We start from the raw sequence: 576716 nt of genomic DNA, 5'->3' as shown, positions 1-576716 counted from the left end.
TGGCATTTACTGGCCGCGATATCCCCTCCGGGGTTCGGCCGCCGTATTGCAAGTCTTTTTAGTTGACGCCACTTCGGCCACATGCGTGTCAATGATGATGAAGAAGCCGGCTGCGGTGGTCTCGCGGTTCTAGGCGCTCAGTCCGGAACCGCGCGACTGCTACGGTCGCAGGTTCGAATCCTGCCTCGGGCATGGATGTGTGTGATGTCCTTAGGTTAGTTAGGTTTAAGTAGTTCTAAGTTCTAGGGGACTGATGACCACAGCAGTTGAGTCCCATAGTGCTCAGAGCCATTTTTTCGAATCCTGCCTCGGGCATGGATGTGTGTGATGTCCTTAGGTTAGCTAGGTTTAAGTAGTTCTAAGTTCTAGGACGAAGTAAAAACTTTGAGGTTCGCCGATGACATTGTAATTCTGTCAGAGACGGCAAAGGACTTGGAAGAGCAGTTGAACGGAATGGACAGTGTCTTGAAAGGAGGATATAAGATGAACATTAACAAAAACAAAACGAGGATAATGGAATGTAGTCAAATTAAATCGGGTGATGCTGAGGGAATTAGATTAGGAAATGAGACACTTAAAGTAGTAAAGGAGTTTTGCTATTTAGGAAGTAAAATAACTGATGATGGTCGAAGTAGAGAGGATATAAAATGTAGACTGGCAATGGCAAGGAAAGCGTTTCTGAAGAAGAGAAATTTGTTAACATCGAATATAGATTTATGTATCAGGAAGTCGTTTCTGAAAGTATTTGTTTGGAGTGTAGCCATGTATGGAAGTGAAACATGGACGATAACTAGTTTGGACAAGAAGAGAATAGAAGCTTTCGAAATGTGGTGCTACAGAAGAATACTGAAGATAAGGTGGATAGATCACGTAACTAATGAGGAGGTATTGAATAGGATTGGGGAGAAGAGGAGTTTGTGGCACAACTTGACTAGAAGAAGGGATCGGTTGGTAGGACATGTTTTGAGGCAACAACGGATCACAAATTTAGCATTGGAGGGCAGCGTGGAGGGTAAAAATCGTAGAGGGAGACCGAGAGATGAGTACACTAAGCAGATTCAGAAGGATGTAGGTTGCAGTAGGTACTGGGAGATGAAGCAGCTTGCACAGGATAGAGTAGCATGGAGAGCTGCATCAAACCAGTCTCAGGACTGAAGACAATAACAACAACAACAAGTTCTAGGGGACTGATGACCACAGCAGTTGAGTCCCATAGTGCTCTGAGCCATTTGAACCATTTTTGATGATGAAGCACACACAACACCCAGTCCCATGCTAGGAATAGAAACTGGGCCCCCTTGCGTGGTAGGCGGTAACGCTACCGCTGCGCTACGAAGTCCGACGCTACTGTGATTTCCCTACGTAACCTTTAAGTGTTTGTGGAGGTAATTCTTGCAGATTAGCAAAGATGGACCGGCTATCACTGTTCCCTAGCAGATCATTCAACTGCACATCTTCTGCCATAGGCGTCGGACATCATTCCTTACAGCAGGTGTTTCATCGCCCAATAATGAACTGTTTTACAAAAAGAGCGGTAGCGAAGCTACAGACAATGAAAGTCGGGATGATATGGAGAACACATAAATGAGAGACAGCCATGTTACAACGTTCCGTAAATTATCACTCAGAGAATGTAGCCGCTGGCGAGCAATAGACTTCCTTCAGAGAAAGTTGGAAGTACGATAGTTCACACAACAAGACAGTCTTCAGAAGAAAGAGCTCAAAATGGTTCAAATGGCTCTGAGCACTATGGCACTTAACATCTGAGGTCATCAGTCCCCTAGAATTTAGAACTACTTAAACCTAACTACCCTAAAGACATCACACACATACATGCCCGAGGCAGGATTGGAACCTGCGACCTTAGCGGGCAGACTGAAGCGCCTAGAACCGCTCGGCCACTTCGGCCGGCAAATAAAGAGCAATCCCAGTGAGAACACAGAAATAATGGGTATCACTACAACAAAAGAAATTAACCATCGGCCAGATTGCGATAACAGTAACAGGAGTCGGCCGAAACAGCTTACCACGCTACATGTAGATTTGCACCTCAGTATCTTATGGCGCAGACGTAACGGTAGTACATTCGCAACCACTGTAATTTCGTTGTGTTTAGTAGCCCTAAACATCAAGAATGATTTACTGATGAGTAACCTATGCTGTTCTCAAGGTAATGGGAGACACTAGACACTAAACGGGCGGTAACTAACGTACACTGAAACTCGCGATGTTGATACCTCTGTAAACTGCAGCGGAATGGGCTGGAGACCTGCTCCCCGGGTTATTTAAAGACGCGGTCGTTGAGCTGTGGTGTACGAAAAGGTCCTTGTAGCGAGTCTAACAGAGTTGAGAGGTGCAAACGTCCTCCTGTCCTGGCCACCTGGGACGGTGGAGTTGCGGCCCTTAAGTTCGGTGACCTGAACTGTCACTAATTCTCAGAACGCGAGAGAACTGTGTGCGCTTCTGACACAGAGTGACTTGAACGACAGTTCGAAGTAACGGACACAAAACCAAGCTAGATTTCGCTGTCGTGGGCGTCTTCGACACTAACTAAACGGGGAACGTTAAATTTGACCTACCCCCTCCAGCCGATGGTCCTCTATGTAGACAAGACCTCGGTAGCGTCTATGGACTTGAGCAAATTAATTCACTAGTGTCAGTTCAGTACTTAATTTTGATGAATTGTTAATTGTTTAACCGACTGGTTTCAGTTAGGTATCACTTTACTCGGAATTTTATTTGGAATTCTAATCTGTGACCAGAATTAATTTTATTATTCCTTCTTCCTTTGTGGTGAGGACTGCTCTGTACAGATGCTGTGGCCTTATCATGTGCGTTTTGACCTTGACAAGTTAGCTGCTTTACATTTAAACTGTAGCATGTAAAAATTACTATCTTTCTTCAAGAACCCGTAAGGTAAAATATATTGTGTGTTTAAAATCCTACTCGGATTAAACGTAAACTAATCAAGTTAACAGTTAAATGAAAATAAATATTTGTGTGTGCAAATTTTACTATATATACGGCGGTTGTGATTTCAACGATACTGTACGAAAGTCTAAGTTGGATTCTCTACAGTGAGTGAGTTTTTCCAGTGGTAAATACATTTGACTCCCATTCGGGAAGCGCTTCTAATATCCGTACAGTAATACAGATTTAGACTTTCCGAGATTTCCCTAATTTTTTAAGGCAAATGCATGGATGGTTCCATTGAAAGAGCACGGTCGATTTCCCTCCCCAACCTCCCAAGATCATAATTTTGAACATTGTCACTGATGATATCGTCCTCGACGTCCTCCCTTTTTCTTTTGTATCGTCTACATCCTAGATATCTATAACGTCATGAGTTTCCACTAGTATAAAAGAAGTCGTTTTAAATACCGAGCTAAAATGCTATGTTGCCAAAATTCAAATCCTAAAAATACCACGTATCAACAGTATTTAAATCACGACTTTTGGACGTAAGATATAATGGTTGCGCCATGTTTGCATTTGAGAGATACTACGCTTGCTTATCAGCTGCTTTCAGAGTGAGCTGTTCTTAAGGTCCCAAAATCAGACTATATAGACATACAACCCCTGTCAACTCATGCAAATGGCTTACGCTTTCTCTTTACTCTCAGGGGAATTTATCGTTTCGAGTTCTCAATAACTAATGACTTTCAGTGATCCCGCTACACACGACTAACGAACTTACTATTATCTAATTCAGTTATGAATCAAGCCATATGTAGTCATTGTGAATCAGCCCTTCCACTAAATTTTCACCGAACCACCAATCCTCCTCTTTGCAAATTTGACGTGGCGTGAAAAAAATAAAAAAATCATCTCTGATTTCTACCAAAAAAATTGACCGTTTTGCCTAACATATATCTCTGCATACACAGTTAACTATGGTACAGCTGCATGCATATATGGCTATGGTGATGTGGCAGTAGGACATTTACTTCAAAGTGAACACACAGTGCTCAATGTTTACTCGCACCTGAGTATACTACACCAAGCGGGTGTAAGCAGCTCTGCTGTCATTGGCTGTTGCATCCAGTTTAATGTCGGACGTCACAATTCAAACAAATACAATGTCTAAACAACTGCACATAAAATTCACTCACACAAATTACGGTGCATACATGTTTCACACTCACCAAAAGATACTTAAAATAGCAGGCAGTGGCAGGAGCGCTAAAATTATTAGTGAAAGAAATAGGCATAGAATGACAAACAACTATACTAATGGAGATCAACAATCTCTACATTAATAACAAAATTTCACTATCATGAAGTTTATTTTGAAGAAGAAGGATTAGTTTCTTTGAATAAGTTCAGAATAGAATGTTTACATTTTTAATAGCTGTTTTAGTCTTTGACGAGAGCTTAAGCAGCTATCCTTATCTGTTGTGATGCAGGTGCTGAGGTGCAATGTCGCTGGCAGCTTATCATTGAAGACGGCGTGTTGAAATCATCTCCGTCGTGTGTAGATACTGCAGATGAATTATCTCATACGGAATTTTACTTTCCACCCGGCGACGATTTCCTCAGTTGCTTATTGTAGGCAACTGGACAGTTGGGCATTGTTACAGTTGTTGCCAACATTCAGCTTTGCACGAGTGATTTACTATGTCTCTGACGCACAATGCTGACGCAACACAGTTCAGTAGAAGGTTTTAAAGCTATTTCGATCGCGGAATTACAGTCTGTCCATTTATCACGCGAATAACACGACCGCGAACTCGCCACTGGTGACAGTAACATGTACACACACAATCAACAGTTCCTATACACCTGAGACATAATTAATGGTCCATGCACACGGTAGGCAGCGATGGCGCGATTGTGCATTGAAATTATAAAATATTTAAAATGCACGCTGCACATTCACAGGGAACACAGTTCTTTCCAGAACTCCGTAACAACAGTGTCGTCTCTCTATAGCTATACTATCGTAGTTAAGCTATACAGTTTATTTGGCAGTTTTATACAGTCCAACTTCTCTGTACACTGTAAACGTTTTTACATTCCACTTCAGGAAGGAGCAGAAATATATCTCACAGTTAATCAGTTTCGTTCGCACCGATTGTTTCACGACACGACACAGTCAGCACACTTTTAATCTCCGTTCACCTTCTCGGTACAAACATGAGTGCACTACACGCTGTACAATCGATATTCTGATCGCTCTCGTTCCGCTTGTACGGTGTCTCAGTTTAAATTTAACTTTACAAAGTCCTTCCAATCAAAATTAACGCAATTAATGATAAACGAAGAAGCAAAATATTTTACATATCCAGTAGACAACGAAACCTAATTACTAATGCCCAAAACGGAAATAATATGTTTCATGTTCTATTTTCAACAAACAGTTACTCATTACTTTATAGTACGAAATAAACACTATTGCCGGCCGCTGTTGCCGAGCGGTTCTAGGCACGTCAGTCCGGAACCTCGCTGATGCTACCGTCGCAGGTTCGAATCCTGCCTCGGGCATGGGTGTGTGTGTGATGTCCTTAGGTGAGTTACGTTTAAGTAGCTCTAAGTTCTAGGGGACTGATGACCTCAAAAAGAATGAAAGCAAGGAATAAAACAGAAAAGAAAACCTATTATTGGATCGCAACTAGCGATGTCTTCCACAGACTCGACGCCTGCAAGCTAACCTGCGGCAAGCAGTCAGGCAGTGGGCGCTTGAGATGCTGCATCTACAGTCGGAATGTCACTATCTTTTTTACCGAATTTCCCTTGTTGTCATCTGATATGTTGGTGCATTCCATGCTCTATCCATGACAAAAACCACTTTCTTATTACATGACTGTCGAGGGGATTTCTAAAGGCAGGTTCAGCAGACGAATTGCTGAAAATACATTTTTTTCTCTTTACACAGTAGCGCAATAATTAGTAGCACGAGTAATAGAGAACACCAAGATATTGACTTTTCAATTACTTTTAGGTGTTAAAGAGCAATATGTCCATTTATACCAAACTACTAGTTCATACACTGATGTGACAAAAGTTGTGGAATAGCAGTATGCACATATACAGATGGAGTCAGTATCGCACACAGACGGTAAAAAGGGGCTGTGCATTCGCAGAGCTGTCGTTTTCACTCAGCTGATTTCATGCGAAAGGATTTCCGATATCATTATGGCCGCATGACAGACTTTGAACGTAATGATAATTAAATCAAGACCCTAAGCTGTCGACAGGCGTTGATATACATCAACGGGGACAGTTGAAAATGTGTTCCCCGACCAAGGCTCGAACCCGGGATCTCCTACTTACATGGCAGACGCTGTATCCATCTTTTTCTTTTTAATCTCATTTTGTTCGTTTTCGTTCGTTGCATCTTCTCGTGGCGGACGTCGCAAGACACCCGTTTCAGTTCGGCGTTGATCCATTAACTCAGGTTTTATATATATATATATATTTATATATATATATATATATATATATATATATATATATATATATATTATTACAGAGGGCAGGATAGTGCGACTGCAGGGACTTATCCCTTGCACGCTCCCCGTGGGACCCACATTCCCAACTTACTGTCCGCACACTACATTCGTAGTACCCCTGCCCATTACACTCATTGCTCGCGGCAGACGATCTTACCGAGTCCCGTAAGTCTTCGGTCAATTCGTGCGCATCCAGCACAGAAGAAGAAGGTCAATGGCCGGTTAGCCTCAACCATATGAAGATGGTATCTGTTCTTTAGGACATGTCTGAAAGAACAGGTACCATCTTCATATAGACTTTGAAAGTGGAATGATACAGTAGACGGAGTTAGACACAGGGAAACTTCCATTTCGGAAATGGTCAGGAAATTCAGTACTCCGCGATCCACAGTCTCAAGAATGTGCCGAGAATACCAAATTTCAGGCATTACATCTGACCACGGACGACGCAGTGGCCGGCGGTCTGCACTCAGTGACCGAGAGCAGCGGCGTTTGCGTTGAGTTATCAACGCTGAGAGACAAGCAACGCTGCGAGAGATATCTGCAGAAATCAGTTTGGGAGGTACGTCGAAAGCATCCGTTAGGGCGGTGCGGCGAAATTTGCCTTTAAAGGGCTATGGCAGCAGACGACCGACGTGAGCGTCTTTGCTAAAAGCACGGCATTGCCTGCAGCGCCTCTCGTGGGCTCATGACCATATCGGTCAGACCATAGACGACTGGAAAACCGTGGGCTGGTCGGATTATTCCCGATTTCAGATGGTAAGATGGTAGGGTTTGACTGTGGCGCAGGCGCCACGAAGCCATGTCACAAGCGCAACTGTGCAAGCTGGCGGTGGCTCCATAATGGTGTGGGATGTGCATGGCATAGATTGGGTGCTTGTTATTTCTTGCTATATAGAGATCATTCAAGGACTCCATGTTTCCAAATAACGATGGAATTTGTATGGATGGCAATGCATCGTAATGCTGAGCCATAATTGTTCACGATTGTTTTGAAGAACGTACTGGACCGTTCGAGAGAATTATTAGCCATCCACATTACCCGACGCAAACTCCATCGAACATTTATGCGACATAATCGAGAGGCCACTTCGTGCACAAAATCCAGCACCGGCATCATCTTCGCAATCAATGGCGGCCATAGAGAGACAGCATGGCCCATTACTTCTGTAGGGGACTTCCAACGACTTGTTGAGCTTATGGCACGTCGAAGAGCTGCACTAATCAGAGCAAAAGGAGGTCTGACACGATATTAGGAGTATCTCATCACTTTTTTCACCTCATTGTAAAACAATCAGATAATACAGGGTGCACATAAATCCCGGGAACACTTTCAGTCATTTACGGCACAAGAACTAAACGTTGTACTGATGTCATACATATTGCATTTTTAAGAGAAACTCGACAAGGGCTTTTTTTTTATCTAACATTCGATACGCGAACCATGAGTGACCAGGCAGACGTCGATACGGTATTCGAATTCCTGCCGTACCAATCCCAGCATGACATCGCCGATTGTGGCAGTCGCTTCCCGTATTCTCTCCTGGAGCTCAGCTACAACACATGGTAGAGGCCGTACATACACCAGATGTGTCCCTACAGAAAAAAATCACACGCAGTGTTCGGGGAGGCAATTTCATGAAACAGCTGTCCCGTTCTGTAGCACAGCCGCTCCATCAGTGTGGCAGCTCTGTATTCAGGTACCCAAGAACATCACAATAAAAATGGAGTAGAGCCCCATCCTGCTGAAAGATGAACTGAGAGTCCAATTGCATTTGAGGCATCAGCCATTGCTGTACATGTCTAAGTAGGAATATCCGTGACAGCAGTCTCGGCGAAGAAAAATGGTCAGTATGGTTTTCGACGTGACAAGGCGCAAAGAAACATTTACCTTTGGGGAATCATGCTCAAATTCAATGCATTCGTGTGGATGCTTTGGTCCCCAGATTCGACAATTATGCCCGTTCACTTTCCCATTAGTGTGAAAAATGGCTTCGTCGCAAAAAAATAAGCGATCAACAATGCCATCTCCAACCTCATTCAATTGTTGCAACTGCGAATCTTTGTCGTCGTTTTCTCCACTAGCTCCAATTTGAATGGTTTCATAGACACCTTCTGTCGCAGGACTTTCCATACTGTCATTGGAGCCATTTCGAGTTCATGCACGACGCACCGATTTCTTTGGATTCCTTATGAATGTCTCTTGCACGCACTCCACATTCACTGGGACGTCCGCTTCTCTTTGCCGCGCACAAGCAACCCGTCGTAACGAATTTGTTGTGCCAGTGGTAAATGGCCTTTCTTGTTCGTGGTCTCCTACCACTCTTGGTTCTAAACTCCCGTTGAACAGCAGCAGCACACTTGTGTTTGTCGAACTCCAGCACACAGAAAGCTCGCTCCGCACCTGATCCCATGTTTGCGACTAGCGCTGACTATCGGCAAATTACCGAACTACGCTGTGGCGGTATGCATGAAAGAAAGTTTCAAGGTTTCTCTTCAAAATGAGATATGTATGATATCTGTACAATGTTTGGTTCTTGTGGAATAAATAATTGAAAGTGTTCCTCGATTTTATGTACACCCTGTATTTACAGGGTGTCCCAGAAATGCTATGGCAAACATGGAAGTACCGTAGACGATGTCTTGAGGAATAAATCGAGGATAGGAACTCGTATCCGGAAACGTCGTAAAATGACGTAACAGCATGTCGAAGTTATAGGCTCCAGCGCCTGTCATTAGGCCACCCCTTCCGCAGCAAATGTTACTTTTTTAGTCCGGCGAGCCATGGACTGATCGCCTCGTATTGTTGTTTGTTATTCAGTGATCGCAACTGATTGCCATGATCTCTAGTGGAAAAGATGAAGCTAGCTGCTGCGTAGACTGGCCTTGTCACCCATGAATGTCATTCTCTCTTGCTTTGGTGGTTTCATACACTGTTTCCAATTTTCAGTTTACTTCTCTCCTGTATAATGAAAAACATTGGAGATTTTGGAGGGTTGCAGGAGAACAACTGCAGATGGAAACTCGTGTTCGAAACCTTCATCCACCGAGGCAAAACAGAATCGCATTTATAGCAGATAACGCCTTTCTACATAGCTGGTAGCTCCACCTTCTCAACTGGCGATCGCGTCAACCAGACGCGCTCACTGAATGACAAACAGCATTGCAAGACTTTCCGCCTACTCTCCAAAGTCACGTTTACTGCCGAAGGGGTAGTCACGCTTTGTAGTGTAGTGTCATTGGATGACATTTCCGGAACGGGTTCCTATCGCCGATTTGTTCCTCAATCCAACCTCTACAATGCTTCGAAATCTGTTCCAACGTTTCTGGGGCATCCGCTGTACATAACCTTCAAACTGAACTGATGTACATAACTACAATATAAATCGTGTGAGTGGTACATGGAACAAGAAATTAACAAGCCAACGTAGTAAATAATGACTAACATGACAGACCGTCATATTATTACATTTTATTTTGTAAACAGAAGACAATAAATATAACATTTTAAGTAAATACAAGATGTTCGAAACTCTCGGGAAATTAGGTGTAACATATAGGGAAAGAAGGGATCTGTGTCATACATGTACAAGACTCAAGAGAGACAAATAAGACTGAAAGGGTATAAGACAGGGATGTAGTCTTACAATCTACACATGGAAAATAATGTCGTTATAAAAGAGGGCTTCAAGAGTTGGACTAAAATTCAGGGTGAACGAATATCAACGACTAGTTTCGCTGATGACATCGCTATCCTCATTGAATGTGGAGAAGAATTACAGCATCTGTTGAATGGAATGAACATTCTAATGAGAACACACTATAGCCAGAGAGTAAGCCGAAGGAAGACAAAAGTAATGAGGAGCAGCAGCTATGAGTTTAGCGATAAATTTCAAAACTGAGGAGAAGGACTTATCCTGTGTAGGAAGATAGGAGAAGGTAACAAGCTGACTAACCGATGCAACAGTGAAATAGGGCAATCATGGCAAAAGAACTGTACAAGTATCAAACATCGACCTTAATTTGAGAAAGAATTTCCTGAAACTCCAGAGTTACAGCACAGCATTGAATAGAATTGAGTCGTGGACTGTGGGAAAACCGTAATAGAAGAGTTTGATATTTTTTGCTGTAGAATCATTCTGGAAATTAGATGGACTAATAAGATAAGTAACATGGAGTTCCTTAGTAGGATGGGCAAGGTTCAGAACAAGTGGAAAACACTGGCATATAGAAGAGACAGTATGAGAGGTTGTGTTTTAATACACCAGGAATTAACGTCCATAGTACTTCAGGGATTTGTATAGGGTGAAAACTGTAGATTGAAACGTGTGGAACAAATAACTGAAGATGTTAGGAGTAATTGCTACTTCGAGGTGACCAGGTTGGCGGTCCGCATCAAACAAGTAAAAAGACTGAAGCTCACCCCCCCCCCCCCACCCCACCCCCTCCCACCACAAAAATGTACTAATGTGACAGCTTTACAGATCCTTAAGTCCAAAGACAACAGGTTCGCAATAGTTTATTGTCCGTGGTACCTATATATGCTTCCTGACTAACATAGAAACTCAAAGTAGGTCCCTTTAGAAGCTATTGGGCTAAGGCAGCTAGTCAATTACAAAGTTCTCGTACTTACGGAAACTCTTTCAAGAAAATAATTGCGTGGCTTACAGACATTCCCCTCCTTGTTAAAAGCAACAGAGAAGCCAGGAGAAGTTATGGTTTGCGTCCCAGGAATCTCTACTTCAGCGGTTACTTCAACCTACCGATAAAAACACAATTGCCTGCCTTCTCCAAGATTCTGCAGGTCGGTGCGCTTCTTGTATCACTACGTCATAACTGAAGCATTAGCACAGCTGAAATCTTATCGAAGGACTTCTCTCGGTGCAGCACAGTCACACGCACAAAATCTGTCTTGCCTTTCACAAGTTCACTCATTCAGAATTGTATTTGCAAGCGTCAAGTTGCCACTGGCCATCTTCTAGTACAGATGTCGACAAAACCTTGGTGCAAAACCATGATGCAAACGGTTCGTACCACTGCCGATACAGGCAACCTTCGATATTTTCCGCAACAGATCCACAAGGGTTTACCGACACAATTCCGTGATCAGCTACGGGGTGTTAGAGCTGACAAGGATATTTAAATCTCTACTTCGGAAGTATGTACTCTAAATTAGGTGGAATTACAAAGTAGCTTCAGATAAATGTTGTATTTTTAGGCTGAAACCATGAAACGCCAGCTATTGAGAAAGGAGCGTACACAGGGGTGTGCATTCATCCTAACTTTACCGAGTGAGGAGGCGCATTGGTTAGCACCCTGGACTCGCATTCGGGAGAACGGTGGTTCAAGCCCATGTTCGGCCATCGTGATTTAGATTTTTCGTACTTTCCCTAAATCGCTTCTGGAAAATGCCGGGATGGTTCCTTTGAAACAGCAAGGTCTACTTGCTTCCCTGTCCTTCCTTAATCTGATGGGACCGATGATTTCGATGTTTGGTCCCTTCCTTCAAATCCACGATTGTAACTTGCACTCTTTAGTACCTGTGCTGCTGAAGAACGCATATGCTAAGCAAATAGGCGGTGTTATTTGTTCAAATCGAGCCGTGAAAGAGAACGAAACTTTAGATTCTTTGCCATGTTGGTTATAATGGAGAAGATTTTACTCTTATACCAAATAGGTAAAACTCAACTCTTATATCTGCTACGCTAAGTGTAGTGTGATATCATTAATTTGTCAACGTCTTAAGCTACTCCATGCAAACAGTACTGCATTGAGGTAATCAAGATGAAGAATTGTAAGGATAAGTTGTTACAGACTGTAAGCTGAAGGTCATGGGCTTAATACTGCATTTAAAATACAGAGCAGTGTAGCACAACAATCACAGCATATGAAGCTAGCAGCTCAGTCGAAAGAAAAAAAAGCACGATGCACTCCTGAACACACACACATCAGTTCCACTTGTAGGGCAGCCTTCGGTCCATACATACTGTCGTTTTATGACTGTGTCTAAGGCACTGCAGTCATGGACTGTGCGGCTGGTCCCGAGCATGGGTGTGTGTGAGGTTAAGTAGTGTGTAAGATTGGGGACTGATGACCTTAGCAGTTTAGTCCCATAAGATTTCACACACATTTGAACATTTTCGACTGTAGCTTCAAGAAAGTTCTGTTACGAACTACGAGCATTAACCTTACTTTTGAACAATCTCCTGGGGTAACTCATCACTTAGAAGATTAGTAGTGCTTGCACAAAAGTGAGCAGTAAGAATAATATGTGTGTTTACTCGTGATCGTCATGTAGGCCACTCTGCCAGAAGTTGAGAAGAGTACCATCATAATACCTATTTTCCCTAATAAAATCATAAATAATCCATCACAATAAGAGAAGAATAGTGATGTCCATATCTACAACACTTGAGAATAAAATTACCTCTATTATCCATTTTTAAAACTAAGAAAGGAGTTTAAAATGCAGTAACAAAGATTTTTAATCACTTGTCCAATACCATAAAATGTATGACAGGTAGCAAAGAAAATTTTAAATTTAATCTAAGGTCATTTTACCTGGCCAACTCCTCCCATTCTATAGATAGACTTTTACACTCCTGGAAATTGAAATAAGAACACCGTGAATTCATTGTCCCAAGAAGGGGAAACTTTATTGACACATTCCTGGGGTCACATACATCACATGATCACACTGACAGAACCACAGGCACATAGACACAGGTAACAGAGCATGCACAATGTCGGCACTAGTACAGTGTATATCCACCTTTCGCAGCAATGCAGGCTGCTATTCTCCCATGGAGACGATCGTAGAGATGCTGGATGTAGTCCTGTGGAACGGCTTGCCATGCCATTTCCACCTGGCGCCTCAGTTGGACCAGCGTTCGTGCTGGACGTGCAGACCGCGTGAGACGACGCTTCATCCAGTCCCAAACATGCTCAATGGGGGACAGATCCGGAGATCTTGCTGGCCAGGGTAGTTGACTTACACCTTCTAGAGCACGTTGGGTGCCACGGGATACATGCGGACGTGCATTGTCCTGTTGGAACAGCAAGTTCCCTTGCCGGTCTAGGAATGGTAGAACGATGGGTTCGATGACGGTTTGGATGTACCGTGCACTATTCAGTGTCCCCTCGACGATCACCAGAGGTGTACGGCCAGTGTAGGAGATCGCTCCCCACACCATGATACCGGGTGTTGGCCCTGTGTGCCTCGGTCGTATGCAGTCCTGATTGTGGCGCTCACATGCACGGCGCCAAACACGCATACGACCATCATTGGCACCAAGGCAGAAACGACTCTCATTGCTGAAGACGACACGTCTCCATTCGTCCCTCTATTCACGCCTGTCGCGACACCACTGGAGGCGGGCTGCACGATGTTGGGGCGTGAGCGGAAGACGGCCTAACGGTGTGCGGGACCGTAGCCCAGCTTCATGGAGACGGTTGCGAATGGTCCTCGCCGATACCCCGGGAGCAACAGTGTCCCTAATTTGCTGGGAAGTGGCGGTGCGGTCCCCTACGGCACTGCGTAGGATCCTACGGTCTTGGCGTGCATCCGTGCGTCGCTGCGGTCCGGTCCCAGATCGACGGCCACGTGCACCTTCCGCCGACCACTGGCGACAACATCGATGTACTGTGGAGACCTCACGCCATACGTGTTGAGCAATTCGGCGGTACGTCCACCCGGCCTCCCGCATGCCCACTATACGCCCTCGCTCAAAGTCCGTCAACTGCACATACGGTTCACGTCCACACTGTCGCGGCATGCTACCAGTGTTAAAGACTGCGATGGAGCTCCGTATGCCACGGCAAACTGGCTGACACTGACGGCGGCGGTGCACAAATGCTGCGCAGCTAGCGCCATTCGACGCCCAACACCGCGGTTCCTGGTGTGTCCGCTGTGCCGTGCGTGTGATCATTGCTTGTACAGCCCTCTCGCAGTGTCCGGAGCAAGTATGGTGGGTCTGACACACCGGTGTCAATGTGTTCTTTTTTCCATTTCCAGGAGTGTATTTAAAAAATGGTATCATGTAAAAAAAGCTTAGTTTTTGAAAGTAGTTTTATTATTAGGGCTAAAAGATTATATATTCATTAATTTTAACACTAACCAGTTTACAACCCTGCAGACTGACCCCTTCCAAATCATTTCTATGAAAAAATCGTTCAGTGATCCACGGAATAACTAATTAACTAACTCTCTTACCTGGCTCTGATTTTCATATCAAGCTTACCTTCGTCACACTCCATTTCTGGTAAACTCTACGGACAACGTAGATACCTCGAACGTCGATAACGTATTCGCCCAGAAAATCTCCTGCTGATAAACTCATCAACGCTGCCTACACTACAATGGACTAAAGGCACCCTCAAAACTGTGGCTCCCATATCATCATTCACGGTAGTTTGTGCCTCGATAAATGTTGGTACTGAGCACTACGTTGATTCGCTCCTACATAATATTTTGCAGCGTAAAAGGTCCATCGACAACACACCACTCGTTACTTACTACCTTGAACGCATCAATTATTTGTTGTAAGGCCTCACTGATTTCATTAAAGGATGTCTAGTTTCAACATTTTGGACTTAAATTACTTCATCTTCGAACTTTTTATATGGGGTTTTCCTCAATTCATGATATACATTTTTATAGAATTATTAGATACTGCACAGAAACGAAGTTTGCCTCCACATCCGAGTGGTGAGCGTATTGGCTGACATGTGGAAGAGCCGTGTTCGATTCATAACGCTCCCAAGCATTTTTCATTGCTGGGATGACTAGAACGGGGTGCACTTGAAGCAAAGCAAGCGCTGTATCATGTATAAGATACAGAGGCGAGCGAGTGCACGGGACTTACCCTAGTTCACTGCTAGTAGCGTCACGTCATCGTAACGCGCCTGCATATAGTATTGCACCACATTTAACATAAAAGTAAAAATTAAGATTTGTGTGTAAAACTTTGTTAAAGTATAGTTCTATGTAATAATGTTTCAGGTAACAAATCTTACTGTTATAAAATTAGTAGTTTACGTAAAATTCACGTTTTGAAAGAAAAATAGGAGGCGCTAAATAATGACGCTAGGAAGCCAAAATTTGGTGAGAAGGTGCAGTAAGAAGTCATTAATGAGTGGTGCTGGTTTCCAAAACCATAAAACTAAAATTGACTCCAGAATCCGCGTTTTTCGGAAAAATCAGAGGCGCGAAATAATAGAGCTACAATATTGAAAATTGGTAGGATACTTCAGTTCACCCTAATAATAATAATGGAAATACCACAATCAGTTACCTCTTCTAGTTTTTTAGTTATTTAGTAAAAACTACTTTTGTGAGTAAAATGTACATAAGCATTATAGATTAAGTACTTTAAATTTTAATGATAAAACAAATTCTTTAAGACCAATGATCAGATAGGACAATTAACAAAGCTACACCAAGTTTTAGTCTTGTAGCATAATTAACAGCTGATACAAGTCTTGATAAAGCTATGGTTCAGAGGTAACAAACTACCGTTAGTTCCATTGTAAAAATTCTAGAGAGTAAAGTTTTAATTTTAGCGGGCTGAGATTTTCTACGTGCTTCTGTACTGCTCAGATGTATGTATACAAAAATTGAGAAGTTTGTAAAGCTATTATTAAATGTGATATTTAAGATTATGTGCCTGAGATAGCGATCATTTGGAGGCTGCAGGCATCTACATAGGAACGGAAAGAACAGATGCTCTCTTGGCGGTACGCGCCGGAGCTATATAAAAAGAGCGGCAGAGGCAGTAGTAAGCTCACTCCGCATTAGACCAACGCCTAGTCCACGCGAGCTTAACGTCCGATCGCGCCTCGCCTCGGGTGACGTCATAGCGGGCTGTGACATGCGCGTACTTAGCAATGTAAACGGACATTGAAAATCGCGAGGACTGTACACCGTCCTGGATCGTTTAGACTTCGGTAACAAACTGTTATTGTGCCGTCCGTGTGAAGTATAATTCCGCATGGCAAGTGGTGACTAACTCCACTTTTAAGGCGAGCATTAATCTTTTTTTTTTTTAACATTATTGCGAACTATTAATAGAGCACCGTTAGTTAGAGTAATGAACTATTCGGGAGGAACTTGCTGTAGAAGTCGCCTCTGAACTATTAAACGATTGGCTGAATTAACAATATTTAATGTCTTTAGCATTTTCAGAAGTTTCGAGTAATTTGTGTGAGCCTTTAAGATAATAAAATCTTGTTTGGAACTTTAAATTTTATTGAAGCAGCCCTAATCCCGTGAAGAACTATGAATATTTTTCGTTTAGCTGGGCTGTACAGGAATGTGGCCGTGCAGACTGGGAACTAAGGTCAGTAAGTTTCCCTTCGCTTTCTGACTGGCCACCAAATTAGTTGCCAGGCTCGCGTGATTTAAGGTGGCAATGTTCAACTTTCATTCAACATTAAACAACGACTTCTTCGCCGTCCCACATATGTTGCATCGGCAATAGTCTGTTACGTGAAATGAACATTCAAACAACTCATTCGACAACTTCTTCGCCGCCCCACATATGGTGCTTATCGGCCGGGAAAACTGAATTAAAAGCAAATAAAAGTGCTCGATGTGTGAAAGCGATTGGTATAAATTAACGAACTCGGTAGGCAATAACAGGACACTGAATTGAACTAGTGTGGGAACAGTGTTACCAGTAAAGGCGGGTGTAGTGTATAAACAATAAGTGTCTACCGCTGTACGTTGGTTAGTGACGATGGTGAGGAAGGCGACGATGCTGGATCGCGGCTGCCGACGGCGCTGAGACTAAAGGAAGACGGTGCGTCATCGCGGAGCTGCGCTGATCTGCGAGACAGCTGTCGGCTGCGCCGAGCGGTCAACGGTGCCTTGCTGCCCCCCCCCCCCCCCCCCCCCCTCCCCTGGAGCTATTGCAGTAGGCGATTCCTGTGGCGGTACTCGACGCTACAGCTGCTGCTGCTGCCTTCAATACGTCGCGACGCGTCGCATCACGATTGCTGGTACACCGCGACGACATCATTCGTCGAAATCAAGCATTTAAGTTAAGTCAAAGACTTTTAAAATATTTATTAACTGCTGCTAACAAACTAAAAGATATGGAAAGTAGTGTACATTTCAGAAGGGAACCGGTCTCTGACCAAGAATCCTCAGGATCAGGAATTGAGTTTAATGAGGATGGTTCCATTAATCCCTCAAATATTGAACTAGAACGTAATTTGTCACCAGTAAATTATGACTTTAATTTAAATGAGAGTGCAGGGATGCAATCAATAAGTGAAATAGAAGTCAAAAGGGAGCCAGTAGAGTTGCTAACTTTGTCAGGTAGTGAAACTGAGCTCAATATATCTCCAGCTCAGTCAAGTCAAGAGATACAAAGTATCAAGGTAGAAGCTCCGGATTGGATGCAAATACTGTTTGCCAAACTCGAATCAAACCAAAATAAAATTGAGGCTAAAATTGAGGATAGTAATAAAGAACTAAAAGAAGAACTGCAATCAAAATGGAATAGTTTGAATTATAAGATAGATGCTATTCATCATGACATTCAAGTAAAAGTAGGGCAACAGTTAACTAAAATGCATAGTACTTTCAAATGTGAAATAGATCAAATTCAAAAAAATTATCAAGAGGCAGATGAACTTTTGGAAGTGAGGTTGTCCGAAAGATTGAGCAACGAGTCCAAACTTTGCTCTGACAAAGTTAAAGAGGTACAAATTAAAGTAGATACTTGTCAGAAAAACATTGAGAAAGTAAAAGAAACCTGTACCGAAATTCGTGGTGCAGTGGAACAAAGATGTTCTGCCAGGATAGAAGCAGTAGAGTCACAAGTAGAGGAATTAAATACTAACATTGCTAACCTAGAAAATAGAGTAACCTCTGTTAATTCTAGTCATTCTACTGTACAGCATGTGACTTCAGTTGACGCCGCTTTTATAGGGTGTCGACAGTTTTTGCGCTTTGATCCTGATAAGTACATTCACCCTCTTGAATTTTGGAATGACTTTGAGGATGTTCTCCCCAACACTTGGTCAGAAAGAGAAAAAATTTCATTTATAAGAAGTCATTTGTCAGGTGATGCTTTGCGATGGTCAGCGGATGTAATGATCAAATGTAAAACTTTATCTGAATTTAAGTCTGCATTTCTCAACGAATACTGGTCACATAACAAACAAAATGATGTGTTAAGGGAATTCTGGAGTGGTAAGAAGTTTTTCCCAGGGCGTGAATCAGTAAAGGATTTCGCTAGGAAGTGGGTTTCAAGACTGTCACATTTGACAGAAAAGATGAAGCCAGATATGATCATTATGGGTTTAGAAGGTAAGCTGCCGTGGTACTGGCAGAAGAGGATCATTTCCGCCCCTAGAGATAATATAGACAAATTTATTGAATATCTGGAAAGAGTGGAAAGAGTAGCTGCTGCTGAGGAGCAGGTGCAGCAGAATAACAAATCTTCTAACAATCACGTACAAAATAATGGAAACGTGAACGTTAGAAATATGGAAGTTAGGCACACCAAAACAAACTATCGAAACCAAAGCCGTGGCAGAGGAAGAGGGGGTAGATACTCACCACGCTTTCGTAACAACTACTATGACGAAAGTGGAGAAGTAAATACTATGCCATTAAGACAAGAAGGGAGTCATGATGCTACTATATCTAGTGGTGTCACAGATGAACACAACAGGCCGCGTGTGGGAAACTAAATCCCGTCTATGAGGAAACTGGCGCTCACCAGGCGGTAACAGTAACACAGCCAGTAACGGAAACACAGACAATCAGCCAACATACACAGACAGACAACATGGATGACGAAATAAATACAGATAATACCAGTGATGTGTTAAGCCACTCTCACAAAATAGTGGATAGTATTTTGGATACACTAGAAAAATGGGTCAAGGAAGAACAGGAACTCAAGGTAGATAATGGGGAAGAAATAGATAATGGGTTTGAGTCTGATGGGAATAATGATGAAGTAAAAGCTTACATCTTCGATGAAAATGGCAATCTAAAAGCTGAAGTAGAAGTAGCAGAAGTAGAATCAGTACTGCAAAACTTTAGAGAGGAGGAAATGATGAATGAAGGGGGTAGAAATAGTAACGAGGTGAAAGAATCTAGTAGCTGTGTAAACGTGCCACAAATGGTTGAAGGTGACGACATTCTTATGAACAGCAATATTGCGCAGGGACGCAGTTGCTCAGAGGTAGAGGATAGTTTGGCTGATGTGCAGCAAACAAAAGTAGAAAAAGTCGTCAGATGCTTCGATTTAAAGTTAGTGGACAGATTAGAGAAAGCAGCTAGGATTATAGAGCATGATGAGCCCCAGGATGTAAATGTAAATGTAATTGCAACTGATCAGAATTACTTTAGCTGGAAGAACATAGAACAGGATTTATTAGACGAGGTGTGTGAGCAACCTGTTCAATGTAAAATAACTCACCCTGTTATCAAAGTAAACATATCAGGAGTCACTGTGCGTTGTCTGCTTGACAGTGGCAGTGAAGCAAGTGCTTTAACACAAACATTTTTTTGACACCATACCCAATAAAGAGAAGTTAACAGTTATGAAAGTAAGTGGCTTAAAGATTATAGGTGCTACTGGAAAAGTCTCTAGACCAGTTCAACACGAAGCTTTGATACCCATTGGTATAAATGACGTAGTAATAGATCATCCTTGTTTGATTGTGCTAGGCTTAAGTGTTGATATGTTGATTGGTACTGATTTCTTATCAAAGTACCAGGGAAAGATCAATTTTGATCAGAACAACTTAATTTTAACTTTACCTGACTCTAAAGTGATAAGAGAGTCTTTTATAGGAAGTCATATAGGCGGTAGTAATGAAACTTGGGAACTGCCTATTAGAGTAATAAAGAATAAAGGATACTTGCAGGAAAATTTGGATGAGAAGAAAGCACAGGCCAGGGCAAATATACGCAAAAGAGCTTTAGATAGGAAAAAGAGGCATGATGCAAGGGCTTCCCCCACTAGTTTTAAAATTGGTGAGCTAGTGCTGGTCAAAACAAAAGAAAAATCAAAGAAAATTTCTGCAGAAACTAAAAAGTTTATGCATGTATATCATGGACCATTTAGAATAGTAAGTAAACCTCATGCAAATGCCTATCGTTTGGAATATCCAAAGAGTAAGAGAGAACTAGGTCTAAGAAATATTGTGGATCTAAAGGAATTTAAAATTAACAGTAATTAATTACTGTAGGGAGTCTGCCACTCTTTGGCGGATACACGGTTTGGCGTACCGTGCAGTCCCAGCTGGGTGAAACTTTATTTCCTTTTCAAGTTTCATTCCCTTCTTCTGGTCTATCATAACAGGTAAGAATCACATATGTCTTCATGTTGTATATATGCTATTAGGTTTTAAGTATTCTTAGTAAGGATCTACCTAGTGAATGGCAAAACAAAAGTCTGAGTACCAATAAGAGGCAAACATGGCTAAAATAAATAAATTAAAATATTTCATGTAATTGTAAAGGGTTAGAAACTACAACTAAGAGAGACACTTTGCACTATACGAAGTACGGTATGAATATGAATAATCCATGAGATTATGCAGAAGGTAGTATGTTGCTAGAAATAAGGTTGTCTGAAGGAAAACAGCGTAAGAAGGTAATGCTCATAGAGGCAAGCAATGGCGTTTTAGAATTAAATAAATGGAGATGTGTGGAAGTGGTGTGAGGATCGCACCAAATATATAGAAACAGGACGTCAATAGGCTGACAAAAGGAAAAGGGAGAAAGAAGTGGAGAAATGAAGTATTTTGAATCTGGAAGAAAAGGGAGAAAATGAATAAGGTAAAGAAGTGAAGTAAGTAAATTGAAGTAAATGATGTAGGATTATAGAATAATTCCCTCACGTCTCGTGAAATGGTGAAAAACGCTAAATCTTGCTTGAGGCAAATAAATAGTTAAACAGACAACAGAAACACACAAATATTGGAAAATGCAGAAATTTGGAATCGGTATACTGAAAATAACTAATTTCTTTAGTAATTCATACAATAAAGCAAAGTGCTGGTCAGCAAATGACTTCTTTGATGAACTAATCCATACGATAATTAAGCCAGAGTACATTAAAACTAAAAGGTTACTCAATTTTCTAAGTTGAAGCAAGATCTTAATATATTAATTTGCTAAAACAATTTTCACTATTTAGGAACCTAAAAGATTATTTATGAAAGAAGAAAGTAGGAGCTATTGTATCAGATACGACTTAGTGCTAAATGTCTTTCTGACAACTTCACAATTAGTAAAATAGTGCCAGAATATAAACTATAAAATGTACTTTGTCCTACCTTAGATATAAGTTGAAAACAGAAACTTAGACTGTATTGTCTGTTTCTCAGGGACATGCAGGCTGCATGAATGACTGACAACAAGCGGTAGGGAGATTGAAAGTAGAGACGCAAACCACAGTGAATACAATTTCCTCCCACAATTTTGTCAATCAGTGAAATTAAATGAGTGTTACAATAGGACACCCACCACAGTGCCGAGTATTATAGTAAAAGAAAAATGTGAGTGCGTTGCAGTGATAAAAGTCGTGTGTATTTTCTTTTTCAGGAAGAGACTGATTTAAAAAAAAAAAAAATAACTATTTTGTAACCATTGAAAAATTTATATTTCCATGTAAATGTATGTAAATAATTTGTGAATGTCTTCTGTACTAGGTTTTCTATGTGTATATGAGTATAGTTATTTGGTGTATGTAGTAATAAGGAATTTCCTAAGAAGAAGCAACTTAAGTTGAAAGAGGTATACTAAAGTAATCCATCGCTTGTTTGTTCTTTTAGAAATTTAATTTTGTTCAAAAATAGATTTTCACGAAAATTAAAAAGGGGATGATGAAGCAAAGCAAGCGCTGTATCATGTATAAGATACAGAGGCGAGCGAGTGCACGGGACTTACCCTAGTTCACTGCTAGTAGCGTCACGTCATCGTAACGCGCCTGCATATAGTATTGCACCACATTTAACATAAAAGTAAAAATTAAGATTTGTGTGTAAAACTTTGTTAAAGTATAGTTCTATGTAATAATGTTTCAGGTAACAAATCTTAATGTTATAAAATTAGTAGTTTACGTAAAATTCACGTTTTGAAAGAAAAATAGGAGGCGCTAAATAATGACGCTAGGAAGCCAAAATTTGGTGAGAAGGTGCAGTAAGAAGTCATTAATGAGTGGTGCTGGTTTCCAAAACCATAAAACTAAAATTGACTCCAGAATCCGCGTTTTTCGGAAAAATCAGAGGCGCGAAATAATAGAGCTACAATATTGAAAATTGGTAGGATACTTCAGTTCACCCTAATAATAATAATGGAAATACCACAATCAGTTACCTCTTCTAGTTTTTTAGTAATTTAGTAAAAACTACTTTTGTGAGTAAAATGTACATAAGCATTATAGATTAAGTACTTTAAATTTTAATGATAAAACAAATTCTTTAAGACCAATGATCAGATAGGACAATTAACAAAGCTACACCAAGTTTTAGTCTTGTAGCATAATTAACAGCTGATACAAGTCTTGATAAAGCTATGGTTCAGAGGTAACAATCTACCGTTAGTTCCATTGTAAAAATTCTAGAGAGTAAAGTTTTAATTTTAGCGGGCTGAGATTTTCTACGTGCTTCTGTACTGCTCAGATGTATGTATACAAAAATTGAGAAGTTTGTAAAGCTATTATTAAATGTGATATTTAAGATTATGTGCCTGAGATAGCGATCATTTGGAGGCTGCAGGCATCTGCATAGGAACGGAAAGAACAGATGCTCTCTTGGCGGTACGCGCCAGAGCTATATAAAAAGAGCGGCAGAGGCAGTAGTAAGCTCACTCCGCATTAGACCAACGCCTAGTCCACGCGAGCTTAACGTCCGATCGCGCCTCGCCTCGGGTGACGTCATAGCGGGCTGTGACATGCGCGTACTTAGCAATGTAAACGGACATTGAAGATCGCGAGGACTGTACACCGTCCTGGATCGTTTAGACTTCGGTAACAAACTGTTATTGTGCCGTCCGTGTGAAGTATAATTCCGCGTGGCAAGTGGTGACTAACTCCACTTTTAAGGCGAGCATTAATCTTTTTTTTTTTAACATTATTGCGAACTATTAATAGAGCACCGTTAGTTAGAGTAATGAACTATTCGGGAGGAACTTGCTGTAGAAGTCGCCTCTGAACTATTAAACGATTGGCTGAATTAACAATATTTAATGTCTTTAGCATTTTCAGAAGTTTCGAGTAATTTGTGTGAGCCTTTAAGATAATAAAATCTTGTTTGGAACTTTAAATTTTATTGAAGCAGCCCTAATCCCGTGAAGAACTATGAATATTTTTCGTTTAGCTGGGCTGTACAGGAATGTGGCCGTGCAGACTGGGAACTAAGGTCAGTAAGTTTCCCTTCGCTTTCTGACTGGCCACCAAATTAGTTGCCAGGCTCGCGTGATTTAAGGTGGCAATGTTCAACTTTCATTCAACATTAAACAACGACTTCTTCGCCGTCCCACATATGTTGCATCGGCAATAGTCTGTTACGTGAAATGAACATTCAAACAACTCATTCGACAACTTCTTCGCCGCCCCACATATGGTGCTTATCGGCCGGGAAAACTGAATTAAAAGCAAATAAAAGTGCTCGATGTGTGAAAGCGATTGGTATAAATTAACGAACTCGGTAGGCAATAACAGGACACTGAATTGAACTAGTGTGGGAACAGTGTTACCAGTAAAGGCGGGTGTAGTGTATAAACAATAAGTGTCTACCGCTGTACGTTGGTTAGTGACGATGGTGAGGAAGGCGACGATGCTGGATCGCGGCTGCCGACGGCGCTGAGACTAAAGGAAGACGGTGCGTCATCGCGGAGCTGCGCTGATCTGCGAGACAGCTGTCGGCTGCGCCGAGCGGTCAACGGTGCCTTGCTGCCCCCCCCCCCCCCCCCTCCCCTGGAGCTATTGCAGTAGGCGATTCCTGTGGCGGTACTCGACGCTACAGCTGCTGCTGCTGCCTTCAATACGTCGCGACGCGTCGCATCACGATTGCTGGTACACCGCGACGACATCATTCGTCGAAATCAAGCATTTAAGTTAAGTCAAAGACTTTTAAAATATTTATTAACTGCTGCTAACAAACTAAAAGATATGGAAAGTAGTGTACATTTCAGAAGGGAACCGGTCTCTGACCAAGAATCCTCAGGATCAGGAATTGAGTTTAATGAGGATGGTTCCATTAATCCCTCAAATATTGAACTAGAACGTAATTTGTCACCAGTAAATTATGACTTTAATTTAAATGAGAGTGCAGGGATGCAATCAATAAGTGAAATAGAAGTCAAAAGGGAGCCAGTAGAGTTGCTAACTTTGTCAGGTAGTGAAACTGAGCTCAATATATCTCCAGCTCAGTCAAGTCAAGAGATACAAAGTATCAAGGTAGAAGCTCCGGATTGGATGCAAATACTGTTTGCCAAACTCGAATCAAACCAAAATAAAATTGAGGCTAAAATTGAGGATAGTAATAAAGAACTAAAAGAAGAACTGCAATCAAAATGGAATAGTTTGAATTATAAGATAGATGCTATTCATCATGACATTCAAGTAAAAGTAGGGCAACAGTTAACTAAAATGCATAGTACTTTCAAATGTGAAATAGATCAAATTCAAAAAAATTATCAAGAGGCAGATGAACTTTTGGAAGTGAGGTTGTCCGAAAGATTGAGCAACGAGTCCAAACTTTGCTCTGACAAAGTTAAAGAGGTACAAATTAAAGTAGATACTTGTCAGAAAAACATTGAGAAAGTAAAAGAAACCTGTACCGAAATTCGTGGTGCAGTGGAACAAAGATGTTCTGCCAGGATAGAAGCAGTAGAGTCACAAGTAGAGGAATTAAATACTAACATTGCTAACCTAGAAAATAGAGTAACCTCTGTTAATTCTAGTCATTCTACTGTACAGCATGTGACTTCAGTTGACGCCGCTTTTATAGGGTGTCGACAGTTTTTGCGCTTTGATCCTGATAAGTACATTCACCCTCTTGAATTTTGGAATGACTTTGAGGATGTTCTCCCCAACACTTGGTCAGAAAGAGAAAAAATTTCATTTATAAGAAGTCATTTGTCAGGTGATGCTTTGCGATGGTCAGCGGATGTAATGATCAAATGTAAAACTTTATCTGAATTTAAGTCTGCATTTCTCAACGAATACTGGTCACATAACAAACAAAATGATGTGTTAAGGGAATTCTGGAGTGGTAAGAAGTTTTTCCCAGGGCGTGAATCAGTAAAGGATTTCGCTAGGAAGTGGGTTTCAAGACTGTCACATTTGACAGAAAAGATGAAGCCAGATATGATCATTATGGGTTTAGAAGGTAAGCTGCCGTGGTACTGGCAGAAGAGGATCATTTCCGCCCCTAGAGATAATATAGACAAATTTATTGAATATCTGGAAAGAGTGGAAAGAGTAGCTGCTGCTGAGGAGCAGGTGCAGCAGAATAACAAATCTTCTAACAATCACGTACAAAATAATGGAAACGTGAACGTTAGAAATATGGAAGTTAGGCACACCAAAACAAACTATCGAAACCAAAGCCGTGGCAGAGGAAGAGGGGGTAGATACTCACCACGCTTTCGTAACAACTACTATGACGAAAGTGGAGAAGTAAATACTATGCCATTAAGACAAGAAGGGAGTCATGATGCTACTATATCTAGTGGTGTCACAGATGAACACAACAGGCCGCGTGTGGGAAACTAAATCCCGTCTATGAGGAAACTGGCGCTCACCAGGCGGTAACAGTAACACAGCCAGTAACGGAAACACAGACAATCAGCCAACATACACAGACAGACAACATGGATGACGAAATAAATACAGATAATACCAGTGATGTGTTAAGCCACTCTCACAAAATAGTGGATAGTATTTTGGATACACTAGAAAAATGGGTCAAGGAAGAACAGGAACTCAAGGTAGATAATGGGGAAGAAATAGATAATGGGTTTGAGTCTGATGGGAATAATGATGAAGTAAAAGCTTACATCTTCGATGAAAATGGCAATCTAAAAGCTGAAGTAGAAGTAGCAGAAGTAGAATCAGTACTGCAAAACTTTAGAGAGGAGGAAATGATGAATGAAGGGGGTAGAAATAGTAACGAGGTGAAAGAATCTAGTAGCTGTGTAAACGTGCCACAAATGGTTGAAGGTGACGACATTCTTATGAACAGCAATATTGCGCAGGGACGCAGTTGCTCAGAGGTAGAGGATAGTTTGGCTGATGTGCAGCAAACAAAAGTAGAAAAAGTCGTCAGATGCTTCGATTTAAAGTTAGTGGACAGATTAGAGAAAGCAGCTAGGATTATAGAGCATGATGAGCCCCAGGATGTAAATGTAAATGTAATTGCAACTGATCAGAATTACTTTAGCTGGAAGAACATAGAACGAGATTTATTAGACGAGGTGTGTGAGCAACCTGTTCAATGTAAAATAACTCACCCTGTTATCAAAGTAAACATATCAGGAGTCACTGTGCGTTGTCTGCTTGACAGTGGCAGTGAAGCAAGTGCTTTATCACAAACATTTTTTTGACACCATACCCAATAAAGAGAAGTTAACAGTTATGAAAGTAAGTGGCTTAAAGATTATAGGTGCTACTGGAAAAGTCTCTAGACCAGTTCAACACGAAGCTTTGATACCCATTGGTATAAATGACGTAGTAATAGATCATCCTTGTTTGATTGTGCTAGGCTTAAGTGTTGATATGTTGATTGGTACTGATTTCTTATCAAAGTACCAGGGAAAGATCAATTTTGATCAGAACAACTTAATTTTAACTTTACCTGACTCTAAAGTGATAAGAGAGTCTTTTATAGGAAGTCATATAGGCGGTAGTAATGAAACTTGGGAACTGCCTATTAGAGTAATAAAGAATAAAGGATACTTGCAGGAAAATTTGGATGAGAAGAAAGCACAGGCCAGGGCAAATATACGCAAAAGAGCTTTAGATAGGAAAAAGAGGCATGATGCAAGGGCTTCCCCCACTAGTTTTAAAATTGGTGAGCTAGTGCTGGTCAAAACAAAAGAAAAATCAAAGAAAATTTCTGCAGAAACGAAAAAGTTTATGCATGTATATCATGGACCATTTAGAATAGTAAGTAAACCTCATGCAAATGCCTATCGTTTGGAATATCCAAAGAGTAAGAGAGAACTAGGTCTAAGAAATATTGTGGATCTAAAGGAATTTAAAATTAACAGTAATTAATTACTGTAGGGAGTCTGCCACTCTTTGGCGGATACACGGTTTGGCGTACCGTGCAGTCCCAGCTGGGTGAAACTTTATTTCCTTTTCAAGTTTCATTCCCTTCTTCTGGTCTATCATAACAGGTAAGAATCACATATGTCTTCATGTTGTATATATGCTATTAGGTTTTAAGTATTCTTAGTAAGGATCTACCTAGTGAATGGCAAAACAAAAGTCTGAGTACCAATAAGAGGCAAACATGGCTAAAATAAATAAATTAAAATATTTCATGTAATTGTAAAGGGTTAGAAACTACAACTAAGAGAGACACTTTGCACTATACGAAGTACGGTATGAATATGAATAATCCATGAGATTATGCAGAAGGTAGTATGTTGCTAGAAATAAGGTTGTCTGAAGGAAAACAGCGTAAGAAGGTAATGCTCATAGAGGCAAGCAATGGCGTTTTAGAATTAAATAAATGGAGATGTGTGGAAGTGGTGTGAGGATCGCACCAAATATATAGAAACAGGACGTCAATAGGCTGACAAAAGGAAAAGGGAGAAAGAAGTGGAGAAATGAAGTATTTTGAATCTGGAAGAAAAGGGAGAAAATGAATAAGGTAAAGAAGTGAAGTAAGTAAATTGAAGTAAATGATGTAGGATTATAGAATAATTCCCTCACGTCTCGTGAAATGGTGAAAAACGCTAAATCTTGCTTGAGGCAAATAAATAGTTAAACAGACAACAGAAACACACAAATATTGGAAAATGCAGAAATTTGGAATCGGTATACTGAAAATAACTAATTTCTTTAGTAATTCATACAATAAAGCAAAGTGCTGGTCAGCAAATGACTTCTTTGATGAACTAATCCATACGATAATTAAGCCAGAGTACATTAAAACTAAAAGGTTACTCAATTTTCTAAGTTGAAGCAAGATCTTAATATATTAATTTGCTAAAACAATTTTCACTATTTAGGAACCTAAAAGATTATTTATGAAAGAAGAAAGTAGGAGCTATTGTATCAGATACGACTTAGTGCTAAATGTCTTTCTGACAACTTCACAATTAGTAAAATAGTGCCAGAATATAAACTATAAAATGTACTTTGTCCTACCTTAGATATAAGTTGAAAACAGAAACTTAGACTGTATTGTCTGTTTCTCAGGGACATGCAGGCTGCATGAATGACTGACAACAAGCGGTAGGGAGATTGAAAGTAGAGACGCAAACCACAGTGAATACAATTTCCTCCCACAATTTTGTCAATCAGTGAAATTAAATGAGTGTTACAATAGGACACCCACCACAGTGCCGAGTATTATAGTAAAAGAAAAATGTGAGTGCGTTGCAGTGATAAAAGTCGTGTGTATTTTCTTTTTCAGGAAGAGACTGATTTAAAAAAAAAAAATAACTATTTTGTAACCATTGAAAAATTTATATTTCCATGTAAATGTGAATGTCTTCTGTACTAGGTTTTCTATGTGTATATGAGTATGGTTATTTGGTGTATGTAGTAATAAGGAATTTCCTAAGAAGAAGCAACTTAAGTTGAAAGAGGTATACTAAAGTAATCCATCGCTTGTTTGTTCTTTTAGAAATTTAATTTTGTTCAAAAATAGATTTTCACGAAAATTAAAAAGGGGATGATGAAGCAAAGCAAGCGCTGTATCATGTATAAGATACAGAGGCGAGCGAGTGCACGGGACTTACCCTAGTTCACTGCTAGTAGCGTCACGTCATCGTAACGCGCCTGCATATAGTATTGCACCACATTTAACATAAAAGTAAAAATTAAGATTTGTGTGTAAAACTTTGTTAAAGTATAGTTCTATGTAATAATGTTTCAGGTAACAAATCTTAATGTTATAAAATTAGTAGTTTACGTAAAATTCACGTTTTGAAAGAAAAATAGGAGGCGCTAAATAATGACGCTAGGAAGCCAAAATTTGGTGAGAAGGTGCAGTAAGAAGTCATTAATGAGTGGTGCTGGTTTCCAAAACCATAAAACTAAAATTGACTCCAGAATCCGCGTTTTTCGGAAAAATCAGAGGCGCGAAATAATAGAGCTACAATATTGAAAATTGGTAGGATACTTCAGTTCACCCTAATAATAATAATGGAAATACCACAATCAGTTACCTCTTCTAGTTTTTTAGTAATTTAGTAAAAACTACTTTTGTGAGTAAAATGTACATAAGCATTATAGATTAAGTACTTTAAATTTTAATGATAAAACAAATTCTTTAAGACCAATGATCAGATAGGACAATTAACAAAGCTACACCAAGTTTTAGTCTTGTAGCATATTTAACAGCTGATACAAGTCTTGATAAAGCTATGGTTCAGAGGTAACAATCTACCGTTAGTTCCATTGTAAAAATTCTAGAGAGTAAAGTTTTAATTTTAGCGGGCTGAGATTTTCTACGTGCTTCTGTACTGCTCAGATGTATGTATACAAAAATTGAGAAGTTTGTAAAGCTATTATTAAATGTGATATTTAAGATTATGTGCCTGAGATAGCGATCATTTGGAGGCTGCAGGCATCTGCATAGGAACGGAAAGAGCAGATGCTCTCTTGGCGGTACGCGCCGGAGCTATATAAAAAGAGCGGCAGAGGCAGTAGTAAGCTCACTCCGCATTAGACCAACGCCTAGTCCACGCGAGCTTAACGTCCGATTGCGCCTCGCCTCGGGTGACGTCATAGCGGGCTGTGACATGCGCGTACTTAGCAATGTAAACGGACATTGAAAATCGCGAGGACTGTACACCGTCCTGGATCGTTTAGACTTCGGTAACAAACTGTTATTGTGCCGTCCGTGTGAAGTATAATTCCGCATGGCAAGTGGTGACTAACTCCACTTTTAAGGCGAGCATTAATCTTTTTTTTTTTTTAACATTATTGCGAACTATTAATAGAGCACCGTTAGTTAGAGTAATGAACTATTCGGGAGGAACTTGCTGTAGAAGTCGCCTCTGAACTATTAAACGATTGGCTGAATTAACAATATTTAATGTCTTTAGCATTTTCAGAAGTTTCGAGTAATTTGTGTGAGCCTTTAAGATAATAAAATCTTGTTTGGAACTTTAAATTTTATTGAAGCAGCCCTAATCCCGTGAAGAACTATGGATATTTTTCGTTTAGCTGGGCTGTACAGGAATGTGGCCGTGCAGACTGGGAACTAAGGTCAGTAAGTTTCCCTTCGCTTTCTGACTGGCCACCAAATTAGTTGCCAGGCTCGCGTGATTTAAGGTGGCAATGTTCAACTTTCATTCAACATTAAACAACGACTTCTTCGCCGTCCCACATATGTTGCATCGGCAATAGTCTGTTACGTGAAATGAACATTCAAACAACTCATTCGACAACTTCTTCGCCGCCCCACATACAACTCCGCAGCTTCTTGACTGAGAAGTCTGCGGTGTGTAAACTCGGCAAAACGGTAGAGAAAGCGGTGTGCTAGCTATATGTACCTCATCTTACCTCATTCACATGACGCCACATGGCAGTGGATGACACGGCGGCCGACCACATCCCTTTCGTCTTCAGGTAGCAAATGTCGGTTTCTCTGTTTCAGAGGGCGGAAAATGCACGCACATTTTGAACCTGTCACACTAATACTTACGAAGTTACAAATCCTCAGATAGCCCTGGATTTTTTCTGTCACTTCATGCTTTTTTTCTCGTCTGCCAACGATTGACGAGTCGAAACACGCCAAGCTGTGCTGCTATTTGGAGTTCACGTTAACTTTAATTGACTGAATATATCAATTCACAGTCCAAAGGAAAGCAAGGGCACACGATCTCTAACATTGTTGGTTGGTTGTGAGCACTATGGGACTCAACTGCTGTGGTCATTAGTCCCCTAGAACTTAGAACTACTTAAACCTAACTAACCTAAGGACATCACACACATCCATGCCCGAGGCAGGATTCGAACCTGCGACCGTAGCAGTCGCACGGTTCCGGACTGCGCGCCTAGAACCGCGAGACCACCGCGGCCGGCTCTCTAACATGACCACTCGGTCAAACACATCTCACGTCCAGTGAATAACTTCTGCAGCATCCATATCCAATACAAGCATGTGCCCCTCGGACTACATAAACGAATAATTTGCAAACAAATCTCGTCATGTAACCTCATAAGAAAAAGAACAAGAAACATCGGATTCATTGTTCCTAGCGACAAGTCGCGACTTAACCTTCCTTTCCCAAATTTTGCGACTTCACCATCCATCAAACGTTGCATAAAGATGCGACAGAGTGCTGAGACACCTTGTAAACAGTTGACGTCTGGTGGTTATGCCAATAAGCACGCGAAGGTCGGGTGCGAAAGTTAAAAATGCGAGTCGGTAATGATCTCCCTGTAACAAGCGAAAGGATACTTTATGTCACGCATATTTCCCTGTAAAACGTTATCTACAGCTTGTGGAAGTAGATTATGGAACTATGGAACACGGCTTTCAAGACGCACGCTCATCATATGCACTGAAGATCGATATTAGTATTATAGCGGCGTTCTCCGGCAGGCTCTAAACTTCAAGTATTGAATCTTACGTTGAGTTGTTTCCGAGTACACATACCAGTACGGAAGCAAGAGGAATACGAGGACGGGAGTTTGAATCTTAAACTCCAGCAGCAGCATTTCAAAGGCTTCCAGGTAATGAACCTGAAATATTCAGTGTTTTTTATTTTCTTCTCTTAGTCAGCGCAAGAAATGTTCAGCTAGTGTACAAATTCTAGCCATTAGGGATCGGAAGGTTATTTATAGATGCAGTTATAAGAGTCGAAGAACGTGGACGGGTAGCCTTAGCTGAGAAGGGAATGAGATCGGGCGTAGCCTATTTCAGATGTTATTCAGTCTGCACATTGAGCAAGCGGTGAAGGAACCCAAGGGGGAAAATGGAAAAAGAATTATAGTTCACGGAAAGAAATGAAAACTGTGTGGTTTGCCGATGAGATTGTAACTCCGCCATTGTAACTCTTGGGAGATCAGTTGGAAGTAATGGGTAGAGTCTGGAAAAAATAATTATAAGATCAACATCAATAAAAGAGAAAGAAGGATTATGTAAAGTAGTCGAATTAAAACACGTGATGCTGAGGAAATTAGAGCATGGAATAAGACAGTGAAAGAAGTATATTAGTTTGATTATTTGGGCAGCAAAATAGCTGATAATAGTTGAAGTAGGGAATATACAAAACTCAGATTGACTGTAATAGTAAGAAAAGCAGTTCTGAAAAAGAGAAATTTGTTAAAATCTAGGCGGCCGGGATGGCCGAGCAGTTTTAGGCGCTACAGTTTGGATCCGCGCGACCGCTACGGTCGCAGGTTTGAATCCTGCCTCGGGGCATGGATGTGTGTGATGTCCTTGGGTTAGTTAGGTTCAAGTAGTTCTAGGGGACTGATGACCTTAGAAGTTAAGTCCCATAGTGCTCAGAGCCATTTGAACCATTTTTGTTAAAATCTAGTATGAATTTAAGTGTTGGGAAATCTTTCCTGAAGGTATTTGTCTTGAGTGTAGCCTCGAGTGTAAGTGAAACGTGGTCGATAGGCAATTCAGTCAAGATAATGTAAACGTTTGACGTGTGGTTTAGTAGAACAACACTAAAGTTTTTCTGAAGTTTTTGTAGATCGAATAAGAGATGAGGAAGTACTGAATCGAATTTGCCGAAAAAAGAGATTCATGGCACAATTTGACTAAACAAATGGATCGCATTATGAATCATGGAACGAAGAGTGACGAGTAAAAGTTGTAAATGTCGTAAATGGAGATCAAGGCCTGAATACAGTAACAGGCTCAGGTGAATGTAGGTTGCGGTAGTTATGCAGAGATGGAAAAAAAAATGTCCTGTGAGTAGGACCTCCTGTCACTTAGAGCGGTCGGTTGGTGCAAGGCTTTGTTTTGTGTTGATGAGGGTCATATGATGAAAACAACACCCAGTCTAATAGTGCCCGACCTCTTGCGTGGCATTCTCCCGCGCTCACCACTCAGCTATGGAGACGAACATTCAGGGACGGAGATCCTTGCACAGGATACACTAGCAGGGAGAGCTTCATCAAATCAGCCTTTGGGCTGAAAACCACAACAACAGCATCTGAAACTAATGCTCCACACTGCCAGGAGTGGTCACATGAACTAATTTTCTTTCCAAATAAGCAAGAAGCTGGAAGCACAGTAGAGACAGTCCATAGATTTTCTGTTTTTTTTTCAGTGATTACTGATAAGACGTATGTGCTTGAAAATAATGTCCAAACGGAAAAACAAAGGAAACAAATTTCGTCTATTAAGGATAACACTATACATAACTAATTCTCAGAGTGACTACATTAAAAGTCATTACAGCATTTTATAAATCTGCGAGTATTACTTAACCTCTTTCCTCTCTTTTGAAACTCCATGACTAATAATCGAAATCAGTGAGAAAAATCTATACGCGAGACATCTTCCTAGTCTCGTACAAAAAGGATACCAACACCCGTAATTATTATTTAAGCAACCAATTTCGATGACAAGGTTCTCATCTATGACTATCTTCGTCGATCATTCGCCTTCATACACTACTGGCCATTAAAATTGCAACACCACGAACATGACGTGCTACAGACGCGAAATTTAACCAACAGGAATAACATGCTGTGATATGCAAATGATTAGCTTTTCAGACCATTTACACAAGGGTGGCACCGGTGGCGACACCTACAACGTGCTGACATGAGGAAAGTTTCCAACCGATTTCTGATACACAAAAAGCAGTTGACCGACATTTCCTGGTGAAATGTTGTTGTGATGCCTCGTCAACAGATGGGGACGTTTGCAAGACAACAACCACCTGCACTAACAGTTCGACAACGTTTGCAGCAGCATGGACTATTAGCTCGGAGACCACGGCTGCGGTTACCCCTGACGCTGCATCATAGACACGAGCGCTTGCGATGGTGTACTCAACGACGAACCTGGGTGCACGAATGGCAAAACGTCATTTTTTCGGATGAATCCGAGTTCTGTTTACAGCGTCATGATGGTCGCATCCGTATTTGGCGACATCGCGGTGAACGCACATTGGAAGCGAATATTCGTCATCACCATACTGGCGAATCATCCGACGTGATGGTATGGGGTGCCATTGGTTGCACGGCTAGGTCACCTCTTGTTCGCATTGATGGCACTTTGAACAGTGGACGTTACATTTCTGATGTCTTATGACCCGTGGCTCTACCCTTCATTCGATCGAAACCCTACATTTCAGCAGGATAATGCACTACCGGATGTTGCAGGTCCTGTACAGGCCTTTCTGGATACAGAAAATGTTCGACTCCCGCCCTGACCAGCACATTCTCCAGATATCTCACCAATTGAAAACGTCTGGTCAATGGTGACCGAGCAACTGGCTCGTCACAATACGCCAGTCACTACTCTTGATGAACTGTGGTATCGTGTTGAAGCTGCATGGGCAGCTGTACCTGTACACGCCATCCAAGCTCTGTTTGACTCAATGTTCAGACGTATCAAGGCCGTTATTACGGCCAGAGGTGGATGTTCTGGGTACTGATTTCTGAGGATCTATGCACCCAAATTGCGTGAAAATTTAATCACATGTCAGTTCTAGTATAATATATTTTTCCAATGAATACCCGCGTATCATCTGCATTTCTTCTTGGTGTAGCAATGTTAATGGCGAGTAGTGTAGTTGTTGCGCGTTTGAGGTGTACACTGTGAATAAACAGAAGTTCACGGTACGCCGTTCAATATATATGGTACCTATTCTTTGTACACCAACATTTGGGTTTCTCCATTAACATTTGGGTGTCTCCATTCGTTTTTCGCATAGGGGCCTGAAGATTGCACTAATAAAGTGTCGAAGCTGGTTGCTTAAATAATAAAAATTTTATGAGACGTTGTCAATACCTCTTCAGTTGTATGGTTCTTTTTATTTTCCAATAGTTAAAACACGACCGGTTTCTCGTTCTTCCTGCCCATCATCAGGTGACTTCGCTGTGATACCGAGCGCCGCGGTGGACGAGCAAAGAATGAGGTGCATATTTAGGAAGAACTACGGCTGTTGGTATCCTTTTTCTATTATTTATTATCAGCCACAGTAGTGGATTCACATCTCGTATACAGTGAATCTACAGAAACTATTAACAGTTGCTTGCGCTCTCTTACCCTTGTTAGGCATTCTTTCTAATTCCGTCCATCCAAACGACAATATTAAGTAGAACATGAGTTATTAAAATTAACGGTATTGTAAAGTTATAACAACAAACTCTCTTCAGAATAAGAGCCATAAAACTCCAGCATTTTCTCTTAGAAGCAACACTGACACGCTTACCATTTCAGTTGTCGGCGACGTAAGCCGAAGCATTTCTTCCAATGCCGACCATTTTTATGGTTTTCAATATTTAGTAAAAACACTAGCACACGATGAAGAACAATCCAGCTTGTCCATGAATGGGATTTAAAAGATGGAGAAACCTTACCCAGTCAAATGACGAAATCGGTTGTGTCCTGTCAGTCGAGGGTATTGGCAGTCAAGATTTTACCTTATACATCCTACGTAAGTGGTTTTCTGTTGTATAGTATGTTAAGAAATGGAGCCTTCTTCCATGTCTGAACATTGAAAAAGTAAAATTAAATGCCGGCCGGAGTGGCCAAGCGGTTCTAGGCGCTACAGTCTGGAACTGCGCGAGCGCTACGGTTGCAGGCTCGAATCCTGCCTCAGCCATGGATGTGTGTGATGTCTTTAGGTTAGTTAGGTTTAAGTAGTTCTAAGTTCTAGGGGACTGATTACCTCAGAAGTTAAGTCCCATAGTGCTCAGAGCCATTTGAACCATTTTTTAATTAAATGGAGAATAAAGGCTCGTAATATGGAACAGTGATCTCATTTAATATCAGAAGAATTGTCCATATATTTTTTTACCTTCATGTAGTCAGTTTGAAATTAAAAATCGAGGGCCACGCATAGTGGCCGCACGGTTAGAGGCGACATGTCACGAATTTCGCAGCCCCTCCCGCCGGAGATTCGAGTCCTCCCTCACGCATGGCTGTGTGTGTTGTCCTTAGCGTAAGTGAGTTTACGTAATGTGTACGTCTAGGGACCGATGACCTCAGCAGTTTGATCCCTTAGGATTTCACATACACAATTTAAACATCGAGAAGCTAGCAGACAGAAACATCTGCATTCAGAGAATGAACGATTGGAGTACTGAGTTACTCCCGTGAGTTTGGTGGGTATCCTGGTTGGGGCTTTAATATAAAAAAACAACAGTGTGTTAGCATTGAAAAGAGGGTCTCATCCAACCTAGATGTAGATCACATTCAACTGTATCGAGGTTATCAGCTAGTAATCTGCGTTATTGCTGTGGAGTGCGCAGAGGTTCTATGCGATTCAGAAGATCCAACACACATCGGATCGGTACAGCTCTTAAGAGGAGACGAAGTGTGTTGGATGTTGGTTAAGCTGTTTAGGGTACTCCTATGGTGCTATAATCTGATCTCTGAATACTTACAGTGAAAGATCATAAAAAATTTTAAGAAAATTACAATGTCGCGCAAATGTAAACATCTTACTGAATGATAATTCATAGCAGTGGCCCAGTCAAGCACGAAAATATGGGTATCACACCATAAATGGATATATTACTGAAACAAGGCATCGTCTGCCTATAATCCAAACAAGTGGTCGCAGTAAGAATCAGGTTTATTACCGTAAAGCGTCAACACATCAGTTATCCACTGAGAAAAGGAAATGAACATTAAATAAATGGACAGTGGGTTATAATTGTGAAATTATGTGGGCGAAGGTGGGCGAATGTAATAAAAGCATAGGTACGACAATAATTCGTTGATACAGCCAATGACTGCAAACGTGGTTAGCGGATTAAGAAAAAACATGGAAAAATAACTATCAACTTCAGTAGGATTGCTAAACTTCATATTGGAAGCAACTAGTTGGCTGCAAAACGATAAAACTCTGCAATTAACTCGTCATATTAGTTAACTAACATCGTGTCCCTACCAAATCGGTGACTGCAACACGATACCATTCTTACTGCACACATACAATTTGAAAGTGGAAGTCGTCAGCGGCAACGGCTGAAAATTCTGACTCCAGCTCAGGCTCTGTACTCAGTGCTAAAACGTGCTGCCACTGGATCACGGGGTCCCGGGTTCCATTCCCGCACGGGTTGGGGATTTTCTCTTCCTGGGGACTTGATGTTTGTGTTCTGCTCATCATTTCATCCTCATCATCACTCGTGACAGTGGCTAGATTGGTTTGTGGAAAAATTGGACTGTGTCGAAATTAGGACTGTGTACGGGCGTTGATGACCGCGCAATTGAGCGCCCCACAAACGAAACATCATCATCGTCAGTGCTAAAATGGGGACATCGTTCTATAAGACATCAAGTCTCAGGTGGCAGCAATTCTTTACACTTCAGTCACTCAGTGGAAAGTGTCATCTTTGATCTTCCACCAGCAAGTATCTTTGGTCACATAGAAGCGTGTGTACTTTGTCTTAATCCTCTGAAACTTGGCTGTTTCTTCCAGAGCTGAAATGTTGGCTGTCAGTAGCAGCAGACTGTGCGAGTTTTGTCGAGTAATAGCTTTATAAAACGGTTGAACAAACTCCTAATCCTGCAGATTTTGCAATAATTAATCAATAGTGCGGTGGCGTGGGGAGGCCGGCAGAAAACCTCTCCCACTCAATTCTGAAGCTGAGAAACAGATAGGCGTGCCTATAGCCATGCACAAGAAAGCATGTACTCTACAGAAATAAAGGCTATGAATCAATGGGAAACCCTGTTATTAGGAACTGAAATAGACGTTCTTCCATGGCATGGCTGCCAAGGCAAACGGCCTTTCTCGAGCCGCAACTTCACTGAAGGGTTATATCTGGCTTTGATTTTTAACTTTTCTGGAAGGATTCGTCCCTGTTTAGGCAAGTTTCTGACCCTCTGTACCATCCGGAGTGTCGGGATGGGCGAAGTGAATTCCGTTTTCGAATATCTGCACTGAGGTCAGCCCTCATATTTATTGGTTCTCCGAGACTTCTATGTAAGCTTCTGTGTTGACCCAGCCATCTTGAAAGCTTACAACTCCAGAGAAAAATATCAAAGCTCTCGCCGTAATAAAAGAAGGAAAGATAAGAAGCAGTTATCCGGGCATTCATGGGAAGTAATGAATATTCCTTACAGTTATGATTCACCGAAATATATTGACTAATTGCCATGGGTATGAACATATACTTTCATGAAGTATGGTTCGTAACAGATTTGGGGAAAAGCTTCCATGCAGCAGAAGGCCAGAGTGCGTACAGATCTATAAACTCATATCTTCCACAAAATGCAAATACAGTCTTGATACTTTGAGAAACCTGTAAAGTGCTTACAAATTAATATTAAGGCGCAAACATACACAAAATTTTCTGCCTGTTTGACATCGCGTCCCAAACATGCAACTAGAGACAGTTGCATGGTATTGTAAGAGACCGGTGAATCGACTTTGCCCTGTAAAAATCAGATTCAGGAAAAGCCTCTTCCTCACATCATATACTCAACGTAAACATTCGATAACCTTGTGCAAGACCTGTGACAAGCCAAATTAGGACATCTCATAGAGTGAACGGCACCTTCTGAATCTCAGGTCACACTCAAAACAGGATATCAGGCCCTGCTAACAATATTTTTGAACAAACTAGTAGGCAACGTATCACTTGATAAGTGCGATTAGTAGCTCTAAGAACAACCTCAAGTGGGATTATTTGGAAGATAAGTTCGAATAATGCGACTATGGGGGAAGTAAAGACGAACCTACAACATAATTATACAAGAGTCACCTGCCAGTGCATTCCTCAAGACTTGACGCAAGGCGCTCGAGGGCGAATTGTGGTTGCTTATTTATGGACAGGCTCATTCTCTAAATTCTGATAAGGTCTATATTTCATCATTTCTTATTTTCAGCACTCTGACATGAAGTAATAACTTTTCACGCTTAGACGATATAACTTACAACTGCTTCAGGTATCTACTCTCGTCATAAATTGTGCGGAGCATGTTAAGTAAGAGTAGTTGTCTCCGCCGTCCAGGAGAGTAGGTAATACTTGCAGCACTTCATTTGGAGTTTCTTAGCTCGTATCACAATACACCAGAGAATTTCACTCCGATACAAGACTTCGAGACAGTGCGCAACAACTCTCATGTTAGTATAAACTACGTAACTTAGCTGATGCAAGAACAGTATGCTACGTTACAACTTCACAAAATAGCTAGTCACTCTCCTCCACATCAAGTTTCCCAAAATCAACGATGCCATCCATTACTGAGTTTTGACAGCCAATGAATAATGCATTTCCTTCTCCTCTGCTCCCCTCTTTCGGCCAAGGAGAGAAGCAACAATTAAACAAGCAAAATATAATCTCATCCAGAATAATTTCCATTTCTCTATCAGCCAGTCCCTGATTTCACTAAGCAGTTTATCCACTCACTCCCTTCTTCAGTCATTAATTCTCGTTACATGACACATCTCTCCCCATCTACTCTGATCACAAATTTCGGCTATTGTTTAATCAGTTCAAAGTTCAAGGAAGCTCAGAAAAAGTTGAAATAACTGACAGCTCGGTTTAACGGAAGTTCCACTTATGGATGTGGAATCAAAAAATGTCCAAATAAAGTGAAGTAAAAAATAGTGCTGTACGCTCAATAACACTTATTTCTTTACAAAGAAAAGCGAAAATTAACAACTAAGACATAAATTTAAAAAAAAACTTGAATATTTATCCATTTTATGACTTTTTTATTTTAACATTTCAAACTAAAGACACATACAGAATTCCAAAAGTACTTGTTGTTGTTGATGTGGTCTTCAGTCCTGAGACTGGTTTGCTGCAGCTCTCCATGTTACTCAATCCTGTGCAAGCTTCTTCATCTCCCAATACCTACTGCATCCTACATCCTTCTGAATCTGCTTAGTGTAGTCATCTCTTGGTCTCCCTCTCCGGTTTTTACCTTCCACGTTGCCCTCCAATACTAAATTGGTGATCCCTTGATGCCTTAGAACATGTCCTACCAACCGATCCCTTCTTCTGGTCAAGTTGTGGCACAAACTCCTCTTCTCCCCAATCCTATTCAATACTTCTTCATTAGTTATGTGATCTACCCATCCGATCTTCAGCATTCTTCTGTAGCACCACATTTCGAAAGCTTCTATTCTCTTCTTGTCCAAACTATTTATCGTCCATGTTTCACTTCCATACATGGCTACACTCCATACAAATACTTTCAGAAATGACTTCCTGATACATAAATCTATATTCGTTGTTAACAAATTTCTCTTCTTCAGAAACGCTTTCTTTGCCATTGCCAGTCTACATTTTATATCCTCTCTACTTCGACCATCACCAGTTATTTTACTTCCTAAATAGCAAAACTCCTTTACTACTTTAAGTGTCTCATTTCCTAATCTAATTCCCTCAGCATCACCCGATTTAATTTGACTACATTCCATTATCCTCATTTTGCTTTTGTTGATGTTCATCTTATATCCTCCTTTCAAGACACTGTCCATTCCCGTCAGCTGCTCTTCCAACTCCTTTCCTGTCTCTGACAGAATTACAATGTCATCGGCGAACCTCAAAGTTTTTATTTCTTCTCCATGGATTTTAATACCTACTCCGAATTTTTCTTTTGTTTCCTTCACTGCTTGCTCAATATACAGATCGAATAACATCGGGGAGAGACTACAACCCTGTCTCGCTCCCTTCCCAACCACTGCTTCCCTTTCATGTCCCTCGACTCTTATAACTGCCATCTGGTTTCTGTACAAATTGTAAATAGCCTTTCACTCCATGTATTTTACCCCTGCCACCTTCAGAATTTGAAAGAGAGTATTCCAGTCAACATTGTCAAAAGCTGTCTCTAAGTCTACAAATGCTAGAAACGTAGGTTTGCCCTTCCTTAATCTAGCTTCTAAGATAAGTCGTAGCGTCAGTATTGCCTCACGTGTTCCAGTATTTCTACGGAATCCAAACTGATCTTCCCCGAGGTCGGCTTCTACCAGTTTGTCCATTCGTCTGTACAGAATTCGCGTTAGTATTTTGCAGCTGTGATTTATTAAACTGATAGTTCGGTAATTTTCACATCTGTCAACACCTGATTTCTTTGGGATTGGAATTATTATATTCTTCTTGAAGTCTGAGGGTATTTCGCCTGTTTCATACATCTTGCTCACCATATGATAGAGTTTTGTCAGGACTGGCTCTCCCAAGGCCGTCAGTAGTTCCAATGGATTGTTGTGAACTCCGGGGGCCTTGTTTCGACTCAGGTCTTTCAGTGCTCTGTCAAACTCTCCGCGCAGTATCGTATCTCCCATTTCATCTTCATCTACACCCTCTTCCATTTCCTTAATATTGTCCTCAAGTACATCGCCCTTGTATAGTAGACCCTCTATATACTCCCCCCACCTTTCTGCTTTCCCTTCTTTGCTTAGAACTGAGTTTCCATCTGAGCTCTTGATATTCATACAAGTGGTTCTCTTTTCTTCAAAGGTCTCATTAATTTTCCTGTAGGCAGTATCTATCTTACCCCTCGTGAGATAAGCCTCTACATCCTTACATTTGTCCTCTAGCCATCCCTACTTAGCCATTTTGCACTTCCTGTCGAACTCATTTTTGAGACTGTTGTATTCCCTTTTTCCTGCTTCATTTACTGTATTTGTATATCTTCTCATTTCATCAATTAAATTCAATATTTCTTCTGTTACCCAAGGATTTCTACTAGCCCTGTCTTTTTACCTACTTGATCCTCTGCTGCCTTCACTACTTCATCCCTCAAAGCTGCCCATTCTTCTTCTACTGTACATTTTTCACCCATTCCTCTCAATTGCTCCCTTATGCTCTCCCTGAAACTCTGTACAACCTCTGGTTCTTTTAGTTTATCCAGGTCCCATCTCCTTAAATTCCCACCTTTCTGCAGTTTCTTCAGTTTTAATCTACAGGTCATAACCAATAGATTGTGGTCCGAGTCCACATCTGCCCCTGGAAATGTCTTACAATTTAAAACCTGATTCCTAAATCTCTGTCTTACCATTATATAATCTATCTGATACCTTTTAGTATCTCCAGGTTTCTTCCATGTATACAACCTTCTTTTATGATTCTGAAACCAAGTGTTAGGTATGATTAAGTTGTGCTCTGTGCAGAATTCTACCAGGCGCCTTCCTGTTTCATTTCTTAGCACCAGTCCATATTCACCTACTACGTTTCCTTCTATTCCTTTTTCTACTACCGAATTCCATTCACCCATGACTATTAAATTTTCGTCACCCTTCACTATCTGAATAATTTCTTTTATTTCATCATACATTTCCTCAATTTATTCGTCATCTGCAGAGCTAGTTGGCATATAAACTTGTACTACTGTAGTAGGTGTGCGCTACGTATCTATCTTGGCCACAATAATGCGTTCACTATGCTGTTTGTAGTAGCTTTCCCGCATTCCTATTTTCCTATTCATTATTAAACCTACTCCTGCATTACCATTATTTGATTTTGTATTTATAACCCTGTAGTCACCTGACCAGAAGCCTTGTTCCTTCTACCACCGAGCTTCACAAATTCTCATTATATCTAAGTTTACCTTATCCATTTCCCTTTTTAAATTTTCTAACCTATCTGCCCGATTAAGTGATCTGAAATTCCACGCTCCGATCCGTAGAACGCCAGTTTTCTTTCTCCTGATAACGGCATCCTCTTTAGTAGTCCCCGCCCGGAGATCCGAATGGGGGACTATTTTACCTCCGGAATATTTTACCCAAGAGGACGACATCATCATTTAATCATACAGTAAAGCTGCATGCCCTCGGAAAAATTACGGCCGTAGTTTCCCCTTGCTTTCAGCCGTTCGCAGTACCAGTACAGCAAGGCCGTTTTGGTTAATGTTATAAGGCCAGATCAGTCAATCATCCAGACTGTTGCCCCTGCAGCTACTGAAAAGGCTGCTGCCCCTCTTCAGGAACCACACGTTTGTCTGGCCTCTCAACAGATACTACTCCGTAGTGGTTGCACCTACGGTACGGCTATCTGCATCGCTGAGGCACGCAAGTCTCCCCACCAACGGCAAGGTCCATGGTTCATGGGGGGAGGCCCAAAGTACTTAAGAGAAACTTAATGCTATTTTACAAAGTAATCAGTGACCTTTTGAGTAAACAAATGAAAGCTGAGAAGAGTGAACGTCGAAAAAATAGATGAATTAAATCGATTTGAATGTGAGAGCCGCGATCTTCGAATTTTGGAATGTCTGAGGGTGGTCTTCGGTCACAAACGCTTCGATTTATCGAGTGCACCAAAACAAATAGCATTTATTTGATTTATCGAGGTGTTTTCAACGAACGGACAACTATTTTGTACTATCGAGAAAATCGATTATCGATTGTATAATTAGCAAGCGTGAACCAGAGTTTCGGCTGCTAAAACGTTAAAAATTGCTTGTGTATATCAATAAATTCGCTTTAACGTAGTGAACATCGCACCTCAATTTACTGACTGATATTCAGGATGGTATCTTAACTTCTTCGCCCTGCCTTGCTCTTACGTTCGGGAAAAACAGGAGTTGAGTGTAACGGCGACTATTGTACAATTCCATCCTGAGACGATCGCCTAAAATACTCGCTGGCGGTATTCAGCTACTGCTTTTAAGGTGTAGCAATGAACAGTTTATCCTTTTTACCGCCTGATCGTTAGCTCCCGATGTATTGCAACTTCCAGGAGGAAGAAAAAAAAATCCTACCAAGTCGGCAGCCAGTTTAATAAAATTAATATGTTGAGACCTTTACAACTTATCATGAGACACAAGTTCTACCAAAGAAGGTCAGCGCACAAGCAATTGATTGAGTTATCTCCAAGCTCTTCCAGAAATCAAGAGAGCCTATAAAAACTCTCTTAAATTCTAAAATGTTTAGAAAAAATTACTTCATTTAAACGCTTCAAGTTTCTTTCGTTATGCACACGTAGGTTCACTGTGAAAACTGCACCCGGAAAATATGTAATACACAGTAAAAGACAGGAAGAAGTGTGGACTAATATTCTCCTAGCTGAGAAAACTGTATACGGTTTGTAGAACATGATCACTTTACTATTCTGAGATGAATGAAAAACGTCTTCAGTTGACAAAATTCCTCGATACTCGAGCATTTCATACCCCAAGGAGATATTTTCCCATTTTCATATCACAGGCAATATTCAAAATTTAATTACTATTAGTGATGTAAAATTATATTGATCATCGTTAAGCATGTCAGAGCATCTCTTTACTCGTGGATTACAGTTGTTTTGGATGCCAAAGGTTGCGCTGTACCGTATCAGGTGGCGTTCATATTGGCTGGCATAACAGAAAGTAATGATTATGAGTCAATTACCTTTCAGAAAGCAGTTTTCTGTAATCATGTAGGTCATCCCCTTTTCCTAGAAGGGTCATCGGACAAGTGTGTATTATTACAGCTCTTCGTCCCTGACACCAATCTATTGTAGGATTATGAAACACCTTTTAGTCTCATGTATTATTAAATTTTTAGATTCCGACAATCTCGTCATGGATCAGCATGAAATTCATAAATAGTTAAACTTATCTCTAATATTATTTCAGTTTGTTTCAAAAGAAAAAGATTATGAAATGTTTCCTTTTTGAGTTAGATTAATACTTCATGAGCGTCAGCTGTAAATTCGTCGCAGAGAGAAATGTCGTCCAGCGCTAAATAACATACCTGCGCTTCCTTGAATTACAGGCAAAGACAACACATAACAATTAGCTTCTCTTTCATTTTTGGATTAATTAATATCTGTCTCAAGGAAAACATACGAAATTCTGGTTAAAGCAAAGCTACTGAGTAGTTTCGGCTTGTGTGATTGTGTTTAAAATACCGCTACTCACAAGGGGGAGGCCTCAGACACGGCCAACCGATTCGACTCAGATTTGGCAGGTCGCTTGTGTACAGCCTAAAACGAAGGAATCTAAGATATTTTGGGTCAACACCCCAGCGTTTTTGAGAAAATCACCCCTAAAGGTTATGACGAGCAATCGACTCAAGACTGGCGGGATCGATAGATAATTGTTAATAGAGCATTTTTCATCATCAGGTGCGGGGTCCGCAAACGCATACTTTTCCAGAAATCGAGGTAAGAAACTTTTACAACTGCCGCTTCTGTACGCACATGGTAAACGCTTTTCGCCGACAGTACCGATAGCGCAACGGCGAAGGTAACTGGCTGGGAGTCGGAAAACCGTAGCGGATGTTCTTCTTTTCGTTTGTATTTTTCCATATCTCAATTGATATGGATAGGAGGGTTAATAAGGTAAGTAAATCAATAAGGAATGATAAAAATAAGATAGACAAATAAATTTCTCAAACCTCTTGGGATGAAAACAACTTAAATGTTACTCCAGGTCACTTTACAATGGCTCTTTCAGTCACTGTACGTGGCCTCACTTTTCTTCGAACAACTAGATGGAGGGTACTTGTCACATAAACATTCGAAAGAAATATACTCACGGCACCAAGAAAATCTAATGAATGCAATCTTTCGACAGCTACACTGTTCCCTCCGAAGAGTCGGCGGAAAACAAACTTGGTTTACATTTAAAAATATGTTTTTTTCGAGAATTAATTTTGATGCGTACCACGCATACGGTATCGTTGCCTGCAAAATCGGTGCTGATGAATTATGCTGTGAATAGTTACCGTATCCGTGCGGTTGCGCAATTCCAGCTGGGTTTGCAGAAGCACACTGCAATTCTGAAGCCTGGAAATAAAGTTTTTAGCCTGGCGATAGAAATAAATATCACACGGTTGGCACAGAGGTGTGCAGTTTGGCGTTATTTCTTTTACTGTGCACGTCGGCTGACCCTCGCCATCTATAAACATTGTGTCATATATTCTAGTATTAATTTGTCCTCCCCAGGAGTCCAATATTAGTCAACACTTGTTATCAGGAACGTATGATATTAAAACATTCTCAAGAAATGTTCTGTAAATCGCATTCTTCAGTTTCCCGGATTTGGAGCAGTTAATGTAAACATTTTTCAACGAGTCGGTTAAACGATTGACCTCTTCTATAACCCGAGGACCAAATGTAACGTTCGTTTCTTGTAAACACAGGAAAACCTTAGGCAACACTTTTCCAGAGGCTGTGATGGCATATTGCTCCGTGTACGAATCTCTTAGTTTGTTTTTAATACCAGCTGCGACTAGGGTTCGTTTTTCTCTCTTATGCGTTAACGTGCGTCGAATGTTTACCCGATACTCGCAACCTATTTGATCAGCGTTGATCATGTAATCATAATTAAAACCGGTCGTAAGTGACGCCGTTTGCGTGCTGAAAACAGCCACCACACTCCGTATATCTTCTACTTTTTGTACTTCCTTATGAGAGACGTATTTAGTGACGTGCCGTTGACGAATTTTATACACCGATTTGAAATTTCTTGCCCAAGATAATGATGCAGCAAACGTAAAATCCTTGTTGACCATATATTGAAGAGCTGTACCTACAGCCCACTCCAGAATTTTTCTCGTCGTTACATCCTCGTTACGACAACGAGATTCGACAAATCGGTCGTATGTCCACTTATTTATCGCCTGGTATGTGTCGTATCTTGTCCTTCCTTTAACCGTATCACTTTCCCACAATTTCAAGTCCTTCTTCCTTTTCAGGGCTGTTGGTTTCCGGTCTTTTGCAGTGTTCGTAAGTTCCAATTTGGATGATTCCTGGCTAGCGCTACCGAATTTACTTCTGCTTCAAGGGATATAGCACCGTAGGTCGATCGTAACCGGTTCCTAATACTCATCGGGAACAGATGAAGCACATATTCCTTGTGACGTGAAGATTTCCAAAGTTTTATGACCATTTTGCGATTCACTAGTCGGGATATCTTCCACTGAATCACCTTCTGCTTCGTCTTCATGGTATAGTACTTTAGTATCAACAAAAGTCATTTCGTTCGTCAGCTCCAAAAATCGCTTGACGGTAGCCGCTCCTATCAATCTGGAACGCCGAGCAACAGAACTGCCAACTTTCGGTAGTGCATTGATAATGCATCTGTCTTGCATCACTTTTACAAACCAAAACACAGCGTCGGTAACTTCCCGCTTGCCATCGTCTGTGACAGGCACCCAAATATACACTCCTGGAAATTGAAATAAGAACACCTTGAATTCATTGTCCCAGGAAGAGGAAACTTTATTGACACATTCCTGGGGTCAGATACATCACATGATCACACTGACAGAACCACAGGCACATAGACACAGGCAACAGAGCATGCACAATGTCGGCACTAGTACAGTGTATATCCACCTTTCGCAGCAATTCAGGCTGCTATACTCTCATGGAGACGATCGTAGAGATGCTGGATGTAGTCCTGTGGAACGGCTTGCCATGCCATTTCCACCTGGCGCCTCAGTTGGACCAGCCTTCGTGCTGGACGTGTAGACCGCGTGAAACGACGCTTCATCCAGTCCCAAACATGCTCAATAGGAGACAGATCCCGAGATCTTGCCGGCCAGGGTAGTTGACTTACACCTTCTAGAGCACGTTGGGTGGCACGGGATACATGCGGACGTGCATTGTTCTGTTGGAACAGCAAGTTCCCTTGCCGGTCTACGATTGGGAGAACGATGGGTCCGATGACGGTTTGGATGTACCGTGCACTATTCAGTGTCCCCTCGACGATCACCACAGGTGTAGGCCAGTGTAGGAGATCGCTCCCCACACCATGATGCCGGGTGTTGGCCCTGTGTGCCTCGGTCGTATGCAGTCCTGATTGTGGCGCTCACCTGCACGGCGCCAAACACGCATACGACCAGCATTAGCACCAAGGCAGAAGCGACTCTCATCGCTGAAGAGGACACGTCTCCATTCGTCCCTCCATTCACGCCTGTCGCGACACCACTGGAGGCGGGCTGCACGATGTTGGGGCGTGAGCGGAAGACGGCCTAACGGTGTGAGGGACCGTAGCCCAGCTTCATGGAGACTGTTGCGAATGGTCCTCGCCGATACCCCAGGAGCAACAGTGTCCCTAATTTGCTGCGAAGTGGCGGTGCGGTCCCCTACGGCACTGCGTAGGATCCTACGGTCTTGGCGTGCATCCGTGCGTCGCTGCGGTCCGGTCCCAGGTCGACGGGCACGTGCACCTTCCGCCGATCACTGGCAACAACATCGATGTACTGTGGAGACCTCACGCCCCACGTGTTGAGCAATTCGGCGGTACGTCCACCCGGCCTCCCGCATACCCACTATACGCCCTCGCTCAAAGTCCGTCAACTGCACATACGGTTCACGTCCACGCTGTCGCGGCATGCTACCAGTGTTAAAGACTGCTATGGAGCTCCGTATGCCACGGCAAACTGGCTGACACTGACGGCGGCGGTGCACAAATGCTGCGCAGCTAGCGCCATTCGACGGCCAACACCGCGGTTCCTGGTGTGTCCGCTGTGCCGTGCGTGTGACCATTGCTTGTACAGCCCTCTCGCAGTGTCCGGAGCAAGTATGGTGGGTCTGACACACCGGTGTCAATGTGTTCTTTTTTCCATTTCCAGGAGTGTATATTACAGCGCTAGTCGAAGGGTGTACATCCTCCATTGTTCAGACTGTAGATCTGAAAGATATGACAATAAACAATAACTAGTTACTACGGCATAAAAAGACGAGATAATTACTACAAACTACATACAGTATTCGTCATATGTTACAGAAGAACACTGTGTTCATTCACAAAACGTATTTCATTCGGCCCATTAACGATGGAAAAATCACTAAATCACTACATGTATCCGCGAGGTTCGCGGCAGCCTAATGACGAAAAACAGCTCTTTCCGACTGACTTCTATAAGGCTCGTGCTGAACACCTTCACTCTTCCAGGTTCACAACTATGATATGACGAAGAGGCAACCGGGACAACGTAATTCTCCTCGCGTGCATTCTGTCCCATGCCTCGCTGTAAACAAGGGTCGCGCGGTTGTCTATCTGTGATCCCTCGTGAGGAATTCGCAGCACTCTTACTCGGAGTTGTTTTCATGTGACAAGGCTTAAAAGTTCAATACTTTACTAACTCACGGCGTTTGGGAAATTAGTTTGCCTACCTTATTACTATTATTCCTAATTGGTTTACTTACCTTATTAACCCTCCTATCCCTATCAATTGAGATATGGAGAATAACATCCGCTAGGTTTCTTCGAGATTCGAACCCGGGTCTTCCGATTCCCAGCCATTTACCGTGGCCGCTGCGCTATCGGCGCTGTCGGCGAAAAGCGTTTACCATGGGGGCACAGAAGCTGCAATTGTAAAAGTTTCTTTCCTCGATTTCCAGAAAAGTTTGCGTTTGCGGACCCCATACCTGATGATGACAATGCTCTATTTACAATTATCTATCGATCCCTCCAATTTGGAGTTGACTGCTCGTCATAACCTTTAGGAGTGATTTTCTCAAAATTGCGGGAGTGTGGACCCAAAATATCTTAGAGTCCTTCGTTTTAGGATGTACACAAGCGACCTGCCAAATTTGAGCCGAATCGGTTGGCCGTGTCTGAGGCCTTTCCCTTGTGAGTAAATAATCTACATCGAGGCACCTAATAAAATATTGGAATTCGTAAACAAATGAGCTCTGTGCAGGTTCTATTAAAAGGAAGGTACAAGTAATGATTATTAAGACAGGATATAATTCAATCCGCAAAAACACACTAGCTTCAGCTAGCACAATTACAGTGGCCACATTTAACTTTAGGTATGGCATGATAGTAATGAACATGAACTGGCATATAGAAAGTTACTGAATCCTTACAATAATTCTTATTTCAATCAGAAGTTACATTCATCAAAATGAAGTCAGCTGTCGTACAGAGCAACTTAAGATCAGATCGGACAAAATAATAAAAGAAAAATGATCGACTCATTGTCATCCAATAGCATGTATAGTAAAACGTGAAACAAATCCGGAGTGCTAGCTCCTTATTGTACGCTTATTCTGAGACAACCATGACACTTTACATAAATTGTTATCACTGTAAACTACATTTATTTCATTAATATGTATTTAAAACGATTTTAAGAATGAGATTCTTTCTTAAATAGTTCAACCATTCTAAAGGAGGTGTCACACCACGGATCATTTGAAACTCAGCTTGCTCTTTCAGTATCGGACACCATAGTAGACAACAACTAAAGGTTGCTGGTGTGACCACTAACTTAGGTAAGAAGAAGCTTACGGAATACCTAACAAACTTTGTAACAGGAGTGATCATTTTATTGCTGGTAGAACTCGAAACGTTGGTCTTAAGAAGGGGAAGTAGTCAGATGTGAAGTATCTTTTACTGTAGACGAACGAAGTGTCATGTGGCCATGACTGTGCACGATAAGAAGATTGGGAAAAGAGATGTTCACAGGCCCCCCGTCCGGGCAGACATCATGCTAATAGCGTGTGCCGTCGCCTCTACGCTTGATAAAGGGCTCAAATCTGCCAGACGATTCCACAAGTTTCTTCGAGTATGTAGTATCTCTTTGAAGTATCTGAAGGATGATTAGATCCCGCAGAGCCACCAAATTGCGGGGCTGTTGACTAATACGTTTCACCCTCTATTCCAAACGGTCCCAGGTATTTTATGTGCGAGTAAGATCTAGTGATTACACAGGAGGCACAACAGCATGCCGGAGTGTTCGTCACTCCAAGAATGTACTCTGGAGGAAAAAAATAGTGCACCGGGGAAAACGACATCGGCTTTGATTCAATGGTAGCGATAATGGTTGTGATGTCGTCCACCAACAGATTGCGTAGTGACATAATTATCAGAGCGCCATCTGTGTCTACCGTTTAGTAGGGAATTCTCACGGCCAAAAGGCTCAGTGTGGAGAAAACGTGTAAGTAAGCAGGAAACCATGCCACGGAAATATACTAGTGCTTGCTACAGCCGGCTGAGCGAGTTTGAAATGGGTCAGATCGTGACCTTCCGAGCGGCGGGATGGTCGTTTCGGAAACTGCCACACAAGTTGTGCGTGCTGTGTCAGTTATGCAACGATGCTGGTATCAGTGGTCACGCGAACATTCTCACACACTTTTAGATTAGATTAGATTCAACTTTCGTTCCACAGACCCAAAAAATGAGATGATTCTCGTGGGTGTAGAACATGTCAGAAAGTATAACATAAAGACATAAAACATGTGAATATAATACTTACCACCCTGACGAGGTACTGGACGTCCACACAGTACGGACGCTAGCCAGGATTTTCGTATTCTGAGGACAGCAGTGGCAGAACGAACAGCAACCACAGCATAGGGAAGACAGCTTATGAGCCCAGACGTGTCAACACGAACTGCTGGAAACCGGTTACCAGCAGTGAGACTACGGGCACGCTCTCTTCTAGCCAGTCTTCCACTAGCGCTACAGCATCGACGTGCTCGGCTAGAATGGTGCCGGATCATCTGTAAGACGGAATGGCGTGCCGTGGTCTTCAGCGAGGAAATCAGATTCTGTCTGCACGCAGGTGATGGTCTTTTGCGCTTACGACATAGACCTGGTGAGCGATGTCCCGTAGAGGGCATTCATCCAAGACACACTGCCCCAGCGCAGTCCTTATGGTCTGTGGTGTAATGAACTACAACTGTCGTTCGCCTTGGACGTTTCTGGTGGGGTCGTTAACCAGCGAACGATACGTGGCGAATATTGTTAGATCCTTTCTTTTCCCATTCTTGTGACAGGAAAATGACGTGTTGTTCCAACAGGATAAGGCTCGCTCACACATTTCCCGTGAAACTCAGTGCGCTCTGCAAAACACGTGGAAATTTCCCTGGCCAGGATGATCTCCAGAGTTGACTAGAAGCGGCTCACATGACTCATCAACCAACATCCTTACAGAACTACCTGAACAGGTCGAGCAGACGTGATAGACGTGATGTAACGTATCACAGAAGAGTATTCGCCATCTGTACTAGCGACTGAATGCCAGAGTCTGCTCCTGTATTGCCGCCCTGTGGAGTCTACACTACGTACTAATACGAATGTTTCAGCATGGGTCGATACCTTGTATCTCAGAGCCGTATGTTACTTATCTGTAAATGTAATCGTTTTCTGTACTCCACATGCACTTTTGCAACAATCGTGAGTCAACTGGAAACCTCTAAAAGGGTGCACTAATTTTTTCTGGCAGTGAATTTTAATTTTTTATTTTATTTATTTATTGCTGCCGGCAGCAGTGTCCGAGCGGTTCTAGACTCTTCAGTCCGGAACCGCGCTACTGCTACGGTCGCATGTTTGAATCCTGCCTCGGGCATTGATGTGTGTGATGTCCTTAGCTTAGTCAGGTTTCGTAGTTGTAAGTTCTAGGGGACTGATGACCTCAGATGTTAAGTCCCATAGTGCTCAGAGCCATATTTCTTGCTGTACTCCTGACGTCGCTGTCTTGACATCTAACACACAATACTAAAACCTGCAAATAAATTCTGCAGCTGTAACAACAGAAAAAAAGTAGAAAAGAAAGAAAGCAAGAAGCATGAAGAAAAAGTAAAAGAAAAAATCACCACATCACAGGACCATCTGTCCCTAACCATTTGTGGCGATAATGAGCCTTGAACTTGATCAACAGCCGGCCGATGTGGCCGAGCGGATCTAGGCGCTTGTCCGGAACCACGCTGTTGCTACGGTCGCAGGTTAGAATCCTGCCTCGGGCATAAATGTGTGTGATGTCCCTAGGTTACTTAGGTTTAAGTAGCTCTAAGTGTAAGGCACTGATGACTTCACATGTTAAGTCCCATAGTGCTCAGAGCCATCTTTTGAACTTTCTCAACACTGCTGATCATGCATTTTGCTACATCTAAGTTTATCCCTATGTTAAACTACTTCCAAATGGTTTTGCGTGGCTCAGCAGCACTCCAACCTTCACATTTTCACGTTACTCCGAATAACTTTTTCTATGCACTTTAAAAAATGAACGCATTACATCATTAATTAGCCTACGCACCAGCACTTCTTCTTTTGAACTTAGAGAGTCCGATGAGGTTTCTTGCTCACTGTTCCACTGTTTAACTCATTCTTGAGCATCTCCGGCTTCTTATACGAATACGTTCCAAACATGACTGCTCTTGCTACATTCAGTTACCAGATAAATTAGCCCATGGATAGTCATCAGTATACTTTTATTCCATATTGTAAAAATCATTGTCCAGTGCTCTTGATACTGATTATAATCAAAGCTAAGCGACTTCCGTTCTTCTGTATCTGGATCTATTCGCCAAAGTTCAAATCATCCAGCGTGCTCATCCTTCCTAGATGGTGTAAACTACATTCAAGCACGACATGCTCAGGTGTATCGGTTTCTTCGCAATAATAGAGAGGTTTTGCCCATATTGGTATCCTGTGTAAGTAGACGGGGTAAGGACCATGTCCACCATTCCCTTTGCTGGAGCATTTAAGTATGCTCGTAACACGCCTCGAGATCAATACACACGTCTACAGGTGGTCCTATTGTTCCAGGCCAGGAGCTGAGTTTTGTTCTTGTATTCATTCCTGTAATTACTTACACTCGGCCGAGACTTCCTCTAGCTAACTAGCAGCTAGCTACTCTATATCGAACCTGCATATTGGTAGGGTCGATTCCCAGCATTACTAGTACACCCTCCATAGGTTGTAATGGCAGGACAATAGATGAGCGGAGTGGTAAGGTTCTCGTACAAAAAGCAATTAACAACATGACAACTTGACACGCAAGTCGCCGAACTGGCGTGAACTAAAAAGACATGCAATCACGGCGGCCGAACCTCGAAGGGGATATCCCAGCCAATAAATGCCATACGATCATTTCATTTCAACATTTATTTTGCCGCCAACACAGGGATTATAACGCTCAGTCTGCCAAATACCTAAAACATTTACATAAACTTCAATCAGCACTTTAACACAAATTACTATTTCCAAAAATAACAAATTAAAAAAATTAAAAATCTAAAGGTTCGCTGCTTTTTTTTTTCAGAGTTTACAGACAATGTATCCCAAGGATATAAGCACGATGATAAGAGAAAACTAAGTCTACATGGGCGTTTAATTTCGCAAAGACCCTCAAGGTAAAGCGACAACCTCCACTGCATTGCAGAAAAATCGAGAAGGGCCTCACGCCACAATATACACCCTCTGTCTCTCACAAATTGACATTGCATCAAAATTTTCTCAAAAATCTTTGTAATTACACTCACCAATATATCAGAACTCCACAAGCATTAAAATATGTTGCCTCAATTCCAGTCACCCATTCTTTACTTGTTAAGCTCCGTCTTTGTCACACAATTTTTACAATCACTGTGTTCACAGCAATTCTTCAGATGTGTTACAATTAACAAAGCAGCAACTAAGTTCAGTTAGTTGAACCGTATTGTATAACAGGCCTGCGATACATCAGAAAAATAAAAATATTTAGACGATTAAAAGTCATGCTTACCAGCCATACATACCACAAAATATTGTGATGTAGGTATCGTCGCTGGTGGTCGGCGAACACGACCACACGCCGAGCTGCTGCGGCTTTCTTCCGCAAGCTCCACCACAGAAAAACAAGGAGCTCATACAGAGAAGCCAGTAGGAGGGTCCACGGAGGTCCCGCTCCCACTCTTGATGCGTTATCGACTGTCGAGTTGTTAATTAACTGTCACTGTTTTGTTCATTATCTTACATTTACGGATACGTCATCGAGGAAGGTTTCGATTTGTAGATGCGATGTTATCTTTGAACTCCACGGTATGTTGTTTACTTTGTCGTGCTAGAAGTCCATCCCCCACCCCCCAGAATTACTATTTACACTTTTGCTTTGATTTTGAGTATGGATCTAATTCCACATATTCTATATCAGTTCATGTTTTATTGTCAGAAGACCATTTTGCAGTGTGAAACAATTTAACTAATGGCTATGCATACTGCATTTTAACTGTAACATTATGATAATGATTACTCATGTAACGTAGTTATAATGTCCTCTGTTGGCCTCAGATATCTGTATAAATACGATGCGCATTCAGGACACCACCTGCACTTACTATTTACTCACATGTATGTATTTTGACATTGATATTTACAGCAGAATACTTTTGGCATGTATGGCCGATATGTTTGGTTGTTAATCAAGTATATACATATTTTTTTGTAATGTGATGTAAGTTGCAAGGCCTATTGTAGAATTTGTTTCAGCTAATTGGTATTAGTTACTGTTTTTTTTTTTTTCTTTTTTATGATCTGAAGCCGGCAGTAGCTGAAATCGATAAAACTCAATTGTAAAATTTGTGTGATCAAGACGGACCTTTACAAAGAAAGTTCTATAATATGATCGCAGATTCATTTACGGACTATGTCTTCAACTGATAGCATCGCCGAGACAGACAATATCAGTTTACAGCACCGTCAAGGAACTAACTAGCTATAGGTATAAAGCACTGCGTCGCCCAGTCAGTTCTTATTAATTAATTTTGTTGAGGTTGAAGAGGGGTGCTGAATTTTATCGGTGTAATTCTGTTTAGCAATACAGTAGAACCACACAAAGTCCGACTCGTCATACATTCCGTAATTTTATCACCACAAGTTTACTGTCCGAATTACATGTAGTATACATTAAAAAAAACATATGATTATCAACGCAAATATATACATATAACCTAATACATATGGCACACATGCACAGTAAAATAGAATGACTCCAGTGGCTCCTACTACTACGGCATGTAAAACCACATGGAATAGCTACGACCTACTTGCATGACGCCAAAAGTTAATAGCACCAGTGATGCACATTATAAAATTAATTAGACCCATAAGGACCTGTAGCTCAGAATCACAAAACTAGCATTTAAGCGTTCCCACTAAATTGTCTTATGTACACACAAATGACAGTGTTTAGTAAGCGAGATTAGACAAAATTCATCATCTTTTCCGATATGATATAACCGGCACCTTTCAATACACCACTACATTAAGCGGTGGTTGTAAACCCTACAGTTAGTAGTTGCCTGAAGAGCAAAACACATCCAGCCGCCAGACTAGACCGGACGTTATCTTTAGGACGCTATGGATCGATGTCACCTGCAATTTCTGGGAACGGTTAGCATGAAACACACTTCAGTACCACGGGTCACAACAGGATGCGGTCTCCTCGAAGCCGAAGGTCAGATTAGCCACAGTGCAATCATATTCACGTGGCTGTACTGCAACTGAGCTCCAAACAGACTTCCATTACGACGTGGCCCCAGCGGTGACTGGAAAGACACTATTAACTCGGTTTTGCTCCCTTAAATTTGGGACGACGAAATGCATCAGCGATTCTTAATTCCACATGAGAACAAGAACGACGAGCTAGTCAAACAGAACCACTCGGAAGCAAGGCCAACTGTACGTTTCACTGCAGCACGATGCGCAAATTTCAACCACGACCATAACTTGCCAAGGACTACTTTCTCTCTTCCTCTCCGCCCTTCCGTCCGTGTCTCGCTCCGACAGGCTTCTCTTAATCCATTCCAGCCACGCTTCCATGCGCCGCCGAGCACCGCTCACGAACAGGGCACCAAAGAGCTTCGTAAATGCGGGCGTAAAGAATCCAAAGAAACCTTCGATGTACCCGCTACACATCACAAATATATTGCACCGAAAGCCATACTCAGGCTGAGGAGTACGATCCTATGCCCTCATTGTCCGCCCCGATAGCTGAGTGGTCAGCGTGACGGATTGCGTCCTACGGGCCCGGGTTCTATTCCCGGCTGGTGTTGTCTTCATCATCATTTCATCCTCATCCGACGAGCAGGTCGCAACTGTAGAGTCTAATGTAATAAGACTTGCACCAAGCCGGCAGGACCTCCCAGCCAATGATCCCAAACGCGCATTTCCATTTCATCCAAGGATTGACTGCTCGAATTGGGCCTGATGCGCCCATACACTGTCTGTGAAGGCAGCCATGGCACTGAATATAGCCTTTTGATAATCCCTAATAGTATCTAACGGTAGCTTATAATTCGTGACACCCGCTCACACAGCCGGCCGGAGTGACCGAGAAGTTCTAGCCGCTACAGTCTGGAACCGCGTGACCGCTACGGTCGCAGATTCGAATCCTTCCTCGGGCATGGATATGAGTCATGTCCTTAGGCTAGTTAGGTTTAAGTAGTTCTAAGTTCTAGGGGACTGATGACCTCAGAAGTTAAGTCCCATAGTGCTCAGAGCCATTTGAACCATTTTTGAACCTGCTCACACAAACAGGTGTATGATTTTCACTGCGTTTCATTATATCTGTCGTGAGATTCCATTTTTCATCCCACTGGACTCGCAGGAATATATGCATGCATCCCCGTGAACTCGGGTATTGTCATCTTGGAAGAAGGTAGTGTCCACAGAATGCTCATCATGAAGATGCAGAAGGAAGTCAAAGAGTTGTTGGGAAAAAACTGGAGGGAAAAAAATATCCGGCTTCATGTTCTCATGTTAACGGTAACACGAATAGATGGGGCTGTCATGCTCGAAACTCGTGTCAAAAACACTACAGGGTTCCGGGGTATACTATATCTTAAACGCAATGCAAGGAAAACGCTTTGTTGACCAGTTGGTACATTTGGCGCCATTCGTCATTTAAAACGAGGCAAATTCGTGACTCTTCGGTACACACTACACGACTGCCCTCAGTTATTGTCCCGTTTCTATGTTGTTTGGCCCATTGAAGCCATATAGCTTTAAGGGCCACTGTGAACAATGACCTTCAGCGAAGAACCCTACTCCAAACGTCCACTGGATGCAGCTCCCTTCGGAACGTTAGTTCGAAAACTATTTGAGACAGACCTGCATTTAGCGACAACTTTAAATTCTGTCGGATTGGAAACCAGGGGGTGACACTCGCCTCTGGTCACTGTCGGTTTGCATTGTTTTACGAACACTGCTCTTACGCCATGTTACATGACTTTGAGTGGTGCACCAGTCCTTGTAGCGGTTCAAGACAATCCAAGTTGATGCAGAACCAAATCGGGCAACTTCATTTACGGTGTGGGCATGCATGGACACTTCCAAACATGATAGCTCCTTCCTGCTATTACGTACCGCCTCCAGGTCAATCCATCCCACTGTGCTGAGTCTGTACATACGCCGGACCCATACACCACTTCACTGCTACGGCTTAAGCCAGCGGTGCAGCTTGATGTGACCAGTTACAGTGTTACAAAGTGACGAGTGGACTCTTCTAGTGTGTGACTAAAATTTGTGGAGTGACATCATAAAGAACTGAGCTGGTGGAAATCGTGAAGACTCTATGAGATAGCTCACAGATGATTCAGGTGTGTATAAGCAAGTTGCAACGCCAGAAAGTTGTAGGGAAATGGAAGTAGACGTGCAAAGCAACGAAGTACTCGTAAATGTAGAGTAATGCACCAAAATATGCGAAAGATAAAATCCTCTTTGTTTCTAAGACTGGCCGTTATTAACTGGAAACTACATGAACAGTTAAACATCTAGGAACAGCTATTTTAAGATATCTAATGTTTTACAAAAGGCAGGAGTTTGACTGAAATAATTAGAGCAGTCGTAACGAGATGTTACCCACAAAAGAGATAACTCGCAGAATCGTAATTGGGCGAAATATTGAGTAGTGCTCCATGTCAAAGTGGCAGGTGGATCAAAACAAAATGTCCAGACACTCTGTGACCAAAATGGTACTGAAACAGAGGATGACAGACTAAAGGCCGAAAGACTAAATGTCTTTTTCCAAAGCTGTTTCACAGAGGAAGACTGCACTGTAGTTCCCTCTCTAGATTGTCGCACAGATGACAAAATGGTAGATATCGAAATAGACGACAAACGGATAGAGAAACAATTAAAATCGCTCAAAAGAGGAAAGGCCGCTGGTCCTGATGTGGTACCAGTTCGATTTTACACAGAGTACGCGAAGGAACTTGCCCCCTTCTTGCAGCGGTGTAGCGTAGCGTTCGAAAGGATTGGAAAAGGTCACAGGTCATCCCCGTTTTCAAGAAGGGACGTCGAACAGATGTCCAGAACTATCGACCTATATCTCTAACGTCGATCAGTTGTAGAATTTTGGAACACGTAGTATGTTCGAGTGTAATGACTTTACTGGAGACTAGAAATCTACTCTGTAGGAATCAGCATGGGTTTAGAAAAAGACGATCGTGTGAAACCCAGCTCGCGCTATTCTTCCACGAGACTAAGACACGGGTTCCCAGGTAGATGCCGTATATCTTGACTTCCGCAAGGGGTTCGATACAGTTCCCCACAGTCGTTTAATGAAAAAAGTAGGAGCATATGGACTATCAGACCAATTGTATGATTGGATTGAAGAGTTCCTAGATAACAGAACGCACCATGTCATTCCCAATGGTGAGAAGTCATCCGAAGTAAGAGTGATTTCAGGTGTGCCGCAGGGGAGTGTCGTAGGACCGTTGCTATTCACAATATACATAAATGACGTTGTGGATAACATCGTAAGTTCACTGAGGCTTTTTGCGGGTGATACTGTGGTACATCGGGAGGTTGTAACAATGGAAAATTGTACTGAAATGAAGGAGAACCTACAACGAATTGACACATGGTGCAGGGAATGGCAACTGAATCTCAATGTAGACAAATGCAATGTGCTCCGAATACATAGAAAGAAATATGCTTTATCATTTAGCTACAATATAGCAGGTCAGCAACTGGAAGCAGTTAATTCCATAAATTATCTTTGGAGTAGGCATTAAAAGCGATTTAAAATGGAATGATCATATAAAGCTGATCGTCGGTAAAGCAGATGCCATACTGAGATTCATTGGAAAAATCCTAAGGAAATGCAATCCGAAAACAAAGGAAGTAGGTTACAGTACGCTTTTTCGCCCACTGCTTGAATACTGCTTAGCAGTGTGAGATCCGTACCAGATAGGGTTGATAGAAGAGATAGAGAAGATCCAACGGAGAGCAACACGCTTCGTTACAGGATGATTTAGTAATCGCGAAAGCGTTACGGAGATGATAGGTAAACTCCAGTGGAAGACTTTGCAGGAGTCACTCTCAGTAGCTCAGTACGGGTCTTTGTTGAAGGCCGTGGTGGCCGACCGGTTCTAGGCGCTACAGTCTGCAACCGCGCGACCGCTACGGTCGCAGGTTCGAATACTGCCTCGGGAATGGATGTGTGTGATGTCCTTAGTTTAGTTAGCTTTAAGTGGTTCTAAGTTCTAGGGGTCTGATGACCTTAGAAGTTAAGTCCCATAGTGCTCAGAGGCATTTGAACCATTTATTTATTTTATGCATCGAGGACATACCTTCATCGAGGAGTCAAGCAGTATATTGCTCCCTCCTACGTATATCTCGCGAAGAGACCATGAGGATAAAATCAGAGAGATTGGAGCCCACACAGAGGGATACCGACAATCTTTCTTTCCACGAACAGTACTAGACTGGAATAGAAGGGAGAACCGATAGAGGTACTCAACGTACCCTCCGTCACACACCGTCAGGTGGCTTGCGGAGTATGGATGCGGATTTAGATTCTGAGAGAGAGAGAGAGAGAGAGGAACAAGAGAAAGAATCACAGAAGAGCATGCTTCATCACAAGTTCTTTTAGTGAACAGGAGAGCATCTCGTAGATGTTAATGCAGTACCTGTGTCACGCGGAAAAAGCGGGAGTGTTTTATTATTAAAATTTCAAAAGCGTGCGTTCCTAGAAGAGACTTCATGTTTCTCCGAACCCCACTAAATGCTCATGACTCTAAAAATGAAAAACAAAACGCACTTGTACGGAAGCTAGCCATGACCATTCGCGATTCTAACTTGACAAGAAGGTATTGGAATCGTAGTACTGCACTAACCAACCACCAAAATTTGGTTGGCCGAATGTAAGTGTAGAAATAGAAGAACTAGTAGCGATATGATATGTCTGGAAATTATGTGGAATAAACCAAACATGCAGCTTGCATCTATTGGAAATTCAAAGCCAACATATTGAATTAATTATAGAATACCCTCGACACGATACAAGCTCTGATGAAGGGCAAGAGGTGGTGACATGCCCATCTTCCTGGATTTTAGCGTAATACAAGTACATCCTGCTTGCATCGTACCAGCAGCTGCCTTAGGTATCAGCCATTCCATCTTGGATTAATTAACAGAGTTTGTGACTTGAAGATCCTCCTAAGACATGTCAGTTATGGGAATCTTCGCTTCACAGTCTGACCCGTGTTTGTGCATCACAGGCGACATAAATAATGCTCCGTATAAAATCAGTGAATCTATGACAACTTCTTTTATATATGTATTTACAAGTACACAGTTCAGAGGCTTACAACACAGAGAAGAGTAGCGCGTTCACATGACGAAACGTGAAGATGATTTAACATACAGTTTCTAAACTGAGACAGCGTTGCAGTCCACATAGTCGTCTTGAGAGATACAGAAAGTTTTTTTGATAATTAATGTAACTATCGTTTATTGTTCCGACTAAGTCGCACATTTTTTGCTCACTCCATATCATCTTCAGATATAAAACAAAGTAAAACTAAATATGTGCCATCTAATATTTTACAATAAGCAGAAAAGTCAAGAACTGTACCTAAATGCAGAATTCACCTTAGTAGTTGCGTCAGCAACCCGTCTTGCCTACTGAGAACCACGTACCACAGTACTATGTTTTGCAACTGCGGCCATTGTTTTAAATAGGTATATATTGGAGGTAGTGGAGGGGAGGGACGAAGGGGAAATCGAGTGAAGCTGATTGGGGGTGATGGTAATGTCAGGAGCGCAACAAGAGAGGTCGAGCTAAAATTACAGAGCGTATAATTATGTAACAATTCTCGTTCAACGCTAATAATGTAAACAGCATAAAATAGTTAAATCGTAAAATGGAGCGAAGGAGGACTGAGAGACGGCTAAACAGTAAACGGGGGGGGGGGGGGGGGGGGAGTGGAAAGACAGGGATATTATGCATTTACCAAGAGAGGGTGTAAGATGACTATTTTTTGATGATGTTATTGTATGTTAATATTTGTCAAGGAAAATGATATATTTGAAGAATTATGGTCAGAGAAACAGTTGTCAAGCAACAGTATCTGTGTCTGTGATGGCACCACTGCAGAGTCGTAGAATCTTTGACAGTCAGAACCGCGAAGCTGTGGTGCAGTAGGCGGGGTTTCGTTGAGTGTACAGTGTAATCCAGGGACGCACTTTTGGAACTATGTGAGTTGCAGCTTTATTACGAGTAGGAATGACGATTCAGATCAATGGTTGGATAGCGTACGGACATAAAAAAAGGTTCTGAAACGAAGAAGGAGGTAATATTTGACGAAGTAAAAAGTTTATTATTTTTATTTTTGTAGACTTGTGTTGTTGATCCACCACATCCTCGCCACGGTCGAGTTTTTTGATAATTATTCTGTTGATAGATCTTGTGAGTTAATTTACTGTACCACGGAAGTTATTAGAGTAAACCAATTTTCATGTTAGAGTCCATAATTGTTTTCTTTGATAAGTTCCTTCCTAACTCAAATTTCAATAGTTAAAGGTTAAGTCAGGTGCTTCATTGGCATTCTGTGTAAAGATTATGAACCCAGTCTTCCTGGACCGACTGTAGTTAGCTTTCGGCAGCACTTTATTTAGCTAACACGGAGTCTTGCTGCGTTACCGTTTCTGCCAGTACCTCATTTTGTAGGTGAGATTCATGATACGTGACTTTTTCGTTTCCATTGCGCAATTTAGGTTCTGTCAGTTTCTTTACTTTACCAGGGCCGTATGACAGTGCAGAAATCTTCGTGTGCTTCAGGTTACATTTTTATACAGGTCGACAGTTGTACATTTTTTAATCGCTCTGTATCATCCTCAGATCTAAAATAAAGTAAAACTAAACATTTGCCATCTAATATTTTACAATAAGTAGAAAAGACAAAAACTGTATCCAAGCAAAGAATTGACCTTAGTAGTTGCGTATGTAGATATAGTTACCTTTTTTTTTTTTTTTCAAACACTTCGCAGTGACCTAGTCTACTGAGAGAGAAATTATTGGTTTGTTTATTTTCTTGCTTGTGAATGAGATTGGTTTTCACACATACAGGATTCTTTTCAACTTCATGTAAGTGATGTGGCTTTCAACGCACAAAGGAACCTCCCCATCGCACCCCCTTCAGATTTAGTTATAACTTGGCACAGTGGATAGGAATTGAAAAACTGAACACAGATCAATCGAGAAAACAGGAAGAAGTTGTGTGGAACTATGAAAAAATAAGCAAAATATACAAACTGAGTAGTCCATGCGCAAGATAGGCAACATCAAGGATAATACGAGCGCAGGAGCGCCGTGGTCCCGTGATTAGCACGAACAGCTGCGAAAGGAGAGGTCCTGGGTTCAAGTTTTCCCTCGAGTGAAAAGTTTACTTTCTTTATTTTCGCGAAGTTATGATCCGTCCGTTCGTTCATTGACGTCTCTGTTCACTGTAATCAGTTTAGTGTCTGTGTTTTGTGACCGCACCGCAAAACCGTGCGATTAGTAGACGAAAGGACGTGCCTCTCCAATGTAAACCGAAAACATTTGATCGCAAGGTCATAGGTCAACCGATTCCTCCACAGGTAAACACGTCTGATATATTCTATACGACACTGATGACGGCATGTGCGTCACATGACAGGAATATGTTGCCGACCCACCTAAGTTGTACACTTCGTGAATGGGTGAAAAGATTCTTCTACCTTGTCCGATTTAGGTTTTCTTGTGGACGTGATAATCACTCCCAAAAAAGTGATGAAAACATAAGAGTTTGTCACATACACTGAAAACAAAAAATTAAACTTTTCACTCCAGGGAAGACTGGAACCAATGACCTCTCGTGCCGCAGCTGCTAACGCTAACCACGAGACCACGGCGTTCCTGAGCTCAAATTACCCTATATGTTGCCTATCTTGCACATGGACTATTCAGTTTGTATATTTTGCTTTTTTTCCATAGATCCTCACAACTTCTTCCAATTTTCTCGATTGATCTGTGTACAGTTTTTCAAGGCCTATCCACTGTGACAACTTATAACTAAATCTGAAGGGGGTGCGATTTGGAGGTTCCCTTATCATTAGCACATTTAGATTCTCAGTTCACATTCCCAGGTCTGTATTTACGATAACACACACACGCACGCACGAATAAAGGCTACTCAACCAAGTGAGTCTCATACTTAAATTCAGTGAAGATACCAGAATGGATGCCTAAAACAGTAAAAGGGGTTAAAATAATAGGTTATAAAAATTGACATGAAGTAGCGAAAACGGAATTAGTGTCTCAAGACATTCAAAATGTCAACCTTTGAAACTATCGTCATCAGTTCTTACTCCGAAATTTCAAAAATGAAACTATAAAAAAAATTTCGTGAAAATATTAAAAGTATAAGCCTACAACAATGGATGTATAGACATAGATCGTAAAATCACTGAAGTTAAGAAATGTTAAAAATAAAACGCCGGCCGCGGTGGGATCTGGGCGCTTCAGTATGGAACCGCGCGACTGCTACGGTCGCAGGTTCGAATCCTCCCTCGGGCATGGATGTGTGTGATGTCCTTAGGTTAGTTAGATTTAAGTAGTTCTAAGTTGTAGGGGACTGATGACCTCAGACGTTGAGTCCCATAGTGCTCAGAGCCATTTGAACCATTTTTTTTTTGCCCATCATGCAGCACGTTGCGCGCAGTTTGAGTCGTAACACGACGTCCTGTGGCTGCATGAAAAGCATTATACAACATGGTGGCGCTGCTCTCAGGGTTTCTCCGAGCCATAATCCGTAGATAGCGGCCATCCACTGCAGTAGTAGCTCTTGGGCGGCCTGAGCGAGGCATGTCATCGACAGTGCCTGTCTCTCTGAACCGCTTTGGTTCACTCCGAGACACCTCGGCACTTCCCTTGTTGAGAGCCCTTCCTGTCAAAAAGGAACATTGCAGACTCGATTGAACCGCGGTATTGACCGTCTAGGCACGGTTCAACTACAGACAATATGAGCCATGTACTCCTTCCTGGTGGAATGACTGGAACTGTTCGGCTGTCGCACCCCTCCGTCCAATATTCGCTGCTCATGCATGGTTGGTTACATCTTTGGGTGCGTTTAGTGACATCTCTGAACAGTCAAACGGACTGTATCTGTGATACAATATCCACAGTCAACGTCTGTCTTCACTTTAAGAATGTAAAGCCTCGAGGCGCTAATATTGAATAAAATATTTCCTAGGCTTCCTAGGCAAGAAAATTTAATACGAGAAATGGATAGGTTAAGTTAGATATGAAGGGAATTAGTGAAGTTCGGTGGCAGGAGGAACAACACTTCTGGTCAGGTGAATACAGTATTCTAAATACAAAATCAAATTGCGGTAATGAAGGGGTAGGTTTAGTAATGAATAAAAAAATAGGAGCGTGGATAAGCTACTACGAACAACTTAATGAACGCATTACTGTAGCAATGATAGACACGAAGCCCACGCCTACCACAGTAGTACAAGTTTATACGGCAACTAGCTCCGCAGATGACGAAGAGGTTGAAGAAATGTATGATGAGATAAAATACATAATTCAGATAGTTAAGGTAAATGAAAATTTAATAGTCATGGGGGACAGGAATTCGATAGTAGGAAAAGGAATAGAAGGAAAAGTAGTAGGTGAATATGGAACGGGAGCAAGGAATGAAAGAGGAAGCCATCTGGAAGAATTTTGCACACAGCATAACTTAATCATAGCTGACACTTGGTTTAAGAATCATGAAAGAAGGTGGTATACTTGGAAAAGGCCTGGAGACACTGAAAGATTTCAGACAGATTATATAATGGTAAGAAAAAGATCCAGGTTTTAAATTGTAAGACATATCTAGGGGCAGATGTGGACTCTGACCACAATTTATTGGTTATGAAATGTAGACTAAAACTGAAGAAACAGCAAAAAGGTAGGAATTTAAGTACATGGGACCTGGATAAACTGAAAGAACCAGAGGTTGCAGAGAGTTTCAGAAAGACCACTAGGGAACGATTGGCAAGGATGGGGGAAAGAAATACAGTAGAAGAAGAATTGGTAGCTTTGAGAGATGAGATAGTGAAGGCATCAGAGGATCAAGTAGATAAAAAAACGAAGCCTAGTAGAAAACCTCGGATAACACAAGAGATACTGAATTTAATGAAATGAGAAAATATAAAAACGCAGTGAATGAATCAGAAAAAAGGAATACAAACCTCTCAAAAAAAGAGATCGACAGGAAGTGCAAAATAGCTAAGCAGGAATGGCTAGAAGACAAATACTAGGATGTAGAGGCATATATATATCACTAGGGGTGAGGTAGGTACTACCTACAGAAAAATTAAAGAGACTTTTGCAGAAAAGAGAACCAGTTGTACGAACATCATGAGCTCAGATGATAAACCAGTTCTAAGCAAAGAAGGGAAAGCAGAAAGGTGGAAAGAGTATATAGAGGATCTATACAAGGGCCATCTACTCGAAGGCAGTATTATGAAAATGGAAGAGGACAAAAATAAAGATGAAATGGCAGATATGATACTGCAGAGCATTAAAAGACCTGTGTCGAAACAAAGCCTTGGGGGAGTCACCACCTGGCGAGCAAGATGTATGAGACAGGCGAAATACCCTCAGACTTCAAGAACAATATAAGAATTCAAATCCCCAAGCAAGCAAGTGTTGACAGATGTGAAAATTACCGAACTACCTGTTCAATAAGCCACGGCTGCCATATACTAGCACGAATTTTTTACAAACGAATGGAAAAAATGGTAGCAGCCTACTTTGGGGAAGACCAATCTGGATTACGTAGAAATGATGGAACACGTGGGGCCATACTGACCCTACGACTTAGCTTAGATGATAGATTAAGGAAAGACAAACTTACGTTTCAAGCATTTGTAGACTTAGAGAAAGCTTTTGTCAAAGTTGACTGGAATATTTTGTTTCAAATTATGATGGTGGCCGGGGTCAAATACAGGGGACGAAAGGATATTTACATTTTGTACAGAAACCAGATAGCAGTTATAAGAGTCGACGATCATGAAAGGAAGCAGTGGTTGGGAAGGGAGTAAGACAGGGTTGTAGCCTACCTCGATGCTATTCAATCTGTATACTGAGCAAGCAGTAAAGGAAACAAAAGAAAAATTTGAAGTAGGAATTAAAAGCTTTGAAACTTCGATGACATTGTAATCCTGTTAGACACAGAGAAGGACCTGGAAGAGCTGTTGAACTGAATGGAGAGTGTATTGAAAGGAGGATATAAGATGAACATCAACAAAAGCAAAACGAGGATATTGAAATGTAATGAATTAACTCGGGTGATGCTGAGGGAATTAGATTAGGAAATGAGACGCTTAAAGTGGTAGACGAGTTTTGCTAACTGGGGAGCAAAATAACTGATGACCTAAGTAGAGAGGATATAAAGTGTAGACTGCCAATGGCAAGGAAAGCGTTTTAGAACAAGGGAAATTTGTAAACATCGAGTGTATATTTTAGTGGCTGGAAGTCTTTCCTGAAAGTATTTGTATGGAGTATAGGCATGTATGGAAGTGAAACACGGACGATAGTTTAGACAGAAGAGAATAGAAACTTTCGAAATGTGGTGCTACAGAAGAATGCTGAAGATTAGATGCATAGATCACGTAACTAATGAGTAGGTACTGAGTAGAACTGAGAAAAAGAGGAATCTGTGGCTGAACTTGACTATAAGAAGGGATCAGTTGATAGGACAAGTTCTGAGGCATCAAGGGATCACCCATTTAGTATTAGAGGGCAGCGTGGAGGGTAAAAATCGTAGAGGGAGACCAAGAGATGAATACACTAAGCAGATTCAGAAGGATGTAGTTTGCAGTAGGTACTTGACGAAGCTTGCACAGGATAGAGTAGCATGGAGAGCTGCATCAAATCAGTCTCTGGACTAAAGGCCCCAACAACAACAACAGACTTCCTACCGCATCAGGTGGCTAAAATGGTATATGACATTTGAAGTGGCTGGAAGCCCGGAAAAATTTCATCAGTCGCACAGTTATCCCCTTTGATACACAGAGAGAGTGAGAGTAGGGCAAGAAACAGTACGCTGCAAAACTAACAATACGAGTAAAATTTAACTTTTTTAAAAAATAAACAAGACTCGACAATGCTGCCGTCTCAGACACAGACACTCTTGCCAACGAGTGTTTCACTTACCACAGTTCTTCAAATATATCATTTTCCTTGACAAATATTAACACATCCAATAACATCACCAAAAAATAACTTACACATACTTTCACATAGGATAAGAGTAGAGGCAGACAAATTCCATCCCCGGTAAAACGTGCGGCGACAGGAAGGACATCTCACACCAGTAACATTGTCAGTTCTAGATTAATATGACGGCTGTGTAAATGCACGAGCAAGGCCAGGGAAAAAAAGAAAACAGTCAGTGTGAGCGTGTTATACGAGCGCACTGCGGCTGTGCCCGAGTAGAGCCTGCACCGGCAGACAAATGACGGCGTGTGCCAGCAGCAGCAGCAGTGGAGGCAGCCATTGTGCGCTCTCCAGCCTCTCGAGTGTCCGCCGTGCTAACGCGCCACCAGCGCCCGCCGCCACTCACCAACCTGGCTTTCCGAAAAATTACGATTCGCTTCCAGACGAGGGCGCAACCGTCAGACGCGACCTCCGTGCACGGCTGCAGGGCACGAATGGAGCGTCTTCCTCTAGGCCAGCCGTTTCATGAATTGGAGATTAAGCACGGGTCTTGTAGCAGAGAAACAGTTCGGGGCAGGAACTGCATGCTCGTTCGTAGCCTGGCAGGGACCGCTGCGAACTTATCAACTTGGGGCAAAGGACAGGAGTGCATCCTTCTCCCCTACCATTGAACCTGTATATCGAAGAAGAAATGAAGGAAGTAGAGCAGAAGTTCGAAACAGTTATTAAAATGCTATTTTGTCTAAAACTGACATGGTGAGACCGTGGCTGTGTACAATTAATGTAGGTTATGGTACTTACGTCCAAAATTCAGCGTGATTTTGTTGCAAAGTTGCAAGATTGTATTTTTCGAATATTCCAAAATATATCCAGCACTTACCTAATTTGTACAAGTACCATAACCCTTAACCTCACATATTTATTTACTCTGTATTCCATCATTTGGAGGTTAGTTATTTTCACGTAGGGCGCTTCTAACACTGTTTTCTACCGTAGGCCAACAACACACCAAAAATACTTCGCCACAGTGGAAGATTAAAAATCGGAAACGGTCGACAATGTAAAGTGTGTCATGAAAATTATGTGAACAGCCGTCTGATGGTGAACTTGCCAGTTCGAAACCGGTAACGGCGCTATTTACCTACATAAATAGCATTATTAATTGTGGTCGTTTGCTATCTTCTTCTTTGTGAGAATTGACCTACGTTAGTTATTAAAATTCAGCGTGAAAAGGAATTAATGATGTCATCCACTGTGACTGCAACAGCTTTTCTGATTTAGTTATTATTCACTGAGCTTACCCCATGTCATGGAATAGCGGTATGCGCATATGTAGATAGCGGCTGCTTAAGGGGTAGTGCATTCACGGATGATCCATGTGAAAAAGTTTCCGACGTGATTATGGCCGCACGACGGAAATCAACAGACTTTGAAAGCGGAATTGTAGTTGCATTTAGAAGAATGGGACACACGTTTCGGAAATAGTTAGGAAGTTCAATATCTCGAGATCAACAGTGTCGGGAGTGTGCCGAAAATACCCAATCTCAGGCATTACCTCTCGCCAAGAACAACGCAGTGTCCAACGACCTTCACTTAACGAATAGCAGCGGCGTTTGAGTTTTATATTGTCAGTTCTAACAGACGAGCAACACCGTGTGACAAGCAACATTGCGTGAAAGAACCGCAGAAATCAGTGTGGGACGTAGGACGAATGTGTCGGTGAGAACAGTGCAGCGAAATTTGGCGTTAATTGACTATGGCAGAAGACGGCCGATCCGAATGCCTTTGCTAACAGTACAATATCGCCTGCAACTCCCCTCCTGGTCTCGTGACTCTAGACAACTGGAAAACCGTGGCCTGGTCAGACCACTCCCGATTTCATTTGGTAAGAGCTGGTGGTAGCGTTCGACTGTGACGCAAACCCCTCGAGGCCATGGACCCAAGTGGTCAATAAGGCATTGTGCAAATTGATGGTGGCTCCACAATGGTGTGAGCTGTATTTACGTGCAATGGACTGGATCCTTTGGTTCAACTGAACCGATAATTGCCTGGAAATGGTCATGTTGGTCTACTTATTCTCAAACGACGACGGATTTTTTATGGATGACACTGCGCCATGTCAGCGATGTTCGCTATTGGTTTTGAAAACATTGTGGACCATTCCTGTGAATGATTTGACCGCCCACATCGACCGACATGCATCTCATCGAACACTTATTGGACATAATCGAGAGGTCACTTCTTGCACAAAACCCTCCATGAGCACCACTTTCGCAATGATGGACCATTATAGAGGCAGAATGCCTCAGTATTTCTATAGGGAACTTCCGAGGATTTGTTGAGTCCCTGCCAGGTCGAGTTACTGCACTACACCGGGCAAAAGGCGGTCCGTCACGATATTAGGATGTATCCCACAACTTTTGTCACCTCAGTATTTTCCGGAATAGTCCTTATCTGCAGATGAACCTACACCTACGTTTACACAGTTGAATATGTATGAAGGAGGGGGGGGGGGCAGGTATTTCTAGTATACCTTGAATGCACTCTCTTTCTTGCCCCATTCCGAATTGCGCTTGGGAAGAACGATTGTTGGTAAAATTCAGTATGACGCCTAGCTTCTCAGTTCTTCAAGTCGTGATCATCTCTTTAGACGTATGGATGAGGAGCAACATACCGTCCAACTTTCGTCGGGTTACACGACGACCAGCGATAGATATTGCATTGTTGGAGGTGGATAGTATGCAGACTTCGCCCAGTGCTGCTGTTCCTCACGTCCATTTCTACCAGTCGCTGAGTCCCGGAAGACTGACATTCACATATAAAAAGTGCGCACCCTCTGCCCCATTACAAATTTCGTCGTCACTTTACATATGGACCCAGACAAAGCAAGTCGCGCAGAGCGAACACCAGATGCTTCGTTCAGAGAGCCACACTATCGATAGTGACTTTGTTCCAATCCAAAGATGCCACTAGCCAAAGATAGGGCATTCTGCCGAATCTCCCCGTGTCATAAATGTAACAGCTGACGTCCAGGTTACCGGCTATGCGAACCAGAGGTGAATTTATTGTCAATCCAGCGGCACCCCATACCATCACTCCTCGTTCTGGGCTGGCGTCATTATGACAACTGCAACCTTGCAACTTTTGTTACCCTTAATGCCTCCATCGTCATACTGTATGCACAACCAGTACTGCCTGATAAGACTGCACGATGTCACTCCCGCGTCCAGTGTTGTCCCTGGGCATACTACTGTTGGGCCGATTCTCTCTCGCACTACGTTGAGGAAATCCTCAACTATCATCGCCATGCTAACAGTCAATGGTGGTTCTGTTCGTGTGGATATGTATCTTATAGCAAACAAGCCCATTTCCTGATTCATTGTACGGACTGACTGTACAATCCTGGATGGCCGAGCAAACAATAAGTCTATCCTCTCAGGCGCTAGTCGTGTGACTCTGCTAAGATCCAACACTACATCGAGTATGGGTATCCTGAACCTATCGATTCACATTATCGTGACAGACATGGGAATCTGGCCAAAGAGAGAACAAAAGTGCAGAATGAAGACCTGCCGTATCCGAAGGCCGTGATACTGCCACTACCATTTTCCGACACATGCCGATAAACAGTTCTTCTTACACGTGTTCTAACACGACCTTCTCACAAATAACATTAAAATATGATTTCTAAATAAGAAATCCATTGCATAATCTTTCCATATATTCAGAACTTAGATTGCACTACTACTATCTGCTTCGCTTTGTTACTGTGGATTGCTGCTCATTTGAAAGTCCAAAGATGTACGAGGGGTGCTCAGTAAGTAATGGAACACATTTTTTTCAATAAGAAGGTTGGTTTTATACAGGATTCGAATATGCCAAATTATCCCCCTCTCTTTTGACTTTATAACTCTATTTTTCAACAATATCCGATCAATGGGACAGCCTTTTTCCACCTTACTGGGTGGGCCTGTAATGCCCTCATGGTACCACTCTGCTCGTCGAAGTCGGAGCCCACATCTTGCTGCATTAATAACCTTCCCATCATGCAGATACTGATTCCTCTGGAGTGCTTCCTCCATTGGGCCTAACAGATGGTGTGAGATCCAGGTTTTAGGATGGATGAGGAAGGACAGTCCAATGAACTTTTGTCAGCTCTTCTCCACTGTACAATTTCTGTGAGGCCATTATTTGTCATAGAGAAGGACAACACGCTGAAATCCTTTCTTCTACTTCCTAAGGGTATTACAATATGCATCCGAGTCGATCGTTGCACCATCACGGAAGAATTCAAAAATAATAACCCCTTCATAGATCCAGAAGACCATCGCCATAACTTCACTGGCTGAGGGTCTGGCTCCGAACTTTCTCTTCAGACGGGAAATGGCGTTGTGCCACTTCTTGGATTATCGTTTTGTTCCCGGTTCGAAGTAATGAACCGACTTTTCATCACCTATGACGATGTCCGACAATAAATTTTCACGATCAGCCTCGTAATGGGCAAGCAACTCTACACAGATAGTCCTTTATTGCTCTTTATGGTCTTCTGTTAGGTGGCGACGAACCCAGCTGGTACGCATCTTTGAGTACTCCAAATGGTAACGAGTGTGTCAGCACTACCAATAGAGAAGTCAAGTTGTGCAGCATGGTGTTTGCTCGTGGTCCATCTATCACCTCGAATGAGAGTGTCCGCACGTTCCATTATTGCATGAGTCACAGCTGTGTGCAGCCGGCCGGCATGAGGGAGATTGGACAGGGTTGCACGACCTTGTTGCGATGGCCAACGACTCGCCGCGCTTTTTTTACTATCAAGCCTCTGCAGACATTGTGCAGACGTCTATGAATATCTGCGATGCTCTGATTTTCGGCCAAAAGAAACTCAATGACAGCTCTCTGCTTCGACTACACCTCCGTTGCAGACGACATTTTGAAGGCTACGTATAGCGACGCCACCAATCGGAACCTGCGAAACTACAGGTGCCGAAGCGGCACTATTCCACTCTATCTCATAGCAAATTCCACTTTTTTTCAACCGAAATTGGCCGAGAAAAATTGTGCTGCCTTTCACGTCGAATGCCCCTCGCAGTGCGCTTCATGACAATATGGCGTTTGTCGTAGCCGCCTTCGTGGTACTGCTCTTTCAAAGGCCAGCAGTGGATATTGGGAGTAGCTCTGCTTGCCGCCCGTCAGCGTACAAACTCACGACTGCTGCCGAGGCACGGCGTTGCAGCCGACACTGACCCCTGCCCCTTAGATGCCCTGTAGCCTCATCGAATAACGCTTCTAGCTATGTACTCCTATCCTCTACTTGTCCATTAAGAGATACTTAATAACAGTTTGAAGTCTGTGTCTATCATTTTGTTACATTCCGCATGTGCATAAAATTCAATGGAAACAGGTGGACAGAAAGTGTGTCACGTTAGATAGGGAGCGGGGACGGAAACGGTACGACACTGTGCACCGGTTTTACCTCATAAATTCAGTACAAGCACTTAAAGGAAATAAACTGACGTATCTCGATTTGGTGATTTTATCTGGACCAAAACTATTTCTTACGAGAGTGCCTATGGTGTATGAATGTAATCGTAATCTTATATGTGCTACTCATCTTAAGCAAACTTTTATTCATTTGCCAAGATTAGTGGACCACTAGTTTCGACAATACAAATTGCCATCCAGATCCACACAAACGGGCCGTGGAAGTTTCATCACACACTGTGACATAACAAGAACATCTCATACGGCGTTAGGGTAATACGAGGGTAAGTCAATTATGAGCCCCAAAGTAGTTATTAAATTTAATTGTAATCAAATAGGAAACTTACAAGAATATCATTTTTCGACGTTGTCTCCTTACGATTCAACGAACTTGGTCCATCGTTCTACAAGCTTCCTGATGCCCACATAAAAGAAGGTTCTCGGTTGAGCTGCGAGCCAGGAACGCACCGCTTCTTTCACTGCTTCGTCCGAGGCAAATCGACGGCCCCTAAATGCCTGTTTGAGTGGACCAAACAAGGTGCAAGATCGGGACTGTATGGAGGATGATGCAGTACTTCAAATTTGAATTTCTGGAGCGTTCCAGCAGTGTGAACAGCACTATGCGGGCGGGCATTGTAGTCCAACAACGCAACACCTTTTGACAACAATCCTCGGTGTTTGCTTCGAATTGCAGGATTTAACATGGCTGTAAGCATCTCACTGTAACGTATACTGTTTATTGTTGTGCCCCTTTCTCCATAATGTTCCCGTACTGGACCCTGCGCGTCCCAAAAAACCGTAAGCTTTCCTGCGGACGCTTGAGTCTTGAGGTTTTATTTTGCACGGAGAATTTGGATGTTTCCATTCCATACTCTGCCGTTTATTCTCCGGCTCGTAATGATGGATCCATGTTCCGTCACCACTAATAATCCTGTCTAAGAAGTTGTCCCCTTCATTATCATAGCGATCCAAATGTTTTTTTGCAGATGTCAAGCGCGTTTGTTTATGTAACTGTGTGAGTTGTTTTCGAACCCATCTTGCGCAAACTTTGTGAAACACAAGTCGGTTTGGGATGGTTTCGTAGGCAGAACCGTGACCAATTTTCAGACGATGTGCCACTTCGTTAACAGTTAATCTTCTATCTAAGAGAATCATTTCACTTGAAAGCTCAGTGGTTTCTTCATTTGTGACGGTAAACAGTCGTCCGACACCTTCATAGTGCGTAACACTTAGTGCGACCATTTCGGAAGTTTTCAGTCCATTCGTAGATAGTCCGTTGTAGCATAACACTGTTCCTGTTCTGTACCGAAAGTGTTCGATGAATTTTAGCCCTGATACGCCTTCCTACCCCAAAAAACGGATCACTGAACGTTGCTCTTCTTTGGTGCAAATAGACAGCGTAGCAGCCATGATTAACAGCATGTCATGGATAACGAAATTAACCTAGCAGCTTGAAAATTGCAAAGATATAACAACAAATAAACAAAACGTGCGTCATCAACGTTAAACGGTAGTACTACCAAAACAAACAAAAATATAACTGAAATGCGGATAATAATTGACTTACCCTCGTACTATTCCTGTATAGTAAAACATGAATATGAGTCCCTCGAACCGCACACACTTGTGCTCACAAAGCCACCAGCACCACTTTTTTTTTCCTTTATTGTTATTTTAAAACCTGTACAACAGGCAGGCTGTTAGCAGCACTCTGCGCTGCTCTTCAGCCATAGAATACACAATGAGGAAAAAACAGAAAGAAGACACATAAGTTACAGAACGGTGGGTAATAAAACAGTTGACATATAAAGACAAACACGGAGCCGTTCACACTCGACGATAATCCACACTGCAAACTGTTGACACGGCGCTCAAACACTGAAGATGTCTGTCGATGGCACAGGTGAACGCGACGGTGAACACTGAACACTAAACACGACGGCACACACGAGACACTGATGGCGATGATCTCCGAAGCGCGAATGTCCACGTAGCGGGTGCGAGTCCGGGGACCTGCCAAGAGGGGAAGAAGGGGGGGGGGGGGAGGGGAGAACAAAGATGCCAGTACTAAAATATAGACTTTCACGGCCGGAAATATCATGGCTATTATAATTATCTGGGCTGTTATGCCGTGGTCGGTTGATGAATTTTGTCTCAATTCCCAACGTTTCGTCGTGTTGGACCTTCCATCGACCTACGGACCCCCTTGAAGATGTCTCCCGCTGTCGGAGACGAAACGTTGGGTATTGAGACAAAATTCATCAACTGATCACGGCATAACAGCCCGGATAATTATAATGGACATGAAACATGCCAATGGCTGAGGAGATGGGAGGAGGAGTAGAGGCACAGGGGAGGGGAACCCTGGGGGAGGAGTGGGGATAAGTGGAGGACGGAGGGAAGGGGGAGAGGAGGGAGGGTGCCCAAAGGAACAAACACAGGAAGAGGGAAGAAGGGTCAAAGTTGGTAGGAGGGGCAGATGGAGGGGAGGAGGGCCTCATCAGGGAGGGGGAGCTTGTGGATACCCCCCGTAATGCGGAATTGACCACTAGATGTCACGAGCGGCGGAGCCACCAGTATAAAAGGAGGAGGCGAGTGCTGTGTTGTCAGTAGAGAAGCAGTAAGAGCAGAATGGATCCGTCAGGAGAGCTCAGTGACATCGAATGGACTAGTCATTGGATGTCCCCTCAGTAACAAATCAATCAGGGACATTTAACCCCTTCCAAAGCTGACAAATTGGCTAGTGGTGATGTAACTGAGAAGCAAATACGCGAAGGAAGGACAACAGTTACAACAAATCAGGCAGACTTCATGTACTGATGGGAAGAGACCTTCCAGAGTTGTTACGGTGGTTGCAAAATTAGCGGAAGGAATCACTCGCGAGTTACGAAATGGTACCTACAGCCCAATTAGCACAACGATTGTCTGACAGGTGTTTAAAGGGACGGGTTACAATGGTGGAGCAGCTCCTCATAAGCCACACATCGTGGTAGCCTTATGCCTGCATCCGTGGCCTAATGGCTAGCGTTGCTGGCTTTTGACCACCGGATCCTGGGTTCGATTCTCGGCCGAGTTGGGGTTTTCTCTGTCCGGGGACTGGGTGTTTGTGTTGTCCTCATCAATTCATCGACGTCATTCGTGACAGTAGTTAGACTGGACTAGGTAAAAAATGGGACCGCAGAAAAATTGGAACTTGGTATAGGCGCTGCTGACAGCGCAGTTGAGCGCCCCACAAACCAGACATCAGAAATCATGGTAGTCGTATAATATTACCCTTTCAGGATCTGAGGGAACCACCAGCTTTGACGCAAGCACACGTGTCGCACACAACAAGACTTATTAGAAAAGCTGGTGAAACATTTTAGGATCCTTTTACGTGTCACCACTGTTCATAAAGCAATTACTGCATATATACTGCATATACACTCCTGGAAATGGAAAAAAGAACACATTGACACCGGTGTGTCAGACCCACCATACTTGCTCCGGACACTGCGAGAGGGCTGTACAAGCAATGATCACACGCACGGCACAGCGGACACACCAGGAACCGCGGTGTTGGCCGTCGAATGGCGCTAGCTGCGCAGCATTTGTGCACCGCCGTCGTCAGTGTCAGCCAGTTTGCCGTGGCATACGGGGCTCCATCGTAGTCTTTAACACTGGTAGCATGCCGCGACAGCGTGGACGTGAACCGTATGTGCAGTTGACGGACTTTGAGCGAGGGCGTATAGTGGGCATGCGGGAGGCCGTGTGCACGTACCGCCGAATTGCTCAACACGTGGGGCGTGAGGTCTCCACAGTACATCGATGTTGTCGCCAGTGGTCGGCGGAAGGTGCACGTGCCCGTCGACCTGGGACCGGACCGCAGCGACGCACGGATGCACGCCAAGACCGTAGGATCCTACGCAGTGCCGTAGGGGACCGCAATGCCACTTCCCAGCAAATTAGGGACACTGTTGCTCCTGGGGTATCGGCGAGGACCATTCGCAACCGTCTCCATGAAGCTGGGCTACGGTCCCGCATACCGTTAGGCCGTCTTCCGCTCACGCCCAAACATCGCGCAGCGCGCCTCCAGTGGTGTCGCGACAGGCGTGAATGGAGGGACGAATGGAGACGTGTCGTCTTCAGCGATGAGAGTCGCTTCTGCCTTGGTGCCAATGATGGTCGTATGCGTGTTTGGCGCCGTGCAGGTGAGCGCCACAATCAGGACTGCATACGACCGAGGCACACAGGGCCAACACCCGGCATCATGGTGTGGAGAGCGATCTCCTACACTGGCCGTACACCTCTGGTGATCGTCGAGGGGACACTGAATAGTGCACGGTACATCCAAACCGTCATCGAACCCATCGTTCTACCATTCCTAGACCGGCAAGGGAACTTGCTGTTCCAACAGGACAATGCACGTCCGCATGTATCCCGTGCCACCCAACGTGCTCTAGAAGGTGTAAGTCAACTACCCTGGCCAGCAAGATCTCCGGATCTGTCCCCCATTGAGCATGTTTGGGACTGGATGAAGCGTCGTCTCACGCGGTCTGCACGTCCAGCACGAACGCTGGTCCAACTGAGGCGCCAGGTGGAAATGGCATGGCAAGCCGTTCCACAGGACTACATCCAGCATCTCTACGATCGTCTCCATGGGAGAATAGCAGCCTGCATTGCTGCGAAAGGTGGATATACACTGTACTAGTGCCGACATTGTGCATGCTCTGTTGCCTGTGTCTCTGTGCTTGTGGTTCTGTCAGTGTGATCATGTGATGTATCTGACCCCAGGAATGTGTCAATAAAGTTTCCCCTTCCTGGGACAATGAATTCACGGTGTTCTTATTTCAATTTCCAGGAGTGTATAATCTACCTATCTACTGTTTTAGTTATTTAATTTGGAAGTCGAGGCACTGTCATATAAAAGGTGGCATCACACCTTGCAGTACATATCTGACATTATTAGAGTGTATGTGTGTGTGTGTGTGTGTGTTTGTGTTTGTGTGTGTGTGTGTGTGTGTGTGTGTGTGTGTGTGTGTGTGTGTGTGTGTGTGTGTGTGCGTGCGTGTGTTAGCCCCACACATACAAGGAAAACATTAATTTGATAATGTTACCCCTGCAGCTTTTTTCATATTGTGCTGTTACAGCGTGGGTAGACCGAAAATGACATTAGCATGCCCGTATGGCGTCCGTGTCAAGTGCGTCCACATTGTTCCATTCCGCTGTGTTTTACAATCACCTCACTGAAACTCTACATTTGCTCTTGGATGGCGAACAAGGGACGGACGTACGAGAACACAGCAGCTCCTGTTTTGCAAAACATGATGCTGTGACTGCCGCGCTTGTTAACACACTGTATTTCTTCAAACAAATGTCCGGCGTATGCCAAACAGTACTCATTTATTACTGTTTAGGATTTTCGGGACATTCTGTTCCCAATTCAGCGACATTCAGCGACTTGTGCTTTCAGACGATAATCGCATACCGTTTAAGAGACTTACAGATTAAAGGAGCTACATGGACTACACGCATAGCAGAGCAGACAAGTCTCCGTGTTTTAAAATAATTTTATTCATTCACAGCAGCGCGATATAGAATACTGCCGCATTGAGACAATGATGGATCCAGAATTTTACCTATAAAAAACAGCAACAACAGGAAAGCCCTCTTGTACGGCAGAACAACAAATCACGAGTGGTTATAGTTTAACAGGTGTTGTTTTGCGATATACTTTTCTGTTCTTTTAGACGGACAGGAAAAAAAGAAGATTCTCATCCTCCATGGGACATTCGCTTTATTTGTAAAGCACTATGGCTGATAATTCCGTAAACATCTTGAAGACACAACAAGTTTTCACATTCCAATTCCTATAAAGTTAAAATCAGTTCTACATCTACATCTACATGGGAACTCTGCAAATCACATTTAAGTGCCCGGCAGAGGGTTTATCGAACCATCTTCGCAATTACTCAATCTAGTACAGTGCGCGGAAAAACCGAGCACCTGTATCTTCCCGTGCGAGCTCTGATTTGCCTTATTTTATTATGATGATCGTTTGTATTAGCACGATTTCGGGTGATGTTTTATGCATACCTCCGGGTTTAAAAATGCATTTTCCCCAACATATCGAGTGTAAATTAATGTCATCACCAACTGTACTTGTATGAGTCGGTCACGTGTTGACATTAGATTCAAGTTTTCTTTTAACCTTTCAGCAATTGTATCATCTGTATTGATATGTCGGTAAAAAGATGCAATTACTTTATTCCGGTCGCCAAGAGCGACCTCTGCCAATACTAACACACAGGAACTATCTGCTTAAATTTCGCTACAAGATAAACTACTTGTAACAACAACAAACACGCCACCGCCAACTGTGTTAGGCCTATCCTTTCCGAACACCGTTAGGTTCTTCTCTAAACTTTTGGCTCTACTTTATCTCCCGTTTTAGCCAGTTTTCAGTGCCTATAACGCTTTTAGCATCGGTGCTTTCTATTAACACTTGGAGCTCTGGTACTTTCCCAACACAATCACCACACTGATGATTCCTGTATCTACGTCCTCCCTGTGTTTGACCAGCAACCTTCGAGGCTGAAACCTTCCTTGTGTTACCCCGAGAAAATCTAACCTCAAAAACAGCCCAGTCCACGCCACACAGCCCCTGCTACCCACGTACCGCCTCCTGCGTGTAGTAGACCCGAAACCCAACCACCCTATGGCGCAAGTCGAGCGCTGTGTAGCCTACACAGTCGCAGAACCGTCTGAGCCTCTGGTTCAGACCCTCCACTCGGCTCTGTACCAGATGTCCACAATCTTTCCTTTCGACTATGCTGCAAATGGTCAGCTCTGCTTTCATCTCGCAAGCAAGACTGGCAGCCTTTACCACTTCTGTTAGCCGCTCGGAACCAGAGAGAATCTTCCGTTCCTAAGCTATACACATCATTGGTACCGACGTGAGTCACCACCTGCAGTTGGCAGGCATCCGGAAGGACCCTTACCACGTCTGGAATGACTCCACCCGGTATGCCCATGCAGTGCACATTGCCTTTCTTTCCCTTTTGACAGCTTTGTCCCTAAGGGGTCTCATATCGCGCCTTACGAATGTCGTGTTACGCACTCATTACTTACTGCGTTTGTTGGTCCTTCTTACGTGTTTTGAAGCAACGTGACTTTCATCTCGCTACTACGAAAAGACGCTTACAAAAGATAGTTTGATTTTACTCTCACTATTCATTTTCCAGATTTCAGAATATGACGTTCCTTTTAACCAATGCACCTCATTATAATTTCATAAAACGTGACATTTAGTTATGAGAATAGTGAATATTTGCACCGGGTGAGTATCGTCTGCAAGTTTCTCTCGCCGAATCATAACTAGTTTGTAACGATGTCACGTTTATGTACACTTAAGTTCGATGGGGCTCTTCACTGATGAAGCTGTTGTACACAGAGGAGACGCAAAGCTATACAATTATAGAGAAGTGTAGGAAGAGCTGCAGGGGACTGACGCTTCGTGCTGGAATTGGCGGGGCAGCATAAGCAAATGCAACGGTTGGGCTTTGCGTTATATTATTAAATGATTATTAAACGATCAGTTTAAGCAGTCACTTACGTTAACTCTCTAGGAATATGTGTACAGAGTGGTATGAAGTGGAACGACCAAATAAAACTATTCGAAGGTAAGATATGTGCTATACTGATAATCAGCGGAAGAAACCTCAGGAGGTGTAGTCAACGCTCAAACGAGGTGCGTTCACTCACTTAAACTGACTGAAACAGTTTTCGTATCTCAGATGGTCTGAGTCTGCCCCAGTTAAAGGGCGAGCTAAATACTGATAGGCTACCGGGATGTCATGTTATTATACTATCCAGTATCAGACCGTCGGAAGGCATGGACCACGACACTACTTGCACGGAGCCACTTATTTGAATAAATGGTAGAAATCGTAGCACAAATAAAACATGTAAAAACTAACAATAAAGCGCTGTATTCTGAAATTAGCACAGAAGAAAGTGCTCTTAACCGAGGGCTTCCACTAACATAGACACATTCAGAGAACGACAGATGGCAAGATCATTGACCTACAACTACACAAGTTTAACTCTAGCACATTCTTCATTCGTACATGTACGAAAACGATGGAGAAAAGAATGTTTGTTGATGCTAAAACGTTAAAAACGCTTTTCTTGTGTTATGTGGTAAGTTTACTCTGTTCATCTTTTCCACTATTTCGCACATATTTTCTGCATTTGGCTTACGAAATTCATAACCTAATATCAAACCTTTTTGTGGCGGGAATATGCATTTCACTTCATTCAAGAGAAAAAAATTAAACGTGTATTAAGACAAATTGCACCTGATGATGCACCCACAGTGTCCGAAATGCATCGTGTACTTAATACGAAGGATGTCCGGAAAGTAAGTTCCGATTAATCGCGAAATGGAAACGACTATGAAAATCCGATGAATCTTTGCACAGATGTGCTCGACAGCGTCTCTAGCAAGCCTGTCGATTGCATCACTTCCCTCTTTTCAGTTCTGAGAGCATGGTGAGCACATAAAGATGCGTGGAAAATGGTGTCTCTCGCCAGGTATGAGGTCCTGGTGAGAGATTTCGTCTGATATTATGCAGCCCACATTACAGAAGTGTCGTACGGTTCATACTAAGTGACAATTCTCGGTCGCAATCTGCAGAGGCATTAAAAATGCTCCTGCAGCGTTTTCGATGGGAAGTGTTTGATCACCCGCACTACCTCCCGTAATTAGCACCCTCTGTGTTTCATAGCTGCTCACATCAGTGATCAATGAAGACAACATTTTCTCACAGACAACGAGCTATAGGTGAGCGTAGAGAATTGGTGGGAAGCACTTGTGGCTGTCTTTATGACGAGGGTATTGGAAAGTTGGTACAACGCTACGACTTAAGTCGGAGTGGTGACTATGTACAGCAGTGGCTGGAAGCTGTAGCTAACTGTTGCAGATAAAATATTTCTGATTATCACAGTAGTTTCCATTTCACGATCAATCGGAACCTACTTTATGGACAGCCGTCGTAAAGCAGGAGAAGTTGTGACTGAAGGCGTTTTCTAATTCATACCTCCAATGTATACACAATTCACCTATGGGACTAACATTTTCCACCATTTTGTACCTGGTGGTTACAATTAGAGTGCAGCTACTCACGGGGATCCAGTGTGGGTTGTAATCATCGTATGGCAGCGAAACTTGGTAGATTTGCTAAAGCGTTAATGCAGAACCGATTTACTCTGGAAAAAAATTAGTTCAAATTTCGGTCACCAGGTGCTATCTGGCGCTCTACAGCATCTCGTCAACGTCTCCAATCCTCATACTGAATAAACTGTGTAACCGGTAATTGATAATGACATCAACATTTTGCCTTTCTCAGTTGTTTGACCTTTTCTGCCCACGTCCCGTTCCTAATCCACTACATATGGAAACATTTCTATATGTCTTCCTTGCATTCACAGCACCAGATTCGTACCTGGTGGCGAAAATGGACACTAATTTGTTTCCACATTAACGCATTAGAATATTTCCCAAGTTTAGCTACCACATGATAATCGCAGCTGACGTTGGGCCTCTGTTCAGTTGCTGCGCTTTAATTATAACAACCTGGCCGAATTTTAAATGCAGAACATCTAATAATATGCAGGAACCACAATCAGAAACGTCATGCTTTGTAACGAATACGTTGGTGTCTCCCACCATACTGGAAACATTTTGCAGAATATTCTATGACGTTACAAACTAATAGTAATTCAACCACATACTGTAAAGTCAAAGAATCTTACTTTATTATTTACTGCCATTTCGCAGATTATGTCGTGAAGTGATTAGTTTATGTATACCACTAATGGCAAAGTAGTTTACGTTAGTATTTTCTGCAGTTTTACACCATATGCCATCATGTCATTAACTTACACAAGCACTAACCCTGGCTGTGTGCGTGCAGTGTGTTAGCGCAGTGACACTGACATACTCATCATTTATTGATTTACACAAGGTATCCCATTTGAGTACCACACAGATCACATATTATTATATGCATACTTTTGATCGCATATAGATTACAAGAGGTTGCATATTGTTAAAATGGAGACTGGTTGCAAAATTTGTTTTCTGATTTGACTGGTCCACAGACTGAAGAAGACAGCTGTAGCCCCTAAGAGATATGGTGACTCTCGAGTTATCATATCTGGAGGGTGGGTGGGCATCCGCCCGCTTCGACCGAGCAAGACGCAGCAGACTGAAGCGTGTGTGGCAGGTCAGCAGAGAGCTAAATAGTGACATTTTTAAGTAGCATAACTCTGCTGCTGATGGTCTTTTGAATACAGCGTACAGACATCGAATGATGAAATTCACATAATTGGAATATAAGAAAATTAATTTATTATGATTTATGACAAATACCAATGCCATGATCCCAAGCAAAGCTGAATCTGTACCCACAATGTAGACCTCGAATGATGACAGTCATGTAATTTGAATGATAATATTAATTTATTATTATTGTTATTATTAACAATACCAATTTGCCAATTTTGTGGCCTCTCCTACTATTCTACCAACGGCCTTGCCGCAGTGGGTACACCGGTTCCCGTGAGATCACCGAAGTTAAGCGCTGTCGGGCATGGCCGGCACTTGGATGGGTGACCATCCAGGCCGCCACGCGCTGTTGCCATTTTTCGGGGTGCACTCAGCCTCGTGATGCCAACTGAGGAGCTACTCGACCGAATATTAGCGGCTCTGGTCACAGAAAACCATCATAACGACCAGGAGAGCGGTGTGCTGATTACGCGCCCCTCCTACCTGCATCCTTAACTGAGGACGACATGGCGGTCGGATGGTCCCGATCGGCCACTTGTGGCCTGAAGACGGAGTGTTGCTGCTGCTGCTGCTATTCTGCCATCTTTACAGCCTACTCTGCCAATTTATTGCCATTTTACGACTTACACTGACAATGTGCCAATTTTACAGCCTAACCTACTAATTTACAGTCAAATTTACTGCTCTTCCGCCAGTTTGCATACTTTCACGACCTATCCTCCAAATTTCTTGCCAATTTTGCAGCCAAATTTATGACTCATCCTGTGAGTATCCGGATTTGCCAGCAAACTGATTACAGAGCACATACCTAGAATGGGGAGCAAATTAGCGTAGAACAGTGGGAGCTCCGCAGCGATTGGCCGAGACCACGTTAATGACGACTTGCGATTGGCCGAGAACGAAATGGGAGAGAGAGGGGAGGAGAGCAGTGGGGATTACCTCAGCTGCATTCGATATCAGTAATTGTGAAGATAACTAGTGCAACTGCATCAGCTTCAGAAGTGCTTTGCGAATCGGCAGTGTCCTCCTACAGTCAAACATTGTTCCGTGGGGTGGACCTCTTCAGCCAAAATGGTCACAAAATCTTTGACGGTAATGAGATCTTGCTGAGTAACCATGGAGCTAATGGAATTCCACAATATCGCCGTCCAAATCATCACAGAACTCCCGCAATGTTTCAATCTTAGGATATAAACTCGGCCAGAAGTTGGAAACAGTTTGAAACTAGATGCATCGGACCAAATTACATCCATCCATTGCTCCATAGTGCAGGTTTTATGCACTCAGCACCATGTTTCTCTGGTCCAGGCATTTGCATCACTGACGAGTGGTTCTGGAATTCCAGCTCTCCCTCGAATTTCCTGCGTATGGAACTCTCTTGACGTCCTTTTGGTGCTGTCAGAGTACGCGGGTATGACAGTCCGCTCTGCAGTGACTTTTGCAGCTGTCGTCCTCTTAGCTTTTATCTTCAATGACCATCCGTCACGATCACACGTCACGATCACTCTACGTACACTTTCGTGCCCTTTGTGACTTAGAGGGTGATGTTTTTCCTCTTTCGTTATATGCGGTATAAATTTTCGATGCCATTCCTCTTGAAACAGCTCACATTTCAGATACCTTAGTTACGGGGGCACCCAGTAAACGAGCACAAACTACCTGCCCTCGTTCGAATGCTTCAGCTACGACATAATACACTCGCAATCACAGCTACACAGAACACACTTTTGACCGTGACTGACACTTGCAATGTCTCGAAAAAACTGCACAGGTGCCATTCGTCGGCAAATACAACATTACAACATGCAGGTTTGGCTACCACCTGTGCTTATGTTCAAGCGTGCATCTCTCGCGATGTTTCGCTATTTTCATCCATCCGTCGTATACACTATGTGATCAAAAGTATCCGGACACCCCCAAAAAATACGTTTTTCATTTTAGGTGCTTTTTGCTGCCACTTACTGTCAGGTACTCCATATCAGCGACCTCAGCAGTCATTAGACATCGTGAGAGAGCAGAATGGGGCGCTCCGCGGAACTCATGGACTTCGAACGTGGTCAGGTGATTGGCTATCAATTGTGTCATACGTCTGTACGGGAGATTTCCACACTCCTAAGGTCCACTGTTTCCGATGTGATAGTGAAGTCGACATGTGAAGGGACACGTACAGCACAAAGGCGTACAGGCCGACCTCGTCTGTTGACTGACAGAGACCGCAGGCAGTTGAAGAGGGTCGTAATGTGTAGCAGGCAGACATCTATCCAGACCATCACACAGGAATTACAAACTGCCCCAGCATCCACAGCAAGTACTATGACAGTTAGGCGGGAAGTGAAAAAACTTGGATATAATGGACGAGCGGCTGCTCATAAGCCACACATCACGCCGGTAAATGCCAAACGACGCCTCGATTGGTATATGGAGCGTAAACATTGGACAATCAACAGTGGAAAAATGTTGTGTGGAGCGACGAATCACGGTACGGAATGTGACGATCCGATGTCAGGGTGTGGGTATGGCGAATGCACGGTGAACGTCAGCTGCCAGCGTGTGTAGTGCCAACAGTAAAATTCGGAAGTGGTGGTGTTATGGTGAGGTTGTGTTATTCATGGAGGGGATTTGCACACCTCGTTGTTTTGCGTGGCACTATCACAGCACAGGCCTGCATTGATGTTTTAAGCACCTTCTTGTTCCCACTGTTGAAGAGGAATTAGGGTATGGCGATTGCATCTTTCAACATTATCGAGCATCTGTTCATAAATCACTGCCTGCAACGGAGTGGTTACACGACAATAACATCCCTGTAATAGACTGGCCTGTACCGAGTCCTGAACTGAGTCCTATAGAACACGTTTGGGATGTTTTGTAATGCCGAATTCGTGCCAGGCCTCACCGACCGACATCGATACCACTCTTCAATGCAGCACTCCATGAAGAATGAGCAGCCATTCGCCAAGAAAGAAACCTTCCAGCACCGGACTGAAAGTATGCCTGCGAGAGTGAAACCTGTCATCAAGGCTATAGGTGGACCAAGACCATATTGAATTTCAGCATTACAGATGGAGGGCGCATTTTTCAGCCACGTGTCGGATACTTTTGATCACATAGCGTATATACGTTTATCGAACAGAAGAAGTTATCTAAAAGAAATTCTTTCAGATTTCATTTATAATTTGCTTTGGGGCTTTCAGCAATTTTGATGTTGGTTAAATGACGAAAGACTTTTGTGACATAATATTTTACTCCTTTCTGAGACATTGGCAGCTTTTCAAATTATTAATGACTGTCAGTTTGTTTCTAATATTGTAGCTTCCGACACTCTTATACTTTTGAAACTGCTATGGATTATTTTTCGACTATCTTACTTATCATTATGCATAATAATGACTGTTGATGATCGTCACCTTTTATTCTCACTGACTGTAGAAGATCACCACATATTAGTTTCACTGCTAGGGTTTAAACACAGTTAAAATTGAGTGCTAATCATTCCAATCCTTTCAGACGTAAACGTCTCGTAACTCGATTGTTTTGTACTTACCAAGACAGTTCAATAACATTTAAATCTGACGATTGCAGTACATAGAGAAATGGCGTGCTTTTATCCTCTTACTTAATTCAGTTCAATGAGAGGCCCCAGCATCAAACTAGATAGTGGAATTTTCCACCTGGAACAATACTGCATCCTTGTCTCTCAAACTAAAGTTCTAAACTATGCTGTGGATATGGGTCACCAGAAGGAGGTGGCAAAATCTTCTCAGGAATTTACTTGCAGCCAGACAACAGGAAACCCTACAGCGATCTCACACCGTATCCTTCTTATGACAAGTAAAATGAATCTAAGGTAGGCCACGATCTCACGCTGCATTTGTATCCGAACTGTCGTGCCAGAGATGTAGATTTAAAACGATGAACACAGTGACGCCTAGGGTGAGCGAGGACCTGCTGTGCACAGCCATCCGCCAAGTTGCCTAAACGCATGAATACAGGCGCGATGCCTGAGTCTCAGATTTGTTTTAAGCAGGAATTACGACAAAAGCCGCTTTAACCGTGCTAAGTTGCGTCTCGTTGCCTCATGATCACATTATCTCCCTAGCTAATCTTCCTTAAGTCTTTTGAATTGGAGTATAGAAAGCTGTAAGATTGCTCGGGGATATATACCCACACCGTACAAGACGCTGGCTTTGCACGCAAAAACGTGTACCCTCTGTTACACGTAAATCGCAGTCTACCTTACGCAAAATGCGTCAGCAGAGCAAGAAATGGCACAAATGACATCAGCACCGTGTTTGGGAAGCAGCGTCCAACTAATCAAGGGAAATTATGTAATACGCCGAGGTGGCGGAGCGCTTCTAGGCGCTACAGTCTGGAACCGTACGACCGCTACGGTCGCAGGTTCGAACCCTGCCAAGGTCATGGATGTGTGTGCTGTCCTTAGGTTAGTTAGGTTTAAGTAGTTCTAAGTTCTAGGGGACTGATGACCTCAGAAGTTAAGTCCCATAGTGCTCAGAGCCATTTGAACCATTTGAGCCAAATTATGTGATAGTCTTCAGTTGTGTCATTGTGGTCGCGCAGGTTCACGCTTAAAACTGTAGATTATTTATTACTAAACAGTAAGTCGACAGTTGAGGTGTCAGTGTTGTATGGTGTTGTAGATACAACTATTGTTAAACGTTGATGACAGGAAGCTGCAATTCCGAGGAAGCTATACCGAAACATCGATTGGATCTTTACAGGGTGCTTAAAAAGTATTTCGGAGGTGATAGGATGGACCTCATGATCTGAAATGCATACCTTACGAGCTGTGAAAACTTTTTCATCTACCATGAAGCACATTCCTTCTAATGCAGGCTCTTTGCTATTGCGAACTACCTATAGAATGCAGTAAAAAAGTGAGGACACATTCTTCTGTTACTGTCGACGGATACAGCATGCAGTTAACTTCTGTTAGTATTGTTACTATGAAACGTATTGTCAGTTCTGGGTGTGTGCCATACACACATTAACTCTAGTGAAACCAGAATCTGTGTTGATAAGACTGTGAAATTCTTTTACCGCATAGCTTTGTCTTTTCACTTACTCTCACTTATTCCTCAAGGTAAATGGTATTTAATGCATGCGTAGTTCACCAGAGAGTTTCAATGGTATAAGGTATCTTCAGTTGCCATCAAACGGCTTAGCTATCCTGCTGGAGGAGGTATCATTCCATCAATGACTGGAGATTTAGTCTGTGCGTGATGGAGCACCATCTTGTTTTCTCCGAAATGTCCGAGAACGTCGCACACAGACACTTAATGAGTAATAGACTGGGAGGGGGGGGGGGGGGGGGGGGGGGAAGTTCCAGTACTTAGGGCAGCTCGTTGCCCTGATCTTCATCGCTTGGGTTCTTGGTTGTGGTGACGCTAGTAATCTTCAGTGTCTGCAAGCCCTATGAGTGATATACAAGCACTACAGGAACGTGTCACCAATTCCTGCCAGCGCATCCATGACCAACCTGGAGCTTTTGAGAGAGAGTGTGATTCCATAAGACGTCGTACAGAAATATTAATTACAATGAATGGACACCATCTTGAGAACCTCCTGTAGCAGTGACTCACTAGTGTAGCTGTAACAGCAAGTCGATTGCAATGGATGATCTGCTGTTTCACAGTAACGGAATATTGTGTCCTGATTTGTGTACAGTATTCTGTACGTTTTTTTGTAATAGGAAAGAACTTGTACTAGAAGAGGTATGTTTCACAGCAGCGACGATTAAGAATTGTTTATAGGTTTTAAGGCATGCATTTTATAGCAAATGTTGACTGGACATCTTGTACTTGTTTGGTCCATACTACCATGCCTCAAAGTAAGGAATAATTCTTTTAACGCCTTGTACATACAAGATGTATCTGAAGATGTCCTGAAATCGATAATGCAATACAGAAGTTGAAAATTATCCTTGTAGCCAGAAGATAATTAATTTGTTACTTCAACTCGACAGCGTTCCCGCCTTCCATAGCGATGAAAAGTTTAAATATACCTGCAGTAAATCTTTCCACCTAAAATTCGTTCGACAATAACGAAAGTATGTTTACATACGTATGTGAGATCTAGTGTAAGAAAGACAGCAGAATATTTCTTTTAGTATCGAGATATTCCTGTAGATTGGGTAAAATAGTCGTTTTCACTTATTTCAAGACCAGCACAGTGAAGCCAAATCTCTTGACAGATGACGTTATTTCAACCATCCTTTTCTCGCCACTGACTAATCCTGAATCCAAATCGTCTTACGATGTCTAGATGACTTTAAATTCATGCCATATCCTTGATATCCTGCGCCAACAAGTTGTTCCTGATGTAACTGTCGACTCTTGTGGAGATTTGGGGCCTGTTTGTAAAACTTCTGTAAGTAGGAGGGCCTTACCTGAATCATAGCGTAAGGCTCATTTATTTCATACACACTTCTTACATGTATATCTATTGATACGTTCTGAAACTGTAATTTAAAACTGGATCTTGCTCATTCGTACCATATGATTATTATTATTATTATTATTATTATTTGAATTCCTGAAGGCTTTGGCTGCAGATCGAATAATTTTGAGCCACTTGGATCTGTCTTTACAAGCAGAGTTGTAAAACTAACGTGGCTATCGTAGACTATAATAAGCGAGTGTAGACAACGGTAGTCTAGCTAATAGCTTTGGTCAGTTAAGGTTGTACGTGCTTAACCTGTATGGTAGGTGTATTGCATACTCATCGGGCGTTAGCTCATAATTATCGCTTTCTTTACATACCCGATAAGTGTCTTATTAAAGTCTCCTAAAAACGGGAAATGGTGAAGCGTCTATAAACAGAATCAGGATATATAAAGGCCCGGGAACCTAATTAATATTTTTGTTCTACATAGTTATCCTCCTGTTACTTAAAAGTAAACAGTATGAAACTGTCAATTTTTAATTCACGTTTTATTCGAAAATAACGTGAAACAAAGGGATGTTGTTGTAAAAATAAATAAAACAATACAGATTTTTCATATAGCGCTAAAAAACGCAATTTCCTCAACAAAAACGTAAAATAGAAAAGGGTAAAACAAAGGTACATCAAACATCGCTTAATTACTTATATAAAACACGTTTCCATTATTTGTGAACAACTGTCGCATTTCTCAGTAATAACAGGAAACTCTTTCGTTTGATCATGTTGCGGAGCCTTATACAATTTTGTATGTTTGTGCACGTAAGCTGTACTTTCATCAAAAGTAATTGCTTAGTTATATAAAATGCAATTTATGTTCTGTAAGGGTATAAAATACACAATGGACTGACACTGAATGACGAGTGGTTCTATTTTGAGCGAAGCAGACAACCAAACAACAAACGACAAACACGAGTCGTCGGCTCCCAGTTTCTCTCTTGCGCATTCATTTATGTTTCTTTCCCTACCTATACTACCAGTAATCCTATCATTTGCTACATAATTTGTGTTGTGTGCGAAAACTATAGAAACTTAGTACTTAGTTGTGATATAGCGCAACTCCATTTGCAAATAAAATTCTACTCTCTACGCTTTCTTAACGTTTCCAAATCACCCTGAATATTGATATGGTATCTCTCACGTGGGCGTCCAATTGCTCGTCTTTCAGTAGGAAGATCTATTATACTCGTGATGCTCTTGTTCCTATAAAGTAACTTCCTTTCGAAACGTGTCATGAGGATGAAGTAACCGATAACTCTTGGCCTTTTGAATTCATGGTTGTATTTCGGCCATAATTCTTAGCGTACATGGAGCCTATAGACATTTCTATTTTTTTAATTTTTCCCAAATAAGGCTAAACCTAGATCATAAACCGAAATCAGCAACTGATCAAAAATTAATGCTTTGTAGACTGCTTGCAATCGGATCTACAGCGACTGCAGGTTCTGTTCTTTTCTTTCTTTTTCCTATACGGTGGCTACTGTAGCCGTTACAGTTCGTCTACCATTACTGTTACCCAGTCGTAGATGTAAGACAGGTAAACAAGATGGCTGCCGATGGCTATCATACCTACCTACGTGGTACTGTGCTAAGTCATCCAGACAGAAAATCAATTTGTATTGTTCCTCAAGCAGCTGCTCGATATTCGCTATCGTTAAGCAGTATTTGAGTATTTTATACATTCCCTGCTACTTTTTGCACGTTAATAATGTAGTTCGAATCAGCTAAGAGTCAGTGACGTGCATTGTCGATATTTGGACGTAACATACTGTAAAACCAGGAGCACCTGACTACTGTTGGAGACCGATGAAGTAGTTACTGGACGCGGCTCTGCTTATTTCTTGAGTTGATTACAGTTCCTCATCGGAAAAATTTCCTTGTTCCGTTTCATTTCGCAGAGCCACAGACTCGCAGCAGGAACGTGACATTAGCGCTTCAGTCGATTCCAACAGAATACTTCACTGCTTTATAATCGCCAAACGCTTATAGTGGCTACAGGTAATTGTTGCGCTGTTTTCTTCGTTTTATGATACAATTGATACAACTTTTTTGACACAGCACTTGATGACGTACATTATATAGTAATACGAGGTTTTTTATTAACTGCTCTTTACAAGCCAGTACACTGTAGGTATAAAATAATTTAAGTAAGTTTTTTACTTGTTATCTACATTCCGACCCACTGCCAGCGAGTATGCTTTTTTTTCCTTATCCATTGCTTGAAACTATTTGTAAATGAAGAAAATCAAATGTTACAAATCTGAAAACATGATGGTCGTGTTGGTGACGCAATACAGTAAGTTGACAGAAGTCATGGGATAGAGAATTGCATACAAACAAATATGGTGATAGTATAGCTCACACATGGTATAGAAGGGCAGTTTATTGGTGGAGCTGTCATTTATACTGAGCTGATTCATATGAAAAGGTTTCCCACCCCATTAGGAAGCGAATTAACATACTTTGAACGCGAGATGATAGTGGAGCTACATGCATGAGACATTCCATTTCTGAAGTCGTTAGGGAATCCAATATTTTGAGATTCACACTGTCAAGAATGTGCCAAGAATAGCAAATTTCAGGCATTACCTCTCACCACGGACAATGCAATGGCCGACGACCTTTACTTAATGACAGAGAGCAACGGTATTTGCGTAGAATGGTCAGTGTTAACAGGCCAGCAACGCTGCGTGAAATAACTGCAGAAATCGATGTGAGACGTACGGTGGACGTGTCCGTTACAGTAGTGCGGCGATATTTGGCTTTAATGGGCTACGGCAGCAGACGACCGATGCGAGTGCCTTTGCTAACAGCACAACTGCGCCTGCAGCACCTCCCTTGGGCTCGTGACCAAGTTGGTGGGAGCCTAGCCTTGGACTCAAGTTGCCAACAAAGCAGTCTGCAAGCTGGTGGTGGCTCCATAATGATGTGGGTCGTGTTTACATGGAATAGACTGGCTCCTCTGGATGCTCAGCTACTTGAAGACCATTTGCTGCCTTTCTTGGAAGTCCTGTTTCCAAACAACGATGGAATCTTTATAGATGAAAATGTGCTTTGTCATCAGGCCACAATTGTTCACGTTTGAACTGAAGAACATTCTGGACAATTCGAGCAAATGGTTTGGCCACACATACCGCACGACATGAATATCATCGAACATTTATGGGACATAATCGAGAGGTAAGTTCGTGCACAGTATCCAGCACCGGTAACAATTACGAATTATGGGTGATTTTAGAGGCCGTGTGACTCAATATTTCTGCAGAGGACTTCCAACGGTTTGCTGATTCCATGCCACGTCGAACTGCTGCACTATGCCGAGCAAAATTACGAGGGTCAGTCAAAAAGTAATGCCTCCTATTTTTTTTCTATGTTTAATTGTCAGGAAATTTAAATGCAATTACATAGGTTGAAAACCACAACATTGAGGATCATTTTGTCATTTTTCAATGTAATCTCCGCCCATCTCTACAGTTTTGGTCCATCTTTGAACAAGGGCATGTATCCCAGCACGGTAAAAATCACAGCTCTGCTTCCTAAGCCATTGACGCACGGATGTTTTGACGGCCTCCTCATCTTCAAAATGAATCCCACGATGAGCTTCTTTTAGTGGCCCAAACAGATGGAAGTCTGATGGTGCCAGGTCAGGGCTGTATGGGGGATGAGGCAAAACTTCCCATCCAATTTTGACAATCTCGTCAGAGGTGTGACGACTGGTGTGTGGTGTTGCATTGTCATGCAAAAGAAGAACATCTGCCATTGATTTTGTTGGGCGAACTCGCTGAAGACGTGCTTTAAGTTTTTTGAGGGTTGTGACGTATTGAACAGAATTTATTGTGCATCCCTGCTCCAAAAAATCAACCAGAATCACACCCTCTGTATCCCAGAAAACTGTTGCCATAACTTTCCCTGCCGATCGCACAGTTTTGAATTTTTTCTTCCTCGGCGAGCTTGTGTGACGCCACTCCATTGACTGCCTCTTTGATTCGGGTTCAAAAAAATGCACCCATGTTTCGTCCCCGGTCACAATTTTTTTCAGAAACTCATCTCCCTCCAAACGGAAGCGCTGCAAGTGTTGGGAGGCTATTGTTTTCCTTGCCTCTTTATTCTGATCGGTTAACATTCTTGGAACCCACCGTGCACAAACTTTTGAGTACCCCAATTGTTTAATAATCGTGATCACACTGCCTTTACTAAGAGAAATAATGCGACACACTTCATCTGCAGTCACCCGACGGTCACCACGAATGATGTCATCAACTTGCTGAATGTTGTGTGGAGTCACTGCACTCACCGACCTGCCGCTCCGCTTTTCGTCAGTCAACGGTGTTTGCCCTTCAGCTTCCTTACAACGACGAACCCATCGTCTAACAGTGCTGACATCCACTGTCACAACACCATACACCTTCTTCAGTCTTTCATGAATGCGTATGGGCGTTTCACCTTCTGCATTCAAGAATTCAATCACACAACGCTGTCTCAAACGAACATCGATGTCGGCCATATTACAAAATTCTGCTGTGCTGCCACCTGTTGACACAGAAAGTTACTACTGCAGTGGATTGCAGAAGAAGGTTTGAGGAATGGCGCCAAATTCAAATTTTTCACTTAACTTAATTTTTTTAAGTAGAAAAAAATGGGAGGCATTACTTTTTGACCGACCCTCGTAGGTCCCACACGATATTAAAAGCTATATCATGATTTCGGCACCTTACTGTACGTTCATTGCCTTAGGGAATGGTGATTGTGAGAGCTCCTGAGAACACTAGTTACAGACACGGATTCTAGTGGGGTCGAGGAGGATGTTATAACAAAACAGATGTTATTCTCTTTGGGGAATGGGATAAATGTAGATCACAGGAGATGAACTAGATTGGCTGGCCGGAGTGGCCGAGCGGTTCTAGCCGCTACAGTTTGGAACCGCGCGACCGCTACGGTTGCAGGTTCGAATTCTGCCTCGGGCATGCATGTGTGTGATGTCCTTAGGTTAGTTAGGTTTAATTAGTTCTAAGCTCTAGAGGACTGATGACCTCAGAAGTTAAGTCCCGTAGTGCTCAGAGCCATTTGAGCCATTTTAGATGGACTAGATTGAATCTACGGTAGAAAAGAAGAGGTTAGGGCCTCCCATGATGACGCATGGGTACGATATTTCCCATTTAATTTCGTGCATAAATATGAGCCCGATTTCATGGTCGACTATTTCGTGTAAAGGTGTGGTGTGTTTGGAAATGACTTGAAGATGAGATATAGGCATAGCATCAATCAACCTGAAATGTTATTACATGTTTCGGAAACGACGTTGTTATGAATGATAATGTCTTTGAACTTTACTCTGACGTGTCCTACTACGTGCCGACTACGACGTCTTTGGATATTTGATCGTTTGCGGGTTCGTCTGTTTTGAGGTAGAAGAGGGCAAGAAAAGGCAAATACTTTTGTTAAAATTTCTGTCTGAAGTCACCGAATTTTAGCTGTTGATCGTGTGCGTTGCTTAAACAGTCGACAGTAATACCACTTCCTTCCTCTCATAGAGGTATTATTATACCTCATCATTGCCGACGTCCACCATTTAGTTGTCCAAACATTTTGACCAAAATGCCAACTTTCCTTACTTACGGACGTAATAAGCAATCCTAGTACAGTCTAACGTGTAAAGCAAGTACATTTCATTCGTAAGAGGTCTCGCTGAAGGCATATACATAAATTTTTGGGGGCGCTGTTTACTTTTACTGCAGTTATATTATTTCTGTCATTTGACTTTAGGTTTCCTATTAGTACAATTCAAAAAGCTCTCTGGATAAAAGCTGTGAGAAGGAAATATTGTAAAACGGGTAATCGTAGCAAAATATGTTCTCGCCATTTTCGGAAAGGTGACACTGACTGAACATCATTTTCGTCAGAGCGTGTTTAGGAAAAATCTTGATTACGGAACCAGCGTTTTCGTATCACATACTTCTCTTCTTGGTTATTCGAAACTTATAACAAAAAGGATGTTATAAGAATGAGGCTAAATACATCGTATTCCTGGATCAAATATGCAATGAAGGCCAGATGACGTGTTATTCACGTATGCACCGAAACATTTTCTGCTTAAAGCAACTCTTGTATGCACACGACAGAAATTAAGAACAAGATGCAATAGTAAACTGTGGTAGGCCTCCGGCTGAAAAGCGAAAGCTCTGTTCCAGCATTAAGTCTGTAGCGTCCTCGTACTGCACCTCCATGACTCGGCTAAATTCACTGAATCTCAGGGGTTGCACCCTTACCCATGCGTTCAAACACCTACGAAGTCTAAATTTTCCACCTAAATATATTTCAAGTTATTTTCAGAAAACTGGAGTCAAACTATTTTTATTCACATTTAGTTAATATATCACTTCGTCTAATAAAAAACGATTACTCTTTGGAAGTATATCCCAGGTGCTATTTCAAATCAAAGATATCACTTTTTAATTTTCTGCTTCCATTTTAAATACTTCTTCTATAAGTTAGCAACTCGTTAAACATGCATTAAGACACAATTAAAAATAAGTTTCCTCATAAATAGTTCAGTAAATATGTGTAACTCCATTGTTACTTTTTGTCTCCAAAAGATCATCAACTTACTTTATTCAGCACTAAGGGAGACAATTCAAGAATTTAAGTAATAACATACATTTTAACTTGATCGGTACTAGATCAAGAATTGATTATAACATAAAAATCCAAGCATTCGTAATTCATTTTGCTTCACTGCACAATCATAATCGCCGCAAGAGATTTTTCGCGGCTCCGGGTTCCTTCTTGTGGTGGGCAGTAACTGACAAGCTGAAATTTGAATCGGGTGACATGATATTCCCCTGGCGTTCGAAGAACAGTCAGCAGTGCTCGCACAACCTCCGCAATGTTCGTGCAACAACATAAAACATAATAAAACACTTTCTCGTTTTACTTTACACAATTATTACTTTGAAAAAATCATAAACGTTAACATCCGGTGTACAACATGTCGTACTTCACCATATAGTGTGTACGTACCCACGGCACAGCATAAAGATCTGTATTACTAGGCAGTGTGCAGTAGCTTACAGAGTATACAGGGCGTAACAAATATAAGTGCGGCTACTTTTATGTGTGGTACCTTAATATGTACACACATCAGTGTGTTGGTTGCTTTTTCTCTACATCGTAAAGTCTTCCCGCAAACACGTTACAAATTTTACGACCTGGTATTTTCTCCCTGCTGTAACTGCACCACTAAGCGAACTATGCCTGTCAGTATACACCACCCTTTTGCGTCCACACATCCATACTCAACATCTGATCTGCCGCTCGGGGGAAAATAAACATTAATGATTTGCTGTTGCCACAAGCACTTGAAGGTACTAACCTTAAAACATACGGATTATAATATCTATAATTATTAGTCTTCAAATAACGTAAATGTTGTTCAGTACACTGTCCACTTCTATCAACAGAAGTATCTGCGCTTCTTCCCATTACACGCAGTATATTATTAAACCGCTATCCTGGAACCCAAAACAAGTTACACGTTGCTTTGTAACGGCTTCCAAGGGCAATAAAAATGGCGTTTCTTGTATTTTGCGTAGTTACTGACCGAATTTAAAAATTTACGATGCTGTAACAACATACTCCTTAAGACATATAATCTTACGACAAAAGTTCAATACAATAAGACAAATATTACAGTCAGCAACTTTGTGTTTGTCTTAAGGCTGCGTGTATGACGGTACGCGCATGCCTGAACTATATTCATCCAGCATTCGTCAATGAGAGCACTTAGCGACTTCCAAAAAACTTTAGACACAATTCAAAACCGTAACGAAACCTTTTCTAGTGGACACGCCCCACAAAAAAATGAGTACAATGAAGTTTGTCGGTTACTACAGTTTCTGTTGGAGTCAAACTTCGTCATCATGCACGTCGTTTTAATTTATTACTTCTTTACTACAAATTCTATTCACATTATAGTTTGCAGATAGTATCCACATGCAACACTGAAAGAATATATCTACAAAATTTTATCCTGTGTGACACATTCTTCAGGAGACAGGATGTCACAAAAATGTAGATGCGTCAAAAACTGGTTTTTGGTTAAAATGGCTCCTAGTAAAACGTTTTAATTTATCACTTCTTTCCTATTAGCTCTATTTGCAACTTCGCATACAGTATCTACATGTATTACGGAATATACCTACAAAATTATATCATTGTTCAGGAGACATGACGACATAAACATTGAAATGTGTGAAAAACTACTTTTTGCTCAAGTTACCGAGAGTACACTCAATCAGTGCTTCCTAATGAGAGTACGAGGGGTGTCCCTATGCTTGTCTGTTGCATCACTTCGCTCTTTTCAGTTCTGAGCGCAAGGTGAGCATATAAAGATACGTAGAAAATCGTGTCTCCTGCCAAGTATAAGGTCCAGGTGAGAGATTTCGTCTGATGTTATGCAGCCTACATTACAGAACTGTCATACGGTTCCTACTTTGTGACAATTCTCGGTCGCAATCTGCAGGTGCAATGAAAATGCTCCTGCAGCGTTTTCGATGGGAAGTGTTTGATTACCCGCTCTACAGCCCGTAATTGGCTCCCTCTGTGCTTCATCTCTCCTCACATTACTACTGGCTATGAAGACAACATTTTCGCACAGACAACGAACTATAGATGAGCGTACAGATTTGGCGGAAAGCACAGGCGGCTGCCTTTATGACGAGAGTGTTAGAAAGTTGGTTCAACGCTACGACAAATGTCTAAGTCGGAGTGGTGATTATGTAGAGCAGTGGCTGGAAGCTGTAGCTAACTGTTGCAGATAAAATTATTCTGATTATCACCGTGGTTTCCATTTCGCGATCGCGATCGCAGAAATAAAAATTAAAAAATAACTGTGACAATGATTTTATATCAGCTGGTCTGTGTCATGTATCGTTGCATCCAAATAATTTATACATGTTGAACTTCTTTCAGGTATGTGGTACTGTACTAATAGTTAGGTATGTAATGTAACGCATGTAAGCCCCAACCCCCCCCCCCCCCCCCCCCCCCTCAAACCTGTCGTGTTATATCTTCACAGATCCGATGATGATACCTTTAATGTGTTGAAACCCGTCATATAGTAAACAGTGTTTAAGCGATCTTGGTTTTGGAATGATTTCTACAACAGAGTGACCGCCCCACGACACACTATACGTTCACTGCATTTTATGGCTTACGTTTTCCTATTATACGGACATTTGCATCACTCATGTGTGGTTTTGGAATTCGAGCTCGCCCTGCAGTTCCTTGCTTATGGAGGTCCTTTCGCGTTGTTTTGCTGCTGACAGCGTTCGTGAGTGCGACATTCAGTCCTGCAGTGACTTTTGCAGCTGTTGGCCTCTTACTTTTTGTCACAATCCATTTTAGTGGCCATCCGTCACTAACATTCAACACAGACTTTCGTCCGCATTGTAACATAGCGGGTTGTGTTTTACAGCTAGTCCCTGTATGCGGTATAAATCCTCGATACGGTGCCTTTTGAATCCACAAACGCTTCGGCTACTTGATTACTACTCACACAGCACCCACCAGTGAGCATCAACAACTTTCCCACGTCCGAATTCACTTAGGTCCGATAGAATGCACTCACAACTACACAGTACTGAAGACACTGCACAGGTGCCGTCCGTGGCGAAATAAAGTTGTACATGTATTCATTTTCAATCATGAATTTTTCGCAGTGTTTCCATTTTTTTCTCCAGCCCTGCAAGTACACTGTTTAGAACTGTTGACGTTACTTTTTAAAGAATGAACTTGAAAAATAGTCATATAAATACACGGTAACTAGTTAACAGCACTATGTGGAATCAAAACCTCCCCTACAGTCCATTAGAAGACCAGCTGCACGAGAAACATACGTTCCGATGCTCCACAGTGATACTCCCGCGATCAACTGCTAAGGACGAGCCTCGGCCGTACTATTCACTATAGAGAGATGGGGCCCCTCCACGCCCGCACCAACGCGGTGACCAAACCAAAAGTTCTACTGTTACCTCCGTAAACATGTTAGTTATCTAGTAAGTGGATCACAGAATGCTGGGCTGTGATGTTATCCGTGCATCTGGGTAAGACTACGCATTAACACGGTCCATCAGGTGATAAGTAGTGGACGAAACGTGAGTGAGGGTAGCGATTTGAAGAGCAGAGGGAAAAAAGTGCCAAGGCTCGTGCCTTGGGAAAAAAAACCTCTGTGACAGTGGGATGGGTAGTAAGAGCAGTAGTGGCTTACTAGCTGCGATAGTTCATGCAAGGTTGGATTTGTTAGTATGGGTATCATGCATCATTACCGTGGCAAGCGATGGCGATGTATCCCAGTTGCTGCAGCCGCTACATTCCTGGAACAATCAAGATCATTATATAGTAGTGGGAGGTCGGCCATAGATCATCTCACTGTGTGGGGGATGTATGGAGCTTGTCTGCATGCAGTGTACGGTACGGCTTCCCTGCGTGGTACCAGTTATTCGGCAGTGTATTCCAGCTAGATATCCAGTAATGGCGTCTGATTTACAGTGGCTCACCTGTACCGTTGTGTTTGCGTGTGCTTGGCCATAGATGTTATGTCCTTACAAGTATGTCTTTTGGTCTTTTATGTTTCCATCTATGGCTGTAGTCGTAGTTCCCCAGATTCAGAATGAACGGGTTCTGCGAATGTGTGGAGTTTCTGTATAGTCTTGTGGTGAATTTGTGGATTACCTCCGTGAGAGTCTCAAGTCGGTATTCCCGGTGAAGGTCCGCGATGGGTGTGTATCGTGGAGCATTGCTTATGATTTTGAGTACTTTGTTTTGTATGAGCTGCAGACGGCGCAGGCGTGTAGGCGCAGCGTATCCCCAGACAGGAGCTGCGTACGTCATCAGGGGTCGATTAAGAGTCATGTACATGGACTTCGACACCCTTCTGTTCAGTGTGCTACGCCTGTTAAGCATAGGGTAGAGCTGTTGGAGCCTCACGCTAGCTCGGTTGGTCATGTGTTGTATGTGGTCCTCTCAGAGTAATTTCCGGTCCAGCCAGACACCGAGGTATTGTACTTTCTCACGGAAGCGTATTGGGTGTGCATGTGAGTTATTGGTCTGCAGTATCGGTGTTGGCGCAGTTGCTTCGGTCTTCTAGTGACCAAAACGGCTTCCCACTTGTCGACGTTTACTCGAACACGCCATTTCTCCAACCAAGGCTCAGCCACTCTGAGTGCAGTCTGTAAGCGTGACGTAATGTTTGATGGTTTCCAATCTCGCGCGAGGATGGCTGTGTCATCCGCGTAGTTTTCCATCGTTGGGTTGTGTGTGGTTGGGAGATCGTTTATGCAGAGGTTAAACAGTAGGGGCCCTAGGATGCTTCCCTGGGGTACTCCCGCGTGTATACCGTGTCGTGTTGATTGTTTCTTTGCACATCAGTGTTGAAACTCCTGTCTATGGGGTATGAGTGTATTAGACGCACCAGCCCATCGGGGAATCCCGCGTCGCTGGTTCAAATGGCTCTGAGCACTATGGGACTCAACTGCTGTGGTCATTAGTCCCCTATAACTTAGAACTACTTAAACCTAACTAACCTAAGGACATCACACACATCCATACCCGAGGCAGGACTCGAACCTGCGACCGTAGCAGTCGCACGGTTCCGGACTGCGCGCCTAGAACCGCGAGACCACCGCGGCCGGCCCGCGTCGCTGAGTTTGCGAATGAGGCCGTTGCGCCATAGACAGTCGAAACCTTTTCGAAATCCAGGAACACCGCCCCTGTAGCTTTGTTTATGTTGAAGCCATGTGTTATATGTTCAACGACCCGTAAGAGTTGTTGTGTTGTGGAGTGATGATTCTTGAAGCCGAATTGCTCCGGTCTCAGGATGTCATTTGTTATGCAGTGCCTAGTGATGCGTTTGAGAATCACCTTCTCAACAATCTTACTAAGCGAGCTCAGAAGGCTGATGGGTCGGTAATGTTGTGGGAGGTTGTGGTCTTTCCCCGGCTTCCTGAACATCAGGACCTTGGCCGTCTTCCAAAAGCCGGGGAAGTGTTGGTGTTTTAGTATGGCATTCGTTATGTGTTTTACGTACTCAGTAGCTTTATCCGTGAAATCCTGGAGGACACGGTTTTGAATTCCATCATGACCAGGGGCTTTCCTAGCAGCGGAATACATATGGCCCAGGTCACTTCGGCTGTGCTAGCATGTCGAATGTCGTCGTGCGATGGTTGGACTAGAATGCGTGTAACCTCTTGGTCAGTAGCAAGTGTGAACACTGGATCTGATGGTACCAGGTTCGGTGTGAATGACGCTGCGAGTGTTCGTGCCATTAGCTCTGCTTTCTCTTCCGCTGAGTATTCAGGTCCGCCAGGTCCTTGAAGCGTGGGGGTGTATATTTTCTCCCTGGTGAAGTGTGGGCTAGTTGTCGCACGCCAGGTCGTGCGGTGTCCAGCCCTTCGAGTTTTTGGTTCCACTGTTGTGTTCTATGTGTTTGTATTTTATCGTGTATGATGCCCTGTAGACTGTTAATGTGCCGTTTGAAGTACTGACGCCTGGTGCGCTGCCATTGTCTCCTGAGGCGATTCCTCATTGAGATTAGGCCCAGGATTTCCTGGGCCAGGACCCCACTGTGTTGTTGTGAGGTGCGATCTGGTGCTTGATGACACAGGCGCTAAGGTCTCCCGGAGACCAGTAAGGCCGCCAGTTACGTAAGCGACAGAAGCGACTTATAGCCCGCGACCTCGGGATACGTGACATTCCCGTTACAAGCGGCAGCAACGGGCGATACGTTGGGGCGTTACCTACGGTTCGAGTGTCCTGCCTACGAGCGACGAATTCAAACTACAAGGTCCCTACTAGAACCGATCAGCTGTTTCTATAAAACGGCGCCCATAAACCATCGATTATTGTAGCTCAAGAGTAAGGCAGCAAGATTAGCTTTATTTTAGGAAAGTAAGGCGATAAAGGAGCACCATACATGCAATTTAGGAACGTACAAATCATCATGGCGAACTTGATGATTTATAACATCAACTATCAAGATCACCGAACAAATTCTTCGAATATACGTGGATTAGCAGAGATACGTTTTCGACTATCTCACCAGTGAATGATAGACGAGTTGGTTTATTTTTTCATTATATATTTTTTTACCACGATCATTCAACAGGCTATAAGTGTGAAGTATGGTAAGTACGGAAAAAGAAGTGATTATTTTCACAATGTGTACCTGGTTTAGCGGTAGCGCCGGCTTATGTGGCCGAGCTGTTCTAGGCGCTTCAGTCCGGAGCCGCGCGACCGCTACGGTCACAGGTTCGAATCCTACCTCGGGCATGGATGTGTGTGATGTCCTTATGTTAGTTAGGTTTAAGTAGTTCTAAGTTCTTGAGGACTGATGACCTCAGATGTTACGTCCGATAGTGGTCAGAGCCATTTGAACCATTTAGCGGTAGCGACTTGGGTCAGTGATTTGATTAGTCGTGAGCCTCAGATTCGTACCAAATTACTTATATTTTATGTAAGTCTGTAGGCTTTCGTGGCCGTTGTCACTGAAGTTAAAATCTTCTGGGTTATTAGGCCGCGCCATGTTTCTTCTAAAATGATCGACGTTTCGACCCCTCTGCTGGGATCTTCCTCAGGATCTTCTGGAGTTCACTACTGCTTAAACGCTGTCAGAGACGAGTTTCGCATCTTCTTATAAAGGAGGAGTTTTCACGCGTTCGTGTTGGAGAAGTGATAGTATTGGTTAAAATTCATATGGCTACCATTGGCGGCCCATCGTCATTGGATAGAAAGGCACTATTCCACACTTATGCTGGAGAAGGGTTATTGGTTGAAATGCCTGCTACCGCTATTGGTTGGTTCTCATCAGTGGCTAGATTCGAAAAGGACAGAGCTACAGAGGGAAAATATTTACCCTAAATATTATTGTCGGCCGAGGTGACTTGCAGCGCGTTGTTTATGCAACTCACACACCGCGGCCGCGTATTCCCTTCCTTGATGGCACGGAGCGACGATGCCGGAAGCCTATAGCCGTCCTTTCTATTGAAATTAGATGCATTTTTAGAGTTTTCAACCGCTTCTCGGACCTTTCTTCCATAAACGTTTTTGAATTGGATGTCAGAGCCACAGTTTCATGATGTTCCGTTACTGCCGATTTTGCACTTTGTTTTAGCCGCATGTGCCGTTCGTGTTCCTTAATGCGTTCTTTAACACTTCTTCCCGTTTCGCCTATATAGGCTTTGCCACAGCCACATGTCACTTGATAGACGCCTGCATTGTGGAGACAATCAGGTGCATCCGTTTTCCGTCGGAAAAAGTCTTTTATTTCGTTCTGACTAAAGAAAGATATCTGAATACCATTTTTATTTAAAATTCTGCTTACGAACGGTAACCTGTCGGATTGAAAAGGCGGTTCCTCGTCATTCTTATTAGCGATATAAATATTCCGCCTAAAAGCTCTGTCGATTGAATAACTATCATACCCATTTGCCTGCAATGCCCTCTTATATCTTACCTGATTCAACTATAAGCCTGTCACGATTCTGTGTACAAAGTTTTTATCTACTACTCTTTACTCTGAAGCTAATCGTATGACTTTTACGACTTGTCAGATTACTTGATTTCTAAGTGTGTACAAGCCTATCCCATTACATTGCACATGTGAAATTCCTAATAAAACATATTGGTCAACCATGAAATTTTACTGAGCGCTTTGGTACTGGCAGCGGACGGTTTCTGCACGCATGTGTGGTGTGTTGCAGTGGAACGGCCAGCCACCAGCTGTCTGCGACGGCGCTGCTGCCGTCTCCCGACGGCTCGCGGCACCCTCTGGACGTGTACGAGTTCGCCGAGGAGGACCTGCCGGACGGTCGGCGCGACGGCCGCGGGGGCGGCGGGGGCGGCGGCGGCCTGTGGGAGTGCCTGCTGGGCTGCCGGCACCGTCTCGACCACCAGCTGGCCAGGAGGAAGGTCCGTACCCGCTGCCGCCGCCTCACAGCCTCACGAAGGCAACACCACTAGTAGCGACCGCGACCGGGGTTTCCTTCGCGTCGCTTTTTTTTTTTTTACCGATTCCGAGTTGCTTCCTTTCTGTCTGACACTCTATCTGCACAGTTGTCACAGTAATCTATGTCTAAACACAGTAAAACTTCGTTAACACGAATCCGAAGGGACCGCAGAATCATGAGTTCGTGTTAAAAAATTCGTGTTATGTGAAAAACACAGATTTTAATAAGTATATATGTACAGGGAACAATTGACAGGAATGGGGGAAAGAAATACAGTAGAGGAAGAATGGGTAGCTTTGAGAGATGAAGTAGTGAAGGCAGCAGAGGATCTAGTAGGTAAAAAGACGAGGGCTAGTAGAAATCCTTGGGTAACAGAAGAAATACTGAATTTAGTTGATGAAAGGAGAAAATATAAAAATACAGTAAATGAAGCAGGCAAAAAGGAATAATCGACGGCCATCAATACATTTCTTGAGTGCTCCACTGCATCTCAGTGGCACTCGCGTGTGGAGAGGTCGGTTGCAGTCATTGTTTCGTAAACAGCCGCAAACATTTTTTCCATGAAGGGACTCATCTCGTCTTACAGCGGGCTAAATGTATCAATAGCTACGGCCATTAAGTTTGAAATAATAAACAGTTTACAGGGTTTTTTCTATCTCTTATCTTGGGACTATTTAATATGTTTGATAATCTAGTCTACTTCGGTACGGTATCTTCAGTGATCTGCAACACAATTCCTATACCTAAGTAGTAATAAATTTTTTCTTACATTTGCCACTGAGTTGACTTACTCCTCAACTGGATATTCCAGAAGGAGTCTTACACTTTCAGGCAGGTGTAAATGAAGTATTTACAGTTCCAGTATGTACGCACATAATGATAATCTCTAGTACCTTTCCACCACTTGTGATGCAGGGAAAAATTAAAGAATACTATTATTTTTGCAAAATTATTAACATACTGCCCCCACCCACTGTTTTAGGAACTATTATTTTTTACCACCCTCTAACTTGTATATTTGTTCCCACATATGTTGTAGCAGACGGATTCTCTTGTCTGCAATTCTACTGCAGTATATGATATGCTATCCCTTTTCTTCTATTATTTATGAGAAGATTCCATTTTCCAAACAATTCAAGAAAATATCCATCAACATATTTGAAACATGGCATCTCATTGTACGGAATTCCTTTTCGTAACTAAATGATTTAAGTGAATTTAGTGCTCAGAGATTGTTTTTATAGTCAGTATCTGTTTCTCTGTAGTAGTGTCTGAGATTTCTCTTTTCTTGTCGGTGTTCCTAAAAGATTTTTATCGTACTTATGTGCTATTGAAATGTATATGGTCTGCAATCATGTGTGTGTCCTATGTTTTTTAACTAATTCCAAGGACTTATTTTATGAGTACCGCTTTCTAAATGAAATGTTCGACTGAATACAGGTACGTGGGAACACCATCGTATTTCGCAATTGGTCTGATAGAAATATTTTATTTTGTATATTCTGGGCTGGCTTCCTACGGTTTTATTTACGAATAGATTTTCACTATAAACTCAAGCCTGAGAAACGTTTGTTGGCAGCAGATTCTAGTCTGTTAAGTACTCTCGTGTTTTAAACATGAATTCTTCTTTCTGCGTGAGCTCTGATGTCTTCCTCTTTTCTGCCTTTGTAAGTCAGTTCCTTTCTTACTGAGGTCATTACGATTGCACGTCTTTCTTTCTGTCCGCTTCTGTCTGATAATTATTTTTAAAGATGCTAACGTACTATTTTTATCCAAAACATTCATATATGTTGTGGAGCACAAAAGGTGCCTAAAGAAAACAGGCGAAAGATATTACGCCCAAAAGAAAGTAATTTAAGATGCAAAAACGAATTAAGGTTTTACACAAGGAAATACTCTGCTTTACGCCCAGAATATTTCAAGAAAGTGTAGAATATGTAAGGCGGGGGGGGGGGGGGGGGGTCTGTTGGCCGACATCCACATACTTCGTATGAGAGTGACCAGTGACAGAGTTCGTTCACACGCTCTCCATTAATGTGCATTTTTTATTTTACAGTGCAAAATTGTAATATCTTTATCACTCTTCTGAACACTTTCGGTGCTGGCCTCAGTGATTATGTTAACATAAAGTAAACACGTTGCACAATCTTCTTTTCCCTAAGCGTTTGTCCAGCGCACCTGCAGGATCCGCTATGTGGGTCCGTTGTCTCCATTTCGCTTTATCACGAGCTGCATCTGGGCTGATATTCCCGCATTTAAGGTCTTTATGAATCGTGTCAGCCCAACGTTGCTTAGGTCATCCTTTGGGTCTTCTGCTGACGACTTCAAGAGTGTAACCAGCCTTGACAATAGAGTCATCACCGGCCAGTAAAACATGCCCAAACCATGTAAGGCGACTTTCACGCATCTTGTCTTGGATCGGTGCAACACCAAACTGTTTCCTAATGCTTTCACTGGAAACGTGATCTAACTTAGTGAGGCCCGTTGTCCACTTTAGCATCTTCGTTTCCATTACACTTAGACGGTGTTCTGTTGTAGCTGTAGTCGGCCAGTATTTGCAACCATGCAAGGCGACTAGCCGGATGACACTGCGATAGATTTTTAATTTTCAATTAACTTTCATCTTGCAGTCGTAAGTGACTTCGGTTGTTGTTCGCCAATTCATCCAGGCTGCGTACGTTCTGGTGCCTACCTGCACAATACAATCAACGAAACTGACTAACAACAATTACATTATCGGCTGTAAGTGTAATTTGAAATCATTGTTCTGCTCCAGATTTAGGTCTTGAAACAGAGCTAATGGAAAACTGTTGCTTTGGAATTTAGGCGTCCTCTTTCCGTAAGTAATTAATATCTTCAGCAATCCATTAATTTGTGAAAATCAATACAGTTCATCACTTATAAACGCCCAGACGTACAGGTACCTACTTGGAAAGCTCTCGCGCAGTGCCGATGGATGATCTACACTCATGCTCATAAATTAAGGATAATGCTGATACATTATGAAATAACGCTCTGGTGGGCGGTTTTCGGGTTTAAATCACCTCGGAGTATGACCATGCGATGCATCAGACCTGCGGTTGGCTCACGATAGCGCTGGAAGCAGTCCACATACGCAGAGGTGTGTTGGTGCATGTCAAAGTACGGAGCAGCGAGTAAGTGTGCAGACGATTTCAGACGTGCTAATGGTGACTGTGTGTTGAAAATGGCTCAAAGAACACATATTGATGACGTTATGAGGGGTAGAGTACTAGGGCGACTGGTGGATGGACAAACACAGCAGGGCCTCCGTGTGCCACATAGTGTGACTTCAAGATTATGGCAACGATTCCAGCAGACAGGAAACGTTTCCAGGCGCTACAGTACGGAACGTCCACAATGTACAACACCACAAGAAGGCCGATATCTCACCATCAGTGCCCGCAGACGGCCACGGAGTACTACAGGTAGCCTTGCTCGGGATCTTACCGCAGCTACTGGAATAGTTGTCTACAGACGAATGAACATACATGGTTTATTCGCCCGAAGACCTGCAAAGTGCATTCGACTGACCCCTGGTCACATGAGAGCCTGTAAAGCCTGGTGTTAAGAACACAGTACATGGTTATGCGAACAGCGGTCCCAGGTTATGTTCACGGACGAGTCCAGGTATAGTCTGAACAGTGATTCTCACCGTGTTTTCATCTGGCGTGAACCAGGAACCAGATACCACCCCCTTCATTTCCTTGAGAGGGACCTGTATGCAGGTCGGGGTTTGATGGTGTGGGGTGGGATTACGATTGGTGCACGTACAGCCCTGCATGTCTTTGACAGAGGAACTGTAACAGGTCATGTGTATCGGGACGTCATTTTGCACCATTATGTCAACATTTTCAGGGGTGCAGTGGGTCCCTTCTTCTTCCTGATGGACGATAACGCACAGCCACACCGAGCTGCCATCGTGGAGGAGTACCTTGAAACAGAAGATATAAAGTGAATGGAGTGGCCGGCCTGTTGTCGACACCTAAAGCCCATCGAGCACGCCTGGGACTCTCTCCGTCGACGTATCGCTGCGACTCTTCTGGAGCTCCGACAGGCACTGGTGCAAGAATAGGAGGCTATACCCCAGCAGCTGCTCGACCACCTCATCCAGAGTATGCCAACCCGTTGTGCGGCCGGTGTACGTGTGGATGGTGATCATCTCCCGTATCGGTGTCAGGGTGCATGCGCAGCAAAACAGTGGCGTTTGTACAACATGTGTTTCGGGACTGTTTCCTCAACTTATCACCAATACCGTGGACTTGCAGATCTGTGTCGTGTGTATTCCCTATGTGCCTACGCTATTAGCGCCAGTTCTGTGTAGTGCCACGTTGTGTGGCGCCACATTGTGCAATTATCCTTAAGTTATGAGCATTAGTGTAGTTGGAGCACAGAGAGAGAGAGAGAGAGAGAGAGAGAGAGAGAGAGAGAGAAGAGAGAGAGAGAAGTGTGGCGCCCCCGGCGGACTGCCGGGCGAGGTAAACGTACGAGACTGGAAGGTGTCAGCGAACGGTGATCCCTCTGAGCTACCTGCAGGGAATGCTGCCGAAGCCAAGGCATAGACGCGACTCACAGTGTTCAGTCGGTAACACGCGGCAGGATACTTTTGGTGCGAAGCGTCAGTCGCTGTCGCCGACCACTATCCAACCAAAAGTATCCGGCGCACAGTGTGATGCGGAATTTACCACTAGATGTCACGAGATGCTCGCCCGTCAGTGTAAAAGAAGACAGGGAGTGTTGTGTTGTCAATAGAGAAACGTAACAGAGCAATGGCTCGGTCAGAAGAGTGAAGTGAATTCGAAATGGGCTAGTCAGTGGAGTAACAAACCAATCAGGCAAATTTCAGTGCTTCTAAGGCTGCCAAGTCGGCTGTTGTAATGTGACTGTCACGAGGAAACGCAAAGCAACAAGTCACAGCTCAACAAAGTACAGATAGACTTGCACTGACGAACGTGAGCGACGAATATTGCGTAGGGCGACGGTAAAAAAATGCATGTAATCAGCAGAAGGCATCAGTCGTGAGTTCCGAAGTGCTGCCAGCAGTCTTTTTGGCTCAGTCACTACTCGTAGGGAGTTAAAAAGCATAGGGTGCGATGGCCGACCAGTTCCTCATGAGCCAGATATTCCTTGCACTTGAGGTGGTGCAAAGAGGAACGTCACTGGACAGTGGCTGACTGGAAACGAGTGATCTGAAGTGGTGAATCACGCTATATCCAGTGCCAGTCGGAGGAGGGGTTTGGGTTTGAGTTTCGGCGACTGCCTGGGGAACGTTACGTGCCGTCATGTGTGGTGCCTACAGCGAAATACGGAGGAGGTAGCGTTACGGTATGTGCCATATCGTCCGAAGAAGACACAGCCAGGGCAAAAGCACCACAGGCGCAAAGATGCGAGCTGGTGCAAGTGCCATAGAGACTCGCCACTTGCGCGAGTTCCAGCAGTGCCACGGGCGTCGTTGAGGATGAAGATAATTGACTTACCATCGGCCAACTGCCGGTCGAGTACAATCCGCCAATGACCGGACGACAACGGTGAGAAGCCTACTCCGAAGACGGAATAGCAGCTCTCGCCCATTTGATTATATATCATCGTCCAGGACTGACTTAGACAGAGAACGTCGTAATGAACTCTTAGAAGTGACCAGACAGTTGTTGTAAACTGCATTTGCTACGTCCTGTGAAGTTTACCTACGATTGTTTTTGCACCTAGAATTGAGGGCCCTTTTTTGTGTTATAATGCAAACTACAGACTACAGTATTCAACCAGTCACAAAGATAAGTAAACCTGGCACGAATCCGCCCGCCGGATTTTTGTCGAGGTCCGGTGAACCAGCCAGTCTGTGGATGGTTTTTAGGCGGTTTTCCATTTGCCCCTGCGAATGCGGGCTGGTTCCCCTTATTCCGCCTCAGCAACACTATGTCGGCGATTGCTGCGCAAACAACTTCTCCACGTACGCGTACACCACCATTACTCTACCACGCAAACATACGGGACGGCCGCTCGTGGCCGTGCGGTTCTAGGCTCTCCAGTCAGGAACCGCGCTGCTTCTACGGTCGCAGGTTCGAATCCTGCCTCGGGCATGGGTGTGTGTGATGTCCTTAGGCTAGTTAGGTTTAAGAAGTTCTAAGTTCTAGGGGACTGATGACCACAGCAGTTGAGTCCCATAGTGCTCAGAGCCATTTGAACCATAGGGGTTACACTCGTCTGATGTGAGATGTTCCCTGGGCGGTCCACTGGGGGCCGGACCGCACAAAACCCTGGGTTCGGTGAGGGGCGGCGGACGGCTGAAGTGGACTGAGGTAGTCGTCGTGGGGTTGTGGACCACTGCGGCTGCGGTGGGGACGGAGCCTCTCTGTCGTTCCTAGGTCCCCGGTTAACATACAGTACAATACCATACAAACCTTTTAAATCATTTGTGTGACTTCGTTACTGATTTTCTGGAGTGTTGTAGAACCTTTGTTCTCCTACCCTGTTACCCGACCCTGGGACATAGCGGTGTAATAGTGGCAGGGAGAAATTGTCTTAGCAGTGTATTGCACCAGAAGCCGTTTTACGAACTCACAAACTCGGCCTGCTGTAACAGTGGCAACTCCGCCTCCACAGCAATAGCGACGAGGGTTTACAGAACTGGTGACAAGGGTTACAGAAGTATGGGGGTGCTTTTCGTGCTTAGAGTGTGCTCTCCTTATTGCGCTTAAGTGAGCATGAAATATGGAAGGATGTGGTCGCTTTTTACAGCACAGTATACTGCGTAAAGTAGAGCATCGGTTCGGGGACTAAGATTTCTTCCTGCCATAAAGCAGTATCTGTGAGACAGTGGTTTGTGGGTTCAGCAGTCCTCAAATGGTTTGATCTGCGCAGTATCCCGACCTTTATTTAGATAAGGATGGGGCCCCTCCAGCCCACAAAGACGTGGTGACGAAACAAAAAGTTCTACTGTCACCTCCGTATAACACGTTAGTTTTCGAATCAGGAGTCACAGGATGCGGGCTGTGATGTTGCCCATGAGTCTGGGTAGAATTACTCATTGACATGGTTCATCAGGAGACGGAGAGTGGAAGAAAGCGAGCGAAGGGGAGCGGTTTGTAAGGGCAGAGCGAAAAAAGTGCCAAGGCATGCGCCAAGGGAAAAATACTTCTGCAACAGTAGGACGGGTAATAAGGGCAGTAGTGGCTTGATATCTGCGACAGTGCATGCAAGGTGAGGTTATGTTAGTGCGAAGTATCGTACATAGTTACCGTTTTCGCTGCGGGTGCTCGTTAGATGGGTCAGTCCGGGAGCTGCAGCTGGGCCCCTGTGAATTCTCCTGGGCCAGCTGCAGCGAGGTCGCCATACATCAGTGGGCGATCAGCCGTAGCTCAGTTCACAGTGTAGAGGGAGCGTGTGACTGGTTTGCGTGTTATGTACAGTACGGTTTCCCTGCGGTTGCCTGTTTTCCGGCGGGTCGAGCATCTGGGGTAGCCAACAGTAGCTGTGTTGCAGCAGCTCCTCAGTACTATTGTGGTAGCTTGCTATGAACCATAGATGTTTAGTCCCTTGCTAATAGTGTCTTTCGTCCATTATGTTTCCATCTATGGTTGTGGTCATAATTCACCAGAGAAAGGACAAAGAATAAACAGTTTATGCGAGAGTCTCTTGTTTCTGTACAGTCGTGTGGAGAGTTTTTGGAATACCTGCAAGATGGTATCTAGCCGACATTCCCGGCGAAGATCCGCGGTGCGTGTGTAACGCGGAGCGTTGCTTATGATTCTGAGTACTTTGTTCTGTATGAGCTGCAGACGGCGCACACGTGTGGGCGCAGCGTATCCCCAGACGGGAGCAGCATACGTCATCAGAGGTCTGATAAGTGTGGTGTACATGGACCTGGACACCCTCCTATTCAGTGTGCTACGCCTGTTAAGCATAGGGTAGAGTTGTTTGAGCCTCGCGTTTGCTTTGTTGGTCACGTGGAATGTGGTCCCCCCAGAGTAGTTTCCAGTCCAGCCGGACACCGAGGTATTTGACCTTCTCGCGGAAACGTATTGGGCGTGCATGTAGTGTTATTGAGCTGCAGTGCTGATGTTTGCGCAGTAGTTTCGGTCTTCTAATAAACAGAACGGCTTCGCACTTACCGACGTTTACTCTAAAACGCCATTTCACCAAACACGGTCCCGACCTGATTCCAATGGAACACCATTGGGATGAGTTAGAACGTCGAATTCGTTCCAAAGCCATGCGTCCAACCTTCTCACGTTTCGGCTCTTGAAGAAGAATGTGTTGCCATTCCTACACAGACATTCAGGCAACCCACTGAAAGTATCCACAGCAGAAAAGGCTGGATACATCCCATATCAATATCCACTAAAAGATGCCTGAGTATTTTGATCAGATAGTGTACTGTAATCAGTTTTGTGGACCCAACTATAGAGTCATGCAGCACATAAAACCACTATTAGACACAGTATTTCAAGCCGAATCAGAAGAAATCCGCACCACGGATAATTTTTTACAGTTTTTATAGAGCAATAAATGCAGTACAGTTTTTATAGAGCAGTAAATTCAGTTGTTGTTGTTGTTGTTGTTGTTGTTGTGGTCTTCAGCCCTGAGACTGGTTTGATGCAGCTCTCCATGCTACTCTATTCTGTGCAAGCTACTTCATCGCCCAGTACTTTCTGCAACCTACATCCTTCTGAATTTGCTTAGTGTATTCACTCTTGGGCTCTCACTACAATTTTTACCCTCCACGCTGCCCTCCAGCGCTAAATTTGTGATCCCTTCATGCCTCATGAACATGTCATACCAACCGGTCCCTCCTTGTAGTCAAGTTGTGCCAGAAACTCCTCTTCTCCCCAATTCTATTCAATACCTCCTCATTAGTTATGTGATCTATGCATCTAATCTTCAGCATTCATCTGTAGCACCACATTTCGAAAGTTTCTATTCTCTTCTTGTCTAAACTATCGTCCGTGTTTCACTTCCATATATGCCTATACTCCATACAAATACTTTCAGGAAAGACTTCCAGCCACTTAAATATACACTCAATGTTCACAAATTTCTCTTCTTCTAAAACGCTTTCCTTGCCACTGGCAGTCTACACTTTATATCCTCTCTAGTTAGGTCATCAGTTATTTTGCTTCCCAAATAGCAAAACTCCTTTACTACTTTCAGTGTCTCATTTCCCAATCTAATTCCCTCAACATCAGCCGACTTAATTCGACTACATTCAATTATCCTCGTTTTGCTTTTGTTGATGTTCATCTTATATCCTCCTTTCAAGACACTGTCCATTCCGTTCAACTGCTCTTCCAAGTCCTTTGCTGTCTCTGACAGGATTACAATGTCATCGGCGAACCTCAAAGTTTTTATTTCTTCTCCATGGATTTTAATACCTAATCCGAAGTTTTTTTTTCTTTACTGCTTGCTCAGTACACATTGGGGAGATGTCACAACCCTGTCTCACTCGCTTCCCAACCACTGCTTCCGTTTCATGCCCCTCGACTCATAACTGCCATCTGGTTTCTGTACAAATTGTAAATAGCCTTTCGCTCCCTGTATTTTACGCCTGCTACCTTTCGAATTTGAAAGAGAGTATTCCAGTCAACATTGTTAAAAGCTTTCTTTAAGTCTAAAAATGCTAGAAACGTAGGTTTGCGTTTCCTTAATCTTTCTTTTAAGATAACTCGTAAGGTCAGTATTGCCTCAGGTGTTCCAACATTTCTACGGAATCCAAACTGATCTTCCCCGAGGTCGGCTTCTACCAGCTTTTCCATTCGACTGTAAAGAATTCGTGTTAGTGTTTTGCAGCTGTGACTTATTAAACTGATAATTCGGTAATTTTCACATCTGTCGACACCTGCTTTCTTTAGGATTGGAATTATTATACTCTTCTTGAAGTCTGAGGGTATTTCGCCTGTCTCATACATCTTGCTCACCAGATGGTAGACTTTTGTCAGGACTGACTCTACCAAGGCCGTCAGTAGTTCCAATGGAATGTTGTCTACTCCCGGGGCCTTCTTTCGACTCAGGTCTTTCAGTCCAACTCTTCACGCAGTATCGTATCTCCAACTTCAGCTTCATCTACAACTTCTTTCATTTCCGTAATATTGTTCTCAAGTACATCGCCCTCGTATACACCCTCTATATACTCCTTCCACCTTTCTGCTTTCCCTTCTTTGTTCAGAACTGGTTTTCCATCTGAGCTCCTGATATTCATGCAAGTGGTTCTCTTTTCTCCAAAGGTCTTTTTAATTTTCCTGTAGGCAGTATCTATCTTATCACTAGTGAGATAAACCTCTACAACCATACATTTGTCCTCTAGCCACCCCTGCTTAGCCATTTTGAACTTCCTGTCAATCTCATTTTTGAGACGTTTGTATTTCTTTTTGCCTACTTTATTTACTGCATTTTTATATTTTTTTTCCTTACATCAGTTACATTCAATATTTCTTCTGTTACCCAAGGATTTCTACTAGCCCTCGTCTTTTTACTTACTTGATCTTCTGCTGCCTTCACCATTTCATTCCTCAAATCTACCCATTCTTCTTCAACTGTATTTCTTTCCCCCATTCCTGTCAATTGTTCCCTTGTCTCTGTACAACCCCTGGTTTAGTCAGTTTATCCAGGTCCCATCTCCTTAAATTCCCACCTTTTTGCAGTTTCTTCAGTTTTAATCTGCAGTTCATAACCAACAGATTGTGTTCAGAGTCCACATCTGCCCCTGGAAATGTCTTACAATTTAAAACCTGGTTCCTAAATCTCTGTCTTACCATTACATAATCTATCTGATACCTTCCAATATCTCCAGGATTCTTCCATGTATAGAACCTTCTTTTATGATTCTTGAACCTAGTATTAGCTATGATTAAGTTATGTTCTGTGCAAAATTCTACCAGACGGTTTCCTCTTTCATTTCTTACCCCCAATCCATATTCACCTACTATTTTTCCTTCTCTCCATTTTCCTGTTCTGGAATTCCAGTCACCCATGACTATTAAATTTTCGTCACCCTTCACTATCTTAATAATTTCTTTTATTTGATCATACATTTCCTCAATTTCTTCGTCATCTGCAGAGCTAGTTCGCATATAAACTTGTACTACTGTAGTAGGTGTGGGCTTCGTATCCATCTTGGCCACAATAATGCGTTCACTATGTTGTTTGTAGTAGCTTACCCGCATTCCTATTTTTCTATTCATTATGAAACCTACTCCAGCTTTACCCCTATTTGATTTGGTATTTATAACCCTGTATTCACCTGACCAAAAGTCTTGTTCCTCCTGCCACCGAGCTTCACTAATTCCAACTATATCTAACTTTAACCTATTCATTTCCCTTTTTAAATTTTCTAACCTACCTGCCCGATTATGGGATCTGACATTCCATGCTCCGATCCGTAGAACGCCAGTTTTCTTTCTCCTGATAACGACGTCCCCCTGAGTAGTCAAACGCCCGGAGATCCGAATGGGGGACTATTTTATCTCCGGAATATTTTACCCAAGAGGACGCCATCATCATTTAACCATACAGTAAAGCTGCATGCCCGCGAGAAAAACGTATATTTTGTTTTCAGCCGTTCGCAGTACCAGCACAGCGAAGCCGTTTTGGTTATTGTTACAAGGCCAGATCAGTCAATCATTCAGACTGTTGCCCCTGCAACTATTGAAAAGTCTGTTGCCCCTCTTCAGGAACCACACGTTTGTCTGGCCTCTCAAGGGATACCCCTTCGTTGTGGTTGCACCTACGGTACGGACATCTGTATCGCTGAGGCACACAAGCCCCTGCGCAAACGGCAAGGTCCATGGTTCATGGGGGGAGTAAATTCAGTACAATTATTAAAATTAACAGCGCCTAAAATAAGTAACATACAACACTCTGAGAGGCTGTTGGACCAAGCTGAGCTAATGCTATTTAATGACACTGTGGAAATTCATTTAACAAGTATGTTTCAGCTGCCAGTCATGGTTAACTACTGTTATTTAATAAAATTTAGCAGTGCTAATTATACATTCAACAGATACGCAAATGCAGTGGCCTAGGGAGTGATACTGTACAGTCATAGTACAACGTATATTTTGTTTGTATGTATGTGCTTTTGGCGGTGTTAGAGGTACTTCAAATCAGTTTCCCTTTAAAAAAACGTAAACAGTACGACAAAAGAGATTAAGATAAACTCCAGCACATAAAGTGATGTTAAAGTGGACACCACATATGTAATGATAGGAGCAGTGGTTGAGAAGATACATACAAGAATCTGCTGGAAACCATAATTACTTCAGAAACAGTTGAATAAAGTACGTCGTGTTTGATGTCGACTAGTGCCAAATTCAGCAATAAAGGAGCTAATACTTCGTTTTCTGTACTTGGTAGATTGTAATAATTATTTCAGTTCATGTCTTTTAGCTATATATCGCCCATCCCGTTTACTGATGTGGAGTTATGGACCTCAAATAAGGACCGAGCGTAGAAATGCGTGACATTCCTTCATCCCAAGTTCATGGAGACGCTGGTAACGTGTGACGCTAGTTTGTGTAAAAGTGCGGGAGGTGCGTGACCGTACGTTTCGGTGATAGAAAATTTTTGTTGATTTCTCCGTAGCGGTGCACATAAAATTTCGCCAAGTTGCAAGCTGCGGTACTTTAACTTCTTCGGCGATCATACGACCGATTTCAGCCATAGTCGGGACTTGCATAATTCAGTCAACTGCAGTTCCGAACTATTTGTTTAGCATGCTCTCTCCAACAGACTCGAAATTCATATGGACTTGTGGAGTTGTTGCCGGGCGACTCGTGTATAAAACCAGCGGGTTCGTGTAGAAAGGGCTTACACTTTTTCGTCGATCGAACGGCTCAAACATTTAGTTAAGACACGCTTCCATGCTGTCGGACTTTGAATATAATTCCGTTTCGTTCCACCACTATTATTGAGAACTTCAGGCTTTCGATCAACGTAATTATTTGTTTAAAGCACAAATCTTTGTGTAACTCATACAGCTATACGCAACCCCTGCCACTCTCGTAATAATTATTACTGAACTTTGCATAAAACTGGAACCTACTGCACCGGATTTGGGCCACTCCTAAGATGTAACCAAGAAGAGGTCGATGGAACTATAATGCACATTCGTTCCAGGAGGATGTCAAGTCGCAAGGTCACGTTGTTCGTGTGATCGGGCGCCTAAGGATTTTTGGAAACGAGCGAATCAGCACTTGTGGAGCTTCTTGCCAAGTATGACAATAGCTGTACACTGAATCACGAAAATTTTGATACGAAATTTTTATAAATTAATTTGCAAGTAGAGTTGCTGATCGCGAGCTGAGATAAAACGAATGAAAGTCTTTAGATAAATAAATATTTTTCCTCGAGAGAACAAACCAAATTTAAAGAGAAACGCAAATATAATGAACAGACATTAGTGCAAAGCAAATTAGTCGTACCAGGTCTGCACGTATTCTACAGTCGCATCTGCTGTCAGATCACGTAACTACAGGACGTGAATAACGATAATAATGTTAGTACTAATGAACTTTGGCTACACATCTCACGTTTCTACTGTAATTACTTTTAATAAAGTTTCAAATGATAATGCCTTTACGTTGAAGTGCTCAAAAACTTACGTACACAGCTGTAATGTTTCCTACTCTAATTAGAACTTTTAATTCTATTATTTCCAATCACAAAAATGGTGCAACGCTTAAATACTGCGCACTGGTTGACAAACAGACAGTTATACAACTTGAAATAGAGGGACATCAAATCAGGGATTTTTTTAAAATATTATTACCAAATCTTTGATTTAGAATTGAAGTTATTTTTGATGCATTTTAATAATGGCCCAACAAACTGAAGACCTCTTAGTTTTGATAATTGAATCCAAACTAGGATTGATTTCCACGTCCATCGAAAACAAATGCTTGCATCCCCAAATTACTCTTTTTTATGTATGATTGAAACGCAGCTCAATTCCTTTATCATCTAAGAATTTTTACTTGTAAATACTAATCAATGGCCGGCCGCTGTGGCCCAGCGGTTCTAGGCGCTTCAGTCCGGAACCACGATACTACTACTGTCGCAGGTTCGATTCCTGCCTCGAGCATGGATGTGTGTGATGTCCTTAGCTTAGTTAGGTTTAAGTAGTTATAAGTTCTAGGGGACTGATGACCTCAGATATTAAGTCCCATAGTGCTTAGAGGCATTTGAACTACTAATTAGTGATGTATCGTCACCTGCTACCAAACACGTGCTATCGTCACCTGCTAGTTAACAAATTAAAATGTATGACAGTTCCAGATAGCTGGTATTAAAGTGTACAGCAAATCCTGCTAGATAAGGAAGTAGAAGTATAGTGTGACAATCTAGGAATCACCAAAATTTCCCTGTAGAACTACTGCCAAGTCCTTATAGAAATTTTACAGTTTTTATACACTACTGGCCATTAAAATTGCTACACCACGAAGATGACGTGCTACAGACGCGAAATTTAACCGACAGGAAGAAGATGCTGATATATGCAAACAAATGATTAGCTTTTCAGAACATTCACACAAGGTTGGTACCGGTGGCGACACCTACAACGTGCTGACATGAGGAAATTTTCCAACCGATTTCTCATACACAAACAGCAGTTGACCGGCGTTGCCTGGTGAAATGTTGTGATGCCGCGTGTAAAGAGGAGAAATGCGTACCATCACGTTTCCGACTATGATAAAGGTCGGATTGTAACCTATAGCGATTGCGGTTTATCGTATCGCGACATTGTTGCTCGCGTTGGTCGATATCCAATGACTGTTAGCAGAATGTGATAACGGTGGGTTCAGGATGGTAATACGGTACGCCGCGCTGGATCCCAACGGCCTCGTTTCACTAGCAGTCGAGATGACAGACATGTTATCCGCGTGGCTGTAACGGATCGTGCAGCCACGTCTCGATCCATGAGTTAACAGATGGGGACGTTTAAAAGACAACAACCATCTGCACGAACAGTTCGACGACAGTTTGCAGCAGCATGTATTATTAGCTCGGAGACCGTGGCTGCGGTTACCCTTGCCGCTGCATCACAGACAGGAGCGCCTGCGATGGTGTACTCAACGACGAACCTGGGTGCACGAATACCAAAACGTCATTTTTTCGGATGAATCCAGGTTGTGTTTACAGCATCATGATAGTCGAATGTTTGGCAACATCGCTGTGAACGCACAATGGAAACGTGTATTCGTCATCGCCATACTGGCGTATCACCCGGCGTGATTGTATGGGGTGCCATTGGTTACACGTCTCGGTCACCTCTTGTTCGCATTGACGGCACTTTGAACAGTGGACGTTACATTTCAGATGTGTTACGACCCGTGGCTCTACCCTTCATTCGATCCCTGCGACCCTACATTTGAGCAGGAAAATGCACGACCGGATGTTGCAGGTCCTATACGGGCCTTTCTGGATACAGAAAATCTTCGACTGCTGCCCTGTCCAGCACATTCTGCAGATCTCTGACCAATCGAAAACGTCTGGTCAATGGTGGCTGAGTAACTGGCTCGTCACAATACGCCAGTCACTACTCTTGATGAACTGTGGCATCGTGTTGAAGCTACATGAGCAGTTGTACCTGAACACGCCATCCAAGCTCTGTTTGACTCAATGCCCAGGCATATCAAGGCCGTTATTCCGGCCAGAGGTGGTTGTTCTGGATACTGATTTCTTAGGATCTGTGCACCCAAATTGCGTGAAAATTTAGTCACATGTCAGTTATAGTATAATATATTTGTCCAAAGAATACCCGTTTTTCATTGCATTTCTTCTTTGTCTAGCAATTTTTATGGCCAGTAGTGTACGTTTCGTGCCATTATACTTCAGTGTTCAGTTTCAGTAAACCACAAGTTATGTTTATTTTACAACATTGTTCTTACATAACACATAGCCAAAAATATTTGTCAACAGACCAAATATTACGGTTTGACACTCGACGTAGGAAATACTTAGCTCGTCTTACTCTGAATTTTTGGCATCTGACATGGCTGACAAGTATTTGGTTCTTGAAGAAGTGTGTGCAAAAGCAGCTCGTAGACTACATGTGATGACTCTTCTTACAGGTGGAGCAGGGACTGCGGTTGTACAATCAGCACAAGCAGCAGGCGGCGGTTCGCAAGTGGCGGAGCGCGCTCAAGCGCATGCGCAGAAGGGACGACAAGTTTACGCTGCTCGGCTACCTCTACCAGGCCTACATGGACTGGGGCAAGTACAGGTGAGCAGCAGCCGCTGGCCAATGGCAGACAGCAGCTGCGAACGTGCTGGGCTACACCATCAGTCTACACGGATGGGGTCAAAAACAAGTGCGCAGGAGACACTGCACTTCTGTTTCTTCTCTCCCCTCTGAGGATGGCTTTGACATACCAGACAGCAATATTTCCTACACTCTGTCATGTTTTCTGGGGCATGTACGTCCCACTACATACAAATCATGTACAAGCCAGTAGAAGTACTGTGGTGTGTAGTAACGTTTCAAAACAATGTCTAACACGTTTAGTTAATTCAGACATTCTTGGATTGGAAAACCTGGTGATTTGATTTCATTTTCGTGAAACAGGCACACTGTGTCACTTATAAATACGTGCGGACCAATTTTATCACTCACAGCCTTCTATATATCCATTCCACAGTCGGCAGTATTTTCTCCAAATTCCAAAAGCATCCCACTACATGCTAGCTATAGACAAATTTGAGATATAGACGTCCCAGAGCTGAAACCTGGGCATCAGTTTACTAGGACATATGCGTCCCTTAAATCACGAAAAAGTTAAGTTGTGGCATGGCAATTAGAGTTGTTTCTCCGTATTAAATACGACAGAAAAATTTTTACAGCTTCTATTACGAGGGTTGTCCGGAAAGTAATGCATCGCATTTTTTTCTGAGCCGAAAACAGTGCTACGAAAGAGAACTCTACGTATGTATTATTTGATGTCTCCTGAGTGACCTCCCCAATTTTCATCACTTCCGACAGATAGCGTAGCTGCAGGGCAGTTTCAAAATGGCGTCTGTAGGTGATATACGTTACAAGCAATGTGTAGTCATTGAGTTTCTTACTACAGTGAAAGAAGCTGTGGGCAATATTCAGACATGCTTGTGTAAAGTCTATGGAGCGTCTGCTGTCAACGGATATACGGTTAGTTAGTCCGCAGCTCGTTGTCTAGTGGCTAGCGTTGCTGCCTCTGCCACATGGGGTTCGATTCTCGGCCTTGTTGGGGATTTTTTCTGCCTGGGGACTGAGTGTTTACGTTTTCATCATCATCATGATTCGTGACAGTGGCTAGACTGGATTGTTTAAAAATTGGCCTGTGTAAACATTGGGACTTTGTACAGGCGTTAATGACCATGCAGTTGAGCTCCCTACAAACCAAACATTATCATCAGACGTGTAGTTAGTCGGTAGTAACGGATGAGGTCATCAGAAGGCGGTTCGGCGAAGCTCCACGATTTGCAGCGGTCGTGGAGACCATCCACGGCTGTCACACCTGACACACTTGACCTAGCCCCCTCAGATTTCCACTTGTTTGGGCCATTAAAGGATGCCATTCGTGGAAGACATTTTGAGGACGATGAGGAGGTGATTTACACAGTGAGGTACTGGCTCCACTACCAGATAACGACTGGTACCGACAAGGCTTACACGCCCTTGTTTCACACTGGAGGAAGGCCATAGAACGGGACGGAGATTAAGTGGAAAAATAGGGTGTAGATAAACATTATTTCATGTGTGTAATTCTTATTATGTTCAATAATGAATTGTTGGAAACAATGTGGTGCATTACTTTCTGGGCAACCCTCTTTGAGCTGTGTATGTTACTACCTGCTTTGCTCAGGAGGAATGGGTTCTTCCCTGGTCATGGCGGCTTCTGTCCTGTGCCCTAGCTGGACTGTGATCCGGGAACCACGGGTCCTATTTTTCTAACCGCACGAGACTTATTTCAACCAGCCAAGAAAAAAAAATCTTTGTTAGAATTGCATACATGAATCAAAAGTCTGGCACCGGTGTTGAAGGGTTGTTCGCTGTTAACTGCTAATACATCTTGTAATGTGTCAGGCAAATCCAACACCTTCCATGAAAACCCTGACATTATAGCAAATCCGGCAATATGTCACATAGCTCCGAATAAATCCTGACATTAAATCAACCAAAGTAATACAATCAACGACTGAGCAAATGGAATACCGCAGACTAACACAGGAACGTCGAAATGCATGTCATACCTTCCCACCGTGCAACAGACGCAGTTCAGAGGGGAGAAACGAGAACAGAAGCCGAGGGCAGAGCTGTCTATGTTAGAAGACCCTACTATAAGAGCGGGACAATGGGACATCCGCATCCCTGGCCTACTGCCAAGAGGTCCATCCCCCAGCCCACGCTAAAAGATAGAGCCCTCCAGAAGAACACGATAGATCTTACGATAACACTAAAAGGGCCACACCAGCTGCAAGTTTTAGCGTGAGCCTATATGCGTCTCTGTTACGTAGGATACATTAAAAACATTGCCCCACCATGAAAAGTATAACGTTTCTAATTGGATAGATAGATTTTTTGTAGGCGGAGCTTTAGGTTAACATTGAGACGCTGATTGGTCAGCTGAAAACAGCCAGATACCTTCTTCTCAAACCAACTTCGGTAAACAGTAGTAATGATAAGTTGGTGAGAGTTGCTACCGAGATGGCGAAGTGTGTGGAGCTGCGCTGCCAGCCGCCCCTTACGCTGCCTAACCACTGACTAGGTAATGAACGCACGCAATGCCGCATAAGAGTGCATAAGGCTTCACTCATAACTGTAGAAGTCTCATCTGTTACATCCCCTTTTTATGTAATACTAGTGTCGATCGTCAATTAAACTTCGTGGTGTTCACATTTGCTGCTTGAAGCTAAAACCTGAAACTCTATGATTTTTCTGTTATATAATTATTGAGAAGCCACATCAGCCACTGTAATTTATGACAAGCTAAATAAGTAATTAAAGATAATTGAGGGTACAATTTATAAACAATGTCTCGTGAGTAGAATAACAATTCCAATGGTAAACTTAACTGCTTTTTTGACGTTATTTTACCAGCTAACTAAAAATAGTAAAGCCTTGAACCCCTTCCACTAAATTTAGTTAGTATTAAGATTCTTTTACAGGGAGTGCAGTGGAGCTGTCGCTGAAATCATTAAGTATTTGGTTATATCATCGCTAGTGTCACTGAACTCTTCTGAACTCTACATGTCATATGTGGTCTGGCGTCTCCTTACCAGCAACAGGTCCCAGGTTCAAACTAGTCAATTCCCTAAAAAGACACGCTCAGAGTGGCGTTGCGCGAAAGTGGTAGGGAGACACAACTTAGAAGAAACAGACACCACGCAGAATGTTAGAACCTGATGTAGAAAGATAGCTTGTATTACAAAGACAAGTGTGCCACTGGTGTTGATGATTCTACAGTACAGGGAAAGTGTTTGACAGCCTGTCAGGAAAAGTGCATCCACATTACCGGGTGTCCGTAGCTTGTGGTCTAGTGGCTAGCGTTGCTGCCTCTTCATCATGGGGTCCCTGGTTTGATTCCCGGCCGGGTTGGGGATTTTCTCTGCCCAGTGACTGGGCCTTTGTGTTGTCCTCATCATTTCGTCGTCGTCATTCGACAGCGTGGCTAGATTGGACGGTACAAAAAATTGGTCTGTGAAAAAATTGGGATACAGGCGCTGATGACCTCGCAGTTGAGCGCCCCACAAACCAAACATCATTATCAGCAGCAGCAGCAGCATCACATGCCTGGGGACTGGTTGTTTGTGTTGTCCTCATCATTTCATCATCATCATCGTTCGTGATGGTGGCTAGATTGGACTGTGTAAAAAATTGGACCGTGACAAAATTGGGATACGGGTGCTGGTGACTGCGCAGTTGAGCGCCCCCACAAAGCGAACATCAACATATGAGCAGCAGCAGCATCATCACATGCCCGGAGACTGGTTGTTTGTGTTGTCCTCATCATTTCATCATCATCATCGTTCGTGATGGTGGCAATATTGGACTGTGTAAAAAATTGGACCGTGACAAAATTGGGATACGGGTGCTGGTGACTGCGCAGTTGAGCGCCTCGACAAACCAAACATCATTATCAGCAGCAGCAGCAGCATCACATGCCTGGAAACTGGTTGCTTGTGTTGTCCTCATCATTTCATCATCATCATCGTTCGTGACGGTGGCTAGATTGGACTGTGTAAAAAATTGGACCGTGACAAAATTGGGATACGGGTGATGGTGACTGCGCAGTTGAGCGCCCCCACAAACCAAACATCATCATCAGCAGCAGCAGCAGCATCATCACATGCCCGGAGACTGGTTGTTTGTGTTGTCCTCATCATTTCATCATCATCATCGTTCGTGACGGTGGCTAGATTGGACTGTGTAAAAAATTGGACCGTGACAAAATTGGGATACGGGTGCTGGTGACTGTGCAGATGAGCGCCCCCATAAACCAAACATCATCATCATCAGCAGCAGCAGCATCATCACATTCCCGGAGACTGGTTGTTTGTGTTGTCCTCATCATTTCATCATCATCATCGTTCGTGACGGTGGGTAGATTGGACTGTGTAAAAAATTGGACCATGACAAAATTGGGATACGGTTGCTGGTGACCGCGCAGTTGAGCGCCCCCACAAACCGCACATCATCATCATGAGCAGCAGCAGCATCACCACATGCTCCGAGACTGGTTGTTTGTGTTGTCCTCATCATTTCATCATCATCGTCGTTCGTGACGGTGGCTAGATTGGACTGTGTAAAAAATTGGACCGTGACAAAATTGGGATACGGGTGGTGGTGACTGCGCAGATGAGCGCCCCACAAACCAAACAGCATTATCAGCAGCAGCAGCAGCATCACATGCCTGGGGACTGGTTGCTTGTGTTGTCCTCATCATTTCATCATCATCATCGTTCGTGACGGTGGCTAGATTGGACTGTGTAAGATTTTGGACCGTGACAAAATTGGGATACGGATGGTGGTGACTGCGCAGTTGAGCGCCCCACAAACCAAACATAAGCAGCAGCAGCACATTAGCGGGTGAGGGACGGTGAGTAGTGGTGCGCCCTCGGCTGTGCAGGGAGAGCGTGGAGTGGGCGCAGCGGCAGCTGACGCTGGCGGAGGAGGCGGACTCGCCCAACCTGCGGGCCGAGGCGTACCTCAACCTGGCGCGCGCGCACGAGCGCCTGGGCGCGCTGGAGCGGGCGCTGGCCTACGCGCGCCACTCGCTGTACAACGAGTGCGACCAGTGCCGCACGGCGGGCCACGTCCACCTCACCGTCGGCTCCGTCTACCTCGAGCTCGCCGGCTTCTGCAAGGCGCTCGACTCCTTCCAGCGCGCCCACAACATCGCGCAGGCCATCCAGGACCCCGCGCTCGAGCTGCAGGTCAGTCACTCCGGTCCTCTCTCTCTCTCTCTCTCTCTCTCACACACACACACACACACACACACACACACACACACTTCCTCCACTGCTCAATCTCACAACCACCCTCAACTTTTTCAATCTTGTGCTAATCTTTTCATCGCAAGGCAACTGCATCCAACATCCACTCTCGATATTTTGAAACTCAAGGGACCTGGGAAAAAATTCAAATTACCGAGAGTTCCTAATAACAGGAGTTCAAATAATCGGGAGGAACGGTGGAAAAAAGTAAGCGAAAATTTGAAACTTTCTGGCAAATTAAAACTGTGTGCCGGACCGAGACTCGAACTCGGGACCTTTGCCCTTCGAGGGCAAGTGCTCTACCTCTGCAATGTTCGCAGGAGAGCTTCTGTAAAGTTTGGAAGGTAGGAGGCGAGGTACTGGCAGAAGTGAAGCTGTGAGTCGTGCTTGGGTAGCTCAGTTGGAAGAGCACTCGCCTGCGAAAGGCAAAGGTCCCGAATTAGAGTCTCGGTTCGGCACACAATTTTAATCTGCCAGGGTGCTTCACATCAGCGCACACTCCGCTGCAGAGTCAAAATGTTATTCTAGAAACATCCCCCCAGGCTGTGGCTAAGCCATGTCTCCGCAACATCCTTTCTTTCAGGAGTGCTGGTTCTGCAAGGTTCGCAGGAGAGCTTATGTTCAGTTCGGAAGGTAGGAGACGAAGTACTGGCAGAAGTAAAGCTGTGAGAACGGTGCGTGAGTCGTGCTTGGGTAGCTCGGTGGTAGAGCACTTACCCGCGAAAGGCAAAGGTCCCGAGTTCGAGTCTCGGCCCGGCACACAGTTTTAATCTGCCAGGATGTTTCATATCAGCGCACACTCCCCTGCAGAGTGAATTCTGGAAACATCCCCCCAGTCTGTGGCTAAGCCATGTGTCCGCAATATCCTTTCTTTCAGGAGTGCTAGCTCTGCAAGGTTCGCAGGAGAGCTTCTGTTAAGTTTGGAAGGTAGAATACGAGGTAGTGGCAGAAGTAAAGCTATGAGAACAGGGCGTGAGTCGTACTTGGGTAGCTCAGTTGCTACAGCACTTGCCCGCAAAAGGCGAAGGTCCCGAGTTCGAGTCTCGGCCCGGCACACAGTTTTAATCTGCCAGGAAGTTTCATATCAGCGCACAATCCGGTCCAGAGTGAAAATGTCAAGTGAAAATTTGATTAAAATTAATTTTAGTACGAACATATGTTAAATAGCCAAAGAATATCGTGTAGGACCCCGCGAGCACGCAGAAGTGCTGCAACACGACGTGGCATGGACTTGACTAACGTCTGAAGTAGTTCTGGAGGGAAATGACACCGTCAATCATGAAGGTCTGTCCATAAATCCGTAAGCGTACAAGCGGGTGGAGATCTGAATATTCAGTACTGTTCATGTCTGGGGAGTTTGGTGGGCAGTGGAAGTGTTTAAACTCAGTAAAGTGTTCCTGGAGCCACACCGTAGCAATTCTGGACGTGTGGTGTGTCGCATTGTCCTGCTGGAATTGCCCAAGTCCGTCGGAATGAACAATGGACACGAATGGATGCAGGTGATCAGACAGGATGCTTACGCACGTATCACCTGTCAGAGTCGTATCTAAACGCATCGGAGGTCCCATATCATCCCAACTGCCCACGCCCCACACCATTACAGAACTCCACCAGCTGCAGCAGACCCCTGTTGACATTCAGGGTCCATGGATTCATGAGGTTGTCTCCATACCCGTACACGTCCATCCGCTCGATACTATTTGAAACGAGACTCGTCCAACCAGGCAACACGTTTCCAGTCATCAACAGTCCAACGTCGGTGTTGACGGCCCAGGCAAGGCGTAAAGCTTTGTCTCGTTCAGTCATCAAGGGTACACGAGTAGGGTTCCGGCTCCGAGAGCCCATATCGATGATGTTCCGTTCAATGGTTGGCACGCTGACACTTGTTGAAAGCCCAGCTCTAAAATCTGCAGCAACTCGCGAAACGGTTGCACTTCTGTCACGATGAAAGATTCTCTTCAGTCGTCGTTGGTCCCGATCTTGCAGGATCTTTTTCCAGCCTCAGCGACATCGGACATTTGATGTTTCACCCGATTCCTGATATTCACAGTACAGTCGTGAAATGGTCGTACGGGAAAATCCCCACTTCATCGCTGTCTCGGAGACGTTATGTCCCATCGCTCGTGTGGCGACTACAACACCGCGATCAAACTCACTTAAAGCTTGATAGCCTGCCATTGTAGCAGCAGTAACCGATCTCACAATTGCGCCAGACACTTTTTGTCTTATATAGGCGTTGCCGACAGCAGCGGCGTATTCTGTCTGTTTACATATGTCTCTATTTGAATACACATGCGTATATCAGTTTCTTTCGCGATTCAGTGTATTACCCACATGTGTACATTCACCTTTTTTTTTTAGTGATGTGCAAGATAACACATACCAGGTCTGTCCACAAGATTGTTCTACACTTACCTTTTACTTACTGTAGACGGTCCCCTTCGAAATACACTCCTCCACAATTATTACACCGGTCCCAATGCCGTTATTCCCAACGCAGTTACTCCAGTGTCGAGGGTCGGCGCAACTTTCTCTACGGAGTCCACCCACCGTTCTGGAGATTGAAGGTGGTTCATAAATAGAATCGAAACCGGTCACACCAATAAAAATAAAAAGTTGCGATCAAGACTGTTAGTAATTTTTAAATTTTAATCTATAAAAAAGGTAGAAAATCGGTTGCACATAATTACTGGCCAATTTCACTGACATCGATTTGTTGTAGAACCATGGAACATATATTCTGTTCCGACATAATGACCTTTCTAGACTCTGAGAAGATCATCTGCAGAAACTAGCACGGTTTTAGGAAACAGCGGTCATGCGAGACACAGCTACCCCTCTTTGTGCATGATCTACAACAGGCTCTAGATACCGGCTTCCAAGTTGATACCATATTCCTCGACTTTCGAAAGGCGGTCGACTTAGTTCCGCTCTGTCACTTGCTCAAAGAAGTGCGCGCTTACGATCTGTCCGATGACATATGCAGTTGTATAGGAAGTTTTCCAACCGACAGAGAGCAGTATGTCGTCCTTAACGGGGAGAGTTCAACAGGAACAAGTGTAAAATCAGATGTGCCCCAGGAAAGCGCAATAGGTCCTCTGCTTTTTACGATTTACATAAACGAACTGGTTGACAGTATTGACAGAGGCATTAGACTGTTCGCCGATGATGCTGCAGCCTAAGGGAAAGTAGTGAACAAATCAATGAGGATTTGCAGAAAATAAATGCGTGGTGTAATGACTGGCAGTTATCTCTCAATATTGGTAGTTGTAACCTACTGCGTATAACAAAGCGAAAATCCTCATTAATGAACGAGTACAAAATAAATGCCTAGTCCTTGGAAGCGGTAACATCCGTAATCTGGGTGTGACTATTCGAAATAATCGCAAATGGAACGATCAGATTACGCAAGTAACGGGTAAGGCAAACTCTAGATTGCGGTTTATTGGTAGAGTCCTGAAGCTATGATGTACTTCCAAATACGAAATTGCTTACAATAAACTAGTTCGTCCAGTCTTAGAATATTGTTCTTCTGTATGCGTCCCTTACCAGTTGGGTCTGATTCAAGAGATTGAGAAGATCCAGAGAGGAGCGGCAAGATTCGTGACTGGTACATATAACCATCGCGAGAGCGTTACAAATCTCATAGAAAGTTTGAAGTGGGACACAGTTGCAGATAGATGACGCGCTAAACGGAAGGGGCTGCTCACTAAATTCCAAAATCCGATTTTCGCCGAGGATGTAGAGCGTATATTATCACCACCAACTTTCAAATAGCGCAATGATCACCATTCAAGGATAAGGGAAATTAGAGCTCGTACTGAGGCGTTCAAACAGTCATCTTTCCCTCGCGCCATCTGCGAATGGAACACAGTGTGTGTGTATAAGGAGGAGGGAGGGGGGGGGGGGGGGGATATGACTTTGGTGAGAATAGTGCACTGCGCCACACGCCGCTTGCTGGATAGCGGAGTACGTATGTAGATGTTCAGATCAGGATTTGCTTCTTTCTGATCTGGCGTCTGTTAACTGCAGTGGTAAAAGAGATTTTCGAGTGCCAGAGCTTCTACACTACTGGTGATTAAAATTGCTACACCGAGAAGAAATGCAGTTGATAAACGGGTATTCATTGGACAAATATATTATATTAGAACTGACATGTGATTACATTTCCACGCAATTCGTTTGCATAGATCCTGAAAAATCAGTACCCAGAGCAATCACCTCCGGCCGTAATAACGGCCTTGATACGCCTGGCCATTCAGTCAAACAGAGCTTGGATGGCGTGTACAGGTACAGCTGCCCACGCAGCTTCAACACAATACCACAGTTCATTGCGAGTAGTCACTGGCGTATTTTGACGAGCCAGTAGCTGGTCCACTATTGACCAGACGTTTTCAAGTCGTGAGACATCTGGAGAATGTGCTGGCCAGAGCAGCAGTCGAACATTTTCTGTATCCAGAAAGGACGTACAGGACCTGCAACATGTGGTCGTACATTATCCTGTTGAAATGTAGTGTTTCAAAGGGACAAATCAAGGGTAGACCCACTGGTGGTAACACATCTGAAATGTAACGTCCACTGTTCAAAGTGCCGTCAATGCGAACAAGAGGTGACCGAGACGTGTAACCAATGGCACCCCATACCATCAAGCCGGGTGATACGCCAGTATAGCGATGACGAATACACCCTTCCAATGTGCATTCACTACGATGTCGCCAAACACGGAAGCGACAATCTTGATGCTGTAAACAGAACCTGGATTCATCCGAAAAAATGACGTTTTGGCATTCGTGCACCTAGGTTCGTCGTTGAGTGCACCATCGCAGGCGCTCCTGACTGTGATGCAGCGTCAAGGGTAACCGCAGCCATGGTCTACGATCTGGTAGTCCATGCTGCTGCAAACGTCGTCGAACTGTTCGTGCAGATGGTTGTTGTCTTGCAAACGTCCCCATCTGCTGACTCAGGGATCGAGGCGTGGCTGCACTATCCGTTACAGCCGTGCGGATAAGATGCCTGTCATCTCGACTGCTAGTGATACGAGGCCGTTGGGATCCAGCACGGCGTTCCGTATTACCCTCCTGAACGCACCGATTCCATACTCTGCTAACAGGCATTGGATTTCGACCAACGCGAGCAGCAACGCGAGATACGATTAACCGCAATCGCGATAGGCTATAATCCGACCTTTATTAAAGTCGGAAACGTGATGCTACGCATTTCTCCTCCTTGCACGAGGCATCACAACAACGTTTCACCAGGCAACGCCGGTCAACTGCTGTATGTGTATGAGAAATCGGTTGGAAACTTTCCTCATGTCAGCACGTTGTATGTGTCGCCACCGGGGCCAACCATGTGTGAATGCTCTGAAAAGCTAATCATTTGAAAATCACAGCATCTTCTTCTTGTCGGTAAAATTTTGCATCTGTAGCACGTCATCTTCGTGGTGTAGCAATTTTAATAGCCAGCAGTGTAATATATAAGTCTCCTGTCCTTACTTGCTTTGAACTTTCCCTTTCATTTTTCGGTAAGTTAGTTGTGTGTGTTTATTAAATGAGCGAGTAGTCAGTGTGTGAGGAGATTTTCATGTATGCTCTTGCTGTCTTCGGAAATCAGATAAAACTTTCAGAATTATAAATTTTATTCAGGAACCAGTCCTTTCTACGCTTACTGGTCTGATACATGGAAGTGTTCAGTTGGTTTACAGAGTGATTTCTGCCATACTAGCTTATGCAGATCTTTCTGGAATGAAGAGAAGGGTATCGTATCTCCTCCACAATCTGTGAACAACGTGTTCATATTTTCAATTGCTGACTTGCTCCTTGGCTGCTACAGAGTTTCGGCCGGCCGGAGTGGCCGTGCGGTTCTAGGAGCTACAGTTTGGAACCGCAAGACCGCTACGGTCGCAGGTTCGAATCCTGCCTCGGACATGGATGTGTGTGACATCCTTACGTTAGTTAGGTTTAAGTAGTTCTAAGTTCTACGGGACTGGCGACCTCAGCAGTTAAGTCCCATAGTGCTCAGAGACAATTGAACCAACAGAGTTTCACCAAGTAGTGTTTCCTTCTTCTAGCCTTATTTGCTTCTTCCATCGTCGAAACAGTTTTCTCATTTTTTAATTTCTTAATCAAGGAGCTCCTTATATAAGGGCGTTGATAGCCCAATAATATCACTAGACGAATTAAAAGAGCGATTTATTCGACTTACTACCATCAACAGCTACATTGCAGGAAACGTATTCATACCACTTTTGCTATAGTACTGCTGATAACACGTTTACTTCTAAAGTAACTGTCGAAGCCAGCTATGCACGTAACCAAAACATCTTACAACTAACGCTTAATATGACAGTAATTATAGCAGTTAGAACCGAGTTCTGTCACTGCATAGTTGCCATCATGGTCTTCCAATGGGTCTGTGTTGTCTACATGGCCCTGGATGGATAATAAAGCTCTGCAATGACAATACGTCCTGATAGAACAGCGTTCTGGCAAAAGCTTCAGACAATCACATGGCAGCTACGCGCCTACGCTGCTTACTTTTCATTCTATTTTCTTACCGTCCATCTCGCCAGATTCCTGTTCGTGGCTTCTTCTCGATCTCAAGCAGCTGTTACCATTAGTTATCGCCAATTGTAATCCGACCTCAGCTACATTGATCCCTCTCCGCTCGCTGATTCTCTGGGCGCGCATATCGCGCATATCGTGCCCCGCATTCCTCTGGAGCACCGTAACAGAGTGTCCTCCATTTTGCGCCACTTGTTTACCGGCGCCAGCAATGTGACCATTGTTGTCAGAATACTGCTGCTGGTTGGCCACCTGAGGTTCGTCACCTGTTGCAACTCTCACCCAACCTAATGAAAATTAGACTCTACCAAACTTATGTCCGATGTCGGTTTCAAATGTTTATTCTCATACACGCCCTGGAAGCTTGCAGCGCTGTCCTTGCTTGACTTTACGTCGTGAACAATGTCATATACGTGAGTATTGCTCGTCGGTCCTTAAGCTGTAACATGTAGGATTCGCACAGGAAATGGAGTAACTCCAAAGTAGATCAACGCGAAAGCGTGACATAGATATAGAGGTCTGTTCAAACAATTTGGGAACTTCTTTCACAACATTTTTCTACGCTTACCTTTTACTTATTGTGCATGCTCTTCTTGGGAAAATTCTCCTCTACAATTGATACACCGCTCCCAACGACGTTTCCACTTCCGGAAGCAGTCTTGTTACGCCACTTTCTGGATCGTGCGAAGCGCCGTCCGCGAATTTTCGCTTATCTCCTCTATCGCTGCAAATCTTCCTCCTTTCAACAGGGCCTTCAACTTTGGAAATAAAAAACAGTCAGCATGGGACATTTCTCTCATTTGAGCGATCCAAAAGCTCTTCACAGATTGCGAGGCGGTCGTTCTGATCTTCACTCATGAGCATGGAACAAACTTGGCGGCAACACGGTGCATTCCAAGATGCTGTGTGAGGATTTCATGATATGATCAACCAAAATGTTACATTCCTCTTCAATCTCACACATAGTCAGTCTTCGATTGGGACGCACAATTGCGTTGTCGTTTCTGACATGAGCGCCGTCGGTAGACGTCGAATGGCGTCCTGAACGAAGGTCATCTTTAACTTCCCACCGGCCATTTTTAAACAGTATGAATCATTGATAACACCGATAACGGCTTAACCTTTTGCTGCCAGATGGTACTTAAAAGTACCAGTAAGATTTGAATCTCATTACTTTCTCGTGATGCAGTTACGTGATCTGAGAGCCTGTCGGTACGTAACAGTAACTCTGCTCCACTGTTTCATAGATGTTACTACGCAATACATAGACCTCTCTTGCTGTCAGAGCTTGAGATTGTTTTTGCGCGCTGCTATGAAAACAGAAGATTGTATGTGCTTGTTTCCATGGTGTTGCCTGAATTTGTGCGCAATTTTTTGAAACTTCCACTGAGTTTTCCATTACAAGTACTTACCTTCCTTGGTTTTTTTATAATAGTTTGAAGCATTACGTTACAACTAAATGAGATAAAGTGCAAAATACACTCCTGGAAATTGAAATAAGAACACCGTGAATTCCATGTCCTAGGAAGGGGAAACTTTACTGACACATTCCTGGGGTCAGATACATCACATGATCACACTGACAGAACCACAGGCACATAGACACAGGCAACAGAGCATGCAAAATGTCGGCACTAGTACAGTGTATATCCACCTTTCGCAGCAATGCAGGCTGCTATTCTCCCATGGAGACGATCGTAGAGATGCTGGATGTAGTCCTGTGGAACGGCTTGCCATGCCATTTCCACCTGGCGCCTCAGTTGGACCAGCGTTCGTGCTGGACGTGCAGACCGCGTGAGACGACGCTTCATCCAGTCCCAAACATGCTCAATGGGGGACAGATCCGGAGATCTTGCTGGCCCGGGTAGCTGACTTACACCTTCTAGAGCACGTTGGGTGGCACGGGATACATGCGGACGTGCATTGTCCTGTTGGAACAGCAAGTTCCCTTGCCGGTCTAGGAATGGTAGAACGATGGGTTCGATGACGGTTTGGATGTACCGTGCACTATTCAGTGTACCCTCGACGATCACCAGAGGTGTACGGCCAGTATATGAGATCGCTCCCCACACCATGATGCCGGGTGTTGGCCCGGTGTGCCTCGGTCGTATGCAGTCCTGATCGTGGCGCTCACCTGCACGGCGCCAAACACGCAAACGACCATCATTGGCACCAAGGCAGAAGCGACTCTCATCGCTGAAGACGACACGTCTCCATTCGTCCCTCCATTCACGCCTGTCGCGACATCACTGGAGGCGGGCTGCACGATGTTGGGGCGTGAGCGGAAGACGGCCTAACGGTGTGCGGGACCGTAGCCCAGCTTCATGGAGACGGTTGCGAATGGTCCTCGCCGATACCCCAGGAGCAACAGTGTCCCTAATTTGCTGGGAAGTGGCGGTGCGGTCCCCTACGGCACTGCGTACGATCCTACGGTCTTGGCGTGCATCCGTGCGTCGCTGCGGTCCGATCCCAGGTCGACGGGCACGTGCACCTTCCGCCGACCACTGGCGACAACATTGATGTACTGTGGAGACCTCACGCCCCACGTGTTGAGCAATTCGGCGGTACGTCCACCCGGCCTCCCGCATGCCCACTATACGCCCTCGCTCAAAGTCCGTCAACTGCACATACGGTTCACGTCCACGCTGTCGCGGCATGCTACCAGTGTTAAGGACTGCGATGGAGCTCCGTATGCCACGGAAAACTGGCTGACACTGACGGCGGCGGTGCACAAGTGCTGCGCAGCTAGCGCCATTCGACGGCCAACACCGCGGTTCCTGGTGTGTCCGCTGTGCCGTGCGTGTGATCAATGCTTCTACAGCCCTCTCGCAGTGTCCGGAGAAAGTATGGTGTGTCAGACACACCGGTGTCAATGTGTTCTTTTTTCCATTTCCAGGAGTGTATAAAGCGGACTCATTAGTACCGTCAGGTTGAGCGAACACTTTATTGTAGCAACGGTGCGTTACCTCTCACTAGTTGTTCTGTCCACTTTTTCACACACAGATGGACGAAAATAATAAAACTGGTGGCTACTTTCGACCTTTGAGTGATGCAGAGATTGAAGTAATTTTGTATGAGGACATTCCCTCTGATATTGCAGAGGATACTCACATCGAAGATGATGACGAAAATGTTAATAATTTTGACAAAGCTTTTTCGTGCAATTTGCAAGAGGCAGATTGTGAAACAAACTCCACTTGTTCGGATAATGATGCCTCAGAGTGTTCTTTGCCGCTTACACCTTCACCTCAATGCGAATACCGGACACACAGAATGTGGAGAGACAAACACATAGTAAGATAAATTTATGCGAATTTAAAAAAATCTGAAATATCATATTTTTGTTAAATAATTTTCTAATGTAAAAATATTTAATTTTTAATGTGGAATAAAGTACAAGTTATAAAAATGGGAGCATTTTTCTGCGCATGTTGTGATTCTGTCCATGGACGGTACTTCTGAGTGCCAGGAGTGAAAAAAGTTGTAAAAAATAAAATAAAATTTTACAAAAAATCCTACCGTCATTTGAGGCCACAATAGCATAAATTCTGCAAAGAAAATGTTAAAAAGTAAATTTTTTCTTATGTCAGGAAACAAAGCGTTAAGCACCCATCACCGCATGTTCCTGCAGCATTTAGTGTGCCTCTCTAAAGGTTCTCTTTAGTCTCATGCAAAATTTAGTGCCGACGCCTTGCTCCTCTTATCTCGAAATTCGTGAGCTGTGCTACACAAAGTCCTACTCAATACAGCATTGAAAAAATACCTAACAGACATACAATAATGAAACTTCCGGAACTTAAACATTAAATACAGGCGTGTTCAGGAATGCCAGCCACATTTCGCTCCAACACACCACTGGCGCGAAATTACTAAAAGTCCGGAAATTTTTTGAACAGGCCGTGTATAACGCCAATGATAGACGTAGCAAGGGATATATTGTGTATCAGGGTGTGACTGACCACTGTCCTGCTTCCTCCTATGTACTGTTTACACTATGTTTAGAAGATAGTGTGACAGGAGCATCGCTCCAAACTAGTAAAAAAGTTCGTACAATGATATGTGTGGAAACCAATACCTGTTGAGATATGTGCCAGTGAAGATCCGCATATCACAGCCGGCATTTTATTTACAGGTGAGGCAGTTCAAATGGTTCAAATGGCTCTGAGCACTATGGGACTTAACATCTGTGGTCATCAGTCCCCTAGAACTTAGAACTACTTGAACCTAACTAAACTAAGGACATCACACACATCCATGCCCGAGGCAGGATTCGAACCTGCGACCGTAGCGGTCATGCAGTTCCAGACTGAAGCGCCTCTAACCGCACGGCCACACCGGCCGGTGGTGAGGCAGTATTCACAAGAGATGGCATAATAAGTTACCAGGATATATACGAGTAGACAAACGCAAATCCTCACGCAGTCAGGATCGCTTCAGTATGATGTATAAGCAGGGAATGCGGTGTGAGATTTATAGGGCCATACGCTTTACCAATCAGATAAACATGTGCTGTGTATCACCGATTTCTGAGCGACGAATTTCCAACGCTATTGGAAAACACAATCGTTGCAGAAACACAACGACTGTGAACTGTGCAAGGCGGTACACCACTCTGTCCCCTAAATGTTTCATGAGCGATGGACTGGTCGAAGAACTCCAGTGGCATTGTCTCCCCGTTCACAGGATCTAAATCCGTTGGATTTCTGGCTAAGGGGGCATTTAAAGCCATTGATGTACCAACAAAACTCATATATAAAGAGAAGACATTACAGGAGCTTGTTACCAGTATGACACTCAATCTGAATGGAGCCAGATGTATTTGAAAAAGGGATGTATTCATGGCGATGTAGGGCTGAAGGATGTTCAGGATACGTGATAACTACATGCATCATTGTCTATAGCATCTAATTCTACGTAACAGGCAAATGGGAATTAGAGGACCGATTGGTCCATATCTCCAGAGATATTGGTTTTCGGACATATCATTATAGAAAGTGTTCTTCTAATTTGGTCCAAAACTATCTCGAGTGGGAATATGTGACACTTTTTTAAACGCCCAACGTATTTCACGAAAGAACCATGAGGCAAAAGATCTGAAAGATTCGAGCTCGCACAGACGCCGTACATACTCCACGATGGTTTGCAGAGTATACACTGATAGACAAAAAAAAAAATACCACAGTCCACAGCGACGCTGGATGCCACCTGGTGGCGTTGTGGGCACGTGATGAGATAGCAAAAATATGTAAGTGGAGGAGACACTGGCGGGGAATCACCCTAGCGAAGATACGGGCTGCAAATGCGTAAACCCATTGAGATGAACGTCTTTGACAAAGGCCAGATTATTATTACGCAGAGCCTGTGTACCAGTAACTCGAAAACGCCGACACTGGTCGAATGTGGTTTTCGGAAGCTTGTCTGCTCGTGATATGTGGTATCTCTGTCCTGAAAGAGCATAACGCTGGTGCACGCACAAGACTTTCGGAGCAAACCGTTCATCGTATATTGTTGAATATGGAGCTCTGCAACATACCACCCCTGAGTATTTCCATGTTGACCCAACGACATCGTCAATTAAGACTGCAGTGGGCATAAGAGCATCGGGATTCGACCGTCAATCAATGGAAACGAGTCGGCCTTTCGGCTCAATCACATTCTTGCTACACTAGGTCAATGCTCGCCTCCACAAACACCGTCATCACGCGAGACGGACGCAGGCTGGTGGTAACAGTAGGGTAGGGTGGGGCTAGTTGAGCAATTTTTCACTTGATTGGTTATAGCTCCTCATTGATAAGTCTTAATGGCTTGTTATGCATACTGATAAGTAATTTATCCCTTGGCAAATGTGTCCATAGTAATTTATTTCTAAAAAGTCGCATTTGAGAGCTAGATCTTTTTAAATGCTAACAGTCAAGCACGCTCAATGTACCCCGTAGGTGAGCCAAGTTGAGCAAGGGTATGGGGCAAATTGAGCAGTTAGAAACCTATCCAAACCATGGGTTCAATGTTAGCTAGGAGTGAAATAAAATTTCTGTTTCACAATCGACTTTTTATTTATAGTCTTTTAATGAAGTAAGAGCGAAACTAAATGTACTTTTCTTTTAATAATAAACAAAAAATAGATTCAACAAAATATTAACGTATCTTAATACTAACTTTTGGATTAGATTCAGTCTTTCTATTGAAAGTCAGACATGTACATTTACGTAATTATCAATATAGCTTATATTAAAAAAGGAAATATTAATAAGGTCTTGGAAACGTAATCGTCGTTGTCGCTGTTGCAGTTTACACAAATGAAAGTAAGACTAACGTCTGGCGCACATTTTAAATGTACACATTCCTTTCAAACTTGGCACTGGATCCACGTTTCAACTGGTAAACTAGTAGAATAGCCTTCCAACAAAACAGACAGAAACAGTCGTCATCGTAGCTTTCCTCACTTGACTGAAGTATCTTTTTAGAAACACTCTTTTTCTTTTTTTATCAGTGTTCTTTCTTGGCTTTTTAATTTTTGTAGTGGTTCTATTTTGTTCCTCTTGCAATGTGTTCTTTCCGGGAGTGTCTGTTAGAACACCAGCGTTCCTCTTACTCCTGTTAGTTTTGTTTGCTTTTCTAGGGCCTGCTTTTGAATATGGTCCAACAATTTCCAGAGCAAATGTACGCCTTAGATCGAACAGTTCGTTTTCTTTATTGCTTGTACCAGAATCGGCTTCAGTTTGGCTGGTGGACGTAGACGAAATGATATTAGGTTCAGTGTTGGACATTAGGCCCATAGCTTGCTCTGGACGACCTTTTTCCAGCTCGAAAGTTTATGGATCTGGGTGGTCGGTTACAAGTGATGGTGAAAACTCATCCTCACTAAAAATGTTGGCGTTATACGATAAGATGTCAGTCTTTCGGAAACCGTTGACAATATTTATACTTGCCTGAGCCACTGGCAACGAATGAGCGACAATTTAATTTTTGGTATATCGTAAACAGTTAGGGTCTTCCCCAGGTTATTTCGTAGCCATATATCTTGAGCAGAAGTGCAATACTTTTTTACTTGTCCAAACACTGAGAGATCCAATGGCTGCCGCTTGTGGCTACATTGTGGCGGAAAGGACAGCATTACAACTCCGTCCTCTTTGGTCAAATTTAATGTCATCGCGTTCAGATGAGAGGTGTGATTATCTAATATTAACAAAATATGGTGCTGTATGGAGAGTTTCACATGTTTTATAAAATGTTGCATAAACCGATGGAATTCTTCGTTTGTAACCCATCCACTGGCATTGCCTGCTCCTGTACAGTCAGAGGGACCACGATTAAGAAAGTGTCTCTCTAAATTTTTTCTGGGGAATGTAAACGTAGGAGGTACTGTATTTCCATAAGCTGATACAGCTGTTATTAATGTAGCGTTAGTCCCTCGTTCCCCAGAAGTCAGGGCACCGACGTTACGGTACCCTTGCCAGCTAAAATTTTATTTAGCTCCAGCACAGTGGACATTCCTGTTTCGTCCACCTTCCATACGTCTGACGCACTGAATCCATGTATGTCCATTACTTCAGCTAATTTGTCAAAAAAAATCTTTGACAGTCTCAGCATTAAATGATGTTATCCTACCAAGGCTGGTGAGTTCTGGCTTTCTGATGGATAGCACCGGATTTCGTTTTAAAAACATTGTAAGCGCTTCTTTCCCGACCATCTTATTTCCAGTCGAGGAGGATCCAATTTTAATGTCAAAATTAGCAGCAAGACGACGAACACTTTGGGGAATATCCATAGAAGATTGATATCGTTTGTAACTAGTATTTTTTAAGGTGTCCTCTTACGTGGAAGAAAATACTTGCCTTGATGTAGCATAACCCATGAATGAATTACCACCTTCAATTTATTTCTTCAAAAATCTTGACAAATTCACTCGTTTGATACCGAATTCTTTGGCAGTGTCATTCACACGTTTTTCCCCAATCATTAACACTGTATGCAGAATCATTTAAGTCTTCAGTAGTGTAAGAACCTCTTATAGTCTTTCTTTTATGTCTGCATCCTAAAATAAATTTAAAAATAAATTTAAGCAACAGAAGATCACCAAAGCGCAGTCGAGACGCAACTGAAGAGCGTGCTTTTTTTTCTTTCTTCATTGAATTTAAATTCCCCATGGAGATGTGCTGGCAGCAGCATAGGTGCCGCTCTTAAACGAAGAGTCAGTACATAACAGAGAGATAAAATAGGGGAAACATAATAAAAGAAGCATACGAAAGGGGGTGACTGTAAAAATGCAGATAAAAATCTAAAAACTTGTAGACAAGAAACTACACATTGTGATGATTAAAAGAACACAAGGCGAAATACGGCCAGAGCATAAAAGTTGTCATGGGTGGCAGGGCACAGAAAAATCACGGACAGCAACACTATATACAAGTCCAGCACATGACTAAAATCAAAGCAATTGACGTCATTGTAGAACAGCATGGAACACAAAACTGATGCAGCACACCAACGACGAGGAACAAACCAAGAGGACCTGCCAGGGATATGGAGAAGATGGAGAAGGGAAGAAAGGGGGGATGGGAGGGAGAAGGGGAGATGCGTGAGGGCGCGCCGAATGCGGCCAGTGAGAGAAGGATGGGAGCAGGAAACAGCTGAAGATGGGGGCGAAGGACGAAAAACTGCTCAGGGTGAAGGATGGAAGAGGAAAAGTGGGGGTGTAGACGCCATGGCGAAGTTAACCATCTGGGAGGGGGAGGTGCTAGAAATTGCCCTGATGGAAATGGAGGATGTAGAGATGGAGAGAGGTAGGGGTACAGCGATACAGGCGTGGCAATTGACAGGGGGTGGAGAGAAAGGAGGACACCGGATAATGGGGGGGGGGGGGAGATCAAGCCTGCAGACAGTGTAAAGGATGCAGATATGGTGGAGGAAAAAGAGGGGGGGGGGGGGTGTGAAGGGCAGGAAGTCATACAAGAGTCGTGTGGGGGACAGAAGGCAGATATGGAAAGCAAGGCAGAGCGTGTGGCATTCTGGGATTTGGAGGGCCTTGTAAAAAGGGGGGGGGGGGGGGGGAAGGAGATGGGTGGAGATCCAGAAAATGCTGGCATAACAGAGAATAGAATGAATGAGGGATTTATAGGTGTGGGTGAGTGGAAGGATGCAATCACCATGTCCAGCTGGACAGGAGTTTCCAGAGGCGGAGTTGGGAATGGGCTTTCTGCTGGATGGTCAGGAGATGAGGATTCCAGGTGAGGTGACGGTTGAGAGTGAGGCCAAGGTATCTCAGGGTGGGGGTGAACTGGATGAGACAAACACAAATGGTTAGGCAGAAATCATGGAGATGGTAGGAGCAGGTGGTGCGGCCTATGATGATTTACTGGGTCTTGGAGGGATTGATATGAAGGAATCACCGGTTGCACCAAGTGGTGAACTGGTCAAGGTAGGTTTGGATGGTGTGCTGGGACCATTGAAGGGTAATATAGAGAGCCAGAAAAGCGATTTCATAAGCATATTGTAGGAGGTGTAGAGGTAAGGGTGGTTCGGGCATATTGGCAGTCTACAGGAGATAGAGGACAGGGGAGAGGACAGAGTCTTCGGGGACGCCAGCAGTGGGATAAAAGATACGGGAGTTGGTATCGTGGAGGGCGACATAGGAAGGACGGCGTGAGAGGAACAAAGCGACATGCAGGGTGTAGGTTTGGAGTTTAAAGAGGAGACCGGAATGCCATAAGCGGTCGTAAGCATTTTGGAGGTCGAGGGAAACAAAAATGGCGGAGAGACTGGAGTTAAGTTTGAGGGAGAGAAGGTGAACGAGGTTAAGTAGTTGGTCTGCGGCCAAGAAGGAGGGTCGGAAGCCACACTGGGTAAGGAGGAGTAGGTGGTGTTGGTTAAGGTGGTGATGGATAGATTCTAAGACCTTACTGAAGACGGAGGTCAGGCAGAAGAGCGTGCTGTGACTTCGCGGCCTATAAAGGGCGTCCGCTGGTGCTCATAGGTTGGCGCGGCGGGCGTGTCTCCGTGTGGCGGCGACGGCAGCGCTCGCAGGTTTGACAAGTGCCTTCTAGAGGTCGTCATCGAAGTCCATGCCTTCCGGCGGGCTTTCCAAATCGTCGGACTGGGATATCAAATTACATTCGTTCTAAGTAATGTAGTTAGCTCAACAACCCAAAAATGTAAAACAAAAGTGCGGCTATGAAACAACCGTTAGAATGATATCCAGGAATTTTATACATATCAAAAATATACTAAATTTATCTAAGTTTAATATTCACCTGATTGAAAACGGATAACATTTGACTAGCACAGAAGAAATATTCCGGTTACGATCATTTTACTTTTTGATCATGAAATAAACAATGCACACGTGTACTTCACTGGTGGTTGCGCGATGGGTTCCCCTCTAATACCGATTCTTTCCGCAGTTTGACGTATTAGCGTCCGGTGAATAGTTTCCGAGATATTTGGGTTGCCCCACATACCCCTATGCTCAACTAGCTCCACCCTACCCTATTATTCTATGGGAGGCATTCCGCTGCCCTTGCATGGGAACTTTGATAATAATTTCACGCTGACATCTGCGAAATACCTGCATTCATACTCGATGTCATCTTTCAACTGTGTAATTGTCCGTGTCTCGAAGCCAGACCTGTGGTACAGTGGTCTGAGGAACATTATAGTCAACTGCCGTCGCAGTATCGACAACCAGATTCACCTGATGTAAATCTTATGGAACACATCTGGGCTGCTATCTGAGGCCATCAACGCGTACACAAATCAGAGCCCCATTATTTACGAAAATTACATGGCCTGTGCGTAGACATCTAATGCCACACACCTCCCCAAACCTCTCAAGAAACTGTCGGATCCCTGATACGCAGAACCAGTGATTTATGTCGTTCCAAAGACGGACAAACAAGCTATTGAACAGGTGGTCATAATGTTTTGCCTCATCAGTGTATATAGAGATGCAAATAGGGGGCTTGTTGCGGTGCACAGTGCACAAAACTTATAAGTATTTTAGTTTTAAATACTGTCACATGCATCCAGTCTGTAAATGCAATGCAACTTCGATTGTCTCATTGACAATTTTACACTACTCGCCATTAAAATTGCTACACCACGAAGATGACGTGCTACAAACGCGAAATGTAACCGACAGGAAGAAGATGCTGTGATACGCAAATGATTAGCTTTTCAGAGCATTCACACAAGGTTGGCGCCGGTGGCGACACCTACAACGTGCTGACATGAGGAAAGTTTCCATACGATTACTCATACACAAACAGCGGTTGACCGGCGTCGCCTGGTATAACATTGCTGTGATGCCTCGTGTAAGGAGGAGAAATGCGTACCATCACGTTTCCGACTTTGTTAAAGGTCGGATTGTAGCCTATCGCGATTGCGGTTTATCGTATAGTGACATTGCTGCTCGCGTTGGTCGAGATCCAATGACTGTTACCAGAACATGGAATCGGTGGCTTCAGGAAGGTAACACGGAACGCCGTGCTGGATTCCAACGGCTCCGTATTAATATCAGTCGAGATGTCAGGCATCTTTCCGCATGGCTCTAACGGATCTTGCAGCCACGTCCCGATCCCTGAGTCAACAGAGGGGACGTTTACAAGACAACAACCATCTGCACGAACAGTTCGACGACGTTTGCAACAGCATGGACTATCAGCTCGGAGACCATAGCTGCGGTTACCATTGACGCTGTGTCACAGACAGGAGTGCCTGCGATAGTGTACTCAACGACGAACCTGGGTGCACGAATGACAAAACGTCATTTTTTCGGATGAATCCAGGTTCTGTTTACAGCATCATGATGGTCGCATCCGTGTTTGGCGACATCGTGGTGAACGCACATTGGAAGCGTGTATTTGTCATCGCCATACTGGTGTATCACGTGGCGTGATGGTATGGGGTGCCATTGGTTACACGTCTCGGTCACCTCTTGTTCACATTGACGGAACTTTGAACAGTGGACGTTATATTTCAGATGTGTTACGACCCGTGGCTCTACCCTTCATTCGATCCACAATAAACCCTACACTTCAGCAGAATAATTCACGACCGCATGTTGCAGGTCCTGCCCGGGCCTTTCTGGATACAGAAAATGTTCGACTGCTGTACTGGCCTGCACATTATCCAGTTCTCTCACCAATTGAAAAGTCTCGTCAATGGCGGCCGAGCAACTGGCTCGTCACAATACGCCAATCACTACTCTCGAACTGTGGTAACGTGTTGAAGCTGCATGGACAGCTGTACCTGTACATGCGATCCAAGCTCTGTTTGATTCAATGGCCAGGCGTATCAAGGCCGTTATTACGGCCAGAGGTGGTTGTTCTGGGTATTGATTTCTCAGAATCTATGCACCCAAACTGAGTGAAAATGTAATCTCATGACAGTTCTAGTATAATATATTTTTCCAATGAATACCAGTTGATCATCTGCATTTCTTCTTAGTGTAGCAATTTTAATGGCCAGTAGTGTAGCATCTCTTGCCAAAAATCTTGTCAATGTTTGTCTTACCCTAGGTTGGACTGTACCGTATCCTTCTCTCTCCCTTCTCTGGCTCTTCCTGGATTTGCCTTGTACACGGGGCTATGTGTGCTTTGTGTGGCGCAGGTGTACGTGGGCCTGTCGGAGCTGTTCGGGCGCCTGCGTGACGTGGACAAGGCGACGCGGTACGCCTCCAAGGCGTACGACCTGTCGCGGTCTCTGCAGCTGGGGGACCTCAACTCGCGCCACCACCGCGCAGCCCTGCTCCAGATGGCGGCCGCGCTCCGCAAGCAGGGGGACCTGGGCGACGCGCACGACTACTGCTCCGTAAGTCGCTCACTGGTCGCTTAACAATCGTCGGAGCACGGCTAGTGCTCTGTAAATCACTGGCTGGTCTCTGACACTGATACAGCTACTATTTCATGAGTCGCTCACTAGTCGCTTAACAATCGTCGGAGCACGGCTAGTACTCTGTAAGTCACTGGCTGGTCTCTGACACTGATACAGCTACTATTTCATGAGTCGCTCACTAGTCGCTTAACAATCGTCGGAGCACGGCTAGTGCTCTGTAAGTCACTGGCTGGTCTCTGACACTGATACAGCTACTATTTCATGAGTCGCTCAGTAGTCGCTTAACAATCGTCGGAGCACGGCTAGTGCTCTGTAAGTCACTGGCTGGTCTCTGACACTGATACAGCTACTATTTCATGAGTCGCTCACTAGTCGCTTAACAATCGTCGGAGCACGGCTAGTGCTCTGTAAATCACTGGCTGGTCTCTGACACTGATACAGCTACTATTTCATGAGTCGCTCACTAGTCGCTTAACAATCGTCGGAGCACGGCTAGTGCTCTGTAAGTCACTGGCTGGTCTCTGACACTGATACAGCTACTATTTCATGAGTCGCTCAGTAGTCGCTTAACAATCGTCGGAGCACGGCTAGTGCTCTGTAAGTCACTGGCTGGTCTCTGACACTGATACAGCTACTATTTCATGAGTCGCTCACTAGTCGCTTAACAATCGTCGGAGCACGGCTAGTGCTCTGTAAATCACTGGCTGGTCTCTGACACTGATACAGCTACTACTTCATGAGTCGCTCACTAGTCGCTTAACAATCGTCGGAGCACGGCTAGTGCTCTGTAAATCACTGGCTGGTCTCTGACACTGATACAGCTACTATTTCATGAGTCGCTCAGTAGTCGCTTAACAATCGTCGGAGCACGGCTAGTGCTCTGTAAGTCACTGGCTGGTCTCTGACACTGATACAGCTACTATTTCATGAGTCGCTCACTAGTCGCTTAACAATCGTCGGAGCACGGCTAGTGCTCTGTAAGTCACTGGCTGGTCTCTGACACTGATACAGCTACTATTTCATGAGTCGCTCACTAGTCGCTTAACAATCGTCGGAGCACGGCTAGTGCTCTGTAAGTCACTGGCTGGTCTCTGACACTGATACAGCTACTATTTCATGAGTCGCTCAGTAGTCGCTTAACAATCGTCGGAGCACGGCTAGTGCTCTGTAAGTCACTGGCTGGTCTCTGACACTGATACAGCTACTATTTCATGAGTCGCTCACTAGTCGCTTAACAATCGTCGGAGCACGGCTAGTGCTCTGTAAGTCACTGGCTGGTCTCTGACACTGATACAGCTACTATTTCATGAGTCGCTCACTAGTCGCTTAACAATCGTCGGAGCACGGCTAGTGCTCTGTAAGTCACTGGGTGGTCTCTGACACTGATACAGCTACTATTTCATGAGTCGCTCACTAGTCGCTTAACAATCGTCGGAGCACGGCTAGTGCTCTGTAAGTCACTGGCTGGTCTCTGACACTGATACAGCTACTATTTCATGAGTCGCTCACTAGTCGCTTAACAATCGTCGGAGCACGGCTAGTGCTCTGTAAGTCACTGGCTGGTCTCTGACACTGATACAGCTACTATTTCATGAGTCGCTCAGTAGTCGCTTAACAATCGTCGGAGCACGGCTAGTGCTCTGTAAGTCACTGGCTGGTCTCTGACACTGATACAGCTACTATTTCATGAGTCGCTCACTAGTCGCTTAACAATCGTCGGAGCATGGCTAGTGCTCTGTAAGTCACTGGCTGGTCTCTGACACTGATACAGCTACTATTTCATGAGTCGCTCACTAGTCGCTTAACAATCGTCGGAGCACGGCTAGTGCTCTGTAAGTCATAAGTCACTGGCTGGTCTCTGACACTGATACAGCTACTATTTCATGAGTCGCTCAGTAGTCGCTTAACAATCGTCGGAGAACAGCTAGTGCTCTATAAGTCACTGGCTGGTCTCTGACACTGATACAGCTACTATTTCATGAGTCGCTCACTAGTCGCTTAACAATCGTCGGAGCACGGCTAGTGCTCTGTAAGTCACTGGCTGGTCTCTGACACTGATACAGCTACTATTTCATGAGTCACTCACTAGTCGCTTAACAATCGTCGGAGCACGGCTAGTACTCTGTAAGTCACTGGCTGGTCTCTGACACTGATACAGCTACTATTTCATGAGTCGCTCACTAGTCGCTTAACAATCGTCGGAGCACGGCTAGTGCTCTGTAAGTCACTGGCTGGTCTCTGACACTGATACAGCTACTATTTCATGAGTCGCTCACTAGTCGCTTAACAATCGTCGGAGCACGGCTAGTGCTCTGTAAGTCACTGGCTGGTCTCTGACACTGATACAGCTACTATTTCATGAGTCGCTCAGTAGTCGCTTAACAATCGTCGGAGCACGGCTAGTGCTCTGTAAGTCACTGGCTGGTCTCTGACACTGATACAGCTACTATTTCATGAGTCGCTCACTAGTCGCTTAACAATCGTCGGAGCACGGCTAGTGCTCTGTAAGTAACTGGCTGGTCTCTGACACTGATACAGCTACTATTTCATGGGTCGCTCACTAGTCGCTTAACAATCGTCGGAGCACGGCTAGTGCTCTGTAAGTCACTGGCTGGTCTCTGACACTGATACAGCTACTATTTCATGAGTCGCTCACTAGTCGCTTAACAATCGTCGGAGCACGGCTAGTGCTCTGTAAGTCACTGGCTGGTCTCTGACACTGATACAGCTACTATTTCATGAGTCGCTCAGTAGTCGCTTAACAATCGTCGGAGCACGGCTAGTGCTCTGTAAGTCACTGGCTGGTCTCTGACACTGATACAGCTACTATTTCATGAGTCGCTCACTAGTCGCTTAACAATCGTCGGAGCATGGCTAGTGCTCTGTAAATCACTGGCTGGTCTCTGACACTGATACAGCTACTATTTCATGAGTCGCTCACTAGTCGCTTAACAATCGTCGGAGCACGGCTAGTGCTCTGTAAATCACTGGCTGGTCTCTGACACTGATACAGCTACTATTTCATGAGTCGCTCAGTAGTCGCTTAACAATCGTCGGAGCACGGCTAGTGCTCTGTAAGTCACTGGCTGGTCTCTGACACTGATACAGCTACTATTTCATGAGTCGCTCACTAGTCGCTTAACAATCGTCGGAGCACGGCTAGTGCTCTGTAAGTCACTGGCTGGTCTCTGACACTGATACAGCTACTATTTCATGAGTCGCTCACTAGTCGCTTAACAATCATCGGAGCACGGGTAGTGCTCTGTAAGTCACTGGCTGGTCTCCGACACTGATACAGCTACTATTTCATGAATCGCTCACTAGTCGCTTAACAATCGTCGGAGCACGGCTAGTGCTCTGTAAGTCATAAGTCACTGGCTGGTCTCTGACACTGATACAGCTACTATTTCATGAGTCGCTCACTAGTCGCTTAACAATCGTCGGAGCATGTCTAGTGCTCTGTAAGTCACTGGCTGGTCTCTGACACTGATACAGCTACTATTTCATGAGTCGCTCACTAGTCGCTTAACAATCGTCGTAGCACGGCTAGTGCTCTGTAAGTCACTGGCTGGTCTCTGACACTGATACAGCTACTATTTCATGAGTCGCTCACTAGTCGCTTAACAATCGTCGGATCACGGCTAGTGCTCTGTAAGTCACTGGCTGGTCTCTGACACTGATACAGCTACTATTTCATGAGTCGCTCACTAGTCGCTTAACAATCGTCGGAGCACAGCTAGTGCTCTGTAAGTCACTGGCTGGCCTGTGACACTGATACAGCTACTATTTCATGGGTCGCTCAGTAGTCGCTTAACAATTGTTGGAGCATGGCTAGTGCTCTGTAAGTCACTGGCTCGTCTCTGACACTGATACAGTTACAGCTCCGTGAGTCGCTCACTAGTCGCTTAACACTCGTCAGATCACAGCTAGTGATCTGTAAGTCACTGGCTAGTCTCTGACACTGATACAGCTACTGTTCCATGTGTTGCTCACAGCTTCTCTTCCGTGAATCATTCATTAGTCGCTTATAATCTTTGGAACGCAAGTACCACACTGCGAGTCACTCGCTAGTCACTTACATTCGGTTCAGGATTACTGTTCTGGGAATCGCAAGTACTGATCTGAGGGTTACTCATTGTTCGTCTACATGTGTCTTCACTGTGTGGCTCGTTTCATGTTGGTCACAGAGACAGTCTAATATTTCTTTTCTAGAAATGTGGGTCTGACTGCTTTATTTCAGCTCTCAGAATCGATTTTCGCTCAATGCAAACGCTGTAATACATGTGAGTTTTGACCCATTCGTAAGTTTCCCACTTGCTTTTCAATATGTTGTTTAATTTGTACGAAGTGATTTTGTGTGAAGAAATGGATGTATTACCATGACCAGAAAGTATTCGTTTCCTGCATTAAACTGAGAAAAGAACGCTTTATTTTTGATACATACGAAAACAGTGGGAAAATTGGCCACATTCTGATATTTAATTATCCAGGAGAATGGTTAGAAACTGGTATGACAAAATAAGAACCTACAGTAGCACGAATAAACAAGATGAGTTTAGCATAAAAACTCAATATTAATACCTACAATAATAAGACTGTTTTGTTCAACGCAGAATTGTGACATTGCCCGATAATGATACACTCTAAAGCCTTGTTACACATTTGACTCGCATTTGGTCGAAATCCACGTCCGGCAATCCTGTTTTATGTTTCCCGTGATTTCCCTAAATCGCTTCAAGCAAATGCCGGGCTGGTTCGTTTGCTATGGCACGGCCGGCCTCCTTCCCCATCCTTCCCTAATCCGATGGTGCCGATGATCTTGCTGTTAGGTCCCCTTCCCCAAATCAACCAATCAGCTTACCTTGTGACAGCTGAAAGTCTGAATCCTGTAAGAAGGCCATTCTTTAGGGTGCTAGAACTTGTGAACAAAGAATTCTCTGAAGAACCGGCCTCTTCAGACACACCCTTACAATGGACCTCAGCAGGTTGACGCATCAGATCGTGAAATTTCTAGTGGGCAAGCGAACCAAGTATTCTGGGTCAAAAAAATTGAAAGGGATCTGAAAGATATTGGAATACTGGATACCTGATTTACAACCAGGAGACAATAAAATAAGAAATTCGAAGAGTCATTGGTTTCTTTAAAACAAAATTAGACCCAGAACCACAACGTCATTCACAGAATAGTGAAGGATAGGTAGTATAACACTGAGGACGAAAAAATATTGGATACGTATAAAGACCAAAAGAAACAAAGCTGTTCCGAATTATCGTGCTCCTTACAGTGCCAAAACGGAGAAAAGCAATATAGTAGTACATAAATGCAGATTATTTGCTGGTTCGAAGTCGAACGTAGCAACAGGTGTGTATGCTGCGTTGCTGGTTAGTTTGTGAACTGCTGTAACCACTCTCTTACGCAATCAATTGGTTGAGACAATACATGAATGAATTATGAGCGCAGGTGTAGGAGCATATCTTTACTCGTTCAAAGGTTTCCAGGCATTTCAATTTTCTAAAATTCTGAAGTACAACAATGTTTCACCAGTAATCACTGAGAACTTTTTCATCTTTTGCTTGGTCCGAGTGGATATTATAAACGATTTTCGCAGTCATTAATGCGTGGATAAGGTTTTTAAAGATCTGTGCTTGAACACTCAATGCATCTCCTCCTCCTCCTCCTTAGAAGTGCACCGAAATTCATAAAGAAATAGTTTTTTTCTATTAAAAACAAAGGTTCAGAAAACCTCAGTCCCCCATGTTAACGAAATCGGGATACTGGAACACCTGATTTACAGACTCCGCGAATTTAGTCATCACAAACCACTCGGAACTGCCATTTGTTCCAACGGTCGTCTCGTCTCTAGTGCCATGTGATACTGAATTTTTGCTACCTAAGCCGAGTTGGATAGCAACGCTCCACCTTCATTTATGTAGAAGTTACAGTCTTGTCATATCGGGTGAATCTTTCTTGCGAAACGCTGTAGAATGTGACCAAAGCTGGAAGATACTCGTACTACAGATCCCTTCTCGTCAGAGCAGAGGTGTCACCTTTGCAACCACATAATTCTTGTGTGTCATATATCTGTAAGCACCAATACACTGAGGACATGGAACTTCCTGGCAGATTAAAACTGTGTGCCGGACCGAGACTCGAACTCGGGACCGAGTTCGAGTCTCAGTCCAGCACACAGTTTTAATCTGCCAGGAAGTTTCATATCAGCGGACGCTCCGCTGTAGAGTGAAAATTTCATTCTACGCTGAGGACATGACTACAAAATAATATTATCTCTCAACTAAGTGCAGAGCTGGCGCTGTTTGACGCGTCTCGAGGCGCCTGATGCAGTGGAGCGCTGGCTTACATGTGAGCTGTATCTGCGCAGACTCAGAGGTGGTTCTCGTGTTGCAGGAGGCGACCCGGCTGGCGCTGGTGTCTGGGGACCAGGCGACGTACGCGCGCAGCATCCGCATCATGGGCGACATCTACCGCAAGAAGGCCGAGATCAATGTGAGTGCTCACGCTCCCGCCTGATTCCTAACGTGTGGCGTTCAGCTTGTGGGATGTTCTCTTATATGAGGCATCGAAACGTGCAACCACTATCCTCGCCCTATCTTACCTAAAGCATCGATTCATCTCGGTCAGCCGCACGAACCGTGACAAGGCACTTTACACGGCGTGGCTACCCTGCGCGTCTCCTATACAAGCCTCTTCAACTCTGCATATACACTCCTGGAAATGGAAAAAAGAACACATTGACACCGGTGTGTCAGACCCACCATACTTGCTCCGGACACTGCGAGAGGGCTGTACAAGCAATGGTCACACGCACAGCACAGCGGACACACCAGGAACCGCGGTGTTGGCCGTCGAATGGCGCTAGCTGCGCAGCATTTGTGCACCGCCGCCATCAGTGTCAGACAGTTTGCCGTGGCATACGGAGCTCCATCGCAGTCTTTAACACTCGTAGCATTCCGCGACAGCGTGGACGTGAACCGTATGTGCAGTTGACGGACTTTGAGCGAGGGCGTATACTGGGCATGCGGGAGGCCGGGTGGACGTACCGCCGAATTGCTCAACACGTGGGGCGTGAGGTCTCCACAGTACATCGATGTTGTCGCCAGTGGTCGGCGGAAGGTGCACGTGCCCGTCGATCTGGGACCGGACCGCAGCGACGCACGGATGCACGCCAAGACCGTAGAATCCTACGCAGTGCCGTAGGGGACCGCACCGCCACTTCCCAGCAAATTAGGGACACTGTTGCTCCTGGGGTATCGGCGAGGACCATTCGCAACCGTCTCCATGAAGCTGGGCTACGGCCCCGCACACCGTTAGGCCGTCTTCCGCTCACGCCCCAACATCGTGCAGCCCGCCTCCAGTGGTGTCGCGACAGGCGTGAATCGAGGGAAGAATGGAGACGTGTCGTCTTCAGCGAGGAGAGTCGCTTCTGCCTTGGTGCCAATGATGGTCGTATGCGTGTTTGGCTCCGTGCAGGTGAGCGCCACAATCAGGACTGCATACGACCGAGGCACACCGGGCCAACACCCGGCATCATGGTGTGGGGAGCGATCTCCTACACTGGCCGTACACCTCTGGTGATCGTCGAGGGGACACTGAATAGTGCACGGCACATCCAAACCGTCATCGAACCCATCGTTCTACCACTCCTAGACCGGCAAGGGAAATTGCTGTTCCAACAGGACAATGCATGTCCGCATGTATCCCGTGCCACCCAACGTGCTCTAGAAGGTGTAAGTCAACTACCCTGGCCAGCAAGATCTCCGGATCTGTCCCCCATTGAGCATGTTTGGGACTGGATGAATCGTCGTCTCACACGGTCTGCACGTCCAGCACGAACGCTGGTACAACTGAGGCGCCAGGTGGAAATGGCATGGCAAGCCGTTCCACAGGACTACATCCAGCATCTCTACGTTCGTCTCCATGGGAGAATAGCAGCCTGCATTGCTGCGAAAGGTGGATATACACTGTACTAGTGCCGACATTGTGCATGCTCTGTTGCCTGTGTCTATGTGTCTGTGGTTCTGTCAGTGTGATCATGGTATGTATCTGACCCCAGGAATGTGTCAATAAAGTTTCCCCTACCTGGGACAATGAATTCACGGTGTTCTTATTTCAATTTCCAGGAGTGTAGAATGGTGGTCAGGAAACGTCTGAAAAGCTTGTAAGGGTGGTGCAGAGTAGATTGTGCTGAGAAAACATTGTTAAGAAAAAAATCGATACGTTGCGCCGTTTCAGGATTAATAAGCATTGAAGTTAACCAATCAGGCCATTGAGCGCTAAAATTCAAGCAGCTCGCCAGAGACGGAGTCGCAAAACGAAGAACGCGCAACGGTCTGATTGGCTAACTTTAGAACTAATTGACTCGGAAACGGCGCAACGTATCGAATTTTTTCTTAATATTCTTTCTCAGCAAAAACTACGCTGCAACACCCATGCAAGCTTTTCAGACGATTTCTCACCATCCTCTATACTGCAACCTACATCCATTTGAACCTGTCTACTACATTCATCTGGAGGTCTTGCTCTTTACTCTCTCCCCCCCCCCCCCCCCTACGAACACACACACACACACACACACACACACACACACACACACACACACACACACACACACACACACACGACCTCATTCAAACCCAGTGAGGTGCTCACGACCGTTAAGCGTTTATTTAAAGAGAACCTGATTTGCAACCTCGTGGTGGTGCTGTTTCTAGCGCCATACATATGCGACTGTCACGAATTTTGAATAGACATTATCTTTTAGACGTAGCAAATCAACCACCAACTTTCGTTATCTCGCACAACTCTTTCTTGGTGTGCGATTTCTTTTTTCCTTTAATGTATTTCATGCAACCCAGCCTATATCATCCGCATCCATATTGGATGTTGGATTGGGTGTATTAAGGTGCATGAAATATATTCTAGAGCAGTCTTATTTTGTTCACACTGCACAGTAATCTTACAAATTAAGATTTCTCTCTAACGTACAGTTCTTTTTGTGACACTCTGGTTACAGCCACCAGTCACGTTTAAATGTGACAATAGTTATCATTTTACTATTTTAGGTTCTTTAGACATATACCATTTGTGCCTGTATTTGTATGTTCTGTCCTGTGTAATGAAGTAGTGAGTATTATTCCATTCCTAGAATGGCATACAACTTTTGTATTCAGCGTTCACTGACAACTATATACTACTTTTTTTGTAGCTCAGTAGGTCAGGCTTGAAAATGAAACTGTAGGGTTCGAAACCAGTCGCCTAATACATATACTGCAAACTGTTGACAGAATCGTTAATAAACGCTTCTGGGATAAAGAGTTCACCAGTGTTAGTAATTATCAGCCTATACGTATGACAAGGAAACGTTGGTTATTCGTAGGAGATCATGGAGTAGATGTTAGGAACGAATGTGATGGAATTTGAAACAGGGTCTCTCAACTACACTGACTTGTAATAATAAATAAGTGGTGTAAATGGCAAAAACGTCATTATATTTATGGACATCACGAAGACCTATCACAAAACATATAATCAGAAGCTAACTAACTTCATCCTCACAAACCTAAGACATAGAAATTCCGTCGAAGTGGTTGTCACAACTGCAGGAATTCACATAAACTCAGACTATAATCCTCTCGAATAAGATCTAAAAACTGAAAGAGATAACTCTTTTGAATAGAATGAATACAGAATTACTTAAAGAAAAGACAATGGTATAAAAAGAAAGCTAACTCACATAGAAAAAAGTAACAGTGTTAACGATAACTGGAAATCGCTTGAAGAGTTTGTACTTGAAGCTAGCAATGGAAACGTCAGTAATACAAAAAAAACTGGAAAACAAAAATAGACAACAAATAAAGCCTTGTGTACGGATGAAAAAAGTAATCATAAGGCTATAACAAAGAGAATTATAATAAAACAAATGAAGAGATCAGACAAGATAATTCAGATACAGGGAAATTATATGAAAGCGGTATATGAAGAAGTAGAAGGGCTGGATAAAAAATATCATACTTTTGGAGTCCACAAAAACATTAAAGAAAGTACAGGTGCCCCAGTAACTTCAGTATGTCGCCCTCGAAACACTTCTTTGTAGTCCTTCGCACCCACTGCAAGACACCTGCTCGCGCTTTCTGGGAGTCTGCAAAATGATGTCTGCCCAAAGATTTCTTCATAGTCCCGAATAGGAGGAGCCAAGTCAAGACAGAGAGGTGGGTATGGTAGTACCTGGAAACCCCATTTCAGCGATGGCTGCCATGGTTTTCGTACTAGTGCAGGGGCGAGCGTTGTCGTGTTGAAAGAGCACCTTTCGTGACGGTACACGCTCTCCACACACTGCCAACAATCATCTGTGAATATCTGCGGCGTTTGCATCTCCTTCCGCAGAAACCATGTCGTCCAGCGCTGTTCTTCATAACAATCCTTGTTTTCCGCTCACTTAAAGACAGCTCCTCCCAAATTGGGCTGTAAAGTGAACGGATTACACTTTTTATGGTTGTCCTGCCATCTACGGTTAGACTATACTACCACACACTCGCAACTGTTATAATGAGTCAAATGGTACACCACGAATGACGGGAAAAACTTAAGTGTAAATCAATATGGAACTCCCTTCTTAGAATTGAACAAGCCTGAACTGCCTTTTTTAAGACGACATCTTTTTTTACGAATCCTAAAGCGAACTTACAACTACGACTCCGAATGCAATCCCGTTGCTCTTGTATGGAATACATATAGCGCAACAATGAAGAAGACTGAGCGATTGCTGTGACCGTACCTACGAGTGTTAAAAACGTCCTAAACACAATGAGTAACCAATGACGATGTTGTAAGGCCAATTAGTAAGGATAAGGAAGCGGGGAACACAGTCAGAACTAGAAAAGCAGAATATTTTGGTCACATCATGAGAGGAGAAATATATACAAGGTGTTTCCGTTATAGCGTGCAAAAATTCCACAGGACATATAGGATGCCTCGACTGAGCCGTTTGAGGTGGGGAAACAGGGGTCGAAAAAGCCTGCTTAAGGAAATAATAGGAATAAAATCACATTACCGTGTAGTTACAGTTAACTGCAAATACTATCACTGAAACAGTGAACGTGCCATTTGAACTACATCTTAGGAAATGTGCTGAAACTGACGGCCATCAACCTCAATGGGAACATGACATTGGCAAACAAAATTCTGACGCACCCTTACAAATATCCCTGATGTGTTTCGAGTCACATTACAGGCAGCTTAAGTTCTGGCAGCTAATTCCATCTCAGTATCACTGGTGTCTCACACACAAGTGGCTTTAGATATCGCCATAGGAAATAATCAAGGGGATACAGGTCAGCTGCCTTCGCAGTTCATGGAATAGGACCTCCCCTCCAATCCAGCGACCACGAAATAAAATATTGAGATGGTTGCAGACATCCACAGTGAAGTGAGACGGTGCACGATCATGTTGCATCCACATTCTCTCATGTACATTTAAGGGTACATTCTCCAACAACTCAGGAATAACTCTCTGCACGAACCTCCAGTACGTGTGGCATTCAGATGCCCAGATAGAAGGTAGGTACAATAAGATTGTCGCCTAAAACGCCGGCCCAGATATTCACAGCAAAACGTACTTGTTGCTGAGCCAGTACTACAGTGTGATGGCTTTCCTCATCCCACACATGGCTATTCCTGCTGTTCGAAATACCGTCACGGTGGAATAAGACGCCGGCCGCTGTGGCCGCACTGTTCTAGGCGCTTCAGTTCGGAATTGCGCTGCTGCTGCGGTCGCAGGTTCGAATCCTGCCTCGGGCATGGATGTGTGCGATGTCCTTAGGTGAGTCAGGTTTAAGTAGTTCTAAGTCTAGGCGACTGATGACCTCAGATGTTAAGTCCCATAGTGCTTAGAACCATTTGGAATGATACGTTGTCAGTAAACAGCACGATTTAGAGGAGATCTGGTAGATCAATCCATTGTTGGATCAACCACTGACAAAATGTGACCCTTGGTGCTAAATCCGTCACAACCATTGCAGGGACTCTTTGGGGCTGATATGGATGTAGTTGTTGTTCGTGGAGTGCAATACGACGAGTACTTGTAGTGTGGTCCGCTGGAACACATTCCAGCACCTCCTCATAATCGGGTGTGCCAGTGGACCTCATGTTGCCAGGTCCCCCGTTTCTTCTTTCCAGTGAACCAGTCTCACACATTCATCGATCGAGAGAAATAAACACTCGTCATAACGGATGATTCCTGTTAGGAAATCGTTCCGTGCACAGCCTTTCAGCAGCGACAGCATTGCAACGAACTTCCTCATACGCAAGGTGCATGTCAGTGAGTTCTGCGAAACTGTACCGATACCGCTCCATCGTTTTATACTGTACATCTCTAAGTAGCACTGAGTAACGAATGGGTCTGTCGTTGATGCATAGCACGTTCTGTCATGCGACAATGTAAACACGATACAACAGAGCCACCTTGTGGACAAGTGAAGTAAACAAAACCTGCATAATGACTTCCTAGTAGTCAGGTCCGTCTTCCTTGCTTTATAACACTACCGTCCGCTACTGCTATACCATAACCTTAAAGTTGGAAGCAGGTCGTGAAATAAAACTATCTTGTTAAAGCAATTATGGTATAAAGCAACAGAGCAGTGTTACCCTCTGAGAGGAATTTTGTTGTGTTGACCGTGTTGTACCTAACGGAGGTGGCTTATCGGAAATGAAAGTCAGAATTACGTAAATATTTGAACAGTAACAAACAAAATTTTCCCTATCTGCACTGTTTAACTGAAAAAGAAAACGGTCGCCAGCCTAACTAGGCAAGAGAATGATTAACATTCTCGTTCAAGAAAATAGTTATTCGTAACTTTAATGGATAAACACAACCTATACTTGGGCCACACGCGAGTGCAGTGAACACTGACACATACACGTGTTTACGGTAAGATTGAAACTAACAGTTAGAGCAGCACAAACTATTTGCAAAATTATAACATACCGGAACACACTATTAATTCAGGGCTTACACAAACTGAATGGTCTTTGTAACGTTATTATTACTATTCACTGCAGAATCATTAAATGCATATAAGTTAAGTCTCTATCAGTTAAATACTTTACTATTTAAAATGAAAGTTAATTGGAGTCCACTAACAGGTTGCTTCTCACTGTCATTTCAATAAAGAAATTATGGTTTTCATAATTAATGGTCTTTCCGTTACTTGTTACCGAGCATTAACACAATAGACAAACTGTGGATCCTGGTATATTATTAATATGCACATCCAATACACAAGAGAGACAAACACTTAGCAAACATGAGTATATAACGTTCCACACTGCAGTTTTCCACTTTTACTACATTGAGACACAAAATTAACATATATGTAAGATACTGACTCACCTTCTGCGATTTACAACAGACAGTAATGTGATCATATACTAAGAAAAACTTCATAAGCCTCAGTCTTAAGAACATTTAATTTGAAATTGGCAACAACACATTAATAAGTAGTTTAACTAGGAAAATCATTTTCATCAAGCATCATTAACTTTAGCTCACTCTCTTGCCACATTAACTTTAACTTTGTTTTTACTATGTTCAAGAGGCATCAATTAGCAAAAGACTGGGCTTTAATGTTCTTTCAGTAAGGACACTCGGAAATCACTTTAGTTCAAACGGAGAGGAACCTGAGAGGTGTTATGATAAGGAGAAAAATCAAGGTAGGTACATAAATTCAGTTGTAAATTACCTTATATATCCATTTATCTGATCCTTCACTGTACATTGCTATAGTGCTCCATCATAGTGATTCCGCAATGTGGTGGCGATTGCATGTCGGTAGGTGGAGTTGCAGGTAGAATTGCTGGACTCTGTCACTTCCATTTCCAGAAAAATTCCAGCTATTTATCCATACATCCGAGGCATTGTAAAGTAGCAGAAAAAAACCTCTCTCGGAACCAGCACAATATGCATCTTTTACATGGCAATGCACAGTTTGGTAGCTCGTCCTCGACTCGTAGCTCGTCCACGACTGACTCTTGTTCCACCCTTTCTACCTAGGCCACCGACAATTTGCGCGCGCTATACAGTTCCGTTCCCGAGGGGAACCACAACACCTTTTACATACAAACTAACTAAGAACCCTAAGTGAGGATCAGCAGATTACATAACAGCAACCAAATTCATTCAATAAAACAGAATATTTGCACATATTGATATTTCTACAAAAAATTATTCACACAGAAATTACATTTATATACAATAAGTTTTGTTCCCTCCAAATGGGACAAAGAATTTAAATGACAGATACAGTACATTGCATAGAATCGTATCATGACATCGAGGTTCTTATAAAGAAAGCAGTATACAATTTTATGTTATCGATTCAAACAAACACATTTGTAGAAGCTCAATGATGTAACATTGTTGTTGTTGTGATCTTCAGTCCTGAGACTGGTTTGAAACAGCTATCCATTCTACTCTATCCTGTGCAAGCTTCTTCATCTCCCAGTAACTACTGCAACCTACATCCTTCTGAATCTGCTTAGTGTATTCATCTCTTGGTCTCGCTCTACGATTTTTACCCTCCACGCTGCCCTCCAATACTAAATTGGTGATCCCTTGATGCCTCTGAACATGTCCTACCAACCGATCCCTTCTTCTGGTCAAGTTGTGCCACAAACTTCTCTTCTCCCCAATCCTATTCAATACTTCATCATTAGTTATGTGATCTACCCATCTAATCTTCAGCATTCTTCTGTAGCACCACATTTCGAAAGCTTCTATTCTCTTCTTGTCCAAACTATTTATCGTCCATGTTTCACTTCCATACATGGCTACACTCCATACAAATACTGTCAGAAATGACTTCCTGACACTTAAATCGATACTCGATGTTAACAAACTTCTCTTCTTCAGAAACGAATTCCTTGCCATTGTCAGTCTACATTTTATATCCTCTCTACTTCGACCATCATCAGTTATTTTTCTCCCCAAATAGCAAAACTCCTTTACTACTTTAAGTGTCTCATTTCCTAACCTAACTCCCTCAGCATCGCTCGACTTAATTCGACTACGTTCAATTATCCTCGTTTTGCTTTTGTTGATGTTCATCTTAAATCCTCCTTTCAAGACACTGTCCATTCCATTCAGCTGCTCTTCCAACTCCTTTCCTGTCTCTGACAGAATTACAATGTCATCGATGTCATCGGCGAACCTCAAACCTTTTATTTCTTCTCCATGGATTTTATTACCTACTCCGAATTTTTCTTTTGTTTCCTTTACTGCTTGCTCAATATACAGATTGAATAACATTGGGGAGAGGCTACAACCTTGTCTTACTCCCTTCCCAACCACTGCTTCCCTTTCATGTCCCTCGATTCTTATAACTGCCATCAGGTTTCTGTAAAAATTGTAAATAGCCTTTCGCTCCCTGTATTTTACCCCTGCCACATTCAGAATTTGAAAGAGAGTATTCCAGAAAACAGTGTCGAAAGCTTTCTCTAAGTTTACAAATGCTAGAAACGTAGGTTTGCCTTTCCTTAACCTTTCTTCTAAGATAAGTCGTAGGGTCAGTATTGCCTCACGTGTTCCAGTATTTCTACGGAATCCAAACTGATCTTCCCCGAGGTCGGCTTCTACTAGTTCTTCCATTCGTCTGTAAAGAATTCGCGATAGTATTTTGCAGCTGTGGCTTATTAAACTGATTGTTCGGTAATATTCACATCTGTCAACACCAGCTTTCTTTGGGAATGGAGTTATTATATTCTTCTTGAAATCTGAGGGTATTTCGCCTGTTTCATACATCTTGCTCACCAGATGGTAGAGTTTTGTCAGGACTGGATCCCCCAAGGCCGTCAATAGTTCCAATGGATTGTTGTTTACTCTGGGGCCTTCTTTCGACTCAGGTCTTTCAGTGCTCTGTCAAACTCTTCACGCAGTATCGTATCTCCCATTTCGTCTTCATATACATCCTCTTCCATTTCCTTGATATTGTCCTGAAGTACATTGCCCTTGTGTAGACCCTCTATATACTCCTTCCACCTTTCTGCTTTCCCTTCTTTGCTTATAACTGGGTTTACATCCGAGCTCTTGATATTCATACAAGTGGTTCACTTATCTCCAAATGTCTCTTTAATTTTCCTGTAGGCAGTATCTATCTTACCCCTAGTGAGATAAGCCTCTACATCCTTACATTTGTCCACTAGCCATCCATGCTTAGCCATTTTGCACTTCCTGTCGATCTCATTTTTGAGACGTTTGTATTCCTTTTTGCCTGCCTCATTTACTGCATTTTTATATTTTCTCCTTTCATCAATTAAATTCAGTATTTCTTCTGTTACCCAAGGATTTCTACTAGCCCTCGTCTTTTTACCTACTTGGTCCTCTGGTGCCTTCACTACTTTATCCCTCAAAGCTACTCATTCTTCTTCTACTGTATTTCTTTCCCCCATTCCTGTCAATTGCTCCCTTATGCTCTCCCTGAAACTCTGTGCAACCTCTGGTTCTTTCAGTTTAACCAGGTCCCATCTCCTTAAATTCCCACCTTTTTGCAGTTTCTTCAGTTTTAATCTACAGGTCACAACCAATAGATTGTGGTCAGAGTCCACATCTGATACTTTTTAGTATCTCCATGGCTCTTTCCGTATACAACCTTCTTTCATGATTCTTAAACCTAGTGTTAGCTATGATTAAGTTGTGCTCTGTGCAAAACTCTACCAGACGGCTTCCTCTTTCATTTCTTACCCCCAATCCATATTCACCTACTACGTTTCCTTCTCTCCCTTTTCCTACACTCGAATTCCAGTCACCCATGACTATTAAATTTTCGTCTCCCATCACTATCTGATTAATTTCTTTTATTTCATCATACATTTCTTCAATTTCTTCGTCATCTGCAGAGCTAGTTGGCATATAAACTTGTACTACTGTAGTAGGTGTGGGCTTCGTATCTATCTTGGCCACAATAACGCGTTCACTGTGCTGTTTGTAGTAGCTTACCCGCATTCCTATTTTCCTATTCATTATTAAACCTACTCCTGCATAACCCCTATTTGATTTTGTGTTTATAACCGTGTAGTCACCGGACCAAAAGTGTTGTTCCTCCTGCCATCGAACTTCACTAATTCCCACTATATCTAACGTTAACCTATCCATTTCCCTTTAAATTTTCTAACCTACCTGCCCGATTGAGGGATCTGACATTCCAAGCTCCGATCCGTAGAACGATAGTTTTCTTTCTCCTGATAACGACATCCTCTTGAGTAGTCCCCGCCCGGAGATCCAAATCGGGGACTATTTTACCTCTGGAATATTTTACCCAAGAGGACGCCATCATCATTTAATCACACAGTAAAGCTGCATGTCCTCGTGAAAAATTACGGCTGTAGTTTCCCCTTTCTTTCAGCCGTTCGCAGTACCAGCACAGCAAGGCCGTTTTGGGTAATGTTGCAAGGCCAGATCAGTCAATCATCCAGACTGTTGCAACTACTGAAAAGGCTGCTGCTCCTTTTCAGGAACAACACGTTTGTCTGGCCTCTCAACAGATACCCCTCCGTTGTGGTTGTACCTAAAGTATGGCTATCTGTATCGCTGAGGCACACAAGCCTCCCCACCAACGGCAAGGTCCATGGTTCATGGGGGGGGATGTAACATTAAATAAAACAAAAGCAAACTAAATCAGTAAAGCACTAGAGTTATGGTGTTACAGCTTCCTTACTGGAAATAAAGAAAATAATGTAAATAAACAGTGCAGTACGTCTAAACTTGTGCTCATGTTAGTTGTAAATAAAACTTAAAACAGTAATGCTACAGAAAGCAGTACACAAATTTATTTCTATATCTGCTTAAGTTGCTTTCTCTGACCCCAGGTTCCCTCACTAAAATCGTTCAGTGGAATGCTCCACTGAATCGTTCTCTGTATAGCCTTTCAGCAGGAGAACATTGCAACGTACTTCCCCACACACAAGGTGCATGTCAATGTGTTCTGCGAAACTGTACCGGTACCACGCCATCGTATTGTACTGTACATCTCCGAATAGCACTGAGTAATGAATGGGCATTCTCTCTTCCTCTTACATTTTTCAGGCTCTTATGGAAAATTTAATAATGGAAGGAAAAGTACAGAGAAAGAAGACAAACAAGTTTCCCTTGTTTTTAAGAGGCGCCCTATCGAAGTTTTATACAGCACACAGGGAATGCGAAAAGATATCATCCGTTACGTGACAACGCGGATAAAAGTGTGTGATCGTAACGGACGGTCACTGAAGACAATTGAGTCTAAAAATATGGTTGAAGACTCTGAGAGACTGGTTCGGATGCAGTCCTCTGTTACTGATTATATCTGAAAACAAAAACCAGATTTTCCATAATGATAGTCAACCTTCGAAACGAAGCAGCACCTTAATAAGAAGAATGCATCACCTAACCTACGTAACTAGTTAACATTTATTCTTCATATTTCACGACTTTCGAAAGGCCTTTAACTCAGTTCCGCAATGTCGCTTGCTCCAAAAAGTACGCCCTTACGGTCTATCCGATGACATATGCTGTCGGATAGAAAGTTTTCTAACATACAGGGAGCAGTTTGTCGTCCTGAACGAGGTGACTTCAACAGACACAAGCGTACTTTCAGGTGTGCGCCAGGGCAGCTTAATAGGTCCGCTGCTTGTTACGATTTACATAAACGGTCTGGTTGATGGTACTGACAGCGGCATTAGACTGTTTGCCGATGATGCTGTAGTCTACAGGAAAGTAGTATCACACGAAAGTTGTGAACAAATCAATGGCCGGCCGTTGTGGCCGAGCGGTTCTAGGCGCTCCAGTCCGGAACCGCGCTGGTGCTACGGTCGCAGGTTCGAATCCTGCCTCGGGCATGGATGTATGTGATGTCCTTAGGTTAGTTAGGTTTAAGTAGTTCTAAGTCTAGGGCACTGATGACCACAGATGTTAAGTCCCATAGTGCTCAGAGCCATTTGAACAAATCAATGAGGATTTGCATAAAGTAAGTTATCTCTCAATATTAGTAAATGTAACTTACTGCGTATAACAAGGCGAAAATCCCCATTAACGTACGAGTACAAAATAAATGCCCGGTCTTTGGAAGCGGTAACATCCGCCAAGTACCTGGATGTGACTATTCGAAATGATCTCAGATGGACAGATCAGATTACACAAGTAAGGGGTATGGCGAACTCTAGATTGCGGTTTATTGGGAGAATCCTGGAGCGATGCAGTCCTTCAACAAACGAAATAGCTTACAATACGTTAGTTCGTCCAGTCTTAGAGTATTGTTCGTCTGTACGGGACCCTTACCAGTTGGGTCTGACTCAAGAGATTGAGAAAATCCAAAGAAGAGCGGCAATATTCGTGACTGGTTCATTTAGCCATCGCGAGGGAAAGTTTGAAGTGTGGGACACACTTGCAGATAGACAGCGCTCTAAACGGAAGGGGCTGCTCACTAAATTCCGAAATCCGATCTTCGCCGAGCATGTAGAGCATATATTATTACCACCAACTTTCAAATCGCGCAATGATCACCATTCAAAGATAAGGCAAATTAGAGCTCGTACTTAGGCGTTCAGACAGTCGTTTTTACCTCGCGCGATCCGCGAGTGGAACTGAGGGACACCGCTTGGTGACTAGCGGAATATATATGTAGATGAAGATGTAGATAGTTTGTTGTTTCGTCTTCTCCTGACCTGCCACCACTGCTGCTGTCGTCTGTACTGCTAGTATTGCCTGTGGAGTGATTCTACGTCGCCGCCTGTACTGTCGTGGCTGCGGGTGATGCCAACACCGACTCAAAGGAAGGCCTCGGCGCTTGTTGGTGACGTCACGTCAGCTAGGCACGGCGAACGCCAGGTCTGCTCAGGCATACTCATAATGGTAGTGTCTCCCTCTCTGTAACAGGAAATTGTGAAACTATTGGCGGTAGTTGAACAACACACATTGCTCTGAGAGATTTTTGCAATCAATTAATTGTGCAATTCATTACACGTCTTAACAAATAGTGTACTTCTGAACTTAAATTTCCACCTGTTTTAAGGATTGACATACAAAAACAACTTGGTCCAGCAGCATCAGAATACATGCTTCTTTACCTTATTTGTAAATCCGAGGAAGTTACTTTTGTACTGGGTTGCTTGTACAAGAAACTGTGAACATATTGGTGCTCTTCTTTAGGTATATTGGTTGACTATGGGGTGAGGAGCACTGAATGTTAATGAAATATATTGCGATTGTACACGTTGAGGGAAGGGGTGGGGGACAGAAGAAGAGGCAAAAGAGAGATACTTCTTCTAATAATTTCCGGATATGCAACGGGATCCCGTCTACATTCTGCCACGATATTTCGGCCCAGAGACGTACGGCCATCATCAGGTGAGTACACAACTACTGAAGAGCCCAGTTTTTTTTTTGTCTTTATTGTATTTCAATTCCCCATTGGGGCGGGCTGGCAGCAGCACATGCGCTGCTCTTCAGCCGAAAGACATAGAACGAGCAATAGAAGACATTTAAAAATAACAAAGGAGAGAATATGGCGAACATAGATATAAAAAAGGGGGAACATCATGGAAGGCAATAGACAAAAAAGGGGCGACTGTAAAATGGAGATAAAAAACTCTTTAAAAGTAGCGCACACGAAAAGCCACACACTGCGACAATTAAAAGAACACAAGGCACAGTATGACTGGAGCATAAAAAGAATCGACAGATGGCGTAGCACATAACAAACACTGATGTGGAACCTCAAGGCAGTACAGAATTAAAATCACACCTTTTGACGCACAGGAGAAACAGCACTAAACACAACACTGACGTGGCACACTGACGATGATCAAAACGAAGGATCTGCCAGGCGCAAGGAGACGAGGGAGACCGGAAGAAGGGCGGGAGGGAGGGAGGGGAAGAGAGGGGGGAGATGGGTGGGGGGCGCGCTGAAGAGGGCCGGGAAGGGAGGGATGTGGGAAGGAAAGAGGCAAGTATGGGGTGCAGGGTCTCAGGGAAAGAACCAGGTGCAGTCGCGATATTTATGCCGAATCTCGCGAATGCGAAATGTACTGGCATCCTACAGAGCATGCGTCAGGTGTTGACATGCGCGGCATAGCCAAGTTGTACGTGCTGCCCTCCGTGGTGAAAGTAAAAGATGATGGCCGGACGTCTCTGACCCGAAATATCGTGGCAGAATGTCGACGGGATCCGGCTGCATACCCGGAAATTATTAGAAGAAGAAATACGCCGGGAAATTTTCAGAAGTCACAAGAGAGATACTTGTTTTATCAAATAATATCTTTTTATCTTATAAAGTTTCTCCTTTCAGTTGCAAGAGGGGAATATTTATCTATTCTAATGTGCATGTTTAAAAAAGTTTAAGCTCAGCAGTATTTTCGATGTATGACGCTATTTTGTTTCCTGTTTAGAATTCCTTTCGTTGAAAACGACTGTAATCTAATGACTGGCAACAGTCGGCCATTTACACATGTAAATTAGTTCACATTCCCAGTGACGACGTCAAACGAAAATAAATAAAAGAAACTAGTTCATTGTAAGGGGGTTGGGGTAAGTTTCGATAGCAAAATGGATCAAGTAAATACAGCTACTTGAATATAAAATTTCCGAAGCTTGCAACGGGACAGAGCATCTTCTCATATTGATCTACGTTTGTTTCGACAGGATTCAGTAGTACAGAACTATGATCTTCATTTTTAGCTTTACGATAGTAAGAAAATCTTTCATGTAAATAAAACTGCAGAATCCAAAACAATACCAAACATTTTGACCAAAAATAAGAGATTTATAGTGATAAGCACGCCCAGGCGTTTCTGCCTGCAACAAACCTGGCGTTCGCCGTGCCTAGTTGACGTGACGTCACGAACAAGCGCCTAGGCCTTCCTTTGAGTCGGTACTGGCATGAACCGCAGCGACGAAAGTACAGGCGGCGACGAGGAAGTACGTAGAATCACTCCACAGGCAATACTAGCAGTACAGACAACAGCAGCAGTGGTAGCAGGTCAGGAGAAGACGAAACAACAATCTATATCTTCATCTACATATATATTCCGCTAGCCACCAAGCGGAGTCCATCTGTTCCACTCGCGGCTTTGAATGGTGATCATTCTGCGATTTGAAAGTTGGTGGTAATAATATATGTTCTACATTCTCTGCGAAGATCGGATTTTGGAATTTAGTGAGCAGCCCCTTCCGTTTAGAGCGCTGTCTATCTGCAAGTGTGTCCCACACTTCAAACTTTCTATGAGATTAGTAACGCTCTCGCGATGGCTAAATGAACCAGTCACGAAACTTGCCGCTCTTATTTGGACCTTCTCAATCTCTTGAATCAGACCCAACTTGTAAGGGTTCCATACAGACGAACAATACTCTAAGACGACGAACTAACGTATTGTAAGCTTTTTCCTTTGTTGAAGGACTGTACCGCTTCAGGATTCTACCAATAAACCGCAATCTAGAGTTCGCCTTACCCCTTACTTGTGTAATCTGGTCATTCCATTTGAGATCATTTCGAATAGTGCCACCAAGATACTTGACGGATGTTACCGCTTCCAAAGACTGGGCATTTATTTTGTACTCGTACATTAATGAGGATTTTCGCCTTGTTATGCGCAGTAGGTTACACTTACTAATATTCACAGATAACTGCCAGTCATTACACCACGCATTTATTTTCTTCAAATCCTCATTGATTTGTTCACAGCTTTCGTGTGAAACTACTTTCCTGTAGACTGCAGCATCATCGGCAAACAATCTAATGCCGCTGTCAACACCATCAAGCAGATCGTTTACGTAAATCATAAAATGCAGCGGACCTATTACGCTGCCGTTACGCACACCTGCAGGCCTTCCTTTGAGTCGGTGTTGGTGACGCCCTTACTGTCGGTGTCGCCGTCGTGGTGTTGCAGAGCCTGTGGCTGCAGCGCGCCTACCGGCAGTACGAGAGCGCCATGGGGTCCGCGGCGGAGATGGGCGACCGGCTGTGCCAGATGGAGGCGATGGACGGCGCGGCCCGCTGCCTGGAGGCGCTGAGGCTCCAGCACAAGATCTGCAACTGCCGCCCGCTTGAGTTCAACACGAGGCTCCTGGAGGTCGCCAGCTCCGTCGGCGCCAAGGTACCGCCTCCACAAAACTCCAGTCGCTAGCAAGTGATCCCAGAACAGATCTCGAGGTCACATTTTTCTACTGGTAGAGCACACCTGCTATGATGAAGGGTGAAACTTCCTGGCAGTTTAAAGCTGTGTGCCGGACCGAGACTCGAACTGGGGACCTTTGCCTTTCGCGGGAAAGTGCTCTACTGACTGAGCTACCCAAGCACGACAGTACTTCGTCTCCTACCTTCCAAACTTCATAGAAGCTCTCCTGCGAACCTTCCAGAACTAGCACTCCTGGAAGAAAGGATATTGCGGAGACATGGCTTAGCCACAGCGTGGGGGATGTTTCTAGAATGAGATTTTCACTCTACAGCGGAGTGTGCGCTGATATGGAACTTCCTGGCAGATATTAGGAGACGAGGTACTGGCGGAATTAAAGCTGTGGGGACGGGGCGTGAGTCGTGCTTGGGTAGCTGAGTCGGTAGAGCACTTGCCCGCTAAAGGCAATGGTCCCGAGTTCGAGTCTCGGTCCGGCACACAGTTTTAATCTGCTAGGAAGTTTCATATCAGCGCACTCTCCGCTGTACAGTGAAAATTTCATTCTATGATACAGGGTGTTTCAAACAGAATATATGAAAGTCGCAAGCTCTTTCTTCTTATCTCGTGTTTTCTACTGAAAATCTCGTACTTGTACTCTTGTTAACTTTACTATTACAGAGATGGCCTAAACTTTATATTTTTAATTGGTCCTGTGCGCAACAAATAACTTACTTGGTCTTTCTGCTGCCACTGCTTGATTTGCTGCATTCCATTATTTAACAAAAACATAAAAAGGCCTATTATTCATGCTGAGTGCAATGCATGTTCTGTATGGGCGGCTCCTGCTGTTGCTGCGGCTGCTGCTGCTTACTACAACTACATATAATCCAAGAGAAAGGGTTTGGTAAAATCTAAACTCGATAAATGATAATCAAAACAAGTAATGAACTATACTCTGAAAGCGATTCTTTCTCATTCAATTAAAAAACCCTAGAAACTCTTTGAACAATCGCTTCGTATGTAAATTTGCCTCCAGTGGCATTAAAGCAATATTACAAATTAATCAAACTCTTGAGACAGACTGAAATACTTCTCAGTTAAATGCATAGTGAAACAATTCCCTGACAATTACAAAAGAAATCAATGACAAAAATCAATACTTAATCTATTCGCCTAACAATGGCTTCCCTTAAGATTTCAACTCCTATCATTATCAAAATTACCGTCTGCTGCTACACACATACACAAACCCTTTTCTTTAAATTAATAAACGTGCTGCAAATTATAAAAAACATCAACTAAATACCAAATCTTGTGTCGCCGCTGGCGTACACGGCAGTATGGCAGCTCGGCGACGACCCCTCGCACAACACACGTGCGCAACACAGCAGGCGGGCTCCCACATTGGCTTCAAAACTGCCACTAGTTACTCCGTGCGCTGCTAAGCGCGACAACAATATCTTAGATTCCAGAGCTTGTGTATGCGCGCTGTAGCCAACCTTTAAATCCTAAGAAAGTATTGCCAACTCTCATATACGTATTAAAAAGTATTATTTTGTCCAAACTATCAGTCGCTGCGTTTCGGCTCGGCCACTGTATGAACGAATACATAGTCTAGTTTATATTAATAGCCGCTAGATGTCAGTTGTCTTCTGTTTTGCTTGGTAACCGCATACGACGGGCGTTTGAAAAGTCCGTGAAAACATGAAAACAACTTACGTGTTTAGGGTAAATCTTTTTCATTTTTCGACATAGTCTCCTTTTAGACTTACACACTTCATCCAACGCTGTTCTAATTTGTTGCTCCCTTCCGAATAATAGGAAGAGTCCAAGTCTGCAAAATAGCTATTAGTTGCTGCAATTACCTCCTCGTATGAAAAAAATCTTTGTCCCGCCAGCCATTTCTTCAAATTGGGGAATAAACAGTAGTCCGAGGGAGCCAAGTCTGGAGAATAGGGGGGATGTGAAACGAGTTGGAATCCTATTTCCATAAATTTTAAGACCACAGCTGCTGAGGTGTGTGCTGGTGCATTGTCGTGATGGAAGAGGACTTTTTTGCGGTCCAATCGCCGGCGATTTTCTTGCAGCTCGGTTTACCAACGGTCCAATAACGATGAAAAACATGCACCTGTAATAGTTTTACCCTTTTCCAGATATCCGATGAGGATTATCCGTTGCGAATCCCAAAAGATCGTATTCATAACCTTTCCGGCCGAAGAAATGTTCTTCGCCTTTTTTGGTGCAGATTCTCCCTTGGCAACCCATTGTTTAGATTGCTGTTTGGTCTCAGGATTATAGTAATGTAACCACGTTTCATCCACAGTGAGGCAACGACGCTTAAAGTCCCGCGGATTCTACCTGAGCAGCTGCAAACCATCCTTGCAACACTTCACACGATTCCGTTTTTGGTCAAGCCTTAGTAATCGCAAAACCCATCTTCTGGATAGCTTTCTCATGTCCAAATGTTTATGCAAAATATTATGTTCCCGTCCATTCGAGATACCCATAGCACTAGCAATCTCACGCACCTTAGCTCTTCTGTCATCCATCACCATATCATGGATTTTATCAATGATTTCTTGAGTCATAACCTCCACAGGGCGTCCACAAAGTTCAGCATCACTTGTGCCCATATGGCCACTCCGAAAATTTTGTAACCACTTATAAACTGTTCTAATCGAAGCTGCAGAGTCTCTGTAATGTTTATCAAGCTTCTCTTTAGTCTCCTGAGGCGTTTTGCCTTTCATAAAATAATATTTAATTACCACACGAAATTCTTTCTCGTTCATTTTTTGACAATCACTCGACTTCCTTTATTCACACGAATGCCAAACACAAAGAAATAGACCAATACAGCTGAAACTTGGTGTGCGTTCTTTCCAAAGATGCTAATAACTAAAAATGGCCTCGATACGTGTCGGTGGTGACATCTCTCGGACTTTGCACGGACTTTTCAAACGCCCCTCGTATGTTTAAAATGGCTTCTCCGCAGCAGAAATTATTTTGAGTTCTCCAGTTTGCGAAGTGCAATTACGTGATTACAGTGCAAGGACGTTTCGGGCTGAGGTACCAAACTGATCCTCCGAACGGGTGGAACATTCGCAGATGGTATCGATAGTTTCTAGATACATGGTGTGTAAGTAAAGGAAAGAGTTCTGGCCGCCCTCGTGTTCTTGTAGAAAATGTTGCACGAATTCAAACTGCTTTCCAACATAGTCCTTCAAAATCAACTCGTCGTGCCAATGAGAAGTCACAACTGCCTACAACAACAATTTGGCGTGTTTTGAGCCGTCGGTTGGTTATGAAGCCGTACAAGCTGTTACAAGCTCTACGTCCTGATGACAGATGCAAACGTGTGGCATTTTCCATCGAGATTCTTGATGCTATTGACAATGATAACACTTTCGCAGTGATGAAGTGTGTGTGTGTGAAATTTTATGGTGCTTAACTGCTAAGGTCATCAGTCCCTAAGCTTAGACACTATTTAACCTAAATTATCCTAAGGACAAACACACACACCCATGCCCGAGGGAGGACTCGAACCTCCGCCGGGACCAGCCGCACAGTCCATGACTGTAGCGCCTCAGACCGCTCGGCTAATCCCTTACGGCATTGATGAAGTGACTTTCTGTGTTAGTGTTCAAGTAAAAAACAGAATGTTCGAATTTGGGACCTACAGAACCCACATGCAGCAACTGAACATGTACGAGATTCGCCCAAGGTCAATGTGTTTTGGGCGATATCCCGATCATCTGTTTACGGCCCATTCTTCTTCGATAGAAACACGGATAACGGTCAGCAGTATCTCGCAATGTTGCGAAACTGGTTGTTTCCGAGGCTGCACGAAGACAATTTCATTTTTCAACAAGACGGGTCACCCACTCACTGGAGTCGCCAAGTGCGTGAATATCTGAATGAAACTCTACCGAACCGTTGGATTGCTCGTCAAGGAGCTGGCGGCTTAGCATGTCTCAGCAGGACTCCACGGTCTCCGGATTTGAAACCCTCTGACTTGTTCCTGTTGGGCTCCGTTAAAGACAACGTTTATGTACCACCACTCACGCAGAACATGGAACTGTTGATGAACAGGATCCGTACTGCCATAACATCATTGACGAAGTACATGCTTGCCCGAGTATGGGAGGAATTTGAGTATCGACGTGATTTGTTCGTTTCGCGGATGGAAAACATATTGAACATCTGTAATCTGAACTTGAGAGGTTCGTAAAAATGTGTGTAGAGTTTCATATTCGTATGTCTTAAAGTTTAATAAATATATGCCTTCGAAATAGGTGTATCCTTTTCTTTTTGAAACATCCTGTACAATGTTGGGAAAAAATGCAACCCCCCTCCCCCCCCAAGTATACGGTCATTGTATTGACAAGTGAAGTGGTAGGTAGTTCGTCACTTTCGTCACTTAGGAGTATATGATAACTAATTCCGACCAAATGAAACACACATGTCAGACTAAAGAGTGCCAAAATAAATGAATCACTGCACAGAGGGCCCCCCTCTGGTTCCAACGCAGACGTGTATCTTCGCATGCAAATGATCATTAAGGTGGCGAATGGCACCCTGCGGTACATTGTCCCAAACCTCTTCCGTCTTTTGTTGCAATTCTTCAATGATCCTTGCAGACCCTGGAGAAGTAGTAAGTTCCCACTTCATCATGTACCATACGTGTTCAACTGTCGAGGGATCAGGTGATCTTGCTGGTCAGGGCAATTGTGTACTCTATGAAGACCATGCAGCAGCCTTACGTAGATATGCATTGTCCTACTGAAAAAGCATAACCCGTTATTGTAGAAGGGATGGGAGTAGCACCGGGATCACAACCAGCGCAATGTAGCTGGTACCTGTGACTTTACCCACCAGAAACTCCAGATTAGACGGTGAATTGTAACTTAAGTCTCCCCCACATCGTGAAGCCTGCGACCTCCTGTACTCCCCACGCGTGTATGTAAAACAATCGCAAAGAGACTGTACCCACTCTTGTTACTGAAGACTACTGAGCTCCATTCGACCTTCTCCTCAGCTCTTTCACGACATCAGAGTAGCCATGCATGGCGAAGTCGCGGTGTCAGTGGCAGCCTAGCCAGAGGCACGAATGCTCTTAATCCTGGTGCAGCAGACAACTCTCAGTGGTCCCTGACGACACACCATGTGCAGCATCTCCCCGTATTTCGTCTCTGCATGTTGTTCAGTCGGCCACCGCTGTTTGACAGAGCGTCGATGTTGAAGTGCATCTGTACCACGAAAACGTTCAGAACCCGGTCTGCTGCTGTTCGAATGTTCCACAGACCAGTCTTGGAAGCAGCGACTCACCACCGATACGTTCTGCCCAACATGTGCAACAATCCGTCTTGTGTCCATCCATCTTCCACAGGCCCGAAATGCGAGCACGCACAAATGTTTGAAGCTTTTTAACAGAAGAGCGAACACGTCGGTGGGGCATAGCTGTACGCTAGAATGAATTCTGCAAATACTGTTCACCTCTAAACTCAGCACTGATACTGTCAGCAGAGTCAAAATTTAGGGTACGCAGGCAAGCCTCCTCAGGTTCATCTTATCGCCGACGAGCGTGACAAAAGAATAACTAACACTACAGTACATTAAACCTTGGTGGCACTGATCACAATTTTTCAGGGCGTTACATTTTTTCCAGCATTGTAGCTATCGTTTGTGAAAATTTCAAAATGAGAAATTACAGTAGAAACTCCTGAATCTATTTTGACCTAATCTAACAATTTCCTAGTCTAAATAATTCAAGTTGGAGGATCATGTTCCAAGACTTTTTTTAAGCGAGCTAATGTTACTTAGGAACTTTTGTGTGCATGGGTTTCTGTTCTCTCTCTCTCTCTCTCTTTCTGTCTCTCTCTCTCTCTCTCTCTCTCTCTCTCTCTCTCTCTCTCTCTCTCTCTCTCTCTCTCTCTTAACGGTTTGATACGGCCCGCTCTTCTGTGCCAACCTCTTCATCTCAGAGTAGCACTTGCAAACTAGCCCTAGCCCTCAATTACTTGCTTCGTGTATTCCAGTCTCTGTCTTCCTTACAATTTTTAGCCTCAACAACTCCCTCTAGTACTATGGAAGCAAGTCCCTGATATCTTGCCGAGCGGTTCTAGGCTCTACAGTCCGGTACCGCGGGACCGCTACGGTCGCAGGTTCGAATGCTGCCTCGGACATGGATGTGTGTGATGTCCTTAGGTTAGTTAGGTTTAAGTAGTTCTAAGTTCTAGGGGACTGATGACCACAGCAGTTAAGTCCCATAGTGCTCAGAGCCATTTGAACCATTTGAACCCTGATATCTTATCAGCTGTCCCTTCTTCTTGTCATTGTTTTCCAAGCACTCCTTTCCTCTCCGATTCTGCGCAGAATCTACTCATTGACCCACAGTTACGATTTGGGGGTTCCCTTTAAAAACGCTGCAGTATAGGACATTTCCATGTGTGTTCGGAAGGGAGGTATCTTCAATAAGGAAATATCTTAAAGGAAAGTTGTAGTATGGTGTGCAGTTCAGAGTGGTATAAGGTGATTAGCGGCCGGAGTAGGTACAGCAGCGACGAGCTGGACCTGACCTGATCCAGCGGGAAAGCCAGTAAGCATTGTAGCATCATCACTGTTGTACAGACACAGTTCCCGCCGAAAGTGTCAGAAGTGCAAACTTGTTAAGTTACAACACTTTGATACGTATGTTGCTTTCAGAACCGGTTATTAATCGGAATGCGATTTCTCTAGTTAAACCTATACTGCACACAGAATGAAAGCATCACTTATTCGAAATCCTGTAATTGCCTCCCAGTGCGATACAAAAGTTTGAAACCTGGCTCAAAGGTGCCTACAAACCTGATATGTAATACCGTATATCCATATAAGTATATAGTTCTGGCAATATCGGTCTGACTTTCTTCTTCTGTACGGATGCACACATATTCCACGAACTCTTGGACTTGGTAAGAATGTCTTCCACAAGTAATGAGTGCTTTGGAGTGAGACACTACGAATGTAGTGTGTGGACATACAAGGTGAGAATGTGGGTCTCGCTGGAGGCGTGAGCGAGATAGTCCCTGCAGTCGCACTATCCTCTGTGCCCTCGGCGGCTCAGATGGATAGAGCGTCTGCCATGTAAGTAGGAGATCCCGGGTTCGAGTCCCGGTCGGGGCACATATTTTCACCCGTCCCCGTTGATCTATATAAACGTCCGTCAGCAGCTGACGGTATTAATATAATTGTAATTTCATCTGTAATAGTATGAAAGTGTGGTGCCTTTGTGTGGCGCCCTACAGCGTCGCCCTCTGCATCGGTGACGCTTGAAATGGGAAGGTGTCTACACATGCGAACAGAAGGCCACAGCTCAGAAGTTCATGCGAGTTTTGAGGTGTGTTAATGATGTCACATTGGCACCATTCCACCACAATTCCGGCCAGCAACCAAGGACGTCTCACGAGATAAGAAGGTCCTCACAGCCCCTCCTACAAACATTTCACCCCTTCTTCTGACACCTCTGCGACAGAGGTGAGAATCGCGACACCCAGTGTTGAAATTATGCAGTTTCCCTAAGGCTGACTGACGAAAATATCTCAGACATACTGCCTCTTAGAATCGACACGAAAAGGCCCCATGGGGTGGAAAAGCGCGTTAAAAGAACCACCCCTTTCCCTGAGGTGTTGATTCTCACAGATTTCGCTGTTGCAACACAACAGTTCGCATGGTGATAAGCAATAGGAAGATGCTCTTGACAATCTCTGATACCACTAACACCTTCGGATGTTTCAACCCTTCTCTCAGGACATTGTCGGGCTGCATCCCCATTTGAATGTGATCGTGACCCTTTGGAGTGCACCGCGACCGCACGTTTTGCTCTCGTGTACTGGTTGGAGCCACAATTTAAAACCATTCGACAGAATTCGAACGTGATCCGAAGCAGCAAAGGGTACTCATGCTTTTTCAGCCCGTCGTATTTCACGACGTTCTGTGGAGCGATCATGCGTCAGTATAATATTAGCGTGTACATTAAAAAAAGCAGAAAAGTGTCCTTCTAAGACCACTGAATCTGGGCACAACCTTGGTCCCACCATTCCATCTTTATTGAGCTTGTTAGGAAATAAATTTCGACACCAAATCAGCCTGACGGCTGCTCTATCGCCTGAAGGTCAGGCAACCCCTTCGACAGTCCTTGCGTGACGTCGTCTTGCTTCAGGCGCTAAGTAGCCTCTACACTTAATTGGTGTCGAAGTTCCTGTGAGGTAGAATTGTGAGGTGCTTACAGAGACTTCAAATAAGGGATTGAAAGTCGGTAAGGTGGGCTGTGACAATCGTCTCATCGTGTGACACGTACACGGTGGCGTCGGGCAGAATTTTGGTGATATTTCTAACAGCATTTCTTGCAGCATTAATGCACTTTACGATTCACAACTTCTGAGCTGTGGCCCTATTTTTGCATGTGTACACAGCTTGCTGTTTGAAGCATCACCGATGCAGAGGGTGATGCTGCAGGGCGCGAGTCTTTTGCACCATTACAGAGAAAGGGTGTAGTCACCTTTGAGCCAAACTTAAAACTTACGTGTCGTAATGGTGGACAATTACGGGCTCTCGAAAATATCATCCTTTAATTCTGTTGTGGGGTGTAGTTTATACTGAATGCCATTGTTACAAAAATGAATTTCCTGGCCATAACTAGAATTTACTGCTGTGCATATTTAAAATCCAGGTAAAATTAGTTTTAGGTAGAGAAACTTCTTCGAGGGAAATAATTCAACCAAAAGCAATCAAGTGTTGGTTGAGATTAAAAATATTTGTATTCTTTAATACTATGTAGTCATCCACTAAAGTAACATATTAAAGAACATCACCAGACACATCAACGGTTTTAATTAAAAAGAATGAAATAAAAATAAACGTACATTAAAATATATTAATTAGTCTGAGGCGTTTAACAAAAATGGCTTGAGTCTCAATAAAAAGAGAAACACAACAAACAATAAAAAGGAAACAAGTTTAGATTACTTGTTACTGCAAGGCAAACTGTCATGGCATTTCGAATTACACAGGTTGCTTTTTTCGTACAAAAGCACCTTTTTCGCATAAACGCTTTCTTACACAAACAGCCAACAAATCACTGGCATGTTCCTAAGGCTGCTGTCTTGGCAGTCGTTCTTAAAGATAAATTTGTCTCTTGCACTTCTTCTAGTTGCAATAATTTTTCTTTGGACACGTCGAATTCGGACCTGAAAAAGCATATTTATTTGCTTACTTAAGAAGAGATTAGATATTCTATAGGAGTTTCTATGCATTATGCAAATTAGTCAGAATATTAAGACTTAAGACACTGATGAACTACTTACATATTTAGCAACATTTAACAGTGGCACATTTTCACTGCTTTAAACCAAGAGTTTGCAACCACATTCGTCCCTAATTATTGAAACCGATTCAACAACACATGCCTGCAATACGATTTATCGAGCATCCATACTTAGTTCCATTCGCATGCAAACACTGTTCATCCTTTGGAAGAACCACTCCAATAGTATCGCAGAGGTCTGCTTTTGCTCTGTCGGCATCAGGAGCTCATATAATTGTACGAGGGTTGTCCAGAAAGTAAGTTCCGATCGGTTGCGAAATGTACACCACAGTGAAAGCCCGATGAAGCTTTGCACAGATATGTTGTCAGTGTCTCTAGTATGACCGTCGATCGCATCAAGACGCTCTTTTCAATTGTGAGTTCACTGTGAGCGAGTAAAGGTGCCTAGAACAATGTCTCCCGCCGAGTAGGAGGGCCCGCTGAGAGGCTTCGCCTTAATGAATGCAGCCTACAGCTAATACAACTGCCACGCACTTCCTTCTTCATGGCAACTCTCAGCCGCACTCTGCAGGGGCAGTGAAGACGCTCCTGCAGCCTCTTAGATGGGAAATGTTCGATCACCCACAACACAGCCCTAATTGGCTCGCCCTAAGTATCATCTCTGTTCACATGAAACGCTAGATACGAAGACAACACTTCGGTGCAAGCTATGCGCTATAGACCAGCGTAGAGAATTATCGGAAAACACAGGCAGCTGACTTCTATGACGGTGGTGTTGGAAATTTGGTATAACGCTCCGACAAATGTCTAAATCGGAGCGGCGACTATGTAGAGAAGTATCTGGAAAGTATAGCTAACTCTCACAAATAAAAGTTTCTAATTTTCACTGTTGTTTACATTTAGCAACCGATCGGCACTTACTTTCTGGACAACCCTCGTATTATCACTGATTTGTACAGAAGTGTGTGTTGAATCCAAATCCAGTTTCGCCTCTTGGCACTTTTTGTCAACTATCCAAGACCTTTTTGTCTAGCTACTGTTATTTAGGATTGTTGTTTCGCCTTAGCCGCATATTCTGGATCTCCGTCACTAGCTAGAATTATCTGAGGCACTGCACTCGTACTAGCTACAGTTTCTGTGTGTTTTTGACTGGCTGCTGTCGTAGGTGGAGACCTTCCACTTGTACTAGCTACTAGGGATCTTTTCAATGCGTCACATGTAAAGTAAACGAAACGTGACCTTGATCGAAACAGTTTTAACTGAGCTATTTTGCCAAAATGTGTTTTTTCTAGATAAATCCAGTGTTAAATGACATTCACTTTTGACCAGAAATAAATTAGAGTTCAGTACAATGTAGAGTCACGCATCAAGAACGCGTTCTCAGTAAAAACGAGTATTCACTGTAACACATAAACGACAGCGTGCAAAATGGGTTACCTGGCTTCCATTTTTCTCGCAAACTCACTATAATATCAAAAATTCGCAGCTTATGTCTCGTATGTTATCTTAAGAATCAAGAAGGAAGGTGGTCAAGTTTAGACTCGTTCTGCGCAACTGACGTCACACGCTCACCGGCGATCAGTAAGAGCCTATTTTTAATGTTCCGAGCGCTCTTCTGTTGACGTCGTAGCCTGTGCGAGATTTAAAAGTGACCATAGCGAGTTATTTGCTGAATTTGTATTAAATTTATTACGCGTTGTCATGGGTGGTGTTGGCGGTAAGCGATAAATGCCATATAAGTGAACGAGACATGTGATTTGCAAAATACCCTTTTTCTTCAAGCGCAATGCACCTCTTAGCGAATACCACAACAGTGTCTTGGAATTGACAACACTAAGTTTTTCTTCCGTGCCTCTATCTACGGGTCCCACCGTAATTCGTGAATTGGACTATAGTGATAAAACATTCCTGTTAACAAGCACATTTACATGCGGATCTTTGGTGCAGAGCCGGGTGGAGGGTCTGAATCAGAGGCTCAGACGGTTTTGCGACCGTATGGGCTGCAGATTCCTTGACTTGCGCCATAGGGTGGTGGGGTTTCGGGTTCCGCTGAATAGGTCAGGAGTTCACTACACTCAGCTGGCGGCTACACGGGTAGCGGAGGCTGTGTGGCGTGGACTGGGCGGTTTTTTAGGTTAGAAGGCCTCGGGAAAGTGCGGGATGGGCTGCAATGTCAAAGGGTGCTTGGCAATTACAGGACGTGCTTGGATCAAGGAACAGTCGGAATTATAGTTGTAAACTGTTGTAGTTGCGCTGGAAAAGTCCTTGAGCTTCAAGCGCTAATAGAAAGCACAGAAGCTGATATCGTTATAGGTACAGAAAGCTGGCTAAAGCCTGAAATAAGTTCTGCAGAAATTTTTACGAAGTCTCAGACGGTGTTCAGGAAAGATAGATTAGGCAGAATTGGTGGTGGAGTGTTGGTGTCTGTCAGTAGTGGTTTATCTTGTAGTGAAGTCGAAGTAGATACTCTGTGCGAATTGGTGTGGGTGGAGGTTATACTTAACAGCCGAATTAACTTAATAATTGGCTCCTTCTACCGACCCCCAGACTCCGATGATACAGTTGCGGAACAGTTCAGAGAAAGTTTGAGTCTCGTAACAAATAAATACCCCACTCATACGGTTATAGTTGGTGGGGACTTCAACCTACCCTCGGTATGTTGGCAAAAATACTTGTTCAAAACCGGTGGTAGGCACAAAACGTCTTCCGAGATTGTCCTAAATGCATTCTCCGAAAATTATTTAGAGCAGTTAGTCCACGAACCCACGCGAATTGTAAATGGTTGCGAAAACACACTTGACCTCTTGGCCACAAACAATCCAGAGCTGATAGAGAGCATCATGACTGATACAGGGATTAGTGATCACAAGGTCATTGTAGCTAGGCTCAATACCATTTCTTCCAAATCCATCAGAAACAAACGCAAAATAATTTTATTTAAAAAAGCGGATAAAGTACCACTAGAAGCCTTCCTAAAAGACAATTTCCATTCCTTCCGAACTGACTATGCGAATGTAGACGAGATGTGGCTTAAATTCAAAGATATAGTAGCAACAGCAATTGAGATATTCATACCTCATAAATTGGTAAGAGATGGAACGGATCCCCCGTGGTACACAAAAAAGGTCCGAACGCTGTTGCAGAGGCAACGGAAAAAGCATGCGAAGTTCAGAAGAACGCGAAATCCTGAAGATGGGCTAAAATTTACAGACGCGCGAAATTTGGCACGTACTTCGATGCGAGATGCCTTTAAAAGGTTCCACAACGAAACATTGTCTCGAAATTTGGTAGAAAATCCGAAGAAATTCTGGTCGTATGTAAAGTACACAAGCGGCAAGACGCAGTCAATACCTTCGCTGCGCAGTGCCGATGGTACTGTTATCGACGACTGCGCCGCTAAAGCGGAGTTATTGAACGCAGTTTTCCGAAATTCCTTCACCAGGGAAGACGAATGGAATATTCCAGAATTTGAAACACGAACATCTGCTAGCATGAGTTTCTTAGAAGTAGATACCTTAGGGGTTGCGAAGCAACTCAAATCGCTTGATACGGGCAAGTCTTCAGGTCCAGATTGTATACCGATTAGGTTCCTTTCAGATTACGCTGATACTATAGCTCCCTACTTAGCACTCATATACAACCGCTCGCTCACCGATAGATCTGTACCCACAGATTGGAAAATTGCGCAGGTCGCACCAGTGTTCAAGAAGGGTAGTAGGAGTAATCCATTTAACTACAGACCTATATCATTGACGTCGGTTTGCAGTAGGGTTTTGGAGCATATACTGTATTCAAACATTATGAATCACCTCGAAGGGAACGATCTATTGACACGTAATCAGCATGGCTTCAGAAAACATCGCTCTTGTGCAACGCAGCTAGCTCTTTATTCGCACGAAGTAATGGCCGCTATCGACAGGGGATCTCAAGTTGATTCCGTATTTCTAGATTTCCGGAAAGCTTTTGACACCGTTCCTCACAAGCGACTTCTAATCAAGCTGCGGAGCTATGGGGTATCGTCTCAGTTGTGCGACTGGATTCGTGATTTTCTGTCAGGAAGGTCGCAGTTCGTAGTAATAGACGGCAAATCATCGAGTAAAACTGAAGTGATATCAGGTGTTCCCCAGGGAAGCGTCCTGGGACCTCTACTGTTCCTGATCTATATAAATGACCTGGGTGACAATCTGAGCAGTTCTCTTAGGTTGTTCGCAGATGATGCTGTAATTTACCGTCTAGTAAGGTCATCCGAAGACCAGTATCAGCTGCAAAGCGATTTAGAAAAGATTGCTGTATGGTGTGTCAGGTGGCAGTTGACGCTAAATAACGAAAAGTGTGAGATGATCCACATGAGTTCCAAAAGAAATCCGTTGGAATTCGATTACTCGATAAATAGTACAATTCTCAAGGCTGTCAATTCAACTAAGTACCTGGGTATTAAAATTACAAACAACTTCAGTTGGAAGGACCACATAGATAATATTGTCGGGAAGGCGAGCCAAAGGTTGCGTTTCATTGGCAGGACACCTAGAAGATGCAACAAGTCCACTAAAGAGACAGCTTACACTACACTCGTTCGTCCTCTGTTAGAATATTGCTGCGCGGTGTGGGATCCTTACCAGGTGGGATTGACGGAGGACATCGAGAGGGTGCAAAGAAGGGCAGCTCGTTTTGTATTATCGCGTTATAGGGGAGAGAGTGTGGCAGATATGATACACGAGTTGGGATGGAAGTCATTACAGCATAGACGTTTTTCGTCGCGGCGAGAGCTTTTTACGAAATTTCAGTCACCAACTTTCTCTTCCGAATGCGAAAATATTTTGTTGAGCCCAACCTACATAGGTAGGAATGATCATCAAAATAAAATAAGAGAAATCAGAGCTCGAACAGAAAGGTTTAGGTGTTCGTTTTTCCCGCTCGCTGTTCGGGAGTGGAATAGTAGAGAGATAGTATGATTGTGGTTCGATGAACCCTCTGCCAAGCACTTAAATGTGAATTGCAGAGTAGTCATGTAGATGTAGATGTAGATGTAGATATTTAGCTATGTTTTACTGTATTAAATTAAACATGTTTGTATAATGACATATCACTTTTAATTCGCAAAAGTGACAAACTTTTAATTTTTATATTTGCAAGGAATATTCTGTTGAATTATGTAGCGTATAATCCACATTTGAGAGCGCTTTTTATGAATGTGAATGAATTTAATTTGGGTAGTTGTAAGATTGTGTTTGTAATAATGCACGTCACAAATGATGGCACGAAGTGCTGAGAGGCATGGATAACGGCAGTCAGTGGTTAGCATGCTAACAGAAGTAATATAGGAACGTCCGGTATCGGACGTTTGGTACAGTGACTCTGAGAAGAGAGGAGGCGGAGGGTGGAGGCTGCGTGGGGTTATAGCTCGATTTTTGAAGTGCGTGACTCAGTTTTTGGGAGACATGCTGCATCGAAACGCAGAAGTACTACGTAATGTGAAAGGGAATCAGTGTAGGGGAGCATAAGTAGGAATACAGGAATCCCTCACCGACGTGCTGTGCCATGTCCTAGTCGAGGTGGTTTGCCGTTATCTTCCTCCAATCTGTTGCGAAGTGTCAAACGCGTATCTAAGTCGTGTGGGTGACTGTGACGAGTGCTTCTACAGTCTAGTTTAGGGTTTGCCTTGTTATGGATGAAGGAAAGGGAGTGGATGAGCTCCGGTGCCGCCACATAGCCCACCAAGGGGCCCGCCCAGTTTAACGTACCTGTCTGACGGACATATTCTGTCTCTATGAAACATCGTTGTCACGCCGAGACTCATACAAACCGTACTGCTGCAACACTATCCGCTCAAAATGACCCCCATGCAATGCGGAACTGGCCACTACCTGTCACCAGGGGTGGACTCGTCAATGTAAAAGGAGGAAGGAAGTATTGTGTTGTCAGTAGAGAAGCACCAACAACAGAGTGAATCGATCAGGAGAACCCAGCGCCTCCGATCGTGGCCTTACCTGAGTGACAAAGCCATCAGGTGCGTTTCAACCTTCGTAAAGCTTCCCAAGTTGACCGTTGGTGATGCTACTGTGAAGTGGAAACACGAACATCCACTGCTAAACCAAGACCAGGCAGAACGTCATGTACTGTCGGACAGGGACAGTCGAGCATTATCAATGGTGGTTGTAAAACGTCGCATTAAACCAGAGAAGAAAATCAATCGAGAGTTCCAGATGGCTGGCAGTAACGCAGCTAGCACAATGAGTGTGCGCAAGGAGTTAAAAAATTGGGTACAGTGGTCGAGCAGCTCCTCATAAGCCGCATATTTCTGTAGTCAATACTAAAAAACTTGAAGTGGAGTGAAGAGCGACGCCATTGGAGAGTGGATGACTGTAAAAGAGTGATGTGTAGGGGTGAATTAAGCGATACTCTGAGCCAATCCGATGGGAGAGTATATGCTATGTCAATGCTTGGAGAACGTTACCTGCCACCAAGTGCAGTGCTACAAGTGAAGTGTGGAGGAGGTGGTACTACTGTATAGGGTTGTTGGGTGTTCTTCGTGAATGAGCTGCCGTCTCCTTATTGTGCTTAAGGGGAGGTTTACTATCTTTGGCCCGAAAAAAGCATGTTCTTTGAGATTTTTTTTCTCGGGGTGTGTTATAGATACCAATGTCAAATTTGGTCAAAATTTTTATTGATATTTCCTCTACAAACTGGAAATTGTTCTACCGGAAATGTAGAAAAGCAAAGGCGGAAGTGCCGTCGGAACGAAACAAAATTTCGATGTAGACCTCCATGCGCGGTATGTCACAGGTCAGCCGGCTCGTCTGAAATAAAAATTGAATTGACGTTAGCGAAGTATATAAGATTCCTTAGGAGTTGTACCTCGCTTAGGTTATTTGGACCATAGGAAACAAAATGGCGGCTATTTGAAAAAAATAGAGTTTTTTTCGTAAATTTTTCGAGTTCGTCGGCCAAGTAAAAATATATATAGTCTATGGATCGGAATAAAAGTGGTTCAGCTCTTAGACAATTTAGTTACATTCGTCGGAAACAAAGAATCATGCCAGTCGGTTCAGTAGATTTGAAGTTACCATACCGCCCGATAGTAAAAAAAAGTCATTTCCAGAAGAACGCGCTTGAACTTTTGACTACATGTAAATGCAATATTATGCAATGTACGTTCAATCTGCTATTCCGGGTCCACAAACTAGTCCATCCTCTTCCTCATAGAGGGCGTTCTGCTCGATCTGGGTCATCCTGCGCTGCTCCAGAGCCGCACGTAAGGCCGGTGACAAGCGGTTTTCGGTCGCTTGAATCCGGTGGTCGTCGGAATACTTGGCGAACTGCGTCGAATAGAGTCCCAGGGTGACGTCCATCGTTGTTATGGTCTTCAGAATTGCTGAATAACGTGCTCACTGCCCGAAAGCCGCAATCTCCACAGTCTTCGCACCAGAATGCAAATGCTTGGGGGCCACCTTCCAAACACACGCGTTCAAACATTCATTTGAACTTGTTGTGTTTTTGCTCCCAAGCACCGGTACAATGAGTCGTCCTCCGAAAGAAAAAAAACTGGTGCGTGAAAAAGGCCGATTTCAGGCAGGTGCATTTTTTTGTTCAACCGCGAATAACAAACATTTCCGTTCCGTATTCGGAAAAAACGTTTCAGCGGTGGATTCTAAACACTTTCATGGCTCCAAAAATTCAATTTAAATAAATCGATTTTTTGAACCAAAAGATAGTAAACCTTGCCTACCTTACCTTAATAAATTGCTGAATTCGGAAGGATGTGAACTGCTTTTACAGCGTACAATAGTGTAACCGTTCAGAGACGATGATTGACTGTATCGGCATGGCAACGCACCCTGCATCTGTCAGGCAATGGTTTGTGCACAATAACATTCCTAAAATCCACTAGCCTGAGCAGAGTCTCAACCTGAACGCAGCAGAACACCTTTGGGATTTAGAACGTCGACTTCACTTTAGCCCCAGCGTGCAACATCACTGCTTTCTCTAGCTTCGGCTCTTGAGGAATAGCGGGCTGCCACTCTACATCTACATGTACATACATGCCCCGCAATCCACCATACGGTGCGTGGCGTAGGGCACCTCGTACCACAACTAGCATCTTCTCTCCCTGTTCCACTCCCAAACAGAACGAGGGAAAAATGACTGCCTGTATGCCTCTGTACGAGCCCTAATCTCTTATCTTTGTGGTCTTTCCGCGAAATATAAGTTGACGGCAGTAAAATTATACTGCAGTCAGCCTCAAATGCTGGTTCTCTAAATTTACTCAGTAGCGATTCACGAAAAGAACGCCTTCTTTCCTCCAGACACTCCCACCCGAGTTCCTGAAGCATTTCTGTAACACTCGCTTGATGATCAAACCTACCAGTAACAAATCTAGCAGCCCGCCTCTGAATTTCTTCTATGTCCTCCCTCAATCAGATCTGATAGGGATCCCAAACGCTCGAGCAGTACTCAAGAGTAGGTCGTATTAGTGTTTCATTAGCGGCCTCCTTTACAGATGAACCATATCTTCCCAAAATTCTACCAATGAACCGAAGACGACTATCCGCCTTCCTCACAACTGCCATTACATGCTTGTCCCACTTCATATCGCTCTGCAATGTTACGCCCAAATATTTAATCGACGTGACTGTGTCAAGCACTACACTGCTAATGGAGTATTCAAACATTACGGGATTCTTTTTATTATTCATCTGTATCAATTTACATTTATCTATATTTAGAGTTACCTGCTATTCTTTACACCAATCAAAAACATGCCCATATCATCTTGTATCCTCCTACAGTCACTCAACGACGACACCTTCCCGTACACCACAGCATCATCAGCAAACAGCCGCACATTGCTATCGACCCTATTCAAAAGATCATTTATGTAGATAGAAAACAGCGGACCAACCACACTTCCCTGGGGCACTCCAGATGATACCCTCACCTCCGATGAACACTCACCATCGAGGACAACATACTGGGTTCTATTACTTAAGAAGCCTTCGAGCCACTCACATACTTGGGAACCAAAAAATGGTTCAAATGGCTCTGAGCACTATGGGACTTAACACCTGAGGTCATCAGTCCCCTAGAACGTAGAACTACTTAAACCTAACTAACCTAGCTTGGGAACCAATCCCATATGCTCGTACCTTAGTTAGGAGTCTGCAGTGGGGTTCCGAGTCAAACGCTTTCCGGAAGTCAAGGAATATGGCATACGTCTGATACCCTTCATCCATGGTTCGCAAGATATCATGTGAAAAAGGGCGAGTTGCGTTTCGCAGGAGCGATGCTTTCTAAAGCCGTGATGATGCATGGACAGCAACTTCTCTGTCTCAAGGAAATTCATTACATTCGAACTGAGAATATGTTCGAGAATCCTGCAACAAACCGATGTTAAGGATATTGGTCTGTAATTTTGAGGATCTGTCCTTCTACCCTTCTGATATACAGGCGTTACCTGCGCTTTTTTCCAGTCTCTCGGGACTTTACGTTGAACAAGAGATTCGCGATAAATGCAAGTTAAGTAAGGAGCCAATTCAATAGAATACTCTCAGTAAAACCGAATTGGAATCCCATCAGGACCTGGCGATTTATTTATTTTCAACACATTCAGCTGCTTCACAACCCCAGGGATGTCTATCACAGATATTCAGATATCTCACAGAAAGTGTCCCCAGCATAGCCGTTATAAAGACGAAAGGTGTGATGTAAACCATATTAATCTCCGCCAATAGGTATCCGAATACCAGAATGAGATTTTCACTCTGCAGCGGAGTATGAGCTGATATGGAACTTCCTGGCAGATTAAAACTGTATGCCGGATCGAGACTCGAACTCGGGACCTTTGTCCTTCGCGGGCAAGTGCTCTACCGACTGAGCTACCCAAGCACGACTCACGCCCCGTCCTCACAGCCATACTTCTGCCAGTATGTCATCTCCTACCTTCCTAAATTTACAGAGGCTCTCCTGCGAAAGTTGCAGAACTAGAACTCCTGAAAGAAAGGATATTGCGGAGACATGGCTTAGCCACAGCCTGGGGGATGTTTCCAGAATGAGATTTGCACTCTGCAGTGGAGTGTGCGCTGATATGAAACTGTGTGCCGGACCGAGACTCGAACTCGGGACCTTTGCCCTTCGCGGGCAAGTGCTCTAGCAACTGAGCTACCGAAGCACGACTCACGCCCCGTCCTCACAGCTATACTTCTGTCAGTATGTCATCTCCTACCTTCCTAAATTTACAGAGGCTCTCCTGCGAAAGTTGCACAACTAGCACTCCTGAAAGAAAGGATATTGCGGAGACATGGCTTAGCCACAGCCTGGGGGATGTTTCCAGAATGAGATTTGCACTCTGCAGTGGAGTGTGCGCTGATATGAAACTGTGTGCCGGACCGAGACTCGAACTCGGGACCTTTGCCCTTCGCGGGCAAGTGCTCTAGCAACTGAGCTACCGAAGCACGACTCACGCCCCGTCCTCACAGCTATACTTCTGTCAGTATGTCATCTCCTACCTTCCTAAATTTACAGAGGCTCTCCTGCGAAAGTTGCACAACTAGCACTCCTGAAAGAAAGGATATTGCGGAGACATGGCTTAGCCACAGCCTGGGGGATGTATCCAGAATGAGATTTTCACTCTGCAGTGGACTGTGCGCTGATATGAAACTTCCTGTCAGATTAAAACTGTGTGCCGGACCGAGACTCGAACTCGGGACCTTTGCCTTTCTTTGAGAAGTGCTTCTGCAAGGTTCGCAGGGAGGCTTCTGTAATGTTTGGAAGGTAGGAGACGAGGTACTGGCAGAAGTAAAGCTGTGAGGACAGGGCGTGAGTCGTGCTTGGGTAGCTCAGTCGGCAGAGCACTTTCCCGCGAAAGGCAAAGGTCCCGAGTTCAAGTCTCGGTCAGGCACAGAGTTTTAATCTGCCAGGAAGTTTCAGGTATCCGAATACTTTTGATCAGATAATGTAAATGGTCCGGGTTCGATTCCCGGCGGGGTCAGGGATTTTCTCTGCCTCGTGATGGCTGGGTGTTGTGTGCTGTCCTTAGGTTAGTTAGGTTTAAGTAGTTCTAAGTTCTAGGGGACTGATGATCATAGATGTTAAGTCCCATAGTGCTCAGATCCATTTGAACCATTTGTAAATGGTAACTAGTCGGTCCCAGCACGTGATGACCTCAGTCTTATACACACGATCGCAAAGGGCGGCGTAGCTATGTCTGTAGTGTTGGTTCAACACTGAGGGGACGCTACTCCAATCCGTGTGTAGCTGAGTGTTTTGCTGTAGACTGTTTGGAGCTGCTGTGTTTCCAGAGCAGGTGTGACGCTGTGTTGTGCCGACAGCTGCTGGTCCGGACGGTACGCGTCCGCCTGGCTCGCATCTACCAGGCGCTGGGGGACGAGGAGCAGCAGGCGGTCCAGGAGCGGCTGGCGCGCTGCCTGGAGGACGAGCTGGAGCTGCAGTGCGGCGCCTGCAGCCAGCCCTTCGGCCTCGACGACGACAGCCTCGAGGCGCTGCCCTGCGCGCACATCCTGCACGCCAGGTCTCGCCGCTGCTCTTCGCTAAATACTTGCTTCTTTACTTGTCCAGCTGTCACTGGCCTTGTACACCATGCGTCGATAATCAGTCTCCACTGCATTCTGTCTGTTGCCGTTGTAAAGCTACCGTAGGCTACCATGGAGTAAGCGGAGATTGTGGTAGTTCTCTCAGTAGACTTTGTTATTTAAGATGCTACCCGCGTTACCTGTAAGTTTGATATGTTGCATGTGTATCGGGCGTTACCTCATTCTGATCACTTCATTCCATTTTCTTACTACACTTAGACCCAAAGAAACTGGTATACCTGCCTAATATCGTGTAAGGCCCCCGCGAGCAAGCAGAAGTTCCGCAACACGACTTGGCAGGGACTCAAACTAATGTCTAAAATAGTGCTGGAGGGAACTGACATCAGGAATCCTGCAGGGTTGTCCATAAATCCGTAAGAGTACGAGGGGGTGGAGATCTCTTCTGAACAGTACGCCAGATAAGCTCAATAATGTTCATGTCTGGGTACACTGGAGGCCAACGGAAGTGTTTAAATTCGGAACAGTGTTCCTGGAGCCACTCTCTAGCAATTCTCGGCGTGTGGGGTGTCGCATTGTCCTGCTGGAATTGCCAGAGTCAGTCGGAATGCACAATGGACATGAATGGATGCAGGTGATCAGCCACGACGCTTACATACGTGTCACCTGTCAGAGTCGTATCTAGACGTATCAGGAGTCCCACATAACACCAGCTGCATACGGCCCCACCATTACAGAGCCTCCAACAGCTCGAAAAGTCAACTGTTGACATACAGGGTCCATGGGTTCATGAGGTTGTCTCCATACCCGTACACATTCCTGTCCTTGCAGGATATTTTTCCGGCAGCAGAGATGTCGGAGATTTTATATTTTACCGGATTCCTGACATTCACGGTACACTCGTGAAATGATCGTAAGGGAAAATCCCGCTTCATCGCTACCTCAGAAATGCTGTGTCCCATCGCTCGTGCACTGGCTATAACACTGCGTTCAAACTCACTTAAGTATTGATAACCTGCCATTGTAGCAGCGGTAACCCATCTAACAACTGCGCCAGACACTTATCTTATATATAGGCATTGCCGACCATAGGGTCTCATTCTGCCTGCTTACATATTTCTGTATTTGAATACACATGCCTATACCAGTTTCTTTGGCGCTTCATTGTACAATGCCGCTGAAATCGGAAGCGTTAAACTCTCTAGAGACTGACCAAGGATATGCAGAGGGTAAATTTTAAGTTAACATCCAAAATAACTCGAAAAATAAGGTTCACCCCCTGGGGGTGGGGTGGGAGGCGACTTTAAAATTTCAATAGGGAACCCCCATTTTTTTGCAGAATCAGACTCCACATAAAAAACTAGGTACATTTTGTCTTAAACATTAATTTTGATTCTTGGTAACGACGTAACATCCGAGATATTCCGAAATAAAATAAATTAAAGGTGTGAACAATATGATTTAAGTCAATAAATTTATGAACCAACTGCAAATAACCCTTTAAGAGACAGAATAATCTATCCAGCATAACAGTGAAATACGTGTCAGTATGCGCTGTTTGTGAATGGTAATAAAAACTGCTGAATTCAATATGCATTTCTAAGTCCACCATCAGTCTCTTTGCATTTCCTGCCAGATTTCGAGACAGAGTTTCGTTCTGCCAGCTAGTGAAAACATCACGCATTGAAGTCGGCGCTAAGTTTCGAACTTCAGTGAAACGTCGCCATTCTTGAAGGTTTTGCGTTCTTTAAATTTGGTACGCTCTTTTTCTTGCCCATGCAACAATGTCGAGACCTTATTTGTGGACCACGGGCAGTCAGCACCATCTTTTATTAATTTGTTCAGAACACATGTCTCAACTGCTGCCGATAATATTTCTCGGAATTTGACCCACATCTGGTACACCCTTAACTTGGAATGAGTGGAGACTGTCACTTCTGAGGAGTCGGGAGAATTTTTTTCTCTCTCTCTCTCTTTTTTCTTTTTTTTACGCGGGTGTTGCGGTGGTTAGTCCTGCTACAACAACCCCCTATGGTCACTAATCCCTGTATCCGTTAAGATGCTCCCTATTTGCTCACCATTATTTGTTGCTAAGAGGCGGGGTATGTTTCCGCAACCATTTACACTCCGAGTGGGTTTATGAAGAAATTGCTCAAAATAATCGTCGGCGAAAACTTTTAGTACAATTTATGACGATGTTTTACACCTGCCACCAACTCTGAACATGTATTTTCACGAACATTCTCACTTATATGAGGAAAAGTACCACTGAAATGTGTATTCTTATAGGACAACTATCCAAGGAGTTCCGCCCCATAATATCCAAACAGCAGACTTGGTACCCAATTTATTAAATTGCCAATACTAAACTCTTAAATAACAACAAATTCATATAACTTACAAAACTTAACAAATGGTTAAAAAGTGAACTTTAAAAACAATAACGGCGGCTTGTCACCATAAAATCAAGAACCTTTTACAATAGTGCTTTTAGAGTTTACCCAAAATAAATTAACTTGGCATTACAATTTCAAATGATTTTTGTAAAAAACTTTGAGAAAGATAATGGTGCTTCGCAACATAAAATGAAAGAAACGTGACACACAACCAATAAATGCAATAACAAAATAATAATTTGATACAACCAAAAGGCGAGGGCAACTCCCAACGCAATCACAGACGAGCGAGCTCTCAACACTTTTGAGCCTTCCCACTAGAAACGGTCCCCGAAATAAACCGCTGCGAGCTCCCCGACATACCTCCCACAACTGGCCATCACTTGCGCATCTTGGTTATGTTCTTTAACACACGACAGATATTATCAACACAGGATAAAATTCAAAAATACAGTATAACATGCCGACAGCACAGGATAACCACGGCGTCGTTAACTCGGGCGCTCTTAATAAGTGCCGGAAGCCAACACACAAATCTCAAACAAGTCTCGCTTCTTAACACGAAACAATAACACCAAGCGCACATGTATAGTTAAACCACAGTCTTAGAAGTGCCTTAACGACACCAAACGCTACAATTCCACCAAATAAATAATAACACAGTAAAAAATACAGAACATAACACTAAATGCTGTTACACAAACAAATTGACGAGATCGTGTAGTTCAGGTCCCAGAAGATCACTTATACCAAGCAGCAGTAATTCACTATGTATATACTGTACAAAACCGCCCTTCTTAGCCAGACTTTACCTAACACATCGACTGCCAAATGTACCATACATGAACGCCACTCCGGGCAGGACTCCTGTTGAGCAAATACATTAGTACCAACAAATATCGTAACGAGCCACACACACAGCAGAAAGTTCCAACAACACCGTCCCACATCAGAAAAGTTCAGAAACCGCTGCTGGAGCTTCCAGGGGAAAATCTGAAGAGCCAACCGAGGCCACACTCTAACCTGGCAGACGACTCAAAAATTCAGCAACTGGTTGTCTCCGGGCCAGAGTATCACAGGACCCCTCCGGACCTCCACGTCAGACAGGCAGGCAGAACAAGTACGCCGACTCCAATTAATCACCATCGCATGGCCAGCACAGCGGCGAGTGGCCTCCGACCTAGACCACTCTGCTCATATTGCGAGGCACTACAACCTTAGCGCTAGTCACCAGCAGTTCAGGCAGAGCGAACTTCACGTTCCGTGCAATACCCGGAAAACGAACTACCCTCTCGCTTTCCGCCGGCCACCGCAAACACACGCCAGCGCCGTCATAGCAAATCGCCACTGGAGCGCCACCCGCACCTACACAGCTAACTATAATGTATTACAGTGCGCGCTCTGAACCAGATCACAGGATAGCGACGCGCGCCATATCAACCACCACAGCCGTATCTTGAGAATGACTTTATTGTCTCGCACGACTAGTTTCGACGTCACATTACCACCATTACTGCCAAAATTGCATTGGAGACAACACGGTATCGAGTACAGAGTCCTGAGGAAAGCTAGACCACGTGTGGTAGTAACAAGGACTCCAGAATAAATGTGCCACGGAAATCTAATACTCTTTTGTCAGTGGTGGGGCCTGAGGATGGCGATAATGTGCCGCCGAAACTGTTCGCGTGAGACAGTAATGTCATTCTCAAGATACAGCAGTGGTAGTACTTTTTCTCATATATAACATCAGCTGAAGTCCCTCACGCATGCAATAGGATGGACATCCACATATTAATACTCACTTGTAAGCTGATATCTCAAGCCTACAGGATTAGAAACATAAGGATGGTATTAATACTTATCAGGCACTCCGTCTTCAGGCCACGAGTGGCCTGCCGGCACCATACGACCGCCGTGATGTGTATAGGAGGGGCGTGGGGTCAGCACACCGCTCTCCCGGTCGTAAGATGGTATTCTTGACCGAAGCCGCTACTATTCGGTCAAGTAGCTCCTCAAGTGGCTTCACGAGGCTGAGTGCATCGCGAAAAATTTCAACAGCGCATGGCGGCCTGGATGGTTACCCGTCCAAGTGCCGACTACGCCCAACAGCGCTTAACTTCGGTGATCTCACGGGAACCGAAGTATCCACTGCGGCAAGGCCGTCATACTTATCAGGGATGCTACGTTATATGTATTAATAGCAAAGAAATCGGCTTTTGTTATAAATAACGTCAGAAACATCATTTAAGAGCAATGGTTTACCAGGCCATTAAAATGGTAAAAGTACTGGAAATACACTCCTGGAAATGGAAAAAAGAACACATTGACACCGGTGTGTCAGACCCACCATACTTGCTCCGGACACTGCGAGAGGGCTGTACAAGCAATGATCACACGCACGGCACAGCGGACACACCAGGAACCGCGGTGTTGGCCGTCGAATGGCGCTAGCTGCGCAGCATTTGTGCACCGCCGCCGTCAGTGTCAGCCAGTTTGCCGTGGCATACGGAGCTCCATCGCAGTCTTTAACACTGGTAGCATGCCGCGACAGCGTGGACGTGAACCGTATGTGCAGTTGACGGACTTTGAGCGAGGGCGTATAGTGGGCATGCGGGAGGCCGGGTGGACGTGCCGCCGAATTGCTGAACACGTGGGGCGTGATGTCTCCACAGTACATCGATGTTGTCGCCAGTGGTCGGCGGAAGATGCACGTGCCAGTCGACCTGGGACCGAACCGCAGCGACGCACGGATGCACGCCAAGACCGTAGGATCCTACGCAGTGCCGTAGGGGACCGCACCGCCACTTCCCGGCAAATTAGGGACACTGTTGCTCCTGGGGTATCGGCGAGGACCATTCGCAACCGTCTCCATGAAGCTGGGCTACGGTCCCGCACACCGTTAGGCCGTCTTCCGCTCTCGCCCCAACATCGTGCAGCCCGCCTCCAGTGGTGTCGCGACAGGCGTGAATGGAGGGACGAATGGAGACGTGTCGTCTTCAGCGATGAGAGTCGCTTCTGCCTTGGTGCCAATGATGGTCGTATGCGTGTTTGGCGCCGTGCAGGTGAGCGCCACAATCAGGACTGCATACGACCGAGGCACACAGGGCCAACATCCGGCATCATGGTGTGGGGAGCGATCTCCTACACTGGCCGTACACCTCTAGTGATCGTCGAGGGGACACTGAATAGTGCACGGTACATCCAAACCGTCATCGAACACATCGTTCTACCATTCCTAGACCGGCAAGGGAACTTGCTGTTCCAACAGGACAATGCACGTCCGAATGTATCCCGTGCCACCCAACGTGCTTTAGAAGGTGTAAGTCAACTACCCAGACCAGCAAGATCTCCGGATCTGTCCCCCATTGAGCATGTTTGGGACTGGATGAAGCGTCGTCTCACGCGGTCTGCACGTCCAGCACGAACGCTGGTCCAACTGAGGTGCCAGGTGGAAATGGCATGGCAAGCCATTCCACAGGACTACATCCAGCATCTCTACGATCGTCTCCATGGGAGAATAGCAGCCTGCATTGCTGCGAAAGGTGGATATACACTGTACTAGTGCCGACATTGTGCATGCTCTGTTGCCTGTGTCTATGTGCCTGTGGTTCTGTCAGTGTGATCATGTGATGTATCTGACCCCAGGAATGTGTCAATAAAGTTTCCCCTCCCTGGGACAATGAATTCACGTTGTTCTTATTTCAATTTCCAGGAGTGTAGTAAAGGTCCCAACAGAGAGCCGTGTGGTACACCATGTAACGATTTGTGGCGGTGTGCGAACGGGCAGTGGGAGTGACGGTGGTGTTGCAGGTGCGCGCACGAGCTGCTGCGGCGGCGCGACAAGAAGAAGAAGCGGCTGTGCCCGGACTGCCAGCGCTCGGTGAGCTCGCGGCTGTACCTCTACTGCGACGACCCGCACCGCTCCAGCTTCAGCCTGAGCAGCGTCAGCCTGCGCGCCTCCAGCCTCACGCTGGACTCGCAGCAGGCCACGTCGTCCGTCTGAGCCCGGCTGCGGCCGCCGCCGCCGCCCCCGCCGCCCCCGCCGCCGCTGGCGCGCTCGTCCACGTGCCCCGCGGCCCACGGCTGGCGGCCGTCTCGAGGCTCCCCGCGCCGCCCCCCGCACGCCTTCTCGCAGACCTCCTTCTAGGCGCCGGACTGGACTCCAAGCTTCCCACTTTGGTTGGGCGTCGAGGCGGGATGTGATACTGTCGAAAATGTTGGCATTCTCCAAGGTGTGGAGACGAGGTACTGGTTAGGGTACGAGGAGATGGGACTCAAACTGGGCGTCGAGAGTGGACACTGCGGGAAATGTTGGGTGACTAATGTACGAGAAGATGTACTGTTTGACAGGACTTCTGCAACGCAGCTTCTCTGTGAACTCTGGGCAGTGAGACAGAATATAAATATGTGGACCATGTTTGTCACCTCTTGTGTATGAAGATGACATACGGCCTGTAGGGACTGCGGCAATAGAGTTCCATACTGGTGGGCATCGAGGCTGGACGTAAAAACTGTGGACAATGTTGGGATCCACTGGCGTGCAGAGATGGACTTCCGTCTAAGGTGAGAGCAAGTGACACCCCAACGAGAGATCATCTCAGCTAACTCAGGGCATCGAGACTGGGCACTGTATAATATGGTGGGAACCGCCAGGGTGTGCAAGTGACATTTCGCTAAACAGAACTCCGGCAATAGAGCTTATCAGTTAATTCTGGGTGTGGAGTCTGGCTACAATACAGCGGAAAATGTTGGCACCTCTCCTTTAGGAAGATATCAACTCACAGGACCCCACCAGCAGAGCTTCTCAACATTGAATGAGTATCAAGGCCGGCTGTAAAACTATGGGAGATGAGGGAATCCTCCTACATGCAAAGAAAAGAGGTATTGCCTTATTTGCGAGCAGATGAGACTCTAATAACCGAGCCTGTCAGTCAATATTGGTCATCGAGTCGGGACACTGTGAGAAATGGCCTTATACTGTCCAACAGGGGTCCAACAATAGAGCTTCTCAGTTAACTCTAGGGTTCAAAGCTGTATGTGATAAAATGTTCAATGCTAACACCTCCAATGTACGGATACATTGCCTTGTGGTACTCGGGCATCAGAGCTTCTCATTTAACACTGGCTGTGCATTGATTCTGGACACAATAATGTGTAAAACGTTGATCCTGTGACGTGCAGAGCCGAGATATTGTCTAAGAAATGAGCAGATTGGACCTGGATACTGGAAAATTTTGGGAACCCCTATGATATGCTAGTAATATATTGCTGCACAGGAATCCAACAACACTGGTGCTCAGTACGAGCTTCGAATTGGCTGCGAAACTGACGACAGAGTCAACCACCTCCAGCTTACAGTAATGGTGTATTGCCTGAAATATCAACCACTCCCCGTCCAATTTGCATTTGCTGCTCCTTAAATCTTCGTCACCTCACCTCCCATGATAGTGGCTCTGTGATTGGAATCAAGGTGGAACTGGTATCAGAAAAGAGGATCGCCAGGTGATCTGAGACAAGTATGCATAGCGTTTGTCAGAAAAGTCTGTGAGGGAGCAAAATTTCAGTACTGTCTGTTAGTCGCCGAAAAAACCTGAGCAACTGTTTGAGAAACAGTCGACAGAAGTGGACTGACACAACGTTCATGAACGCGTTGACTGCTAAAAATGTAGGAAGCGAAGGTTATGAGGATAGCTTGTGTAGTTACGGCTTTAAAGTGAGTACCACTTTTAAGAATTTTGCAGTACAGTATGAGAAGCATATGGGGGAGTTGTGTAAGTACAGAGCTGAGGCAAGTCATTTCGTTCATTTTCACATATATGGCACCAAAGTAACAAGTAAAATCAGTCAGTCGGCAAAGTGTACGGCAAGCAAGCGAGAAGAGAGCTGACAAATCTGAGGTTAAACACGTTTTGTCCATGAAACCCCCATCTCAGACTACAGAAGAGGAAAAAAAGATGGAATGTTATCTGAATTCAGATTTATGGTGATGTCTCGTTGTGATCAGCATCTTCAGCGAATGACAACTAGGTTAATGCTGAAGTCAGTTTACAAGTAGTTATTTGTATAGTTCCAGGTAGTAGTAACTAAGACATTCAGCTAAGAATTCAGATGGTGGCCAGCACTTGTTGAATTTTCAAGAATACTGCGCTAGAGAGATCATGAAGTGAGCAATAGTGGCGAAGATTTAGTGGAAAAACATGTTCTGTGAACCGCAGATGCCAAACGTGGTGACTCCGTAGGGTCTCTGTGCTGTGATCGATTATGGCGGCTACGTGATTCTACGGTGGAATTGCTCGCCAACCAGCCACTTCTTTCAGATGATTTCGCATCATTCCAAGTTCTTTCGTAACCTCCACTACTTGTTGCACTTCGTGCAAATTGTGAGAGAAGAAATGTGGATTCCGCGAAGTAAATCTGAGAAGCTGCTGCAGCTTAAGCTTCACGGGAAAATATAAGGTATCTGATGTTTCTCAAGAATTAACAGAGGAAGTGTAAACTGTTCACAGATTCCACGAAGTAGACCGGAAAAATTGCAACAGGTTACGTTTCACGGTGAAATATTATGAAGTAACCGACTCATCTCAAGAATTATCAGAAGTTACTGATGAGATGGAGCGTAGTGCTGAAGGATTTTAACCGAAGGCACTGCTGGTACTTCACAGGCCAGAAATACTTTCAAGCAACGAGCAAAGCCTGGAATAACTGACTCCGGGAAGACCAGCAAAATCTTCAGCTGGTGTTTGCATATAAAGGTCAGATCCTATGCATGTGTAAGCCAGACTATTATTTGCTGATGTTGTTTCCTGCTCTATTAATACGCTTTCTGATGCCTGCCTCCAATGGAAGACTTCGCCTGATGGAAACTTAGCTGTTAATTCCGCACCTACATAAGCGAGCCTCAGCACTTCACTGAACGAACTACAACCTCTGTTGTAAAATTGAAGTACGGTTTCCAATTTAAGACCTCCTTTGAATGCTGCTGTGCACCAGACAATGCGGACGTCTAGAACGTGTATGAAAACTCTACAGCCACATTGATAATAATGGCAGTCTTGCTATTGCGAGTCTGTTGTCCGTACAATGGAAAATGGTGCAGTGGCTATAGCAGTTGGTTCAACAATGAATTCTGGATTTCAGCAATGGCTGCACTGACTATTCAGTATAGCAGAAAACTGCCGCTAGGAAGGTCGTGTTTCCAGTGCAAGAGGAGGAGGAGGAGGAATAATAACCGCGCTTCGTACGCTAGATCTTGGAAAGCACAGTTTTAAGCCATCTACTGTCGACGTGAACAGAGAAACAGAGGGAAAACAGACTACCGTACATGTCGGCAGTCAACTGGAATGTACAGTTGCCAAAATAATTCCTAATTCCACAGCGGAAGTTGCGTGAGCCTTGTTGCCTACAGTGGATGAGTGTGAATATCTTCCCATAATACGTTTCGTCTGGAGTCCAGATGTGTATCTGTGATGGTCTTTCTGGCGGAGTATTCTTGGCACCGTCGGAGCATCTCGCAACAGTGTATGCCCCGCAAGCTATTCGATGAGCTGCCGGTTCAACTGCCTTTGACAATCAACACATTGCGGGTCACGGAATGGGTGACTGGCCAGAAAGCCAGACAGCCATCGCGAGGTGCCACAAGGCTGACGACGACTCTCCAGAGATGCGGGACTGGTGCTTGTCTGCATCCGGCCGCTAGAAACAATGAACTGAAGCACCCTTGATGATTCGACTGCTCAAACACAGCTCTATACTCGCCGTTGATATATTAAATATATGTATATGTATGTGTTAGCTAGATCTTTCCAATGCACTGCACGTCTGTATTCTAACAGAATTCCAAACAGGCACTCTACTGTCGGCACGAGCTCAAGCGCTTTGTAGATTGTTGGTAGACTGCGCCGCAACGTCCGTCATTCTGACACTCACCAACGACAAACACACAGAAAAAAATTATAATAAACAAACGTAAATTGCCAATTCGGGTCAGTCATAAACTTTTACGTAGTCTAGTCGTTTCAATGTTTGTCGTCAAATTTACTTCTAAGACATTCGAGTAGCGACAGATTCTGATTTCTAGTAAATTCCTTTCGGAGATAGTCACATAGAGTTTGTCCTTCTAATTGTCCTCTGTCTTTGTGTTGTGCGGAGGCGGGAACTTCATTCCGCAGTGCGTCCCCAGCAGAGGGGAATGACGTTTGTCCTTAATGATCCCACTACTTGTATGTACCCTGTGATAAGGTGTTCTAGTGCTCAATTTTTATACTGCTTGCAAATACATATATATATAGTGTTAAACTGGAAAAAATATGCGCAAGAAAACAATTCGTGGTTAATAATTCGTCGTTATTGTGTAGTTGATGTTTTTACGGAACTGTTACTTGCGGTCGGCGTTTGTTGTCTGTTGAGATCTGCGTGACGTGATAGAGAGCGAGCTCATTTATACACAGAAACACAAACACAGTGATTGTCTGTTAAACTGTGCCAATACGTATTTATCTACAAATATTTATATTACAGAATGTTATTGCTCAAATATAACACTGTGAAAAAAAAACACACATTGTGGTTTCTTTACTGAGAAAATTTACATTGCCCTTTAACTCCGACCTTTCCTCTGTAAGTGCTTTCCTCTTATCTCCTACGTCCTACGCACAGGAAACGAGTAAATTTTCTTTACAGCTACATCTCCTACAGCAATCTATTAGCATGGACAAAAATTTTACAGTAATTGCTCCTTTTCTACTGATCACAAATTTCAAATTTCTGTTGCAAAACCTTTAATTTTATGGTGTTATGACACAAATAATCATTGGTTTACAACATAATTGACTAACTGAAAACTGAGTCTCAGGTAGTTACGTCAGTTTTCGTAATGAATACCTGACCAGAAAGATAGCAATTTTTAAACGGAAGCAAAGTAGTTTGGTTAGATGGTGAAGAAGAAGTGATAGCTATGAATGAGAATCTGCTATGGTACATTAGATGAACCTATATCTTTTATTGGCTTCTAAGTTGAACGGTTACTGACAGCCTGATCAGAAAACACAGATACTGATTGACATTTTGAAATTGCAGGAGTATATTAGTATGTTAGTACACGGCGTCCACTTACGTTCAAAGCTTACATTTGATCTCAAGTAAGTTGTGAAATATAGAGTTTTTTTCTGTGAAACAATTGTTAATAACGTTACTGAAACTCCAGATGAAGGAAGCTAGCAACTGTTGCGCTCTATGCGAAGCGAAATTCGTTTCAAACAGAAAGCAGATCTTGTCATCCAAAGCAACGCATTTCATTTAAGCATGCGGTTGTTTCCTGTGCTCTCTATAGCGTCAATGCAGCTCCAGCAGTCATGGCAGCAGGGCACCAAGTGTAGTTATGCTACACATCATAGTAACATTGCACAGCTCCTTATATTGTATCCCACTAGCTAATGGCACAAATTGTTCTTTTCGCGCACGCCCGATAGGCTAGTACCGCTACGCGTCAATCAGAGTGAAGTTCAGTCGGGAGTCGAACTCTTTGACAAAGGTACAAGCCGGTAGCCGTTGATGCGGAACTTCACCCTCGAAGTTCCAACCCGATAAACTGTAGAACCGACGGCATGTCTGTCGTAAACGATATGCAGACAGTTCTAGTTGTAATCAAATCGAAATCCAGGTCCGTAGAGAGACAATAAACACAATGTAGTAATGGTAAGTAATGGACTACCTAACGTACAAGATACTATCTACCAGCTCCACCTATTTTTAAAATTCATAACAGAGAGAGGAATAATAGGGTTTCACAAATTTTTCAAGCACTTTTAAGATTCGCTTCATTATGATTGAGTTTATCAAAATACTGCCAAGTTGGTACGCGCCATTCTGTCTGCTGATCCAGCAATTATTTTACGTAAACGGGTTTAAGCAATAATGCAAAGACAAATAAGTAAGTCGAATCGTGAAAACAAGAGGATTCCAGTGAAAGAGCTGTGGACGATACGTTGCTAAGTTTAGTTATGCGACACAAAATGTTTCAGTAGACTTACTCTCTCGCTCACAAGAACAACATTCAGCTGACATACTTTTGGTGTTGGCGCACTGAATTATCCGAACTCTTGGATCAGAATTATGACGTCAAGATTTCCGGTAAATAATAAAATGTAGGAAATCATTACTAGGATCATTCGATTTGATACATGATACACATACAAGTACTGATATAAGCTGAAGCGTCGATTCAGAAGCATCACATAAAAAACTATTTGTGTCCAGATGAAAGTGATCAGTACCAATTACGTATATCAATAGCTATGAAACTTCCTGGCAGATTAAAACTGTGTGCCCGACCGAAACTCGAACTCGGGACCTTTGCTTTTCGCGGGCAAGTGCTCTACCAACTGAGCTACCGAAGCACGACTCACGTCCGGTACTCACAGCTTTACTTCTGCCAGTATCCGTCTCCTACCATCCAAACTTCACAGAAGCTCTTCTGCGACCTTTGCAGAACTAGCACTCCTGAAAGAAAGGATACTGCGGAGACATGGCTTAGCCACGGCCTGGGGGATGTTTCCAGGATGAGATTTTCACTCTGCAGCGGAGTGTGCGCTGATGTGAAACTTCCTGGCAGATTAAAACTGTGTGCCCAACCGAGACTCGAACTCAGGACCTTTGCCTTTCGCGGGCAAGTGCTCTACCAACTCAGCTACCGATGCACGACTCACGTCCGCTACTCACAGCTTAGAAGGTAGGAGACGGATACTGGCAGAAGTAAAGCTGTGAGTACCGGGGGTGAGTCGTGCTTCGGTAGCTCAGTTGGTAGAGCACTTGCCCGCGAAAGGCAAAGGTCCCGAGTTCGAGTTTCGGTCGGGCACACAGTTTTAATCTGCCAGGAAGTTTCATATCAGCGCACACTCCGCTGCAGAGTGAAAATCTCATTCTGGATATATCTATAGCTGTTCCACTTCCCTGCTTAAACTGCAGCATGGGCTGCAGCGGGCGCTACTTAAGACTACTCACTAGAGCTGTACAACTACAACAGACTACCGTAAGTAAACGTGGACTAAGGTGCTTTTCCTAGCAGCTTTCGTCGGTCGAAGTCCCACCCACACTAACTGTACGTTGAGTCTCCTGCATACCTATCGAGGGTTAACTCATAACGGTCGCTTCCTCTAGATGTGCAATCAGTGTCTTACTAGATTCTCCTAAAATCCGGAAGCAGTGAACCGCCCAGAAACTGAGTGAGAATATATAAAGGTTCGGGCAAGAGACGGAAGATTTTTGTTCTACATGCTTATCTCCCTGCTGCTATTTTAGAATAAATAGCATTCATAGCAAAACTGAAATTGTCGATGTTTTATTCAGGTTTTATTAGAAAAGTTGATTTTTAACGTGAAACTGAGGGACGTTGCAGTAAAAATAAAAGCAACACAGATTTATCATATAGCGTTAGAAAAAAGCGCAACAAAAACGTAAAATACAAAACGTAAAATAAAAATATATTAAACATCGTTTGAATACATTGTGGAACTTATACAAAACACGTTTCTGTTCATAAACAACTTTCGCCTTTATCAATAATAAATGGACCCTCTTGCTTCTGATCATAATGAAGAACGTTGTGTGTGTGAATTTCTATGGGACCAAGCTGCTGAGGTCATCGGTCCCTAGACTTACACACTACTTAAACTAACTTAATCTAACTTATGTTAAGAACAAGACACACACCCATGCCCGAGGGAGGACTCGAACCTCCGACGGGAGGGGCCGATGAAGAACTTTCTACTGAGTATAACATAACAACAGCAGTTGCATATTTTTTATTACGTTTGTGGATGAAAACTGTACTTTATTAAGAGTGACTGCTTTGGTTACATAAAACGCTAAGCAGGTTAGATTTGTAGGAAATTTAATGTCGTTACTTTCGACCGGTATGCGTTTTCGGTGGAGGCCACGGTTTTCGAGTTATTCGAGTAACAGACACACCTGCGGACTCACGTTCATACCTCACCGGTCAGAATTTCTAGAATGTAATTCGTGCCGCTCCCACCTACGACTTTACAAAAGATTTCCGTCTACACGAATTACTTCCGATATTAGATTCCTTTTTCTCTCTATCGATTGGGCTATTACTTCACCAGCATAGTCAGCTAATCCGTTATCATTATTAATTCAAACATGCCCATGAGGGTAACAAAATAAAAGCGACTTTTGTAAACGTTACGGAAAAACTAATTACATTGACAATTTGATCCAAACTCAAACCTTACAAGCAAAGTAGTTTCGTAGTCAGAACGCCTGACAGATACAACGATGTAATTGTTTATTTTATGCTGCTAAAATTCGTAAAACTGTTAGGTAAAATTTACACAAACGTGAATTTTATAATTTTTACAACCTGGACTACGCCGATGGCGCAATGAGGCCAGTCAACAAAAACCAAAAAAGTTGCAATGTGGGAACTAATTCGTGCAGTCGTAAATTTTTATACAGTGGTAGGAGAGAGTCCCATTGGCAACATGCTAGAAATCCTAACCGGTGGTGGTTGAGTGGGGGCCCAAGGTGCGTTTTAAGCTCACTTTTGTACGTTTTTCTTGGGGAATTGGAAAACTACGGTCTCTAGCAAAAAACGTAAGGCAGTACAAAATTTACCTACATTAAATTTCCGACATCAAGATACTGTTCATTTTTTTCTACAGAACTAACAGTTTGCGCGTAGCAAGCGAGAGAATATGAAAATTTCGATCGTAGCTTTTCAAGGTCGTACATAACATTATGGGTTGGATAAAACGTCATGGGTAGGGGAAACTGACTTACCCCGCGTACGTCTTGAGAGAGCTTAACTCACGACACTACGATTACCAACATTACGTTCATCCAGTATTTGAAAATGAGAGCAGCTTGCGACTTCCAACATATATCATTAAAAGTGGGTGCAAAATTTCATAATTTTACGACACATAGCTCAGGAGGTATGACGGCATAAGCATTGAGATGCGTGAAAAACTAGCTTTTCATGAAACGGGACGCATGTTACCCAAACTAGAAGGTGCCTGAGAAAAGCAATGGTACTGATGTTGTTATCTACCGAAGATATTTTTTTTCAAACAAAAATATTGTGTGCTTCAAAATAGTTCGCTTCTGCACCTATACACAAGAGGAATCGTTGTTCCTAGTCTTTCACATACTTTTCAGTGCCTCAAAACGACACCCTTTTAAGACAATTTTCAACTTTGGGAAAAGAGAAAAGTCACGAGGACTCAGACCAGTTGAACAGGAGGGGAGGGTGGGGGGAGGGGAGGGGGTGCATGTGGAAGAACAGGAATGCCTTTGGAAGTAAAAAATCTTGCGAGGGAAGTGGCCGTGTCAATGGGGCGTTTTCATGATGCATCATTCACTTGTCTGCCACGTCCGGTCTCACTCGTTCCTCCATTTTACTAAGCCTTTCAAGGACATCTTTGTAAAGCGCTTGGTTGACAGTTCAGAGGAACAACCTGACAAGAGCACGCACATGTTCGACGTTTTTTCGGTTCCGGAAATTGAAGTTTTCCCAGAGCGAGGTTTATCTTCAACATGTTCTTACCCTTCCAAACATGATTTATGACAGATAAACACTACTGCTCTTGACAAGCAATGTTCCCTATCGACCTGTTTAGACTTTTCAGAGTTCACACTCGATGATTCCCCACGTTTAACACAAGACTTGATGGTATAACGTTGCTCTAAATTTCGCTGTTCCATTTCCGAAACACACAACAAAAACACTTCATTGACGGTGCTCTCAAAAATCGCGTGATTGCTGCACGGAGCTTTAAGTCGGGGTGAGCATCTGGGAGGTATGAGCACACCGTCCTACATAAGTAGAAGAACACAGCGTTACCAGATGGTATGCAGTGTTGTCAGTGTCATTACTTTTCTCACACACTTCGTATACGCATCCACAGTTTGACAATGAGGGCATTTAGTGACTTCAAACGAATTTAAAACATAAGCTGAAACCTTTTCTAAACTTTTTCGTTAGTCTCTGGGTGAACAGTCTTGAACTAATAAAACCAGCCTGTTTGCTTTATTATAATTCCACTTGTGGACCACAATGTTTATTTGTAATCAGGTTATTAATTTCGGTTGGTAATGATCATCTTACGATATGAATAAATGCGTGTTGCGTTACATGTATCACGCTATTACATGTGCAGTCAAAGTCGTTAGTCATTTCAGCTTCGCCAAACACACAAAATAAAATAATAGTATGTAAAGAGCACCATTGAAGCGAACATACTGCACATAAGAGAGACTTTTCGTGCACCGCTGGAAAGTTTTTCGTGACTATGTCACAACTTGAAAACCAGTATAATTCGGTTTTTGGCAACTTCAGTGATAAAAGTTTTACACGCTTTACCTAAAGTATTTAATCTATTAACTCATTTGTACAGCAGTTAGAAATTTGAAGTTGTTTTATAAATGGGAGTTAGATTTTTAAAAGAACCTGCGCTGCGGGTGTGGGGGAGGTATATTGGCCGGTACAAACTTAGCGGTCGTGTGTGGAAGGTCTTGTAGCTCGCTGTCGCATTTCGCAGAGAACGTGCAGTCCGCTGAATCTTGGAATACCAGATCACATGAATACCGACAAGTGGCAGTGACTTATTGCTATTATGAGGTAAGTCCTATGTTTTAGAATGGCACATGCACGACAAAATTAACTGTATATTTCTGATGTATTTTAACTGCACGAATTAGTCGCCCTTTGAAAAGTATTAAATACAGGATGTTTCAAAAAGATTTAAAAGGATTATGTAGAGTAACTCTTTCAAATTCTGAAGGTAGCAGGGGTAAAATACAGGGAGCGAAAGGCTATTTACAATTTGTACAGAAACCAGATGGCAGTTATAAGAGTCGAGGGGCATGAAAGGGAAGCAGTGGTTGGGAAGGAAGTGAGGCAGGGTTGTAGCCTATCCCCGATGTTATTCAATCTGTATATTGAGCAAGCAGTAAAGGAAACAAAAGAAAAATTCGAAGTAGGTACTAAAATCGATGGAGATAAAATAAAAACTTCGAGGTTCGCCGATGACATCGTAATTCTGTCAGAGACAGCAAAGGACTTGGAAAAGCAGTTGAACGGAATGGATAGTGTCTTGAAAGGAGGACATAAGGTGAACATCAACAAAAGCAAAACGAGGATAATGGAATGTAGTCGAATGAAGTACCTAATGGCATATTCCAACAGGATATAGCAGTATCCTCGACCTGCAGTTCACTTCCCAAACGCCTCGAGCAGTTCACAAATCTATGACTGGCCTGTTTTGTTGTTGTTGTTGTTGTTGTTGTTGTTGTTGTTGTTGTGATCTTTAGTCCTGAGACTGATTTGATGCACCTCTCCATGCTACTCTATCCTGTGTAATCTACTTCATCTCCCAGTACGTACTGCAGCCTACATCCTTCTGAATCTGCTTAGTGTATTCATGTCTTGGTCTCCCTCTACGATTTTTACCCTCCACGCTGCCCTCCAATACATAATTGGTGATCCCTTGATGCCTCATAACATGTCCTACCAACCGATCCCTTCTTCTAGTCAAGTTGTGCCACAAACTCCTCTTCTCCCCAAATCTATTCAATACCTCCCCATTAGTTATGTGATCTACCCATCTAATCTTCAGCATTCTTCTGTAGAGCACCACATTTCAAAAAAAACTATTTATCGTCCATGTTTCACTTCCATACATGGCTACACTCCATACAAATACTTTCAGAAATGACTTCCTGATACATAAATCTATATTCGATGTTAACAAATTTCTCTTCTTCAGAAACGCTTTCCTTGCCATTGCCAGTCTATATTTTATATCCTCTCTACTTCGACCATCATCAGTTATTTTGCTCCCCAAATAGCAAAACTCCTTTACTACTTTAATCGTCTCATTTCCTAATCTAATTCCCTCAGCACCACCCGACTTTATTCTACTACATTCCATTATCCTTGTTTTGCTATTGTTGATGTTCATCTTATATCCTCCTTTCAAGACACTGCCCATTCCGTTCAACTGCTCTTCCAAGTCCTTTACTGTCTCTGACAGAATTACAATGTCATCGGTGAACCTTAAAGTTTTTATTTCTTCTCCATCGATTTTTGTTTCCCTTACTGCTTGCTCAATATACAGATTGAGTAACATCGGGGAGAGGCTACAAACCTGTCTCACTCCCTTCGCAACCACTAATTCCCTTTCATGTCCCTCAACTCTTATAACTGCCATCTGCTTTCTGTACAATTTCTAGATAGCCTTTCGCTCCCTGTATTTTACCCCTGCCACCTTTAGAATTTGAAAGAGAGTATTCCAGTCAACATTGTCAAAAGCTCTCTCTAAGTCTACAAATGCTAGAAACTTACGTTTGCCTTTCCTTAATCTATCTTCTAACATAAGCCGTAGGGTCAGTATTGCCTCACGTGTTCCAACATTTCTACGGAATCCAAGCCGATCTTTCCCGAGGTCGGCTTCTACCAGTTTTTCCATTCGTCTGTAAAGAATCCGTGTTAGTATTTTGCAGCTGTGACGTACTAATTTTCACATCTGGCAACACCTTCTTTCTTGGGGTTAGAATTATTATATTCTTCTTGACGTCTGAGGGAGTTTAGACTGTCTCATACATCTTGCTCACCAGATAGTAGAGTTTTGTCAGGACTGGCTCTCCCAAGGCTGTCAGTAGTTCTAATAGAATGTTGTCTACTCCCGGGGCCTTGCTTCGACTTAGGTCTTTCAGAGCTCTGTGAAACTCTTCACGCAGTATCATATCTCACATTTCATCTTCATCTACATCCTCTTCCATTACCATAATATTCCCCTCAAGTACATCGACCTTGTATAGACCATCTGTATACTCCTTCCACCTTTCTGCTTTCCCTTCTTTGCGCAGAACTGGGTTTCCATCTGAGCTCTTGATATTCAAACAAGTGGTATTATTTTCTCCAAAGGTCTCTTTAATTTTCCTGTAGGCAGTATCTATCTTACTCCTAGTGAGATAAGCCTCTACATCCTTACATTTGTCATCTAGCCATCCCTGCTCAGCCATTTTGCGCTTCCTGTCGATCTCATTTTTGAGACGTTTGTATTCCTTTTTGCCTGCTTCATTTACTGCAGTTTTATATTTTCTACTTTCATCAGTTAAATTCAATATTTATTCTGTTACCCAAGGATTTCTACTAGCCCTCGTCTTTTTACCTACTTGATCCTCTGCTGCCTTCACTACTTCATCCCTCAAAGCCACCCATTCTTCATCTACTGTATTTCTTTCCCCCATTCTTGTCAATTGGTCTCTTATGCTCTCCCTGAAACTCTGTACTACCTCTGGTTTAGTCAGTTTATCCAGGTCCCATCTCCTTAAATTCCCACCTTTTTGCAGTTCCTTCAGTTTTAATCTACAGTTCATAACCAATAGATTGTGGTCAGAGTTCACACAATTTAAAACTTGGTTCATAATCTCTCTCTTACCATTATAGAATCTGATACCTTCCAGTATCTCTAGGATACTTCCATGTATACAACCTTCTTTTATGATTCTTGAACCAAGTGTTAGCTGTGACTAGATTATGCTCTGTGCAAAATGCTACCAGACGTCTTCCGCTTTCATTTCTTACCCCCAATACATATTCACCTACTACGTTTCCTTCTCTCCCTTTTCCTACTATCGAATTCCAGTCACCCATGACTATTAAATTTTCGTCTCCCTTCTCTATCTGAACAATTTCTTTTATCTCATCGCACATTTCATCAATTTCTTCGTCATCTGCAGATCTAGTTGACATATAAACTTGTACTACTGTAGTAGGCGTGGGCTTCGTGTCTATCTTGGCCTCTATAAGGCGTTCACTACGCTGTTTGTAGTAGCTTATCCGCACATTTATTTTTTTATGCATTATTAAAACTTGTTGATGTTCAACAAGGTTCAATAATGAATAAAAAAATAAATGTGCGGGTAAGCTACTACAAACAGCATAGTGGATAATGGAATGTAATCGAATTAAGTCGGGTGATGCTGAGGGAATTAGATTAGGAAATGAGACACTTAAAGCAGTAAAGGAGTTTTGCTATTTGGGGAGCAAAATAACTGATGATGGTCGAAGTAGAGAAGATATAAAATGTAGACTGGCAATGGCAAGGAAAGCGTTTCTGGAAAAGAGAAATTTGTTAACATCGAGTATAGATTTAAGTGTCAGGAAGTCGTTTCTGAAAGTATATGTATGGAGTGTAGCCATGTATGGAAGTAAAACATGAAACATGGACGATAAATCGTTGTGGACAAGAAGTGAATAGAAGCTTTCGAAATGTGGTGCTACAGATGAATGCTGAAGATTAGATGGGTAGATCACGTAACGAATGAGGAGGTACCGAATAGGATTGGGGAGAAGAGGAGTTTGTGGCTCAACTTGACTAGAAGAAAGGTTCGGTTGGTAGGACATGTTGTGAAGCATCAAAGGATGACCAGTTTAGTATTGGAGGGCAGCGTGGAGGGTAAATATCGTAGAGGGAGACCAAGAGATGAATACACTAAGCAGATTCAGAAGGATCTAGGCTGCAGTACGTACGGGGAGAGGAAGCAGCTTGCACAGGATAGAGTAGCGTGGAGAGCTGCATCAAACCAGTCTCAGGACTGAAGACCACAACAACAATTAAACCTTCTCCTGCATTACCCCTATTTGATTTTGTATTTATAACCCTGTATTCACCTGACCAAAAGGCTTGTTCCTCCTGCCACCGAACTTCGCTAATTACCACTATAACTTTAAACTATCCATTTCCCTTTTTAAATTTTCTAACCTACTTGCCCTATTAAGGCATCTGACATTCCACGCTCCGATCCGTAGAACGCCAGTTTTCTTTCTCCTCGTAACGACGTCCCCCTGAGTAGTCAAACGCCCGGAGATCCGAATGGGGGACTATTTTACTTCCGGAACATTTTACCCAAGAGGACGCCATCATCATTTAACCATACATTAAAGCTGCATGCCCTCGGGAAAAATTACGGCTGTAGTTTCTCCTTGCTTTCAGCCGTTCGCAGTACGAGCACAGCAAGGCCGTTTTGGTTAGTGTTACAAGGCCAGATCAGTCAATCATCCAGACCGTTGCCCCTGCAGCAACTCAAAAGGCTGCTGTTCCTCTTCAGGAACCACACGTTTGTCTGGCCTCTGAAAAGATACCCCTCCGTTGTGGTTGCACCTACGGTACGGCTGTCTGCATCGCTGAGGCACGCAAGCCTCCCCACCAACGGCAAGGTCCATGGTTAATGGGGGGGGGGGGGGGGGTGGTCTGCCTTATCTGTCGTCAATGTAAGAAGTCTCGGCTGCGTTGGGAAGACGTACACTTTCTTACCAGCCCCTAGCCAGAAATCTTCATAAACTGACACTGCGTGTGTTTGCCATGGTAAGAAATTGCCTTTCAAATAACTTCCGGGAATTCAGCCAGGTAACACTTTCAGCGACCGCCGATATTTCGGAGGGAGGACACCCCGCCATTTTCAAGGCAAACTGCAACGGACAGGCGACATACATGCAAATTTAAAACCTCCGTTCTAGTACTGATGCAGGAAAGATAACACACACACACTGAACATTAGTGCCACCAAAGATGACCAAATTCAGAGATATCCATAGTTAGACTACGAACTCGCAGGTAAGGTAGAATTGACTCTGACCCTCTGTTTTTAACAGGGGAGAGAGCTGGATTCCAGACAGAGTTTAAACAAAAACCTTCAGCCCTGTTAACGAAGCTGCTCGTTAATTTAACCTCAACTGCCACCTTAATGACACTGTCCCAATAGCTGGACATTGTATATGCCAGGAGACACTCAGGTCTCATGATAAAATTGGTTAAGATGATATTCGGAGACTGTTTGCTTCCACACTACAACAAATACAAGGATGTATTTGAGCCTTCCTCCTAACATCGATGATGAACATCATTTCCGAATAGAATGAAAGTTTGCCCATTTGATACGAGGTTATTTACACTACTGGCCATTAAAATTGCTACACCAAGAAGAAATGTAGATAATAAACGAGTATTCATTGTACAAATGTATTATACTAGAACTGAAATGTGATTACATTTTCACCCAATTTGGGTGCATACATCCTGAGAATTTAGTACCCAGAACAACCACCTCTGGCCGTAGTGACGGCCTTGATACGCCTGGGCATTGAGTCAAAACAGAGCTTGGATGGCGTGTACAGGTACAGCTGCCCATGCAGCTTCAACACGATACCACAGTTCATCAAGAGTAGTGACTGGCGTATTGTGATGAGCCAGGTGCTCGGCCACCATTGACCAGACGTTTTCAGTTGGTGAGAGATCTGGAGAATGTGGTGGCCAGGGCAGCAGTCGAACATGTTCTGTATCCAGAAAGGCCCGTACAGGACCTGCAACATGCGATCGTGCATTATCCCGCTGAAGTGTAGGGTTTCGCTGCGACCGAATGAAGGATAGAGCCACGGGTCGTAACACATCTGAAATGTAATGTCCACTGTTCAAAGTGCCGTCTGTAAACAGAATCTGGATTCATCCGATAAAAATACGTTTTGCCATTCGTGCACCCAGGTTTGTAGTTGAGTACACCATCGCAGGCGCTCCTGTCTGTGATGCAGCGTCAAGGGTAACCCCAGCCACGGTCTCCGAGCTGATAGTCCATGCTGCTGCAAACGTCGTCGATCTGTTCGTGCAGATGGGTGTTGTCTTGCAAACGTCCCCATCTGTTGACTCAGGGATTGAGACGTGGCTGCACGATCCGTTACGGCCTTGCGGATAAGATGCCTGTCATCTCGACTGCTGTGAAACGAGGCCGCTGGGTCCAGCACGGCGTTCCGTATTACCCTCCTGAACCCACCGATTCCATATTCTGCTAACAGTCATTGGATCTCGATACGATAAACCGTAATCGCGATAGGCTACAGTACGACCTTTATCAAAGTCAGAAACGAGATGGTACGCATTTCTCCTCCTTACACGAGGCATCAGAACAACGTTTCACCAGGCAACGCAGGTGAACTGCTGTTTGTGTATAAGAAATGGGTTAGAAACTTTCCTCGTGTCAGCACGTTGTAGGTGTCGCCACCGGCGCAAACCTTGTGTGAATGCTCTGAAAAACTAATCATTTGCATATCACAGCATCTTCTTCCTGTCGGTTAAATTTCGCGCCTGTAGCACGTCATCTTCGTGGTGTAGCAATTTTAATGGCCAGTAGAGTATGGACACAAAATTTGGTAAATATTGGACTGACGGATTTCCGCCAGTGTCGTTCGCCGTATCTGATACATGAGACTGAAACGTAACAACTGTCTATTTCTGGCATATTTGGTACATTTTAGGCGCAGGGAGGCAGGCCTCGTGAGCCTGTTAGGAAATTCCGCGGGTAGTGCCCTCTGCCGCCGTGACGTCACGAGGCCTTCCCCGAGACCAGTCCCCGGCGCCACAGGAGGGGAATTCCGGCCAGCTGGGCGCCGGCGCGGCTCGCTTTATTGGACTTTTTACCCGCGGAGTAGCGGCCGTGGCGCCGTGTTTGCGCGCCAGTCCCTGCTTAGACACACACACGCTCGCTGTAGCGGGCCTCGCCTGCCGTGCGACCTCTCCACCTCGCGAAGTGGCCGTAGACCAAACAGCGGCATTTCCTGCTAAGTACCTCTTCACTTCCCGGGAATGGCACAGCACTTAGTTGCACCGCCCTGCTAATTTGGTGACATAACGCTTTCTGTATTGTTATTTCAAACGCTTGCAGCAATACATTTTTGCTCTTCATCCGAAATAGTTGATAAAATGCACACACACTTTGAAGAATACATCTTTATTGACAACTGTGTTATGACAGTACGCTCATTCTGTCGCTTATCAGAAACCATCAGAACGTAATACTCGTAGGAGCCGTAATAGAGCCACGAAATGCAATTCAGACAGTTGTGAACACAAACGTATTTTTCAAAATTCATCGCATGCTCTTATCCGACAATGTCAGATTTGATTGAACTTCCGATACAGGATTAATAAAAAACGGAATAGTTAAAATGGTAGTTTCTCAAGGGCTGTTCGGAAATTAAAGCCTGATTGGGAGCGAAATGGAAACCACAGTGAAAATCCGAAGAAGCTTTGCACAGATATGTTCGGCAATGTCTCTGCGTCACGGTAATCTTTCCAGTTCTGACCGCACAGTGAGCGCAATAAAAATGTGTAGCAAATAGTGTCTCCCGCCAAGTGTCAGGGCCTGGTGATAGATTTCGTCCAGTGTGTTGCAGCTCACATACAGCATGTGATCAAAAGTATCCGGACACCTGGCTGAAAATGACTTACAAGTCAGTGGAACCCACCATCGGTGATGCTGGAATTCAGTATGGTGCTGACCCACCCTTAACCTTGATGACAGCATACGTTCAATCACGTGCTGGGTTTCTTGGCAAACGGCAGCCCATTCTTCACGGAGTGCTGCACTGAGGAAAGGTATAGATGTCGATCGAAGAGGCGCTATAGTCTGGAACCGTGCGACCTCTACAGTCGCAGATTCGAATCCTGCCTCGGGCATGGATGTGTGTGATGTCCTTACGTTAGTTAGGTTTCAGTAGTTCTACGTTCTAGCGGACTGATGACCACTGAAGTTGAAGTTAAGTCCCATAGTGCTCAGAGGCGTTTCAACCATTTGAGACCTCGCAAGAAGTCGGCGTTCCAAAACATCCCAAAGGTGTTCCATAGCATTCAGGTCAGGACCCTGTTCAGACCAGTCAATTACAGGCGTGTTACTATCGTGAAACCACTCAGCCACAGGCCGTGAATTATGAAAAGGTGTTCAACGGTGTTGAAAGACACAATCGCCATCCCCGAATTGGTCTTCAACAGTGGAGAGCAAGAAGCTGCTAACACATAACTGTAGGCCTGTGCTATGATAGTGCCACGTAAAACAACAATGGGTGGTAGCCCCCTCCATGAAAAACACGACCACACCTTAACACTATCGCCTGTTGGCACTATACGCTCTGGCAGATGACGTTCACCGGACATTCGCCATACCCACAGCCTGCTATCGGATCGCCACGTTTTGTAGCGTGATTCGTCACTCCACACAACATATTTCCACTGTTCAATCGTCCAATGTTTAAGATCCTTATACCAAGAGAGGCGTCGTTTAGCATTTACCGGGGTGATGTGTGGCTTATGAGCAGCCGCTCGACCATGAAATCCAAGTTTTCTTACCTCCCGCCTAACTATCATAGTACTTGCAGTGGATCCTGAAGCAGTTTGGAATTTCTGTGTGACGGTCTGGATAGATGTCGGTCTGTTGCACATTACGACCCTCTTCAACTGTCGGCGGTCTCTGTCAGTTAACGGACGAGGTCGGCCTGTACGCTTTTGTGTTGTACGTGTCCCTTCCCGTTTCCAGTTCACTATCACGTCGGAAACAGTGAACCTAGGGATGTTTAGGAGTGTGGAAATCGCGCGTACACACGTATGACACCAGTGACACCCAATCGCTTGACCACGTTCGAAGTCCATGAGTTCCGCGGAGCGCCCCTTTCTACTCTCTCACGGTGTGTAATGACTGCTGAGGTCGCTGATTTGGAGTGCCTGGCAGTAGGTGTTAGCACAATGCACCTAATATGAACAACTTATATTTTTGTGAGTGTCCGGATATAGGTGATCAAATAGTGTAACTGTCAAGGGTTCCCTTCTTCATAACAATTCTCGACCACACTCCGCAGGAACAGTGAGGATTCTCCCCCTGCAGCGTTTCCTCGAGGGGAACTGTTTGATCACCCACAACGAAGCCCGTACCTGGCTCTCCTTCAGTTTCATCGATGCACATGTGGACCGTTGCCTTTGAAGGCAACATTTTGGCACAGACAACAAGCTGCAGACCAGCGTAGAGAATCGGCGGAAAGGACAGGCGACTGCCTTCTGTGACGAGGGTATTGAACAGTTGGTACAACACTATGACAAATGTCTGAGATGGAGTGTAGCTGGGAGTTGTAAGAACTGTCAAAAATAATACATTTTTGCTTTTCACAATGGTTTCCATTTGGCGACCGATCGGAGCTTACTTTCCGAGCTTACTTTACTTAGTTCTTCAGGTGTTTACATAGTCTCCTTTCAACGACTTGAAACTCTTTGAAAAGCCCTTCTTTGCGATATTGTTCAGCTCACTGTCTTGGAGAACCATCAAAGACCAATCCTGCACTTTGCCTTTTTGTAGTAGTTTTGTACTGATAACACTAAGTCTTGTAGCCCGTAATGATATTTCCAGAAAAGAATTTCCGCAGTCTGCATTTCAATTAAGTCGCAGCACACATTCACGAACTGTTGTTTTTGTTAGAGAGTCAAGTTGTGCTGGTCAAACAGTGCAGACACTTTTCTTTACCTTTTCTGAAAAAAAAGAAACATTCTGGAGAATATCTCGAACGCTTCATTTGGCAGATCTGTTGTTTGTAGTTACTAGTGCATGCTGTCATCGCAGTTACTGCTCTTCTGTAGCTTGTAAGGAAGAAATAAAATGACTTTCGGAACTTTTCTGACGGATGGTGTATGAACAGGCTCTCAAAATTATTAAAACAGGCAGGTGTATATGGAAGACTTTAAGTAAAACGTTATTTATAAAAAAAATAAGTCAAATGTCAAGTGTCCTCATAAAACGGAGCAGTTCACATTACTGGAATTATACAAAGTGAGAAGTAGATGAGGAGCATTTTTGGAAGGTTACTCGTTTTGAAAGGATGTGGTATCAAAGAGCTGTGGATCTCAAAAAGCGTGTGAAAAAGCAGGTAGGAAAGAGAGACAGACAGACAGTGGCAGAGGGAAAGTGTTTGCAGGGAGGACGAGGAGGAGAGATAGGAGGGGGGGGGGGGGGGATGAAGTGTGAGAAGAGCCGTGACGGAGAGGGAAAGAGGGGTATTCTGCTAAAGGTGGAAGGGTGGGCAGACCGCTGTACGTGTTTCGTGGTCAGCTAGGGGCGGTAGGATAAAGTTCCATTGAGACAGGGTTTAGGGGGTGTGTCGGTGTAAAATTGGTGGGAAATGTATTGGTAGATGCGTGGCAGAGTAGAAAGATTTCCATTCGAGAATTCTGGTTTTCAAAGACGGGAAAATAATCAGCTCATATCGGATGCTACAGTGCGTGCACATGAAATGCTTGCGTGATGCGTTCTGCGTAGAGAGGGAGACGGAGAATGCTTTGTGACGCTGCCATTGTGCGTCTGTTCCACGCCACACACTCCGACCTTTGCCTACCAAAGTAACTGTCAATACCGGGGTAAGCGCAACACCGAGCCACTATTTCTATTTCTGAGTCTCCTTAGCAGAATTTACATGTACCTCATCGCTTCTTAAAGTAATACAGTGATTGACAAACAGGTGAAAGACATAGTCGGATGTCAATGTAACTTCGTACACGCGCACACTACAGGCAGGTATGTAAAACAGAGGTGCAGTTTTCTATTATAGGTAGAACGGCAGCCACAGTGCTTTATTACTGTTCGTGTTTAGTGTTGTTAAAACAGCTGGTATGTTACACTGTGTGACTCTCCTAAAACATGCACCGAAACTATTGTGGAAATGGAAGGTGCTAGTTACGTGCGGTTTTCACAGAATGGATTGGTAGTCAGGGGCTCGTAATCTTAGGCAATAAACAGATTGTAATAATTTTTACAAAGTGTATTTTTGTGCAAACATGCACTTTTTTAAATGTAACAATGCCTATTTACATTAACAAACTGAAAGTAGGGTATATCAGAATGTTAGTGCTGTTTGTTGCAAGACGGTAGTTCGAGCCGTTTACGAGATTTGGTATTTTAAAAAGTTCTCACACAGACACTTCTGCAATTCGGCCTGCGTAGTTGCTAGATGCAACGTTGTTATGTTTGCTAAAAGTGTACTTGTGTGTTCCTTGAGTTCACTATCACTTGCTAGTCAGTTACTGTGTGACAGCCCAAGCAATATGATGTCAGTGAACGATGACATTTACCAATACAGAAAAATTCGACGTTGTCATGGTGTATGGAGAGTGTAGGGAGAATGCAGTTCGTTCTTGTACTGTGTATGTGGTAAGATATCCCAATACACCTCAACCAATTAGGCAATTATCTGTCAATCTCTTCAATCAGAGAAAGCGGCAGGGTAACATCTGGACAACGTAACAGAAGTGAATAACTGAAGAGGCAGAAATTAATGTCCTTGCAGTTGTTGCTGTTTATCCACACGTTATCTCCAGCACAATGGCACTTAGAAGTGGCATCGGTCAGGCAAATACCCTACGCATTCTCTGTCCACTTAGGTTCCATCCTTATCTCCATCAAGAGCTGCATGGAAACGATAATACGAAACATACTCTATTGGCCTGTTGACAGTCCCCGTTGGCTTTGTCAGGTAGAGCGTCAACATCCAATAAGTGTAAATGTATGGTGTGGGATAGTTAACAATGATCTTATACGCCCGTTTTTCATATTCCGAACAGTGAAAACGCTGGAGTATCGTAGCCTCCTCATAGACCATCTTTCAAGGATGCTAGAAAACATTCCTCTGTAGACTAGAAGGAATCTGTGCTACCAACCTCATGGATGTCCAGCCCATAGTGCACCGAGTAGTAAAGCATATCTGCATGAATTTTTTTCCAAATCGTTGGACTGGACAGAGGACTTCTACCTTGGCCAATCAATTGCCCAGATCCGACGGACGCCTGTAGACCTTTTTTGTGGGGAAATCTGAAAGATGCGGTCTACAAGGACATACCAAGTACACCCAATGATATGCAACGACGTATTACTGCAGCCTGCTCGGACACCTGCGCTACTTTGCTATCAAGTGCGCAGCAGTCGTTCCACATCAGACCGGAATCGTGTATTGCCACTACGGGTTGCAATTTTGAGCACAACCTGTGATGGTCAATTGTCTCGTTAGTGGCCAGCATACCAAGTACACTCGATGATATGCAACGACGTATTACTGCAGCTTGCTCGGACACCTGCGCTACTTTGCTATCAAGTGCGCAGCAGTCGTTCCACATTAGACCGGAATCGTGTATTGCCACTATGGGTTGTAATTTTGAGCACAACCTGTGATGTTCAGCAATTGTGTCGTTACTGGCAGACTACCCCTAACTAGTATACGCCATTTTTTTTAGAGTATGCCTCCATAGGTATTGTACAGCTGTTGATGTGGCTAATAGTACGAACCCCTAACATTAGTTGAATCCATGCCACGTCATGTTGCAGCACTTCTGCATGCTCGCGTGCGCCCTACACGATATTAGGCAGATGTGCCAGTTTCTTTGACTCTTCAATGTAGATCTACATTAACGAAGTTTAGAAATATTACACCATGAAGTGCCTGTCCGATAGTTACCAAACTTGTAGACATCTTCGTCACATAAATGAAGAATCTTTCATTCCATCCGGACAGTTCCATCAGGAATATCAGTACGATGTTTGACCCTTCTCTCTACCCCTCTCTCTTCCCCCTCCCACCTTTCCCTAACAGTGAAAACCGCACATCAATAGCACTTTCCATGGCCACAGCATTTTCGGTGCAAGTTTTTGATACACCTTGTACAAACATCGTGAGCAACGTTAAATGTAGACTGATCATTGTGAAGGCCACGGAGATGCCGTGTACTCGTGATACAGCGTTAACCAACATTGGGCAGAGTTTCAAAGGGGGCCCCGCTGTCGGTGTTCACGTAGTGTGGTTGGTCTAATCTTGCAATATCCACTTTTATGAGGCATTCGTATGTGACAGTGGCCTGATGTTGGAACTCACGCGAACATGAGAGCAGGCATACTCGCTGTCAACAGTCCTGTCGACCATTCTCTTACAATCACAGGTGAGGATCGCCATACTGTGCACCTGCCATCCGAGAAAAAGTAACGGACACTCTGCAACATTGTGTAACATCCCGTACCATTCGATGGGGACTCGCAGCACCCAAAGTAGGGAATTATATAAGGTATCGTTAGCACCACAAGACAAGAGGCTGCATTTGGAGTGCTACCACGGCCAGGAAACTTGGAGTACTGATTAATAGCGTCTCTTAGTGTTCAGCAATGAATCGCAGATGACTATCGTCAGCGATTATGGCGACGATCTCGGGAGAGGTCTAGTTCTTCCAATTTTTTGGAGAGGCGCGTCGGTGTCACTCTTGGCGTCATTGTCTGGGAAGCCATCGGATATGACCTCAGGTCATGGCTGGCACGAAAGCGCATGGCACAACATTACGTCATGGCACATCCAGCCTTTTCAAGTGCTACCTCTCATGTAACAGTAGCGCGGTGCCATTTTGGCGTAGGACAGTGCTCCTCTACTCATGGAATGCGTCTCTATGAAATGTCTGGGTGATGTCAAGATACTCTCGTGGGCAGGAAAATCTCCAGATCTGTCCCCAATATAACATCCGTGGGACCAGCTTTGATATCCATCCCAGAGCCAGTAACCAGGATATCAAGCACCAATTAACAACCGCTGTAGGCCAGTTTGCCGCAGTAGAGAAGACAATATCAATGCATGGATCCAGACTACAGTGGGTTCATTGTCATATAACTGATTCGCCTTAATGGTCAATGAATCCACCATTTCCAGTGCAGATGCACAACTACGTCCAGCCTCCTGTGGGAATCTCTAAGTAGCGGGCATGGAGGACAGGGACGGGGACGTGGACCTCTGTTCAAAACATGTGAAATATCGTGACGTTTACGACGACCGGTTGCAATCCCGAAAGCTCTCAAACAATTAATTTACCGGGGAAATTTTAAATTTCACAACAAAATAAGTATTTTACCAAGGAGAAAGAATCACTCACAGCTCAACCCAGTCTTACCACTCTTCCTAGAGGCACAATTTAAGTGTTTATATTTTGGGTGAATAAGAATCAATTAAAAATAATTGCGGCAGTTTAATACAGTGCTTAACAGCGAACAAATAATTCTAAAGATGAATCTTTGACATTTCCAAAGCATGGGTTTTGAAAAAGGAAACAATGAATTTAAAGATGATTATATCTTTACACTTACCAAGTAGTAAGAATTTGTTTGATAAGGTATTGCTTTTTACGAAAGGATTAAGAACAACTCGGGAATATTCTGCTACCCCTGTTTCTGATCCATATTGAGGTCTAAGAGAAGACAATTATGACGGCGTAGAGAGCGAGATACGCGAGAATCCAAATTAAATTTGCATAGCAAGACTCCCTCAAAGAACAGAGGTTTTTAAAAATCTCGCACACGTATAGTAAATACGCATGTGTATTAAATACTGGCAGTTCGGTATTCACAAACAAAGGCTGTAGGAATGGCAAATGTGCCAACTCTGAAGACATAAACCCGCGACCATGAGGGCAGAGGCACGTCATAAATCTCCAAATGTTGTATGCACACTTTTCACAGTTATCGATCACCAATCATACTGTGACGAACCGGATCTGTGCTCAGTGAGCAACCCTAGGTACCACGTGGAACAAGAAGCAAATGTTGAGACCTGGAGATAGTTTCCATGCCCTTACATCCCATTAGCGGGCGGCTGCGCCGCTCCTGGCAGGACGCCAGGGAACCCGTCGCATGTGATACGAAGTACACAGAAGATTAATGAGCGACAAGAATCGGTACTAGAACACGTTCGTCACTATTTGTACTGAAACTTACATCTGTGAAGCTGGTGCAAAAGATCGCAAAGTTTATTCCGTAAGTTAACACATGACAAGTACACTTGACAAAAAAAATCGTTCAAATGGCTCTGAGTACTATGGGACTTAACATCTGAGGTCATCCGTCCCCTAGAACTTAGAACTACTTAAACCTAACCAACCTAAGGATGTCACACACATCAATGCCCGAGGCAGGATTCGAACCTGCGACCGTAGCAGTCGCGCGGTCCCGGACTGAAGCGCCTAGAGTCGCTCCGTCACCGCGGCCGGCTACAGATGACAGAGACAAATCATAAATAATATATTCTCCATCTCTCTTCACAATAATCTGCCAACCCCCGGGGTAAGTTTACATCTACATCTACATCTACATCCTTACTCTGCAAGCCCCCCGACGGTGTGTGGCAGAGGGTACTTTGAGTACCTCTTTCGGTTCTCCCTTCCAGTCTCGTATTGTTCGTGGAAAGAAAGATTGTCGGTATGCCTCTGTGTGGGCTCTAATCTCTCTGATTTTATCGTCATGGTCTCTTCGCGAGATATACGTAGCAATATTCTGCTTGACTCCTCGGTAAAGGTATGTTCTCGAAACTTCAACAAAACCCCGTACCGAGCTACTGAGCGTCTCTCTTGCAGAGTCTTCCACTGGAGTTCATCTATCATATCCGTAACGTTTTCGCGATCACTAAATGATCCTGTAACGAAGCGCGCTGCTCTCCGTTGGATCTTCGCTATCTCTTCTATCAACCCTGCCTGGTACGGATCCCACGCTGGTGAGCAATATTCAAGCAGTGGGTGAACAAGTGTACTGTAACCTACTTCCTTTGTTTTCGGATTGTACTTCCTTAGGATTCTTCCAATGTATCTCAGCCTGGCATCCGCTTTACCGATGATGTACTTTATATGATCATTCCATTTTAAATTACCTCTAATACCTACCCCCAGACAATTCACAGCTTCCAATTGCTGACCTGCTATATTGTAGCTAAATGATAAAGGAGCCGATTGCGGGGCTGTAGAAACCACACACTTTTGAGGCGAAGAACTCGTCTAGCTATGTTCGGAGTGAATTTTTATCCGGAATGAAAGTTCCTTGAAGGTTGTTAGTTAAAGGGCGGAAAAGGTGAAAATCTAATGGTACAAGACACGGTGAATAAGGTGTGTGCGGAATGACTTCCCAACCTAACTCCCACATGGTATTTTTTGTCAGTCTGGCAGAATGCGCACGGGAGTTATCATGGAGTAGAATCTCTTCACGAGATCTTCCTTGTCGTTGTACCTCGATTGCATCTGCAAGACGTTTCAGTCGTTGACAATAAATGTCAGCAGTGACGGTCACACCTCGGAAAAGCAATTCGTGGTACATTACACCGTCACTGTTCCATCAGAAGCATAACATTATCTTTTGTGGATGCTGTGGCGTGCAGTAGGGACTGCGGTATTTTTACAAGTCGTGGGCAGGTCAACAGCAAAACCAGTTACTCATCATTAGAGTAAAATGAAGTTTCACTTAATCGCTGCCTCTCCCGGCTAATTATCGCTATTTTGTTAAAGAAATCTCCACGTGGGAATGTGTACCAATGTTCTCTGTCAAGCAGTGTAAATGGCACTAAATTTTTTCACAAGAGTGATCTCACAATTTAGCAAACTGGTATTCAAGGTGACAACATTTTTCCTTAAGCAAAATGAACTATTTTTACACACAATGCCACACCCGCACAACACTAATATATTCTTCCCTGTCAAAAAATATTTCCTAAACGTCCTTACGAAATAATCAGTGTTCATACATTAGCATAGAACAGTTTCATCACGGAAGATGCTGTTTGCAACATATTTAAAGAGTATTCATAACCTAAGTCGCATTTATGATTTTCTGAGTGGCTTCTGCGCCACCAATACACAATTATTATCATGAAAATTGACTATCAAGATTCATGTGTCCTTAGTAATTTGATTTAAAACCGCCGCTGCAATATTTCACTAAGATGGCGGTTAACATTTATCGAATCTGGTACAGGCATTGTTTCACTCCCAACAAATAATATATATAGATATATGAACATATATTAAATCTTTACTGTACCTTAAACATATGCATTAACATTTACAAATATTTCTGCATGTTAATCACTCATAATTCTGCATTTTACCAATAATCTGCTCTGTAGATCAATAGCACTAATGGCTGTGTTCTATTGTAGCTGAAGAGGAAACTTAACATTTAAATAGCACGATAATCATACTAAAATAAAAATTCATACACACGTGTTGATTTCAGTTACACAGAAACTCCATTTTTTAAATATTACACTCCTGGAAATTGAAATAAGAAAACCGTGAATTCATTGTCCCAGGAAGGGGAACTTTATTGACACATTCCTGGGGTCAGATACATCACATGATCACACTGACAGAACCACAGGCACATAGACACAGGCAACAGAGCATGCACAATGTCGGCACTAGTACAGTGTATATCCACCTTTCGCAGCAATGCAGGCTGCTATTCTCCCATGGAGACGATCGTAGACATGCTGGATGTAGTCCTGTGGAACGGCTTGCCAGGCCATTTCCACCTGGCGCCTCAGTTGGACCACCGTTCGTGCTGGACGTGCAGACCGCGTGAGACGACGCTTCATCCAGTCCCAAACATGCTCAATGGGGGACAGATCCGGAGATCTTGCTGGCCAGGGTAGTTGACTTACACCTTGTAGAGCACGTTGGGTGGCACGGGATACATGCGGACGTGCATTGTCCTGTTGGAACAGAAAGTTCCCTTTCCGGTCTAGGAATGGTAGAACGATGGGTTCGATGACGGTTTGGATGTACCGTGCACTATTCAGTGTCCCCTCGACGATCACCAGAGGTGTACGGCCAGTGTAGGAGATCGCTCCCCACACCATGATACCGGGTGTTGGCCCTGTGTGCCTCGGTCGTATGCAGTCCTGATTGTGACGCTCACCTGCACGGCGCCAAACACGCATACGACCATCATTGGCACCAAGGCAGAAGCGACTCTCATCGCTGAAGACGACACGTCTCCGTTCGTCCCTCCATTCACGCCTGTCGCGACACCACTGGAGGCGGGCTGCACGATGTTGGGGCGTGAGCGGAAGACGGCCTAACGGTGTGCGGGACCGTAGCCCAGCTTCATGGAGACGGTTGCAAATGGTCCTCGCCGATACCCCAGGAGCAACAGTGTCCCTAATTTGCTGGGAAGTGGCGGTGCGGTCCCCTACGGCACTGCGTACGATCCTACGGTCTTGGTGTGCATCCGTGCGTCGCTGCGGTCCGGTCCCAGGTCGACGGGCACGTGCACCTTCCGCCGACCACTGGCGACAACATCGATATACTGTGGAGACCTGTTGAGCAATTCGGCGGTACGTCCACCCGGCCTCCCGCATGCCCACTATACGCCCTCGCTCAGTCCGTCAACTGCACATACGGTTCACGTCCACGCTGTCGCGGCATGCTACCAGTGTTAAAGACTGCGATGGAGCTCCGTATGCCACGACAAACTGGCTGACACTGACGGCGGCGGTGCACAAATGCTGCGCAGCTAGCGCCATTCGACGGCCAACACGGCGGTTCCTGGTGTGTCCGCTGTGCCGTGCGTGTGATCATTGCTTGTACAGCCCTCTCGCAGTGTCCGGAGCAAGTATGGTGGGTCTGGCACACCGGTGTCAATGTGTTCTTTTTTCCATTTCCAGGAGTGTACTTAACAATATAATACTGTCTCTCACCGACCTCAGTGCCACAAGACATCAATCGCATCCGATCATTACAACGGTTCGAACGAGAAGAAAGAATATTCTAGAAGAATCATAGATAACAAATGATGAAGATTTCCATTATCTTTTTCGATGAATATTGTCTGAGGTATAATTTTCACAGAAAATGAAATTATATCACTGACAATAATTATTTATTACACTACTGGCCATTATAATTGGTACACCAAGAAGAAATGCAGATGATAAACGGGTATTCATTGGACAAATATATTATATTAGAAATGACATGTGATTACATTTTCACGCAATTTGGGTGCATAGATCTTGAGAAATCAGTAATCAGAATAACTACCTCTGGCCGTAATAACAGCCTTGATACCGGTGGCAATTGAGTCAAACAGAGCTTGGAAGGCGTGTACAGGTACAGCTACAAATACAGCCTCAACACGATACCACAGTTCATCAAGAGTAGTGACTGGCGCATTGTGACGAGCCAGTTGCTCGGCCACCATTGACCAGACGTTTATCAATTGGTGAGAGATCTGGAGAATGTGCTCGCCAGGGCAGCAGTCGAACAATTTCTGTATCCGGAAAGATCCGTACAGGACCTGCAACATGCGGTCGTGCATTATCCTGCTGAAATGTAGTGTTTCGCAGGGATCGAATGAAGGGTAGAGCCACGGGTCGTAACTCATCTGAAATGTAACGTCCACTGGTCAAAGTGCCGTCAGTGCGAGCAAGAGGTGACCGAGACGTGTAACTAATGGCACCCCATACCATCACGCCGGGTGATACGGCAGTATGGCGATGACGAATACACGCTTCCAATCTGCGTTCACCGCGATGTCGCCAAACACCCATGCGACCATCATGACGCAGTAAACAGAACCTGGATTCATCGGAAAGAATGACGTTTTGCCATTCGTGCACCGAGGTTCGTCGTTGAGTACACCATCGCAGGCGCACCTGTCTGTGATACAGCGTCAAGCGTAATTGCAGCCATGATCTCCGAGCTGATGTCCATGCTGCTGCAAACGTCATCGAACTGTTCGTACAGATGTTTGTTGTCTTGCGAACGGTCCCATCTGTTGACTCAGGGATCGAGACGTGGCTGCACGATCCGTTCCAGCCATGCGGGTAAGATGCCTGTCATCTCGACTGCTAGTGATACGAGGCCGTTGGGATCCAGCACGGCGTTCCGTATTACCCTCCTGAACCCACCGATTCCGTATTCTGCCAACAGTCATTGAAGATCGACCAATGCGAGCAGCAATGTCGCGATACGATAAACCGCAATTGCTATAGGCTACAATCAGACCTTTATCAAGGTCGCAAACGTGATGGTACGCATTTCTCCTTCTTACACGAGGTATCAGGAGAAAGAAAACTGGCGTTCTACGGATCGGAGCGTGGAATGTCAGATCCCTTAATCGGGCAGGTAGGTTAGAAAATTTAAAAAGGGAAATGGATAGGTTAAAGTTAGATATAGTGGGAATCAGTGAAGTTCGGTGGCAGGAGGAACAAGACTTCTGGTCAGGTGATTACAGGGTTATAAACACAAAATCAAATAGGGGTAATGCAGGAGTAGGTTTAATAATGAATAGGAAAATAGGAATGCGGGTAAGCTACTACAAACAGCATAGTGAACGCATTATTGTGGCCAAGATAGATAGGAAGCCCACACCTACTACAGTAGTACAAGTTTATATGCCAACTAGCTCTGCAAATGACGAAGAAATTGAAGAAATGTACGATGAAATAAAAGAAATTATTCAGATAGTGGAGGGAGACGAAAATTTAATAGTAATGGGTGACTGGAATTCGAGTGTAGGAAAAGGGAGAGAAGGAAACATAGTAGGTGAATATGGATTGGGGTTAAGAAATGAAAGAGGAAGCCGCCTAGTAGAATTTTGTACAGAGCACAACTTAGTCATAGGTAACACTTGGTTTAAGAATCATGAAAGAAGGTTGTATACGTGGAAGAACCCTGGAGATACTAAAAGGTATCAGATAGATTATATAATGGTAAGACAGAGATTTAGGAACCAGGTTTTAAGTTGTAAGACATTTCCAGGGGCAGATGTGGACTCTGACCACAATCTATTGGTTATGACCTGTAGATTAAAACTGAAGAAACTGCAAAAATGTGGGAAATTAAGGAGATGGGACCTGGATAAACTGAAAGAACCAGAGGTTTTACAGAGTTTCAGGGAGAGCATAAGGGAACAATTGACAGGAATAGGGGAAAGAAATAGCGTAGAAGAAGAATGGGTAGCTCTGAGGGATGAAGTAGTGAAGGCAGCAGAGGATAAAGTAGGTAAAAAGACGAGGGCTGCTAGAAATCCTTGGGTAACAGAAGAAATATTGAATGTAATTGATGAAAGGAGAAAATATAAAAATGCAGTAAATGAAGCAGGCAAAAAGGAATACAGACGTCTCAAAAATGAGATCGACAGGAAGTGCAAAATGGCTAAACAGGGATGGCTAGAAGACAAATGTAAGGATGTAGAAGCTTATCTCACTAGGGGTAAGATAGATACTGCCTACAGGAAAATTAAAGAGACCTTTGGAGAGAAGAGAACCACGTGTATGAATATCAAGAGCTCAGATGGCAACCCAGTTCTAAGCAAAGAAGGGAAGGCAGAAAGATGGAAGGAGTATATAGAAGGTTTATACAAGGGTGATGAACTTGAGAACAATATTATGGAAATGGAAGAGGATGTAGATGAAGACGAAATGGGAGATAAGATACTGCGTGAAGAGTTTGACAGAGCACTGAAAGACCTGAGTCGAAACAAGGCCCCCGGAGTAGACAACATTCCATTAGAACTACTGACGGCCTTGGGAGAGCCAGTCATGACAAAACTCTACCAGCTGGTGAGCAAGATGTATGAGACAGGCGAAATACCCTCAGACTTCAAGAAGAATATAATAATTCCAATCCCAAAGAAAGCAGGTGCTGACCGATGTGAAAATTACCGAACTATCAGTTTAATAAGTCACAGCTGCAAAATACTAACGCGAATTCTTTACAGACGAATGGAAAAACTGGTAGATGCGGACCTCGGGGAGGATCAGTTTGGATTCCGTCGAAATGTTGGAACACGTGAGGCAATACTGACCTTACGACTTATCTTAGAAGAAAGATTAAGAAAAGGCAAACCTACGTTTCTAGCATTTGTAGACTTAGAGAAAGCTTTTGACAATGTTGACTGGAATACTCTTTTTCAAATTCTAAAGGTGCCAGGGGTAAAATACAGGGAGCGAAAGGCTATTTACAATTTGTACAGAAACCAGATGGCAGTCATAAGAGTCGAGGGGCATGAAAGGGAAGCAGTGGTTGGAAAAGGAGTAAGACAGGGTTGTAGCCTCTCCCCGATGTTATTCAATCTGTATATTGAGCAAGCAGTAAAGGAAACAAAAGAAAAATTTGGAGTAGGTATTAAAATTCATGGAGACGAAGTAAAAACTTTGAGGTTCGCCGATGACATTGTAATTCTGTCAGAGACGGCAAAGGACTTGGAAGAGCAGTTGAACGGTATGGACAGTGTCTTGAAAGGAGGATATAAGATGAACATCAACAAAAGCAAAACGAGGATAATGGAGTGTAGTCCAATTAAATCGGGTGATGCTGAGGGAATTAGATTAGGAAATGAGACACTTAAAGTAGTAAAGGAGTTTTGCTATTTAGGAAGTAAAATAACTGATGATGGTCGAAGTAGAGAGGATATAAAATGTAGACTGGCAATGGCAAGGATAGCGTTTCTGAAGAAGAGAAATTTGTTAACATCGAGTATAAATTTAAGTGTCAGGAAGTCTTTTCTGAAACTATTTGTATGGAGTGTAGCCATGTATGGAAGTGAAACATGGACGATAACTAGTTTGGACAAGAAGAGAATAGAAGCTTTCGAAATGTGGTGCTACAGAAGAATACTGAAGATAAGGTGGATAGATCTCGTAACTAATGAGGAGGTATTGAATAGGATTGGGGAGAAGAGAAGTTTGTGGCACAACTTGACTAGAAGAAGGGATCGGGTGGTAGGACATGTTTTGAGGCATCAAGGGATCACAAATTTAGCATTGGAGGGCAGTGTGGAGGGTAAAAATCGTAGAGGGAGACCGAGAGATGAGTACACTAAGCAGATTCAGAAGGATGTAGGTTGCAGTAGGTACTGGGAGATGAAGAAGCTTGCACAGGATAGAGTAGCATGGAGAGCTGCATCAAACCAGTCTCAGGACTGAAGACCACAACAACAACACGAGGTATCACAACATTTCAGCAGGCAACGCTTGTCAACTGCTGTTTGTCTATGAGAAATCGGTTGGAAACTTTCCTCGTGTCAGCACGTTGTAGGTGTCGCCACCAGCGCCAACCTTGTGTGAATGCTCTGAAAAGCTAATCATTTGCAGATCACAGCATCTTCTTCCTGTCGGTTAAATTTAGCGTCTCTAGCACGTCATCCTCGTCGTGTAGCAATTTTAATGGCCAGCAGTGTATTATTTTAGTATCGATGAAGTCCTTTTTTTTTTAATATCACGAGAATGTTCGCTCAAATTCCACACACAAATCTGTAATGAAAATTGTGCTACATAAAATATAGTCGCGGATACTACACTTTGATCTTAGCCAAAAGGCCGTGCGCGTAGGTCTATGTACCGGAAGTTGCTGCTTTTTGCTCTCTCAACCATTCCTTTCTTTTCCATTGTTAGCTTAAGGACACCATTTCTCGTCACCAGTAATGACACAGGAGGGGAATGATCGGTGTTGTTCACGAGCCAGTCGGTGAGCAAGCAGTGATGCACATAGGACCATCAAATTGTGATTCTAGCTTCGAGCGGAACCCATACACCCTATGTTTGAACCTTCGCCGTCCCATGAAAATGTCGAACGATGTTGAAATAATCACACTTCAACACATTTGCTAATTCTCGAGTACACTGAAGTTGAACATAGTGAATTAACGCGTTTAAACGATCTTCGTCAAACCCTGGAGATCTTCCTGAATGTGGAAAATCATTAACACCAAAACGATCCTCCTTAAAACAAGAAAAGTTTTCTCTTGACGTACTGTAGCGGCATTGTCCTCATACACGGCGCAAATTTTTGTAACCGTCTCCGCTACCGTCACCCCTCGGCTGAACTCAAACAGGAAAATATGTCGGAAACGTTCCGATTTCTCTACTTAGCACTCCATTTCCTAGCGTCCAGCACCACTATCTTCAGATAAAAAAAATGACAATACATAAACTCAAAGAGCAAAAGTGGATTACAAATAAAAAATATCAATCCATAAATAAACCCTTAGCAACTGGAGCACTAACACACGAATATATAATTTGAACCTGCTTATTGTACTAAATCATTCGTCTCCTTCAATTTCTCTCTCCCACATTTCTTCCATTGTCTTTTTTGTCACAAATTTCTTTTCCGCTCAGTTCGAAACAGTACCTTTTCATTAGCTATTCGAGATACCCATTTCTAACATTCTACTGTAGCTCCACGTTTCGGAAGTTTCTGTTCTCTTCTTGTCTGAACTGTTTTATCGTCCACGTTTTACTTCAGTATGAAGCTCAACATTCTACATTTATTTATGTTCAGAGTTAACAGACTTCCCTGCATCAACCTATCCTCTACAGGTCTCTTGAATTTCGAACGTTGCAATTTCCTCTCGTATATCCATGATTAGTCTTACAGTGATTCTGAACTTAACATCAAGTTCATTTATACACATTGTGTACAGTAGTGGTTCTATAAAACTGCCTTGAGTTACTAGCGAATTTATTTCTACACCAGACGATTTCGCTCGTTAGGAACCAGACGTTGAGTTACAACTTATTGAAAGTCTTGATTTCACTCAAAAAGCTGTGTGATGTACTTCAAACACGTATTTCGTTCGCGAAACCGCAACGAGGAACTGTATCTAACGTCTTCCAGAAGTAAAGGAATTTGGCGTCGACGTCCCTCATAGACGAAAATAGCGAGCTCAGTATCTTCAGTTTTCCGTCGAAGTCACCTATTGCAATAACCCACACTTTCTTCAAGCTACTGATAAATGTATGCAGATTGTTTGCGAAATCAATGTTGCCTCCTATAAATGATATTTCCTGTCTTGACGTCCACAGCTGCTTTCACGTCCACTACGTTTACGCCTCAGATACGTTACGGCGCGTCTTCTGGTCTTGTGTCTTTGTGCAGAGGTCCAACTGACCAAAAATTAAATTAGCATCAGAATGCAACAGCTTACTCGCTGTAGACCGTTGTATGTCACAGTTTCACTTCGTAAATTGCATTATTCAATAAAGAACCCACACCCAAAGAAGGAAGGTTATAGTTAAAGTTCCTCTCCACACTGAGGTCAGCAAGACAACGCTAACTGAATTACACGAACAGAAGGAATTCTGGTGTGGTCCTTTTAAAAGAATGTGTTCGTCACTCACCTAATGAAATGTAGGGAAGGGAATAAACCCTAAATACGTGTAAGTGGGCATAAATCTGCATACCACTGTCAAAAAATACGAGTTACGTATCGTGCACATTGCACCATACACCTGTGAAGCAAGTCAAACTTCTTTCCCCATGCAGACATTACACATGTTGTGACTAGCATAAATCTAGGCTGATACTACTCAGATATCCAATCTTCATCCCAGATTTCCGTCGAAGACACATATTGCAATAACCACATTGCCTTCATGCTATTGATAGATATATCCAGTTGAATGCAGAAATTTTCAGCCTCATTTTCGTGTTGGCTTGGCATGAATTTGCACATTTGAATTACTGCAAATAGGTTGCTCCAAGGACAGCTGCGAGCCAGACGGCTAGTACCGTGCATTCCATTGACTCCAACCATCGCCGTTTTAGACTTCAGTGATGTGAAGCTCAGTGAAGGGCTGACTGGAGATCTGTTGTGCTTTCTGGTGAAACCTGGTTCTGCGTTGCCTCGGTGCCATCAATGACCACGTGTTGCTTAGGAAGAAGCCAGGTGAGCCATGTAACCAATCTGTCTGGGGCCTTCACACGTTTTACCTATACCTGCACTTATGGCATGGGATTTCATATTCTAAGGTGGCACAATAAATGGTCAGATTTGCATCTTACATGAGACCTTTATACACTCCTGGAATTGGAAAAAAGAACACATTGACACCGGTGTGTCAGACCCACCATACTTGCTCCGGACACTGCGAGAGGGCTGTACAAGCAATGATCACACGCACGGCACAGCGGACACACCAGGAACCGCGGTGTTGGCCGTCGAATGGTGCTAGCTGCGCAGCATTTGTGCACCGCCGCCGTCAGTGTCAGCCAGTTTGCCGTGGCATACGGAGCTCCATCGCAGTCTTTAACACTGGTAGCATGCCGCGACAGCGTGGATGTGAACCGTATGTGCAGTTGACGGACTGAGCGAGGGCGTATAGTGGGCATGCGGGAGGCCGGGTGGACGTACCGCCGAATTGCTCAACACGTGGGGCGTGAGGTCTCCACAGTACATCGATGTTGTCGCCAGTGGTCGGCGGAATGTGCACGTGCCCGTCGACCTGGGACCGGACCGCAGCGACGCACGGATGCACGCCAAGACCGTAGGATCCTACGCAGTTCCGTAGGGGACCGCACCGCCACTTCCCAGCAAATTAAGGACACTGTTGCTCCTGGGGTATCGGCGAGGACCATTCGCAACCGTCTCCATGAAGCTGGGCTACGGTGCCGCACACCGTTAGGCCGTCTTCCGCTCACGCCCCAACATCGTGCAGCCCGCCTCCAGTGGTGTCGCGACAGGCGTGAATGGAGGGACGAACGGAGACGTGTCGTCCTCAGCGATGAGAGTCGCTTCTGCCTTGGTGCCAATGATGGTCGTATGCGTGTTTGGCGCCGTGCAGGTGAGCGCCACAATCAGGACTGCATACGACCGAGGCACACAGGGCCAACACCCGGTATCATGGTGTGGGGAGCGATCTCCTACACTGGCCGTACACCTCTGGTGATCGTCGAGGGGACACTGAATAGTGCACGGTACATCCAAACCGTCATCGAACCCATCGTTCTACCATTCCTAGACCGGAAAGGGATCTTGCTGTTCCAACAGGACAATGCACGTCCGCATGTATCCCGTGCCACCCAACGTGCTCTACAAGGTGTAAGTCAACTACCCTGGCCAGCAAGATCTCCGGATCTGTCCCCCATTGAGCATGTTTGGGACTGGATGAAGCGTCGTCTCACGCGGTCTGCACGTCCAGCACGAACGCTGGTCCAACTGAGGCGCCAGGTGGAAATGGCATGGCAAGCCGTTCCACAGGACTACATCCAGCATGTCTACGATCGTCTCCATGGGAGAATAGCAGCCTGCATTGCTGCGAAAGGTGGATATACACTGTACTAGTGCGGACATTGTGCATGCTCTGTTGCCTGTGTCTATGTGCCTGTGGTTCTGTCAGTGTGATCATGTGATGTATCTGACCCCAGGAATGTGTCAATAAAGTTTCCCCTTCCTGGGACAATGAATTCACGGTGTTCTTATTTCAATTTCTAGGAGTGTACATCGCAACGAGTAGACGAATGTGACACCTAACGTAATTCGGAGGTTAGGAGAACATTTGCCTAACAGTATGTAATGCAAAAAGTGATGACAGTCAATCGACGGTAATTAATACACAGTTCCTATACAATGCATGTCTTTGAGTGGAAGGTGGAACAGGCAACGCGAGACATTTTTAGTTTGAAAAGCCAGGCAGACAACAGCGTAGTGAAGGCGTGCTTCCGGGGTTATGACGGAAACCAGGTTTAAATCCAACAGTAGAAACTGCTTTATACACGGGCAGACGATACCGTCTCCATCTTCTCCTGTAACGAGGCATCTCGGTGAGCCGTTCAATGCAGTTGCCTGATGCACAGGCTCTCGACGAATGACTCCGTCTTACCGGAAACACCACTTATATAGCGCGCGCTTATCTCACTTCCGGTTGGGAGCAATTGCCCGGCCAGTGCTTAGTAAATCTAGAGCACTGGCCTGGGGGAGGGGCCCCCACTCCACACTTCCCCTCCATCCCCACCACGGGTGGGCAGTATTGCGCATACGTAACTCACGCGCTGCGGCTCACAGAGATGCCCAGAGGTGCCTCACACAGAGAGCATCCCAGAGTGCCCCTGAGAGCTAAGACACCAAGACCAGGTAATTCAGGAGGGAGGACTGCGTGTAGTGCCACATCTGCACAAGGGACAGAGAAAAAGCTTTAGAAACCTGCATTTCGGAATTCCAACGGGATACGAACAAAAACTAGTAACGCATAATGATCACATGTCCAGCGAGTGCAACACACGGAAAGGTCAATGTACTTTAGACGTCTAGAACGGGCACAAAACATCCGATTGGCGAAAATGCACTAGAATGGAGAAAAATACTGAAGTTTCGACGCAGTTTGATAGAAGGGGAATTGTGATTGGCCGAGAGAGTTTCCACAAAATAAGAGGAACGCTCCTATTGGTCGAAAAAGGCTGTGACGTGAAGAACAAATGAACCCAAGTGGGGAAGATAGTTCCGCCATGAGCAGGACAGGAGAGAAATTTTGTGTTGACTCTTCTCTGAACTGACGTTAAGTGCAGAACAGAGCGCTTAACGCTCTTTATGATGCTGAGAGGAAATTTGTGTGGACACTGCGTTCACAGCGGCTGCAATCCAGCTAGAGATTAGCTGTAGCAACGTTTAGCTCCAACTGTGGAGAAACGAACCAGCAAAATTAGTTAACTGTTCTTGCGAGAACTGAAAGGGCACTATAATATGCATCGCCACATACTAAGACTAGGGCTGAGTACATGTTTTCTCGCATAACGAGAAACATAGAGAAAGCTTCTACTGGAAAGTTCAGCAAAGGCGTGATTAGTTTTGTAGGAATTTCAGTGGGAGAGAGTGGCCTTGGAGTTGGCAGCTCGTCACAGCTTAAGGTAAATACCACATGCAGAGGCATAAACTTTGTTAGTTCACCAGCTTGCGTGCACTGTAAACTCGAGCGGCCTTCGGCAATCTTGCTCCCAAATTTATCACATAACTAACCATCCACCGTAGATTTGATTGTCATCCTAAACAGTACCGAACTTTGAACCGAAATTGGACGATTTTCGTAGTACTGACAAACATCATAACGTATGGGTAAGAGCAATTTTATAAAGAAACTTCCACTTAAACTTTCATATTATTGTGCTTAGGATTAATGTTATTTCAGAGAGTTAATTCTTAATAGTGTTGTGTAAAGGATTATTTCACTGTTTGACGTTGGGGAGATGCGTTATCCATTGTGCTGTTTTTATGTTGTAGAGCTCAAAACTGTGTAAAAGCTGTAATCTTTGTGCAAAAATTTGCGACATTAAACTTGACATTTTAACTTACACAGTTGTTCTCAATTCTAGAATAAGCACCCATATTCAGTGCGACAGCAGGAGCACTCTCATAGTTACCCCACGCACCCTGAGAGCGAATTTCTATGTCTGTCTGGTGACCCGACTCGTTGTGCTACCATTAATGAACAGCATTCCAAGGGGTGTTTTTCTACAGTATAACGCTCGATCACGTAATGCTGTTGTATCCCAACATGCTCTATACAGCGTCGACATGTTGCCTTGGCCTTCTCGATCATGAGCCAGAACTGATTAAAGATTTAATCTAAGTGTGATTTCAGTTGTGTAACACTCCGTGTGTGGCTCTGACTCTGTCGTGATCGAAAACTACTGGAATTAAAGATGCAAGCAAATTGGTGGCATTCTTACCTTTTGTGGGAAGCGTATGTTCAAAAATAGGAATAATTTTAAAGAAATTTGATATTAAAAATGTATTGCGTCAGTCAGCAAAGATCAGAGCTCAGCTGATCTCAGTGAAGGATGATTTGGGTTTGAGAAAGCCCGGTGTCTCCAACATTCCCTGCCATTGCGGGAAAGCATATACTGAACAAACGATTAGTGTGGCCCAGGATCGAGGCATGGAGCATCATCGCCACACGCGTTTATTTCAGCCAGAAGAATCTGCCGTTGTGGAACATTGTCTTACTGAAGAACACAAAATCTTGTACGATGAGACACAAGTGGTTGCCCCTGCATCCTGGTATTGTGACTGTGTAGTGAAAGAAGCCATTGAAATCTGGCTATCTGACAATATTATAAAGAGACATAAGGGGTATCCTTTAAGTAAGAGTTGGAATCCTGTTTTGTTTGACATTAAGAAACAACGATTTTTGTTTTGGTCATCAAAAGCTGTCAATAGTGTTTGATATCGATTTACCATGTAAGCGAGCTTTCACCACGGGTGCGTTGTCGTACCTTGCGCTAGAGGGCAACACGCGTGATGGACCCACTGTCGTTGTATAAAGGAGCCGCCACAGCGTGTTTGATTTCATCCTCCTCTCCACCGGCTTTTACCCCGACCTGTTAAAGACTTCCCCTGTCCTGCTGTTCCCTAACCCAACGACCCCCCTCTGATACCTCTTCCTGTATACATCTGCCTCACCTCTGTGTGCAGTAAGGTCTCCGAGACCATCATCTCCCGCCGTATCACCGCCACCTTAACCAACACCACCTCCTTCCCCTTATCCAGTGTGGCTTCCGGCCTTCCTTCTCAGCCTACGACCAGCTCCTTAACCTTACCAATCTTCTTTCCCTCCAACTTAACTCCCGTCACTCCGCTATCTTTGTTTCCCTTGACCTCCAGAACGCCTATGACAGTGTCTGGCATCCCGGGCTCCTCTTCAAACTCCAGACCTATGCTCTCCCTATCAATTTCTTCCATCTCGTTGCTTCCTTCCTCTCCTGTCGCCCCTCATATGTCACTATCCACAATTCCAACGCCTCTACCTTCTATTCCTCCGCCGGCGTGCCTCAAGGCTCTGTTCTTCCCCCTCTCCTCTATATCCTGTACACTGCTAATATGCCCAAACCTCCACTGCCTGTTCATCTTCTCCAATTTGCTAATGACACCGCCTTCCTAGCCCTTTATCCTACCCTTCAATGGTCGCAACGTACCCTCCAAACCCACCTTGACCAGTTCACTACTTGGTGCAACCAGTGGTTCCTTCATATCAACCCCTCCAAAACCCAGGTGATCATCATAGAACCCACCACCCGCTCCTTCCGTCTCTATAATTTCTACCTAACCATTTATGGCTGTCCTATCCACCTCACTGCTACCCTCAAATACCTTTGCCTCACCTAGACTCCCCACCTACTTACAATCGAACACAAAGCCCACAGCAGACTCTGCCTCCTGAAACTCCTGTCCGGCTGGACATGGGGAAAGCATCCTTCCATCATCCTTCACACCTATGAATACTTGATCCATCCCATCCTTTGTTATGTCAGCGTCGATTGGATTTCCGCCCGTTCCAGGTTCTATAAAGACCTTCAAATCCTCGAACGCCATGCACTAAAACTCACCTTCCGTATCCATCTTCTGTCCCCCCACGAGCATCCCTTGCGACCTCATTCCCTTCCCCCATCCTCTCCTTTTCCTTGAACATATCTGCACCCTGTATATTGTCCGCCGACTCAATGCCACCCACCCCCTGATGTCCTCCTTCCTCTCCAAGCACAGCCTGTTGCTGCACCTTTACCATTGTGTCCCATTCTCCCTCCATCTTCTCACACTCCACCTCCTTTCCCAATGCAGCTTCCAGCATCTACCCCTCCCGGATGATGAGGTTCACCATGACATCTAACCCTCCTACCAACTCTAACCCCCCTTCTTCCTCCCTCCTCCCTAGGGCTCCCTCTCCTCACCCTCCCTTCCCCTGAGTGGCTTTCCCCCTCCTGCACCCTCTCCATCTCCTGTGCTCCCATTCAGTGCCTTTGCTCTCCCTCCTGCTTTGTCTTCCCTCCTCATCTTCCACCCTGCCCGTCTCCTGCCTCTTGGTGTGCCCCCTTTCACCCCCTTTTTCTTCTTCCTCCCCCCCCCCCCCATCCCCCATCCCCTCTTTTTCCCTCCTCTCCGATGTCCAGTCCTTCAGCAGGTCCCTAACAGCAGTTTTTAATCTTTGTAAGTATTCTGTAGTTTCCAGTGGTTTTGTTTTTTAAGTGTCTGTTTCTGTGTGATTTTTATACTGTGGCCGATTTTTAACTTGTGTTTGACTCCATTGTTTTTAAGTGCGCGATGAATAGCTAGCTGTGTTCTTTTAACTTTGTCGACTTTTTAACTGTCCCCCACATGCATGTCCCTGTATTAGTGTATATTTTAACTCCCATCTTCTCCATTTGCTTTGTTTTTTTTGCCCCCCTTTTATCAGCCCCCACTTTTTTTTATAAGCGTTCCTCTTTCATGTATGTTGTAAAATAGTTCAGCTGAAGAGCGGTGAACTGTGCCCATAGGGCAGGGGAATGAAATTACAATAAAGAAAAAAAGTGCTTGATTTCAGTTCTGGCGAGTTAGGGTGACAGCTTACTCACTTGAAGATAGTGGCCAGGTGGAAATAACTAGAAAAAGAAAACTAAATTTGTTTTAGAATGTCTTTTCTGAAAGTATTTGTTTGGAATGTAGACGTATGTGGAAGACATTTGCCCAAATACAATCGGACTAGAAGGCAGCAGAATGAATGGTGTGACAACAGGGTTTAACGTTCTTGCCGCGTACTGACGAAAATATCCACAAAAAAATGGTTCAAATGGCTCTGAGCACTATGGAACTCAACTGCTGTGGTCATTAGTCCCCTAGAACTTAGAACTACTTAAACCTAACTAACCTAAGGACATCACACACATCCATGCCCGAGGCAGGATTCGAACCTGCGACCGTAGCAGTCGCACGGTTCCGGACTGCGCGCCTAGAACCGCGAGACCGCCGCGGCCGGCGAAAATATCCACAACTATCTACATGTTCACACATTTGATAGAGGGTACCATGTACCACCAATAGTCGTTTCCTTTTCTACTCCATTCGAAGACAGAGCAAGGTAAAAACTATTCTATATGCATCCATATGAGCCCTAATTTCTCGTATCTCCGTGGTCCTTACGCGAAATGTTGGTGGCAGTAGAATAGTTCTGCAGTCAGCTTTAAATGTCGGTTCTCTAATTTTTCTCAATAGTATTCGCCTTCAATCTTTGGATTGTTATATGAGTTCCCCAAGGATCTCCGCAACACTTACCTATTGTTGGATCCTACTGATAACAAATCTAGCAGCCCGCCTCTAAACTGTTTCGATGTCTTCCTTTAATCCGACGTGGTGCGGATCCCAAACACCCTAAAAGTACTCAATAACAGGTCGCACTAGGGTCCTATATGCATTCTCCTTTACAGGTGAACCACATTTTCCCAGAATTCTCCCAATAAACCTAAGTCGACCATTCGCTTTCCCTACCACATCCTCGTTCCTTTTCATTTCGCCTTGCAACGTTACGCCCAGATATTTAAACGACCTGACTGTCAAGCACGACACTACTAATTCTGTACCCGAACGTTAAGGGTTTGTTTTTCCCACTCATCTGCATTAAGTTTCATTTGCCTACATTTAGAACCAGCTTTCATCACAGTAACTAGAAATTTTGTCTACGTCATCTTGTACCGTCCTACAGCCACTCGTCTACGACATCTTTTCGTACACCGAAGCATCATCGGGAAGTAACCACGAACAGCTGTTCACCCTGTCCGCTAGACCGTTTGTGTATATAGAAAATTACAGCGGTCCTGTCACATCTCCATAGCCGTTCCAGACGGTACCGTTGTGACTGAACACTCGCCCTTGAGGACAACATAGTTGATTATATTACTTAAGAAGCTTTCGAGCCACGCACATGTCTGGGAACCTACTCCATATGCTTGTACTTTCGTTAACAGTCTGCAGAGGGGTACCGTGTCAAGTGCTTTTCAGAAATCTAGAAATGTGGAATCTGTCTGTTGCCGTTCACCCATTATTCGCAGTGTATCATGGGAAAAACGGAAAGCTGAGTTTCATACGAGCGATGTTTTCTAAAACCTTGCTGATTCATGGATGTAAGCTTTACGATCTCTAAGAAATTTGTTATATTCGAACTCTGAATATGTTATAGAATTCTGCAGAAAACCGATATTAAAGATATTAGTTTGTAATTTTTCGTGTCTTTTCTTTTACCCTTCTTACATACAGCGGTCACCTGCGCTATTATACAGTCAATTTTGACTTTGCTCTCGGCGAGAGATTCGCGATAAATGCAAGCTAAGTGAGGGACCAGTGCCGTAGACTACTCTCTGTAAAACGGAATTGGGATTCCATCCGGAGCTGTGTGGCTTATTTGTTATCAACTCTTTCAGTTATTTCCTTTCAAAACGCTACTAAATCAGTCCTGTTGTTACAATCACAGCTTGATACCAGGACTTGCAGAGTATGGGTCTTGACAATAGCTGCCTCCTGAGACATTTCACCAAGCCGCCTGAGCATAGTGGCGTAGATCTGACAGCCACAAACATAATCTAGACTAATCTTTAAACACGAAATAATGCCACTCGATGTCTCAGATGACTCTGGCTCTACCCCATCCATATCTCTATTGCTGCGGTATGCTGTTAGCCACAAAATATCCGTGGCAACTCGAGATCTCGATACGGCTTTCAATAATCTGTTGTCGATAGTTCATGGTGAATCTCTGCCTACGATGTCTACTCGGATTTTAACTGCTGTCATTCGTCTCTCCGTCAGACACATTCAGTCTTCTACGATCTTCTCGTAGTATAGTTTAGCAGTTTAGTTCAATAACTGGCATTCGTATCTGAAATTTACTTGTGTGATAAACAAACAAACACAGTCCGAACAAGTCGTGAAGGACCAACTATACCGACCGGCCGCCGTGTCGTCCTCAGACATACGGCGTCATCGGATGCAGATAAGGTGGGACATGTCAGCACACCGCTCTGTCGGCCATGCTGATACATCTACATCTACATCTACATCTACATGGGTACCCTGCAAATCACATTTAAGTGGCTAGCAGAGGGTTCATCGAATCACCTCCACAATTCTCTATTATTCCAATCTTGAATAGCATGCGGAAAGAACGATCACTTATATCTTTCCGTACGGACTCTAATTTCTCTTATTTTATCGTGGTGATCGTTGCTCCCTACGTGGTTCGGTGTCAACTAAATATTGGTGATTGGAATTTCGTGAGAATTTTCCCTCGCAACGAAAAACGCCGTTCTTTTAATGATGTCCATCTCAAATCCTGTATCATTTCAGTGACACTCTCTCACATACTTCACAATAATACAAAAGGCGCTGCCCATCTTTCCAGCTATTCTGGCAATGCTCTAGCGAGAAAATTGTAATACTGCCTGCCATTTAATGGCCTAGCTAGCAGATACAGCCCATTAAACAGCTCCCAACAACACCGACCCACACATTAACGAAGAACCGCACTTGATAAGCGCTAGTAACTGTGGCATGCGGGTTATCCTCACTCCAAACACGCGAACTGTCCATATTGAAGATTCCATCACGCCCCAACGTTGCCTCATCGGTAAACAACACAGAGGATGGAAATGTAGGATGCATTTCACAGTGTTCCAGGTACTACTGCGAAACCTGTGCTCTGGATGGATAATCAACTGGTTCCAGGTTGTGGACACGCTGTAAGTGAAATGGACGTAATAATTGCTCTCGAAGGACTGTTCTTACACTCGTCTGATTCGTCCCCATTTTACGCGCAATTGCGCGAGAGCTGATTGAAGGGTCCCGCTCGACATGCTGCAAGACAGCGTCCCTGTCCAGGTAATCTAGTAAATGATCCAGTCTCACAAGACATTAGTACACAGCAGTAAAGGTCGTATGATGCAGAATACGGCGATTAGGATATTGTTGCTGATAAACCCGCTGTGCAAAAAATGGTTCAAATGGCTCTGAGCACTATGGGACTTAACATCTATGGTCATCAGTCCCCTAGAACTTAGAACTACTTAAATGTAACTAACCTAAGGACAGCACACAACACCCAGCCATCACGAGGCAGAGAAAATCCCTGACCCCGCCGGGAATCGAACCCGGGCGCGGGAAGCGAGAACGCTACCGCAAGACCACGAGATGCAGGCTGTGCCTTCCAATTTAAGTTGTTCGTAACTCTAGTTCGTAGGTATTTAGTTGAATTTAGATTTGGCTGATTTATCGTGTAACCGAAGTTCAACGAATTCCGTTTAGCGCTGATGTGGATGACCTCACACTTTTCGTTAATTAGGGTCAACTGCCAATTTTCGCACCATACAGATATCTTTTCTAAATCGTTTTGTAATTTGTTTTGATCTTCTGATGACTTTATTAGTCGATATTCGAAAGCGTCATCTGCAAACAACCGAAGACGGCTTCTCAGATTGTCTCCCAAATCGTTTAAATAGATAAGGAACAGTAAAGGGCCTATAATACTACCATGGGGAACGCCAGAAATCACTTCTGTTTTACTCGATTACTTTCCGTCATTTACTACGAAGTGTGACCTCTCTGACAGTTAGTCACAAATCCAGTCACATAACTGAGATGATAATCCATAAGCACGCAGTTCCACTGCAAGCCGCTTGTGTGGTTCAGTATCAATAGCCTTCCGGAAATCCAGAAATACGTAATCGATCTGAAATCCCTTGTGAATAGCACTCAACACTTCATGTGAGTAAGCAGCAAGTTGCGTTTCACAAGAACGAAGTTTCCTAAACCCAAGTTAAACTGTGTGTCAAAGACGGTATTCTTCGAGGTAATTCATAATGTTCGAACACAATACAGGGTGTTACAAAAAGGTACGGCCAAACTTTCAGGAAAAATTCCTCACATACAAATTAAGAAAATATGTTATGTGGACATGTGCCCGGAAAGGCTTAATTTCTATGTTAGAGCTTATTGTAGTTTCGTCAGTATGTACTGTACTTCCTCGATTCACCGAAAGTTGGCCCAATTGAAGGAAGGTAATGCTGACTTCGGTGCTTGTGTTGACATGCGACTCATTGCTCTACAATACTAGCATCAAGTACATCAGTACGTAGCATCAACAGGTTAGTGTTCAACAAGAAAGTGGTATTGCAGCAGTGCAATGTTCACAACTGCGGAGTTGGCAGATGCCCATTTGATGTATGGATTAGAACTGGGCAATAGCCGTGGCGCGGTACGTTTGTATCGAGACAGATTTCCAGAACGAAGGTGTCCCGACATGAAGACGTTCGAAGCAATTGATCGGCGTCTTAGGGAACACGGAACATTCCAGCCTATGACTCGCGACTGGGGAAGACCTAGAACACCTGCAATGGAAGAGGCAGTTCTTCGTGCAGTTGACGATAACCATAATGTCAGCGTCAGAGACGTTGCTTCTGTACAAGGTAACGTTGACCACGTCACTATATGGAGAGTGCTACGGGAGAACCAGTTGTTTTCTTACCATGTACAGCGTGTGCGGGCTCTATCAGCAGCTGATTGTTCTCCACGGGTACACTTCTGCGACTGGTTCATCCAGCAATATGTCAATCCTCATTTCAGTGCAAACGTTCTCTTTACGGATGAGGCTTCATTCCAACGTGATCAAATAGTAAATTTTCACAATCAACTTGTTAGGGCTGACGAGAATCCGCACGCAATGGTGCAATCACGTTATCAACACAGATTTTCTGTGAACGTTTGGGCAGGCATTGTTGGTGATGTCTTGATTGGGTCCCATGTTCTTCCACCTACGCTCAATGGACCACGTTATCATGATTTCATACGGAATACTCTACCTGTGGTGCTGGAACATGTGCCTTTACAAGTACGACACAACAGTGGTTCATGCACGATAGAGTTCCTGCACATTTCAGTCGAAGTGTTCGTACGCTTCTCAACAACAGATTCGGTGACCGATGGATTGGTAGAGGCGGACCAATTCCATTGCCTCCACGCTCTCCTGGCCTCAACCCTCTTGACTTTCATTTATGGGGGCATTTGAAAGCTCTTGTGTACGCAACCCCGGTACCAAATGTAGAGACTCTTCGTGCTCGTATTGTGGACGGCTGTGATACAATACGCCATTCTCCAGGGCTGCATCAGCGCATCAGGGATTCCATGCGACGGAGGGTGGATGCATGTATCCTCGGCAACGGAGGACATTTTGAACATTTCCTGTACCAAAGTGTTTGAAGTCACGCTGGTACGTTCTGTTGCTGTGTGTTTCCATTCCATGATTAATGTGATTTGAAGAGAAGTAATAAAATGAGCTTTAACATGGAAAGTAAGCGTTTTCGGACACATGTCCACATGACATATTTTCTTTCTTTGTGTATGAGGAATGTTTCCTGTAAGTTTGGCCTTACCTTTTTGTAATACCCTGTATATGTTCCAATATCCTGCTGCAAATCAACGTTAATGATTTGGGCCGGTAATTAAATGGATTAATTCCTACTATCTTTCTTGAATATTGGTGTGACCTGTACAACTTTCCAGTCTTTGGGTACGGATCTTTCTTCGAGCGAACGGTTGTATATGATTGTTAAGTATGGAGCTAATGCAAGAGCATAGTATGAAAGGAATACAGTCTGGACCAGAAGACTTGCTTTTATTAAGTGATTTAAGTTGTTTCCCTGCTCGGAGGACTTCTACGTTACTCATGTTGGCAGCTGTTCTTGATTCGAATTCTGGATATATACTTCGTCTTCTTTGGTGAAGGCATTTCGGAAGTCTGTGTTTATTAACTCTGCTTTGGCAGCACTGTATTCGATAGTCTCTCCATTGCTATCGTGCAAAGTCATTGATTGTTTCTTGCCGCTAACATACTTCGCATACGACCAGAAGCTCTTTGGATTTTGTGTGAGGTTTCGAGACAAAGATTCGTTGTGGAAACTGTTATAAGCATGTCGCATTGAAGTCCGCGCTAAATTTCGAGCTTCTGTAAAAGATCGCCAATATTGGGGATTTTGTGTCTGTTTAAATTTGGCATGTTTGTTTCGTTGTTTCTGCAACAGTGTTCTAACCCTTTTTGTGTACCAAGGAGGATCAGCTCTGTCGTTTGTTAATTTATTTGGTATAAATCTCTCAACTTCTGCCGATACTATTGCTCTGAATTCAAGCCACATCTGGTCTACACTTATATTATTAATTTGGAAGGAGTGGAGAATGTCTGTCAGGAAGCCGTCTAGTGAAGTTTTATCTGCTTTGTTGTGTAGGTATGTTTTTCGTTTATTTTTGGAGTATTTTGGGGTTATAATGTTCAATCTTGTTACGACAATCCTGAGTCCAGTAATCCCTGAATCCGTTTTGATGCTCGTTATTAACGCGGGATTATTTGCTGCCAAGAGGTCAAATATGTTTTCACAACCGTTTACTATTTGCGTTGGCTCATGAAGTAACTGCTCGAAATAATTTTCAGAGAATGCATTTAGCTCGATTTCGGGTGATGTTTTATGCTTACCTCCGGAGTTAACCGTGTATTTTCACCACCATAGCAAGGCTAAATTAAAGTCGCCACCAACTATAATCGTACGAATCGGGTACGTGTTTGAAATCAAAATCAAGTTTTCTTTCAACCTTTCAGGAACTGTATCATCTGAATTGGGAGGTCGGTAAAAGGATCCAATTATTATTTTATTGCGGTTGGGAACAATGACCTCATTCAAGTAACTCCTCAGCTGGCTTCACAAGGGCTGAATCATCCCGCTCGCCTACAGCACTCGGCAGACCCGGATGGTGACTTATCCAAGTGCTACAAAGCCCGACAGTGCTTATCTGCGGGGATCTGACGGGGACAGATGTTAGAACCGCTGCAAGGCCGTTGCCCTAATTGCGCGATAGCAGTGTGTATTACAGACAGTCGCCAGACGAGTGTCTGAATACGTCAACGAATAGCGTGCCCGAACGTGACTCGTAGACAGACGGCTGCCTCATCGAGCGTGACTAGCCATTCCTCGTGAGACTGACACCCAGATGCCCGCATGAGTGTGCAGTTTGCGTGCAGACGTCCCTGAGAGGTCAGAGACACCCTGTTTGATGTCTGAGCTGCTGCTGTGCAGCTGGTCTGCAAGCTGCAGATCCCTCCTGAGTGTCCTAGGTCACTCAGAGAGCTTGAAATCTTGATGCATTTTGAATCTATCAGGAGATAGAGACTTACATCCATGCTCTACAAAGCGTTGCGAAACGCATGGTGGAGAAGACTTCCAGCTGCTGCAAAGACATTCTTGCAGAGTTTTCGATGGGAAGTAATTGTCTGTCCATCACTCAGTCGGGTCTTGTCTATCTCAGATCTTCATCTCTTTGCACGCATGGACTGCTACTTATGAGGACAGCATTTTGGCACAGACAAAATGAATGCCATATCAGGCTTTCTCGAATTCAACTTCCGCTAGCAACAAATGAATAATTATTGGACATTAGAACGTGTAAATAAGAGGCAAAAACACCTTAACTGAATTGTTTCCCAATTTTAGAAACGAATACTGTTTAAATCTATATACACTAAAATGTATGGACATGTACACCATATTTCTAGATTCACCACTGAAAATGCTTCATCAATAAAAGCGAAACCTGTAAAGTGAAAAATAATAAATTGCAGTAATCTTACACTGAACAACCAACAATTTACACTGAAGAGCCAAAGGACTGGCACATCTGCCTAATATCGTGTACGACCCCCGCGAGCACGCAGAATTGCCGCAACACGACGTGACATGGATTCGAATGTCTGAAGTAGTGTTGGAGGGAACTGACGCCATGAATCCTGCAGGACTGTCCATAAATCCGTAAGAGTCTACGAGGGGGTGGAGATCTCTTCTGGACAGCACGTTGCAAGGCATCCCAAATATGCACAATAATGTCCATGTCTGGGGATTTTAATGGTCAGTGGAAGTGTTTAAACTCAGAAGAGTGTTTCTGGAGCCACTCTGTAGAAATTCTGAACGTGCGGGGTGCGGCATTGCCTTGCTGGATTTGCCCAAGTACGTCGGAATGCACAAGGGACATGAATGGATGCAGGTGATCAGACAGGAGGTTTACGTACGTGTCACATGTCAGAGTCGTATCTAGACATATCAGGGATCCAACATGAATCCAACTTGCACTTGGTCCACAACATTACAGAACCTCGACCAGCTTGAACAGTCCCCTGCTGATCTGCAGGACCCATTGATTCGTGAGGTTGTCTCCATACCCGTACACATCCATCCACTCGATACAATTTGAAACGAGACTCGTCCGACCAGGGAATACGATTCCAGTCATCAACAGTCCACTGTCGGTGCCGACGGGTCCGGGCGAGGAGTAATGCTTTGTGTCATGCAGTGGACCTTCGCCTCCGAAAGTCCATATCGATGATGTTTCATTGAATGGTTTGGACGCTGGCATTTGTTGATGGCCCAGCAGTGAAACCTGCAGCAATTTGCGGAAGGGTTGCAATTCTGTCACGTTGAACGATTGTCTTGAGTCGTCATTGGTCCCGTTATTAGATGATCTTTTTCCGGCAGCAGCGATGTCGGAGATTTGATGTTTTACCGGAATCCTGATACTCACGATACACTCCTGAAATGGTCGTATGGGAAAATACCCACTTCATCGCTATCTCGGAGGTGCTGTGTCCCCTCGCTTGTGCACCGACTATAACACCTCGTTCAAACTCACTTAAATCTTGATAACCTGCCTTGGTAGCAGCAGTAACCGATCTAACAACTGCGCCAGACACTAGTCTTGTATAGGCGTTTCTGACCGCAACGCCATATTCTGCTCTTTTCATTACTCTGTATTTGAATACAGATGCCTGTACCAGTTTCTTCGGCGCTTCAGTATACAGATATCTGCTGCGGAATATGGCCATGGCCGGTGTGGCCTCAGAGGGATCAATTGGGCCACCGTTTCGTCCTCAACCAACGGCTTCATATGTATGCGATATGGAGGAGCGTATGGTCAGCACACCACTATCACAAGATACAGAAATGAAAGCACAGGGCGCCTCCTGTGCTTTCATTGAAGCAGTGATCTTTATATTGCCTGGATGTCGAACTGCAGTTGTCTGAACACGACAGTCAAAGATGCTCGTATTTCTTTCATTGCCTAATTACAACATGGCTGCCACGAAATGTTACGAGAACGCAAAATGAAAATACTTCTCGATTCTGCTCGCGCATCAGCCTATTCCTGATATTGATATAAAGTTCAAAGCCCGAAATAAGTAAAGAATTCTTGTGACTTACAGACTGGTGCCTAATTGTAACATGGCGAACTATGCAGATGAAAAGAATATTCTGGCACGTCGAAGGTCCACGCTCTAAGGTAAGCGATGTACATCCAGCATAGAGAACACAGGTACGAAATGAAGCGTCGCCCTCGATGCCATATTGAAACCTAGTACATGCGAAACGAAGAGTGTTTTCTCCTAGGGCACGGAATGGAAATTCTAACGAAATGGAAGTAATCTAACCGACTACATAAAAACATCTGCAAAATGAAACACTAGTGAGCTAAGTTGTGATAGATCTTTAGCTTAAAACTCATTACATATCTAAGATTCTGCGTTGTGTCTCTTTGTTCTAAGTCGTGTCTCCATATCACTTTCGCGCAACGACGCTCTGGGCGTGTTTTTTAGGGAATTGACTAGTTTGAACCTGGGACCTGTTGGTAAAGAGACGCCAGACCACACATGACATGTAGAGTTCAGAAGAGTTCAGTGAGACTAGCGATGATATAATCAAATACTTAATGATTTTAGAGTCAGCTCCACTGCACTTCCTGTAAAAGAATCTTAATACAAACTAAATTTAGTGGAAGGGGTTCATGGCTTTCCTATTTTTAGTTAGCTGGTAAAATAACGTCGAAAAAGCAGCTAAGCTAACCATTGGAAATTTTATTTGACTCACAAAACATTGTTTATAAATTACACTATTGATAAAAGGAAATGTTTTAATACAGGATGATAAAAACCAACTGCGTTCAACAAAAATGTGAACAAATAATCCCTGAATGGGTGTCCAAGTTCTACAATGGATCGAAGGATGACCTATGCCAAATCACATCTATAATGTAGATTTAAGTTAAGTTTCACAAAAGAGTAAACTATCAAAATGGTCTACAGTGACCCTCAATTATCTTTAATTACTTATCTAACTTGTCGTAAATTACAGTGGCTGATGTGGCTTCTCAATAATTATTTAACAGAAAATTCATCGTGTTTCAGAGTTTTACTTCAAGTAGCAAATTTGAACACCATGAGATTTAATTGACGATTGACACTAGTATTATGTAAAAAGGGGGTGTAACATATGAGACTTCTGCAGTTCTGAGTGAAGCTTTATTCGCTGTTATGCGGCATCGCGTGCGTTCATTGCCTTGTCATTGGTTAGGCAGCGTCAGGGGGCGGCGGGCGGCGCAGCAGCCATCCAGCTCGCCGTCTCAGAAGCAACTCTCTCCTAATTCTCCTTACTACAATTTACCGAAGTTGGTTTAAAAAAAGCTATCTGGCTGTGTTTTCAACTGACCGATCAGGGTTTCAGTGTTAACCTTAAGCTCTGCCTGCTGGCTGGTGGGTGGTCCTGGTGGTTAGCAGGCGACGTGGGTGTCTGTCCCTTATCGTAGGGCCTCCCAGCCTACACGATTCTCCTCTCAGCTTCTGTTCTCGTTTCTCCCCTCAGAACTGCGTCTGTTTCACAGTGGGAAGATATGACATGCATTTACGCATTCTTGTGTTAGTCTGTGGTATTCCATTTGCTCACTCATTGATGGTATTACTTTGGTTAATTTAATGTCAGGATTTATTTGGAGCTATCTGACATACTGCCGGATTTGCTATCATGGAAGGTGTTGGATTTGCCTGACACCTTACACATAAACTTTTAAATTCGTTATGGTTCACAGCTGTGAACTGTCGCTGCTCTTAGTTTCAGTTGATAATAGTGCTACTTTGTATGGTAAATATCGGTTTGTTTCTTACCGAAATTTTATTTAACTTCTTATTTTTTCTTTTCTGAGGTTATGACCTGATAAAAGCATTTCCAACAGAAATAGCTTTTTTGGGACACTAAAAGAATTTCAGCGTTTGTAACAGACCCATAACTTTCATTCATGCTTTCCGTTTGAAAGTAACAAATGGATATTACTTACTTGCATGTCTGGATGAACAGTTATTAATGACAAATGGCAGCTAGGGGAAAATAATTCGAAATAGACTGGCGTAAATGGATAGACGAGGTGATTAATGCGACCGCTTGAAATAGACGGGACATCCGCTTTCGATTCCCAGTCCGGAACAAATTTTCAAGTGTCACTAATAGGTGGTATATCTATATCTAACGCAGCTGACGCCAAGATATTCGCAGTGAGAGAATTTATTTTCAATTAACGTAGGTATTACTTTAAGTGAAGACAGTAGGCTGCATTGAAATTTAATCTGTACAAATGTTTAGAATTATTCCCATACCTATAGGTTCACTCTAACGTATTACGTAATCTTAACCATGTTCGTTTAATAAATGGCTATTGACCAGCACTGCAAAAAAAAAAAAACTTTCGTCAAACTTTGTCCTAAATATGAGATACGTTTCATCTTTTTGTTATGTAACTGTTGGTGTATGATGCCTTCTTCTTCTTCGCCATTTTCTTCCAGCAGTAAATGCAACAATAAAATGCGATCACTAGTTTGTGAAGGGTGCATCTACTTGCAGGAACTGTTCACGACTGAGCTGCAAGCTACAGCACGTGTCACCGACAGCCAACACACTCAAATAAAATTAAAAATTCTGTTTTCTCCAGCTTAGTGAGATATTAATTTCCTTCCAACTTTAAAAGCAATTGTGGTATGTTAGCTACATTTGGTACATCTACATTTATACTCCGCAAACCACCCAACGGTGTGTGGCGGAGGGCACTTTACGTGCCACTGTCATTACCTCCCTTTCCTGTCCCAGCCGCTTATAGTTCGCGGGAAGAACGACTGTCAGAAAGCCTCCGTGCGCGCTCGAATCTCTCTAATTTTACATTCGTGATATCCTCTGGAGGTATAAGTAGGGGGAAGTAATATAGTCGATACCTCATCCAGAAACGCACACTCTCGAAACCTGGAAAGCAAGCTACACCGCGATGCAGAGCGTCTCTCTTGCAGTCTGCCACTTGAGTTTGCTAAACATCTTCGTAACGCTATCACGCTTACCAAATAACCCTGTGACGAAACGCGCCGCTCTTCTTTGGATCTTCTCTGTCTCCTGTCAATCCGACCTCTTACGGATCCAACACTGATGTGCATTACTCAAGTATAGGTCGAACGAGTCTTTTGTAAGTCACCTCCTTTGTTGATGGACTACATTTTGGAAGGACTCTCGCAATGAATCTCAACCTGACACCCGCCTTATCAACAATCAACTTCAAACCGTTCCGTACGCATACTCCCAGATATTTTACAGAAGTAACTGCTACCAGTGTGTGTTCCGCTATCATATAATCATACGATAAAGGATCCTTCTTTCTATGTATTCGCAATACGTTACATTTGTCTATGTTAAGGGTCAGTTGCCTCTCCCTGTACCAAGTGCCTATCCACTGCAGATGTTCCTGCATTTCGCTGCAATTTTCTAATGCTGCAACTCTTGTGTATACTACACGGTCACCAACGTATCTCCTGCAACGAACGAAACGTGAAGTAGCCAGCGACCACAGTTTTCCACTGAAAACCCTTATAATTTTATACCACGGAGTAGTAGAAAATTATATATCACAGTAACTGTGACGAATAGCGAAAAAACAGACATTCCTTCCTCGAGCTGTGATCTGAAACTAGTATAATATGCAAAAGAAATCAATGTAGTGAGCCAGTTAGTTTCCTCAGAATCGAATGCGTGGTATTACACAAGGTGGGCAGATAATAATTCAATACGTTGTGTCGTTTCCGGGTTATTTTGTATTGAAGTCAGCCAGTAAGACCATGAGATGCGCAAATTCAAGAGGTCCGCCAGAGACGATGTCGCCAAAGATTTGGTTTTATTCCGTCTCCCTTACTCCTCCTCTCACTTTTTTACTACTGGAGTTAATTTTATTCAGCTTGTGGTTTTATTTATTTATATATGATAATATATGTGCAGCAGCAAGCAAGTTGGTATATGATATCTAGTAACCTTGCTTTATGATATTAAACTTTGGATTTGCAATGTTCAGACTGAAACTGAGAGCTGATGGCAATACACAAAATTATTTGTAACAAGTTGCCATGGTTTTGATTCAATGTTATTACACTGTCTTTACTTGGTAATTCTTTCTTCATAAAAGCAACTAACTTTGAACAATGTTGAGTAAATATTTCACTTTGGCTGTATTAGTCACACTAGCACACATATGTTATGCTCAGACATGGAGTGGGAGAGGGAATAAACACTTTTATCATAAATGTGGCACACCGTGGATCAAATTATTGCTTTTCCACATCTGCTCTGGATAATCATGTAGCAAACATTCACTTGCTACTGTAACGTAATCAAGAAAGAAAGAAAACTGTATCTGAACTCACTACCTTGCATCGTATTCAGAAAAGTCAGTGATGAAATTCAAATGATCGTCACAGCACAGCATGTTGGTTACGTTATGCAGTGGATTTTTGAATACTGTTAATTAGAACAGGCGCGCGGCTTGCCCGCGTTCTCTTAATCTCAGGGAAAAAATGTAAAATATTGCTTTAGTTTCACAGAGCAGACCTTGCCACAAAATATGAAAATGATAAAGTCATAACACAGTTACTCGTTATATTTTTGTGATCGCATATAACATGTCGCACAGTACCTTTCAAATATAACTGAGAAATGCACTGAATAATATAATATAGTCTTCCGGCACTGCTGGAAGCTGTAACAAAATGTTAAATATGATTATGTTACCTCGCTTTACCGCCGAGACGACTGCAATGACTGAAATAGACATTTTTTAAATGTGTCGCGTCTGCGGCCGTTGCAATCGCAGATTGGTACAGCGGCTTCCGCTGAATTAAATGCTGAAACTGTTTAAATTATTTACGGGACGAATGGCTGGCAACTTTACAAATTATTTTAAAAACATATTTGCTGAAACTCTATATATTCAAACAAAAATGCATTAATTTTACACACATTTTTACAACAACTCGGCTAATGGCGTATCTCAAGCTTCATGAACAAAAGACTCGCGGCCAGCATATACATTTGCTTAACACGCGAGTGTTACTCTTAACGAAACCCAAAGAGAACAGAGAGATTATTAGCACGCTTTTTACTATTTATACATGTACTGAATTGTCCTTTTTATCTGAAGCACAGATCATAATCACTAATTCATTTAACAAGAATACGACTGTCAAAGATAATGTCATGGATTCAGAGTTAAAAAATGCATAAAACGCCAAATAATTATGAATGTGCTACATACACACATAATATATTCGTGAAATGTTTGCACAGTCTTGTTTTATTGATTCACTTGGTCATGTTTATTCGTGTTTAAATTATTTCTCTTTCGCCGTGTGCGTGGGACTATATCGATATATGTCAGCTGGTCTTACACGGAAAAATTTCTGTCACACGCTTTTTATGTCAATTAGTCAGGAGACGCTACAGTTTCCTAAAACCGAAGAAGAGAGAGATACAAAACTTGGACATGGGACAGCAGTAAGGATCAAACCTGAGCAGAAGGCTGAGCAGTCTCGCGCGCTCTCATCTGCGTTGTTACAACTGACACAAACTTTATCTGGCAGGCAGCTTGAACCTACGAGCTCAACGGCCTGATTCAATGCTAATTAACTCGGGAACAGGGCAACATAACGAAATTTTTTCTTAACAGTTATTGCTCGGCAGAACCTACCCCCCAGCAACCTTACAAGCTTCCTAGGCTGTTTCTGACCGGCATGTGTACAGTAGCTAAGGAAACGCAACAATGCGAAATTCGTTCTTAATTTCTTAAAAAGAGAGGAGAAACTGTACCGTGAAACTAGCTCGAGGACTCCATGTGCGTTTTTAACAGTTTAACGAGCTTTTATTGTTAGCGGTAAGAAAATAGGAAAACTTTTTTTCTCGTGTACTGCTACAGTCGCTGCGTGATCATTATATGTTTCAGACATCAACAGTACACCAGAGAACTGTTACCCTGTAGGTAAGCCCAGCAGCTAAAATGCACCATTAATAAAATAAACGGAAACAAGTCTTTGGTTTCACGCTCAGCTGTTCACTTTGTCTTAAAATGACTGCTTACGCGCTTGCGTACTAAATTTTGGTCCACGGATTGCAGGCGAGTTTTCATTATGTATACACTCTGTTCTGTGCCACTATACCGACCGTTGACGGCTCTGCAGACCTTGGAGCTGCTACGCCTCATTCGAGCAGCTCTTCAATTGGCGTCACCGGGCTGAGTGGACCTTGTTCCGGACCTCCCCCCAAGGAAATATCAGTGGCAGTCCCGCGAACTGAATCTGCATTGCAGTCGGCCGCGCTAACTACACAGCTACCGAGGCGAACCCATGCAAATGATGTAAGTAGGCTCTTTAGGTTTTTTTATTGGTAACGCCACATAGCGCTCTGTATGAAAAATCACTGGCTGTCCAGTGCAGTCAGTGGCTGGTTGGCATTGTTGTAATACTCGCCATTGTAGCGTTGGGCAGCTGGATGTTAACAGCGCGTAGCGTTGTGCAGTTGGAGGTGAGCCGCCAGCAGTGGTGAATGTGGGGAGAGAAATGGCGGAGTTTTGAAATTTGTAAGACTCATTAACTGCTATATATATTATGACTTTTGATGATATTAAGGTAAATACATTGTTTGTTCTCTATCAAAATCTTTCATCTTCTAACTGTACCTATCAGTAGTTAGTGCCTTCAGTAGTTTGAACCTTTTATTTAGCTGGCAGTAGTGGCGCTCGCTGTATTGCAGTAGCTCGAGTAACCAAGATTTTTGTGAGGTAAGTGATATGTGAAACGTATAGGTTAATGTTAGCCAGGGCCATTCTTTTGTAGGGATTTTTGAAAGTCAGATTGCGTTGCGCTAAAAATAATATGTGTCAGTTTAAGCACAGTCTTGTATAATTGTTCTAAGGGGACGTTTCAATGAAAATTATAGTAATCAAGAGCGACAATGTTGTTGTAATATTAATTGTTTCATAAGGTATCGAATAATACTCTGACGTGATGAAAAAATGGGATAGTGATAAGCACTTATATATATGGGGGTAGTATCGCGTATGCGAGTTATAACGGGTGGCAGGGACAAAGCATCCAGAGAAATTTTTAAGTGCAACATCTCAAAACTACCTTGAGCAGTTAAACAGAGAAACGACTCGTGGCGATAACATATTAGACTTTCTGGTGACAAGCAGACCCGAACTATTTCAAACAGCTAAACAGAACAGGGAATCAGCGATCATAAAGCGGTTACAGCATCGGTGATTTCAGCCGTAAATAGGAATATTAAAAAAGGTAGGAAGATTTTTCTCTTTAGCAAAAGTGACAAAAAGCAGATTTCAGAGTACTTGACGGCTCAACACAAAAGTTTTGTCTCAAGTACAGATAGTGTTGAGGATCAGTGGACAAAGTTCAAAACCATTGTACAATATGCATTAGAGGAGTATGTGCCAAGGAAGATCGTAAGAAATGGAAAAGAGGCACCGTGATACATCAGCCGGGTTAGAAAACTGCTACGGAAGCAAAGGGAACTTTACAGCAAATATAAACATAGCCAAAGCCTTGCAGGTAGACAAAAATTACACGAAGCGAAATGTAATGTGAGGATGGCTACGCGATAGGCGTTAAACGAATTCGAAAGTAAAGTTCTATGTACTGACTTGGCAGAAAATCCTAAGAAATTTTGGTCCTATGTCAAAGCGGTAGGTGGATCAAAACAAAATGTCCAGACACTCTGTAACCAAAATGGTACTGAAACAGAGGATGACAGACTAAAGGCCGAAATACTAAATGTCTTTTTCCAAAGCTGTTTCACAGAGGAAGACTACACTGTAGTTCCTTCTCTAGATTGTCACACTGATGACAAAATAGTAGATATCGAAACAGAAGACAGAGGGATAGAAAACAATTAAAATCGCTCAAAAGAGTATAATGACTTTTCTGGAGACTAGAAGTATACTCTGTAGGAATCAACATGGGTTTCGAAAAAGACTATCGTGTGATACCCAGCTCGCGCTATTCGTCTACGAGACTCAGAGTACCATAGACACGGGTTCCCAGGTAGATGCCTTGTTTCTTGATTCCGCAAGGCGTTTGAAACGGTTCCTCACAGTCGTTTAATGAACAAAGTAGGAGCATATGGACTGTCAGACCAATTGTGTAATTGCATTGAAGAGTTCCTAGATAACAGAACGCAGCATGTCATTCTCAATGGAGGGAAGTCTTCTTTCAGGTGTGCCGACGGAGTGTCGTAAAACCGTTGCTATTCATGATATATATAAATGACCTTGTGGGTAACATCGGAAGTTCACTGAGGCTTATTGCGGATGATGCTGTAGTATATCGAGAGTTTGTAACAATGGAAAATTGTACGGAAATGCAGGAGGATCTGCAACGAATTGACGCATGGTGTAGACACGTGTAATGTGCTGCGAATACATAGAAAATAATAACCTTTATCATTTAGCTACAATATAGCAGGTCAGCAACTGGAAGCAGTTAATTCCATAAATTATCTGGGAGTACGCATTAGGAGTGATTAAAAATGGAATGACCACATAAAATTAATCGTCAGTAAAGCAGATGCCAGACAGATTCATTGGAAGAATCCTAAGGAAGTACAGTCCGAAAACAAAGGAAGGAGGTTACAGTACGCTTGTTCGCCCACTGCTTGAATATTGCTCAGCAGTGTGGGATCCGTGCCAGGTAGGGTTGATAGAAGAGATAGAGAAGATCCAACGGAGAACAGCCCGCTTCGTTACAGGATCATTTAGTAATCGTGAAAGCGTTACGGAGATGGTATACAAACTCCAGTGGAAGACTCTGCAAGAGAGACGCTCTGTAGCTCGGTACGGGCTTTTGTTGAAGTTTCGAGAACATACCTTCATCGAGGAGTCAAGCAGAATATTGCTCCCTTCTACGTATATCTCGCGAAGAGACCATGAGGACAAAATCAGAGAGATTAGAGCCCACATAGAGGCATACCGACAATCTTTTTTTTTTCACGAACAATACGAGACTGGAATAGAAGGGAGAACCGATAGAGGTACTCAGGGTGCCCTCCGCCACACACTGCCGGATTATGTATGTAGATGTAGAAAGAGCAGTGCATTGGCGGAGATGTCGTTTGTGCTCCGTTGATTCAAATGGAAAGGTGTCCGCACGATGGCAATTCGAGATAGAACGCATGGGAAATTCCATTTCGGAAATCGTTAGTGAATTCTGTTTCCCGAGATCAACAGCGTCCAGAGCGAGCCGCGAATACCAAAACTGAGGCATTACTTCACACTGTGCGCAACGCAGTGGCCGACGTCCTTCACTTAACGATCGAAAGCAGCGGTGTTTGCGTAGAGTTGTTAGTGCTAACAGACAAGCAACACTGTCTGAAATAACTACAGAAATTAATGTGGGACGTACGGTGAACGTATCCGCCAGGACAGTGGGGCGAAATCTGGGGTTAATGGGCTGTGGCAGCAGACGACCGACGCGAATGTCTTTGCCAGCAGAAAGATATCGCCTGCAGCGCCTCTCCAGGGCTCGTGATCATATCGGTTGAATCCTAGACAGCTGGAGAACCTTGTCAGATGATTCCCTATTTCAGTTGGTAAGAGTCGATGGTACGGTTCGAATGTGGTGCAGGCCATACGAAGCCATGGACCCAAGTTGTCAGCAAGGCTGTGCAAGCTGGTGATGGCTCCATGATGGTGTCGGCTGTGTTTGGGGGTCCTTCTGAACCGATCATTGACTGAAAATGTAGACTATTTGCAGCCACTCATGGACTTTATCTTCCCAGACAATTTTTCTGGACGACAGTACGCCATGCGACAAGTCCACAGTTGTTGGCGATTGGTTTGAAGAACGTTCTGGACAATGCAAACGAATGTGGCCACCCTGATCGCCCGATATGAATCCCATCGAAGATTTATGGGACGTTATCGAGAAGTCAGTTTATGCACAAAATCCTGCACCGGCAACACTTTCGCAATTGTGGACGGCTATAGAGGCACACCGCTCAGTATTTCTGCAGTGGCTTACAATGACTTGTTAAGTACATGCCACGTCAAACTACTGAAGTACCCCGAGCAAAAGGAGGTTCGACCGATAATACGACTTTCGTCGCCTCAGCGTGGACGCAAGGTAAGTCCATGCAAAATGTCCTTCGTTCTTTTTTATTAAAAGCAATCACGAAAGAACATGCGAAAGAAAATCTTAAAAATAAAGAGCAAAGGCATTACGCCCTTTCCCAATTCAGGCACCCTAATTATCAATGCGCGGCCACAGATTAAAAGTTAATAAGTATCACGTCTCATAAAAACGGATAAATTATACTACAACATGAAAATCTACACACAAAATATCTCCTGTCTGTTCTCCCGAACAGTAACATTAACAAAAACGCACAGATACATGGTGGACACGTAAACAGTAAGTTAACAAAATATGAAGGCCTGCCTTCTATAACAAATCAGGTGTTTGAATTACGAGAGATCGAAGGATCGTGAGTTGCACACTCCCTCCCGCGGAATTTACGCTCCCGTTTCCATAACCCGTTTGTTAGCAGAGGTACTGGAAATTCCAGGTCGTCTGAAGATCGTTCAGCGTGTGGAACGGCGGGTTCAGTCGAGAGCCAACGGTGAGTCGTACAGCCGCGCTATATTCCCACCCAGAATGAAGAACATCGAATGCGAATAGCTCGTAAGTGGTATGAAGGAAAGAGGGGTGTAACACAGGAGCGATATGAAAAGAACGGCCATCTCGTCTATTTGTGCCCAAATCCTGAAATACGTTCTGATTCCAAACGTTATAGCCTGCGTGGAATAAAATAACTTATCAGTGGAATTCAACGAGAGCCCCAGAAATATTCATAGCACCAAACTCAAATTGCAGTCTTCGCGTATTGTATCCTGAGGACAGTGTGTTCGAGAATTACGAATATTCTTACGTCAAAACAGTAAATTATTTGAGTACTTACATGCGGAAACTATATATCCGCCGGTTCTGCATGTGCGCCATTATGCCTTAGAGCTGAATGCGTCTTCATGCCGTCCTTTACATTTTGCGAATTTTTTTTCTGAAAGCTGTGGAACTTTTCAGGAGTTATGAACCCAATTCTTCACTGGCCGTTTAGCAACGATGTGCTTCGTGGGATACCACTGTACTCCGGATACCAAGGGTGAAGACTGCGACTTGAGGTGGCTGCGTGGTGGCCATTTCAATGGGGCTGGAGGTGTTACTGAACTCTGCCCAATCCAGCGCCTTTTCAAACGTTCATGAATAAACTTAAGGCACCTGAATAGCAAAGCGTGCTGGCGCTGCACACGTCTGCAACCACACATGCTCTATCACCCCCCCCCCGTCTTTGAGTTGAGGTGTTGATCACGTTGGGATCCTCCAAGAAAGCAAAATTAATGTGTAAGGACACGCATATGACGTAGTGCTCAAAGGAAATAGTGAAACTGAGATTAGGCAATTATTTGTGGAGCTTGAAACAGAAGCATCAAGACGTGGCCTGAAAGTAAATGACGAGAAAACGAAATACATTATAGTTCAAAAATGTAGAGATTAATGGGACAACGAACCACATCTAATAGTTGGTAAACACAAATTCGGCCGTGTTGAACAATTCAAATTTTTTGGATCAGTGATAGATGAATACAATCAGAGACAAGTAGAAATAAAAGTGAGACTGCAAAATGCTAACCGAACCTATTATGCAATGCAGAATCTCTTAGAGTCCAAACTTCCGACCAGGAAAACTCAAAAAAAGTTATATAATACAATCATCAGACCAGTTCTAATCTATGGGGCAGAAACATGGAGCCTAACGAAATCAGAACACCACCATTTACAAGTGTTTGAGAATAAAGTTTATAGAAAAATCTTTGTTCCATATTATGACAATGAATTACAATGCTGGAAGAGAAGGCATAACATAGAAATCCACGAGCTATCACAACAACCAATGACAGTAAACATCATAAGTGCTAGAAGACTGAAACGGGCTGGACATCTTATGAGAATGAAAGAGGACTAAATTGTGTTAAGATTATTCAGGGAGAAGCCATATGGCAAAAGACCAAGGGGGGGGGGGGGGGCAGGAGTACTAAGTGCAATTAAATTGGTTGCATATGCTAAAGACTGGGAATAAATAACGGGCAAGAGGCAGCACAAGACAGGATCATCTGGAGGAAACATGTGAGATCGACACGGGACCTTCGAGTCCCTTAGAAAACTACTTTTTACGAATTGGTTCAAACTTTGCGGATATTCAAAACGTATTTTTATTGCACAGTATAGGATACATGAAAAACAATCGTCCAGTTTTTAAAAAATCGTAACTATTACGTTACTTCAGATATGTGCGTGAACAACGTAGTGTTGGAAATAGCAAACTCTCGAGTTTTACATGTCCATGGGCACTATGGCACACACATCTGGAAGTGCGGGAATTTGTAGATCAAAGGATTGCTGAACGATGGCTCAGTCGAACTGGACCAAATGATTCATAGCCTTACATTAGTGGCTTCCAAGGTCACCGGACCTGACTGTACGCAAATATTTCTTGTGAAGGTTTATAAAAGACTGTTTATATGCCACCGTTGCCAACAACAACGAATGAACTAAGACATCGCATAACAGCAGCTATGGAAGATGTTATTCAAGATATGCACTCTGCAATGTGGGAACAATTTGAGTACCGCATTGGCATAAGCCGTCCATCTCAAGGGAGCGTAGTGAACGCCTATCAAAAGATATGAAAGAAAACCCTTTGAGTTTCGCGTTCATCAACAGAACAAAATTCATTGTATATGGTCATTAGTTTCAGAAATATAGACGTTCCAAATCGGATGATTCTTTTTGATACACCAGTACTCCCGTTGTCGAGATGCGATGGTTTAAAGGGGAGAAATGTAGAACGTAAAAATCATTCTAATGAATGTGCGGAGATGTTTAAAGTGATTCAAGTAAATAAAAAACGCCTCGTTACGATAAAATTGAAAACTTTCTTTCAAAAATCTAGCTTCATTTGCATTTTAAGTGCAGAAAACACGTTTCTTGTGATCGGTTCGGATTTTGTAAGAAGTTAGACAAATACACATAATTAATCATAGTCATGTTCTTTTGTAAAAGTTTTTTTCTATTGTCAGGGTACAAGCAACGTGGTTCGAAAGACAATAAAAAAACTATACCGGATCAGTCTTCACTCGAATCAACAAAAATCTAGATCGGCTGCCAAGCTATCACGGGTTAACGTCAGAATTGTGTTAGGGTAAAAGTAGCACAAAAGAAGCCAATATGGCCTGGGCAGAGTTATGGATGTAAAAGAAGGGAACTAGCTTTCCGGCTTCGCACTTCTTTACGCGTTAACCGTACTTTCCAGCGCAGTGAGCTCTCTTAGCTACAAAATGTTGGCAAACCAACACCTTGCAACTTATAAGTTAAAGTCCCTGATCCTGTGCCCAAAATTCAAAAGATTCGCTTACAATGGTAAATAGTATATACAAAGGGCGTTCAAAAAGTTTTGCACAGTCTTCTCCAATTTCTTTATTTTTTTCCAGGAAAAGCTTCTATTCTCTTCTTGTCTAAACTATTTATCGTCCACGTTCCACATCCATTCATGGTTACACTCCATACAAATACTTTCAGAAACGACTTTCTGACACTTAAATCTATACTCGATGTTAACAGATTTCTCTTCTTCAGAAACGCTTTCCTTTCATCCATTCTATACGTATTTGGATGATGTGGGTTTCCACTATAATGTCTTTCACGAGCAAATATTGACCATGAGAGTGAACATCTAAGTCGAAAATAAGGCTGACTGCCTTACCAGAACCCCTTTCCCACGTTTCAAAACAATCACCTAGAATGACACTTGAGATAAAGTCATACAACCACTCAGCCGTTGAGTCGCCCCATAGTATCAAGCTAACTTTCCCGCAAATGTAGATGGACGATCCCTCTTGCCTTCTTTAATTGGGGTGGGGGGTTACATTAATATACACCATAATACTGCATCACATTCTATTGCTGCATATTGCGAATCATTAACAGTTTTTAGAGAGCTGTCTTCCCAGAGCAGGTACACATACAAAAGGAAAATGGCCGGAACTTGGTAGTCTGCAGTACAGTTATCTATGGGGGCATAGAAGATCCACTCCCTAAACGGGCCTGCAACCAGATGGTAGTTTAAAGCTTGTGTACAAATGTCCTGTTGCAGTTCTAAACCAATAGCATGGGTGAATGAACTGCTGCTAACTGTCTGGTGACTATAACTAGCCATTAATGGCCTTTGACAGAATGAAGGTGGCACTGACAGCCCCAGACACGAGTAGCGCATCGTTCACGGACCTGGACGAGGTGAAGGCGCCGTTGATGGTCCGAGATGTAGGCAGCACATCGTTGAGGTGGTGAAGGTGTCAGGAGAGGCGAAGGCTCTTTTATGGTCCCAAATACTGTGAAGGCGCCAGGCGATGTTAGAGCGTCGTGTCGGGCGACACAAAGCCATGTTGGACCAAAGGTATGTTTGGGAGCCTGTCTCACTGGCGCAACGACAGGGCAGCCGTCCCACGGATGCGACTGATGCCAATGGTGATGGGGCCAAAGCGGGAGGACCTGTGTACAAGTGCTGTCATTGTTAAAGAGTCAAGAACAGAAAGTCTTTTCCGAGCTGGCATGCCAACAAGCTCTCTATGGGACCTCATTAACGTTCAGTGAGGGTGAGGCTACTGTGTGGACGCAAACAAATCAGTGTGGCAGTTGGTGTCTTTTCCCCACACGAGAGGATGGTGATTCTAGTGGAGACACAGAAAGGGGATTCCAGATTGTATGCCTCAATGGCCTCCACTGTCAGTTGAGTGATGCAACGTGGTGTATAGTGACGTGTACAGGGTGTGCACTGAGTGTCCCAGATGATCAATAATTTTACTCATGGAAGATCCATGGATACAGTGTGGTATGTCATGGTTGTTTTCCTTAAAAGCGAGGAGAATATTGATTTTGTTATTTGTATGCTGTGAGTGTGGTTGATTTTGTATGTACTGTTATACAGAAGCTTATCTTATTGTTACAACTTGAGTTTGATTGATTTTGTTACGCCACCGTATTTAAAATTACGTTGTTATTTTATCCTGTGAGAGGGATCTATTTCGTTTATCTTACTGTATAGTAGGACTCGTTATGTATAGGAAGGCAGGCCACACAGTGAGCTACTGTGAACAGTTCAGTAGTAGAGGTGTTCTCATCAGAATCGACAGAAAACCAGCACTGACAACGATAGTTCGGTTATACATACAGACATCGCAAGCAGAAGATGAGCAGAGCAAGTAAATGAGGATATTGAACAGGTAATTCAGAATATAAGGGAGATGAAAATATCAGAGCCATGCGAGACTGGAATGTGGTTGTGGGGGAAGTAGTAGAAGAAAGCGGTACGGGAGAATATGGGCTTGGTACTAGGAATGAAAGAGGAGAATGTCTACGATCTGCAATAAAGTTCAGCTATTAGTAGCGAACATAATTCAAAAATCAGTAGAGGAGGAGGTACACCTGGGAAAGGTCAGGAGATATGGAAATATTCCAGTTAGATTACATCATGGTCAGGCAGGGGTTTCGAAATCGAAATCAGATATTGGATTAAAAGGCGTACCCTGGAGCAGATTTAGACTCAGGTCAAAATTTAGTAGTGGAGAAGATCAGGCTGAAATTTAAAGGACTACTCAGGACGAATCAAAGCACAGAAAAGGGGGATATGGAAATGATGGGACAGGCTTGAAGTTCTCCAAAGCAACAGATACTGCAACGAAGAATGGTTCAATAGGCAGCTCAATTGAAGAGGATGAACATCTGTAAAAAGGGCAATCACAGAGGTTGGAAGGGAAACGTAGATACAAAGAAGATAATTGGGAGGAAACCACTGGTAACAGAAGAAATACTTCAGTTAATCGATGAAAGAAGGAAGCACAACAATTTTCATGTAAATTCAGGTGTACAGAAATAAAATCGCTCAGGAATGAAATAAATAGGAAGTGATGGGAAGGTAAGACCAAATTATGCAGGAAAAATGTGAAGAAATAAAAAAAGAAATTACTGTCAGAAGAACTGATCAAGCATGTCGGAAAATAAAAACAATCTTCGCTTAAAAGCAAGGGTGGTAGCAAGAAGTGTGCAATGGGAATTCCATTGTTAAATGCAGAGAAGAGAGCATATGGATGGAAAGAGTACGTTGAAGGCCTCCGTGATGGGGAAGACTTGTCTGATCACGCGAGAGAAGACGAAACAAGAGTCTATATAGAAGAGAGAAGGGATCGGGTATTAGAGTCAGAGCATAACAGAACTTTGGAAGACTTAAGATCAAATAAGGCACAAGGGATAGATAGCATTCTATCAGTATTTCTAAAACCATTAGCGGAAGTGGCAACTGAACGACTGTTCCCGTTGGTGTGTAGAATATACGAGTCTGGCGATATACTACCTGACTTTCGGAAAAATATCATCCACGCAATTCTGAAGACTGCAAGAGCTGAAAAGTGCGAGAATTACCACACAACCAGCTTAACAGCTCTTGCATCAAAGTTGCTGACAAGAAAAATACACAAAAGAATGGAAAAGAAAACTGAGGATGTGTTAGATGACGATCAGTTTGGGTTTATGAAAGGTAAAGACACCAGAGAGGCAATTTTGACGTTGCGGTTGATAACGGAAGCAAAGCTAAAGAAAAATCAAGACACCTTCACAGGATTTGTCGACTTGGAAAAAACAGTCGACAATGTAAAATAGTGCAAGACGTTTGAAACTCTGATAAAATTAGGGGTAAGCTATAGCGAGGGACAGGTACCACACAATATGTACAAGAGTCAAAAGGGAATAATAAGAATGTACGACCGAGAAATGGTTCAAATGGCTCTGAGCACTATGGGACTCAACTGCTGTGGTCATTAGTCCCCTAGAACTTAGAAATACTTAAACCTAACTAACCTAAGCACATCACATACGTCCATGCCCGAGGCAGGATTCGAACCTGCGACCGTAGCAGTCGCACGGTTCCCGACTGCGCGCCTAGAACCGCTAGACCGCCGCGGCCGGCACGACCAAGAACGAAGTGCTCGGATTAAAAAGCGGATGCAGTCTTTCGCCTCTACTGTTCGATCTGTACATCGAGGAAGCAATGATGGAAATAAAAGAAAAGTTCAGGAGTGGGATTAAAATTGAAGATGAAAGGATATCAATGATACGATTTGCTGATGACATTGCTATCCTGAGTGAATGTGAAGAAGAATTAAATGATCTACTGAATGGAATGAACAGTGTAAAGAGTGCAAAATATGGAATGAGAATTAATCGAAGAAAGATGAACGTAATGAGAAGTAGCAGAAATGAGAACGAGAAATTTAACATCAGGATTGGTGATCACGAAATAGATGAATTTAAGGAACTATGCTACCTGGAGAACAAAATAACCCATGACAGATGTAGCAAGGTGGACGTCAGAAGCAGACTATCACTGGTGAAAAGGACATTCCTGTACAATATAAGTCTACTAGTATCAAACACAGGCCTTACTTTGAGAAAGATATTTTTGAGAACATATGTTTGGAGCATAGTAGTTTATGGTAGTGGAATATAGATTGTGGGGAAAACCGTAACACAAGAGAATCGAAGCATTTGAGATTTGGTGCTACAGAAACATGTTGAATACTGAGTGGACTGATAAGGTGAAGAACGAGGCGGTGCTCTGCTGTATTGAGAATTTTGCGTCAGTAGTTTTGTAGATGGTTGAGAATAACTTTTCTTTTGTGTTTTGTTGGTGACAGGAGTGGTCATAAATCAATATTTAGTTGCGTGAAAATATAGGTAGCATTAATTAAGGCAGAGTTATCTTCTAGCTGTTGTCCTATGATTAATTGTAGAAGTTAATTTTATTGTCATTCGTCTGTCTGTGGCCAGGGTTCATATTTTGTAGACTACTACTGTTGTCTGCTCGACTCCACATGGGTTCTAAGGCAGAAAGCAGAGCATTAGAGACACAACAACTGTTGGGTAAAACTCTTTTATGTAACTCGATAGGTTGCTGAACGCAAGTGCAGTCAAATCACGTACAATATACACGCTTTCCAAGTTTGTAGTCAAGACTGTAATGCACTGTAGTATAGAGAGAGAGAGGCTAAGTACTTGCAGGCATTTGTCACACGACAGAAGGTGCTGATGATAGCTTGCGGCAACCGTTGATACACTTTGATAGCAGCACTGCCTTCGCCAACTAAGAGGAGCATGTCCGCAGAGTTACCATCAGCTAGCAGCCACCACCTGTAGTGTGCCTGCCTCTGGTGGCAGTAATCAATGTCTGGTGCCAGAATATGAATCAGAAAGTGACACACATGGCGTGGTGCCTTGTCTCAAACATCACACCCCTTGCCCCCCAAACTTACCCACTGTCGTTGTATAGTGGCTTCACTGGCAGTAATGGCGGAGGGGAGGTGTGGACGCAGCTGTTACTGAGCAGACAGGAGCTGGAATGGAGCTGAAGTAAAGCTCCTGCTCACACCCCTGCGAATAACAGGGAACACTGGCCATAAAACTGGTCATAGGGTGCATATGTTCGCCCAGGGACAGAATATCTTTGGGAGGGGGTGAGGACGCAGTGGTGGTTGGTGAGTCATTGGTGGTGTGCAGAAAATCTGCAGGCTGAAGAGGACCAGACCTCCGTAGCAGGGCCTGATGACATTGGCGGTGCCACATCGACGGCCAGAACTCCCCATCCAGAACCAGTCACATTGGGACCGAAGGATGTGGGGTGTGTGGATCTGGGAGATCCTGTATGGCTACGTGTCTGAAAGCTAGAAATCTGTGGCGTGATCACAGAACCGCCCGTCTCGTGCAGCCCAGACAAAATCTGTATAAAATAAAGACAGTGGCCCAAATCCTGGTAACTGTATCTGCGGAAGAATCCGAAAAGGACACGATCGTTGACATTAAATTTAGTGCGCTGCCATGGATGCAGCAATGTTCTGTGTCAGCGTCCATGTAGCAGTTCCGCAGGCGACTTGTCTTTGCGTAGCTGAGAATGGTGTGAGGACAGGAAAATCACTAGAACTTGTTCTCATATGTGGGAGGTACTTAACTTGTCCATTTGCTGCTTAAATAGTCTCATAAAGCATTGCAGGTGGAGTGATTTTCTTGCCACATGTTGAAGGCCATTGAAATCCGCCGATGCTAACTTTGGAGCACTACCTGAAGCTATCACTTCAGGCAGGCCTTCGTTACTGATGTGAGAGGTTTGATATTTGCCACTGTGGTCGATTACACTGGCACAGCAAATGGGGATTTGCTATAAGTAGCCTCAACAGTTAACCAATATCTGTTCCAAAATGGTCCTGAAAAGTCATTGTGAAGTCCCCACAATCTTTTCCAAGATTGAAGAATCTTTGAGACGGAGCAGTCTGGTGTTCTGCACATGCCTCACAATGAGAGGTCAACTTTTCAATCTGTGTGTCCATCCTAGCTCATGGGTAGTGGCATCAGTGGCAAATCGCAGTTACTTTGTATTCACTCTGTTCCAATGACCTTAATACTAAAGACAAAGAAATTCGTTCAGTAGAGACAGTGGAACTAGCATGCGCAATTGTTCACTATATGAGTGAAGCAGAATAACACTTTATTCTACAGAGAAGCCACACCAAAGTGCAAAGTATCGGCAAATTAATGGACTGCGAAATGCTTTGACTGTATGTGGCCAACTGGTGCTGATGTATTGCACCAGAACTTGTAGACTGGGGTTTGAAACGTTCTCCTGAGCAATCCGACGATCACAGGTGAGGAATCCATCGAGAGTTTCACGGCCCTGCTCATCAGTAGGGAAATCATAGTCTTCAGATGTGTCGAACACTGTATTATTGCCAACTGGTAAACGACGGGGGGGGGGGGGGGGGGGGGGGGGAGGTGTCCATTGTAATGTTTGGTGTATACAAGGTTTCATATTGGTAAATGGACAGTATGAAAAATCAGCGTTGCAGCTTCTACGCTGAGCGCGGTAGGACTGGCTTGGAAAAGGTGAATAACGACGTCCATAGTTTGTGATCTGTCGCCAAATAAATATTCCTTCCATAAAGATATTTGCCAAATTTTGTCACACCATAGGTAATGGCAAGAGCTTTCTCTTCTAGTTTGGGACAAATTGCACTGTTTTTGAACCTTTGTCAAGAGCTTGGATGCAAAAGCAATCAGACCATAAGTTGAACTGTGTGGGAAAGCATTGCACGAATGCAGTTTAGGGAAGTACCACCCTCTATCATGACTGATTCGTCGTCATCAAAATGCATTCAACGCGTGTCACTCAACAAAGCTTCCTTCAAACGCCGGAAAGCACTGTAGAAAAGAAACATTTTTCTTGCGTAATCTGTACAATGGAGCTGCAATTTGTTAGCATTTGATATGAACCGCATGTAATAAGTGAGTATTCCTAGTATAGCTTGAAGGCCACTGACATTGTTGGAATATGAGAGATTGCAGTTAAATACAATGTACTGAATTTCAGTTTGAAAGAAAATACACTTGTCTTTGTTGCACTTGAGAGCAGCAGCAGAGAGTATGTGCAATAAAAGCCTCAAATTAGGCACAGACTCCCGAGTACGACCCAAAACCACAATATATCGAAGTAATTCCTGCATTAAGGCATTGTAACGGCCCTAGGGACACTGAAGAAAAAACCAAAGGCGCAAACATAAAAACTTGAACAACCGTATGTGGGTGTTGATCACAAAAAATTTCTGAGACCACTCGTCCAATGGAATCTGCATCCCATAAATCTATTATCAGAACAAGCGACCTGCTCCTAGCTTATCTATCAGTTCATGACGCCATGGGGTCGAAATGGATCAATCACTGTTTGAGGCTTCACCACAGCACACAATCTTAATTCACCACAGAATTTCCTGATGACTAGCTGCTATCACAGTGTTTACGCCTTTGTCCTTCCAGTTTAGCAGTGTTACACCACTTGATCTATCCCCGATGTTATTCAATCTGTATATTGAGCAAGCAGTGAAGGAAACAAAAGAAAAATTCGGAGTAGGTATTAAAGTCCATGGAGAAGAAATAAAAACTTTGAGGTTCGCCGATGACATCGTAATTCTGTCAGAGACAGCAAAGGACTTGGAAGAGCAGTTGAACGGAATGGATAGTGTCTTGAAAGGAGGATATAAGATGACCATCAACAAAAGCAAAATGAGGATAATGGAATGTAATCGAATTAAGTCGGGTGATGCTGAGGGAATTAGATTAGGAAGTGAAACACTTAAAGTAGTAAAGGAGTTTTGCTATTTGGGGAGCAAAATGACTGATGATGGTCGAAGTAGAGAGGATATAAAATGTAGACTGGCAATGGCAAGGAAAGCGTTTCTGAAGAAGAGAAGTTTGTTAACATCAAGTATAGATTTAAGTGTCAGGAAGTCATTTCTGAAAGCATTTGTATGGAGTGTAGCCATGTATGGAAGGGAATCATGGACGATAAATAGTTTGGACAAGAAGAGAATAGAAGCTTTCGAAATGTGGTGCTACAGAAGAATGCTGAAGATTAGATGGGTAGATCACATAACTAATGAGGAAGTATTGAATCGGATTGGGGAGAAGAGAAGTTTGTGGCACAAATTGACCAGAAGAAGGGATCGGTTCGTAGGACATGTTCTGAGGCATCAAGGGATCACCAATTTAGTATTGGAGGGCAGCGTGGAGGGTAAAAATCGCAGAGGGAGACCAAGAGATGACTACACTAAGCAGATTCAGTAGGTACTGGGAGATGAAGAAGCTTGCACAGAATAGAGTAACATGGAGAGCTGCATCAAACCAGTTTCAGGACTGAAGACCACAACAACAACACTTGATCTCTAACTTCCTCGTCAAGCTTAGTAAATCAGCTGCCCAATTTCTATTAGTTTGATTGTGTGTTCGTAACCTGAAAACCATGTAACGAGGAGCAGCCACGTCCAACTGTTCATCAAAGTACTTGTCTAACGTAGCAGTCAAGTCTTAACAGTCTACACTTTCGGGGCAAGCGTTGGGAAAAGGTTTTCATGCAACCCTGTATACTGCAACGTCTGCTGTTGCCAAAAAGGTGGTTTTGTGTCCATACTTTGAATATGATATGCAGTGAAGTGGGTGTTGAGTAGAGCGTGGTATTCAAACAAGTCTTCTTGCTGGTAGTCGGATGCCCGAGACTGTGGGGAACAGACAGGCGGTGCATGTTGTGATTCTGTTTGGAGTGCAGCGACTGACATCGACATACTTGTTTCAATTGCATCAATTGCTTCATTGCTACCACAAGTTGTTGAAGAATGGCTCTAAGCACTACGAGACTTAACTTCTGAGGTCATCAGTCGCCTAGAACTTAGAACTAATTAAACCCAACTAACCTAAAGACATAACACACATCCATGCCCGAGGCAGGATTCGAACCTGAAACCGTAGCGGTCACGCGGTTTCAGACTGAAGCGCCTAGAACCGCACGGCCACACCGGCCGCCACAAGTTGCTGAATTTGTTGAGCCTCCAACTGGATATCTTGGCTTATAAAACGTTCCTGTGGCACATTGGCCATGGTTTAAGGCACAGTACACACTCAATAGTAACAAAATGTAAACACTGGAGCTGGAAAGAATGACTCGGTTAGAAGTCACAGACAAGAATATATAAGAAAAAGAAAAAACTTTTGTTATTGAAATAAATGGTTGTAACTCCCTCATAATTTTCATTGAGAAGTAGTTTTTCTATATATCTTGATGATGACTACATTCGGACACCTGTGTGACAAATACAGACGATAGCCTATGTACAAATATTATCCCTGTAGTGATGTTCAACGCCGACTCGACAACAGTAAAACATCACGTAAGACGGATTTTAGAGAACTGTAATGGTCGGCCAACGTGGTGTATTTACTGTTGTTGAGCCTGCCATAATGCTGCTTTCAACATCACCGTAGCGGCTATTGACTGTATTTGTCACACGTACTATACGGTTGGTTTGAAAATGGACACATGTATCCGAAAATAGTCACCATCGATATATAACAAAAGCTACTTCTCAATGCAACATATGACAGAGCTAGAACCATTTATTTCCATAAACTACCTTTGTCGCTGTAGTTTTGATGTCTCAGCAAGGTAACAAGCCCACCATATAACAGGCAAACCAGCTTCAGTGCTAATGTTGTTGTATCCGGTAACGATACATGGATTCCAAGGCAGAAAGCAGACAATGAGAGTGCAGTCAGACCAATATCCAGAGTCTCAAGGTCCGAAGCCAGGTAGGTAATACACTATAGAGGGGAAAGAGAGGGAGAGAGGGGGAGAGGGGGAGAGGGGGAGAGAGAGAGAGAGATGCCAGTACTCGCGGGCGTTTGTCACGAGACTGACGGGCTGATGATAGCTTGCTGCAGCCTGTAATACACTTTTACAGTGGCGCTGTCTGCTCGGTCGCGCAGGGCGTGTCTGCAGAGCAGCCTTCAGTTGGTGGCCACTGGTTGCTGAGTATTAGTAATTTCTGGTGCCAACTTACGAGTTATGTCTGGTGCCAACCTATGAATTACGAACTGACGTGCTGGGAGTGGTCTCTGTGGCGAACGACACGACGGTCTATTTGAATTTGGTTTTCCTTTCTCTAAAGATGTTTTATACTATTCTCTTGTTGAGTCCGGTCTCAAAGATCTGTTTTGGATTGTAAACTGTCCTTCAGTTATCCTCGAGAGTAACGTACACTTTTGAGATGACTCCAGACAGAAAATCCAGAGATCAGGCGATCTTGGAGGCCAAGAATCACGCCCAGCTCGACCGCCCATTTCGGCGCTTAGGCCGATATTACACGATCATATTTTCTTATCAAAGTTGATATGCAAAATATTTATGTAAGAAATTTGATGGTGTAATATCTCACCTGTCGACAAATATGATCAATTCTATGGCCTCGCCGTATATTTGATCATAAAAGTCGTCCGTCGTCTGTTCACTGCAATGTGAAATGTAACCGCTTGAAGCGCTGGCGTCGCTACAGCTGTTTGGCGTCTCTGTAGGGTGTTTGTAAAGATGGCTTCAAAGTTGGTGTGTTCCTTCGACCCTTTTTTTTAATAAACTTGTTTCGACTAGGATGGGGAGTGAGCAAGGGGCTGAGTGCATACTTTTAACAGTGTCTTTATGGGAAGGTGGAATGTATTGACTGCAGGCTATTTCATGTCGAAAATCACAACTACAGCCATCCACCTGTACATCTGTAAATATCCAGGCAGTTTTCCAGCACGCCGGAATACAGCATGTGGTCACGCTCTAAAATAAATTATTTCTTAGCTTTCGATTCTACTTTCTCTATTTTTGATTTCAGTATGCTAGAAGTTACAAAGCACTTCATCTGTTTCGTAGTTTTTATTAATTTTGTAGTTGTTGGAACGCTAATTCCATTAATTAAATTATTCAGAAATAGAAGTAGTTCTTATTGCCCATGTAGTGTACTAAATATTTACCTTCACATATTCCCACTTCAGTGCTTTATAAATCGCTTCACACGTTTCTTGAATTGTTGTGAGTAATGTGCAATGTAATATTCGAGTGCTGTGTTGTAAACTAGAGTAGCTCTCTCCTGTATAAAGAAATAGCAGTGTCACCGTTTGTCTGTCTTCTGCACACATAGCATTTCTCAAGAAAAAGAGTATCCTGTTTGTTATATGAGAAGTCACTTTACTGAGCAAATACTGTCATCCGTTCTCATCCATTAGTGAGTAATGTATATATTAAGATCTGACTTCCTCCACTTGCAGCTCTCGTAACAAATTTTGCTGAATGCTTTTTATTATCTCGACGTAATACCTATGGCATCATCCAAGTATGTCTCCCTTTTTTCCGCCGCTTTTCTTCCGAATGCCCAAACAATGTAACTGTGGTACTAATAAAAAAAATGGTTCAAATGGCTCTGAGCACTATGGGACTTAACATCTGAGGTCATCAGTCCCCTAGAACTTAGAATTACTTAAACCTAACTAACCTAAGGACATCACACACATCCATGCCCGAGGCAGGATTCGAACCTGCGACCGTAGCGGTCACGCGGTTCCAGACTGAAGCGCCTAGAACCGCACGGCCACACGGCCACACCGGCCGGTGCGTGGTACTAACAACTGCAGCCCATAATTACAAGTTGTTGTCAGCCACCTTGAAATTTGACGAAAAATATGACTACAGTGAAATACCCCTATTTAGCGCCACGTCAAAGAAATTTGACGAACGTTTGATCATATTTCTTTGTCAAAGAATATGACAGAGTAATACAGACTTAACATGCCATTGTAGATCAGTAGCATAACACGCCGGGGCCCCATCATGCATGTACCAGATTCTCGAATCATGAGGTACGAATGGAATTTGAGCTCAATTAGACGGCGATTCAAACGATAAGATTGCAATTCCAATGCATTTTTACTAACTGGTACAGTTCTTCCTACTGAAGGGACGGACGAACTACACATTCGAAGTTATCTCGCTAACGACTCGTTTAGGATCCATGTTTATTGTAACGTTTTTGACATCATTGCTATACAGGAAAAAATGTATATATGGACACCCTCTTTTGTTTTTGACTTAAAGGTACTTTCATTTGGAAAAAATTAAAGACTTTTACCTTAATAAGTTTTTAACACCTTCATATAATGACTTCTCCATCTCGTTCATGCATATCGCTTCACTCAAGAGGCACATATGCATGCACAATTTTTAAACGCTTCACACATGTTATAATGGTGAATTTATTTGCAGTGACAGAGATATAATTATTAAACAACTCGCATATGTGGGGAATTACTTTAGAATAGGTCTTTCAAATTACTGAAGTAACTGTGGCTTGCAAAATCTGTCTGTTCATTTAGCACAGACTGTTTTTTTGTGTGTGTTTATGGAGGTATATCTCCAGTTGTTCTAACAGATATAGAGCGTTGCCATTGGCATTGTTTTCTATACTGTTCAAATGGTTCAAATGGCTCTGAGCACTATGGGACTTAACTTATATACTGTTGATGATATGTAGTGTTTCCTAGATGTGCTGCGCAATAACTGATTTTTTGAAGTGGTTGAGTCTGAAAGCATTTGTGTCCCCTTGAAATCGGATTTTGATGTTTCTGTCTGTTTCCCCACCAAAGTAGGCAGGACAACTGGTGCATGATACTTTGTGCACTCCACTGCTGTTGAACTTTTGTGTATTTTATTTTATGGATCAGTAACTTTCCTAACTTATTATTAGTTGAGAATGCAACTGTTCCATTTGTTTTTTTGAAAAGGTTAGCAATTTTTTGTAATATGGGTTCGAGGTCTGAAATACTGGCAGATATTTTCTCTTGTTTCATAGTGTGGCCATTTCTTGTCTCGCTTTTGTGTACTTGCCTGTATAAACTATCAGTTGTTTTGGGTGTGTAGCCATTGTTTCTGGCAATGCTTTTTACTGTATCTAGATCATTGCTGGGGCTATTTTCTTCTAAACCAAGAGAGCTTTTCTTGCTGTTGCATTGTGCAGTTTATATCCTCTCTACTTCGACCATCGTAGTTATTTTTCTGACCAAATATCAAAATTCATCAACATATTTTAGTGTCATTTCCTAATCTAATTCCTTGAGCAAGGTCTGATTTAATTCAAGAACATTCCATTGCTCCTGTTCCACTTTTGTTGATCTTCAGCTGATAACCTCTTTTAAAAACGTTATCCATTCAATTCAACTGCTCTTCGAAGTCATTTTCCGTCTATGACAGAACTACCATGTCATAGGTAAACATCAAAGGTTTTATTTCTTGTTCCTCATATTCACCCTGTATATCATTTGAGTAAAGAAGGACCTGTACCAGTGCCTTGCGGGCCTTATAAGAAAGGAAGATGGGATTTAAATAATATGGAAAATTGAAACTTCCTGGCAAATTAAAACTGTGTGCCGGACCAAGACTCGAAATCGGGACCTTTGCCTATCGCGGACAATTGCTCTACCAACTGAGATATCAAAGCACGACTCACGCCCCCTCCCCATAGATTTACTTCTGCCACTCTTCTCCTACCTTCAAAACTTTAAAGAAGCTCTCCTGCGAACCTTGCAGAACTAACACTCCTGAAAGAAAGGATATTGCGGAGACATGGCTTAGCCACAGCCTTGGGGATGTTTCCAGAATGAGATTTTCACTCTGCAGCGGAGTTTGCGGTGATATGAAACTTCCTGGCAGACTAAAACTGTGTGCCGGACCTAGACTCGAACTCGGGACCTTTGCCTTTCGCGGGCTAGTGCTCTACCAACTGATCTACCCAAGCACGACTCACGCCCCCTCCTCATAGCTTTACTTCTGCCGGTACCTCGACTCCTACCTTCTACCTTTAAAGAAGTTCTCATTCTGATCTGTGAAATTGTTTAAATCACCTCAGTAACTGAACGTTTAGTGTCAGTGGCTTTGGTGCAGAAGGACCAGAGTTCAATTCTCGCTACCTCCGCAGGTTTCTCTAAGGTGTGAGCTCCAGATGGGGTCCGCTCAGCCTGGTGAAGCCAAATGTGGCCCTACTTGAATTATTAGTGTCGCTGCCATTGGTGTGGAACGACCTGAGTTCGATTCCCAATGCCTCCTCGGATTGTTTTGAGATATGGAGGTCCATAATTGGTTCCATTGAGTCTGATGAGGTCACAGGACGACGTAATTTAAGAAATAGGGAGTAGTATCATCACTACATCTATTGCCAATATCTGCTGGAGGGAATGGAAACAAGCTGCTCAGATACTGCTCGATCACACTTCATTACTGCCTTGTAGGAATCTGGAGGTTAAGTCTTCAATGGGACGACTTAAAAATGGTGCAAATGGCTCTGAGCACATAGCAATTTAAATTCTGAAGTCAATAGTCGCCTAGAACTTAGAACTAGTTAAACCTAACTAACCTAAGGACATCACACACATCCATCCCCGAGGCAGGATTCGAACCTGCGACTGTAACGGTCGCTCGGCTCCAGACTGTAGCGCCTAAAACCGCACGGCCACACCGGCCGGCTGGGACGACTTAGGGGGCAGTGAGAATTTTTAGGATAAATCGAACGGAAGGTTCCAAATGATTGGAAAAGAGCACAGGTAGTCCCAGTCTTCAAGAAGGGTCGTCGAGCAGATGCGCAAAACTATAGACCTATATCTCTGACGTCGGTCTGTTTTAGAATTTTGGAACATGTTTTTTGCTCGCGTATCATGTAGCTTCTGGAAACCCAGAATCTACTCTGTAGGAATCAACGTGGATTCCAGAAACAGCGATCGTGTGAGACCCAACTCGCTTTATTTATTCATGAGACTCAGCAAATATTAGATACAGGGTCCCATGTAGATGCCATTTTCCTTGACTTCCGGAACGCTTTCGATACAGTTCTGCACTGTCGCCTGAAAAAGAAAGTAAGAGCCTAAGGAATATCACACCAGCTGTGTGGCTTGATTGAAGAGTTTTTAGCAAACAGAACACAGCATGCTGTTCCCAATGAAGAGACGTCTACAGACGTTAAAGTAACTTCTAGCGTGTCACAGGGGAGTGTTATGGGACCATTGCTTTTCACAATATATATATATATATATATATATATATATATATATATATATATATATATATATATATATATATATATGACCTATTAGATAGTGTCGGAAGTTCCATGCGGCTTTTCGCGGATGATGCTGTAGTATAGGAAATTGCACCGAAATGCAGGAAGATATGCAGCGGTGCAGGGAGTGGCAACTGACCCTTAATATAGACAAATGTAATGTATTGCGAATACATAGAAAGAAGGATCCTTTATTGTATGATTATATGATAGAGGAACAAACACTGATAGCAGTTACTTCTCTAAAATATCTGGAAGTATGCGTACGGAACGATTTGAACTGGAATGATCATATAAAATTAATTGTTGGTAAGGCGGGTGCCAGGTTGAGATTCATTGGGCGGGTCCTTAGAAAATTTAGTCCGTCAACAAAAGAGGTGGCTTACAAAACACTCGTTCGACCTATACTTGAGTATTGCTCATCAGTGTGGGATCCGTACCAGGTCGGGTTGACGGAGGAGATAGAGAGGATCCAAAGAAGAGCGGCGCGTTTCGTCACAGGGTTATGTGGTACCATGATAGTGTTACGGATATGTTTAGCAAACTCAAGTGGCAGACTCTGCAAGAGAGGCGCTCTGCATCGCGGTGTAGATTGCTGTCCAGGTTTCGGGAGGGTGCGTTTCTGGATGAGGTATCGAATATACAGGGTGTTACAAAAAGGTACGGCCAAACTTTCAGGAACGATTCCTCACACACAAAGAAAGAAAATATGTTAAGTGGACATGTGTCCGGAAACGCTTACTTTCCATGATAGAGCTCATTTTATTAGTTCTCTTCAAATCACATTAATCATGGAATGGAAACACACAGCAACAGAACGTACCAGCGTGACTTCAAACACTTTGCTACACGAAATGTTCAAAATGTCCTCCGTTAGCGAAGATACATGATCCACCCTCCGTCGCAAGGAATCCCTGATGAGCTGATGCAGCCCTGGAGAATGGCGTACTGTATCACAGCCGTCCACAATACGAGCACGAACAGTCTCTACATTTGGTTCAGGGGTTGCGTAGACAACAGCTTTCAAATGCACCCATAAATGGAAGTCAAGAGGATTGAGGTCAGGAGAGCGTGGAGGCCATGGAATTGGTCCGCCTCTACCAGTCCATCGGTCACCGAATCTGTTGTTGACAAGTGTACGAACACTTCGACTGAAATGTGCAGGAGCTCTATCGTGCATGAACCACGTGTTGTGTCGTACTTGTAAAGGCACATGTTCTAGCAGCACAGGTAGAGTATCCCGTATGAAATCATGATAACGTGATCCATTGAGCGTAGTTGGAAGAACATGGGACCCAATCAAGACATCACCAACAATGCCTCCCCAAACGTTCACAGAAAATCTGTGTTAATGACGTGATTGCACCATTACGTGCGGATTCTCGTCAGCCCACACATGTCGATTGTGAAAATTTACAATTTGATCACGTTGGAATGAAGCCTCATCCGTAAAGAGAACGTTTGCACTGAAATGAGGATTGACATATTGCTGGATGAACCAGTCGCAGAAGTGTACCCGTGGAGAACAATCAGCTGCTGATAGAGCCCGCACACGCTGTACATGGTAAGAAAACAACTGGTTCTCCCGTAGCACTCTCCATACAGTGACACGGTCAACGTTACCTTGTACAGCAGCAACTTCTCTGACGATGACATTAGGGTTATCGTCAACTGCACGAAGAATTGCCTCGTCCATTGCAGGTGTCCTCGTCGTTCTAGGTCTTTCCCAGTCGCGAGTCATAGGCTGGAATGTTCCGTGCTCCCTAAGACGCCGATCAATTGCTTCGAACGTCTTCCTGTCGGGACACCTTCGTTCTGAAAATCTGTCTCGATACAAACGTACCAAGCCACGGCTATTGCCCCGTGCTAATCCATACCTCAAATGGGCGTCTGCCAACTCCGCATTTGTAAACATTGCACTGACTGCAAAACCACGTTCGAGATGAACACTAACCTGTTGATGCTACGTACTGATGTACTTGATGCTAGTACTGTAGAGCAATGAGTCGCATGTCAACACAAGCACCGAAGTCAACATTACCTTCCTTCAATTGGGCCAACTGGTGGTGAATCGAGAAAGTACAGTACATACTGACGAAACTAAAATGAGCTCTAACATGGAAATTAAGCGTTTCTTGACACTTGTCAACGTAACATCTTTTCTTTATTTGTGTGTGAGGGATGTTTCCTGAAAGTTTGGCTGTACCTTTCTGTTACACTCTGTATTGCTTCCCCCTACTTATACCTCCCGAGGAGATCACGAATGTAAAATTAGAGAGATTCGAGCGCGCACGGAGGCTTTCCGGCAGTCGTTCTTCCCTTGAACCATACGCGACTGGATCAGGAAAGGGAGGTAATAACAGTGAGACGTAAAGTTCCCTCCGCCACACACCGCTGGGTGGCTTGCGGAGTATAAATGTAGATGTAGAACGCCTTCTGTGGTGTCCGACATGTTTGAGATCACCAGTAGCGGCCCTCAGCTCTGCGGTTTTCCCAGAACCTCGCAGCAGCGCAAAGTAGCGGCCGCGCGCTGAAGGACGGCCACCGGGACAGGTTCAGGTTGAGGAAGCACGGCGTCCACGCTAGTTCTAGCCGCGGCCGCCAGGAGGGGGCAGCCGCGCCGCAGTCGCGCTGGCAGTGTTGTGCAGGAACAGCGGCTGTCCACACGGGCCAACTATGGCGGGACACACACAGGTACGTGCGCGTCGCCCGACGCTTTTCGTCCTGCCAGCGTCCACCCAGCAGCGGAAAAGAAGCGCATCAGCACCACGGCCGCGGGCTCTGCATAGTGTCGTTGGGATACGTTAGACAGAGTGCGCTGTTTTGGCAGTGATCAACATGTTGTCTAGCGCGATCACCCCAGTGCTTACAAGGGAACCTCCCCATCGCACCCCCTTCAGATTTAGTTATAAGTTGGCACAGTGGACAGGCCTTGAAAAACTGAACACAGATCAGTCGAGGAAACAAAAAGAAGTTGTGTGGAACGATGAAAAAAATAAGCAAAATATACAGACTGAGTAGTCCATGTGCAAGATAAGCAACATCAAGGAGAATGTGAGCTTAGGAGCGCCGTGGTCCCGTGGTTAGCGTGAGCAGCTGCGGAACCAGAGGTCCTTGGTTTAAGTCTTCCCTCGAGTGAAAAGTTTACTTTCTTTATTTTCTCAAAGTTATGATCTGTCCGTTCGTTCATTGACGTCTCTGTTGACTGTAATAAATTTAGTGTCTGTGTTTTGCGACCGCACCGCAAAACGGTGCGATTAGTAGACGAAAGGGCGTGCCTCTACAATGGGAATGAAAACGTTTGATCGCAAGATCATAGGTCAATCGATTCCTCCACAGGAAAACACGTCTGATATATTCTATACGACACTGGTGACGGCATGTGCGTCACAAGACAGGAATATGTTGTCGACCCACCCAACTTGTACACTTGGCGAATGGGTAAAAAGATTCTTCAACCTTGCCCGATTTAGGTTTTCTTGTGGATGTGATAATCACTCCTAAAAAAGTGATAAAGACATAAGAGTGTCACATAAACTGCAAAAAATGAATGCAACAGTTTCATAGTCGCGCAGTTTTCCCTGCGCTCTGTCAAAACATATTTTTTTAACTTTTTCAAATTTTTGCGTGTGTAGACCGTCGTGTGTTTCGATGTTTGTTTAGGTGTAGCGTCACCATACTACGGCGCAGTTACCTCGCATCGGACGGACGGACAGATAATAATTGTCTGAAAATAAAAAAATTAAAATTGCCACCCACTGGAAGATTTGAACGAAGGACCTCTCGTTTCATAGCTGCTCACGCTAATCACGGGACCACGGCGCTACAGAGCGTATGTTATTCTTCATATTGTCTATCATGCATATAGACTACTCAGTTTGTATATTTTGCTCATTTTTTTCATAGTTCCACGCAACTTCTTCCTGTTTTCTCGATTGATCTGTGTTCAGTTTTTCAAGGCCTATCCACTGTGCCAACTTATAACTAAATCTGAGGGGGGTGCGATGGGGAGGTTCCCTTGTTAGTTACGAATGATTGTCTCAGAGCCGGCGTATTACACTCCTCTGGGCAGTGAACCAGCCAACGCAGCAATCGACGAGGAAGAACCGGTAGTTTTATACGGATCCTGAGACGTAGTTCCACATACAGAAAAAAGTGAAAGTTATAGTACAAAAATTGTATTTCTTTCTAATTGATCATGTCCCCTGTTACGTTTTTGTGATACAGCTTTTGCTCAGGATGATGTAACCGTTGGACATCAGATACCGCCGTTGCATAACAAATGTGTAGCGTTTATTGGTCGTGAGTGAAAGGCGGGACGAAATACCCTCCCTGCAACCCCCCCCCCCCCTCTCCAACCCATGGAACATTCGCTCAAATCTAATACATGAATATTTGTTTCTTCGTCTTCTATGCGTTCCTATTAAATTCATCCGATTACGTGGGTGTGGAAACAGCGTGGCGAAGAAGCTTAAGAGGAACATCTGAAGCAAACTCAGTTACATTTTCTGTACAAATCACTCATTATTTGTATAACAATATTGTGGGGGTGATATGGCATAACCTGTAGAGGTGGGATGGGCGTGAGAAAAATTCATATGTTAAAATAATTAGATATAGAACGATAGTAGTGTCAATTCCACAGTTTTCGGGATCTAGACTTATTGGTGACGGCCACGTGTGACGTTCCACTCCTAGAGTAAGGGTTTGGGAGGAGACTGCAATGACAGTGACATACCAACTTATCTCTGAAACGCCTGAATTTCTGTCAAAATTAGCTACACGTATCATTTGCTGTTTGGAAAAATTTACTGTGACTGTCATCCCCCTACAGCAGAGGCTTCAGAGTGAAAAGGTTTAGCTTAAAATCTTAAATCAGGAACACCAAGAGAAATTTCAACCACATTTGACATACACATGACTCATTATTTGTTTATAAATACTGTGGGAGTGGATACCCCTTGAAGTGTCTAGGAATCGTGCCAACTCGGTTCCCTAGACAAACAAACAACTCGTCTTAATGAGTTTTATAGTCCGCCCCGATAGTTGAGTGGTCAGCGCGACGGATATCCGTCGTACTGGCCCGTGTTCGATTCCCGGCTGTGTCGGGGATTTTCTCCGCTCAGGAACTGGGTGTTGTATTGTCTTCATCATCATTTCATCCCCATCTGGCGCGCAGGTCGCCCGATATGGCGTCGAATGTAATAATACCTGCACCAAGGCAGCCGGACCTGCCTCGTAAAGGGCAACGAATATTCCAAAAAGGACCTGCAAAGTCTATGTCCACACGTTACCATGGTGATTGCTACTGAGACCAAGCAGAGAATTTTTCTGGCGGAGCAGACTGATTTTCCGCACATGAGTGAAATTGTGACGGCATCTGTTCTATTTGAGTGTCCATACTTTGTCAAGTACAGTGTCGACGCGTTAACTGTTTCGTGCGGACAATCCCCCAGTGTCCTTGGTGAAGTAACTGGAACACTTCTTTTTGAAAAGCTATGGGGGTCAATACACGTGACTGTCCACTGTCATTTTGAACAAGAATCACAACGTTGCTGTACTGTGAGGCTATGCCGACGTGCAAAGTATCGGATCACTAGAGTTCTTTATGCTATGCAATGACCGTGACCACCATGTGCGAATTTATTTTAGTAAAATGTTCAAATCTGAATCATCTTCAGTGGCCTATACAATTTTCCTACAGCTCAGAGGAAAGAATTCGTGCAATTCAGAATCCTGAGCATCGATGTGACAACAAGTTGCAGCAGAAGCGTCAAGGTCTGTATGAGCCAACAGGAAAACGCGAAAGTGCGTGCGCATTACCATTTTGAGCTGTCTGAGATACACAATCTCGTACTGGTATTGAGACAAAAGCCCATCTTTGCAATTTTCGGGCAGTTCGTACAGGAACAAGCTTCATCGCATGAAAGGAGGACTGCAATGGCCTGTGATCCGTTACTAAGTAGAATTTTCTGCCATATAAATAGTGGTGGAATTTACCATACACAATAGTCAACGCCACTTTCTGTATTTGATTAGATATTAGATTAGTACTTGTTCCATAGATCATGAATACGACACTTCGTAATGATGTGGAACGTGTCAGGTTAATAAAAGGTGTCAATACAAGATATTACATTATACAAAATATTACATGACACTTAATATTTTTAATTTTTTGTGGGGGTTGAGGAAATTATCCACTTACTATATCCAAAAATTCCTCTAATGAGTAGAAGGAGTTGCCATTAAGAAATTATTTTAATTTCCTTTTAAATGATATATGGCTATCTGTCAGACTTTTGATGCTATTAGGTAAGTGACCAAAGACTTTTGGGCAGCATAATTTACCCCCTTCTGAGCCAAAGTTAGATTTAACCTTGAGTAGTGGAGATCATCCTTTCTCCTAGTGCTGTAGCCATGTACACTGCTATTACTTTTGAATTCGTTCGGATTGTTAATAACAAATTTCATAAGTGAATAGTTACACTGACCTTTGGACGATACTTTTGAAGCGAAAGCAATAGGCCTGTCTTTATCGCCAAATCTGTGCGAAAGCACTGCATCGACTCCATAAGATGGAACGTCACCTTACAACACAACTGGTTTGTCACGATCAAAGTGAACCAAGTATCGATCACTGAGCAATGCGTCTAAGTTTTTGAGAAGCTTCTTAGCACTCATCTGTCCAAACAAAGGGGACGTTCTTGCGACGCAGTGGAGCTGTGATTCGTGCAGCATTCGTTATGAACCGAATATAATAGTTCATTTTCCCTAAGACTGCCTGCAATTCTGTGACATTACAAGGGACTGGGAGGTCACGTATGGGTAACAAATGTGACTGAAGACGATGTACACTTTGACTGTTTATGAGATGACCAAGATACTGCAAAAAATCACACTTTTACAGTCTACACTTGAGTGCTGCATCAGATAACACACAAAACGAACATATAAATTTGCAATATGTTCTTCAGGTGTACAACCTGCTACAACAATATCTTCCAAATAGGTTGAACAGTTTGGTACTTGAGCGGTCAGCTGTTCCAAATACCGTTGAAAAGGCGGGTGCTGAAGCACTGCCAAAGAGCAAACGCAACTATTTAAACAATCCAAAGTGGGTGTTCACAACACATGGTTTGAAATTCTTCATGTAGTGGTATTTGAAGATATGTATCGCGCAAATCAATTTTTGAAAAGTAAGGACTAGCGTGTAATCTGTCCATGAGATCCTCTGGGCGTGGCAACAGATAAGTATCAATCTCAGTCTGTGGGTTAGCTATAGACTTAAAGTCAACACAGAAACGAATGCGACCTGAAGGTTTGAGGAGCAAAACCAGCGGACTTGCCCATTGACTAGCTTGTATTGGAGCAATAGCTCCGCTATCTTGCAACTCCTTAAGTTCAGCAGCCACTTTGTCCCGTAATGCAATGGGAACAGTTCTGGCCAGGCAAAATTTCTGCTGAGTATTGTCTTTCGTAGTAACACGTGCAACAAAATTGTTAGCCTTTCCTAAATCTTCAGAAAAGAGTTCAGGGAATTCTTTCAGGATGCGAGCTACACTGTCGTTGGCATTGAATGCAGTCAGTGACAATACATTGTCCTGAATTTGAAAGTCAACAAATCAAACGAATCAAGACCATGTGTAACTTCCTGGCAGGTTAAAAGTGTGTGCCGGACCGAGACTCGAACTCGGGACCTTTGCCTTTCGCGGGCAAGTGCTCTACCGACTGAGCTACCCACGCACGACGCACGCCCCGTCCTCACAGCTTTACTTCTGCCAGTACCTCGTCTCCTACGTTCCAAACTTTACAGAAGCTCTCCTGCGAACCTTGCAGATTTAGCACTCCTGAAAGAAAGGATATTGCGGAAACATGGCTTAGCCACAGCCTGGCAGAAGTAAAGCTGTGAGGACGGGGCGTGAGTCGTGCTTGGGTAGCTCAGTCGGTAGAGCACTTGCCCGCGAAAGGCAAAGGTCCCGAGTTCGAGTCTCGGTCCGGCACACAGTTTTAATCTGCCAGGAAGTTTCATATCAGCGCACACTCCGCTGTACAGTGAAAATTTCATTCTATGATCATGTGTGTTCTCAATCTCGTGATTGTGGCACAGTGAAAGTCATAAGTCGTGCATGCGAGCGGCACATGGCGGGCAAAGTACTTTTTCCGAGACCAGGAATGTCTTGCCTATTAGAAGCAGTCAGGCGCGGGGAGCGTAGCGGTTCGCATGAGTTACGATTCAGCAATGAAAGAGAGGCATCCGTGTTCAACTGAAATATCATACGCTTTGCACTAAGATGCTAAAGAACAAAAAGTTTGTTGGTCTGGTGTCGCAATGAAGAAATGCTAATGCCTTCAGCAGGCCTTGAATACACTGCAATGATTACATGGGTCTTGTGACGAGATTTTTTTGAGTGGGCAGCATTCTTATGTTTGTTCCGTTGCAAACATATGGATTGTGCGTGACCTTTCTTGCCACAAGTGTAACTCTAATTGTATGGATGGGAAATCTTGGCGTTTGTGCCGTGAATAGCACCGAGGGCATGACTTAATTATATTCACTGGCGTAGCCGCCTGTTTAGAGAACTGTTTACGTTTCTTGGCGTACTCATGCTATTGCTACCTTCTAGGCTAGTCGTGAGCAACAGACGACTCAACCCAACAAATCGGTGGCTGCTCAAATTTGTCAGCCGCTATGGCACCTGAATCATACTGATCAAGAAATGCACTATGTGATGAATTGATGGATCTGACTGTTTCCAAATCTGTTCTCTAAGTCTGACATCAGTTACATCGTACACGATCGCACCAAGCAACATAACATGTGAATATAAAGCACCACAAGCACATTTGAATTTACATTTCCTCGTCATACCCAGTAAATCCATTACCCACTCGCGATAATTTTTTTGTTCCTATCTTTTCTTGCGAAGAAAGAATTCTTACCTAGCCGCAACCACATTCACGTGTTGGTCATAATAGGTAGTTAGAGAAACTAGAACCTGATCATAGGAAAGTTCATTCAGAGTGGCGTTAGGGAACAATTTCTGAATGAGGCAAAAAAACTGCACTTCCTACCGTTGACAAAAAGTAACGTATGGGGGTTTTCAAAAAGTCTCTCCTCAGTGTCGTACGATTGTTAGCCGCGCTTCGGCCAGTTTGGCCGAGCGGTTCTAGGCATTACAGTTTGGAACCGCGTGACCACTACGGTCGCAGGTTAGAATCCTGCCTCGGGCATGGATGTGCATGATGTCCTTAGGTTAGTTAGGTTTAAGTAGTTCTAAGTTCTAGGGAACTGATGACTTCAGATGTTAAGTCCCATAGTGCTCAGAACCATTTTACACTCCTGGAAATTGAAATAAAAACACCGTGAATTCATTGTCCCAGGAAGGGGAAACTTTATTGACACATTCCTGGGGTCAGATACATCACATGATCACACTGACAGAACCACAGGCACATAGACACAGGCAACAGAGCATGCACAATGTCGGCACTAGTACAGTGTATATCCATCTTTCGCAGCAATGCAGGCTGCTATTCTCCCATGGAGACGATCGTAGAGATGCTGGATGTAGTCCTGTGGAACGGCTTGCCATGCCATTTCCACCTGGCGACTCAGTTGGACCAGCGTTCGTGCTGGACGTGCAGACCGCGTGAGACGACGCTTCATCCAGTCCCAAACATGCTCAATGGCTCAATGGAGGACAGATCCGGAGATCTTGCTGGCCAGGGTAGTTGACTTACACCTTCTAGAGCACGTTGGGTGGCACGGGATACATGCGGACGTGCATTGTCCTGTTGGAACAGCAAGTTCCCTTGCCGGTCTAGGAATGGTAGAACGATGGGTTCGATGACGGTTTGGATGTACCGTGCACTATTCAGTGTCCCCTCGACGATCACCAGATGTGTACGGCCAGTGTAGGAGATCGCTCCCCACACCATGATGCCGGGTGTTGGCCCTGTGTGCCTTGGTCGTATGCAGTCCTGATTGTGGCGCTCACCTGCACGGCGCCAAACACGCATACCACCATCATTGGCACCAAGGCAGAAGCGACTCTCATCGCTGAAGACGACACGTCTCCATTCGTCCCTCCATTCATGCCTGTCGCGACACCACTGGAGGTGGGTTGCACGATGTTGGGGCGTGAGCGGAAGACGGCCTAACGGTGTGCGGGACCGTAGCCCAGCTTCATGGAGACGGTTGCGAATGGTCCTCGCCGATACCCCAGGAGCAACAGTGTCCCTAATTTGCTGGGAAGTGGCGGTGTGGTCCCCTACGGCACTGCGTAGGATCCTACGGTCTTGGCGTGCATCCGTGCGTCGCTGCGGCCCGGTCCCAGGTCGACGGGCACGTGCACCTTCCGCGCTCCACTGGCGACAACATCGATGTACTGTGTACACCTCACGCCCCACGTGTTGAGCAATTCGGCGGTACGTCCACCCGGCCTCCCGCATGCCCACTATACGCCCTCGCTCAAAGTCCGTCAACTGCACATACGGTTCACGTCCACGCTGTCGCGGCATGCTACCAGTGTTAAAGACTGCGATGGAGCTCCGTATGCCGCGGCAAACTGGCTGACACTGACGGCGGCGGTGCACAAATGCTGCGCAGCTAGCGCCATTCGACGGCCAACACCGCGGTTTCTGGTGTGTCCGCTGTGCCGTGCGTTTTATCATTGCTTGTACAGCCCTCTCGCAGTGTCCGGAGCAAGTATGGTGGGTCTGACACACCGGTGTCAATGTGTTCTTTTTTCCATTTCCAGGAGTGTACTTTGCTAGCCGCGCGTGCCGCATAATTGTTCGCCTGCCTGGGTCACTTCCCTTCAAGTGGACTCTCCCAACATTCCTCTGTTTCGTTTATCTCAGCCAGCGTCAGTAGTATCGTTGGTGTGTGTCGTTACGTGTTGACGTGAACGTTTAAGTTTAGTTCCTTTGTTTGTTTCGTTTTTGTCACTGTTAAAGTGGTGACCATTGAAAAACGTGTGTTTTTTGTCGAACAGGTGTTCAAAGCTCGCGGTAAATACAGTTTCAGTTCGTCATACATTTAATTCAGTATTCCCGGAGACAACACTCCCATATCACGATACTGTGCGAGGTTGGATTAACAAATTTCGAAGTGACAGATGCACCGAGAAGTGGTCGTCCTAGCCTTTTGTCTGAGGATGAACTACTCGATGTTTCCGATAATGTGCATGAGTCTGAACAAGTCAGTAAGAAAACTCGCCCAGGAAATCGATGTTAGTGTCGGAACGGCCCAAACAGCTGTAAGGAAAAAATTAGAATTTTTCCCATACAAAGTGACAGTCGTGCAAGAACTGAAAAATACTGATCATGGCAAGAGACTGCATTGTTGTCAATGGTTCAAAAATGTCGTTCAACAAAGTGAAAGGGATATTCTTAATGAAACGTTTTTCACTGATGAGGCGTGGTTTCATTTATCCGGGTACATGAACTCTCAAAATTCTCGTATGTGGAATACTGCAAATCCATTGTGTATTCATGAGGAACCACTTCTTTCTGTGAAAACAGGAGTTCGGACTGCAATATCTAGACGTCGTATTGTGACTCCCATATTTTTCAACGAAACAAACGCACAACGATACTGCAGCTATATTCTGTACGCATTCATAGGAGAACTTGTGTTAAATGAAATACTGGAAGGTTATTTTCAACAAGATGGTGCAACCGCGCATGCAGCTCGCGTTTCAATGTCACTGCTTGCTGACGTTTTTGGTGATCGTATAATTTCACAGGGACTTTGGCCTCCACGATTGCCTGACCTAACACCACCTCACTTTTTCTTCAGAGGTGCAGCAAAAGCAACTGTCTATAAAAACCGTCCAAAATCCATCGATGAATTGAAAACTGCTTCTGTTACAGAAGAAGTGTTACAGCTTGTGCTTGAAAACATGATTAGACGAATTGAATTGTGTATTCAACAACAGGAGGGATACTTTCAACATTTAATGTGAAAATTTGTAAGTAAATATGAATATTCAGTAAATTAATAACTTGTATTTCACTGAGTTTCATATCGGCATATTCACTGCGGCATACGCCACGTACGGCTAACAATTATACGGCACTGCGGAGAGACTTGAACACCCCGTAGTTACACAGTACCTGATACTTTGTGAGCAATGGTGTGGGCTTCACACTGCTGCAACCACTCGAGCCATTCCTCTTCTTTTTCCTGAAACTGGCGAAAAGGTGATATGGCACTCGGAGCTACAGTTGTTGCACGTTGTGCAGCGTTCTTTGCTTGGTTTGCGAGTAACTGCTGTGCCGCATTGAGAACGGTTGCGATCTGCTGCGCCTGAAACTGAAACATTTGTATAAGTTGCATTACCTCTATCGCTTGCAGCTGAGGCGCCTGAGCAGGGCGTGGAGGAGGTGGGTTGCTCCTTTTGGAATAGACAAATGCAATAAACAGACAATGCAAGCAAAAAAAAACACACAAACAAAGAAAATTTCTGCAGCGCCCACCTGAAAACTCTGAATAGAAAAAACACTATGAGAGACACTGTTAAAACATGTAAACACACCTCTGCAAATACAAGACAAGGTAGAATTAAGGAGCCAGCAAAACACAAAAGCCCATGACAGAACAGAATCTGTGGCAGCTGATGGCTCGGTGTTTGAACGTTAACAGGTTGCTGCTATGGTATGCGTTCAACTCGTCGCCAATGTTGTTGTGTCTAGGAATCCTGCCTATTCGGTTCGTTAGACAAACAATCAACTCGTACTAATGAGTTTTATTATAACGAAACAATACAATCCTTTGATGGATGTGGCACAAGCAAGGGGAGAATTAGAAAATAATTAGTCTTCTTCAGAATAGGCAAACAGAAGTCTGTGCTGCATAGAGATTCCTGAGGAAGTGGCTAAGGTTGGCACTGCTATCGAAGTCTGGCGCAGCACGTATGTGCTCTCCACCTAGGGGCTGCTGCCGTAGCGTTACCGTCCTGGAAGGGAGGTTGGTCAGCATGTGATTGGTCGACTTCTCCTCACAGCCTTCTCTTCCCTGTCGTTCCTGACTGGCGTGCCGGAGCTGACTTGACGCCGCAACACCCCTACTGCCGTCAGGGCAGTGTGTCGACCACATCATGTTTCGGAGACAGAGACCAAGTGGGGTAGAGCAGTGATTAGCGCTCTGGACGGTTCAAACCTGCGTCCAGCCGTCCTAATTAAAGTTTTCCATGATTTTCCTAAAAGCGCTTAAGGTAAACGCCGGCATGGTTCCTTCGAAAGGGCATGGCCACTTTCCTTCCCCACTACGAGCTTGCGCTCCGTCTCTAATAACCTCGTTGTCGACGGGATGTTAAATACTTATCTCCTCATCAGGGTTAAAGATCATACCACAAGACTCGATACTATACGTTTAACGGCATGTGTAGAGTCACATGTTTTAAAACAGAAGATAGTGAGTTCCAAGAGACAGTCCTTTTTTTCTCGAAATGACATTCAGTTACTGGCAGAGTTACAAGGACAGTCCCTTCAGTTATCAATTGATATAATTTAACTTACATGATCGATTTCGAAGTTATACATACTCAGAAGCGAATAAAAAAAAACTGCCTCGGCTACAAATAAATATTTTGTTGTGGCCAAGACTCTTTTCTGTTCAATTTTAAGATAACTTACCAGGATCGCATATTCTACACGAGAAAATGTCTCATAAATTACTCACGCAATTTCATCCTCAGACGTGAATGTGGCACCTCTTCCAAAAAAACTTGGACACGAAGTGATTCATAACGTAACCACATCCAAAATCAGTAGTGTGACTGTAATCATAGAAGATAATGGCACCTAGTAATGACTCCACCAACTGACGATATTTGTTGCATTTAGTACTTAGGTCTTCCATCTCTAACGTCTTTGACAAGACTAATTCTAACCGTCTTTCTTCCTGGTCAGAGCCCATTATACCATCGACGACAATGTGTTCTCACATGGTGTTACTTGGCACAAGTGAGATTGCTATATCCAAAATGTTGGCAAAAACTCAGATTTATTGCTCTTTGATAAGTAAAGGTGCTTAGAACATCTAAATTTAGTCAAAATTAAATTTGTGTAGGTGGTTATTAAGTCCATCGAACATACTGTACCGAAGTTGTGGCAGTGACTTGCTGCATGTATCAATCCTTATAGAGTGCTTTTGAACCCTTTGTGAAAAAAAAGTTCCATGTGGTACGCTGGTGCTTTGCGGAGTTTCTTCCCTGTGATTAATGTACTACGAAGGCGTGGTTGAATTCTAACTAGGAAATATGACATTTCCGGGGCTTGTCCCTATAACACATTTTCCCTAACATCTGTATGAACAGAAGGTGCCAAAAAACAAGGGAGAAAGGAAGTACCCTATCTACTACCGTATCAGATTTAATCTTTCTGTAAGACAACTTGTTAATAGTCATACCTGTGTATACGGCTGTGTGCTGCAGTCGGAGCAACCTCATAATTTCAATGAACATACCATAGTAGCACTACATAATCATATAACATGTTTCAAAGCATGAAATGCTAACAAGAAAATTGATCTGCAGATGGCATTATTGTAATGCAGTTCAATTTTTCCGGTAAAAGAGCCCTTTATTTGAAAACACATTCATCGCTTTTAGTTCTAAATTAAACTTACCTGAAGTCTGGTTAATAAATTAACCACATTTTTCAGGGCAGACCCACTTAACGGCGTTAAGTTTCTGAATAAATACTTCTACTCCCTTTCCCGCTATGCTGACTGAACAATTTTGGATTGTAATAACTGCGATGTCAAAACAGATGTGATCTGTCCGTCTTTGAAAATGTTATGGTAAGAAAACTTAGTATTACTGCTCATTTAGATCGTGTCGTCCATACTCTCCCGTTTTCTGATATTAAAATGGTAGGTTTTCGGAGACATAACACAACTTTTTATTTGCGGTGGTGAAAACTTAAATGTCTTCCCACCATCGTATTTCCTGTTCAGTTTACAACAGCTAAATGTCTTTCTTACGTACCAGAAAAAAATGTCTGCTTCACTTTTCTTACTGGGTCGGCGTAACTATTAAGTTGTCTTACAGAAAGATGAAATCTGATACGGTAGTAGATAGGGTACTTCCTTTCTCCCTAATTTTTTGGCACCTTCTGCAATTTATGCCATGTACTGAAAATCAGGTAGTCACTAAGAACACTATTTGTCTTAAACTGCGAATCGGAAGAACCGCGTGGTGTTACCAGTCTGCACTCTGAACTTTTCAGTCACTGTTTTTGGTGAACATGCTATGCAAACCAGTGCTTATGCGATAAGTGGTACATCTGATGAAATAACATACAGAGCGCATAACAACTGAAAAGGCAACATAATAACACGTTATAAAACTGATAATGAATATCATTATATTATGTTATTGGAAGAAGAAAGGGAAGGGAATTGTACTAGTTATACGATGGTTTCCATAAGCTAAAGGTTACTCAAAACCTATGTTTAGCACTACATCCTTCAACTCGATGGCGTAGTACAGGCGCTGTCCATAGGAACGTGCTCAGTTGTACGTGATAGCGGCAATCTATTAAACAGACTGTTAAGATCTTTTAATGTGCATGTTCAGAAGTGGAGACATTTGTGGTACTGGTGGACACACGGTGTTCCAGCCCGTTTAAACTTGCTTCTCACCACACCGCTTGCTCAAAAGAAATAGTTAATTAGCTGCGTGCGCTATGTGGCTTAACTATTCACGCTTTCTGGGTGAGTGTAATAGGCAAAATCCATTACATTAACTCCCATCAGCCCCCTCGCTAAATGCCAAGTCGCACGGTGCTTAAAATGATTCCCATCTGCCGGCCGCGGTGGTCTCGCGGTTCTAGGCGCGCAGTCCGGAACCGTGCGATTGCTACGGTCGCAGGTTGGAATCCTGCCTCGGGCATAGATGTGTGTGATGTCCTTAGGTTAGTTAGGTTTAAGTAGTTCTAAGTTCTAGGGGACTGATGACCACAGCAGTTGAGCCCCATAGTGCTCAGAGCCATTTCTTTTTATTCTCATCTTCTGATGCTGCGCCTCTCCTACAAGTTCAAACTCTAGAAACAGCTTACCGAGAAACATTACATCACAACAATGTGATGCTGGAACTTTCCAAGTTTGCTAGATGCGCACTCTAGATTGCTAAATTCAAGTCACAAATATCCATAATGTTAAATGAGTACACACGTATTCTTGGAATTCACTTGGCGTTCTAGAAACGGACGAGAGAGCAGTCGAGTTATACATACGTAATTAAAAAATTCAAGCCAACAACCTGACGAGGACGACGCCAAACAGTCCTCATCCCTCTGCCTCCCCCCTCCCTTTTCCTCGCCCCCCTCTTATTCGCTTCCCCTCTTTCCCATCGTTACTACTGCCCCTCAGCGACGAGAGCTACATAATGAGCGCAGCATTCCTTCTCGTGTGTAAATACTTTCATAAAGTGCCCCCTAGATGGTCAATAGTATTGCGCAATATTTTCGGGTCTCAGTAATGTTGAACGCGTAGGGATGAGTTTGAGAAGCTGCCCAATAATACTGAGCACATCAAACATTTTTCAAATATATTGTGCCGCCTGTGGACAGTGTAGACAACATCCTTACCAGTTGTTGCTGCAGTCATGGGATATCTTCATGTTTGTTGTTGTTGTTCCGCTGGAAAAGTGTTCAAACCAAGACAAAAGAGCGTTGTTATTAGAAAGATCAACATGTATAAGTCATTGGCTATGAGCACTATGGGACTTAACATCTGAGGTCATCAGTCCCCTAGAACCTGGAACTACTTAATCCTAACTAACCTAAGGACATCACACACATCCGTGCCCGAGGCAGGATTCGAACCTGCGACCGTAAAGTGTAAAAGTCATTGCTGGCAATGTGGGCTGCTAGGGAAGATGAGTACAAAAATATAAATGTTAAGAATGAATAGTATGATTTGGTGTTCGGAGAAAAACATGTTACCGGAGCATACAGCCGCGAAGGAAAATGGTATAAAATATTTTAATAAATGCAAAGTTATGAATAAAAGTGAATACAGATATTTATGTGTGTGTGTCCCGGAATATAAACCTTTAGAGCAAATATTATTGAATGACGTTTTGCTATAACTAAGAGGAGAACCTCCACTTGTAGATCTGAAATCTTCGAAAGAATTGCCTGTTACAAGGTAATGTAGCGTAACAGATAAGCGCTTTCTCTTTTCTTTTTTTGCATTTGCCGCTTACTTAACGACATTCTTTGCCGTATTTAATGCACGTCCCATCGCGAACAGTAGGGCAAATTGAGAAAACGTATATTAGGTAATGGGCATGTCTCCGAATATTTTGATGCTGTTTATGTACATATGTTCTCAATAAAAACATAAATCTTAAATAAACTACGAAAAATTCAATGGGGTCCACTACGTAACTTTTTACCCAAACGTAAGTTATACTGCAGTAGCCAAAGTCATAGTATTGTATCACCGTGCCAAACGAGAGGTTTAGCGAAATCAGGGGATATCACTTCCAGAACTGTGTGAGAAATTTGAAATTGAGTAAAAACACTGTAGTCCAGATTCATCCACCGGAGGAAAGGGGGAAGAGGCGATGTATGTAGACACACAAGTACAGAGCCAAACATTTCCAGCAGGGCTAATATAACAAATATTGGACCATCAACACCTAAAAAGTTATGATAATCTTTTTTTCGTCCCACTGCAATTCTCTCAACACGTTTTCGTGAGTGACGTATAACGCTCTTCGAACCAGTTTTTCACCTTCTTTGCTTTCTGCTTGCAACAAAGAAGAGTAATTATCACAACAGTAGCGTCTTTATCGTCCAACATCCAGAACCACACCATGTTGTGCAATATTACCGAGCAGTCAAGGGAGAACTTCAGTAATATTATTCTGCATATTGTAGGCCGTCTAAGGGGGACGCTTAAGATACACTACTGGCCCTTAAAATTGCTACACCATGAAGATGACGTGCTACAGAGAGAAAATTTAACCGACAGGAAGAAGATGCTGTGATATGCAATTGATTAGCTTTTCAGAGCATTCACACAAGGTTGGCGCCGGTGGCGACACCTACAACGTGATGACATGAGGAAAGTTTCCAACCGATTTCTCATACACAAACAGCAGTTGACCAGCGTTGCCTGGTGAAACGTTGTTGTGATGCCTCGTGTAAGGAGGAGAAATGCGTACCATCACGTTTTCGACGTTGATGAAGGTCGGATTGTAGCCTATCGCGAATGCGGTTTATCGTATCGCGACATTGCTGCTCGCGGTGGTCGAGATCCAATGACTGTTAGCAGAATATGGAATCGGTGAGTTCAGAAGGGTAATACGGAACGCCCTGCTGGATCCCAACGGCCTCTTATCACTAGCAGTCGAGATGACAGGCATCTTATCTGCATGGCTGTAACGGATCGTGCAGCCACGTCTCGATCCCTGAGTAAACAGATGGGTACGTTTGGAAGACAACAACCATCTGCACGAACAGTTCGATGACGTTTGCAGTAGCATGGACATCAGCTCCGAGATCATGGCTGCGGTTACGCTTGACCCTGTATCACAGACAGGAGCGCCTGCGATGGTGTACTCAACGACGAATCTGGGTGCACGAATGGCAAAACTTCATTTATTCCCTTGAATCTAGGTTCTGTTTACAGCATCATTATGGTCGCATCCGTGTTTCGCGACATCGCGGTGAACGCAGATTGGAAGCGTGTATTCGTCATCGCCATACTGGCGTATCACCCGGCGTGATGGTATGGGGTGCCATTGGTTACATGTCTCTGTCACTTCTTGCTCGCATTGACGGCACTTTAAACAGTGAACGTTACATTTCAGATGTGTTACGACCCCTGGCTCTACCTTTCATTCGGTCCCTCCGAAACTCTACATTTCAGCAGGATAGTGAACGACCGTCTGTTGTAGGTCCTGTACGGGCATTTCTGAATACAGAAAATGTTCGACTGCTGCCCTGGCCATCACATTCTCCAGATCTCTCACCAACTGAAAACGTCTGGTCAATGGTGGCCGAGCAACTGGCTCGTCACAATACGCAAGTCACTACTCTTGATCAACTGTGGTATCGTGTTGAAGCTGCATGGGCAGCTGTACCTGTACACGCCATCCATGCTCTGTTTGGCTCAATGCCTAGGCGTATCAAGGCTGTTATTACGGCCAGAGGTGGTTGTTCTAGGTACTGATTACTCAGGATCTATGCACCGAAATTGCGAGAAAATGTAATCACATGTCAGTTCTAGTATAGTATATTTGTCTAATACCTGTTTATGATCTGCATTTCTTCTTGGAGAAGTAATTTTAATGGCCAGTAGTGTAGTTGTGCCAGCGTGCGGCTGGGCGGCGTAAAGTATCTTCGTTCTAAAAACACGGGGTGTAAACAATAACTGTTTACAACGTATCGAACTGGGGTAGAAGAAGTGACCTACGGTTTGCTATGGGATATTTGTTGTCTATCAAGTCGGAAAACTCAGCTGGCCTAGAAAAACCATCTAAGCTGCAGCGTATTCACGTCGTGCGAGATGTTCAATATTTCCTCACAAACTATTAACCATAGAGAAAAAGGAATAGGACTTTTTTGTGTAGGAAACGTAGTGTAGTTTAATTTGGTACTTGTGTACGTTTCCGACTTGTTCAAGGAAAACGCACTAACGTAATCTTCAAATGCATGGCCACCCCAATACTCACTCCTCGCCGGTCGGAGTATGTGTTTCATGGCACTCCCTCACAAAATTGCGACTACACGAATTTTATCTGTCATATTTGACATTTTTCGGTGTACACTTTCTGGGCTATTACGCCACCGACTTAGTCGTGCACTAACTGATCGTAAATATGTAAATTTTACCTCACAGTTTTGTGGATTTTTACCAGCATGAAATGCCGCGCGGGATTAGCCGAGCGGTCTCATGCGCTGCAGTCATGAACCGTGCGGCTGGTCCCGGTGGAGGTTCGAGTCCTCCCTCGGGCATGGGTGTGTGTGTGTTTGTCTTTAGGATAATTTGGGTTAAGTAGTGCGTAAGCTTAAGGACTAATGACCTTAGCAGTTATGTCCCATAAGATTTCACACACATTTGAACATTTTTTGAAGTTAAATTTGAATCCAACTGTAAACATAATTAGTTTTTGTATAATGTTCGCAAAAGTCTTTTTCTCCTTTCATTACTCTCACAGCCTGGTTTAAATTAATAGTGTTGACGAAATAGCCGACAAAGGCTTGCTGCCGTGAACACGACCACCCCGTCTTCAGGCAGCCACAGACTTGAAAGCGGTGGCTCACAGGCTCGTCCTTACCTCTCGCTGAGCGGTAGTAGGCGCTTCAATCTGGAACAGCGCGACCGCTACGGTCGCAGGTTCGAATCCTGCCTTGGCCATGGATGTGTGTGATGTCCTTAGGTTAGTTAGGTTTAAGTAGTTCGAACAAGGAAATAGGCCTTGAAAAACTGAACACAAATCAATCGAGAAAACTGGAAGAAGTCGTGTGGAACTATGAAAAAAATAAGTAAAATGTAGAAACTGAGTAGTCCATGCGAACATGGGCAACATCAAGGACAGTGGCAGTTAAGAAGCGCCGTGGTCCCGTGGTTAGCGAGAGCAGTTACGGAACGAGAGTCCTAGGTTCAAGTCTTCCCTCGAGTGAAAAGTTTAATTTTTTATTTTCAGTTTATGTAACAACCTCTTACGTTTTCATCACTTTTTGGGAGTGTTTGTCACATCCACAAGAAAACCTAAATGGGGCAAGGTAGAACAATCGTTTTACCCATTCGCTAAGTGTACAAGTTAGGTGGGGCGACAACATATTCCTGTCATGTGACGCACATGCAGTCACCAGTGTCGTATGGAATATATCAGACGTGTTTTCGTGTGGAGGAATCGGTTGACCTATGACCTTGCGATCAAATGTTTTCGGTTCCCACTGGAGAGGCACGTCCTTTCGTCTGCTAATCGCACGGTTTTGCGGTGCGGTCGCAAAACACAGACACTAAACTTATTACAGTGAACAGAGACGTCAATGAACGAACGGTCAGATCATAACTTTGAGAAAATAAAGATGGTAAAATTTTCAGTCGAGGAAAGACTTGAACTAAGGCCCTCTCGTTCCGCAGCTACTCATGTTAACTATGGGACCACGGCGCTCCTGAGCTCACATGCTCCTTGATGTTGCATATCTTGTGCGTGGACTACTCAGTTTGTATATTTTGCTTATTTTTTCATAGTTCCACACAACTTCATCCTGTTTTCTCGATTGATCTGTGTTCAGTTTTTCAAGGCCTATCTACTGAGCCAACTTATAACTAAATCTGAGGGGGGTGCGATGGGGAGGTTCCCTTGTAAGTTCTAGGGGACTGATGACCTCAGATGTTATGTCCATTGTGCTCAGAGCCATTTGAACCCTACCTCTCGCTCGGTTAAGGTCAAGATTAAAGAAGACTCACTCTCTCCTCATACATGGTATCATTCAGCAAGGTTTTACAACCCGGCTGAAATCTCGCAAGCAGATATAACTGTGAGCTTGGCGGTTTGCTACGACGGGCCCATTGCAGTCATTAAGGGTCACTTTGCTCTAATCGCCCGCAGACGTTCCCACCAGCTGCCGTGTCGCGGTCGAGCGTACACGAACCGGCAGGGGCAGTGTCGCTTCTCCCATACCACGCGAGGCACCGCGTACTCAAAACATCACCTTGTCAGCTCATATTGTTCTACTTTTTTATTTTTGTATTTCTTCTCGATACCCGTATTTTAATGCCAACCTCTTTCGTTATTCCATTCCGCTTGTCCTTTCACCTGTGGCAAGTTTTTCTAGCCCTTCGCGAATTAGTTGTCGCTCCTCGACAGCTCGACTTGTTAAGCTTTCGCATTTTGCCGCACCTAATCGCAGATGGAGGCAGGGCTGCGGCTGCTCGGAGGACCAGTGATATTCCACAGGAAGCGGACCATCAAGGCGAAGCCGCGGAAACCTGTCCTCTGACGTCACGGACCGGCCCTGACCGGCACACGGCGTTTGTTTACGACCAGATCTCTGACGTCAACGTTCTGCGGGACAGGGCTCACTGTGTAATCAAAATACTCCATCTTCAAAGTTATTTGCAGCTCCTCTGTCATTAGAGCTAGCTTTTATTTTTAATTTCGTCGAATTAGCTACCAGAAAGAGAGACAAGCTGTGTAGGTTGCCTGTGGGTAGAGTCCGTTGTGGTAGACGCCAAATCCCGCCACAGAGCCAAGCTCGGGGAATAACACAAGGTAAGTGATATAAATGTAATTAATTCGAGTGCTGTTAGAATTTTACCAGCGCAACACAGTGCAAGTAGTTACGGAAATGTAACAATTATTTCAAGAAATACATCAATTAGCCACTTTTTAAAAAAATTGTATATCATATGAAAGTATAAATCACTGCAGCTAGTTACAGATTATTTACATCACGTGTTTCGGACGGTTATACCTCCATTAGCAGATGCATTTACAAAGAGAAAAAATTATAACACCAAAAAAGGAGTTACGCGTCATAAACGAAAGTTGGTAGGCGTGTTTCTACATCTTAAAGAAGATGTCTGTTCAAATTTAGCCGGCCGCAGTGGCCGTGCGGTCTAGGCGCTACAGTCTGAAACCGAGCGACCGCTAAGGTCGTAGGTTCGAATCCTGCCTCGGGCATGGATGTGTGTGATGTCCTTAGGTTAGTTAGGTTCAAGTAGTTCTAAGTTCTAGGCGACTGATGACATGTTAAGTCGCATAGTGCTCAGAGCCATTTGAACCATTTTGTTCAGATTTTGCACCATTCCGATAACAGCGGCGCTATTAGCGCCACTATGACTAAGCAATTCATATTTGCTTTAAATACACGATGTGACGGTCGTGGGTGATTGTTACCTTTGACACTAGACTTGGCAAGTTGTTGTTAGTCAAGTCTGCCTTTAAGTCGACAAAGACGCCATTGGCAGCATCTCCTTGAGTCTGAAAGAGGTCGTGGAATAGGTCTAGAAGGAGTTTGATGTTCCTTTTGAGATACCCTGGAAAGACTTGGCAGCAATAGAGCCACTGTACGTAACTTGGCGGCGGTGGTCACGAGAACGCATGCTCCCAAGAAACCGGGCTGTGGACGGTCACGTGGCATTATCGAGAGGGAAGACCGTCGTCTTAGGCGCATGCCGCTGGCGCACTGTACTTGGCGCATTGTACTTCATTTGTAGCGACAACACGAGCAGCAATTGGCACCAAAGCAAAAAACCTGTTGCATCAAGAAGAGCTCCGAGCCAGACACTTAGTAGCGTGCCTGATACTGACCGCAAACCGCCGCCATTCTCAAATTCAGTGACGTCAAACGATAGCTCGTTGGAGGGCATGCTGCATGTATGTTGTGTTCCCTGTTGAAAGGTGCTTCTGCCTCGGTGCCAGTGATCGCCTTGTGTTGGTTAACAGGAGGTCAGCTGACTGCCTGCAGCCAATCTGTCACCGTACTAGACACAACAGACCTACACGTGGTTCAAAATTGGTTCAAATGGCTCTAAGCATTATGGGACTTACCATCTGAGGTCATCTGTCCCCTAGACTTATAACTACTTAAACCTAACTAACCTAAGGACATCACATACATCCATGCCCGAGGCAGGATTCGAACCTGCGACCGTAGCAGCAGCGTGGTTCCGGATTGAAGTGTTTACACCTGCAGTTATGGTCTGGGTGCGATTTCGTACGACAGCAGGAGCTATCTCGTGGTTATACCACGCATCCTGAATGCAAATTTATAAGTCACTCTGTGATTCTACCTGTTATGCTGCCATTCATGAACAGTATCCCAGCGGTTGTTTTCTTGCCTGCACGCTCGCCTCCAGCTGTTGTAACCCTACATGCTCTAAGGAGTGTCAATATGTTGCCTTGGCCTTCTCGACCTCAAGATCTGTCTCCAATCGTATACATATGGGACATATTGAACAACACCAGCGTCTTACACAAACAGCGCTAGCCATCCTTGTATTCACTGATCAATTGCAACAGACGTGCACATCCTCCCACAAACACATATTGATGACGTTATGAGGGGTAGAATACTAGAGCAACTGGAGGCTGGTCAAACACAGCAGGTCTTAGCATGGGCCCTCCGTGTGCCACAAAGTGTGATGTCAAGATTATGGCAACGATTCCAGCAGACAGTAAACGTTTCCAGCCGCTACAGTAAGGGACATCCACAGTGTACAACACCACAAGAAGACCGATATCTCACCATAAGTGCCCGCAGATGGACACGTAGTACTGCAGGTAGCCTTGCTGGGGACCTTACCGCAGTCATTGGAACGGTTGTCTCCAGAGACAGTCTACAGACGACTGAACAGACCTGATTTATTCGTCTGGAAACCTGCAAGGTGCGTTCCACTGGCCCCTGGTCACAGGAGAGCCGGTATAGCCTGGTGTCAAGAACACGGTACATGGTCATTGGAACAGTGGTCCCAGGTTATGTTCACGGACGAGTCGAGGTATAGCCTGAACAGTGATTCTCACCGGGTTTTCATCTGGCGTGAACCAGGAACCAGATACCAACCCCTTAATGTGCTTGAAAGAGACCTGTGTGGAGGTCGTGGTTTGATGATCTGGGGTGGGATTATGAGTGGTGCACAAACACCCTTGCATGTCTTTGGCAGAGGAACTGTAACAGGTAAGTTGTATCGGGATGTCATTTTGCACCAGTTTGTCCGCCTTTTCAGGGGTGCAGTGGGTCCCACTTTCCTTCTGATGGCTGATAACGCACGGCCCCACCGAGCTGCCCACGTGGAGGAGTAACTTGAAAAAGAAGATATTAGGCGAATGGAGTGGCCTGCCTGTTCTCCAGACCTAAACCCCATCGAGCACGTCTGGGATGCTCTCGGTCGACGTATCGCTGCACGTTTTCAAACCCCTATGACACTTCAGGAGCTCCGACAGGCACTGGTGCAAAAATGGTAGGCTATATCCCAGCAGCTGCTCGACCGCCTAATCCAGAGTATGCCAACCCGTTGTGCGGCCTGTGTACGTGAACATGGTGATCATATCCCATACTGCTGCCGGGGTACATGCGCAAGAAACAGTGGCGTTTTGTAGCACAACTGTTTCGGGACGATTTTCTCAACTTATCACCAGTACCATGGTTTTACATATCTGTGTCGTGTGTGTTCCCTATGTGCCTATGCTATTAGCACCAGTTGCGTATAGTCCCACGTTGTGTGGCACCACATTCTGCAGTTATCCTTAATTTATGAGCATGAGTGTAGGTTAATTATACACTCCTGGAAATGGAAAAAAGAACACATTGACACCCGTGTGTCAGACCCACCATACTTGCTCCGGACACTGCGAGAGGGCTGTACAAGCAATGATCACACGCACGGCACAGCGGACACACCACGAACCGCGATGTTGCCGTCGAATGGCGCTAGCTGCGCAGCATTTGTGCACCGCCGCCGTCAGTGTCAGCCAGTTTGCCGCGGCATACGGAGCTCCATCGCAGTCTTTAACACTGGTAGCATGCCGCGACAGCGTGGACGTGAACCGTATGTGCAGTTGACGGACTTTGAGCGAGGGCGTATAGTGGGCATGCGGGAGGCCTGGTGGACGTACCGCCGAATTGCTCAACACGTGGGGCGTGAGGTCTCCACAGTACATCGATGTTGTCGCCAGTGGAGCGCGGAAGGTGCACGTGCCCGTCGACCTGGGACCGGACCGCAGCGACGCACGGATGCACGCAGAGACCGTAGGGTCCTACGCAGTGCCGTAGGGGACCGCACCGCCACTTCCCAGCAAATTAGGGACACTGTTGGTCCTGGGGTATCGGCGAGGACCATTCGCAACCGTCTCCATGAAGCTGAGCTACGGTCCCGCACACCGTTAGGCCGTCTTCCGCTCACGCCCCAACATTGTGCAGCCCGCCTCCAGTGGTGTCGCGACAGGCGTGAACGGAGGGACGAATGGAGACGTGTTGTCTTCAGCGATGAGAGTCGCTTCTGCCTTGGTGCCAATGATGGTCGTATGCGTGTTTGGCGCCGTGCAGGTGAGCGCCACAATCAGGACTGCATACGACCGAGGCACACAGGGCCAACACCCGGCATCATGGTGTGGGGAGCGATCTCCTACACTGGCCGTACACCTCTGGTGACCGTCGAGGGGACACTGAATAGTGCACGGTACATCCAAACCGTCATCGAACCCATCGTTCTACCATTCCTAGACCGGCAAGGGAACTTGCTGTTCCAACAGGACAATGCACGTCCGCATGTATGCCGTGCCACCCAACGTGCTCTAGAAGGTGTAAGTCAACTACCCTGGCCAGCAAGATCTCCGGATCTGTCCCCCATTGAGCATGTTTGGGACTGGATGAAGCGTCGTCTCACGCGGTCTGCACGTCCAGCACGAACGCTGGTCCAACTGAGGCGCCAGGTGGAAATGGCATGGCAAGCCGTTCCACAGGACTACATCCAGCATCTCTACGATCGTCTCCATGGGAGAATAGCAGCCTGCACTGCTGCGAAAGGTGGATATACACTGTACTAGTGCCGATATTGTGCATGCTCTGTTGCCTGTGTCTATGTGCCTGTCGTTACGTCAGTGTGATCATGTGATGTATCTGACCCCAGGAATGTGTCAATAAAGTTTCCCCTTCCTGGGACAATGAATTCACGGTGTTCTTATTTCAATTTCCAGGAGTGTATTTTGTGTTCAGATTTTTCTTCCGTCAGCGTATGTCAATATGTCACGGGTAACCTGTAGGATACTCTTGCAAATGACTCTAGAAACTCCTCATCACAGTCAACAGTCTGTTAACGGTGTACTGTAAACTGCACACGTTGAATTTTGCCCCGGAAAAGATCGAGGAAGACTCCACTAATCTCCTCGTCCCTAGTCCGCGACTTGTCCTGCAGGTAAAAGAGCCTTGGACCCTCGTTTGTTGTGCTGATGAAGAAGACTGTATGTGCTCGAACAAGAACTGTAATGCCTAAATTTTTACAATCGGAAATGATTATAATATCTTTATTTTCTCTTAGGCGCAATGAAATTTTTATTTTATACACAGGCAAATCTTCAGAAAATATAATGGAAAACACTATATCCGAATTACAAAGATTGATTTTAAAAATCGTATACTTGCAAGCAGGTCTTTATCAGTTTCTTTGGGGGCTTCATACACCAATGTCCTGTCTTAACACCACAGGAAAGAGTCCAGAGGTGTGAGATCCGGCGATCGCGCTGACCATGGGACAGGACCAAGAAGGTATTCTGGACCAACGACGAGGGTAAGTCTTGTCCATGTGCTCGCAGACGTCATCATCGAAGTAGACTGGTGCACCGTAGTTTTGAAATCACATCATTCCGCGGGCAGTAAGGGGTAGAATCTCCAAGGACTGTGGCAGTACCTCTCGCAGGATGGTCATGTGATGTGGACCAGTCAAACAGGGACGAAGCAAATAAGGTCATATTGGGTTATCTTGGACAATACCGGCCCATGCATTGATAGGGGCTCGTTGGTGGCGGCCACCGATGAGAGTGGTATCGGGATTTTCCTTACTCCAAAAATGGCTCAAATGGCTCTGGGCACTATGGGACCTAACTGCTGTGGTCATCAGTCCCCTAGAACTCAGAATTACTTAAACCTAACTAACCTAAGGACTTCACAAACATCCATGCCCGAGGCAGGATTCGAATCTGCGACCGTAGCGGTCGCGCGGTTCCAGGCTGTAGCGCCTAGAACCGCTCGACCACGTCGGCCGGCCCTTACTCCAGACATGGCTGTTGCAGCTGTTGAAAACACCATCACGGATTACTTCGAACGATTAGTGTGAACTACATCGTTATTATGATGTGTACGCTGTGTATGTCCACCATACAATAACTATGCATTGCTCGCCGTTGGTCCCCCTGTCTCAATATAATGGGTTTTGGACCCACTATCACCTGTTCCAATTCGATCCAAAAGATTTGAGACACCCGGCATAGGTGCCATGAGTTGCACGTAGCGTATTCTAAATCTAACCTAAAAACATTAACTATAATTCTACATGTACAGCTGTATCTATCACATTGAGGTGCATGACAATGAGTACTTCGCTTTGTACCTCGTAAAGGCTTCTTCCCATTCCAGTCACAGATGGAACGCTGGGAGAATGATTACTTAAACGCCTCAGTGGGCGCTCTCATACTAAATGGCGATCAAAAACGTTTCTGTTCGAATGCCACACTAAGTCCTTGCCTGCACGTTGGTGCTTATGCACCCTTAACGGAATCGCATTAGGTTACATACACACCGCTGTAACACATTCAATTGTAAAATGTTTGATCGCCCCGTTATTACCTAAACTTCTCCTCGTGATCCCTGCGTCATAGATATGCAGAGGGTTGTAGTATATTCCTATGGTCACAACATAAACCTGTCCTTGATACTTACTAAATAGTCTTTCTCCGGATAGTTTGCCTCTATCTTATAGTCTCTGCCAGTTCAGTAAATCTATGATCATTACTGTTGCCCTTCTACACTTGATCAATATTCTAGTATGGCTCACACTAGTGTTTTTTAAGCATTCTCCTTTGTAGACTGACTGCATTTCATTAATATTCTACTAATGAACCGAAGTCTACCACCTGCTTTACGTACGTCTGTGCCTAGGTAATCGTTTCATTTCACGTCACTACAAACTGTTACGTCCAAGCATCTGTACGAGAGCTGACCATTTCCAATAGTCATACGATACTACATTGTTTTCGTTTTGTGAAGTGCGCAGTATCACATTTCTTAACATTTAAAGCAAGTTGGCAATCTTTTCACTACTTAAAAATCTTATCAAAATCAATATTTGTGCAGATTTTATCAGATATTACTTATTTATAGACAACTAAATCATCCACAAAAAGTATGTTACTAAAATATTGTCAGCAGGGTCGTTAATATACAATATTAACAACATGGGTGCCAAAACACTTCCCTGGGGTGCACTCGAAGTTACTTCGATCTTTGTCGATTCCTCTCCATCCAAGATCCTGTGTCCTTCCTACAAAGAAATTCTCAATCTGGTTACAATTTTCATTTGATACCCGGTACGACGGTACATTCGATAATAAGCGAAGGTCTGGTACCGAGTCGAGCGGTTTTCGGAAATGAAGAAATACTGCAACTGTCTGACTGCCTTGATCTGTGGCTTTAGAATGTAATGTGAGAAGACTGCGATTTGAGTTTAACATGGCCGATGTTATAGAAATCCATGCTGTTTGGCATTGATGAGATCATTCTGTTTGAGATACTTCAAGACATTCGAGCTCTGAATACGTTCGAAGATTCTACAACTAACGTATCTCAGGAATATTGGACGTTAGTTTTGTGGTTCACTTCTGCAGATGCATGCTACCTCTGCTTTCTTCCAGCAGTTCGGCAAGCGTTTTAGTTCTATTGGTGTATAGTAAATTATGAGAAAAAGAGAGGTTAAGTTAGCCACTAATTTGGTATATAATCTATTAGTGATTCCATAGGGTCCTGTTGTCATTGGCTCAGAAGGGAATTCAGTATGCAGCAACTAAAATCTTTGGTCATTTGCCCAACACCAACACGTGTCTGACAGCTAGGAAAGCAAGTTTTCAATCACACGCCTTTTAAACATGGCTGATAGCAGCAAACGAACATAAAATTTCGTTAAATGATACAGACAACCGGTTGAAAAAAGTTTATTTAATACGTTTTGACAAGGTTTCAGTACCATTAAGGATGTGTTCTTCAGGAGGAATAAAGTCACGTAACTTACATCACATTTACCAGTGTTTTAGCTCACAATGTATGCATAATTTTAACTTAATATAAGTTATATGACTTTATTCCTTCAGAAGAAGATAGTCTTACTGATATTGAAACCAGGTCAAGGCTTATGATAAACGTTTTGGAACCGGGTCGTCAGTATACATCATTTATTGCAAGTTTTAATCTAACTGAAAATCGTTTCTCCTAGACAATTTCTTTTATTTCATTGACGAAGTTCAACTTAAAAACTGGTAGACAGTAAAAAAATGTTTTTTTAAGTGTAGTTGCAGGAGTATGACTAAAATAATTTGTTCATTAACGTTAACACTAATCGTATATAACGATCCTGTAAACTGACTGGTTCCACCTCACTGCAACAAAAAATCGTTTATGTGATCTATGGAACATGTAACTAACTAACCCGCAGCTTTATTCAGTTTTAGCGCTTTCAACTGTTTCTCGGGACCAGTGGCATTAATATGTACATCATTGATCCTTGCAGTGGCGCAGGTATTACATATTAGGCTCGTGTATACGTTTGTAGCGTTTTTGTTTTACCTGTTGGCATTCCGGATGCTATGGGTTTATTTACTGATTATCATTTTTCATTCGTAGTTCACTGTTATTATTTGAGTATACATATTGTCATTTTGTTATCCGGAGATAGTGAGTGAAGCTGTGGACGCTAGAAAATAAGAGTTCCAAGTGCAAAAATCGGAATATTTCCAATAGATTCTTCTTGCATTTAATAGAGGGATAATAGCTGCAGAGGCTAGGCGCCGCGTATGGGGATTGTATCTCTGGACAGAGCACGGCAAGAAAATAGTTTTCTCGTTTTAAGAACGATCATTTTGACAGTAGTGACTCTCGACGTTCCAGAAGACCTTCGAGGTTTGATGAAAATCGTTTATACACAATTTACAATGATGCACGTCAGTGTACACGAGAACTGGCAAATACGATGAACGTTGTGATTATTCCACTATCGTGCGAAATTTGCATGCAATGGGGAAGGTTCAAAAATCGGGCGTATAGATACCGTATGCCCTAAGCCAAACACTCAAGAATCAGCGGGTAGCCGTGTCAGCATCTCTGCATAGTCATCAATTGGCGCGACAACAACACCGACTATTCCTGTCCTGTATCGTTACTTGTGATGAGAAATGGTGTCTTTCTGCTAATCTAAGGAAAAAATGGGAATGGTGGCGCCCAAACAAAACATCAACGTCCCGCACAAAGACCTTCGCCCATCCACGACAGATAATGTTATGCATCTTGTTGTTGTTGGCAGGAGAGCCAGCCAACTCGTATAACTAAAGGAGGCCGAAATGCACGCGTTTTAGCTCACGCAGTCTGGCGTGAGGTCTGGAACATGACAAGGGAATTATAATTGAGATAAACGGACGTAGCTGGTGGAATACTTAACTTTAATCCGTTCATGGAGAACGTCGCTCTTTATGGTACATGATTCACAATATCAATAGTACGGATACTGGCGCCTTGCTAGGTCGTAGCAAATAACGTAGCTGAAGGCTATGCTAACTATCGCCTCGGCAAATGAGAGCGTAGAAGTCAGTGAACCATCGCTAGCATAGTCGGCTGTACAACTGGGGCGAATGCTAGGAAGTCTCTCTAGACCTGCCGTGTGGCGGCGCTCGGTCACTATCATTGATAGTGGCGACACGCGAGTCCGACGTATACTACCGGACCGCGGCCGATTTAAAGGCTACCACCTAGCAAGTGTGGTGTCTGGCGGTGACACCACATTCCTCCCCCGCAAATCGGCGTACGGTTGTGGCATAAGGCTTCCGCCCGCCGTGGGGAGGACCGCATGCCGACGTATGCGACGAGGTGGGGAGCCTAACAACAGGCGAGGCTGTGGCACCCGCACCCTGCCCTTCGGACCGCGGGGAGCTAGGAAACGCCTGAAAACCTGCTCCAGGGTGCACGCCAACATGCGGTGTATGCGCCCATAGAGAGACAGGAGGGGCCGAAGGGTCGACCTCCATCGGGCTGGGGCACCCGACGGGCGAAGACGACATATGGTCCGGAGCGGGCAAGAGTTCCATGTCGGAGGACAACTGGTCACGGGAAGCGATCGGCGGCGCGTGACCCAGGGAGGTGCCCGGCGGTTGCAGCGACGCGTCCACTGCGGGCGTCGCCGGCTGGAGAACAGGCGGCGGCGGCGGCGGCGGCGGCGCGTCGCCATGGGGCAAAATGGAAGGCAGCGTCGGTAACACCTCGGGCTGAGGCGAGCCAGTAGATGGGTCCCCGGGGCGCTGACCGGACAGCACCGTCGCTGAAAGCAGATGGCGAGCGGCATATCCTGTGCGACGACAGAGGCGCAGCTGATTGAGATGCCGACGCACCTCACCAGAGGCCCCCAAAACCAGATACATAGCGCGTCCGAGGCAGCGAAGAGTGCGCCCTTCGAGCCAACGCCGTGAACCTCGATAGCAGCGATAGTAGACAACGTCGCCTGGAGCAAAAGCAGGTGTCTGCCGCTGCACAGGAACCTGATGCGATGGATGTAGCAAAGACATCAAGGTTCGATGATGCCGACCGTGGAGCAACTCAGCCGGCGAGCGACCATCTCGGGGCTGAGAGCGATACGAGGACAAAAAGAGCAATAACGCGTCCTCCCGAGAATGCGAGTCTTTCAACTTCAACATCTGTGACTTGAACGTCCTGACCAATCGTTCAGCGGCACCGTTTGACTGTGGCGAAACCGGCGCGGACGTCAGATGTTGACTACCATTGGCCTTGCAGAATGACTGAAATTCTGCGGACATGAATTGTGGGCCATTGTCGGAAACAATAGTCTGTGGAAGACCTTCAATGCAAAAGATAGCGAATAACGCTTGGATGGTGGCAGATGACGTCGTGGAAAGCATCCGGACAACAAAAGGAAAATTACTGAATGAATCTATCACAACCAACCATCGAGCATTCCCGAATGGACCAGCAAAATCGATGTGTAAGCGTTGCCAAGGGGAAGTGGCTTTTGGCCATGCAAAGAATTTCCGCGGTGGTGCTGATTGTTGTTCGGCACACACACACTGCAAGAAGAGCACATATTCGTAATCGCGGCATCAATTCCGAACCAAGTACAGTGCTGACGAGCAAGTTGTTTCGTTCTCACTATACCCCAATGTCCTTGGTGGAGAAGCTGTAAGACAGAGGACTGTAACGAACGTGGTACCACGACCCTGGACTGATCATTATCATAACGCAACAGCAAAACACCACGTCGTACAAAAAGTCTCCTTGTGAGCAAAAAATCGACGAACCATCGGGTCCCCGATCCGTGAATGACAAGGGCCATTGCGTAGCAATAAAACGCAGAACGGTAGCAAGGACAGAGTCGGCAACTGTGGCTGCAGCTACACGACGAAAATCAATTGGAAACGATTCGACCACGTCATCGGTTTCCGCATCAATGAACACGCAAGCAAGTTCGGAGGAATCGAATGCTCTATCCTCAGCAACAGGCAAGCGGGACAACGCATCGGCGTTTCCGTGCTTACCAGTGGACCGATACAAGACCTCGTAGCGGTACTGCGAGAGGAAAATAGACCAGCGAATGAATTTCTGCGCTGTACGTGGAGGTACAGGCTTGGTCGGATGAAAAAGCGATGTCAAAGGTTTGTGGTCTTTGATTATGAAACTTCGTAACACCAAATACGAGAGCCAATGCTTCTTTCTCGATCTGAAAATAATTTCTTTGCGCCGACGAGAGCAATTTGGACGCAAAGGCAATAGGGCGATCGTGCGATCCATCTTTGTGCGCAAGCACAGCACCGATCCCGAAATCCGATGCATCCACCATTAACAAAAGGGGCTTCTGGGGATCGAATGGCGTAAGGCAAGTACTGGAAAGCAACGCCGATTCCATCCGGCGAAAGGCGCGTTCGCATTCCGTCATCTGGACCAACGGAACAACCTTACGGCGTAAGCGATGAAGTGGAGCTGAAATGGAAGAGGCATGCGGAATATACCTGTTATAATACGTAATCTTTCCCAGCACACACTGTAGCTGCTTCAAATTCTGTGGCGAAGGCAAGTCTTGTATGGCACGAAGGTGCGTGGGACTGGGATTGGGATAGATGCCTTGGGCATTGAGTTCATGTCCCAGGTATGGCAGGTCCCGAGCAAAAAACACACATTTGTCCTTCCGCAAGCGAAGACCATTTTGTCGCAAGACCTGAAATAATGTTCTGAGATTGGCCACATGTTCTTCCCTCTTTCCAGAGATCACAATATCGTCCAGATAATTTGCTGCAGTAGGGACCGACGCACAAACAGTTTGTAGATATTACTGAAACAATGCAGGGGTGGATGCACACCCGAATTGCAGTCGTTTGAATCGATACAAAGCAAGATGCGTGTTAACCACCAAAACGCATTGCGATTCTTCGTCCACCGGTATTTGCAAGTACGCATCTGCGAGGTCCAACTTCGAAAAATATTTACCCGGGCACAGTTTGTCAAAACTGATCTTCCGGAGGAGGGGTAAAGGAAAAGTTGCAATCACTAGTTGTGGATTCACTGTTGCCTTGAAGTCCACACAAAGTCTCAACTTTCCGGAAGGTTTTGGCAAAATTACTAAGGATGAGAAGCCTGCACACGTTCAATTACACCTTGTGATTCGAAATCGTGTAATGTTTTTGCGACCTCATCACGCAATGCGTGGGGAACATTGGGAGCTCTGAAAAATTTCGGTTGCGCGGTTACTTTCAGTTCCTAATGTGCTTTATAGTTCTTAGCGCAACCGAGGCCCGGTGCAAAAATGTCTGCAAATTCTTCACATAGACGAGAAACACTGTCTGAAGGCACTGTCTAGTTCACTGATAGGACCTGGTTTACTATAGACAAGTTAAACAACTGAAATAAATCGAAACCAAACAAGTTCACTGCAGAAGAAGAACGAAGGACGTAAAATGACTCAAGTTTTGTTTGTCCTTTGTATGTTGCAAGAAGGCTGCACTGTCCTAACACAGGGATATCTTGACCGGAATAGCTAGATAATTTAACATTTGCGGTACGCAACGGAGGTGTGCCCAGCAGTTTGTAAGTGTCTTGATTGAGCAGTGAAACTGCAGCTCCGGTATCGAGGTGGAATGGTATTACTTTGCCGTTAATGTCCAAGTCTACAAAAAGTTTGTCCTGCTGACGACAAGAGCGACTGTCTCGTGCAACGTGAACTGACACTGGTACACAGTCACTTGCGAATTGACGGGAGTTCCGGCGATGTCGACGCACACTATTTTTGGGACGAGCACAGTCACTGTTAGAGAGAGTGGCACTGGGCGGAGTGGAATGAACTACATGAATTTCCATGGGCGAAGTTTCGCGAGCCTGAGTATCCTTGGTTCGGTTCCGATTCCGGCGCGAAGCAAAGGGCCTGGAACGGTTTTGAGCTTCCGATCTGAGCTTTTTCTGGCAAACACTTTGAACATGTCCTTTTTTGTTACAATAAAAGCAAATAGCTTGGCGTGACGGGCAATTCTCACGCGAATGTCTAGTAGCACACCGCGGGCATGATTTGATCACTGCATTTGCTTCCCGGCGAGACACACGTGGCTGAGAGCCTGGCGGCAGCGGCGCGGCCGGGCGCGAGGGCTGTTTACTGCTCCGTGCTGCTCGCCCGGCAGGCCGGTTAACCTGACACTGCTTGCGAAGTTTCAAATGATTCCTGACCAAAGTCAAGTGTGTCCTGCCGATCCAATATGTCCATCACTTGTTGAAGGGAGGGATTTACTAGTTTCAAAATCTGTTCCCTTATACGAGCATCAGAAACGTTCTGTGCAATTGCATCACGTACCATACTATCTGAATAAGGGAGTCCACATTGACACTCAAAAGCACAATCCCTAGTAAGGCCCTGCAAGGTTGCAAACCACTCCAGATTAGTCTGACCTGCCGTACGTTTTGCACGAAAGAAGGTATACCGTTTGGCAACTACGTTGACTGATTATTTGAAATATGCATCTAATGCAGACAAAATTTCTTCGTAGGACAGAGTTGCTACGTCGCTTCGGGGAAATAATTTGACTATTACACGGTACGTACTCACGCCGACGGATGGAAGGAGAAAAGGCTGCCGCTCGTTACCTTGAATTCTGTAGGCGGCGAGATGGAATCCAGATTGGCGTGACCACTCCGTCCAGCTTTCCAGTGCAGCATCAAAAGGTCGAAAAGTGGGAGTAACAGCGTGTTGTGGCTGCGCTAGCGGTGGAGCGGCTGCTGCCGCATCGTTTTGCATCGCACGTTGACCCTGGACGAGCTGTCCAAGGGCATCCAGTAAGGCCTGCGTCTGCTGATTCTGTAAGCGATAAAATTCGGACTGTACATCTGGAGATTGTGGCAAAGCCATTACACAAGTAAATCAGGGCAATTCAGATAAGAACACTTTTACTCTCGTCGCCAATGTTGTGGTTGTCAGGAGAGCCAACTCGTATAACTAAAGGAGGCCGAAATGCACGCGTTTTAGCTCACGCAGGCTGGCGTGAGGTCTGGAACATGACAAAGGAATTAGAATTGAGAAAAACGGACGTAGCTGGTGGAATACTTAACTTTAATCCATTCATGGAGAACGTCGCTCTTTATGGTACATGATTCACAATATCAATAGTACGGATACTGGCGCCTTGCTAGATCGTAGCAAATAACGTAGCTGAAGGCTATGCTAACTATCATCTCGGCAAATGTGAGCGTAGAAGTCAGTGAACCATCGCTAGCAAAGTCGGCTGTACAACTGGGGCAAGTGCTAGGAAGTCTCTCTAGACCTGCCGTGTGGCGGCGCTCGGTCACTATCATTGATAGTGGCGACACGCGGGTCCGACGTATACTACCGGACCGCGGCCGATTTAAAGGCTACCACCTAGCAAGTGTGGTGTCTGGCGGTGACACCACACATCTCGTGGAACACCGATAGTGTGGTGTCTACGAATTGCTTCCTCGAGGTGTAACCATCATTGGTGACATTTATTGCCAACAACTAAGAAGACTTGCAAGGCACAATCGCCGGCCGGAGTGGCCGAGTGGCTCTAGGCGCTTCAGTCTGGAACCACGCGGCCGCTAGTAGATTATGACAGCGTTTTGATTTCTGTCAAAAATTACGCGAGACTCTGAAAAACAAATTTTTGTTGCCCCTGTAAGGCGTTCAATAAGCAACCAGCAACTGGATTGTGTTCCGGGATGGTTGCTTAGTAATATAGATATAGAAAATATCAAACGAAATACCACCCACTTTTAGACAGCAGTTGCTCTTGGGTGATAAAACTGAAAACAATCCATGTAGCCAAATACTGTCAAACTGGATACAAGCAAACGATTTACAAACATGTCCGCCTCATCAAATCTGCTGTGAATTCCATTAACAGCTCGCATTTAATGACGAAAACAACTTGAGCACCCTTACAGTGTTACACTCTTTTAACGATTTAAGAAGCTGCAAACTATATATATAAAACCGTCAATGTTTTAATTGGTTTGATGCGGCCCGCCACGAATTCCTCTCCTGTGCCTCTTTATCTCAGAGTAGCAGTTGCTTTTCTTCTGTTCCGGTTTTCCTACAGTCCATGTTTGACTACCATACAATGCTGTGCTCCAAACATACATTTCAGAAACTTCTTCCTAAAATGTAGGCCTGTGTTTGATACTAGCAGACTTCTCTTGGCCAGAAATGCCCTTTTTGCCCGTCATCCTTGCTCCATGCATCATCGATTGTTTTGCAGTCCGTTAACTTCATCTATTTCGTGATCACCTGTTCTGATAGTAAGTCACTTAGACTCCAAATAAAGGAAATAATGCTCAATATGTTGTATTTATGAAACATCAGAAATAAAATTATGTACGTTTATTAGTTTGCAGTTGTTTATTTACACGTACTAGGATGATTATTTACAAATTCCTCATAGACGCTCTAAGTACAATGCTTTCCTGTAAATTTCCGTTTTCATATCTTTTCTGAAAATTGTCACCATTGGTTCGGATTATTTACAGTGTAAATAAGGTATCCGCCCAGCGGATTTGTGTCGAGGTCCGGTGAGCTGATCAGTCTGTGGATGGTTTTTAGGCGGTTTTCCATTTGCCTCGGCGAATGCGGGCTGTTTCTCCTTATTCCGCCTCAGCTACACTATGTCGACGATTGCTGCGGAAACAAGTTCTCCACGTACGCGTACATCACCATTACTCTGCCATGCAAACAAAGGAGTTACGCTCGTCTCGTGTGAGACGTTCCCTGCGAGGGGGGGGGGGGGGGAGGGGGGGCGGGGGCCGAGCCGCACAGTAACCCTGGGTACGGTGTGGGACGGCGGAGGGGCTAAGTGGAAAAAAATGGCTCTGAGCACTATGGGACTTAACTTGTAAGGTCATCGGTCCCCTACAACTTAGAACTACTTAAACTACCCTAAGGACATCACACACATGCATGCCCGAGGCAGGATTCGAACCTGCGAGCGCAGCGGTCGCGCGGTTCCAGGCTGTAGCGCTTAGAACCGCTCGGCCACCCAGGCCAGCGAGCTAAGTGGACTGCGGGTTGTGGACCACTGCGGCTGCGGCGGGGACGGAGCCTCTCCGTCGTTTCTAGGTCCCCGGTTAAGTGTCCCTCTTGATAAGTATGGAGGTGTGATTACACATGTCAATCACATCGCGATTACGGGCAGCATGGGGTTCACGCCTGAGCCTCAGGACGCGCGCTAGCAGCGCATGTCAGGTGTTTCAACCGTCAACTTCGCGTCTCAGTATCTCGGGATGTAATGGGAATATTGCGATGAAATCGACGCCATTGTGTATGTGCTTTGTCATGCTATAGATTGCTGAAGAAAACATATTGGAGGTCCATCTAAAAAAACATAAGTTTCTGTTAAAAAACACATATGCTTTCGTTTTAGAATGTTTCCAAATATGTACAGTCATGGGCCCCAGCCCTACATTGATACCGGTGAAAGTCGTTTTACAATAGCTATTATTGTTCCAGAGATATTCTTGGTGGACAAGATAGCTGGGACACCCTGTATAGCCCCTCTATCGAATGCACTAGAAAGGAAAGGAGTCGACAATAAAAACTCCACATACGTAAATTGGCGGATGACGTTATCATTGGGAACTTTGCATGTGACTTCATTATTTTTTATTACGGTAAAAGTAAAGGCAGCTCAAGATATCTTTAGCACCCTCTCGTTGAGGTTTTTCTGTATCCATCACTGCCCCTCACGAGCATAATCTGATAGCGCTCCATTATGACAGTCACAAAAAACAGCATCACCTTACCTGTCGATGGCTGGATCTTCGCCTTTTCCAGCGGTGGTGAATCCACTTGTTTCCACAGCTTGCTTCCTCGTCTGGCTCAGTGCCATGGTGATACACCCACTAGTTGTCCATAGTGATTATGCTGTTAAGGAAGAAAGTCATACGGACTGTCTTCAGTTAAAACTCCTGGGCTGAGATCCCGGAAGTCTTAACCACATTGTACGACCACATGGAATGCTTTGACACAGATGCAACATCACCACTGCTGCTACCGCTTAGGTCCCGTGGGCTTTTTGAATAGGTCTGAGCTGTCGCGCAACCCAGCGGGCAGCGACCTTAGCTGTGATTTGCACTGGCACCTCGATTGTGATATACCTCTCGATAAGCACAAGGCCCACCTTTTCTCTCGCGATTCTCTTTCCTTCACGCTGAGTGAACGTGGAGCGAGGACTTAGATTAAGTGATAAGCGTCAAGGCCACGAAAATATTTGACAAAACTAAACAGGCTCTTTATTGATCTTTGAGAATATGTAAACACATAGCACAAGAAAATCAATGAGCAAAGAGAGAAACATCTGACTACCAACATTATCATTTCATAATAGGAAAAACACTTCAAATTTAATTTTACAGCGATGCTGTTCCGACCCACAGAGAACGGATTCTCACATTGACCCCTTGGACAATTAAGTGCCAAATAAAACAGAGGCAAAACATAAAATGTTAAGACCAGCTAGAATCGGCCACACATATCCTATGTAGGAAAATTCTAAGGATACCTTTAAACAACTGAGCAGCGAGATCTTAAATAATGGAACATTTAAGTTAGCTCTAGATAATACACTGAAGAGCCAAAGAAACTGGTGCACCTGATTAATACCGTGCCGGCCGGGGTGGCCGAGCGGTTCTAAGCGCTACAGCATGGAACCGCGCGACCGCTACGGTCGCAGGTTCGAATCCTGCCTCGGGCATGGATGTGTGTGCTGTTCTTAGGTTAGTTAGGTTTAAGTAGTTCTAAGTTCTAGGGGACTGATGAACACAGCAGTTAAGTCCCATAGTGCTCAGAGCCATTTTGAACCTAATACCGTGTAGGGCACCGCGAGCACGCAGAAGTGGCGCAACACGACGTGGCATGAACTCGACTAATGTGTGAAGTAGTGTTGGAAGGAATTGAGACCATCAATACTGCAAGGCTGTCCATAAATCAATAACAGTACGAGGGGGTGGACATCTCTTCTGAACAGCACGTTGCACGGCATTCCAGAAATGCTCAATAACATTCCTGTCCTGTTTGGTGGCCAGCGAAAGAGTTTATACTCAGAAGAGCCTTCTTTGAGCCACTGTGTAGCAATTCTGGATGTGTGGGGGTGATGCATTTCCTGCTGAAACTGTCCAAGTCCTTCGAACAATGCACATGGATATGAATGAATGCAGATGATTAGGCAGGATGCTTACGCATGTGTCACATGTCAGAGTTGTATCTAGACATATCAAGGGATCCATATCACACTATCTGCACACCCTCCACATCACCAGAGCCTTCACCAACTTGAAGAATCCCCTTCTGACATTCAGGGTCCATGGATTCATGAGGTTGTCTCCATACCCGTAAACATCCATCCGCTCGTGTCCGACCAGGCAACATTTTTCCAGTCATCAACAGTCTGATCTCGGTGTTGACGGGCCCAGGAGAGGCATAAAGCTTTGTATGGTGCAGTCATCAAGGATACACGAGTGGTCCTTCTGCTCCGAAAGCCCATAACTATGATGTTTCGTAGAATGGTTCGCACGCTGACACTTTCTGATAGCCCAGCATTGAAATCTACAGCAATTTGCGGAGGGGTTTCACTTCTCTCACGTTGAACGATTCTATTCAATCGTCGTTGGTCCCGTTCTTGCAGGATCTTTTTCCGGCCACAGCGATGTCGGAGATTTGATTTTTACCGGATTCCTAATGTTCACGGTACACTCGTGAAATGGTCGTATGGGAAAATCCCTCTTCATCGCCACCGCTGAGATGCTGTGTCCCATCGCTCGTGGCTCGTGCGCCGACTATAACACAACATTCACTCACTTAAATTGTGATAACCTGCCATTGTAGCAGCAGTAAGCGATCTAACAACTTCGCCAGACACTTGTTGTCTTATATAGGCGATGCCGACCGGAGCGCGGTATTCTGCCTGTTTACGTATTTGAATATGCATGCCAACACCAGTTTCTTTGGCGCTTCAGTGTATAATCGTATGAGAAATCAAAATTAGCCAGAATGCTATGGTCCTTTAATACTAATTGATTATTCAACGTGAACTGTGCCTTTTCTATTTTATATCTAAAAATTTCTGCTTCCTCTAATACAATAAAAAATATAGCTTTCTTGTTTTTAAGGAAATATTTTTAAATATCCTTAAAACAAGGAACCTTAGAAAACTAAACAAAAAGTAAAATTTAACTATAAGTAATGAACACTTTAAGAACATTTAAACAACACGTATCTACTGGAAAACCTCAACGTCATGAATTTAACTAAGCTAAAGTTTACAGCGATCTGAATAATTCCATTGCTGCACAACAGCAGACAAATGATTTACAGGGAAGAGCTTAACATGCTAATGACCAACAATCAAGATGCTGTGATAGTACACAGCAACTCACGATGAGGTAAATAAGAAATTTCAGTTCCACAACCTAACGTTCCTGGTAATGTTAGAGCTCCACAACTTAGAAGTTAATCAGAGAGCAAAATGGCAATCAGAAACTAATAATTAAAACCACAATAAAATGTACAGACGATATTCAAAGTGAATACTCTAAACAATAACACACGGAGAAAGTGGCGCAAGTCAGACAGCTAGTTTTGAAGCGGACAACTCATGCATCGAACACACGCGAAGCTCACCTTTTACAAACAGCACTTTCGGTCACAAAAGACCACCCCCATGAACCATGGACCTTGCCGTTGGTGGGGAGGCTTGCGTGCCTCAGCGATACAGATAGCCGTACCGTAGGTGCAACCACAACGGAGGGGTATCTGATGAGAGGCCAGACAAACGTGTGGTTCCTGAAGAGGGGCAGCACCCTTTTCAGTAGTTGCAGGGGCAACAGTCTGGATGATTGACTGATCTGGCCTTGCAACATTAACCAAAACGGCCTTGCTGTGCTGGTACTGCGAACGGCTGAAAGCAAGGGGAAACTACGGCCGTAATTTTTCCCGAGGGCATGCAGCTTCACTGTATGATTAAATGATGATGGCGTCCTCTTGGGTAAAATATTCCGGAGGTAAAATAGTTCCCGATTCGGATCTCCGGGTGGGGACTACTCTAGAGGATGTCGTTATCAGGAGAAAGAAAACTGGCGGTCTACGGATCGGAGCGTGGAATGTCAGATCCCTCAATCGGGGAGGTAGGTTAGAAAATTTAAAAAGGGAAATGGATAGGTTAAAGTTAGATATAGTGGGAATCAGTGAAGTTCGGTGGGAGGAGGAACAAGACTTCTGGTCAGGTGACTACAGGGTTATAAACACAAAATCAAATAGGGGTAATGCAGGAGTAGATTTTATAATGAATAGGAAAATAGGAATGCAGGTAAGCTACTACAAACAGCATAGTGAACGCATTATTGTGGCCAAGATAGATACGAAGCGCACACCTACTACAGTAGTACAAGTTTATATGCCAACTAGCTCTGCAGATGAGGAAGAAATTGAAGAAATGTATGATGAAATAAAAGAAATTATTCAGACAGTAAAGGGTGATGAAAATTTAATAGTCATGGGTGACTGGAATTCGGCAGTAGGAAAAGGGAGAGAAGGAAACGTAGTAGGTGAATATGGATAGGGGCTAAGAAATGAAAGAGGAACCCGCCTGGTAGAATTTTACACAGAGCACAACTTAATCATAGCTAACGCTTGGTTCAAGAATCATGAAAGAACGTTGTATACATGGAAGAACCCTGAAGATACTAAAAGGTGTCAGATAGATTATATAATGGCAAGACAGAGATTTAGGAACCAGGTTTTAAATTATAAGACATTTCCAGGGGCAGATGTGGACTCTGACCACAATCTATTGGTTACGACCTGTAGATTAAAACTGAAGAAACTGCAAAAAGGAGGAAACTTAAGGAGATGGGACCTGGATAAACTGAAAGAACCAGAGGTTGTACAGAGTTTCAGGGAGAGCGTAAGGGAACAATTGACAGGAATGGGGGAAACAAATACAGTAGAGGAAGAACGGGTAGCTTTGAGGGACGAAGTAGTGAAGGCAGCAGATAATCAAGTAGGTAAAAAGACGAGAGTTAGTAGAAATCCTTGGGTAACAGAAGAAATATTGAATTTAATTGATAAAGGAGAAAATATAAAAATGCAGTAAATGAAGCAGGCAAAAAGTAATACAAACGTCTTAAAAATGAGATCGACAGGAAGTGCAAAATGGCTAAGCGGGGATGGCTAGAGGACAAATGTAAGGATGTAGAGGCTTATCTCACTAGGGTAAGATAGATACTGCCTACAGAAAAATTAAAGAGACCTTTGGAGATAAGAGAACCACTTGTATGAACATCAAGGGCTCAGATGGAAACCCAGTTCTAAGCAAAGAAGGGAAAGCAGAAAGGAACCACTTGTATGAACATCAAGAACTCAGATGGAAACCCAGTTCTAAACAAAGAAGGTAAAGCAGAAAGGAACCACTTGTATGAACATCAAGAGCTCAGATGGAAACCCAGTTCTAAGCAAAGAAGGGAAAGCAGAAAGGTGGAAGGAGTATATAGAGGGTCTATACAAGGACGATGTACTTGAGGACAATATTATGGAAATGGAAGAGGATGTGGATGAAGATAAAATGAGAGAGTTTGACAGAGCACTGAATGACCTAAGTCGAAACAAGGCCCCCGGAGTAGACAACAGTCCATTGGAACTACTGACGGCCTTGGGAGAGCCAGTCCTGACAAAACTCTACCATCTGGTGAACAAGATGTATGAAACAGGCGAAATACCCGCAGACTTCAAGAAGAATATAATAATTCCAATCCCAAAGAAAGCAGGTGTTGACAGATGTGAAAATTACCAAACAATCAGTTTAATAAGCCACAGCTGCAAAATACTAACACGAATTCTTTACAGACGAATGGAAAAACTAGTAAAAGCCGACCTCGGGGAAGATCAATTTGGATTCTGTAGAAATGTTGGAACACGTGAGGCAATACTGACCTTACGACTTATCTTAGAAGAAAGATTAAGAAAAGGCAAACATACGTTTCTTGCATTAGTATACTTGGAGAAAGCTTTTGACAATGTTGACTGGAATACTCTCTTTCAAATTCTTAAGGGGTAAAATACAGGGAGCGAAAGGCTATTTACAATTTGTACAGAAACCAGATGACAGTTATAAGAGTCGAGGGACATGAAAAGGAAGCAGTTGTTGGGAAGGGAGTAAGACAGGGTTGTAGTCTCTCCCCGATGTTATTCATTGTGTATATTGAGCAAGCAGCAAAGGAAACAAAGGAAAAATTCGGGGTAGGTATTAAAATCCATGGAGAAGAAATAAAAACTTTGAGGTTCGCCGATGACATCGTAATTCTGTCAGAGACAGCAAAGGACTTGGAAGAGCAGTTGAATGGAATGGGCAGTGTCTTGAAAGCAGGATTTAAGATGAACATCAACAAAAGCAAAACGAGGATAATGGAATGTAGTCGAATTAAGTCGTGTGCTGCTGAGGAAATTAGATTAGGAAATGAGACACTTAAAGTAGTAAAGGAGTTTTGCTATTTGGGGAGCAAAATAACTGATGATGGTCGAAGTAGAGAGGATATAAAATGTAGACTGGCAATGGCAAGGAAAGCGTTTCTGAAGAAGAGAAATTTGTTAACATCAAGTATAGATTTAAGTGTCAGGAAGTCATTTCTGAAAGTATTTGTATGCAGTGTAGCCATGTATGGAAGTGAAACATGGACGATAAATAGTTTGGACAAGAAGAGAATAGAAGCTTTTGAAATGTGGTGCTACAGAAGAATGCTGAAGATTAGATGAGTAGATCACATAACTAATGAGGAAGTATTGAATAGAATTGGGGAGAAGAGAAGTTTGTAGCACAACTTGACCAGAAGAAGGGATCGGTTGGTAGGACATGTTCTGAGGCATCAAGGGATCACCAATTTAGTATTGGAGGGCAGTGTGGAGGGTAAAAATCGTAGAGGGAGACCAAGAGATGAATACACTAAGCAGATTCAGAAGGATGTAGGTTGCAGTAGGTACTGGGAGATGAAGAAGCTTGTACAGGATAGAGTAGCTTGGAGAGGTGCATCAAACCAGTGTCAGGACTGAAGACCACAACAACAACAACAACAACAACAACAACAAAAACAACATGTGGCCACCATACTGTAGGAGTGTAATGCTGGCCGAGGTGGTCTCGCGGTTCTAGGCGCGCAGTCCGGAACCGTGCGACTGCTACGGTCTCAGGTTCGAATCCTGCCTCGGGCATGGATGTGTGTGATGTCCTTAGGTTAGTTAGGTTTAAGTAGTTCTAAGTTCTAGGGGACTAATGACCACAGCAGTTAAGTCCCATAGTGCTCAGAGCCATTTGAACCATTTTTTGAGTGTACCATGTCACACGTCGTCCTGAAATGACTAAGTACGTTCGTTCGAAGTCCAACAAATGATTCATCTCTGCCAAGAACCATCACGTCACGTAAATCACAAGGGACGCCGGTCACGAGGATACATAGTCTGCCCGTAGCTGAGTGAGAATGAGGTTTGCCCCCTCGCACCTAGCAAACGCGGGCATCAGCGTTACCACGGCTGCGACTACATTCTTTCAGCGGACTCTGCGCGCAGCTCATACATAAACATTAACTGACGTCCATAGCATGTTGCAGCCATGGGGCAGCACTTCTCTGTTTCAATGCACGGGTCAGCTCCTCTCGCGCGCCTCAGTTCGCCGCTAGAAGAATCCTTGCCAAGACCCACGGCGGCTTCCCCAGAGAAACCACAGCCAACGTTAGGCGAATGCTGTCATATGTAAAAATCAAATCGACTAATGCACTAGAGACTCAGACAGCAGCAGACTGATTCAGAGAGAGTTCGTGCTTCGCCATTTATACATGATTGACCACAGCTGTAGCGTTTGTACCCAGCGTCATACGATTGTGCTTTATTTCTGCGCGCCTCCCCTAACTCAGCAGATTTTTCGGGAAAACTAAGGTTTCCGCAAGACTGTTTGTTGGGACGCTCTCCTGAATATGGTTTGTCTTCGTCAAGTTTACCTCCTGAAGTATTGGGGAACGTTCAGTCTGAGGACGACCTCGATAATATAATTAAAGAAGTGAGTGTTAGCAGTGAGAGAGGAACCGAAACCTTGCAAGAAAATCGTAATATCAAATATCCGTAATAACAGAAACATACCAACAGGACCAGATGTTGATACGAGGGAGAAAGACTGTGTTCCAGACAGCAGTCAATACTGCCTGACTGATTCAGACGAGTCAACTCGTGCTATTAAAAAAATACAGAACTGAGGATTACAAGTACTTAGAAGAACAAGCACAAAGAATGCAACAGTGCTCAGGTCGTCCTTTTGCTCCAGTGGAAAAGGGAAGGAGAGGAGATTCACAGTCGTTCCTCGTCCTCGAAACAACGGCTGATGACGGGTCGACGGAATCGGTACGCTGAGCCTGCTTTACGCAAGGTAATTAACTGATTGTTTTTAACACTTCGGAAAGAGACGATACGATATGCGACTGCGACAGCATTTTGTCTCAGGTCCTAGTTTAGTACTTACCCACTTACACCCAGACCTCCAGATGTCAGACTCTCCGATCGGTACCAAACACTGTGTGTCGATAGAGTATCAACCAAAACACTGATTTAGTTAGTGCTGTGTGCTCTTGTCCAGTAGAAGGTGCGTAAATGGTAATTAAAAGTAACACCGAAACAACGGAGTATATGCAAAGCATATCTGTTATTTCTGAATGCGAAGGTCTCTTGAAGGTGAGTTGGTAGAGCGTCAGATGGACGTGTTATGTGCCTTGAGTTCGAAACCCTCTGGTGGTGATTTTCTTAATCACATTACGCTTGAAATTGTTATATGGGAGAACCTTTTTCTGCAATGTAAAAGGACGTTTCGGAGTTTGTAGAACTGCTCTTTTGGCAGTCTGTCTTCGCTTCGTTCGTTAAAAGTAACAAACCTACAGTGCACATTTGTATACATAGTGTGGTGTTATCTATACAAATGTACGCTACATGTTTGCTACTTTCAACTAACAAAGTGCAAGCAGACTCCCAAAAGAACAGTGATACAAACTCCGAAACGTCGTTTTACATAGCAGAAAAATGTGCTCCCATATAACAATTTCAAGCACAATCTGATGAAAAAAATCACCACCTGTGGGTTCCGAACTCGTGACCCATAGCATGTCGATCTGCCGCTCTACCAACTTTCTTTTCCTTAAATCTCATTTTGTTCGCCTTCGTTCGCTGCATCTGCTCGTAGCGGACGTCGTAAGACACCCCTTTAAGTTCGTCGTTCATCGGTTCACTCAGTTTTTTTTTTTTTATTACAGAGGGCAGTTAACCCTCTGACCGAACACGCTGAGTTACCGTGTCGGCGCCAACTCATTTACCAGAGATCTTCACAACCAGGAATCACAGATACGGTTTGCGTATATTCCGCTGTTCTGTTGTTACTTTTAAATACCGTCTACTCACCTTCTGCTGCGTATATTCCGCTGTTCTGTTGTTACTTTTAAATACCACCTACTCACCTTCTGCTGGACGACAGCACGTAGCACTAGCTAAATCGGTGTTTTGGTTGATACTCTATCGACACACAACGTTTGGTACCGATCTCAGTGTCTGACATCTGGAGGTCTGGGGTGTTAGAATAATCTCAGATGCGGCTGGTCCTGGCGGAGGTTCGAGTCCTCCCTCGGGCATGGGTGTATGTGTTTGTCCTTAGTATAATTTCGTTTAAGTAGTGTGTAAGCTTAGGGACTGATGACCTTAGCAGTTAAGTCCCATAAGATTTCACTTTCATTTGAACATTTGAATAATCTCAGAGGAGTAAGCTGCAGCAGAGAAAACTATTGTTCGGAGGACAGTTACAACGTCTCAGTCGATGGGAAGTGGCCAGGGATTCTTCAGGCGCGACTGCCAGCACAAATGTCAGACTCTGAGATGTTTCCGCAAAACGAAAAATGTGTTTTGCAATTCTAAGTGCCATGGTACGCGTCTTTGCAATAAATGAATTTTACACAATATGATTCCGTTTTCACATTGCAGGTCATAAAATGCCATTTTCGAAAGATAACTATATTTCGTTATTGCAACCATGTTTCACACTCCCTATTTCTTAGCGCTGGTATACTATCCCCAGTGAATGTGGATTGTTTGGCAGAACTGGAGTGAATAATACACTGAAGGATAGATGAAGTCTGGGCTAGAGGTATACAAATACGTTTGTATTTCAGTACCTATTGAAGTTTATAGGATAAGTTGTCCAACATTGTACACAGGAGCTCAAACATTTTTATGTATGTCGGTGCAGTTCAGTGGGCGCACCGTTCGTAGCTCGACAGACATCGAAACGTTACTCCACTTCTCGCCACATTTTCGTGAGCATGACCTGTTCAAAATGGTCCAAATAACTCTGAGCACTATGGGACTTAACATCTGAGGTCATCAGTCCCCTAGAACTTAGAATTACTTAAACCTAAAAAAACCTAAGGACATCACCCATATCCATGCTCGAGGCAGGATTCGAACCTGCGACCGTAGCGGTCGCGAGGTTCCAGACTGTAGCGCCTAGAACCGCTCGGTCACTCTGGCCTGCAGCATGACCGACGTTACGGCCTCTAGTGCGGCGTAGATCTGTTGTCTCAAATCTACCAGATATCAAACTCTTTTTCAGTAAACAATGTCCCTGATAGCCCACATGCAAAAAAATGGCTCTGAGCACTATGGGACTTAACATCTGTGGTCATCAGTCCCCTAGAACTTAGAACTACTTAAACCTAACTAACCTAAGGACATCACACACATCCATGCCCGAGGCAGGATTCGAACCTGCGACCGTAGCGGTCGCGTGGTTCCAGACTGAAGCGCCTAGAACCGTCGGCCACACGGGCCGGCAGCCCACATGTACAGAACTCCAATGGAGTCAGATCGAAAGAATGAGAGGGCAGGCAATGGGAAACGCCCCCCCCCCCCCCCCCCCCGCCCTTTCCGATCCAACGTTCGGGAAACGTGACTCGTGGTGAAAAGTGGTAACATCCCCTTGATAATGGGGAGGGGAGCGCCATGCTGGTCAAAAATGACGTCGCGAGACATCTGTTTTTTTGTTTGTTTTTTTTTAATTTGCGGTAAGTTCCTACGCGACAAACTGCTGATGTCATCGGTCCCTAGGCCTACATACTACTTAATCTAACTTACGCTAAGGACAACACACGCGCGCACACACACACACACACACACACACGGCCGAGGAGGACTCGAACCTACGACGGGGGTGGGGGGGGGGGGGGGGGTAGTCGCGCGCGAACTGTGTCAAGGTGCCCGAGACCGGCTACCCCGTGCGGCGTAGATATCTATGGAACTGTATAGCTAGCCAACGTGTCAACATAAAATTCATTAAAATTTGAGAAGAATAGTGACGTCCAGTCCTACAGCTGTCAGTGGCTCAAAAAGCAGTTAACATTTCGTCAACAAAAATTTTTGACCATTTACCCAGTGTAATATGTATCACTGGTAGTAAAGCAAGTTTTAAATATAATGTTGAATCATTTCTTCTGTAAAACTTATTCTATTCCACAGAATAATTTTTATTCAAGAATTGCTAGCCCATAGTTTTAAGTGTAAGTTGCATAAGTTGGACTGAAAAATTAGTTAACTTCAGGCTAGTACACCATTTAGGAACTTACAAATGGCCAGCACGTAGCCAGTCACTGACACCAATCATATACACGTATCCTGCAAACTTACAGCCACTGTCGTCTTTCGTCAATGTATTCTTCAAAGACGTGTAGCAGAATATTGTAAAGGTTGTTCTGTGGCTTATTGAGTCCTGAACCCAGGTGTCGTTTTCTTGTAGCTGGGAACGACGAAGGAGAAAAGCCAGCTGTAGCTGTCTCAGTGGTTTTTACATAACGGCTGCGGGCGCACGGGCACTCCAAGGCTGTGACGTGTTTCGTAAACACCGCGGAGCTCAGCCACGCTAATGCTTATTAGTCGTAAGTAAGAAGCTGCACAAAAAAGCTATCATTACTGCTGTTGGATACTTTTCTGGCTCTTAAATGTAATTGTTTTCTCACCGCCGGTCCTTGGACGGGGAATTAGTCGCTTATTCGTATAAGACGGACTCCCTCAACAACCTAAGGTGCATTACGTACAAACATTCACTTTAATGTCCTTGGTGGATGTTGTTTAATGGATATCATGCCTTGATGCAAGACAAATTTCTGTGCGCAAAGTTTCGTTGCCTAATACTGGAGATATTTTCAGAGGCCAAGAAGCCTCAGATAGCAACTCAACACAGGCTCAGAAGGTGACCATACGAACTTCCTCTCGCCGATTTTATTCATATTGACAAGCTGTTTAGGGTACGAATAGGACATCATATGTAAATAGCAAGACGCAGCTCTCAAACAATTGAGCATTTTACACTTATTTACACATTTCTTATGGATAGTAGTGCTCAAGGATTCTGCAGCCAAGCATGTAAGCACATAGTTTCATTAAGTACGAAGTCTGTGGATCGACTATCGCTTCCGGTACTTTTTTTAAAATTTATTTCAGTCCGAAGTAATTTCAACAACAGGTATGTGTGCTACGCCGCAAAATTGTGTGATGACCTAGAACCGCTTTCAAATGTAACCGAAGTTTGTTTTCCAATAGACTTATTGAAAAACCATGCACATGCGTGAGATTCGGCATTCACTGCAACTACTGTATTCCGCAATGATTATTGTTTCCCGTGTTTCTGTGATCATTATCACCCTGATTCTTACGGTGCTCAGTAGGTTACACATTATACTTGCCATACATGTAGATAAAATAATATCTAATTCAAACTTCTTGTGTATCGTTTTTTCCATTGTCATCACGAATTTTTTTCCTCCTTTCTTCATGACAAAGATAATGGAAATAAAAAAATGAATCATTCAACAAGGACAATTTGCACAGTCATAACGTGGAAAAGAAGAAGTGCAGCCACGGATATTCGATCCATGGACCGCTTTAACTAGACGGCTGCGGAGTTCTTGAGCGCTACCAACCATGCCAAACATAGAAATACGCGTAAAATTTTCAAACTCAAGTTTCTCGAAAACGGTGGAGAGTTGGGTCTCCCTGTTTATTTACGTTGAAGCTGTAGTTGTGCCCTACACATCCTGTCGATATGAATCAGATCGGAGAGGGAAAGTTTGTACATTCCCATTTTCAGCAAAATCGAACTGTATATACATAAACAGGCAACGGTCGGGTCATCACGTATGATAACCGAATACGTCGACGAATGTTAACATAGTGTTCGCTTCATCTAGTACTAAAACCCACAACTTTTCTAATTTTAATTCTTTTTTTCTTTTTGTTAAAGTTGTTTTTGTACATTTTAATTTCTATGGCCTCGCATTACGTCTTAGTGTAGTAAATATTCGACCTTCACAAAAATACAGTCTCAGAGAAACGAATTTGGTCCCAATGCATCATCTGGCCCTGGCGTTTTGTCAGTGTTTCCCAATCAATTATTAGTCTTCTGATAATCAAGACTGTATTCACATGACGAAAACATGACGCGCGTTTTCAAATCGAGTATTTAGACATCTAACACTCAGCTTACAACCGAAAACATGAATCGCGTTAACTCGCTTTGACGTTCACGCGCGTTTGGGAAGATAGCGTCCGTGTGCTGATCAGCTGACCGCGCGTTTCCGTCTTGAGCAGACGTATTTTGTTTGTTTTTCCGTTATTTTTCTTGTTGGTCGTTCCGAAAAAAGAACTACTAATTGACGAAATTAAAAAAAAAGGCCAGCAGTTTGGAATATAGCGTCGGAATCATAAAATTTTGAGACGGCGAGCTGGGGGTGAATTGGTTTTGATGTTCTGAGATGGAAAAGACTCAATAAAAATTGTAAGTAAGAAAAAAATTATCTTTAACAAGAACAATTTCGTTCATATCATACGGTCTGCGTTTTCAAGTCTACCTCCATTAACAAAATAGTAAATTTAGCGCGAACGTTATCTGATGATGAAGTGGGTCGTCCATTGTGGCACCATTTATACTAGTGAGGTTACCTTTTAATTCGTCTTAGAGTTTAAATCCGTCTCTCATTTCAACGTAGTTGTGATATACTGTAATCGTTTTTACAACGTGATCGACACCTATATGTAATAGGCTATGTAGTATTCTCCACTTATTACACGCTATACCAAAACTACACTCAAAGTAGCTACGGGATAAAGTATCTGATAGTTAAATAATACTTCGTTCATAGGTCAGCAGTTATACAACGTAGATGTAGAGTCTCATTAGATTTTCCATCAGACCAAATATCTCATCGTCGACGATCACGTAGCGAAGTGCCATGTCACGGTTTCCTGTTAAAGGTTTTCATTTTGATATGTACTACGATTTTCCAGTGAATTTTTCGCGTAGAACGAAATGTCTGAAAATTCCTGAGTCGCTGTCTTACCCATAAGCGTAAATGTCTACTCACTATTGTGATAGAATCAGTCAGCGCTAAGCGCTCTAGAGAATAATCTATAAGTGTAGTACAGGAAAAATGTACCGCATTTTATATTCTGACATTTTACCCTCGAGAGTTCCGATGCAGTAATGAGAAAACATTGCGCACAATTCAGATTCTCTAGATATTTCAGTCCATTTTTCTTCATATGGTGGTAGCCTCACAATCTCCGTTAATTCTATCCAGATAACTTTGCATACATACTTGACGAATTATCCCAGAAATAATCGATTTCCTAATTTCATATGGATGGTTTAGCTCTGCCACTGAACAACAGCCTGCAAAATATCCGAAATCAAACACACTGCGAGACACTGCACCTACTGGCACGATCTACCGTTCGTCATCTGAATTATCTTGAGATTCGATCGTGCGTTAATGTGCGACTAGCATTTCACATCTGAACTCCTCCTAACCAAAATATTAACGCTTCTTTCTGTGGTTCCTATGTACGAGGGCACATCAAAAAGATGATCCACATGTCGCTTCACGCTAACGCCATTGCGCAACAACAGTGTTCATTGTCATCAGTGAGTACAGAGACGTTTCTACTACGGGATGGATAACAAGGCAGCACTGTGAGAATGAAGTGGCGCAGCAAATGGAAACGTTATGCTAAGTTGAAGTACGCGGACAGTACGAATCTTGTGTGCAAAACGTCTAAATCGCACACAAACTCTCCGTGAAATTACAGTCTAACGTAGCAGTCACGACACTGTCTCGTTTTTGCTCTCCCATGGCGATAGCAGCGCTCCAAGCGGCCATCATGGGACACTTCTTAATACGATACTGGATGAGTGCTACTAACATCTCTATTAATTTGCATCATAGTTTTTACAATAAGGATGTATGTAGTGCCATAAAATTCGGCAATGACTAGAAAATGACGCCACATTTGTCATTATTTAGTTTCCAAAATACCCTCGGTGGTACGAAATTATACAGTACTGTTTTCTTACGATTATCTTGTAATGTACAGACATTTATTGAATAATGCCATTTTTCTTTACACTACACTTCCAGTCAAATCTGTGGATCTGTAATGTAGGAAACCTAGATGGAACGTAATAACTACATTTTTTAAAAAAATTGCGAAATAAGCGTCCGCAGCCACAGCTTAAGGGAAAACCATACAGACGTGATAATAAATCGTCGAAAGCAATAAAACTGTTTCCCAATACGGAAGAACCCAATTCCACTATTTTTCCTAAATCTGAACCGCAAACGTCAAGAATCTTCAACACATTCGCTTTTGAAGCAAAAGTGCTTATATTTACAAAAACATTCGCGTATTAGAAAGTCGAGTGAAGTGTAACAATGAGCGAATCATTAGCTCCCATAAAAACAACAGAAATATATGTTTCTCCTGCAAGAAATTTGTGTTTATATTCTCTTGCTTTCAGCGGAATTAGCTGCAAAAATACACATATTCGAAGTTTTTGTTCATGAATCAGTTGTAGCGCATCTTATTAAGTCAGTGTGATTCAGCTGTTTTTACACGTATTTCACGATAATTCATGTACCTTTGGTAATTTAACAAAGCATGGAACGCAAAAACGCAATAAATACTTCGTTAATTAAGTCAAAATAATTACATACGCGCGTTATCCCTATTACGCAAAGGAGCGTCTACTTCTCACCGCTTGGAGCGCTAATGTGGCCAGCTGTCAAACGGTAAAAACTTTCCCACCAGAGAGTGTCGTGACTGTATGTACCAGAATGTGGGGAAATCCTGGCAACATCTGGACCAGATGGAATGTCGCGTTAGGCCGTAGCGAAATGGTGCCAATAATTTGGCCAAGGCTGCACAGACGTGGGTGATACAATGCCGGAAGGTAGGCCAACAACTCGGCAGCAAACGACAACGTCCAGGCAATCGAAGAACTGATTCGCTGCAATCACAGATTTTCTGACGGTGAACACTGTCACACAGAGGTTCTCGAATAGCTCCTTGATCAATGAGTAGATTTCTATCGTGTCTACACTGGGGGCCGAACCGCACAATAACCCTAGATTCACAGTGGGGCGGCGGTGGTGTGAATGGACTGCTGTAGCCTGTTGTGGGGTTGTGTACCACGGAGGGCTACGGCAGGTACAGAGCCTCTCCGTCGTTTCTAGGTCCCCAGTTCAACACATACATACATCCTGATAGTGAAAGTCTATCACTTCATCTTCTGCTTGCGACGTCCGCTGCTATAGATGAACTGTTGTTGTTGGCGTTGGTTTACTGTCGATCCTGATGACAACTACCCCATCACTGAACTATTCACAGAAATTCACTCTCTGTCCTACTTTCCTCTTCATAACTACTCCTATTCCTGTTCTCCTGTTATATCATTTTCTGTTACTGTAGATAGTACCCTCTATTAGTCTGAGCAGAAATCCTTGCCTTCTTTGCATTTCACTACGCTGACCCGCACCATATCGAGATTGAGTCTGATTAAATTATGAACAACCAAAACTGGACCACCACACAGAAAATGTTGTGAGAAGGCGAACCAAAGACTGCATTTTATTGGCAGAACACATAGAAGATACGACTCCACTAAAGGGAGTTCCTACACTTTGTCTTTCCTCTTCTGGTGGTACTCGGTATGGGATCCTCTAACCAGATAGGATGACGGAGCAGAAGAAAATCAAAGAAGGGCATCTCGTTTCGAACTATCGCGAAAAGGGGGAGATGATACCCGACTTGTTGCGGCAATGATTAAAACGCGGCTACCTTTACAGCGAGATCTTGTCACAGAGTCTCAGTCAATAATTTTCTTCTCTGAACGCTAAAATTTTGTATTCTACAGGAAAAATAACCATCGTAATAAAGTAATGGATATTACAGTTCGCAAGGAAAGATTTAGGTATTCATTTTACCCAGGTAATATTTGTGAGTGTAACGGTTGGGAAGAGTGATGATGACGATGATGATGATGATGATTGGTTTGTGGAACGCGCTCTACTGCTCGGTCATCAGCGCTCGTGCAAACTCCGTCCGCATCTCGTGGTCTAGTAGCTAACGTTGCTGCCTCTGGATCACGGGGTCCTGTGTTGGGAATTTCCTCTCCCCAGGGACTGGGTGTTTGTGTTGTCTTCATTATTTCATCATTATCATCATCATCATCATCATCATCATCATCATTCGTACTAGTGGCTAGATTGGACTGTGTAAAATTGGGACATTGCACGGACGCTGGTGACCGCGCGGTTACTACTTTAAGCGTCTCATTTTTAAATCTAATTCCCTCAGCACCGCCTGCTTTAATTCGTCTATATTCCATTATCTTCGTTTTGCTTTTTTTATGTTCGTCTTATATTCTCCTTTCAAGACACTGTCCATTCCGTTCAACTGCTCTTCCAGGTCCTTTGCAGTCTCTGATAGAATTACAATGTCATCGGCGAACCTCAAAGTTTTTATTTCTTCCCCGTGGATTTTAATTCCTACTTCGAATCTTTCATTTTTTTCCTTTACTGCTTGCTCAATGTACAGATTGAATAACATCGGGGAGAGGCTACAACCCTGTCTCACTCCTTTCCCAACCACTGCTTCCCTTTCATGCCCCTCGACTCTTATAACTGCCATCTAGTTTCTGTACAAATTGTAAATAGTCTTTCGCTCTCTGTATTTTACCCTGCCACCTTCAGAATTTGAATGAGATTATTCCAGTCAACATTGTCAAGCGCTTTCTCTAAGTCTACAAATGCTAGAAACGTAGATATGCCTTTCCTTAACCTATCTTCTAAGACAAGCCATAGGGTCAGTATTGCCACACGTGTTCCAACATTTCTACGGAATCCAAACTGATCTACCACGAGGTCGGCTTCTACCAGTTTTTCCATTCGCCCGTAAAGAATTCGCATATTTTGCAGCTTTGACTTATTAAAGTGATAGTTCGGTAACTTTCACATCTGTCCACACCTGCTTTCTTCGGGATTGAAATTATTATATTCTTCTTGAAGTCTGAGGGTATTTCGCCTCCCTCATACATCTTGCTCACCAGATCGTAGAGTTTTGTCATGACTGGCTCTTCCAAGGCTGTCAGTAGTTCTAATGGAATGTTGTCTACTCCCGGGGCCTTGTTTCGACTCAGGTCTTTCAGTGTTCTGTCAATCTCTTCACGCAGTACTGTATCTCCCATTTCATCTTCATCTACATCCTCTTCCATTTCCATAATATTGTCCTCAAGTACATCGCGCTTGTATAGACCTTCTATATACTCCTTCCACCTTTATGTTTGTCCTTCTTTGGTTATACCTGGGTTTCCATCCGAGCTCTTGATTATTCATGCAAGTGGTTCTCTTTTCACCAAAGGTCTCTTTAATTTTCCTGTAGGCAGTATCTAGCTTACTCCCTTGTGATACATGCCTCTACATCCTTACATTTGTCCTCTAGCCATCCCTGCTTAGCCATTTTGCACTTCCTGTCGATCTCATTTTTGAGACATTTGTATTCCTTTTTGCCCGCTTCATTTACTGCACTTTTATATTTTCTCGTTTCATCAATTAAATTCATTATTTCTTCTGTTACCCAAGGATATCTATTGGTCCTGATCTTTTTCCTACTTGATCCTCTGCTGCCTTCACTGTTTCATCTCTCAAAGCTACCCATTCTTCTTCTATTGTATTTCTTTCCCTCGGTTCTGGTCAGTCGTTCCCTAATTCTCTCTGAAACTCTGTACAACCTCTGTCTCTTTCAGTTTATCTAGGTCCCATCTCCTTAAATTCCCAGCTTTTTGCAGTTTCTTCAGTTTTAATCTACAGTTCATAACCAATCGATTGTGGTTAGAGTCCACATCTGCCCCTGGAAATGTCTTAAAATTTAAAACCTGGTTCCTAAATCTCTGTCTTACCATTATATAATCTATTCAAAACCTTCCACCTTGTATATGGTATACAAAAGGCGTTTTCTTTTACTCACTGGCGAAATTTCGAAGTTACAGAAAAATGAATATTTATATTTGTACAGAATTTTATAATACTAAAGAAAAATAGGAAAAGACTGTTTCCCTTCGGTGCTACAGCGTTGCAACACTACAGGGATACGCCAAGGACAGCATCAAACCAATCCATAGACTAAAAATTTCGTTGGGGTACTCTCAAGATTTTCACTAGTATCTTTTCTAGGTGGAAAGGAGAATATCCAGATTTCCGAGTTTTCGGTCAGATTGACATTACTACTTTCTCCCTCCCACAGTACTACGAAAGCATCCCTAGCAGTCTTATTCATGTGTGTCGAGTGCAGATATGGGTCGTTCCAATTAACTCCAGAAAAGAATGCAGTGAAAGACATCAATGTTAAGTTCTACAGCCAACCATTCTCCGAGCAATGAGATGAAATACATAGATCTCAAAGTTCTGGTGCATGCCCTTCAATTTCTGCAGCGATGTAATAAAGGATGCGATCGACATTACTGTCTCAGGTAATTTAATCCACAGCGACGGTGGCTTTAATTAAAGTGAAGCCCTGTGTCAGACGCTCAACCTTTAGTTATCTCGCATGAAATCGTGTAGATCCGACACAGGCGCCTAGGGAGCACAGTTGCAACACTGTTTCCCGTGCCGGGAAACAGTCGTTGTTATAAAAGCCACCTCAAGGTTTGCCCTAGTTTTCCATCTCCGTGGCAAGCATTTGGCGACTATCCATACTTCTCAATTTATTCTCTTTCTCCAGAAAATGCACGTCTCATCAATGATTACCGTACTTTTGTATATCATTCCCCACCGCTGAATATCATTTAGATGTTCCTGTAGTTAGTGCGCCGTGAAGCAGACTTTTTCAATATACAGCTATTTTATAAAGCTGTAGTTAATTTTTTACCATCGCCCACATACTGAGGTAATAAAAGTCGTGCGATAGCGATGTACACATACAGAGATGGCGTTAGTATCGCGCACACAAGGTATGAAAGGGCAGTGCATTGTCGAAACTGTCATTTGTACTCAGGTGATTCATGCGAAAAGGTTACCAACGTCGTTATGGCCGCACAAAGGGAATCAACACACTTTGAACGCGGTATGGTAGTCGAAGCTAGACGCATCGGACATTCGATTTCGGAAATCGTTAGGGAATTCGATATTCCGAGATGAACAGTACCAAAATTGTGCCGAGAATACCACATTTCAGCCATTACCTATCACCACGGGCAACGCAGTGGCCGTCGGCCTTCACTTAATGACCGAGAGCAGCAGCGTTTTGCGTAGAGTGCTAACAGACAAGCAACATTGCGCAGAAATCAATGTGCGGACGTACGACGAACACATCCATTAGGACAGTGCGGTGACATGTGGCTTTAAGGACGTCAAACGGGCCGACTTGGAACAGGATAGGCATCACGGGACATATTAATTTCCAGTGTCTATACTTTTACAAATAAATTCATAAAACTTTGTCAGCATGACCAGGAAGGATTCAGAATTTACACTCACAACAGTGGAAGTTCGAAAACATAACAAAATAATTTTTTTTTACCTGTGAAATTTCATCATTTTCTTCACTTACTAATGACAGCATTTGTTGCTATAGGTACACTTTTCGTCATAAGTAAGAGAGATTCTTAGATGAATTTTGCACAGCATGCAAACCACACTCAAAGGTGTACGAAACTCTAATATTTTACAAATCTATTAAGAACTGTGGTAAAAATTGAGGTAATTAACTAGAAAATATGTGTTTTTTCTAAACATGAAGTTTAAAATACAACAGCTCATTCGTTTTTCTATAAATTAAATAAATTCTAGAGTTTCATACACCTGTAAGTATGGTTTGTATGATGTGCAAAATTCATCGAAGAATCTCTCTGACTTATGAAGAAAAGTGAACCTATAGCAACAAATGCAGACATTAGTAAGTGAAAAACATGATGATATTTCGCACATAAAAGAAATTATTTTGTTATGTTTTCGATCTTCCACTGCAATTGGTTGAATCCTGAATCCTTCCTGGTGATGCTGACAAAGTTTTATGAGTTTATTTGTAAAAGTATAGACACTGGAAATTAAAATGTCCTGAGATGCCTCTCCTGCTCCAAGTCGGCCTGTTTGACGTCCTACCCCCCCCCCCCCCCCCCCCCCTTAATGGGTTATGGCAACAGACGACTGACGTGAGCACCTTTGGTAACAGCACGAGATCACTTGCAGCGCCTCCCCTGTGCTCTTGACCATAACGGTTGGATCCTAGATTACTGAAAAACCGTGGCTTTGTCGGATGAGTCCCTATTTCAGTTGGTAAGAGCTGATGGTAGCGTTAAAATGTGGCGCAGAGCCCACGAAGCCGTGGTACCAGGATGTCATCAAGGGACTGCGAAAGTTCTCGTGGCTGCACAATGGCGTGGGCTGTGTTTACATGGAATGGACTGGGTCCTCTGGTTATGTTCGGCTACTTGGTGACAGTTTGTAGCTATTCACGTACTTCCCAAACAACGGGTAATTTTTATGGGTGTCAATGCGCCATGCCACCAAGTGAAGAACTGTTTGCGATTGGTTTCAAGAACATTCTGGACAGTTCGAGTGAATGATTTGGCCACTCAGATCTCCAGACATGAACCCCATCGAACATATATGGGATATAATCGAGAGGTCAGTTTGTGCACAAAATCCTGCACTGGGACCCTTCGCGACTATTGTCTGGTATAGAGGCATCAAGGCTCAACAATTCTGCAGCAGACTTCTGATCACGTATTGAGTTCATGCCGGTCCAGTTTCTGCACCACGCCGGGTAAGAGGAGGTCCGAAAAGATATCAGGAGGTATCGCATGACTTTTGTCATCTCAGCGTGTGTTTTCTCGATTTTATAATAACATAGCTTTCCTTAGTCTCGTTCGTCAAGCCACCCCGAAAAGCCTCGAATAAATCTTCGAAAATCTGGAAGTGGAGCTTTCACCGAGAAGTAGAAAAAAAATGTGTGTGGAATCTTATGGGACTTAACTGCTAAGGTCATCAGTCCCTAAGATCACACGCTACTTAACCTAAATTACCCTAAGGACAAACACACACACCCATGCCCGAGGGAGGACTCGAACCTCCGCCGGGACCAGCCCCACAGTCCACGACTGCAGCTCCTTAAACCGCTCGGCTAATCCCACGCGGCCCAGAAGTACATGTCGTAAATAAAAACCGGAACACAGAAATAATATAGACCGATTGTTATTTATTAGATATACAGGGATCCGCCTCCGTGGCTGAGTGGTCAGCGTGGCTGACTACCACCCGTGGAACACTCGTTCGATTCCCGGTTCTGGAATTTTACCCCATAGGAGAGCTTGTACAGGATGCACTCAGCCTCGCGAGGCCAGCTGAGCAGCTGCTCGACCGATTAGTAGTGGCTCCCAGGTCAAGAAACCCGACAGCGACCGGGAGATCCATATGCTGGCCACACACCGCCTCATAACGCATCCGATGACATAAGTGGCAGAGGCTGACACGGCTGTCTGTCAAGCCCGATTGTCCCGCCTACAACCAGATCGCGGAACTTTACCTACCTTACTTATACAGGGTATTCCTGGAGAAATAGTTTATAGTTTAGGGGGTTGTAGTAACGACTAACTAAAGTAAAAAGTTCCAAACGAGTCACATCCAGTTTCTATTGGTTACGGATGTATTGCTGGTGGAAGGTGTTAAGCAAAGTCAACCGATAAAATTTAAATTTGATTTACATGGATTCCACCTTCGACTTCAGTGCACTTTCGAATTACGTTGATAACGCCAAGAGTAGTTCTTCTGAGATAGCCTTTTGTGAGGGAAGCACTACTCTTAAATCGATCAGTTCGTCTCTTGTGTATACTTTATCTTTGTAGACTTCGCCTTTCAACCATCCCAACCAAGGGGATAAGGTTAGGACATTTTGGCGACCAATAAAAGTGGCCATTCCTACTGATTCACCTTCCAGGGAATGTTAGGTTTATAAGACGTGGCATCGTCGGATGAAGGAAGTACAGCGATCTGTATCGTCTGTTAAAAATGTTAATACACTGTATCACATCCATAATACAAAGGGCGTTCAAAAAGTTTTGCACAGCGTCTCTATTTTTTTTATTTTTTGCAGGAGGAGAATGAAATTTTTTTGAACATACTTCGAACAGGAGGAGATTAGTGTCTAACGTCCCGTCGACAACGAGGTCATTAGAGACGGAGCGCAAGCTCGGGTGAGGGAAGGATGGGGAAATCCGCCGTGCCCTTTCAAAGGAACCATCCCGGCATTTGCCTGAAGCGATTTAGGGAAATCACGGAAAACCTAAATCAGGATGGCCGGAGACGGGATTGAACCGTCGTCCTCCCGAATGCGAGTCCAGTGTGCTAACCACTGCGCCACCTCGCTCGGTACTTCGAACATTTAGCTTTACATTGAGCCTACTCAATGTAGCCTCCATCAGCTGTGGCGCATCTGGTTCGACTTTCTTTCCATGGTGTAAATGCACTTTGGTAAATTTCTGGAGATGGCCTTCAACACCATCGCTTGACAAGGAAATAAGGTCTTTCTCACTATCAAATGTTTTACCGTGCAGGTGGACTTCAGACGACCAAAGAGGTAAAAATCAGACGGAGCCAAGTCCGGACTGTAGGGAGGACGAGGAACAACTTTTCCAACCCATTTTCCTGATTTTCTACTGCGTCATAAGGACTGTATGGGGTTTGGCATTGTAATGGTGTAGTCTGTTAGGCTCACTCTGAAGCTGTGGTCTGTGCGTCTTGATGGCTCGTCGCAGTTTGTCCAATGACAAACAGTAACGGTCATTTTGGATGATTTGATCAATGGTCTCCTTATTCACATGACTCACTGCCGTCGATGGTCTACCGCATCGTGGATTGTCCAGTAGAGAGAAATCACTTTCTTTAGACCTCTGCAACCACCGACGGATACTGCTGCGATCCACTGAGTCCTCGCCATAAACAGGAAGCAACTTCCTTTGAATCGATGCAGCAGAGTCATCATGGGTCTTGAAGAGGAACTCCATCACCGACCCTTGTCGCAACCTGACATCTGCATCACGGTCCATCATGGCCCACATGTGAATAAAAGAATATACTTTTATTCACCAACTTATAGCTAAATGTTCCAAGTATGTCCACAAAAAAATTTCGTTCACCTCCTGCAAAAATAACAAACTTAGAGACGACTGTGCAAAACGTTTTGAAGGCCCTTTGTATAATTAAAATCTACTGATTACCCATTTCCTTTGACTACCAGTCATCTTCACATCATGCTTACTAAATAACCTGTGAATGTGTACCAGGACTGGCCACAATACCGTCGTTACTAAGTATAAATCAGGCCGTGATTATTAAGGCACAGCGTAGCTCAGTTGGTCGAACACTTGCTTGCGAAAGGCGAAGGTCCTGAGCTCGACTCCAAGCCTGGCACACAATTTTAATGTGTCAGCAAGTTTCATATGCGCGCACAAACCGCTACACAGTGAAAAATTCTTCGTACATTTCCTACAACGTTAAAAATTGTTACTAAATTTATTGTACGATACTTGAACACCTTTAAAACTACTTTCTTGTGCCAAGTTCTTTAATATTTTTGTCTAGCTCAGTCAGAATTAGATTTTTTTGCAACGTGATTTCTCTGATTCAAATATGTGATAGTTTTTGTGTGCCTTACATATCGTTTTTCTTTTTTGAAACTTCTTACTTGACATTTGTTAAATGACCTTATATATTCAGTAATTATATTTAATTAATTATCAAACATACTTTGTTTTGTATCATTTGCATTATTTTTACATAAGAAATTGTGAATTTACATCGCTTAAAACAACGAAGTATCCGCCAGTTGCATATGCTTGGTCAGTTACTATATTTAAATTCATAATGAAACAAAATACTCATATTATTAACCAAAGTTCTTAAGTGTCCATTGTAAATTAAATTTTATTGCCCAAACCCTTAAAGGATAAGTTGTAGTTTCAAACAGAACAGGTGTATCGGGTTCTACATTAAACATTGAGATCGTGTAGATACCTTACAGAGTATATCAGGAGGTTACATTTCAACCCTAATCCAACCTGCCCCTTAACCACCACCAAGGGCGACAATAGCTACAATGTCCCGATCATTGACGTGTATGTACTTATAATAGTAAATATTTTCGTAATTGATCGACAATGGGAATTTTGTGCAGCATCGCAGCAGACATTCTCAATGTAGACAAGTGTAATGTGATGCGAATACATAGAAAGATAGGTCCCTTATCATTTAGCTACAAAATAGCAGGTCAGCAACTGGAAGCAGTTAATTCCATAAATTATCTGGGAGTACTCATTACGAGTGATTTAAAATGGAATGATCATATAAAGTTGATCGTCGGTAAAGCAGATGCCAAACTGAGATTCATTGGAAGAATCCTAAGGAAATGCAATCCGACAACAAAGGAAGTAGGTTACAGTACGCTTGTTCGCACAATGCTTGAATACTGCTCAGCAGTGTGGGATCCGCACCAGGTAGGGTTGATAGAAGAGATAGAGAATAACCAACGGAGAACAGCGCGCTTCGTTACAGGATCATTTAGTAATTGCGAAAGCGTTACGGAGATGATAGATAAACTCCAGTGGAAGACTCTGCAGGAGAGACGCTCAGTAGCTCGGTACGGGCTTTTGTTAAAGTTTCGAGAACATACCTTCACCGAAGAGTCAAGCAGTATATTGCTCCCTCCTACGTATATCTCGCGAAAAGACCATGAGGATAAAATCAGAGAGATTAGAGCCCACACAGAAGCATACCGACAATCCTTCTTTCCATGTACAATACGAGACTGGAATAGAAGGGAGAACCGATAGAGGTACTCAGGGTACCCTCCGCCACACACCGTCAGGTGGCTTGCGGAGTATGGATGTAGATGTAGATGTAGATGTAGACATTCCTAGCCCTTTAAGACGCATTTAGCTGTTCACCGGGGAAGGACGGCGTCGTTCCGCAAAACATGGAATCGGCGAATGTAGATGTGACGTCACTGCAGTGGATGCTCGCCTTAGTATGCGGGGCGGGCGCGAGACATTTGCCTTTCAGTGGAAGCAAGACAACACGCCGCATTCCGCGAAGCTGCTGCTGCGGAAAACTCCATAGCGGGAGCACAGCTGTGTGCACGCTTCATTCTGAAGATTACACGCATTATCTTTTTGTGTTTTCAAACCTAATCTCGTACGTTCAAATCAGCATATCGATCTATTTGACACAGATATTATTTCTTAAGCTTTCACAACACAATCGTATTAGCCTTTCACAATGCCGTAACCGGTTTCGATCAGCCAGTGGTCATCTTCAGACTAAAGGCACATGTTGCAAGTGACCTCCACTGCGTTGTCAACAGTGACATTGTATTATTGTCGATAGGACAACGGAAATCGCTTGCAGCATGTGCTTTTGTTAGTAGATGGCGATGTGATTGTGTTGTCAAAATCTATCAAATAAACAAACACAAGTCAACCACTTTATCGCCAATACATTGTTTTTTTTCTTCTTTTTAATAGAGGAAATGTCGGTATCACAGTCGCTCTTTCCAATTCATTAGGCACATCGGACTCAAGAGGGATGACAGTCGGTCCACCTGTGCATAAGCCCATTACTTTTAGTTTCACTGTAACACGAAATATGTTGAAGGAGTTGATGTACTTGTTGAGTCGTACAGGAAAATGGTAAGGAGAAACAATCTGAAAAGATAATGGCGTGTGTTGAACAAAAGTCTTCTTTTGAGGAGACACCATTCTTTTTTGTGTAAGGTGACAAAATAAAACTAGCGTTGAAGATATTTCGTGCACCTTAAGTTAGGCAACCTGACTTACATTCTCAGCCCTGATTACCGATGATGTGGGGTTGCCTATTTTAAGGCGTATGAAATACACTGTGCAACAGAATTAAAGGAATACTTTTTCGAAACCCCGTACTTGTCTCCCAGTGCGACCCATGACTTTGAAATTTCACTCGGGGTCGAAGACGTTTCAAATAGCAAGGTCTTGACGAAAGCGAAAAAAAAGACCAGAGCCTAGATGGGTGGGTGGATGGCGTCATGGACCTCTCAGTCATTTGTGCGTCAAGCTGGGAATGGACACCAGAAAGGAAGAACACAAAAGGAAATTCCCAATTAACATAATCGTGTCCCAGAATCAAGAAAACCAAGAAACAGGAGCAATAAGAGTTAAGAGAGGGGTAAAACAGTGAAGATGGAAGAGTTGCTTCCCCAGAAAGCAGCTGGAGGCCCCCAAGGCACGTTATGTGTCGGGTGACGCACCCTCTCCATCTGACCGGTGCATCCACACCTTTCATTACCACAAGGAAACTAGAAACTAATTACATGAACGAGTCGATAAACTCTCAGAAAGAAAAATTAACACGACGAGACAGCAAACTAACAACATATGTAAAACAATAACAAGAAGTAAAAAGATGGGAAAGGCAGCAGCCAGGCTGGACCACTGAGCAATGATAGTGGTGCCGTTGGGTACACAACACAGGCGCCTCTGGTCCTCATAGCCGGTCCTTTAGCCAGTAGGGATTACGTTTCCCCTGTGTCCTCTCCACCCGTTTTCAACAAGCTGACGGTGGTATCTTTTCCACCGACATATCGATAGCTAATTGGAGATATCGAGTGCCGATATTTTTATTTTACATTATATTTGTTCAATTTTTTCGTTAAATATTTGAAGTTCTTCTTCACTGTGTGAAGGAGTTTTACTATTTTTTGAGCTGTCATCACGTCCAACCTTTCTCTTCGACTATGTGAAGCATGACTATATGGCATAAAAAAGTAGTCCGATTGTACTGGGCGGTGGGGTTTGCGGAGTGAATAGAATAACATGATTTCCCATGTCCAGAAATAGCACACCAGATGCATTCTTCAGGAAAAGTTGCTGAAAACGCAGAACAAAAATCTAAATGACAAGAGTGGTCTTTGCGGTGGTGGAGAAATGCTGTCGTAATCGGTGCTCGGCGCTACCAACAAAAACTGAAACACTTAACTTCAGCATGCAATTTTGACGCAACAACTGCTAGTTCGCTGGGGTGAAGTGTTTAGGACAAATCCGATACGTGACGAAACCAAACTACGGACCTTTCGGTCACCTTTAATTGTGTCATTACATACAAGTACTACAACTACCGTTGTTAGCAATGTGGTTGTCGCCAAGCTTGAATGTGCACCGTTCTTGATCCAATTCTTGTTCTATGGTGGATAGCCAGACTGCTAGCTTGTTGATATAAAGAAAATATATAATAATTAATCATTGCTTGGATATACACCTCCAAAACCTGCAGTATATTTACAATGTCTTGCGGATATATTTATAGGCCGGTACGTCGACGTTTTTCTCGTCGATATATGGAGATACGATAATGATATTTTTTAAATATCCATATCCCGGACTCCCGATATTTTTAAAACTATCAACAGGCCTACTACGAACGACAGCACTAGAAGCAGGAATGGCGCGCAGGCATTTTGTTTTGTTGTTTGTTGTTGTCTTGGGGGAAGAAACCAGCTAGGGCAACGGTCTCATTGGATTAGGGAAGGACGGGGAAGGAAGTCGGCCGTGCCCTTTGAAAGGAACCATCCCGGCATTTGCCTGGAGCGATTTAGGGAAATTACGGAAAACCTAAGTCAGGATGACCGGACGCGGGATTGAACCGTTGTCCTCCCGAATGCGAGTCAAGTGTGCTAACCACTGCGCCACCTCGCTCGGTCCCAGGCATTTTAGATGAGTTCCAGTTCTACGTACAGCATCACGATAGACGTATTCCAGTGCGGGGGCTCCTACAACAACGAACTTCGCCAGATTGTATCTTTGCTGTCATACGGACACAGTTGCTGCCGTGATAGTGTGTGGTACCACCGAGTGCGGGGGTTAGCCACTAATATTGATAGCAGCCATTACATTTGAAACGTCCCCTTTGAACAATTATACAAGACTGTGCTTAAACTGACACACAATAGTTTTAGCGCAACGCAATCTGACTTTCAATAATCCCTACAAAAGAATGGCCCTGACTAACATTAACCTATACCTTTCACAAATCACTTACCTCACCAAAAATCTTCGTTACTCGAACTACTGCAATACAGCGAGTGCCACAACTGCCAGCTAAATAAAAGATTCAAACTACGGAAGGCACTAACTACTGATAGGCACAGTTAGCGAATGAAAGATTTTAATAGAGAACAAACAATGTATTTACCTTAATAGTCATAAGATATATATATATATATATCAGTTCATGACATCCATTCTTACAAATTTCAAAACTCCGCCATCTCTCTCCCCACATCCACCACTGCTGGCGGCTCACCTCCAACTGAGCAACGCTACGCGCTGTTAACATCCAGCTGCCCAACACTACAATGGCGAGTATTACAACAATGCCAACCAGCCACTGACTGCACACAGCACAGCCAGTGATTTTCATACAGAGCGCTACGTGAAGTTACCAATACAAAAACCTAAACAGCCTACTTACACATTTCTCGCAAGTTAATGCCGGTGGCTGTGCCCTCTGTTTCAACAAGATAACGCAAGACTGCATGTTGCCAATGTGCTCCTGATCTATATTGACGCAGAAGAGACTGTTACGCTGGCCAGCGAGTTCTCCATATCTCTCACTTACTGGAAACATATGATCATGGGCTGATGAGGGACTAGCACATCACCTCTACGATTGATCACTTCTGGCATAAAGCTGAAGCAGCATGGAATGGCATACCCGTACTGTTGATCCAAGTATATTTCGACTCGATGCCGATCCGGGTTAGAACAACTGTCGCCGCTCACCCTGTATACCCCGAAACAATCTACTAATTAAATTTTTGGTTGCTTCTTCTTACTGTACTCCACACGCACAATAAATGAAATACTATTTGCTATCCTTACTGATGATGCAATTTCAATGCCAGCAGTGTATTACTAGAAATCGAATACGTAAAGTGGTGGAGTGAGTGACAGAATCGCATTCTTATAACACTGAGAGATTGCAACGAAACCAAGGCTGAATCATACTGGTATAGTTAAACCTCTTATATCAGGACTAGGTGAGACCGTAGATCGTTTGGAGTATCGAAAATCCCGATAACGCGGATATTCATAAAAAATGGAATGATGTGGGTTAAATATGATAAAATACATGTTATACTTAGTTTCACGTAATGGTACATATTACACACACATCATAAAAAGGTTTTGCACCATCACGGTTCCCAGAGTTCTTGAAGCTGTACAGAAAATTGGAACAGAGATCAACATAAACATCATTTCCGCCCTTTTTATCGCTCACCAACACCACCAATTGCATGTTTTACCACCACACAGGGAGGCCTTCTGAAGGGTGGTCCAGATTGGTGCACACACTGGTACCACTAATAACCAGTAGCACGACCTCTTACTTTGATGCATGCCTGTATTCGTCGTGACATACTATCCACAAGTTCATTGAGGCACTGTTGATCCAGATTGTCCCACACCTCAACGGCGATTCGGCGTAGATCCCTCAGAGTGGTTGGTGAATCACATCGACCATAAACAGCCCTTTTCAATCTATGCCAGGCATGTTCGATACGGTTCATGTCTGGAGAACATGCTGGCCACTCTAGTCGAGCGATTCAGTTATCCTGAAGGAAATCATTCACAAGATGTGCACGATAGGGGCGCGAATTGTCGTCCATGAAGACGAATGCCTCGCCAATATGCTGCCGATATGGTTGCACTATCGGTTGGAGGATGGCATTCATGTATCTTAAAGCCGTTCCGGCGCCTTCCATGACCACCAGCGGCATACGTCGACCCCTCATAATGCCACCCCAAAACAGCAGGGAACCTCCACCTTGCTGCAATCGCTGGACAGTGTGTCTAAGGCGTTCAACCTGACCGAGTTGCCTCCAATCACTTCTCCGACGATTGTCTAGTTAAAGCCATATGCAACATCATCGGTGAAGAAAACTTGATGCCAATCCTGAGCGGTCCATTCGGCTTGTTGTTGGGCCCATCTGTACGGCGCTGCATGGTGTCGTGGTTGCAAAAATGGTCCTCACCGTCGACGTCGGAAGTGATGTTGTGTATCATGTAGCCTTTTGCGCACAGTTAAAGAGTCGTAACACGGCGTCCTGTGGCTGCACGAAAAGCGTTATGCAACATGGTGGCGTTGCTGTCAGGGTTCCTCCGAGCCATAATCCGTAGGTAGAAGTCATCCACTGCAGTAGTAGCCCTTGGGCGGCCTGAGCGAGGCAGTCATCGACGGTTGCTGTCTCTCTGTATCTCCTCCGTGTCCGAACAACATCGCTTTGGTTCACTCCGAGGCGCCTGGACACTTCCCTTGTTGAGAGCCCTTCCTGGCACAAAGTAACAATGCGGACGCGATCGAACCGCGGTATTGACCATCTAGGCACGGTTGAACTACAGACAACCTCTTTCTTGGTGGAATAACTGGAACTGATTGGCTGTCGGACCCCTCCGTCTAAAAGGCACTACTCATGCACGGTTATTTACATCTTTGGGTGGGTTTAGTGGCATCTCTGAACAGTCAAAGGCACTGTGTCTGTGATACAATATCCACAGTCAGTGTCTCTCTTCCTGAGTTCTGGAAACCGGGGTGGTGCAAAACATTTTTTGATGTGTATATGTGCCGATCAAATAATCAATAAGAGACAGTGATTTTATTCCTTAAAATAACCAACAACTCAGTTTTGAGCCAGGTTCGTATGTTGTTTCTATGCAGCACCATCACAGCAGCAGTTTGGCATAAGTTGTTTCCACCTAGCGTTCCAAATTAATTGTTTTGCCCAGCTACGTTTTTGCCTCTAGACGTGTTTAAGTGTTCAGAATGACTGCCAAATTTGTCAACTAATCGATCAGCACTATCGTCATAGGCCACGATGAGTGGCCGCGCAGTTAGATGCGCCATGTTACGGATTGCGCGGTTCCTCCCGATGGGTGTTTGTGTTTCTCTCAGCATAAGTTAGTTTAAGTAGTGTGTAAGTCTAGGGACCGATGACCTCAGCAGTTTGGACCCTTAGGAATTCACACTCATTTGAACTATCGTCACTGTCTTCAGACGAGCAAAAGGCGATCATTTCATCAGAAACCATATTGCAGCCAGTCTGTTACGTCTTTAGCACCTCTGTCTGAGCATCCTCGGATTTCTGGAAATGTATCAGCACCAAATTTAACAGCAATGTTTTCCAACAGTTCGACTTTGTCCATCTTACGCAGCGTATCTAACTTTTTGTCCTTGGTAATTTCTCCCTTCTTCTCCTGCACGCTTGCTGCAGAATAGTGTGTTTTCTCAACGTTAGGGGTGAGCCCACTTTCAGAAAACCACATGAATTCTTTGTAAAACATTAGCAACTTCTTCTGTTGGTTTCTTTCTAATGAGATTTATTGCGACGCTTGATGAACGTTAGGTACAATGTCATATACGTAGAGTGGACACAAAATTGAACCCTGTGGGACATCTTTCATTATTTCTTCTCAGGCCCTAGAATTTGATCTCCTTCCAACATTGACTGAATTATTCAGCACAAAGCTTTGCTTTCCGTTTGTTAAGCAAAACTGAAACCGGTTGTTTACTAAGCCATCATAAACTTTCGTTTTTCTAAGAGAGTTGCATAATCTAAACACTCAAAAGCCTTGAATGTATCAAAAAATACTAATTGGTGCTATTTCATTAACTAAGGCTTGTGAATGTGAATGAATCAATAGCACTCCCAGTCGAGGAACCCTTCTGGAATCCCGACTGTGATATGTCAAGTCAACCATTCCTACTTCCGTTGGGTTCTGACTAAAATTTGAGTTCATGCGTTAGACGCGCTGTGGGAAGGGTTTTCTGCATCACCTGTTGCTTGTGCCGCGCCTTCTCCTCTGGCGACCCGTGAGGACCCCGTGATCTCGGTAGCCGCAGTACTGTTGCTCAACCGACAAGCGTCGCTTCACCTGCGCGTTACGCAATCGCAGCGGCCGTCCTTCACCGGCGGCCGACACGGGACAACGGTCACTGCGCGAAATTATGTCCATTGCCGCAGCCGGCGCTCTATTATAGTCCCGCCTCTTTGCCGGCTCTGGCATTTGGTTTCGTGCTGTATCAGAGGAATCAATTTATTTTGAACTCTAGGGAAATGAGCTCCTCATCAAGGCTTAATAACACGCTAACACCCTCAATCGCGATAATCCTGTTCTATATCTACAATTATATGATTACTCCGCATTTCGCAGTTAAGTGCCTGGCAGAGTGTTCATCGGACGACCTTTAAGATACTTCTCTACTCTCGAACAGCGCACAGGGAAAACGAACACTTAAATCTTTCCATGCAAACTTTGGTTTCTGTTAATCATCGTCCTCCCGATGTAGATGGGCGCCAATAGAATATTTCCTCGTTTGACGAAAAAGTTTTTTATTGAATTTCATGAGAAGGTCCTGACTGTGCGAAAAAACGCCTTTTTTTAAATGAGTGCCACCCCAATTCGTGTGTCATGTCCATTGCTCTTTCTCCCCTATTTCGCTATAATACAAAATGAGATGAGATGCCCCTTGAAATTTTTCGATGTCCTTCGTCAATCCTGTCTAATGTGGATCCCACACCGCATGGCAATACTCCAGAAAAGGGCGGACAAGCTGAGTGTAAGCAGTCTCTCTAGTAGACCTGTTACATTTTCTAAGACCCTCGATTTGCTCTCTCTACAACATTATCTATATGGACGTTCCAACAAATTCGTTTGTTGTTGCTCGCTGAAGACAGTACACACGTCGATTACCAATATTGATCCGAATATGCGGTATGAATATTTATGTTCTGTCAATGAAACATGTACTGACAGTAGTAATAAAAGTTTCTGTATCGGTGTTCCCGTGTGACACCAATTTATGTACACTCCTGGAAATGGAAAAAAGAACACATTGACACCGGTGTGTCAGACCCACCATACTTGCTCTGGACACTGCGAGAGGGCTGTACAAGCAATGATCACACGCACGGCACAGCGGACACACCAGGAACCGCGGTGTTGGCCGTCGAATGGCGCTAGCTGCGCAGCATTTGTGCACCGCCGCAGTCAGTGTCAGCCAGTTTGCCGTGGCATACGGAGCTCCATCGCAGTCTTTAACACTGGTATCGTGCCGCGACAGCGTGGACGTGAACCGTATGTGCAGTTGACGCACTTTGAGCGAGGGCGTATAGTGGGCATGCGGGAGGCCGGGTGGACGTACCGCCGAATTGCTCAACACGTGGGGCGTGAGGTCTCCACAGTACATCGATGTTGTCGCCAGTGGTCGGCGGAAGGTGCACGTGCCCGTCGACCTGGGACCGGACCGCAGCGACGCACGGATGCACGCCAAGACCGTAGGATCCTACGCAGTGCCGTAGTGGACGGCACCACCACTTCTCAGCAAATTAGGGACACTGTTGCTCCTGGGGTATCGGCGAGGACCATTCGCAACCGTCTCCATGAAGCTGGGCTACGGTCCCGCACACCGTTAGGCCGTCTTCCGCTCACGCCCCAACATCGTGCAGCCCGCCTCCAGTGGTGTCGCGACAGGCGTGAATGGAGGGACGAATGGAGACGTGTCGTCTTCAGCGATGAGAGTCGCTTCTGCCTTGGTGCCAATGATGGTCGTATGCGTGTTTGGCGCCGTGCAGGTGAGCGCCACAATCGGGACTGCATACGACCGAGGCACACAGGACCAACACCCGGCATCATGGTGTGGGGAGCGATCTCCTACACTGGCCGTACACCTCTGGTGATCGTCGAGGGGACACTGAATAGTGCACGGTACATCCAAACCGTCATCGAACCCATCGTTCTACCATTCCTAGACCGGCAAGGGAACTTGCTGTTCCAACAGGACAATGCACGTCCGCATGTATCCCGTGCCACCCAACGTGCTCTAGAAGGTGTAAGTCAACTACCCTGGCCAGCAAGATCTCCGGATCTGTCCCCCATTGAGCATGTTTGGGACTGGATGAAGCGTCGTCTCACGCGGTCTGCACGTCCAGCACGAACGCTGGTCCAACTGAAGCGTCAGGTGGAAATGGCATGGCAAGCTGTTCCACAGGACTACATCCAGCATCTCTACGATCGTCTCCATGGGAGAATAGCTGCCTGCATTGCTGCGAAAGGTGGATATACACTGTACTAGTGCCGACATTGTGCATGCTCTATTGCCTGTGTCTATGTGCCTGTGGTTCTGTCAGTGTGATCATGTGATGTATCTGACCCCAGGTATGTGTCAATAAAGTTTCCCCTTCCTGGGACAATGAATTCAAGGTGTTCTTATTTCAATTTCCAGGAGTGTATATAAGTGTTTATGTCTCTCATATAACTGTTAATGTAAGATAGAGATATACTGTGAAGCCGTGACGGTAGTACTGTTAAGATCCCTGTATTTTTATTCTCTGCAAGATTTTCTCATGCAGTCGTGCACGTGTAACAGTTAAACGAAGAGTGTATGTAGTATGATTTATACTTAACATTGCAACATTTGCTTCTTTGTTGCTTCTGGCCAGATGTGATATTCTCATAACGTAGTAATTGCTATAGAAACCTCTTTCATGTCATACATCATACATTTTAGACGATGACTGTTGATGACCGTACTAGGCACAGATATGTTTGACGCGATTTTCTAACGAAACTACAACGACGTATTCACATCTGTTAGTGTAGATGATTAGCACAGATATGTTTGACGCGATTTTCTAACGAAACTACAACGACGTATTCACATCTGTTAGTGTAGATGATTACTCTGTTCAACGCTACATTCTGTATGGATGTATGAGTTTCATGTTCTGCAGTAGCTCTCTTTATTTATGACGTTTTGTTAGGTTTTTTAGATGCACTTGGGGTCGGCCAGTAGCAAAACTATTAATAAAATAAAATATTTGAAAGACAGCCTAAAGGAATGAAGTGATTCTTCAAAGTTGTTGAGGCTGTGGGGCCCATCCAGAAGAAAATATATCAGAAGACTTCCCGGCTGTCTAGAAACGTCGTTCGCCAAAGTTTCAAACGCTGCACCATATTTTTCAGAATCAGAGGCAACGAACGTCTGCAGTGTTAGTTGAAAATTTGAGTGCGCCTGAGCATGACGCTGCGAATCTAGAACGAAGTGTTCTCTTCCGAAACGTAAGTATTAGTCTTGTCTGTGCCCGCTCCTGGTTGCAACCTCTCTTTTCTCCTCGCATTCCCTCTTTTTGTCAGAGTGCGTTTGAGACCACCAAATGGGAGATCTTACGAGTGCCGACCAGCTGGATCTCTGCTAGTGAGCCAGTATCTTCCCTTCCGTACACAGTTTATTTATCATTAACCAGATGACTCGTGGCCTCTAAAGCAGCTCAGTGGTCCTGTCGTAATGACTCTTACCAGCTGCATTCAGCCTCGTGGTGCTAATTCAGGAGCTACGCGACGAGTAGTAGCGGCTTCAGCGTCTAGGAAGTCCACGAAACGGTCGGGAGAGTCGCGTGCTCTCTACCTGCCCCTCCGTACCGCATCCGCATGACGCCACAAGCCATAGGATGACACGGCGCTCGGTCGACAACCTTGGACCTACACGGCCTGACAAAGAGCACGCTTAATTGACTGCTGGAGCTGCGAGATAGAAAGAAAATTGCTGCCATTCCTTGCTCCTTCTCACGTGTCTATCAATGAAACTTCATGCATAAAGGCACAAATAATTCTCGTTCTCCCTCTCCTTGCTTGTTTTGATAAACCAGTAGCGTTTGCTCTTACAAAGTTTTACGTATCAGTCGAATGCTTGGGGAGACCTTGACACAAAACGTGTCCCCAAAGAATTGCACGTTGCCTCCTCCCTTAGCGGATCTTAGTTTTTGGAAAGCACCGCTTCGACTGCTTTTCTGAATGCAGGTCTACAACCCTGCCCTCTGATCTCCCACTTTCCGTGACATTCTGGTGTGGAACGTCACTGCAAAACATTCGTGCCATAGGCCCTGGCTTTCAGTATTAACACTTTCTGATGTGCTTGCCGTTCTCCCTCTGTGGCCCTCTGTGTTGCCTTCGTTAGCAAGCAAACTCAACCTAGAGGAAAAATTACATATTCTCCCTCACCACAGGAAGAAATGAAATTTAACGCGCTAGTTGTTTTTGCAATCACTGGTATTTATTGTAGTTACCGACATACTCTCATGCGTTACTTGGGCATAGCTATAATTTAATTCTCTTAAATAAATAAATGGATTGTTAATTAGGGTATGGAGCAGTTTTGGGAAAAATGGTTCCATAACAGTAGGCAGTCATTCAATTCAGCGTTTTGTGGTCAAAACTCTGAATATAGTGGTTTGGTTACAGCACCATATTGGGGCGCTGGGGACACATGATGGTTATATGTTCAAATTCATTCTAAATCTATAATAATGCAGAAATAGACAATTAATGGGAACTTCTGCCTTCAACGACATGTTCTCTGAATTTGCACACTGTGCTCTACTTTTTGAAGAACGTAGCTACTTCTAAAAGCACATCAGGGCAAACGAGACTGTTGGAGGGCAAAATTTACACTAACCAAGGAAAATGCAAAACTAGACAATTAATGGTAATTTCTGCCTCCTGCAGCTATACATTTGAATCTACAAACTGTGATCTATCTTTTCAGCGGCACAGCTGTATTACTCCAAGCAACCTACGATTTTGTGCTGAACTCTCGAGTGGTACCGCGATAAAAACAGAGACAATTCATCAGAAATACTAGAAAATTACAATTCTCAAATTTGTAACTGAAGTTCAGGGGAAAGGCGATGGATTATGAACAGTTATACTGTAAAGTTGGTGCTTTAATTTGTTATGAAAGCGGTGCTGATAACAATAAAAGCGGGTTAAAAGCTGTGAGCTATGTGGGGAAGTTAACCTTGCATTACTGAGCAACTGTTTCACCAGGTATCCACTCTAGCTTACCAAATTCCCAACCAGACTAAAATTAATTATAATCTTTTAATAGTCATACGACAACCGGTGATATATATATATATATATATATATATATATATATATATATATATATATATATATATATATAAAGAGAATTTAAATAAAAAGAAATAAATCAGTTTATATTTCGAAATTTATTTTAACATTGATCATTGAAATTTCAGCATATTAAACTTGATTCATAACTAAACTGGTGCCTTATTTAGGATTGTGAAAATGTGAGATTGTAATCTTACGGAACACATCAAATATGGAGCCAAGATTGGCAAACTGCATACAACACTGCATTCATAAAATAACACACGAAGAACGTTGAAACATATGTAAGAGGAAATTAACCACAAACAACCGATTCAATTTTCACCCAAAGAAGTAACGTTCGTAACGCAATCCAGTCCACCATGTAATTACCACACACTGGTATACTAAATTCATACTAACTCTCTGTGAAATCTTCCCGAAAAGAGTAGCTGAGGGCTACTTTGATGATTACGCCGCATGCTTCACGTGGTCAACTTGGTTTACACAAAGAGTGTAACTCCACAATAATTTTGATAATTAGACCGAAAAGCAATTTACAAAAGAAAAACCTCGAACTGGTTACTATCGTCTTACTATTAACCTGATGGGTCAAACAATTGTATAAGCACGTGGTACTGGTATCACAAAGTACACCCCACGTGGGTTGAACATCAAGAAAAATTGCTATATTGAAAAATATTGTTAAGACGAGACGTTATAATCTCACGCACATTCGCATTTAAGATTAAAGATCTTAGTTAGAGTTTCTGATCAACACGTGGTGTCACTTTACTCACAAAGTAGTGACAAAGCAACTACTGGAAGATATTCTGTAGTTCACGCTCGAAATACACTGCGTTGCAATTTAAGATAACATTAGATATTTTAGAGCTAAACCTGAAATAAAGGTGATTAAATTATCAGTTAGGCTGAACTTAAGAAATCCATTGTCCTACGGACTTAGCAGACAAGCGCTTAGCAGGAGATCTTACCACTTCAGACGCTCGCCGCGGACAGACTGACCTGCGCTCCTACCGAGCGTGCTTCCCAAATACAAACGGAAGTGACCAGAGAGGCAGCATCCTATACCAACATGACAAGGGACGGACAGGACCATACTAAGGATAGAAATCTCTTTGCTTTTAGAAAGCGTAGCTACCTGTTCCGACGTTGGTCCTACTGTTCTCAGCAGGCTTGTCTGCTACCATCCAGCATGCGACTAGAAATACATTTGCTCATTCATTCTTTCACACAGAAGGGAAGGGGGATGACAGTATATTATCATATACAGTATATAAAAGAAAGCGGATGTATGTTCCGTATGAGACTGTGTGACACGAGTTACATATAAACTGTGTTTTAAAGTGTAGTAGTGTGACAGATCGTTCTTGTTTATGTGTAAAAGTAACACGTTTCACTGCTCAGTCCCCTCCCAGATAGTCAGAAACACCACAGTAAATTTAGAAGACGAATTTATGCCGTAAATGACAACAGATTTAAGAAATTAACATGAAAGGAATCCAACAGAGACCTTTCAATACCATGGGTAGAACAACATTCTATAGCAAAATAGACACATCCAGTCCAGGTGCTAACAAAACAAATGTACACCAAAAAACGGAATTAAACAAATATTTCGGCAAAATGCTACATAGTACTAACAAGGGGACCCTCCATACCGTAAATCACAGATTTTGATGTGCTTCAAATGTGTTGTAGAGGTACTTACCCTGAGTTCCTGGGTACACCCTTTCTTTAGCGACGGGCCTTGGTTTTTGAGAAAATCGATTTTGAAGTTCATTGCGCGCTTTGTATACCCGTAACATTACATAAATTCCGAGCAAGTCTGATACTGGCAGCCAGTTTGATCAGTGTTCATTACGAAGTCAAGGTCGAAATTCTCCATGAGTATTCTCGTTTGTATGCGGAATTCTTCGCCAGCTGCTAAAACTCCGTCTATCGTCGCAAATTCTTTAGAACTGACAAACTCTGTAATTTTTCTTTGTCGAATCTTGTGTTTTTTTTCTTGAATAATGGGCGGAGATCGATTTTAGGTAATACAAGAAGCGACAGTTGTACGAACATTTGGAACTCCAATTGCGAACCACAAACGGAATGAATATTTGAAAAAATTAATAACAGAATAGATCTTTATATTTTCGCACATCTTACACTGTTTGTTGACATTCATTGAAATAATCGGCCAGAGTGGCCTAGCGGTTCTAGGCGCTTCAGTCTGGAACCACGCGACCGCTACGGTCGCAGGTTCGAATCCTGCCTCGGGAATGGATATGTGTGATGTCCTTAGATTAGTTAGGTTTAAGTAGTTCTAAGGGATTGATGACCTCAGATGCTAAGTCCCATAGTGCTCAGAGCCATTGAAATAAAATTGAAACATTCGGTCGATTTTGTAGAAAAAGTACACGAGCAGGATTCGATCACGGTACCTCCCGCGCGGTAGCCGTGAACTGTTAACTGTGCTCTACACTGGCTTTCTCGGAATATTCCTAACGTTGTACAAAGCGCGCAATGAACTTCAAAATCAATTTTCTAAAAAACCAAGGCCCGTCGTTAAAAAAAAAAAAAAAAAAAAAAAGGATAGCCAGGTACTCAGGGTAAGTGCCACTACAACATATTTGAAGCTCATCAAAATCCGTGATTTACAATATGGAGGGTCCCCTTGTAAGATGACGGAATATTTAACCTTACAGCATTGCTCTAAGATCGACCGAAGTTCCTCTGTTCCTCGGCTTCTGGCAGGCAGCCCTGGACCATCCACAAAGACACCCAGTGGCCTGATGGACGGGAGGGGGGAGGACGGAGGGTGGCGATCTTCCGTTAGCCCGGTGGGGCGAACGGTGGACTGGGCTAGCTCAATCGCCTTACCACCGTTTGCCAAACTCTCTGGATCCTATGACTCGCTACTACCCCGATAAGATGGCAATAAGAGCTTTCAATGCAGAGCCAGCTTCAAAGCATTAGCTTGTACCGACGCATTCACTCACACACACACACACACACACACACACATACACACACACACACACACACACACACACACAGAGAGAGAGAGAGAGAGAGAGAGAGAGAGAGAGAGAGAGAGAGAGAGAGAGAGAGAGAGATACAAGGAAAAATTGGCAAAAAGTGGGCTCAGTAGGGGTATATAAATAATCAGATACTTTCTCCAGAAGCTCGGTGTAGTGTCGACAAAGCAAAAATGACAGAGAAACAGACACTGCTTGCATGCTGAGACGCGAAACGCTCATGATATTTGTAAAACGGATTCAGCTGCCCATTTCACCTTTTTTTTTCGTCTTCCCTCTTACGTTTTTGTCCAAGTTGGTCCATTGATCAGAAGTAATATGTTTTTGCATTAGTAATGGAAGCTGTTATTCCTGGTTTGAGATAGTTACTTCCTTCAAGATTTTAGCAATTTTCTTACTTCAAAACGTTTTGCTTAGGTTCCACCTGGGCATCTAAAGGAACACTCTAGTGTTTGCGGTCAGTTATCGTGCGATACACACACTGAAGAGCCAAAGAAACTGATAAAGAGATACAGAGACACGTAAACAGGCAGAATACGGCACTACGGTTGGCAACGCCTATATAAAACAAGTGTCTGTCGCAGTTGTTATATCGGTTACTGCTGCTACAATGGCAGGTTATCAACATTTAACAAAGTGTGAATGTGGCGTTACAGTCTGCGCATGAGCGATGGGACACAGCGAGGTAGCGATGAAGTGGGACTTTCCCGTACGACCATTTCTCGAGTGTACCGTGAATACGAGGAATCCCGTAAAACATCAAATCTCCGTCAACGCTACAGCTGGAAATAGATCCTGCAAGAACACGACCAACGACGACTGAAGAGAATCGTTCAACGTGACAGATGTACAACCTTTGCGCAAATTGCTGCACATTTCAATGCTGGGCCATCAACAAGTGTCAACGTGCGAACCAGTCAACGAAACCCCATTCGTGTACCCTTGATGACTGCACGACACAAAGCTTTACGCCTCGCCTGGGCACCTCAACACCGTCATTGGACTGTTGATGACTGGAAACATGTTCCCTGCTCGAACGAGTTTCATTTCAAACTGTATCGAGCAAATGAAGACAACCTCATGAATCTATGGACCCTGAGTGTCAGAGGGAACTCTTCAAGTAGGTGGAGGCTCTGTAATGTGGTGCGTGTGCATTTGAAGTGATATGGGACCCCTGATACCTCTAGACACGACTTTGACAGGTGACACATACGTAAGCAACCTGTCTGATTACCTCCATCCATTCATGTCAATTTTGCACCCCAACAGACTTTGGCAATTCCAGTAGGACAATGCGACACCAGACAGGAAGGACACAAAAACCAAATCCCAATTAACACAGTAGTGTCCGAGGATCAAGAACACCAAGAAACAGAACGAATAAGAATTAAGAGAGGAGTAAAACGGTGAAGCTGGGAGATTCACTTCCCCAGAAAGCAGCAGGAGGCCCCCGAGGCACGTCATTCGTTGGGTGACGCACCCTCTCCATCTGACCGATGCGTCCTTTCCTTTCATTACCACTAAGAAACTAATTATATGAGCGAATTGGTAAACTCTTAGAAAGTAGAGCTAAGACGACGAGACAGTAAACCAACAACAGATGTAAAAGACTAACAAGAAGTGAAAAGATGGGAAGGTCAGCAACTAGGTTGCACCACCGAACAAGTGCAGCCATGGGCCTCTGGGTCAGAGCAGGCAATCGTGCATCCCTCCGACCTTTAACGGCCGTCGATGCGAATGTACACTACGTCACAAAGAGGAGTAAACACTACTTTCATGAATAAAACGTAAAACTGAGATCAGTCGTTTTGGCTTCATCCACTAGGATCAGAAGTTGCGTGTCAGAAAGTTTAATAAGGTGGCCAAATTCTGGCAGTCCAGTAGGATTCGGGCCACTGTTAGATGGGCACCACACCTACAATGTTATGTATCTTCACACCGCATGATGTGGCTGTGGGTCAGCCAAGTGTGGCCAATAAGTGTGGCCAAAGACCTCCTTTTGGCAGGAGGTCTTTGGGGCGACGGCCGTTTACTATTGTGACAAAATGAAACACAAACACCTACAGCCGTCCTCATGGTTTTATTTTATTTTGTTGCAACCCGTACCGCATCAACAACAGCCTGAAGCCCTGAAATTGCTTGCAAGAAAGTAAAATAAAATTATAAGAACGGCTGTAGGTGTTTTATTTCGTCACAAGACTGACACATGGTCGTGTTCACATTTATGGTTGGTAGTTTTTTTTCCAAAGAAATTAGGGCGCACCAATCACGGCTCCAAGCCTCCAACAACTATGGGGGTGGAGTCGACTGAAGTTCCAGTTCCGGTACCCCCAACTTCAAAGTCTGCATCCTGGTAGTCAAGTTGGCCAGTCGGTCAGCATGTTCCTTCACTATGATCCTAATGTGACAAGGTGTCCATACAAGCATACAAAGACGGTCATAGAGACGGTGGACGTCGTAGAGGAGGTCCTGGGTATTCACAACCAATTGGTGTCACGAGCAGCACTGGTCGATAGCCAGAGAACTGCTAATGGAGTCAGTGCCGATCACAAAGTTTCAGCAGTGCAAGAACGAAGGTGGCTGAAAGCTAGAGCAGTGGCCACCAATTCTGTAGTGAAAACAGTGAATCTGTTCGCCAAGGAGCGTTGTTCATTGCAACTTGGATGTGTGTAGGAAAAACCAATCCGTCCGTGAACCATAGAGCTATCAGAGTATACCGCTTCTGAGCCTGGAAATGCGTCACGGACGCCCAGAAATGAGTGGCGAATAACCGCAATTCCAGTAGAACAATGCGACACCCCACACGTCCAGAATTGCTTCAGAGTGGCTCCATGAACACTGTTCTGAGTTTAAACACTTCCGCTGGCTACCAAACTCCCCAGACATCAACATTATTGAGCATATCTGGGATATCTCGCAACGTGCTGTTCAGATGAGGTCTCCACTCCCTCATACCCTTAAGGGTTTATGAACAGCCCTGCAGGATCCATGGTGTCAGTTCCTTCCAGCACTACTTCAGACATTAGTCGAGTCCATGCCATGTCTTGTGTCATTTCTGCGTGCTCGCGGGGGCCCTGCGCGATATTTTAGGCAGGTATACTAGTTTCTTTAGCTCTTCAGTGTATATCCGGTTACAGAAAACTTAGGCTATATCTAGTATCATTAAGAGTAATATAACACTGCTGAGGCTATATATCATATTCAACAGCGGTTATCTAATGCGTATATATCTGTTCACGCTAGACACAGTTTCAGGAGGATGAGAAGATGTTTGCGATTGCTGTTAGCTACTGAAGCTTTGTAGGTTCAGCAGGTAGGGTGCACTCAAAATACGAGGAAGTTGGCCCCTACCTGGACAAGTCTTTTTTATTCTTTCACTTTCTTATCAACTAACATAATTAATTCAACCTAAGGTATTTCGAGTTAATTCATAACAAGTCATTAAATTTCCATATTCAGGATCCTTGCCCATTCGTGTAGTTCGCAGATGGAAATTTTTGTGCGTGGGCACTCCTAGGAAGTCAATTCAAAGTACTGTATTTCGAGTTAATTCATGAGAAATTCATGATCCTTGCCCATTCGTGTAATTCGCAAATGGAGATTCTTTGTGCCTGGGTATTCCTAGGAGACCAGTTCAGCGTAATGTATTTCGAGTTAATTCATGACAAGTCTTTAAATTTCCATATTCATGATCCTTGCCCACTCGTTTAATTCGCAGCTCGAGATTCTTTGCGCCAGGGTATTCCTAAGGAACCAACTCTGTGTAGAGGGCTGACTCGTTCATCTGGCTACTGCAGCTTTCTTCCTCCCCATGTCTTGAAACGCTGGGTTGCGGTCTCTTTATGTTGATAGCTAAATAAACATGCTAATCAAATAAATTTAAAATAATAAATATGGTATTATTACAAATACGGTACTATTATTACCTATTACGTATTTTACGTGGTAAGAGACTATAGATATTTTATTTTGTTATAGCAACTTCCTGTGTGAAGCACAACATATTACTATGATCTCTGGATATTTTAAGACTCGTTGCAGTAAAATTATTTCTCGTGTCTGAACACTACTAAATGCTCTCACATTATGTTTCCTTACGCTGCATTATGGAAGCTGAACACTGAATAAATTATCATCTCATAAGATCACTAAACCATTTATTAATATAGATGACCGATTGTGGTAATTCTCTGTTGTTATCTTCGGATTTGCTAAAAGATGGGACCAAAAATGCTAGGATAGAGCAACTGACATAACAGCACACGTAACTGAATTCAAGATTTGCAATACATGCAACAGCAACATACCTCTGCTTACATCATTACACAGTCTTCTCCTTCAGTACAGTAAGTGGTGCTACACAGTGTATGCCCATGTTGGTAAGGTGGGCTATACTAGAAGTCGGCATGTTAGTTCTAAAATGACAGCTATGTAAACACAAAATAAAACATAATTAATTCATAAAACGTAATCTATACATAACCTTTTTATATCACTATAGAAAATTTGTAGAAGCATATGAAAATTCTTTATAATTCTTTACCAAATTTTTCTTTATACAAAATCACAGCCAATATGATAACCTAAAACCACTTAAAAGCTCTCTATATACAGTAATGGTATCATATGTAGGTAGATTTTAATGCATTCAAGAATAGTTAGATATCTACATGCACAGATATGATATTTCATCAATAATAGATTCAATGTTAGTATACTACATTTGCGCTTTTATTGACAGTTCCGATATTTACTTGAGCTTATCCATGACAACACGTCACTCGATGTCTAAGTGGGATCCGATCACCCTATATCCAGATGTATTTAATATACAGTTATTCCACCAAATGGGATTTCAGTCGCTCTTAAACTGAGGCCATGATCTAGCATTGCCAGCTCACTCTCGCATAATTATGCCTGTGCTAGAACAGATATGTAGAATACTAACTTGGCTTATATTTTATGATAATAATTTACATATACATAATTATATGGAATAGTAGATCCATGCCTTAATCAAATGTGAGATCATAATATCGATTCGTACTACCACTGCGGCGTCTGATGTACTTATGTGTCACGAAGACTGTTTACAGGGATCTGTCAGTTGCAAAGTGTTGATGATGAATGTGAACAGCTGTAATCAGCGTAGTAACATGTATGTACATAGCTGTCAGCCTAAAACTGACATACCGACTTCTAATATAACTCACGATACCAACATGGACGTACTGAACTGCAGGAGACCGTATAATGATGTAAACATAGGTACATTTCTATTGCATGCATTGCAGATCTTGAATATAATTATATATGCTGTTAAGATAGTTGCTGTATCTCAGCATTTTCGGTCCCATCTTTTTGCAGATCAGAAGATGGCAACAAGGAACTAGCAGAAGCCGGTCATCTATATGAATAAATGATTTTAGCAATCTTGGCAATTGAAAATTTATGTAATGTTCATAATACTGCACATCGCTCCCTCGGTGACGATGTCAGAAGTATATATTATGAAAGCTAATGCCTTTTGTGCCTAACAGGTCAACACCGAGCCTAAATTTGAGTAATCGCGGCTTGTGAGATTCCTTTGAAATTACAAAATGAGTAATCACCGTGTCGCCCGTAGAAAAACCATCGAACTTCTGTAACGTAATTTGGAAAAGGTGCAGATTCTGTTTAGCAGATAAATTTGACTCAGTAATTGTTCGTGAAGCCAACCAAAAATTTCTCCCACGATAGGTTCAGTTACTGCAGTGCTGAAGACCACTGTTACTAATTGTTAAAAATTGAAATATGACTCAGGCTATCTAAATAATTAATACGACAATGAAAAATACTTTTGTTTGAAATTTTTTTCTGTAGATTTACACGAATCATTATCGAACTATTGTATGAATAGCAACCTCAATAGGTTGTTGTTGTTGTTTTTGGGGGAAGAGACCAAACTACGAGGTCATCGGTCTCATCGGATTAGGGAAGGACGAGGAAGGAATTCGGCCGCGCCCTTTCAAAGGAACCATCTCGGCATTTGCCTGGAATTTCTAGTGAAGAAGTGAAGTGAATGATTTTACATTATTTCGTCGTATTCACACTTTCACAAAAAAAGAACACTTTAAGCACGTTATGGCGTATTCTGAGTCATGTCTCTGGTTAACTCATAGTTCTTTGCTGTGGTACATTATAATCTTAGGCATCTCCACTCTTTATTAATTATAATTTATTACTCGTAAGAAAGGAAACGTGAATAAAAATACAAAAAGTAAATCAATTCTAGGAAAGAGGCGCAACAGCGCCCATCAGTATGGTGTTATTCTTAAGGCCGTTAATACACAATCATACTTCTTTGACAAAGAAATATGATCAAACATTCGTCAAATAACTTTGACAAAGATCTTTGACGTGGCGCTAAAAAGGGGTGTTACACTGTCGTCATAGTTTTGGTCATATTTCAAGATGGCGGACCACAACTTGTTATTATGCGCTGCAGTTGCTTGTACCACAATTGCAGTGTGTGTGAATTTGGAAGGAAAGCTGAGTAAAAAATGGAAACATACTTGGTAGAAGCCATAGGTATTACGTCGAAATAGTAAAAGCATCCAGCAAAATATTTTACGAGAGCTGTAAGTGGACGGCGTGAAGTCTTATATCCACATTACTTACGAATGGATGAGAGCGTATTTCAGTTTTTGCTCTGCAAAGTGGATTCTCATATTACAATGCATATATATCTACAGAACACGGGCAAATTGTGACACTGCGATTTCTTGATAGAGGCATGAGAGACTCTAGTTTACAACAAGCACTTGAATATCAAATTGCGAATTAACCAAAATAATTCCAAAAATGTGTGAAATGATCTATAAACCAGTGAAGTGGAATATGTGAAGGTAAACAATCGTTTAGTATACTATATGGGCAATAATAACTGTTTTCATTTTTGAATAATTTAATGGAATTAGTGTTCTAAAACCTACAAAATTAATAATAAGTACCGAACAGATGAAGCGCTTTGTAACTTCTGCCATACTGAGTTCAAAAATATACAAAGTAGAATGGAAAAGTAAAAAAGAATTTTTTATTTTAGAACGTGACCACATCTTCTATACCGGTATGTTGAAAAGTTGCCTGGATATTTCCAGATGTAGAGATGGATAGCTGCATCTGTGATCGTGGAAATGAAGTCGCTTGCAGAATATCCCATCTGCCCATCAACACACAATTAACAGAATGCAATGCGCCCCTCGTTCATCCCACCGCCCCCCCCCCCCCCCGCCCCGCCCCGCCGCTCCCCGCCCCGCCCAAGGGCTACTACTGCAGTGGATGACCGCTACCTACGGATTATAGCTCGGAGGAACCCCTACAGCAACGCCACCATGTTGAATAATGCTTTTCGTGCAGCCACAGGACGCCGTATTACGACTCTTAACTGTGCGCAATAGTCTGCATGATGCGCAACTTTACTCCCGACGTCCATGGCGAGGTCCATCTTTGCAACAGCGACACCATGCAGCGTGGTACAGATGGGCCCAACTACGTGCCGAATGAACCGTTCAGGATTGGCATCACGTTCTCTTCACCGATGACTGTCGTATATGCCTTCATCCAGACAATCGTTGGAGACGTGCTTGGAGGCAACTCGGTCAGGCTCAATTCTTTAGACACACTGTCCGTCGAGTACAGCAAGGTGGAGGTTTCCTGCTATTTTGGGGTGGCATTATGTGGGGTCGACGTACGCCGCTGGTCGTTATGGAAGGCGCCGTAACGGCTGTACGATACGTGATTACCATCCTCCGACCGCTAGTGTAACCATATCGGCAGCATATTAGCAAGGCATTCATCTTCATAGACGACAATTCGCGCCCCCATCGTGCACATATTGTGAATGACTTCCTTCAGGATAACTGCATCGTTCGACTAGAGTGGCCAGCATATTCTCCAGACATGAACCCTATCGAACATGCCTCGCATAGATTGAAAAGATCTGTTTGTGGACGACGTGACCCACCAACCACTCTCAGGGATCATCGTCGTTTAGGAGTGGGACAATCTGGACCAACAGTGCCTTTATGAACTAGGTGATAGTATGCCACGACGAATACAGGCATGCATCAATGCAAGAGGACGTGCTACTGGGTATTAGAGGTACCGGTGTATACAGCAATCTGGACCACCACCTCTGAAGGTCTTGCTGTATGGTGGTACAACATACAATGTGTGGTTTTCATGACCAATAAAAAGGGCAGAAATTATGTTTGTGTTGATCTCTATTCCAATTTTCTGTACAGGTTCCAGAACTCTCTGAACCGAGGTGATGCAAAACTTTTTGTGATGTGTATATTGTTACATAGATTTATGGTATATACACGATTGTGTGTGTCTGTATAGGTGTGTGTGTGTGTGTGTGTGTGTGTGTGTGTGTGTGTGTGTGTGTGTGTGTGTGAATTTTAATGTGAACTACTCTGCCACTTGGTGCAGGTTCAAGCACCTTGAGATATGTTTACAGGTTGTATGCCAGTCTTCCACCAGGCGTTAACGTGGACATATAATCTAACATGGCACTGGCTAAATATACAGTCTAAGACAAAAAAAGAAACGACGCATCTAGAAGTAACTACTCGAAAGCGGAGTAAAACGGTAGATCTGATGCACATGCACAGACGAACAAATGATTATAATTTCAGAAGGAATTGGTGTATTCATGAGAATTGCTTCAGAAACTGAGCAAGTCAGCAACGCGTTGGACCACCTCTGGCAAGTATCAGACCAGCTTGACATTGATTGACAGAGTTGCTGAATTACCTCCTGAGAGATATCGTACCAAATTCTGTCCAATTGGTGCGTTGGATCGTCAAAATCCCGAGTTGGTTGGAGGTCCTTGCAAGGGTTCTCAGCTGGGGAGAGGACTGGTGACCTTACTGGTCAAAGCAGGATTAGGCAAGCACGTAGACATGCAGTAGAAACTCTCGGCGTGTACGGAAAGGCGTTATCTTGCTGATATGTGAGCCAAGGCTGGCTTGCTAGGAAGGGGGTTGAGTTTCCCTACGTACAGCTCTGCTGTAAGGATGCCGCGAAAGACAATCAAAGGGGACCTGCTATGACATGAAATGGCATCTGGTTGTCAGACAGTATGACGGGCGACAATATCGTTGATACCCACCGCTGTGCAGGGGCACCTCCAGTCACGTCTTCACTGCTCATCGGGGCTCAGTTCGAAGCGGGACTCATCACTGAAGACAATGCTACGCTAGTCAATGAAATTTCAGGCGGCAATTGTACACTAATAAGGGATCCTTGAGTGTTAGGTCGAAAAGGCCAATTATGTTTACGGCATTCGACGCTCCACATATTGCCTACCATGCAACTTCAGTATTGGTTGCTAATAGGAACAGGGGGCGGATTCGATTGGTTTAGTACTTGTTCCATAGATCATGAGTATGACACTTCGTAATTATGTGGAACGTGTCAGGTTAATAAAAGGTGTCTACACAAGATATTACATTACACAAAGTATTACATGCCACTTAATTTTTGTGTGTGGGGGGGGGGGGGCGGAGGAGGGAAATTATCCACTTACTATATCGAAAAATTCATCTAATTCTTAGAAGGAGTTGCCATTCAGAAATTCTTTTAATTTCCTTTTAAATGCTATATGGCTATCTGTCAGACTTTTGATGCTATTAGGTAAGTGACCAAAGACTATTGTGGCAGCATAATCTACCCCCTTCTGAGCCAAAGTTAGATTTAACCTTGAGCAGTGAAGATCACCATTTTTCCTAGTATTGTAGCCATGTACACTGTTATTACTTTTGAATTCGTTCGGATTGTTAATAAGAAATTTCGTAAGTGAATATATATGATGCTACAGTGAAGATCTCTTGCTCTTTAAATAAGTGTCTGCAAGATGATCTTGGATGAGCTCCAGCAATTATTCTGATTACACGCTTTTATGCAATGAACACTCTTTTACTCAATGATGGGTTACCCCAGAATATAATACCATAAGAAAGCAGAGAATTAAAATAGGCGTGGTAAGCTAATTTACTGAGATGTATATCACCAAAATTTTCAATGACCATAATAGCATAAGAAGCTGAACTCAAACGTTTTAGCAGATCTTCAGTGTGTTTTTTCCAGTTCAACTCCTCATCAATACATACACCTAGAAATTTTGAATATTCTACCTTAGCCACAGATTTCTGACCGAAGTCTATATCTATTAATGGTGTCATTCCATTTACTGTGGAACTGTATATAGTGTGTTTTGTCAAAGTTTATTGAGAGCCCATTTGCAGAGAACCACTTAATGGTTTTCTGAAAAACATCGTTTACAATTTCAGCAATTAATTCTTGTCTGTTGGGTGTGATAGCTATACTTGTATCATCGGCAAAAGTACCAGCTTTGCATCTTCGTGAATATAGAATGGCAAGCCATTAATATATATTAAAACAGCAGAGGACCCAACACCGAACCTTGCATCACTCCATTTTTTATTGTTCCCCAGTTTGAGAAATCACCAGTTTTTTGCATATTATGTGAACTGCTTATTTCAACAGCGGGACTGGAGGTATCCAATGGTGAGTAAAGCATGAGTCTACGGAGCGTAGCTGAAATGCTTAATCGACGAGTAACTCACAACATACGATGAAGGTAAATACAGGAACCATCCGTGTAACAGTTGTAAATTGTCGTAGCTCTGCTGGGAGCCCCAAGTGCTAATAGAAAGCACTGATGCTGAAATCGTTATAGGCACTGAAGTCGGAGATAATTTCAGCTGAAATTTTTGCGAAGAACCTAATCATGTTCCGCAAGGATAGGCTAAACACATTTGGTGCTATCGTGTTTGTTGCTGTTAGAAGTAGTTTATCATGTAGTGAAATTGAAGCAGATGGTTCCTGTTAGTTAGTACGGGCAGAGGTCATTCTTGGCAACCGGAATAAAATAATGATTGGATCCAATTTACCAACCTCCCAACTCATGTGATTCAGCTGCTGAAAAATTCAAAGAAAAACTGAGTTTAATTTCAAATACGTATCCGACTCATATAATAATAATTGGTGGTGACTAATTTATCCTCGATATGTTGGCGAAAATATGCATAAAACATTATCCGAAATTGTGCTAAACACATTCTCTGAAAATTATTTCGAGCAGTTAGTTCATGGGCCCACACGAATAGCAAATGGTTGTGAAAACACACTTGACTTCTTAGCAACAAATAATCCTAAGCTAATAACGAGCATCAAAATGGATACAGGAAGTAGTGCACACAGACTGACGTAGCGAGACTGATGGCGATGGTGATGTTTGGTTCGTGGGGCGCTCAACTGCGCGGTCATCAGCGCCCGTACAAGGTCCCAATTCTTACACATTCCAATTTTTTACGCAGTCCAGTCCAGCCACTATCACGAATGGTGGTGAGGACAACACAATACCCAGTCCCCGGGCGGAGGAAGTCCCAAAAACGGCCGGGAATCTAACCCGGGACACCGTGATCCAGGGGGAGCGACGCTAGCCACTACACAACAAGCTGCGGACGTAGCGAGACTGAATACTGTAACCCCCAAGTCCTACAAAAACAAACGAAAAATATACTTATTCAAAAAAGCGGATTAAAATTCATTTAACGCCTTCCGGAGAGAGAATCTCCACTCCTTCAAAATTAAGAATGTAAATGTACACCAGTGTGGCTTGAATTCAAAGAAATAGCATCGACAACCGTTGAGAGGGTTATACCAAATAAGATTAACAGACGACGGAGCTGATCCCCCCCCCCCCCCCCCCCCCTTGGTACAGAAAACGGGCAAGGACACTGTTGCAGAAACAACGAAGAAGCATGCCAAATTTAAACGAACGCAAAATCTTCAAGTTTGGCTTTGTTTTACAGAAGCTCGAAATTTAGCGCTGACATCAGTGCGAAACGCTTAGAATAGTTTTTACTTTATCTCGAAATATGACAGGAAATCCAAAGCGATTCTGGTCGAATGTAAAGTATGCCAGAGGCAATACAAAGTCGATGCCTTCTCGGCGCGATAGCAAAGAAAATACTACCGACGACAGTGCTGTTAAAGCAGGGTTACTAAACACAGCTTTTCGAAATTCCTTCACCAAAAGACGAAGTAAATATTCCAGAATCTGAACCAAGAACAGCGCGTATAACTTAAAAGTAGATACCCTCGGAATAGTGAATCAACTTGAGTCACTTAATAAAAACAAGTCTTCTGGTCCAAGCTGTGCACCAGTCTGGTTCCCTTCAGAATGTGCTGATGAATAAGCACCATACTTAACAATCACACACAACAGCTCGCTCGACGAAAGATCCGCACCCAAAGATTGGAAAGTTGCACGGGTCACACCAATATTCAAGAAAGACAGTAGGAGTAATCCACTAAATTACAAGGCCATATCATTACCGTCTATATGCAGCAGGATTTGGGAACATATATTGTATTCGAACATTATGAGCTACCTCGAAGAGTCTATTGACACACAGTCGACAAGGATTTAGAAAGCATCCTTCTTGTGAAACTAAATTAGCTCTTTATACACACGAAGTGTTGAGTGCCATTGACAAGGGTTTTAATGTTGACTGTGTATTTCTAGATTTCCAAAAGGCTTTTGAACTGTACCACACAAGCGGCTTGTAGTGAAATTGCGTGCTTATGGAATATCGTCTCAGTTATGTTACTGGATTCGTGATTTCCGTCAGGAAGATCACAATTCATAGTAATTGACGGAAAGTCATAGAGTAAAACAGAAGTGATTTCTGGCGTTCCCCCAAGGTAGTTATTGGCCCTTTGCTATTCATTTTCTACATAAACGATTTGGGATACAATCTGAGCAGCCGTCTTAGGTTGTTTGCAGATGACACTGTCGTTTATCGACTAATAAAGTCAGACGATCAAAGCAATTTACAAGACGATTTAGGAATGGGGTGAAATTTGGCGATTGATCCTAAATAATGAAAAGTGTGAGGTCATCCACATGAGTGTTAACAGGAGTCCGTTAAACTTCGGTTATACGATAAATCAGTCTAATCTAACAGCCATAAACTCAACTAAACACCTATTAATTACAGTTACGAACAATTTAACTTGGAAAGAACATATAGAAAATGTTGTGGGGAAGGCAAATCTAAGACTGCGTTCTACTGCCAGATCACTTAGGAGATGCAACGGAGCTACTAAAGAGACTGCCTACACTACGCTTGTCCGTCCTCTTTTAGAATACCAAAGCGCGGTGTGGGATCCTTACCAGGTAGGACTGGCGGAGTACATCGAAAAAGTTCAAAGAAAGGCAGCACCTTTTGTATTATCGCGACATAGGGGAGAGAGAATCACGGACATGATACAGGGTTTGGGATGGACACCATTAAAACAAAGGCATTTTTCGTTGGGAGGGAATCTTCTCACGGAATTTTTCACCAAGTTACTCCTCCCAATGCGGAAATATTTTAATGACAACTGTCTGCACAGGGAGAAACTATCACCATACTAAAATAAGAGAAATCAGTGATGTCACGCAAAGATTTAGCTGTTAGTTTTTTTCCGCGCGCTGTTCGAGAGTGGAATAATAGAGAATTATTGTGAAGGGGTTTCGATAAACCCTTTGTCAGGCATTAAAGTGTGATCTGCAGAGTATCGATGTAGATGCAGACAACAGTGTTACAGTGCTAGTGGTGTTGATACAGAGCAGAGTAATGACAACGATAAACAAAGCTAACATTGCGTTACGCCTGCAACAGCAGTTGCCGAACCTGACATTTCGTCAGAAAGGAATCCAATGAATTTCACACAATGAGAAAGAAGTGGATGAAATATCAGCGTTTCTGCAAGATGACTCAGTGGAATGTGCGATCTGGTATACGCTCGACTTTGTCAACAATGTACATGAAGATTACAATAGTGACGATACGTGCTTAACAAGTGAAACTGATAGTGAAACAGGTGTCTAGCCAAGTATTCATCACTCTTGTCGGACAGGAAGCCACAATCTCTTGTCTCCAGCAACATAGTAAAGAACAATCGTCGTCGAAGCAGCGGGTAATAAACGTAATTACCTACGTGGAAGATCGTCCGCAGCACAGTAAAAAGTCAGTTGTGAACAGATTTCGAATAAGTCTGCAGCAACGTGACCGTATGGTTCATAAGAAAAACTACGGACAATCAGGGGAAAACAAGGCACACTTGTTAGGAAAACTAGTGTTTGCACGTTTTAAAGATGTCTGACTCAGTTTGCAGGATGCGCATGTAGTGAGCTACTACGCTAAGCACATCAAACTGTGCGCGACATAGATTACAGTGATTTCAAGGGAAACAGTGGATAGTTGTATGACTTCAGACAGTGATACAGAATTGGAAGGCCTAAGACAATGAAATTTTAAGCAAAGCACCAAGTTGACAATGCACAGCGAACTGTGGAATCGGACTGAAAATTTGTAGACAGGATAAACAAACTTATCTCATCGTTCAGCAAGGAATTGGTTTCCAACTCCGATCAGTCCGGATTTGAAGAGGAAATACAAATGAAGGGAACCCTGGAAATTAGAGGTACCAAGAAACTTGTATCGAGAGCAACGAACATTAACGCCTTAATGCTTACGCATACACTTATTCCGGATGGTAAATTGGCTGGAAAGTTATTTATTGTTCTGCGAGAAGTTGGAGGTGTTCGTAGTGAGCCTGTCAAAGAAAGTACTATCCCCTAAAATAGTTTTTCTCCATCACCTGGTGAGATGGAGGGATGCCAAGTACGTAGTAACGAACGCTTCCTTAGAATGCTGTCATAACTGCTGGCATTTATCGCCAATAGCACAGGTGCACTGCAGCTGCAAGTGAAATAAAACAAACTAAAAGTCTGCATAAAATCCTGTTGCAACAAGATAATAAACACACACACACACACACACACACACACACACACACACACACGCACACCCAGAAACGCACACACGCATACACACACACACACACAAAGCCAACACGGCCTCTCTTCTACCTTCGCCTTTTTTTTCCGCGACCACTTTGTATCTGTTTTCTTTTCCTTCCTCTCTCGGAAACCCTTTGTTTTTAACCTACCGCTACCCCCTAAAAGTTTCTCATTCTATTACTATATATCATATTACGTTGCCTCTTTCCGGGTCTTTCTTCACTTCTTAAATCCATGTGATCGATGACCTTTATTTCCAAAAGGTATCTGACGATGATTTTATATAGTCCGTTGTCATCATTTCTGTAAATGTGCAACAGTAGCAATCTCCTCGTCCTCCTCGTATTTATTCTGGGCATTATTATTATTATTATTATTATTATTATTATTATTATTAAAGGTCGTTTTATTGATCATTGACATACTGCCATCCATCGCATTTACCTAATACCATTCTTAGCCAATATTTCATTATTTATTTCATTAATAAGCAATGATTAGTTCAAAAACCGACGGGAATGACATCGACCACATAATGAGATTTTCACACTGCAGCGGAGTGTGCGCTGATAAGAAACTTCCTGGCAGATTAAAACTGTGTGCCGGACCGAGACTCGCACTCGGGACCTTTTACCATCTGAGCTACACAAGCACGACTCACGACTCGCCCTCACAGCTTCAATTCAGCCAGTACCTCGTCTCCTACGTTCCAAACTTCACAGAAGATCTTCTGCGAACCTTGCAGAACTAGCAAGAGCAGTTGCCAGCGAAAGGCAAAGGTCCAGAGTTCGAGTCTGGGTCCGGCACATAGTTTTAATCCGCCAGGAAAGTTTCACATCTGACAGGTCTAGTAGATATTAATTCCTGTGGGGATTCCATTACCGATTCTCTGTGAATGTAACAGAAAGCTCGAAAACATGGTAACTACGCGTAAACTGTCCTTCAACGAAAGTGTGCGTTCTCGTCATTGGCAACAGTTTCATCCCGCACACTCGAATCAAAATCCTCTTTACTCATAGCATCTAAAATATTGTCTTGCCAAACATGGGAGATTTTTTTATTTCTGAATTTATTCTCCGACAGGTACCGAAAGAAAATCAACGAGTAGCTTATCTCATGAAACTGTATCTAAAGCCATTCTGAGTTCAGTCATTGGAAACATATTTTTGACATCCAAATTCTGGTCACGACAGACAGTTTCATTAGTCCTGTTGTTTGTGACCTACATAATGTGTTCAAAGTAGAGCCCAATTCTGACGTATTCGCAGAAAGTTTAGTCTCAAGTCAACATCTGTTATTGCAAAACTAGGCAGTGTTTCACCTCCTGTACTTTGTGTGTACATCGTCAAGACCAGCTCACTGACTGCCGAAGCAGTGACTGAACTGGACCAGTTGGGAAGACATCAGACTCCTGTTCAGAAGAAGTGCGTTTAGATTATTGCCCATCCGTCCTGTGGTTAGCCTAAGTCAACTCCAGGGAACTGAGGAATGGATGGTTCCTCAAAAATGACATGGCAGATACCCTTATCCATCTTTCTTCAGCACAAAGGACTTTTTGTGTGTTTTCCAGAGCAAGTATGTTCCAGAATGGGTAGTGTTTAGTTGACTCAAGTATCAGTCTGTTCTGAGAACCACGTGCTGTACAGTGGTGGTCAGTATCATCAACCTCAGCTGCCTACATACATATTTTTTGTGTGTACAGCAGGTGAAAAGACAGCGTTTTTTTCCGCGGGAGAAGCGCCATACGTGTTCACACACGATGGCCATGGATTTTTGCAAAAAAAATGGTTCAAATGGCTCTAAGGACTATGGGACTTTACTTCTGAGGTCGTCAGTCCCCTAGAACTTAGAACTACTTAAACCTAACTAATCCATGCCCGAGGCAGGATTCGACCCTGCGACCGTAGCGGTCGCTTGATTCCTGACTGTAGCGCCTAGAACCGCTCGGCCACAGTTGCCGGATTTTTGCATTTGAACAGGGGACTGCAGCCGTCGGAACCCCATTATTAACAAGTACGCAGAGAGTTTCGGGAGGAACATTATGGACTAATGCGAACACAACATTCTGTACAAAATGTGTTCAGTTTTAATTGTATACGGAGATACAGCTGGTCACAGATAGTCCTTCAATAAACACACGTGCCGATGTTCCACGTACAAGAGAATGGCGGACATTACGTTCACAGCAGATTCAACACCTTCAGGAAGCAGACGAAGGTAGGCGATTGGAATTTTGTCGTTGGCTTACTGCAAGTCACTGAGTAATCTCATTAATACTGTTCAGTGATGAAGTCTCTACGGCTTGTGACAGTGTAAATAATACTGGTAACTCTCAGCGGTACTGTTGTGAAAATCGACATGCGTTTGTGGAAATACAATTTCAAGAACGCTTCTCTGAATATATGTGACTGGTATGGTGTGATAATCAGGTGAGTGGGCCTGTTGGATTACCGTATCTCTTTATGGGGCCGCATTATCTAGACCTTCTTGAAAACCAGTTGCGTCTTTGGATAGAAGAATGCGTATGTTCCTCCAGCATGACGGGGCCCGCGCACATTCAAGTCGCCACGTGACACCTTCTAACCCTAACATTCGCCGGAAGACCGATTGGCTGAAATCGTCACGTTCCATAACCACCAAGGTCACCGGACCTTACGTCTTTACATTTTTGTCTGTGGTAGCGGTTAAAACACGTAGTCTACAATGGAAAATAAACACAAAAGAACAACTGATCGGATTATGGACAATGCTGCCTTCGTAAAAGAACGCCGAGATATCTGAAGGGCTATTCGTGGTGTTTTTATGTGGATTCAACGGTACATTGATTCGTAGTTTGAATTTATCAAAATTTAATCATTTGCCTTTGTTAAGTACCTTCTGTGAACATTTATTTGCGATATGTTCTAAAGGTTGTATCTTTATAACACGTAAAAAGTAGACACATGTTGCATGGGAAGTTTTATTCGAACTGGTCTGTACTACTACCTCCTAAACTATTTACCATTCCTCCTGAATAGGACACTATGTGAAATTAAATCGCGTTTGACAAAAATGCCGTTTTCGTGTATCTCAATCGACAGAATAATACAGCAACTTTAATTTCAATAAACTAAAGCTTGTACAAAATACAAATGAAAGGGATGACCGGGTGAGGAAATTGTGCCATCAGATTAGCCAATTTTCAGCAGTTAAAGAGAAACACCACAGGACTCATAACCTTTGCAATCTGATTTCCATGCAACGGAGAATAAAGTCGAGTTGTAAGTTTTTATATAGTTAGATTTAGAATTTTGTTTTGAATACTTTTGATTTCAAGGAGTGCCAAATAGTTTAATTAATACACTCCTGGAAATTGAAATAAGAACACCGTGAATTCATTGTCCCAGGAAGGGGAAACTTTATTGACACATTCCTGGGGTCAGATGCATCACATGATCACACTGACAGAACCACAGGCACATAGACACAGGCAACAGAGCATGCACAATGTCGGCACTAGTACAGTGTATATCCACCTTTCGCAGCAATTCTGGCTGCTATTTTCCCATGGAGACGATCGTAGAGATGCTGGATGTAGTCCTGTGGAACAGCTTGCCATGCCATTTCCACCTGGCGCCTCAGTTGCACCAGCGTTCGTGTTGGACGTGCAGACCGCGTGAGACGACGCTTCATCCAGTCCCAAAGATGCTCAATGGGGGACAGATCCGGAGATCTTGCTGGCCAGGTTAGTTGACTTACACCTTCTAGAGCACGTTGGGTGGCACGGGATACATGCGGAAGTGCATTGTCCTGTTGGTACAGCAAGTTCCCTTGCCGGTCTAGGAATGGTAGAACGATGGGTTCGATGACGGTTTGGATGTACCGTGCACTATTCAGTGTCCCCTCGACGATCACCAGAGGTGTACGGCCAGTGTAGGAGATCGCTCCGCCCACCATGATGCCGGGTGTTGGCCCTGTGTGCCTCGGTCGTATGCAGTCCTGATTGTGGCGCTCACCTGCACGGCGCCAAACACGCATACGACCATCATTGGCACCAAGGCAGAAGCGACTCTCATCGCTGAAGACGACACATCTCCATTCGTCCCTCCATTCACGCCTGTCGCGACACCACTGGAGGCGGGCTGCACGATGTTGGGGCTTGAGCGGAAGACGGCCTAACGGTGTGCGGGACCGTAGCCCAGCTTCATGGAGACGGTAGCGAATGGTCCTCGCCGATACCCCAGGAGCAACAGTGACCCTAATTTGATGGGAAGTGGCGGTGCGGACCCCTACGGCACTGCGTAGGATCCTACGGTCTTGGCGTGTATCCAAGCGTCGCTGCGGTCCGGTCCCAGGTCGACGGGCTCGTGCATCTTCCGCCGACCACTGGCGACAACATCGATGTACTGTGGAGACCTCACGCCCCACGTGTTGAGCAATTCGGCGGTACGTCCACCCGGCCTCCCGCATGCCCACTATACGCCCTCGCTCAAAGTCCGTCAACTGCACATACGGTTCACGTCCACGCTGTCGCGGCATGCTACCAGTGTTAAAGACTGCGATGGAGCTCCGTATGCCACGGCAAACTGGCTGACACTGACGGCGGCGGTGCACAAATGCTGCGCAGCTAGCGCCATTCGACGGCCAACACCGCGGTTCCTGGTGTGTCCGCTGTGCCGTGCGTGTGATCATTGCTTGTACAGCCCTCTCGCAGTGTCCGGAGCAAGTATGGTGGGTCTGACACACCGGTGTCAATCTGTTCTTTTTTCCATTTCCAGGAGTGTAGTTCTGCATTTCTCTTTGATCATTTTCTTATTCTGGATATGTCCCAATGGCAACCCGATAGTCCAAAGTTCGATCATTTTACGTAGTATTGTTGTTAGCAGCTGCCATACTGAAACCAATAAACAAGTCCCTCGTATGCCCGGTCGCTGTTGACGTGGCTGTTGACGGAGCACAAGTTTTCATTCTTTTCTCCAACTAGGAGTCGCCACCGTTTTATTGAATTTGATCCTTATGTCGATACATCTTTATTGACCTTGCAGTTATTAAACAGTAATTTTAAGATGGTCAGTCACCTATCGCGTACGGAGAAGTCAGTCAGTAAGAAGTATTTGTGGTCAAGAAAGAACAATTGTGTTACACATGGCGTAAAAACACCTGTCCCATATAGAATATAGTTTGGAAGGTAGGAGACGAGGTACTGGCGTAATTAAAGTTGTGAGGACGGGGATTGAGTCGTGCTTGGGTAGCTCAGTTGGTAGAACACTTGCCCGCGAAAGGCAAAGGTTCCGAGTTCGAGTCTCTGTCCGGCACACAGTTTTAATCTGCCAGAAAGTTTCACACCTGTTCTATATACTGTGGCCCGATGATATGCCTAAATGGCTAAAACACAGGTCCCAATTACAGGTTGCACCGCTGCAAAGTCTCTCGCAACGGAGTCCTTGAGTAAAAATTTCTCGGTTCACTTGATGCCTTAAATTTGGATAAAGTTGCAAGTTTTCCATGAATCAGGGACGAAGATGATGGAGGACATCATCAAAAACTTGGAATTTTATCTGAATTAGACTCGGAAATTGAGCAGATTACGGATCTAACGACTTCCAGTGACAACAAAAATTCGATTTTCAATATTTCATAAAATTATGCTGTTTTAATGCACTTATTAAGAGATATAATTTGCGGCAAAAGTTTTCACATAAAAGACAACTATTGATGTTAGAAACTGAGTATGTATCTTGAGGTAATGTTACTCACGGCACCCAAATTGCCCACACTACATTTATCCAGTATTTAAGAATGAGAGAACTTAGAGACTTCCAACAAACTTTACAAATAATTTCAAACATTTGCAAAAATTTTCTCACTGAGATCCCTCACAAAATAATGAAAGTAAACGACTATTGCTTACTGCAATCGTAACACATTCTGCAGATAGTATCCACATATACCACCGAATACACACGCCATATTACAGCGTTGTGTGACGCAAAATTGAGGAAACATGACGTCATCAACACTGAGGTGCGTAAAAAACTAACTTTTCTTAAAACAGTGCTGTTTTTTACGTGGGAGTTGGATTCTCCAAATAATCGTTGGTGGGGTGGATCAGTTACAGGATCTTATGTATCAGTACAAAGTAAATAGTAGAAGCTCACACTGTACGAATTACCACAACCAGTTTTCACATTTCACACAAAACTGATTAAATGCTGCGTTCCTTTAGAGAAAGTTTGATATTTGCAGGAGGCATTCCATTTCCTGTACAAAAACAAGAAAGTACTTACTTGCGTTGGTAGGTGAAGAAAACGCAGCATGGGGGAGAACTTTCTGCCTACCAACAGTGCATATATTAATGTGAAAATATTTGCACCACACATTTAAAGTTATTTACCAGTGATCAACCCTGCTTACTACCTCTTGGTGTGATGTATTTTAGCTCGTTGGTGGCCCTAGCTCCAAAACTACATTACCTATCTGTTAACGAGTAAGGTATGAACCACGACTCGTAAGATAGTTTCTTCCAAAGGCCATAGAATCATGGGAGAGCCTCTGTGAAGTTTACAACATAAGGACAGAATCTCGTGACAAATCGAGGTTTGGATCTCTTCCTGAAGCGTGCAGCATAGTCCAGCTGCTAACAGAGTGTTCCACAAAGGTTCCATCCACAGTGGGTCACATGGTCTCTACTTCGACCATCATCAGTTATTTTGCTCTCCAAATAGCAAAACTCATTTACTACTTTAAGCATCTAATTTCCTAATCTAATACCCTCAGCATCACCATCTGGTTTCTGTACAAATTGAAAATGCCTTTCGCTCCCTGTATCTTACCCCTGCCACCTTTAGAATTTGAAAGGAGTATTCCAGTCAACATTGCCAAAAGCTTTCTATATGTCTACATCTGGTGAGCAAGATGTATGAGACAGGCGAAATACCCCAGACTTCAAGAAGAATATAATAATTCCAATCCCAAAGAAAGCAGGTGTTGACAGATGTGAAAATTACCGAACTATCGGTTTAATAAGTCACTGCTGCAGAATACTAACGAGAATTCTTCACAGACGAATGGAAAACCTGATAGAAGCCGACCTCGGGGAAGATCAGTTTGGATTCCGTAGAAATGTTGGAACACGAGAGGCAATACTGACCCCACGACTTACCTTAGAAGAAAGATTAAGGAAAGGAAAACCTACGGTTATAGCATTTGTAGACTTAGAGAAAGCTTTTGACAATGTTGACTGGAATACTCTCTTTCAAATTCTGAAGATGGCAGGGGTAAAATATAGGGAGCGAAAGGCTATTTACAATTTGTATAGGAACCAAATGGCAGTTATAAGAGTCGAGGTGCATGAAAGGAAAGCAGTGGTTGGGAAGGGAGTGAGACAGGGTTGTACCCTCACCCCGATGTTATTCAATCTGTATATTGAGCAAGCAGTGAAGGAAACGAAAGAAAAATTCGGAGTAGACATTAAAATTCATGGAGAAGAAATAAAAACTTCGAGGTTCGCCGATGACATTGTAATTCTGTCTAGACAGCAAAGGACTCGGAAGAGCAGTTGAACGGAATGGACAGTGTCTTGAAAGGAGGATATAAGATGAACATCAACAAAAGCAAAACGAGGATAATGGAACGTAGTCGAATTACGTCGGGTGATGCTGAGGGTATTAGATTTGGAAATGAGACGCTCAAAGTAGTAATGGAGTTATGCTATTTGGGGAGCAAAATAACTGATGATGGTCGAAGTAGAGAGGATATAAAATGTAGACTGTCAATGGCAAGGAAAGCGTTTTTTTGAAGAAGAGAAATTTGTTAACATCGAGTATAGATTTAAGTGTCAGGAAGTCATTTCTGAAAGTATTTGTATGGAGTGTCGCCATGTACGGAAGTGACACGTGGACGATAAATAGTTTAGACAAGAATAGAATAAAAGCTTTCGAAATGTGGTGCTACAGAAGAATGCTGAAGATTAGATGGCTAGATCACATAATTAATGAGGAAGTATTGAATATAATTGGGGAGAAGAGGAGCTTGTGGCACAGTTTGACTAGAAGAAGGGATCGGTCGGTAGGGCATATTCTGAGACATCGTGGGATCACCAGTTTAGTATTGGAAGGCAGCGTGGAGGGTAAAAATGGTAGAGGGAGACCAAGAGATGAATACACAAAGCAGATTCAGAAGGATGTAGGTACAGGGAGATGAAGAAGCTTGCACAGGATAGAGTAGTATGGTGAGCTGCATCAAACCAGTCTCAGGACTGCAGACCACAACAACATGTCTACAAATGCTAGAAACGTAGATTTGCCTTTCCTTAATCTATTTTCTAAGATAAGTCGTAGGGTCAGTATTGTCTCACGTGTTCCAACATTTCTACGGAATCCAAACTGATCTTCCCCGAGGTCGGCTTCTACCAGTTTTTCCATTTGTAAAGAATTCGTCTTAGTATTTTTCAGCCGTGACTTAAATTTTATTGTGGAACATTAACAGCTTATATTTCAGTCTTTAATAACTAAGAAAAATTGCGGCACTTACAGTGACATGTAGACGGTCATGTTTCCCTCGCTCAATACAAGTATGGAATGGCAGAGAAAATCGATCTTATTTGAACAGAATATCCCCATTGTACAGTGGCACTGATTTAGAAATGTACTACATACCACAAAATTATCAATAAGTGTCTTCAGACGCCGAAATAAAAGACAACCGTGAGTTCCTCTAGGAATAGAAACGAGGGACTTGTCTTATTGACTCTTCAGCTGTGGAACTGTGCTGTAATGTTTGTTTGCGTACAGCGGAACCTGAACACAGTATGAACAGCAGGACTGCACGCCCGCTCCCGCTGCGGTAGCTATTTCGTTCTTATGACGTTCATTTGTGGAATTTGAACAGAACAGCGCAAACAATAAAGGTATGGAATTTCGCCATTAACATGAGATACGCTAACACATAATTAGCCGGAGCGGGGCGTGCTGTTTGCGCTGTAAACGGGAATTGGATGCCATCTGTTTTGTGCGCGGCCGCCAACGTCAATAAACTGCGCGCCTGGCAGGAGCGGCCTGATCTGGTGGGATCACTGCGATTCGCCCTTCTCTCTCTGTGGCTGGATCGACGTTTCGAAAGAGTAGAATCCTTGGGTGGAATCACGTGTATCGATCGTGAATTGGCCTTAAATATTTGTCAGTGTTCTTCACACACCAATACGACCACGCTTTTATGTCCGCTTCGTACAATCACTAGCAGTGGCTTGTTCTCGTCCAGACACATTTTTCCCCTTCACCGTAGAGTTGGAGCATTACTGCACCCCTCCTCTGTACTTCCACCGTCGGAGGGTGGCACGGAACTTAAAGTTCCACCGCCACTCCTTCAAAGTGCTACGCTCGGCTGTTATTCAGCCGTTGCTTTGAGTCTCCTCTCACTTGTCCACCGAGACAGCTGAACCGAATCTGAACCGGTGACGCTGTGTAATAGTAAACTGACACCAAAAAAATTCACATACCTACTTCGCTAACACACGTGATGTACTCTGGTACAATGGTCCCCCCGCCGTACAGCATGCAGTGGCTTTGGAAATGTAGTGCTGTAGCAGAATGCTGAAGATTAGGTGGGGAGATCACATAACGAATGAGAAGATACTGAATAGAATTGGGCAGACAACTTGACCAAAGGAAGGGGTTGATAGGACACATTCTAATGCACCAGGAGGTAGGTGTGGGAGGTAAAAGTCGTAGCAAGCAGATTCAGATAGATGTAGGTTGCAGCAGTTATTCGGAGATGAAGAGGCTTGCACAGGATACAGTAGCATGGTGAGCTGCGTCAGATCGGTCTTCGGACTGAAGACCACCACCACAATAACAACAGCAGCAGCAGCAACAACAACAGCAGAAACATTCGCATATAACACTTCATGTATTTGCAAAATTGTATCGCTGCACGGCACACACTACAGGAGATATTACGTTTTATCCATGGGACTTCGATTCTTTAATGAATCAGGGGTAAGGGCTTACTGGTGTCTACAGACCCAGTAGCCGGGAGCTGCACGTTCGCGGTAAACAGGCACAAAATACTTAGGATTAACCCTCGGTCACAGACTTTCTTTCCGTAAACATAATGAGAACTTCGCACGAACGCTGAAGATTAGATGGGTCGATCACGTAGCTAATGAGGAGGTACAAAACAGAATTAAGGAGAGGGGGAATTTGTGGCACAACTTGACTAGAAGAAGGGATCGGTTGGTAGGACACGTTCTGGAGAATCAAGTGATCATCAGTTTTGTATTGAACGTAAGCGTGCAGGGTAATAATCGTAGACGGAGACCAATGGATGAATACACTAAGCAGATTCGGAAGGATGTGGGTTGCAGTAGTTACTCGGAGATGAAAGACTTGCACAGGATAGAGTAACATGGAGAGTTGCATCAAACCAGTCTTGTATGTACAGGGTGTTTCAAAAATGACCGGTATATTTGAAACGGCAATACAAACTAAACGAGCAGCGATAGAAATACACCGTTTGTTGCAATATGCTTGGGACAACAGTACATTTTCAGGCAGACAAACTTTCGAAATTACAGTAGTTACAATTGTCAACAACAGATGGCGCTGCGGTCTGGGAAACACTATAGTACGATATTTTCCACATATCCACCATGCGTAGCAATAATATGGCGTAGTCTCTGAATGAAATTACCCGAAACCTTTGACAACGTGTCTGGCGGGATGGCTTCACATGCAGATGAGATGTACTGCTTCAGCTGTTCAATTGTTTCTGGATTCTGGCGGTACACCTGGTCTTTCAAGTGTCCCCACAGAAAGAAGTCACAGGGGTTCACGTCTGGCGAATAGGGAGACCAATCCACGCCGCCTCCTGTATGTTTCGGATAGCCCAAAGCAGTCACACGATCATCGAAATATTCATTCAGGAAATTAAAGACGTCGGCCGTGCGATATGGCCGGGCACCATGTTGCATAAACCACGAGGTGTTCGCAGTGTCGTCTAAGGCAGTTTGTACCGCCACAAATTCACGAAGAATGTCCCGATAGCATGATGCAGTAATCGTTTCGGATCTGAAAAATGGGTCAATGATTCCTTTGGAAGAAATGGCGGCCCAGACCAGTACTTTTTGAGGATGCAGGGACGATGGGACTGCAACATGGGGCTTTTCGGTTCCCCATATGCGCCAGTTCTGTTTATTGACGACGCCGTCCAGGTAAAAATAAGCTTCGTCAGTAAACCAAATGCTGCCCACTTGCATATTGTCGTCATCAATCCTGTGCACTATATCGTTAGCGAATGTCTCTCGTGCAGCAAAGGTAGCGGCGCTGAGGGGTTGCCGCGTTTGAATTTTGTATGGATAGAGGTGTAAACTCGGGCGCATGAGACGATACGTGGACGTTGGCGTCATTTGGATGGCAGCTTCAACACGGCGAACGGAAACCCGAGGCCGCTGTTGGATCACCTGCTGCACTAGCTGCGCGTTGCCCTCTGTGGTTGCCGTACGCGGTCGCCCTACCTTTCCAGCACGTTCATCCGTCACGTTCCCAGTCCTTTGAAATTTTTCAAACAGATCCTTTATTGTGTCGGTTTTCGGTCCTTTGGTTACATTAAACCTCCGTTGAAAACTTCGTCTTGTTGGAACAACACTGTGTTCTTGGCGGTGGAATTCCAACACCAGAAAAGCCCTCTGTTCTAAGGAATAAACCATGTCCACAGCACACTTGCACGTTGTGAACAGCACACGCTTACAGCAGAAAGACGACGTACAGAATGGCGCACCCACAGACTGCGTTGTCTTCTATATCTTTCACATCACTTGCAGCGCCATCTGTTGTTGAAAATTGTAACTACTGTAATTTCGAAAGTTTGTCCGCCTGAAAATGTACTGTTGTCCAAAGCATATTGCAACAAACGGTGTATTTCTATCGCTGCTCGTTTAGTTTTTATTGCCGTTTCAAATATACCGGTCATTTTTTAAACACCCTGTATGTCAATGTAGATGTGGCCTTGTCTGAGGACAACCTATACAGATATAAAATAAATTTTACTGTGGAACATTAGCAATCAACTCTGTAGGAATTAGCATGGGTTTCGAAAAAGACGATCGCGTGAAACCCAGCTCGCGCTATTCGTCCACGAGACTCAGAGGGCCATAGACACGGGTTCCCAGGTAGATGCCGTCTTTCTTGACTTCCGCAAGGCGTTCGATACAGTTCCCCACAGTCGTTTAATGAACAAAGTAGGAGCATATGGACTATCAGACCAATTGTGTGATTGGATTGAAGAGTTCCTAGATAACAGAACGCAGCATGGAGAGAAGTCTTCCTAAGTAAGAGTGATTTCAGGTGTGCCGCAGTGGAGTGTCGTAGGACCGTTGCTATTCACAGTGTACATAAATGACCTTGTGGATGACATCGGAAGTTCACTGAGGCTTTTTGCGCATGATGCTGTGGTATATCGAGAGATTGTAACAATGGAAAATTGTACTGAAATGCAGGAGGATCTGCAGCGAATTGACGCATGGTGCAGGGAATGGCAATTGAATCTCAATGTAGACAAGTGTAATGTGCTGCGAATACATAGAAAGAAAGCTCCCTCATCAATTAGCTACAATATAGCAGGTCAGCAACTGGAAGCAGTTAATTCCATAAGTTATCTGGGAGTACGCATTAGGAGTGATTTAAAATGGAATGATCATATGAAGTTGATCGTCGGTAAAGCAGATGTCAGACTGAGATTCATTGGAAGAATCCTAAGGAAATGCAATCCGAAAACAAAGGAAGTAGTTATAGTATGTTTGTTCGCCCACTGCTTGTATATTGCTCAGCAGTGTGAGATTCGTACCAGATAGGGTTGATAGAAGAGATAGAGAAGATCCAACGGAGAGCAGCGCGCTTCGTTACAGGATGATTTAGTAATCGCGAAAGCGTTACGGAGATGATAGATAAACTCCAGTGGAAGACTCTGCAGGAGAGACGCTCAGCAGAAGAGATAGAGAAGATCCAACGGAGAGCAGCGCGCTTCGTTACAGGGTCATTTAGTAATCGCGAAAGCGTTACGGAGATGATAGATAAACTCCAGTGGAAGACTCTGCAGGAGAGACGCTCAGCAGAAGAGATAGCGAAGATCCAACGGAGAGCAGCGCGCTTCGTTACAGGGTCATTTAGTAATCGCGAAAGCGTTACGGAGATGATAGATAAACTCCAGTGGAAGACTCTGCAGGAGAGACACTCAGTAGCTCGGTACGGGCTTCTGGTGAGGTTTCGAGAACATACCTTCACCGAGGAGTCAAGCAGTATATTGCTCCCTCCTACGTATATATCGCGAAGAGACCATGAGGATAAAATCAGAGAGATTAGAGTCGACACAGAGGCATACCGACAATCCTTTCCACGAACAATGCGAGACTGGAATAGAAGGGAGAACCGATAGAGGTACTCAAGGTACCCTCCGCCACACACCGTCAGGTTGCTTGCGGAGTATGGATGTAGATGTAGAATCGAACTTTTGAGTAGAGTTGCTCGCTACGAATCGGTAATTTTGGTGCGGAACATAAATGAGCAGTAAATGGTAGGATTATCGGCAGTATTGGTAGTATTGGAGAGAAAGAAACTTAAATGAATGTGTGAGAGAGCAAATGGGAGCCGACGACTTCTCTTTGTTTGTTTGTTCAGTGTCCACCCCCGGTAGCTGAGTGGTCGGTGCGACAGAATGTCAATCCTAAGGGAGCGGGTTCGACTCGTGGCTGCGTCGGAGATTTTCTCCGCTCAGGGACTGGGTGTTGTGTTGTCCTAATCATCATCATCATTTCACCCCCATCGAGGCGCAGGTCGCCGAAGTGGCGTCAAATCGAAAGACTTGCACCCGGCGAAAGGCCTACCCGACGGGAGGCCTTAGCCACACGGTATTTACCTCGTTCAGTGTCTTGTACGTTCTTACAAAACATAAATTGCATTGCATAAATAATAAAAACTAGTTGAGCGCCTAAAGTCTGCTGTTTTATATAACCAAAACAATTATTTTTCAAGAGTTTCCTGGTATTACTGATAAGTGCAGAAGTTGTTTATGAATAATAGGAACATGTTTTGTATTAGCTCGACGAAGCATTGAAGCAATGTTTAGATATCCTTTTGTTTTGAGTTTCTTTCTTTTTTTTTGACCTTTTTCTGAGGACATTGCGTTTTCCGGCCCTTCATGATATATCCGTATATTTTTTTTTTAATTTTTACTACATCATTCCTCCGTTTCATGTTACAAATCAACACTTTGCCAATAAAACCTGAATTAAAGACGGAAAATTTCTATTTTATAATAAATCTCTTTTCTTAAATAAGATACAAGAGGTTAACTAGAAGAAAAATGTTTGCAAGACCCTTTATGTATCGTCACTCAGTGTCGCTTCCGGTTACTAGGGGAATCGAGTACCACATCGATGGCATACACAAACACTGCGATAACGCCCGATTGGTATGCAACAGACGCAGCAGACCCAACGTACAGATAAGGTGGTTACGACAGTAACTGACCAAGTTTACTAGGAAAGCTGCTGAAGTCTACGCTTACTCATCATAATCTACGGTAGCATACCGTATTTTTACAACTCTACTCTTGAGTAAACTGTGTGTGAACAGACTCTTTTGTTTGGTCACTTCGGTCCTTACGCTACCAAAGGAGGGAGTACGTGATTTAATTTTCACACGCTCTGCGTTCTTCGTAGGTTTAATAACAAAGCAAACAATATTCCTGGGTGAATCCAAGATCACTGTGACTATTTTGTGAATAAATCACCCTCGATCGCTTAAGATATGCCAACATTTATAAATGCTTTTTGGCTAATGTCATCATCAGGTCAAAACGTAAAACTGATAAAAAAAACGTTCAGTGCCAGGTGTCAATAAAGCTACTCATATGTTTCTTGGCGTTCTAAATAAATAAATAAATTACCGGTTCTAAATAAATAAATTAGTGGAACGACCACCCACTTTGTTTTTCAATCTTAAATATGAGTTTGTTCTGCGAATAACTGACGGAAGAGTCCACAGTTATGAGTCTCGGTATAGAATTTCATTTCATGGCTTTCTTCAGACTGATACCCATTGATTTGTCTGTCTGTCTGGCGAGGCAAGATGGGTATTTGGTTTTCGGGAGAACATGGAGGGAGCAGAGGGGGCGGTTACTAACCCTCCCTCTTCACTCGCTGGGTATGGCCTTGCAATATATAACCACTTATTACACGCAATTATCGCAGGTTTACGAGGTACATTGGCACCACAATGGTTTGAAGATTAAATTTGTGTTTTCGAAATAATGCTAGTAGATGTCTACAAAAGGAATCAAAAATGGCCATATATTCTGTCACACTGTCAAATATGGTGCTTGAATATCTGCAACTCAGAAGATAACATCAGTAGAGGCATGGAACCTTTTTATGATAATGGTGCTGCATATAGCGAATCACATCATAAAATTGTAGAGAAATGCAGGAAGGCTAACGAATGTATATTTCAACAGGTGGAAAATCCATTGGTTTTGATTATGTGATTCGCGACAAATCAATGAAGATAATAACAACCGTCAAATATATGTATGTTTGTGCTCCCGGGGTGGTTTTAAATTAATGGGCTCGTTAAGTGACAGAGTGAGGAGGAGAGAAGGATTGCGACAGAGTGGTATGTGGAGATCGACAGAGAGAGTGTGAGGTGGAGACTGACAGAGGGAGGGGGATGAGCTGGATAGAGAGAGGACCGAGGAGGAAATCGGTAGATGAGAAGAGGAGATGGACAGAGAGATGTGGAGGAGAAGACTGACAGAGAGAAGGGAGAGAATGAGATGGACATAGATAGCAGGAGGAGGAGGTAACGGACAGAGAAAGGCATATGAAGAGAGACAGAGAGAGGGGGAAGGAGAAGGACAGGAGCAGAAGATTAGTGTTTAACGTTCCGTCGACAACGAGGTCATTAGAGACGGAGAAGCAGCTCAGGTTTGGGAAGGATGGGAAAGGAAATCAGCCGTGCCCTTTCAAAGGAACCATCCTGTCATTTGCCTGAAGCGATCTAGAGAAATCACGGAAAACCTAAATCAAGATGTCTGGACGCGGGTTTGAACCGTCGTCCTCACGAATGCGAGTCCAGTGTACTAACCACTGCGCCACCTCGCTCGGTGGAGGAGGACAGAGAGAGTGTGGAGGAGGGAAACAGAGACAAAGGGAGCAGAGAATGGACAGAGAGAGCAGAAAGGAGGAAATGGACTAAGAGAAGATTGGAATAAATACATACATTGGAAAAATACGTAAGTCAGGTACTCAGCTAGTACAGACGCATTATAAAAATGGATGAACATCTACTGTGGATGTAAGTCTGTATGTACGTCCCGCACCTCCTCCTAAACCAATGGACCGATTTCAACAAAAATTGGTACACATAACATTTACTTTGTGGAAAGAATCGCTGTCGGGATAAGGATTACATATCTATCAAAAGGATGGGGTCAAGATGTAGAGTAGCTCACTACACGCAAATAGCCAGATTACATTCAACCAGTACTTAGGAAGGAGAGCACTTAGCGACTTACAACAAACCTTACACTTAATTTCAAACCGTTACTAAATTTTTTTCTCGTTGACAACTACCAAAAGAATGATGAAATGAAAAAAAGACATTATCTCTTACTACGTTTTCGCAGTTTATGTAGTAAAACTGCCGCATCAAGCCATATTTATTGGGTTATGGACATACACAGCGTACACCACATAACAACAACGTAGCTCACAGTAATTGCTCAAACTGGGGACCGCCAGTCTCAATGCATGCATGACAATGGCGCTTGCCACATAGGGAGTTTGGACCATAGGAAGTGGGTCTTATCCGTTTCCGCAGGGGTTTCATATACTGACGCCTTGTCATAAACCCACGGAAAACATCCAAAGGTGTGAGATCCTGCAGTCACGCTGGTCATGGCACAGGACCTCCCCTTGAAATCCAATGATGAGAGTACATATGTTCAAGTCTCTGTGAACATTAACATCGAAGTTGGTAGGTGCACCGTCGTATTGGAACTACATTTGGTCATGGATAGCAAGAGATACAGTCTCCAAGGACTGTGGCAGTAAATCTAGCAGGAAACCAGGTAACATGGACCAGTCAAACGTCGATGTATCAAATAAAGTAAAGAGCTAGGAATTTGTTACACAATGTATGCTGGGTATGTCCATAACACAATAAAATATCCATTTTCGACCATTGGTTCCCTGTTGTATAATCTGTTGTCGACCCACTATCATCTGTTTCAATTTGACCCAAAAGATTTGAGACAATCTATTCATGTGAAATATATTTGGCATGTGTGTGCAGGCAAAGCCATGGGAAGAAAGCTCCACCTAAACCCCAGTGTCAATTTCAATCAAATTTGGTATACATATTACTTACTATCTGAAAAGAAATGCTGTCTAGGTGGAGGTAAGAAACATCAGCTTCTTTTGGGTGCAGGTGATGAATTCGAGAGAGAAGAGGGGTGGAAGAGATGAACAAACAGAGAAAGGAAAGGGCGAAATTGACAAAGATAGGGAGGAGGAGGGGATGGACAGAGAGAAAGGGGGAGAGGGGAAGGACAGAGAAAGGGGGCAGATGGACAGAGACGAGAGATGAAGAAATTGGCAGACAGAGGGAGAGAAGGAGATATAGAGGTAAAGGGAAGAGGAGAAGATGGAAGAGGTAGAAGGGAGGAGGGGATGGACAAAGAGAAAGGGGGAGGGGATGGACAAAGAGATAGGGGGGAGGGGATGGACAGAGATGAGGGATGAAGAAATTGGCACATAGAGGGAGGGAAAGACATGTAGAGATAAAGGGAAGAGGAGAAGGTGAAAGAGGTAGAATGGAGGAAGAGATGGGAGGAAGATATGATCTGGAAGAGGTGGAAGAGGATATGGACAGAGAGAGGGAGACGGGAAATGGAACGAGAGGGAATGAGCCGATGGGCAGAGGAGGGAGGAGCAGATGGACAGAGAGAAGGGAGAAGTAGATAGGTAGAGAAAGAGGAAAGAGGAGAGGGAATGAGAGAGGGACAGGAGGAGGTAGAAGAGGGAGAGAGGATGAGATGGATAGAGAAAGGCAAAAGGAGTGGAAGAGGGAGGAGGAGATGATCAGCTGGAGGGGGAGGAGATGGACAGGACGAGGGGAAAGATGAGGGTGACATTGAGAGGAGAGGAGGAAATTAACATAGAGAGGGGGAGAATGACAGAGAGGGGGGGAGGAGGAAGCAGGGGAGTAAGAGATAGAAGAGAGGGAGGATCCGATGGACAGAGGGGGCAGAAGGACAGAGGGGCAGAGAGAGCAGCAGGGGGAGGTGGACAGGGAGATGTAGGTGGAGCAAGTGGACAGGGAGAGGGGGAGGTGGAGAGGTACAGAGAGGGAAGGAAGGATGAGATGTACAGGGAGAGGGGGAAACAGGAGACGGATTAATAGAAGATTGGAATAAGTAGATACCAAGGCATGCTGGGAACTCAGCTAATTAGTATATAAAATGTCGCAACCTGTACTGATACTGTTGTACCAGTTCTGCAGCTTCCTATGATTTTTAAAATTTTCTTTAAGTTTCATCGCATGTGTTTTCGTGCTCATAGGTAGTAACTTCCCACCTATCTTTTATTTATCTCTTTGTATACATTACTTTTCACTTCCCAGTAACTCTGGTCGTAGATGTATCAGATTTACGAAATTCACAGTTTCCTCACTAACCTCGAGGACAGTAAAATATTAACATAGATATTTTATTGTTATTTGAAACTAGCGTGCCGGCTGGAGTGTCCGAGCGATCCTAGGGGCTTTAGTCTGGAACCGCGCGACCGCTAATGTCGCAGGTTCGAATCCTGCCTCGGGCATGGATGTATGTGATGTCCTTAGGATAGTTCGGTTTAATTAGTTCTAAGTTCTAGGGGATTGATGACCTCAAATGTTAAGTCCCATAGTGCTCAGAGCCATTTGAACCATTTTTGAAACTAGCGTAATAAATTTTTTGAGTACTTCCACCAGCACGTTGCAAATGATTGGAACCGAGATACATATCGAGGGGTAAAGAGCTACATCGAACTTCTGAATGAATCACCAATAACCAAAAACTGGAAGATGATTGTCAATCCGGTTGTGTCCGGTCTGCCGTTTTTCATATTGATATTGTTCTTATTAATTCTCGGACGCATTTTCTTGTCGGCCCCGATCGCACTTTTCGTAACAAGTCCAGCAGCGGCTGCAGTGGTTGCTCGTGACCCCCTCCTACGCCAGACTTGTGTGGTACGGAATGCGCTTTTGCCGGCGACCCTTTCTTCGCTTCCTCGACCTGCTTCTCTGGCCCTTTAAATTTTGTATCGCTCCTCCGCCCTGCGGGCTGTGTGCAGAGCCCAGCGAACTCTAGACGTCTAGACTGCACAAAGCGGCGCTGCGTCTTCCAATTACGACCGCGACCCTCGGCGCACATTTAGCAGCGAATGAACCGGGCCATCTTCAGACATGGAATTATAAACCTCGGTTCTTTCTATTAGCTCCCACTACTTATGCTCCCTTCGAAGTCTAAGCGCAAATAAAATTTATTTCTTCAATTTTTCCGCGCTGAATTTAACTCGTAGAGGTCTCCGATTCTATTACGATATTTATAAATTAACTCTTTATCAGCAATTACGTCTGCCAGAAAAGTTTTTTTTAGTACTTAGTATGAGTCTGTAATTAACAACTCACGCATATATGGCCAAGTGATTGAAGTATACAGAACCTGTTGTAGAATCCAATAGCGCTTTTGATTGCAATTTTGGTCCTTTGCTAACATCGGTTTCGATCCTTGGGATCATCATCAGGTATATATGTCTTCCTAAACTAGTAATTTTGTTAGATCATAGATTAGGCTAGATCATATGTACTTTAATTAAGGAACAAATACTTATTGAAGGAGTAGTTAGTATCTCCAGTTCCTTAAACAGCCCTTTGCAGGACATTCTTGAGTCTTCTGACTGATTTGATGCGTTCCGCCACGAATTCCTCTGCTGTGCCAACCTCTTCACCTTAGAGTGGCACTTGCAACTAACGTCCTCAATTTGTCGGCTGTATTCCACTCTCCGACTTACGCTACAGTTTTTAACCTCCACATAGGCTTGTACGATCATGGTGGTGGCCAGTGTTTAACGTCCCGTCGACAACTAGGTCATTAGAGACGGAGCTCAAGCTCGGGTTAGGGAAGGATGGGGAAGGAAATCGGCCGTGCCCTTTCAAAGCAACCACCCCGGCATTTGCCTGAAGCAATTTAGGGAAATCACGGAAAACCTAAATCAGGATGGCCGGAGACGGGATTGAACCGTCGTCCTCCCGAATGCGAGTCCAGTGTGCTAACCACTGCGCCACCTCGCTCGGTGTGTACGATCATGGAGGTCTTAACAAGCGTCATTTCGTCCTCTCTCTCTCTCTCCTAATATCCTCGCTGCGAAGAACCGCCTCATTTCTTTTGAGTCCGTCACATTTTCAACGTCTGTAGACACCCATCCTTCAATAACACCCTGCCTCAGACGCTTCGAGTCTCATCTTTTCCGGTTTCCCCACTGGCCATGATTCACTCGCATACAGTGTTGTGATCCAAACGTATATTCTCAGAAATGTCTTTCTCAGATTAAGCCCTATGTTTGATGCTAATTACTTCCTTTGTCCAGGATTGCCCTTTTTGCCCGTGTTAGTCTGCTTTTGTCGACTTCCTTTATTCTTCTGGCTTTTGTTCTTTTACTTCCAAGGTAACAGGATTCCTTCATGTCGTCTACTAATTTAGATGTTAAGTTTATCGTTAAACTCATTTCTGCCACTCCTAATTACTTGCGTCTTTTTTCGGTTTACTCTCAATCCATGGTGTATGATCATTAAACTTTATTCCTTTCAAAAAATCCTATAATTTTTCCTCACTCTTACGGGGATAGCAAAGTCATCAATGAATCGTATCATTGTATCCTGTCTACCCTATCTTTCATCCCATAGCTGAAACCGTTTATTTCCGTCTTTGCTTCTTGGATGTATAGATTGAACAGTGGGAGCGAAAGACTATCCTTGTTATACATTCGTTTTTTATCCAAGCAATTTTTTTTTCTTCATCTCGACAGGTGCCTTCAAAAGATGTAAAACATGTATATTAGATTTTCACATCTTTCGACTCTTGTAGTGGCAACGACCTTTCTTGGGTTGTTTTTTTTTTTTTTTACTAGCTTAGGAAGAGAGATATCTGATGATGATCACAAGTATCGAAGGTGGTATCAAAATAAAGGGAAAAAAACTGCTGACAATTTCAATTCGACGAATGACGTATAAATGACAGATACCAGATCATGGCAATATGCTGCCGAAACGGGTCCTACCAATAAACGTTGAAAAATAAATGTGACTGAAGTTCATAAAATGTTAATATACAAAAATTTATTTCGATTAGGTTTTTACATTTCGTTCCACAGTCACTTGAAATTTCTTGAAACACAACGGCGTTCCCACCGAGGTTGTATGTTTCCATATACACTCCTGGAAATGGAAAAAAGAACACATTGACACCGGTGTGTCAGACCCACCATACTTGCTTCGGACACTGCGAGAGGGCTGTACAAGCAATGATCACACGCACGGCACAGCGGACACACCACGAACCGCGATGTTGGCCGTCGAATGGCGCTAGCTGCGCTGCATTTGTGCACCGCCGCCGTCAGTGTCAGCCAGTTTGCCGTAGCATACGGAGCTCCATCACAGTCTTTAACACGTAGCATGCCGCGACAGCGTGGACGTGGACCGTATGTGCAGTTGACAGACTTTGAGCGAGGGCGTATAGTGGGCATGCGGGAGGCCGGGTGGACGTACCGCCGAATTGCTCAACACGTGGGGCGTGAGGTCTCCACAGTACATCGATGTTGTCGCCAGTGGTCGGCGGAAGGTGCACGTGCCCGTCGACCTGGGACCGGACCGCAGCGACGCACGGATGCCCGCCTTGACCGTAGGATCCTACGCAGTGCCGTAGTGGACGGCACCACCACTTCTCAGCAAATTAGGGACACTGTTGCTCCTGGGGTATCGGCGAGGACCATTCGCAACCGTCTCCATGAAGCTGGGCTACGGTCCCGCACACCGTTAGGCCGCCTTCCGTTGACGCCCCAACATCGTGCAGCCCGCCTCCAGTGGTGTCGCGACAGGCGTGAATGGAGGGACGAATGGAGACGTGTCGTCTTCAGCGATGAGAGTCGCTTCTGCCTTGGTGCCAATAATGGTCGTATGCGTGTTTGGCGCCGTGCAGGTGAGCGCCACAATCAGGACTGCATACGACAGAGGCACACAGGGCCAACACCCGACATCATGGTGTGGGGAGCGATCTCCTACACTGGCCGTACACCTCTGGTGATCGTCGAGGGGACACTGAATAGTGCACGGTACATCCAAACCGTCATCGAACCAATCGTTCTACCATTCCTAGACCGGCAAGGGAACTTGCTGTTCCAACAGGAAAATGCACGTCCGCATGTATCCCGTGCCAACCAACGTGCTCTACAAGGTGTAAGTCAACTACCCTGGCCAGCAAGATCTCCGGATCTGTCCCCCATTAAGAATGTTTGGGACTGGATGAAGCGTCGTCTCACGCGGTCTGCACGTCCAGCACGAACGCTGGTCCAACTGAGGCGCCAGGTGGAAATGGCATGGCAAGCCGTTCCACAGGACTACGTCCAGCATCTCTACGATCGTCTCCATGGGAGAATAGCAGCCTGCATTGCTGCGAAAGGTGGATATACACTGTACTAGTGCCGACATTGTGCATGCTCTGTTGCCTGTGTCTATGTGCCTGTGGTTCTGTCAGTGTGATCATGTGATGTATCTGACCCCAGGAATGTGTCAATAAAGTTTCCCCTTCCTGGGACAATGAATTCACGGTGTTCTTATTTCAATTTCCAGGAGTGTATTAGTGTTGACGACGACTTTGATTACAATGATGTTAATTATGATGATGATATTGATGACGTGGATAGAGTTGATGACATTCACATTGGTGGTGGTGGTGGTGGTGGTGGTGGTGGTGGTGACTGATGACGATTGATCGTGACTGATGTGTTCTGTGCGACTCGTAGAACCACTCAATGCAAGTTCAGCTTGTTAAGTTCTCGTCACGTACCAGTACCCTCTGTGTATGATGGATTTATTTTTATATCAGTTATCTCCTGCGATTCTGATTCTCTTCCCAGTCACCATTCCTTCTAGGTAACTTGATCCCGAAATGAATGTTTATCGATTGTCTCAAACGGTAAACATGGTATGACTTACTGCTCAAATGTCTTTTCCATTGGCAAATGATTATCGTTGGACTCCTTGTGGCCTACACAAGCACCAGTTGATCTAATCGTTGAGATTTTTGCGACTCTGGCCATTGCCACACAAGTTTGACAGATCTGTTCCTCGGCCATCGTAGTTAATTAGTCACGATACTATGCTAACATATGGTAGACATGAGAGAGATTTATGTTCACAATAGTAATTTATTCACGAATTTTGAGTCCAAGAATTCTTAGTTGTAAGCGGTATTGTAACGATAACGTCCGTGAGTATTTGTGACTTCCGGAACTCATTTGTAAAGCCTTTCAGATTGTCTTGTGTCTACGTGTTTTTATAGAGCGAATGAAGATTCTACGACTGAAACTAGTCTCGACATTAAAGAATATATCTAGCAGGAGCTTTTCGGCGGTTTGCAGTGATGTTAGTCAAAGTAATCCAGACAGTTTCCCTGGCTGGCTACTGTACGATTCGATTAGGAGTTCCAGCTCTCGTGTATGTAACCGTCGTTCTCGTCGTCAGCTAAGAAAGCGAGAGTGTCGCTATCTAAAATGAGATCCACTTGTCGGGCAATAAACCGCGCTCTCTTAAAATGTGGCGCTCGTAAATTCAACGCTAATTTAGAGTATCTGCTGCAGAAATGAATTAATCTTCAGAGCAATGAAAAGGAAATAACTGCGCGCAGTCCTTTTGGTACTTTATCCTATATTTATAACAATAACAAAACTAGTACATTCACCATACTGGTGCCGTCGACAGATGAACAATGAAAACATACAGAAGTCAGCTTATACGAATAAATGTGGCTCAGATGGCCTTAGACGTGTTTGCGTAGCGAGAAAGTATAGATAAATGATGAAAAATATTCACCGGCTGACACTCTAAGCGCAATGCTTAATATCATTAGATTATATTGTGTTATGTGTGCTTTTCGTTACAGATCCCAAGTGAGGAGATCCTCCACATTGTAGTGCATGTCAGAAAGCAAGAATAATTACTTACAAGGAAAAAAGATACGCTAATGTACTTTCCATACATCTCAAGTGAAGTGGTATTTATGGATGTGGCATAAGTCAAAAACGTTTAAATATTTTTTTCATTCAAAATGCAATCACAAACTTTTCACAAAATATGTGAATATTCATTACACTGAGATGCATAGGATAACTCTTAGGTTATGGTACATGTAGCCACACATCAGCAAATACAAAATCATTTTACATGTCTTGCTTAATTAATCGCATTACTGCACTGAATTTGTGTAGAACTCAGACTTCATATTACTGATAACATACATTAGTCAGTTCTGCTGAGAAATTCGTCAGTGAAGTAGGTGGAGTTGGTCAACAATAAACATTTTCTGCTCCTATTGAAACTGAACCTTTATTGGTATTTAAACTTTTTTATGGCTGCTGTCAAGTTACTGAAAATGCGCGTTCCTAAATATCGGACATCTTTGTGGACCAAAGTTACTTACTTTAAATCTTTGTGATGATTCTTATAACGACATTTGTAACCTCCCAACAGATTAATATGTTCCGTAACCTCGCAATAAAAATCTGACTAACCTCCCAATGAAAATGTGGCTCATATATAACCTTTCAATAATTAACTGACTGTAAATCTAAACTGGAAAATCTAGACGTCAGCAATGCTGCGTCATGGCCCTGGAAATCATTATTAATAAAGTGAAGATTCGTACCTCAATTATGTCGCCGGAAAACGCATATATACACTCCTGGAAATGGAAAAAAGAACACATTGACACCGGTGTGTCAGACCCACCATACTTGCTCCGGACACTGCGAGAGGGCTGTACAAGCAACGATCACACGCACGGCACAGCGGACACACCAGGAACCGCGGTGTTGGCCGTCGAATGGCGCTAGCTGCGCAGCATTTGTGCACCGCCGCCGTCAGTGTCAGCCAGTTTGCCGTGGCATACGGAGCTCCATCGCAGTCTTTAACACTGGTAGCATGCCGCGCCAGCGTGGACGTGAACCGTATGTGCAGTTGACGGACTTTGAGTGAGGGCGTATAGTGGGCATGCGGGAGGCCGGGTGGACGTACCGCCGAATTGCTCAACACGTGGGGTGTGAGGTCTCCACAGTACATCGATGTTGTCGCCAGTGGTCGGCGGAAGGTGCACGTGCCCGTCCACCTGGGACCGGACCGCAGCGACGCACGGATGCACGCCAAGACCGTAGGATCCTACGTAGTGCCGTAGGGGACCGCACCGCCACTTCCCAGCAAATTAGGGACACTGTTGCTCCTGGGGTATCTGCGAGGACCATTCGCAACCGTCTCCATGAAGCTGGGCTACGGTCCCGCACACCGTTAGGCCGTCTTCCGCTCACGCCCCAACATCGTGCAGCCCGCCTCCAGTGGTGTCGCGACAGGCGTGAATGGAGGGACGAATGGAGACGTGTCGTCTTCAGCGATGAGAGTCGCTTCTGCCTTGGTGCCAATGATGGTCGTATGCGTGTTTGGCGCCGCGCAGGTGAGCGCCACAATCAGGACTCCATACGACCGAGGCACACAGGGCCAACACCCGGTATCATGGTGTGGGGAGCGATCTCCTACACTGGCCGTACACCTCTGGTGATCGTCGAGGGGACACTGAATAGTGCACGGCACATCCAAACCGTCATTCCTAGACCGGCAAGGGAACTTGCTGTTCCAACAGGACAATGCACGTCCGCATGTATCCCGTGCCACCCAACGTGCTCTACAAGGTGTAAGTCAACTACCCTGGCCTGCAAGATCTCCGGATCTGTCACCCATTGAGCATGTTTGGGACTGGATGAAGCGTCGTCTCACGCGGTCTGCACGTCCAGCACGAACGCTGGTCCAACTGAGGCGCCAGGTGGAAATGGCATGGCAAGCCGTTCCACAGGACTACATCCAGCATCTCTACGATCGTCTCCATGGGAGAATAGCAGCCTGCATTGCTACGAAAGGTGGATATACACTGTACTAGTGCCGACATTGTGCATGCTCTGTTGCCTGTGTCTATGTGCCTGTGGTTCTGTCAGTGTGATCATGTGATGTATCTGACCCCAGGAATGTGTCAATAAAGTTTCCCCTTCCTGGGACAATGAATTCACGGTGTTCTTATTTCAATTTCCAGGAGTGTATATCTGCTCCTATAATAAATTTTTCTGGCACAGCCCAGTGCAATGCTAGTCACTAGATTTTGTTATGAAAAAAAAGTGATTTTTCTTTACGATAACTGGCACGACTATGGATAGGAGAAATTAGTAAAAACTTTAAATTCAGATGAATGACTGTTAAAATTTATCTTCGTAAGAAAGACTATTAATGGAAAATTATTGAAAATTATTTACATATGACTTTGATATAACAATAGCACAACATGAGCTGTTGCAAATTACATATGCATGCGGCAATAAATAATAATTATTATAGATTTTGCCTCATACTACATCGCTCAGGCACCGCCATCGTTCTGCACAACTGGCCTTCGTAATTCCATACAGGACCCAAGTGCTCTATGTGAGCTATACAACTAGACAACTGCTCTCTAAGACCGACCTGACCCGACCGCCCGACTGCGAGCTACCACTCCTACTGCCGCTGCCGACACTGCTCTCTGGTCTGCGATTCTATTGTAGCTTAAATATCGCAGGCAGCGCATGAGCAATCCATCGAAGTTACATCTGCTCCAGTGCGCTAGCAATACATTCTTTAGTCATTGACCTCTTCAAAAAATGGCTCAAATAGCTCTGAGCACAATGGGACTCAACATCTAAGGTCATCAGTCCCCTAGAACCTAACTAACCTAAGGACATCACACACATCCACGCCCGAGGCAGGATTCGAACCTGCGACCGTAGCAGTCGCGCGGTTCCGTACTGAGCGCCTAGAACCGCTCGGTCACACCGACCGGCGGACCTCTTACACATTGCCCAGTCACATTAATGTGACCACATGCCAGGGGCCTGAATAACAGTCTTTGGCAGCGCGGCCAGCTGCGAAACGTGCAGGGGGACAGTCAGTGAGGTTCTCGATGGTGCCGACAGGAATGTAGAGCTATCCCGCTCCAGTGGTGTGGTCAATTGCGCTAGATTTCTCGGCTGACGAGTCACGGCGCGAATTGCCCGACTGAAGTGGCCCCACAAGTTCTCCAATGCGTTTAAATCCAGGGAGTCTGGTGGCCAGGGGGGATGGTAAACTAATTCGGGTGCTGTCTGAACCACGCACGAGCACTGCGAATTGCGTGACCCGTTGTATTGTCCTGCCAGTAGTTTCCATCGTGCCCATGAATGAAAAACTCCATGTAGGTATGGACATGGTCCACAAATATACAGGGTAGCACACGAAATGTGTTATCAATTGTTTGTTTCACAATTTACGACGCACATTAGATATCCCGCTGGGATCTCTACAGCAGTACCAGCAGAGCTTGCAAAAACAAATGAGTTACGAAATGACGTGTAATTCACGATACTGCTGCTAGGAGACTAGTAAGCAGGAATGGCTGACAATGGAAGACTGACGACACAGCAACGATCGGCAATTGTGTTACTTTTTCATGAAACGAAAAGCCTTGTTGTGACTCAGAGGCGTTTTCGACAGCAGTTTAACACACGATGGGTCACTTGCAAGAAGACCATCCACAAGTTGTACGATAAATTTGTATAGCAAAGAATAGTATCGGAAGCGACCTCGGCCTAAGCTTGTTTGTTCGCCGGAGAATATTGAAGCGGTACGAGTTGCTGTACAGAGAAATCCCGGGAAATTGTGTAGAAAGGCAGCAGTGCATCTGGGAATATCCAGACGCTCCGTTCAACGCATCCTTTAAAGTGACCTCCATATGTACCCACACAAGATGACCTGTGCACAGAAGCTCACTGAAGAACACAAGCAGCAGAGACTACTGTTTGCTCAGTGGGTGGAGGTTAGGGAAGAAACTCTCAACAACGTTTGGTTTTCAGACGAGGCGCATTTACATTTAGACGGTGTGGTTAACAAACAAAATGTACGTGTTTGGGCCACTGAAAACCCACAAGTGCTTCATGAAAGATAACATTATGCTCCGAGGATTACAGCGTGAGCAGCAATTTCCAGTCACGGACTTATTGGACCCTTTTTCTTTGAAGAAACTGAACAGCGAGCGTTATTTGAGCATGCTTCGCAATAGCTTCATTCCACAGCTTCTTGCTACTCCCTTGCCCTTCAACACGCAGCGGTTTATGCAAGATGGAGCAAGGCCACATACTGCAAACACTGTGCTGGAGTTTTTACACGAGCATTTCGACATGCGGATCACTTCAGTCAGGTTTCCGGATCGCTTCAATGACGGTCATAATTGGCCCCCCGATAGTCCAGACCTCAATCCATGTGACTTTTTTCTTTGTGGGTACCTAAAGGAAAAAAATTTTCCCGAAACGTCCACTTGATTTAATGGAGCTCAGAAGACCTACTCTTCAAGCTTGCAGTGAAATTACGGAAGACATGGGCATTCAAAGATGTTTTGCAGAACAACAAAACATCTAAATCAGCAATCATTATGAGCAAATGAATTTCACTTCTCCTGTACATGAATGTAATATGGTAATGTATAATTTCATTCTCGTCTGCCTGCGGATAGTTTCTTCTCCCATAGCACTGCACGCCATCCACCTACATACCTTTTACCGAAGCCATCTTGCATACCTTGCTGTACTTGTATTCCGGGAAGTAATTCTCTTTTCCATATGGAAATGTCACATTCGAGAAATGATACTGATTGGGTAGAGAGGGAGCAGCTGAGGGTGGAAGGGACAAACCCAAAAAATATTTAGCTCAAGAAACAATTTGTTACTTGAGACTACTGCTCCACAAAAACCCATAGAATGTCTACAATGTAGCTGCCATGAGGCTTCAGTCACAAAGACACACAAATACGATGCGAATTAATCACGTACTCGAGCAGCAATAAAAGTTAATCAAACTGTGGACTAATGCACGGAACATACAAGGTGCGTTTCAGATGTTTGGTGAATAGCATCAGAGAAAGAATGAAACAAGAGTTACTAACAAAATACCTTTAATGGCCTCCAAAGTAATCACCATTAGCTACAACACATATTTGACATGGGTTGTAAAGCTGCTGGAAGCTGTTAGCAAACGCTTCTAATGGCATAGCTCGAAGCACTGAAGTCTCGCGCAATGTCTGCGAAGCGTAAGCATTTCAGCCCTAATTTTAGGCAGAAAACAAAAAGAAGTCTGGCTGTGCCAAATCTATACTGATAATAACCGTGTAAAACTGTCGTGTCTCTCTGTCTCTCTGTCTGTCTGTCTGTCTGTCTGGACACGCTTCTCCGGAATTTTTCATGGGGCTTTCGTAGGTAATTTAAGAATAGTTTGGGGCAACGTATAGGCTTTAGTTCATCAAACTCGGGTCATGAGAAAGGAATGTTAGAGTTTTACTAAAACCGTCTTATCTTCCTGTTTGTTTGTTTGAACACTCTGATCTCCAAACCTACTAGACCAATTTTAGTGGTGTTTCCGCAGGTAACTTGGCAGGTACCTTATGGTGCCGTATAGGCTTTATTTCACGAAAATCGGATCACGAAAAACAAGATATCCATACGGATTATAAAAATATACGTGCGTTCCACATCTCCGATAACGCTAGACGTATCTGAACCGATCTTGGTACACATATTACTGTCTCGAGAGAGTTGCTGTGTAATAACCACTTACTTATCTCTCATAATTACAAACCTGGTATGAGGGTGGAGCCACTGGTAACGGCTAGTATTAAATAAAAGAGCCATTTCCTTTACATGAAAACACTTTTCAAAAACCAATAACAACAAACGATATTAAAACCCCATGGTATAATAGCTTATACACACACAACAGCCAAATCAATGATAACCTAAGACGTAAAAAAACCATTTATTTTGTCTACGTTAATAACAGAGGCTGAAGAAGTGAATTAAAACTTGTGCCATGGCCGCGACTTCAATTGGGATCTCCTGTTTATTAGGCAGATGTGTTACCCATTACACCACCATAGCAGCAGAGGTAACAAATCTGCAATCCCCTTCCTAACATAAACTTTAACTCACGCCTCCAGCCTATTTCCCCCTTCTTAAATCGTCAGTATTGCCGAGGCTGTCCGGTATTGGAATAGCACCCCAGCTTTGTACGAAATGGGGTAATCCTGCCTTTAGCTCAGCCGAATGTCATCAGAACTAAATATTCCTTGGAAATATGAGTTTCAACTTTACTACGATAATTTATTCTAGTAAGGAGGCTATAACAATTTAATAAATTACACTCTATAAACTATAACTGAAAACACCACCAATAGTAGACAGTCCTGCAAGAACGCAGACAAATCAAATTATGCTTGGCAATTTAAACAAGTTACCTGAAGTCTACAAAGTTGGAAACATTTGCTTCAAAATGTGACTCACCGGCTTAATTCTTCTTTGGCGTTCATGTCGCTGTGCTGTGAACAAATGATGCCCCAGCTAACATTATACTGACTGGACCTTTAGCCTGCGATTAGCACAAGTCTTCAGATGACAATATGCTCAGGCTGGGGTCTCCTTCAGCAGTGGCTCAAGTTGACAGAAGACAAAACAAAATATTATCCATCGCCTCCATACACAAGGCGAATATTACTCTGTCTCAAGGGCATTACTTGATTCAGGTGGCTAGTCAGAGTACACATCGCTCTAAAGAGGCGAGATTTCGGACGCAGCGAACTCTACTCCGGCCGCCGGGGCCTTCCGTGCGCTGATGATAGATGCCACAGCATTCGTTGCCCGGCGACGAGGTTTAAAGATAGCATAGAGGGAAGGCCTCTATGTATAATGTCTGGTAATACACCAACGAAAATGGGTCTGCAGTCGGACACGAAGTACTTGAACAATAATAACAAAACCAGCGGGTGTATTCGAATCTACGTCGTTTATTCCTTTTAACACAGGCTACCAGTTTCTACACCAAATGGTGTCATCTTCAGGTCCCAAAGCGTGGTAAACCGACAACTGTAACTGCAAGGCACAAAGAGGCAAGTCAAAAATCTTTGACTTGCCTCCATGTACCTTGGAGTTCCAGCTGTCGTCCGATCATGCTGTTCTTGTTATTGCCAAGAAAGGTACGAAATACAGTAGCCGCTGTATACGATTCTGTTCATTGCACATGAAGACAGCTGTGGATGGCACATTTGGTGCCGAAACTGGTAGCATGTGTTAAAAAGAGTAAATGATGTAGATTCAATAACAGCCGCTGGTTTTGTTATCATTAACCAAATACTATCTATAATCGTTCTATGAGCCGATAAACAGCTCAGATATAAAAAAAGAGATTCATGCTGAAATTCCACTTGCTTTTCAAAGAAGCACAAATAAGTCACCACCAGGAGATAGCCTAATACTGCATAACACAACTTCTAGCCTTGAGAATAGCCCCAATTCAACAGGTAATTGTGTCCACAAGTATCTTTTGGATATACTCTATCCAGCTGAAACCATACTCTTTTGATGGTTATGAGGGCGAGCTAAGAAATAATGCCTCTAAATTTTTTAGGTAAAAACTCTTAAAGCTTTTTAAATGAAACAAAACTTATCAACATTCTACATTTCTTTATTCACATCTACATGTATCTTATTTCTCAACATAGTGACCCTGGTGACGAACAAATTTCTCGTAACGGGAGACCACTTGTTTGATCTCGGCTCTGTAGAATGTTCGGCTTCTTGGCGGAGCCACAGCCTCACCTTCGCTTGCACCGTCTCATCACTGTCAAAGCCCGGGAAGCTGTTCTTTAAGTTTTGGAAACATGTGAAAATCAAATGGGGCCAAGTTGTGACTGAAACGAAGGATAATCGATGACAGTGAACGAAAGGCATCGGTTTGTTGCACATTTCTCATAGCCCGTGTGTGGTCTGGCAAAGTTATGCTGAAGGACGGGGTGCTGCATGTGTGGGCGAACTCTTCAAATTTGTGTGAAGTTTATGATGCTACCTTCATGCATGAATTGCAAATGCCCCACACCTTGAACGTCCCAGAACACTACGAGCAAGACTTGAGCATTTTTGGCGTCGGTGATCCTTTGTGTCAGAACTCCATTGATGCTCTCTTGCTTTCGTGATCAAAACGGACAACTCAGTTTTCATCACCTGTCACAATGCTGTTAAGGAACTCATCACCGTCACCCCCAAAAGGTAAAATAAATTGTTGGAAAACATCCAGTCTCCTCTGTTTCACGGCGGGTGTGAGGCTTTAGGGCACTCACCGTGCTCACACTTTTCTGTACTGTACTTCTGCAATGATAGACTGTAGACGCTGTCGTGACTTGCCACTCTTACACGAGAGATGTGTCTGTGTTATCCGACAGTTTCCTCTGATGACTGCATCGACCGCTTCCGATGAGTCTTGTCGGCTGCTGTACGCTGTCACCCACTCTGAACTCTGCTACACACACTAGCACCACCGCTTCCTTCGTTAATATCACGAACAACCCAACGTCGTACGTAGACACGTTTTTTGCGGTTAGAAACTCCAATTCAGCATGCTGATCCATAAGTATATGTAGTTATCTTACACACCGCCATGTTACACGCTACAATTCGAAGCCTCCTAAGGGCAGAGGGCTGCAACTGGCATCTGCGAAACGGGAAAGTCGACCGAGTAACGTGTATGACGTGTAATACCTCAGCCGATATTGAGAACAGAATGAGACATTCGGAGGTATTACTTTGCAGCACGCCCTCGTAAATCCCATAGAGCTGCAAAAACTGTGGGAAATATGGCTGCTATGTTTCAGCTACTGTTCCAGATAGCCCCAGATATTTTCTGTCGGTTATTTACCGATGGGTGCAGCCCTGTGAACACGACTGATCTCATCTTCGGAGGCGGGAGTGCCTGCATCGTAATGGTCATGAAGATGTAGATGAAAGGTCACTGACTTATGAAATAAACATCCTGGCCCTTAGTAAAGGTAACCTGAATAAAGGATACCATGTCACGGTAATAATAAAACTCCCAAAACATCGCAGAACCATCTCTAGCCTGAATTACACCCTTCCAATTAGAGAACTGAACGCCTTATTCGGCCGTCGTTGTCGGCGCCTTGCATGATTCTTAACAGAGGGGCAAGTCGTGTGCTGGTGGTCTAAGGGAGCCGGCACGGTATCTCTGCGTGTTCGTTCAGAGGGTTAGTTGCCCTCTGCAATAAAAAACTGAGTGTATGGATCAACAATAAACTTGACCCGGTCTCATGGGACGTCCGCAACGAACAAGTGCAATGAACAAGAACGAACAAAATGAGATTAAGAAAATGATAGCGTCTTCGATTGGTAATTTCAGTTCAGCAAAGGATGGGATTCCTTATCGACGGACAGAGACAATTGAAAAAAGGGGTAACATTGATGGGAAATCGAAGCCCGGACAGTTGGTCCGGACATCGACAGCTTACCTGCGTGCACGTGCGACTTGCGTCGAGGTCTTCCGGCGCCGCGCATGCGGAGTCCGCTGTTCGTTTCTCCCGCAGCAGTTCTTGATGTCAACATCTCATGTGATTACGTAACAGCCCCGTCTCTTGGCGCCTGAGCTAGTTGAGTAAGCAAACAGTGCAAATCATAGAGGAATAAATGCCATAGAGGCGGGAGGCAGGTGTGCTACCGCGATGCCCTCTGTGAAGAATGCTGAGTCACAAATTCTGGCCTACAGGGGAACAGTACCAGTGCCTATGAGAGTTAAATATTTCCTCCAGTATCGTTTGTCATGTACGTCTCTGAATTCCCACAATTTTACGGATCAAGCAATATGCCATGAGAACAGCAAAACTAGCAGTTTGTGAATTCTTGTCTTGTGTATATTGTGAAATTGCGCTGTGACTTAACTAATGATACTTTTAGGAACAACAACCGAGTTAACTACTGAGTTATACGTGCCATTGATGACACAGTGGGTCGTCGACTACGGCTGCGTGTGAAATCAATAGGCATGTTTCACTGATAAGCTCGTCATCCAATTACAACCAGGAAGCAATCAGTAACGTTTCAAAAATGAATCCGCATGCAGCGGAGGTGCGCTATTTTGAAATTTCCTGGCAGATTAAAACTGTGTGTCGGACCGGACAGTCACCCGGAATTTTGCCATTAGTGTCATTTGGAAAGTAAGCGAAATGCATTGGCAGGTTTGAAGCTGTGAGAGTGGTCCGTGAATCGTGCTTGGATAGCTGTCGGTAGCAGCTCTGACCACGAATGGCCAGATACCGCCTTCCAGTTCGTTTCCAGCACACAGATTTAAGCTGCCAAGATTTTTTAAAACAGTGTGTAGCATCCCGCAAAGCGAAAGACTCGCTCAGGAACCGCTCCTAGGCTTGTCTAAGTCATTTCCTTCCACAAATGCCGTTCCGACGAGGTATACATCAAAGTTCCTGAAAAGTTTGAAAAATGAGACCGAGGGACCGGCAGAACCGAAACTGCGAAGTTACGGGTCGTAAGACGTGCCTGATGGCCCAATCGATAACAACACACCCCAGAAAGCAAAGGCAACTTTTTCACCTCCTGGTCCAGCCCACAGTTCTGATCGGCAAGGAAAATTCGTGTCTACCAAAACAGTCCGGCGAAAACTCCAGCGTATTGGACTGAAAATCATGTACCGTGTCTGCGTGGGCGGCCGCAGAGATTTCTGCAATAGAGGACAAAATTCTGAAATGGGTATTTCTGATATAACTGCTTCGGCGAGTTTAGGCAACTTTCACAAATAATATTATCCTCCAATATAGTTGAGCTGACACTGAAATTAAAAATCTGAAATATTAAAATTCAGAACGTATGAGAAAATCATATTGAATACGGACAAAAAACATAAATATGACACTTCCTGGCAGATTAAAACCGTGTGCCAGGCCGAGACTCGAACTCGGGACCTTTTCCTTTCGCGGCTACCCAAGCACATCTCACGCCCCGTCCTCACAGCTTTACTTCTCCCAGTACCTCGTCTCCTACGTTCCACACTTTACAGAAGCTCTCCTGCGAACCTTTCAGAACTAGCACTCCTAAAAAAAAGGATACTGCGGAAATGTGGATTCGCCACAGCCTGGGAGGTGTTTCCAGAATGAGACTTTCACTCTGCATCAGAGTGTGCGCTGAAATGAAACTTCCTGGTAGAGCACTTTCCCGCGAAAGGCAAAGGTCTCGAGTTCGAGTCTCGACCTGACACACAGTTTTAACCTGCCAGGAAGTTTCATATCAGCGCACACTCCGCTGCAGAGTGAAAATCTCATTCTAGAAATATGTCACTTTAATGCTACACGAAGTGGAGAGACAGGGAACAAACTGTTAAAAATATGAAACTTTGATGCCATCTATAACGCTTTGTTTACGAAATTTCACATCTGACCACCTAATGGATTAATTACATTATTTTAATGCTTTCTATCTTTAATCTGTAGAGTCGTAAATAAATTTGAGTAAAATGTCTTTAAAAAGCTGCATTTTCTTAGATAGCTGGAAAAAGCATACATAATCCGGGGCCACCATTCAGTTGGATAAATGTGGGAAATTTCCCAAAAACTAAACTCAGATAGGCCAACAGAATCGACTTTTGACATCCTAGGCAGTCCTCGTGTCTCCAGGTTTCACACCACTGTGCAGTCAGGAGAAGCAGTTCTGTCGGTTACGGCAATCAGTTATAGAAAACTATAAAGACACGATTCAGGAAGCGGAATTTAGGCACGGAAGAACAGAGATACTGCCTGATCAAAAGTATCCCAACACCTATTAGCGTACGACAATTTCAGAGGAATCGCTAAAAAAATTTAAAATTGATATATGTAAAAATAAAATATCGGTTAGTAAACGTTCTTTCCCGACGCCCCGACGCTGCAACCGGTGCCTTCCTGCAGCGGACAGAACGCCTCTATTCCGTCCCACGAAGCTGCGCCGACCGCGACGCGTGAAAGATCAATGACTGGCGCCGAGGCGCGACTAAAAATAAAACCGCGGGCTCCATCCGTCAGCCGCGGGAGCTGCGGTCCTCATTCACGTCGACCGCGCCGATAACGGAGTCACGTGACGTGTCAGCGTGAAAAGGCTCCTCCCGCTCATCCCCCCCACCCCCTCCCCCGCCCACCTATCCTCCACCCTACGGTCCCGCCACCGCAAGGGCTGTCTCCCGGAGCGGATCAGCCGCAGGTCGACAGGTCAATCCCTCAGCGAGACGGCGCCTCTGACGTTGGGGCTTCCCCAACGCCGGAGGAGTCGCTAACCGGGTCTCGCATCCTTCCATCCTGAAATGTTGCCTGGCTCAAAAAACAAAATATGCAGTGATGAGGTGTGTCAGCGTGCCACGTCAAGTTTTTGCCTATCACATTTTTTGGTTAGGCGCTCTGTCCAAGTTAATCAATTCTGTTTCAGTCTGCAGCCTATACCTGAATAAATTCGTTCCGCTTTTGCGTGAAGTTAAGTAATACCTTATTTAATCAGTTGTATATTGATTGTGTAGTCAAATGTAAATAAACAAATGGTGAAAATTGCTCTGAGCGCTATGGGCTTAACATCTGAGGTCATCCGTCCCCTAGAACTTAGAACTACTTAAACCTAAATAACCTAATGACATCACACACTTCCATGCCCTAGGCAGGATTCGAAACTGGCCACTAAATAAACAACTGGCCACTAAAACTGCTAAACCAAGAAGAAATGCAGATGATAAAAGGGTATTCACTGGACAAATATATTCTACTAGAACTGACATGTGATTATATTTTCACGCAATTTCGGTGCACAGATTCTGAGAAATCAATACCCAGAACAACCACCTCTGATCGTAATAACGGCCTTGATATGCCTGGGCATTGAGTCAGAGCTTGGATGGTGTGTACAGGGACACCTGCCCCTGCAGCTTCAACATGATACCACAGTTCGTGACTGGCGTATTGTGACGAGCCACTTGCTCGGCCACCATTGACCAGACGTTTTCAATTGGTGAGATATCTGGAGAATGTGCTGGCCAGGCCAGCAGTCGAACATTTTCTGTATCCAGAAAGGCCCGTACAGGAGTACAACATGCGGTCGTGCATTATCCTGCTGAAATGTAGGGTTTCGCAGGGATCGAATGAAGGGTGGAGCCACGGGTCGTAACACATCTGAAATGAAACGTCCACTATTCAAAGTGCCGTCAATGCGAACAATAGGTGACTGAGACGTGTAAGCAATGGCACCCCATACCATCACGCCGGGTGATACGCCAGTATAGCGATGACGAATACACGTTTCCCATGTGCGTTCACCGCGATGTCGCCGAACACGGATGAGACCATCATGATGCTGTAAACAGAACTTGGATTAATCCGAAAAAAAGACGTTTTGCCATTCTTGCACCCAGGTTCGTCGTTGAGTACACCATCGCAGGCGCTCCTGTCTGTGATGCAGCGTCAAGGGTAACCGTAGCCATGGTCTCCGAGCTGACAGTCCATCCTGCTGCAAACGTCGTCGAACTGTTCGTGCAGATGGTTGTTGTCTTGCAAACTTCCCCATCTGTTGACTCAGGGATCGAGACGTGGCTGCATGATCCGTTACAGCCATGCGCATAAGATGCCTGTCATCTCGATTGCTAGTGATACGAGGCCGTTGGGATCCAGCACGGCGTTCCGTATTACGCTCCTGAACCCACCGATTCCATATTCTGCTAACAGTCATCGTATCTCGACCAACGCGAGCAGCAATGTCGCGATACGATAAACGGCAATCGCGTTAGGCTTCAATCCGCCCTTTATCACAGTCGGAAACGTGATGGTACGCATTTCTGCTCCTTACACGAGGCATCACAACAACTTTTCACCAGGCAACGCCGGTCAACTGCTTTTGTGTGTGAGAAATCGGTTGGAAACTTTCCTCGTGTCAGCACGTTGTAGGTGTCGCCACCGGCGCCAACCTTGTGTGAATGCTGTGAAAAGCTAATCATTTGCATATCACAGCATCTTCTTCCTGTCGGTTAAATTTCGCGTCTGCAGCACGTCATCTTCGTGGTGTAGCAATTTCAATGGCCAGTAGTGTATTTGGCCTTTTCAACTACACAGACTGTTCGAACCTACAAGTAAGTAATATAAAAATTAAAAAGCACTCATTGATTTCCGGACCGTTTACCTGTAAAACTAATGAAACACTCGAAGCTTGCGGTGCGGGGTAGCCGCGCGGTGTGGGGCGTCTTGTCACTGTCCGCGTGGCTGCCCATGTCAGAGGTTCAAGTCCTCCCTCGGGCATGGGTGTGTGTGTTGTCCTTAGTGTAAGTTACTTTAAGTTAGATTAAGTAGTGCTTAAGCTTAGAGCCCGATAAACCTCAGCAGGTTGGTCCCATAAGCCCTTACTACAAATTTCCAAATTTTCTCGAAGCTTTTTCGTAATTTCTGGAACGTTCATTAGTAAAATTACGTGGTTGCAACGATTACTTACAAACTAACACTTACATACTAACACGTAAACATCGTTGGTTTAAATCAGTTTAACATTTCACAAATGTTTTTAATTATCATACGATAAAATACACCTTTATTTAACTTCTGAAGATAGCACAACATAATTGGACCAAATAGAAACTAACAAAAATGTTAAGCAGTAATTACTCTACCTAGCGCCTTGTTGCAACAGAACACCAAAAAAAGATGGAGCTCTTGCAATATGGAAATGAAAAGTGTTTCTGTTATGATCCTAAATGCGAAAAATTGGAGCAACAACACGCAAAATAGAAAGTAAGTACATCTTACAGCGTAAAAATACAACTTTCGAAGTGTAGTAGTTCAACAGTATCGTTAAATTTATTTGTTGGTTTTTACTTACGGTAATTTCTGTTTGGATTCTCGCCTACATCAGGAAATGCCGGGTGCTAACGCGTCTTTGATTTCTTTCTTCAACAGACACTGATACTTGTAGTCTACTTTTTCGCTGCTTTGTGGAACTATTCCTTTTTTATGTTTTACACAGCACACTTTTTCGAACACCACCGTTTACTGTTCGTTTTCATACTTCCAAACGTGTATTCTGTTTTGTAGTGCTGCCAACATTGCCACTAGTGTCGCTTTGACCTATACTTTTCTTGTAGTTAATTATACGTGTGTTGTTGCTGTGTACTTATATACTTTTTAAGAGTAATGAAGGAATAATGATGGAGTGTTTTCTTGTGGTACATAGTGGGGGGGGGGGGGGGGGAAGGAGAAACAAAGTTGAGTGGACATAAGGGCATAGCAGTGTGATGGAGAGTGACTTAGAGGAAAACGTGAGGAGGAAGAAGTGGAATGAAATTGGAGACAACTGATGATGCTTTACCTCAATAAAGCAAATCGCATCTGGTGAGAAAAACACACATATTCTTGTAGTTGTAACGACGGAACGAAAATACCCTTAGGAATTGCAAAGCAACTACGGATAATGGGGCCACACAAGTGAAGAACTTGTGACATGTATCTGCTTGTAGTTTCGCACATCTCAGGTGTAACCTTTAGGTATAATGTAATGGTTCAAGTGACACGGTACAACAGGACGGCAGCGAGGTGTGTCTGCTGCTAGCGTGACAAACAGGTCCAGAAATCAATTCTCGTGGTGCTTCGCGATGCAAATTGACTGTCGCTTCAGGATGCAATTAAAGATAACAACAGCCAGGGTCGACGCAGGCTATCTAGTATCTGCTTCAGTTCGCCGAAAGCAATTACGATTTTGAATTAGTTTACAGCTGCTCTCGGCTTCAAAATTAGTCGATGAAAGATACACAGCTCAAAAAGCTACAGTTTTGCATCGAGCTTTTGTAATAATCTTCTGAGCTAATATACGAGGGTCGTTCAATAAGTAATGCCCCACATTTTTTCCTCAGAATATATTTATTGTTAAGAGTCAGAATTTGATGACAATATACATCAACATGTCTATGTCCTATTTTTCTGCATAGTCTCAATCATGTTCTATGGCCGTACGCCAACGTTGCGGAAGAGCATGCATTCCCTGCTGGTAAAAGCTCTTGTCCTGTAGGCGTAGCCATATTTTCACTGCATGACTGACACACTCGCCATCTTAAGTGTGTAGAGAATCTGTAAGCTCCAACAATACAGATGAAATGGCCTTTCTTTGAATCTTGTGGTTCGCTGTGAGCATTCGTGGAACCCATCGTGAGCACCTCTTTGAATACATCCGAGAGTCTCGATCATTGCAGACGCACTCCCAGTGCTGACCGACAACTGTAGAGCCATTTGTGGAGTTGTGATGTGCCGGTCGGCAGTGGCTGTGAAAGGACGTCCCGAGCGTGGTTGATCAGGGAGCTCTGTTTATGGATTTCGTGAGGCTGTAACTTTCCCTACCCATCGCCCAACTGTACTCCTATCGACCGCAGCATCGCCATACACTGGACACAAACGTTGATGGATGCTCACCACGGTTTCTTTTTCTGCACACAAGAATTCAAACCGCGCGTAGTGGCCGAGTGGTTTAGGGCGCCCTGTCACGGACTGCGCGGCCCCTCCCGCCGGAGGTTAGAGTCCTCCCTCGGGCATGGGTGTGTACGTGTGTGTGTGTGTGTGTTTGTGTGTGTGTGTGTGTGTGTGTGTGTGTGTGTGTTGTTGTTGTTGTTGTTGTTGTTGTTGTTAGCATAAGTTAGTTTAAGTTAAAGTAGTGTGTAACTGTAGGGACCGATGACCACAGTACTTTGGTCCCTTAAGAATTCACACACATTTGAACATTTTTGAACAACAACTCAATAACAACATGCTACTTGTAATGAGAGACGTATGCAGACGCCATTTTGACGGTGTACTAAAGCCTTGCCATCTGCCAGAACGGTTCGGAACTTCACCGGCGCACAGAAAAAGCACCAAATGTGAAACACCAACAAGGACGTTTGTCTACGTATATTAATGGCTTTTAAAAAAAAAAAATGTGGGGCATAACTTATTGAACGACCCTTGTATATACAGAACAAAAAGAAGAAGCAGATGAAATGCAACTCTGTCAAGGACAAGGACATTTATTGACAAATAAAAAGACAGATAGATCATCATTGTAGGAGTGTCCGCCCCGATAGCTGAGTTGTCAGCGTGACGGATTGCCGCCCTACGGGCCCGGGTTCGATTCCCGGCTGTGTCGGCGATTTTCTCCGCTCAGGGACTGGTGTTGACTTCATCATCATTTCATCCCCATTCGGCGCGCAGGTCTCCCAGTGTGGTGTCGAATGTAATCAGACCTGCACCAATGCGGTCAAACCTGTCCCCTAAAGGGCCTCCCGGCCAATGACGCCAAAAGCTCATTTCCATTTCCATTGTAGGAGTACATAATAACAAATTCAGATCTAATGAAATATACGTTTCACAGTAAATGGTGCCCAGGCAGTACATCCCTCTCTGACGGCAAAACAGGTGTGTATCCTCCCATGCAAACGATCATACAGTTGACGAATGACATCCTGTATTGGACTGCCTCAACAAGCATCTTGTGCCATTGGCTGCAATTTGGCAATGGTTCTTCCAGGCTCTGGAGAAAAAGTAAGTTAGCTCTCCAACATGTCTCATACGTGATCAATGGCGAGAAATCTAGTGATCTTGCTGGCTAGAGGAGATGTATACATCACGAAAAAAACATTGTGCAGCAGCTGTGTCTACATCTACATCATCTACATGACTACTCTGCAATTCACATTTAAGTGCTTGGCAGAGGGTTCATCGAACCACTCCCGAACAGCGAGCGGGAAAAACGAACACCTAAACCTTTCTGTTCGAGCTCTGATTTCTCTTATTTTATTTTGATGATCATTCCTACCTATGTAGGTTGGGCTCAACAAAATATTTTCGCATTCGGAAGAGAAAGTTGGTGATTGAAATTTCGTAAAAAGGTCTCGCCGCGACAAAAAACGTCTATGCTGTAATGACTTCCATCCCAACTCGTGTATCATATCTGCCACACTCTCTCCCCTATAACGTGATAATACAAAACGAGCTGCCCTTTTTTGCACCCTTTCGATGTCCTCCGTCAATCCCACCTGGTAAGGATCCCACACAGCAATATTCTAACAGAGGACGAACGAGTGTAGTGTAAGCTGTCTCTTTAGTGGACTTGTTGCATCTTCTAAGTGTCCTGCCAATGAAACGCAACCTTTGGCTCGCCTTCCCGACAATATTATCTATGTGGTCCTTCCAACTGAAGTTTTTCGTAATTTTAACACCCAGGTACTTAGTTGAATTGACAGCCTTGAGAATTGTACTATTTATCGAGTAATCGAATTCCAAAGGATTTCTTTTGGAACTCATGTGGATCATCTCACACTTTTCGTTATTTAGCGTCAACTGCCACCTGACACACCATACAGCAATCTTTTCTAAATCGCTTTGCAACTGATACTGGTCTTCGGATGACCTTACTAGACGGTAAATTACAGCATCATCTGCGAACAGTCTAAGAGAACTGCTCAGATTGTCACCCAGGTCATTTATATAGATCAGGAACAGTAGAGGTCCCAGGACGCTTCCCTGGGGAACACCTGATATCACTTCAGTTTTACTCGATGATTTGCCGTCTATTACTACGAACTGCGACCTTCCTGATAGGAAATCACGAATCCAGTCGCACAACTGAGACGATACCCTATAGCTCCGCAGCTTGATTAGAAGTCGCTTATGAGGAACGGTGTCAAAAGCTTTCCGGAAATCTAGAAATACGGAATCAACTTGAGATCCCCTGTCGATAGCGGCCATTACTTCGTGCGAATAAAGAGCTAGCTGCGTTGCACAAGAGCGATGTTTTCTGAAGCCATGCTGATTACGTGTCAATAGATCGTTCCCTTCGAGGTGATTCATAATTTTTGAATACAGTATATGCTCCAAAACCCTACTGCAAACCGAAGTAAATGATATGTGGACGTGCATTGTCCTGCTGAGAAAGCACACCACCTTCCTGCAGAAGTGGGAGGAGCATAGTGTTAACAGCCTGTGGAACGTAGCACGCACTGGTCACTTTACCCTTGCAGGACGCAGAGTTGTAGTTGATAGCCCTGACAAGATGAAGCCTGGGGTGGGACCTGTAAGTCCTGAACGAATGCACTGCGGAATACGTCTGCGGAATACGTCTGCGTCATGGACGTGTACTATCAGGTACTATCAGATCCCACTCTCGTCACTGAAGACAATAAAGCACAATTCGACTCTCCACTCAGCTCTTTCAAGACTCGCCGGCCTGCTACGGTCGCAGGTTCGAATCCTGCCGCGGGCATGGCTGTGTGTGATGTTCTTAGGTTAGTTAGGTATAAGCAGTTCTAATTTCTAGGGGACTGATGACCTCAGGTGTTAAGTCCCATAGTGCTCAGAGCCATTTGAACCATCTTTCAAGACTTCAGAGCCCCTCTTGTCGCTGTAGTGGTGTCAGTAGTACACAGGCCAGTCACGCGTGACCTTAGTCCTGCTGCAAGCAGACGATTGCTAATGATCCTTCGTGACATACCAGTGCTCGGATTTCCTCCTCGGGTGATGTTCGGTGAGCCACCGCGTGCTCGCACAATGCGTCAGTACTGACGAGCGACAGTACTACGCCTAAGTCCAGAACCTGGGCTGCGGGTGCGGGAACGTTCCACATACTACTGTCAAAAACAGCGGCGCACCACTAATGCTTTGTCCAAACATCTGCAGCAATCCTTCGATAGATCCATCCAGCTTTCCGCAGATCGTCAATGCGACCCCGTTTAAATGGATGCAGTCGTTCAACAGCAGTGTATACCCGTCGGTGTGGCTTGGTTACACCCTAGAATAAATGTTGAAACCGCTGTGCACCTCTAAACTCAGCACAGTTACTTACTGCGAGACCATGATACAGGAATCACTAACACTACAACCTCTCAGTATGCGCTTATGTACTCTGGTGCCACTGAACACAGTCCTTGAGGGCCTTGATATTTTTTTTTCCCACAATGAAAATCATATTCCCCCCGCCACATTTACACTTTCATACTGTTGATTAATGTTACTACACACAACAGGGTTCTACCTGTGACCTCTACAATGAATAGCACCGGACGAGGTGGTGAAGTGGTTAACACACTGGACTCACGTTCGAGAGGACGGCAGTTCAAACCCACGTTCGGCCATCCCGATTTAGTTTTTCCGTGATTTCCCTAAATCGTTTCCTTGGGAGGACACGGCCAACTTCATTGCCCATCCCTCCGTAATCCCATGGGTCCTATGACCTCGGTGTTTGTCCCCCCAACCCCCTCCCACCCAGCAATTCAACCAACGAGTTGCTCTTCTGCTATATCGTGTAATGTGCACTAGTAAATTAAGGTATCACATTTGGAAACACTATAATTGTTTCCATTGCGACGCATAAGTTTGAAATTTGGCTCAATGCTGCGTACGACATTTCTGTGTGATGGTGCAAAAGTGGGGCGCCTTAAGAGGTCACCCTCAGGCTCGGCGAAGCTTTAAACAGTAATGGTATCACATTGTGACCAAATTGCACTACATGTCTTATTTATATATTAATGGAAAAAATGATCGTATAGCATTGTTGGCCGGGAGGCTCCATGCGGGGGAGTTCGGCCGCCTTATTGGAAGTCCACTTTAGGTGACGCCACATCGGTTACTTTCCAGTCTACATATTAATAAATTTGATATATTGCAGTGACATTTATAATGACTAGAAGTAGAACAGCTGACTTGCACGCTGCAGAGAGACTACATTGGAAATAAATGGTCTTTATTTATTATCAGTATTATTTTCCATTACTGCACTTACGCTGTGGTGTATAAGTAAATTTCAGAAGTTACTTAGCAATGTTTTGTTGTGTAGCTGGTTGGTTGTTTCATTTCGCGGTTTGCTACTCCACTGACTGGCATTTCTGTTTTGAATTTTAATTATGAAGCAGTGCTTGACTTTAAATTACTGAACTGTTCAATTATCATTGTGAATTGTTGGCCAGTTCTACTGCATCGCTTAAGCATCTCTCACCTGTTTATAAATGTTGAGTGGGTGGGCAGGGTATATTTTGTAATGAAAAATCTGCTGCTGCTTATAGATAACAAGGAAAACGATTTCCTAACCGCAGAGTGCCATATTGAAGAGTCGTTATTCGTGTTTCCACTAAAGTGCGTGAGTGCTCTCAGCAGTCATACATCATCCGAACGTAAAACGAAGAGAGATTGGAAGTCGGCAAAACATAATCTATCAACATGGACATGTAGAATTTCAACGCGTGTCGGTGTTCCACATACAAAACATTACATAGGCACAGCCTCTACCTTTACTATTAACAGTGGATTCAACACCTTCGAGAGCGAGACGAAGGTAGTCGAGTGGAATTTTATCGTTGGCTAACTAGTAATAGCCATACCTCTTCCACTCTAACTCAAGCCTGTGGTCCGACGATAATTCTAATACTCTGGTGCAGACAAATGTTCAAAACGCTTCTTGAAAAATGTCTTGTGCGATACGATAAGGCAATCAGTTTTTTGGGGCTGTTGTGACACCGCAATCTCTCAGACGGCCCACTTATCTCAACTATCTTGAAAACGAACTCCCAGAATTTCTGAAAGAGGTGTGGCTGCAGGGACAACGTCAATCAATAATCAAATGTTGTTATGGTCATTAACGTTGTCCGTTTACATAACTAACTAAGATTTTAACTTTAGAATATTTTATTTAACTAGGACGACTTACATGTAAAAAATACGAGGATGTGTAATGAGTGGCACACATCGGACAACGTCTTAGACAGCTCTGAAGGTGGCTCGGTAATGAGCCGAAAACGGTAATCACTCAAGACAATTTGTGATCTTGACGAAGGATTTTTATCCACAAATGTTTCAACACTGTTGTTTCCAAAACTAATGGATAGAGACCTCAATCCTACTACAAGAGCCTACTGGCATGAGCCAGAGTAATGTTCTTCGTGTTCTGCATCGTCATAAATATCATCCTTGTCATATCAGTCTCCACAAAGAATTAACTGGAACGGATTATATGCTCGCATTGAATTCTGCCGATGGGCTCAACTTCAGATTCAGAGGGATGACACAGTTATCAATTTCATTTTGTTTAATGACGAGGCTACATTCTCGAACTATAGAAATGTCAATTTGCATAACATGCATTACTGGGCAACTGAAAATCCATGTTGGCTGCGGCAAGTGGCATAGCAAAAACCGTGGTCGGTAAATGTATGGCATGGGAATCTAGAGGACAGAATTATAGGCCCCTATTTCGTTAAAGGAAGTGTTAATGGTAGGGAGTACACCACATTCCTGCAAGAAACATTAAGTCTATTATTGGAAGAAATATCTTTAGGAACAAGGAACAGTATGTGGTATCAACACGATGGGTGTCCGACACATTTTTCGCTGATAGCTAGTAAAGATTTGCACAGACAATTCCCAAATCGTTGGGCTGGACAGGAGGATGTGTGCAGTGGCCGGCTCGTTCACCAGACTTGACGCCTCTGGATTTGTTCTTGTGGGGATTCATAAAAGACACCGTTTATAAAGACATTCCAAGTACACCTGAGGATATACGAGAGAGAATTGTCAGAGCATGTGATTCGATAAGTGCCGATGTGATAAGGAATGCCATGATAAGAAGACCGCAGCACAGCATTGATACGAATGAGGTCACTATCAAGCTTTTGCCCCTGTGCGGAAATATCGTAATCGGGGATTGGTCATCACTGGTGTTTGTCTAAGTGCGCTTTTATTTTAGTGTAAGTGTGTTTGTATGCAAAATTCGAAATTTTCTGTTCTGCTTTTTTGCGTTTATCTTTCTTTGGCACTTTAATTGCCGTTAATGGCTCTATGGTCCTTGTGACCCAAAGCCAGAATAAAGAATTTTTTTTAAAAAGTTGGGAACTCGCCCCTGACTGGTATCCCGAAGCTCGACGAAACCGGGTCTGATCTCGCCATGTTAACTGAGGTGAAGACGGCGTGCGTACTCTCCCGCCGTTGGACAGCGTGAACTTGGACGGAGGGGCCGTTTGACCTTGACTGCTCCGCTCTAGTGGAGCGGTCGATATAATAACGAGGCCTCGGCCCGGGGCGCGGCCCGCGGTCAGTTGTCAGGTCATGGTGGGCCGTCTTCCGTGGTAAGCGGCGTGTGGGCGGCGCAACTCGGCCTTCCCCAATAAAGCCGCCTGAATTATTGAGGACCGGCCGCGGCACTCGACCCACAAGCCCGGCGGGCCTCCAGCCGCACCGGAGCACGCGTCCACAGCGTTCGCCTAGTCACGCGCCCGCTTTCGAGCAGAAAAGTTCTCCTGACATTTCTTATCGTAAATAGACAGACACCGTCTAGATTGCAGGTTTCATTTACTAACGACCACCGGTTTTACTTGCGCTTCAGACCACCTTCAAATAGCATTAAGGGGCAACAATAACACAACAGTTATAAAAATCTCATTTTACAAACACTATCATCAAAAGTTGCGGAAATAACAACAAAATGTTATGAATCGACACGTACCTGGCACCTAAAACTGCAGATGTCAACTGTGGTGTAAGCACTCCGCCTTCAGCGGACAAGTGCCCCTTGCGACCATCCGACCGCCGTGTCATCCTCAGATGAGGATGCGGATAGGAGGGGGGTGTGGACAGCACACCGCTCTCCCACTCATTTTCGGTGACCGGAGCCGCTACTATTCGGTCCAGTAGCTCCTCAATTGGCATCACGAGGCTGAGCGCATCCCGAAAAACGGCAACAGCTCATGGCAGCCCTGGTGGTCACCCATCCAAGTGCCGACCACACCCGACAGCACTTAACTACGGTGATCTGACGGGAAAACTGTAGCGTAAGACTAACGTAAAAATGCAGTTACGTGCCGGCTGGTGTGACCGAGCGGTTCTAGGCGTTTCAGTCCGGAACCGCGCTGCTGCTACGGTCGCAGGTTCGAATCCTGCCTCGGGCACAGATGTGTGTGATGTCCTTACGTTAGTTACGTTTAAGTAGTTCTAAGTTCTAGGGGACTGGTCACCTCAGATGTTAAGTCCCATAGTGCTCAGAGCCATTTGAACCACACACTTGTGTACTCAGGAAACATTTATTTTTATAGTAACATGACGTATACGTAAATCATGGGCTTGTATATGAAAACAGCTGAAGATCTTTCTACCATCGTAGGAAAAAAATCAAAAAATTAAAAGACATGTTTAGTACAGTTCACTATGTATGATGCGTTATGCACTGAAGAGCCAAACAAACTGGTACACCTGCCTGATATCGCGTAGCGCCCCGGCGAGCACGCAGAAGTCTGCAACACCACGTGGCATGGAATCGACTAATGTCTGAAGCAGTGCTGGAGGAAACTGACACCATGAATCCTGCAGGGCTGTCCATAAATCTCTAAGAGTACGAAGGGGTCGAGTTCTCTCATGAACAGCACGTTGTAAGGCATCCCAGATATGCTCAATGAACTACTTAAACCTAACTAACCTAAGGACATCACACACATCCATGCCCGAGGCAGGATTCGAACCTGCGACCGTAGCAGCAGCGCGGTTCCGGACTGAAGCGCCTAGAACCGCTCGGTCACACCGGCCTCCACGTTTTGTATTATCGCGAAAGGGGGAGAGAGTGTCACGGACGTGATACAAGACATGGGGTGAACATCACTGAAACAAAGGCGTTTTTGGTTGAGGGGGGGATCTTTTCAAGAAAATCACTAACGTTCTCCTCCAAACGCGAAAATATTTTGTTGACGCCGAGCTTCATATGGAGGAACTATTACCATAATAAAATAAGGGAAATCAGAGCTCGTCCGGGAAAATATAGGTGTTCGTTTTCTTCGCTCGCTCTTCGAGAGCGGAATAACAGAGAATTATTGTGAAGGCGGTTCGATGCTCTACTAGGCACTGCACAGATTATCTACATCTGCATCTACATGGATACTCTGCAAACCACATTTAAGTGCCTGGCAGATGGCTCATCTAACCACCTTTACAGTTCACTATTATTCCAATCTCGTATAGCGTGCGGAGAGAATGAACACCTGTATCTTTCCGTACGAGCTCTGATTTCCCTTATTTTATCTTGGTGATCGTTCTTCCCTATTCACGTCAGTGTCAACGAAATATTTTCGCATGCCGAGGAGAAAGTTGGTGATTGGAATTTCGTGAGAAGATTCTGTCGTAACGAAAAACGCTTTCTTTTAATGATGTCCAGCCCAAACCCTGCATCATTTCTGTGACACTCTCTCCCATATTTCGCGATAATACGAAATGTGTTGCCTTTCTTTGAATTTTTTCGATGTTGTTCGTCAGTCCTATCTGGCAAGGATCGCACACCGTGTGGCAGTATTCTAAAAGAGGACCGACGAGCGTAGTGTAGGCAGTCTCCTTAGCAGGTCTGTTACATTTTCTAAGTGTCCTCCCACTAACAGGCAGTCTTTGATTAGTCTTCCCCACAACATTTTCTATGTGTTCCTTCCAATTTAAGTTGTTCGTTATTGTAATACGTAGGTTTTTAGGTTAGATTAATTTTTCGTGTAACCGAAGTTTAACGAGTTCCTTTTAGCACTCATGTGGATGACCTCACACTTTTCGTTATTTAGGGTCAACTGCCACTTCAAGCGCCATTCAGATATTATTTCTAAATCGGTTTGCAGTTTGTTTTGATCTTCTGATAACTTTATTAGTCGATAAACGACAGCGACATCTTCAAACGACCAAAGACGGCTGCTCCCAAATCATTTATACAGATAAGGAACAGCAAAGGGCATACAACACTACCTTGGGGAACGCGAGAAATCACTTCTGTTTTGCTCGATGACTTTCCGTCAGTTACCACGAACTGTGACCTCTGACAGTAAATCACAAATCCAGACACATAACTAAGGCGATATTCTTTAAGCTCGCAATTTCAATACGAGCCGCTTGTGTGTTGCAGTGTCAAAAGCCTTCCGGAAATCCAGAAATACGGAATGTATCTGAAATCCCTTGTCAATAGCACTCAACACTTCAAGTGAATAAAGAGCTAGTTGTGTTTCACAAGAACGATGTTTTCTAAACCCATGTTGACTATATATACCGTTTCCTTCGACGTGATTCATAATTTTCGAACACAATATATGTTCTAAAATCCTGCTGCATATCGTCGTTAACGATATGTGCCTGTAATTTAGTGGGTTACTCCTCCTACCTTTCTTGAATATTGGTGTGACCTGTGCACCTTTCCAGTCTTTGGGTAGAGATCTTTCGTCGAGCGAACGGTTGTATATGATTGTTAAGTATGGAGATAATGCATCAGCGTACTCTGAAAGGAACCTAATTGGTATACAGTCTGGACCAGAAGACTTGCTTTTAATAAGTGATTTGAGTTGCTTCACTACTCCGAAGATATTTACTTCTACGTTACTCATGTTTGCAACTGTTCTCGATTCAAATTCTGGAATATTTACTTCGTCTTCTTTTCTGAAGGTTTTTGGAAGGCTGTGTTTAGTAACTCCCCTTTGGCAGCACTGTCGTCGATAGTATCTCCATTGTTGTCGCGCAGGGAAGGCACTGAGTGTTTCGAGACGCTAACATATTTGACATACGACCAGAATCTCTTTGCATTTTGTGCCAGGTTTCGCGACAAAGTTTTGTTGCGGAAACTGTTTTAGGCGTCTCGCACTGAACTCCGCGCTAAGTTTCGAGCTTCTGTAAAGGATCGCCAATCTTGGGGATTTTCCGTCTGTTTAAATTTGGCATGTTTGTTTCGTTGTTTCTGCAACAGTGTTCTAACACGTTTTGTGTACCAAGGAGGATCATCTCCGTCGTTTGTTAGTTTGATTGGTACAAACCTCTCAATTGCTGCCGATATTATTTCTTTGAATTCAAGCTACATCTGATCTACGTTTATATTATTAATTTGGAATGAGTGGAGATTGTGTCTCAGGAAGGCGTCAAGTGAATTTTTATCTGCTTTTTTGAATATCTACATGTACATCTACATACATACACCGCAATCCACCATACGGTGCGTGGGGGAGGGTACCTCGTACCAGAACTAGCATCTTCACTCCCTGTTCCACTCCCGAACAGATCGAGGGAAAAATCACCGCCTATATGCCTCTGTACGAGCCCTAATCTCTCTTATATTATCTTTGTGGTATTTCCGCGAAATGTAAGTTAGCGGCAGTAAAATTGTACAGCAGACAGCCTCAAATGCTGGTTCTCTAAATTTCCTCAGTAGCGATTCACGAAAAGAACGCCTCCTTTCCTCCAGAGACTCCCACCCGAGTTCCTGAAGCCTTTCCGTAACACTCGCGCGATGATGAAACCTACCAGTAACAAATCTAGCAGCCCGCCTCTGAATTGCTTCTATGTCCTCCTTCAATCCGACCTGATAGGGATCCCAAACGCTCGAGCAGTACTCGAGAATAGGTCGTATTAGTGTTTTATAAGCGGTCTCCTTTACAGATGAACCACATCTTCCCAAAATTCTGCCAATGAACCGAAGACGACCCTCAGCCTTCCCCAGAACTGCCATTATATGCTTGTTTCACTTCGTATCGGTCTGCAATGTTACGCCCAAATGTTTAACCGACGTGACTATGTCAAGCACTACACTACTAATGGAGTATTAAAACATTACGGGATTCTTATTCCCATTCATCTGTATTAATTTACATTTATCTATATTTAGAGTTAGCTCCCATTCTTTACACGAATCACAAATCCTGTCCAAGTCATCTTCTATCCTCCTACAGTCACTCAACGACGACACCTTGCCCCACACCACAGCATCATCAGCAATCAGCCGCATATTGCTATCCACCTTATCCAAAAGATCATTTATGTAGATAGAAAACAACAGTGGACCTACCACACTTCCCTGGGGCGCTCCAGATGATACCCTCACCTCCGATAAAGACTCACCATCGAGGACAACGTACTGGATTCTATTACTCGAGAAGTCTTCGAGCCACTCACATATTTGGGAACCAATCCCAAATCATTGTAACTTAGTTAGGAGGCTGCAGTGGGGCACCGAGTGAAACGCTTTCCGGAAGTCAAGGAATATGGCATCCTTCTGATACCCATCATCCATGGTTCGAAAGATATCATGTGAAGAAAGGGCGAGTTGCGTTTCGCAGGAGCGTCGGTTTCTAAATCCGTGCTGATGCATGGACAGCAGCTTCTCTGTCTCAAGGAAATTCATTATATTCGAACTGAGAATATGTTCGAGAATCCTGCAACAAACCGATGTTAAGGATATTGGTCTGTAATTTTGAGGATCCGTACTTTTACCCCTCTTATATTTGTGGAGGCGGCCTTGCCTGCGTCTATCGAGCGTACGGGGTGCAGTCGTCTGCAAGTAGTTGCTCACGTCGGCACCAGTGATGCCTGTCGCTTGGGTTCTGAGACGATCCTCAGTTCGTACAGGCGGCTGGCGGACTTGGTGAAGACCGCTGGCCTCGCACGCGGGGTGCAAGCAGAGCCCTCTATTTGCAGCATCGTTCCCAGAGTGGATCGGGGTCCTTTGGTTTGGAGCCGAGTGGAGGGTCTCAACAAAGGCTTCGTCGATTCTGTGACGGTCTTGGATGCAGATTTCTGGACTTGCGCTATTGGGTGGGGAATTGTAGGACACCCCTAGATAGGTCAGGGGTGCACTACACAAAGGAAACGGCTACTCGGGTAGCAGAGTACTTGTGGCGTGCACATGTGGGTTTTTTAGGCTAGGCAGTAGTGTGAGGCGTCCTGATTAACACTCACCAGTCGACGTGCAGGCAGGGAAATCAGGACGCATTCAGTGTAAAGACACTTCAGCTAACAAGATATTAGCAGTAAATTTTCAGTGTGTTTGCATTTCTCCAGTCGCTGGGGACTTAACGTTGGGCAAGAGATTCGCGATAAATGCAAGCTAAATAAGGAGCCAATGCAGTGGAGTACTCTCCGTAAAACCGAATTGGAACCCCATCAGGACTTGGCGATTTATTTATTTTCAACCCATTCAGCTGATTCACAGGGATGTCTATCACTATGTCCTCCATACGGGAATCTGTACGAGACTCAAATGGCGGTATGTTTGTACGATCCTCCTGCGTGAAAGATTTCTAAAATGTTAAATTTAAAATTTCAGCTGTCGTTTTCGTGCCTTCCGTATAGGTTGAAACGTCCCCTTAAAAAATTAATGAATTACTGTGCTGATAAACCTCTTACATTATTTGATTTTCAAACAACTGAGCAAAACTGAACGTACTCAGACATTACTCTCTTTACTTATTCTGATCGACGCTAAACTGACACACAATATTTTTAGCGCAACGCAATCTGACTTTCAAAAATCCCTACAAAAGAATGGCCCTAACTAACATTAACCTATGCGTTTCACAAATCACTTACCTCACAAAAATCTTCGTTACTCGAATTACTGCAATACAGCGAGCGCCACTACTGCCAGCTAAATAAAAGATTCTAACTACTGAAGGCAATAACTACTGATAGGCATAGTTAGCAAATGAAAGTATTTGACAGAGAACAAACAATGTACACTACTGGAAATGGAAAAAAGAACACATTGACACCGGTGTGTCAGACCCACCATACTTGCTCCGTACACTGCGAGAGGGCTGTACAAGCAATGATCACACGCACGGCACAGCGGACACACCAGGAACCGCGGTGTTGGCCGTCGAATGGCGCTAGCTGCGCAGCATTTGTGCACCGCCGCCGTCAGTGTCAGCCAGTTTGCCGTAGCATACGGAGCTCCATCGCAGTCTTTAACACTGGTAGCATGCCGCGACAGCGTGGACGTGAACCGTATGTGCAGTTGACGGACTTTGAGTGAGGGCGTATAGTGGGCATGCGGGAGGCCGGGTGGACGTACCGCCGAATTGCTCGGGCGTGAGGTCTCCACAGTACATCGATGTTGTCGCCAGTCGTCGGCGGAAGGAGCACGTGCCCGTCGACCTGGGACCGGACCGCAGCGACGCACGGATGCACGCCAAGACCGTAGGATCCTACGCAGTGCCGTAGGGGTCCGCACCGCCACTTCCCAGCAAGTTAGGGACACTGTTGCTCCTGGGGTATCGGCGAGGACCATTCGCAACCGTCTCCATGAAACTGGGCTACGGTCCCGCACACCGTTAGGCCGTCTTCCGCTCACGCCCCAACATCGTGCAGCCTGCCTCCAGTGGTGTCGCGACAGGCCTGAATGGAGGGACGAATGGAGACGTGTCGTCTTCAGCGATGAGAGTCGCTTCTGCCTTGGTGCCAATGATGGTCGTATGCGTGTTTGGCGCCGTGCAGGTGAGCGCCACAATCAGGACTGCATACGACCGAGGCACACAGGGCCAACACCCGGCATCATGGTGTGGGGAGCGATCTCCTACACTGGCCGTACACCTCTGGTGATCGTCGAGGGGACAGTGAATAGTGCACGGTTCATCAAAACCGTCATCGAACCCATCGTTCTACCATTCCTAGACCGGCAAGGGAACTTGCTGTTCCAACAGGACAATGCACGTCCACATGTATCCCGTGCCACCCAACGTGCTCTAGAAGGTGTAAGTCAACTACCCTGGCCAGCAAGATCTCCGGATCTGTCCCCCATTGAGCATGTTTGGGACTGGATGAAGCGCCGTCTCAAGCGGTCTGCACGTCCAGCACGAACGCTGGTCCAACTGAGGCGCCAGGTGGAAATGGCATGGCAAGCCGTTCCACAGGACTACATCCAGCATCTCTACGATCGTCTCCATGGGAGAATAGCAGCCCGCATTGCTGCGAAAGGTGGATATACACTGTACTAGTGCCGACATTGTGCATGCTCTGTTGCCTGTATCTATGTGCCTGTGGTTCTGTCAGTGTGATCATGCGATGTATGTGACCCCAGGAATGTGTCAATAAAGTTTGCCCTTCCTGGGACAATGAATTCACGGTGTTCTTATTTCAATTTTCAGGAGTGTATTTACCTTAATAGTGTTGTAAAGTCATAATATATATATATAAGTCCATGATATCCAGCATTACAAATTTACTCTTTCTGATGGACATACGTCCAGATCGTCCGCTCTCAAAATTCCGCCATCTCTCTCCCCACATCCATCACTGCTGGCGGCTCACCTCCAACTGCGCAAAGCTACAGCCAACAGCCCAACACTACAACAGCGAATATGTCAACAATGCCACCCAGCCACAGACTGCACACAGCACAGCCAGTGATTTTCATACAGTGCGCTACGTGGCGTTACCAATATAAAAACCTAAACAGCCTACTTACAAGGTATATTTTTCGAGGCTTTGGGGATTACAGTATTCATTCTTGCTACGACTGCCCTGTAGCTACAGTCAGAGGGCAGCAGCGCCGCTGAGCGGGCCTCGGCCGCAGCTGCAGCGCTCTAGCGAGGCCGCCGGCTGCCCAGCTGTGAGTCTCCTGCAGCGGAGCTCCCTGTGCTCTGTTGCAGGCGCGGAGGCTGGCTCTATGCGCGGCTCTGCTCGCGTGCCTGGCGGCGACGGCGGCGCCCGCTGCGGCTCAGTCGCGCAGCCAGCGGCAGGAGCAGGCGGGCTCGCGCAGACACCCCGGCTCGCCGTGCCCGCGCGTCTTCACGTACGAGGGCGACGAGGCCGAGCCCGACCGCTGGTACGGCACCGTCATGCTGGCCACGGACGAGCCGCTCATCGGCATCCGGCTCGACGTGCAGCTCGACAGGCCGGCCAAGATCCTGGGCGTGAGTAATCAGCGCGGCACTCGCGGAGCGCAAAACAAACGTGCGCACTATTCTGTCCACGGATCTAACACAAATGGCATTAATGAAGGAGGAGGCAGAGGAAAAATGAAAAATTAGTTCTCGCGCACTCTACGCTCCGCACAAACTTAATCTCTATATATAAAAGGCAACGTCCGGACTGACTGACTCACTCACAATCTCCCAGCCCAGACCGCTACGGGTAGAAACTTGAAATTTGGACGTGTATTTCTTATACTATAGGCGACGTTTAAGAAGAGATTTTTCGAAATTCAAATCCTAAGCGAATGAAATTGGGGATGAAGGTCTTTTTGAAAAACGTCGCTATTAAGGTAATTCTGAGGCTAGACCTACGAAAACTGATACTTTGTTTCTCGTTCATAATAAAGAAATACATTTTTTTGCATTTCCGGAAATTTACACTACAGGCCATTAAAATTACAACACCAAGAAGAAACGCAGATGATAAACGGATATTCATTGGACCAATATGTTATACTAGAACTGACATGTAATTGCTTTCTCACACAATTTGAGTGCATAGATCCTGAGAAATCAGTACCCAGAACAACCACCTCTGGCCGTAATAACCGCCTTGATACGCCTGGCCATTGAGTCAAACAGAGTTGGGATGGCGTGTACAGGTACAGCTGCCCACGCAGCTTCAACACGATACCACACTTCATCAAGAGTTGTGACTAGCGTATTGTGACGAGCCAGTTGCTCGGCCACCATTGACCAAACTTTTTCAATTGCTGAAAGATCTGGAGAATGTGCTGGCCAGGGCAGCAGTTCAACATTATCTCTACCAGAAAGGCCCGTACAAGACCTGAAACATGCGGTCGTGCATTATCCTGCTGAAACGTAGGTGTTTCCAAGGATCGAATGAAGGGTAGAGCCACGCGTCGTAACACATCTCAAATCTGACGTCCACCATTCAAAGTGCCGTCAATGCAAACAAGAGGTGACCAAGATGTGTAACCAATGTCACCCCGTACCATTACGCCGGGTGATACGCCAGTATGGCGATCACGAATACACGATTCGAATGTGCGTTCACCGCGATGTCACGAAACACGGATGCGACCATCACCATGCTGTAAACTGAACCTGGATTCCTGGATTCCGTTTTCCCATTCATGCCCCCAGCTTCGTTGTTGAGTACACCATCGCAGGCGCACCTGTCTGTGATGCACCTCAAGGGTAACCACAACCACGGTCTCCGAGCTGATAGTCCATGCTGCTGCAAACGTCGTCCAACTGCAGATGGCTGTTGTCTTGCAAACGTCCCCATCTGTTCACTCTAGGATCGAGACGTGGCTGCACGATACGTTCCAGCCATGCGGATAAGATGCCTGTCATCTCAACTGCTGGTGATACGAGGCCGTTGGGATCCAGTACGGCGCTCCGTTTTACCCTCCTGAACCCACCGATTCCATATTCTGCTAACAGTCATTGGATCTCGACCAACGCGAGCAGCAAGCGCGATAGGCTACAATCCGACGTTTATCAAAGTCGGAAACGTGATGGTACACATTTCTCCTCCTTACACGAGGCTTCACAACAACGTTTTACCAGGCAACGCCCGTCAACTGCTGTTTGTGTATCAGAAATCGGTTGGAAACTTTCCTCATGTCAGCACGTTGTAGGTGTCACCATCGGCGACAACCTTGTGTGAATGCTTTGAAAAGCTAATCATTTGCGTATCACAACATATTCTTCCTGTCGGTTCAATTTCCCGTCTGTAGCACGTCATCTTCGTCGTGTGGCAATTTTAATGGCCGGTAGTGTACATAAGGGTGAAACAGTGACTGAAAGCTTCTTTTTTTCCAAATGCACTGAAGCGCCAAAGAAATTAGTATAGGCATGCGTATCCAAATACAGAGATATTTAAACAGGCACAAAACGGCGCTGCGGTCAGCAACGCCTATATAAGACAACAAGCGTCTGTCGCAAGTCTTAGATCGCTTACTGCTCCTACGATGGCAGGTTATCAAGATGTGAGTGACATCACATAAAACTTCCGGGCTCATATGCCTTGGTTGGTGTATAAAACTCTCCCCTTCCGACTGCGGGAGACAACCATCGAGGTAAAGCGGCGAACTGCAAAGAGAACTCGAGAAAGCGCTAATTATATGGGATACAGAGGGCGCCACTGTCCATCACGTGGCGTCGGCTATGAGGTTGTCTCTGGTAATGCCAACATTCTCGATTGAAACTAATCGATCGTCAAGCTTCCGGCTGAAAGGTATGTGCTATGGTCTGATCAGGGTAGCTCCAGTAAATAAAGTCGGTAGTTGCCAACCGCAAGGTGGAACGACTATAATATCTTTGAGTAGGAGGATCTTTGATGGTTAAGAGAGCCGGGCGCGGGCAGTAGAAAACCGGGGGTCGCAGGTAGGTGCCCGGAGGAAGCAGACGTGTGGTGACAGTGTTAAGGTAGGTCGCGCTCGCTGCCCCTGGCCAAACTTTAGCACGTAAATGAGAGAAGATATATTACGATTTTTATGTCCAAGGTTCGACACGGTAAGCTTTTTGTAAAAATTTTTGTAAGAGTTATTCGTGCTACAAAAATGTTGGAAATGGTGGGTTTTGTGTATGACTCAAAATTGTGTTTGAACCTAACAGCCTGAATCGTAATCCACATATTTTGCTTGTATTGGATATGAAAATGAGTAGTCAAGTAAAGTTACCCACAAATGAAAGAACGTAAAGAAAATGAGGCCTCTGTGTAATATATATGTGCAGTTCATAGTTTGAAATCGATTTTGGTATAGCTACCATCATCAGAGCAAAGTAATTTAAAATAACTAATTTTATGAAATTGCGCAACTGGCATTATTCAAGTCAAGGTACAGTTTCATTAAGGAAACATCAGGGGCAAAAGTGCACAAACGGCATTATTATCTTGATTGCTGAGCAAATACATGCTGCATTTCTGGCAAAATGGAGGAGTGCAAGAAACAAGTTCACAGACGCAGTCAGATGCAGATTTGTTGAATAATTAATTTAGAACAATCTTATCAATGATACATTCACAATAAAAAAGGATACAATTTGGGTTAGATACTTTCATGGTGCAACGCTGACATCCAAATTTTGTCTAGTTTAACACCTTCATCTTTCCTGTCAAAATTATTACGGTGTTTATCAATCTCGATAGCCTCTCTATACATGCTCGCATAATAATGCGAGGTTTTAGATATGACGCTCGTGACGCTGAATTTTATTCCATGATTACCTTCCTGGTAAACATGTTCTGCTACGTCCGATTTATCCGTGTGACCCAGTCGGCAATTGCTCTTGTGTTCAACAAGACGGGTGTTCACGCCTCTCTTTGTGGCACCGATATTCACCTGTCCACAACTACAAGGAATTTTATATATGAGGGTGTCGTGCATCTTTTGCAGATCTTAAGTATTCTTTTATTTTCCTGGTTGGTCTGAAAATAGTTTCCACCCCACACTTGCTTAACACTTTCCCTATGCGCTCTGTGACCTTGCTAATAAACGAAAGAAAAACCTTGCCGTTGGGCGACTGTTGTTGGTCGTTGCTTCTGATACTCTGCCTAGAGCGAAGTGCTACAATAGCTATTCATCACAAAAGCTGACCGTAGATGTTGAATCTCATCTTTAAATAAACAGGTTCACAAATATTGTGCGCCCTGTCTACCAAAGTTTTTATTACATCCCTTTTTTTCGTCGGCCGCGGTGTCCGAGCAGTTCTAAGCGCTCAGTCCGGAACCGCGCAACTGCTACAGTCGCAGGTTCGAATCCTGCCTCGGGCATGTCCTTAGGTTAGTTAGGTTTAAGTAGTTCTAAGTTCTAGGGGACTGATGACCTCAGAAGTTAAGTCCCATAGTGCTCAGAGCCATTTGAATGAACCTTTTTTGTCTGAGGCGATGGTTTGAATCTTTATGCAAATAACGATCAGTATGTGTGGCCTTTCTGTACACCTTATGGCCCAGCATCCCGTCGTTTAATCACAGACACGTCCAGTAAATTCAGTTGCCCATTACTCTCCGCCTCCATAGTAAATTGAATTTTCGTATTAATGCTGTTGAGATGTGTCAGGAAGGCATCCAGCTCCTCTGCTCCGTCTGTCCACACTACGAAAGTGTCATCGGCATAGCGATACCATCTGGCTGGTCTCTTACTAGCAGTCTGCAACGGCCGTCGACCGATGCTGACATCGCCGCTTTACCTTGGTGGATGTCTCCCGCAGTTGGAGACGAATCGACCACGACCTATCAGCCCGTATGTTTTAAGTGAAGACAATACCGGCCGTGAAAGCCTACATTGTATGATCAAAAGCCTCTTTGGGGACGAGCACCGGTTCGACAATTCGAAGGAATGCGCAAGAATAAAGCACATCAACTGTGTACCCTCACCTTCCTATTACGCTGCAGGGACTCCTCGACGCTTCCGAAATTTCTGAAGGTGAAGAGGATGTTTCGCTCGGCTCAGGCTCCTCGTATTCACAACCGTATGGAATCTGCAGTGTTACGGGAGAGGATTCCTCAGACGCGGCGAGCACTGGAGGAAACCAGCAGTAAGCTTTTAAATCTCCACTTGGTTATTAGTAATGCTATGCAGTGTGGTGACTGCGGCGTTCGCCTAACGACAGGAGCTTTTAGAACGAGTCCGGTGACCAGTGTCCTGGTGGAGGCAGAAGTCCCTCCGTTGCAGATCCGACGTGCACAACTGCTCGCCAGTTACGTTGCACACATTCTTAGTTCTCCTGATCATCCAAATTACCGTCTCCTTTTTCCACCCACGGCAGTTCATCTCCCGCATCGGCGGCCCAGGTCAAGGCTAACGATTGCGGTTCGCGTGCGATCTCTTCTGTCTGAACTGTAGTCCTTCCCTTTACCATCTCTCGTTCAGGTACGTCCGCATACACCTCCACGGTGTACATATAGGCCGCAGATTCGTCTGGACCTTTCTCATCACCCTAAGGACTCAGTTACTCCTGCCGCTCTCCGCTGTCACTTTATCTGTATTACTGACGTGTTTCGGGGCTGTGAAGTTGTTTACACCGATGGATCGATGGCTGATAGTCGTGTTGGCTTCGCCTGCGTCCACAGAGGCCATTTGAACAGCATTCCTTGCCCGATGGCTGCAGTGTATTCGCTGCAGAGCTGGTGGCCCTCTCTCGTGCACTTCAGTATATCCGTTCATGTTCTGGGGTATCGTTTCTTCTGTGTACTGACTCCTTGAGCAGCCCACAAGCTATCGACCAGTGCTACCCTCGCCATCCTTTGGTAGCGTCCATCCAGGAGTCCATCTATGCCCTGGACCGGTCCCGTCGTTCAGTGGTGTTTGTGTGGACCCCAGGACACGTCGGCATTCCTGGCAACGAACATGCCGACAGGCTGGGCAAACAGGTTACGCGGAAACCGCTTCTCGAGATGGGCATCTCTGAGCCTGACCTGCGTTCTCATTTACGCCGTAGAATTTTTCGGCTTTGGCAGACGGAATGGCATAACAGTACACACAACAAACTGCGTGTCGTTAAAGAGACTACGAATGTGTGGAAGACTTCCATGCGAGCCTCTCGCAGGGAATCCGTTGTCCTCTGTCGGCTCCGCATTGGCCGTGCTTGGACGACCTACGGTTACCTCCTGCACCGTGGAAACCCGATTGATTGTCGTTGCGGCGCCCGGTTGACAGTGGCTCATATTCTGGTGCACGGTCCCACTTCGACTGCCCAGCGACGAAATTGTGGGTTACCGGACTCGTTGCCGCTAATTTTATCTGACAACGTCTCATCGGCTGATTTAGTGTTACCTTTTATTCATGAGGTTGGGTTTTATCATTTGATCTAAGTTTTAGCGTCTGCCTTTCGCCCCTCTGTGTCCTCCGCCCTAGTGCTTCTAGGGTGGAGGTTTTAATGGATTGCAGAATGGTTGGCTTCTCCTTTTTATTTTCATTGTCAGCCACCCATGGTAATCTGCTTTGTTGTTTTAATCTCTTCATCCAGTTTGTTGCGTTTCTGTGGTTTTCTTGTCCCCTTTTGTCTATTTACATGCTTGTTGCCCTTCATCGTTCTCGTGATTTTTCCTTTCATTCCATTTTGAGTTGTCAGTCTCTATTTTATTCTCGCACTTGTGGCATTGTTTTATTCGGAACAAGGGACTGATGGCCTCGATGTTTGGTCCCTTTCCCCCTCTTTTAATCCAACCAACCAATGTGTTGATTGGAATAACATTGGATGCCTAAAATTCAGAGCTATGGCACTTAGTACAGAAATATCAGTAAATAGACAGAAAAGAATTTCGCTAACTTATAGAAGAACATTTCGCGAGATTCAGTTGAGGACAATTCTCGAACTGTTATTAACCTGTCTGATAAAGATTTGTCAAAAGTTGAAATTTCTGTACTAGCCAAATGAGGCAACTTTGCTGTGACGTCCAAAAACCTACCCACAGAGGATATTGAGCAGGTCTCCGTCAGCTTCCACAGCAGTCCGCTGATGTAATTAGAATGGAAACAGCTAGGATTTTACGTACATGTAAGCCACCTAACAGTAATTTGTCGCAGGCACAATGGAAGGCGCTCAGGGATATAAATGCAGATAGAAACATTGTTGTTCTTAATGCAGATAAGGGCATATTGAACAGTGAGGACTACTTTTGGAAATTTGTGGTAAGTTCCTATGGGACCAAACTGCTGAGGTCATCGGGCCCTAGGCTTAGCTAGGCTTACACACTACTTAATCTAACTTACACTAAGGACAACTCACACACCCATGCGTAGGGACTCGAACCTCCGACGACGATGGGGGGGGGGGGGGGAGGGGGTGAGAGCCACACGGACATTGACAAGGCGCCTGAGACCGCATGGCTACCCCACGCGGCAGTGAGGACTGCCATGGGAAGATCAATGACATTTTGGTTCAAATCATTTAGAAAAAAACTTCTGAAGGATCCGATTGTGTAAGATTTTAAAAATGACCAATCGACTGGTGAAAGTGGCTTCATTCTCCTCTGACGGTAAGAAGCTGCTTTGTAAAACAGAAGCAAGAGGAAAACGTCGACTTTGTGGATTACCCAGAGTGCATAAATCCGCGGTTCCGTTGAGACCAGTTGTCAGCGCTATAGGCGGACCCACCCACGAGTTGCCTCATTGCTGCAACCTTATATTGGTAGGACGGACAATCATATTAAAAATGCAGTTCATTTCATTGACAAGTTAAAGGAAATTAGCTTGAGCCAGGATGATATCCTCTTCAGTTTTGGTATTGTGTCTTTATTTACCACGATTCCGGTAAACAAAGCTATCTTATGCATAGCGGATATTTTTCCTACCGATATTGGGGCATTATTACGACACTGCCTCACCACAACTTGCTTTCAGTACAATAGTGCTTTTATGAACGGATTGACGGGGTGGCTATGGGAAGTCCTCTTAGTCCTGCTGCGGCTAACTTGTTTATATAGGCTTTTGAACAACGGGCGTTGGAGACTGCCGGTAAGAGACCATCCAGATGGTATCGCTATATCGATGACGCTTTCGTTGTGTGGACACACGGAGCAGAGGAGTTAGATGCCTTGCTGACTCACCTCAACGCCATTAATCCGAAAATCCAGTTTACTATGGAGTCAGAAGGTAATGGGCAATTGAATTCCCTGGATGTGTCTGTGGTTAAACGACGGGACGGAACGTTGTGCCATAAGGCAACACATACTGATCGTTATCTGTATAAAGATTCAAACCATCACCGTTGACAAAAAAGGGGTGTAACAAAAACTTTGATAGACTGTGCGGCTAGTCCTGGCGGAGGTTCCAGTCCTCCCTCGGGCATGGATGTGTGTGTTTGTCCTTAGGATAATTTAGGTGAAGTAGTGTATAAGCTTAGGGAGTGATGACCTTAGCAGTTAAGTCCCATAAGATTTCACACACATTTAAATTAAAAACTTTGGTAGACAGGGCGCACAATACTTGTCAACCTGTTTATTTAAAAGACAAAATTGAACATATATGGTCATATTTCATGAAGAATGGCTATTCTAGCAAGGATATAGATCGAACACTTCGCTCTAGACAGACAATCAGAAGCAACGACTAAACAGCAGTCCCTCAACGACAAGGTTTTTCTTCCGTTTGTTAGTAAGGTCACAGATCGCATGGGGAAATTTTAAGCAAGTATTGAGTAGAAACTATTTTCAGACCAACCAGGAAAATAAAACAATATTTAAGATCTGCAAATATGGACGACACCCTTTGGCTACACGGGGTCTATAAAATTCCTTGTAGTTGTGGACAGTTGTATATCGATACCACAAAGAGAAGCGTAAACATCCGTCTTGCTGAACATAAGAGGCACTGCCGCCCGGATCACACGGATAAATCGGCCGTAGCAGAACATGTTTACCAGGAAGGTAATCATGATATAAAATTCAGAGAGACGAGCGTCATATCTAAAACCTCGCATTATTATGCGCGCATGTATAGAGAGGCTATCGAGATTGCCGGCCCGTGTGGCCGTGCTGTTCTAGGCTACGGTCGCAGGTTCGAATCTTGCCTCGGGCATGGATGTGTGTGGTACCCTTATGTTAGTTAGGTTTAAGTAGTTCTAAGTTCTAGGGGTCTGATGACCACAGATGTTAAGTCCCATAGTGCTCAGAACCATTTGAGCAATCGGGATTTATAAACACCGAAATAATTTTAACAGGAAAGACTGGATAAAATTAGGATATCAGCGTTGCACCAGAAGCTTGACGATCGATTACTTTGAATCGAGAATGTTGGCATTACCAGAGACAGCTTCATAGCCGACGCCACGTGACGGACAGTGGAGCTCTCTGTACAGCGCTCCCTCGAGTTCTCATTGCAGTTCACCGCTTTATCTCGGAGGATGTCTCCCGCTGTCAAATACGGGCTGTCGGAGCCGAAGGCCCACTCGTGTACCCTTGATGACTGCACGACTCAAAGCTTTAAGCCTTGCCTGGGCCCATCAACACTGGCATTGGAATGTTGATGGCTGAAATCATGTTTCCTGGTAGGACGAGTCTCATTTCAAATTGTATTGAGCCGTTGGACGTGTACGGGTATGAAGACAGCCTCACGATTCCGTGGATCCTGCAAGTCACCAGGGGGCTGTTCAAGCTGATGGTGGCTCTGTAATGGTGTGGGGCGTGTGCAGTTGGAGTGATTTGGGACCCCTGATACGTCTAGATACGACTGTGACAGGTGACACGTATGTAAGCGTCGTGGCTGATCACTTGCATCTATTCATGTCCATTGTGAATTCCGACGGACTTGGGCAATTCCAGCAGGACAATGCGACAACCCCAGACGTCCAGAATTGCTATAAAGTGACGCCAGAAACACTATTCTCAGTTGAAACAGTTCGACTGGCCACCAAACTCTTCAGACATGAACATTATTGAGCGTATCTGGAGTCCCTTGCAACGTACCGCTCAGAAGAGATCTCCACCCTTCTCGAATTCTTACATTTTTATGGACAGCTCTGCAGAATTCATGGTATTAGTTCCTCCCAGAACTACTTCAGACATTAGTCGAGTCCATGCCACGTAGTGTTTCGGCAGTTCTGTGTGCTCACCGGTATCCTAGACGATATTAGGCTGGTGTACCAGTTTCTTTGACTCTCCAGTGTAGATTTCATTCCTCTCCCAGGCACATGTGATGCTAGAATGCTATTTCGAAAGCGATTATGGATGTGTTTGAATAATCTACATCTGTAAAGTGTAAGGAACACATTTCACGTAATTAAGTACATTAGAGTTGTGTGCCTGCTAGATGCCATCATCAACGATGATGGAAAGACTAAAAATTTAAGTGAAGTTTGGAAAGTAAAGCTTTGAGGGGAGGTCGTAAGGTATGACAAGTAAGGCTCTGGGTTCAATTACCAGCCAGCGCCCACTTTTAATCGTCCAGGAAGTTTCGAAGTATTGCTTTCCAACACAGTGGCATTTTTCTCCACTGGACCCTTACAAAGTTTGTTTTTCTCGAGTGGAGTGAGTGAAGAGAGCCTATGCTGTGGAGCTGAGCTGCTCTTGCCGGGCCAGCCGCTGTGACCCAGTGATTCTATGCGCTTCAGTCCGGAACCGCGCTACCGCTACGGTCGCAGTTTCGAATCCTGCCTCGGGCATGGACGTGTGTGATGTCCGTAGGTTAGTTAGGTTTAAGTAGTTCTAAGCTCTAGGGGACCTCAGATGTTAAGTGCTCAGAGCCATTTGAACCATTTGAGCTGTGGTCGGCGCTGCCTTCTCCCGCCTGGCGCTGTGACGGCCGCCGCTGTGTCCGCAGAACTGGGAGGGCGAGGTGTCTACGCGGGACAACGTGCGCTACACCATCCTCAACCTGCAGACGCGGCTGCGCCCGGGGCCGCCCCGTGCCGTGCGTATCTTCGTGCGGTACGGCGAGCGAGACCCCGTGCCCAGGCTGCGCTCCATCGCACTCAACGGCCGCCGCATCTGCCCCGAGGACAGCGCCACAGACTCCGGTAAGTGACCCCCGCCAACTTCCTCTCTACGCAGAAACGTATTCTCTTATTAGCTTTACCAGTAAACCCACGATACTTTACAGAATCGTACTCCCGTGGATACTGAGACGCCCGCTCAACCCACTGAGCAGAAGAGGTGATTAGGATTGTGGAAAGGGCCAAATATGGTTGGCGTCAGTTTCACCGCAAAATCGGAATTTATTGTAATTTAATAACACATTTACAAACAAAGCGGCACATAGCCGCTCCGAGTTTCAAACTCCGGCAACGGCCTTACCGCAGTGGATACACCGGTTCCCGTGACATCACCGAAATTAAGCGCTGTCGGGCGTGGTCAGCGCTTCGATGGGTGACCTTCCTGGCCGCCATGCGCTGTTGCCTTTTTTCGGGGTGCACTCAGCCTCGTGATGCCAATTGAGGAGGTACTCGACCGAATAGTAGTGGCTTCGGTCAATAATACCATCATAACTGCTGGGAGAGCGGTGTGCTGGCCCCACGCCCCTCCTATTCGCCTCCTCCACTGAGGATGACACGGCGGTCGGATGGTCCCGGTAGACCACTTGTGGCCTGAAGACCGAGTGAGTTTCAAACTCCAAATCTTTCACGGCTGAAAGCAAGAAATCTTAAAAATCAACAACGTAAATTTTCAAGTGACTGAAAACACGCAGTTACAATTACAAACAAAGTAATTAAAATATATATCACATGAACCACAGACCTTGCCGTTGGTTGGGAGGCTTGCGTGCCTCAGCGATACAGATGGCCGTACCGTAGGTACAACCACTACGCAGGGGTATCTGTTGAGAGGCCAGACGAATGTATGGTTCCTGAAGAGGGGCAGCCTTTTCAGTAGTTGCAGGGGCAACAGTCTGGATGATTGACTGATCTGGCCTTGTAACACTAACCAAAACGGCCTTGCTGTGCTGGTACTGCGAACGGCTGGAAGCAAGGATACACTACGGTTGTAATTTTTCCCGAGGGCATGCAGCTTTCCTCTTTGGATAACTGGCGATGGCATCCTCTTGGGTAAAATATTCCGGAGGTAAAATAGTCCCCCATTCGCATCTCCGGGCGAGGACTACTCAAGAGGACGTCGTTATCAGGAGAAAGAAAACTGGCGTTCTACGGATCGGAGAGTGGAATGTCAAATCACTTAATCGGGCAGCTAGGTTAGAAAATTTAAAAAGGGAAATGGATAGGTTAAAGTTAGATATAGTGGGAATTAGTGAAGTTCGGTGGCAGGAGAAACAAGACTTTTGGTCAGGTGAACACAGGGTTACAAATACAAAATCAAATGGGGGTAATGCAGAAGTAGGTTTAATAATGAATTTAAAAAAAATTGGAGTTCGGGTAAGCTACTACAAACACATAGTGAACGCATTATTGTGGCCAAGATAGACACGAAACCCATGCCTACTACAGTAGTACAAGTTTATATGCCAACTAGCTCCGCACATGACGAAGAAATTAAAGAAATGTATGATGAGACAAAAGAAATTATTCAGCTAGTGCAGGGAGACAAAAATTTAATAGCCATAGGTGACTGGTATTCGATAGTAGGAAAAGGTAGAGAAGGAAAAATAGTGGGTAAATATAAATTGGGGGTAAGAAATGAAAGAGGCAGCCGTCTGGTAGAATTTTGCACAGAGCATAACTTAACCATAGCTAACACGCGGTACAAGAATCATAAAAGAAGGTTGTATACATGGAAGAAGCCTGGAGATACTGATAGGTTTGAGATATATTATATACTGGTAAGACGGAGATTTAGGAACCAGGTTATAAATGGTAAGATCTGGACTCTGACCAAAATCTATTGGTTATGAACTGTAGATTAAAACTGAAGAAACTGCAAAAAGGTGGGATTTAAGGAGATGGGACCTGCAAAAACTGACTAAACCAGAGGTTGTAGAGTTTCAGGGAGAGCATAGAGAACAACTGACAAGAAGGGGGTAAGAAATACAGTAGAAGAAGAATGGGTAGCTTTAAGGGATGAAGCAGTGAAGGCAGCAGAGAATCAAGTAGGTAAAAAGACGAGGGCTAGTAGAAATCCTTGAGTAACAGAGCAAATATTGAATTTAATTGATGAAAGGAGAAAATATAAAAATGCAGTAAATGAAGCAGGCAAAAACTAATACAAACGTCTCAAAAATGAGATCGACAAGAAGTGCAAAATGGCTAAGCAGGCATGGCTAGAGGACAAATGTAGGCTGTAGAGGCTAATCTCACTAGGGGTAAGATAGATACTCCCTACAGGAAAATTAAAGACACCTTTGGAGAAAAGAGAACCACTTGTATGAATATCAAGAGCTCAGATGGGAACCCAATTCTAAGCAAAGAAGGGAAATCAGAAAGGTGGAAGGAGTATATAGAGGGACTATACAAGGGCGATGTACTTGAGGGCAATGTTATAGAAAGGGAAGAGGATGTAGATGAAGATGAAATGGGAGCTCTGATACTGCGTGAAGAGTTTGACAGAGCACTGAAAGACCTGAGTCGAAACAAGGCCCCAGGAGTAGACAACATTCCATTAGAACTACTGACAGCTTGGGAGAGCCAGTCCTGACAAAACTCTACCATCTCGAGAGCAAGATGTATGAGACAGGCGAAATTCCCTCAGACTTCAAGAAGAGTATAATAATTCCGATCCCAAAGAAAGCAGGCGTTGACAGATGTGAAAACAACTGAACTATCAGTTTAATACGTCATGGCTGCAAAATACAAAATACTAACGCGAATTCTTTACGGTCGAATGGAAAAACTGGTAGAAGCTGACCTCTGGGAAGATGAGTTTGGATTCCGTAGAAATATAGGAACACGTGAGGCAATACTGACTCTACGACTTATCTTAGAAGAAAGATTAAGAAACGGCATACCTACATTCCTAGCATTTGTGGACTTAGATAAAGTTTTGACAATGTTTACTGGAATACTCTCAAATTCTGAAGGTGACAGGGGTAAAATACAGTGAGCGAAAGGCTATTTACAATTTGTGCAGAAACCAGAGGGTAGTTATAAGAATCGAGGAACATGAAAGGGAAGCAGTGGTTGGTAAAGGAGTGAGATAGGGTTGTAGTCTCTCCCCGATGTTATTCAATCTGTATATTGAGCAAGCAGTAAAGGAAACAATAGAAAAATTCGGAGTAGGTATTAAAATCCATGGAGAAGAAATAAAAACTCTAAGGTTCGCCGATGATATCGTAATTCTGTCAGAGACAGCAAAGGACTTGGAAGAGCAGTCGAACGGAATGGACGGTGTCTTGAAAGGAGGATATAAGATGAACATCAACAAAAGCAAAACGAGGATAATGGAATGTAGTAGAATTAAGTCGGGTGATGCTGAGGGAATTAGATTACGAAATGAGACGATTAAAGTAGTAAAGGAGTTTTGCTATTTGGGGAGAAAAATAACTGATGATGGTCGAAGTAGAGAGGATATTAAATGTAGACTGGCAATGGCAAGGAAAGCGTTTCTGAAGAAGAGAAATTTGTTAACATCGAGTATAGATTTAAGTGTCAGGAAGTCGTTTCTAAAAGTATTTGTATTGAGTGTGGCAATGTATGGAAGTGAAACATGGACGATAAATTGTTTGGATAAGAAGAGAATAGAAGCTTTCGAAATGTGGTGCTGCCGAAGAATGCTGAAGATTAGATGGGTAGATCACATAACTAATGAGGAGGTATTGAATAGGATTGTGGAGAAGAGGAGTTTGTGGCACAACTTGACTAGAAGAAGGGATCGGTTGGTAGGACATGTACTGAGGCATCAAGGGATCACCAATTTAGTATTGGAGAGCAGCGTGGAGGGTGAAAATCATAGAGTGGGACCAAGAGATGAATACACTTAGCAGATTCAGAAGGATGTAGGCTGCAGTACGTACTGGGAGATGAAGAAGTTTGCACAGGATAGAGTAGCATGAAGAGCTGCATCTCAGGACTGAAGGCCACAACATCACAGCTATGCTAAAAGGCTCAAGGCAAGTGTGGATAGACAAACATAAACAAGATGCAGTACAAATGGCTGAAGGCCTGCAATAAAATTTTCAAGATTTTAAAATAAATTACCACAACCTTCCAAAGGCAGAAGGCCTCACTGTTTGAGCTTGAAAGGTAATTGTAAGAATAAGGTTCCAAAGCTGAAGGCCCACAATTAATTTTCCTAAATTTTAAAAAATATAAACATAAGCCTTAAGTTTAAAGTAGCTGAAACCGGACTAAAGAAAAGATAAAAATATGGCAATAACCTTTCAGCAAATATCAACTTGCCGCAATTAAAACTTACTTACATGAAACCAGTAAACCAAGAATTTATTTATGATTGGATATGATAAATTATAAACAGCCAATTAAACACCGGTGAGAAAGACAGTAAAGACAACAGCACTCAGAAGCCTCCAGGCGGTCGGTCTGCACTCGTTCACTTAGGTGAGACAGGTGGTGAGCCCAACTACACTTCATCCGTTGGAGCCCAACCAAGGGACAGCCGCGGACCGACCGACAAACGATTTGCTTGCCACCAATCGGTACATGAGAATTCAAACACAAAATGTTACGTGTTTGGTTATTCACAATCAGATAAGCTGACAAAACTACACACTGTGTTGGACAGAAACAACAGTTGAGAAAAGGACACTGATTGACATTACGTTAATGTCCAGGGCAGGTAAACGGAATACCAACGGCCACAAGGAAGAAAATTCCGTTGGTGCACTTGAACTGTAGTCAACCAATACAGTTAATTCCACCGCACGGCGGCGAAATTTCAGCAATACAAACACTCGGTGTTGCTCACAGGAAAACCTCTCCAAGAGCGAACCACTGAAACGAACCACAACGTGAATGGACGTGGCTTGGGTTCCTGAAACCACTTCTCAACTTTGACGTTCTGGGTCGGGGAACCACAAAGCTCGTAGCGATGGGACAGCTCCACATACGCTCCGACACTGCGCAGGGACGCTGCCAACTGCACTGCACGGAGATAACTTCCCTGGTCTGCAGCAACCGACCGACTACCCTCAGAATTCCGACAACATCTAAAATAGTCGTCAGAGGAAATAACGCCAAGTGCACACGTAACCTGACAAACAGATGCACGAAGACCTGAACGATACCCAACAGTAGCTAAGCACGCACTAAGACAAATCGGGAGTCGATGCACACACACACACACACACACACACACACACACACAGCCGACTCATGAACGACCGGCGAGCCAAAACGCGTCCTCCGGTAGGACGACCGACCGACGATCCACCAAGACTGTGGCCGGGCTCAAGTGATGCGTGGTGGCAATGGCTGGACGAACCATGTCGACGCACACCTCACTGCTCCAACCCGACTGCACCAGTGCCGCATTGTAACTCCTCGACTGGCAGGTCCGGACTGCGCTCCAGACGCGTTCCAACTGACTGCCATCCGAACTCGCGACCCAAACTCGCCTACGACAGACAACGACCGGGAAGTAATAGCAGTCGAGCAAAGGTACTATCAGAGGGGATATATCGTTACGCGATGCTGGCGCCGCTCACGGTCAGGCAAAGCAGCAACTCTGTGAGGAGGAAGTACGTTAAAAACAGGCTGTAAAATACATGACGGCGGGAACGCGAACCACGCATGGCTCAGATACTGATGTACAAAAAATCGGAAGCCATTTCCGCATGATGTGTCACTGCCAGCCAATGTAGCTCGATGAAACTTGGATCATACATAGAAAGAAGTGTTTCAGTATTTTACGGAAGGTAACTGGAAGAAATGTGCAATGGAACGAAGGGAAATTACGTTTTTATTTCAAGACAATAATTACACTAAAGTCACAGCGATTTATCTTGGTGCTTTGGACATTACAAAAGACGGGCATGGTTACTAATAATGTGTGGTCAGCAAGGACATCAGTGCCTGCTCTGCAGTGTACTACCACGCTGGCCACATAGTCAGTCAGGAATTCTTGTGGTAGGTCGTTAAATTGGCTGTTGATATACTTTCCGGGATGTGAGGTCGTGGTCCAAGAACTTTTTCTGCTCCTTACGTTTCGTCCAGGACTGCGCTGGACTTCCTCAGAGGCGCTGCTCCACTGCGTCTTGCCGACTGACTGGTCGGGTGTCTGAGAGCGACTTATATATTGTGAGAAAGGGGGGCGTGGTTCAGGTGACACGTGATGAGCAGTGATAATCCATAGCAAAGATAAGGTTGACTATCGATTACCACCTTGTCAAGATAAAAATTGTTAGCAATTTTGTAGAGCCACTGTCCATATATCGCTGAGTTTCATAGCCTCCTCTTTCCTATTAAAATTATCGTGATGTTTATAAATTTCAATAGCTTCTCTGTATAGGTGTGGATAGTAATTTAACGTTGTAGATAAAACTTCGGTATCCGAAAACTTCACTTGGTGGTTTCCTGGTTGAAGAGCATGTTCCGCTACAGCTGATTTTTCTATTTTTCCAAGTCGACAAAGACTTTTATGCTCTTTCAGTCGCGTATTTACGCTTCTTTTGGTAGTACCAATATAAACTTTCCCACAGGTACACGGAATTTTATACACACCACATGTCGACAGAGGAGGGCGTTTATCCTTCACAGATCGTAGTACTTGACTTATTTTCTTTGTTGGTTTAAAGACCGGTGTTATGTCATGTTTTCGTAAAATCTTACCGATCCGATCTGTTACGACAACAGAAGTTTTCCATATATTATGTAAAGTAGGGACCTCCAGTAGCCCGTCAGATCACAGACTAAACATGTGATGGAACTATTTGAGACTGTGCCAAGGGATATAAGCACTGGACTCGCATTCGGGAGGACGACGGTTCAATCCCGCGTCCGGCCATCCTGATTTAGGTTTTCCGTGATTTCCCTAAATCGCTCCAGGCAAATGCCGGGATGGTTCCTTTCGAAGGGCACGGCCGACTTCGTTCCCCATCCTTCCATAATCCGATGAGACCGATGACCTCGCTGTCTGGTCTCCTTCCCCAAAAACAACAACAACAAGGGATACAAGACGTGACGTCAAGCATTCCAATATACGTTAGTGGTAACATCGAGCGGAAACGTGTCAAGGGAGCCAGGTAATGGAAATATCCCAAAAGGCTGTTATCGAGGGTCAGGCGCAACTTAGACGGTCTATAAGCAAGAAGTAAAATGAGAAGAGTCAGTCTGATGGGGAAGTCTGATGGAGTAGTGAGACGAGGAGCCCGACAGAAGTTGTACGCCAGTCCGCTGCAACCTGAGTATGCAGAAGTAATATTCAGAGCGCGAAGTCGGTGATCAGATCTGGAGACACACACAGCAACTGCAAGATAAGTAATCATTATCTGTTTGGGGAGCAAGATGTATGAGACAGGTGAAATACCCTCAGACTTCAAGAAGAATATAATAATTCCAATACCAAAGAAAGCACGTGTTGACAGATGTGAAAATTACCGAACTATCGGTTTAATAAGTCACAGCTGCCAAATACTAACGCGAATTCTTTACAGACGAATGGAAAAACTAGTAGAAGCCGACCTCGGGGATGATCAGTTTGGATTCCGTAGGAATATTGGAACACGAGAGGCAATACTAACCCTACGACTTATCTTAGAAGCAAGATTAAGGAAAGGCAAACCTACGTTTCTAGCATTTGTAGACTTAGAGAAAGCTTTTGACAATGTTGATTGGAATACCCTCTTTCAAATTCTGAAGGTAGCAGGGGTAAAATACAGGGAGCGAAAGGCTATTTACAATTTGTACAGAAACCAGATGGCAGTTATAAGAGTCGAGGGACATGAAAGGGAAGCAGTGGTTGGGAAGGGAGTGAGACAGGGTTGCAGTCTCTCCGCGATGTTATTCAATCTGTATATTGAGCAAGCAGTGAAGGAAACAAAAGAAAAATTCGCAGTAGGTATTAAAATGCATGGAGAAGAAATAAAAATGTTGAGGTTCGCCGATGACATCGTAATTCTGTCAGAGACAGCAAAGGACTTGGAAGGTCAGTTGAACGGAATGGATAGTGTCTTGAAAGGAGGATATAAGATGAACATCAACAAAAGCAAAACGAGGATAATGGAATGTAGTAGAATAAAGTCGGGTGGTGCTGAGAGAATTAGATTAGGAAATGAGACGATTAAAGTAGTAAAGGAGTTTTGCTATTTGGGGAGCAAAATAACTGATGATGGTCGAAGTAGAGAGGATATAAAATGTAGACTGGCAATGGCAAGGATAGCGTTTCTGAAGAAGAGAAATTTGTTAACATCGAGCATAGATTTAAGTGTCAGGAAGTCATTTCTGAAAGTATTTGTATGGAGTGTAGCCATGTATGGAAATGAAACATGGACGATAACTAGTTTGGACAAGAAGAGAATAGAAGCTTTCGAAATGTGGTGCTACAGAAGAATGCTGAAGATTAGAAGGATAGATCACACAACTAATGAGGAAGTATTGAATAGGATTGGAGAGAAGCGAAGTTTGTGGCACAACTTGACCAGAAGAAGGGATCGGTTGGTAGGACATGTTCTGAGGCATCAAGGGATCACCAATTTAGTATTAGAGGGCAGCGTGGAGGGTAAAAATCATAGAGGGAGACCAAGAGTTGAATACGCTAAGCAGATTCAGAAGGATGTAGGTAGCAGTAGGTACTGGGAGATGAAGAAGCTTGCACAAGATAGAGTAGCATGGAGAGCTGCATCAAACCAGTCTCAGGACTGAAGACCACAACAACAACATCTATTTGGGTAATAGCTCTGAACAGAGACGATCTGTCTTTGTCTCAATGAACAGCTAGCATTTGTAGTTCCGTAATTAACAAGAACAATTTACGGAATAGTAATTCTCTCTTGTAAGATTAGGCGAGTGACCTGCTGATAAGAGTTAATTGAGTCTGACAAGTAATACAGAAAGAGGTTAGGAACTGGCACCTCTTTTATAAGTTATTTAAGGGGAATAAAGATATTACCTAAATAAATACTGAATTCTTCAGCATACCCAGCCTGTCATTAATCCTAACAGATTACCACTGTCACCAATAACCACCCAGTTCTACCTCGGAGAGCTTTCTCCCTCTCATCTCCGACAATAAAGGTTGACACTCAGACAACCCTCAGATTGTCGTAAACGTTCCGATCGCATTACAAAACTGTGCTGGACCGCGACACCTTGGAACCAGGCTTTCTCAATTTCGCCCTCATTCAGTTCCCTATGAAGGGCTCCAGAATGCACGTGCAGTACCATTCTCCATTCAAGGTGTTCTGAAAGGAGATCGGCTCTATGATGCGTTTACGAGTCACGGCGCACAAAATACCAATCTTTTGGTCATGCAGTTGGGACACCTTAAATTCATGCGGATTCACCGTAGTCCACACACGACTATTCTGGCTAGTCACGTGACCGGAGAGGTGAAACTATGTCTCATCCGTGAAAAACGTTGCGTCAGGATTCCCCTCACGATAGTTCTGCAGGAAGGATAAGAACCAGTTGCAGAAGTTCACCGCGCCGGTCGATCGCTGTCTCTCAGTTTATGCACAACCGAAATTTTGTACGGGTACATGGACAGTGACTTCCGGAGAATCTTGTGAGCGGAACCCATGGTCACGTGGGCTTGCTGAGCTAGTCGTTAAACCGATTTCCTTGGACTTTGAAGCATCATGTCTTGCACCTCCGCCACCTTCTCTTCGGATGTGTATGGCCGGCCTGATTTCGGAGTATTATGAGCGCTTTCGGTCTTTAGAAACTGGGTGATGGGGTTCCGTGCAGCATTGCGGTTAGTCAGCTTCACTTCTGGGAACTTTGCTACAAACGCAGCTTCTACTGCTGAGGTAACCTTGTCTCCACTGCGGAACATGCTCCACAAGAAGTAGTCTTTGTTCAGGCGTCAGCATGATGATCTCGATCACAATGGTGTCACACAAGACGTTGGTCTGCAATCAAACCGGACCTGCGAACAAATACAAATACCTGGTCAAATATGGTTCAGATACATTAAACAATAGAAAATGTTGTATTAATAATTTACAACCATATGGTCATTACTTAGCACACCGCAACATGGTACTGTATGGCTACTTTCTGAACACCCCGCATCTGGACTTTCCCTCATGTGGCGAGAGGAAGGAACACGTAGCGCATCCAGGAACATTGTCCGCTAAATCTTGGATACGGTGCTGCTTAAAAGACCGAACACTTGGCCTTCCTTGGTTGCATAAGCACCCACCATATGAGCACCAACAATATGCTCACATACAGTTTCACTTAGCTCGGACATAATGCACTCGCAACTACACAGTATACTATACTGACCGCCACTGACACTTGCAACGTATTGAGGGCATTGCACAGGTTCCGTTCGTGGTAAAATATAACAGTGCAATGTGCACGGTTGTCTAGCATCTGCATTTATCTTCAGTCAAGCATTTCTAGGGTTGTTTCGACACTTCTGTCCAGCTTCTGTGTACAATTAATGGCTGCACGAATGGTAATAGGTTTGTTTGAGCGAGCATCACACAGATGTCGACGCTTGGAGAAAGACACAAACTATCATGAAAAAGCCTAGCTAGTAGGCTCTATAAACAACTGTGAGTGATGAACCCTCTACATATCGTTCCAGTATGGATCACGAAGACAAGATTAAACTAACTGCAACCCACTCAGAGAATCCTTCTTTCCGCACTCCATACGTGAATGGGACTGAACGAAGTCCTTGTAAATGGTGCAATGGCAACTCTCCCCCCACCCCCACCCCCACCCCCACCCCCACCCCCACCCCTCACCCCACCCAACCCCACCCCTCATGCACTTCGCAGTGGTTTGCCGAACGTGGATGTAGATGAGCAAACATAAATCCCGCTTAGTTTTACACAGAAGCATAAAATGGGGTTTGCCTTGACTGTTTTAGGATAACACGGCCAAAAATAGCCCAGCCAAAGCTGTACACAAATAAATGGCTAATGCAGAGAAAGAAATTCACGCACGCTCTGTTGCTTAAGAAGCTGGGAACCCATGATTTCCGTAATTATCTAAGAATAAATGAAAGATGCTTTTCGGACCTGCTGAACAACATCAAACTATTCTTAACGAAATAGAATACAGTCATGAGAGAGGTTATAAGCTGCGAAGAAAGGCTGTTAGCTACGTTACGGTCTCTACAAACTGAAAGAAGTTACCAGTTCCACAAATTTAGTGCCGTAATGTCCCCACAATTATTATCGAAAATGATTCCTGAAACCTACAGCCCGATTTATAGTTGCCTGAGAAAATACATCATGCCAAAGCAAAATAAATAAAAGTAAATATGTTCATGTATACTTTATTAATTTATTTACGTATGTAGCATAAAAGATGTCCTTGTGATTTAAAGAAACTCATTGAAATGAGAAGAAGAAAGACTGCAAACGGTGGAAGCGCACTTCATCTAATAAATACCACAGATAGGTAAGAGACGTTGCGTTTAGCAACTGTCAACTGTTAGAACTGAAAAAAAAAACTTTATTTTATATGCAGGACAACCACAGCCGAAATATTCCATGATTTGAATAAAGAAGATCGCTGCGACTTTTAGAATTCTTTATTGGAGGACACGACCGGTTTCGCATATTAAATTTGCACCTTCAGGTGCTTCACTGTATACGAAGGAATAAAAGAGTTTATCAGATATTTATACGGACAAATGAGAGAGGTAAGGTCTGTGTCTACTTACAGTCAATAGATTAAAGGTCTTGTTTAAACCGGATAAAGCCATTCCCGACATTTACCTCCAGGTATTTAACACTTCCGACTCACGAATGTGCGACCTTCTATGATAAAATGTATTGGGGGCTAAGGACCATCCCCAACCTATAAAACTACGCAGCAATAACGTCGAGTTAAGAACGTAGTAGCTGTTGAATTAATTTATGATAAAAGTAATTGAAATACGTTTGTAACATTAAAAGAGAAACAGTTGTCAATAGGGTTACACTTTACCTCCATCGTAAGTAGCCTGGAGAGATAGCCGTGTTCTTGCCGGCGGCAACAACCGCTTTCTGTAGCAAGGCCTACGGGGAAAGCCGTGCATGCGCAGTGTCGCAACCGTTAAGTTCCAACGATCTTGATTGAAATGTTGGGGGCTGGCTGCACATTTTAAATTACCACACTGCAATAATCCGAAATAATACACTTTGTTTATGAGTCCAATAAGTCAGAATTACTGTTACGACCAATTTCAAAAGGTTTTTGATGTTGCTGAGAAAAAACCTTAAACATTTTTTAAAGGAACGTACTGCCATTTGACAATTTTATTGTTTATTTAAGTACAACCCAAGTTTAGGCCTTTTATGCCATTTTCAAGTATTTGATTTTACGTCTAACATCTGGCATTACGTGGGGAGCTAATATTTTTCTTATGGCCAACTTTGAGCTTCGCAACATGATAAATAGTAATAATTAATGTCGTGTGACGACGGCTTCCCGTCGAGTAGATCGTTCGCCTGATGCAAGTCTTTCGATTTGACGCCACTTCCGCGACTTGCGCGTCGATGGGGATGAAATGATAATTAGAACAACACAACACCCAGTCCCTGAGCGGAGAAAATCACCGACCCAGCGGGGAATCGAACCCGGGCCCTTAGGATTGACAGTCTGTCGCGCTGACCACTGAGCTACAGATTTATTGTGTGTGTTTTTTTAATCTCATTTTGTTCGCTTTTGTTCGTTGCATCTGTTCGGGGCGGACGTCTTAAGACGTCCGTTTAAGTTCGTTGCTCATCGATTAACTCAGTTTTTTTATTACAGAGGACAGCTAACCCTCTGACCGAACAAGCTGGGCTACCGTGCCGGTGGTACCGTGGGCGGACAACATGATAAGTGTTCTGCAATATATGTTAAAGACATAAAATCAAATTCCTGAAAATGACACAAAAGATCAAAACCTGGGTTGTACTCGAACAACCAATAAAGCAGTCAAATGGCGGTGTGATCCTTTAAAAAAACTGAAAAGGCTACCTAATACTATCTAGGGTCCTATATGCCAGCACTATCCAATACAGTGTCCCTACAACTAATAAAATTGTTTTCACAAATGGAAAAATCTTTTACATTAATAAAAAACAACGATAGGGCTGTAAACGTTATACACTTAAATAATCCAAATTGAATGGGACATTTATGTGACGTAAATCTGTATGGGAGTTGAAGGTATTTTCTCGGGCTCTTTTCAGTTCTCCTAAAATACTTAGAACATTACGATTTTTTTTCTCCCAGTGAAGTATTTGAAGATTGGTGGCATAGTCAGAAGCTGTGTGCCCCGTCTGCTGCAAGTGAGCACTCAAAGTTGACTTTTTACTGGAGTTAGCAGTATGATCCCTAAATCTTACATGAAAATTCTCCCCGTTTGGCGTATGCATTTTCAAGGGCAGCTGTCACAAGAAATCCTACACACCCCCGGAGATTTAAATAACTCCCTTTTTGATTCCTCTCTCTGTCTAAATTTTTGGCCGTTATTTTTTTTTTTGGGATAAAATAGGCTGGTGTTACACCCTTTGAGCCTGCTGTTTACCTAATCTCTTGTACATCTTTCCATAGTAAAGAAACTTATAGTAATTCATATGTTTCACAACATTATCGCGTAGAGCGATCAGGATAGTATACTCGCCATGTAATCTCTGTGCTGCATTTGAGGGAGATTCCTTTTTATTTTTTATAATGCTATTAATTTTATGGACGACATCTGCTTCATAGCCACTGGAGTTGGTTATGTACCTAATTATGCGTAACTCACTCTCAAAAGCTACGCTGAACAGTGGGACACTACGTGACTTATGCAGGACGGAGCGAAATGCTGCCACTTTATGTTACCATGAGTAGGTCGAAGAACTAGGAATTCCCATTGTCACGAAATTTACAAATCTAGGAACGGCAATGTTTCGTTCGCACTCCGTTCCATGATGCACTGGATATTCACATTTTGGTTATTGCGCTCCTGAAGAAAATCTTATAAATCGTGGTGCGACCCATTATCAGCAAGCAGAAGTCGTCAAAACAGCGACACCATAATAAGAAGTTACTGGAAAACTGACGTAGATCTTTATTAATACGGGACTCTAGGTCTGTCATGTAGATGTCCTAAGTACTAGGAGAGTGGTGAGCCCATAGCCAAACCCTGTCCTTGCACGTAATATCTATCTCCGTACCTAAAATAATTAAACTGTAGAAACCTTTCCAAAATCTCGAAAACGTCATCAATCTAGTTCTGTGGCCTGTCATGGAATTTCCCTCTCAGTTAAGCTGAGTGGTATGCCTAAAATTCTTATTTAAGTAATCTGCTAGCATTTTCTCAACCAAATAACCTAGTCCACTCTTTGTACTTATAATCAGACGAATAGGAAGCTTATTTTTGTAGACCTAGACCTTACCTATTTTATATGTCCGTTTCTTAGCGTGGCTAAATATCTGATAAGCTCTTTTATTTCTTTGTATACAGTGAAGCACCTGAAGATGCAAATTTAATTTGCGAAACCGCTCGTGTTCCCCATTGAAGAATTCCAACAGTCTTAGCGGTCTTGTTTATTGAAATCTTGCAAAAACGGCCCACACGTCGCACCAAATAGCAGAACGCTTGGATATAGGCTAAACTTTTTCAACACTTATAACACTTATAACAATGAAGCAAGAATAGCTTAGGAAAAAATGACCACTGACTATATTCACTTGGATTTATAGGTTTCAGAAATGAAATCTAAGATCTGATTGTTCTCAGCTTCGAAATTCATATTTCATTCCAGGCAAGTACCGGAAATAAAACCTAAAAATCGAAATACATTTGTTTATAAAATATAAAGGGTGGTCCACTGATCGTGACCGGTCCAAATATCGCACGAAATAAGCTTCAAACTAAAAAACTACAAAGAACGAAACTTGTCTAGCTTGAAGGGGGAAACCAGATGGCGCTATGGTTGGCCCGCTAGATGTCACTGCCATAGGTCAAACGGATTTCAACTGCGTTTTTTAAAATAGGAACCTCCATTTTTTTTACATATTCGTGTAGTACGTAAAGAAATATGAATGTTTTAGTTGGACCACTTTTTTCGCTTTCTGACAGATGACGCTGTAAAAGTCACAAATGTATAAGTGCGTGGTATCACGTAACATTCCGTCAGTGCGAACGGTATTTGCTTCGTGATACATTACCCTTGTTAAAATGAACCGTTTACCAATTTCGGAAAAGGTCTATATCGTGTTGATGATGGCTATTGTGATCAAAATGCCCAACACGCGTGTGCTATGTATGCTGCTCGGTATCCTGGACGACATCATCCAAGTGTCCGGACCGTTCGACGGATAGTTACGTTATTTAAGGAAACAGGTGTTCAGCCACATGTGAAACGTCAACCACGACCTGCAACAAATGATGATGCCCAAGTAGGTGTTTTAGCTGCTGTCACGGTTAATCCGTACATCAGTAGCAGACAAATTGCGCGAGAATCGGGAATCTCAAAAACGTTGAGAATTCTACATCAACATCGAGTTCACTCGTACAATGTTTCTATGCACCGGGAATTTCATGGCGACGACTTTGAACTCCGTGTACAGTTCTGTCACTGGGCACAAGAGAAATTACGGGAACATAATTTAATAAATTCCATCAGCTTTTGTGACTCTTGACGCAGCTTATTTGCGGCATGGAAGTAGCCAGTATATTAAGACTTCGTCACTATGAGAGTGAGATCGTAGAAAGAATAATAAAAGAACCAGGAGCTCAACTAAACATTTAGCTGTTGCCTTGTTGTAGAGAGTAAGCCTCCACGAATTTTAGAAAATTTTTGACATCCGTGAACTCTGCGGTCTAATGCAAGGAACGTGGGAGCAGTCTAACATACTGACTGCTACGTTGAACCAAGATGGATTACGAAACTATTTTTCCTAAATTTGCTGCCTTGGTTCATTCCGCGGTGCTACCACAACTATCAAAGTAAATATCAGGATGTCCATTTAAACCACCGGAAAATGGAGCGTTGCTTCTTTTTCTGTTGGTGCAATAGTAACTGAAGACAAACTAGCCATTTATGCCCGCTTCCACTGGGGTTCCAACGAAGACAGAACACTACTCTAGATAACACGCTTTCGCTTCCTTAGCAAACATAGAGTCTGTCCTGTTGCTGAACTAACCTTCTCTTTCGTTATGAAAACAGAACATGAAAAAGTGAAACTTGAGTATAAGCTATAAATGTATATAAATTTTGGATTAGATTTCAAACAAATGAAATACAGACCAAGGACATTCATGAACCCAGGGGAATGGGCAGAATTACGCACAAACTCGGGATTGATTGGGAATATAACCCAGATGCAACAATTTTGAATTCATAACACTTCATTACGATATTTTACATCAAATAAATAACTGTAACCAAAAAACATTGATTACAAAGGCTGTTCAGAGGGACACAAGAAGCCGCCAGACCCCACATTATGCCAACAGCGGCGGTCTCTCGTGTCATGAACACACTGAATGCACGTTGGTAAAGAAAATTTCTAAAACAAAAACGAGCATACAAGTAACTTCAAGAATAACGATTTCACAAGACCACAACCCACCACGGCCTCGGATTGTGAAACACAATGGCAGTAACTATGACTAAATTATTACAAAATATTTTTATAAAAATGAAGACTTTAAAATCTAAATTTAAAAAAATTCAAATGGCTCTGAGCGCTATGGGACTTAACTGCTGTGGTCATCAGTCCCCTAGAACTTAGAACTACTTAAATCTAACTTACCTAAGGACATCGCATACATCCATGCCCGAGGCAGGATTCGAACCTGCAACCGTAGCAGTCGCGCAGTACCTGACTGTAGCGCCTAGAACCGCTCTGCCATTCAGGCTGGCTAAATTTAAAAGAAATATACACAGCATCAGTTGGCAGCGTTGCTAAATTACTCAGCAGTTAACTTTCCTGGAAAGAAGGCAGCACTCTATAGCAATAGCCGTCTAGTAACAAAGCTAATGAGCCAATCATTGCAAATCTAAGTTAATTTAACAAGTGTGTGTTTCGATAAACTCTTCCTGCTTGAGATAATTGAATACTGCTTGAGGTACTTAAATGGAAATGACACAGAAGCTTTAAAAGGAGCTTTAAGAAACATACGAAAGCTAAAGCTTCTTTTTTTTAAAAAAAAAAAAAAAAGCGACAAATAAATTGACATACCAAATTCCAATAAGACTAATAAAGCTCAGTGCTGTTAGGAGTTGGTCAAAATACAATAAACAATTGACGCACAGGCAATGAACAATGCTTTGCAGGCTTGCAGATACTCACCCATATCACGCCGAAGCAAAGCTCAATTCTATTCAGCGACGCAGAACAACTTAGCACCTGCGAACAATGCCTTCCCAATGTGGCAGCGAGTGAAGGCGCTTAGGACTGAGTGTATCCAGTTTAGCGAGCTGCCGTAAGCGGCCGCCCAGTACGGTTGATACGATCAACGCACCCCGCTGCAGAGAGTAACTTTCTTCATGTCGAATGTCTCTCCATGCAAGCCCGTACGCGACGGCTTCACAACTCGTCCCAAAACCGCTCGGCTTCCACTGTTGTCTGCTACACATTTTAAAGTGTACTTCGACGCCACATCCCCTCGTAACTGATGTAAACTCAGCTTCGACGAAGCGCTGCAATCCGTTCGGCGGTAAACCGCCAATTCACTTGCCCGTTCACAACTCTCTCCAGAGGTCCGCGCTTTTCTCCTCCAAGTTCCGGCGATACACGCTCGCCACCCCGCGATGAGCAGTACATCGCTGGCCGAAAGAAAGACTCTCTCCAGTCGTCTGCGAATCGTCCCAACGTGAAACACTGTGACAGTAGGTTGTATATCATTACTAGCAGAAGTTTCATTTTATACTTCCGTAATATGTAACATAAAAGTTGACCAGTACATGTTATCAGTTGTTTTCCGAAGTAACTTTTTGTTACTTATATGGCTGAATCCAGAACAGTTAGTATTAACTAACTAGTGAAGTGTTCTGCTATTCGAATAGTGAACTTTTCGCACAGATCTCGTGGTCATAGGATGCTCTTTTCGTGACGACTTACAGGTAACGGTAAATCGCAAATATGTGTTTATGGATTCACAGTGATACGCTATTGACGACCACAGAAACGTCACACTGAATATTCACGAAGCATACCTTTTTTTGTGTCATCAGTCTTCTGACTGGTTTGATGCAACCAGCCACGAATGCCTCATACATACGTAATGCCTATGAATTTTAATTCGTGGCGGCATGTTCCGACTATGCAACTAAATGAAGGGCAGTTTGTTTATTTCCCTACGCGTTTCGCTTCTTTTATTTGGGAAGCATCTTCTGTAGCCTGTAATACATGTTTCTTTTTTATACTCACAGTAAATGTATCACATAGTAGTTACAACATGTTACTAAGTTACATTTTGTCATGAGAATCAAAAACAGGAGAAAAACATGACAAAATGTAACAAATTGTAACAACTACGCAATACATTTACACTGAAGAGCCAAAGACACTGGTACACCTACCTGATATCATGTAGGGCCCCCGCGACCACGATGTAAAGCTGGCGAAAAGACATTCCTAATAGAAAAAATTAAACAACACGAAAAGTTAGTAAAATTTATATAAGTAAAAGATCGATCTGGAAAGAGAGCGAAATTTGTGTAGTGGCCGAAATTGTCTGTTATGCCACTTTAAATTCAAATTTTATTACGTAGAATTTAGGGTATGCCGAACACAGAATTTTCCTTGTGAAACAATCGATTTCGAACAGACTGGTAGCAATCGATCTCAGATTTATAAGAAGAGCGTAGGCTTGAACAAGATTCTTTCACACCACATCATTTCCACGAGGCAACTGCTAGATATCCCCATGGGGTGGCAGTTTGTTACTGACAGCACACCCGAGATCAATATATGTTATTAACTATTCATGTTAACTGCTGATACAATCCTACTAATTGTTTTAAAGAAACATCTGTAAAATAACGCAGTCAAACACATTACAGTGTACAGAAGCACTTATCGAGTTTTAAGGTCAACAGTATTAATACAATAAACGTAAACGTCTTCAGAAATTTGGAATGTGCAAGAAAACTGTAATGTGATTTCAGATAAAATTTCAAATGTAAACACACCGTTGCTCGGGCACATGACGAATGCTGCATTACATCAGTGAACATTTGTGCTGTGCATATAAAAGAGAAAAGAATAAGCTACAAACTACAGAAAAAGTGCATGTAACTATTAGACATAAGAACACAATTCGGGAAACGTAGCTAAACGATTTATTTTGCACAGGGGAACTGCAGTGATCAAAATGTAGCCAACAAAAATAATGACGAAGATATAAAAGTATTACGTAAACTGAAAGTACGAAATGCTTCTTGGCATAAATCTATGAAAAAAGTGGTTCGTTTGTTAAATTAAGTTAATTAATTTTCGATAAAACGAATTTCATTGTCTGTAAATCTACTGACATTTTACACAGGGCTATTATTAGGAAGTAAGTTCGCAAATACTACATCAGACTTCGCTTACGACAAATCAGTTGGTTCCGGCTCACACTCAAACTTCGGTTCGAGTAAAACCACTAAATTCGCAAAAACATGTTGACTGGAAATGCCAAACGTTTTAAGCACCAAATCTCAAATTTCTTTTGAGAATCAATAACCGAGGTATGTGTTTTTGCACTTAAACTGAAAGTATTCTGAGGCAATAGAATTATGCTGCTCACGTCACCACTGGGAGAACTTATACAAATTAGAAATAATTTATTAAGAAAGTTGTGTGTGTCATACCAGTGAAATAACTGATTATAAGTGTCAAAAAGAAAGTTTTTGTTTTAAGTTCCATTAATACTGTGGCACTGTTTTTTTTGTGATAATATAAATAGAGAAATACAGCAGTAATGTTTTAACTAGAACTGCAGTCAGCAAAAACTATTTTTCATATCTCCTTAATTCTTTACAGCGTAATTAAATTAATAAAAATTTCAATAGTGACTTCTGTTTCTTACACTAGTCGCTTCTTGGCATCAGGTGTTACAAAGTGCATAGTACACTTGCCTGCAGGGTTCAAGAAATGTCAACGTAAACAGACCTTTATGTTCTGCAGCTACTGAACATGCCTGGTCTTTCACATTAAGTACGGCATGGCTTCCATAAGCCACGGTCTTTCCTCTTTTGAATGCACTGTTTCTTCATTCTTCTGTTTCAGAAAATGCATTTTTTAATAGCTGTTTGAGATGGTTGCGTAACACACTGTGATCATACTACATTTGGAGATTTTACACGTCTGTATTGACGTCTTAGTAGTACGTTTATAATCAAAGAAGTCAGTTGTAGGTAGTGGAATTACATGGAATGCGATCATACCCTTAGCCGACTCGACTTTTTGTAGATCGTGTGGAATCACAGTCTTGTCTGCCTTTCCTTTTCTCTATAATTGCAAAAATCTCTGTCGCAGCTCATAAAGCTGTACTCGCTCATCGGAAGATTGTGTTGTCTTGAAACCATCCCAGACCAAACGGGAGACGTAGGTGCATGGCACTTCGGACTCCGGAGGTGAGCGCTGCATGGCACAAAGATGATGGGCCTTCTAGTAATGATAGCATAAAACATTTTCTCCATCTACATCTACATACTTACTCTGCAATTCACAATTAAGTGCCTGGCAGAGGGTTCAGCGAACTATTTTCATACTACTTCTCTACCATTCCACTTTCGAATGGCGTGTGGGAAAAAATCTTCCTGTTTGAGCTCTGAGTGCTCTTATTTTATTATGATGATCGTTTCTAGGTGGGTGTCAACAAAATATTTACGCAAACGGAAGAGAAAGTTGGTGACTGAAATTTCCTAACCAGATCTCGCCGCAAAGAAAACCGCCTTTGTCTCAGTGATTGCCACCCCAGCTCGCATATCATATCAGTGACACTCTCACCCCTATTGCGCGATAACACGAAACGAGCTGCCCTTCTTTGCACTTTTTCGATGTTCTCCGTCAATCCTATCTGGTAAGAATCCCACACCGCGCAACAATATTCCAGCAGAGCACGGACAAGTGTAATGTAGGCTGTCTCTTTGGTGGGTTTATCGCATCTTCTAAGTTTTCTGCCAACAAAGTGCTGTCTTTGTTTCGCCTTCCCCACAATATTATCTATGTGGTCTTTCCAATTTAAGTTGCTCGTAATTGTAATTCCTACATATTTAGTCGAATTGATGGCCCTTAGATTTGTGCAATTACCGAAAATTTATCGGATTTACTTCAGTACCCATGTGGATGACCTCGCACTGTTCTTTGTGTAAGCCCAATTGCCACTTTTCGCACCATACAGAAATTCTCTCTAGATCATTTTGTAATTGGAATTGATCGTGTGATAATTTTACTAGACGGTACATTACATCGTCATCTGCAAACAAGCTAAGGGGGCTGCTTAGATTATCCCCTAGATCATTTATGTAAATCAGAACAGCAGAGGGCCTATGACACTACCTTGCGGAACGCCAGATATCACTTCTGTTCTCCCCCATGATCTACCGTCTATCACTACGAACTATGACCTCTCTGAGAGGAAATCACGAATCCAGTCACACAACTAAGACGATACTCCATACGCAGGCAATTTGATTAATAGCCTCTTGTGAGGAACGGTATCAAAAGCCTTCTGAAAATCTAGGAATATGGAATCGATCTGACGTCCCTTGTCGACAGTACTCATTACTTCACGGGAATAAAGAGCTAGCTGCGTTGCACAAGAAAGATATTTTCTGAATCCGTGTTGGTTATGTATCAGTAAAACATTTTCTTCAAGATGATTCATAATGATCGAGTACAGTATACGCTCCAAAATCCTACTGCAAATTGAGGTCAGTAATATGGGTCTGTAATTCAATGGGTTACTCCTATTTCCTTTCTTGAATATTGGTGTGACCTGTGCTACTTTCCAGTCTTTAGGAACAGACCTTTCGTCAAGTGAGGTGTTGTATATGACTGCATACTCTGAAAGAAACCTAATTGGTATACCATCAGAACCGAAAGACTTGCCTTTCTTAAGTGATTTGTTTCGCAACACCTAAGATATCTGCTTTTATGTCACTCATGCTAAAAGCTGTCCTGGTTTGGAATTCTGGAATATTTACATCGTCTTCTTTCGTGAAGTAATTACGGAAAACTGTATTTAGTAACCATCATCGGTAACATTTCCATCGCTATTGCGCAGTGGCAGTATTGACTGTTTTTTGCCCCTGGTGCACTTTACATACGACCAGAATACCTCTGGGTTTTCTGCCATATTTGAGACAATGTTTCATTGTGTAAACTATTAAGAAAAATGGTTCAAATGGCTCTGAGCACTATGCGACTTAACTTCTGAGGTCATCAGTCCCCTACAACTTACAACTACTTAAACCTAACTAACCTAAGGACATCACACACTTCCATGACCGAGGCAGTATTCGAACCTGCGACCGTAGCGGTCGCGCGACTCCAGACTGTAGCGGCTAGAACCGCACGGCCACCCCGGTCGACAACTAGTAAAAGCACCTCCCATTGACGTCCGCACTAAATTTCGAGCTTCCGTGAAACTTAGCCAGTCTTGGGGATTTTGCATTCTTCTGAATTTGGCATGCATTTTTCGTTGCTTCTGCAACAGTGGTCTAACATGTTTTGTGTACCATGGTGGATCAGTCCCATCTCTTATTAAATTATGCGGAATGAATCTATGTATTGCTGTCGATACTGGGTGTATCTTTGAATTTGAGCCATGTCTGGCCTACACTTACATAATTAGCTGGAAGGAATGGAGACTCTCTCTTAAGAAGGTATCAAGCGAATTTTTATCTGCTGTTTTAAACAGATATATTTTGCATGATCTGACACTTGAAGGAAGTCTAGTAATATGCATCAGAGTTCCGAGAACACAGTAGGACTGAAAACGTGTTTTGTGAAAAAAATGGCACTTAAAACTATTAACATTTTCACCCTTTAGTTGTCTGACCATTCCATTTTTATCAGAAATGAAATTCACCATTCAGCGGTAAGATAATACGTGTCGAGGTGTTCGGAGGATGAAATGCGTTCAGATGCGAATGCGGCAGCTGGCTCTGTGAGTGGAACGCGCTGCGCCGAAGCCGCCTCCGCCTGTCGGCTTGGCTCCCTAAAGCCCCCCACCCAGCTCACAGGTAAAGCCGATCTGCTGAGCCGGCGGCATCGCCAGCAAGGCGACACTCACGTACTAGCACAGACGAGCAACACGACACCGACCCACACGACACACACTCCTAGCATAATTTGGAGTCCGCGAACGGTTCTGTAACGTGTATACCTCAGATTTTCTTATAGCAATGTGAAAAGGAATGAAACGTTATAAATCTTGCTTGTGATGTGCGTGGCAGATGGTTCTTCCCGTTGTACCACTTTTTAGGACTCTTCCCCGTTCCTTTCTCATATGGTGGGCAGGAATATAAATCTCTTAAATGCTTCTGTGCTCGCTGTAATTAGTATAAAGTAGCTCTCTTGAAATTCGGACAGGAGAAATGAACTATAATAACTTCGGTGTTTCAGTATAATTGCAGTAGTCAGTTTTCCAGGTGGTGTCCAGAAAGATAGTAGGACACTGACCGATAACATATTTACAGACAATGCTCTGACTAAAATAACTGATGTGCACCCAATTGCCAATGGACTATCTGATCATGATGCACAGTTAATGGAAATAAACACTGTGGAAACTTACTGGAGGTACGTTCATACAAAGCAGTGAGGCTTATTAATTAAAAGTGGAAAGAATGGTTTAAAAGTAAGTTACGAAAGCTGGTATATATGAGCTACATGTAGAAATAGATATTCATGTCAAATTCAGTTTGTTCTACGTTAAATTTGTGTCAGTATTTGGCAGTTGCTTTCCTAAAACAATTATCCGGAAGATCCACTAAAAAACAAATAAGCCACGGTATTCTCTTCGTATAACTGCTAATCTTGAAAGAAATCAAAGTTACCTCCTTAAATAGTTCGCATACGTTCATTCGCTGCCTTCTGGAATAATTTTCTGGGTAACTCATCACTTAGAAAGTATTGCTGAGCTGTCGCAATACATACATTCGCTGAAGAAATTGCTCATAAATAATCCACCATAATTTGAGAAGAATGGTGATGTCCGTGCCCCCCCCCCCCTCCCACGCTAGCTGGAAATATTCCGTTTTAGCACCTATTATTATAGCTGTCATGGCTCAGAAAGGACTTTAACGTGCAGTGAGAAAAACGTTTTATGATTTGCGCAATAACATAAAATGTCTGACGGATAGCAAAGCAAGTTGTAACTTAAAACCTTTTCCCCCAGATAACTCCGTCCATTTCATTGACCAACATCTACTTAAAAACTGGCAGCTAGTAAAAATACTGCTTTTTAAATAGAGTTGCATGAGTAGGACTAAAATAGAGTGTTCATTAATGTTAACACTAATCTCGTATATATATATCCTGCAAACTAATCAGTTCTGCATGATTTCGATAAAAGAATTGTTCAAATGATCTATGGAACGTATAGACTAGTTAGTCTAATGTTTGCTGCTGCTACTACGACTACTACTACTACTGCCACTATAATCTCCGCCACCACGTGACCGTTTCTGGAAGATTGAACCCTGATCCAGCTTTCCGAAATTGGATGAAATCTCGAAGTAACTATATGAATACCACGTTTTTGTAGCACACTCAAAAGTATAAAATAATTTCTTAGCCCTACTTAGCTTCCCAACCCCACATAGAGAGTCCTGAATATTTGTAACTGTGAATGAATTCTTAATAGTCATGAAAATACCTGCAAGATTCAAAACAAAAACAAGGAGCGCATGCAATACGCTGTGTGGTTATAGTTAAACTTTCTCTACTTGAGCCAGCGTAGATGGAAAACTGTGTACCATATGTGAACTCAACTTTATTTGTATGACGTTCAGACTGTGCGCTGCAGAATTTGCGTTGTTATTAGTGCTAGTGTCATGACTTGCCGTTAGGCGTCGTTACCGGTACGGCGACCTAGGGCTGAAATACAAGCATCAGTGTGCATTACAGTTGCAGGTGGTCAGCATGGGTCTGCGTAAGGTGAGCAGGGCTTTACTCGGAAAGTGGTTTTATCAAAGGAACAGCAACAAAGCTGCTGCAATTGGCGAGTATCGACGCATTAAAGGAATACGGAGAGGCCATCTTTCGTGACCGTGCTTGAAGAATGTCGTGCTGTTTGAGGCTTTCCCGGCGGTGCATCTGCTTGATAGGTTCCCGGGAATTACGCCGGATAATATTGTAAAAACCGCACAGTATTTCAGCGAGACAACTGTCCGCCATCTTCAGTTGTCTCGCTGAAATATTGTGCGGTTTTTACAATATTATCCGGCGTAATTCCCGGGAACCTATCTTGAAGAATGTCATTCGAAAGTTCGATTTGACTGGCGTTACTCGTGATACGTCTAGATGCGACTCTGACAGCTGACACGTACGTAAGCGTCCTGTTTGATCACCTGCATCCATTCATATCCATTGCGCATTCCGACGGACTTGGCCAATTCCAGCAGGACAATGCGACACCCCACACGTCCAGAATTGATACAGAGTGGCTCCAGGAACACACTTCTGAGTTTAAACACTTCCTCTGGGCACGAAACTCCCCACACATGAACTTTATTGAGCATATCTGGTATGTCTTGCAACGTGCTGTTCAGAAGAGATCTCCACTCGCTCGTACTCTTACGGATTTAAGGGCATCGGTGCAGGATTCATGGTGTCACTTCCCTGCAGCAGTTCTTCAGACATTAGTCGAGTCCATGCGGCATGTGCTGCGACACTTCCTCGTGCTCGAGGCGGCCTCACACGATATTAGGCAGACGTCCCAGCTTCTTTGGCTCTTCAGTGTTAATTTGCTGAAACTAATAATAAAGATAAGTGTCAAGTGCGATCTGGGCAATAAACCTTCTGTTTTGGAAGCTTTTCTACAGTTATATATTTCATGAGCCCCAGGGCTTTAGTTACAAATCTTCCAAGTATTTTCATTCCTATTGAATCAATGCTAAAAGGACAGGACACTGTGAGGTAGCTACTTTTGTCTACATGCCAGTAGAGGCCATTGCTTTACTGTTGTAGAGCGCAACTTCCTTCCCTGCCAACTGGAGCCTGCGATCCTTGTATTGTATTGTATTGTATGTTAACCGGGGACCCCACGACGACTACCGCAGTCCACTTCACCCCCCGCCGTCCCACACCGAACCCAGGGTTATTGTGCGGTTCGGCCCCCGGTAGACCCCCCCCCCAGGGAACGTCTCACACCAGACGAGTGTAACGCCTATGTTTGCGTGGTAGAGTAATGGTGGTGTACGCGTACGTGGAGAACTTGTTTGCGCAGCAATCGCCGACATAGTGTAGCTGAGGCGGAATAAGGGGATGCTACGGTCGCAGGTTCGAATCCTGCCTCGGGCATGGATGTGTGTGATGTCCTTAGGTTAGTTAGGTTTAAGTAGTTCTAAGTTCTAGGGGACTAATGACCACAGCAGTTGAGTCCCATAGTGCTCAGAGCCATTTGAACCATTTTTGGAATAAGGGGAACCAGCCCGCATTCGCCGAGGCAGATGGAAAACCGCCTAAAAGTCATCAACAGACTGGCCGGTTCACCGGACCTCGACACAAATCCGACTGGCGGATTCGTGCCGGGGACCAGGCGCTCCTTCCCGCCTTGAAAGCCGTGCGTTAGACAGCACGGCCAACCGGCCGTGCTTTGCGATCCTTGCAACGCTCCTACGACGATCCTCGACCGTGTTGTTGCAGGAACGAGCGGCAGCCGGCAGACTACTCGTCCGCCCTACGTGAGTTCCGGCGGCGGCGGCGGCGGCACCAGCGGTGGTGGTAGCGGCGTCGGCGGCGGGGGTGGAGGCGGAGGAGGCGGCGGGAGCGGCGTGGGCGGCGTGGTGTACGAGGAGCCGCGCCCTGTGCGACCGTCCACCGGCGCGGACCCGCTCAACAACGAGGGCGGCCGCTACACCACGCCGCGCAGGCCCACAGACCCGTACGGCAACCGGCGCCCAGTAGAGCCCGACCCGTGAGTCGCTCGCCCACTTACGTCCGTTTTACACTACCCTTAGCTGCATACAGGCGTTGATATAACTCAACGGAGACAGTTCAAAATGTGTACCTCGACTGGGACTCGAACCTGGGACCTCCTGCTTACATGGTGGACGCTCTATCCATCTTTTTTTTTTTTTTTGTATCGTCAGGTTTGGTCGTTGCGGACGTCACATGACATCCGTTAAAGTTCGTTTGTTGATCCTTCCACTCAGTTTTTTTTATCACAGAGGCCAACCAGCAACAGTCAGAGCCACCGAGGTCACAGAGGATAGTCCGACTGCAGGGACTTACCTCCGGCACGTCTCCCGTGAGACCCACATTCGCAACTTACTGTCCCTCACTATATTCATAGTGCCCCAGCCCATCATACTCATTACTCGCGGCTTTACCGCCCGTTCCCGTAAGAGTTCGGGCACTGTTCGTGCATCCGCACAGAAGGAGATGGTCAAATGGCCGGTGAGCCTTAACTATATATACCGGGTGATCGAAAAGTCAGTATAAATTTGAAAACTGAATCAATCTCCTAATAATGTAGATAGAGAGGTACAAATTGACACACGTGCTTGGAATGACATGGGGTTTTATTAGGACAAAAAAAGCACCCCATATTGCTAGACGCGTGAAAGATCTCTTGTGCGTGTCATTTGGTGATTATAGTGTGCTCAGCCGCCACTTTCGTGATGCTTGGCCTCCGAGATCCCCAGACCTCATTCCGTGCGATTATTGGAGTCGCAAGTGTATCGTGATCGACCGACCACTCTAGGAATGCTGAAAGACAACATCCGACGCCAATGCCTCACCATAACTCCGGACATGCTTTACAGTGCTATTCACAACATTATTCCTCGTCTACAGCTATTGTTGAGGAATGATGGTGGATATATTGAGCATTTCCTGTAAAGAATTCTTTGCTTTGTCTTACTTTGTTATGCTAATTATTGCTATTCTGATCAGATGAAGCGCCATCTGGCGGACATTTTTTCAACGTTTGTATTTCTTTGGTTCTAATAAAACCCCATGTCATTCCAAGCATGTGTGTCAATTTGTACCTCTCTATCTACATTATTCCATGCTTTATTCAGTTTTCAAATTTATACTGACTTTTTGATCACAGATGGTATCTGTTCTTACGGAAATGTCCGACAATAAGTTACGTGACAATAAGTTGTGAATGTGGGTCTCACGGGAGGCGTACCAGAGGTGTCACAGTAGTGGCACTATCCTCCGTGTCCTCGATGGTTGAGATGGATGGAGCTATTAATGTAAGTAATGAAAATTTGGGAATACATTGCAAGATTACGAGTTAATTTAAGAGAGAGATAGACCATTGCAAGTATAAAATTCTGGTACATCAGTAAACAGTGTAACCGCCAGAATGTTGAATGCAAGCATCCAACCGTGCATCCATTGTGTTGTACAGATGTCGGATGTCTGTCTGTACAATTGACTCCCGTACCTGTTGAACTTGGTCGGTATATAAAGGGACGTTTAATGCTGTTTCTGGATGACGCTGCAGTTCTCGTCCGATCATGTCCCGTATTTGCTCGACTGGAGATAGATCTGGTGATGAAGCATCCCAAGGCAACACGTGACATTCTTTAAGGCATGTTGCGTTACGACAGCGGAATGTGGGCGAGCGTTATCATGCTGGAAAACATTCCCTGGAATGTGTCCTCGGAGTCTTTCCCGACGGCATACATGAACGAAACGTTCTCGGTTTTCAAGCCGCGTCAATTCGAAAAAAAGTCCTCGAGCTTTCGATAACCATCGTCGTCAGCAGTTCACTCACTGACTGCCTGGGCTGCTACGGTTTCTCTCTTATATAGGCATGATGACATCATCAGCAGTCAATCAGATAGACCCAACGTAGCGCGCGCGCGTAAGTCGACCCGGCAGCTAGCGGAGCTATTGCCCGTGGCAGCACCAGTGACGTGAGGTGGCGCCAGGGGCAGGCGCCACTTTAGGAACTGCCGCTCCCGCATCTGTCGATGTCCAACGCCCGCCCCCATGCCCTGCTGAGTGTCTACCCCTGAGCACTATTGAAATTGTTTTTTAAACGTATCTCGGCCGCTTCCTTTATCACTGAGTCCCAATATGTTGATGCGTGACCCAACACTTTTTTATTTTCGAACTGTATTTTACGTCCGTTTTCTACGCAGTGCTCCGCTATGGCCGACTTTTCAAGCTCCCTTTGTTTTATATGGTGCTTGTGCTCAGTACAACCTCCGCAACCGTGTGAATTGTTTGTCCGATACACATGCTGCCACATTCACAGGGTACACCATACACGCAGGACACTCGAAGAGCAATGTCGTCTTTAACAGGGCGCAACATATCTCGTATCTTGGGGGCGGGCCAAAACACTGGTGTTGGACATCGAAAGAAAGCAAAGACAGATGCGCGACGCGGGAGCGCCAGTTTCAAACGTGGCGCCTGCCCCTGGCGCCACCTGACGTCACCGGTGCTGCCACAGGCAATAGCTCCGCTAGCTGCCCGCGTCGACTTACGCGCGCGAGCGCGCCACTTTGGGTCTATCTGATTGGCTGCTGATGATGTCATCATAACTACACAAGCGGGAAACCGTAGCAGCCCCGGCGGTCACTAAACTTCTGGCGACGATGGCAGAGATGGTCATTGAAAGCTCGAGGATTTCATTCGAAATGACGTAGCCAATCAGATTAGAGGGCCGATTAAACGTTTTACAACAGTGACGTCAGACATCGATTGTAATAAATAGAACCACGTATCCCCATGTAAAAACCAGTCGTGCCCTGAGGAAGGCCGTTACAATTCGCACGAAACGTCGGTTTTAGTTTATTATTGTTGTTAGTTTTTAGCAATGAAGCGGCATAATACCCAAAAGAATTTTAATCACTGTTACACTTCCTCTTGCAAGTGACGCGAAATTTGAATAGACGTCTTTCGTGTTTGTCGCACAAATCCTTGGTATTGCGATTTTTTGTTCCTTTTTGCCTGCAGTGAAGAATACAGTAATACTCCGACTAACATTTCACGTAAATCCGGAGTGAAGCGATTCCTCTGTTTGAGACCCGCATACGTCCTCACCTCCCACTCCGCCCACATGGTGTTCGGTTAACGACGGGTTCGGACGTGCTTCGTACAGAATTGTTTTTTCCACGGAGCTGGCTTGATTGATATATTCTAACTATGTCGTCCAAAACTAACCACAACTGAATCATTTGCATCAAAGAAGAAACAAAAACTGATACTTCCTGGCAGATTAAAACTGTGTGCCGGAGCGAGACTCGGGACCTTTGCCTTTCGGGGGCAAGTGCTCTACCAACTGAGCGACCCAGGACGACTCACGTCCCGTCCTCACAGCTTTACGTCTGCCAGTACCTCGTGTCCTACCTTCCAAAACCGAGCGAGGTGGCGCACTGGTTAGACACTGGACTCGCATTCGGAAGGACGATGGTTCAATCCCTCGTCCGTCCATCCTGATTTAGGTTTTCCGTGATTTCCCTAAATCACTCTAGGCAAATTCCTGGATCGTTCCTCTGAAAGGGCACGGCCGACTTCCTTCCCCACCCTTCCCTAATCCGATGAGACCGATGACCATGCTGTCTGGTCTCCTTCCCCAAACCAACCAACCAACCTACCTTCCAAACTTCACAGAAGGGCTCTAGCGAACCTTGCAGAACTATCACTCCTGGAAGAGACGAGGTACTGGCGGAATTAAAGCTGTGAGGACGGGGTGTGAGTCGTGCTTGGGTAGCTCAGTTGGTAGAACACTTGCCCCCGAAAGGCAAAGGTTCCGAGTTCGAGTCTCGGTCAGGCACACAGTTTTAATCTGTCAGGAAGTTTCATATCAGTGCACACTCCGCTGTAGAGTGAAAATTTCATTCGAGAAACAAAATCGTTATCGTTGGAATGCAAAAGCAATAATTTTTGCCGAACCTGGACTCAAAACCGGATTTACGCGACCGATCACCTTAAGCGCTCTGCGCGAAACATAACCAGACCCAAACTTTCGTATGTCGTCGTCCCTCCGTCACAACCTGTACTCCTTCACGCATTTTGTAACTCCTTTATGGGAGAGGACATTTTAATTGAAAGTCGCTGCCCGGTATCGGAGGATAAATACGATATTGCAGAGTTAGTGTGTTGTTAAGAAGAACAATGCTACTTTGCTTCTTAACAACACAGGCACTGCAGTATCTTTAATACTTTCAAAGATTTTGATGGAAAAATTAAAATTTGTAATTGGTAAAGACGTTTTCTCTACTGGAATCAACAGCCACAACAACAAAAAAAGGTAATTAAAAAAATCTCGAAGCTGTGGAAAGAGCTCGATCTTAGAATTGAAGTAAGATTCGTAAACGACGTGGCACTACCGGTTAGATGGATACAGTGTTAAAATAACGGCGAGATAATCAAGAGTAAGAGTGAAAAATTGTCCTGTTGATCAGAACACGATGTGCTCTGAAGTTAAGCTGCTATCTGAGATGTAGAATGAACATGCTGGAAACGCGGGCAAAGATTAATGTTTAACGCTAGTAACGGTTGGTTTGGCCTATTCAAAAATCGTTGTAATTGACATAGTATCGCAGAAAGTGGAGAGGCGGCAAGTACTGCTAGAGAGAAATTGAAGGCAGTGATACAAGAAGGAGGATATACGAGCCAAACGACATTAAACATAGGTGAAACTGGTCTGCTCTGAAATAAAATGCCATAAAGAACTTCGGTTTTTCGTGAAGAGAGACCTTTTCTAGGTTTTAAAGCCGCCAAAAATCGATTGATAGTGATGACTGACACGAATGCTACAGGTGATTGCAGATTAGAACTTCTCTTAGTTTACCGCTCACCAAGCCAAGAGCTTCGGAAAAAGAATCTAAGATTGGACAGCCCGTGATTTGGAAGTCTAATGATAGAGCTTCTCTTTTTGAGGACTGGTTTGATCATCACTTCATACCTGAAATCGAACGTTATTGCCAACAAATACAAGTTAAACTGAAGTTATTAATCGACAAAGCATCAGGTCATCCTCGATTTATACAAATTAATTTTGATCCAAGTGAGAATGTTGTATTTTTGCCACCGAAAACAACCAGCTTGCTTCAACCGATGGACCAACTAGTCATTAAAATGTTTAAAGCTTATTACACAAGGCGATCGTATGCACACCTACATGAAGCTATGAGGCAAAACAACGAGCTCTCCGTTAAATACTTTTGGAAGCAGTTCAATGTTTCAGAAGCTGTGAGAATTACTGAACAGTCTTGGAATGAAATTACACAAATCCGGAAAAAAACTGTGTCCTTTTTCGCCACTGAAACCCAGGGGGGAATCAGCACCATATTGTGATAGAATTGGTAACGTGATTGCAGAAGTCGTCGATCTTAACAAACAACTTAGACGTGCATGTTGATGACGTTCAAGAACTCCAAGATTTACACAGTCAGGAGCTGACGATTGATGAACTTATAGAAGTGCGTAAGCAAAAGCAAAACATTGAACAACCTGATTCCTTAGACCTGCTTCAATCAGAAGATCAAATGACGGTTACCAAATTGACTTCAGGCCTCAGTGTGATTGAAAAAGGATAACAAATTTAGAAAAAATAGACACCAACGAAATTCGCATTTCTGCTACAGAACGGGGAATAAAAAAAATTGATTAGCGTCCTACGACGAAATTCTGCGTGAGAAGAAAAAAAAGTGGTTCTTCAGACGACATTTCTAGATTTTATGAAGGCTTCGATGTAACAATAATTGCGGTTTACATGTTGAAATGCGTGACACTGTACTGGTGTGTAATTCGTTGCATTGTTGAACATATTATTAAACATTTTTCTTCAACTTACATTGTTTTCTTTAGTCTCTGGTCCCTATTGAACATATTTTGTATGTTTTTATGTGTAAGAATGGACCCCAACCTAACGAGAATTCGGCTTACACGGTTATCGCTAGGCCCCACCTACTGTGTAAGTCCGGAGTATTACTGCACTCGCTGTGGGCGAGTGCCACGTGCTTGCGCGTAAATCAGCCTCAGACCACGTCGTGAGTGGCTCTGTGGTGTCAATTATCAACTGACTGCGTCGAGAGTGGAGTTTTAAAATCTTAATACGTTGGCATCCGTGCTCAGATTTGTTTCTCGCTGTGGAGCGTGCGCGCATATTCACGCTTTACCTCAACCGCCGGTTCTGCTTTTTCTGTTTCTCGCCATCAGGTGATCGTATATAAACGCCACAGGCGAAGATATTGGCCTATTCTGAAAGTGGAATAGGCCCATTCTTTTAAAACGACGAGAAATGACAGAAAATAATTTTACACTAAATTAATCAAGAATTGTGTCATACCACAGGTGTTCAGCAAGCTCTTTACGAGGGCTGTCCAGAAAGTAAGTTCTGATTGGTCGCTAAATGGAAACCACAGAAAATCAGAAACATTTTATTTGCAAGAGTTAGCTACACTTTCCAGATACTTCTCTACATAGTCGCCGCTCGGACTTAGACATTTTTCGGAGCGTTATACCAAATTTCCAACACCGTCGTCATAGAAGGCAGCCGCCTGTGCTTTCCGATAATTCTCTACGCTAGTCTAAAGCGCATAGCCTGCACCCAAGTGTTGTCTTCGTATCCAGCGTTTAATGTGAACAGCGATGATACTCAGGACGAGCCAATTAGGGCTGTGTTGTGGGTGATCGAACACTTCCCATAGAAAAGGCTGCGGTAGCGTCGTCACTACCCCTGCAGAGTGCGGCTGAGAATTGCCACGAAGAAAGAAATGCGTGGCAGTTGTGTTAGGTGGGCTGCATTCATTAAGGCGACGCCTCGCAGCGGGCCCTCCTACTTGGCGGGAGACATCGTTGTTTTAGGCACCACCACTCGCTCACAGTGCGCTCACAACTGAAAAGAGTGTCTTGTTGCTATCGACGGTCATACTAGAGACACTATCCGACACTTCTGTGCAAAGCTTCATCGGGTTTTCACTGTGGTGTACATTTCGCAACCGATCGGAACTTATTTTCTGGACAAGCCTCGTATTTAAGGGCCACACGGAACTGTATTCACAGGTGTTCGTTGCGCCTAGCTGATACGTAATACGTCGTACGGTAGTGTATTGCTGGTAGCATAATTGGTAGAGTTGAGCGTAAGCCAGCGGTGGTGCGCGCCGCCCGATTGGAGGGTCCAGCGTGAGCTACCGGTGGTAGACGCCTGTGTGAACGGGTTAAGAACCCGCAGTGTTGCCTACCGCACCTATGCACAAACAGGAGACTAGTGTGTGGTATGCTATCGTCGACCTATTATCCTCTAGCTCACTAATATAATAGAAATGTGCCAGCATCATCCTCTCGCAGTTCTTTAACGAATCGAATTCAAATTGATAACACAGCTTCAAACATCTGATTAAAAAGTATTTAACGTGTTCAGTATTTTACGTTAAACATCTGAAACCTTAAATGAAACAACAAGTTCACTGTTACCAGTCACCGTTTTATTTATTTCCACGACGCGTTTCGAAGGTTTAAACCTCCATCATCGGGTGGATTTACATTAGTAAGAATTACATTTGTGTGTGTGAGTGTGTGTTGTGTTACTTACTAATGTAAATCCAAGCGATGATGGAGGTTTAAACCTTCGAAACGCGTCGTGGAAATAAATAAAACGGTGACTGGTAACAGTGAAGTTGTTGTTTCATTTAATGTCAGTAACAGTCACGGTAAAGCCTAAGCTAAAAATGTTCGCATTTAAAGTTAATCTGAAACCTTTATGCTAACAGGCGCAGAGCTGTAATTATATTGGTTTTATTAGCGAAGATTTATTATTTTTCCTTTCATTATTTTGTGGGGAGAATGTGTAATGCACCTTGCAGATTAGATTGACACCTCGTGTAGCAGCGGACAGATTAGAAACAATCCACCTTTCCAATCCTGGTATACCCAGTCCAATTGACAACGAACAATGGATGGTACACTGCTCTGCATAAGATCAGTTACGATTTGTTAGACGAGCCACTTTCGTAATATCCTGGCCCAAAGTGAACTGTGGTTATTTCGTTTACGACGAAGAATTCACCAACGACATAACTAATGACTGATCTCCGGAGGAAGACTGCCACTGACAGAGACAATACCAATCTGAACCTTGACACGATACTAATTTCGGGCTAGATGGCCGATGTTAGATATCGTAGTTGAAGAAGTTTTAGGGTTACGCATCTGACTTAAATTAACGAGAAGAATTCCAGAGTTCTTACGATATCCGACACCTATGAGACTAGTTTGGCAGGCATTAAATAAATGCAACAACGCTGAAACGTGAGTACGCTTTCCTCACTAGCATGCAGCTTTTCGTAGTCTAGAAAATAACAGCTCACGTCGACAAGTAGACAACACGCATCAACGTCACTCTCTGAGTATTATGATAGAACACTTGCTAATAGCAATCGACTGATATGAAATTAACCAACAGCTCTATTCACTTCAAGAAAAAAGCCATCCGTCAACACAGTAACAATGACGTAAAGTATAATCAATATTAGCAACAGCATTAATTAATATTCTATTATCTAGTTCTGCTGAGCTTTAGTATGAACCACTAGCATTACCAAACGTTTACTACTGGTGATAACAAAATCTAACTTTCACTGTAGCTGATTCCACCACTATGCTGTCGTCTGCTTAAACTTAGTTGTAGGATATGCTTTCGCACAGATAAAACAAAGACGTCCTTCTAGTACGGAACCAAATTGACGAACACCAACAGAGGGCTACGCCGGCTCAACGTGAACATACACAACCTTGTTTAATAATCCTACAGGCGTATTATACTTTCATGATAAGAAGCGACAAGATGATAGGACATCTGTTAAGACATGAGGGAATGACTTCAATGGTACTAGAGGGAGCTGTAGAGAGCAAAAACTGTAGAGGAAGACAGAGGTTGGAATAAATCCAGCAAATAATTGAGGAGCTAGGTTGCCAGTGGTACATAGTTTGGTACAGGAGAAGAATTCGTGGCGAGTGGCATCAAACGAGTCAGAAAACTGATGAGAAAGAAAGAAACGAAAGCTCGATTCTAGATAATCCACAAAAAAAGATGAAGATGTACACACTACGAAACATAACAAAGATTACAGATAGACAAATAAATAAAGAAATTGTAACGACGCAGTATTGCTGGATTTGCTGTCAATCGTAGATGTCAAAACTACAACAGTAATGCCAACAGCAGCAACCGTAAGTAAAGTAAATGAATAACAAATAAATGATATGGCTGCAACTGCACTTCCTTAGACATCAAAAGACAGCGACAGCACCACGATGCAGTATGGATGTAAGTATCGCCAAACAATCAAACAATTGTTATTGTTATTTGCAACTGTTAGCAAATATTATTTGCATGCAGATAGCGTTAAGTTAGCCGTAGAGCTGAAATACTCCTTTTTGCTACCGCATGACGTACAGCAATAAAACATCATCCATCATTTTGATTTCCAGCTATTTGTATTGGCCATGTTTGCAGTTAAAATTGTTGGATGTGAGGTCCGCCAGTTATGCAAAACACCGTTTTTCTCAGTATGTGAAATGTTTCGGCACCACTGTGCCATCATTTATTCTGAAATGTGAACATTTTTGTTAAATGATTATAAAATTATGTGCATCTTTCGTTCAAACAACAAATCGTTTCTTTTTGTAAATACCTTTACATTTGGTGTGCATGAATTTTCTGGATCACTTGTGTGTAAATTACTACAGGTAGCTTGTCATCTGCAACCAACCGATGTTGAAAATGGCGCAAATGGCTCTGAGCACTATGGGAATTAACATCTGAGGTTATCAGTTCCCTAGAACTTAGAACTACTTAACCCTAGGACGCCTAAGGGAGGGCGGGGGGTTCGTTGAACCCACAATTTTTTTATGTCCCCCTGCTTTTGCCCAAGTAACTTTCATACTACATATTCCCTTTGAGTTATTGTTTGTTGGCTGTTTTATGAAACGTTAGTGTCAATATATTTTATAGAAAATTCGTGCTTTGAAAGAAAAAATAAATAAACTTATTATGGGTCCAACAACCCCCGCCCCTTAGGCTTCCATGCTATAGACAATTTCCCTTAGTAGGATTTCGTATTTCTCATCTCTACAACAATGGAAGTCAGTTTCTCGTTGGTTGATATACTTGATATTCACAACAATCGATTTACTTTCAGAGGAAGTGATTGTTGATGTCAGTCAGCTGTTATTTATCTTGTAAACTTGCAGTGAGTTAGTGCAGTTCCCAACATGTAGGCCTCCAGTAACTTTGGTATCCTACACAGCAAAACGAAACCAAGTAAAAACTTACTGGTGTTTGGCAACAGTGCACCGAGATAAAGTCACTGTTGGAGGAGAGAAGAATAAAACGAGATAAATGCATATTATAATTCCACTACAGGTGGAATTGATACCATTGATCAAATGGCGCGTATGTACACCTGCAAAAGTGGAACAAAGAGATGGCCTCTATCTGTATTTTACTCTGTCATCGACATTTGTGCTATCAATGCAACCACCATATACATCCAGCTACATCCAAGATGGAATGAAAAGAGACACAACAAACAGAAACTTTATCTTCTGCAAGCTGGGATGCAACTAGTGAAATTTCAGGTAGAAGAAAGAAGTGCCAATGCAAGAGGGTTATCTAACCAAATTGTTCAATCAATGGAGACTATTCTACAAAAGAAAATCAAAGAAGTGACAACAGGAGCACGTCAGCCTCCTGCAGGGAAAGGTCAGTGCCATATTTGTGTAGGAAAAGCTAAAACAAAGAAGCAGAAGTACAACAATCTAAGTAAACCAAAACCGTATTGTGGACCGTGTCATAAACATTTGTGTACACACATTCAGAAAAAATGGTGAAGTGTGTCTCTTGCCTTGAAGTTGAGGACTCAGAGTAGTCTATTGTATATGAACACATCTGTATTTTGTATTGCAATATGTCAATTTTTATTCACTCAATCCAATATTTATAACAATTAACAACATTTATAAACCGATGCCTAAGTTAAAATACATAAACCATTTTGAAAGTTATAATTTTTCGTCAGTAAAGTTATTTAATACCTGTGGGCTCCCCGAACCCCCCCCCCCCCCCCACGTTAGGCATCCAAGTTAGAAAAAAAGGCGTGGGCGTCCTAGGGTTAAACCTAGCTAACCTAAGGACATCACACACATCCATGCCCGAGGCAGGATTCGAACCTGCGACCGTAGCAGTCGCGCGGTTTCGGACTGAAGCGCCTAGAACCGCGTGGCCACCACGGCCGGCCCAACCGATGTTGATGAGAAAGTTTTTTCCTGCGAGTTACCTATCTTCTAGAATGTAATTCAGTTTTTCGCGATGTTTTCGTGCCTATATTCGTTTTTACTTACGTTTTAGTGTGGCAAGCACTTCCATTCTCCGCATCATGCTGAGGTGTTGTGATGCACACGTAAGTTACACGGCGTACCTCACATCCAACAGTAAAACATCAGTTGTGCATTGTTGATACAGTGTCACGACAACACAGATTTGAGATGGCGCATCGTCAGTGGGTGAGGCGCGGCAGCTGTAGCGCCCCGTGCTGTGTTGTGTTGCGCAGGCTGTCGGAGAGCGGCTTCCAGCGGCCCTCGTCTGTTGACAGGGACAGGACGACGAGGCGGCCCCAGGTTTCGGTGCTGCCCGTTGGAGGAGTCGGCAGCGGAGACCGAAGACCGCCGGCCAGGTGAGTGGCCGCTGTAACACCTACAACGCCTCTCGGTGTTAATAAACCAAAATAGCTCCCAAATTAGCTCCCCTGTCCTCGAAATATAAATTCAGAAAATGTCCCAAGCCCCTCCACAAGCAGTAATTTACGAAATAGAAATAAGAGACAAACAAGGGAAATATTAGAAAAAGAAAAGAATTTTAATCATAAATTTTATAAGCATGGGAGGGGGGAAAAACAATAGATATGGTTAAATTATTAGTTATTCTTATATATGAGAAATCAATATTATAGTCACAGAACGTAGGTCTTGAACACCAAAGGTAGCGTTTACTAAAGTATAAATAGACATACAATGCAATTATAATACTCCAGTCTCTATCCTATAGTCTGTTAGAAGTCAATTAGGACGTACAGCTTTAGGCAGCAACAATAGGAGCTTTATTAAACCAGGGTGCAAGAATAATTCGCGACGAGATTGTTTTTTGGGAAGCATTAATTTCAGATCAGAATTAGAACTTTTGTCATATTAGAGGAACGGGGAGGTGATCAATAATCTCTCTGACTTTAACGTCACTTCGTGTGAATATGTAAATATTTTATGGAATTAACGGTTTTTGGACAGATTCGGACTTCGTATTGTGACAGTGGAAAAGCTTTACTTCATCGCGACTAGTAATCATAGATCGTGACAGTTTATGAATATTAAACGGGAACAATCTTTTTATCGAAAGTGACAGAACATTGTTTAGTATCTCTGATACTGACGGGATTCCAGATTAGATACTTATTCAAAGAACCCCTTTGAATGCGATCGTGTGAATGAACTGCTTTATTAATAATTATTGTTAAATAAAATAAGGTGTTAATTTTAAACTGACTATTCGTCTTGAACTTTACTTCGATTTAGGTTCATAAATAATTAGGTTACGTGATTTTCACTAAGAATAAACTGCAGACTAGTAACTGAAACAAGTGAACGAGAATCTACTCAAAACACTAGTATTAATCTACTTATGGCTTTTTCTTCAGAACTGGGAAGACAATACGTGTAGTGACTCACTGGGGTTAATTTAAGAACTAGCCGGGATAAAATAAAACCCCTCAATAAATTAAGATTCCTACTTACATGCAAGATACGGAAGTCGGGATAGAAAAAAGGGTCGCCACACCGCTCAGCTCTTCCTGGTACGCACACCATTCCGCTGTGCATCCCTTTTCTCGTCCTCGGCGTATTGCCAAACGACATACAGCTTGACATTTTCGGTTGTCCGGTGTTCTGCGGGATATCAGCGTCGTACTTGTACGATATTTCGGTAGCGTAGCTCGTTACCTTCATCAGGTGCGAGCTGAGACTACTCCGCCGGCTGCTGGTGACCGAGATGTTTGAGACTACTCCTCGAGTTGTTTCATAAGAGCCCCTCCACACCAACACCAGCATGATGGCCAACTCAATAGTTCTACTACCATCTCTGCATAAGGGTTAGTATTCACTAAAGTGAGGTGTCGAAGGATGTGGGTACTGCGATGTTTGCGTACGTCTGGTTAAGGTTAACCATTAATATTCGCTCATGTGGAAATAGATTGGGTCGAAGTCGAACGAAAGGTAGCTGTTTGAAGGGCAGTGGAAATAAAGTGCGAAGCCAAGAGCCAAGGGAAAAAAACCTCTGCCATAGTTAGGTAGGGTGGTAAGAGCAGTAGCGGATGTCTTGGTGCCTGCGATAGGTCGTGCAAGGGTGGGCTTTGTTAGTAGTGGGTATCATGCAGGTCGATACCTTTGACGTTGTGCGGATGTGTTGCGCGGAGGCTGCCGCTGGGTGCCGGTGTAGAGTCCTCGTTCAGCGTCAGCAACCGGCTGCAGTTAGGTTTATTATCGTTTTTGAGTCCGATAGGTCATATATCGGATGCATAGTGTGAGGGAATGTTAGCGGTTTGTTTGTGCGTCAGTGGGCGAGCTCGTCGGTGTCCCTGCTGTGGCCTGTTGGTCGGCTCTAATAGCAGCTGGTAATTACCAGTCAGTGTTGCTGATGTGCAGGGGCTTGCCGACGTTTGTCGCTTGTCTGCGTATGATAGTTTACCATAGGTGGCTGTGCCCTAGCTAGCAGTGTCTTTGTCCGCTTGTGCTTCCACCTATGGTTGTGATCGTAGTTTCCTAGAGTGAGGATGAAAGGATTGTTCGAGTGTCTAGAGCTCCTGTACAGTCGTGTGGCGTGTTTTTTGAATACTTCCTTGAGAGTATCAAGTCGGTATTCATGGTGAAGATCCACGGTGCATGTCTAGCGTGGAGCGTTGCTAATGATTCGTAGCACCTCTGCAGGGGACGCAGTCCTGTAGGAGCTGCATATCCCCAGACGGGAGCTGCGTACGTCATCAGAGGTTTAATCAGTGTCATGTATATGGACCTCGACACCCTCCTATTCAGTGTGCTTTCCCTGTTGAGCATTGGGTAGAGCTGTTTGAGCCTCGTGTGCGCTATGTTGGCAACGTACTCGATGTTGCCCCCCATGTAAGTTTCCGGTCCAGCCAGACACCTACGTATCTGACTTTCTCTCGGAAACGTATTGGGCGTGTATGTAGTGTTATCGGTCTACAGTGTTGATGTTTGCGCAGTAGTTTCGGTCTACGTGCGAACAGAACTGCTTCGCACTTGTCGACGTTTATTTTAATACGCCATCGCTCCAATCAAGGCTCAGCTGTTCTGAGTGTTGTCTGTATTCGTGAACTGATGATCGACGGTTTCCAGTCATGCGCAAGGATGCCGGTGTCATACGCATAGAAGGCTAACGTCGTGTTTTGTGTTGCTGGGAAGTCGTAAATGTACAGGTTAAACAAGATGGGCTCTAGGATGCTTCCTTTGGGTACTCCAGCTTGGATACCATGTTGTGTTGATTCTTTGACCTGCACGTTAGTGTTGAAACACCTGTTCGTGAGATATGAGTGTATGAGACGTACGAGTCCGTCCGAGAAACGAGCTTCGCTTAGTCTGGGTATGAGTCCGTTAAGCCTTTTCGATGTCGAGGAACACGGCCCCTGTGGCTTTGTTCAGGTTGCAGCCGTGTGTTATATGTTCGACTACGCAGAGGAGTGGACCTGGTCCAGTATTTATGCCTGTGGTCTTCCCCGCTTCACCAGGCGCTCCCTCCGCGGTCCGCGTCCTCTCGCTGCGAGCATTGCCGTTCCCTTTATCGTCCGCTGCAGTCCTGCGTGTTCTCTTTGCTGTCCGCGCCCGGCAGACACGCTTCTCGGTGTTCCATCTTCGGTCTGGGGCGTTTGGAATCCCGTCTGTGGCATTCCCCCTGAGGTCCTCTCCCGCTCACTGTGATCTGCTGGGGGGCGTTGCCGTTCCATTTTCGGTCCGCGGTTCTAGATGTTCCCTCTGCGGTCCGCGCCCGTCAGATCCGACCCTGGGCGTTCCATTTCAGTCTGGTGCGCCTGGAACTTTGTATGGGGATCGTTCTCCATGTCCACGCCTTCAGTTCGTCTATTTGTGGAGTGCTGCAGCTGTCCCCGTCGCTTCAACAATTCCAGAGCAGGATCGCATGCTCTACTTAGCTGGTGCCCCGTGTCACGGTTCATGAGATTATCGGCCACTTTTATCTCTACTCTTTTATAACACTGTCATTACGTCTACATACATACTCTGCAAACCATTGAAATGCCTGGCAGGGGGTACTTGCCATGGTGCCACATCTTATGTTTTCTTTCCGTTCGAGTCACGTCCGCAGCTCGTGGTCGTGTGGAAGCGTTCTCACTTCCCGCGCCCGCGTTCCCGGATTCATTCCCGGCGGGGTCTGGGATTTTCTCTGCCTCGTGATGACTGGGTGTTGTGTGCTGTCCTTAGGTTAGTTAGGTTTAAGTAGTTCTAAGTTCTAGGGGACTGATGACCATATATGTTAAGTCTCATAGTGCTCAGAGCCATTTGAACCATTTCGTTAGAGTCGCGTATGGAGTGTCGAAAGAATGACTTCTGTGCGTCCTGTAATTAGACTAATCTTGATTCGTGATCTCTACTTGGACGAGACGTAGGCATATCAAAAATATCTATAGATTTTTCACTCAATAGCGATTCCCGATATTTTGTAGATAATTAGCGTCTACCTTAGAATGTCTGTCAATTCAAAATAAGGTATTAATCCATCGGGCTGTATTTTAAAATTTTACTTTATTTCGGGACTCGTGTACATTGCGCATTTTCAGTTGTATCTGTAACAGATGTGGATACGTCGTCCTCGTCTCTTAAAAATTCACGTGTCATGCGTAATTGTCGTTCGGAAAATTTCGGTGTCCACTACCCTGTTCTGATATCACATTTTCCCAACCGTAATTGGCTCACTTGTACTGACCGCAGACAGAAATAACTAACAGTATTTATGAAATGACGAGTTTCAGAATGATGGGTGAGGCCAGTATAAAATTCTGAAAGATAAATGAACAGCAGGGTGCTTGGGACGAACTTAGGAAAGCTAGAAGATCCTGGCGTTCGGTTTGCAGCTGTAGGTTTGTCGAATGGAAATGCGGTGTGGAGCCTATCGCTGTTCCCTACTAGCAAATAAAACCAGTCTTACATGCTAATCCTTTGTTCCTTGGACTGTGCAGACAATAGCTTTCATCATAGCTGTAAAGCACGGGATTCCATTGCTTTTATAAAAGACTTAATTAATGAAGGGGACAGAAGAGAAAACGTAGACCAGTAAAAAAGTTAATTAAAATTAAATCAAATATATTTACGACAAAAACACACAAACTATAGATAGTTTTCTCACTGAGAATGGTATTTAGCCAACCCACACTGTAGGCCGTATGTCGAGCTGCTAACGTGCTGTAGGATAAGATGAATGCCGGCTACGGTGACTGAGCGGTTCTAGGCGCTTCAGTCCAGAACCGCGCGACTGCTGCGGTCGCAGGTTCGAATCTTGCCCAGGGCATGGATGTGTGTGATGTCCTAAGGTTAGTTCGGTTTAAGTAGGTCTAAGTTCTGATGACCTCAGATGTTAAGTCCCATAGTGCTCAGAGCCATTTGAACATTTTTTGATAAAATAAATATACGGGGGCTACCTTTTCCAGTTTCCGATCGGTTGCAAAATTAAAACCGCATTGAAGATCCGATGCTTTGCACAGATGTTGGGTAGTGTCTCCAGTACGCCAATCGACCACGTCACATTTCACTTTTCAGTTCTGAGAGCTCAGTGAGCACGAAGGATGCCTAAAACAATAGTCTCCCGTCAAGTTTGAAGGTCGTGTTGTTACTCGATTTCTTCAGACTGAGGAGTTCCGCCTGATTTCACGCAGCCCACATATCGTAACCGTCACTCATCGCAGAAAAGTGCGGCAGTGGTGCAGGAACTTTGAAGCAAGACGTACAAAAGTTTATGGTGCTGGTGGTCAGAGAAGGAAACGAGTGTGAACAGATCTTCCTCAGTTAGTGCATCAGGTGATTCCAGAAATTAGTCTAGGAAGGGCAATGCAGAACAAGCGAAGCGGAATGCCATCAGACGCTGTCCCTGTCCATGACGGTGCTCGACCGCACACTGCGGCTGCAACAGAAACGCTCTTGCAGCGATTCTGATGGGAAGTGGATGATCGGCCATCATACAGCCCGGACTTAGCTCCCTCTGAGGTTTTGTTCCCTGCTCACGTGAACCGCTGGCTGTGAGGGCAGCATTTTTGCGCAGACCTGACATGCAGGCCAGGGTAGAGAATTGGCAGTAAACACAGGCTGTTGCCTTCTACGGCAAGGGAGTTGGAAAATTGGTACAACACTACGACAGTTGTCTAAATCGGAGCGGCGACCACGTAGAAAAGTAATTGGAAGGTGTAGCCAAATGTTTTTGATTTTCACCGCCGTTTCCATTCCGCAACCGATCAGATCTCGAAAAATAGAAATAGCCTTCATGCATGAAATACAGTGACGATCAAACGAGCAACCATGTCTTCTCCAGTCCCTGTAGAGAGTGATAACCGAAAAAATTGGTGAATTTTGCGAACAGAAAAGCACGAACGAAAGTAGTTAGTCATGAGGAGTCAGGTCCTACGAACACATAAATGGACAACGCGGCAGCGCTTACTGCCTTAGCGTTGATGGAATAGCAATGAGGTTCTTATGGGGCAAATCGCCTATTTCCATTATAACACGGAGCATTCCATCATCAAACGTCTCGACTAAAGCTGACTGAATCTACACAGTTCCTTCCAAGGTAGTGGAATCAAGACATGTACAGTAACATGGCGTCGACTCCCGCACTAGTACTAATAACGAAGTGAAGTCGTCCAAGAACTGCAACGATGAGGGGCTGGGAGACGGCCCCTCCGTAGTTCAGTCACCTCAGGTACAGAACAGCAGCGTGCCTCCTCCAAAAAGAAAAGGTCCGTGCAGCCAACTCGACTGGAGATAGCATTACAAATGGTTCCTGCTGCTTTCGGCCGGCGGGGCAGCTCCGCCTCTTGGCACTCAGGTTGGTGACCCCGCGGTGGAGCCAGTTCTCCAAATACGGGCAGGACTAGTACCCTTAAACGTCGTCGCAGCTGCAGAACTTCTACATATTTTCATCATCTTGTGAATTTTCTGAATTAATTGGGGAACACGAAAACTGCTCTACCCCCTGCATTCACTGGTCCTCTACTCAGTGTAGTGGGAAAGATTAATTTAAATGCATAAATTGACTAATGCCATTTCCTTTTTAATTGATGGATCTATAGGCCCTTAACTGCTATAAATGAAATCGTGATTATCTGATCAACACGAATATGCAAATGGAAGCGTGATTTTAATTTCTCTCTCATACTTTATAAGGGGACTGGAATAGACTGGACAGCTACTGAGATTTTCTCACGTGCTATATACGTACCGGAAAAGTTCACATGATATTTTGCGCTATGAAGGGAAAATTACGGTTCAAACACATTGACCAAAGCAGAACATGGTATATCTAAATGGTTCCGCTCTTCGGTGTCAGCAGGTACCTACAAGGAAACACCACCAACATGACATATTTTAAAGAGAAAAAATGCACAGTAGAAAGATGTCAGCCCCAAAAATCGATCCCACTCGAAAATTTGGGCAATGATTCAGACAGTAGACAGTAAAGACCTGTTGAAAGTATAGCTTTTAAATCTTCAAACACTTCTGTTATTTGTCACTCGCTTCTCCCCATGGCAGCTGCCTAACGCCAGAGTGGGAAGTACTGTACAGTAGTCTGAGTAATATATTTTTGAAATAAACGCATCACCTCGGTTCCGAGACTTCCGGAACATGTGCAGAAAATTGGAATAGAGATCAACGCAAACATCATTTCCGCCCTTTTTACTGCCCATGAAAACCACACAGTGCATGTTGTTACGACATACAGCGAGACCTTCAGAGATGGTGGTCCAGATTGCTGTACCCACCGGTACCTCTAATACCCAGTAGCACATTCTCTTGCGTTGATGCATGCCTGTATTCATCGTGGCATACTATCCACAAGTTCATCAAGGCACTGGTGGTCCATATTGTCCCACTCCTCAACGGCAATTTGGCGTAGCTCCCTCAGAGTGGTTAGTGGATGACATCATCCATAAACAGTCCTTTTCAATCTGTCCTAGGCCTGTTCGACAGGGTTCATATCTGGAGAACATGCTGGCCACTCTAGTCGAGCGATGGCGTTATCCTGAAGGAAATCATTCACAAGATGTGCACGATGGGGGCGCCAATTGTCGTCTATGAAGACGAATGCCTCGGCAATCTGCTGCCGATATGGTTGCACTATCGGTCGGAGGATGGCCTTCCGTGACCACCAGCGGCGTACGTCGGCCCCACATAATGCCACTACAAAACAGCAGAGAACCTCCAGCATGCTGCACTCGCTGCACAGTGTGTCTAAGGCGTTCAGCCTGACCGGTGTGCCTCCAAACACATCTCCGACGATTGTCTGGTTGAAGCCATATGCGACACTCATCGGCGAAGAGAACATGATGCCAATCCTCAGCGTTCCAATCGACATGTTGTTGGGCCCATCTGTACCCCGCTGCATGGCGTCGTGGTTGCAAAGATGCACCTCGCCATGGATGTCAGGAGTGAAGTTGCGCATCATTCCGCCTACTGCGCACAATTTGAGTCGTAACACGACGTCATGTGTCTGCACGAAAATCATTATTCAACACGGTGACGTTGCTGTCAGGGTTCCTCCTAGCCATAATCCGTAAGTAGTGGTCATTGACTGCAGTAGTAGCCGTTGGGCAGCCTGAACGAGGCATGTCATCGACAGTTCTTGTCTCTCTGTATCTCCTCCATGTCCGAACAACATCGCTTTGGTTCACTCCGAGACGCCTGAGTACTTCCCTTGTTGAGAGCCCTTCCTGGCACAAAGTAACAATGGGGACGCTATCGAACCGCGGTATTGACAGTCTAAGGATGGGTGAACTACTGACAACACGAGCCGCGTACCTCATTTCTGGTGGAATGACTGGAACTGATCGCCTGTCGGACCCCCTCCGATTAATAGTGTGCTGCTCATGCATGGTTGTTTACGTATTTGGGCGGGTTCAGTGACATCTCTGAACAGTCAAAGGGACTGTGTCTGTGATACAATATCCACAGCTAACGTCTATCTTCAGGAGTTCTGGGAACCAGGGTGACGCAAAACTTTTTTGATGTGTACTGTTTTGAGGCTGAAAACATGCTTTGTGCACTGTCAAAGTATGCGGTGAGAGGAAACACTTTGCTTTGAACATTTTTATGTTGTTATTCAAAAACGCTGTAAATGAATGAAATAAATTATTCTATGATTAAAGAATAGAGCTACGTAATTATTAATATAACTGTTGTGCATAATTTTCTTCCGATTTCAAAGCTGTCGTTGTTTACAAGTACAATGGACGTGCTCTTCTTCATGATTGGAAAAATTAAATTCTAAATAGAAAATTTACATTTAACAGTAGTTAAATTTACATTTACAGTAGTTAAATTTACATTTAACAGTAGTTGTTCGGTTGCTTAGGTACAGCTGCATAAAGCAGAATGTATGTGTGTACATCTGGAGTCCCATCGCAAATCCCTGGACCGATTTCAACCAAACTTGCCAGGAAAACAGCAGGCCCCATAAGTAATAGCACTGTGGTGTTTACACCTCCTAGCTCCAATACCAACGAACACATGGGCAAAAACGTGTTCTTCCAGCCCTGGGGTATAGGCTGTCTTGCACAGTAGGTATATAACGTGGCAACAGAATCGACCTGCTTTATCAACCTCCTTTGCATGACGGCCTGTACGTCAGAGTCAAATAAATCATTTTCAAGCCTCTGATGTGTAGTCAGCCCTACATGATAGTCGTGTTGTGGGATTAGTAATTTCTTGATTTATTGAAATATATTGCAGAAACTTCATGTGCCAATGAGTATGGCAGTAGAGGGAGAAGGTGATAGAGAGTGAGGGAGTACGAAATGGTCATAGAGGTAAGGGGAGAGGCATAAGTCATGTGGGAGGTGTGGAGGGCTAGAGGGCAGTTAGAAGAGGAGGAGGCAGAGATGGAAAGAGGGGGAAGAAGATATGGTCAGATAGGGGGAAGGTATATGGTCAATAATGGGGTGGAGGAGATGAAGAGAGAGACGTGGAAGGAGAAATAGAGGTGGCAGGAGGAGATAACAGAGGTGGGAGGAAGAGATGACACGCGGAAGAGGAGATGTGTTCAACACGAATGCATGCACGGACGAAGCCGCGGGGAAAGGCTAGTCGTTCAAACAATATTCAATGTATATGGGCATGAGGTTGACATTACATACTCAGATAACTTACCTATTTTTCGAGTAGAGTAAAATGTACTCTCGAACAGTATTTAAAAACTAGTTGGACAGATGTGTCCGCCTCTAATTCTCCACTCTCCCTCGAAATCCCGCAAATAGGAGGGCTCCCGTTTTCACTCCGCTGAACGTTACTTCGCACTCGGATATTGCGCGGTTGCAGTGCGGCATAGTAACTGACAAACAATCGGAACGCGCGCAAATTTAAAAGCTGTACTTTCAGAAGGAGATAACTGCCTACTATACGGAGTATCACCCAAATTTTTGCACTAGAACGATTTCTGGGTTGTCCACTGGGGCCAAACCTCATAATAACTCTTGGTTCGGTGTGGAGCGGCGGTGGGGTGGGTGGACTGCTGTAGCCTGTTGTGGGGTTGTGAACCACTGAGGGCTATGGCGGGATGAACCCTCTCCGTCGTTTCTAGGTCCTCGGTTTAATACATACAGACGAGGGTTGGAAGTTAAATAGTGGCAACTATTTATTCATAACCGATACAATAGAGTTAGGCAAAGGTCCCGAGTTCGAGTCTCGGTCCGGCACACAGTTTTAATCTGCCAGGAAGTTTCAATAGAGTTACATGTTTGCCTCTGTTACTGTCCTTCAAACTTGTCACCAGCGTTGTGTAGAACCCGTTGTCAGAGATGTGGAAGGCGTAGTATACCTTTAGCAGAGCCTGTTCTGTTGATGGTGCGAATGGAGCGGTCTACTGCCTGTCTAATCTGTGGAACAGTTCTGAAATGAATGCCACGAAGTTGTTTCTTCATCTTTGGAATCAAATCAAAGTCTTGCGCTGTGTGCTTCCGCGCATTGTCGTGCAAAATGATGGGTGGGTTGCGGAGAAAATGTCGCCGCTTCTTTCGCAAAGCTGGTCGCAGGTGATGCTCCTAAAACAAACAGTAATACTGTGCATTGACGGTCTGCCTTGGAGGAACTTAATGCATTAGGATTACACCATCACAGTCGTTCACGAGAAGCACAAAAGCTTTAGATCGCTCCACTCGCACCATCAATAGAACAGGCTCTGCTAACGGTATACTACGCCTTCCACATTGCTGGCAACAGGTTCTACGCAACGCTGGTGACTACTTTGAAGGATTGTAACAAGTACAAACATGTAACTCTTTTGTATCAGTTGTGAATAAATAGTTGCCACTATTTAAGTTCCAACCCTCGCACATACAAGGATGCATGAACCAGACGCCTGCTGCAGAGGCAGATACTCAGCAACTTTCGCTGAACGGTCGTTGATGAGACACTGCTGTTAAGCCCCTTGATTCATCTGGGGGGGGGGGGGGTCAGCTGCTCAATAGCGACACTTCTGTTCGACAGTACACAGCCCCCATGTCGCCTATGGCCTGTGGCGGACCACAGTTGCCTCAATGGCAGTTTTGAATAGCGTCATTTTGTTATGCACGGCATCCTTTAACCACAGCGGCAGGCGACCAGTTTACAAACTTAGCCGTTTCGGAAATCCTTCCACCATTCTCCCGAAAGCCAGTGATCGTGACACTTTTGGACGGCAGATAAATGGGTGCGTTTCAGCATTACGAAAACAACTTATACTGTTTCGCAAGTCCCCCCTACGCACTTTATATACCCTCCACTGCTACCTCTGGCACTGCCGTGTGTGAGTGATCATTGTACACGTTGGTCATGTTAATGTGACTGGACCGTGCATTTAAGTCCAGTGGTCGGATCTTCTTGAAAGTAGTCAGGTAGCTATAGGTCTTTTAATTATTGACTTTGGGAAGTGTCAAGTTTTACCCTGTCTCTGGGGGCTCACGACACCTATCTATTACGACTGTATGTGTGTAGCACTGCAGAGAATACAGGTCCATCGAAAATCTCCGGAGCAGTACCACATGTAATTTCTTGCGCACCGCATTTCGCTAAGGATCTGATGACTCTGGCCACGGCAAATAGGGTTTGGCGCGACGCCGGGAAAACTCAGGACGGACGACATGGGCGTTTGAAAACCATAAAACTCAAAATTGCACTTTTAGTGGTTCCAGAATAGAGCTTCATAAGTTAATTGCTTGACTTCTTTCCAGCGACATGCAGTTTTAAGTGAAATCGTCGTCGGGTTAATCAGTTGAAAAATTAGACTTAGCGATAGTAACTTTAACCGAGACAACGGCTATGCACTTAGCAACACTTGGAAGAGTGCACTGGATAAAGAAAAATCGCAGAGAAAAACTTCCCGCACTTTACCTCCTGATTCAAGGAATGGCGCTGCAAGCAACGCGGGATAGAAACTACATCTATGGAAGTAGAGGGCACCACCTGACTACGCGCCATATCGCTGTTGCTATGACGTATTCCAGCCAATCAGAAGCCGTCCTTTGCATATAAAAGTGGGAGCCTCGCTAGTTCACCACAGTCAGTTTTAGCCCTGACGACGACCATGGAGATAGTGGTCGAAAGCTTGGAGTTTTATCCTGAATTGACGCGGCTTGTACACCGAGAGATTTTTGTTCAAGAAATACGTCGCAAAAGACTTCGTAGCCATAGTAGAAAAATGTATTTGACGACAAACTGACACATGTATACGTGCATCATGCAAGGAAAAATGAAAAATGCAATTACAATTGATAATAACGTCCAGTCACCCGCAGTGTCGATAATCGCTTGGGATCTCCGAGGCATGTTTGAAACAAAGTTTTCTGCATATTCACGTTGAAGAGGCATCCAAATGCGTCTAAATTGAGTTGACAGTTGTTTCAAAGTGAATCTCTTTTTTCCTTGCAACTTCTGTTTGACGGAAGACCACTATCAATAGGATTAGCGTCAGGTGACTGTGGGGGCCAGTCCAGTACCTGCAAGCCGTTCTCCTGCTCCCAGTCGCTGCAAAGCCTGCTGCGGGGCTTCGGATCATTGTCATCCTGCAGTAATTTTTGTCCATGAACCAACGATGGACAGTCGTCATCAAACATGTTTAATAAAAGCGACCCGTAAACTGCACTCATGTCTTTCCTTGTGCATCCCCGTCAAGAATTCAAAGCAAACTACTGCTTTATGGACACTGAGTGAAGGAGAGTCTCTCTCTGCTGGGCTGTGAAAGAAATAATGCGACGTCTTTCACCATATGTGTGAAATGCCGACCACTCTCTTACGTATCAGACTGCATGTTAGTTTATATTTAAAGGTAACAGAATGTAATATCTGGTTTCGGCCAGTGGGATAAAGTGCACTTACGGCGACTGCACTTCCTACGTGACATGCAGCTGCTGCTAATGGCATTATGTCATTTAAGAAATCTGTAGTATTTGCTATATGAATTACAATAGTGCTAACTCGCTTTGACATCCTAGGACTCTAGCAGTGCCAAAACACGTAACGGGGAAGTATACCGAGTAGATTGGATGTAGTTTGAATGAGGAGGAGGAGATTAGTATTTAACGAGCCGTCGACAACGAGACACGGACACGAACCCGGTGTGGGGAACAGTAGGGAATCAAGTCACGGAAAACCGAATCAGTATGGTCGGATGCGGGACTGATCGGCCGTTCTCCCGAATGCGATCCCAGTGAGCTAATCACTGCGCCACCTAGCTCGGTATACGTGGTTTGATTACTTAGGTTGGGATGAACTACAAGGTATCTTACCGAAAAAGCCGTGAAATCTTCATCGTTTTGCAGAATTGTAGAATAGAATTATTAGTAGGAGAGGGGTTGTACCTAGGCGGTTGTGTACCTTGCAAAACATGTTTTTTGGTCGGAAATTCAGTCCGGTGACTGATTTTAGACTCACGTGAAGGTATGCGCAAAAGAGACAGCAAGAAGGATTTTCCACCATTTTCTAAAGTTGTTGCTAGACATGAGGTGGTGGTCAGTGTAGTATTTGTACAGATTTGGAGTTCTACATTGTATGAAAGTGCTGTTTAGTATACCAAATAAAAGCTCTCTGGAATATACAACTGAACTTTCTCATAACATCAGTTACAACAACAACTCGGTTATAACATCGTAATTTCTATGGTACGGCCATACTCCTCATAAGGCACGTATTTCTCATCTTTGCTTAATACGACAAATGTACAGGGTGTGCATAAGTCCGGGGACACTTTCAATTATTTATTGCACAAGAACTACACATTGTACAGATGTTGTACAAATTGCATTTTCAAGAGAAACACTGAAAGTTTTTTCACAAACATTCGATATGACAACCATGAGTGACCCTTCAGACGTCAATAAGGTAATGAAATTCTTGCCATACCCGTCCCAGCATGGCAACTTCGACTGTGGCAGTCGCTTCCCGTATTCTCTCCCGGTGCTCTGCTACGTCAAGTGGTAGAAGTGGTACATAAACCAGATCTTTGATGTCTCCCCACAGAAAAAAATCACGCGGAGAAAGATCTGGTGATCGGGGAGGCCATTTCATGAAACAGCTGTCACCTTCTTTATCACGGCCAATCCATCGATGCGGCAGCTCCGTGTTCAGGTACACACAAACTTCACGATGAAAATCGGGTGGAGCCCCATCCTGCTGAAAGATGAACGGAGACCCCAATTGCATTTGAGGTATCAGCCATTGGTGCAACATGTCCAAGTAGGAATATCCAGTGACAGTGCTCTCGACAAAGAAGAATGGCCGTACAGTTTTCGACGTGACAAGGCACACAAAAAAAAAAAAAATGCGTTTGGGAACTCACGCTCAAATTCAATGCTTTCGCGTGGATGCTTTGTACCCCAGACTCTACAATTATGCCTTTTCACTTTCCCGTTAGTGTCAAAAGTGGCTTCGTCGCTAAAAATTAAGCGATCAACAATGCCAGCCCCATCCTCATCCAATTATTGCCGCTGCAAACAAAACTTAAAACGCTTGTCTTTGTCCTCATCATTGAGCTTCTGCACCAGCTCCAATTTGAATGGTTTCATAAACAGCTTCTGTCGCAGGACTTCCCACACTGTCATTGGAGCAATTTCGAGTTCATGGGATGCACAAAGTCTTCGATTTCTTTGGACTTCTTATGAATGTCTCTCATACCCGCTCCACATTCACTTCACTCACACTGCGACGTCCGCTTCTCTCTGACGGGGCCGGCCGCGGTGGTCTCGCGGTTCTAGGCACGCAGTCCGGAACCGTGCGACTGCTATGGTTGCAGGTTCGAATCCTGCCTCGGGCATGGATGTGTGTGATGTCCTTAGGTTAGTTACGTTTAAGTAGTTCTATGTTCTAGGGGACTGATGACCACAGCAGTGGTGCTCAGAGACATTTCTCTCTGGCGGGCACAAGCAACCCGTCGCAACAATTTGTTGTGCCAGAATGGCCTTTCTTGTTGGTGGCTTCTTACCGTACTTGGTTCTAAACATCCGTTGAACAGCTGCAGCACACTTGCTTTTGTCGAACTCCAACACACAGAAAGCTCGCTCCGCACCTGAGATCGCCATGTTTGCAACTAGCGCTGTCTGTCGGCAAATTACCCAACTACGCTGTGGCTGTATACATGAAGAAAAAAAAACTTTCAGCATTTCTCTTCAAAATTATATATGTATGATATCTGTACAATGTTTGGTTCTTGTGCAATAAGTTATTGAAACTGTTCCTGGACTTTATGTACATCCCTTTGCGTGTACTTCGCATACAACGTTATTTTCAGCCTCAGTTAGTAACAAGACTTCGCTGGGAACCAATATACTGGAGAAGAAAATCTGTTGTTGTAATATGGCAACCTTGCATACTCTTCTCTCTGCCCATTTGTCAAGACTCGTAGACTCCTAACCTCATTGTACTAGTATACAGGATGTTACAAAAAGGTACGGCCAAACTTTCAGGAAACATTCCTCACACACAAAGAAAGAAAATATGTTATGTGGGTGTCCGGAAACGCTTAGTTTCCATGTTAGAGCTCATTTTATTACGTCTTTTCAAATCACATTAATCATGGAATGGAAACACACAGCAACAGAACTTACCAGCGTGACTTCAACACTTTGTTACAGGAAATGATCAAAATGTCCTCCGTTAGCGAGGATACATGCATCCATCCTCCGTCGCATGGAATCCCTGATGCGCTGATGCAGCCCTGGAGAATGGCGTATTGTATCATAGCCGTCCACAATACGAGCACGAAGAGTCTCTACATTTGGTACCGGGGTTGCGTAGACAAGAGCTTTCAAATGCCACCATAAATGAAAGTCAAGGGGGTTGAGGTCAGGAGAGCGTGGAGGCCATGGAATTGGTCCGCCTCTACCAATCCATCGGTCACCGAATCTGTTGTTGAGATGCGCAGGAACACTTCGACTGAAATGTGCAGGAACTCCATCGTGCATGAACCACATGTTGTGTCGTATGTTAAAGGCACATGTTCTAGCAGCACAGGTAGAGTATCCCGTATGAAATCAAGATAACGTGCTCCATTGAGCGTAGCTGGCAGAGCATGGGGCCCAATCAAGACATCACCAACACTGCCTGCCCAAACATTCACAGAAAATCGGTGTTGATGACGTGATTGCACAATTGTGTGCGGATTCTCGTCAGCCCACACATGTCGATTGTGAAAATTTACAATTTGGTCACGTTGGAATGAAGCCTCATCCGTAAAGAAAACATTTGCACTGAAATGATAATTGACACATTGTTGTACCAACCATTCGCAGAAGTGGACCCGTGGAGGCCAATCAGCTGCTGATTGTGCCTGCACACGCTGTACATGGTACGGAAACAACAGGTTCTCCCGTAGCACTCTCCATACAGTGACGTGGTCAACGTTACCTTGTACAGCAGCAACTTCTGACGCTGACATTAGGGTTATCGTCAACTGCACGAAGAATTGCCTCGTCCATTGCAGGTGTCCTCGTCGTTCTAGGTCTTCCCCAGTCGCGAGTCATAGGCTGGAACGTTCCGTGCTCCCTAAGACGCCGATCAATTGCTTCGAACGTTTCCTGTCGGGACACCTCCGTTCTGGAAATCCGTCTCGATACAAACGTACCGCGCCACGGCTATTGCCCCGTGCTAATCCATACATCAAATGGGCATCTGCCAACTCCGCATTTGTAAACATTGCACTGACTGCAAAACCACGTTCGTGATGAACAATATCCTGTTGATGCTACGTGCTGATGTGCTTGATGCTAGAACTGTAGAGCAATGAGTTGCATGTCAACACAAGCACCGAAGTCAACATTACCTTCCTTCAATTGGGCCAACTGGCGGTGAATCGAGGAAGTACAGTACATACTGACGAAACTAAAATGAGCTCTAACATGGAAATTAAGCGTTTCCGGACACATATCCACATAACATCTGTTCTTTATTTGTGTGTGAGGAATGTTGCCTGAAAGTTTGGTCGTACCTTTTTGTAACACCCTGTATACACCTAACCTCAGTGTTACACTAGCGCATTTGTAACTACAGTAGTGGTGACAATCACACAACTCGCCAACAGTACACGCGATGTCCGTTTTCATAACAATTTGTTACGGACTTCACGCATTTTAGGACAGGATGGCCAGTAAAAGAAAATTTTTAATATTGGATGAAAAATGAAAGTGATTCATAAAATCGAGAATGGATTTAAAAAGGTTGACATGTGTCATCAGTTTGGCCTCGTAAATTCCACAATCCAAACGATTTGTAAGAACCCGAATAAAAAATGGATCTAAAGTCAATCAGTTACAAACAACTGAACGGAGTGACATGGATGAGGCGCTACTTCAGTAGTTTAAACAACAGTGAATCGACAATATAACATTGGCGAATTTGTAAGAAATTAAAAGTTCAGTCATTTAGGTTCAGCAGTGGTTGAATTGATGGATTCAAACAACGTCCCGGCATTACTTTTGGCAAGTGAGAGGTGGAGCCAACAATGTGAATACTGAGACACACCAACAGTGGTTCACTGCTGAGTGCAAGAATATGCAGACTGTGACATCTTTAAAGCAGACGACCCTGGCATTTGCTTTAAACTGACATACGACGAAACTGAAATTCAACGGCGAAAAATGTGTTGGCGGCAAGTTATGTAAAGAACGAGTAACAGTTCTGGTTTGTGCTAGAGCAGTTGGAAGTGAGACTAAAAAATTGCTCGTAATAGGTAAATGAAAAAATCCTAGGTGTTTTAGGGATATAAATACCAGTGCACTACAAGGAAAATAAGAGGCCTGGATGACCTCCTAACTCTTTGAAGCAGATATAAGGCATTGGTACTGGGAGTTTAGAAGTCAGAAAATGAACATACTGGTTCTTGTGGACAACCGTCTAACACGTCTTGCACTCTCTGGTCTGGAGAATATTAAGCTTGTATTTCTTTCCCGAAAATACTTATTGCAGCTCATGGACCAAGGAGTAATTAGAGTCTGAAATGCCACTATCGTAATCTCACATTAGCGAAAACGATACAACGCATTGAGAAAAAGCAGGATTATTCTAGTACACTGATGGATGCGATCAGATGCGTTACCAAATCTTGGAGTCGGGTCACAGTCCAAACCATCAAGAAATGCTTCCATCATGCGAGAATCACAACTGAAAGAACAAATGCAGCCGAAAGTAAAGTCGCGTTCGATGAGACTAATGATCTACCGCTATCTGCATTGCTGCCAGAAATCAACTGTGATATTCTCAATCAGCGCGACTGTGAAACGTTTGCTACAATAGATGATGATCTTGTTACAACCGAAGTGCAAACTAAAGACGAAATTGCAAATGAAGTTAAGAATCAGGGCCGCAGTGTCCATGAAATGAGCGAAGGAGAGGAAGAAGAAAGAAATAAAGTGCCCATCCCTACTGTGACTGACGCTTTAGAAACCATTAGAATTGCGACACGTTCTGTGAAGCTAGGGAAGGGAACAGTGAACTTGCAAATGAAATAATGAACATACAACGTAATTCAAGAAGTGTTCAAATGGTTCCGAGCACTATGGGCCTTAACGTCTGAGGGCATCAGTCCCCAAGACTTAGAACTACTTAAACCTAACTAACCTAAGGACATCACACACATCCATGCCCGAGGCAGGATTCGAACCTGCGACCGTAGCAGCAGCGAGGTCCTAGACTGAAGTGCCTAGAACCGCTCGGCCACAATGGCCGGCTCAGGAAGTGTGTATTGGGCAAACAGACTGCAGAGTAAAATGACGTAATTGCTTAACTCCTAAGTAAAGAAGTTTGGTGGGAAGTCGACATACTCCAATGTGTGCTGTACTCATGTATTGTGGATGTTAACTTAGACAAACAGAATATGTTATTTTACCATGTCAGTATAAAGAATTATAACTGATTGGGTAGTAAAAAATCTAAGCACCAAGCGACAGCAGGAGAGCACATATACAAAAGGTATTATTGTTTGCTAGCTTTCGGAGTCAGTGGCTCCTCCTGGCAGATGGGTTGAAGGTAAGGAAGAGAGGTGAAAGAAAAAGACGTAAAGTTTAGGAAAAGTGTCCCTGAACCCCGGGTCAAGAGAGACTTATCGAACGGGATGAGAAGGAAAGACATTGTTGGCCACTTCAATGCAGACACTTAACAAAGGTACGTGTATACGGAATAGGCTACCAGGTTTGGACTGACTCTAAGACTTCTTAAGTAACAGAACCCAGTATGTTGTCTTCGACGGTAAGTGTCCATCGGAGACAGGGGTATCATCTGGAGTGACCCAGGAAGGGCAATAGGATCGTTGCTATTTTTTGTGTACATTAATGATCTGGCAGACACAGTGGGCAGCAATTAGCAGTTGTTCGCTGATGATGCTGTGGACTACACGAAAATGTCGAAGATAAGTAACTTTAGATTGGTATAAGATGACCTAGACAAAGTTTGTAGTTGTTATAAGAACAGCAGCTGGCTCTTAATGTAGAAAAATGTTAGTTGATGCGGATGAGTGGGAAAAACAAACCCGCAGCGTCAGCGGTGTCCTGCTCGATACAGTCAAGTCGTTTAAATATCTGGGCGTAACGTTGCCACGCGATATGAAATGCTACGAGCATGTGAGGATTGTGACAGGGAAGGCTAATGGTCGATTTCTGTTTATTGGGAGGACTTTAGGAAAGTGTGGTTCATCTGTAAAGGAGATCGCTTATAGGACGCTAATGTGACTTATTTTTGAGTACTGCTTGACTGTCTGGGATCCGTAGCAGGTCGGATTGAAAGACGATCGAAGCAGTTCAGAGGCGCGTTGATACATTTGTTACTGGTAGGTTCGATCAGAGGGCAACTGTTCAGAATATGCTTCGGGAGCTCAAGTAAGAATCCGTGGAGGCAAGAAGACATTCATTTCGAAAAACGCTATGGGCTGACTGCAGAATGATACTACTGCCACCATCATACACTTCGCGTAGGAGCCACGAAGATAAGATGGGAGAAATTTGGGCTCGCACGGAAGCATATAGTCACAGTGGAACAGGAAAGGCAACGACTAGTTGTGGGACAGTGTACCCTCCGCCACGCACCGTACAGTGGCTTGCGGAGTGTGCATGCAGCTGTAATTCAGATGTAGATGCAAGCTTAAGAGCGAGTGATGTATCTAAAATAAAACAAGGCTAAATAAATTCATTGTTTCCCATTTGCCGCTACAGTAGACAGAAAATACGAATCTCACTTACAACGACACTCGTTTATAACAACATAATGTTCAAAGTCCTTTGAATGTTGTTCTAGCCACGTTCCACTGTATTGTTAACCCTTCGGCTATACAATTTTATGACGAGTAAAATGCTGCATATTTTAATAGTATTTATATAACATGTAGACAGTGAAGCTATATTTCGTCATTCATTCACAGTCTTGTACCTTGAAACAGAAGCTCTTTTACCGCCGAACAAGTAATACTTGCAAATGAAATAAGTTTCTTTACAGTTTTGACAATTTTACCTGTGTTGAAAATCAAAATTTTTGTTGGTTCCAATAGCTTCAATTTCAAAATGCACGTAACTTGCAAGTGGCTTTCGGTAATACTTCAGCTTAATTTAATTTCAGATATTGATTATTAGTGTGTAGTAGAGTAATAGTGTAACAAACAGGCGACTAAATGCAGTGTTAACAAGATTTTATCGATTGCAAACGCTTTTAAATTTTTATAGAATATCTGTTTCCAGATACATGATCATGCTGTACCTTGGAACATTTGTAGAACCTTAATTATCTGGATTAATTTTTGCAACTTCACAAAAAGACCGCAACACATAAAAAGTGAATGGCATCATTTAAAAATGGAATAAGAAAATATATTAAACTTGAATCACAAGACCGCAACACACAAAAAGTGAATGGCATCATTTAAAAATGGAATAAGAAAATATATTAAACTTCAACCACAGGCATGGCTAGAGTCGAAAGTCTGAGAAGTATTCCCTGTTATAACACTCTCCCCTACATAGATAGGGTTCTAATTTTTAAATTTCTGGTAGGTTTTGATTTTATATTATTGTAGTACCCATATTAGGTTAAACATTTCGTTTTGCTATAAACAACTTTGATTACAACAAGTTAATTGGCGTGGCCATTTTCCGTAGCAGGTACAGAAATATTCGTTACATAAATTGAAACGCCATTTTCTTGCTGCAGTCTATATTTATGTTCTAGAGGGCTCTTACATTAAGGCTACTTCAGAGGTTTAATCTAGAATAATACTTTTCACACGTGATACCTACAGATAAATGCTGTGCTTACAGACTAGATTGCAGTTCAAGCCTTAGATTTTACAGTAATAAATTATAATTTTAAGTTATTCCTTTGTCGAACAAAAATCTCCGAATTATCTGGTTATAAAACATCGAACACCATTTCACGTTACGATCTTTTGTTTTGCAGTTTCCAATTTTCTCAAGCCAATCACTGAGGAAAACCACAACTGATTCAGTAAACACTACGATTTTTCTTCCGAGAAAGAGAGAGAGAGAAAACGTGAACAAACATTTGCGACGGAATTAGCTCGCACTTTTCTTAATAAAAATCTGCATTTCTTGCTAGTTCAGTCATGGTGATCAACAGCAGTTACAAACGACAGATGAAAACTACATAAGTGGAGTTACAGTGCGACCTCTAACCTATGACCGGATGAAACGGAGGTTTCGGCTGGATAAACGAATAACTGCGAGTAATTTATTAATGCAAAATTTATGGCTTGTACTGTTTTCTAATTTGTAAATATCAAATGTAAAAACAAAAAAACTGTACTTATTTAAGATTATACTCATTTGCAATTTTTTTTTAATTCGATTAGATGTTTCGATCACTCTGTATCATCTTATGATCTAAAACAAAGTAAAACTAAAGATGTACCATCAAATATTTTACAATAGTAGGGAAGAAAAGAACTGTACACAAGTGTAGATTTTACCAAAGTAATTACATCAGCAACCCGTCGTGTACACTCAGAATGACATATGAGAGTACCTTATTTTGCAACTGGGGTCAGTGTTTTAAATCGGTAGATGTTGGACGTAGGGGCTAGGAGGGGGAGGGGAAATGGCATGAGGCTGATTGGAGGAGGGGAATGGAAGCAGAGGTGGAGGGCGGGGACAGTAGTGGGCAAGTCGTGAGCTTAACAAGAGAGATCGTGTTTAAATTACCAACGTACAATTATGTAACGATTGTCGTTAAAACACTAATAAATTGAGAGCGAAGCCAAGGGAGAGGGGTAAGAGGGGGGGAGGGGAGTGAGGGGGGTTAGTAACAGGGAGGTTACGGCTTCAATAAGAGACGGTCCTACACTAAAGTTCCAAAAAGTCAACAATGTAAGAATTTTCTATTAAGATACCAGAATGGATATGTAAAACTGTAAAAGAATGTAAAACAGTAGATTTTAAAACTGGAAATCAAGTAGCCAAAATTGAATAAATATCTGAAGATATTCAATTTGTGAAACTTTAAGTATTAAGCCGGTAGTTCTTACTCTGAAAGTTTGAAAATAAAATCTATTAAAGATTTTTCGTTAAAACATTAAACGTTTAGGCCAAGAACAATGGATGTATAATTTTTTTCTTTTTTACTATTTAAATATTGGTTGCTACATGTTTGGTTTTACTTTATTTCAGATCTTAAAATAATCCACAGGGATCGAAACACGTAATCGAATTAAAAAAGAGTGCAACTGAGACAGAACAATAAACGAGATTAATCTTAAATATCTACTCGTACGCAGATGCTTAAATCTCTCAAGACGATTACGTCGACCATAGTGAAAAAATTGTATCTACGCTGTGTTTAAAACAAATGAAGATGCCTTAATGTGAAACTACACTAGAACACGTGTAACCAAAAAAAAAAAATAAAGACTGGAGCAAGAAAAAGACGTCTACTTTTACAAAACGTGCAATAAAGGACCGCGATGTACGGCTTGTGCCAAACGGCCTACAACAGAGGTCAAATAGGGGAATTCTTCATTAAATAGAAACAATAAAGTTTTTATCTGTTTATGTTTGTCAGGCCGCCGGCGGATCCATTCGGAAGCGGGAACCGCGAGGATCGCACGACGCGCCGGACCGATCCCTTCGACGAGGACCCCTACCTCAACCGCAGGTGAGTCCACTCAACGCCTGTGAGGTCTGTCCAGAACTAAAGGCAGGCGAAAGCTACGTTAATGGCCATTAAAACTGTCACACCAAGAAGGAACGCAGATGATAAACGGGTATTCATTGGACAAATATATTATACTAGAACTGACATGTGATTACCTTTTCACGCAATTTGGGTGCATAGCTCCTGAGAAATCAGTACCCATAATAACTACCTCTGGCCGTAATAACAGCCTTGATACCCCTTGGCATGGAGTCAAACAGATCTTGGATGGCGTGTACAGGTACAGCAGCCCATGCAGCTTCAACACGATACCACAGTTCATCAAGAGTAGTGACTGGCGTATTGTGACGAGCCAGTTGCACGGCCACCATTGACCAGACGTTTTCAGTTGGCGAGAAATCTGGAGAATGTGCTGGCCAGGGCGGCAGTCGAACATTTTCTGTATGCAGAAAGGCACATACAGGAACTGCAACATGCGGTCGTGCATTATCCTGCTGAATTGTAGGATTTTGTAGGGATCGAATGAAGGGTAGAACCACGGGTCGTAACACATCTGAAATGTAACGTACACTGTTCAAAGTGCCGACAATACGAACAAGAGGTGACCGAGACGTGTAATCAATGGCACCCCATACCATCACGCCAGGTGATACGCCAGTATGGCGATGACGAATACACGCTTCCAATGTGCGTTCACCTCGAGGTCGCCAAACACGGATGCGACCTTCATAATGCTGTAAACAGAACCTGGATGCATCCGAAAAAATGACGTTTTGCCATTCGTGCACCCAGGTTCGTCGTCGAGTACACCATCGCAGGCGCTCCTGTCTGTGATGCAGCGTCGAGGGTAACCGCAGCCATGGTCTCCGAGCTGGTAGTCCATGATAGTCCGAGCTGATAGTCCTTTATCAAAGTCGGAAACGTGATGGTACACATTTCTCCGCCTTACACGAGGCATCGCAACAACGTTTCACCAGGTATCGCCGGTCAACTGCTGTTTGTGTAAGAGGAATCGGTCGGGAACTTTCTTCATGTCAGCACGTTGTAGGTGTCGCCACCGGCGCCAACCTTGTGTGAATGCTCTGAAAAGCTAATCATTTCCATATCACAGCATCTTCTTCCTGTCGGTTAAATTTCGCTTCTGTAGCACGTCGTCTTCGTGGTGTAGCAATTTTAATGGCCAGTAGCGTACATCTGAACCGCAAAAGGCAAATGATGATAAAAAAAGAATGGAAGTTGGTTGTTAAAGCTCTTGGGGACAATTATTGAACTATACGAATTAAAACTTCGTCACTTCTGAACTTCTGCGTTAGGACGTTCAAACTGCACGGTTGGCCTTGGGGCATATGGTTTGCCTTATCGACGAGTCCCATTTCCATGTAGATGGGTTCGTCAGTAATCAAAAGTTGTGCATTTGGGGGACTGAGAGTAGTCTCTTGTTCCTCAACGAGTGACTATGAGGTGCGCTGTGTGCAGTCATGGAATAATCCTTGATGGCACGATGACTGCCGAACCGTACGAGAAGGTTTTGGAAGATGATTTCATCCCCATTATCCAGACTGGCGCTGATTTCGACAAGATGTGGCTCATGCAAGACAGAGCTCGACCCCTTCGAATGTTTAATGTCCTGGAGGAGCACTTTGGGAGAAGCTTTTTAGCGCTAGCACTGGAATAGGCTTCAATTGGCTGCCATATTCTCCGGATCTGAACACATGCGACACCCTTTTAGTGTACTATATTGAACACAAGGTGTACAGCAATAACCCCAAAATCTTTGCCGAACTAAAAACAGTAGTCCACCAACATGAGGTGGCAAGTATGAGGTAGCCAAGGAGGTGGAAACGTGGGTTATACTATGCCAATACTGCTTGGCAGCTACAACAGGAAAACACACTTAATTAGAAGGAGTGTAAAATAAGAAACTATTTATTACTTAACTTTGCTGTAGTCCATGAGCAGTTCGTTGACAATGACAGAAGACGCGACTAGACTAAGCGTCTGTAGAATGACATAATTTATAAGTCACAAATCTTGCAGTGACGAATTAATCTCTCGTAATCTTGAATGTCGAATCTCGTGAATTTGAAGACTAACTTGGAAAGGAGCTACAAAGACTTGATGGCAGCAATGGCTGAGCTAAAGACGATGACTAACATCGGCGCTGGCTGACAACTGAGGGCGGCTACGAGCTGTAGACTGGCACAACTGCACTGAACTACACTCTTGCTACACAAGAAGTGGCCTAGCGGCGCCTCGCGGCGAGCATACCTACTGCGACTGGCTGTGTACTCTTTGGCTAGCACAGCCGTTCTTCTGTTCCGTTATCGAGAGAATCGCATCCGGCAGATCGATCTCTCAGGCAGCGGTGTGGTCGTATGACAGACGACATCACAATAACCTATATCCGAATACCTATAGTGACGGTTCCGTATTGAATAAAGTGTGTGCACGCCTTACTTTGTAACTAATTTACGTTTTTTTCCCTATAGTTCAAGAATTGTCACCCTGTATACTTGAAATACTATCCTTTTAGTTACTTCAACCTGGTTTCACGCTCTGAAACGCTATCCCAGTATATCAAAACTTACCCATGTAAATAAACGCAATCTGACTGAAATGATTAAAGTTTCAGAGTGGCCATTACTTTCGCAGAATGCAGCTGAATAAATAAAACAGAGTTGGTGTTCGACCAAAGTTAACCAAACCAAAACTGAAATTAGAATACTTAGTGTATACGTTACATATCTATAAACGATTAAGGCAACGACATTGCATCTTATAGAACCAATGTGTGCAATGAAAATGGTTTTTGCCTCGGTGACCTACATCACCTAATCTGAAGAACACTGTAGTAGCAGAAATTACGAAGTGCGTTCAATAAGTAATGCAACACATTATTTTATTGGCCAAATTCGATTGAAAAATACGAAATTTGCTGTGGGACGTCGAGGATTATTTCGGCTTCAGCCGCTATGCTTCATCAAGTTCCGATAGGTGGTGGCGCTATGCGTAGTGTGCAACACGTACAAAAATTATAGGGGGTAATAAGTTCGTGAAAATACCAACTATACTCAAACACAATACACTGAAGAGCCAAAGAAACTGGTACACCTGCGTAATATCGTGTTGGGCCCCCACAAGCACGCAGAAGTGCCGCAATACGACGTGGCGTGGACTCGACTAATATCTGAATTATTGTTGGAGGAAATTTACACCATGAATCATGCTGGGCTGTCCATGAATACATAAGAGTCCAAGGGGGTGGAGATCTCTTCTAAACAGCACGTTGCAACGCATCTCAGGTAGGCTCAATAATGTTCATGTCTGGGGAGTTTCATGACCAGCGGAAGCGTCCGCAGTCAGAAAAACGTTCCTAGAGCTACTCTGTAGCAATTCTGGAAGCGTGGGGTGTCGCATTGTCCTGCTGGAATTGCCCGTCTGAATGCACAATCTACATGAATGGATGCAGGTGATCAGACTGGATGCTTACGCAGGTGTCACCCGTCAGAGTTGTATCTAGACATATCTGGGGTCCCATATCACTCCAACTGCACACGCCCCACGACGTAACAGAGCCTCCACCACCTTGAACAGTCCCCTGCTGACATACTGGGTCCATGGATTCATGAAGCTGTCTCCATACCCGTACACGTCCATCCGCACGATACAATTTGAATAGAGACTCGTCCGACCAGGCAATATATTTCCAGTCATTAACAGTCCAATACCGGTGTTGACGCGACCAAGTGAGGCGTATAGCTTTTTTTCGTTCGGTCATGAAGGGTACACGAGTGGACTTTGGCTCTGAAAGCCCATACCGATGATATTTCGTTGAATGGTTCGCACGATGACACTTGTTGATGGCGTAGCATTGAAATCTCCAGCAAGTTGCGGAAAGGTTGCACTTCTGTCGCGTAGAACGATTCTCTTCAATCGTCTCTTGCCTCGTTCTTGCAGGATCTTTCTCCAGCCGCAGCGATGTCGGAGATTTCATGTTTTACCGGATTCCTGATTTTCACGGTACACTCGTGAATTCGTCGTACGGGAAAATCCCCACTTCATTGCTACCTCGTAGACGCTGTGTCCCAACGCTCATGCGCCAGCTGTAACACCTACGTTCAAACTCACTTAAATCTTGATAATCTGCCATTGTAGCAGCAGTAACCACACTAACAACTTCGCCGGACACTCGAAGTCTTATATAGGCGTATTCTGCGTGTTTAGATATCACTGTATTTGAATACGCACCCCTATATCAGTTTCTTTGACCAACTACATGTTGGAATAATTGTTTTATCTTCTCATGTATGCTACCAGCATTTTATTATTTTCAGTTCTTGAACTCTAATACAAATGTAATTTAATTTGTCAACATTCTTTTTCTGGTATTTTTTGTTTCAGTATGATAAATTTTATTACGTAATTTTGCACACACTGGTACCATCTAGCATATATACACTCCTGGAAATTGAAATAAGAACACCGTGAATTCATTGTCCCAGGATGGGGAAACTTTATTGACACTTTCCTGGGGTCAGATACATCACATGATCACACTGGCAGAACCACAGGCACATAGACACAGTCAACAGAGCATGCACATTGTCGGCACTAGTACAGTGTATATCCACCTTTCGCAGCAGTGCAGGCTGCTGTTCTCCCATGGAGACGATCGTAGAGATGCTGGATGTAGTCCTGTGGAACGGCTTGCCATGCCATTTACACCTGGCGCCTCAGTTGGACCAGCGTTCGTGCTGGACGTGCAGACCGCGTGAGACGACGCTTCATCCAGTCCCAAACATGCTCAATGGGGGACAGATCCGGAGATCTTGCTGGCCAGGGTAGTTGACTTACAGCTTCTAGAGCACGTTGGGTGGCACGGGATACATGCGGACGTGCATTTTCCTTTTGGAACAGCAAGTTCCCTTGCCGGTCTAGGAATGGTAGAACGATGGGTTCGATGACGGTTTGGATGTACCGCGCACTATTCAGTGTCCCCTCGACGATCACCAGAGGTGTACGGCCAGTGTAGGAGATCGCTCCCCACACCATGATGCCGGGTGTTGGCCCTGTGTGCCTCGGCCGTATGCACTCCTGATTGTGGCGCTCACCTGCACGGCGCCAAACACGCATACGACCATCATTGGCACCAAGGCAGAAGCGACTCTCATCGCTGAAGACGACACTTCTCCATTCGTCCCTCCATTCACGCCTGTCGCGACACCACTGGAGGCGGGCTGCACGATGTTGGGGCGTGAGCGGAAGACGGCCTAACGGTGTGCGGGATCGTAGCCCAGCTTCATGGAGACGGTTGCGAATGGTCCTCGCCGATACCCCAGGAGCAACAGTGTCCCTAATTTGCTGGGAAGTGGCGGTGCTGTCCCCTACGGCACTGCGTAGGATCCTACGGTCTTGGCGTGCATCCGTGCGTCGCTGCGGTCCGGTCCCAGGTCGACGGGCAAGTGCACCTTCCGCCGAGCACTGGCGACAACATCGATGTACTGTGGAGACCTCACGCCCCACGTGTTGAGCAATTAGGCGGTACGTCCACCCGGCCTCCCGCATGCCCACTATACGCCCTCGCTCAAAGTCCGTCAACTGCACATACCGTTCACGTCCACGCTGTCGCTGCATGCTACCAGTGTTAAAGACTGCGATGGAGCTCCGTATGCCACGGCAAACTGGCTGACACTGACGGCGGCGGTGCACAAATGCTGCGCAGCTAGCGACATTCGACGGCCAACACCGCGGTTCCTGGTGTGTCCGCTGTGCCGTGCGTGTGATCATTGCTTGTACAGCCCTCTCGCAGTGTCCGGAGCAAGTATGGTGGGTCTGACACATCGGTGTCAATGTGTTCTTTTTTCCATTTCCAGGAGTGTACTTCTGCCTTCCTCTTAAATACATAATTCCAGAACACAATAGTTTTAATGATACGGTACTTAATTACACACCATATCACAAGTTACACTCCTTAACGATGCTTTATTGTATATCCTGCCGCTCTCTTGTCTTGAATTTTTATACAGCATGTCTCAAACCTTTTGAGTCAATTCTGAATAGGTGACTGCGAGTCCACAACCGATTATATTGAGACAGGGAACCAATGGTCTGAAATGTATATTTATTGTGTTATGGATATTCCCAATGTACACCGTATACCAAATTAGCTAATGGTAACAGTCCAAAGTGGACACCACGAGTCTCAATGCATGCATGATATTGGCGCATTAAGTTCTACAGCACTCTTTCAAAGATTCCTGGTGTCTGTTGTATCAGAAAACAGGCAGCTTGGACCCTAGCAAACTAGTCTTCATCCACTGCTATGGGGGTTCGTGCACCATATCGATGTACACCCCAGAGGCAAAATCCAGAGGTGCGAGATCCGACGATCATGCTGGCCTTGGGACAGGACTCTTCCTTCTGATCCACCGATAAAGGAACGTGTTGTACAGGTGCTCGCTGCCGTTATCATTGAAGTGGGCTTGTACGCCATGGTGCTGAAACCATATCCTTACGCAGACAACAGGGGAACCATCTCCAACAACTGTGGCAGCACGTCTCGCAGGAACACCAGGTAAAATGTAGCAGTCGAATGGGGAAGCAGAAAATAAGGTACTATAAGATGATTTTGGTCAATGGCTGGCCATGCTTTGTCAGAAAAATCGTTGCTGGTGGCCGCTGATGTTGGCAGCATGGGGATTGTCCTCACTCCAGGAATGGCTGTTGTAGCTCTTGAAAACATCTTCACTGGTGAGTGAGGCCTCATCAGTGAACAATACAAACTGTACGAAGTTCGGCAGTACTGCACTGTGGTGGATAATCCTTTGGCAGAAGTGAACGCAGGGCTGAAATTCCGTTGGTTCCAGTGCTTGCACACGCTCTTATTGACATAGATGTAATAGCTGTTCCACCAGTACTCCAGTCTCTCGTAAGTTGGTACCAGCAGAGATAAACTTCTTCCACTTAGGATGACGCCCGTTGGCATAGCGTTTCTGTACATTAGTGATGCTTTACAGGCAATACATCTTGCCGCACTGTACATGAAATGCATGTGTGCCGAATATAATGACGAGTAACGTTCCATCTTTGACATTGCGTCATGCACTATATACAGTAATACACCCCACCATGAACACATCAGAAGCAGTCTGTTGCAATAAACGACTGACACCAGGGATATTGGTGTGCGGCAACACACGTTAACGTTCTGATGCGCTTCATGCAATCGTCATATGACACATGTGCTATGAGATATGTTGTGTACGGTATATCTGTCAGGCGGTCAATGGTGTACGCCGTTTATTATCAGGTTTCTCTTCCAATGTACAACAAATAACCGGAATCTTTGAGAGAGAATGGACAACTGGCTGCGCCGTCGCCATGCATTTTATTTGTTAATTTACATCGTAATTTACTGAGGAGCACATTCCATTATCAGTTAGTTGCCTCCTCACTAATAATTGTTTTATCTTCTCATGCAAGCTCCACGAATTTTATTATTTTCAATTGCTGAACTCTTTTACAACTGTAAGTTAATTTGCCATCATTCCTTTTCTGGTGTTTTTGTTAAACTTTGTTTCAATATGATAAAATTTATTACGTAATTGTGCACACAGTGGTGCCATCTCGTAATATAGCTTTGCCTTCACGTTAAATACAGCATTACGAAACGCAATAGTTTTAATGATTCGGTACTGTGAAATGTTACACTCCGTAACGATGTTTTATTGTACATCCTGCCGCTTTCTTGTCTTTAAATTTTATGCAGGGTATCTCAAACCTCTTGAGTTAGTTTGAAACAGGTGTCTGTGGGCCCGCAACCGATTACATTGAGGTAGGGAACTAATGGTTCGACATGCATATTTATTGTTTGATGGACTTACACAATGTACACCGTATAACAATAGCTAACTAGTAACAGCTGAAGGTAACTGGCAATGGTCTCATTGAGCAACTACTAAAACCTACGTTGTTGTTAACTGGTGTACAGTGTATGTCCATAACCCGGAACTGAACCCCATTCGAACAAGCCTCGGAAAGCCCAACGGTACCTGCCGACAGCCGTGTCATCCTCAACCGACAGACGTCTCTCTGTACACGGATTTCAAGGGGCATCTGGTCAGCACACCCCTCGCCCGGCCGTTGCCAGTTTTCGTGACCGGACAGCTACATCTCAGTCAAGTAGCTCCTCAATTGGCCTCACTGAGTGCAGCCCACTTGCCAACACCACTCCCAGACCCGACGGTTATCCATCCAAGGGTTTGCCAATCCCGACACTGCTCAACTTGGGCGAGCTCACGGGAACTGGTGCCACCGCCGTGGCAAGGCCATCGGCTCTATGTCCATAACACAATAATTATGCATTTCCAACCATTACTGTCCTATCTCAATACAACTGTCCGCAGCTCGTGGTCTCGCGGTCGCTTTCTCGCTTCCCGAGTATGGGGTCCCGGGTTCAATCCCTGGTGGGGTCAAGGATTTTTACGTGCCTCAAGATGATTGGGTGTTTTGTTGTCCTCATCATTGCATCATCATTCATGAATGTGGCGAGTTTGGACTCAGAAAAGGTTGGGAATTTTTACGGGCGCTGATAACCGAGCAGTTGAGAGCCCCACAAACCAAACCTCATCATCATCATCAATACAACTGGTTCTAGACCTTGTCACTTGTTTCGATTTGGCACAAACGGGTTAAGACAACCTATATTGTACATGTTCTTAAGTAGATAGGACTCCTTATGAATACCACTATTTTTTTAGGATTGATGATCATTCCTAAACAATGGAAACCTATCATTTCATTTTCTAAACTCTCGATGTAGACAAATAAAGGTTACACTGAAAATGAAGATGGCATTTCCACATTATTGACCATGTCAGCCCATATAAAAATATATCGACGAGGGTTGTAGATTTAGGATTCTCCATTATTTGTGGCGGCTTGCGTTATTGACAACTGCAAATATCTGCTGCCAAGAACTCTTCCGGGTTGTATGGCCGTGGTTCTTGGAACCCTTCTATCCCTGACGTTTCGTCCAAAGCTACGTTGGACATCTTCGGAGGTGCTCCTGGTTGTGACTGACGAGTACGACGTCGAAGAACGGACTAAATACCGTGGAAAGTGGGCGTGGTCTGGAATTCACGTTATAACGGAGATAAACCTTGTCAAGGGTGAAATATAACTATCGATCATAGTATGCCAGAGATAAAAACTTCTCATCGAGTCTGTAGGGCCACTGTCCATATATCGCTGAGTTTCATGGCTTCTTCTTTTCTGTTAAAATTATCCCCAGAAGTGTGAATACACGCTTGAAGGAACATAAAAGTCTCTGCCGACTAGGGAAAACAGAGAAGTCATCCGTGGCGGAACATGCTCTTCAGTCGGGTGATCACGTAGTGAAATTTTCGGAAACTGAAGTTTTATGTACTATGACGAACTATTATCCACAGCTATATAGAGAAGCCATCGAAATATACAAACACGGGGATAATTTTAACAGAAAAGAAGAAGCATGGACAGTGGCGCTACAGAATCGATGAGAAGTTTTTATCTTTGGCGTACTATGGTCGATAGTTATATTTTAGCCTTGACAAGGTTTATCTCTGCTATCACGTGAAATCCAGACCACGCCCACTTTCCACGGTATTTAGGACGTTCTTCGACGACCGAGTCGTCAATCGTCAAGACTCAGCACAACCAGGAGCACCTCCGAAGACGTCCAACGTAGCTTCAGACGAAACGTCAAGGATAGGAGCGTTGTACGGACCACGGCCATACAACCCGGAAGAATTCTCGGCAGCTGGAACATCCGGTCGTGAAAGCCTTCACTGCAGGAACTGCAAGTGTTTCTGGACGTGACGTGAAGCGGTGTTGGGTGTGCGCCCGCAGGACGACGGCCGCCACGCCCCTGTCTTCGCGCCGGCCGGCCACCGCCGCCCCGCTGCCGTTCCACAACGTGTGGGAGGAGGGGGAGGAGGGCTCGCGGCAGCCCGCCGGCGAGGCGACGACGCGCCGCCCGGGGCCGGGCCAGAGGCCGCCCGACGCCGAGTGGATCACGCCGGACGTGGGCACCGCGGCGCGGCCCAGGCCGACCGCCCCCACCACCACGGAGGGCCGGCGCACCACGCGACAACCCCAGCACGATGACGGTTCATATCATTACACTCCTAACATACACTGCTCTAAACAGCAAGGTCAACATGACTTTGGGTGTCTGCCATAGTGGCCGAGCGGTTCTAGGCGCTACAGTCTGGAACCGCGCGACCGCTACAGTTCGAATGCTGCCTCGGGCATGGATGTGTGTGATGTCCTTAGTGTAGTTAGGTTTAAGTAGTTCTAAGTCTAGGGGACTGATGACCTCGGAAGTTAAGTCCCTTAGTGCTCAGAGTCATTTGAACCATTTTTGTCTGCCATACTCCATTTGCGCAGTACACTGAGGGATCCTCCTAATCTCCTGTCGGACCTCCTTTTGCCCGGAGTAGTGCAGAAACTCGACATGGCATGGCGTCAAGAAGTCGTTGGAAGTCCCCCGCAGAAACACTGAGCCACACTGCCTCTATAGCCGACCACGACTGCGAAACGCTCGTGCCTCATAAATGCTCGATGGGATCCATGTAAGGACAACTGGATGGTCAAATCATTCACTCGAATTGCCTAGAATGTTCTTCGGATCAGCCGCGAACAACTGTGTCCCTGTGACATGGCTCTGTAAGGTGAAGTCCATCTATGGCTGCAAATGGTCTCAAAGTGGCCAGATATAACCACTCCCACTCGACCAGTTCTGTCGGACCGGAGTACCCAGCCCATTACATGTAAACGCAGCCTACACTATTATGGAGCCACCACCAGGTTGTACAGTACCTTGATGACGGCCTAGGTCCATGGCTTCGTGTGCTCTGCGCCACACTCGAACCCTACTGTCAACTCTTTGATATGGTCCTAGTCAAGTGTGGATTTATCGTTAAGTAGGAGTGGCAGTTGGAATGGGAGGGCTAGGCGAACTTCCAGGGGATAGAGCAGTACAGGCTCCGACAGAGACAGCGAGTGCCGCGCCTCTAGGCAACTTCAAATGGCTCTGAGCACTATGGGACTTGACAGCTATGCTCATCAGTCCCCTAGAACTTAGAACTACTTAAACCTAACTAACCTAAGGACAGCACACAATACCCAGTCATCACGAGGCAGAATAGGCAACTCTCTCAACTCAAATATGCGCCCAAGGTACAGGCTACAGGATCACGGTTGGGTGCGGAACATTGGAAACCAATGTCGGCCCTGCAATTATCGTAAATACAGATGTTTCTTGTCTTCCAAAACGTTAAGTCGGAAGAATCTATATAAAAGGATATAGTACCAAAATTATGATCACTACGCAATGAAACCAACAACCAGGGAACAATTCTCAATAATGATAGGTTAATTCACAGACCTGTTGCGTCCAAACATATATGTATAAAAGATTTAAACAGTACAAATGTACGTAAAACTATAAAAATGTAATCAACCAAGCAACATACTACAGATGATGGCCGTACGCTACCAGGTAAACCTGCTGCAGGTAAGACTATTAAATGACCAGAATTATTTTACCTTTTAAATGTTAACAGACATAGATAAAGGACTACAACAAGATAATCATCGAAGCCACAAGTACCAGGTGTTACTGACAACAGTAACACTTAGACGCCAGACCTGCTGAGACCCAGCATATACATACATTACAAATAAGGACGTTTAAACAGCAATATATACATATACAGGATGTTACAAAAAGGTACGACCAAACTTTCAGGAAATATTCCTCACACACAAATAAAGAAAAGATGTTATGTGGTCATGTGTCCGGAAATGCTGAATTTCCATGTTAAAGCTCATTTTAGTTTCGTCAGTATGTACTGTACTTCCTCGATTCACCGCCAGTTGGCCCAATTGAAGGAAGATAATGTTGACTTCGGTGCATGTGTTGACATGCCGACTCATTGCTCTACACTACTAGCATCAAGTACATCAGTACGTAGCATCAACAGGTTAGTGTTCATCACGAACGTGGTTTTGCAGTCAGTGCAATGTTTACAAATTCGGAGTTGGCAGACGCCCATTTCATGTATGGATTAGCAAGGGGCAATAGCCGTGGCGCGGTACGTTTGTATCGAGACAGATTTCCAGAACGAAGGTGTCCCGACAGGAAGACGTTCGAAGCAATTGATCGGCGTCTTAGGGAGCACGGAACATTCCAGCCTATGACTCGCGACTGGGAAAGACCTAGAACGACGACGAGGATACCTGCAATGGACGAGGCAATTCTTCGTGCAGTTGACGATAACCCTAATGTCAGCGTTAGAGAAGTTTCTGCTGTACAAGGTAACGTTGACCACGTCACTGTATGGAGAGCGCTACGGGAGAACCAGTTGTTTCCATACTATGTACAGCATGTGCAGGTACCATCAGCAGCTGATTGGCCTCCACGGGTACACTTCTGCGAATGGTTCATCCAACAATGTGTCAATCCTCATTTCAGTGCAAATGTTCTCTTTACGGATGAGGCTTCATTCCAACGTGATCAAATTGTAAATTTTCACAATCAACATGTGTGGGCTGACGAGAATCCGCACGCAATTGTGCAATCACGTCATCAACACAGATTTTCTGTGAACGTTTGGGTAGGCATTGTTGGTGATGTCTTGATTGGGCCCCATGTTCTTCCACCTACGCTCAATGGAGCACGTTATCATGATTTCATACGGGATACTCTACCTGTGATGCTAGAACATGTGCCTTTACAAGTGCGACACAACATGTGGTTCATGCACGATGGAGTTCCTGCACATTTCAGTCGAAGTGTTCCTGCGCATCTCAACAACAGAGTCGGTGACCGATGGATTGGTAGAGGCGGATCAATTCCATGGCCTCCACGTTCTCCTGACCTCAATCCTCTTGACTTTCATTTATGGGGGCATTTGAAAGCTCTTGTCTACGCAACCCCGGTACCAAATGTAGAGACTCTTCGTGCTCGTATTGTGGACGGCTGTGATACAATACGCCATTCTCCAGGGCTGCATCAGCGCATCAGGGATTGCATGCGACGGATGGAGCATTCATGTATCCTCGGTAACGCAGGACATTTTGAACATTTTCTGGAACAGTGTTTGAAGTCACGCTGGTACGGTCTGTTGCTGTGTGTTTCCATTCCATGATTAATGTGATTTGAAGAGACGTAATAAAATGAGCTCTAACATGGAAAGTAAGCGTTTCCGGACACATGCCCACATAACATATTTTCTTTCTTTGTGTGTGAGGAATGTTTCCTGAAAGTTTGTCCGTACATTTTTGTAACACCCAGTATAAAATTAGAACTATGTTATCTTGCTGACAATGCTAATAATCAATCGCCAGAACCAGCAAGACGCAAACTTGCAGATCAAGTTGACAATCTACCATTTAACGGTATACACACACACGCGACCACAGGCAGATTCAAACTGTTCAAACAGTGACCATCGCACTATCACGAGGCAATCTCGCCGGTACAACCTTGTGGGAGCAAAATTAATAGCAAACAAGCGGCACAGACTAGCAACCGAAATTCTAGTCTGCGTGAGGCAGTTTCGAATACCAACGGCCACAGTTTAAGCCACACAAAACAGCTCACAGTACGATACAATCCCACTCGCGAAACGATGCCGTCTACGCTGGCCACCGACTGCCCGTACGCTAGTACGTCCTCTCTCTCCGAAAGCCGCCAGCGATCGTACGCTAAGCACTGTGACCCCGTCTGGCGATGCGCCAGAGGAAGGAGAGCACGGCTCACTCTTAGGCTGGTATTACGCTATCAAATTTCTTTGTCAAAGATTTGATCAAAGACGTGATCAAATATATTTGATAAAGATCTCTGACGTAGCGCCAGAAGGGGTATTACACTGTCATCATATTTTTCGTCAAAGTTCAAGATGGCTGACAACAACAATTTGTTGTTAGCCGCAGCAGTTTCATGTACCACAATTGCACTGTGTGCGCATGCGGAAGAGAAGCGGGGGGAAAAAAAGGAGACAAACCAGGGTGAAGCCGTGGGTTTTACGACGACGCGATGAAAGCATTCAACAAAACTTGTTCCGTGAGCTTATAGTGGCGGACGTCAAGTCGTACATCAATCACTTAAGAATGGATGAGCAAACATTTCTGTATGTGCTCAATGAAGTGTATCCTCATATCACAAACAACAATATTCACTTAAGAACTGCTACATCTGCAGAAGACAGGCTCACTGTAACACTCCAATTCCTTGCTACAGGAGATGGTTAGATTAGGTTAGGTTAGGTTAGGTTAGGTTAGGTCAGGTCTGGTCTGGTCTCCAATCTTCGTAATCTATTTTTGTATTTAGCGTGCCTCACGTTGTAAAGCGCCTCATCAGCTTCACACATCTCTATTAATTTTGTAGTTGTCGGCACACACCAATTGTATTTACCGGCAATGTTTATAAAAACACTGCAGACGACAGAATGTAGTGATGCTAGCGCTCCATGTGGTAATATGTCACATTGTAGTGAACAGAAGACAAGCGACTTCTTTGATCAAATCTACAGCGAGGCCCTAGATTTGATCAAATATTGGACGACATTTGTCAAAGTTCCCTATTACACCATCAAACATCTTTGACAAAGATATCGGACAAAGAAATTTGATAGTGCAATACCGGCCTTACCAACTGAAATCGGGCCCCATCTGACCAGGCGACGGTTTTCCAGTCAGACCGATGTGGTCACGGAGAGGCTCTACAGGCGATGTCGTGCTGTTAGCTAAGGCGCTCGCATCGGTCGTCTGCTGCCACAGTCCATTAACGTCAAATTTCGTCTCGATGTCCTAAAGAATACGTTAATCGTACGTCCCACATTGATTTCTGCGGTTATTTCATGCAGCGTTGCTTATCTATTAGGATTCGCAACTCTACGAAAATGTCACTGCTCTCGGTCGGTAAGTGAAGAGTACCAGACGCTGCGCTGTCCGTGAAAAGAGGCAGTCCCTAAAATTTGGTATTCTCGGCCCGCTCTGGACACTGTAGTTTTCGGAATTGTGAATTTCCTAACGATTTCCGAAATTGAATGTCCCACGCTAACTCTGACTACCGCTCCTCCTTCAAAATCTGCTAATTCCCATCGAGCGACCATTCTCACGTCGGACACCTGTTCACATGAATCACCTGAGTACAAATGACAACTCCGCCAATGGATTGTCCTTTTATACTGTGTGTACGCGATACTGCCACCACGTTTACACGTGCATATCGCTACCCCATGGCTTTCGTCACCTGAGTGTAACTGAGGTCTGGGTTATGTTAACGAAATTAAACCAATATCTTTCAGAAATTAAGTATACTACAACACATCATTACATTCGCAGTCTGTTACATAAAACGAAATGAAATGTCGTGCAGGCATCGAAAAGAAAGTGGAATCGATATTGCCGCGCGGGATTAGCCGATCGGTCTAAGGGGCTGCAGTCATGGACTGTGCGGCAGGTCCCTGCGGAGGTTCGAGCCCTCCCTCGGTCATGGGTGTGTGTGTTCATCTTTCGGATAGTTTAGGTTAAGTAGTGTGCAAGCTTAGGGACTGATCACCTTAGCAGTTAAGTCCCATAAGATTCCACACACATTTTTTTGGAATCGATATCCTTCCCATTATTCCGTGTGCTTTTCATTGCACTTTGAGAGCTCCAATACGTGAGCGTTTATCACTGACTGACACCTACGTAGCACGTTCCATGTAAGTGTACAGAGGTCACCCTGCAGTATGCCTTCCCACTCCTGAATAAGAGAGTTTTGAAGATTCTGTGGTGAAACAGGACACCAGGAATACATTTGGCAAGCATGTCCCACATACGCACGACAGGACTGTCGGACGGACTCACTGCCGGCCATTAGGTCCATGTCTTAGCTTCGCAAGCCATCCCTGCTGACACCCACCAAAATGGGCCCTGGCATTAAAAGCATACCGTCTGCAGCAGCTTCACATAGAATCTGTCCAAAGTACTGCCTGGCGGTAAGGCGGCTGTGTGATTTCTATGCTGAAACTTAGATACGGTTGCTGAAAGGCAACCACGTTTAAAACTGCAAACACAGATCATCTAATTTTGTACTGTCAAAAATATCTTATATCTTATTAATGCCGTGTACCACCTTTGGAGAGAAGAGAACCACGTGTATGAATATCAAGAGCTCAGATGGCAACCCAGTTCTAAGCAAAGAAGGGAAGGCAGAAAGGTGGAAGGAGTGTATAGAAGGTTTATACAAGGGCGATGTACTTGAGGACAATATTATGGAAATGGAAGAGGATGTAGATGAAGACGAAATGGGAGATACGATACTGCGTGAAGAGTCTGACAGAGCACTGAAAGACCTGAGTCGAAACAAGGCCCCCGGAGTAGACAACATTCCATTAGAACTACTGACGGCCTTGGGAGAACCAGTCCTGACAAAACTCTACCAGCTGGTGAGCAAGATGTATGAGACAGGCCAAATACCCTCAGACTTCAAGAAGAATATAATAATTCCAATCCCAAAGAAAGCCGGTGCTGACAGATGTGAAAATTACCGAACTATCAGTTTAATAAGCCACGGCTGCAAAATACTAACGCGAATTCTTTACAGACGAATGGAAAAACTGATAGATGCGGACCTCGGGGAGGATCAGTTTGGATTCCGTCGAAATATTGGAACACGTGAGGCAATACTGACCTTACGACTTATCTTAGAAGAAAGATTAAGAAAAGGCAAACCTACGTTTCTAGCATTTGTAGACTTAGAGAAAGCTTTTGACAATGTTGACTGGAATACTCTATTTCAAATTCTAAAGGTGGCAGGGGTAAAATACAGGGAGCGAAAGGCTATTTACAATTTGTACAGAAACCAGATGGGAGTCATAAGAGTCGAGGGGCATGAAAGGGAAGCAGTGGTTGGGAAAGGAGTGAGACAGGGTTGTAGCCTCTCCCCGATGTTATTCAATCTGTATATTGAGCAAGCAGTAAAGGAAACAAAAGAAAAATTTGGAGTAGGTATTAAAATTCATGGAGACGAAGTAAAAACTTTGAGGTTCGCCGATGACATTGTAATTCTGTCAGAGACGGCAAAGGACTTGGAAGAGCAGTTGAACGGAATGGACAGTGTCTTGAAAGGAGGATATAAGATGAACATTAACAAAAGCAAAACGAGGATAATGGAATGTAGTCAAAGTAATTCGGGCGATGCTGAGGGAATTAGATTAGGAAATGAGACACTTAAAGTAGTAAAGGAGTTTTGCTATTTAGGAAGTAAAATAACTGATGATGGTCGAAGTAGAGAGGATATAAAATGTAGACTGGCAATGGCAAGAAAAGCGTTTCTGAAGAAGAGAAATTTGTTAACATCGAATATAGATTTATGTATCAGGAAGTCGTTTCTGAAAGTATTTGTTTGGAGTGTAGCCATATATGGAAGTGAAACATGAACGATAAATAGTTTGGACAAGAAGAGAATAGAAGCTTTCGAAATGTGGTGCTACAGAAGAATGCTGAAGATTAAATGGGTAGATCACATAACTAATGAGGAAGTATTGAATAGGATTGGGGAGAAGAGAAGTTTGTTGCACAACTTGACTAGAAGAAGGGATCGGTTGGTAGGACATGTTTTCAGGCATCAAGGGATCACAAATTTAGCATTGGAGGGCAGCGTGGAGGGTAAAAATCGTAGAGGGAGACCGAGAGATGAGTACACTAAGCAGATTCAGAAGGATGTAGGTTGCAGTAGGTACTGGGAGATGAAGCAGCTTGCACAGGATAGAGTAGCATGGAGAGCTGCATCGAACCAGTCTCAGGACTGAAGACAACAACAACAACAACAAAAAAGAATGGGACAGAAACTAGATATTGAAAAGTGCTTAGGTGGCAATCCACCACACATTGGAGACTACATTCAAAAACTTCGCTAGCATATTTAAGCGCGGTTTGAATCACAAGAACAGTAGCGTACATGGAGTTTTGTCGGCGCTGATTACAGTTCTCAGTTATAAAATTTTGAAAACGAAAGTCATCAGATCTTATTCTCAATGTTCTACAAGTCAGTTAATGTAAACGTGTAATAAAGCAGACAAAAAACTGAATTTGTTAAACTGCGAAGTGTGAAGATTAAAACGGGCAGCAAAGATCTGCTGCATGAATAATTCTTTATTTACTACCGGTTTTAATCATGTTGTTGTTGTTGTTGTTGTGGTCTTCAGTCCTGAGACTGGTTTGATGCAGCTCTCCATGCTACTCTATCCTGTCCAAGCTTCTTCATCTCCCAGTACCTACTGCAACCTACATCCTTCTGAATCTGCTTAGTGTACTCATCTCTCGGTCTCCCTCTACGATTTTTACCCTCCACACTGCCCTCCAATACTAAATTTGTGATCCCTTGATGCCTGAAAACATGTCCTACCAACCGATCCCTTCTTCTAGTCAAGTTGTGCCACAAACTTCTCTTCTCCCCAATCCTATTCAATACCTCCTCATTAGTTACGTGATCTATCCACCTTATCTTCAGTATTCTTCTGTAGCACCACATTTCGAAAGCTTCTATTCTCTTCTTGTCCAAACTAGTTATCGTCCATGTTTCACTTCCATACATGGCTACACTCCAAACAAATATTTTCAGAAATGACTTCCTGACACTTAAATCTATATTCGATGTTAACAAATTTCTCTTCTTCAGAAACGCTTTCCTTGCCATTGCCAGTCTACATTTTATATCCTCTCTACTTCGACCATCATCAGTTATTTTGCTCCCCAAATAGCAAAACTCCTTTACTACTTTAAGTGTCTCATTTCCTAATCTAATTCCCTCAGCATCACCCGATTTAATTGGACTACATTCCATTATCCTCGTTTTGCTTTTGTTAATGTTCATCTTATATCCGCCTTTCAAGACACTGTCCATTCCGTTCAACTGCTCTTCCAAGTCCTTTGCCGTCTCTGACAGAATTACAATGTCATCGGCGAACCTCAAAGTTTTTACTTCGTCTCCATGAATTTTAATACCTACTCCAAATTTTTCTTTTGTTTCCTTTACTGCTTGCTCAATATACAGATTGAATAACATCGGGGAGAGGCTACAACCCTGTCTCACTCCTTTCCCAACCACTGCTTCCCTTTCATGCCCCTCGACTCTTATGACTCCCATCTGGTTTCTGTACAAATTGTAAATAGCCTTTCGCTCCCTGTATTTCACCCCTGCCACCTTTAGAATTTGAAATAGAGTATTCCAGTCAACATTGTCAAAAGCTTTCTCTAAGTCTACAAATGCTAGAAACGTAGGTTTGCCTTTTCTTAATCTTTCTTCTAAGATAAGTCGTAAGGTCAGTATTGCCTCACGTGTTCCAACATTTCGACGGAATCCAAACTGATCCTCCCCGAGGTCCGCATCTATCAGTTTTTCCATTCGTCTGTAAAGAATTCGCGTTAGTATTTTGCAGCTGTGACTTATTAAACTGATAGTTCGGTAATTTTCACATCTGTCAGCACCTGCTTTCTTTGGGATTGGAATTATTATATTCTTCTTGAAGTCTGAGGGTATTTGGCCTGTCTCATACATCTTGCTCACCAGCTGGTAGAGTTTTGTCATGACTGGCTCTCCCAAGGCCGTCAGTAGTTCTAATGGAATGTTGTCTACTCCGGGGGCCTTGTTCCGACTCAGGTCTTTCAGTGCTCTGTCAAACTCTTCACGCAATATCGTATCACCCATTTCGTCTTCATCTACATCCTCTTCCATTTCCATAATATTGTCCTCAAGTACATCACCCTTGTATAAACCTTCTATATACTCCTTCCACCTTTCTGCCTTCCCTTCTTTGCTTAGAACTGGGTTGCCATCTGAGCTCTTGATATTCATACACGTGGTTCTCTTCTCTCCAAAGGTCTCTTTAATTTTCCTGTAGGCAGTATCTATCTTACCCCTAGTGAGATAAGCCTCTACATCCTTACATTTATCCTCTAGCCATCCCTATTTAGCCATTTTGCACTTCCTCTCGATCTCATTTTTGAGACGTTTGTATTCCTTTTTGCCTGCTTCATTTACTGCATTTTTATATTTTCTCCTTTCATCAATTAAATTCAATATTTCTTCTGTTACCCAAGGATTTCTAGCAGCCCTCGTCTTTTTACCTACTTTATCCTCTGCTGCCTTCACTACTTCATCCCTCAGAGCTACCCATTCTTCTTCTACTGTATTTCTTTCCCCTATTCCTGTCAATTGTTCCCTTATGCTCTCCCTGAAACTCTGTACAACCTCTGGTTCTTTCAGTTTATCCAGGTCCCATCTCCTTAATTTCCCACATTTTTGCAGTTTCTTCAGTTTTAATCTACAGGTCATAACCAATAGATTGTGGTCAGAGTCCACATCTGCCCCTGGAAATGTCTTACAATTTAAAACCTGGTTTCTAAATCTCTGTCTTACCATTATATAATCTATCTGATACCTTTTAGTATCTCCAGGGTTCTTCCACGTATACAACCTTCTTTCATGATTCTTAAACCAAGTGTTAGCTATGATTAAGTTGTGCTCTGTACAAAATTCTACTAGGCGGCTTCCTCTTTCATTTCTTAGCCCCAATCCATATTCACCTACTATGTTTCCTTCTCTCCCTTTTCCTACACTCGAATTCCAGTCACCCATTACTATTAAATTTTCGTCTCCCTTCACTATCTGAATAATTTCTTTTATTTCATCGTACATTTCTTCAATTTCTTCGTCATCTGCAGAGCTAGTTGGCATATAAACTTGTACTACTGTAGTAGGTGTGGGCTTCGTATCTATCTTGGCCACAATAATGCGTTCACTATGCTGTTTGTAGTAGCTTACCCGCATTCCTATTTTCCTATTCATTATTAAACCTACTCCTGCATTACCCCTATTTGATTTTGTGTTTATAACCCTGTAATCACCTGACCAGAAGTCTTGTTCCTCCTGCCACCGAACTTCACTAATTCCCACTATATCTAACTTTAACCTATCCATTTCCCTTTTTAAATTTTCTAACCTACCTGCCCGATTAAGGGATCTGACATTCCACGCTCCGATCCGTAGAACGCCAGTTTTCTTTCTCCTGATAACGACATCCTCCTGAGTAGTCCCCGCCCGGAGATCCGAATGGGGGACTATTTTACCTCCGGAATATTTTACCCAAGAGGATGCCATCATCATTTAATCATACAGTAAAGCTGCATGTCCTCGGGAAAAATTACGGCTGTAGTTTCCCCTTGCTTTCAGCCGTTCGCAGTACCAGCACAGCAACGCCGTTTTGGTTAATGTTGCAAGGCCAGATCAGTCAATCATCCAGACTGTTGCCCCTGCAACTACTGAAAAGGCTGCTGCCCCTCTTCAGGAACCACACGTTTGTCTGGCCTCTCAACAGATACCCCTCCGTTGTGGTTGCACCTACGGTACGGCCATCTGTATCGCTGAGGCACGCAATATCCCGACATCAGACTGACTGCTACATAGCTGAACTGTTATATACTATGCACTCTGATGCCATCAATAAGCTTTATCTTCTGTTTCTTAGACCAACCATAGAAGAATGTCAAAAGGTCAATAAATGATTCCAATCAAGTACAGAACAGAGAGTTCAAAGCAACTGCAAGCCTTAGTTCTTCTTATTATAGGTCTTACAAGGCGGATTGTTGTCCCCAGTTACAAGGGGGATTTGCTAACGGTAGACGTTAGAAATACAAATCCCTAATATCCTTGACCATGAAGTAGAGGTTTAATTGGTAAAAATGATGAAAGAACATAAAATTAACGCAGAAAGCGAAAAATTTTTTCGCAGTACATCCGAAAATGTTCTGCTTTGCTCAGCAGAGGAACGCCAGAGGCGTCTACCGAATTAGGTCAAGACTTTGCAAAAGTGTACCTAATTTGTCCAGAACAGTGTTAGAAGCTGGTGGAAGAAATTGTAATCCCGCTAGCTCAGGAATTTCAATTACCTGACACAAAAATAACAAAAATTGACTTTCATTGGTCAAAATTAACTATAGCTCAGTAGAAAAATGTCGACAGTACAGTAGAACTTCGGCAAGAGATCGCATCATATAAAGATGCTAGTTCCCAAAATGCATTTCAGGAGCTTTCAGTTTGCAATGACGTTTTTGGTGTTACCTTGGTGAAATGCTGGGGCCGAAAGAGCATTTAGCCTGCTAAACAATGTGGAAACCTCCCTCAGGAATAGACTGAAAACCAATATATAAGCGCACTTCTCACTGTGCGGCCTGGATTTAGCTGTGTGAACAAATGCTGTCATGATTACGTCTTACCAGAACATGCTTTGAAGCAAATTGGCAGAATGGCTGCTTATCGAGGAGACCAACAATCCAGCACTTCAACTGAAGAAGAGGCAGAGGACGGTCTGGATGAACTGTTATTTTTTTTAATCAACATGGGTGAGTAAAATATCTTAAAGTTTGTGCATCTTCACGTTTTCGTGGCGCAATGACTGCCCATTAAATTTTGTGGGTTCTGCACATAATTTCTACTAATATTTCGGTTATATACTGTCCATTCATCTGAATCTGAATGCGTGTGACTGCACGCCAGAAATTTAGTTCAGCGTATTTGAATTTGCTTGTTACTGTTTCTTTAAAATGTGATGTAGTTACATACTAATACATATTTTATATTTTGGCCGAGTTCGGAGGATTTTTAAAAGCTTGTCCGTCTCGTAAACTAGGTATTAATATAATGTTAGAAATAAATTTTAATTTCGTCTTTTTATTTGCAAGAAAATACAAGATATCTGATTTTGACGGATTTTGGGGGATTTTTAAATGTTGGCTCGTTGTGTAAACAAAATAATGAGTGTAATGTTTTAAAATAAGTTTTATGTTTTCTTTATTTTTGCAAGAAAGTATGAAGATACTTCATTTTGACTGATTTTGTGGTGTAGGTTTGACGGAAAAAATAATCACGTGTTGGCCACACTTCCACGGTGGCGTTGGACAGAATTCTGGTGAATTTTTGTGATACTTAGTGCTAGTGTGACATCACTAACCCACCTCACATTTCATATGAACTTCTGCGCTCCGGCATTTTTTCGCGTGTATCAAGACCCTTCCGTTTGAAGCGACGCCGGGCACGAGGGATGACGTCTGAGAGCGCAGCTTTTGCAACGTTACAGAGTAAGGTTGTCTTTGAGTCTAATTTCAAATTTCTGTGTCGCAATTTGGAACATTGATTCTGTTATTTCGTCTTCATGCATAGTATGTGGCCGAAGAAAACGCAACACCCCTGCCATTTTGATAACCCATATAGGCCGATTTTTTTCATCGCAGATTTCAGAATTGTGGAAACTCATGGTACAGTGAGAAACACAGTTTCTAAAGTGCGCGTCATTTACGACGGCGGCCCAGTTTAGGTTCGTTCTGCGCATCTGACGTCACAAAACACAGTCAACCAATAAACAAAGAACGACGTTGCCAGAGCTCGACTGCAGTGCAGATCACAGACGAGTGTCTTCAGTTTTAGAAACAAAGTAATTGAACAAAAGCAATGTCTTGATAGCAGACTTTCTTTTATAGAAAGTTGGAAAAAGCATTCTTTTAAAGTCCTCCAGGTAAGCTGTTGAATGATGAGCCGCATTAGTGTAATGGTTAAACTTGTAGGATGCTAAGCGAAATTTTATGAGTTCAAACCTTGTTCGGTGCTAATATTTTATTTATTTCATAACAATATCGAAGTGTCTTACTTCATGAATTTTATTCGTTTGAATGTAATTTTTTCAAATTTCTAGTGGCAACTAAAATCGACCATACGGAAAGCAGTCACTGTGGACTTTTACCTCTGCAAACTCTTCAAAATTTCGTGCAATGGTTTCCTACATTTAATGCTGCACAATAACTGCTTTGAACATCGAAACAAAATTAAGTCATTTATGGGGGGAAGCTATCAGTCAAGAAGATGTGCAAAAGACAAATTTTTGGGCCAAATAGTTTTTGTGAAATCTAATGATAAAGTGTGTCAAAGCAGTCGGAACACCATGTGTCTGCACAGGCGAGCAGTGCAGTGATGACAAAATCGCACACAGCGCGGAATGCGGGGAGCACGGCTCTGTAGCAGCGAAAGGGTTAATGCGGTTTACTTCATAAACTGCGCGCTCCCCCCTAAACACAAGTTGGCGAACTACACTATGGCGCTACTTCTCTTGGCGCGTGCAACTGGCAACGCAGCAATGTCCCGCGTCTGAGGGGAGGGGGGGGGGGGGGGGGCGGCATGCGCGAACCGCCAGGATAAAAGAATTGAACTATACCTAAACATACGCGCCTAAACGTCAACACTAACAACGACCATCATCTTGTGAAATTTGACGTCAATCATTCTCTTTGACGCGTCAAACATCGTCTGTTTGACAAACACGTCAAACAAAGCCGCACACTGCCAAACATTTCACAGACCTAGTGAAGCTTGGCAAACTGTTTGACAGTTTAGACGGGCCTGCAGCGTGAAACAATCCTAAGCAAAGTCCGCGCCTCCTTTGTAAACGTGTCTCGTTTTCGGTGTGCGGCACAGGTTCGGTGCGGTGCGGCACGGTGACGACGCAGGCGACGCCGCTGGTGACGAACGGGCAGCGCACGACCCGCGGCCAGTGGCCGTGGCATGCGGCGCTCTACCAGTCCAAGAACATCGACCTCAGCTACAAGTGCGGCGGCTCCCTTATCAGCCGCAGCACCGTCGTCACAGGTAGGCCAAACGTTTGTAGCAGAAATTCAGAAAAAATACAGGCTCATTCAAAAAGAATACCACAACTTTAAAAATATAACATAATATAACCTTCTGTTATACATCATTACAAAGAGTATTTAAAAAGGTTTTTTTTTTCACTCAAAAACAAGTTCAGAGATGTTCAATATGGCCCCCTCCAGACACTCGAGCAATATCAACCCGATACTCCAACTCGTTCCACACTCTCTGTAGCATATCAGGCGTAACAGTTTGGATAGCTGCTGTTATTTCTCGTTTCAAATCATCAATGGTGCCACTGGGAGAGGTGGCCGAAACACCATATCCTTAACATACCCCCATAAGAAAAAATCGCAGGGGGTAAGATCAGGGCTTCTTGGAGGCCAGTGATGAAGTGCTCCGTCACGGGCTGCCTGGCGGCCGATCCATCGCCTCGGGTAGTTGACGTTCAGGTAGTTACTGACAGATAAGTGCCAATGTGGTGGCGCTCCATCCTGCTGAAATATCAATTGTTGTGCTTCTTGTTCGAGCTGAGAGAACAGCCAAACATCTCCAGATACTGCAGTCCAGTTACAGTAGCACCTTCGAAGAAAAAGGCACCAAAATCTTTATTGGCTGAAATGGCACAGAAAACGTTCACCTAAGGCAAGTCACGTTCATACTGAGTTGTTTCCCGCGGATTCTCAGTGCCCCATATACAGACATTGTGACGGTTGACTTTCCCGTTAGTGTGGAAAGCTGCTTCATCACTAAACACAATCTTTGAAACGAAAGATTCATCTGTTTCCATTTGAGCAAGGATAAAATCACAGAAATCGATTCTTTTAATCTTATCAGCTGCAGACAGTGCTTGAACCAAGACGATAAGATTTCATAACTAACCTTTTTCGTAGGACTCTCCATACAGTTGATTGTGGAATTTGCAGCTCTCTGCTAGCTCTGCGAGTCGATTTTCCTGGGCTGCGAACAAACGCTTGCTGGATGGGTGCTACATTTTCATCGCTCGTTCTCGGCCGTCCAGAACTTTTCCCTTTGCACAAACACCCATTCTCTGTAAACTGTTTATACCAACGTTTAATACACCACCTATCAGGAGGTTTAACTCCATACTACATTCGAAATGCACGCTGAACAACTGTCGTCGATTCACTTCTGCCGTACTCAATAACACAAAAAGCTTTCTGTTGAGCGGTCGCCATCTTAGCATCAACTGACGCTGACGCCTAGTCAACAGCGCCTCAAGCGAACAAATATACAACTAAATGAAACTTTATAGCTCCTTTAATTCGCCGACAGATAGTGCTTAGCTGTGCCTTTTGTCGTTGCAGAGTTTTAAATTCCTAAAGTTGTGGTATTCTTTTTGAATCACCCTGTATATTATATGCAGTATAACTGTTGCAAACTTTCAAAATACTCTTCACAGGCACTTACCCATTTTCCACCTTTGAAACCACTTCGAAAATGTCAGTCCCCGCTATGATATAATCAAATACTTAACGATTTCAGCGTCAGCTCCACTGTTTAATACTAACTAAATTTAAAGGAAGGGATTCAAGGCTTTCCTATTTTTAGTTAGCTGGTAAAATAACGTCGAGAAAAACTCACAAAATATTGTTTATAAACTGCACTATTGATGAAAGGAAACCAAAATGTGAACGAATATTCCCTGAGTGGGTTTCCAAGTTCTACAATGGATCGAAGGGTGACCTATGCCGTATCACATCTATAGGGTGTTACAAAAAGGTACGGCCAAACTTACAGGAAACATTCCTCACACACAAAGAAAGAAAATATGTTATGTCGACATGTGTCCGGAAACGCTTATTTTCCATGTTAGAGCTCATTTTATTACTTCAGATCACATTAATTATGGAATGGAAACACACAGCAACAGAACGTACCAGCGTGACTTCAAATACTTTGTTACAGGAAATGTTCAAAATGTCCTCCGTTAGCGAGGATACATGCATCCACCCTCCGTCGCATGGAATCCCTGATGCGCTGATACAATCCTGGAGAATGGCGTACTGTATCACAGCTGTCCAAAATACGACCACCAAGAGTCTCTGCATTTGGTACTGGGGTTGCGTAGACAAGAGCTTTCAAATGCCCCCATAAATGAAAGTCAAGAGGGTTGAGGTCAGAAGAGCGTAGAGGCCATGGAATTGTTCCGCCTCCACCAATCCATCGGTCATTGAAACAGTTGTTGAGAAGCATACGAACACTTCGACTGAAATGTGCAGGAGCTCCATCGTGCATGAACCACATGTTGTGTCGTACTTGTAAAGGCACATGTTCTAGCAGCACAGGTAGAGTATCCCATATGAAATCATGGCGGTGAATCGAGGAAGTATAGTACATACTGACGAAACTAAAATGAGGTCTAACATGGAAATTAATCGTTTCCGGACACATGTACACAGAACATCTCTTCTTTATTTGTGTTTGAGGAATGTTTCCTGAAAGTTTGACCATAACTTTTTGTAACACCCTGTATAATCTACGTTAAATCAAATTTCATAAAAGAGAAAACTGTCAAAAATGGTCTACAGTGACCCTCAATTATCTTTAATGACTTATTTAACTTGTAAATTACAGTGGCTGATGTGGCTTCTCAATAATTATATAACAGAAAAATCATCGCGTTTCAGATTTTAACTCCTCGTAGCAAACGTGAATACCACGAAGTTTAATTGACGATCGACCTAGTATTACGGAAAAAGGGGTGTAACAGATGAGACTTCTGCAGTGCTGAGTAAAGCCTTATGCGGTATCGCGTGCGTTCATTACGTTGTCTGTGGTTGGTCAGCGTCAGGGGGCGGCGGGCGGTGCAGCTTCACACGCCTCGCCGTCTCGGAAGCAGCTCCTCTCTAACCTCTCTTGACTACAATTTACCGAAGCTGGTTTAAGAAAAAGGTATCTGGCTGTGTTTTCAACTGACCAATCAGGGTCTCAATGTTAACCTTAAGCTCCGCCTACAAAAATTCTGTCTATCCAATGAGAAACTTTATACTTTTCCTGGTGGGTCAATGCTTTTAATGTTTGCAACATAACAGAGACGTGCATAGTCTCACGCTAAGACTTGCAGCTGGTGTGGCCCTTTTAGTGTTATTGTAAGATCTATACTGTTCTTCTGGAGGGCTCTATCTTTTAACATGGGCTGAGGGTGGTCTTGCCACTCGGGTGGAGACTTGGGTGTCCGTCCCTTATCGTAGGGCCTTCCAGCTTAACACGGTTCTGCTTTCGGCTTCTGTTCTCGTTGCTCCCCTCGGAACTGCGTCTGTTTCATCGTGGGAAGATATGACATGCATTTAGGCGTTCTTGTGTGAGTCTGTGGTATTCCATTTGCTCACTCGTTGATCGTATTACTTTGGTTAATTTAATGTCAGGATTTATTCGGAGCTACGTGACATACTGCCGGATTTGCTGTCATGTCAGGGTTTTCATGGAAGGTGTTTGATTTGCCTGACACCTTACAACACTCTTCGTCAGAGGGAAAGTGTTCGCAGCCCACGAATTTTTATCCTTCTTTGGGATCAGGAAGAAGTCACACGGAGCCATGCCAGGTGAATAGGGTTGGTACAGTAACACTCGCACGTTTTCCTTCTCCAAGAAATATACTATTCAGGCAGCCGTGTGCACTGAGGCGTTGTAGCGATGCAGAAGAAAGTGGCCACTCTTCGCCTTTGGGTGCTGTGGTCTCCATGTGGCGATCACTTTCGGCAGGATTTCAGTTATGTACCAATCAGCATTGACTGTGCAACGTGTTTCAGAGATCACGGAGGAGAGATGACCCATCTTCCTGAAGAAAATGGCCACCATCATCTTTCCGTGCTCCCACTTCTCCGAACTTTCATGGATGGCTCCTCACCAGGAAAGCCCCATACCGAAGACTGCTTGTCCGTTTTGGTGTCGTAGTGGTACACCCTTTTTCGCCAACTGTGGTGATTCTGCGTCTTTCGACCCCCATTTGTCAAATTGTTCAGGATAAAATCACGTCTATCCATCGTTACGTAGTTTTCGGCTTGTCAGGGAATGTGGCACCTAGTGGTGAATGATTATCGTGAATGATTATCTGCGTTACAGTTGAACTAATATTTAACAGAGAAGTTGCAGCATTAGAAAATTGCAGCGAAATGCAGGAATATTTGCAGCGGATAGGCACTTGGTGCAGGGAGTGACAACTGACCCTTAACATTGCCAAATGTAATGTATTGCGAATACATAGAAAGAAGGATCCTTTATTGTATGATTATATGATAACGGAACAAACACTGGTAGTAGTTACTTCCGTAAAATATCTGGGAGTATGCGTACGGAACGATTTGAAGTGGAATGATCATGTAAAATTAATTGTTGGTAAGGAGGGTGCCAGGTTGTGATTCATTGGGAGAGTCTTTAAAAAATGTAGTCCATCAACAAAGGAGGTGGCTTACAAATCACTCGTTCGACCTATACTTGAATATTGCTCATCGGTGTGGGATCCGTACCAGATCGGGTTGACGGAGGAGATAGAGAAGATCCAAAGAAGAGCGGCGTGTTTCGTCACAGGGTTATTTGGTAAGCGTGATAGCGTTACGGAGATGTTTAGCAAACTCAAGTGGCAGACTCTGGAAGAGAGGCGCTCTGCATCACGGTGTAGCTTGCTCGCCAGGTTTCCAGAGGGTGCGTTTCTGGATGAGGTATCGAATATATTGCTTCCCCCTACTTATTACTCCCGAGGAGATCACGAATGTAAAATTAGAGAGATTCGAGCGAGCATGGATGCTAGGCTTTCCAGCAGTCGTTCTTCCCACGAACCATACACGACTGGAACAGGAAAGGGAGGTAATGACAGTGGCACGTAAAGTGCTCTCCGCCACACACCATTGGGTGCCTTGCGGAATATAGATGTAGATGTAGATAAGGATTTAGATGTTGAATATTTAGCGTCCCTTAAATGTCACAAAATATGAGATGAGGACCATCTTCGTTCATATTCCTCACACTTTCTTGGGTCGCTGCCGTTGCTGGGCGACCGGGATGAGACACATCTTCAACAGACTCTCGATCCCTTGAAAATTCACGAAATAAATTTTCAGTGGTTGTCCTAGAAGTGTCAGACTCACTAACAATAAGTACTAAGGAAGAATGGCATTATTCTGCATTTAACTTGTATTTGTAGTCATAATAAATCATTGCACGAGAATCACTGAGCGACAGATCTATCTTGCTCTCTGTCAGACCAAGCACTACTTGCGTCTTCCCTCACCTTTCGCAGCGTGGTTTGAAATCCAGTAGTGGGAGATCTGCCGCATGCTCTCTCCAAGGTCGAAAAACAACACTCTTTCAAACTGAAATAATCCCTTTGCCGTCAGACTTCCGGTTTAAGATCTGCCGAAAGCTTTCGGCAACAGCCCTCGTCGTAATACAGCCAGCGGTCAGTAGAGTCTAGATAGCGTTCAGGTCCCTATTACCCAAGCGAAATGAATACCTGGGCAGCGAGGCAGCAAAGTCATTTTCACGTCCGATAAACAAGAAAGGAGATGCACGACGTCTCCCTCGTCCGGCCACCCTGATTTAGAATTTCCGTGATTTCCCTAAATCGCTCCAGGCAAATGCCGTGATGGTTCCTTTCAAAGGGCACGGCCGACTTCCTTCCCCGTCCTTCCCTAATCCGATGAGACCGATGACCTCGCTGTTTGGTCTCTTCCCCCAAAACATCCAATCCAATCCAATTCAGTACGACGTCAGAAAGCAATATTTCCTATTTTCTTTATTTTCGTTGCGAATGCAGTTAATAATAAAACAGTAATTAATTAAAATGTCATGCCTGGTGCCGAGTTTTTCGGCTTGTGTTAAATGGTTCAAATGGCTCCGAGCACTATGGGACTTAACTGCTGAGGTCATTAGTCCCCTAGAACTTAGAACTACTTAAACCTAACTAACCTAAAGACATCACACACATCCATGTCCGAGGCAGGATTCGAAACTGCGACCGTAGCGGTCGCGCGGTTCCAGACTGTAGCGCCTAGAACCGTTTGGCCACACCGGCGGCTTGTGTTACTTCAAGGGGGTTGTCACTGAGAAAATGAATCAAAAAGGTTTGAAAGTAAGAGTAAAGTTTTTTGGAAGTCGGTAAGTGCTCTAATTCTCAAATACTAGATGAACATAGTCTCGATAATTTCCTTGTCGTGAGTTATGCTACCTCAAGGCACACAAAGTTCCTAACTTTAATACTTAATGAGTGTATTATAGCATCATTTTTAAATTTTTAAATTCAGTGAAGTACTGAAAAGCGAATTTTTACTGCCCTCAATAGAATAGAATAGACAAAGTACAGAATATACAACCTGAATAGACACACAGCACCTGGGATCAGGTCATCAGGTGACCGTTTAGCAGTTTATTAATATTCGTTCCATCAGAGAAAATTTGACTGACCAAGAATAAGGAGAAATTAATGGAATTTGCAAAGCTGAATAAGCCAAAAACATCCGCTGACCAAAGAAGCTATTGCGAACTTTATCCTACAGAATTGTCCGACCCTGGTAGCTCAGTGGTCAGCGCGACCGAATGTCATACCTAACAGCCCAGGTTCGATTCCCGGCTGGGTCGGAGATTTTCCCCGCTCAGGGACTGGTGTTGTGTTGTCCGTATCATCATCATTTCATCCCCATTGAGACGCAAGTGGCCGACGTGGTGTCAGCTCGAAAAATTTGAGCCAAGCGAACGGTCTACCCGATGGAAGGCCCTAGCCACATGGCATTTCCGTTTCCATCTTACAGAACTGGCCTCAAGCAGTGATTCATACCAAGTGGGTAGTCGAAGAAATGTAGATCCGTGAAGGATTGAAATAGGAACAAATTGAAGAAACAGCGATTTGTCACCACCACTCCATAATTTGAGTAACAGAATGGCGACGTTTCTTCCCTTGAATTCGCACAATTTACGCCATAATCGTGTTTCTAAAATAGTAGCTCTTTCCCTGTGACTTCATGGTATTTGCAGTCAACACATATATTGAACACACTTCCTTCTTCTCTTTGTTCATCTCCTCCACTCCCTCAGTCTGTCCATCCCAACCTCTATACATCTCAAACTGTCCCCAGCCATTCTCATTGGCACTTGTATCCTCTGAAATATTAAATAAAGCAGGACAATACTACTCCCAGAACATGCCTGCCATGCCGGGCAGCCTTCATGTCAGGGCCCAGAAAATTTGGGTTGATTTAGCTAACTGATACTGCCTCTATATAACATGCCTGTCGTCCAGGGCAGCCTATTCGCCAGGGGCTGAGAAAACACGTTTTACCCTGTCTCTACTCCTACTGGAGTTACGTACTTGTAAACACAACAGTGCTGATCCTTCTGAGGCCTGCTGTTTCTGTGACAAATTTGGTTGAAATCAATCTAGGGGTTTGCGAGGTAATCCTGGACACACAGTAAATTCTGCTTTATATACAGATCTATTGATGTCATTGCCCTGCTGAGTGTAGTCATTTGTTTATTAGTTAACTGTTCTTCATTATCTATTTATCTATCTATCTATCTATCTATCTATCTATCTATCTATCTATCTATCGCTTGAGCCTTGTCCTGCAGTTACGCAGGGTCAGCCATCGTTAATCGGATTTGGCATGTTAATGCTTAAGGGATGGCCGAATGCCCTTCCTGCCGCCACCACATACCCTCCGGGACGGAATTAGTGTACCCCAACTGTCTGCAGCGAGTGTAATCCATGGAATAGTGCAAAAGTGTTCAGATGTCTGCGAGCCGTGTAACTGAGGCAGACCATGGGGACCAGCCTGGTATTCACCTAGCTGGATGTGGAAAACCGCCTAAAAACCACATCCAGGCTGTCCAGCACAGCGGCCCTCGTCGTTAATCCGCCGGGCGGATTCAATCCGAGTCTGGCGCGCCTACCCGAGTCGAGGAAGCAGCGCGTTATCGCTCTTGTCTACGCTGGCGAGTACTTAACAGTTCTTCACTAACGTTTGGTAAAAGAAAGTCTAGAGACGCGGCATAACCCAGACATGACCAGCTCTGTGTAGTTCTGTGTGGCCACATACACACAAGTTCGAGCTATGCAGCTTCTGTTAGGCTTCTTAGCAACAAAGTAGAGAACGTACAACTAAGGCCCATTTCAGGCTAATGACTTAAGCATGAGGAAAAGAAGATATACCATAAGGATATGTCGACAGAGTTGCCAGTCTCAGTCTTGCTTCTGTGTTCTAAATTTCTCTTCGTAGGCTGAATGAGTCTAACATACAATGTCACATCCACGCTATGTGGACAGCGATAGAAGGTGCCGATCAGCCGGTGCCATCCTGCCCCGACCCCAGCTCCTGCCCATGTTGAGATACGCATGCGCGAACGAGACTTAGTCTGCACAGCACCTTCGGGAGAAAAGCGTTTTATGTGAATAAACCAGCTGATGTTCAAACCCGGGAGCAAGCAGCAGAGACTATAGGCGTTTTGCATAGAAAAAACATGAAATTGGATGACAGTAATTTCTTTGATCAGTAGCATACAAAACGTGGTCAGCTTGTTTCAGATCACACAATAATGAAGCATTTTATTGCCAGAATGTTGCTGTGTCATTCCAGGCTATAATACCAACGTCGAAATAATGCCCAGTGGACAAAGGGATGCAATACAACCCAAATCAACACAGTCGCAAAGATGATGTTACTGTTGCATAACTTAAAATTGTCCTGTCACGAGTTCTAAGACATAATTTCCAAGAATTATAATCTTCTTGATTAAAGTGAATTCAAATGAGAAATATCTACACTTAACTACAGATTAATACCGGGTGATCAAAAAGTCAGTATAAGTTTGAAAACTGAATAAATCACGGAATAATGTAGACAGAGAGGTACAAATTGACACACATGCTTGGAATGACGTAGGGTTTTATTAGAACCAAAAAAATACAAACCTTCAAATAATGTCCGACAGATGGCGCTTTATCTGATCAGAATAGCAATAATTTGCATAACAAAGTAAGACAAAGCAAAGATGATGTTCTTTACAGAAAATGCTCAATATGTCCACCACCATTCCTCAACAATAGCTGTAGTCGAGGGATAATGTTGTGAACAGCACTGTAAAGCATGTCCGGACTTATGGTGAGGCATTGGCGTCGGATGTTGTCTTTCAGCATCCCTAGAGATGTCGGTCAATCACGATACACTTGCGACTTCAGGAAACCCCAAAGCCAATAATCGCACGGACTGAGGTCTGGGGACCTGGGAGGCCAAACATGACGAAAGTGGCGGCTGAGCACACGATCATCACCAAACGACGCGCAAGAGATCTTTCACGCGTCTACCAGTACTTTTTTTTGTAACAAAACCCCATGTCATTCCAAGCATGTGTGTCAATTTTTACCTCTCTACCTTCATTATTCCGTGATTTATTAAGTTTTCAAATTTATACTGACTTTTTGATCACCCGGTATTTCTTTACAGGTCTAACTGAAGTTATTCAATATATTTTCGTTTTCTGTCCCAGAAGAACAGATAATTGTTTCTTTTGAAATTTCCTGGCAGATTAAAACTCTGTGCAAGGGTCCCAAGTTCGAGTCTTGGCCAGTCACACAGTTTAAATTTGCCAGGAAGTGAAATTTTCATTCTGAAACATCCCCCAGGCTGTGACAAACCCATGTCTGCCCAATATCCTCTCTTCCAGGAGTGCTACTTCTGCAGGAGAGTTTCTGTGAAGTTTGGAAGGTAGGAGACAAAGTTGTGGGGGCGGGTCGTGAGTCGTGCTTGGGTAGCTCAGTCAGCCTTCAGCGGCGCAGCGGTTCGGACGGTATTTACGTCCTTGCCGCACATGTGCGCGAGAGGTGTTTACGTTAAGAGTGTAGCGGTGTGCCGTGATAATACATACAACAAATCATGGTCTTTTCGTTCCGCAAATCGACGCTGAAATTTAGTTTTGTTAACGAATATGCTCGACCGAAGGCATACAAGTTAGACTTATTTACGGGACGAAGTAAAAATCGAACCTGACGTTCTAGTTGGAATACACTTATCTATAGTCAGCAGCGTGGTCTATGTCAAGCTCATCAATGAAGCGGCATGTGACGAAATACTACTCCGACACCGACAAGGACTTCGTTTCTGTCATTCTGACGGGAATGTTGGAACGGTTACAGTTGAACACGCCGGCATGGGACTATGATGGATCCGCGTCTTTGAGCTTCCATTCGAAGTGCCAGAAGAATTGGTGACGGACGCCCTGCGTCATTACGGAACGGTCCTATCCCATGTGGCTGAAAAATGGGCGAGTTTCAAAGCGTATCCTGTCCTCAATGGCGTCAGAAAAGTACGGATCGAACTACGAAAACATATTGCGTTATACTTCTAGACCGCTGGTTGTAGGGCGATTGTCATCTACGACGGAAAACCAAGGACGTGCTCTGGGTGTGAGAAGTAGGGACACGTACGTTCTGAGTGTATTCAACGAAGGTTGTTGCAGCTGCCAAGGGGTGATTCACCCCTCACACCGCATCTGACTGTTCTCTCCATGACCTATGTCACAACATTAGGCGATGACGTAGGCCGCGAGACAGAAACGTACCGGAACGTACAGACAGAGGCAGAACGTGGTGAGCCACGGAAAGACGACGTTGCGCTGGACCGCCTGGAGCAGTCACAGGACGCCCTCTCTTCGGTGACGCTCGCAGCCACTTCAGACACTTACAGACGTCGATAATTCGACGGCGCACGATTCCCACGTCCCCCCCGACCAACCAGAGGCCGCCTCATGGTGGAGGACGACCAATATGATCTAGCAGGCAATTCTGAGTCTTTTTGAGTACAGAGCAGACGACTGTGGATACAGAAGAACTGACTAGCGTCGATGCAAGGGTAGGTGGCGGGACGGCGACACGACCCTCCGATGACGATACTCCAGAAACAGCGGAGGAGTTCGATCGACGGCAACAGGTTACTGAGGAGGCTACAGCGCCTGCAACGCACGACAACGATGGGATGGTCAGAGGACCACCCCCTGGAGGAACAGATGATGCTGGAGGAACTGCCCCCATACACTCTCCCGATGTAAGACTGGAAGAGTGCACGGAATAACGGCAGACCATTATAGAGGACGGCGGGGGAATTTAGAAAGAAAGCAGCCTGTGTATGAAGAATTAGCGACCGTAAGGTGCCTGTCTATCTTGACACCCGTGGAACAAGCTTATCGAATAGGGTCTGTTAACATCAATAGCATTGGGACGCCGGTCAAAACCATGATGCTCAGTGACATGATAAAGGCTCCAGATTTAGACGTAGCGCTATTACAGGGTGCTCTCCCCCTCGAACTTTTACGGTTACGGTATTTACTGTTTCCCGTGCGACAAGAGAGACGTTGCCACTGATATACTATTGAAGGAAGGGATACGTGCAGACGACGTAGAGTATTTGCCTTCTGCCCGTGGTGCGGTCGTGACCATAGGTGAAATACGTTTGATCAATATATACCACCGTCAGCCTCGGATAAGAGAAGGGACAGAGCCGATTGTTACGCCCATGAGATTACACCGTTGTTCCGGGGACGATACGATGCTTGCATACTCGCCGGAGATTTTAATTGTGTGCTCGACAGAAAAGTCCAACATCCTAACCAAACTCCTAGCCAAGAACTTCCGGAGCTGGTCAACGGGATGGAATTAGTTTGTACATGGGACCTGAAGTATGGCAACCAACCAGGATATACCTTTTTTTACTAGCCATTCCGCGAGCCGTTTCGATCGGATCGACGTTTCAATGGCGTTAGCGACGTCGACGGTGGACGCAGAAATCTGGCTGACCGCGTTTACAGACCATGAGGAATATATTTGTACGGTTAACCTTGATGAACAGCAGGTATGGAGACGAAGGGGTAATTGGAAGATGAACGTCTCCCACCTGCGAGCTGCAGAATGCCGACGCATTGTGGAGGACGCGTCGCATAGCTGCCTCCGTCGACGAAATTCTTACAGGTTTTGTACTACAGTGGGGGATCGAGTACACGAAGCCAGCTTTACGGAGGAAGTTAAAAGGTTATGGGAAGGAGGTTTCTCAATGGCAGCGTACGACCACACTGAGTTTTACTTTATGGCTCTCCGGGAACTGTTAGCTCAACGACCTACACCAGATCGCCAGACGTTCGTCCACCGAGTCAAGGCAAAGATGGTACAACTAGCGACGCTAAGGATGGCGGGTAACATGATACCCGCGAGTTCGAAAGATTGCCTGCCCAACGAGGTTTCCTCGACGCATTATGTGATAAAGGAAAGAAAAAGGAGACGAAGGACGTTAATTCATGAGATTGATCCCGGCGATGGCCGTCGCTTTTCAACACAAAGGGGAATAGCACAGTCGTTCACGCATCATTTGAGCAGATTCTGTGACAGCGATGGGGAGGGACAAAAGGAGCCGAATAACGTCGTGGAAAAGATTCCAGACGCGAAGCGTGTGAACGGGGAAGCGGACGTGTTACCTGAAATTACGTCTGAACCTATTGAACGTACTGGATTAATGGCGATACTTGCAAGATGGACACACAGAACTGTTGCGGCTACGAAAATACAAGGACTGCTATGGCAATTTCCTGGGCACGGTTCTTGCGGACCCGCCATGTACTTGGGGTGTGCCGGGTGCGCACAGATGAAACCGACCAAGTAAAGTGATCAACTAAGGAAAACTACACGAGTATGCGAACCAGGAAGAACTAACACTCGGACAGTTAGCAATGGAATGTTTCTTAGAATTTTGTTTTAGTATCTATAAATACTATTTTTAAAGGGTGCCAGAGGTGGCCCCACTTTGACTTTGTTGTTATTTCATGCTGCACGGTAGGACGGCAGCGAGGTTGCTTCCTGGAAAGTTATAAATTATCAGAACGTACTATGGTCTTGTGAATAATAAAGCTTTCTGTTTCTCCTACCTTCCTTTAAAAAAATGGTAGAGCACTGGCCCCGAAAGGCAAAGGTGACGAGTTCGAGACTCGGTCCGGCACACAGTATTAATCTGCTTGGCAGCAGAGGATGGCATTGAGTTTCGATCATCCGTTACGGCGCCTGCCATGACCACCAGCGGCGTAAGTCGGCCCCAAATAATGCACCCCAAAACGGCAGGGAACCTCCACCTTGCTGCACTCGCTGGACAGTGTGTCTACTTTTTTTAAAGGGTGCCAGAGGTGCCCCACTTTGACTTTGTTGTTATTTCATGCTGCACGGCAGGACGGCAGCGAGGTTGCTTCCTGGATCTGTCAAGCAGATTAATACTGCGCACACTCCACTGCAGAATGAAAATTTCATTCTGGAAACAACCTCCAGGCAGAGGCAAAGCTATGTCTCCGCAATATCCTTTCTTCCAGGAGTGCTAGTTTTACAGATTTCGTAGAAAAGCTACTGTGAAGTTTGGAAGGTAGGCGACGAGGTACTGACGGAAGTAAAGCTGCGAGGGCGAGTCGTGAATCGTGCTTGGGTAGCTCACTGGTTGGAGGGACACGTGGTGTTTTACCTACTGTCCAGCAAAGAAAGGAGCGAAAGAGTGTTTCGGACGTACCTCTCCGACAACTGTCACAAGCTACTACGCATCAACTATTACTATGATATATACGCAACTTTCTCAGAAGAACCGTCAGGTGAACTCCAATTTTCGATTATGCGATTCAGAACATGGAGAAACGAGAGAGGATCTGAGCTTTGAAAAACACGTACGATCAAATGACGAACATCACTTTCTGGTCTACACTTCGGTTTCTTCTAAAATGTCAAGGAACCTGTAATTAATTTTAGTTTGTTTTATTACTTTTAAATGTCAGTTGAAAACTAGGCTACTGAATATTAAAATTGCTACACCACGAAGATGATGTGCTACAGACGCGAAATTTAACCGATAGGAAGAAGATGCTGTGATATGCAAATGATTAGCTTTTCAGAGCATTCACACAAGGTTGGCGCCGGTGGCGACACCTACGACGTGCTGACATGAGGAAAGTTTCCAACCGATTTCTCATACACAAGCAGCAGATGGCTGGCGTTGCCTGGTGAAATGTTGCTGTGATGTCTCGTGTAAGGAGGAGAAATGAGTATCATCAAGTTTCCGACTTTGATAAAGGTCGGATTGTAGCCTATCGCTATTGCGGTTTATCGTGTCGCGATATTGCTGCTCGCGTTGGTCGAGATCCAGTGACTGTTACCAGAATCGGTGGGTTCAGGAGGGTAACACGGAACGCCGCGCTAGATCCCAACGGCCTCGTATCATTAGCAGTCGAGATGACAGGCATTTATCTCCATGGCTGTAACGGATCGTGCAGCCACGTCTCGATCCCTGAGTCAACAGATGGGGGCGTTTGCAAGACAACAACCATCTGCACGAACAGTTCGACAACGTTTGCGACAGTATGGACTATCAGCTCGGAGACCATGGCTGCTGTTACCCTTGACGCTGCATCACAGACAGGCAGCGCCTGCGATGGTTTACTCAACGACGTACCTGGGTGCACGAATGGCAAAACGTAATTTTTTCGGATGAATCCAGGTTCTGTTTACAGCATCATGACGGTCGCATCCGTGTTTGGCGACATCGCGGTGAACGCACGTTGGAAGTGTGTATTCGTCATCGGCATACTGGCGTATCACCCGGCGTAATGGTATGGCGTGACATTGGTTAGCCGTCTCGGTCACCTTTTGTTCGCATTGACGGCACTTTGAACAATGGCCGTTACATTTCAGATGTGTACGACCAGTGGCTCTACCCTTCATTCGATCCCTGCGGAACCCTACATTTCAGCAGGATAATGCACGACCGCATGTTGCAGGTCCTGTACGGGCCTTTCTGGATACAGAAAATGTTCCACTGCAGCCCTGACCAGCACATTCTCCAGATCTCTCACCAACTGAAAACGTCTGGTCAATGGTGGCCGAGCAACTGGCTCGAACAATACGCCAGTCACTACTCTTGATTACCTGTGGTATCGTGTTGAAGCTGCATGGGCAGCTGTTCCTGTACACGCCATCCAAGCTCTGTTTGACTCAATGCCCAGGCGTATCAAGGCCGTTATTACGGCCAGAGGTGGTTATTCTGGGTACTGATTTCTCAGGATCTATGCACCCAAATTGCTTGAAAATGTAATCATGTCAGTTGTAGTATAATATATTTGTGCAATGAATATCCGTTGATCATCTGTATTTCTTCTTGGTGTAGCAATTTTAATTGCCAGTAGTGTAGTAGCCACTATTTAAGTTCCAATCCTGGAATTTTTGCACCTAGCAACCCAACGGGCGCCCAAAGTAGGTGTGGTGTGCTGGGCGCCTGTTGGCGACAACATAACCCTGCACAAACTCTTCGCAGAACTGTCAAAATTCACGAATTATTTTAATTGTACTATGACAATAAGAGAAACCTCGTGACCTCGTTGTGACGATCTGTGTGTATCTGTCTCGTCCACAGCGGCGCACTGCGTCACTACGCGTCCCACAGACCGTCCTGTGGAGGCTGACAGCCTGCTAATCTTCGTGGGCAAGTACCATCTCAAGCTGTGGAGCGAGGGAGGCGTGCAGGACAAACAGGTGAGCTCCCTCTCCAGGAAAACTTTTATTTCTTTTACTTATGTATTTATTTACTTTTTCACTTGAACCATTTGCAGACATAGACAGACGGTTGCTTTCCTAGTATATGCTGTTGTATTTTCGACAGTAAGAAGGATTTTATAATATACACTCCTGGAAATTGAAATAAGAACACCATGAATTCATTGTCCCAGGAAGGGGAAACTTTATTGACACATTCCTGGGGTCAGATACATCACATGATCACACTGACAGAACCACAGGCACATAGACACAGGCAACAGAGCATGCACAATGTCGGCACTAGTACAGTGTATATCCACCTTTCACAGCAATGCAGGCTGCTATTCTCCCATGGAGACGATCGTAGAGATGCTGGATGCAGTCCTGTGGAACGGCTTGCCATGCCATTTCCACCAGGCGCCTCAGTTGGACCAGCGTTCGTGCTGGACGTGCAGACCGCCTGAGACGACGCTTCATCCAGTCCCAAACATGCTCAATGGGAGACAGATCCGGAGATCTTGCTGGCCAGGGTAGTTGACTTACACCTTCTAGAGCACGTTGGGTGGCACGGGATACATGCGGACGTGCATTGTCCTGTTGGAACAGCAAGTTCCCTTGCCAGTCTAGGAATGGTAGAACGATGGGTTCGATGACGGTTTGGATGTACCGTGCACTATTCAGTGTCCCCTCGACGATCACCAGAGGTGTACGGCCAGTGTAGGAGATCGCTCCCCACACCATGATGCCGGGTGTTGGCCCTATGTGCCTCGGTCGTATGCAGTCCTGATTGTGGCGCTCACCTGCACGGCGCCAAACACGCATACGACCATCATTGGCACCAAGGCAGAAGCGACTCTCATCGCTGAAGACGACACGTCTCCATTCGTCCCTCCATTCACGCCTGTCGCGACACCACTGGAGGCGGGCTGCACGATGTTGGGGCGTCAGCGGAAGACGGCCTAACGGTGTGCGGGACCGTAGCCCAGCTTCATGGAGACGGTTGCGAATGGTCCTCGCCGATACCCCAGGAGCAACAGTGTCCCTAATTTGCTGGGAAGTGGCGGTGCGGTCCCCTACGGAACTGCGTAGGATCCTACGGTCTTGGCGTGCATCCGTGCGTCGTTGCGGTCCCGTCCCAGGTCGACGGGCACGTGCACCTTCCGCCGACCACTGGCGACAACATCGATGTACTGTGGAGACCTCACGCCCCACGTGTTGAGCAATTCGGCGGTACGTCCACCCGGCCTCCCGCATGCCCACTATACGCCCTCGCTCAAAGTCCGTCAACTGCACATACGGTTCACGTCCACGCTGTCGCGGCATGCTACCAGTGTTAAAGACTGCGATGGAGCTCCGTATGCCACGGCAAACTGGCTGACACTGACGGCGGCGGTGCACAAATGCTGCGCAGCTAGCGCCATTCGACGGCCAACATCGCGGTTCCTGGTGTGTCCGCTGTGCCGTGCGTGTGATCATTGCTTGTAAAGCCCTCTCGCAGTGTCCGGAGCAAGTATGGTGGGTCTGACACACCGGTGTCTATGTGTTCTTTTTTCCATTTCCAGGAGTGTATAATGTTTTGACAATGTTGACTGAAATACTCTCTTTCAAATTCTGAAGGTGGCAGGGGTAAAATACAGGGAGCGAAAGGCTATTTACAGTTTTTACAGAAACCATATGGCAGTTATAAGAGTCGAGGGGCATGAAAGGAAAGCAGTGGTTGGGAAGGGAGTGAGACAGGGTTGTAGCCCATCCCTGATGTTATTCAATCTGTATATTGAGCAAGCAGTAAAGGACACAAAAGAAAAATTCGGAGTAGGTATTAAAATCCATGGAGAAGAAATAAAAACTTTGGGATTCGCCGATGACATTGTAATTCTGTCAGAAACAGCAAAGGGCCTGGAAGAGCAGTTGAACGGAATGGACAGTGTGTTGAAAGGAGGATATAAGATGAACATCAACAAAAGCAAAACGAGGATAATGGAATGTAGTCGAATTAAGTCGGGTGATGCTGAGGAAATTAGCTTGGGAAATGAGACACTTTTTTTAAAGTAGTAAAGGAGTTTTGCCGTTTGGGGAGCAAAATAACTGATGATGGTCGATGTAGAGAGGATATCAAATGTAGACTGGCAATGGCAAGGAAAGCGTTTCTAAAGAAGAGAAATCTGTTAACATCGAGTATAGATTTAAGTGTCAGGAAGTCGTTTCTGAAAGTATTTGTAAGGAACGTAGCCATGGAAGTGAAGCACTGACGATAACTAGTTTGGACAAGAGGGGAATAGAAGCTTTCGAAATGTGGTTCTACAGAAGAATGCTGAAGAGCGTATTGGGTAGGGGTATTGGGTAGGATTGGGTAGGATTGGGGAGAAGAGAAGTTTGTGGCACAACTTGACTAGAAGGTGGGATCAGTTGGTAGGACATGTTCTGAGGCATCAAGGGATCACCAATTTAGTATTGGAGGGCAGCGTGGAGGGTAAAAATCGTAGAGGGGGACCAAGAGATGAATACACTAAGCAGATTCAGAAGGAAGTAGGTTGCAGTAGGTACTGGGAGATGAAGAGGCTTGCACAGGATAGAGTAGCATGGAGACCTGCATCAAACCAGTCTCAGGACCGAAGATCACGACAACATAATGTTAGAACGATGTTTCAATCGCCAGCCGAGATTATAACTCCCTTTGCCTCTGTTAAAGATTATACAGGACTAAGAAAGTTCTGCGTTTACAGAATCTCTTGCCATTGTTGGAAAACCTATATTGTTCAGATGATTTGTACTGTTGACAAAAGATGTGCTGAGACGTAGTTGCCAGTCGCAGTTACTACAACCAGAGAAATCCATAGTCGCGGGAGCACTGTCTAGCCGAGAGACGGAGTTAGGATGCGCATAGAAAGAAGGCGAGCTACCTGTGCAGGGGAGCCCAGGCGAGGAGGCTCCACTCAATACGGGGAAATATCCCCTTCCTGTCCAGTGAGGCAGCATACAATCGCACTCGGGTGGCGCCTGCTGGCGAGCCGGAATGAACGAGACATTCGATGCCCGCTTTCTGCGCTCCGACTGCTGGCTCGCTGCTCTGACAGAATCGAGGCGCACGCCCTGCAATATTTGTCGAACGATTTTACAGAAACTAATAGGTTGAAAAAATTGATTATCACATTACTTACATTGTATGATCACATTACTTATTGTTGTAAATGTCGGCTTCATGGTGAAGTGCCCAAAATTTCGATAATGGCAATACTTGACGTGATATTCGCATCTAAGTACGATGCTGCGCGGAATTCGAAAAAGTTTGCAATGAAAAATATGGCTCGCTATGATTTTGCGTTTGGTGCATATTACACCACATGTCACTGCCAATGAAATTTAGCTAATATATTGAAATTTTCTTTGGACTTGTGAGGAGGTTTCTATCTGTCTCCAGTTTCGATAAAACTGAATTTATGTGACGCATTCACTTCGGACCGCACACGCACGGGAATGAAATATTCATAACATACAGTACATGATATCTCCTAAGCCGTCGGAGGTATCGATACGAGATTTTGGCAAGCGATAGCTTGATAAGAGGACAGTGTTTTGCTACATAGTTAACATAGGTACCTTTCTTATCTATGGCGAAATAGCAGAAGATACGCTTTCTACCATTTCTTATAGCAAACTGACACAATGAGATGTTCCGTAAGCTATTATCTACCCTAGCCACCTATTGCATTTTAATAAGAAACTCTGTTTCACGATTCTGCCACAATACGTATTGCAAGGTACGTTTGTGCAGTTTATACTGCATTTTACCCCAAAGCAAAATTCAACCTGTCAACAAAAGAAATGTAGCCATTCATCATAACTCATGATGTTTCTTCAAATGAGAAATAGTTAACAAGTTATATAAAAAAATAAATCGCCAATTCTGTTGCAATTTTGGCAGAATCCTGTAACCCATCGTATTTTTAATAGGGAACTACTGGAATGGAAGTTAACAAAAGAATTTTCTTCCAATTTTTCATCTGAGACATGTGAAAATAATTCGCAGCAAATAGTGTACAATATTTCTGTTCCTCTCTCTATTCAGAGTGAAGTGGTAAACTTCGCTCTCATAATTATATTTTAATGTGTTCAAGATAGATTACATAAATTTAAACATAGGGTGGTCCATTGATCGTGACTGGGCCAAATATCTCAAGAAATAAGCGTCAAACGAAAAAATTACTAACAACAAAACTTGTCTAGCTTGAAGGTGGAAACCAGATGGCGCTATGGCTGACCCGCTAAATAGCGATGCCATAAAAAAAAAATGTTCAACTGTGTGTGAAATCGTATAGAACTTAACTGCTACGGTCATCAGTCCCTAATCTTACATACTACTTAACCTAAATTATCCTAATGAGAAACACACACACCCATGCCCGAGAGAGGACTCGAACCTCCGCCGGGACCAGCCGCACAGCCCATGACTGCAGCGCCTAAGACCTCTCGGCTAATCCCGCGTGGCTCGCTGCCATAGGTCAAACGGATATCAACAGCGTTTTTTTTTTTTAAATAGGAACCCCCATTTTAATTACATATTCATGTAGTACGTAAAGAAATATGAATGATTTAATTGAACCACTTTTTTCGCTTTGTGATAGATGGCGCTGTAATAGTCACAAACATATGGCTCACAATTTTAGACGAACAGTTGTTAACAGGTAGGTTTTTTTTAATTAAAATACAGAACGTAGGTACGTTTGAACATTTTATTTCGGTTGTTCCAATGTGATACAAGTACCTTTGTGAACTTATCATTTCTTAGAACACATGCTGTTACAGCGTGATTACCTGTAAATCCCACATCATTGCAATAAATGCTCAAAAAGATGTCCGTCAACCTCAATGCATTTGGCAATACGTGTAACGACATTCCTCTCAACAGCGAATAGTCCGCCTTCCGTAATGTTCGCATATACATTGACAATTCGCTGACGCATGTTGTCGGGCGTCGTCGGTGGATCACGATAGCAAATATCTTTCAACTTTCCCCACAGAAAGAAATCCGGGGATGTCAGATCCGGTGAACGCGCGGGCCATGGTATAGTGCTTCGACGAGCAATCCACCTGTCATTAAATATGCTATTCAATACCGCTTCAACCGCACGCGAGCTATGTGCCGGACATCCATCATGTTGGAAGTAGATCGCCATTCTGTCATGCACTGAAACATCTTGTAGTAACATCGGTATAAAATTATGTAGGAACTCAGCATACATTGCACCATTTAGATTGCCATCGATAAAATGGGGGCCAATTATCCTTCCTTCCATAATGCCGCACCATACATTAACCCGCCAAGGTCGCTGATGTTCCACTTGTCGCAGCCATCGTGGATTTTTCTTTGCCCAATAGTGCATATTATGCCGGTTTACGCTACCTCTGTTGGTGAATGACGTTTCGTCGCTAAATAGAATGCGTGCAAAAAATCTGTCATCGTCCCGTAATTTCTCTTGTGCCTAGTGGCAGAACTGTACACGACGTTCAAAGTCGTCGCCATGCAATTCCTGGTGCATAGAAATATGGTACGGGTGCAATCGATGTTGATGTAACATTCTCAACACCCACGTTTTTGAGATTCCCGTTTCTCGCGCAATTTGTCTGCTGCTGATGTGAAGATTAGCCGCTACGGCAGCTAAAAACCTGCTTGGGCATCAGTTGTTGCAGATGGTGGTTGACGTTTCACATGTGGCTGAGCACTTCCTGTTTCCTTAAATAACATAACCCTCTACCCTGCGAACGGTCCGTACACTTGGATGATGTCGTCCAGGATACCGAGCAGCATACATAGCACACGCCCGTTGGCCATTTTGATCACAATAGCCTTACATCAACACGATATCGACCTTTTCCGCAATTGATAAACGGTTCAATTTAACACGGGTAATGTATCACACTCCGTGCGAGAACAGGAACGGAAATATGGTACTCTACTGACTGTACATTTCCATATGTCAAATCTAAATGGGGTGTAGAAAGAAAAAAGTCCTTCGATAAGTTTCAGTCCCAGCTGTTCATTATTAAAAAGATACTACGTTACAGGACTCCCATGAAATTGTAACAGAATTAGCGACTGAGTTGTTAAACTTTTTAGCAAAACATTGCCACTGATGACGCATTTCGGAAAGGGAGAAGGTTAACAAGTCAGGCCAAAATCATTCCTTTTGTTGCAATTTCAGAGTAACATTGTAAACCAGTGTGTTTTCAGTAACGAAAGTAAGGTACTGAAATGTAATAAATGACTCCTCCTGCATCATAAATCTCTAGAAACAGTAGTTTATTCTTGTTAAAATACAGTATAAATTGCGCACACTTAACTTGCTATCCGTATTGCAACAGAATGATGAAACAGAGTGTCTTATTAAAATGCAGTAGGTGACTACGGTAGCCAGTAGCTTTTGGAAAGAATCATTGTGTCGATTACACGTAAAACAAGGTAAGAAATTTCACGTTTGGTTTCCTACTAGCAAATTCCCTTTTCAATAGTTGTCTAAGACTCTTTAAAAAATTACAGCATTGAATTGAAAAAGTAAAAACCATAGCTTCCGCTGTATGGCCGTAGGTAAGAAAGCTCCTCATGTTAACCATATAGGAAAATACTGCCCTCTTTGCATGCTATAGCTTGCCAAAATCTCGTATCGATATCTCTAAGGGTCTAAGGAACACGAGGCACGTTACAAATGTTTCATTCCCATGCGTGTGCGGTCGGAAGCCAACGCGCTACATAAACTCCATTTTCTCGAGACTGAAGACAGATAAAGACCTCCTCCCAAGTGTAAAGGAAAATTCAATATCTTAGCTAAATTTCATTTCCACCAATATATAGTGTAACGTGCACCAGACGCAAACTCATAGCTACCCATGCCTTTCACTGCAAACTTTTTCGAATTCCGCGCAGCATCGTACTTAAATGGGAATATCACGTTAAGTATTACCATTATGGAAATTTTGGGCACTTCACAATGAAGGTAACATATAAAGCTATAAGTAATTTGAAAATCAATTTTTTACCGATTTTTTTCTGCACAATCGTGTGACAAAGACTACAGAACTAACGGAGTCCGCGTAACGTTCTACTCGTACTTTCATTACTGTACCTTGACTAGCAGACTCGCCAGCGTTCTCGGTGTGTAGTGAGGGGAGTCAGCATGCAGCTTACCGGTTATCTTTCTGTCCTCACCCGTGTGCAAGAAGAGACACAGGTTTGCGTATCACTATTAGGGTTGAAAGTGCACTGGTGGGTGTTATTATGGAAGAAACTGGGAACCATCTTTCACCTGATGCTAAAACCTGGTATTTGACTCACCATCAGAGGCACATACTCCCGTGACGGCTCATCACTTCTAGCACCTTTCACCACTATGGCGCTGTGTGTCCACATTGCGTTATGATGCACCAGTGTCAATTTCTCTCGCAGGCGCATCTGTGCCTTTGGCATGCAGTATATGGAGTATCTGAGCTAAATAACACGTTCTCGTAGAATCCGGGTAGTGATTGTAAAATAGTGTCAAATTACGTATTCACGTGGAATTCGAATTTGATTTAAGGAGTAATTGAGTATTTGAGCTAAATAACACGTTCTCGTAGAATCCGGGTAGTGATTGTAAAATAGTGTCAAATTAAGTATTCACGTGGAATTCGAATTTGATTGAAGGAGTAATCGAGCTTAAATGAGACGTTTATAAAGAATTTTAGGAGTTATTATAAAATGGAGTAATCGACCTTAAAGTACGTATTCACATGGAATCCGAAGAATGTCACTTCAATGGAGATTAAAGTGACTTCATAATAGAGTAGTCGGATTTAGGTGCAATTCAATGGAAAGCGACTTTCGTAATGGAGTAGGTGAATTTAAATAACATTTTCGCGTAGAATTCGAGGAACGTAAACTCAAACGAAATTGAACTATACACGAAACAGAGAATATGCAGAATGGATACACGATTGCATTCCATGCACCAAAATTTAGTGCACCATATTGAAATCAAGTAAACAGCTGTGAATGAACGCAAATAGCAACGGATATGTTTTGTTTACTTTCTTGGCTGTGCATTTTAGCTGCCGGTTTCAGTTACAAGTAAACACTTCCTTTCTGTGTTGTAAAGTTAGAAATATACATATAAACGGTAGTAGTATGAAAAACGACCACACGAGAAAGTAACGAACATTTCCTACAAACCAGCTGATAGCAGTACGAGAAAAAAAGTTCTTCGTGTAAACAGTAAAAGCTCATTAAACAGTAAAAATATTCTGCATGCAAATGAAGCAAAGCTACATCAACATCCGGAGGTTTCCAGTGGAGGTTCTCCTTTTCCTTTACAAAATTAAAAACAACTAGTTTGGCTTTTTCTTCACTAATGTACAAGGGTAATCCCAAAAGTAAGGTCTCCAATTTTTTATAAGTACATAGACCTCTTCATTTCTACAATGGTTTACAGCTTGAACATTTAGCTATTTTTCGACATAATCACCATTTCTGTCGATGCATTTTTGTAGACGCTATGGCAGTTTTTGTATGCCCATGTCATACCAGCAAGCTGCCATGCTGTTCAGAAAGTTATGAACCTCTTCTTTCACCTAGTCGTCGGAGCTGAATCGCTTTCTGACCAAATGTTCTTTTAACCTAGGGAACAGGTGATAGTCACTGGGCGCCAAGTCAGGACTATAGGGTGGGTGGGTGATTATGTTCCACTGAAACTGTTGCAGGACAGCAGCGGTTTGCCGAGCGATGTATGGGCGAGCGTTGTCATGGAGAATGTATACGCCCTTGCTCAACATTCCTCTTCTCCGGTTCTGAATTGCCCGTTTAAGTTTTTTCAGAGTCTCACAGCACCTGTCAGCGTTAATTGTGCTCCCAGAGATTCAGCTCCGACGACGAGGTGAAAGAAGAGGTTCATAAATTTCTGAACAGCATGGCGGCGAGCTGGTATGGCATGGGCATAAAAAAACTGCCACAGCGTCTACAAAAATGCATCGACAGAAATGATGGTTATGTCGAAAAATAGCTAATTTTTCAAGCTGTAAACTGATGTAAACCATTGTAGAAATAAACAGCTCTATGTACTTATAAAAAATAGAAGACCTTACTTTTAGGATTACCCTCGTATATAATACCTCATATTCAATTATGAGGAAACCAATTGGCGCACAGAACGGATGTTTTTCGTAGTTTATATTTTTATATCACAGCTCGATGATTAAATGTCTGGTTTCTCTATATTGGTCATAGTTACTGTAATACTTAATTTCCTAGTACTCTGCAGCATAAAATTTTAAGCGTTTGCAGTGAAAAATGTGGTCACGGGATACTTTACGTTTGGTTCATTTTAGATGATACGTTGCTGTGTACTGAATGTAGTTAACATATCGAAATTGTTTTTAAAGTGGGAAGGAAAGCCACATTCCGCTAAAGTATAAAGAAAACGGAAGTTAAAGTATACTATTTGAGTGAACTGCCTGACGGCGATACGTGCAAGTAGCCATGAGATCAGTCGTGAACAGTTCGTGCAAGTAAACGTACAGTTCTCAAATTAGTGATCGCGATTTGCTGCTGGAAGAATATGATGAAGAAGAAGTTATTCCACACGAAAAATTAAATACTGGAAAAACTAAGGCACACCTCATACTTGGGACAAAGCTTGACAGAAGTTTCTTTGCTACACTTGTCAGTCTTCACTTATTAAACGATAATGATTCATGTTACGTAATGAGTTAGAGTGAACTTATAGGTCTGAACCTACTCAGAACGTCTACATAGATTTTTAATGTAACTTATTGTCCTCATTTAAGGGGACACAACCCTGAAAGAGCTGCATTTTTAGCGTTATCTTCAACGTCATAGTGCAACTGATTAAAAAATGAGAGATCGCTCAAAATTCTTACACACAATTAGGGTCATTAGTCAAAGCATTTCCCAAAAAATCATTCAGATAATTATTATATTTTGATACTGACAACAGTATTTATCTTATAAAAAACGGAACACTATTTCACCGCGGTGCCATTTTCTTTGGAACCACTGACTGCACAGCTTGGAAAAAGAGTCAAGTACAGACAACAATCACATTAGTGTTTTATGTCTCCTATTTCCTTCCCCTATGCTGATCTGTGTAAAATACAAGTAATTTATTTTACTACAATAAAAATATTTATAAATGTAGCTGAAATATCACTGACATCATCATCATGTTATAAATTTTTAGGAAATAGTAGGCAAGGCAGGAAGAGGAAGTCATTCTAAACATCTGCAACAATTTTTGTGAGTTTAACTTCAGTCAAATGGTTCTAATGGCTCTGAGCACTATGGGACTTAACATCTGAGGTCATCAGTCCCCTAGAACTTAGAAATACTTAAATCTAACTAATATAAGGACATCACACACATCCATGCCCGAGGCAGGATTCGAACCTGCGACCGTAGCGGTCGCGCGGTTCCAGACTGAAGCACCTAGAACCGCTCGGCCACAGCCACCGGCTAATAACATCAGTCATTTAGGAGAAAAGTGTACCTGTATAATGAAAATTCAAGTTTTCGGTAAATCGTAAAAGAAGATTTACAGATTTATTAACTGACCACTATGCTCATTTAGAACATTCCAGCTACATACGCCAGTTGTCCTCCTGTTTCCTTATCCTCCATACTCTTTCTCTTCATTCTTTTCTTTGTCCTTGACTCCTTGGTAGCAGCTTCTTCAGCTGTCTCTTCTTCGGTTACCTACCGCTTATCAATAGCAGTTAGAGCTGAAGCCACATTCCTTCCCAGCTGGATGTTCAATTTCTTCATAACATTGATCCTTGAAATTGCACCATCATTGAATATTATTGTTGCATCCATTACACCAATCTTCAGCACTGTCATCCCAACAAATACAGTTGGGTATTCTCTACCATATACAGCAGCTGAAGCTTTCATTTGCATTCTGAGAGAGATCAATCATTCATTTCCTAAGCAGATGTTTATTTGCCAGTTCCCTATATATAGGCCTAATTGCCTCCATTACAGCAAGTGGTAAGGAATGCTTGTGGGTATATTCTATGCCTGTAGCAATGCTTAACCAGTACTTGCACCACGATTCTTCCCCTTTTGGACACAAACCATGCTGTGGGGTTTCATCTGTTGACACTCTAGCCGGCCGGAATGGCCGTGCGGTTCTAGGCGCTACAGTCTGGAACCGAGCGACCGCTACGGTCGCAGGTTCGAATCCTGCCTCGAGCATGGATGTGTGTGATGTCCTTAGGTTAGTTAGGTTTAATTAGTTCTAAGTTCTAGGCGACTGATGACCTGAGAAGTTAGTCGCATTTCGTTGACACTCGGTGAAACAATGTTGCCCAAAAAGCTCATCTCATGTTCACCAAATCTCCGACATTTCTCCTTATTGCTAGTCCATAATATTGAGTCAAAGAATCAATTTCACTTTTTGTAAGACAACCTGGACCACCAATGTGTTTTCCATCTGACAGTTTTTTCCTACTGAAGTCTCTACATAATTTTCTCAGCTGAGCTCCCACTCTTTTTTGTACATGCCCAACGCATTCAAGCTTTTCTGTCAAAGTGTCCCCATATGGTCTGTCATTAACAACAGTAAAAAGTAGTGTGTCCTTTACAGTCTCCATCCCCAAAGTAGCCTACATACCTCACACCACGACTGACCTCTGATCTTATAAAAATGTTTAGAGCTCCTTTCGTTTCCATATGTCCACTTCGGCCATCAAAGTTTTTTGCACAAACATGGATGCCAATAAATTTACTTGAACAACCCTATCAGTGCTTTGTTAGACATTCATAATCTAGTATCTTACGTTTCAATAAATGTGGCAGTTGCAGCCCCATTCAGAGAAGGATGACCTCTTTTCTGACAAGATCCATCAAATGTTGCTACAATGTCTGTATTCTCAGACAAGGCTACTGCTTCTTCTGCTGCTCTTTTCATTGAATGTTCACTTACACCACATAAAGCATTATGTATTAATTCATTATACCTGTCAAACCTCAGTGAAAGTGGAGGCAAATCCATCACTGCGCAAAAAGTCTGGGCAGCTTTCCTTCCCCTTCCAATACATCGCATTGCATAAGCAAGCTGAATATTTACACTGTAATGTCGACTTTCAGTTATTGGCGATGTCATAGTATCACTGTACATCTTACATGAGTTACAGGCAATCACTAACCGACTTGAAAGACCCTTCCTTGCTGAAATGTCCTCAGAAACGTCAATACTATCTTCACAATTGCAGTACTTACATTTCACAGCACTCTTCAAAAGTCTTGACAGCATATTTAGGTCTACAATAACATTTCCGTGGTTATTACTAGTCACAATACTACTAGGCTTGTTTTTATCACATTCAGAAAGCGAAAGTTTATGTCTAGAGACCGGTGGATGTGGCTCCTGTGCAACATTACGTTCAACCTCAATTTTAGGACGAACGTAAAATGATATTGCCCATTGTTGTTGTTGTTGTTGTTGTTGTCTTCAGCCCTGAGACTGGTTTGATGCAGCTCTCCATGCTACTCTATCCTGTGCAAGCTTCTTCATCTCCCAGTACATAAATTATACATTTTTGAAATCAGCATGAAATACTCTTTTCTATAGACCAAGAAATATTTTTTTCGAATTTGTGGTCATTTTCATGAGCATGTCCCCTTGAAGTAATACCTATGATCGATGACTGTGAAAATCTTGACGTCAGTTGTGTTAGGTACTGATATACTACCTATTAGTGGTATGTGACAATTTGTTCCGGACCGGGACTTGAACCCGGATTTTCATCTCAACTACTTCTGCTATCCCTGCACGTCAGTTTGTTTCGAATTAATTTCGGGCGGCTGTGAATTGTCATTAATGATTTTCCACCCATACGTGCAAGTAAATAGCATCTATGTGTTTCTTTTAGGTTGACAACATGAACGAAAATTTCAGCCGTGATACAAAAACTGAAACTCCTGCAGAACGTCCCATATCAGCCGGTTTTCTTAGCATTTGATTCACCAGCTCCGCTTGCCAGAAAAGATACATTAAGAAGTAAAATAACATTGCTGCAAGGAAAAAACTGGTATTCGCAAAATAAAGAAGCTCCTTTATCACCGGAAACTAAAAGCAATGGTTTTTTATATGCCCATCCTTTTGACAGGAGGTCTTTCAGGACCACGGCCGTTCACTGCTGTAAGAAAATGAAAACCCTAAAGCCGCCCTTACGATCTTATTTATTATGTAGCTACCAGTATCGGGGCTGAGTTGATGCTAAAGTGGTTATCACGATCCATATATACGCTGCATCAGTGACCAACATAACTGGTTTACTCAGACTTTCTGTAAGGTGATGTCAGCACTCCAACCATCAACTGCAGTTAAAGATAGTCTATCACAGTTAAAGATAGTCTGTGTAAAGTAGTTATGTTGGCCACTGATGCACTGATGGATCGCGATAACCTATTCAGCATCAACTAAGGCCTGAAGATAGCGCATTGAAGGGCCGAAACCGGTAGCTACACAATAAATAAGATCATAAGGAGGGCTGTAGGCGTTTCATTTTCTTCCAAAGCAATGGCAGTTCACGGCCTACACATGTGAATACTACATCTACATCTACATGGATACTATGGAAATCGCATTTAAGTGCCTGGCAGAGGGTACATCGAACAACCTTCACAATTCTCTATTATTCCAATCTCGCGTAGCGCGCGGAAAGAACGAACACCTATATCTTTCCGTACGAGCTCTGATTTCCCTTATTTTATCGTGGTGATCGTTTGTCCCTATGAAGGTCGGTATCAACAAAATATCTTCGCATTCGGAGGAGGAAGTTGGTGATTGGAATTTCGTGAGTAGATTCCGTCGCAACGGAAAACGCGTTTTTTTTTTTTTTTAACCATGTCCAGCCCAAATCCTGTATCATTTGAGTTACACTCTCTCCCATATTTCGCGATGTACTCCGTCAGTCCTATCTGGTAAGGATCCCACACGGGGCAGCAGTATTCTAAAAGAGGACGGAGAAGCGAAGTGGAGGCAGTCTTCGTAGTAGGTCTGTTACATTTCCTAAGTGTGCTGCCAATAGAACGCAGTCTTTGGTTAGCCTGCCCCACGACATTTTCTGTGTGTTCCTTCCAATTTAAGTTGCTCGTAATTGTAATTCCTAGGTATTTAGTTGAATTTACCGCCTTTATATTTGACTGATTTATCGTGTAACCGAAGTTTAACGAATTCCTTTTAGCACTCATGTGGATGACCTCACACTTTTCGTTATTTAGGGTCAACTGCCAATTTTCGCACCATTCAGACATCTTTTCTAAATCGTTTTGCAATTTGTTTTGATCTTCTGATGACTTTATTAGTCGATAAACAGTCATCTGCAAACAACCTGAGACGGCTGCTCAGATTGTCTCCCAAATTGTTTATATACGAGTATATAAGGAATAGCAAAGGGCTTACAACACTACCTTGGGGAAAGCGAAACATCACTTCTGTTTTTCTCGATAACTTTGCGTCAGTTGCTACGAACTGTGGCCTCTGACAGGAAACCACAAATCCAGTCACATAACTGAGACGATATTCCATAAAAACACAATTTCGCTACAAGCCACCTGTGCGGTACAGTCTCAAGAGCCTTCCGGAAATCAAGAAATACGGAATCGGTCTGAAATCCCTTGTCAATAGCACTCAACACTCAAGAGAATAAAGAGCTAGCGTGTTTCACAAGAGTAAATAAGGTCATGAGGGCGGCTGTAGGCATTTCATTTTCTAATGAATTTAACAGAGTGTGATAAGTTTTTAATTAAATATTTATCATAACCTGGTTCATTCGCTTTTCGTTTTATAAAAATTCTCATTTAGTCAGTTAGCCTACTTCCGTTTCTTAAGAACGTCCATTTCGAACCGTAGTAGTAAGCAGCTATCGTTTCACATTTACTCGTTTTCAATACGGTCTCGAGCTCAACATGTTACTTGGTACTAATCGAAGAAGGTACCCTCTACTTTCCATTCTGTATACCCTCTGTTCTATGCCTGAAGCGTGCAGGAGCTTAAGGCTAGTTCTTACTTGATTGAATGATCTTACTGTTGTAAATGGTATTAACAAGAGTGAAAAAGACTGTCGGGATGAAAAGGCCTGTAACGAAGCTGTTCCTTGTAAGATTGTGGAGGATGTATAACGAAAATTAAGTGATCCACTCTACACGATTGTAAATATTTTCCGTTAGAGGGAAAATCATGTCTGGAATAAGTTCCATGTTACATATATGGTCCAGCTTCAGATGAAAAATATACAAATTTCGTCCAGTCCAAACAAACTAATTGTATTCTTGTTTACTCCATCTCCTTTATGAGTAAACGTACGTGCTCCGTCGAATGAACACTGGACGCTGAGCAATGTCACTATTATGTGCCTGTGACTAAAAAGTGCGCTATTTCTGTATTCTGTTGATCATGGCAACTTGCGTTTATAGGATAACTGTGTATCTTACCATTCATTTCACTAACAGTTTCGACGATTGTTGTAAATTTATTTTAATAAATTCACCCTTGTGTCATGTCTTCTTGTTCTGTTATCACATACTCAGTAATGTGTCGAAAGTGTGTGCGCGTCAGCGTAGTTGTGAGACAGTCTCTGAACAAAGACTAAATATTACGAGGGATATTCGGAAAGTAAGAAACGATCGGTCACGAAATGGAAACCACCATGAAAATCCGATGAAGGTTTGCAAAGGTGTGTTGGGCATTGTCTCTAGTGCGCTCGTCGATCGGGTTACGTCGTTCTTTTTAGTTCTGAGCACACAGGGAGCACATAAAGATACTTAGAACAATAGTGTCTCCCGCCAAGTACGAGGGCCTGGTGAGAAATTTCGCCTGAAGCTATGCAGCCAACATTACATAACTGTCGTGCATTTTCTTCTTCAAGACAATTCTCAGCCGAATTCTGCATGGACGATGAAGATGCTGTTGTATCGTTTTCAATTGGAAATGTTTGTTTACCCACAATACACCTCGTAATTGTCTCCCTCTGAGTTTCATCTCTGCTCACATGAACTGCTGACTATGAAGACAACATTTTGGCACAGACAACGAGCTGTAGGCCAGCGTAGAGAATTGACAGAAAACACTGGCGACTGACTTCTATAACGAGGGTATTGGAAAGTTGGTACAACACTACGACAAACTTCTAAGTCGGATTGGCGACTATGGAGATAAGTAGATGGAAGTTGTAACTAACTGTTGCAAATAAAAGAGTTTTGATTTTCACTGTGGTTTCCATTTCGCGACCTATCGTCCCTTACTTTCCGAATAGCCCTCGTACAATAAAAAGTTTTAAGCATCTACCCACACACTGCCCCATCACTCTGTGGCCACCTGTCAAAACTCTGCAATGCGGACTGCTGCGAGATATGCAGGTTCTGGAAGGCACTAACTGGGATATGGAGCCAGGGCTCCAGTGCCCTCGCTAGCTGGTGTTGAGGCTACATAACCAAAAAAAAGGAGAGGTCACGGCAGATCCATTTCACGTACCATATCAGAGAAGTAGGCACAACATTCCCATATCCAAGATGACATTTCAAAGTTCCGAGGTCAGTAACTGACTGAATTTTAAAAGTTTTCAAAAGTTTTTAAGTTTATCCTCACACAGAAACGTGAAGTTATAAGTTAAACTTAGATAGAGGTAAAAAGACCTCAAGTGGCTTCTCAAGTGACTCAATAAATAAAGAAAATCCTCAACCACACACACTGAAGAAGTATTTGGGGCAGTTAAATGGAAGCCGAACACCTGTCGTAAAGGAGTCGTGGAATAGTTCCATTCAAAAGACATGTTAAGACATTTATCCCACTGGGAGTCGAGACGATCAATTCCTGTTTTGTAGAACGTGGTCGGCCGCTGACGAATTCACAGCCACATCACTATGCCCCATCACTCTGTGGCCACATGTCTAAATCCACTCTTGCACATCCTCGTCCAACGGAAACAGACGTCCACCCATGTCTTTCTTCAAGTCGCCAAAGATGTGAAAATCACACAGCGAAAGATCCTGGCTACATGGAGAATGCTGTAGTTTTTCCAAACCAAATCGCCGAAGCAAAATGCTCCTGCGATTGGCAGTGTGAGGGTGAGCATATCGTGGAACAGGATGATTCCGTCCAACACCGTTCTTAGGTGTTTTGACTTTATGGCACAAAGTATCGCCAAAGTACGGCGCATTAATAGTAATTCCCCGCTTGAGGAACTCCATGAGCAGAGATCGCCTGCCGTCGAAGTAGGTCATCACAAGGTGACTGGAACTGAGTAAACAGCTGTGGACTTCTTTTGTGTGTGAGACCCGGAATGCTTCCACTGTTGGCTTTGCCGTTTGGCCCCAGGCTGTCAGACAGAATCATCCTGTTGCAGGATTACTCCCCCCCCCCATTGCCAATCGGACGAAGGCTACACTTAAGCGATTTGGTTGGGAAACACTGCAACGTCCTCCGTAAAGCCCAGATCTTTCACCACGTAATTTTCAAGTCTTTGGTGACCTGGAGAAACTCAGGCCTAGACGTCAATTTCAGTCAGATAAAAATGTGCAAGAGTGGATGCGGTTGTCAATTTGTCAGTGGCCGACCACTTTCTACAAAACAGGAACTGATCGCCTCGTCTCACAATGGGATAAATGCTTTAAAGTGTTTGATGATTACTTTTGAATGAAACTGTTCCATGGTCCCATTGTTGTCAGTGTTTCGTTTTCATTTGACTGCCCCTCACAGAACAGCAAGAGAGCTGTGTGATTTGAACACCGTATGAAAAGAAAGTTATGAATCACTTCTGGCGAGACCTAGCAAAACGCATTGTCACCTGAAGATAGCGATCAGGTGGACCACTGAAACACTGTCTAGATGACGCTACAATCCCAGATGCAGACCTGATGAGAATATAGTGTAGAGTCCTTCTATTCACCAATCCGAAACACCTTGGTGTCGGTTAGACCATCAGCAATAGCGCACCGCTATTCCTGCTACTAATAAGGTGAGTACACCGTTCGCTTGTTACATATTTTTACGAGTTTCAAACAGGAACGACTTATTGTCAGTTATCTGTGTAGTTACTAGTTTATTTTTGTAATTTCTTGCGTGTTTGAGTGCTTACTAGGCATAACCTTTTATTTTAATAACAGTGTATAGTATCGCTGTTGCTATCGATTGTCGTATCGACCCTCGTATCGTACATGCTTTTGTTTGCTTGGTTAGAACAGCTCAGTGTCAGTTAGACCGTCAGTGGAAGAGCACTTCGAATTCCGACTGCTAATAAGGCGAGTGCACCGTTCGCTTGTTGCAAATTTTTACGAGGTTCAAACAGGAGCGACTGCAGTAATGGATAGGAACTGTGATTGTTGTGTACAGATGCGAGCTGAGTTGGCGACCCTTCGCTCACAGCTCCAGGGTGCATTGGCTCCCATCACTCAGCTTGAGGCTGCTGCCAAGGGGCGTCACTGTGGGGGATCGAACGCGGGGATGAGAGGGACGTCGAGCACGTCCCACGTGTTCTCCCATCGGTCCACTGCTGTTAGTGCCCCAGGCACTGCCTGTGCTGAGGTTGACCCCTCACCCCTGGCCGAGTGGGAGATCATTCCAAAGTCTTGCAGGCAGTGAAAAACTTTCCGAGGGCCAATTGTAGCACCTCGCCAATTCGTTTGATGAACATGTTTTGGGTGTTATCTGTGCCTGACGATATCTCTGATCCAGATGCAATTGTCCACCCTGTTCCAGAGGAAGCTTCTCAGACCACAGGGTCCAGGCATTCACAAAGGGTGGGTTTGCTAGTAGTTGGGAGCTCCAACCTTAGGCGCATAATGAGGCCCCTTAGGAACATGGCTGCCAAGGAGGGGAAGCAAGCCAGTGAGCACTCCGTGTGCATTCTAGGGGAAGTCATTCCAGATTTGGAAAGGGTGCTTCCAGATGCCATGAAGAGTACAGGGTGCAGCCAACTGCAGGTGGTGGCTCATGTCGGTACCAATGACGTGTGTCGCTTTGGATCAGAGCAGATTCTGTCTGGTTTCGGGCAGGTAGCAGAAATGGTAAAGACTGCTTGTCTTGCTTCCGAGATTAAGGTGGAGCTCACCATTTGCAGCATCGTCAATAGATCCGACTGTGGTCCTTTGGTGCAGAGCCAAGTGGAGGGTCTGAATCAGAGGCTGAGGCCCTCTTATCCAACTGTACTAATCATTGGCTGGATATTGTTATGTTCAGCTATTTGGAGACTATCTGCAGCCATTCATGGACTTCATGTTCCATAACAATGATGGAATTTTTATGAATGACAATGCGCTGTGTCACTGAACATCAGTTGTTCATTATTGGTTTGAGGAACATTCTGGACAATTCAAGTGAATGATTTGGCCATCCAGATTGCCCAACAAATGAATCTCATCACACACATTTATGGGACATAATTGAAAGGTCAGCTTGTGCACAAAATCCTGCATCTGCAACACTTTTACAATTATGGGCAGCTATAGAGGCAACATGGCTCAGTATTCCTCCAAGTGGCTTCCAATGACTTTTTGGGACCATGCCATGTCGAGTTGCTATGCCAGGCAAAAGGAGGTCCTACACAATATTAGGAGGTATACTGAGACTTTGGTCACCTTGGTATACTTAAGTCTGATAAAATTCTGAACCTCGATTTCTTAAAAATGCTTGAGAGGTGCAACTACTAGAGCAGCATATGTTGCACCTCATTATGCATTATACATACATGAAAGATGAGAAAAATTGGTGACCAGTTAGGTGTATGCTCACTCTGTAAATTAGTTCTCTAAGAAAAACACATGACTGAATGGGAACTGGAATAGCCACTGGAGATTATAGGCATCAGCTTCTAATAGTGGACACAATATGCTCATTACCTCAGTGAAAAAGAGAAAAATTCTAAGAGTGAGCTACTCACCTTATCTAAGCTTACAGAAACATGTAATGTTTTGAAAATGTTAATTCAATCTCAGAATAGTAAATCTTCTACATGACTGAAGACTGGAATATGGGGTGAATTTTAACTTGCATGTGGGACTAAAAAGTTATTATTTTCAAAACAACTATCCAATTTACCAAGAGTATATCTTCTAGATGCATTCATATACAACATTAAAGTTCTTTTACAATAATATATAGGATCAAAATTTTCATTTCACCTTTCTCAAATGTTTTCAATGTGACACAAGATAAACATCTAAATGATAGTTAAATAGTTCTCCCATACCTTTTTTAGCTTCCCACAAGTTAACTGCATATGCTCCTAATTGTATATGGTGTTGCATTGTGCCAAAAGTTGTTGGAAAGGAAGGAACAGAGTCATGCCAGTGGATGGTGTTCCATCCTGCTGAAAAATGAAATTTTCTGAACTTTGAAATTGTGGAAACAACCAGATGTTATTTCTAGTAACCAGTTTTCCCACAAAAAAGGATAGGCTGAAAATCTTTTCTACACAAACTGTTTAAAACACGAGAGTCTCCATAGCTGCTACGTTCTCTATTTACTTATATGATGGCACTTCACTTTCCCATGCAAACAGAAAGTTCTCTCTTTATTTAAAAATAAACATATAAGGAATCATATCTTCCATCTCCTCACCCAGAATGAATTCACAAAACTATTGCTTATCACCATCACAAAGAGCTTGTAGTAATTGGGATGCACTGCAAAACAGGCCACACACACATTAGAAATAGCTACCTCTTGGCAGACATGACAAGTAGACTACTGTGGCATGCATCCAAAACTGCTGAAAAATGCTCTACATCTTGAACAAGCACACAGGGGTGGCCTGTCGATATCCCCTCACTTTAAAAAATGTCTTGAGACCTTTGGTGCTGTCGTAGAATGTTCTGAGCTCTAAGAGGTGCAATGTCATACTCTCAGTGAAACTCATGCACACAATTATAACTGAACTGCACTTGTTGAAACAGAGAATACAAACTGCATTTTGTTGTGTTCTCACCATTACAATTCGACATTGGGTGTTGGTAATGAACAAGCTACAAGCAGTGACATGAAATGGCATCTTCCAACTGGCACTATGGTAAACTTCATTTAGATACTAAAGTTAAAATCTATCTTAAGACTGTATTCATGTTGAAGATACTGTATCATAAAATTGGATGAAACACAAAAAAGAACAGCACTAAATTCACTGTAAGAAACATGCTGAACAAAAATTAAAACTTGCTCACACCAACATATTCATATAATAGCATAAATATTATAATAATAAGACTGCTGTGTATTGTTAATTCCCACAGAGTTCTTGGATGTATCACACTGCCAAACTAGAAGTTAAACTTCTATTCATTGTTCCAAAACTCACCAACCATGTGCTTAGCCTAGTACACATACAACAACTGATGTCTATTTTGTTTCAGGTGTCTTCTGTGTATGTCCATCCAATGTACAACAGTTCCACCTTCAACGCAGACATTGCACTGCTGATTCTATCAAGTCCAGTGGACTTCACAACATTTGTGAGGCCTGTCTGCCTTTGGGGCTCTGCTAACACCGATATACAGTCTCTTGAGAACACAGAAGGATATGTGAGTGACAGTCACCTGTTCTGTTATTAACATGCACAGTCTTGTAATAACTTTTGTACTTTATAAGTATTTAAAAATTCTTTTACAGAGTAAAAACATTTTTCTAGTAGAAATGACTTAAGATTATGTTTAAAAAAAATTTATGTTGCTGTGATTTTAAATCACTGGGTAGGCTGTTATATAGCTGAACTGTTATCTGTGATACACTTTTTTGGTACACTGCTGTTCTACACTGTGACATGTGGGTATTATTTGTGTTTCTTGTGTTGTGACTGTGTATATGCTTATTTTGTTGAAGATGTCCAGTTTGGTTTAAAAGATACTCATTTGCGAACAGGATACACTCATATATGTAAAGGCTCGGTAGGCTCATTATTTTCATCTGGATGAAATGTGGTCTACATGTTTCCAGTTTTCTTAGGTTGCAGATAGCCCTGATTGCTCTTTTCTGCATCCTAAAGATCTTTATGCTGGTTGCTGAGTTTCCCCAGAAGATTAGCCCATATCGAAGTAGTGCATGGAAGTATGCATAATACGCCTGAATAACTGTTGACTTGCTTGCACTTTTATGTAACGTACGCAGAGCATAACAAGCTTTTGAAAGATTTTTCTCAAGTTCTTTTATATGACAGTCCCATTTTAAATTATCTCGTATTCATAGACCTAGAACCTTTGTGTCAGTAACTGAGTTCAGTAACGTATTTTCAAGGTATGGTATTGTAACAAGGTTTTGTATGTGTGGAGAAGAGTGGAAATTCATAAAGACAGTTTTTTTCTTTATTTATTATTATTGTAATTTGGGACATTACAGAATGTAATGCTACTTCCAATGAGATTTTGTCAGCAGCTGTTATTAATATGCTGGTGTCATCAGCAAATAAGATTAGTTTTCCCAATTTAATAAAGTCATTTATATCATCAATATAAAGGAAGAACAGTAGAGGTCCTAGGACAGAACTTTGTGGCACTCTATACTTTATTGTTGATTTACTGGAGACATGTGGTGTTGTGATAATATTTCCTTGTACTGAAATGTCATCATGCCTCAAAACCACCACTTGCTGCCTGTGTTCTAGGTAAGATCTTATCCACTGATTTGGGATTCCTCGGACACCTTTTTGATCTAATTTGTGAATGAGGAAGTCATGGTTAATTATGTTGAAAGCTTTTGAAAGGTCCAGTAAGATACCAGTAGCATCTTTTCTGTCATCCAGTGCTTTAAGCACAGCTTCTGTGTACTCATACATAGCTGTTGTTGTAGACTTTGATTTACTGAATCCATTTTGATTTGCTGAGAGTAATGAATTTTTTGTAATGTAGCTTTACATTCAGTAATATTAGTAGAAGTAAACCTAGAAGCAGCATAAAAGCTGAGTTGGGTAACTATTTTATTGCACAAGCTCCATCCACAAAATTTCTAGGCCTGTGAATGGATGAGAACTTGAGATGGGAGAAGCATCTAGAATTTTGAATAAAAAACTAAGTAAATGATGTTATTTGCTGAGAGTGTTTCATGACTACTGCAGCATAGAATCATTGTTGTGTGCCTATTATACTTATATGCACAGCTTCTTTAGATATGGTGTGAAGGTCTGGGGAAATGCAGGTATGGCAAAACAAACTTTAAAACTCCAAAACAATGACTGTCAGAATAAGGGAAGGAGTTTGCTGCAGAGAGACATGCAGGGATGCATTTAAGGAATTTAAAATAATGACATTTCCTGGCTTATACATTTGTGAATGTATATGCCTTCTCAAAATTCATCAGGAATTTTCAATGCTGAGCTGTCAGGTTCATAATTACAAAACAAAAACAGAGATGACTATCACAAAAATACCAACAAAAAAAACGTTTGTCAAAGATGTGTACTTTATCAACCAAAAATACTTTTTAGTAAATTGCCTGCTACAATAAAGTAAGTTGCAGAATTTTATTAAATTCAAAGTATAGCTAAAACAATTTTTTGATGATGCACAGCACTTATAACATTGAAGAGTATCTGCATCTGAAAAAGTAAAATTATTATATATACTGATGTAACATAATTGTACTTCTACATAAGATCATAAACAACTTAAACATATGAAATGTTATAGTAATGATGAAGGAAAAGACAGCTTGCTACTTACTGTAAAAAAGACACATTAAGCTGCAGATGGGCACAGTTAAAAGACACTTACATAAAGCTTTTGGCCACACCCTTCATCAGTAAAAGAGAGGCACACACCATTCATACGTAGAAGCAAGCACACTACATGTGCACATGACTGCCAACTGCAGCACCTCAGGACACAGTGCAACTATCACGTGCAATGCAAGCAGCAGTCTGGAGGAGGTGGGGAAGGGGAAGAGATAGTAGTGCATAGGTGGGGTGGGAGACAACTGCTGCCTGGTAGAGTGTGCAGGAACTGGAATGCCATCTGGAGGTTGTGGGGCAGAGAGGTAAGGAGAAGAAGAACAAAACGGAGAGGAGTGAGGAAAGGCAGACAGATGTGTTAGCTAAGGGCAGCAAATAAACTGGTTGGGTGATGATAACGGGGAGGAGACGACAGGAAAGAGATACAGACACAGACTTTGTGACTAGGTGAATTGCTGAAGCAGCATCTGATGCACCAGATTCTTTCCTCTGATAGTTCCCCCTCTGTCCTATCATCCCCTCCCATTCTCATCTCCCACTCTGTTTATTTGCTGCCCTCTGTCAATGCATTCACCTGTCTTTTCCCATGCCTCTCTTTTTATGCTCCTTTTTTCCCCATCTCCCTGTCCTGTAATCTCCTGATGCTGCACTTGTTGACATTCTAGACCCTGCACACTCCACCAGACAGCAGTCATCTCTCTCTCCAACCTTCCACTTCCATTGCTCCCCTTCCCTGCCTCCTCCAGATTAGATTACTGCTTACATCGCATATGATAGTTGCATTCTGGCTCGAGATGCTGGAGTTGGTGGTCATGTTTGCACGGGGTATGCTTGCTTGTGTGAATGAACGGCATGTGTCTCTATTGCACTGATGAAGGCTGTGGCCAAAAGCTTTATGTAAGCACCTTTTAATTGTGCCTGTCTGCAACTTAACACGTCTTTTTTACAGTAAGTAGCACTCTGTCTTTTCCTACAGTGTTGATATTCCTACCTGGTGTTTCCATTGCCTAAATTTTACTGTTGCTAGCACTAGCTGTGAACTGACAACATCCATACAATGTATGTCATTTAATGGATGAAAAAAATATTGAATTGACTTGAATGAACTGAATAAAAAGCAGACACAATGGCTGGTCATTATTCACTTTCAGGAGGCAAAATTCCTCATCCTATTGATAGAAACACTTAAAAGTAAAAAATACTATACCTTGCTATTGGATCTTGATGTGGAATACTCTGTTCTCAACACCCTAAGCACCCATGGTAAACAAATCTGCCTAACATCAGATCTGTTAACACCTGCAAGTACAACTTCTCTCAAGCTTTCTCCTCACACAACTATCCTACAAACCTTGCCCCATCAAATTTCCCACAGTTCCTTCTCTAACCCTGGAATAAATATAGCTCATACACCAGAAAGAAAAAAAATCTCAGAAGTACACCTCTTGTCACCCATATGAACTGTACTTCAAATGCCTCAATACATTGCTCCATCAAGGCCATGGCTCTCTTAAGTCATTGTATGAAATGAGATCTCTTGCTGATATCCTTCCAACAGCACCCACTGCAACCTCCATATCCTTTATAACCCCTGCAACATCCCTGTCAATCACTTGGCATTTCCAAACCATTACTCCTACCTCGAGATTCCTACCCCTGTTCTCATCCCACCTGCCTCCCCCCCCTCCCCCCCCCCCCCCCCCTCTGCAAAACCTACCCTATTTGCCTTCTGACTACCAGTTACTCTAGCCCACCTACAAAATGACAGACAGCTGCTTCACATTTCTCTTCCTTTATAACCTAGCTTTACTTGTCAGTCAACCCTTTCTGTCCTCTCTGAACTGAAGCTGGAACAGTGTTTACCAGTGAACAACATTGGACCTTCTACTCTCTAACACATTCTTCTTCATCTTCATCTGCTTTTGTTCACACAACAGGTGTGCCTTTGTTCAAAAAGATTTTGGGCTTGCTGCCGGTCGTCGTAAACTTCATTGCACGATATTTCAGCTGGACAACTGCCAGCCATCTTCAGGTGACCCTCGTTCGGCTCACCTGAAGATGGCTGGCAGTCGTCCAGCTGAAATATGATGCAATGAAGTTTACGACAACCAGCTGCAAGCCAGAAATCTTTTTGAACAGTTGATTCGCCAGGAAAATTTCAAATTTTACAGGTGTGCCCCTCTCAGCCCAATCTATTCCTCTTTGTTCCCTGTGGAAGGCACATACAACAAATTCCAAAAGTCACCATTACTGTTTTCTACTTTCAAGTGTTCATATCACCCATACTAGAAACTTCTGAAATAAAGTATTGGCCATCCATTCTATCTCCTTGTAGTTTAATAGTTTTCTCAATTGAATTTTCCAAGTGATATGATTGTCTATAAATAACAGTAATGTGTCTTCACCTGTCTAACGTGATTTAGAATTATTAAGAAACATCTAGCAGCAAATGTTCAAAATTGCTTTCCAGGTTGTTGGATGGGGCTTCGATGAAAATGGTCGAGTAACAGAGGACCTTATGATGGCCAAGATGCCAGTTGTGTCACAGCAGACCTGCCTCTGGAGCCACCCACAATTTTTCTCTCACTTCACCTCCAACAGGACGTACTGTGCAGGTTTCCGTAATGGTAAGAAAATGTATTATTTTTTAAAACTACTCAGTAGATGATGCACAATTCATATGATGAGTCCTTACTGTTGAGGACTGAGAGCTCTGGTGTGTGTTGACATAGCAATGGAACAAACACTAAGGGAGGGAGAACTGGAGGAATATATGATTTCGAAGCTTTGTTGACAATGGATGCAAAACATATTGCATTTTTTCAAGTCACTAACAACAACAGATTACTTTCCAGTACCATTTCTTCTTGAATACTATACAGTCTTCAATTCTGAATAGTATGTCTAACAAATTGCAATGTTAAAATACAAAGATGCTGTGACTTACCAAACAAGAAAGTTCTGGTAACTACACACAATAAAAAACACACAAACACACACACAAATTTCAAGCTTTCGCAACCCAAGGGTGCTTCTTCAGGAAAGAGGGAAGGAGAGGGAAAGACGAAAGAGTGTGGGTTTTAAGGGAGAGGGTAAGGAGTCATTCCAATCCCGGGAGCAGAAAGACTTACCTTAGGGGGAAAAAAGGGCAGGTATACACTCGCGCACACACACACACACACACACACATTCATTCGCACATATACAGACACAGGCAGACGTCTGTATATGTGCGGATGGATACATGTGTGTGTGTGTGTGTGTGTGTGTGTGTGTGTGTGTGTGTGTGTGTGTGTACCTGTCCTTTTTTCCCCCTAAGGTAAGTCTTTCCGCTCCCGGGATTGAATTGACTCCTTACCCTCTCCCTTAAAACCCACACATCCTTTTGTCTTTCCCTCTCCTTCCCTCTTTCCTGATGAAGCAACCTTCGGTTGCGAAAGCTTGAAATTTGTGTGTGTGTTTGTGTGTTTTTTATTGTGTGTATCTACCAGCACTTTCTCGTTTGGTAAGTCACAGCATCTTTGCTTTTATATATATTTTCCCCACATGGAATGTTTCTTTCTATTATATTCATACCATTAAATTGCAATGTTAGTGTGACCTACTTAGTTCTGCAGTAAAGAGCATGCCAAGTGTCTAGACTAGAGCAAAATAAAACTCGAAACTATTAAAAACCTGATCCTTAACCACAAAACACAATCATGTTTTTATTTCATAACAGGTTCCTACTATCAAAAATATACTTAACTGTGAGAATATAATTTGTATGAAATTTGTACATATTATTGGGTTGTTGCATAAGTTTGCAGCATTTTTCCATAAGTTTAATAAACACAACAGATATACATAACAGAGACTTTAGTCATCAATAGTATATTCTCCTGTGGTTTTTACAACAGTCTCCCAACACTGGGGTAACTTTTCCATTCCACTACTGTAGAACACAGGTGTTTTTGAGGTGACGAACTCATTGAGCCATAAGTTTCATTGAGCCATGTTTGGAGCACATTTTCCTCAGGAAAGGAATCTCCTTGATGGTTGTTTGACAGATAGTGGAAAAGGTGAAAATCTGAGGGTGTAAGATCAGGTGAATAAGGTGCATGTGGTACAACTCCCCAATCCCAATCATATACAGTGTTTTTGTGAGTCTAACAGCATGCAGGTGGGCTCTATCTCGGATTATCATCACTTCATGCAGTCTTTCTGGTTGTTGTTCTTGGATTGCATTCTCAAGACATCTCAGCCAGTAGTGATGGGGGAAATGCTGATTTGTTTGGACTCATCCATTCCTTTCTTCTCCTTATGTCAGCATAAAGACACAGCTGTGAACCACTTGTTGGTCTGCTCAACTATAATGTGAGCTATATTTTCTATGGCTGAGTTCAGAGGCTCAGTTAGTATGCTTGTGTCTTGTGCCATCAGCAAACATTATAGTTTTTGAGCCGCCTTTTAAAGTTACTGGAAGATCATTTGTGTCAGTTAAGAATGGGGATGTTCCCTATGCAGATCCATGTGGTACCTCACATGTTATGTTTCCCCACCTTGAGTTTAGTTTCACATATGTCACATGATATGTCAATGAGACCCCCTGCTTTATGTTGTAGAATAAGGTTCCATCCACACAAAAGAGATGGTATTAATGCCACAGCACCTTAATTTAGCAAGTTGAATTTTGTTATCCACACAATAACGGGCTTTGGCAATGTCACACAACATACTAAACAGAATAATTTTTGTTCTTTAGTTCTGTTAGCACTTCATTTGTTAGGTCTTGTGTCACTTTTTCTGTAGAGAATTCTTTTTGAAAGTCAAACTGATAGGCAGTTAACAAGTCCTGCTCAGTTAAATGATCTGTTCTATCATAGCCCACTTTCTCATATATTTTAGAAAAGGCTGGAAGAAGTGAAACAGGTCTGTAATTAGAGGTAGTTTCCTTATGACCAATTTTGTAGCTGGATATTACTATGTAAATATATGCCATGAGTCACTGACTGATTATAAATTAGCTGCTCTCCCCTGCCCCTACTCTGATATTCCCTTGTCTGTATTAGCCTACATACATACTAAATCTATCACTCTTGATATATGACAGAACCTTTCCCTCACCTATACCCATACTTCACACTATTTCCTCCAAGTCACGGGCACTGATTTGTCAGATCAATTAAACCAACTGATATATTGTGTCTACTCTGGTGATGATGCCTCATTTTCAGTCATTTCAGAAATTATAAGACAAAACATACTATTGTATTGTATACAGTGAAGTAAAAATTTGTTGTCTTTGATGAAAATTGAACTACTTTCTAATATATGTTTTTTTTTTTTTTTGCAGGAACTAGTGTATGCAATGGAGACAGTGGTGGGGGCATGGTGTTCCCTATGACAACTCGTGATGGTGCACGAATCTGGCAGCTCCGTGGGATTGTAAGCATAAGTGTCAGCAAGGAAGATAGAGTGTGTGATACAAGTCACTATGTTGTGTTCACTGATGTAGCCAAGTACCTGGACTGGATCCGGAAATACATAAAATAAGAAATAAAAAATTCACTTCCATTGTTTGATATGTAACTGGGCCTGTTTTCAGTCCAAAAGTCTCAGCCCATGAACAAACTCTAATAAATTCTTCATTAAAACAACCAGTTGCATTGCTGATCATCTCAGATGATAATCAGTGGTGGGATCTGTAAAGTGGAGACAGCATTTGTGGTACATGCAATGTGTTCCTTCAAACATTTCTCACATTTAAGAGTGCTCCTTTTCACTATCATACAATTAAGTCCAACATACCAGACACAGACAGTCCATATGGATGACAAACAGCTTGGAGTATCACATGTAAATGTGCCATCTGGGGGTAGATAGTCTTCTAAACTATATTTCAGTGGCTCGCGATCCTGATTGATCAACTAAGTTACAGAACTGAAAGTGTGTTTTCCTGAACCCATGTGGATTTTAGCTTAGGAATTTTTCTGTTTTATAGATGATTGTTACCCTTAACTGAATGTACCTGTTCTGGAAGGTGGCTGAATAGCATTGTTTCATTTGAAGAAACAGATCTGTGGAGGTCTAATTGAAGCAAATAAATTCTGTTTGTTTTTGTGGAAATTTGAGTGTTGTGTTTTTGTGAAACTTCTTCCTTTACTGACATTGAACTGTGTTTATGCTTTTTTATATGGAGATTATCAGTGAAAGTTGTTAGGGGACAGATGGAGTTGATGTGGGTATCATAAGTGGTGTACACATTCCAGTTGAGTGACTAGGATCTCAGAATGTTTCTGTAAGTAGTTGATCACTGCAGAACACTGATTATCAGTGTGAAAGTCATCAGATGTGTAACTCTGTCTCACAGTTCCATGTGAGGCTAGTGACACTTATTTAGACTCAAAATGTAAATGTTGTGTGACTAGGGCCTCCCGTCGGGTAGACGGTTCGCCGGGTGCAAGTCTTACAATTTGATGCCACTTCGGTGACTTGCATGTCAATGGGGATGAAATGATGATAATTAGGACAACACAACACCCAGTCCCTGAGCGTAGAAAATCTCTGACCCAGCCGGGAATCGAATCCGTGCCCTTAGGATTGACATTCTGTCACACTGACCACTGAGCTACTGGGGGCAGACACTTATATAGACTGATTTGATAGTGTATCAGAACAGACAATCTATGTACACAAATAAATGTTTCCAATTTAATACATATAGCAGTGCTATATGTAATTTGTTTCACACATCACATGTCATCAAGAGTACATGGATTCAGGCAGCAGCTGCAAGTGTGACTTCGTGCAGTGCCATGTAAGATCTAAGATTAATGAAAGGAACAATTAAAGTTCAGGAAATATGCACAGGTCTAGTGCAAGCCAAAATTAGTTGTTTATAAAGAGAGCAGCCAAATCAGTCCAGTTGAGACAGCCACATACCAGGCTGAGTGTGAGCAGATGCTGACACTATGGAGGCACAGGTGAAGTGTCCATTCAGCAGTTCTCGTCCACTACAGAAAGCTGGTACCTTCCAAACATTCTACACACTACAGGTAGCAGTGTTGGTGGTAGTGCGGTGGGGAGTCAGTTCTCAAAGAAGGAAAGAAAAATAAAACATTAACAAATAAAAATGGCCAGTGAAAATTATATCCCATTTTTATTAACTGAAAAATAAAATACATGTACACTTTCCTATGATGCATTAAAATGGACTGTCAGGTATTTGAGAGAAGTTTTAGTGCAGAGTCAGGGGCGGGGGGGGGGGGGGGGGGGAGGGCTGGGGCGGAGGGGGGGGGGGAGGGAATTTGCATAAAACATGAACCAGATCCTTTTCAGCTGAAATAAAGATCAAGATTGTATTTGCAACTTTGCAAAATGGTTTCTTTATTTAATATTTATTTTCAGCATCAAATGTCTTGTTTGCTGGAGGTGGTTTTAGATTTCTCTACTCGAAAAATCCTGCTAGGCAGAAACTGTAGTCAGTGATGATGGCTGGATACAGTGAGTGGCTGTTCTCTTGTGTAGCACCCATCCGTAAGGCTTCAGTATAGATACAACAGCAACTGAGGAACATTTGAAAAGACAGGACTTCTAACATGACACTGTTGTTGTTGTTGTTGTTGTTGTTGTTGTTGTGGTCTTCAGTCCTGAGACTCATTTAATGCAGCTCTCCATGCTACTCTATCCTGCACAAGCTTCTTCATCTCCTAGTACTTACTGCAACATACATCCTTTTGAATCTGCTTAGTGTATTCATCTCTTGGTCTCCCTCTATGATTTTTAACCTCCACACTGCCCTCCAATGCTAAATTTGTGATCCCTTGATGCCTGAGAACATGTCCTACCAACCATTCCCTTGTTCTTGTCAAGTTGTGCCACAAACTCCTCTTCTCCCCAATTCTATTCAATACCTCCTCATTAGTTATGTCATCTACCCACCTAACCTTCAGCATTCTTCTGTAGCACCACATCTCAAAAGCTTCAATTCTCTTCTTGTCCAAAATAATTATCGTCCATGTTTATCTTCCATACATGGCTACACTCCATACAAATACTTTCAGAAACGACTTCCTGACACTTCAATTTATACTCCATGTTAACAAATTTATCTTCATTAGAAACGCTTTCCTTGCCATTGCCAGTCTACATTTTATATCCTCCCTACTTCAACCATCATCAGTTATTTTACTTCCCAAATAGCAAAACTCCTTTACTACTTTAAGTGTCTCATTTCCTAATCTAAGTCCTCATTTTGCTTTTGTTGATGTTCATCTTATATCCTCCTTTCAAGACACTGTCCATTCCGTTCAACTGCTCTTCCAAGTCCTTTGCTGTCTCTGACAGAATTACAATGTCATCGGTGAAACTCAAAGTTTTTATTTCTTTTCCATGGATTTTAATACCTATTCTGAATTTTTCTTTTGTTTCCTTTACAGCTTGCTCAATATACAGATTGAATAACATTGGGGAGAGGCTACAACCCTGTCTCACTCCTTTCCCGACCACTGCTTCCCTTTCATGCCCCTCGACTCTTATAACTGCCATCTGGTTTCTGTAAAAATTGTAAATAGCTTTTCTCTCCCTGTATTTTACCCCTGTAACCTTTAGAATTTGAAAGAGAGTAATCCAGTCCCATTCTCAAAAGCTTTCTCTAAGTCTACAAATGCTAGAAACGTAGGTTTGTCTTTCCTTAATCTTTCTTCTAAGGTAAGTTGTAAGGTCAGTATTGTCTCACATGTTCCAACATTTCTATGGAAACCAAACTGATCTTCCCCTAGGTCAGCTTCTACTAGTTTTTCAATTCATCTGTAAAGAATTTCCATTAGTATTTTGCAGCTGTGACTTATTAAACTGATAGTTCAGTTTTTTCACATCTCTCAACACCTGCTTTCTTTGGGATTAGAATTATTGTATTCTTCTTGAAGTCTGAGGGTATTTTGCCTTTCTCACATATCTTGCCCACCAGATGGTAGAGTTTTGTCAGGACTGGCTCTCCCAAGGCCGTCAGTAGTTCTAATGGAATGTTGTCTACTCCCAGGGCCTTGTTTCAACTCAGGTCTTTAAGTGCTCTGTCAAACTCTTCACGCAGTTTCGTATCTCCCATTTCATCTTCATCTACATCCTCTTCCATTTCCATAATATTGTCCTCAAGTACATCACCCTTGTATAGACCCTCTATATACACCTTCCACCTTTCTACTTTCCCTTCTTTGCTTAGAACTGGGTTTCCATCTGAGCTCTTGATATTCATACAAGTGGCTCTCTTTTCTCCAAAGGTCTCTTTAATTTCCTGTAGGCAGTATCTATCTTGCCACTAGTGAGATAAGCCTCTAAAGCCTTACATTTGTCCTCTAGCCATCCCTGCTTAGCCATTTTGCACTTCCTGTCAATCTCATTATTGAGACATTTGTATTCCTTTTTGCCTGCTTCATTTACTGCATTTTTATATTTTCTCCTATCATCAATTAAATTCAATATTTCTTCTGTTACCCAAGGATTTCTACTAGCCCTTATCTTTTTACCTACTTGATCCTCTGCTGCCTTCACTACTTCATCCCTCAAAGATACACATTCTTCTTCTACTGTATTTCTTTCCCCCTTTCCTGTCAATTGTTCCCTTATGCTCTCCCTGAAACTCTGTACAACCTTTGGTTTAGTCAGTTTATCCAGGTACCATCTTCCTAAATTCCCACCTTTTTGCAGTTTCTTTAGTTTTAATCTACAGTTCATAACCAATAGATTGTGGCCAGAGTCCACATCTGCCCCTGGAAATGTCTTACAATTTAAAACCTGGTTCCTAAACCTCTGTCTTACCATTATATAATCTGTCTGATACATTCTAGTATCTCCAGGATTCTTCCATGTATACAACCTTCTTTTATGGTTCTTGAACCAAGTGTTAGCTATGATTAAGTTATGCTCTGTGCAAAATTCTACCAGACACCTTCCTCATTCACTTCTTACCCCCAATTCATATTCACCTACTATGTTTCCTTCTCTTCCTTTTCCTACTCTCGAATTCCAGTCACCCATGACTATTAAATTTTCATCTCCCTTCACTATTTGAATAATTTATTTTATCTCATCATACATTTCATCTATTTCTTCGTCATCTACAAAGATAGTTGGCATATAAACTAGTACTACTGTAATAGGCATGGGTTTCATGTCTATCTTGGCCACAATAATGCGTTCATTATGCTGTTTGTAGTAGCTTACCCGCACTCCTACTTTTTTATTCATTATTAAACCTAATCCTGCGTTACCCCTATTTGATTTTGTATTTATAACCCTGTATTCACCTGACCAAAAGTCTTGTTCCTCCTGCCTCCGAACTTCACTAATTCCCACTATATCTAACTTTAACCTATCCATTTCCCTTTTTAAATTTTCGAACCTACCTGCCCAATTAAGGGATCTGATGTTCCACACTCCAATCTGTAGAACTCCAGTTTTCTTTCTCCTGATAACTGTTATGTTCTCAGATTGTTGGCATATAAAGCAGTGTAATTGTCAACTGATTCTTCTGTCATTCCTCTGTACAGCCATTTGTAAAAATTGCAGTTTCATGAAGGAAACTACAGAAATGAATTGGTTTTAATCAACATTATCTGTAGTGACACAAAGAATTAATTAACTCTGCAGTATATTAAAATAATACCATGTACTCTAATTCAGTATGTGACAAGTTCTACGCCTTACAATAAGAATGTCTATACATCCTACTATAAAATCAGACAGATGCCCTGAGATCTCTGTGAGAGCTATTAATGTTCCTAATTGTTATATACTACAACAGTACCAATTATTTGTACTCACACCATACACAGATAAAAGTAAGATTGGACATATCTAAGCTACAGACTAATTGTTTATTCCACAAAATATTTAATAGTATTAATTACAGATTAAACATTAATTACGCATTTTTAAGCACATGTGAAAGAGTTAACAACTTAAAATGGACATAATGGCAGTAGCAAAAGAATGAACATAGCATATGTAGCTGGAAACATATGCAATTCATGGAAAACTTTCATTTCAACCTTAACAATTGTTCGTGTCATGTAAGGAGGCAGCCCAGTTTTCAACCATTCTGCACATCCCCCTCCACTAGCCACTGGTGGTCAATAATATTCATTCTCTTTCTAAGTGGCTAGCATAGAGTTACAGCTGCAGAGTGAGAATCTCGCTCCTACATGCAGCACCGTTCCCGCACTTCGTGATAACTGAATTATTCATTCAACTATCAGTTTTTTTGCTTAATTTTTTTTCTTGCAGCAGTATAGGTGTGAATGTGTA

At 43.9% G+C, this 576716-nt stretch overlaps 2 protein-coding genes across 3 annotated transcripts; both read left to right on the top strand.

The window, feature by feature from the left end:
• The first annotated feature begins 88410 nt into the window (after positions 1 to 88410).
• On the top strand, positions 88411 to 197403 carry LOC126285214 (43 kDa receptor-associated protein of the synapse homolog). The gene is made up of 9 exons (XM_049984517.1): positions 88411 to 88529; positions 105895 to 106102; positions 122220 to 122371; positions 127251 to 127557; positions 146787 to 146987; positions 153418 to 153516; positions 169951 to 170142; positions 190786 to 190985; positions 197211 to 197403. The coding sequence occupies exons 1-9, from the start codon at positions 88411 to 88413 to the stop codon at positions 197401 to 197403; spliced, it is 1671 nt and encodes a 556-aa protein (XP_049840474.1).
• Positions 197404 to 280982: 83579 nt separating this feature from the next.
• Positions 280983 to 571538, top strand: LOC126284636 (serine protease filzig-like). 2 transcript variants are annotated; one of them, XM_049983711.1, is made up of 12 exons: positions 280983 to 281120; positions 428704 to 428967; positions 439260 to 439455; positions 466237 to 466507; positions 478116 to 478238; positions 501358 to 501450; positions 511339 to 511598; positions 526010 to 526180; positions 541612 to 541730; positions 563125 to 563292; positions 567901 to 568057; positions 570766 to 571538. In XM_049983711.1, exons 1-12 carry the CDS (start codon positions 281103 to 281105, stop codon positions 570963 to 570965), a joined length of 2040 nt encoding a protein of 679 aa, XP_049839668.1. In that variant the 5' UTR covers positions 280983 to 281102; the 3' UTR covers positions 570966 to 571538. The 2 variants fall into 2 exon arrangements, with proteins under 2 accessions (XP_049839668.1, XP_049839669.1); XM_049983712.1 differs by having other exon boundaries at positions 281016 to 281120; positions 478158 to 478238.
• Positions 571539 to 576716: the final 5178 nt, after the last annotated feature.

This window comes from Schistocerca gregaria, chromosome 8 (genome assembly GCF_023897955.1).
Source record: "Schistocerca gregaria isolate iqSchGreg1 chromosome 8, iqSchGreg1.2, whole genome shotgun sequence".
NCBI classification, from domain to species: Eukaryota; Metazoa; Arthropoda; class Insecta; order Orthoptera; family Acrididae; genus Schistocerca; species Schistocerca gregaria.
The sequence above is the reverse complement of the archived record's forward strand: the minus strand, read 5'-3'. Positions and strand labels throughout refer to the sequence as shown.

Bases quoted from the DNA above. Each gene is read 5' to 3' on its own strand.
- LOC126285214 (XM_049984517.1), top strand. From the start codon at position 88,411: ATGGGTCACCAGAAGGAGGTGGCAAAATCTTCTCAGGAATTTACTTGC. The intron at 146,988-153,417 runs GTAAGTCGCTCA...CTCGTGTTGCAG, and splicing joins ACGCGCACGACTACTGCTCC to GAGGCGACCCGGCTGGCGCT. The intron at 153,517-169,950 runs GTGAGTGCTCAC...CTGTGGCTGCAG, and splicing joins GCAAGAAGGCCGAGATCAAT to CGCGCCTACCGGCAGTACGA.
- LOC126284636 (XM_049983711.1), top strand. The intron at 466,508-478,115 runs GTGAGTCGCTCG...TGTGTTGCGCAG, and splicing joins CGCCCAGTAGAGCCCGACCC to GCTGTCGGAGAGCGGCTTCC. The intron at 568,058-570,765 runs GTAAGAAAATGT...TTTTTTTTGCAG, and splicing joins CTGTGCAGGTTTCCGTAATG to GAACTAGTGTATGCAATGGA.